General features: G+C 48.8%; 30 protein-coding genes and 2 long non-coding RNA genes across 52 annotated transcripts; 18 read left to right on the top strand and 14 right to left on the bottom strand.

The window, feature by feature from the left end:
• The first annotated feature begins 4,850 nt into the window (after positions 1–4,850).
• Positions 4,851–5,574, top strand: NEUROG2 (neurogenin 2). The gene has a single exon (XM_066316865.1). It carries the CDS (start codon positions 4,874–4,876, stop codon positions 5,561–5,563), a length of 690 nt encoding a protein of 229 aa, XP_066172962.1. The 5' UTR covers positions 4,851–4,873; the 3' UTR covers positions 5,564–5,574.
• A 5,908-nt stretch (positions 5,575–11,482) lies between these two features.
• On the bottom strand, positions 11,483–37,321 carry ALPK1 (alpha kinase 1). Its single transcript, XM_066318352.1, has 14 exons — positions 36,917–37,321; positions 32,103–32,335; positions 28,754–28,908; positions 20,825–21,023; positions 19,910–19,969; positions 19,196–19,282; positions 18,445–18,521; positions 17,391–17,486; positions 16,883–16,987; positions 14,498–16,511; positions 14,080–14,233; positions 13,381–13,543; positions 13,115–13,301; positions 11,483–12,865 (listed from the first exon to the last, which is right to left on the bottom strand). Exons 2-14 carry the CDS (start codon positions 32,221–32,223, stop codon positions 12,669–12,671), a joined length of 3,615 nt encoding a protein of 1,204 aa, XP_066174449.1. The 5' UTR covers positions 32,224–32,335; positions 36,917–37,321; the 3' UTR covers positions 11,483–12,668.
• An 8,276-nt stretch (positions 37,322–45,597) lies between these two features.
• On the top strand, positions 45,598–48,736 carry TIFA (TRAF interacting protein with forkhead associated domain). Its single transcript, XM_066318351.1, has 2 exons — positions 45,598–45,725; positions 47,484–48,736. Exon 2 carries the CDS (start codon positions 47,536–47,538, stop codon positions 48,097–48,099), a length of 564 nt encoding a protein of 187 aa, XP_066174448.1. The 5' UTR covers positions 45,598–45,725; positions 47,484–47,535; the 3' UTR covers positions 48,100–48,736.
• Positions 48,737–49,670: 934 nt separating this feature from the next.
• Positions 49,671–63,333, bottom strand: AP1AR (adaptor related protein complex 1 associated regulatory protein). 2 transcript variants are annotated; one of them, XM_066318349.1, is made up of 10 exons: positions 63,094–63,333; positions 59,717–59,765; positions 58,557–58,583; positions 58,095–58,120; positions 57,591–57,687; positions 56,789–56,887; positions 54,884–54,945; positions 53,904–53,977; positions 52,981–53,109; positions 49,671–52,072 (listed from the first exon to the last, which is right to left on the bottom strand). In XM_066318349.1, the coding sequence occupies exons 1-10, from the start codon at positions 63,168–63,170 to the stop codon at positions 51,807–51,809; spliced, it is 906 nt and encodes a 301-aa protein (XP_066174446.1). In that variant the 5' UTR covers positions 63,171–63,333; the 3' UTR covers positions 49,671–51,806. The 2 variants fall into 2 exon arrangements, with proteins under 2 accessions (XP_066174446.1, XP_066174447.1); XM_066318350.1 differs by lacking the exon at positions 56,789–56,887 and having other exon boundaries at positions 63,094–63,306.
• Positions 63,334–65,364: 2,031 nt separating this feature from the next.
• On the top strand, positions 65,365–73,996 carry CDKL2 (cyclin dependent kinase like 2). Its single transcript, XM_066318348.1, has 13 exons — positions 65,365–65,629; positions 67,665–67,859; positions 68,140–68,318; positions 68,437–68,549; positions 68,717–68,856; positions 69,157–69,245; positions 69,737–69,863; positions 70,470–70,741; positions 70,915–71,005; positions 71,778–71,889; positions 72,001–72,107; positions 72,393–72,485; positions 72,993–73,996. Exons 1-12 carry the CDS (start codon positions 65,462–65,464, stop codon positions 72,450–72,452), a joined length of 1,653 nt encoding a protein of 550 aa, XP_066174445.1. The 5' UTR covers positions 65,365–65,461; the 3' UTR covers positions 72,453–72,485; positions 72,993–73,996.
• Positions 73,997–75,371: 1,375 nt separating this feature from the next.
• Positions 75,372–79,486, top strand: RCHY1 (ring finger and CHY zinc finger domain containing 1). The gene is made up of 9 exons (XM_066318347.1): positions 75,372–75,517; positions 75,602–75,721; positions 76,457–76,572; positions 76,637–76,715; positions 76,971–77,015; positions 77,118–77,176; positions 77,492–77,518; positions 77,814–77,934; positions 78,158–79,486. Exons 1-9 carry the CDS (start codon positions 75,398–75,400, stop codon positions 78,284–78,286), a joined length of 816 nt encoding a protein of 271 aa, XP_066174444.1. The 5' UTR covers positions 75,372–75,397; the 3' UTR covers positions 78,287–79,486.
• A 4,216-nt stretch (positions 79,487–83,702) lies between these two features.
• On the bottom strand, positions 83,703–93,435 carry PARM1 (prostate androgen-regulated mucin-like protein 1). The gene is made up of 4 exons (XM_066318345.1): positions 93,345–93,435; positions 85,207–85,869; positions 84,402–84,480; positions 83,703–83,819 (listed from the first exon to the last, which is right to left on the bottom strand). The coding sequence occupies exons 1-4, from the start codon at positions 93,394–93,396 to the stop codon at positions 83,735–83,737; spliced, it is 879 nt and encodes a 292-aa protein (XP_066174442.1). The 5' UTR covers positions 93,397–93,435; the 3' UTR covers positions 83,703–83,734.
• Positions 93,436–96,175: 2,740 nt separating this feature from the next.
• On the top strand, positions 96,176–100,352 carry BTC (betacellulin). The gene is made up of 6 exons (XM_066316864.1): positions 96,176–96,292; positions 99,062–99,157; positions 99,363–99,480; positions 99,619–99,765; positions 100,047–100,154; positions 100,248–100,352. The coding sequence occupies exons 1-5, from the start codon at positions 96,220–96,222 to the stop codon at positions 100,150–100,152; spliced, it is 540 nt and encodes a 179-aa protein (XP_066172961.1). The 5' UTR covers positions 96,176–96,219; the 3' UTR covers positions 100,153–100,154; positions 100,248–100,352.
• A 3,571-nt stretch (positions 100,353–103,923) lies between these two features.
• Positions 103,924–108,567, bottom strand: GC (GC vitamin D binding protein). Of its 2 annotated transcripts, XM_066318343.1 has the most exons (12): positions 108,436–108,567; positions 107,273–107,342; positions 106,701–106,833; positions 106,404–106,615; positions 106,087–106,219; positions 105,876–105,970; positions 105,485–105,614; positions 105,190–105,392; positions 104,800–104,932; positions 104,591–104,688; positions 104,274–104,406; positions 103,924–104,184 (listed from the first exon to the last, which is right to left on the bottom strand). In XM_066318343.1, the coding sequence occupies exons 1-12, from the start codon at positions 108,491–108,493 to the stop codon at positions 104,134–104,136; spliced, it is 1,449 nt and encodes a 482-aa protein (XP_066174440.1). In that variant the 5' UTR covers positions 108,494–108,567; the 3' UTR covers positions 103,924–104,133. The 2 variants fall into 2 exon arrangements, with proteins under 2 accessions (XP_066174440.1, XP_066174441.1); XM_066318344.1 differs by having other exon boundaries at positions 104,591–104,932.
• On the top strand, positions 107,284–109,473 carry LOC136360785 (uncharacterized). Its single transcript, XR_010743508.1, has 2 exons — positions 107,284–107,368; positions 107,469–109,473. It is a non-coding gene; the product is annotated as an uncharacterized lncRNA (long non-coding RNA).
• Positions 109,474–111,708: 2,235 nt separating this feature from the next.
• On the top strand, positions 111,709–113,813 carry DCTN6 (dynactin subunit 6). The gene is made up of 7 exons (XM_066318342.1): positions 111,709–111,776; positions 111,903–111,967; positions 112,045–112,150; positions 112,815–112,903; positions 113,091–113,138; positions 113,231–113,373; positions 113,469–113,813. Exons 1-7 carry the CDS (start codon positions 111,754–111,756, stop codon positions 113,565–113,567), a joined length of 573 nt encoding a protein of 190 aa, XP_066174439.1. The 5' UTR covers positions 111,709–111,753; the 3' UTR covers positions 113,568–113,813.
• A 2,003-nt stretch (positions 113,814–115,816) lies between these two features.
• RBPMS (RNA binding protein, mRNA processing factor) lies at positions 115,817–129,442 on the top strand. Of its 2 annotated transcripts, none has more exons than XM_066318341.1 (8): positions 115,817–115,942; positions 121,893–121,970; positions 122,161–122,199; positions 122,328–122,390; positions 123,123–123,273; positions 125,727–125,796; positions 127,071–127,176; positions 127,785–129,442. In XM_066318341.1, exons 1-8 carry the CDS (start codon positions 115,880–115,882, stop codon positions 127,788–127,790), a joined length of 576 nt encoding a protein of 191 aa, XP_066174438.1. In that variant the 5' UTR covers positions 115,817–115,879; the 3' UTR covers positions 127,791–129,442. The 2 variants fall into 2 exon arrangements, with proteins under 2 accessions (XP_066174438.1, XP_066174437.1); XM_066318340.1 differs by lacking the exon at positions 127,785–129,442 and adding an exon at positions 123,902–124,032 and having other exon boundaries at positions 127,071–127,181.
• A 6,827-nt stretch (positions 129,443–136,269) lies between these two features.
• GTF2E2 (general transcription factor IIE subunit 2) lies at positions 136,270–158,308 on the bottom strand. 2 transcript variants are annotated; one of them, XM_066318334.1, is made up of 8 exons: positions 158,178–158,308; positions 156,257–156,423; positions 146,733–146,824; positions 146,244–146,351; positions 145,496–145,678; positions 144,953–145,046; positions 137,783–137,898; positions 136,270–137,125 (listed from the first exon to the last, which is right to left on the bottom strand). In XM_066318334.1, exons 2-8 carry the CDS (start codon positions 156,417–156,419, stop codon positions 137,006–137,008), a joined length of 876 nt encoding a protein of 291 aa, XP_066174431.1. In that variant the 5' UTR covers positions 156,420–156,423; positions 158,178–158,308; the 3' UTR covers positions 136,270–137,005. The 2 variants fall into 2 exon arrangements, with proteins under 2 accessions (XP_066174431.1, XP_066174430.1); XM_066318333.1 differs by lacking the exon at positions 158,178–158,308 and adding an exon at positions 157,014–157,064.
• Positions 151,767–152,563, top strand: SMIM18 (small integral membrane protein 18). The gene has a single exon (XM_066318338.1). It carries the CDS (start codon positions 151,782–151,784, stop codon positions 152,076–152,078), a length of 297 nt encoding a protein of 98 aa, XP_066174435.1. The 5' UTR covers positions 151,767–151,781; the 3' UTR covers positions 152,079–152,563.
• Positions 157,152–186,690, bottom strand: WRN (WRN RecQ like helicase). The gene is made up of 37 exons (XM_066318339.1): positions 186,436–186,690; positions 185,968–186,107; positions 185,444–185,552; positions 184,574–184,689; positions 183,452–183,597; positions 180,477–180,625; positions 178,459–178,608; positions 177,199–177,271; positions 176,152–176,260; positions 175,480–175,885; positions 175,193–175,273; positions 174,701–174,839; positions 173,866–173,941; positions 173,367–173,434; positions 173,089–173,197; positions 171,481–171,549; positions 170,887–170,969; positions 170,285–170,391; positions 169,398–169,585; positions 169,117–169,294; positions 168,385–168,566; positions 167,928–168,029; positions 167,471–167,563; positions 165,997–166,138; positions 165,057–165,227; positions 164,882–164,976; positions 164,524–164,599; positions 164,287–164,357; positions 163,071–163,149; positions 162,678–162,790; positions 162,381–162,495; positions 161,688–161,813; positions 160,644–160,806; positions 159,965–160,179; positions 158,784–158,855; positions 158,178–158,315; positions 157,152–157,482 (listed from the first exon to the last, which is right to left on the bottom strand). Exons 3-37 carry the CDS (start codon positions 185,540–185,542, stop codon positions 157,360–157,362), a joined length of 4,422 nt encoding a protein of 1,473 aa, XP_066174436.1. The 5' UTR covers positions 185,543–185,552; positions 185,968–186,107; positions 186,436–186,690; the 3' UTR covers positions 157,152–157,359.
• A 44-nt stretch (positions 186,691–186,734) lies between these two features.
• Positions 186,735–191,100, top strand: PURG (purine rich element binding protein G). Of its 2 annotated transcripts, XM_066318332.1 has the most exons (3): positions 186,735–186,854; positions 187,873–188,716; positions 190,878–191,100. In XM_066318332.1, the coding sequence occupies exons 2-3, from the start codon at positions 187,886–187,888 to the stop codon at positions 191,034–191,036; spliced, it is 990 nt and encodes a 329-aa protein (XP_066174429.1). In that variant the 5' UTR covers positions 186,735–186,854; positions 187,873–187,885; the 3' UTR covers positions 191,037–191,100. The 2 variants fall into 2 exon arrangements, with proteins under 2 accessions (XP_066174429.1, XP_066174428.1); XM_066318331.1 differs by lacking the exon at positions 190,878–191,100 and having other exon boundaries at positions 187,873–190,705.
• Positions 191,101–197,649: 6,549 nt separating this feature from the next.
• Positions 197,650–201,421, top strand: LOC136360780 (uncharacterized). Its single transcript, XR_010743507.1, has 2 exons — positions 197,650–199,419; positions 200,667–201,421. It is a non-coding gene; the product is annotated as an uncharacterized lncRNA (long non-coding RNA).
• An 11,436-nt stretch (positions 201,422–212,857) lies between these two features.
• On the top strand, positions 212,858–221,368 carry PPP2CB (protein phosphatase 2 catalytic subunit beta). 2 transcript variants are annotated; one of them, XM_066318329.1, is made up of 7 exons: positions 212,859–213,122; positions 217,459–217,668; positions 217,880–218,053; positions 218,278–218,367; positions 218,991–219,152; positions 219,928–220,046; positions 220,578–221,368. In XM_066318329.1, exons 1-7 carry the CDS (start codon positions 213,021–213,023, stop codon positions 220,648–220,650), a joined length of 930 nt encoding a protein of 309 aa, XP_066174426.1. In that variant the 5' UTR covers positions 212,859–213,020; the 3' UTR covers positions 220,651–221,368. The 2 variants fall into 2 exon arrangements, with proteins under 2 accessions (XP_066174427.1, XP_066174426.1); XM_066318330.1 differs by lacking the exon at positions 218,278–218,367 and having other exon boundaries at positions 212,858–213,122.
• Positions 221,369–221,397: 29 nt separating this feature from the next.
• Positions 221,398–226,248, top strand: GSR (glutathione-disulfide reductase). Its single transcript, XM_066318328.1, has 13 exons — positions 221,398–221,597; positions 222,361–222,387; positions 222,644–222,732; positions 223,290–223,359; positions 223,518–223,665; positions 223,775–223,829; positions 223,936–224,035; positions 224,449–224,535; positions 224,733–224,894; positions 225,116–225,227; positions 225,311–225,442; positions 225,632–225,765; positions 225,938–226,248. The coding sequence occupies exons 1-13, from the start codon at positions 221,469–221,471 to the stop codon at positions 226,085–226,087; spliced, it is 1,395 nt and encodes a 464-aa protein (XP_066174425.1). The 5' UTR covers positions 221,398–221,468; the 3' UTR covers positions 226,088–226,248.
• Positions 226,249–230,967: 4,719 nt separating this feature from the next.
• On the top strand, positions 230,968–238,043 carry NPFFR2 (neuropeptide FF receptor 2). Its single transcript, XM_066318326.1, has 4 exons — positions 230,968–231,749; positions 235,142–235,472; positions 236,198–236,297; positions 236,731–238,043. The coding sequence occupies exons 1-4, from the start codon at positions 231,663–231,665 to the stop codon at positions 237,530–237,532; spliced, it is 1,320 nt and encodes a 439-aa protein (XP_066174423.1). The 5' UTR covers positions 230,968–231,662; the 3' UTR covers positions 237,533–238,043.
• A 7,323-nt stretch (positions 238,044–245,366) lies between these two features.
• FRAS1 (Fraser extracellular matrix complex subunit 1) lies at positions 245,367–354,567 on the bottom strand. Its single transcript, XM_066318472.1, has 73 exons — positions 354,042–354,567; positions 351,956–351,987; positions 321,578–321,685; positions 320,149–320,241; positions 318,857–319,016; positions 318,183–318,316; positions 314,950–315,033; positions 314,218–314,319; positions 313,942–314,133; positions 310,645–310,734; positions 309,852–310,022; positions 307,878–308,016; positions 307,474–307,608; positions 302,564–302,707; positions 301,086–301,226; positions 300,521–300,661; positions 299,597–299,770; positions 297,410–297,550; positions 296,004–296,147; positions 289,801–289,953; positions 288,070–288,216; positions 285,061–285,207; positions 284,286–284,426; positions 284,057–284,197; positions 283,694–283,837; positions 283,067–283,337; positions 281,676–281,760; positions 279,658–279,972; positions 277,106–277,259; positions 275,137–275,315; positions 273,710–273,826; positions 271,798–271,912; positions 271,283–271,420; positions 271,061–271,093; positions 270,308–270,439; positions 269,931–270,056; positions 269,304–269,551; positions 267,984–268,132; positions 267,587–267,749; positions 266,257–266,392; positions 265,752–265,948; positions 265,255–265,408; positions 264,597–264,860; positions 264,292–264,480; positions 263,765–263,884; positions 263,165–263,344; positions 261,178–261,302; positions 260,465–260,605; positions 259,666–259,896; positions 259,292–259,405; positions 258,128–258,278; positions 257,478–257,637; positions 257,054–257,216; positions 256,583–256,829; positions 255,676–256,020; positions 255,262–255,422; positions 254,737–254,884; positions 254,435–254,640; positions 253,819–253,975; positions 253,063–253,263; positions 252,253–252,440; positions 251,815–252,090; positions 251,424–251,656; positions 250,924–251,084; positions 249,990–250,204; positions 248,832–248,982; positions 248,443–248,550; positions 248,111–248,270; positions 247,616–247,732; positions 247,350–247,516; positions 246,849–247,054; positions 246,407–246,553; positions 245,367–246,014 (listed from the first exon to the last, which is right to left on the bottom strand). Exons 1-73 carry the CDS (start codon positions 354,565–354,567, stop codon positions 245,430–245,432), a joined length of 12,453 nt encoding a protein of 4,150 aa, XP_066174569.1. The 3' UTR covers positions 245,367–245,429.
• A 4,791-nt stretch (positions 354,568–359,358) lies between these two features.
• MRPL1 (mitochondrial ribosomal protein L1) lies at positions 359,359–366,302 on the bottom strand. 3 transcript variants are annotated; one of them, XM_066318320.1, is made up of 10 exons: positions 366,164–366,302; positions 364,423–365,770; positions 364,160–364,265; positions 363,269–363,512; positions 362,977–363,060; positions 362,666–362,737; positions 362,356–362,467; positions 361,809–361,909; positions 360,394–360,475; positions 359,359–359,631 (listed from the first exon to the last, which is right to left on the bottom strand). In XM_066318320.1, exons 2-10 carry the CDS (start codon positions 364,454–364,456, stop codon positions 359,468–359,470), a joined length of 999 nt encoding a protein of 332 aa, XP_066174417.1. In that variant the 5' UTR covers positions 364,457–365,770; positions 366,164–366,302; the 3' UTR covers positions 359,359–359,467. The 3 variants fall into 3 exon arrangements, with proteins under 3 accessions (XP_066174417.1, XP_066174418.1, XP_066174419.1); XM_066318321.1 differs by lacking the exon at positions 366,164–366,302 and adding an exon at positions 366,002–366,130; XM_066318322.1 differs by lacking the exon at positions 364,160–364,265.
• CNOT6L (CCR4-NOT transcription complex subunit 6 like) lies at positions 366,113–386,147 on the top strand. 3 transcript variants are annotated; one of them, XM_066318318.1, is made up of 13 exons: positions 366,113–366,252; positions 379,582–379,703; positions 379,816–380,002; positions 380,394–380,479; positions 380,818–380,907; positions 381,680–381,748; positions 382,012–382,169; positions 382,542–382,696; positions 382,971–383,122; positions 383,860–384,084; positions 384,538–384,740; positions 384,908–385,116; positions 385,375–386,147. In XM_066318318.1, the coding sequence occupies exons 2-13, from the start codon at positions 379,592–379,594 to the stop codon at positions 385,391–385,393; spliced, it is 1,665 nt and encodes a 554-aa protein (XP_066174415.1). In that variant the 5' UTR covers positions 366,113–366,252; positions 379,582–379,591; the 3' UTR covers positions 385,394–386,147. The 3 variants fall into 3 exon arrangements, with proteins under 3 accessions (XP_066174415.1, XP_066174416.1, XP_066174414.1); XM_066318319.1 differs by lacking the exon at positions 366,113–366,252 and adding an exon at positions 366,534–366,692; XM_066318317.1 differs by lacking the exons at positions 366,113–366,252; positions 380,818–380,907 and adding an exon at positions 366,559–366,692.
• A 2,874-nt stretch (positions 386,148–389,021) lies between these two features.
• On the bottom strand, positions 389,022–390,487 carry LOC136359984 (C-X-C motif chemokine 2-like). Of its 2 annotated transcripts, none has more exons than XM_066316862.1 (4): positions 390,424–390,487; positions 389,785–389,920; positions 389,416–389,499; positions 389,022–389,335 (listed from the first exon to the last, which is right to left on the bottom strand). In XM_066316862.1, the coding sequence occupies exons 1-4, from the start codon at positions 390,485–390,487 to the stop codon at positions 389,164–389,166; spliced, it is 456 nt and encodes a 151-aa protein (XP_066172959.1). In that variant the 3' UTR covers positions 389,022–389,163. The 2 variants fall into 2 exon arrangements, with proteins under 2 accessions (XP_066172959.1, XP_066172960.1); XM_066316863.1 differs by having other exon boundaries at positions 389,022–389,304.
• A 278-nt stretch (positions 390,488–390,765) lies between these two features.
• On the bottom strand, positions 390,766–391,746 carry LOC136360769 (C-X-C motif chemokine 13-like). Its single transcript, XM_066318324.1, has 4 exons — positions 391,679–391,746; positions 391,382–391,511; positions 391,152–391,235; positions 390,766–391,048 (listed from the first exon to the last, which is right to left on the bottom strand). The coding sequence occupies exons 1-4, from the start codon at positions 391,740–391,742 to the stop codon at positions 391,024–391,026; spliced, it is 303 nt and encodes a 100-aa protein (XP_066174421.1). The 5' UTR covers positions 391,743–391,746; the 3' UTR covers positions 390,766–391,023.
• An 891-nt stretch (positions 391,747–392,637) lies between these two features.
• LOC136360770 (C-X-C motif chemokine 2-like) lies at positions 392,638–394,669 on the bottom strand. The gene is made up of 4 exons (XM_066318325.1): positions 394,600–394,669; positions 394,150–394,279; positions 393,547–393,630; positions 392,638–393,083 (listed from the first exon to the last, which is right to left on the bottom strand). Exons 1-4 carry the CDS (start codon positions 394,664–394,666, stop codon positions 393,071–393,073), a joined length of 294 nt encoding a protein of 97 aa, XP_066174422.1. The 5' UTR covers positions 394,667–394,669; the 3' UTR covers positions 392,638–393,070.
• A 15,772-nt stretch (positions 394,670–410,441) lies between these two features.
• CCNG2 (cyclin G2) lies at positions 410,442–417,114 on the bottom strand. Its single transcript, XM_066318316.1, has 7 exons — positions 416,731–417,114; positions 415,645–415,782; positions 414,572–414,822; positions 414,349–414,427; positions 414,169–414,267; positions 412,841–413,046; positions 410,442–412,303 (listed from the first exon to the last, which is right to left on the bottom strand). The coding sequence occupies exons 1-7, from the start codon at positions 416,839–416,841 to the stop codon at positions 412,171–412,173; spliced, it is 1,017 nt and encodes a 338-aa protein (XP_066174413.1). The 5' UTR covers positions 416,842–417,114; the 3' UTR covers positions 410,442–412,170.
• Positions 417,115–419,803: 2,689 nt separating this feature from the next.
• SEPTIN11 (septin 11) lies at positions 419,804–499,349 on the bottom strand. 7 transcript variants are annotated; one of them, XM_066318310.1, is made up of 11 exons: positions 499,332–499,349; positions 474,457–474,571; positions 472,225–472,420; positions 470,987–471,173; positions 469,157–469,318; positions 467,511–467,607; positions 466,427–466,595; positions 463,061–463,193; positions 462,417–462,604; positions 460,732–460,864; positions 457,679–459,252 (listed from the first exon to the last, which is right to left on the bottom strand). In XM_066318310.1, exons 1-11 carry the CDS (start codon positions 499,332–499,334, stop codon positions 459,136–459,138), a joined length of 1,500 nt encoding a protein of 499 aa, XP_066174407.1. In that variant the 5' UTR covers positions 499,335–499,349; the 3' UTR covers positions 457,679–459,135. The 7 variants fall into 7 exon arrangements, with proteins under 7 accessions (XP_066174409.1, XP_066174412.1, XP_066174408.1 ...); XM_066318309.1 differs by lacking the exon at positions 499,332–499,349 and adding an exon at positions 497,539–497,649; XM_066318312.1 differs by lacking the exons at positions 457,679–459,252; positions 460,732–460,864; positions 499,332–499,349 and adding exons at positions 419,804–419,897; positions 497,539–497,649.
• On the top strand, positions 427,218–450,156 carry CCNI (cyclin I). Of its 3 annotated transcripts, none has more exons than XM_066318306.1 (7): positions 427,218–427,411; positions 438,641–438,797; positions 444,119–444,253; positions 446,600–446,674; positions 446,833–446,973; positions 447,852–447,962; positions 448,551–450,156. In XM_066318306.1, exons 2-7 carry the CDS (start codon positions 438,684–438,686, stop codon positions 449,010–449,012), a joined length of 1,038 nt encoding a protein of 345 aa, XP_066174403.1. In that variant the 5' UTR covers positions 427,218–427,411; positions 438,641–438,683; the 3' UTR covers positions 449,013–450,156. The 3 variants fall into 3 exon arrangements, with proteins under 3 accessions (XP_066174403.1, XP_066174402.1, XP_066174404.1); XM_066318305.1 differs by having other exon boundaries at positions 447,732–447,962; XM_066318307.1 differs by lacking the exon at positions 447,852–447,962.
• Positions 499,350–501,813: 2,464 nt separating the features above from the next.
• SOWAHB (sosondowah ankyrin repeat domain family member B) lies at positions 501,814–503,949 on the top strand. Its single transcript, XM_066316860.1, has one exon. It carries the CDS (start codon positions 501,814–501,816, stop codon positions 503,947–503,949), a length of 2,136 nt encoding a protein of 711 aa, XP_066172957.1.
• A 14,282-nt stretch (positions 503,950–518,231) lies between these two features.
• On the top strand, positions 518,232–520,993 carry LOC136360777 (16 kDa beta-galactoside-binding lectin). Of its 2 annotated transcripts, none has more exons than XM_066318337.1 (4): positions 518,232–518,277; positions 519,905–519,984; positions 520,119–520,290; positions 520,782–520,993. In XM_066318337.1, exons 1-4 carry the CDS (start codon positions 518,269–518,271, stop codon positions 520,923–520,925), a joined length of 405 nt encoding a protein of 134 aa, XP_066174434.1. In that variant the 5' UTR covers positions 518,232–518,268; the 3' UTR covers positions 520,926–520,993. The 2 variants fall into 2 exon arrangements, with proteins under 2 accessions (XP_066174434.1, XP_066174432.1); XM_066318335.1 differs by lacking the exon at positions 518,232–518,277 and adding an exon at positions 518,463–518,504.
• Positions 520,994–528,612: 7,619 nt separating this feature from the next.
• On the bottom strand, positions 528,613–554,472 carry SHROOM3 (shroom family member 3). The gene is made up of 9 exons (XM_066318304.1): positions 554,349–554,472; positions 546,589–546,720; positions 541,278–544,491; positions 539,019–539,095; positions 535,255–536,136; positions 533,765–534,259; positions 532,832–532,982; positions 529,511–529,783; positions 528,613–528,972 (listed from the first exon to the last, which is right to left on the bottom strand). Exons 2-9 carry the CDS (start codon positions 546,645–546,647, stop codon positions 528,613–528,615), a joined length of 5,511 nt encoding a protein of 1,836 aa, XP_066174401.1. The 5' UTR covers positions 546,648–546,720; positions 554,349–554,472.
• Between the last annotated feature and the right edge of the window lie 221 nt (positions 554,473–554,693).

Below are 554,693 nucleotides of genomic sequence, written 5' to 3'. Positions count from 1 at the left end.
GGATGGGTTTAGCTGGGATATCAGGGATAAATTCTTCCATGGGAGGGTGCCGAGGCACTGACACAGGTTGCCGGGGGGCGCTGTGGCTGCCCCATGCCTGTAAGTGTTCAAGGCTAGGCTGGCCGGTGCTTGTGAGCAGTGGTGTCAGCCCTTCCGACAGGTGCCCGACACACCGGGAATTCTTCCCGCTCCGCTTCCCGAGTTTCCCGCTCCCGGCTCGCTCCGTCTCCCGCCGCCGCCAGAGGGCGCCGAGCGCACGGCGGAGGGAGCCGCCTCGGCGGTGATGCGCCCCTCCCGCCAGCCCGCCACTGGGCCGCAGCACCGCTCCGCCCTGAGGGGCAGCGCCGGCTCCATCCGCCGGGGGTGGGCTGAATGGCGCCTTTAAATTACTGCTGACACCTCTGTCCCAGCTCCCTAAAATCTCAATCAACAAGCCATTAGAACTCAACGGGAGTAAAACTAAATCCTCGTTTAAGTGTATTTATCCGCTCTCTTTTCTCTCTTTCAAATGCTAAATCCATTTCAGCATATGCCCCTTCTTTCTCTCGCCTTTCTCTAAAGACTGGCAGCCCGCACTACTCTTGTAAATATGAAAGATGCTAATCATATGACATATCACGTCTCAGTCGGAGCCTGGAATAAAGCCTTGAGATTTGGGATCATTGCCTCCAGACAACAGCTTCATCAGCCGGAAAGTTGGGTTTTTTTCTCCTTTCCTTCAACTCTCAATCCCTTCTTTGTCTGAGGGAAAATGCAGCCAACTCGAGCCACCCCGGCCATATGGTTCACTCTGTGTTTTCTTAGTTGAATCCTGAATTGTTTGTGACTTGCGAAGGGGGTTTTTTTTTTTTGGTGGTGGTTTTTTTTTTTGTGTGGTTTTTTTTTGGGAGTGTGTATAAAGACATAGAAGAGGCTGCCTGGACCAGGGCGGCTCTGCAGGATAACTCCATGTTCTTCACGTGTTCGCTTTCAGCCACCCCACCACACAGTCAAAAAGTATAAACCTGCAGACACGCTTTATAGCAATAACCTGTTCCAAGGTATCTGGTATTCTTCCCCTTCTGGGCAAAGATACCCAGGTGTTTTTCCTGTTTCTGCATGGAAACTCTGTCTTGAAATACCATTTGCCTCTTTACTCAGCTCAGTAAAACACAGTTATTGGTCACTGGCAAATCCCTTCTAGAAATGCCTTGACTAAGAGAAACCTCTGAGTATTCTGAGTAAGAAAAGTGGCTTTTTAGACCTGTATAAATTAGGAGCCGAGTGAGCTCAGCACACACAAGTTTGGATATCCCTGTTTGATAGCCAGCCTGCCAAATTTTCTTTCTCTCTTTCCTTACACAACACCTCCCCCCCCCCCAGGCCCTTTCACCAAACCATTAAATTCTACAGAGGTGGTCAAGCTAGTCCTGCTTTTCAGGCGTTCAAGAAAGAAAAGGGTCCTTGAAGTTTAGAAGATGCCCAAGGAAAACTCATTGAATGACATCAAAAGAATGAGTTTCCATAGCTGTTGAAGCACGAGAGCCGTGTAGCTGCACAAAGGCGGGTTGGGGCAGTGGGACTGTCCCACTGCTCTATCCCAGCACAATTGGGTCACTGAAATAGGGAATTAATTACCATTGGAGAGTGGGCAGCCCATTCACCACTGGCTAAGTTTTATTAAACGCCAATATAAATAACAAAACAACTCTTGTGGCTGCACTATTCCTACACGCCAAAGGAAGGATTATGTTGGGGATTAACATCTTAAAGTCTATGAGACTTTCTGACTCAAGGCTCGGAGCTGGTAATCGTATTTGTCTCCTGGTTCAGCGATTAGTGCTCTCCCTCGCGCACCTTCGCCTGGATGGCCAATGTCCCTTTTTGCAGGCACTGGGTTTTTCACACAATCGGCTGTTCTTTTCCCCACATCTATAGAAAAGAATAAGAAAACTGAAGCGTGTTCACGCGATCCTCAAGCTTCTCTTCTTCATGGGAAAGGAAGGCACCGGCAGCCTTTTTTCACAAGGGGGGGAGGCAAACCCTCTTGGCGGGGGAGGGGGGGCCAGGACTGCAAAATCGCTCTGCAGTCCTGCACCTGCCATGCAAATCTGCCGGGAACAATCGGCCCCCGATGAGGGCCAGGGTGGGGGAGCCAGGGAAGGATGCCGGGACAGCGCTTATTGGGGGGACTCCTCCTCGCCTTGATCCCAGAACAAACCCCAAACGTGCTAATGCGACTTGGGAGTCGGGGGGCTGGTCCTCATCTCAACCCTCCCTGTGGCAGTCCTTGCTGCAGCGTGCACAGGTTGTTCGGGAAGGACCTGGATCAGGACGTGCGGGATACGCCCCTCAGCACTTTTGATTTCTTCCTTATGCAGAGCACCCCAGTGCTCTGCTGCGTGGGGACATACTCTCACACCTCATTTAAGAGCAGGACCACTCTGTTCTCGGGGTTTGTAGGTGCTGCTCAGGGCTGGGTAGCACAGGATTCAGCGCGCCCTGGGACCCCAAACCCCTTGGACACTGTAGGCTGCAGGGTTTGAGGGAGGCAGAGCTGGGAGGGGTCAGGCCACCCTGTCCCCACAGCTTTGTCCCCACATTTCCCGGGATGTCGTGCCCCCGTTCACCTGAGGCAGGCTGGCCATTAACGCCTGTTCTCAACTTGTGAGGTCGACGTGTGGATGGGCTGTGCCCAAAGGTCTCTCAGCAACACAGACCCTAAACTTTTAGGGCTATCGGGTCGCCTCAGAGTTCAATCTTCTTACAGCAAACAAAGCCCTTCTGAAGGTCTCCCCCTCTCCCCCACACGAGCTCAGCGTCCTTTATTTCTGGGCTGTGTGGTAAGCTTAAATCATTGTGCTCCCATTTCTTGATCGTTGCCTACTTTGGCCTTTTGTTCCCCTAAAGTAGGATTGAGTCTGGCAAAGGGGCTGAAGTTGAACAGTTTGACCCTTGGAGGACAGTTCAGGCGGTGGGCAGTGGCAGCAGCATTCCTGCTCCTGATCCCTCTCCCCCCTCCGCTACCTCCTCTCCCCACCACTCTCAGCCAAGCAGCTCGGCCCTCGCTCTGCCCACAGACCACACAAGCGCCTATGGAGAGCTGTGAGGATTTGGTAGCCGACCTGTCCTTGGTCACCTTGTGTGCAACCCTCTGGAAAAAACCGCTGCCTTACAGGGGCTGGCAGCAGGAATTGGACTGAGCCCCAGAAAGGCACCACAATGGGTTGTGCATCCACGGCACTGCCTCTGCCTCACCTCTCTGTTGGTTTGCATCAGCAATGGAAGCACAGAAATCTCGGCAAGCACAGTGGTGACACAGGGATGGTCTGGCCCTGTCACAAGTGTACTCTGTTTTGCCCCTTAAGCTGCTGAAAAAGAATTAAAGTCCTTTTGCACCACTGTCCCGGGATGCCAAGGGGACCTGTGAGCTTCCCGTTTTACACAAGGAGGAGGGCAGAGTGTTACCATCTATCGCGGAGTCACAGGGATACCCAATGTGGCACCAGTCGCTCCTAAAGGCCATAAACGCACAGGGAAGCAAGAGCGAGGGTCAGATTTTGGTGTGAGTTCGTGGTGTGCTGAGCACAACTACTGCAGAAGTTTCAGTTCTTTCATTTATTTTGGGCTTTTCTAGCAGTTGCAAATAAAATTGTTTCAAAGCCCAAGTCCTCCAAAGTGCTTTGCAGACAGCGTTTCTGTATGGAGAGGAGAGTGTACCGGGGTTTCAGCTTTGTGTGTTTTCAGTGTCATTTCTTCGACAAGGGCTTGGAGCGACAAGCGAGAGGGGACAACTTCTCACTGACAGGGTTAGATGGGATATTGGAAGAAATTCTTCCCTATAAGGGAAGGGTGGGAAGGCGCTGGCACCGGTCCCTAGAGAAGCTGTGGATCCCCATCCCTGCAAGTTTCCAGGGCCAGGCTTGGAGCAACCTGGGATAGTGGAAGGTGTCCCCAAGGTGGAGCAAAGCCAGCCTGCCGACTCCACGGGCATGTCACCAGGCTCTGCCACTGCGGAAGGGCTGGAAGGGACGAGGGGTGAAAGGAATGAAGGTTTTCCTGGTGCACTGACAAGCTGGTGTTTGGAGGTTTTTTTATAAAGTCTCCAGCCTTTGAATTGTATTTGACAGCACTGAGCTGCCCGGGGATCAGGGCTTTCCGCCCCTTCGGGCTTGCCCTGTTGCAAACGGAGCAGCCGCCCGCCCGGAGCATCTCCCCGGCACGCCGTGTATGGAACTATGCACCTTTAGGGCAGCACCGAGTGTCCCCAGAAGGCGAAGCCCTCTCGGGAAGGAGAGGGGTTGAAGGGGAGCCCCCCTATCCCTCCCTCTCTCCCTCCCTTTTCCGTGCGGGGCCCGTAAATGAAGCGGCTGAAAGGGAGCCGGCCCCGGGCGCGCGCGTGGCGCGCGGGGCGCGGGGATTGGCCGCCTGCGCCTCGCGCCCCCCCCTCCCCATTCATTAATAAATTAGCGGCACGCTCCAGCCGAGCGCGAGGCGCCAATGGGGCCCCGGCGGGGGGGGGCGCGGCGGCGCCCCCGACAAGAGTCGCGGGCGGGGCGGGCAGGGCGAGGGGGACCCCGGGGGTAGGTTTGATTGTTCCCCGCGGGGTATATAAGGGGTGTTAAGGAGGGTCGTGTGCCAGACACGCAGCCCGACGGGCCCCGGGCGCCGCTCCCGCCGCCGCCGCCCGCCCGCCCGCCGCCCCCGGGGCGCGTGCCAGCGCCGCGCCCCCGCCGCCCCCCCCGTCCCCCGGCGCTTTGCCCACCCCCCCCCTCACGACCCACGCCCCGCTCCGTCAAACCGCCGAACCGTCACACCGCCGGAGAGGCGAGGAGAGCCAGCCCGCCGCTTCCCGGTGCTACCCGGTGCGGCCCCGTCCGGCCGCCGCGCAAGGATGCTGGTGAAGGCGGAGGTCCTGGCGCCGCCCGCCGAGGACGAGCTGCTGCTGCTGGGGCTGGGCTCGCCCGCCCCCTCGCCCTCGCTGCCGTCTAGCGCCGAGGAGGAGGAGGAAGAGGAGGAGGAGGAGGAGGAGCTGCGCGCCGCCCCGCCGGCTCGCCCCGTCGAGGCTCCGGGCGGCCGCGGGCTGAGGCGGGCGGAGGGGAAGCGGCGGCCGGGGCGGTCCCGCGGCGCCCCGCGGGCGGCGCGCACGGCGGAGACGGCGCAGCGCATCAAGCGAAGCCGGCGGCTCAAGGCCAACAACCGCGAGCGCAACCGGATGCACAACCTGAACGCGGCGCTGGACGCCCTCCGCGACGTGCTGCCCACCTTCCCCGAGGACGCCAAGCTCACCAAGATCGAGACGCTCCGCTTTGCCCACAACTACATTTGGGCGCTCACCGAGACCCTGCGGCTGGCCGGGGCGGCGCGGCTCGGCCCCGACGGGGCGCCGGCGGTCCCCGCCGAGGGCAACCCCTCGCCCGCCTCCTCCTGGAGCGGCGGCGCCGCCAGCCCCGCGCCCTCCGCCTCCCCGTACGCCTGCACTTTATCTCCCGCCAGCCCCGCGGGCTCCGCCTCGGAGCCCGAGCACTGGCCGGGCCGCTTCGCCCCGGGGCCGCCGCCGCCGCTGCCCCGCCGCTGCCTCTAGCCCGGCCCGGGGCTCCCGGGGCTCCCCTCGGGGCGGCGGCGGCATCTGCCCGCTTCCCAGGGCAGGGCGGGCTGTGGGAACGGCACCTGCCAAACCAAACTTTCCGTCTCTACTCTCTCTCTCTTCTCTCTCTCGCCGATGTGCACTTTGTCCGGTTTTCCCAGATCTGTCAACGCGGGGCTTTTGTGTGTGTGTGTCCCCCCCTTTCCCCGCTCCCCTCTTTGCCATCTGTCCCTTATGATTTATAGGCGGGAGGGGGGTGCAAAGCGAGGGAAAAAAAAAAAAAAGTAAATTGTTTTGTTAGGGGTCCAGGTTAGAAGTCATTGTATAATTTGTAGGCTTTGTGAGGGCTGAATGCAAGCGTGGAAATTTAGGCTGAACTCTCTATCAAAAGGGAAAAAAAATCGGGAGGGGGGGAATGGGGAAGGATCTCCTCATACATTATTTATTTCGACCTTTAGGGGACAAGGAACTCCCCCCTTCTTTCAGGAGATTAAAAATAAATCAACAGACTGAAAACCTCTACAGACACGGAACATTACAGCGATCAGCCACACACGTGTTCACATTTATTTATTATAAAGACAGATTTCATGGAAAATATGTATTTTTTGTATAATTTACAGAGTTTATTCTAGTATGTATTTACAACTGAAGAGCAAAGGGATTGTCCTTGTGATAAAATATAAATAAAAAGCTCTAATTTTCGTAACTTTGGAGGTGCTGCTTTTTCTGCTTTACGTGCCAGCGACTGGGAATAACGGGATTGGGCTTTTCCTTGACTCTGGTGAAACCAAGGTCCAGTGGGGCCTGATGTCACTGGGTCCATGGGCGACTGTTTCTTTGGAAAATAGCATTAGAGGGAGAGGGAGAGGGAGAGGGAGAGGGAGGGAAGTTCAGTGCAAGTTTACTGATCATTTACCTTTGGCTCTCAGTAGAGAAGATGCTGACGGCAAGTGCAGGAAGGATGGATAGATGAAGAGTTACCACACTTCAGGCCAATGGATTTCACCAAGAAGGCAGTAGGAAATAAATGTTATTGAGGGGGGAAAAAAAGGCATGGGTTAAAAAGAGGAAGAATTTCCTCTCTGTGAGGGTCAGATGAATTCCGGGTAGCAGGCAATTCCAGGGGGTTCGGTTCAGCATGCACAGCACACAGCCAGGGATGTCACCGTGGAGGGGGATGCTGGAGACTGCCCAGACCCTTCAGTTATTGTCCCTGTGCTCCCGGGAGCACTTTGTGACTTCTGGGTACAAACACTTGGAAATCATTAAAAACCAGCAGAGGCGCCTGAGTGTATTAATTAAATAAAATGCTCAGCACGCGAATCCCGCTCGGTGCCCTCCGGACCCCGGGAGCGTGAAACCCGGCCCTCGGAGCGACGTCCGCCAAAGGAAGGGGGAGAAAAAAAAAAAAAAAAAAAAAAAAAAAAGCCCCAAATGTGTGAAAAGAGAATTAGTGAAATTAGGTTAGGCCAATAAACCGCGCAGGGGTCCCCCCCCCGGCCCCGCAGCCTCGGGCGAGCAGTGCTATCTAGCCTGATCTATTGTTTCCCCCCCTGGCAGGGGGGTTATTGTGTGATAAATAATTCCCTTAAAAAAAAAAAAAAAAAAAAAAAAAAGTGGGAGCATTTGCATAATCACAGCTTTGATGTGGCCAGCAAGATGAAGCTGTGTTCCCCCAAATCTGCCACGGGCCAGGAGGAACAAAACAAGAGGGAGCCTTTCATGGCGTTGGCGGTGTGTGGGGCAGCCCGTGGGGAGCGGGTTTTTCACTCTCACTCGCTTTTAACGACCCCACTTAATGACTAAACTCCAGAAATGCCAAAAAGAAGCCGAGTGCTCTCTCCGTCTTTTCTGGTCGGGCCTCATTGTCCCTCCTGGTTTCTCTCCCTCTTTTAAGAGGCACTGGAGTAGGTGCCTTCGGCTCCTCAAAAGTCTGGGGTGGATGGGATGCGCTTCCCTCCCGGTGCTGGAGCCACGCGGGAACAGGAGGGACATCCCGGGTCGCTCAGCACCAGGACGCTCCCCGCAGCTGCTCCTTGCCAGGTGTGCCATCCCGGAGGGATTTCCCTCCGGCCCAGGTACAGACCCTGCTGGCAGGAGCGTTATTGTCCTGCTTGGGCCGTGGCGACGGGAACCACCGTGGGAAAAAGCACACGATGCGCTGGAGGATGGAGGGGGGGGGTGGGTTTGGAGAGAGGTTTGGGGTGGGAGCCACGCCAGCCAAACCTTCCCTGTTCCCTGGGGGAGGCTGGCATTGGCTGGAGATGCCCTCGGAGGAAATGGGCCGCAAGAGGGCAAGGCTGGGAGGGGGTGGCAGGACCGTGCCGACAAAACCGGGGTTGGAGGGGTTGGACTTGTCACCAGTCACCCTCATCCTGATTTTTCGTTTGAATGCGGCCAAAAGTGGTTTTTTCCCTTTCTTGCCTCTTAATTTCAGTTTATTCCTCTCCTTCGTTTCTTTTTTTTTCATACATTTCCCTCATTACTCTCGGAAGACTGATTTTTAGAGGTGACGGGGAGTCCCCACAGCCTACTGCAGCCAACCTGGAAGCGGACCAGGAGATGCAAGATGGGCAAACGCCTCCTTGGATGATGTGAGGAACCTGGGGGTGGTTTCCATGGCAGCCCCTTGCCCCAGAACATGTGTTTATGATCCTTCTGTGTATTGTATTTTGGCATAAAAGCTCCTCTGCGCCGGCAGGGCTGGAGGGGCTGCTTGAAGGCCCCTAGGGGGGTTTACAGCCCTCCTTGGCATAAGAATGGCCACAAGGAGCCAAACCAGCACCCCAAGGGCTGCCGCATGCCGCCTTTCATGGCAAGCATAAATCTGTCCACGTTGTGCCATCGTTAAAGAGCCCTCCCGACACGGCTCTCAGCTGGCTGGCACATTTGAAACCCAGGTTTCCTAAAGCCTTACTCAGGTGCCTCAGGTTGGGCTTCCCCCTGGTCCTGTATTATGTATGGATTTGGCCCACGTAGCCCCGATTCCCATTCCCCATGGACAACACGGATCTCAGTTATCTATTATACAGTCAATGCCCTGGCGTAAGCAGAGATCCCAGCGGGATCCTTTCTGTAACCTGATGTAGGTTGTTGTCTCACTACAAGGCAAAATCTTGTGTTTTAAAGTCTAAGGCAGACTCTTTTGCTCTGACAAGCTGACAATGTAAAGATAAAAGGATACAAGGACATCCAGCCTTCTACCTGCTATTCTGCAACAGCTGTGCAGGTCCAGCAAGACTCTAGCAGTGGTCTCATCCCCGTGTCCTCTCGCACCAAATTCAGATTAACTGCCGGATTTAAAATCAAGCCTCTAAGAACTGACTGGGGAGGAAAAAAATATCGTTGGAGCGTCACTTTGCAGCGGCCGGGGGGGAAGAGGGATGGTGCTGGGGCGGCTGTGACACACAGCCGTCCCCTCTCCCTGGCCTCCCCTCCTCCTCCTTTTATTAAAAAGCAGAGAGACCGGCCCAAAGCTGATGGCATATTTACCTTCATGAGTTTTAAAAAAAGTTAATTACCGCTCGGAGCAAGTTGGTCGGGCTGTCCTGAGCTGTCTTTTATTAGTAGTCGCCTTCATTAATTTCCCTCGCTGGATTTGCTGCTAATAGCTGCCTGGTCCTGGGCAGCACAAAGCAGCATCTGTGCCATTGAGCAGAAAAGCGGGAGTCAGGCAAAGGGGGGCACTGGGGGGGCGACGCCGTTTGCAAATCAACCTCTATTAACGTGATGTCCTGCTCGGAGGGGACGGCAGCCCCGGTAGCCGGCACGACAGTTTAGGCTGCTCTGGGCTGTTACCGAGGGAGGAAAGGCACCTGCAGCCTGCCGGGGGGATCCTGCCGTCATCCTGCACCCCTGGGCGCTGGCTGTGCCGCCCGGGGAGCCCCCGGGAGGCCGGACCCGCCTCTGCGGGCCTGCGCACCCAGCCCGCTGCTGCCGATGCTCCGCTCCTGCGGCAGTGTCCTGCATTAAACGAACCGTTACTAACTCGGTATCTTTTGATGGAAGATACGCTCTGCCTTAAGGACAGCTTGGCAGAGAAGTTTGGGATTAGGGAACGGGATTAAGTTCTGTCTGGCCCGGCGGGGGGATGGTGCTGGGGGCACGGCGGGCTCACACGAGCTGGGGCAGCGGGAGACTGCAGAGGCCAACAGCCCCATCTGCTCCTGCTCAGCCAGGGAAGAGGGGAGATGATTTCATCCAAGTGGAAGAAAGGAGGGTGGCGTGTGTCGCTCCCGGGAGAGGGCTGAGAGCGGCACGCTGCCGCCAGCTTCCCCGCAGAGCTGGGGGAGGCACCCGTGTGCCGGGGCTTCCCTAAGGCGGCCGGTGACAGCAGCAGGCACCAACACCTTGCTGCGAATACCCCGGTTCCGGTTAGTGGGAAGGAGATGCCGAGGAAGCTGCTGGTGCTGTGTTCTTCCAAGCAAAAGAGATTGGGCAGCACGGGCTGTGGTTCTGCGCTTGCTGACGTGAGGCGCTCCGCTTATTCCCCGTGAATAGCTGTGTCTGGTGAAGGAGCTGTGCCTAAACCCAGCAGCTGGGCTCTGGGGGCAGCTGATGCCGGGTTTATTGGGCCACGCTGCCTTGCGTGCAGGGGCTGCCTCACAGCTGGAGGGGTCACCCCGTGCCCGCTCTCTGCCAGCCGGAACGGCCCGGGATGCTGCAGCTCCGAGGGACAGGGAGGGAGACAAGCTTGGCTCAGCGTTGTATTGTCGGGATAACTCAGGAGCTCCCTTTCCACAGCATCTTTTCTATGAGAAATTCCCTGAAGTGCTCCATCGAGTCATTAGTTATTGGCAAACGAGGGAGAAAAAAATCATTCTGCCTGTTAGCAGGCTTTGGTTGCATCAGCTTGTCCCCTGGATAAAAAATTTACTAACTCGGATGCACAAGCACCATACACAGCCAACAAGACTCTGCCTTTCACCTGGATACCTGCAGAAAGGGAAGGAGGAAAACTTTCTTTAGGCAAATCCCCTATCTGAAGGACGGGAAAGTGTGTCACCACTGTCACAAGTGCGCCAGTTTTGTGCCTGACTTACATCAGCACTTGCACAGAGTGTAAACTCAAGTCCTGGAGTTTAGACGAGAGGAAAAAAAGTTTCATGTTTCCTCAAGCATGATGTCCCTACAGTTCATAATTCACTGTCCCAGCAGGACACAGTTCCACTCATTTTGTAGAGACTGGCCCTCAGTGGTTATACTGAGTATTTAGGTTGGAATTTGGAGAGTGTTACAATTAATCGACCCCCAAAAGCATCCTGGTACCAAGTTACTTAATATAAACCACTGACTCTCCAATGAAAACTTCCAGTTTCTAATTAAAAAAGGAAAAAGTATTCCCGATGTCTCTGTTAGTTCAAATTACTTTATTCTGGAACCAGAGGAAGTAACGGCAATCATTTTGTCAGTAGCTCTAAGATGAAATTTACACCAAAATACTAAATCCTCCATCCTTAGAGTCAACTATTTATTTCCTCAATAATCCCCATATTTATTTTCCTCAATAATCCCCAACAATTTAAACTCCGTGTGTTTGGAACCTTGTGTGCGACTCAATTCTTCAGGCAACGAGGTTGTAAATCCATGATTCCCAGTATCCAAGCCCTGGATTAAGACAGAGTGCCTGATACATCCTAAATTGTGCCAAATCCTGTAAGGAGTAAAACCGGCAGAATATGATTCCGTGTCTGTTTTAACAGGGAACAGGACAAGCTGATCCTTGACCCTAACTTTTACCTGTGAGTAGCGGTAACTTTAGCTGAAGTGGCAAAATGTCTCCTAAAACCAACAAAAGAAATAAGCGACTAGGAGGAAATATTAGGAAGAAAGCACAATATTAAAATTTCACAGGGGTAGATTTGTTCAGAAGCATGTCTAAATAAATTCTCTTTTTCTCTCTTTGAGCACAGAGGAGCTGCAGAACGGCATGACCGGTCGGGGTCCCAAAACCGCGAGTGCTGTCGGAGCAGACACGACGGGGCCGGCTGCTAGCAGTGCATTAGGACACTTTGTAGTGCAGAGATTGTCCGAGAGGTTTTGTTTTGGTTTTAATTGTCTCTATAGAGCAGGGAAAGCTTCTGCAGAGAGGCTTTAACACAGCATCTCTGCCGCCCATTAATTCCCGGGATCTCGCTAACTAGCTTTGTTCGCCGTCCGGAGCCCGGCGCTCGCTGGCCGGAGCACGGAGCTATGTGAGCGGAGCGTTTGTCACTTAGTTAAAGCCGGCATTTCCCCACTGCCGAGGACAAGGCCGGCCTTTATTGGCTGCACAACAAGATAATGGGCTTAATCTTCCCAGTAACACGTGAGTTTTCATGTATCACTTTAATCTGCGAGACACTGGGGCCGAGTGTCCCGTCACATGCCGATTTCACTGTTGTGTGAGCCGGCGACTGCCCAGCTCAATGATGGATTGTTTGCTGGCTCTTAACAACAGGCAAGATGGTGAATGCCCCGGGGTGACAGACAGTGTGCAATGGGAACGGCCGCAAATCTGATGGCCCGGTTCAAGTTCACCTGACAAAGCTGGAGCAGTCTGCGAGCAGCGCTCGGGAAAGGATTATTCACACTGGCATTATATTTTTGAATGCATTTTTCTCCCCGCGCAGCTGCGCAGCTCCCCAAGACTGAAGGTTTATGCACCATAATAAAGAGATTTAATTTTTTTTCTCTCTTCCTTCTCCCTCTTTACACCTAGTTCTAATCAGTTGGCCCAGGGATAGGGCATCTTTCCAAACAACTCGGCACAAACATCACCTAGAAAACAATAGCACTGCTAAAACGTGGGGACAAAAGCCTAAAAATCTCCGCTGAGTGCAGAAACAAAAGGGGATGGTTTTGTTAAAGCAAACTCTGTTGAGGACCCATCTTTTTGTGGAACTTTGTCGCTGTGCTCCCTTTCTCATCGAGAAAATCTCCCCGAAGAAATGATCCCAGTGCTGGGGGGTAGCAGGACATCAGGGCTTTGGAAGGGGAAGAGGAGAATGGGATATGAAGGCAACTTTTCCCTGCCTTGCTGGACAACCTGCTCCCAAAGAGGTGTAAGATAAAACAGTGTCCAGCCCACGGATCATTCTGGGGACTGACCTGTGCCAGTCTAGGCCAGCAGCTCCACCGAGGGCCTTGTCAAAGACAGGCAGCTACAGATCTCATTGCACTCCACGTGCTGATCATTAAAAAAGTAGTAAATTCCCTTCTTCCCGAAGTTGGAGCGTGAGATGTCTTTGCTATTGAGGGAATGAATCTGGGGGTCTGTGAGGTAGATGAGGCCTTTCCCATTACCTGTCACCCAACCTGTGGAAGAAATGGTACATCTTGATAACACACACCACAGCCTTTGTACCACCAGACTCAGGAATCTCTGTCTGGCATGGCCCTTGCTCTGTTCATGTCACCTCAGTGATTCTCAGTTTGTTTCCACCTCTGGCTGCAAAAGCAGAACCCCACGAGACACATAAGGGATTTTAATGAAATGAATACCCCAAAGATACCTGTGGGCTAGAAGTTGAGTGTGAAAGGCATAAACATCACTGTCATACACACCTTGAAGGTCGACAACAACGTCAGTTCCGTTGGAGAACTCGTAGGAGAAATGGCCGTAAGCCAGGCCGTACTCTGTGGCTTTGTACTCATTCTTCACTACCTTGGTGTTGTTGGACAGCTTCACAAACTCCCCGAGGATGTAGGGCTCCACACTCACACACCCTTTGATAGTTCTGTCCTCCAGTATCTGAAAGAAAACAGCCTTACTGCTACTAGAATTGACCCAACACACCCTTTCTTGGAATTACTTACAAGACATTTCTTACCAGGAGCACTGCAGAGGGGATATAAAAGATTTGGGTAGGGACCTTCTGCTCATACAGCCTCTTGTTGAACTCTGTCACGTAGTACTGGGCAGTCATTTGTCGCTCCACATCACTGAAATGATGGAGGAGTCCTTTTTCTTCTTTATATTCCTTCCCAATATACCTAAACAAAAGGAGAGGTGTCTGGATGCTGTGATACAGAAACATCACTGCAAGGCAGAACTCATCAGAAACAAATCCACCTGTGGGTGATGCATTTAAAATGGTTGTGATTATAACTGGGCGGAATTCTTTTATTTTCTATCTCACAGAGGTGAAAAATTATTCCTCAAATCCTGGGATAGGGGTTTCATAACACTGGAATGTTTAAACTCAACTCTTCTTAACTCTGAAGGGAAACCTGACCCAGAGGTATTAAAATACCGTCCTCCATCCGTAATAATTCATAAGCCACTTCTAGTAATGATCTGAACTCTGCAATTAGCTGTTAGAAGATGACAGTAGAGCGGCTTTTCCTTCCTAGAAATTAAAAGGTAGAGTTACATGGAGTGGTGGGAAAGATTGCCAAAATGTCCAACACATTTGGGAAAGCTATAAAATATTCTTGCTACAGCAAATCTTACCAGACAGTTTTTAACTGTATTTACAAAGAAGCAGCACTGATAAACACTTTGTTTCAGAAATCTGCTAGGTCCATACCTTCCCAGGCTTTCTTCTTGGTGCAGGAAGTGTATCCAAAAGGCACTTCTCTGCTTGCCTTCCTTGGCCACGTTCAGGTAGTCCCCGATGAACACGGCTGTCTCCTGGCCTGTCCACAGCCCAGATTTCTTGGAGTATTTCAGGAGAAGAGCAGCTACAAAAAAAACCCAACAAACACCACAGGTAAAAGGGAGAAATCCACAGGACTGCCCTGAGCCTGTGTTGAGGACTGGCTGTTATTTATGATTAACTTAATGATCAGTATCTCAAACAGTTTTCAGGGATGGCATGTGGATTCTAAACTAAAGTAACGGGGTAGAAAGCAATAAAAAATTAAATCCTGACTAAAATATTGTGTTAAAAAGCCTGAGTCAAGCTTGTTCTCTGTGGAGGCATGCATTGCTGTGTGGGAACTCACAGTAGGCTTTGTGAAGCTCTTTGGCCCTAAAAATGCCAGTAGGCATCAGTCTCTGGACAAGCCAATTGTGCTCCACCCCTGCCAGAAGCTGCTTGTAATCATCATCCCTCAGAAACCGAGCATCCAGGATCTCTTCCTTCATTCTCCCAGGCGTGAAGGCAAAACCACTTCTCCATGGGACTGAACCTTCAGGGGAGCTCGTGGGCATCTGTGCTGATCTGGCCCAAGAACTCAGAGAGGAACTGGGTTGTCTCTTGCTGCTGACCACATCCTGAGACTTCTCTTCATCTTCTTCTGTCGTGGCACAGTCGAAGTGCTGGGTTGTGGATCTCTTTTCTCGGGAGGGCAAAGCTGTTGGCACACTGCGGGTTCCTTCACGCTTTGGAGCCAGTGCTGTGGGATGATTGTTTACTAAGTCTCCCACACTGATGAGCTCAAATTCAGTGTCGTCTACTGTTTCTGCCTGAGTGTCAACTTGAGGCACTTGGAGAGATCTGTTGCCCAGCACGGCAGATTTCCTCACCCAGTCACACACAGAGGAGTCACTGCCTGGTTTTGGCTCGATGCTGGTTGATGGTACAGAAGTGCCGCTGTTTTGGGGGGGCTGTGCCTCAAACGAGGGATCCTCAGTGCTGTCTGCAGGTTCTCCTGGGTGGACCCACTCCAAGCGACCAACGCCTCCCTCTCTGCTGCTGTCCTTGGTCCTGCAGCTCAGCTCCTCACAGGAAAAGAATTTCTCCTCCTCCTCCTCCTGCCCTGTAGGAGCGGAGTAAGAGATGGAGAGGGAGGGAAACCCATTGTTCGAGCTCTTTGCTTTCTTTTCTGAAGAGCTCCTTCCATGGTGCACTCCCTCCTGCAGCTCCTCTCCACTGAGATACTCCTTCTCCACCATCCTCCCTGCTCGAGGTGCACACTCCCCTAAGGAATGCTGAGGAGATGCCCCACAGCCAGGGAGGGACTCCCGAGGAGCAGGATGCCAGGCTCTGGGAGGCGACAAGCACAAGGGTGCATCCTGACCGTTTCCATCAGATTCTGTGGTGCAGCACTGCTCCTCCACTGAGCCCTTCTCCCCTTGCTGCCCGTCCCTGAGAGACTCTCTGCTGCTGTTACAACTTAGCTCCTCCCAGCTGGAAGAGGAACTAGATTTAGACAGCTTGCACCAGGAGTTCTCAGAAGTAGTGCTGTGGCTCCTGTTTTGCCCTCTGCTGCAAACATCATTTATGTTGTTTATTTTCATTTTTAATGGCAAAATCTCTTCTTCAAAGGAAATTTTCATCACACCAGAGCCAATGCCTTGATTTCTTTGGCCACTGAGTCCCTCTGAGCTGCTTCCTGCTGTTGGTGAATTCAGGATTTTCACAGCACCTCTCCTCTGGTGAACTGTGTCTTCGGCAGTACACACAGCGTCCATGGTTTTGGTCTCTGTTCTTAAGGCTGTGATACAAGCTCCTACCTGGATCTCTCCCGGTGTGCTTTTGTGAATCCTACAAGTTTTTTCAAACACTTGGCACACTGACAGGTGATGCTGGGAATGCTTGGCAAGGATTCTCTCAAAGCTGGTTTCCCCTTGCAGGACAGGTTTTTGCACCAAGCCTTTGTAACTGTCTGGAACATAAGACCTGGCATCAGAATTCTGGAAGCTTCCCACTCGCAGGCGCAGCTTCACAGATGCGATCAGAGACATGATCTCCTTGGCGAGCGTCCCTTTATCCTCCTCCTCCTCTGGAAGCAAGGTGTTGTAGGAGTACAGTTTCCCCAGGGCTTCCCTGCACAGCTGAGTGACCTCCCGGAGCTGCTGGCTCTCCCCGTAGAGCCATCGGTGCACGGTGGCCAGGCAGAAGGCAGCTTTGGTGAAGCTGTGCAGCTCCTGCTTGCTGGTGATGGCACTCTGCTCCCCCTTGGTCAGGAGCCCGATCTCAAAGGATTCTTTGGCCTCAGACAAGTAGAACTCTCTCTTTTCCAGGGGACAGTCCTTGGAGTGGCTATAGGACAGCAGACACATCCCACGGATGTTCTGGGAAGGGATCAAAGAGGAATGAAGGAATTAAAAACACGTTTCTTTCCCTTAAACAATTTGAGGCAAAGCTCGGCTCTAACTGCCTGCTGCTATGTTTCCTGGAGGAAATAAACTTTCTCTTTTTTTCCCTTTGAAATATAGCTGTGGTTCTAAGAGAAGCAGCACTCCCAGGGGTCAAAAGCCCATCCTCACTCTGTGGACAGCTTTTCTGATTGCAGTTCGGAGCAACATAAATGTGCCCCATATAACCAACTAAACCCTCGACACAGCCATGCTACCCTGTTTGGAAGCCATGTCAGAGCCCAATTTAGCAGTCTGGACTCCTCCCCTGCACAGATCCTGTTTCCAGAGGGAGGAGCAACACTCACCACGGCCGTGAGGACAAACAGGGGGGTGTATTGGCTGTAGGCAGCTGCCAGCTTGCACGCCTCGGCCGCCGATAACAAGCGGTGGTTGAACTCCCGCAGGAGGCTCTGAAGGAAATGGAAAAAAAGAAAAACCAAACCAAATGAGGAAAAACTTCAACTCAAGGACTTTATTTCCAAATGTATGGGGCCTGGTAGGCAGGGACAATTAGATCTTAAACAGCAGCCCGGTCTGTTTCTGCTCCTTTTTGCTAAGGTTTACCTTGGATATGTCACTTTTACTCTATAAATATTCTAAATATATACACTCTATAAAATACACTCTATAAAAAACACTTAATATTTTTCTTTTTCCTGAAGCCAGTCATTCTCCCATCTAGCTGCTGCCAAACTTTTTCACTGGGAGTAATAGAAGCTTTTTCAGCCCTCTCAGCACAGGAGAGGGAAATGTGTGGGTGAATTTGAGACCACCTGCAGAATCCAGACACACAAATCCCAAACCAAGTCTCACCAGGTCAATGTCAGCATCGGTTTTAAAGCGTGCATAATCCTGCTCATTCATGGAAGAAAAGATGTCTGCCATAATGCCCATGGATGTGGCAATTCCCTGAAAGAGAAATGAAAAATTTTCCTAGTGTTTTTTTTTCCCCTGAATTTTGAAATTTATTGCTCTGCTGCGTAGAACATGCCAGAATAACAGGAAAACAAACACACAAACAAGATCCAAAGAGAAGCATGGCTAAGAAATTCAGAGATGTCATCTTGGTACAGTTTGATTAATTTGACTTGCAGGAAGTGTAATCTGGAAGACCTGATGCCACCTAAGGGCCTGCCTGGCCAAGTAATTAAGAAAACCAGGTATGCTTCCACAAAATTCACTGCAGAATTCCCTGCTCGCACTGAAATGGAGAACACAGAAATGATCTGAGCTTGAGGTCAAGCTGTAAGACATGGCAGACAAGAGGTGACAAGGTCTGGGTTTTTGAGATATCTGATGCTGGGGTCCAATTACAAACCCTCTCCAAGCATCACCTGAGGACTTGCCAGGCTTAGGCTCACATTCCTGTTTAGCTATGGACACATGGTGCGACTGCTGCTTTACCTCCAGCTGGAAGATCAGTGCTGCCCAGCCTCACAAAGGTGTTAAGGACAGACACAGTGGCTTTGTGAGGTGTTCAAGTCCTGCAGGGCTAGGGGAATCCATCACCCACCACATCCCCGCAAACAGACGTGCTTGGGGAAAAAAACATTAGTTCTAATCCTAAGAAATAGCTAAAATCCGTGGCTGCACTCTGGAATTAGTCTATCCTTGTCGAGGACACCAGAGGCATCCTTGGGGACCGGTTCTGCTTAATGAGAAGTATCACTTTCATCCCCCTGCAGGGGGAAACGAGGGTGGGTGAGGCCGTGCATGCACGCGGAAACAACGCGGAATACAGACTTTGTGCTGCCTGTTAACCCTGGCTGAGGTGTGTAATCGAAACACTGCTGCTGAAGGGAACAAAAGCTAAGCTGGAGTGATTATTGGATTGGCAGGGAAATGCAGAGAGGAAAGGAAATGCTACCTTTTTATCTGGCTGAGGAAGTTTGAAATATCCCACGACTGAAGCCCAGATCAACTCTGCTGCCTCATACCACATCCCTGAAACAAACCGGAAAACAGGCACTGAGCAGGTGACTGCCAAGGATGGCTTTCCAGGGCTTATTTTACACCTCGGGTCCTCAGAACAGGATAAAACCACACCCTGGCACGTTTTGCTTCAGTGACTCTGACCATTTATGAGTTTCCTTTAGCTTTTGGCTGTGCATAAACACCCACTTTGTCCCCATAAAAGACTTCAGCTCCACAGTCATGGAAGATTTGTCATCTGGAACCAAAAGCACAAAATGAAGGCTGCTGCCCCAAGTGCCAAGTCCCAAGTCCCTCCTGCTGAAAATCAGGGATTTTCCTGTCTCCGGAGAGGACATTGCTGGGATGTCCCCATGATAAACTACCAGCTGCCTTTGGGAATAGTAAATTTGGGATAAGTGTTGGCAAATACAGAGAGGCACAGGGAAAAAGGGAACATTTCAGATTATTCTTGGCTTCAGGCGAGATTTGTAATTAAATGAAAATTCCTGCAATATATTTACTTGTACATGGCTCCAGGCCCCTGCAGCAAAGAGATGGGTGTGCAACTCATCCTCTGTGCCTGTTTTATAGTACAGGGTGTTCACCATAAGCCAAAATTCTGATGTGTGCCTAGTGTAACATTTTAAAGGGGAAAAAACCCCAGGGGAAAATCTTGAGTAGAAGCTTTTAGACAAGAGCCTCACCCAGCTTTTGCAGAATCTGTCCCCTGATTTGTAAGCAGACTGCCTGAACAAGAATTCGATCGCTCTCCGCAGCGTATCGCCAGGTTCCTGCAGGAAGAGTGGGAAAACTCAGCATAGAATGAAAAATATTCCTGTCATTCTATGCCTCCAAGGGTCACCTGAACTCCAGCAAACTGCCAGGATCCTCCTCCTTGCCTGGCAGCCCTTTCCATATGAGAATCTCAGCTTCTCATGGAAAGGAAACCAACAGAACCCTGAACTGCCTCAATTTTCACAGTTGTATAGCAACCTGAATATACCTACTAAAGAAACCCTGAGGAAAGGAAAACTAAGCATATAGAATAAAGTATCTATTTAGTCTGTAAGATCAATGGGAATGTGGAGGATGAACATTACTCCAACAATCTGGATTCTTGAGGGGATAGAGTTAGCTTTCTACATCACTCAGGTTGCTTGAAATTGCCCCTCAGGTTAAACTTCTCCATTCAGAATATTTTCTCACTCAGGTTAAGGTATACAAGGATGAATGATGGAAATTTCAAAAATAATGTTTCCACACCTCAGGTGTGAATGGTAAAGGAAAGAGAAGTGTGATGTCAGGAGTCATCACTGGAGTTGGCTTGGCTTATTTGAGGCTGGTGTAACTGTTAAAATTGGAATCAAAACTTTCACCAAAATAGCAAGTATGAGATTGGAAAAGGAATTTATACATACCTGTTGCTCCGTTGTCATTAATCAGGCTGCTTAGGATATATTCAGCTTTTAAAAGTTTACCTGATTGAAAATTAAAGACAAAAATGGATAGAAAATGAACATAAATATGTGTTGTGGCATGACATGAACAAAAATACTCATCAGGTATCACCTGCACAGAGAACTGCTGCTGTCCATAGCCAGAAATGCATGTGCCCAACCTTCTGAAATAGGTGGTTGCGCAGTAACATGAAATTGGGAATGTATCTTTATTTTACACATTACACGTTCCTGGAAGATTGTTGGGATTCCCAGCTCTTATTTCCCTCCCAGAAGAAAGGAGTCTAGCCTGCTTCTTTTAGCAGTAATGCTTTTGGATTCTGTCCCAAGGAAACGGGGGCTTTGGAAACCTATTTAGGTCTGACTAGGGAGTGTCTTGACATCCCACCATGGAAAACACAGCCACAGGAAGATGTGTTAAAAATCCTTCAGGTGTTGTCCATGTTACAGGAGCGATGGAATCTCATTCTTTTTATCCTAGAGGAGTTGTAATCTGGATTGTTTGCATAGCCAAGTGGCCTCACTGAAAAATAAAAAGCAGCTGGGACAGTGTCGAGAAAAACGCCAGGATTCTAATTTCCTTTTCCAAGGCCCTTGGTCAGGAATACAGCAATTCAGATACCCCCGTTTGAAACCAGCAGGGAAGATTTGTTAAGGAACAAAAGCTCCAATTAGTATTTTCCACACCCTTTCACAATTTTCTCTCCTGCTTTTGCCTCTGAAACCCTTTACACCGGCGCCTTTGTGCTAGCGAGAGGAGCCGGGAGGGCTCCAGGGGGCTGGGAGCGGGAAGCGCGTTTGGGAAGATGGCACCAGGCAGGCTCCGAGCGTCCCTGTCCCGAGTGCAGTGTGTGCCCGTGGGGAGCAGAGCGGTACCGGCGCTGACGGCGAGGCGAGCCTGGCGGATGAGCAGCTGCGGGCTGATGGGAGCGCCGGGATGCAGGCGGTGCAGCCCCTTGGCGATCCGCAGGAGCCTGCTGGAGGCGTCCATCCAGTACAGGAAGCGGTCCATCAGGAACACCACGGCGGTGGCCGTGGCGCTGTCCCTCACCAGGATGGAGGCCTTCAGATAAGCCTGAAAAAAAAAACCCGCAGGCGTCGACAGGGAAACTCACCTGCAGCGGCTCAGAGAGAGCTGGAAAACGTTCTGCTTCGGCAACCCTATTCCTCACCCCGTTTTCATTTTTAGGATAGGGAGGTGCCAGCTGTTTATTTTGTTCGAGCTGTAGATATAATTCTTGTTTTGTGTTTAGGGGGTTTTTTATTGGGGGGGGGAGGGAGTAATTTTTTTAAATTTTCTGCTATTTGGAACTGCAGAATTTGGTGGTCTGTAAATGAATTTAAGTCATGCCCAGCAGCAATTAGTCGAAAAGGCGGGGATGGGACTGAGAAGGCTGGATATGGTCACTGTAGTCACTGTCCTCTTTGGAGCTCAGGCCATCCACGCTGTACATCACAAACAGCTCGGGAATCCAGTGTTTTTCCCCTGCAGGCAACCCTTGATGACTACTAAGTGTCTATGAACTCTCCTGGATTCCCACACCAGTCGAGTCATTGCGCCCACATGGGGAACTGTCAGAATTCCCGAGATCTTTGCTGTTACCAGGACAGGAGGCAGGCAAAGACAGCCAGAAGACACACAGCCTCATCACAGCTGCACAAGTCCCGTGGACCTGGGGACGTTTACCAAATGCCCATCACTTCCCATGCTGGGCAGGGCCTGGTATTCCTGCCCAGTGGAGCGAGGAGGTGCTCCACACACTGACGCCCCGGAGATTACTTTTCCAGAGATTGCCAGGAAATCTTTGTCCAAATCCCACCAGAGCACCAAGCAGCACCCTCAGAGGTGTGCAGGAAGAAGCCCGTGTTAGTCTGGGCATGAAGTCTGGCATAGGCATGTTAGCCTATAGCATGAAGGCCACCTTGCAGCACCTATCCATGGCAAGCATTTCCCAGTTTATTTGCACTTCAGTAAGGCAGATTTGTACAAATTTCTTTTTTTTTTTTTCTTTTCTTTTTTTTCTTTTTTTTTTTTTTATTTTTTCCCTCAGCCCGAGTTGGATTTTCTAAGAGGATGGCACTTGAAAAAGATTCCTGAAGCTCGGGTAGGCACAACTCCACTTGTGCCGACCAACAATGGAGGAATCCCCTTCTCCAAGCACCTGTAAACTGACACTGCAAACCAGCCATTCCAAATGCTCATCAACAGGCCATATATTTAAGCACAGAGCATCGCCTAATCTATTTTTTTTCCTCCCCTTCTTCCTTTAATAGATCGGAGCACAAAAGCCTGAGAGAGGGTGACCTACCAAACAAAAGGGCCTTTGAGTTCCTAGGAAAAGTAGACTTGGAGGAGGATGGAAGGAATCCAAGTGGCCCTATTATTTCCACTTGCACTAATTAGACATTTTTCTGTCAGCTATTGAGCACTGCTGAGAGGCCAAACTCACTGAATTCATTTCTAAAGTGTTTACAGAAGTTTGCATCTGTTTGTGTCTCTTCAGGAGGAAAATAAGCACTTCAATAGCATTGTGGAAAATCTAAACGAAGCATCCTATTCTGAAGGGCTTGGCAGTCTTGCAGCTGCATATTTTAACTCCCCGCTCAATGCTGAAACCTCTTGTGTCCCTCTCCAAACCCAAATGGACACAAAATGTGGAAAAGTCAAGCCAGGGGGGAAACGGGGCGATTTTTTTTTTTTTTTTTTTGGGAGGCAGGGCCGCATGCTGTGTGGCACACAACGACACGGCTCCGTGTCAGCCTCTGCAGCGGCATCCCCCCTGCTCCGAGCGGGACACCGAGAAATGAATACCCTCTCCTTTCATTCTCTGCCAACTCGTGTGGCTGTACAATTCCTCAGCACCTCCAGCGAGCGCTCCGGTGTGCCGGGCACGCACCCAAGGCGTGCTCGGGGACCTTTCCAGAAACACCACTCCAGGATGATCCAGGGCAGCGGCCCCCTGAGCCAGGGAAACCCCTCTGGAAAGCCCCCAGGATGGCTCAGCCTGCTCCATCACAACCAGAGGCTGGCAGCCCACACAGATTTGCTCACTTTCTCTATGGCTTTAGGCGCATCCAGAAAGAGAGAAGAGAGAAAGAGTGAGGTACGCGCACACTTTGTTTTCACATCTGTGCCCACGACGTGAAATGGATCCGCCTAATTGAGTTTAGGGCACAAAGGGAACCTCGCGGCTGGGAAGTGGAATCAGGTGGTGGGAGAATTAAATTTGCGCCGGATTTCTATACACAGACCATTGGGGGAAATGCAAAGCAGCCTTTAGTGAAGGGGTTTCGCCTTAATGGCGCTGAGTGGGAGGGTGTGCGGTTCGCATGGCTCCCCGCATTAGCGGGCTCGGCTCCTCCTCGCCGGGGCTGAAGTTTGGGTCCCAGCTCTGGGTTCAAAGCCACGACGCCTCCTTTGCATTGACAAAGGGGCCCGCTCCCAAGAGAGGGGAGAAGCTCAGAACCGGGGCCATCTGGCACTAGGACGGGCAGGAAAGCGTCAAAGGGAAATTATTGGTGCATAGTAAATGAGGATGAGGAGGAGGGGAAGGAAATAGAGGGAAATCTTTATGTGGCAGCTGATGTAAGAGGAATTACAAGCCCAAATAAATGAAATATTGATTTAATCCACTCTCTCGGCCCTCTTTATAAAGCCAAGATCCCAGAGGCGAGCCCTCCTCCATAGCCTGTGGGCTCAGGAGGATCCCCTTTGGAAAAACGCCTCTAACAAACAGCGTGATTAAAAGCGGGGGAAAGAAAGATTCAATTTTCAGTGCTCCCCACAGTTCTGTGGGTGCTCTGGACTTATGTGTTTGCTAATATCCACTTGTCTCAGACTGGTCCAGTCCTAGTTTCACTCGTGACTGCAGCCGAGGTTTAAAATCTTTTTTAAAAGCCTCAAAACTAGGAGCATTCAGCAAAGAATTTCTAATTCCGTGCACAAGGCAGGAGCATCAGAAGCACGCACGTACTTCCAGGTGCTTTAGTCCTCTCCCAAGAGCTGCTCCTCGTTAGCACTCCACTGAACCCTAACAAATTGCCCGGTTTTCTTTCCCCCTGTCAGATTAAACACACAGCCCCAGCTCCGATGGATTGGGCCGCAGCCTTTCCCCCTGTTATTACCCCACGCGCCGCTGGCAAAGCCTGTCTTTCCCAGGGACCAAAGCCGCTGTCACCGAGCAGGACCGCTCTATCAATCCCTGCCTTTCAGCTGGCAATCAGAGCCCGCTCCGCAAACAGCGGGGAATTAAGCCTCCCGCCACCCCGGCGATGGGCAGGAGGAGAAAGTGTGTCTGGAGGGACAGACTGACACACAGGACCGTCACACAGCAAACTGCTGCGCACTGAGGAACCGGCAGCTCCTGGACACCTCCCTCTCAGCTCAGAGCAGAGAACTCTCCCCCACCCCGAACCTGTTCATGAGCTCAAGTTATTCATCCTGCAGGCAGCGGAGAGCTGGGAATTCAACAGCAGCAGCATTGGGTCTATTAGAAGCAGTTCAAAACACCACAGACTGGGGCAGCTTTTACAACCAGCCTCATCTTGCTCCGGCAACTGAGGAAGTGCTAGAGTGGGAACATCTCCTGATTTCCTCAAGAAAAAAGAACAGCAGCATTTTGTGATAAGGACAGAAGGAGAACTCCTAAAGTGCCCAGGAAGCTGCTTGAAGGGTGGTTCCTGGGGGCCTCGTATCCAACAGGGAAGCAGGGATTTGGGGGACCATGGTTACATGCAGGTTCCTGCTCTTGATTAGTATCAAAGATAGAGAGGTGCCACAATCGTTTTGTGGCCCTGGTTTGTTCTGGACCCCTTATAATCTATTGTGGCACATTAAAAGGAGATACTTTAATACTTAAATATAGCAAAACCAGTGACAGAAACCCCCTGAGGGAACAACAGCAAGTCCATTATCAACATCTAAAAATATAAGAGACTCTTCCCTGAATCCGTGTCCTCAAAACATTGATGCACCTGAGAAAAGACAATCTCAGGAATACAACATTTAAAGTTGTAAATACTCCAGGAAGCTGCCTCTGACAGGAGTAAATCCTACCTGTGAGCAAAGTGAAGTGACAGCCCTGCACAAACCCATCATCCAGTTTCTTTTTTTTTTTTCTTTTTTTTTTTTTTTTTTTAATGGTCCAACTAAATTCTGCTGTAGTTTTCCCACACAGGCAGCAGAAGGCAGAGTGCTCTGCAGCACCAAGGCAGTCACCCCGGACGGCTGAAGCTCTCCTGCCTGCACCTAATCTCTGACACTTCTCATTTACAAAGGCCCAGGGAGGCTGGGGTGCCACGATTCCCTTCTGGTTTGAATTCATCCCTCACATCACTCACTCTCCGTTTCACTGGGATCACCCAAGAAGAGCTCTTAGCAGGCAGGTAGCAAAAGGTCAGCCTCAACAACCAAGATCCAGGGCTACGATTTAGGGCTTTAATTCTCCCATTACCACACCGACAGTTAGGAGGAGGAGAAAACGAAATCCTCAGCCCCGGCTTTAGTTCTTTTTCAAAGGCTCCCAGCTCTTCAGTGCCACACACACACCTATAGCAGCTAGGGCCCGTCCCTTGGAATGGGTTCCCTAACGGCAATCCATCAGTACCTAATTAGCCAAGGGCTGCAGGGCCTTATTTTCCACCCTTTTCAATACTCCTCTTAAATCCCATGAGATTCCGTGCTAGCAGGGCCAGGATCCTTGCTGCCCCATCCGCAGCAGGGAGCACAGAGCCAGCCTGCACAGCTCCCTACAGAGGGACCAGAGTAGCCTCCCTCTTGAAGGCTTTTCCTTTTGTATTCCCATTGTACCCATCTCAGCAGATCCTGGTCGGTGACTGAAAGCAGGAATTACTGATAGGTACGATAAAAATGAAGTAAAGCCCCACATCACCACTATGGGTTTGCAAACAAGAAAAAAAAAAATAAAAAAAGAATTACGTTGCATGAATCATCCCACAAGAGAACTATGTGTGTGGATAGAATTGTCCTTCAACTAAAGCCACAGCAGGTTTTTTGGGATCAAAGCTTCCGTGGACATGGGCATGTTGCCCTCTATTGGCTGCTCACCGAGCATTAGGCTAATTCCATCTCTTGGGAAAGCAAAGACCTGCAGGAAGGGCACCCCTGGCAGCCTCCCTTTGGGATCTGCAAGCCCACTCTGAACCCCACAGTGCACGCGGTGTTTAGAGAGGAAAAATAATCCCTCCTTCTTTATCCCTGCCAGCAAGGATGCTGTGACAATTCTGATTTTGCTTTGCTGCATTATAAAAAAATAAAATAATTTTTTTTTAAAAAAATCATCCAGGGTTTCCCAGTTTTGGATACAGATGTTGGTTCTCATTCTTTGAGCCTTAGTGCAGATTCCCACTGTGGGGGCTGCAGGAAAGGCTTGGTTTGCTGGCTCAAACCGGTCAGGAAAACGTGGGAAACACTGTGTTGAGCTTACTGAACTGTGGTGGCCTTCGGGTGGTGAATCCCGGCAGGAAATAGGAAAAAAAAACCCTAAAATTCAAACCAAACCCTGCATCTTCTACGGGATGCAGAGAGGTATCCCCCAGCAAAGACGAAGGAGAGCACTTAAAGGAGCTGCAGGTGCAGCTTTGCCTTCCTGAAGCGCCAAAGGAGCGCGGAGCTGCCGGCGAGGCGGGTCCCACTTTATTTTAAAGTGCGACAACACCGAGGCAAACCCTTGAAGCTGCGGGATAATCCGCTTACTCCCTGTGCCGGTCTCATGGAGCTTTTCAGCCCCCTCCCAGAGCGAGGCATCCTCGCCGAGAGCCCCGGCAGCCAGCGCTGCCTCCTGCACCACCGCCAGTGTGTTATGCTAATGACGCGCCTTTCATTCATGGATCTCAAAGCACTTTCTAAATGTAATGAATTACGGTTTATGAGCTTATTCTAAGCATGGCAAATTAAAATAAACAGAGAGAAAAAAATTTAGAGGGTTTTTTTTTCTTTTTCTGAACAATAAATCGATAAATACTTATTTTTTTTTCTTTTGTTCTTCAGGGAATTAAATTATCCTTCTGTCCCTCAAGCCAAAAAAAAAAAAAAAAAAAAAAAAAAAAAGAAAAAAAAAAAAAAAAAAAGTTGCTCAGACTTTTATCTTTCCTCATCTCACTGTAATCACTTCTCTTCAGCTTCATTCCCCCCCCCAGCTTTTTATTCAAAGAACTGAGGCAGCCTTTGCTCTGTCTTTAAATTTTATTTAAAATAAAAAAGAGGGGGGGAGAAGGAATGGATGAAGGGGGAAAAAAATCCCTTTTCCTGACTAATACTAATAATACAGGTCAAAATGTCAGTCTATCTACAATTAAATGGAAAACAAAAAAGGTTTTCCCTTTTTCCCATGGCACAATGGCACTGGAATATAAATTACCGATGAAGATGAAATAATACTTCAAAGCACATGGGGAAAGGCAGCACAACGTTTACAAAGTATTTTCCACCGCAGGATGAAACATTGGAGACAACGGCAACCAATGGACTTCAGGGGGTGTGGGTGAATAGCCCAAAACTAGCACGGAGGAGGATTTGAGGTCCCTATAGTCTCTGACCCCATGATAGGCTTTGTTTAACAAGGGCAGCTGCAGTTATCAACAGATGTTTCAGCAATAAATAATTGGTATCATCCCAGAAAAGATCCATCTACCTGGGGAGAGGGCATAATGCTGCAAACACTGCTCCACTATTACAGCCACATTAATCTCCCATCTAGCCAGGTCTCTCGGGGAGTTTGCTGCAGGTGTTTATCCCGGGAGGGAGCACACAAACGCTTCCAAGTTAGAGAGCTGCACTGCGATTGTAAAGGAGGTCAACCTCCGCCATAAATTTCTGTCTGAGGCCACACACACCAAAGGGAGAAGGAAAATAACTAGCCGAGAGCGGCCACTCCCCGCCCTCCCTAGGGAAATTCAGGAGCCCTGCGACATGGGGACGCTGGGGCTCCCACTTCCCAGCCCTGCAGTTGGCTTTGCTGAGCTCCTCATTGCTCCTCCATGCTGCTCAGAGGAATCCAAGTTGTCCCCAAAGAAAACCTGCTGGCCTCACCGAGGCAGGACTCTGAGATCTCCTGGCCACCTTGGAGTTAACAACAGGCAGGAATGGAATGGGGCTGGCTTCAGACATTTACCACAGGATCAAAACCGACCCCATAAAATTCACAAACCCCACCTTTACCCCTGTCCTGGCAAAGGGATAGCCCTTTGCCCAGATATTACATTTACCATGGGTAAAAAGGTGTCCTCTATTTGCCACATGTCTGACATGACTCTAGGAAAATCAGAAAAGCAAAAAGCAATCCACATGTCTTGCCACTTTCTAATCTTTGAGCTCAAACTCATCACCTTAAGGGATGGGATCCCTAAGGACCTTTGGGATTCTGCAACTCCTTATGCAGCCATCCTTTACTCACAGGAGAAATCCCACGGAATCCTTGCCTTTCCTGCCTAGGCTTTGGCCAGCTTTGGTCCTCAAAGGGATTCTGTCATGTAATTTTATTGAAAGAAGAGCAGGTGATGATTGTGCAAGCCCTACTATCGTGAGTGATCCTCATGACTTCCTTGCAGAGCATAATTAAACAAGGCAGAGCATTCTTGTCAAATGTATGGTTTTTGTCAAATTTATGGTTTTGTAACATTATGTGAACATTTGGCATTTTAACATTGTTATAATGCCAGCTCTTCAGGGACGAGGGAATCATTACCATAGTGGAAACAGAACCAGAACTGCCCTGTGAAGCCTGCCCCCCACCCCCGAGCACCTCAGCGGGACATTTCACATCACAGGAGTGCTGAACTTCCTACCAGCAGGTCAGGGAGCCTGGCGCTGATCATATCTTGCAGGTTTGTTTTGTCTTCTGGGCCGAGGTCTTGTTTGTACTGCCACCTCTCCGGCACAAAGGGCCACTTCATCTCCTTGGCCGCCTCCAGAAGGCTCCTCAGCTCCTCAGGAAGCAGAGCTGAAAGGGTCAGAGAGCAGGTGAGGGTATTGCAGCAGGTTCAGCCGCGGCACTGGCGGCACCAATCTCTCAAAAAGGCCTTCCAGTTGCTCCCAAGGGCTCCTTGTCACCAGCTCCGTGGGGAGGGAAGGGGAGCTGGCCTGCCATCCGTTCCCCTCGGCTGCACTGCCCTCCAGGTAAATGGGAGCCTCCAGCCATTAAAAAGGCTTTTAGCAGGAAGTCATGCCGGCTGGTGGCTGCCTGGGCGTGAAGAGCTGCTCCAAAAGAGTCAGGAGGGAACCTGTTCCCCTCTGTGAGGAGAGGACAATGGGGTCAATGGCACAGGAGATCTGTCCCCCTTGCTCAGGTGACAGTGGCAGAGCCATCCTGGAAAGCCTCTTCCAAACTGGGAGATAAACCTGCACCAGACATAGCAACCAGACAAAGATTTAAAGGGTTATAATGAACGTTAAGCACAAGGTCTTGAGCAGTCTGTCCCTCCCTACTCCCTCTCTGTACAGCTCCTAAGCCACTCCATCAGCTTTGGTTCCATCTCCAACCTGATCCAACTAAGGATGCAACTGCTAGGAGCACACAGCCAGAGATTTGGGCTTGGCTCTGTCCCTTCCCTTCAGCCATAGCCCACATTTCATTTTCCTTGCAACACGGGTACGTGGACGTGCTGTGCCGTGCTAACCACTCGGCTGGGCAGCCTATCTGGCCAATAAAAGTGGATTAACAAAGATTATTGACCAGATGGGGTTAATGGTGATCATCAGCTGCAGATCTGGCCCCTTCTGGCCATTAATCCCCTGAAAAAACCCTGCTCAGAGACCATCACTGCTTTAATGAGGCAATGCAATAAATGCATTGCTACATATTTTTTAATCAATCCTTTATGCAGGGACACTAGCAATTGAACTTCATAGAAAGGATTTTACATGTTTATGTTGCAGCATATTCACAGGTATGGTTTTCCTGGGGAGAAACAGGAAGCTGGATATTTAGGGCCCTCCTCCAGAAAGTCCAGTTTTCAATGTTAGTGCATTTTCCAGCCCACATTTTCTCACTTGTTGCAGTATCGAGGAAGCATGAGGTTTGGAAATCTTCCCGTTACACACCGTGGCTTAACGTAAAGCCCCGTTTCCTTATCCTCCTGAAGCGGTGCCTGAAGGGGCTCAGCCCTGAATGCCGTGGCAAGGCGGCCAAGTGCCAGAGCTGGCGGGGAGAGGAGGTCCTGCTCCCACCCTCCCTCGTCACCGGGGAACCAGTGCAGGAGCAGAGATATCCACTGGGACATTCATCTCATCACGAGGAACACAAAATTATGGACAGAAGGACTTATCTCCCACGCAGAACGGGGACGACTGAACTTCCTAAGTCTTTTCCTAAGGAAGATCCAGCTCCAAGTACAATTTACCCTTGTAACAGAGAGCTGTTCTCACCGCTGGCAATATAAACTCATTAATTAACGAAGGCTGAACGGGCACAGAAGTGGACTGGGGTGATTTCTAGCCTAAAAAAGAAATAAAGAAGAAATCCAGGCCCACCCAACACCCGTTCTGCCCCCTGAAGCGAGATAAAGATGCGCTCCTCCTCTGTCCTCTCCCCACCATTTCTGTGGATTTGGCTTTCAGTCCTTCCTGCTGCAGGTCTGAGAAAGCCGGGGGGAACAAAGGCGGCCCCGGGAGGAGAGGGGGGCGAGGAAAGCCCCTGTGCCGGGAGGGTCCCCCCGAAGCCGAGAGTCGCCGACCTGCGGGGCCCTTGCCTTCCCCGGGCAGAGAGCCCCAGCAGTTATTAATGTCGCTGTCACCACCCCGCTGCTGGGTATTTTTCTTTCAGCTGATGGGAACACGGCCCTCGGAAAAGCCCGAGCAGCACTTCGGGCTCTGATCGCCGATTTCCTGAAGCAGTTTACCTGAAGGACCGTGTCTAATCGAGTGATTATGAGGGCACTGATTTACCTTATCTGGAACTAAACTGATTATTTCTCATACTCTGTGGTATTTAATAGGAGAAAAGGAGGGAGGAGGATGACGGGGGGAGGGAAAAGCGCTACCTGATTAGGAGTTCAAGAGCCTATTCTGCGGAACCATAATAAAACTTAAAAGAATTTGCGACGAGGAAACAAAGTACCCTTTGTTGGAAACAAAAGAAGAGAAGAGAAAAATCTTCCAGTATCCATAACAGAAACCTACACGCCACCCTCCAGCGCAAACAGACTTAGGTGCTTCAGAAAAAGGCAGCTGACCTCCCAGCAAGAACAAGGATGGTCGGAAAAACATATTCTCAACGGCTCCGCGCCCCGGGACAAACAAAGGGTTTTAAAGATCACATTAACGTTATGGCCGAGCCACTCAAGCAAGGCAAAACCAAACATTATTAACACCAAACTGGAAAACGGGCAGTGCCGCAGATGTGTCACGCGAGGGGGAACCTTAATTCCGCTGGAATTAAGAAATAATAAATCCTCCTTTCAGAGTGCCACAGCGATACCAAAATAGCTGCTGGTTTCCAGCAGGTAACGCCAGCATTAAACAAATGAGGAATCCTTTTATTACATCTCTCGCTAAACGCTGCTTCCTTTCTTGGTTATTTATTCCAGCCTTTAGCCAGCATAGATTTTCCTTTCAAGAGGGATATTGAAAAGGTTTTTGCTTTTTTTTTTTTTTTTTTTTTTTTTTTTTTTTTTTTTTTTTTTTTTTTTTTGTGCTTGCTTGCTTGCTTGGGCACCACTTATAGAGGTCACACACATTTTACAAGATAAAGATTTGGGCAATGAGCTCTTTAATATATGAGGAGAAGCTGACAAACAGAGAGGGCCCTCCCCCAGTTCCTATGAAAGGAGAGGAAATATACGGCCTTATTCAGAAGTTGCATCCTTTTTTTCCTTTCTCTCTCTCTCTCTCTTTTTTTTTTTTTTTTTTTTTTTTTTTTTTTAATAACTGAAATTTATGTGCATCAGCAAACTTTTGGGCATTGTTCTTCCCAAACTAAACTGTTCCTTACAGCCTCATGTTTACTGAAGCCTAAAATTAGAACTGACAGCAATTCACTGCAACAAAGTGGACTTCTTTCCCTGCCTGCCTGCAGCCCGCATCCCATTCATGGCCTCGAAATCCAGGCATCTCTTGACACTCATCTGCCCGGAGAAGAAAAATAGGGCAGGGCTGAGCGCCGGCGGAGTCCTGCCGCCTCTCCTGGGGAGAGCTCACCTTGGCACCGCCGGTATTCCCGCTGCTCTCCCTCTCCCGTGCCGGCCTTTGCCGCCAGGAGCGTGTCCAGAGCCCGCTGGCACTCCTGCAGCAGCACGGCCACGGCGCTTTGGTTATTCATGAAGGCCGATCCCACTGGGCTGTGAATTGGGTGTCCCCGGGTGCGCGGTGATCAATTACTTAGGAGAAGACACGGGGGCCAAATGAAAAGGATCCCTTCAAGGCTGATGTACCTGGCAAACAAAGGAGGGGGAAAATGATTAACTAAAGTATCATCAATTATCTGAAAGGCTCAAGCAGGGGGAAATAATAGGGGAAATACATGGAAATACATGACAGCCTCAGAGGACTTTATTAGAGGAGTGTGTGAAATCACTGCAGGGTCCTGGTGACAGTGTGTGAGGGAAACATCTCCGAGATGCCAGGAAGACAGGACAGGCTTATCAGTGAAGCCATGACATCCCGAGCAGGGAAGTGACTGTCGGGGCTGTGCTGACGCCCTTTGCACCTGGGCGGCTCGGGCTGTCGCACACAGTTAGCCGGGATTGAATGGCAGAGAGCAGCATGCTGTGTGCATTTTCCAGACCACGGAGACCCTCTCTTTTTACCCTGGGATGCCATCCCGTGTGTGAATGTTCTCCATGTATGTCCCACCACAAGTCCTCCAGGTGCTTAGGACATTGCCAGTGATGCAGGAAACCCCCAACGTTTTTCCATGATGGGTATCTGCCTCAGCACCTGCCAGAACACTCAGGCAGCTTTTGAAAATTAGGCATAAGATAAATACTTTGGGTTTGGGGGGTTTTTTTCCCCAGCGATTTGATGATGGTTTCACTTAGAAAACTGTTCCTGCAGTTTGAAGCAACACAGTCAGGAACAGCCTCAGTGAAAATGTATCTAAAATTTGGTAAACGCTGTGGCAGTGAAGGAGGAAGAGGAGTGCAAAGGACAACACACAGAGGCAGTTTGCTCTGCTGACTGGAAGCCATTCACATTTTAGCAGCTACGTTTCCAGGCAGTTTTTTCCCTTTCTGCTGTGGCTCTGGGATGGCTGGATCCTGGTGCTGGTGGCAGATAGGCTGTGCTCCCAATGGCACTGAGCAGGAGCAAGCTGCCAGACTGAAAGGCAGAGGGCAAAAGAGACGCACTCATGCGAAAGCAGAGAGGATCAGAGAGCCTGCCGTGGAAGGGCAGGTGGAGCAGGGCAAAAGATGGGATTCAGCAGCAAAGAGCCTGGAGGCAGGAGCTGCTCAGTGGGGCTCTGACTGACTCAGCAGACTAATGTCACAGAAAGAAGAAATTTAAAAAGTAGCTGTAAAACGGAGACCGAGGGAAGGAGCACAAGCACGTAAGGGAAGCTGGGGAGCAAGTAAAAGGTCATCCAGAGGCAGAGCCATGGATAAAAGCAGAAGGAAAACCTAGAGAGTGTCGCCCATCTTTTTAGCCCCAAGTAAGAGCCACCAGGGCCACTCTCTGCAGGGTTTGAGCCAGCTGAGGATAGCTGGGTTCTGGGATCACATCCCTGTGATGATGCACCAGGCACAGGGCCCACTGAGGGGGTCCCATCAGGAGCAAAAGGAGATGGGGCCAGAGACAGGGCTGGGGACAAAGTTACACCATGGTCCGAAGTCCTCCCAGGAGATGGGGCTGAACTGCCTGTCACTGACAGAGAAGAATCTAGAAAAGGACACAGCAATGGGATTTGCTCATGGCGCAAGGTCCAAGTCCACATCCTGGTTCCCAAAGATTCTCTCTCCCTAAGCATCTGTCAGGGACAGATCTCTGAACCCAGGAACAACAACCAGAAAGCAGAGTCTTCTGCTCCACCCTGCCAGGTGTAGACAAGCTGATCCAGTTGCTGGGTATCCAGCAGGGAAAAGAAAAGTGTAGTCACACTAACACACCTATGCCAGAGTGGCTTGCTCTGCTAACTGCACTGACATCTGCTAATTGATTTATCTGATTACCCAGGCCTGTGGGAAGGAGCGTGCAGCCATCCCAGGAGCACCTCCCTGGGTTGGGATGAAGCATCCCTGCCATCTGGCCCGGACTCCATGCCTTTGTGTAATTGATTTCTGAAAAGATCTCATTTTTCAGGGACCCCACTCCAGTGACTACCAAGCACATATACACCTGCCTTGGATCCGCTGTGGACAGTAGTCCTGGGAACTGGAAACTGCTTCGGGAGCGTGCAGAAGCATGCTGGAGAAGGCCTGTGCTCAGCTGCCACCTCACAGCCTGTAAATAAATGCTCATAAGCACAATTTGCTGTGAAGATGCACTAGAGCAAGCAAACACCAGGATATTTCCCTTTACAAAAAAATAACATGGCACCAGGAGCATCCAAGGGAGCTCACGGACGTGCTCCACCTCTCTGTGTTACAGCCCAGAGCCCCAAATCAGACTTTTAAACCCAGCTCTCGTTGGGTCTTCACTGCAGGCAGGAGGGCCCCATGGCTTTGTGAGCCACACAAGCTGCCACTCTCACAAAGAGCTGCTGGGGCTTAGCAGGGAAGCTCAAATTAATGTGGAAGTACAGCATTTGGCTTCCTTGGGTCGGGAGGATTTAACTCACTGGGGAAACTGCCAGGTTCCTAACAGTCATTTGTGAATGTCAGCAAGCAAGGGATTTTTCTTCAAGTACATTTTTCCAAAGAACTGAATAAACGGCAAGGACAAGGAGTAATAAAATAATGATTTACAACAGCAGCAACACCAAAGTGCTGGAACCATAGAGAAAAGTGCAATAAACTGTACATTAATACTCAGGAGGTAGAGAGTCTTTTGAGACCCATCACTGGGGACAATGACTCGCATCACAAAATCAGCTTAAAATGCACCACGGAGCTTTAAGCCACATCAGCATCCTTTACACAGATGCCACTTTGTAAGTTGTGTTTTGTGACAGCTGTGGCGTTGAGTGACAGCTGGGAGGGGGAAATAACCAGGCACGCAGCTTTCCTGGGGAAACACAGGACCTGAGCCTAAAGCCCAAAAGCAGAACAGCAAAAAACTTCTGGAGGCCTTTAGAGCCCTCTCAATGGTTACTAATCAGCTTTCTCAAAGTTCCCTTAAATCCTAACAAGTGGCACTTTAAGGAGATGGTTTTGAAGTGGTAAAAATTGCAGCATGACGTGCTGCAAAACTGCCTGGGCAAAAATGTTTTCTAAGCATGGACTTAAACATTCTCTTTGAAAACACATAATAAAAACAATTTTGCATCAGATTGAGGTTTTAAGCACTCCTTGGTGACAGGAAAGCTGCTTTACTCCTGTTTTGGGCAAAACCAGCTTTTAAATGCTTGATGTAATTGTTAAGACACTTTAAAACAGGAGTGATGAAAAAAAAAATCTGTGCTATTTCTGATTGAAGCCTAGATTAAAATAACTCCTTGCATCAAATATGATGAAAAAAAAAATTACAAAGGTCTCAGGGGGTGAGAAAATACATTTCTGTGGTTGGCCTCTAATTGGAGTTGGGGTTCAGAACAAGAGGGATGGAGGGAAGAATTGGGTGGGATACAGAGAAATGATCTCTTTAATAAGAAATGGGCCATACTGTGACATTTCAGAGCCCTTGGGCTAGAAGACCAAAAGATCTGTCAAGAGAAAGGAATTTTAAGTTCTGCCATGGATGGAAGGAAGCCCGGGAGTCAATCTAGCTGGTTTAAGCCTGCAATTAGCTCTGGAGGCTTTAAGAAACAGAAGATGTAATTGCTGCATTCAAACTTCAAATGCAGCAAGGATAACAAGCATTGGTTTCTCAGACAACATCATCTGGGAAATTTTCCACAGCATTATGGGCCTGAAACACAAATTAGAGATCGCCAGACCTTTTCTCTCCGAAAATATATTATCCTAATTTTCATCTTATTCAGGGTACCCTCCAGTTCCAGGGAGACTAATGAAGAGGAAGCAAAGACCTGATGAGTTCCATGTGGAGACTACATTTATGGATTAATCCCAACAGGGAGCAAATAAACCTTATTCCCCGAGCTCTTGGTTGGGACTCGACACAATCAATTGAGGAATGGATAGTTATTTATGACTGAGGCTGTTTTGACTTTCAAATAAATATTTTAATTATTTTAAGTGTTACACTGGAACTTAGAATGTGAGCCCTGTTTTCAGCGCACTGCCTTGCTCTCCTGTCTCCTATTCCCAAACCACTCCGGTCATTATGACACCGTGCAAATGATACTGATTTTCACACCTAAAACATTTGAAAGGGAAAATCCACAGACCAGGCAAACTAGAGAAGAGAAAGGAGGAAAAGGGAGGAGGATCCCTCTGAGCAGAGCCAGCATAAATGAGAGGAACACTCTCAAGCTACACTGAGCCTGAAGAAAATGAGGTGCCCAGCTCTGAAACCCTTTTGTAATCAAGTCGGCACATCCTGATCCATCCTTGTATCTTGCTCTTCTCTGCCTGCTCCTACAAGCAATTTCAATAACCAAAGTACTTAAGGAGTGTTTCTTTTCTAAACAGCTCAATTTCAATTCAAGTACCTGCACCACTTGCACTGCTAGCTTTTCCCTCCAGCCCAATTTGGTGTGCTGTGGCCCTTCCACTCACGGCTTCCCTGAGGTTAATGAAGCCACACTCATTTTTGGGGAAGCTCTTTAAGCTGTTAGTCTCTTGCTAAATAAAGACAAGGGGTGAAATCACAGTGCTACATCTGTTGTAGATGCTGGAGTTACAGTCTCACCTTCACTCCATATCACAGCCTTTGCTTTCTGTAGGGAGACTGAAAAAAAAAAATGCTGGAGACTGCCCTTGGAAGAGCAATGGAACATTTGGGCTGGTATTTTTTACCTGCATCAGGTAAGAGGGAGCATGCACATCACACACCACCTCCCTCCTATGGATTTGTGCACAAGCCTTCTGGAGTCCTTCCTGCCACTCCTGTCAAAAATAACAGGCTCAGCTTTATTTTTGGATTTGTCAGTTTGAGAGATCAAAAAGTAAAACAGAAAAAAAAAAAAAAGAAAAGAAAACATGCTTTTGATAACTTAGAAAAGGTTTCAATAATCAAGTTAATATCATCTTCCACAGAAGGCAAATTCAGTTTCCCTGAATATTTCAGTGTACACATGCTTGTGTTTTCCTAGAGCATTTACCTTTCTTTGCGAAAAGACAGTTTTAAAAAAATAAACAGATTTTCCAGGGGCTTTATTCAGTTAGTTAGCTAGTTTACTTCTCTGGCTTAAAGATTAGATGTTTTCTTTTGGCAAAGCTGGTTATCCCAATTGGCTGTATTAAAATAAGGAAGAATCTCAATCAAAAAGCCTCTCCTAAGGCAAGCTTTCTTGTTAATATGCACCAACATGAAAGGGTTTCTTTTCATCCTATACAACTACAGTGTGTGTAAATTGCAGGGGGCTCATTGGCATAAATCTTGGCTGTGACCTCTGAGGTAAACTGGATTTACATTACTTTCTGACAAGAATTAAATGAAGGCCTTGTGGATATATGAACAGCCTTCTAGACTGCAACAGATGGGCATGAATGTGCTCCCTAGGCAAACTATCAGTGACATCTGTGTCCTCCAAATTCTGGTGGTCTCAGCCAATTAGCAGGCTAAAGGAGAGGGAAAAAGAAAAAAAAAAAAAAAAAAAAAAGAAAAAAAAAAAGAAAAAAAAAGCTTGCCTCTGCACAGCTTCCCCAGCCTGAGCCGAAGCAGAAGTGCTTCTGTTTGGAAATAGGATCAAGAACAGCCTCCAGCAGCAAGGAGGTGCTTTGCTGGCTGCTATAATGCAGAGGTAACACTACAGGGAAAGCTGAAGTAATTAGGTAGAACAGATATTAATATTGATACAGGACAAATCCCAGCCCCACCTAAGCCTGTGTGGGGCTGGGATAATGGGCTACCATCACGGATATACACTGCTGCAGCCAAGAATGGAGATCTGTGGATCCTAAAAAGCAGAGGAGGGGTGAAAGGGAAGCCAAGTGCCTGACACAGCTAAGGCAGGAAAGTCCCACTCTTGATTCATATTCAAACCCCCCCCACGGCCCCCTCTCCCTGCAGAAGTAGCCAGAGTTGGAAGAGACCTGTAAGGATTCCCAAATCCTCTCCAAGAATCCCTCCTTGGGTGGATGGGGTCTGGGGAACAACAAATTTGATGGCCACTGCACCTGCCTGCTCCAAAGCTCAGTGCTTTGTGGAAGAGCATTTCAGCTGCAAACAACCTGGGGGAAAAAAATAAACTTTTCTAGTTTTGTTTGTCAGGGTGAGGTTTGGGATTTATTGGTGCAGCACAGCCACAGAACAGAGCCAGAGCCACACAGCAACTGCTCACCACACGGAGGTGGCCAGAGGGGCATCAGGGAGTCAAAACCCATCTCCAGCCTACAGCAGAGCCATGGTTTTAGGCCAGTTATACGAGAGGAGTGACCCAGACCAACACAAAATGTGAAGCTTATTCTCTGTCTCCCAGTTTTGAATGGAGCTGCCACGGCAGGAGCAAGCAGGACCTCTGGCTAAAAGCAGAGTATGGAACAAAAGCACCTGTTGTTTTGCCCTGGTCATGACTTTTCAGAGAGGCCACTTGGGTGCTTTTCCCTCACCATTGCTATCCCAAGTACTACCAGGGATTGAAAAAAAAAAAAAAAAGAAAAAGAAGAAAGAAAGAAAAGAAAAAAAAAAAAAAAGGAATAATTGAGGGGCAGATCAATAAATTAAAAAGTTCTAAAAAAAAAAAAAAGGCATAATGAATTTGATACAGCACATATTTTTAGATCAAAGATGCCTTTGAAGTGACAAATCCTTAATCCATAAACTACTGAAGCACTTCCTTTCTCTCCCAAACTACTTGTTGTCAAATAAAATGGAAGTTAAGGAAATTATCTTTATCTGAAAATGGCCAAAAGAAGCCATCACCTAATGACAGCCTTGTCAAAACGACAATTGGGGAAATTGTTAGGAAGGGGAGGCCTGACGACTGCAGGAATAAGCTGGCTGTTTGCTCTAATCTGCTGAGGCAGGCCCCACACAATTCCAGTCAGCTTGCTGTGTGAAACAGCTAAGTCTTTGTCAGAGCAGGCAGGGGTTGGAAAGACTTCTCTTTCATGAATATGTATCACCACCCTCCACGTCTACAGAAAAAACCCCAAACCTTCCAAACAGCAAAAAACCCCAAAAACAAAACCAAAAAAAACCACCCACCACCAAACAAACAAAAAAACCCAAAACATATAAAATACATCCCAGAGCAACAAAATCCCGAGATAGGGAGCCACAGGGGAAGAAAAAACAACTAAGCACGTTTTGGAAGTGCAGCCAGAAGGACCCTCTTCCCAAAGGCTTCCTTTGTACTTTTATGCCCCAGCAGACTGGGATGAGGCACTTCAAGTGCTCAAAGGCAGAAGGGCTCATCAGGGTATTTAATGTGCATCAGTCTGGTTTATATTTGGCGTTGGTGGCACCAAACCCCGGGCCACAGACACACACGCTGGGCTGGTGAGACAGAGCTCACAGGAGTTCCTTGTGCGAGGAGGGAATCACCCAGAACAGGTCTTCACACTTCCAAGGGCAGGCACAGAGGCAGCTTTGGACCAGGGGCAGAAATTTCCTGTGAAGCCTAAAAACCCAGGGAGAAGGGGTTTCCTGACAGACAACAGTGCAACTGAGGTGCTGAGGAGTGGACGGTGCCTACCCAGAGCTCCCACTGAAATGATTTTCTGAGAGATGTCCCTGACATCTGTGAGTAAAATCCTTCACAACACCTTGACTCAGGAATCGTGGGTCACCTTGAAGTTTGGGAGAGTTTTTTAACATCTGTACAATATTAAATCTCGAGCATTCTGAAGACTCAGCAGAAGATTCATAAAGACTCATAAGAAGATTCATAAAGGTGAAACAGGAGAGCCAAATGAGGTGTGCTGGGCCGACGGTGGAGGTGGATGTACAGGCACAAAGTGCCTTAAAAGGTGACATGGCTCAGAAAAGCACGTCAGAAACACTGTGTCTCCGCGGGACTGAAACCCCTGTAAACCCAAAAATGGTGTTGAAAGCAATGGGTGGGCAGATGGGAAGAGAAGACGGGATCAAACAAAGCCCAGGCCTCCTGCAGAAAACCCAAATGAAGATATTTTAAGCTGTGGGGAGTTTTGTGTCTGTTAGAGAACTGTGACATCATTAAAGCACAACAATGTCTGAAAAGTTACCTTTGAGTGCTTGTTGCTGTCCTTTTAGCTTTTGCTTGTAAAACTGCAAACTAGATCCTGTGTTATTACAGAGAGCTTGTGGTAGTATTACAAACTTCAGTCTTTCTCAAAATAATGGCCAGAGTATGAAAGTTTGGCTCCCAGCAGAGATATCAAGACACAATGCCCAGTTATGAGGTTCCCAATATTATGCAATGTTTGCTGTAGACATTTCCATTTCATTAGCATATTCTACTTTACATGGAATCCAGCAATGAATGCTGTCCCTGATCTAAGGCTAATCCTCTTTAAAGAGCTACAGGCTATATTACATGTGGCCACAGCCACGGTGATGCCAGGGCTGAATCACTTTGAAGCCTATTGAACAGTGTTCCCTTGTGAGACCATACACAGAGCCATAAACCAATGCTCCCTGTCCTGTGAAATCCTGCTGTTTCCATCACCAGGAGTTTCTGTCAGGGACAGAGCAGAGTCCCAGGCAAGGGGCTGCAAAAAAGGGAGACACTGAGCTGCCTTCATCACCTCTCAGTGCCAATTTATGTGCCTGCAACCAAAAAAAATCCTTTTTTCCTAAATCTCAACAGCAACTGCTCCAAGGGAGGCTTTCCAGAACAATCAAAGGTGAAGGTGAACCAGACACCCGTTTCCCTGAGTAGGAAGGAAGCTGCTTGAGTAGTCTGGGACACAGACATATCCATCTTTGAAGCAAAAAGAGAGAAATGGCCATGTGTGTACCTGTAAGGCTGCATTGCTCACAGCTGTGTGCCCTTGAATGCTACTGTGTTTTAATTGCCACACAATGTGGAATCTTCGACACCCTCACATCTATTTTCCCTTTTAAATCTCTAAATTTAAAGGGGAAAAATTACAAAACAACAGAAAGGTCACTATATTTTCTGGTCCTGCAATATATCAGCAAAATACAGCTTATATTATCTTTAATTGTTCAAAATTACTTTCTTTGTTCAATGAAGGGAACTGGAAACTGCTCAGCCTGCACTGGGCACATGAAATTTTCTCTGTCTGTATGATGTCAAACCAGACAAGGAGAGTGGGTTCAGCCTCCATAGTAAAATGTGGGGCCAGTGAAGAACTGCTCAACCTCCTCGCTACCAAAATAGCTGCACAAATTATTTATCTTTGCAGCAAAGGGAAAAGGGGTCCAGAGGAAAAAAAAAAAAAAAAAACAAAAAAAACAAACTAAAGGTAGAGGGAGCACCAGAGGGAATAGGAAAAATCATGAGAGGAGGATGGTGAGAGGGAAGAACAGCACAGACAGAAGGAGGGGCAGGAAGATGGAAGAGAAACTGAGAAGGAAGAGAAAGGGAGAAGACAGAGAGGCTCTAAAGGAGGACCAAGGGCAGGTCACGATGTAGAATGAAAATGAGAACTTGGAAAGTAACATAAAGTCCATCTTGTAAGGAATACTTCTCCTCAGCAGTCAAGGTGAGTTTCCTCATCAGTATATTCAGGTCAGATGAGAAGAAAAGAGAAGTGGAAGAGTTCTTTTTCCTGAGCAAACAAGGAGCAAAGAAGGAAATAAACAGCTCTGTGCTCTCTTTTCCTTCCTTGGAAGATCTCCTCTGTGCTTACGGCGTGGAGCTGCTCTTGGCACTGGGAGCTAAAACTTCCATGAACGCACACCCTCCCCATGCATCTCTCCTCCCTCTTACACTGACATCCAGTGGAATACAATGGGATATCTCCGGACACATTTCTTTGAGAAAGGCCTATTTCTTCTCTGTTTGAACGAGGCACTCACTGCTGTACAGTAACAACTCATTGCAGAAAACCTCACCACAGGTTGTTGCATACTCCAGCAGGCATTTCCCAACTTTTGGGAGTCATCCTGCCATTATCACCATTAACTTACATGCACCTCGACAACTCTTGGACTACCGAAATGAAATTTATGACTTAAAACGAAAAATAAAGAAATAGGAAAGAAGCCCACCTCTCTGGCAACAACAACAACTACTAACCACAAAACATAAGGATTCCCCAAAACGAGCATTGCCTTCCCGTGTCTGGTCACACATTGCCATCTGCTGGCTCCCACTCCTGTGCTCTGAGCGCTTGGGTGGTTTGGAATGAGAAAAGGGCTGTGAGCAGCCCGAGGTTTAAGGCTGTAAATCAACCAGGTCTCACTCACCTCATCCTCAGTGACTCCGTAGGTCCCCGAAGGACGGCTCCGGGTCACCCCTGTGCCATCCCAGGAGAGCAAGCCCTGGGACAGGGTGGGAACAGGAGCATCGTGCCAGGTCCACGTGCCAGGTAACGAGACACGAGTGAGGCACTGAAGGCCAGGGAAAGCCAGCAAACAGGGCTCATGTGCCTCGAGAGACACACCTGGGATACGGAGAGGGCTGAGGGGGATAACTACCCACCTACTGCACCCTTCTCGGGCTTTCTGAGCTCACCAGGTCACAGCTGCCACCTGCGCGGTGACACGGAAACACACGGCTCGAGACCTCCTGTGCCCAGAGCCAGCCCTGCAGGAAAGCAGCACTTCTGCAGAGTTCTGCCCCAAAAACAACCCTCAGTGCACTCAAATAGCGATGTTTGGCACAAGAGGTGCCACCAGGTCACAGCATTGGCTTTAATGTTCACCGGGTGACAGTATGGATGAGCTGTGCCAGAGAGTGGGAACACTGGTGACCAAAAAACTACGGAAATTGTACTCACACATTCACAGGTGTTGTCATCCTTTACACATGAACCCACTGGCAAATCCTAGCACCACATCCACAGTTTTGACAACCAGGTATAAAAACTGACCTTAGGAGGGAAGGACAGAACTGTGGAAATCTCAGCACAGCAGAAATCAGGCCAGACTTCTTGTTGATTCAGCAAGGTGAGGATATTTTTTATCATCTAAATTTAAATAGCAGAGATGAGGAGAAAGTTTCACACTGCTCTGGACTGCTGCTGGTCTCAAATGTCCACAGAAAGGCTTTTTATGCCATAACAGAGACAGAACTATAAAGGACATTTTCCCCAAGTGTCCAATAAGTGTCATCACAGCATTCCCAACTCATAACCAGTCACACAGATGATTAAGAGACTGTACTTCCTATAAGTCTTCTGACCTACCATAAACATCCCAGAAAGAGAAAGAAACACATTTGCCCTCACTTATTCCTGTTTCCCGAGCCAATTATGACTGACAGCAACATAAAAGTTCCTGGTATGTTTCCACTTCCCAAATCTGCCTGTGTCGGCTCTGGAGTTACAGCAATCAGTTGGCAGAAACACAACGCGCCGTCACAGCCACGTCAAAACCACCTCCATCTTCCAGCCCGAAAAATACTAAATTAGCCCAAACACCACATTTATTTATGGTTTCACTTTCGACCAAAGAAATTTCAACTAAAAGAAGAAGTTACTGGAACACTGGAATGACCTCTACTACAGCACGGAACAATTTAAGCAGGATGATCACCCAAAACCCCCACAGGCACAGAGTACCTGCATTTTTTTTTTTTTCCTCATAAAGGGCAAACCTGGAGTTGTTTTCCTGAAGCTGGCAGCGTTTCAGCTGACTAGAAATTTATTCCAGAGAGTAGCTGTAAATCCAGTTCCTGCCCTCCCCTGTACAAAATCACAGAGAGCTATACTTAAATCATAAACCAATAAAGGAATATGCAGCTAATTTGACATTATGCAATCCTTGGAAAAAAAGTAAAGGTCCTTACATACCTCAATAGATATAAGTATCAAGATAATCCTATCAGAAGAGTTGTCTCATGGCTTGGGACTCTGGCTGTTTCTGGAAACAAAGGGCTGACAGGAATTATAACCATCAACAGATGCAATAAATCGCAGGGTTGCGCAATTCTGGCTTTTCCACAAGGAAGCAAAGTACTTGATTTTTCTTGTGTGTGAGCACACAGGCCTGCTGTAAGAAAAGGCCTTCATCTGTGAAAGAAAGTTGGAATAATCTGTTTTCTTTCTCTGCTTTTCAACGCACCTTCTTGCAAAACACAGTTTAATCCCCCTTTTTCCTTTTTTTCCTTTTTTTTTCTTTCCTTTTTTTAAAAATTTTATTTATTATTATTATTTTTATTATTTTTTTTAAATTTTATTTTATTTCAGGGAGAAGAGCCCATGGAAGAGCTGTTTTAGACCGCACACCAAATAAAAGCTATTCCACAAGGACTTCAAAGGAACTTATCAACCCACAAGTCATTTGCTTGTTTGTTGAAGATACAAAAAGAACCCACAAATGAAAACCGATTTCTGTGAACCAACACAGTATTTCACCGCCCGTGCCAAAGCAATCAAGGCTGCAGTACTCACCAGTGCCAACAGCGTCCAGCCACAGGGAAGGGGGGACACGGAACATCTGGGATCTGGATTGAAAAGGAACAGGTTTGCTTTGCCACTTGGGGAGTAATACAGATGAATATGAAAAGCCAAGCCGCTGGATAAAGGAGAATCCAGGGCTGTCTCAGGATTTGTAAAGGGAGAAGAAAAACAGAAGTAAGGAAAAGGAAAAGTTTTCAGATCAGTTCAGCCCGTCGGCCAGGGAAAGGATTAGGTTATTTTCCCAAACGCCGCGCAAAGAACTTGAGCTGCGGTCGCTTAAAGCAAACAACCGAATATTTTAAAATAATCGATTTAGGAACATCATCGGGTGAACCGCTATGCTCGTCATGCGCCGCTTACCAAAGCGTTTTACTCCTCAAAGTGTTCATTTGGGGGGTAAAACCGAAATTATTCTGCCTGACAGCTGAGCCCGCCAACTTGGCATCCCTGACACGGCTCTGGGCACAGGTTCGGATGGCTCCGGACACTCCGGACACACCTGTGGCTATTCCTTTAGACTTATTCATACAACTCTATACAATAAATAATTTTAACTCTCTCTTTCTCTCTCTCTCTCTCTCTTTTTTTTGTTTTTTTTTATTCCCCCTTTTATTTTAAAGAAGTTCCACTTCCGGCCCCGCGGCGCCCTCAGCGCCGCCCGCCTCAGCGCCGCCCGCTCGGCTCCTCCCGCCTCAGCGCTTCCCGCCGCCTCCCGGAGGAGTTACGGGAGAAAGGAGCTCCTGCAGCCCTCGGCAGGGGCCGGAGCCCTCTCCCGGCAGGTGAGGAGGCCGGGCCGGGCCGGGAGGACGTGAGGGGAAGGAAGGCGGCGGGAGAGATGAGCGGGATGTCGCCCGGCGGTTCCCGTGGAGGCGGCGGGCTCGGTCCGGCGATGGCCGTGCTGTGGGGTGGGGAGGGGGCGCCGAGCCTGACCCGGGGCCCAAGCCCGTGTTCTTAGGGCTCCGAGTTGTTCTCCCGCCTCTGGAAGTGGGGATAATGACACTGGCTTTTGCCGTAGGAGAGAGAGGATGAGGTGAGATCGCGGTCGGTTTGACTCCAGTGAAGGGACGGACAACAGCAGGTCAGTGGCTGCCTTAGAGCTCCGCGAGAAATCTACAGAAAGTTTCTTTCTCCTGGCCAACACACTCCAGTAAGTAAAAACTCCTTTAGCATTTACGTGAAGGAATATTCAGTATGTTTAAGCTCGACGAGCCCTTAAGGCAGGACTGGGCAGCGGTGCGGGGGATGCCTGAGGTGATCATGGATCTCTGTGGGCGCTGCCGAAGCAAGGGCTGGCTGCTTTTTCTTAATTAACGTAGCCATTTGTAAAACTCACGAATGGGAACTAAAGTCGGGAGGCACAGAAGTGTCTCTGTGGGCTGAACTCCAAACAAAATGAAAGTACTCAGGGATTTTTCCCTTCACCAAAGATGACCTCATGTAATATCCCCTTACTGGTGCAGAACAAGGGAGGGCCGAAGTGGACACGGGGACAGTCCGTCCTGGCTCTCAGAGCTGCTTCCAGCCTCCCAGAGCTGGGGAATCTGCAAGGAGGATGGATTGATGATGGTGCCACCGCAGCTCAGCTCACAGATGGCAAAGGAATAACCCGCTGTCAGAGTGTCTGTCTGTATTCCCGCCAAAAGCACAGATGATATTTCCTAACTTGTTTTAAAGTGAGCTCTGCAGGAAATTCTGTGTTTCACTCATCATCTGTGCTGTTGCAGCCTGCCTCAGTAACCAAGATGAAGTTGCTGAGCTACTGTGTCAGAACTGTGGCTGGTTTTGTGTTAAAGGTGCAAAAGAAGCAGTTTTGAGGTTTCACACAGAAAATGATGCACTGATGCACCACCATTCACTATGCTTGGTGTTTGTGTGCGGTGTGTCAAAAACACAAGTCAACTCCATCATCACAAAACACAATCATCACTTAATTGCAGTGATGATTCACCTACTCATAAAGCTCCGAGTGGAGCTGGTGAGCTCCAGATCTGTGTGAGACACACTGGGAACTTAGTGCAGTCTGGATGCAGAAACATCTGCTCTGTGTGATACCAGTTAAATGGCTGCTCACATGTTTCTCTGGTGAGTAACTGGGAACTCATTTGCTGGTTTCTATTGTCAAATAGCAAGACTTATCAAGACTCGGCTTTAGTGTGGGAAGACACTGGCCTTGCATTTAGAGAACCCGATGACAGCCTTTCCTGAGCTGTCTCAGGTTTTATTAGGATGCACTGCAGTGGCTCAGGCTTTGGAACAGAATTTGTTTCATAAGTATGTGCTCTGTGCTGCATGTGAAGAACTTTAAAAAACAACACAAAACCCAAGAGAAGTCATTTTTTTAGCACTTCTGCAGCAGCAGAGAGTCAGGATTTTCTAACAGGCAATGGGGAAAATTGCTAGAGGTGGTGACCATTCCTCTTCTAGGTCTTGTGGGTAGTCCAGCTTTTGCATTCAGTTTTTATGCTGTCACAGCAGTCACTTCTAAACAGTTTTTCCATGCGAGAGGTCAGTTCGGACCCGAGAGCCAAAGGAGTGCTTTCTACATACTTGAATTACCACTACCTACAGACAGATTGTTGGTACAAGTCATTTGATGCCTTCTGGTCACAGGGCACACCAAGAGCAGAGCACACAGGCCCTGCCAGCACTGTGTAACTCCATTTTAAGTCCACCAAGTAAATCTCACTGCTAAGCGACATGTTTCTTGCAAAGATAAATCTGCCAGTGAGATCCTCCTGAGGAGCTTGTTGGTAGCAACAGTCAGTTGCAGCTTCTGAACTTCCCCCTCCCATGCTTCCATCGTGTTTATTGTCAGGCAGTTCTCTGGGAGTTCTGTACAGTCAGAGTAGAGCAGCACAGGGAGTATTTTAATGCCACGCTGAAACCTGTTTGTTCGGTTCCGCAGTGATTCCATGCTGTGATTTCACCCTCTCCTTGTCCCGGGGGCTCTTTCCATCATGACTTCTTTCGAGGAGGCCGAAACGGAAGAAACAGTGACGTGCCTCCACCTGACCTTCTACCACCCCGGCCAGGAGGAGAAGAGGATGTTCCGCTGCCTGGATTTTTGCAGGCGTGAGCAGGTCAGGGCGGATGACACGGCCAAATTCGGCCGCGATTCCAGCGTCTGCCGCTACAGCCTGCTGGACACCCGCGTCTCCCGGATCCAGTTCTCCCTGCACTTCTACAGGAGGCTCCACACCTCGGAACACGGCTTTGAGATAAAGAACTTGAGCAAGAGAACAAAACTGACCGTCAACCAAACAGAACTGGGTTACTTAAACAAAATCGACCTGCCCTGGAAGTGCATCATATGTTTTGGGGACTACCAGATCCTAGCAGAGATCCAAGAAGGGGAGGCCATGGATTATTTTGAGACTCACTTACACCTGGCTGAAACACCGATCTTACAGGAAAAGTGCCTGCCATCCCTGCAGCCTATACCCGAGAATGGCATTTCTCCTTCCTTTTTTCTTTCCCAAGGCAAAAGCCCCACAGAGATGGATGAAAATGACCTGTGCTAGAGGAGATCAGGTTTTGTGGCCTGCACAGCTTCCAGCGTAGACGGCTCTCACCTCAGTCCCGTTCTTGGTGGGGCTCACCGACTGCTGCACATCAGTCTTCTTGGTGTTTTCAGCACAGGCACTACAGAGCACTGTTCCATGGAAATGGACACCTGCCACTGCCTTCACTGAGGGCTAAGGGCTCTCTGATGCCCAGAAAAGTCTGGGAGACAGGGGGTCGCTCAAATCCATGGCAGCAGGTTCGATCCCAGAACTGTGGCCACGTGCCTTGAAGGGATATTTAACAGGCATTAATACAGACCATGCACAGCAGGATTGTGGTCCCAGACAAGGGGTGACAGAATGTCTTGTTGCATGTTATACTTTGGGCTTTGCTTTGGACACCAAATTCCAAACAGTATTTGCAAGCCTAGGTTGTAACTTCACAGATTTTGCAACTTAAAAACACTTTGTCTTTTATATTTTTAGTAGCTTCAAAGCAAGGCTTTTTTAAAAATTATTTGTACTTACTCAATGAACATATATATATTTTGCAAGTTAACTACTTCTGCTTGTGATGTAGACAAACAGGCAGCATCAATGATCATAGTCTACAAAAATGCACATTAATTTTGTAATAAAAGCATTTTGTTCCCTAGTAAGGATTTGGTCTATTATACAGCTGCAATCTAAAAGAATTTTTGGAGAATAAAGTTATTTCTAGGACCATCCAGATAAGAGGCTGTCACTGGCACTATTCCAGGCTTTCCAAAAATACCATTGCTCCATGGTAAGAATTTACATGAATAAATTTCTGAAAACTTTCAGAAAGTTTTCTACCTCTACTCCTCTACCCAAGTCTCTCTAATAATTTTCTTGTCTTTTAAGTATTTCTCAGGTTGTTTCAGTCAAGTTTTTCTTTGTCAGGGGCTCAGCTTTTCATTGGCATTTGCCTTTTGTTTTGTCAAGTATTTTAGTTTGCTTGAAAGACACACTGGGAAGAACAGGAGTTCCCCATTTTGTCATCCCTAAATACTAGGATGCATTTCAGCATTAATCATTCCAAGAAAACCATAATTATAACTGAGGGGAAGAACAGCTGATATTCAGGCAACCAACCACAAGCCAGAGAAAAGCCACGGGAGAGGCAATGAAACTCAAACACAGGCTCAAGTAGGATTTGTCCATTCATCCCATCCTTGGCAAAATTACTTTGTTGCCGTGTTTTCCGCCCTTGGAACTAGGCTGTGGTTTCCAAACAGCAGTCACTTGGACGGCTGTTATTTACCTGAGGTAAGAATCAACCATGTAAAGTACACATTAAAAAAGGAAGTGTCTCCTGTCACTACATTGATCTGACCAGCAGAATTTACACAAGGAAGGTTATTTTACCTTCGAAGTGGGAAGGGTGTACAGCTGCTCATTTCCAACAGGAGAAGGGCTCCATGCCCCAAACTCCTCAGGTCTTCTGTTATTGCAGCTCGTTTAGAGCTTCCCTTCCAAAGCAGCAGGTCCCCAAAAGTTCTGTGGGATTCAGCAGGGCTCTGACATGGCTGCCACAAACTCAGCAACAGATACAACACTGCCAAATGTAAGACTTGCTGAAAATTTTAATGACTTTTAAATTTGTACAGATATGCATTTTACAGTACCCTTGAACTGTTTCACATGAGCTGTTTATAGAATCTCTCAGTTTCTCAAATATCCACAAATATGGAGCATCTCTTCAAAGTCACTCAGCGTGGTGCACTGAGCACTGCAAATGTTGTCATTAACCATGGCTACAGAACATGCCCATCACAGAAAAAGCTGGAGTCAGCCTCCTTTTCCCCAAGTGCTTGTTCATCCTAAGGGCAGGACTGTCAGCTAATTGACTTCCTCAAGGCATGGTCAGGACAAGGTCACCTCCTGTTCACTGGCCAGGAAAAGCAGTGACCAGTGCAGGAGAGGTGACAGTTTCAGTAGGTAAAAAACATGTTATTTACATGTGGAGGAAGTTGCCTTCCTTCCCATAGGAATATATTATACAAAGAAATATCCAGGAGAAGTCACACAGCAGTAGCTTAGGCCAAACCCAAAATATACATTTGATGTGTACAGATCTTTAAAGCTCATTACAAGTATTGCAAATATAAATAATGGCATTAAAATATTTTCAGTGACATAGCCACAACTGAAATGAAGAGATGAAATGTTACCAACGGGATTTATCTGTTCTCTCAAGTTACGTGTACATATTTCACCCCAGTGTGCAGTGGTTTTGTTCCTTATCCACACTGTAATGACCCAAATATCCCTGATAGTTTCAGATTATTTAAACCAGCGACACAACTTTCACCAACAAATTCAGTTCTGATGATGACAGCAGAGGTTCATTACTTACCACAGCATGTTCCTTTACTCCAAAACAAAGGTAAACCCTGTCACCCTTTTTCCATGGCAAAATGAGACAGCTACACAGAACAGTGGCAGAGTAGAATGGCTTTACTTTTAAACTTTGGGGAAAGCTTGAGATCTGCAAGTATTTTAGAGCTCCTCTTCTGTTAAAAAGTAAGATTTACATGGAATACCAGGGGAGACCACACAGCACAGGACACCACCAGTGGTGCAGTAACGGAACACCTCCTTGGATTTCAGCCCATATTAGCAGGATTAACCATCCACTCTAGAGGCACAGGAAAGGCAGAGCACTTTAACACATTGTTAAAACATGAAGTTTTCTTCTTTCTTTTCAAAATGCAGATATAGAAATTCAGTCTTTAGGTTCTTGTTCTTCCCACCCCAGCAGCAGAGCCACCATCCCTCCCCCAGTTTGCTCACTGAATGTTGCTTTTCCGTAATTGTTCTGATCTGGTAGAATTATAAATTTTCCACAACTGAAGAATTTTAAGGACTATGTAGCAACAGATGTTGGTCTGGAGGAGGGCTGAGAAAACAAGACTTTGGTCCTCCCAGTTCTACACTGGTTACAATTCCCATTTTATTGACACATAGAGAATTTATATTCTATTTGATTTTTGTTTTTCTATCTAGCACACGCTTACTAAGTCTGGCGTATTATACAAGGCAATATCTTACCTAACCTGATGAATTTTACTATGTTCATTGAGGTTAACCGTGCTTAGCATAAAGTAATTTAAAATATAAAGTAAGTGGTAAAAGGGCAACTCAAGACTAGGAAGACTTTAAGCTAAGACAGGGGAAAAATCTGCAATTTGCCATGTGTCAAATTTGTTTTGCAGCTCTTGCTTTTGCACCCTCTAAACAGCTGAAGAGCAAGTCAAAAAGCACAGACTGAAAATAAAAATATTTTAAAATTATTTCTCTATCTTCAAGTATTAAATAAATTATAGAAGACTGTTTCTGAGATAAATATTAGGCCAATAATGAATTTTAAAACAAAATCAATAGAAACATCATCCAGAAAAAAAGGCAAATTTAAATACAGATAAGTCAAGCTATGAAGCTTCAATTAGTGCAGATAATTTTATATTAAATCCAGATATCCAGAAATATACACAATAGAATCATCCCGGGTTTCACAAAAGTGGAGAAGGTAGATAATAAAATTGCACTTAGTTCTGATTTCATTCAGACAGCAAGTCATTCGCCGACCCGCTCGTAAGAAAAAGGGAAGCGGGCTACAGAAAAGAGCAAAACTGGCTTTTCCTCGTTCCATTTCCCTTCCCAGCATTTGGGCAGAGGCAGGGGCCGTGCAGGCGTCGGCACTATCTGTCCTGGTGCTCGGGATCCGACAGCCTGACGTCCGAGGCCGACAGCTCCAGCACGGGGTTGACGAAGCCGGCGTACTCGGAGTTGCCGTTGTCGTCCATCTCGGCGCTGACAAAGTCATTCTCCCACTCCAGCCCGTTGGAATCGTCGGAGGCTGAGGCCGGGTGGCTTCCCGCTTTCCTGCTGTTGAATTTCAGCGCTGCCCTCAGGATGTCCTCCTCCGTCTTGGAGCGCTCCCTCACGGGAATCATCCTGTTCATGCCTGGGATTTAAGACACGCGTGTGAGAAACGACGCGTCCTTGTGAGTTTTCAGCTAACTTTTGTGTTTCTGCCAGAAGAAACAAAGGTAAAATCTGGACAGATACGGGATTCGGTGGTCTAGGAAAGATTTTCAGTCTGTCTGGAAAGGGACATTTAATGCCACACAAAATAAGGCAAAATATGAGTCTGGAAACTGCCCAAAAACATCTAAAATTTTACTAATTTTGTCTGTAATACTTGTGGGAAAAACAAATCACCTACGGATTGGCAAAAAGAAACAAACCCTCAGTTTTGGTGAGCCGTTCAATAGTCAAGGTTTCAACATTTTGGATAAACTTTCAGCTAAGAGCTTTTGCAGGTTTAGTAAACAAAAGGGAAAGTATTGGTAACAATGAGGAAATACAGGAAACACCTGTAACAGCAGCAATGAGGATAGCTGGGATACTCCTTGGAATGCAGATCAAAGTTCCCAGTGAATGTTACAGTACAAGCAGTAAGGGTATTTCTCAAATTATTTAAATCCTGACCAACTCCCACATTTTAAAAGGAAGAATTCTTTTCCTTCTGCTCCTGGCTCACGAGAGGGCAGCATTTCCTCACCATTACTTTTGTCAGAAGTTTACAAGTCCGTTGCACAAAATGCAGGGAAATGATTTCCTTTATTTACTGGAGCATCCAAAAAAATGAATTCATTAATTAGGGCTATCTCCACATTTATCAAAATAAGGAACTTTCTTGGTAAAAATAATTTACAGTTTAACCATTACAAACTTGTCAGGAATTCCATCAGAAATAAGTTTTAAATCACCTTGCCTTTAGAAAATGACAGATTTCCAATGAACATAGCTTAAACTGTCAACATCTTTAACTTTTGAGTTCAGGATGAAGCTGAAATGCAGGAAAAATACCTTCTTCATCTTCCCACTCTAAATCCAAGGAGGTGCTGTCATCGTTCCCACTCACTGATTTGGTTTTGGTCATCAAGTCACAACTGCTCTCCGTGTTGGGTGTCAGCACTGTGGCATCAGATGAAAGTCCTTTTAAAAAAAACCAAACCCATAATGTATTTTTAAATAGTAAATGTACTTGAATTTCAGGTTCAATGTGCAAAAGTAAAATTTCAAATTAAGCTTTTATTGTGCTTTGTGGCCCTTTAAACCTCAGGAGTGCTGGAAAAGGCACTTCATCAGTCCAAAGAATAATCAGGAGCTTATTAATAGTCAATATCACTGGGATATTGCCTAATTTGAACTAAAAAGGAATTTAATAAGCTGTAAGCAAAGCTTGATGAAGACTTGTAAAAAAAAACAAACAAAAAAACCCAAAACCAAATCAACCTTCTCCTCCCCAAAAAACTAAACTGCTCAGTATTTCCTGAAACACAACCATCTGTCCTCCACCTTAGTGGTTATCATGTACTGTCACCAAAACTTACAGATAAAAGCTTATTAAATTGCTTTCCTCTAAATTGTTAGTGGTATTTTTAAGCACAGGCAGCCAAATTCCCTCTTGCACTTCATTAGGAAAAAATTAAGCATTAATACGATTCTAATTACTTTGCCAAGGGATGATTAAGAAAAGCTATAAACACACATCTGCATCTTCAGCACAGGGGCCTGATTTTGCAAGAAATGTTCACCACTATCTTTTATCTATCAGATTAAAAGACTACCAGATTTTTAAATTACAGATATAAGTATACACGTTTATATCTATGTGTGTAAACATAAAACTATAAATAATCTGTGTTTATCTAGAAAAAGAAGCAGCACTCTGTGCCCCTCAGAGTCCCTTAACATTTAAAGATGTTCTTAAGGGAAGGCAGACTTACTACTACTTCGGAAAGCTTCATACTGGAATTTCATATTCCTTAGGAAAGGATCGAGATCTTCTTCTGCCACAGAGCTGCAAGAACAATGTGCAATTTTTTAGCTTTAGAAACCTCCAAGGGTGCCATCAAAAATACCTTAATCCATATGCCCCCAGCTCTGTGCTACAAAGCACATACACCCTGAAATAAATTCTTTATAAAAACACCTTTCTATTCCTATTGATCACACCCTCTCCCAGTCTGTGCTTCTGCTCAATTTTTATTAGTATTTTCAGTTTAAAAATTAATTCATTAACTCAAAACAACTCTTCCCCTCTCTTCTCACTTTAGATAAAATCTCCTTAGTTTTGAATTTATTTTTTTAAAGTAATGAATTCAAACCCTGTTCTTGCAGTCCTTTGTTTTTAAAATCTGGCCAGCTGCTACTCAGTTTTCACAGTTCCTATTCTAACTGTGCTTCCATAGCAAAATTCCTCCTGTCTCCCTTGTTTTCCATGCATGAGTTTTTTCTAAACTCAAACACCATTCCACGGTAATATTCTCCACTTTTTTTTTAGCTTGTTTTTCCCACCACCACAACTGAACACAGAAGGTGGGAATGAAGAGACTTAAACTGTAAATAAATACATAAAATATTTAATAAAGAAATATAATTGAGAATATTAATGAAGAAACAGGCAGACTCCATAAACCATTTAAATAGCGTATTTCTGTTGGGTTTTTAAAACAGGGTCCTGAATAATAAAAACATTTTTATGTTAGCTGAAATTTTACATATAAACACCTTTTAAAAATAAACCACGGGATTTTGAGTGTGTGTAAATATCTGTTAATAGCTGGGAGTAGCACTGTATGCAGCAGTCTAATAACTTCAGCCATAACCAGAATGAATCTGAAACACCCCCTAACTTTCCAGATGAGGAACAGGAGTACAAACAGCCAAGACCCTCAGTTATCATGAATAAAATTTGTTCTCTTACCTCTGGAACTCTCCGTTATTAACAGCGTGTGCTCTCTGCGTTATCCTGTGCTGCCTACGTTGCTATCAAGAAAAGCGAATCGTTGAAAAAGCTGAACACTCAAAAATGAACTCGCAACACTTAATCCTATTTTATGCACCCCAAAAAAAAACCCGTCGGTTTTCAGAAACATTGGACACCACCTCAATCGTGACTGCAGCTGTCTTTGTCTCCTGTCTTCTTAAAGTATTTTCAGTGCACAACTAACACCTGGGTGATGTTTGATTTCTTTTGCTCTGTGCCCAGGAACAGCCACCCTGCTATTTAAAAGATAAATATTTCCTACAAATCCTTTCATCCCTGTGCAAAGCAGTACTGCCATCTCCTCTGGCTGTCTCCATCAGCACTAAGTGCTTCATCTATATTAATAACAGCTTTGCTGCCTTGCAGGGCCAAAAGTATTAATAACTGCTAATGTCAACTTCATCTGAGAATTGCTCTTTGCTTTGGGTGTGGGGAGGTAACTGCACTGGATCTAGTGTTTTTGAATCCCGAGATGATGGGGGGTTGTCTTCTGGCACACTTTGTATCTTGGATATTTAAATAATAATAGCTGCAGGTTGAAATGAGTAAACGGGGAGTGTAGAGAAAAAAGAAGTAGAAGTAGAAATATCACACTGTGGTGGTTAGAGGTGAAAAGACTTAAGAATGCAGAGAGGAACAGACAGAAATTTGGCACAACACAGTCAACAAATCTGTCAAAATCAATTACTGACACAGGCAACGATTTTCTTTTAGTATTCCTATACCCACATAATACCCAATTTAGATTATCTCCCCATTTTGCCAGGTCACATCCCAATAACCAGCACTGCCAGTTCCAGGATGCACACATATTAAAATTCCCCGCTGTTACAGACCCTGACATTTAGTAGGGCAACATCAGCAATCCAAATGAGCTTTAAAAGAGGCCATACTTCCAAGGAAAAAGCCATTTTCCCATTTGTGCCCACAAACAACAGAGAGATGAGTGATGCATTCAAAAATAGCTTCCAGTTTATCTAGAAGGGCTAAGTGCTTGATGCATATCTGGACAAAAATGCTTCCTTAAAATCCTTATAATCCTTACGGGTTTTGAGGAGGGTGTTTGAGCAGAAGATAAGTGGTACTAATTTTACACTAAGAGGAAATTAAAATCTCTATAATCCATTCTATCTTAGGTCCTGACTAAAAGAAGTGCATATTAAAAATACTGAAAGACAAGAAATGCAGCATTTCTTGCACAGAACTTCTACAAAAACCAGTTAACGCCATTAAAAAAAAAATCTACTTTCACTGGCTTTCTGTAGATCAAAAGTGGTAAGAAAAAAAAGCAGGCAAAAAGGTCAGAAAGAATTAACCCTCCCACCCCAAACGGCAAGGGGAGAGAAGGAAATGTGAAATGAGAGCTAATACTGAGTGACATGAAAATTAGATGAAAACTCCGAAGCAGGGTCAATACAAAACTCAAAGATAAGGAACAATACAGTGCACAAATATATGAAGTACATTTTACAAGTCTAAATGATGTCACAATGTGTGCTCAATTTCAGGGAGTTTTTTACCCAAAACCCCATCAGAGATCATTTGACATTTAAGATCAGTAACTTCTACATATTACATAAGACAAGTGTTAGGCTAATTATAGATTCAAATTATAACTCATTCAAAATCTATACTCGGCGACAGAAGCTGTTTCAAACAATTATGGTGATTTTCAGCTGTTCCAACCAGCTGTACTTTCAAATCTTATACTTCTTTCTCTACTTGACAAGCCAAAGCCATCTCCTCATCAGGTCTCCTGAGATGGAAAGGATATCAGGGAAGTTTGCATATGTGGGAACAGGACAGAGGCTCTCATATATATTGGGGTCTTTTTCCCCTCACCTCCAAGAGCTTTTTCTGCTTTGCTGCCCTGGCTGCTTCACGTTGTGCAGCATATAAAGCCTCCTCTTCTAGTCTTAACTTCTCCTCTTGTAAGGCTAACTGTATATGAACAAAACAGTAATGGTTAACAAAAGCAGAACCTATCTATCTTCCTACTAATAAAGCTGTAAGTGCAAGGAAACAAAAGAAAAACAGCTATAAAATCAAAATAAAACAAAATAGACTACAGCTAAAGCATTAACTGAATTTAACAGCTTCCCTCCCCGCAACCAAACAGCCCGAGAAATTTAGGTAACTACTGAATAAACATTTATTATTAGTGAATTGCTGTAATTGTTTTATTTTATTATGAACTGCACAGTGAAAGATTTAAAGATTTTCAGTTCCATAGTTCATTGGCACTTTAGATTAAAGTTCATTCAAGTTCTACGTGGTATTCCAGATCATATTCCATTAACTGCTGCAACACTAAAACAGAATAATGAATTATGTGTCTTCCCTTAAGAAAGTTGTGGAGAAAATTCAGCGCAAGAAAAGTTGAATCAAGAATATTCCCCATTTGGTCTTGCACTAAAAAAAGGGTCAAATTTAAGAGATCCTGGTCAGAGGCCCAGCCTATTCATTCCATTTTCCAGCTAAGAGGCTATTAAAAAGAAGGAATTTGTGCGTCTTGTAGACTGAAAAAAACTAACTGATGAAGAAAACCCAGTTGCTCCGTGTGAGTGGAATCTCCTGGTATCCATGGCTGATTCTAACATTTTTGGAAGAAAAACGATTTTATACTGTCACTGTAACCACTTACCTCTGACTGAAGCTTCAGATCAACAACCCTCTGCTTTTCAGCAATGGAGTCATAGTGTCTGTCCTTCAGGTCTGCAATTTCTTCCTCAGTCAGGGGCCTGGGAGCACGGGAGCAACACAAAAAAGCTCCATCTATTATTCATGCATGACAACCCTCATTTGCACTCTAACGTATCTGTGTGGTCTTTCCTGACCTGTCCTTTAATGCAGATGCAACAGGCTGTGCTTGGGGCCTGTTCCTCCTGAAAGTTCCAGTTTATTCAGGACAATAAGCTGCCTCTCCTCACTCTCACAATATGTATTATTTATATCTTTATAGAAAGCGTATTTTCAAAGCCATCTCTGCTAACAGAACTACTGGAATGGAACCATTACCGTCACTGCAGTCCAAATTCGCTTTTTTTCCCTTAGTTGTTTTTGTTCCTTGTTTTTCCTTTATTCCATTTGGTTTAATATTCACGGTGGGACAGCAGAGGGAAGGAGAGGTCCTGTCTCAAAGTCTTACCTGTGACTGCTTCCTGGGCTTTCCCCCTGTTAAAATAAATAAAAAAGAAAAGTCTGATTTTTGTAAAGACAGAGCACTTCCAAAACTCCCATTAGCAAAGCAACCCAGGTCCATTTCTCTTCTCAGACTGAAGGCACTTGCTGAGTCCTATGCAAGAGTTATACCGGGAGCAAAGTCTTCCCAAACACACTTTTCTCCCACATGTCTTCTTTTCTTTCTTCCCAAAGTCCATGGTTCCCCCTTCCTTAATGAGTTATTTCCAATACTCCCCAAAACCAATCTCTTAGATCTTTATCCAAAGTGTTAAATTCATATTCCTAGTGCAAGGAAAAACTGAAAGTAAAAAAAACAACCCTGTGAATTAGGTCTACAACTCAGCTTAAAGTGAGAGAAAGACTCATATGTTGGAACCATTTTTAAGGATTGTACGAGCAGGTTTCAAATGATGTCCCAGGTACCCACCTCATCACTTTCCACCAGATTCTCAAACTGCAGAGAAAAAGAAATAAATAATTTTTACAATTCAATAAAAGGAGTCACTAAAGACACACAGCAAGTATGAGTGCATATTTTATGTGTCTTGTAAAAACACTTCTCCAATTCTAACAGTAGGACTGTAACCCTGCTTTCAGAGGAATTTTATTTGTAGAGTTGGACCTTTCTTCTTACCAATGTTTCTTGTCTTAAACATTACATTCTCCTAAAAGGAGAAGAGTCCAAATTTAAAAAAAGCATTCTCAGCTGCACAAACTCATCCAGCAGAAGTTCAACTGTCACGTAAAAAAAAAAAAAAAAAAAAAAAAAAAAAGGCAAATAGAAATCCTCTGTACCATGTTCAGTACAGTAATCTTAAATCTAGTCCATACGCCAAACAGGGACACAGAGGTCAATACCTACAGCAAGAGTCCTTACTGACCTAAAATTTGGGAGGAGAACAATTCCTCCTTTTCCCTGTCACATTTCTGAGGAAGGAAAACTCTCTCACAACAGGAAGTTCTGCACCTAAACACATTTCCCCTGCTGTACACATCGCACCCGTTTCTCAACAGCCAAAGCATTAACTACAATAATTAATGTTATCCTCAGTAATGGGAGCCATCTGGCTGGTCTAGGACTTCCAGAGCACAGGAACACTCCGGCAAAGTAAACCAGGTTATTCCTGGTTAACCTTACACTACCCTTGGCCACAAGGAGTTATGTCTGGAGGCTGGGAAAGGACCTCTGTGGGGAACAAAGATTACAGATGCAACAAACTATCAGGTAACCCCATCAGATTCTTTTTGTACCACCTGACTGGTGATCCTGCAATCAAGAGATAAATATCCTGCACTTGTACAAGCGGCAAAATCCCAACACAGCAGAGAGGCGATGCAACAAGCGGCTCTGTGTGGAATGCTGTGGTGATGAGCATCAGACCACCACAGATACTTCTCTTCCTTCCAAATGATACATTAATGTTCTGAGGTGCAAGTAAGAACCGCTCTCCACCCAGTGCAGCATCAGTTTGGGGTGGAATATCACGAAATATTTCAGTGTTCATTAACTGCAAAGAATGTTAAAGGCATTGCTAGGCTTCAGCTTTCCCCACTTTTTCTTAATTCGCTAAAAATGTAAGTACTCACCTCTATAGTGAAGTGTTCTCCTGTTGAACATGTTCTAAAATACTTGGATCTGGAAAAATATGTTTACAGTTAGACTACAGAGAGGACTCTTCAATACACAGCAGAAGGTAAATGAGCCCGAGAATTTAAAATAGATTTCAAAGTTCGTTAAATATAAAATAGCAACAAAATCTTCATGTATTTAACATATTGACTTATTCACTGGAGCTCTGCATTGCTGCTACAGCAGAGAGAGGCAAGAGCATGGGGAACGTCTTCTGTAGAACTGGGGAAAAAACTAAAGCCCTTGTGAGATGAAATCATTTGTCAGGATGCTGGACTTGACATTTACACACAATTAGCATGTTCTGCAATCCCTTTAATACATTTTTCCTGGAAAAAAACATTGTTCCAGGCAATTTCTGAAAACGCTGTTGCTCACCATGGCACTTAACTCCTTCCTGGCATACTGTACCTCATAAGTTAAAAAATGCATTTTATTTTTACAGCTTGGCACATCCAGAAGGCTGAGCCTCTGAGAAAAGCATCCAACAAGAGGTCAAGGCAATACTTTTAAACAAAACAAAACAAAAAAAAATCACGCTCCAATTTTATAAAGGAAATTGGTTTCTACTTTGATTTTTTATTCAGAATACTTCTTATTTTATTTTAGTTTTTTTACAGAGGAGAGTTAGCCCTGTCCTCTACAAAACCCAGTGAAGTATTAAGTCACCTAGCCAAGGAGGTTTGGCCAGCATCCAGAAGAGCATTCTAACATAAACACTCTTCAGTACAACATCCATTTCATCGAACTGTTTCAAAAACCAGGGTTTCCAGTTGCAAGTGCTGACGGGTACAAGGAATAAACCCAGGACCTCAGGGATTTCTACACTTGCATGAAAGATCGTTCAGCACTTGCCACCAACACCTACTTTGACAACAATAAAAGCAACGCTGCAGCCGAAGCCTGAATTATTTTAACCATATCATTTTTCACCTCCATCTCATTTTTCTTTGTAAGCCAGTTTAGGGAATGTCTCCCCTGGCAGCTTGTTGCACTACCCACTGGTCCCTTGTTGCACAACCTTTCCTGCCACTAAAGAACCTTTTCCAGAGAACTCCTGGTTGTGAAACCAGAGAGGAAAGGCCACCTGAAATCATGCACTATGTGACAAGCATAATTGAGACACGTGGCATGAACACTTAGAGCAATTTCACTGCTACCCGTCTCTGTAGTTTGGTGTGTAGGAGCCAATACCATTAAGAATCTCATTTAGTAACACTGTAACATGAAATTGTTCCAGAGCTATCTTTGCTGTTAACAAACGTGTAATTCCAGTTTGCAGCACCAGGCTTGAGGTAAATTACTTCCAACTTCCCAGACACTTGAGCTGCAGTCAGCTTAGCTGCAAGAACTGAAAAGTGAACTAAATGCAGTGCAAGCTCCCTAAGTGTCATCACAAACAATGCCAGCTCTAGGAAGAGCTGCCCTTTCAGCTGCTTGCTGAACTCAGTCCCAGAAAACCTAATTCTATGTCAGAGTTGGAGCCCATAAATCGCAGAATTACTTCTGAGTAGTAGTTTGAGGTCATAATGGACACAAACAGAAGGCCCAACAGCTTCACCCCTATATAAAACTTCAAGTGAAGTATCAGAAAGCTATGAAAATGTTTACAGCTTTTATAATTCTCCTTTAAGCTCTACTTTTCTATCATCTTCTAAGACTTGAGAATCCTTTTGGTTGGATAGCTCCTAGAGAAAACCATTCAGCTGACAGGTCACAAGACCTACAGAGACAGTCAGATTAATCTCCCAAGATCTGAAGCTATTAAGGAGACCAACTTTTCATACATAGATACACACACACACTCCATCCATACGTATATATTAAGCACAATTCCAAGCAAATGCAACTTACAATCTTGCAGGATATTAAAACACTTAATAAAATCTCTATACTTAGTTGTTTAATTAGGAGTTTATTTCTTACAGGCAAATCTTGGAGCATCTAAAAATAATGAATCTGGGGTTTAGGGGGAGGATCTGAGTGATTAAAATGATCGTTAAGTTGATAAGCTACATTTTTACATCATGGTGTTCCTGAAATAGCCAAATGTAGACAATGTGGTGTTAATCTAACTTGCAAACTTTACAAGTCGACACGTTTTCCAGTTCTGGTTTTAATACAATTCCCTGCTTAGTGGAAGGAGAATAACCTCAACACTGATACTGCTCTGTAAACTACCACCACACCCGGAAAACAAATCTGATCTGAAACACAGACCAGCAGTTCTCTGTCCATTTTATATGCCTAAGACTTTCATTGCAGGTTGTGCAACACCTAGAACAATTAGACAATTCAACAGCAGGCAGGAAGACTGGTTTCACTGGTAAAGACAGCCTGATACTGGACTAACTCGTGCAGGGATTGTCACTACCCTGCCTGCTAAAAAAAAAAAGGTACTGGCTTGTGGAAGGAGACTCAGCAAAACACACGTGCGGGAAGGACCTTTCGAGTACTGCCCGGTGTTCACAAAGCACAACAAACTGATACTTCAGTGCCAGCTGTCAAGGCATTGGAGGTGTTCTCATCCCCTCCGGTGGAGTACTGAAAATACAAGCAGGGATCCTCTACATGCACTGCCTTGGTTTTTCACCCATGTCTCTAAGAAGCAGCTTGTCTAGAAGGCCTTTCAGTTGGTGAGACTCGCCTGCCAGAGCTGATGTGAAGTAAGAGGCCACGAGCTTGCATCATGTAAAATACTCAGCATATCTGCTGAGAACGATTCCTATCCTAATGCATCCCAAAAAAGTGATATGTAGGTATCCAGTACTGGTCAGTATATGGAAAAAATCCCAAGCATTTCCTGTTTGCACAGTGCTTTTCCATGAACTGGTTGTGGCAGAATGAAACAGGTTGTTACACGTTTCCAAGAGATAAGAATTCCTCTGAACCATTCTGCTCCTGATTTATCCCAACAGCGTCTCAGCCTCTGACTCACAGAGAAGACGAGATCACATTGCAGAAAACCGGGTGTTTTTCCATCTTTTGCACAAGCACGGCCGCCCGCACGGGTTTTGGCAACTGACCTAAAAAACCTCTCCGAGCATCCCCTGCCGGAAAAACACCGGCGCCGGCAGCGGCGAGGGGCCGGTGACCCTGGAAGTGCATCAGCCCCGACCGCACAAACCGCACGGAGCCCGGCGGACTCCCGGCGCCTCCGCCCGCCCGAGATGCTGGGGCTCCCGAAGGGAACGGGCCTGGCGCACCGGGCGCTCCCCGAGCCGCATCCCCGCACCCTGCCACCCTCTCCTGCCCCACGGGGAAGGCGGAGCCGGCGGCCCCGGCACCTCCCCGCCCCGGGGAGGGGAAAGGAGCAGCCGCGGCTCCCGCTCACCCTCCGCCGCGCTGGATCCGGCCGGGATCTCTCCGGAAGAACAGCCCGCAGCACCACTGCGCCCAGCAGTTCCCCATCGCATCCTGGTGGTGGGAACAGCTCCTGCTGCCTCCCGGCGGGCTCAGGCCGCCCCGGCCGTCGGGAGGGGCGGCCGCGGACCCCCGGGAACAAAGGGCCGGCACAGCCTCATGGCTGCGCAGGGGCGGGCGATGCTCGCCCCGAACGAGCGCCGGCACCGCCCCTGGCACCGGCATCATCGGCCACATCGGCCCGCCCCTTGCCGGGACCGTCCCAGCCGGGCGGGGGCCGCCCCAAAACCCGCCCCAAAACCCGCCCCAAAACCCGCCCCAAAACCCGCTTCACCCGTGGCCGTGGGAGGTGGGATCGCCGCACGGCAGCCCGCGGTTCAAAGGAGGAAAATGTGCCGGGGCTGCCGAAAAAGCATCGCCAGTAATCGCGTTTTGGAGGAGAGGAAATCCTTCAAGGTCCCCGTTATTATGGTGGGGGGAAAGGGGTGTCCCCGCAGTTGTCAAGCCCGGACTGGGTCAGTGCCATCGAGGTAACAACAGTGCTAGAAATATCTGGAGCACAGGCACTGTGTGGTTTAGCGAGGTTCCTCGCAGTCTTTGATCTCTCTCGCTTCTTAAATCACAGCACCACACTGACACGTGGAAACACGGAATCACAGATTGGTTTGGGTTGGAAGGGACCTCAAAGGCCGTCTCGTTCCAACTCCCCGCCATATGCAGGCACACCTTCCACTATCCCAGGCTGCTCCAAGCCCCATCCAACCCAGTCTTGGACACTTCCAGGGGCAGCCACAGCTTCTCTGGGCAACCTGTGCCAGGGGTTCTCGACCCTCACAGAGAGGATTTTTTTCCTAATCTCCAACTGAATATGTAATCTACCCTCTTGCAGTTTGAGTCTATTCCCCTTTGTCCACGGTGAGTTAATGGTGTCATTACCAATATGTGGCTTGCTTCTTTCTTTTAACAGATACAGAAGTATCTCAGCAGTGGAAGAGTTAACTGGATTCCAAGTCAGCCCTCCATTAGCAGCACAGGACAAATGCCAGGACCCAGAGGAGCTGCTTGCTACAATTGTGATGAGCAGTAGGAGGTAGGAGGAATATAATACATCACTGCCAACCACACTCCGATGTTTTTCTTTCCCTGGAAATGTGAGGTCAGCCTGGGAAGGTGCATTACTGTGATTGCATGTGGGGAGAGAGAACGAGGGTGAGGGACAAATGAAAGCAACCAGGAATTAATTACAGAAGGTGATGCATATCGATGTGGCTCAGGAGGAATACAGTGAAGGTTCCAGAAAATATGATTGGGATATATTATTCCTCATGACACTGTTTTCCAGGAAATCAACATTTTCGCACGGTATGTACTGCTCCCTTCCCAAAGAGGAATGTTGCAGCATTCCAGCCTGACAGCTGTTCATAAATTTCTTCGGAGAAACTGAACACCTTTTTTTTTTGTTTGTTTGGGTGTTTTTTTGTTTTGTTTTTGTTTTTCCCACATAGGACCCTCAGCTGTGAAAAAGAGGCCACCAAACTGGGAATACCAGGAATGCAATGCCTTTGTATCCGTAGTTTGTTCCTGGTGGCGTTTGGCTACACCTGTCCTGCCGTGCCACGTCTGCCCAGAACACGAGAAGTCACTGCTAGCAGAAGACCATCATGGGTTGCTGCATCCACCATCGGACGGAAAGAACAAGGGGATGCTGGATTAAGAATATATTTGCTGAAGTGTCCAGGAGTAAACCCACACGGATGCTTCAGCTCTCCTTCCTCTTAAAGGGAGCAGGTTCGCGCATGGTGTTAAGTTGGAAACATGTGCAGACACCGCCAAGATTGTAAGATAAACTGCACGGTAAGGCCACTGGCACAGACATTAAAACCAAATTATTCCGCCTTTTTCACGGTTTACCGTTGGCAACATCAGCAGCCTCCCAACCACACACCAACACTCATTACATGGATTCGGGCTGGGTTTTGAACATGCCGCTCAGCCCACCGCACAAGACACGAGGTTGCTTAGCACGCTTTATGTGCCCTAGCGGCCTTAAGAAAGCAGCCTTTATAACATTTTATTCTTAAAACATTTCATAGTAAGGCCGCCTTATTCTTCATAAACCGAGCGAGCCCTCATGCGCCTTTCGCGACAGGCGGGGTGCGGCCGCGCTTTACGGCGGGCCGTTGTCACGGTAACGACGCGTTGGGCCGGGAACCGCCGCCGTGCGCGCTGCCTCCATCCCGGTGCTGTCCCTGCATCCCGGCCCGGTGCCTGCATCCCGGCCCGGTGCCTGCATCCCGGCCCGGTGCCTGCCTCGGGGTCCGGGCCCTCCCGCCGCCGCCATGGACAAGTACCAGGTGCTGGGGCTGGTGGGGGAAGGCAGCTACGGGGTGGTGACCAAGTGCAGGAACAGGGAGAACGGGCAGATCGTGGCCGTCAAGAAGTTCCTGGAGAGCGACGACGACGAGGCGGTGAGGAAAATCGCCCTGAGGGAAATCAAACTGCTCAAGGTGAGGCTGGCGGGACCCCCTTTTAGCAGTTTTGTGCTCGAACTGTGAAGGTTTTGTGTTGAAATTCGCGGCTCCTCCTTCAGGCTGTGTCGCAGCACAGCGGCTCTCAGCCCCCGGTCAGCCTTTACAAAGTGTCCCGCACAAAATCCAGGCCACAGGAGACTGGCCTGGGCCGCGCTTGAATTCCCACGTACGGCCGAGCCGTGGTTAATTGAAGCTTCTGTGCTGTAGCCTTGCAGGGCTGCTTTTCTCTTTACCTGAGTGCTGTGCTGGGTTCACCTGGCCAATCCTGGAGTGAAGAGTCTGGCGATGCTCTGGCGTTCCGCAAGGAATGGTGCGCGGTCTCTTTTGCCTCCTGGTGGCTGCTGTCCCTCTGTCCCAAATACCTGTCCTTTGCCGCTGTGAATTTGCTGAAAGTAGGATAAACTTTCAAAGCCTGCGGGTGGATGCTGACCTGAGTGTGTGACACTGCACGGACTGGGCGCTGCCGGTGTCACCTGAGACGGGAAAATGCTTCTGGGGAAGTTTTCCTTTATTTGCTTTTGTTTTGCCAGGCACCTTCCTGGCAGGCAAGAGTGTGGAGGAGGACTCCTATGAGATTCCGTGTTTCCCCCCATGTATAGCCCCCAGGTGGGAGCCGGCTGGCACTGTGTCCTTCGCTGCTGGAGTGTGGGATTTGCCTGATGTCAGTATTGTGGTGAAAAGGGGAAGCACAAAGGGAGAACGGATCCAAACTGAAAGAGAGTAGGTCTTGACTGGATATTAGGAAAAAGTGATTCCCCATAAAGGTGGTGAGGCACTGGCAGGGGTTGTCCAGAGAAGTTCCCTTGCCCCATAGGAATGCTTGTCCCTATGCATGGGCACATGTGGAAGTTTTAAACATTGGGATACAGAGGATGTGCTTGGTGAAAATAAGAAGGAAAATCTTATTACACTTGGAGTGCATCCAGGCTACTCCTGTGATGTGGGGTATTCCAGAGGTGGGAATACTGGCAAAGTCCTCATGTCTGCCACAAGCGTCTCTTCCTAAATCTGCCAGCTTACAGTTCCTGTGCACTGAAGGGGGGGAAAAAAGTGATATTTGCCATAACTGCAAGAGCTACAGAATTAAAATTAATAGAAATGTATGTGCTGGAGCTTGAGACACAGCCAGCATCTTCAAGCATTATCCCTTCAAACCCTTTTGAAGTGGATCTGTGTGAGCCTGGATTGTACCTGCTCCATTGGCCAGACTCACCAAGTTACTGAGCACCACCCAGGTGTGTTGGGAATTAAATGGTTTTTCCAGCTGAATGGAATCTTAGCAAGGGGAACATTTGCATATACAGCTCAGGAAGGGTGGCCTCTCACAGGGGAAATAAATACCTGGAGGTTTAGTCTCTTTATAGTTCCTTCCCTTGTTCCCTGTGAATCTTTAGTTTTAATTTTTTTTTCCTCTCGAGTTTGGGCAGAAATTTAATTGTGTCTGAAAACAGCAAAATCTCTTCAGGTCTCCTTTGTGGGGAACAAATCATTCTTGGAAAAATAGCTTCTTCTCTTATTGGTTATCTTTTAAAAATTCTTCTCTTGTCATACTTTCTAAGGAACCTGGGCAGACACAGATGCAGGTTGACTGGCATTGCCTCTGCACTGGCAGAGTTTCCCCTACAATTCCCTTTGCTCTGCAGTCCTTTTGCATCTTCCTGGGTCACACCCCTGGGCTCTGGTGCTGCCTCCAGGCAGCCTCTGGTGATGTTTCTCTGCAAGGCTGCAGCTAATAAATAACTGTGCTCTGTAGCATGGCCTTTTCTGTTGGCGTGTGATAAATGTGTAACAGACTGGAGGTGGATTCTTGGTCTGCTGGGAACGCAGTGACAAAATAACTAGAAAACACAGCTGCTTTTTCTTCCTCTTTTTATTCAAGTTTCATTGTTTGGTACTGTCCCAGCTGCAGTTAAAAAAGATTACCTGCAAAAAAAATTTTAAAGGAATTTCCCTTTGTCATTTGCCCTAAGTAAGTGTTTTCCCTCGCTAAACATTCCCTGTTTTGTGACAGCAACTCAGGCACGAGAATCTGGTGAACCTGCTGGATGTGTGTAAGAGGAAGAAGCGGTGGTATCTGGTGTTTGAATTTGTGGATCACACGGTTCTCAATGACCTCGAGGCCTCTCCCAGTGGACTGGACTACGACAGGGTTCGGAAATACTTATTTCAGATTATGAGAGCAATTGCCTTTTGTCACAGCCATAATGTAAGTATGTGCAAGAAATCAGCTCTGCAGCTAAAAATCAACAGATACCTATTAGAACAGAAGCATATATTTTTGTATTTATATGTATTTGAACTTAAGAGAAATAGAGCTTTGTCTGAAAAGGAAAAGAGATACGTAAAATAAATGTGTCTGAAATTAGAGGTTCTGTGTTTGCCTGTAGTTTTCTACTTGAATATGAGAAAGCTACACTTTCTGCTGAGCCAGTCAGTTTGCTGTGTACAAACAGGGAATTTGCCCTGACTTACTTTTCTCTGTGCAGATAATCCATCGGGATATTAAGCCAGAAAACATACTGGTTTCCCAGTCAGGGATTGTGAAACTCTGTGACTTCGGGTTTGCCCGGCCCTTGGCAGCCTCTGGGGAAGTTTACACGGAGTACGTGGCCACCCGCTGGTACAGGGCCCCGGAGCTGCTGGTGGGGGATAGCAAATACGGCAGGTGGGTCTGGCCTGCCAGGCTGGGAAGGGCACCAGGGAGGGCATGCTCCATCTTCTGCCTCAGCCTCGGGAGCCATGGAGCGGTGCTGAGCTGAGGTGGTGCTGGTTTTTCTCCCCAGGCCTGTGGATGTGTGGGCTATTGGCTCCCTGATAACAGAAATGCTTACAGGAGAGCCCCTTTTCCCTGGAGACTCAGACATTGACCAGCTCTTCCATATCACCAAGTGCCTGGGTAAGAAGGGGCTCCTCCTGCTAGCTCAGGAATGAAGGGCTCAGATTTGTTCTGATGGGTGGGAAGGTAACAACCCAGACTGTAGCCCTTACTGTAGTGCTAACCCAACATTTCAGCCTCTCTGTCCTATATTTTTTCATGTGGTTGCTTTGTTTGCATGAATCCAGGTAACTTAATTCCAAGACAACAGGAGTTATTCTATAAAAACCCCCTCTTTGCTGGCATGAAGTTGCCTGAGGTGAAGGAGCTCGAATCCCTGGAGAAACGCTATCCCAAGCTCCCTCCTGCCGCGTTGGACTTAGCCAAGGTAATTAACTGATCGTTTCCCTTGAATGTTTCTCTGTTTCCCTGTCCTTTACCTCATGCAGCTGAGTACAGGGCTGTTAAAGTGCCTGTCAGCCCCCTGTGCAGTGAGCAGCTGCTTGGGTTGGCAGCTTGGTGAGGGCTGTAAGATACCAGAGCTCCAGTCCAGGGCCATGGGGGCACTCAGCCCTGCAGGGCCAAAGGGGTCATTGCATATCCTGCAGGGATCTTTCACTCAGACATGCCAAAGCCTTTGTTTAATCCCTGGTGTGTTTACCTCCTCCCATTCACGTTGGTTTGACAGGAGTGCTTGCAGATGGACCCAGACAAGAGACCGTCCTGCACCAAACTCCTGCAGGGTGATTTCTTCAACAAGGATGGCTTTGCTGAAAGGTAAAAAACTCCTTTCCTGCTCACTGCAGGCTCAGGCTAGAAAGGAGTGAAGCGGTTGTGCTTGAAGACTGCACAGTGGGTTTGCAGAGCTCACAGCTGCTGAATGTCTCAGTTTGGTTTGGCTTCACCTTCTTGGAAACAGGGGAACAGTTGGAAGGGAAGGCGTTGCAGTGGCACATTTACCTTGTTGTGACATTAGTTCGTCAGTGGCACACCATATTGGGTAGTACAGTCTTACACTGTATTCCCTGTCTGCATCTGCACCAAACTGGGATGCACATACCTTTATTGCTGTATTGTGAAAGATATGTGCTGAGAATCTTATTTATTTCAATGTATACATTACATTTGGCCTCTCATTAATTAAAAGGCACAGTTTGTTTGACTACTTAAAAGGCTATCGGAGCCTGGGCTTAACAAGTGATAATGATATTAACATAAACAGAAACCCTTTTAGTAATTTTTTCCCTTTCTCCTTATATGGAATGTAGATTTACTAAGGAGCTTAAACAAAAGATCCAGAAAGATGCCAGAAGCCATCAGTTCCAAAAAAACCCTAAAATCTGTAAAAGGGACAAAGATGATATTTTAGAAGAAAGAAAAACGATCAGCGTCCAGGTTGGTCCACCTGTGCTTTCCAAACCTGTATTTTTATTTCTTTTTTCTCATGTTTTAAAATCATTGTTTGTAACATAGGTGCAGCAGTTTAAATTCCTAGGAAACAGCTCGGCCTGTGCAGGTGGCTCTTTGGCCAGTCCCTTGCAGGTGAACCACACAGTGGTGCAGTTCCTGGCAATGCAGAGCTGGAGGGGGAATCACTTGGGAAGCCTAAGGCATGCTTTATGCTGCTATTAACCTGTTTTAAAGCCCTGTCTCCAAAATTTAAAAAAAAATCCTTTCAACTGGATACCAAGGAAGGTTCAGAGTAACTCTGAGGTGACTTTGAGAAGAGTTTTTATTTAATTTCTTCAGAAGAGACACAGGATACAGCTGTGTATCTTATTTACAGAGTGACTTACTTACAGACAGTGCTGGAACCCTGACAAATTTCCTCCTGTTTGATGGAAAGCAGAGGTTTTCTAACAAAACCTGTTCCATCTCCATTGGATTCTTGCAGAATCATGCACATGTAGGCTACATGTCTTTTTTTTTCTTGCATTAACTGCTGTAAACTGCTTTTTTAACATGACTGTAAGGAAAGATGATGTTTATCTTCCCAAACAGGATTTCAGCATAGGCCCAAGGGGCAAAGATGGAAAGCTGGTAAAGACCAAGCCCTGTAAAGCTGATGTAGAAAAAGAAGATCAATCCTCCAAGCTGGGCTTCCTCTACGACGGTGCAATCAACCCATTTAAATTCAGCCCTCAGACCAACCTGAAAGATTCCAGCAGCAGCTTGGACTGTGCCAAGAACCTGGGCACATTTATCCCTCCCATCAACCAGACCTTCTCTCCTACATTTGGCACGGGTTCTGGGCCTGGGAACCTTAATTACAGGTTTGAGAGCAGAGCTAAAAAGGCTTGTATCCATCAGTCCTGTGATGTCCTGGGAGGTGCAGGGGGACAATGTGGGAGTGTGAGGCGTGGGGTTTGGGATACCTTGCATTTGTTGCTTTATATTCGCTGTGTTACCCCAGCTAATACCAACTTTGGGGCATTTTTGATTTCAGACTTGATGAAAAGAGTAAAAAATACTTGAACCCATTGCTAAAGGCACGGAAGCCCTCTCCAGTGGGCCGTTGCAGTGTCAGCTTGACACCAGTGAGTCGTCTGTCTGTCTGTCTGTCTGTCCCCTTTGGCCAAGCAAAAGTAAATTCAACTGTGTGTTGTGTTCTCAAGAACCCCATCTGTTCCATCTTTCTCCGTAACTCCCCACTAGAAATACTGGTTTTGTTACCCCTTCTTTCCTGCAGATTTTTCTTTCATTATCCCTTGCTAAGAGTTCTTACATAAAAAATACACTTTATGTCAGAAAACAATTTTAAATGAGGGGAGAAGTCCAGCACAGGATATCTGTGAGATTTGGAGTATATCCATAGTCTCCTGCCTGGCCAGGAAAGATAGACCATGTGTGCTGTGCTACTGAAGCAGAACTGAGGGTGTGGATTTAATGCAGCCAGGGCCTGACTTAGTCATGTCATAAATGCATTAAAAATTGATAAGGGAAACAAGTGAAATGGGAAGTTTTCCTCTGCTTTCATTACCTAGGCATGATTATTACCATACCACCCAGGAGTCTTTTCCTTTTTCCAGATAACTAATCCCAGCCATTCTCCAAGTGCTGTGTTTTATCTCTGCAAAATCAGCCTCACTTAGATGATTGTTTTTCTTTTCATGTTGCTTTTCTTTTGCTTATGCATAAATAGCATTTGAGCAGGTTGAATTCCTTCACACACATCAGAATGTTGTCTCACTCTTGTACAAATTCCAACTACATCCAAACATTGCTATGTTACTGCTGTTTTAAAGCTTGAAAGTAGCTTTATTTTTTTTCTATATCTTCATGAGCTGTTCCTTATGCCCTTGATTACAGGTTGCTAATGAAAAACCCATCCTTCAGGCAAATAAGCAAAAATGGGAATTCCCCAAGGCAGATGTGCGTTTGCCGGAACTAAATCATCTCCCTGAGCTGAGAGGAGCAGAAGGTAGGAACTTTGAGATCTTCTAAATAAAACCTAGGTCACCAAACAAGTGTCAGGAAGCAGTGTGTCAGCTCTCACTCCCTTAACATGGCATGCCTTGGTTGTGTTTTGCAGCTCGGCATCCCAGATTTCTGAAAAAGGAAACCAGAACGTTTACAGAGTCCCGAGTCCCCTCCCTCGCTGCTATCGACCTTCATAACCCAAGTCTGGCTTCACAGCAGGTATCAAGGCAATAAAATCGTTTGTGCTGCTCTGTATTTGTTTGGTTTCTGACTTTCTCAGCAGCATGGCCCACAGAATTCCAGTTTGTCTCCTAAAGGAGCAGAACCTGCTTTGGGATCGTAAGTCTCACACGAGGGGAGCATTTTGGAAGCTTGACTTACCAAAGAAAAGATTTAAGTCAGGTGCTGGCATTGCATATGTCTTCAGAAGGCTGCTTCTGATTGTCTTCGCTGTTTATGCTACACTTGGAAATTGATCCTGTCTCTTTCTTTCCCAATTTACAGCTGTCAGGGACCTTGATGCCGGATGCATCAGAAGCCAACTATCCCAGGGTTGAGCACTAGCCCTGGGGAGATGGTCACACCTGCCTGTAACAGGTGGGCTTTCATTTCTGCTGTGCAGCCTGCTGGGGGCTTCAGTTTTTTGCTTTGTAGCCTTCTGGTGGCTTCCAAATGGATGGTTTCATGAACACTTACCTAGGAGTGGGAAATGCAATAGGAAAATTCTTTTATACTTCACATTTTTGGTGAGGACATGCAGCTATGACAGACTTCTTACTGAGGGTAGTACACAGCCTGCTGTGCCCAGTAAATCATTTTCCTGAGCTGAAGTGCTGGGCATTGGGGCTGGAAACGAAGCAGCTCATGAACTTAGGAGGGTTGAACAAGCTGGTAGAACAACAACAAAAGGGGAATCTGGCTGCCTGCATGTGAGGAGGGGAAAAAACAAGTTTTCTGATCTGTGAAGCACAGGAGTGTAAATGCACAGCTTCGGCAAGGTAAGGATGTGTGACAAATCAAAATAAAGGAAGCCTTTCAGCAGGGAGCACCTCTGTGTTTTGTTAGTCTATCCAGAGTCATTCTCCTTTTCTCCTCTTGATGCAGGTGGCTGAACAGTGGGAACAATCCATCTGAGTTTCCAGGGGCTAAAGCTGCCAGGTCTCTGCAGGGGAGAGGAAGGATCCCTTATTCCTGTTGGTGCAGCAGGCTACCACGGAAGTGCTCGGGTCCAGGCTGAGGACAGAGCTTGCACTGCCATTGCCGCTGGATTTCTTGCATGCAAAAAGCCCCTGGAATGTTGACTTCCTGGCTTGAGGCCAGGGGTTGTCTGAGAAGAGTACTGGTCATGGGTGTGTGACAAGGGCAGGAGCTGCTTTGGAGGACTCAGAAGGAAGCGGGGTTTTCTTTTGTCCAGCTCTGCCTGCATGAGGGGTTTCTTTTTCAATGAGTCGTGACGAAAGCAGCTGCCAAAATTCTCATATTTTGATGGGCTGCCTGATCTGGATTGAAAAGCACCTTTGCCTTGACAGGGAAGAAAATGTTTGTGCAAGAAACACAGTATTTAAATGTGCAAATCTGCAGCTGTTCCTCTGAAACCCTTGCTAATGCACTTGTCACTTTGTCTTAGGTTCCTTTTCCCTTCACATTTTTGACCCCACGTTTGGGCAGCTTTCATTGAGGTGTATACCTGGAAATGTTGTTTGGCTGTTGTTGATGGTGAAAGAAGGAATATCCCTGTGGAATACTGAGCTGTGATACAGGTGATACATGGAATGTATCAGTAACTCAAGTAATCATTCCTTTAGGTCCCTTGGGAGAATGGGACAACAAAACTCGACTGTTCGGAAACAATTTTTGCTTATTTGCCCTTAGTTTGTCTGCGGTCAGTTTTGGGCTGTCCCTGTGTTTCTCACAGCGGTTTTCTATCACCTGTCACAACTCACATGGTGTCATTAACTTTGGAACTTATGTTTTCCACAAAATACAGCCTTTCCCATCGATGGATCATGACAAAATATGGTCTGAACTCATTGTATTTAGGGATTTGTCTCTATGCTGCGTCTGGACATGGACATTTCATTTGTAAATAAAAAGATCTCCCAATTCCAGGCTTGACTGTCCCCATAGTGAATTGCCCCACTTGGCCACAGCAGTCAGTCAGGTGGCCATGGGCAAATGCAGGGGGGGGAAAGGTTTAAGGAGGGAAGAGTGGAGATTTTTTGGGGAAAGTTGGATGTGTGGGGGAGAGAAAGAAAGGTTTAAGGGGAAGGTTTTTCATGGGGGAAAGTGGCCAGCAGGTCCAGGAAGGAGATCGTCTACTTGGCCCTAGTGAGGCCACATCTGTAGTGTTCAGTTCTGGGTTCCACAGGTCAGGAAAGAGAAGGAGCTACTGGAGAGGGTCCTGCAGAGGCCAAAGATGATGAGGGGTCTGCGTCATCTCTCACAGGAGGGGAGACTGGGAGCTGGGCCTGTTCAGTCTAGAGGAGAGAAGACAGCAGGAATCTCATCAATCCATGCAAGTATCTCCAAGGTGGTTGTCGAGAGGATCCCACCAGGTGCCTGAGAGCTTTGTCCAAGCACTCCTTGAGCTCTGTCAAGACTGGTGCTGTGACCACTGCCCTGGGGAGCCTGTTCAGTGCCCGACCACCGTCCGGGTGAAGAACTTTTCCTAATATCTAACCCTCCCTAGTACAGCTTCAGCTGTTCCCTCGGCTCCTGTCACTGTTACCAGAGCTGAGATCGGTGCTGCCACTCCACTTCCCCTTGGGAGGAAGATCTGTACAGTGCTGAGGTCTCCCCTCCGTTTTCTCCAGAACTTCTTTTCATGGGAATGGCAGGGCACTGGCACAGGCTCCCCCAGGCAGTGGTCACAGCACCAAGCCTGCCGAAACTCAGGGGCCATTTGGACAAGGCTCTCAGGAACCAGGTGGGATCGGTGGAGTGTCCTGTGCAGGGCCAGGAGATACTGGATGATCCTTTATGGGTCCCTTCCACCTCGGTGTATTCTGTGATCCATCGTGGAGTCTCCCTCTGAGATATTAATTTTAAAGAATTAAGGACTTTAGTTAAAGTAGACGTGGATCCAGGTGTCACCAACACTAAAAGGTTAAAAAGGCAAAGCGAGGAAGATCATCTGTAAATTGCGCGTGTGTATTTGGGAGCTATCCCTCACGCTGCCCGGCGTCGTAATAAACATCCACTTTCTAACTTCAAACTGTTAGAGAGTCTTTGTCCGTCAGAGTTGGATATTGGTATTAGATCAATATCCATATTTTTTTTAACAAATCACCTCTCCGGAGACATTCCCAGCCCACCTGTGTCACCTGCTCGGAGTGACCCTGCCTTGGCAGCGAGGTTGGACTGGCGATCTCCAGAGCTGCCTCCGACTCGAACCAGGCTCCAGAGAGAAGGTTCAAGGCTCCAGGCGGCAGGAAGCTATTTTGGAATGCCCCGATCCTCCGGAACCGGCTGTGAGGAAGCGGAAGCAGCGGGGCCCGGCGGCGGCGGCCATGGCCACGGCGGGGGGATCGGCGGGACGCGAGCCGGGATGCGAGCCGGGATGCGAGCCGGGATGCGAGCCGGGATGCGAGCAGGGATGCGAGCACTACCGGCGGGGCTGCCGGCTGCGGGTGGGTGAGCGGGAGGCGGCCGTGCCGTGGCAGGGGTGGCCGCCGATCCGTGCCCCGATCTGTGCCGTGTCCTTCCGTTCCCAGGCGCCGTGCTGCGGGAAGCTGTACCCGTGCCGCCTGTGCCACGACGGCGCCGAGGAGCACCAGCTGGACCGGTTCCGGGTCTCCGAGGTGCAGTGCATCCGCTGCCGCCTCCTGCAGAAGGTGGGTCCGGGGAGCGGAGGGCGCAGGAGGGCTCCGGCTGGGAGGGACCGCGCTGGGACATCCGTCCCACCCCCCTGCTCCAGCCGGATTAGCGGGGTTATGGCCCGGTGATGTGTCGGGGGAGATTTGGGTTGGATTGTAGGACGAGGTTCTTCACCCGGAGGGTAGCGAGGCGCTGGAACAGTGCTCCAGTCCTGGCAGAGGTCAAGAGGCATTTGGACAGCACTCTCAGGGTGCTTGGAGCTGTCCTGTGCGGGGCTAAGCGTTGGACACGAAGAACCTTGTGGGTCCCTTTCCAGCTCAAGATATTCTGTGACCACAGAGCATATGGCACAGGGTTGTGTCCAGGCAGTTCTGGAATATCTCCAGCGAGGGAGACTGCACAGCCTCTCTGGGCAGTCTGTTCCGGAGCACGGCAAGGAAGCTTTTCCTCCTCTTCAGGTGGAACAGCCTGTGTATCAGCTTCTGCCCATTGCCTTTTGGCCTGTTTCTGGACACCACGGAGCAGAGGCTGGTTCCATCCTCTTGGCACCTTCCTCATCCCTCCAGACATTGACTAGATCCCCTTATTCCTTATCAAGGCTGACCAGGCCAAGCTCCTTCAGCCTGTTCTCATAAGAGAGATGCTCCAGTCTGTTGATAGCTTCCTAGCTGTCAGGCCTTGCTCCAGGAGCTCCATGCCCCTCTTGGAGCCTGGAACTGGATGCAGCACTCAGGATGCTCCTGTCCCCTCAGGCCCAGCAGCGCTGCGAGGGCTGTGACAGCCTCTTTGGGGAGTACTACTGTGACATCTGCCACCTGTTTGACCGTGACAAGAAGCAGTACCACTGCCAGGAGTGCGGCATCTGCAGGTGTGTGCGGGCGGCGGGCCCGGCTCCGCGGGGACCGGCCCTGCCCTGACACCTCTCTCCGCAGGATTGGCCCCAAGGAGGATTTCTTCCACTGCTCCAAGTGTAATTTGTGCCTGAGCCTGAGTCTCCAAGGAAAGCATAAGGTGAGGATACACCGCTTGCCTCCATATCTTAAAAAGTAACAGCTTGAACGTGAAGCTGGATGTGCCTTGGCCCCATCTGAGGCCACAGGAACAGGGAGAGCAGGGGATTCTCCTTCTCTGAATTCACCTAACAGCAACACAGATGCCACTAGTTGAAGACATAAGAAATTTTACATAGTGGAACTTTACAATATAAGGAAACACAGAAAATTATACAGCAGAATAACTTTTTCTTCTCTTTTTCCATTTGCAAAGTGTATTGAAAATGTCTCCAGGCAGGATTGTCCAATATGTTTGGAGGTGAGCAGCTTCTTTTCATCTCCTAAATAGCTGTGTGGCCCCATTTTTGACTGTGTCTGACTTAATTTTCTTGTCATTTGTCTTACATTTGCTTCCAAACAGGATATTCACACATCTCGTGTTGGAGCCCATGTTCTGCCGTGTGGTCACCTTCTTCACAGGTAAAGCAGACACCTGAGAAAGGGAAATATCTGCTGCATTGTGTTGGGTGTTTGCTCAGCAGCGTTCAGTCTGTATCAGCTGGTTTCTCAGGGAGCTGCATTGTGAGAACAGTGTTTCACGAGGAAATACTTTATTTATGGGGATTGTCTTCCTTCTCAGTCAGTTTTGACAGTGTGAAGCTCTCCTGTTACTTGGCTTAGGGATGTTTTTAATTTCTGCCTCGGGGATACCCGTGTGGCTGTTCCTTTTGTACAGCCCAAGTGTGTTACCTATCAGTAATTCACTCTTCTTACTGACCTGTGTTTCCTTTTCAGAACATGTTACGATGAAATGCTGAAGGAGTAAGTATTTCCAAACTTCTTTCCTCTCAATATTATCCTAGCCCAAACATACTACTTCAAGAGGTAAAAATCATGATGCTAATTCTTTACCAACTAACTTAAAGACGGCTCCTAAAGGGATAAAGGGGTAACTTAAAGGGATAAAGGGCATTTAATCTCCAGTTCTGTTTGCACGAACTTGCTGTTTCACAGTGTTTGTTTGCCTGGTACAATATGAAACCTGTCCCTATGAATGGACTTGTGTCACGGCCTCACCTCATCCTCTGATTGAGGAGTTTCCTCCTCTTTCTGCCAGAGGCTACAGGTGTCCTTTGTGCATGCACTCGGCGTTGGACATGACCGGGTACTGGCGCCAGCTGGACGCAGAAGTGGCGCAGACTCCCATGCCCACGGAGTACCAGAACATGATGGTGGAGGTAAGAGGTCGGCCTTTCACCCTCGCCTGGTTTTCATGGAGCTGTGCCTCGGAGTTACTGCCAGTAGAGGGCACGAGGGACGCGTGCTGGATCCGAAGCCAGACCGCGGGGTGGGGAAGGATGAGGGAAAGTCACGCGTAGGCTTCGGGCGCTCCTCGTTCTTGTTTATATACACACACTGCTGGTGCTGCAGCCTCTCCCCGCCTTCCCCGTGTCCGTGCAGATCCTTTGCAACGACTGCAGTGCCCGCTCCACGGTGCAGTTCCACCTCCTGGGCATGAAGTGCCAGAGCTGTGAGTCGTACAACACGGCGCAGGACGGGCGGTGCCGGCTGTCCCTGGAGCAGCCGTGACCGGGACGCGCGCGGCGTCCGGCCGGACAGAGAGCGCCGCGCCGCCGGACAGACTGTTCCACAAACCGAGCAGCTCTTGTCAGTAAAAATTCCAGTTTTCCAAGTTCAAGGAGTCCTTTACTGCATCAGGGAGGAGGCAGGTTGGAAGAGCAGCGCGAGGAGATGTGATGAGCAGGTGATGCAGCAGCAGGAGGAGTTCTGGGGCAGCTGAAGGGGACGGCAGGTGGAGGTGCAGCTGCCCAGGAAAACGGGTCGCTTTGCGAGGCCTTTTCGGCTGGCACCTACATCCGTGGGTTCATGTGCGAGGAGGACGTGGTGTTTCCTGGGAATGAGGTGTGTGCCAGGGCCACAGCCAGCGCTGCACAGGCACAGCAGGCAGCAGTGGCATCCTTGGTTTCCTTCATGCGCCGTCCCCTGTGTGTACAGAATTCCCTTGAAGCAAGGGGATTGCCCTGCCTGCTGGCTTGAGCAGCCAGAAGATCCAAGTGCAAAGCTCCCCTTTTTCCCCTGGACACCCATCCTGACTCTCTGCCATCCCTTCACTCCCATTCCTTTGCCAGCCACAGTCGCTTTTCCCCCCGTTTTTTCCTCATTTTGCACTGTTGACTGGCAAAGGCCGAGCTGGTGTAGGGTTTTAGACAAGTCCATAGCTCAGTTTTGCTGGTTGAGTACCTAAAGTGAAGCACATACTTCACGTCAGGCTGAGCCTGGAATGCTCACTGAAATAGCAGCAGTCCAGTGGTGCAGGGACCAATTTTCTGTGGTGTTGGTGTTTGTTAGTGTTAGAACTTCGCTGAGGGCGGAGAGAATGGAGGGGCGAACAACTGCCTTTGAAAACAAATAAAACCCCCAACCCCACCCTTCGTGTAACATCCTGCCTGAGGTGTTTTGCAGTCTTAAAAATTGCAGAGAGTTCTTGATTTCTCTGGATTTCACATGCAGATACTTAACAGTAATTAGATATAAAAAAGAGTCAGTTGCTCTTCAGATTACAACTACTCATCTATAACTTGTTCTGTTGTAAATGGAGCTTTTCTTAATCCAATAGTGCCCTTTTCTGTATGGAATATTTAGGATTTGGATGATTGCTATTGTAGCTTGCCTTGACTGGGGGTATCTTTTTCTGGAGCACTTTTCTCACTGCTATAAATAAATAAATCTAAAATAAGGTCTCTATTAAAATAAACAAATGACACTGTGCATGATGTGCTCTTCTTTCACACACATACTCCCTGGAAATTCCCAGTTGAGTTTAAACCATGATTCAGTGCTGAAAAATGGCTGGATGTGGGAACGTGTGAGGCGAGAGACACTGTTAGGAAAACAAGTGCTTTATTTTTTACAAGCTCCTGTGTTTTCATATTTTTGTTTTGTGGTACAAGCAAGACTCCCTCTTGCTTTGGTTGGCACCTGGTGACTCCAGCTCCTTCCCTGGATGGAGACCTGCTCCCAGGTAAGCCTGGAAGTGCCAGTGGGGCTCCCGTCAGCCTGCAGGAGTTGTCATCCCAGAGAACTCCAGCCAAGTAGCCTTGGAGTGTGTTGTTAATGGCAAAACTCTGCTGGTCAAGTCCACAGCCAAGCAGGTTCGCTGTTAAGTGGGAAGCTAGTTTTATTCCAGTTATTAATTGGAAATATTCTTGTTTGGGTTCCAACCACAAGAGGAGGCTGAAAGAAAACCCTTAGTTGACCTGAGCTTTGGAAGAGCAGTTCCTGCTGAACTGGTATTGGGAAGGAAAATGATTCATGGTGTGGCATCCAGGTGATTTTGACCCTTTGCTCTCCTGTTTTTGCTGTTTGCCCCTGGAAAGTGCATGAGGGAATGCAAATGCTGAGGGAATGCTGAACAACTGTTTGGTGTGTTTATCTTGGCGCCGCGCCCTGAACTCCCTTTGCCAGGGAATACATCGCACGGCAGGAAAAGGAATGGCATTTTCAGGGGATAAAGGACAATGGAGGGGATAAAGGCGGCCAAGGAGGAGCTGCTTTATGGGATGGGAGGTGCTGTAGGGAGCTTTGCTGCCCTGCCCATGGAGATGCAGCCGATGGGAGCGGGAAGGATGCTCTGATCAGGGCGCCGAGATGATCCCGGGATGGACGCAGCAGCTGCCTCGGCCAGAGCTCGCCCGCTGGCCACGGGGGCTGTTGGGAAGCTCCCGCACTCCCTAGCACCCTGAATCCCGCCTTGCTCACCCATCTAGGCCAGGATCAGGAGCAGGTGGGATTTTTTTGCCGCTTTGTGGGATTTTCCACAAAGTGGAGTTCCATCGGGCGCAGGGACTGCGGCCGCACACAAGGTCACGGAGCTATTAATAGAGCCAGGGCCTGCTACGGAATGCGGAACTCGAGAGAGGGCTCGGGAAGGCAGCAAGTGGAGCAATGCAGGACTGCGGGGGCTCAGCTGGGCCCTCCATCCCATGGGAAGCTGCAGGATAGTGGCTCAGGAGCTGTGCGGAATGGGGATCCCCAGTTTTGGGCTGGTCCGATGCCTCTGGTGTGGTTTTGGCTTGCTCCAGTAACGTCGTTTGGGAAGTGGGGCTGTTCCGTGCTAAATCTCCGGTTCAGCCGCCCCTTCCCGTGCCTTTCCCAGGGCTGGGGCTGATGGATTGCCCCTGCCCGGCTGCAGAGAAACCATCTGTTTTTAAATTTCCAGCTGGAAGAAACGCAGTGAGGGAGAGGCTCCTCGTGTTGTGCTATTTATACCTCAGAGGGGCAGCCGAGCATCTGTCTCCGCAGATCCAAGCTCAGCCCAGGGCTGTGCCGGGACCTCCGCGCTGGAAACGGGGCGGTTTCCTTGGATTTGCTCCTTCAGGGTCCCAGCTGGAGCTGGGTTCTGACACCTGAACCAATTCCTGTGCCCAAGAAGCAGCCAGGAAGCTGCAACCAGGAGCTGCTCATTGCTGCTCACCCCGGTAATTTCACCAGGAGTCTGAGGAGATGACGCTTGGAAACAGGGATGATAAATGGGAATATTCACAAATGAGCCAAACAGGAGCATAATTAGGGAGGCCAGAGGGAGTCTGGGAGCGGTGATAAAGCAGCCGGCGGCTCTGCAGCGAGGCCAAGGCGGGAGACCCGGAGCGGGATCGCGTCATTCCCGGCGCCGCTGCCCGCAGGGTTGGGAATGGGATGCTCGGCACGGAGCTACGCCAACTGCTTTATTCCTATAGAAATAAAATATCTCTGAGATGAAACGGAGCCGGGGGGGGAGAAGTGAGGGAGCTGGGAGGAGGTGGAATTGAACCAAAATAGGGGGAGCCTTTGGGAAAAATGGGGGGTTGCTGGTTTTGCAAATTAAACAAGCTGATAGCAGGGTTAACCCCATTGTTTTTTAAAAGTGAAAGAAAAAGGCCTTTTTTAGGACATGTCCTGGTTGCTTTTTTCCCTTTACCCCTGCTATACTCATGTGGGGCAGAAACTCCTCCATTATCCAGGTCTGAGGTGGGAATAATGTGAGAGGGGTGTCTGAAGCCATTGCCTAGAACACAGGCATCCACCCTCTGAGGACATTGCCCCCCTAACTAAAGTGCTCTTTCCACTTGGCAAACCCCTCTGTTATTCCCTAGGCTGCCCTGTGCCTTGGCTCGTGCTGGCAAACAGTCCTGCAGATGGAAACACATCATCCATGTCCATATCATCTATGTCACAGGACAGCTGCATTGGGAATAAAGGCCCTAGGGATGGTGTCTGATCCCAGAGAAGTGAGAAAACTGTTTTCAGCCTGGGATATCCCCAAAAATATGTACAGCTTCTTCCTTGCATTGTAGGCAAGAGACAGCAATTCATTTTGAGGATCCAGGCACAGCTCTGAGCAGGAAAATCGACGCCCCATTTCTGTCCTCCTCCATGAAAAACGAATTTATTCCCTTGGGGTTATATACTTTCAAGTGAAGGTGATGGCTTTTCCTCTCCCTTTATTCCCTCAGTTTAGCAGCAGCAGCACAACACTCAATTTATTTCCAGAGAAGAAGGGTGATGGTTTTTTTAACTCAGTTTGTGGCTTTTCTTAGCCAAGATAGCCTAATTTGCTGGTTCTTGGGTGCCAAAAAGGAAATTTGAAGAGGAAAAAGGAAAAGGAATTTTGCTCATCCTAAGCATCTTCAGAGCCTGTGCTGCCTTGTGTATGCTCCCAGCCCCAACAGTTTTCCAGGCTGGCTGTGGCTGGGAGGTGCAACAACCATTGACAGGTTTATTTTTTTGTTTTCACCAAGTTTGAACTAAAAAGAGGTAGAGGAACACACAGAGTTGAAAGGACAGACCCCTGAACAGGCTGAGAGAGGTTCAGGAGAAAAAAGAAAATGCACAGCGATTGCACTTCCCTTTAGGAAGTGGAGCTGCCCTCATTTCTCCTGACCTTTACAGGTGCCTGTTGTGGCACCGGCCGCATTTCTTACACTCACTCGATGGAAATCCGGAGATGAGGCATCTCTCGCAGGAAGCAATCATGGAAACGCCCCAAGCTTTGATGTTTCCAGGGATGCTCCACTGAGAAGGGAGGGTGAAGAGCAGAGCCTGTTCCCAAGCCTGCACCACCGGTGCCGGGACACCCCGTGAGTTTGCAGCGCTGTTTAGCACTGGTTTGTTTATTAAGGTCATGCGGACCGTGGGCTTTGCTTTCCACTGCCAGGGAATTTAGCCAGAGGGAGAAGCTGCTGAGCATCCCCTTCCCAAACCAGCTCTGCCATCAGCCACCCCCAGCCTTCCCACACTGAAAGCTGGACACAAATTGGGGATTAAAAGAACACTCTGCTGTATTTTAGCAGCCAAGTTTTTTAAGGAATGGAAACAAAGCTGTGGAGCAAGCAGCCACATGTATGAAATGGATGGTCAGTGCATCTTCCCATGGGCTCCTGGGCTGCTTTTGGGACCAAAACCCCCACAATTAAATGGAAAAAAATAAATCAGGAACCTCTGCTTGGAAGCACCTGCAGGAAAAGAAAGGGAGCAGTGACTGAGCAGCCCTGAAACTGTTCATGGTTCCTGGTGAGATAAGGCAAAGGATTTCACAGCAGGGCGACACAGGGAGGTGATTTTTTAGGGAAAGGGACATGTGAAAGCACAGGAGACCCTGGCACACTGCTGGCTCCAGCTCAGCAGCCCCCCACTCCCCCCAAATCACAGAGCAGCGGCATTTCAAAGGATACCGCAGCACTGGCTGAACCTCCATCCTCTCCGATGACCTCCCCAGCCCTTCCCCCTGGGGAATTTGGGTTCTCTTGTCTACAACAAGTGGCTGACCTGCCCCAGGACCTGGTTTCTCGCTCAAAGGCCAAAATTCAGGTTTATTGTCAGCACTGCACACCCGCCCTCCAGTTCCTGCCATCCACCAGACCCGTGGTAATCCTGCCTGAGGCAGGGGCTCCGTGCCCGGCATCTCCTCAACAGTGGGTGCTCTGCTGCAGAAGCGCTTATAAATTAAGGGTTTTTGGGATTTTTTTCTCTTCATCCCTGCTAGGAATCATCATAGAGAGGGTTGTTGTAGTTGCCCCAGGAGCCGTAGTCGTGGTCGTCCAAAAGCCTTCCATAGGAGGAGTGCCTGCCAGGGGAAGCAAACCGGTTACTTTGAGGATTTATTAGTTATTTTGCCATGGGATGAAGAAATAGTAATGCAAGGGCTCCCTAGGTCAAGCTTTGGCATATTTTAAGAGGAAGGACCAGAAGTGAGGAGGAGCCCAGGCTGAATTTTGCCCCCCATGAATGAGCCTGGACAGGGCAGGGAATTAAAACAAGACCTTTGCTCATCTCAGCTGTCAGCAAAACCTCATTAGGGATGCTCAGCGCTGGGCTCTGCTGCTGTTTATTGTCCCAGTGACAGCGAGACCCACAGCAGCAGATTTCCCAAGGGATAATTACTGGTTATGACTATGCTGAGCAGCATCTCTGGCATTTGAGTAAGGCAATTGTAAAAGGAGAGATGGAAGCTCTGCTTTCCAGCACGGGAGTGGTAAAAAACAGAGCCGTGCTGGCACCGGAGGCTGCACATTGACCTGCCACTCTTGGGGACAGCGTCTTCCTGGGACTTTGCATCGTCCTTGCGGTGGTGAGAGGGGCCTGCAGGGAGCGTCAGGGAGGGGGCCTGGTCCTAGGAGTGAGACAAGTGCCCCAAAAGCAGCCTTACCTGATCTTGAGGTACGCGGCTGTCCCGAACACCAGCACCACCACCACGATGACCGTCACGGTTATGGCCACAATGCTCCCTGTGGATGGAACATCAGAAAGGGCAGGGCTCAGCCCAGCTCCGTGGCACACATCCCACATCCCAGCTGCTCCCAGTTCACCCACACTAGTCTCTAACGGGGGGAATATTGCCTCACTGCTTCCCAAAGAGGATGCTGGGCCCCCTCTATTGTTGCCATGATCCCCTTCCCATAAATGCAGAGCAGGTATGTGTAGGATGAAACACTGCTGGGCTTTGCTTGGGCACTCTGGACTCACTCTTTAATGCTCCTCCCAGGTCTAGGCAGCATTTAGTGCTGGGCCAAGGCTAGAAAATGCTCCAGATCTCCCGTTCTCCAGCCATATGGAGCACTTTTAAGCTAGCTGTGTTTGCACAAGGGGATAGGGAGAAGCTCATGTCAGCTTCCTGAGGTCTCCAGGAGGGAAAACTAAAACCTACATCATCCTGACTCAGGCTGCACCCACCACCCAGCCGTTTATTTCCTCTCATCCTTAAGTGTTTCAAGTCAAATTTAGAACTGAGGATTTTATTCACATCTCCAGGCAACCGAGATTTGTTATCTACCAGTCTCGGTCTCTGCCAGTGGATCAGATGACACAGGCTCCTCCAGGAATTCTGCAGAATGATGCTCTCAGGAAGCAGACCATCTCTTCCCTTCCAGTTTGGGGCTCTGCCCCTCCTGTCCGAGCACCCCGAGGCTGACCCTGCTCTACCTCTGTGCGCACACAGGAGCAGCGGGGCTCACCTGCGCTCAGCGCGTGCGGAACCTCCTCCATGGTGACGCCGGTGGTTTTCTCCGAGGCTGTGACCTCACCTTCCGTGGGGCTCATCACAGTCACTGGGGGGAAAGTTGGCTCCACGGCCAGGCTCGATGCCATGGCCAGTGTCCCCAGGGAAGGGACATCCTTGGGCAGCAGCGGTGGCTGGGTAGCGGCAGGGCTGGCAAGGACAGGTGTCGGGGACAAGGCCACCCCGGGAGGTGAGGAGGGGACGCCAGCGGGAAGGGAAGAGGGAGGTGACGGCGCAGCTGTGTCTGTGGGGCTGGGAGCTGCCCCCAAATCCGTCGTGCTTCTCGCCGGGCCGGCGGTGTGCGCTGTCCGGAGAGCCGGGGCTGTCTCCGAGGTGGGTGGCACCGAGCTGTGGCCGGAGGCCACGGAGGGACCCTCAGGTGTGGCTGTGGAGCTCTCGGTGACAGGAGCAGGGGCGGTAGCGTTGTGGCCATCCCCCTCCTGGGGCCTGGAGGACGTCCCGTCTCCCGCAGGTGCCGTGGACGAGGACAGCGAGGGCTGGCCCGGGGCTGGCGTGGGGACATCCGCGTCCGCAGGGTCTGGTTTCACCGGGACACCTTCCCAGAGGAAGGGGGGCCGGATGGGGATGACGGCTGATTCTGGGGAGTCATCGCCCAGTCCTAGGAGTGAGACAAAGAGATGTTAGCGACCGGGCAATCCTCGGGGCAAGCTGGTGTTTGGGAGGGAGAGCGCTGAAGGGCTTGGGAATTAAGCTGGAAAGAAGTTTGGGTTTTTAAGTCGTGAGAGCCATCTAAAATAAAGAGAGGGGAAGTAGCTGTGTGCTTAGAGGTGAGGTTTAAACCAGACCAACTGTCCTGGCATAAGTCAACCCCATCCCCAATCACCCCCTCCATCTTCCCAGCATCTCCTCCCAGCAGCAGGGGAAGAAGCTTCTCCTCACAGCAGCCACTGTGCAGCTGGGAATGATAACACAAGACGCCTCTTTCTCCTCTCCCCCCATTTCCTTGTGCATTCATTCGTCTCAATTTCTTAGCATGAAGATGAGTCATTTCTCCCTCTATCCCCACCAGCTGACTTCTGGGGCTTTCCCCCCCTTTCCAGGGCTGAACTCAGCACTGGTCCAGCACTGGCCTCCTCAGTGTGGTTGGGATGAGTGTGCCAACACTACATGACATCAGGAGGCATTTTCATTCCATATGTTCACTTATTTACACCCCCAGAGCATCCCAAGCCCAGCACTGGGGAGAGCAGGAACGCACTCCAGCTGCAATGAACTAATCCTGAGTGGGGAGGACAAGAAACACTCAGTGCCTGTGTGTAGAAACAATGGGATCTGGCACTGGTGAGCAGGGACTCATTAATGCAGCCAAAATGTCTTTTTTTGGTTCTACGGATACCCACGTGAAGGACCCCATTTCCCAAGCAAAAGGGTCTTGGAGGTGGGACTGAGGCCACGGCTGCTCCTCTCCCCTGAGAACAAGCATTTGGAGAGGCCTCTGAGCTTTCACCCTCCTCAGGCTGAGGACACAAACTGTAGGACAGAGTGGAGGGGAGGAATGACAAGCTGGAATCTGGTTGCTGAATAAACCCCATCTGGCCTCCACAGCAGCAGGGAGGCCTGGACCAAGGATCCTTCCCACCACGGTTCCGAATCCATCCCTGTTTCACTAACCCTTGCCCCAACACACCTGGACCTTTCCAATTTCTCCAGCAGGTACCAGTCAGCCTCTGCAGCCCAACAAGCCCATCAAGCACAGCAGGATCCTCCCAGCAGGGCTGGGAGCACCTCAGAAGTTTGTCACCTCTGTAAATGTAGATGCTCCCAGCCTCTCAGGGACACAGGCAGCTTTCCACCTCTGTGCAAAGCCCCCCTGATGTCCCAAAATGCTTGGGCTCAGCAGAGTTCCCATGATCTGCCTGAACTTTGGAGGCAAACCAGTCAGGAGCTCGGGAAGCTGGCAGTGCTGCTAGCCTGCATGAGTCAGGAACTTTCCGATAATATCTAAGGGGTATAAATTGGGAGTCTGAGCCAGAACTGGAGGCAGGGACAATCTCTGGCTGCTGGCTGAGCGCTCCCAGCCAAGGAGGTCACAGGTCACAGGGACTCTTCCCTGGAGAGCGAGCACGACCGAAGGCACTGCTCAGCTCAGCCCTGGTCTTCCCTGCCTCTCCCTGTGAGTAATCCCTGCCTGGGCTGGTGCTTTCCCTTCCTCCTCCAAGCCATCAGCTCCAGAGGTGATGACCCAGCCACCGTCCTTGGGGTCTCACCCAGAGGAGATAACCCCAGGAAACCCCAGCCACCCTCCTAGAGGCAATGCAGGCTGCTTCTGAATGGAGTTAGGATTAAGGGACACGGGCTGAGGGCCCCCTTGGCTGGTACTCCACATGTCCACATCCACATCACTGCACCCAGCCCGTGGGCAACTTGTCCCACAGACGGGTGACGTCCAGTTTGCCTGCAAGTCCTCTTACCAATGCATCATGAAAGGGAAAAATCAAAAGGAAAACAAAAGCCAAGGGAGAGCTTTTCTTAGTTTCCCCAACTCCTGGTCTGCAGGAGCTGCTGCTGGGAGCGGGAAGCAGAGCAGTGCCCTGGAACAAGGGATGAAACAGACAGCTACAACACTTCACTCGGGACCACATGACTTGAAAGGCTAAAAACACCTCGACCATGGGCTGTCAGAGGGACTGAGCGATGTTAGCTCGCAGAGGATGCCGAGCATAGCTCAGCCCTGAGGAATTTGCTCATCTAATTCCCTTAAGGCAGTTGACCACCCCGCTGGAATCCAGCACAGAGCGAGGCAGGGGACTGCCAGGATGAGGTAACCACCCAGGAAAGCAGTAGCGGCACACTCCAGAGCCCCACAGGAGCTTTGGAAAGTCCTTTTCCTAGATTTTTGTCACCAGGAATACAGAAAACAGCCAAGGCAAGCAGAACCCAAAGCCGTGTCATTCAAATATCCTGCTCTTGGGGAATATTAACCCTAATCACATGCCAACCTGAGGAACGAGCCCGATATATTCTCTCTCTCCTACTGCCATGCTGCTCTCCTGGCTCCTGCAAGCCACACAGAGGGGCAGGTCCTGCCCTACAGGAGCTGAGCAATGCTCATGCTCCACTTGGGGAAGAGCTGCTTGACCTGGGCTGGCAGCCTCTACAGGATGCATTTCCCAGGCACTCCAAAAACCATTGCAGCAAATCCTAAATTGCTCTGCCAGCTGAAAGGCAGCATAAAAGCCACCAGAGAACATCTCTAGCCCAAGTGAACGACATCAGATGGGAGCAGCCACGCCACAGCAAACAAACAGCCACTGATAAGGCAGAGATGGAGCTTTTAACAAGCTTCACTTCAGAGCTCATCGCCTCTGACACAGCCACAGGAGAGCCACATGACCTCACCCACACGCCTGCTCTCAGCCCAAATTAACTGAAGCACCCAAGCCCCAGCTGCAGCCAGGGATGCTCCTTCAGCAGCCAAGGCCAAAGGGATAATGAAAGTTTCCGTACCAGGGGTATTATTTGTTCTGCCTGCCAGCAGCAGACCCTGACTGAACTTACACAAGGAATCTCGCCACCTGCTCTGAACAAGAAATACAACATCAGGAGGACAACAAGGAGAGCTGCTGGATGCACTCGTCATGGTGTGCTCGTGCAGTCAGCTTGGGTGCCACTTTCTCCCACAGTTTAGCAGCTGGTTTGGGGGCAAACACCCCAAAACCACAAGTAACCAAGACCATACATAGGCATTGCTACTCTTCAAGGCAAAACTCCGTAGACACCTCAGTCTTTAATCACAAGAGTGAGCAAAAAAAGACCTTTTGCCAGTCCTGTGTTAAGCTGCTCCTCACCAAATGCTGGTGACAGAACAGCTCTGAGTCCCCTGATTGTGCCTTGGTTTATAACCAGGCTAAATGATGCAGAGTGGTAAAATAATCTATATTTAAATATAAAAAAGGATTTCCTGCTCATGACCTCATTGGCTCAGCTTTGGTTCCTGTGGCTGGGGATTCCCATAACTTGTGCTGGTTTTTGGTAGTTCCCCTCCCCCTCGTTAAAGCTCAGGTATAATTTTCATTGTATTTCTTTGCTATAAAACCAGCAGCATCTGGCTGTGGATGGCAAAAGCTCTCCCTAAAGTAGTGAGCACTAAGCCAAACTGGTTTTTTGCTTTGGGTTCGACGAGTTTTTCCAGCTGTTCAGCCCTGCACTACCTCACCTTCCCTGTCACCATGCAGTTTGGGATGTGGGGATGTTCACTTCTCGCTGGCCCGGAGGCCCCATCTGCAGTGCACAGGGTTGTGACTGAGCCCTGAACCGACAGGGGGAAGGAACACAGAGGATGTAGTGGTTGGTTTGGGCCTTTAACTTGTGTCTTTCTTCTTCTGGGGCACTGGTGTGGACTCTTGCCTCGTTATCCCTAAGAAATATGGATGATGGGGAGGTCTGGGAGGAGTTCTGCAGGCTCTAAGCTGTGTCTCACACGCACCAAGTTTTTCATGCCATCAGAGGGAACAGCCAGCTGGATTAGTGATGGGAAGTGGTGACTCCTGAGGGTATCTCTAGCTTGGGGTGTGCAGCAAAGCTCCAGAACGGCATGTGAATGCTGGTGACCCCCCATGCTAGCAACAGCATCCCTGGCTGATGTGCTGCTTCACTCTTTCCTGCTCTATCCCCTCTTTTCAGTGCCAGGATCTGCTGGCAATGATACGAAACCAGTTCTGAGAGAAGGAAGAAACCAAGGGAAAAAACCAGAGGCCAGAAACACCAACAGGTAAAAGGCAAAGCTATTCCCTGCCCGTGCAAAGGAGCCAAGGCCATCAGATCCAATAAATCTGCAGTTGCTCTGATTTACTGGCAGGCCGAGCTGGCTTCCTGCATGATTCGTTTTATTCTGCTGCAGGGTCGTTAAGTGGTTTGGGTCTAATTGCTCTAAAGCTTTTTCTGCAGCTCAGGGAAGCAGCTGCACAATAGAAATCTGTGTGCTGTGCCTGTGGGTCCCTCGCCACCCCGAGCCTCTGTCCCAACCCTGCAGCTGGCCAGGATGGCCCCAGGGGTGTCCCTCCCCGAGGATGGGGCTGCTGCTGAGCCAGCCCAGGGGTATCCACCTCCCTGGATATACCAGCTCCTCTCAGAGCTGCACAGCCTGCCCCTCACAAAAGGGAAGAGCAAAATCCACGTGGAGAAATAAAAGGGGGAGGGGGGGGGAGCTTGGGAATCTGGCAAAGAGAGATTGGAAGCGAGGTCCTCCCTGGCTGGGGAGCAGCATCTGCTCTTCCCCAGGCTGCTTTGTGGGAGGAAGGAGCTGATGTGGAGGCCCGGGTCACTCTTGCCCTCTCTCCAGACCCTGAGGAATATCTTTGGAGGCAGATTCCCTTGAGGAAGCAGGAGGAAAGCTCCACCACCCTGCAGTCCTCGGTCTTCCCAGCTGAAAATAGCTTTTAACCTTCACATGGTTCCCTGCATCCTGCACGGTGCCTCCTTCCTTGCCTGGGGTGGGTGTCCAAGGTCTTCCCAGGCACCACCTGCCTCATGATCCAAACCCAGAGACAGGGACTTTTGGTGGCACAACAAGCTCACACTCTACCCAAAGAAAAGGAGGCGTTCCCCCCCCCCCCCAAATCTAAATGTTGCTTAATTATTCAGCTCATGAAGCCCTTGATCCTGATGCTGCAATGAAACTGTAGCAGAAAAGAAGGTGAAGAGGAATTTTTAGGTGTTTTTTTTTCCTCCTGAGGGTGAGAAAACACCCTCTGGCTAGTGGTCAGCCTGTACAGCCAGAGGTATCTGATGAGGACCTGGGGTGGAAAGCAGTAGCTGACAGCACCAGCTCTTTCTAAAATGATGTTTTGCCTGTTTAAATTAAAAAAAAAAAATACATGAAGTATTTCAAGTTATATTCTTGAAACACGCAAACAGGTGTTCTGCTGTAGTTATTTCCCCGGGGAAGGGGAATAAGGGATCCCGTGAGAGGGGATGCTCTTCATTGTCTCCCTGCTCTGGGAGCTGGCAGGTAGACCTGCCTGCCTGGGACACGTCACAAGGCTTTTCCCCAGGCACATATCTTGGACATGGCACTGGAGCCATGGAGCCAGACAGGAGTTTTGCAAGAAGCAGCTCTGCCCAGGTGACAACTCCCCAGTTCTGTAATTTCCCTGGCTGGCAGCTAATTAGTGCTTCTAGGTGCAGCTTCCAGCATGCATCAGCCCCATTCCAGCCCCTCCCAGGGGGAGAAGCAGCTGGGTTCGGCAGAGGAATTTTGGAGCATCCCCTGATATTAGAGGCCGATTGCTCATTTGGGCTGGGAGAGAGGATAATTACCCAACTCCCCTGTCCTTCAGCTTGTGGGAGAGCAGAGGGCCTAAAGATTTGCCTCCTCAATTGGCAGCTTAAAACAGCCCATGAGGCTCTGAGAGCCCAAAAAGCAGCTCTTCCACCCCAGAGGCTCCAGGAAGAAGCATTCAAAACCTTAAAATCCAAGAGCTGCTTCTAAAAGGTACTTAAAAATGTCTCAGCTGGGGCACAGGGGGAATTGCTGAAGGGGAGAGCGGGCTCGGGGCTGGGCACCAACATCAGGAGAGCAAAGCAGGTTTCAATTTACATCCAGAGTAAGGAGTAATAACAGGATAAAAACTTCCTTGTGCGAGACACTGTTGTTTCATTACGTGGCCAGGCAAAGCCCAGACTTATTTTTTTACTCCTGGCCAGTGACATCCTCGCTGTCATTTAGTCCAGGAGAAGGAGCTTGAAGCATATTTAAATTGTGCTTTGTGTTTCCCCTCAAGTGAGATATCTATCTATCTATATATATAGAGAGAAATACACTCCTTTCTTTCTGTTTTGTTTTGGTTTTTGTTTAAGAATTATTTCAATGGAGACAAAAATGTTGTAGAAAGCATCTGAAAGATGCTCTAGGGCTGTTTGGGAGCAGCCTGAGAGCCGTGGGACCACAGTCCAGGGAAATCTTTTCTGTTTCCTCTGCCAAGCCTGGCTGGCGTTGGCGCTTTAGAGAGGGATCGTCGTGGGAACAGCTTTGGGTTTGGCCGGGGCGCTGGGAAAAACCCGCCTCTCAACCCCAAAGGTTGACTCCCAGCAGAGACTGGCTGCTTTAGGGGCAAATTTGGACCGAGCAGGGGCCCGTGAAGGAGGAGAAAGAGCATCCCCAGCATCCCCGTGGAGCAAAATGCTCATCCCCATCTCTCCTAAACGTATTTGCTTGGGAAGCACAGACGGGCAAGTTCCCCCTTTACTGGGAGAATTATCCATCCAGCCCTTCCTCCCCTGGCACCGCTGGGGTCACTTACGCAGGGAAATCCCCCACCTGCTGGCGTGGCCCAGGGTGAGGGCTGGGGGTCCCGCAGCCACTGTCCCGGGGACGTGCTGCCGGCAGCGAGGTGACAGCCACAGCTCAGCCCATGCATTTCTCCCCGCGCGCGTCCCTGGTTATGCAAGCGTGTTTTTCCACGTTTCTGAGCGAGCAGCTCCTCGTGTTTATTAAAAGCCCGGCCCGGGCGGTGCAGGGGTGACCCGCGCTCGCTGTCGCATCAGCCGCCGACAGCGCCGTGTGCCCTGGCTGTCCCCTGCGGGAAGATGATGGCACATGGGATGTTTCTGTGGGATGGGGAGGCTGGTGCCGCCGGGGGGAGATCCCTGGAGCTCGGGGGGGAAGCGCCAGGGGTTGGGGAGCCTTCGCTCAAGGCAGAGCCAGAAAAGCCCCTCCGAAGCGGTGACCGCGAAGGGAAGGGGGATGCGGGGCTGGGGCTGAGTCTAGCCCAGCAGGGTGGCCGTGAGGAGACTCTGGTGGTCCCATCGAGTTGTCCTCCTTCAAGGCAGCCCGGGACTCTGCTGGGAACGCCTCTGAGGGGCAAGGGGTGAGGAAAAGAAGGGCGAACCCCCTCTTGCCCGACCCCGCCGGTGTCATTGGCCGTGACCGTCCTCCCGGGGGGTGTGAACGGCACCCGCGGCGGCGCCTTGCTCTGCGGAGCCCTTCTCCGGGAAGGAGCCGGGCTGTCCCCGCCGAACGCGGGGCTCCTCCTTCCCCCGGCCACCGCATCGCTCCCAGCCCGACCCCGCCGTGTCCCCGCCGTGTCCCCGCCGTGTCCCCCCTGCCCATCCCGGGCGGCGGCGGGCGCTTACCTGCCGGGAGGAGGAGGAGGGCGAGGAAGAGGAGGCGGCAGCAGCAGCCCATGGTGCCGGCGGCGCTGGCAGCCGCGGCGGGAGGGACGGACAGCCCGGCCCCGCCACCGCCCGGCCCCGCCACCGCCCCCCGGCCGAGCCCGGCCCACAGCGGCACCTGCCGGCCCCGGGCACGGGCTCCCCAAGGGCACCGGGCAAACCGTGCTGGGTGCCGGCACCGGGACGGGATGGTGGGACCTGGGATGAGGCACAGGGACTGGATGCTGAGCGCCACACACTGCCAGCGGGCGTCACACGCTGAGGATCAGGCATGGGGTGCTCCTGTACCAGCCGGTGACACCCACTTGGGGTGCTCTGTGTCACTGCCACTCGTCCCTCTTCATCCTCAGCTCCCGCCTGAATGTAATGGTGATGGCCTGGCACAGGCTGCCCAGAGAAGCTGTGCCTGCCCCATCCCCAGAAGTGTCCAAGGACAGGTTGGACAAGGCTTGGAGTGACTTGGGATAGCGGGAAGTGTCCCTGCACATGGCAGCAGACTTGGAACAAGAAGAGCTTTTGGAAGGTCCCCTCCAATAAAAACTGTTCTGTGATTCCACGATTTTGGACCTCCCTGGGGATCCCCTTCCCTGCTGCGTAGAGAGGATCTGGTGCCTGTGGTGGGGGCAACCCTGGTACACGAAACAAGGGCAGTCAGGACCCTGCCTTTCCACGGCACAAACATCTCCCAAAATGCAGCTCCCGGTGCCCAAAGGACCCAGCCAGGAGACACCTGTGGCACAGCAGGAGGTACAAGGACCATTTTGTTACCTCTTTCCTTCTGGAAGGAGCTGTGCTGTGGGTGAAATATTTTCAGGCTGAACTCATCCCCTCCGGGCTTTTGCACACTCACTATGGAAAAGGATCTACGGAGCCCAGGCTGTGGCTGAGCTATCTTTAACTGGGGTTACTCAGCCCTCTGTTCTGTCGTATTGTGTGGCATTTTCTCAGGATGGATCCTGGCTCTGGGCCTAAAACAGCAGGACACAAAATCCAAGTCAGCCGGCATTCCTGAGGCAGACGGGCGATATCAGCACCTCGGCTCTCCTTGAAACCTTTCCTCTGCCTGGGAGGAGGGAAAACAACGCTGTTGTTGCTGCAGGAGCTTGGTGCTGTGGGAACAGCGTGATAATCCCCCTCGCTTGTCCTTGTTGTTGCTGGTGATGGTGCCGCGTGCTTCTGCGGGCAGGAGTTTTTCTAGGGGAGGAGAGGGGCAGGGCACAGCCGCTGTCCCTCGCCGTGGCTTTGGGTGCAAACGCCGCCTTTTGGGGTGCCGAGGGCTGGGCCCTGGGGAGCCCCAACACCCCTGAAGGCCACCAGCCTTGGGCTCCAGCTGCCACCTGCTGGTCACCTCCGTCTGGTCCTCCCGGCACGGGAGGTCTCCGTAGAGCAGGGGACGTGGCCAGGGAGAGATCCTTTTTTGGGGATAACTTTTGCCAGCACTTTCCCGTTTGCTGCTGGAGATGGGAAACCATTCCCTCTGGTGACATCTACCCTGAGGCTCCAGCTGTTTTAAAATCTCTTTAAAATGCTTTCCCCCAGCAGTTTTATCCAGAGATGAAGGATGCTGGAGGGAAGCTTCTTTTGGTGGGCATGAAGAATTTTTTTTGCCCGCTCCCTGCCTTTGCCCACCCCACCGGGATGAAGGCAGCTCCTCTCGGGTGGCCCTGTGCCACGTCCGGCTGCCAGCTGCCGGTTTTGCCGGTCTTGTCCAAGCCCCCAGCAGAGCTTCTGCACCATTCCTGTGGTTTTTCACACTTTGCCTGTGTTGGGGGCGCTGCTGGCAGGGAGCCGGAGTGGCCGTGAGCCGAGGGGCCGGCGGTACCGGTGTGTCGGAGCTTGCAGCAGGAATTTTTGGCTGGCCAGGGCTAAGGGAGCTTGCTCACCCCCTGGCCAGCGGCCAAATGGCATGGTTGGGTGGCTGCCAGCACTTGCATTAATAGCTGCCAGCTTGCGGTTTGAGGTCACCCGTTCTTTCCAGTCTTTCATTTCCACCTCAATTCGCGCCTGGAGCGGCGCGGGGCCGGGAGCGGCTCCATCGCCCCTCCCTGCCCGGCCCCTCTTTGCCGGGAGAGCCTCTTCTGCTGTGCTCAGAGCCGGGACAGCGCCAGCCCAGGGCAAAGCATCCCTGCTGAGCAGCCCCAGGTGGCAGCAGGGGACACGCCAGCATCTGTGGGGACACCTTCACCCCTCTGTGGATCTCTTCTGTTCCTCAAGATGTCGCTCAGGGGACCAGGAACATCCTCGAGGCAAAAGATCCAGCCCAGGGCCAGCGTGCAGAGGGCTTGTGCGAAGGCACAGCCCCTTGCAGAATAATTTGGAGCTGCCGTCATTCCCTGCCAAGGCCCTTGAGAGGGTTTTGTAGCCGCTCGCTGTGAATAAATCTACCTTTTCACAACAAGCTGGCCAAGGATAAATGCTCTGGGGAGGCGAGGCTGGGTTTGGTCGCACGCCCTCTCTCCCTCTGCAGAGGGGATCCAGGGAGCGCTGCTTGGAACCCGTGATGGCAGGATGGGGAATCCCTCCCGCTGCCCAAATCCCCCGGGATCCTGGGAACTGACGCCTCCCGGCAGGCAGGATGAGGCCAGACGTGGCGGGTGCGAGGTGGGACACGCGTGGGTGGGACACACGGGAGGGGACACGCCGCGGGGGCACCGCCAGACCGCCAAGGGATGGCTCCGGTGGGGTGGGAGCCGCGCAGCTGGAGGAAGAGGAGGCGCAGGAGGAGGAGGAGGAGGAGGAGGAGGAGGAGGAGGAGGGCGGCGGTGCCAGAGCGGCCGCCCCCGTCCCGCCCCGCCGCAGCTGCCGGGCACCGGGCACCGGGCAGGCGGCGGCGCGCATGGAGGCGGCGGCGGCCCCGGCCCCGGGCGGCGGCCCCGGTACCCTGCTGCTCTGCCTGGCCCTCGCCTCTGGTAAGCACGGAGTCCCCCTGCCCCGCCACCTGCCCGGTCCCGGGATACCCAGGGGCTGGCAGGGTGTTCCTCCCTGTCCCGGCCCCGTGCTTCCCCCCCTGCACGGTGCTCCGCGTCCCTGCGCGGTGTCACCTCCACTGTCCCAGTCCGGTGTCACCCCTGTCCCAGCACCGTCCTCTCTCTGGTCCCGCTGCTTCCCGGTCCCAGACTGATGATCCTGCACCTGCCTCCCGGTCCCATCCTGGTGCTTCCCCCTGCCTGTCCTGGTGCTGCTCCCCCATCCCATCCTGCTGCTCCCCCGGCCCCATTCTGCTGAACCTTTGTATTCCAGCTCCCTCTTACACCCCATCCTGATGTTCCTGTCCCATCACAGTGTTCATCCTGGTGTTTCTCCAGTCCCATCCCAGCGACTCCTCGTGCCCCAGGACAATCCCATCCCAGCCCTTCCTCTATGCCCAGCCTGGTGTTTCCAAGTCCTGTGCCTGGGCTCCCCCTGTGCCCCCAGGTCCTATCCTGGAACTCCCCACAATTCCAATCCTGTGCTCCTCTCGCCTCTGAATCCCTGAAACGCTTGGGGCCAGTATGGGGGGCAGGATGTCCTGGCTGCATCCTGGAGCACGACTGGGATGCTTTTACCGCCTGTTGATGGGACACTGCTCGTGGGTGCCTGAGTACCCACAGCCATCCTCGGCAGCGCCGGGAATGTGGGATGCCGGGGGCGGGGGGGCCCCGTACCCATTGTACCTATTCAGTGAATGCATGAGCATTCCCGTGTTAGTTCCTAAGATTTTGGGAAACAGGAAGCTGCAGACAGGTGTCTGCTCATGGCTGCCAGGAAATCGCCACAGATAGGCTGGACAGCCGACACCCTCCCTGGCAGAGAGTGCCTGCACCGCGATTTCAGGGGAGCTTTTCGCTCCGCAGGGAGCAGTTTGGATTTGGCCCTTTGGCAGGGCTGGTGACAGCACATCGGCAAAACCTGCCAAACCTGTGCTGGCAGGAGGAAACCGAGGGTAGCCGACCTGTTTTAGGACCGGTGTGTCCCCTCAGACCACGGCAATGTCCTGGGTGGTTGCTCTCCTACAAGTTTGCGCTTTCCTGGGAGAGCACGGGGGCGTTAACAGCAAAATAATCCAGCGTGCGGGATACTTTCCTGGGGTATCTCTGGCTGCTCACGAAAGGGTACAGCCCGAGATAGAGGAGCCAGTCTCCCCGCGCATCAGAGAGATGAGGATGTTTGCACCTGCGGCCTCTGGGCGCCGTGATCCGGCTGCGGTGGGCACAGCCCCCCTGTCTCTGGAGCCGGGCGGTCCTGCCAAGGGGCTGCCAGCCCGGAGGGTGCCAGAACCGCGCAGCTGGTTGCAATAAGGGCGGGGAGCTCAGCTTGGTGGGGATCTTTCCATGCTGAGCTGTGAACTCGGTCACCGGGAGTGAAGTCAGCCTCCCTCCCTGTCCCGCCGCGGTCCCACGCCGCCCACAGCTGGATCCCGGGGGCAGCCGCCCCGTGGCTCATCCCTGGCTCCCGCCAGGCAGCTCCCGCCCTGCCGCTGGCCCGGGTGGGGCGGTGGGCTCCCTCTCCTCCCCGCCGGCCTCTCTCGGAGCTCTGTCACCCACAGCACGTCGTTAGCGCGGGGGTGGCTATATATAGGCAGGAGGGACGTGTGTGCCGGGAATGCCCCTGCTGTGGGATGGGGGACACTCCGGAGGCTCGGCTGGGCAGCTCCACCGCTGTTCCCAAGGTGCCCAAGGGCCGGATGAGGAAACAGGAGACGAGGCTGCCAGGATCTGGCCGCGCAAACTCTCCGCTCTCCGGGAAGCCTCAAAGTGCACCCGCTCGGGATGGCGACAGCCCCGCCTCGGCGGGCCACCTCCGCGGGTGTCACCCAGCACCCTGGCCCGTCAGGCAGGACCTGTCCCCGCTGCCCGGGTGCCAGCACGGAGGGTGAATCCCCGGGGAGGGCCGGGCGGGGAGCGGGGCCGTGCTGAGTCAGTGCTGGTATGCCAGCGATCCGGTTACCGCCGCTCTGACCTGCCGCCTCCGCCACCTCTCGGCTTCACCCCGTGGCCGCGGAGAGCGTGGTGGCCTCTTCCCCGGCCCGGGCTGTGCGCGGCTTCGGGGAGACCTCGGAGCGCCTTGCCGTGCCTAAAGGGGCTCCAGGAGAACTGCAGAGCCACTCGTCACAAGGGCACGGAGTGACGGGACAAAGGGGAACGGCTTCGCACTGACAGAGGGCAGGTTTAAATTAGATGTTGGGAAGGAATTCTTCCCTGTGAGGGTGGGCAGGCCCTGGCACAGATTACCCAGAGAAGCTGTGGCTGCCCCATCCCTGGAAGTGTCCAAGGCCGAGTTGGACATGGCTCGGAGCAACGTGGGATAGCGGAAGGTGTCCCTGCCCGTGGCAGCAGGATTGGAACAAGGAGCAAGATGAGCTTTACAGTCCCTTCCAGCCCAAGCCAATCAGTGATTCCATGATTCCGGATCTCGCCGGGATTCCCTCCCTGCATCCTCCCTGGGCAGAGGAGCAGCTGGCTGGCCTGTGTGGTCCAAAACCCACCACGCTGCCTCCCAGACCCTCGTGCCGGGGCGTTGGTGGGTGGAGGCAGCAGGCGGGGACCGGCTTCCCCTTCTCCCGGCGCTGGGGAAAAGCTGATGCTGCCAGCGAAGGGGGGCCGTGGGCGCAGCTGCAGAGCCCGCTGCCAGCGCCCTGCCTGTGGCCGTGGCGAGGTGTGCCGGGGCTGCCCCTCTGAGCTGCCTCCGCTGCCTTCCAGCCTTGGCGTTCTTCAGCTGCGTGGGCGCCGACACCAATGTCACGGCCGGGCACGGCACGGAGGGCCTGACCTGCGGCACAGCCAAGGGATGCACAGGTAAGGGGGGGCTGTGAGGGCGCTCAGGGGAGCCGGAGGCGTCGGAAGGATGGCGGATGAGCGGGTGTTTTCTCCAGCGTAGCGCTGTGGCACCCCTGGGCCGGGCAGCCCAGGACACCCGGGGACGCACCAGCTCGGGGGTGCTGCTGCCTCGGGGCAAAACCGCCACCCCTCTGGGCAAATTTTTCGTCCTTGTCATCCCCAGGGAACGGGACGCAGCTGCGGCGGCAGAGTCACTTCTCCCGGTGCCCGGAGGAGTTCCAGCACTACTGTGTCAAAGGGAAGTGCCGCTTCCTGGTGGCCGAGCAGGCACCGGCTTGTGTGTAAGTCACCCCGGTGGGGACACGGCGGTACGGGGTGGGATGCCGTGCTCGTCCTCCCCGGGAGAGCAGCTTGAGGGGGGCACGGGCACCACGGCAGCTTTTGGGACCGCCCTGTGCCTCCCCTGTGCCGCGGGGCAGGTGTGAGCGAGGCTACATCGGGGCTCGCTGCGAGAGGGTGGATCTGTTCTACCTGCGAGGGGACCAGGGCCAGATCGTTATCATCTCCCTGATCGCCGCCATCGTCACGCTCATCATCCTCATCGTCGGCATCTGCCTCTGCAGTCAGTACGTGAGGGAACGGGGCGGGAAGGGAAGAGAAAAGAAAGAGGGAGCAAATCCTGCCCAGCTCCCCTGGCTCCAGGCGGGTTGGATTTGGGCGCCTCAGGCTGGTGGAACATGGTCCTGCAGGTGTTGTTAGGTGCCTGGGACATCCCTTTGGGGCTGGAAACCAGGTGTGATTCCATATGGATCTTCTGCAGCCAAGGGAGAGGGAGGAGCATCACTGCCATGTCCCCTTCTGCCTCTTTTATTTTGTTCGTTTCTGATTATTTTTCCTCCCTGTCAAGCCACTGTCGGAGGCAGCGTAGGAAGAGAAAGGCAGAAGAGATGGAAACGTTAAACAAGGATTCGCCCTCCAGAAGTGAAGATGTGCGGGAAACGGGAATCGCGTGAAGGTGCAGGGGAGCGGGGAGGGCGACCGAGCCGGTGTGACCGGAGCCCCGCGCCGGGGCGGGCGCCGAGCCCGACGGGCTCCGCTCTCTCCGCAGGAGCTCCCGGTACCTGCGGGCGGGTCCCGGACGGCAGCAGCGACTGGCTCCACGGGCGAGGGCTAAAACGTGCAGCGGCTTGAATAAAGGGGTGACGGAAAGGTGTCCGGGTGTCGCCGATGTCCTTGCGGGCGCGGTGGCCGCTGCCGCCGGGGGCTGCGCTGCCGCGCCGCGGCCGCCAGACGGCGACACTGCGCTGGGGGCAGGGCGCGGCGCTGCCATACCCGCGTCTGCCACGCGAGGGCGCCACAAAGCTGCCACCTCCGTCCCGCTCCCGGTCCCATTCCCGGTGCCGGTGCCCGCTCCAAGCGGCTCTGCCGGGCTCGAGGTCCCGTTCCGGGCGGCCTGAGGGCTGTGCTGGAGCTGCTCCCGTTGCCTCTCCGTACGGACCGAGCCGAGCTCAGCTTTCCTGGGCGCCCGCCCGCTTCCCGACGGCCTGCGGGAGAGAGCCGGGGGCGTCTCGGCGTCCCGGGGCGGGACCGGGTGAGGGAAACTGGGCAAAAGGGGTAGCGAACAGATGTGACCCGAGGCAGAACTGGGCGTACCGGGCCCGTTGGCTGCCGTCTCCCCTTGCTGCGGGCTCCGGTGCCCGGCAGGCGCTGCCCGGAGCTGCGGTCGGGAGCCTGCCCGGGCAGCCGCAGGTGATGGTTTGTTTCCCTCCCCTCGGTGCGGGACTCGCCGGGCCCCCCGTGACTCTGACAGCGGGTTTAGGCACAGACCATCTGCGAGGAGACAGCAGCGGCAGCCCGGGATGGGGCCGGGGGTCCCTGGCGTCTCCCAGCTGTACCGCGGGAGATGGTCTCCAGCAGCTCCCAGTTCCCACCACGGGAGCGGCTCCCGCTGGAACCGCGGCGCGGTGAGCGGCCCCAGGGGCTCTGCGTGCCGCGTTCGCCCGCCGGTACTGCCGAGAGCGGGCCGGGCTGGAGTCTCCCGGGGAGCCAGTGGCCCCTCCTGCCGGGCTGGAGCCTCCCGGGGAGCCAGTGGCCCCTCCTGCCGGGCTGGAGCCTCCCGGGGAGCCAGTGGCCCCTCCTGCCCCCGGGCTGCGTTCTCCCGGCACGGACACGGGCTGGGCTCCTCTGCCCAGCTCTCCGCAGGAGCGGGATAGACCCCTCCAGCCTGGCACCGGTGAGTGCGGGAACAGCTGCTGTGGAAACTGGTCTGCACTGGGGTCCAGCCCTCCGTTCCTGCCCGGGGTCATCCGCACAGCTGGATGCCTGGGAGCCGGAGCTGGCAGCGTGATTTGCTGCAACAAGGCCTTAGGAGTGGCTCTGGAGCTGTGTGAAGCCCTGCTGTGACTGAAAACCTTCTTTTTCAGCTCAAACCGTGCCACGGTGAGAGCAGAGGCCACCCCAGGGATTTGCATCAGTTCCTGCAGCCCCGTCGGTGAGACAGTATTCCCAGCTGGATTCCGGGGCTGGTGACCATCCCGGTGGCGCCAGTCCCTCGGAAGGTGCTGGTGCCCCAGCCATGCCATATGGCTGTGAAAGGCAGTGGCATCATCCCAGTGTCCAGGCAACGAGCACAGCCCTGAGGTGCCAAGGGACATTTTTTTGGGCACCTGCTTCACCAGGGTCTGGGATGGGGAGATGGAGTCGATTCCAGGCAGCTGCTGGAAGGCCAGGTGTGAGCAGCACCAGCAGCACCTGTGAGCTGATCCCCCCCAGATAAACGGATGTTTATCCTCAGGCTTTGCTGGGCTTGCCTGTGGGGACTGAAGCCAAGAGAAAAATGCTTGCTGTTCCTTTTGGGAATGTGCTGTACACGGTCTGGGAGACAAATAAAATGAAAAGAAGGTATGAGCCTTTTTCCTTTCTGGTTTTTTTGGGTGGTTGAAGTTGATGGCTGGGATGCTGCTGGCCCAAAAGAGCTGGGAAAAGCAGGCACTGGGAAATCAGCAACCCTGCAGATCTCAGAGATGGATGAAACTAATGCTTTCAGGTTTTTTATAATGCTTCACGGAGCACTGGCCAGGTAAATGTTGTAACTGGTTTATTCAGTGCTGGGTTTCTAGTGCCTTGATTAATTCTTATTGGGCTTTTCCCGTGGCTGCCCTACATTCCCCGGTTGTAATGAAGTGATGCTTCCCTGGATGCCCCCCTGGAATTCCTGCACTGCCACTGAATTCCTGCTTTAACCTGACGAGTTCCTGAGGAGCAAACAGACTGGAACCAGATGTACTGAGCAACAGTTGTTGTGTGGGGATTTAAAAAAAACCCACACAACTAAGTAATGGGACATTGCTGCTTCCTTTACATTTTTGGGAATGGGTTACAGAGGTGGTAGGATGAAAAGGCAGGAGGTGAATCCACCTTGTGCATGTGACAGTGCTGAGGGCAGGAGGAAGGAGAGCTGGAAAATAAAAATATTATAAAAAAACCAAATAAAAATCCGTGGTACAACAGAGAGTGGAAAAGCCAACTGGTTTTTGCCTAGGCTGGCAAGGAGTGGATGGAATCTCTGGGGAGGTGATGCTGGCTGGCATCAGGCAGGAGCAGCCTGAATTTTCCAAGGAATCTGATGCTTTTAGTAAGAGGATTATGATTTGTGTTGTTTTGAACAGCAGCTGAGTAATTTTGGGTGGCTTTTGCCCCTATAAGCAGTGCTGGTGTCACCTGGCTTAATGGCATTTCTCCATCAGTTTTCCTTGGAATCCTAGAAGGTCACTGCAATTGTTAGCCCTTACCTTGCACATCTGGAATGTGAAGGATGCCAACCTGACTACAGGAATGAGATATGGGTCACTCACCCCGACAGAACAAGGTGAAACCTGGCTTATTAATTGGACAGAATTAGAGATAATTATAAAAATTTGAAATCAATATTTTGGAAAATAAATGCCAAAGGCAGGCTGTAACATGAGAGTGGTGGGTGGATCCAGTGCCTTGGCATTAGTGGTTTTGCTGCTCCAGTGCAGCAGGTCCAGTCCCAGGTCAGTGGGATCCTTGGGGGGGAAAAAACAAAACAAAACAAAATCCCAAAAAACCCAAAAAAACACCACAAACTAAGACCAAGTTGTCTTTCCTCTCTAGTTGTGTACTTCAAAATAAGAGGGGCTCTGGCAGGAGATGGACAGGGACCGTGCCAGCCAAATCCATCATGTTTCTCACACTACAGAAAAAGTCAGCAGTGCTCCACGGGTTGCCAACATTCCGTGGAAAAGGGACGAGCCGGCTTGGACAGGGAGTTCCTCTTGGTTTTGGCTCTGCTTTATTGCTCTGGTTCATCTCTGTGCACCCAGGTGTCCTTATCTGCTTCCCTCGCTGTACTTGTTGTACACAAAGCTGCCACATTTGGGCTCGGGGGATTTTCCTGTAGTTGTCTGGGCTGGGTTTGCCATCCTCCTGCATCCCAACCCGGGGCTTCTTCACCTGCAGCACCCACAAAATCTCACCCCTGCTGGGGAGGGCTCACCTGGGCAGGTGGGGAGGCTGCAGTGGGGGCTGGGGGGTGCCCAGGGTCCCCCTCTCAGGGGATGAACTGCTGCTTCCAGGTAGCTGAATACCCTAAAACCCACAGACTGCTGTATTTGGGGGCATTTGATGAGTGTTTCCTCCAGGTTTGCTGAGTTTTTCAGAGCTTTAGCTGCCAGGATCAGGGCTGGGACCTCTTCCTGCCTGTGGAGGCTCAGCTGTGCCCCTCTCCCACCCTCCCCACCACCTTTCCAGCAGCAGCGAGCGGACTTTTCTTGTCTTTATTTTGGCCGCAGGAATACAAGGCTGGCAGGGAGCTGTGGGCTCGGTGACACCTTCCATCTGGCGGCTGCCCTCCAGCCCAGCTCCCTGATGCTCCCTTCCCGTGTCTCCCATTCCTGCGTGTTCCCAGAGCTCAGCCTCGCGCTCCCTCTCCATCTGTGCACGCCCGGAGAAGCGATCCCCGCTGTGGGCGCCTATCCCAGCAGGCAGGACTCCTTACACGCTTCTGCCAGCTCCGAGCTCACCTGGGAAAGGAGCACAGAGCCGAAGGGCAGCCCCGGTGTGGGGCATGGCCCCGCGGCGGCCCGGGGGGCAGCAGGGACAGCGGCCGTACCTTGGAAGCGCAGAGGAGCGGGGGAGCGTCCGGGAGGCAGCAGGTGGAGGCGAAGGACACTCGCTTCTCCAGGAGCTGCTCCAGCTGTGCCGGGCTGGCCTCGGGCTCCGCCTGCGTCAGGCTCTCCCGCAGCCTGCGGCGTGGGGAGCGAGGTTACAGCGGGAACCGTGGCATCCCACATGCACACGGCTTTTGGGCGGCCAGGGGAGGGGAAATGCACGGGCAGATGGCTCCGTTTTGCATCCTCGACGTTTTGGACGCTCTGTCGCATGCAGTGATCCAGGTGGGTTTTTTGTGGAGGGAAGGCAAAGGCTTACCTCTTCTTGAACTCAAGGAAAGGCAGCTCGTTGTACTTCCTGCAGAGCCGGCTGGTCTTTTCCAGGAAGGGGAGCAGCTCTGCCTGCATCCGCTTGCGCTGGGGACAGAGGGTGGGAGTTACCAGGCTGGGGAAAGCCTCTGTGGGGATTTGGGTGGCACTGTGATGAGGGGGAACAGGATGAGCCCCCGGAGCCCCCACACCACTCACCTTACTGTCCAAGCAGGTGGAGGGGTCCTTGGTGGAGCAGCATTCCTCCCGAAGTTTCCCAGAGGAGTCGTAGAGCTTGGCGAGGACGGCGTCAGGGAGGCTGGGGTGCCTCCGTGCCAGCTCAAACAGGAACCTGGAGCGGGAAACGAGTGGTCACGTCAGGGGTGCTGCTCAGAACGAGATCGTGCTGCTTTTGGCATCTTTGTGCAGCCCCTGTGGCTGCCTGGTGGCACAAATTCCCCTGAGGGAATTGGGGATGTTCCCCTGGTTATCCCTATAATAACCTGAGCACGTAACAGAGTCAGAAACTGGTTGGACTCAATGATATTTGGGGTCTCATCTAACTTAAATGGTTTAGTTCCATGACTGGCTGTCGTGGGTCCCACTCACCTGGTGGCATGGAGAGCCCCATCCTTGCCACACAGCTCCTTGTTGGTCGGCTCCGACGCCTTTGGCAGCTCGGGGGCTGGCGCTGGAGGCATGGCCAGGATGCAGAAATGGTTCTCCATCAGGTTTTTCCCCGTGCAGCAGTCGGCAAAGCGCCCGTCCTGGGTCGCCAGCGCGGCGCAGACTTTGGCCGTGTGCTCCAACAGCTGCAGAGAGGGAGCAGGGGATGTGCAGGGCCCCTCGGCTCCCTGAGCTCCAGCTCAGGAGCTGGTTTGGGGTGGGCTCCAGCCCCCTCTACCTTCTTCTTCATGCAGTCCTCAGCTACTGAGTCACAGCACTGCGAAGACACCTCGGCAGCATCTTCGGCCAGGGGGAGAAGGTCCTCGAAGGGAGCACGGGGAACCTTCTGAGCCAGCGAGGCCAGGTAGCTGGGGAGCACAGGGTGTGTGGGGCTTGGGGGGCTCGGATGGCCCTTCCCAGGGAACAGCCCCGAGCAGGGGCGCGGGAGGGAGGGGCTGGGGGGCGCAGGGCTTGCTCTGCACCTATGCTGTGCATGGAGCGTCTCCAGGGAGCTACGCCAGAATTAGCGCTTATATTTCTGAATGCTGCCTGCCAACAGGATCTGCAGCAGCAGAGAGGAACCCTCCCCCAGCCCTGTTCCAGGATGGAGAGGCCATTTCCCCCTGTACCTGAAGCTGACTTTGTCCTTCCCATATGCTGAGAAGCGGGAGCAAATCCGGTTTGATGTCAGGGTGAGCAGGGAGAGGGTTTTCCTCTCCAGTTTCTGCCACAAAAAGAGAATGGAAATGTCCTCCTCTTCCCAGGGCCATTAGCACAGTGGGTGCCTGGCTCCATTGGGAGTGAGGATGGGGGCGAGCCCAGCGCTCCAAAGGGTCTCACCTCCTTCAGGAAGCAGGCAGTGGGTGCAGGGGAGATGCAGCAGGTGGAGACCATGGAGAGGAAGGTCCTGGTGGAGCCCAGGAGCACAGGCAGGGGAGCCTGGCTGTAGCTGCTGGCGTACTCATAAAGAAACCTGTGGCAGAGATGGGATAAGGAGACCCAGCACCTTGGGATTAGGGGATCAGGAGCATAAGTGGGGTTTGGAGGCGTTAGGGCTGTCCAGGGATGGGAGACCTCTCCAGGTACCACCTCAAGCTGTCAGCTCACGGCACTGGCTGTGCCATCACCCACTCGGGCTCAGTGGGATGCTGGCTCACCTATCCGCAAATTCCCGGGGATCCTGCCGGAAGGCCTGGCAGAGCTCCTTGTCGGAGGGCTGGAGGTAGCGGGGCAGCGGCTGGGGCGGGTGCCGCAGGGCGGCCAGGCACAGCTTCTTCTCCAGCCCCTGCTGGGCGCAGCACTCGGCCGTGCCGGGATGCGCCGGGAAGGGCGAGTCCGGGCTGCAGGATTTCACCGACAGCGCCGTGGACTGCGGCAGGGAGAGGAGGTTATGGCCGCCCCTGCCCAGCCCAGCCCCGGGTTGGGGTCTGTCACCTGTTTTCGGTCAGCCTCACCCCGTTTTCGTAGCAGGCGGCGTCAGCCCCGTCGGCGCAGCACGTCTCGGCCAGGGAGACGATTTCCCGGACGAGGTGGCCAATCTCCTCGAAGGTGCCATTGGAATATTTCCGGCTGTTGGCAATGATGGTCCTGGGAGCGGGGAGCAAGGACAGGGAGAGCCAGGTGAGCCTTTCTCTTCAGTCGGATATCATGTTACAGCACGTTCTGCCCAAATGGGTTTAATGGTGTTGGCTGTGGTGCTGTGAGAAGTAACAGCATATTCCTTGGGAAACAGCCAGGAAAGAATTGGAACAGCTTCCAGGCTGGGGGCTGCCACTTACACGGGACTACGTGTCAGCTCTGATAGAATTCTTAATTATTTAGGTATTTAATTGGTTTTTGAGGAATTCAAAAATGACCCAAACTTTTCTCCTGCTGAAAGCAATCAGAGTCCAGGGGTTAAATTGCATCTCCTCTTTTTGATGAATTGAATCCATTTTCCCTTTTCCAAGATTTCTATTTACTGTCTCCTGTTCTTGGCTCAGGCGTTAGGCGTGCTGGAGGGGCACCAGCAGCAGGAGGTACCTACAGGGTTCGGAAGTTCTCCTTTCCCAGCATCCTGTACTCCTGGCAGACTTTATCTCGGACATAAGCTTTCCCTGAAAATGCAGGAGAAGGAAGAATTGTGAGTAGGGAACAAGGAATGCTCTGCCACCGCACAACATGCTGCTTCATCCACTTGAGGTCTGTTAATTCTTCACTCCATCACTTCTTTTTCCAAGTAGGATTTGGTGGTCCCTAGGGAGATGTTGGTGCAGCCAACATCCCTGGTACCCAGGCTGCTGCTCCAGCTCTGCAGCCAGGGAAAGGGGCAGGGAGAATACTCTCTCTGGAGCTGGGAGAGCTACAGGTTAACCATATGGCGGTTTCTGAGTATGGAATATGTGGGGTTGGTTTTACTGGCAGGGCTTGGAAACCACAAGGGCTGAGAGTTCTGGGGCCAGGTCCACAGAGCAGCCAACAGGGAAAACATTCCCAGCAATGCTGTCATCCCTGGAAAAATAGGATCGATTTGTGTTACAGACTCTGTGGGGTCAGACTTTGGCACCAGCAGGGTAAACACTGATACCAGTGTTTCCCGGGATTACAGTGTGGGGCAGGGTCACCTCCACAAAATCCAAGAGTTTGGGCCATGACACTGAGGGTCACATTGCTCTGCTGGGAATGGAGGAGTAGGGTGAAGGCAGGGTGTTGCCAGAAGAGGGAAACCCAAGGAAAAGGCAGGTCTCTGTCCTGGCAGGAATGGTGGCTATCGGTCCCAACTAGTGGCATTTCCATTCACTTCTATAAAGCCGTGCGGGAGAGGTAAGTTTTAGGTGGTTTTTGGCACCTAGGTGATTGCCTGTGGAGCTGAGAAGGCAGCAAAGGGCAGCAGCGCATCGTTTCCATCAAGGGGTGAGTTTTACTGAGGAACGCTGCTTGTCAGGGGAGTCAGGAAATCCTGTTTTCCTTTAGAAAGAGAAGGAGCCCATCCCTGCAGCTCTGTCCTCTCCCCATCCCACCTCCTCCAGCATCACCCCAAAGTGGCATCCTGGATACCAAACCATCACCCACCCCTTTCCTCTCTGGTCCTGCCCAGTGGTTTGGCTGCAGGCTGGGAGAGGGGAGGCCACCGAAAACCACTGGAACTGAGGCCCCAGCCCCGTGCCCCTCATCCCAGGGCCCAGCAAAGCCCCAGGATCACACCCTTACCTCGGTGTATCGCGTGTGCAGCAGCCAAGAACAGCAGCAGGGCCAGAGCTGCCCTCATGTCGGAGCTGGCTCCCCTCCTCCTGCCAGGAAGCGGCACTGAGAATCCCACCCCAGTGTTTTTATGGAGGCAGTGTCAGCAGCTGGAGAATGATTAATCCCAGAGGGCAAGCATCCTTGGCCTGCCGCCTGGGGCCTGGGTGCCAGTGTCTCAGAGATCCAGCCGGTTTCAATCATTAACTTGGAAAAACAGGGACGGGTGGCCATGAAACCACAGGATCTGTGAAGGATGCTGGGAGCAACACGAATGACAAAAGGAGAAAAAGCATTCCGTGCACCCCATGAGCGGAAAGCTCCATGTACTCGGGACTGTATCTGATCCTGAGGAAGGAGACGCACCTTTTCTCGGATGTCAGCACATCAAACCTGCTGCTGCTGCTGGGAAGTGCCGGCTGTTATCCTTGGGAGCTCAGCTCCAGACTGCACCTCAGCCCCAGGTGCGTGCATCACCTGCCACTGCTGTGTTGGGGTCTCTGGCTTTGCAACTCCATCCCAGATTTCCGCTGGGAGTGTTGTAAAGCTCTGTGGGCTATCACTACAGTGCAGCTTTCCCTTTGTCCCTAGAAAATAATGAAGATTCAACATGTTATCTTCTCGGGTCTTAAGCCTAGGAAGAGGAGAAGATCCAGCTAAAGTGCTCCTCACTGGTCCTGCCTGGGGAATTGATGAGAGGGAAGCAAATAGGGAGGGATAGGGATCCAAATGCTGCAGTGAGACCCCTGTCCCCTAAATCTGCTCAGCCTCACCATGCACCCTGCACTCCCCTTCAGACCAGATGTTCCCTCTCAGACCACATCCCCTGGGGATGAAGACAGAGCTCTTTTTTACGGAAAAACCTACTTTTTCCTTCCAGTGGCCTGCACTGACAGCGAGCTGCAGCTTGGGACCAAATCCTGCCGACGCAGGAGATAACAATGTCCTGTTCTTCCCGTTCTTGATGGTTTATGTGTGAAAGGTAAAAAATAAATAATCAGGAACTCATGGAATGGGCTCTTCCCCTGGATGAACTCTTCACGCCATGGCCGGGGAGGCTGCGGGGCAGACGGTGTCGGTCGGAGTCCCCGCGCCGCGCCCGGTCCCGGCCGTGGTTCTGCGTCTGCACCAGAGAACCTGCACCTCCCGGGCCCGGGCCCGCCTCGATCCTCCCGACGGGAGAAAGCCCCGCCATGGTGGCGGCTCCGGGAGCGGCTGGCAGCGCGCCGAGCGGGATGGAGCGCGGGGCCACGGAGGGGCGGCGCCGGCACAGGTGTGAGGGGCGGGGCCACAGCGTAGGGACGGGGCCGGGACTGGGGTCGTGGGTGCGGGGCCAAACGCTGCCGGGGGCTCCGGGGCGGGGCCGCCTCTCCCCCGCCGTGAGCGGCGGGGCGGGATGGGGTCCGGGATCGCGGCGGTTCCCCGGTGTGGACGCGGAGGCCCCGCGTAGGCCCGGGACCCCGCAGGGCGCCCCCTGGCGGACACAGAGCGCGGGGGCGGGGCCGGCACAGGGGCGGGGCGGGGCCACGAAGCGCGTGCGCGACGCGGGGCTGACGCGAGTGGGAGCAGGGCGGGGCCACGGCGCGCGGGGCGCCAGGGCGGCTGCGCGGGGCGGGGCCGAGGGCATTTAAACCCCGGAAGCGGCCTCGGGCGCCATTTGAGCTGTCGGAAAAGGCGGGGTCGGCGGTAGCCGATCGGCCTCCCTCGGTGGCGCCCGGCTGAGACGCGGAGGTCTCAGCCTTCCACTTGTTTCTCTCTACCCGTTCTTTCTTTCTCTCCTCTTTACCTCCCTTCTCTCTACGCCCCCGCAATACCCCCTTCTTCCTCCCCCATCTGGCTTCCCCCTGCGCCCCGTCCTTGTCCTGCTACGCACTCCAGCCACCCGCATGCCTCCTTCCTGCCCCATTCTTTCCCGCTACCCAACCCGACACCCCCTTCTGTTACCGCTCCAGCCTCCCCTTTCTCCCTCTCGTCCTTCCACTCTCCCTGTCCATGCCAACCCTACCTCCCTTTATCCTTCCCTCCAGCTTCCCTAAGCCCCCTCTACCCTCCCTGTCTCCTTCATGGCCCCTTATTGTCCCTGCCTCTCCCTTATCTTGCCTTTCTCTCTCTTGCCCTCCCTCTCTGTGCCTTATCCCTTTCCGGCTCCGGGTGCGGATTCCCGCCAGGGCCGCCGGGCTCCGGCCCTCTGGGCTTTATTATCCAGCGCCCCAAACCCCGCGGCTGCGGGGGAAGAGAGAGGGAGGATAAGGGAGGGATAGGGGGGATACGAGGGATAGGGGTAAGAAGGGGTATAGGGGAGCAGGACGGGAGGAGACCGGATGGGGATGGGCAGGGAGGATGGAGGGAGAACGAGAAGGAAGAATAGAGGAAGGAGTCAGGGTTTGAAGGGTAGCAGAGGGGTGTAGGGAGAGGCTGGGTGTGGAGGAGGGAGGTGTACGCAGGAGGAGTAGAGGGGGGGATAGAGGAGGGCTCGGGTTGGATAACAGTAAAAAGAGGGGAGGGGAGAGGAGAAAGGAGGAAAGAGGAAGAAAAAGTGGGGGGTCGAGGCGCATAGAGGGGCAGGGAGAGAAGGAAATGAGGGACTAGGGAGGAGAGGGGTAAGGGAGTAGGAGGGGAGAAAAGAGGGATAGAGAGAACCCCACCTGGGCCCCGCTGAGGGAGCCCGGACCGGCTACCGCCGCCCCGCTGCGTCCTGAAGGCGCGAGTGGCGCCTGCCGCGACTTCCGGGCTTCAAATGCCCTAGGCCCCGCCCCGCGCTCTGTGGCCCCCGCCCCGCGCTCTGTGGCCCCGCCCCGCAGGTGCCTCGCTCCGCCCCCCGGGGCCGCCGCCCGCTCACCCGTCTGGGGTCTGCCCTGAGCCCCAAAATGCAGGGTTTTGGCTCTTTGATCAGAGCCTTCAGCTGCCTGGGTGAGCCTCCCTTCGCACTCCCAAGACAGGACTGGAGTCTATTTCACAGCCCTAAGACTGCCCGGGCGGGGCTGCTTCCAAGTGCCAACAACGAAGGCCTCGGAGCCCCCCACCAAACACACAGGACTCGGTCTCCATTTCTGAGGGGAACAAAAAGCCTTATGTATTTTATTCAGAACCCTAAAACGGGCCAAATGAGCCTGGTGCCCCCAAACACGGCACCTGGTGTCTGTTCTCCAGCAGGAACACGCAGGGGCCGCTCCGGGCTCCCAAACTCGGCAGTGGGTGTCCGCCTGGGCCCGCCTCAGCCTGGCCCCGCCCCGCCCGCCGGGCTTCCGGGAGGAGCTCCGCCCCGCGCAGGCGCCGCTGCCCGCGGCCATGGCGGAGAAGGCGCAGAAGAGGTGAGTCCCGATCCCCGCTCCCTCCCGGTTCTCCCCCGATCCCTCCCGGGACGCGGCGTGCCCTCCCCCGCGGCTCCGCCGGATCCCTCTGCGGGCCCCCCGTGACCGCCCCGTCGCTCCCCGCAGCGTGAAGATCGCGCCGGGCGCCGTGGTGTGCGTGGAGAGCGAGATCCGCGGGGACGTGACCATCGGTAAGGGCCTGTCCCCCAGCCCGGGGCCGCTCCCCACGCCGGGGCGGGCGCGGAGTGACGCCGGGCTGTCCTCGCAGGGCCCAGGACCGTGATCCATCCCAAGGCGCGCATCATCGCCGAGGCGGGGCCTATCGTCATCGGAGAAGGGAACCTGATCGAGGAGCAAGCGCTCATCATCAACGGGTCCGTGGGACACCCAGGAGGGGCTTGAAAATTCTGGGGAGTTTATTTAAAAAAAAAAAAAATCAATCGCCAAACTAAGTGCTTTTGTGTACACGTGTTGCAGTATGGCTTGGGGAGAAGCCACAGAATCACAGAATTATCAAATGTTAAGTGTTTGAAGGGACCTTAAAGGTCCTTTCATACCACCCCCTTGCCACAGGCAGGGACATCTGCCACAATACCAGATTGCTCCAAACCCTGTCCAACCTGGCCTTGAACACTTCTAGGGTTGGGGCAGCCAGTCTTGCCCTTGGCAACCTATTCCAATATCTCACCCCCCATCACAGGGGGTAAAAATTTTCTTAGATATATCTGACCTAATTCTCCTCTCTTTAAGTCTGTGCCCATTACTCCTTGTTCTGTTACTCCAGTTCCTGACAATGAATCTCTGTCTAGCATCCTTGTAGGCCCCGTTCAGATACTGGATGGTTGCTAAGGCCCCATTCTGAATCCCTGTCAAGCTGACAGAGTAGGAGAATCCTCATCCTAAGCAGTCTGAAAATTCTGACAGTCCAGCTCAATCGAGTGGGATATCTGTGGCTTCAGTCTGCCACAAAATTGAGCTGCCACACAGAACACTCTCATCGTGATCTCAGCCATGGAAATCAGTTCTTCCTTCTTGCAGGTACCCAGAAAATATAACCCCAGAGAGTGAAGATGTGGAGCCCAAGCCCATGGTCATCGGTACCAACAATGTCTTTGAGGTCGGGTGCTGTATCCTTGCTGTGCAGTGACAAACCATCCATTGTGCTTCTGAATCACTCCAGGGGGAAGCATCTGTGGGCTCTGTCGGGGTTCAGATAGCCCAGGGCTGGGTGGTGGTTTGAAAATAGCATCAGGGTTTTTCACTTGTTGAAAAAAAGCAATGCATTTTACAGTTTTACTTAACAGAGACCTGTAGATTCCCAAGCGATGAAGGTGGGAGACAACAACGTCATTGAATCCAAAGGTAATTCTCAGCCTTAGTGCTGAGATTTTGCTGCTGTCAATGCTGTGGGGGCCACGCTCACGGGGATTCCTCTCTCTCCCTCTCGCTGGCAGCGTTTGTTGGCAGGAATGTGATCCTGACCAGTGGCTGCATCATCGGGGCCTGCTGCAACGTCAACACCTACGAGGTGATCCCGGAAAACACCGTCATCTACGGGGCCGACTGCCTGCGGCGCGTGCAGACCGAGCGGCCGCAGGTGCGTGTGGGACACGGGGACACGCTGCCACCTCCTGTCTCCCGAGGGCTGCCGCCCTCAGGCTGTTCCCTCACCTCCCCTGCCTCCCTTTCTAGCCCCAGACGCTGCAGCTGGATTTCCTGATGAAGATCCTGCCCAACTACCACCACCTAAAGAAGACCATGAAGGCCTCATCCACCCCTGTCAAGAGTTGAGCAGCCACCTCATGCTTCCAATGCCTGGCCGGGTGTTAGGTCCTGGGAAGCACTGCACACTCCGGGAAGCGTCCGGTCTCCACGTCCCTCATTGCATCTAATGATTTCTTGCTTGTTTGTGTAATTTATTTATCTTCCACCGGGAATCTCGGGCCTGTTTTGAGTCTTTTGTCTGTCACGCATTAACTCTATTGTTTGTGCTTTGTTTTGGGAATAAAATATCCCCTGTTCTGCTCTCCGAGGGAACCGCAGCCCTTTGTGTGGGGTGCGGTGCTTGGGTCGCACGGGCGCTGTCAGGGCGGGTGTCGCCACGTCCCCCGGGGACAGCCCCGGTGCCACCTTCCCGCGCCTCCGCCGTCGCGCCGGCAGAGGGCGGTGTGACCCCGTGCTCCTCGGGAGTCCCGGCCCCGCATCCTGCATCCACGCAGGGCCCGGAGTGGGAAAGGCTCCGCGGACCCGGTGCCACCCTCTGCCCCTTCCCCCGAAGGCTGCTCCTGCTCGGATTCCCTCCCAGAGGACCCAGAGCGGAGGTGTCCTCCCTTCGACTGGAGCCTCAGTACTCGCCACACTTGCCAGCCATTCCCTCAGAGTCCCCAGCTGTTCACAGCTTCCCCTTCTATCCCTGTGTGACAGAGTCCGGCGTCGTGTCCCAGCACAGATGGACGTCGATGCAGCAGAAATTCCTGTAGGAAAGAGGGCGGGAGGATCAGAAACTACCACAGAGGAACTCCAATTTTTGAGGGACATGGGACTTTGGGTAGGGACTGGGGGTTTCAAGGCAAGGAAGCAGTGCAGTATCTGCTGAGGCAAATTGGATATTCTCCCCAGGTGCAGTTTCATGGCTACAAAAAAATCCAAATCTCTCCTTTATCTTGCTCGTGATTCCAACCTGGCTTCCAGCAATGCTGGGGAACTGCAGCTTTTCCCTAAAGCTGAGTACAAATAAGGGTTGTGAATATTGTCCCACCTGCTGTCCAGCCAGAACTTTTCGTGGAGATGTCTATGGAGGGGGGAAACAATGGGAGATAAAACACATCTCTAAATTCTCCCCTTGCTGAAAATCTACCCCAAAAGCCAGAGGCTCCAGCAGATTTGGGTGATCAGATCAGTCTCTGCTTTAGATGCCCTCTGAGGGTCAGCCGTCCTTGTAGCCAAACCCTTCCTGCTCCCCCAAACCCAGCTGGCACAGCTCATTTCCACCTCCTTCCCGGCACGAGAGGTTCTGCCCTGTAAATCGCAGCTGCGGGGAGGCTGCAAACCTGTGGGTGGCCAGGCTGTGTCCCCTGGGCAGTCGGCAGGACAGGCGGGCAGCTGCCCCCAGGTCTGTTTCAGTCGGTGATGCGCAGAAAGGCGAGCGGTGACCTTAAGCACCCGTTGGGAACGATCGCTGCGCCACGGGCAGGATGTCCTCGGAGTCACCTCCGGCCCCGAGCATTGTGTACAGGCAGCACCTGGTCTGGACACAGCTGCTGCTCTCCACCCCGCGGGTCTCCATCACGCTGCTCCGGAGCTGAGTGCAGTCCTGCGGGACCACAGTCTCCTCCGTGGGGCTGCGCAGGGCTGGAACGACCCAACACCGAGCTCCAGGCCATGTGCAGGCTCAGCAAAGGCCCAGCCTAAGCATGAAGCCTAAATGCAGTCGCCGGGGCAGGCAGAGGAGTTGAGCCCTCGGGTGGGGCTGGTTCGGGCGATGAGCCCCTACTAGTCTTTCTCGAGTGTAACCAGCACTGTCCCCTCCTCTGCCCCACAGCCCTGATGCATTCATGCATTCAAGTGTGCCCCATATTCCTAGCCTGGTGCCCTGTATCCTTAACCTCGTGTCCCGTGTCCCGAGCCTATGTCCCGTGTCCTAAGGACTGTATCCCCTCTGCCCAGCCCTGTGGTACACCCTCAGCCTGTGTCCCTGAGACTGTGTCCATCTCCCCATTTCCCTGCCCCGTGTCCCCAGCCTTGTATCCGCTGTCCCCAACCCCCACGTCCTAGACTGGGTTCTGCGTCTCCAGTATTGTCCTGTATCCCCAACTCTTGTGTCCCGTGGCCCCAGCCTTGCGTCTTATGTTGCCGCCACTGTGTCCCGCGTTCCCAACCCCGCATCGCTCGTCCCATCGCCCACTTCCCGTGTCCCCGACGCTGCGCTCCTCCATCCCCCCGCGGCCCGGTCCGTCTCCGCCGCTCTGCCGCGCCCCCGCCCCGTCCCTCCCCGGCCGCGCCGCCCCGCCCCGGCCCCCCCGCCGCCGCCGGGACCAGCCCCCAGCGCCGCCCGCCCGGACGCGGCTGCCGCCGGCGGGACGAGGAGCCTGGCCGGTCGCACCATGAGCACCGTCCCCGCCGACAGGGAAGGCGGCCCCGCCGACACCAGCCTGCCCGAGGAGGAGGTACCGGGGGGACACACACGGGGGATTTGGGGAGGAGGGGGGTCCGGCTTCCCCCTCCCCACCCGCGCTCCCCGGGAGCTGAGCTCTGCCGGTGCCCACGCACCCACGCGGGATGGGGGGTCCGCGTCGAGGGTCCGTCGGCTCCCACGGCTCCCGGTACCCGGGGCTGCTGCGAGGGGGACGAGCGGCGGGAGCGCATCCCCGCTCCCCGGGACGCTCCCATTCACCGCCCGCATCCCCCTGAGGCTCCCCGCAAACGCCCCTCCGCCTCGCCAGAGGGAACCTGTGCGTGCGGGAAGCCCCACTCGAGACGCGGATCTCCTGGGGTGCGTGGGGGATAAACCAGGCTCCCCGCCCCGGTCCCGCTGCCGGTGCCTAGTGCTGCCGGTACGCGTGGGTACCATGCATCCAGCGGCCGAGCATCTTTCCCACGGGTCTCACCTCAAAAATGTCCGAAACGCTCCCATCCGCACGAGAGACCAACCCCATACCCCGCCGCGGCGAGAGCTGGTTTTCTTCATTCCAGCCGGAAAGTTCCTGGTTTTGCCCGTGACCTTGAGATGGGAATTTGGACTTTGTGAGGGTGAGAGCGGGAAGATTCCTGAGATCTCCTCTTCCTCCTGACCCTCCACCCGGCTAGGCTGCTCCAGCAGGTCCCTGCTGGCTCCCTGCTGGGCTCTTTGGTTGTTGGCCAACGCTGGGATCAATCACCGCAGCTCCATTGCCCGATGTCGCCTGCCTTCATTTGCTTATTTCAGGGGCGGCTGTGGCTTCAAACTTCCCAAAGTTTCCTAAATAACGGGGAGGTTTTTCCGCTGGTGGCCTCGCGGGGTGTGTGGCAGATGATGCTGCGGCTGTGGCTCTGTTGGGTACGGCAGTGGGTGACATCCGCGGAGGCCTGTTGCCTTTTCCAAAAGCATGGCCTGTGGTCTGCTGGCAAAGGGCTGCCCTCGCTCTGCTCCCGGTAGGATCCGGAGGGCCTGGGGCTGGCTGTTGCACTGCTGGTATTTGGGGACCCCCTGACCCGGTGGTGCCGGACAGGGGGAACACCCAGAGGGGACGGCTGGGAGGTGCCGCGGACACATGAGGAGGGCGATGCCCGCTCATGCCTGTAAGCAAGCCGCGCTCCTCCGGTGCCAAGCAGGTATTTTCCCTGCAGGACTTTTTCCAGCCCAGGCTGGAGGAGCCGGTGCTGTCTATTTACTCAAGCGCAGGGAAGGGGATTGCCCAGCTCCTGTGCCTCACCTCCCCGCTCCCAGGGCTTGCCTTCCCACCTCCTGTTCCCTCAGAAAAGAGGGAGAAGTAGCCCGCATCCCGGGGAGGTGAATCAGGGTGCTGCCAGGCGGGAAAAGCCCCCACTCCATCCTCGCTCCTCCTGTCTGCTCCTGGTGGCCTCCCCGTCCCTCTCGTCTGTCCCCCCGGGAATGACCCACCCCGTGCCGGGGAGCTGTGGGCCAGGGGCTTCCCCACGGAGGAGCCGGAACAATTTGAAGGCGGTCACGTCACTTTGGCCGGGCGAGAACGGCATGTAAAAGGCTCGGCGGAGGCCTTATTTGGTAGCGGAGTGGCTCGGAGAGCCCGGCTCGTGGCCCTCGTCCCCATCCTATGCCAGCTCCCTCATCTTGGGGGAACCGTGCCATGGGGAGGGGACCCCAGGGATGGTTTCCAGGGGAAATGTGCCCGGCGAGTGGATAAAATTTGCTCCCGTGGCCCCTGTGTTGCATCCCCCCGTGCTCCTGCTTCCATTCCTCCTCGAAGCGTGGGGTCCGGGGGATTTGGGAGCAAGCTCCAGGCGGGACAGGGACGTGTGTGACCGCCGCCTGATCCCGCCGCTCCTCTGCTTTGTTGCAATCCCCCATCTGCTCCCTTGGCTGCTCACTGCCTTTTCCTCTGCCGCTTCCTCGTTCCAGCCCCGGCAGCTCTGGACTCGCTTTTCCCCAAGGGCTGTTCCTCTGCTCATGTCCTTCACCGGACGTGAGAACCGTGATTTTCCAGAGAAGCGGCCACGGGTGGCGAGGATAGAGAGATTTATCCCGGTCTTCCCGCATCCCCCGGGCGGTGGAGCCGGGATCCCTCGGCCTCAGCCTTGTTTATGTCGGGGAGTTTTGCGGGCTGAAGGCATGCGTACACACAGCCCGGGAATCCAAACCCAGCCGAGGAAGACGCTCCATTAGCCAAGAGACTATTTATGCCAGGACTAATCCCGGCGGGGCGGGAATGCACCCCGCCGCGGGGGAGGCAGCACCCCGCTCTGCCGGGAAGGGGAGGGGAAGCCCTGCTCGGCCTGTCCCAGGGCTCAATGGCAGCCCCGTGCCATCGCCCTCCCGCTCCCGCCGGGATCCGGTGCCTCCTCGGCGGCGAGCAGTCAAGCGGATAATCGGCTGGTGGAGAATTAAAGCGAGCCTCGCTGGAAGGGGCGCACGGACGGACGAGGGACGGGAGCTGAGCTGAAGGAGGAGATTAAATGCCTCGTGGATGAATCACTCGGACGCCTCCCGCCTCCCCACGGCCTGTTAACGTTTACGGGGGTGGTTTGGGCAGGGCAGGGCAGGGGTCCGGGACCACACCGGCAGGGCACTGCCACCGGGACACCAGGCATCCCTCTGGGCACCGTCATCTGATGGGGGTCCAAGCCAAGGAAATGCCTTCCTAGTGCCTCCTTACCTTCAGGAGGCAAACCTGGCTTATGGCTTCATGTGAGGAAGAGGAGGAGGAGGGCTGCTGGCGCTCCATCAAAGGCGTCTCCATGCTGGGGTCATCCTTGATCCATGCTCTGGAGACCCCAGTCACCTCCTGGCCCAGACCTTTGCCTCTCCTTGCATGTCCTCAGCCCTGACCATCCCAGCAAATCTCCACAGACCCTTTCCAGCATCCCTTAAACTGGCCAAAGATGACACACAGGATTTCAGGGACAACAGAATGGGATGGTGGGATGCAAAGGTGAGAGGGACAGGACAGAAGTGGGACGGAAATGATTTCCAAGGAAGAGGAGAGCAACAGAGATGAAGAGCAGACTTCCTGCAGGGAAAACAAAATCCAGGAGGGGATATATCAAGAGTGAGGTAACACAGGTAGAATCCAGCAGCCCTGGCAAATCTGGGAGCTGTGGAATGCAGCAGCAGGAGCAGAGGAGGACTGTGGAAAGGGACTTAGAGCAGTCCCACAGCTGCCATCCCCATGGAAGGAAGTCAAGGTGGTCCTTTGATCTTCTCCTGAAGCAAACATTGGCACTTCTGACTTAAAAAAATCTTTGGTTTCACCCCAAATTTTAAGAAGAAGAAGGAGAGACGGAGAAATACTCCATCAAAAAGAAAGTGAAAGATGTTCATACAGCAGAACTGAAATGAGACAGCTCAGGCTGTCGAAAAAAACCCAAGGGGTTTAGGCTGGGGGAATCCCATGCTCCAGCACCCTTTACTCCTTGCTGAGAGCTGTTGGTCTTGCCCCATCCCATGACATCCTTGGGAGCCGTGCCTGATCCACCTTCCAGAAGGAGTAATTCCTTCCTATGGAAGAACATATACGTGCTTGCTGCTTGGCAATTTCTCTGATAAGGCACTTTTTTTTTTGTTGTTTGTGTTTTTGTTTTTTGTTTGGGGTTTTTTTTGGTTTTTTTTGTTTGTTTGTTTGGTTGGTTGGTTTGTTTTGTTTTTTTGTTTTCCCACCCCTGCTTTAGGGGTGGGAAGGATTTTGCCCTAGGGGTCTTTCTGGTAGAGGATGGTGACTGAATCCTTGGGATCTCTCAGCACAAAAAAAACCTGGAGCAGCTCCCTGCGGGCCAAAGCTCCCCTTCCATTTAAGGGCAGGAGTAATATTTCTGTCTAGAATCTTTCCCTTGGCAAAAGGATATCTGTCCAGCCTGCTGGGATTATCCTCAAGGATGCTCTCTTGCTCTGCCAGTCCCACCTGCTCATTACCCAGTGAAAGGATGCTGTTTATGTAGGACCTACTCAAACATCCATGGGGCTGGGTACATTTGGGTGTGCAGATGGGGGGCACCCAGGAGCTCATATCCATCCCCTGCCCTGGGCCCCAAAAACCGTTTTGGGGCTGGAATCCAGCTGGGGGATCCTCTGGAGCCCTTCTCCTTCTTGCTGCTGTATAACTTTACAGATTCAAACTTGGCCGACCCACGTTTGAACTTGCAATGAAAACAAAGTCATTAGAGAAGAGAAGCCCTTCCTGTGTGGGGCTGATTTTCGGAGGGTTCCTTGGGATCTTTCATCTCAGTCTCTCTCTCCCATGTGGCGTTGAGGATAAATGGTCTGGCAGGCTTGGGCACGTACCGATTGGATTTCAGGGGTGTGGCAAACTGGCAGTGGGTTTCCCCACTCCCCCCAGTCCCTCCCACCGGAGCTGTGGCCAATGTCCTTAGTGTTTCCTGAAGCTCTCCAGGGAGAGGAGATGCAGGAAGCCAGGGATGGCTCCAAGGGATGAGGGAGACAGGGGCACTGTGCAGAGATGCCTGGCCTGCTCACGATGCAAACCCACCTGGTGGGTTTAGTAAATTTGGAGGGTGGATGAGTCTGGAGAGTCGATTCCCTGGACAGCAGCCGTGCTCAGGAGGACCTGTCTGAAAGGGAATTTTTTTTTACCCTAGGAAAGGAGAAGTTTGCTTTCTTTACGTTGAATTTCACAGACACACGGGGAGATCCTCCAGGTGAATCCCTCCCTAGCCCCTGCCAGGAGAAATTCGGGCAGTGTCTCCACTGGGAGATGGGGCAGCACTCCCTGGTCCCAGGAAACAGGCAGAAAGCTGGCAGGGGTCCCCTAACACACTCTAGGGGATGGTCCCAGTAGAGGGGACAGGCTGCCAGGCCGTTCCTGCCTGCAGCCCTGGCTCAGGAAGGAGTGAGGACATCCCTTCTCTGCTGATCGCATCCAGCCTGGATGCTGGTACCCGCAGGGATAATGCTGGTACCCAGGATGGGTATCACCAGGGCTGTTGACACAAGGGCTGTGTGCAAACAGCTGAGTACCTTTTGTTATTTAATAGATATAGGTCAGCCAGAGGTTTTGTTCCACAAAGCAGGAATGTTTGCTGCTCCCAGGCTGGGAGATGGGGGAGATAGCTTATCTACAAGAGAAAGAAGAAATGTCAGCAAAATAATAGGCCTGGACTGGCTGTTTCTGGCCGTTTCCCATGTTCCTTTCCCAAGGAATGGGGCAGGCAGGGTGCCTGGCCAAAAAAATTAAATAAAATACATCAAGGTTTTCTCCTTCTCCAACCCAAACTGTTAGGATGAGATTTTGGGCACAAGGAGAGGAACAGCTGGTTCAGTTCCACACACTGCTCTCCCAGTTACAAGCTGGTTGTAAAGCAAAACCATCCCAGCACAGGGTTTGCCAATCCCTGAGGAGCCCCACATCCCCCCTCAGGGTGGTGGGAGCAGGATTCCAGCTTTGAGGATGCTCCACCATGACAAAAATTAGATCCACCCAAAAAGGGTTAAACCCCTTAAAAGGTGACTTTTACAAACCAGCGACAAGCTGCTTAAATCCAGCCCCCTCTAAACCAAGGCCTTTCCTTCAGGAAGAAGACCTGGTGTTTGCTCCTCCCAGTCCTTAATGAGCTGTTGCAATTAAACTGAGACAATAGGCATTGTCTGTGGAGGCTGGGATCCACTGGGGATGACAGAGAAATCCTGTTTGCCAGACCAGGGTAGGAAGGTGCTGGGATTCTATGAGCATTTTATCCTGGAGAGGACTGGTGGGGTGAGGACAGGTCTCTCTTACCTTCCCATGGTACCTTAGCAGCTTCCTCTGTGGCCACATGAAGGATGGGGACACTCCTTTCCAAAAATTCAGCATCATTCAAGCATGGCCTAAGGCTTTTGTCTGCCCAGGAGATTCCCCTAAAGCTGTCACTATCCCTCTGGCTGCGAGAAGCATGGTGTATCCCCAAGTTAGATATGAGAGAGGGTCCCCAGGAACCTTACTTCTTTTTCAGGTGAGGACACTCTTTGTCAGTGGGTTGCCTCTTGACATCAAGCCCCGAGAACTTTACCTGCTCTTCAGACCCTTTAAGGTATTGAACTGGGGAGGGAGGGAAAGGGGGGGCTGAAAGCATGGGCTGGCCTCTGCCCCAGTCTCATGGCCCCAAAACACTTGCTGGGATCTAGGAATCCACTGAAGTCTAATTCAGTCAGTTTATTCAGTTATTGTTATTTAATCGTGGGGATCTCCACCAAACACCCTTTTTAATCCTTTCCTTGCAGGGGTACGAAGGGTCTCTCATCAAACTCACCTCCAAGCAGGTAGGAGCTGCTCCATACAGCATATGCAACCATCCCACCGTTCCCTAGTACCACCATTCCTTGGGGTGAGGGGCTCCCCTCTCTGCTCCCCACAAACCTGATTGATGATTCCTGTCCTTCCTCCACAGCCTGTGGGCTTTGTCAGCTTCGACAGCCGCTCCGAGGCAGAGGCAGCGAAGAACGCACTGAACGTGAGTGTGCCTGGCCCACAGCCACTCTATTTCTCCATTTTGTCCTTGTTTCCCTGTCCCTAGATACTCTCTGAATTCCACCATCCCAAGGATATGCACCTCCCATGCCAGCCAGCCCCATGGCATCCTTGGCCCTCCAGGCAATCCCGTCACTGTTTCTCAGCTGCATCCTTCCTCCTGGGGGTCTACATCCTTCTCACCTTTCTCAGGGCCATCCAGGAGGGCTTGAACCCTTAGGACTCGAGCTTTAGATACAAGTGAGAAACAGCATTCCCAGCCTCACCTGTTTGTTCAGCAGGAAAAATCTCAGCTAAGTCTGCAAAAGAAAAAAGCAAATTTCACTTTCTTTTTGCAGCTTGTGAAGTTACTTGAAAATAGTCACAAGCAGAACTGTGTGGAGCTGGTTCTCCAATGCCTCGCCTGCTCTCCCTACATTTTGTTTTAGGGTTGTTTTCTTCCTTGTCTTAATTTTCAACTTAAAACTTTTTTTTTTGGCTCCACTAATCCCTCTGGATAAGAGCTCGGCCTTGCGGGATGCCGACTGCCAAATATGGTGCCGATGCTAAAGATGCCGGAGGAATGTGAGCCGCCTCGGGGCCCGGCAAATTAGCTCATTTCAGGGCTGGAAGTCGAAAAAACCCATAAATAATGGGGAGTTATTTTTGCTGCAGGGCTGGCACGCGGCGGTGCTCGCCCACCCGCCGCACCTCCTTCCCTGCTTCCTTCCCACAGGGCATCCGCTTCGACCCCGAGATCCCCCAGACACTGCGGCTGGAATTTGCCAAGGCCAACACCAAGATGGCCAAGAACAAGCTGGTGGGCACGCCAAATCCCAGCACCCCTCTCCCCACCGCCGTACCTCAGTTCATTGCCCGGGAGCCCTGTGAGTACCCCCTGCACCGCCAGCAGGGCTCGGGTTGGCAGGCATCAGGGGCAGGAAGGAGCAGGGATACCACAAGGGGGTCGGGAAGGGGAATACCAGGTCCGATTGGAAGCACTGGTACCTGCTTGCTGCGTGGTGGCACGTGCTGAGGGTTCCCAAAGGCAGCTGCTGGTGCTGGAGAAGAGGACCTGGGAGAGGTGACAGCCAGCCTGTCATGGTGCCTGGGAGCAGGACAAGGCCTCAGGAGAGACCTCGGTGATGTCCTGCCATGAGTGCTCTGTGCCCGTTTCTGCTTCTGTTCTCGTGCAGACGCCAGCTCCTCACCTTGCTGTCGCACACAGGCATGAACTGCACACTCTCCTCTGCTGAATCCCTGGGCTTACTAAACCTCTTGGAGACAATGACCCCGGACCTGGCTCCCTGAGTGATGCCCCTAGCCCTGTAGCATTGCTCACCCTGTGTTATCCCAGCGGGCAAATTCTGTGATGGCTTTGCGAGTCGATCTCAGCGGTGGCATCTCCCACTTTTCTGGGGCCAGCTCTGCTCCTGCCTCAAGGGGAGAAGGAAGGATGCAGCGAGGGTCGCAGCCCTGTAGTCACGGTTAACCCTGCCTCTTCTTCTCTTGCAGATGAGCTCACAGTGCCTGCACTTTACCCCAGTAGCCCTGAAGTGTGGGGGCCATACCCTCTGTACCCAGCGGAATTAGCACCTGCTCTACCTCCTCCTGCTTTCACCTATCCCGCTTCGCTGCACGCCCAGGTAATTCTGACCCATCCACCTCCACCGCTCACCCTCCCACCCACCCCAGGCCCCCTTCCCTTTGGTGCTTGCTGCACCACTAACTCTGCCCGGCTGACAGGCACTCACTCCCTGTTCCCTGAGATTTAGGGAAGGCTCCCAAATGGAGCTGAACACTGACAGGAGTCCTGTCTTTCCATGGACACCTCTCTCTGCCTTCCTACTTTTGCTGGTACCTGTGGTGGGGCAGATGGTGCGGGAGGAGGGAGGGCTGGGGACGCTCTCAGGGTCTGGACCATCCCCATTGCTCCTGGCACCGCACCACCCATCCGGCTGTGAGCTGAGGGCTCCAGAACCCCTGACTGCCCCTGGAACATCGCTGGGATGTGGTGTGCTGTTCATGGTGTGTGAAGCCAAGCAGCCCTTACAACGGGGAGAGGGAAGCAAAGAGCAAATGGAGGATCCATCTTTTATTGACGAGGTGCTGCCTCGTCACAAGCGCTTTCTGCTGGCTGCCACTGCTGGTGGCCCCTGATGGCAGCATGTGGCTGTTAAAAATTAACCATCCGCCTGGGAGAGGAGCGGGGAAAAGAGGAGAAGTGGAAATGGCGGAGGAAGAGAATTTCTTTGCAGTGCCAGCCTTGCAGCATCATGGGGATGCGGGGAAAGGAGCCCTGCCACAAGGTGGGGAAAGGGCAGCTACCTCCTCAGCATCCATGCTGGACATCATCACGGCTTTTCCTCCTTCCTGCCGGCTCCAGCTCAGTGATGAACAGGAGATAACAAGCACATTGAGACAGATTTGCCAGACTGCATCCAAAAGGCTTTTGGCCTTGGTCTGCCAGGATTGAGCCAGGTTATCCATAGCCACCATCACTGGGAGCTGGAGCAGCCAGGAGCTGGTTTGAGCAGAGGGTGAGGAAAAGTGCTCAGTGTGCAAACCATGTGCAGCCTTTGGATGGAACTCCAGCTTTTTTGGGCCCTGCTGTTCATAGGAAGAGCGTTGGTAAATATTATTGCAGCTATGTACTTGCCTTGTCAAATAACTGCTAACAGGCAGCACCTGCCCTGCTGAGGGAAGCGCAGAGCCAAGGAAACAGAGGCGTACGGAAGCTCTGAGGGTCCCTTGGGAAAACCCTGATGAGACCTGATGTTAGACAGAAGCAGTATTATCTGATGAGAAATATCAGTGTGGTGGGGAGGGTGCTAGTGGCACCTTCCCATCCTCTTGTGCAGCTGCCAGTGTGGTGGGTTTGGTTGGGGGGAGGTATTGGAGACTGGTGCCACCATCCAAACTGGAGCTGCTTCGCTGAATCCTGCAGACAGCAGCAGGACCAGAACTGCAGGATGGATGGTGGTGCTGTCTTGGAGTTATCTGGCAGAGCACTGAGTACCTGCACGCCAAATTTTGGCATCTGATGTTTTCCATCCTGTTTCAAGTGGGCTTTGCAGGAGCGAAGAAGGATGAACTCAGTCCTGCTCAGTGGGACCATGTTGCTGCTGTCCCAGCTCCATCCTGCTGGAAACAGCGATGCCAGGGGTTGTGCTCAGCCTCAGTGTTACTGTTGCGATTGGAGCTGAGATGGCTGTACTGCTGGTGTTCCAATCTCCCTCTGTTCTGTGCCTGGGAAAAGCCAGGAAAAGGGAGCCCAGATGCAGCCTGATCTTGCCAGGGCAGGCAGCCACCCCCTCTCACCTTGTGTCCCCCTTCACAGATGCGCTGGCTCCCTCCGTCCGAGGCTGGTTCTCAGGGCTGGAAGTCCCGTCAGTTCTGCTGAATGCCGGGTGAGTGCCACTGTCCTGCTCCCATCCTTCTGTGCTGGCTGGGGTCCACTTCCACCTTCACCCTGAGCTTCCCCCACTGCCACTCCCGAGGTCTCCAGCAGCTCAGGGTGAGTGGCCACTTTTCGGCAGACACCCCAAGTCCAGTTGCCCTCCTTGTCCCCAGAAGGGGATGTCCGTGCCACGATTCACCCCAACACTTTCCCACATGCCCTGGGGCAGGATGGAAAAGCACCAAGCCAGAGGGCGGCGTTGTGATGAGAAAGGCAGCCCTGACACAATCACCTCATTAAACCTTAAGGAAAACTATCCAGGCAGCCCAGGGTGGCCTAAAGAAGCACAGCCTTACCGAGCACCTGGCTGCCCAGCAGGAGGGAGGGACGGATCCCATTCCATCTGGGACCTCTTCGGATGGAAAAAGCTTTGCAAGATACGCTCTGCAAATAACTTTGGCCTTTGTGGATAAATAAACAAAGGGGACTCAAATGGAAGAGGAAAAAAGCCTTGCAATCCCAGCCTGCCTGGACCATCCTAGTTGGGAACTATCCGTGCTGGGAAGCCTCCTGCTTCTACATCCACCCATGGAGAAATGCCACTGTATCCAAAGCTCTGCCATCAGCTGCCTATGCTCGCATGTGACTGCTCTGCCCATCTGCCTGGCATCTGCAGCCCTGTGCTGCAGCCACGAGGTCACCCAGCTGGGAGGGGCAGGAGGCCCAGCCCTGGCTGCAGCCGGCCCCAGACTTGGATCCATAAAGAATTTACCGGCTATTTTAGGCCCAACAGATAAAAATAGGGAGTAGCGAGGTTTTGGGAACCAATGGTTCTTCCAAAATATGCAACATGCCAATGCTTCCAGATAAAATGTAAGCAGGGACATATTTGGGAAGAGGAGATGAGCGAATCCCTTGAAACACTAGCACAAGAGCCACAGTGGGTGGTGAGGATGGAGGGTCAGGGACCTCCTGCTTCCCTTCCAGGCTCCTCCAGCTAAGAAGGGCACAGCCCACTGAGAGTTTGGCTGAGGGTCTGGCTGTCCTGCCTGCATCTGCCTGTACTGGCTGCCTGAAGCCCATCACGGCAGGGCTAATCCCAGAATCGCTTAGGGTGGAAAAGACGTCTGAGATCACTGAGCCCCGCCTTTGGCCAAACTAAGCTGTGAGCTGTCCCCGCAGGAAGCGCCGACTCCCGTCACAGTGAAATCACCCCTCCCCACAGCAAACTGACCTCAGCTCCCAGCACCAGTGTCGCTCACTCTCTGCTCTGCCCTCCCACAGGTCTCAGGTGTGTGATGGTGGCCTACAGTCAGTCTTGTGGGTATTAATGGAGTCTTCCAAGGTGGCTACTGGGTTGATGTGCTCTCCACAGGACCTCAGTGTGCTGGTAAGGATGCAACCCTGTGGGCTTGGCTGCTTTGGGGAGGGGACAGAGGAGTGAGGAAGCCAACACAATGTCCCTGAGGGAATAGGCCCTGAGGTTGGCACGACCCTGGGGCTGCTCCAGCTACTGCCCTGCAGAACCATGGCTCTGCCATTCCCACCTTTATCACTGTTATCTGGGGTGAGAGTTTCCACAGCCAAGGAATGCCTCTCGGCTTTGAATTACCCCTGCTAATCTCATCTCCGTCCTTGCTTCCTGCCTTGGATCAACAGAGACCGAATTCCTCTTAAGTGCAAAATGCAACTCAAACTTAACTCCCAGCTTCCCAGTTCAAACCCTGGGGACTACAGCCAGTGGGAGAAACAAATTGGGATCAGTGGGATTCTTTATGCCTGGGATGCTACGGTCTCTCCCTGCAGGTATTTCCTACCTTGCCCCTTCCCTGCTAAACAACTGTTCTTCAAGCATGGCCCTGACACAAATTTCCAAAACATGCCTCCCTCTCCCCTACCTTGCTTCCTTCCTGCTACGAAGGAAGAGAGATTAATCACAGCCCTTTTTCCTCCATCACAGCTGCTCTTTTTTTTTAACACCTCTCTTTGTTGTTTCAGGCTTGAAAAAAAACCTCACACAAGTTTGGATTCCTCCAAGACTTTCCCACAGCCTCTATCACACATCTGCTCTCCTAGAAGAAAAAAGAAAAACATACCTAGTAATAATATTTTCCTCTTTTACACTGTATATTTGTAAGGAAGAGTGTATTACTCCCGAAAGCATGGTTTGACAGGCATTGTTGTAGTGTTTGAAAAGGCTTTTCAAATGGAACCATAGGAAAGCAGACTACAGAGAAAAAAAAAAAAAAAAGAAAAAAAAAAGAAAAAACACAGAAAAAGAGAAAAAAAACAAAACAAGAACAAGTATTTTTGTACCAAAGCTCCTCAAGAGGACAATCTTGCACCTGGTCGGACCACAGGTTTTGTGCTTGACTTTTGAGGTGTGTAAAGAAGAGTCTTATTATTCCCCTGGCCCCGTCAGCTGCATGTCGAAGGCATGATGTTCACGAGTGTGAGGATGTCGACACACACGATGCGGGTTTGTAGGAATTGTGCTCCCTCTGGCACAGGAATTGTGCTCTGGCTGTGTTGGCATCTGCAGACACTATAGTATTACTGTTTTCTTCCCAGTTGCACCAAAAGATGAGCAGGCAGGACAATCAGGAACTTTCTTCCCATGTTTTCTTTTTTTACCTTGGGGCTGTGTTCATAGCTGCTGTGCAAAGCTTCCATGGGGTACAACAGCTCGGATCAGGGATGGGCAGACAGCCCACACATGTAGCAAGGTGACAATTTGCCTCCTCCTCCTCCTGCCACGACTGCTCCAAGCTGTTACAGGCAACGTAAACTGCTGTATGAAAAAACATACCAACAAATCCTTGGTTTGTCAGCTTCCTTGAAGTTGGACGTGAGTCCTGGGGGGCTTCGCATTATGCTGAAGCACTGGCCTGGCCTGGCCTGTGGTTTTAGTGCCAATGTTACGCTGGTCCAGCTGCTCCCTGCGTGGCATTCCCATGTTTCCATGTGCAAAGATGAGAAGGGAGGCTGCCAATATCCTTTACAGAGATAGAGTACCAGCAGAGAGACTGCTTGACATACTAGTTCTCCTTCTCCTTGCTCCAGGAAGAATTTGGAAAAAGAAGAGAGCAAACTGACCCAAACCCTCTATCAGGTTTCAGTTTCTTGCAAAGGGAGGTGCAGAACTTCTCCTTCCATTGCCTTTCCCCCGTCTCCATTCCAGCTGCAGGGAACACTGAGCTCAGCTGCTGCCCAGGCCTCGCCATAGCCCATTTTTCCCAGCTGTTAGTGGCCTCATTAAACATCATCAGCTTTTCCTTTCTCCTTCCTCTTGTCCTGTGGGTGGGCCAAAATAAGATGGCTGAGATTCTGGCCATCGGGGTGGGACAGGGGGATGAAAAAAAATGGGGGTTTTCATGATTAGAAACTGTCCTGTTGGGGTCTTCTGTAAAAAATGGGCTTGATGAAAGTGATATGAGAAGAAATCAAATCCAAGACAAACCTCAGAGCGGCTCTAAAAGGAACGATATCACCGTTCCCAAGCGATGGACTAACTCTTTTAGCAAACTATTTCCTGTACTTTGTCTCATGGAGAGGAGAGAAGCTTCCACATTGTCTACTCTGCTTTTGGAAATATGTTTAAAGGTACTTTTCTATTGTAATTTTTTAAAAATAAAACCGGTGATTATTATAAGTTACGCGCAGAGCATCGCTGTATGCTGTGTATCTGGCAGGGAACAGGGAGAAGGATCCCAACCCACCCCTCAGGGCCTTGGCAAACATCAGCCTCTTTGCTCCCTCAGGAATAGCTGAAAACACTGTAAGGCTCCTGGTTGATTGTTCAGGGCAGATGCCATCCTGTTTGGCTCTCCTGGATCTCTAGGAAAGCTCCAAAATCCAGGCTGGAAGGATCAGCAGGCTTTAAAGAAATGACTCCAAGTTTACAAAGATGTTATCGGTTAGTTTTAAAACCTACTAATCTTGGCAAGGAGCACAGGAGCTAGGATGCAATTTTCCATGAGCTCAGCCTCGGCTGAGGCAAATGTAACCTAGAGACGAAGGGCCAGATTAGCTCTGTATTTTTTTTAACACGCTGGGAATTTTGAAAAACTCGGATGTGTAAGCCCAACCTAGAAATTCCTCCTCCTTTCTTTGCTCTGCTCCCACCCTGACAAATGTGACCAGCACCCTCAGGAGCTTCAGCCAACAGGCCAGGCTTCAAAAACAAAGTGCCAGGAGCAAGCTCCAGCTTAGCAAAGGCAGCCTGGAAAACAGAGTGTAAAGAACAGGATTGAAAAAGCTACAGGCTCCAGGGTGGAAGGAAGAGGCATGGCAGTTATTTGAAACCCCTGGCTGGCAGGGATGAGTTAAGCCCTTAATGCTGGATGTTAATCCCACTGCGGCCACCACGAGTCACAGCTTTCACAGCTTTCCTTCCGAGTTGCATCCAGCAGAGAGGTTTGCTGGCAGGCATGGGGGAGGAAGGGAAGGGAGCCACAACACACTGCTCAGCCCAAGAGCTGCTCTGAGCAGCAGCAACTGGCCAAAACCACTGTCCCAGGCACCACTTTAAGGGACACACAGATGTTTCTGGGAGCAGATTCAGCAGCAAACATCCTCCAGCTAAGAGAGCCGTGAAACGTGCACACACATCCTGGACTTTGCCTGGGCATTGCATCTGCTCCCAGATCTGCCCTGAGAAAGGAAGTGGGGCCTTGCCCAAAATATTTAACCTCCTGAACCATTTTTTTTTCTTCAATTTCCCCCATAAGCCAGCCTGTTTTTGTCTCTGTGCTGATGAGCATTGCCCTCGTCAGCAAGGGGTGGGAGCAGCACGCTGCTCGCCTGGCGTCCCCTTTGCCTGCGGTGACCTTTCCCCCTGCGGCCGGGGGAACATTCCTTCCCTGTGACCACTGGGGCACTTACAGGAAGGCCCAAGCTGCTGGCTGACACCAGAGAATTGCAAAACGGGATCAGGGACTCCCCGGCCAGTGCTGCCATCCGATACAAGGGATAAGTCCTTGGGGATATGAACAGGGAGAGTTGGAAAAACCAAAGCGAGATTTTGCACTCTCATTGTTTCCGTTTTCCCAAGTCTTTTTCCCATCCCCCTAGCGTAACACCAAGCTCAGTGAGGGAGGAATGCAGGCAGCGCCTTCCTGTGCACCCCTGCACAGAAGCTGGCTGACCAGCAGCAGGCTGGAAGCAGCTGCAAAGGCAGGGAACAGCCTGGCAGGGTCTATGAGAGAAAACACAGCATTGATTCCCCACATCAGACAGACACAAGCGAATGGCAGAGCAATGGGAACGAAGTGGGAGAAGGCAAGCCGTATATCTTCGAGGATTTGGGGTGGATGGTTAGGCAGCAGCAGAAGGGACGAGGCATCCTGCCACAGGAATGGAGATGCACCAGCCGGGCCAGGGAGAGCAAAGGGCAGACAGAGGCGGCACCAAGGCCGGCAGCACCCGCAGCCCGGATGGAGCAGGGAGGAGGAGCAAGCCCAGCGCCGCTCCTGGGATAGGGGAAAAGAGAATAACAAGGCTGGGAGAGGAGAGATGTGAGAGCACCAGGGCTTGGCCAGGCAGCTTTGAAGGCTGAGACCCAGGCTGTGAGAGAAGCTGGTGGCTAAGAGCAAAGAGATGAGTGGCTTTGTGATAATAGCTGGGGCCCGGCACAGTGCTCAGCATGGATTTGTTCCCTGATTTCTACAGGGGAAATTGAGAGGTGTCACCCTGCAAGGGTCACTGCTCTGCCTGAGAGCTGCCAGGCAAGGCTGCTTTCTTCTCCCTGCCAGCATGAAAAGGAGGACATTCCAGTCCAGGGGGATGAGCTGGGTGCTGCAGATATGAGAGCCAACACCTGAACACTGCTACCTGCCTCACTCAGGGTACAAACCAAGATGATGGTTGGGCTTAAAAAAGCAAAGCTGAAAAATACCATTAGCAGGTCCCCGAAATGCTGCCTCTAAAACACTGGGAAGTCAACCATTAGCAGAGTCTGGGCTTCATCTCTGCAGTCTCCATAATTAATAACCAGCTCAGGGGGGAATAGAGAACATAACCAAACTGATGGAGGCAGGAAGAAACCGCACAAGTACTTCAGGCCTTGGATGCAAGCCCAGAAGTGCAGGTATATAGTCAAAAAATTAACTTAATGGCAGGACAACCTCCTGCTTTAACTATCCTTTTTCCCTGCTGTGCTTGTACTCTGCACAATGTCCAACCCACGAGGCCGGTGCAGTTCAACACGTGAATCCCAGCCACAGAAGAACTGATGGGTTTTCAGAGTCATGACTGTTTTTCCTGGGCTGTTGAGTAACACAGAGGCCACTGCAAGCCAAGGCAGCAGAAAGCAAGCTGGGGGAAACAAAAACTGCTCTTACAGCATGCCAGGAGGCACAGAAGAGACCAGGGCTCGGACCCACAGGTGTATGTGGGTAGAAGGGGCTGCAGGAGGTCTCTGATCTGACCTCCTTCTCACAACAGGACTGTTGCCACCAAGATAGCTGGGCAGCCTAGTCTTGTCTGGGCAATACTTAAACCCTCCATGGATGGAGACATCTCCCCACCAGCTGTTGTCTTCCTAATATCCAAGCCAAATTTCCCACATTCCCCTATTATGTCACCTGCCATAGCTGCCAAAAGCATTTGACAACATAATCCTCCTTACTGCCCTTCACACCACTGTACCTTGTTATTAGATACACCCCAGCAACCTACTCAACACACTGAGCAGCCCCAGCTCTCCATGACTCTTCCCAAGCCCTCTGCCCCCAGCCCTGACCAGCCTGGGAGCTCCAACCAACATCCCTGGGGATGGAGGGGTGATTGAATAGAGGGGGAGGCCTAAACTGGACACAATGTCCAGGTGTGAGCTCCCTAGTGCTGAGTGGAACCAGCTGCTTCCCTTGCTCTGCTGGCCCTTGCTGGAGTGGTGCAGGCTGCAGTCACCTCACTTGGGAAGAGAGCAGCTACAGCTATGGAATACCAGGGAGCCCCACTGTCCAGGCAAGCCCTCTCTTCTGAGGAGATGCCAGTCTTCCTTAGCTGCTTTGCAGGGATATATCCAGAGAGCCTGTGAAGGGCTGACAACACCAACAAGGTCCGAACGTACCCACAGAGCCAAAGGACGGACCTGAGGAACAGTGCCAGAGCAGACCCACTCTCCCCCTGGAGGAGATCAAATCCCAAGAGCACCTCATTTGCCATAGCCCTGACTTTGCCAGCAGAAGGAAGCCAGCACCAGGCAGGCTGAGATCCAAGCTCTCCTCTCCCTGACGGCTGTCAGTGGTTAGCTTTGCCAGCCTAAACCAGCCAACACTAAGCACTGGCTCTACTGGACATCCTTCCCCCAGAATCAGGAGCCGACAGAGGCCCTCGAGGCAGTAACACACAAAGGAATTTGGGCCTGGTACATTAGCAACGACCGGAAAGTGAGCAACAAAGCTGGAAATAATGAGATGTCAGCACCACGGTTGCTTCTAGTCATCTGCAAAGGCAGCCCCTCCCCATCAGCAGGTAGCGGGAGCGCGGCTCTCCCTGGTGGCCCGGCACCGCCCGCCCGTGCTCATCGGAAGTGACAGCCCTCGCTGGCTGCAGCCACGTGCAGGGCCTCCACAGCCCTTCCCAGGGCTCCCTCGCCTCGCTCTCCTCCGCTTCCTAAAAGCCTGGAATGGTCAGGATGAATTATAGATTAGCTCTTGTACACATCGCCTTATGTCAGTTTTCTCATTCAACCATACACAATCCTGCTGTTTTCCATCCCCTTCCAGAATGATCATCATAATGGAGGAGGACTTAGCTCTTCAGTTAGAGCAACTTTTAAGAGAGAAGTTAGTTAGTAGAGATCCATGTTTAGGTGTGTGACACTCCCGGGCTACTCAACTTGTCCCTTAAAAAAGGAAAACCGCATCAGGATGAACCCACCAAATCCTGGAGCTGAGGGAACAATGTCCTTGCTGGACAGGAGCCTCAGGAGAGGGGAAGAGGCAGGGCACTGAGATGGGTTTGCCAAAGAACCTTCCTGAAATGCATGAGACCAAGGTGCCTGCCACAGACCACTTCCATCTGAAATATTCTATCCTATGTTCTCAGCCCAAGTGCCCTCATATTCCTGGTTTGCAGCAGATGCTTGCAGGGAAGGAGAAGAAAAATGTGATAATGGCCCAGGGCTGCCAGGACAGAGTAGGATGCCTCTCAGCAGCCCTTTGCAATGCCAGTCTGAGGGAAGAATGGCTTTGCTAATGTAAGCAAGCTGAGGGCATGGTGGTTTTGGCCACTGGGAGAGTCATTCTGCTAGATAAAGAACACAGGAGAACATCCTGGAGGAATATGAAGGAGGTTTGCGTTTTTAACAGCTGACCTTCAGCAAAAAGCCTGATCAGGATATAATGCTGTGAAGAGACTGAAGTGGACTAGAATGGCACTAAAATGGTTTCAGCAAACAGACTCACGCTCATATAGTCGGAGATGTTTTCTAGTTCCACCATTCGATTTTTGAGAGGTCTTGGGAAAAAAAAGGAGCAGTGGGAACAACTTTGGGAAACAAAATCCAACTTCTGAGGTCTACACAAAAGAGAAGAGCTCATGCTCCTCTTCTTTTTGACAGACTTAGAAAATTTGGTCTGTTAACCCTGGAGAAGAGGAGGTTGTATAGAGACCTCACAGCCCCCTCCAGTATCTGGAGGGGCCTACAAAGAAGCCAGAGAGGGACTCTTCACCAGAAACTGTAGTGACAGGACAAGGGGGAATGGGTACAAACTGGAAGAGGGGAAATTTAGCTTAGAGATATGGAATAAAGTCTTTCCTGTGAGGGTGCTGTAGCCTTGGCACAGATTACCCACAGCTGTGGTTGCCCCATCCCTGAAGTGTCCAAGGCTGGGCTGGAGTGGGTTTTGAGCAACCTGGTCTAGTGGAAGACATCCCTGCCCATGGCAGGGGGTTGAAATGGGATGGGCTTTAAGGTCCCTTCCAACCCAAATCAGTTTGGAGTTCTACAATTCTGTGCTTATTGTCTGAACTTGTTTTCTTCACCACTGCTTGTCTACAGTCCATGACACCACTAACAGGCCAACGTGTGCTCCCCATCAGCTGTTTTTTAGATTTTACCATAACAAGCTGCAAAACTTACTTATGCTCTTTCTGCTACTATTGCAGAGGAGAACACATCCACCAGTGAGGCAAAGCATCTAATTCAGTTTTTCCAACTGGACACCACCTGGACCCTTTTGTTCCTTTGAAGAAGGAAGGTGCACAAGGCTGGTGCAACACACAGAGCTCACAGTCACTTTCCCTCTTCTGCTCTCCTGTTTTTTGACCTAGCATATTTTTCATCTTTCAAAGTAGCTGGAGGCATTTTCTTTAGACTCAGACTCTATTATCCTAATCACTTGAGCAGAGAAACAAAGCAGGTAGCCTACCTTACAGCCAGCTTTGGTTCATAGAGAAAGGGCAGTGTGATGTAAGATAACTGGGAAGTTACTCCATGATATTCCCCAAAGGCACGAGAGGCAACCCAGAGCTCTGCCGTTGCCCAAGCACCACCAGCAAAAATCACTGCTCTTGACTGAAGATACAGCAGATGGAAGGGAACCTTTTTTTGTATGAGTGAAGATGGCAGAAGAGAGGTGAACAGTTTTGCAAGTGTGCTGTAGGTACTTAAAGCAGAACTGTAATGGAGAACTAAAAGGTGCCAAGAGGAATTGTTTGTGCTGACCTGGAAGATACAGGAATGAAAAAGAGCTTTAAAACCATCTGGAGCAGCATGCTTTTTAATATCTATATATCTATATATATATATCTATATCTACAAAGCATGAAATATACATATATATATAAAAAAATAATAGAGGAAACCTGCTAATGGCATTTGGCAGCTCCTTAAACAGAGCTGACATGTGCAACGCTGGAAGCACTGCCTGTTTCTCAGAAGAGCAGCCTTTAAAACCAGGAGGATAAATGCTGCACTTACAGAAGCATATTTCCCCAAGCTGACAGAACTTGTTCAGTGCCACAGCAACAAAGCCTCATTCTTCATCTGCTCACGTGTCCACATCCGACGGCCTCTGCTCCGACCCCGGCTGCATGAAGCAAGACAACAGCCTGCGCTCAGGCAGCAGCAATCTGCCATCGGTGGGGAGCTGCAGGCACCTCTTTTATCTTTGATCCTAACCCTGGAAGAGCAGAGAAACAGCTCCTCTCCTGCAGTGCCGTGAAAACAGGATCAGCATTGACCGACTCTGGTTTGGAACATCAAAATAAGTTATCAAGAGGACACGATTTGGCCACATTCCATGTACGGCTGTGCTGCACAGAACATCAGGCATCGAACAGGGAGCTTGCATTTAAGGTGGTTCCTCCCCTCTCCCCAGCCATCATTAAAAAGACGACAGCATTAGCCTAGAACAGTAAGTCACTGAGAGGATAAAAATATAGCAAAGATTCCTTCACCTTCATGAAAAGGAAAACGCAACAAGTACAAAAGTTGCCCATTCTCTCATTTTTTAAGGAAGCAACACTGGAAACCTGCATTGTAAATTTATTACTTAAAAGAAAAAAAACACTTCAGTATTACACTGTCGTTTTATTTCCCTCCTGTGCACAGAGCAGAAGGTGCAACACACTTGTACCCACAATAGTAAGGAGACATCGCCAAGGGTAATTTCTAATTAACATTAGGAAGCTCTGGCTGCATCCCATCCCACAGCCTGCTGGGATTTCAGGAGAGGGGGTTTTCTGAGTTTGAGTCTCAGATATCACTGCCTTTCAGTAAAGCTCAGTCCCACAGCAAGGAAGAAGCACACAAACCGTGGGTGTAATTTGACTGTGAGAGAAACTTTGCCTGCAGTGATTTTAGGAAAAGGTATTCCTGAAATAGGTAAAACAAATGCTGAATTCAATCCCACTAGAAAGCCCCTTGTAAGTAATTCCAGGTAAATACCCATTAAGCAATGTAAAAGCAGAGTTAAGCACTGAGCAGGAATTCCTGCATTACATGCTGAGCACCATTTATCACCCTATGCCAACAGGCAACTAGTGAGAACCTCTTACTCAAAGACACGTTTCCCATTAGCTAATTAAATTAACCTCTACATTTAGTAGCTCATACTTGCTCTTAAACTGACCTGTTTCACCTCGGTAGTTGCTGGGGTGGGGGAAACACATCACATTTTATATACACTCAGTCCTCCTGTGAGCAGACACCGAGCCCCAGCAGCAGAAAGCCCCTCTAGAACCACGCGTTTGCTCCAGAATTCAACTGCTCACTGCTTGCCAGGAACCACATCAGAGTAATCCTTTAATACTCCAACCAAGTGGTCGTTGTGAGTCTTAAACCGGCGTTTCTTCTGAGAAGCAGGTTTCTTCCTCCTCTGAATGGGAGCCTGCAAGAAGAAACAAACAGGAGTCAGAAGATCTGTGACATCTGACCTGATGTGTGACACCGTGCTGGTCACCACTGCTGCGAAAGATGAGCTTTGCCAGAAACAGGGGTAAGCAGGGAAGGGAAGTGCTGGCTCCTGGAGAAGCAACAGCGTCCAGTTCCAATCCAGGCAGGGAGATGATCCTAGGGAAAGAGCAGAGCCACAGTATCCCAGGCACAGTTGTAAAACTGGCATTTTTAAGTGCAGGTTCCAAACCATCCCGTGCAGCTACAGAAGCAGGTATGTGGCCCATAGTTCTATCCACAATCCTGTCAGGATTTCAAAGCTGTTTAGCAGAGAAGTTAAACACTCCCCGCCCCTTCCTCCCAAAATACTACCACTCTGGATGTATCGTACAGCTTCAAGCAGAATCTTCCACTCTGGAGCTCAAGGGGATTCCTGGCATTTGCCCTCTTTTGATGCTGCTCGGATTAATTGGCTCTAACGAGTCATAAAAATCTCTGACTGCAGCACTTGGTTTTTCCAGTTTTTAACACTGGTCACACTTCCCCAAGCTCCACAAAGCCGTGTACAGGCTCACCAACATGTTTTGGAATTAACACTGCAGGATCTGGAAGGGGGGATTTCCTAGGAAGATCTATAACTGGTATCTCTTACTATTTTCTTTGGTCCAGTTTCTTGCATGGATGAAATACCCTGTCGTTTCAGATACTCCTCTATCTTCTCCTCATCCATAGAATCCACGGGAATGCTCCTCCACAGCTTCTGGAATTCTGAAATGACAAACTCGGTTTTATATATCCCAGTAAGCAAACCCTGGGCAAAGACCCCACCAGAAGGGAAGGAGAGAGACTTGATTCCAGACACTGAAACATTCTGGCACGTCAGTCTGTCACAGCCAGCAGGCACTCAGCACAGCCTTTACCCGCTCCAAATGCTGCTGCACTGCCAAAACCACCCAAAACCCGAAAAGATGAAATTCCAACCCACAACAACAAAACACCCTCAAGCTAAATCGCACTCGAGCATCAGCATCCAGAGGCAACCCATGATTTTCATGTTTATTTGCTGTAGGAGTCTCTTTTTGCTTGGAATCTCTAAAGCTGTGTAGGCAGTGAATGAGTTTCATAGATCCTGATGAAGGGCAATCACTAACCATAAATGGCAACTTAATTTACACATCTTCAGCTGCCACTGACTTGGGAGACTTGTCATCCCATTGTCTCATTTACTGAAGGTTCAAGATGTTTACTTCAGTGGCTCTGAGCTTATCACTGCAATATGATCCATATACCGTGCTATACAGATAACAAAGTACTAAAATTCCTCTGGTGTTAAAAAGAAGAGAGACACCTTAAAAACCACAGCAGCAGGAAAACAGACAGAGACAGTAAGTCTTAATTAGAGCAGCTGCCATCTGCCTGCACACTTTCTACCTCACGTAAAGTTTCACAGAGCCTCTGGAATGCCTTCTCCAGGCAGCGGCTGGTACAATCCTACCTCCCTTCATTCCCCAGGCAGGGAGTTAAGATACATCCTGTCAGCAGGTCTGGCTAACAAACTATAAATAAAACACGAGGCACACATAGCAAGGCAAGACTAAACTTTTCCCTTTATTTCCAGATAAATTTAGTATACAGTTGTCAAAACAACCACAACCTCTGCATACCGAAGGATCTGTCCTGTTGCAGCAGGGCATGAGACCTTCCAGTGCCCATTCACCACAGATACCCTGGCTCTGGGCACGCTGCAATCAGATGGAAGTGTACAAAACCAATCCAGCTCCTGCACCTGGAACAATTCCCTACCTAAGGCACCTTGTTTTTCTATGCAAATACATGCATAGTCTCAGGTGTTTCTCTTCTTCCTGTTGCCAAAGTAAGAGACCGTCCCAGCTTTCCAGGAAACAAAGAAAAGGAATTTCACCAGTGAAGACCAATATTCATTTTTGGTAATGCAGTGGTTCTGAAGAGAAGCAAACCTGCCAGAACACTACTTTTGGTTACAGGGAGATAGCTCACAGCCTGTTTCTCACAGAGGCTATCCAGCACCCTGGGATTGTGTGCATATCCCTTAATCCAAGGACTGACACTGTAGCCAAGGCATTCTCCATCTGCTCATCCATTCTGAGGGGGATTCCAGGGTTTCAGCATAACTGGTGGTGCCTGCTATCACAGATCATCTCTCACCTATTGCTGCTGCAGCAAGTGGAGAAGGTTTGCCCTCTTATTTATAATACCTTGTTGCAAGCTAATGTGCTTCTACTCTTTAGAGTTCAGGATATATGGACAAATACACCCTGGTGCAAAAAAAAAAAGGAAAGCTGAGGATAGGTGCTTAAGGTTAAACCAGTCTACATTCTTCTGGGGAACAGAAGTGAAAAATTAAACACTAGAAAACAAATGGTCAGCTCTTCAGGGACCAGCATGCACAGAAGTGCAGATCACAGTTAATACCTAACTACAGTGCTCTGCATTTCTTGTAGTGCCATGGTTATAACATCACTCCAGCTTCCCATCCACCTCTTAAACTTGGCCAAGAGATTCAAATGGAACAGGCACCAAGGCCCAAAATGCAAAGCTAGAATGGACTTTACATAAAGATAATTTAATCCACTAATTTGCCCCACCAGAATCACTGTATCATATTCTGCAACTCCATTTAAAAACTCCTCCATAAATCAGGCTGCTTTCAGCACTACTGCTTTGATTGCAGTAATTGCAAAAGAATCTTCTCCCCATGCTCGAGCTCCATGTAGGGCTTTAAAATACTTCACTACCCAGGAAAGAGGGAGTCACAACAACATGAAAACACTCCATATTGAAGGACTGGTATGGAACTAAAAGTACAGGAGAAAGGTGGAGAAGCACAGGGAGCTGCCACCCTTCAGTGCATAAGAGTTGTCTGCACTTAGTGTGTCATCTAAAAAGAAAAGGAGATCAATCCATCATCTCATCACAAAACTGACTTGGTGTAACACCAGACACTGGGCTAAATGCAAGGTCTGAAGAAAGAGAGCAGCTGGATGGCTGGCACTGAACCATTTACACATTACCTGTCAGGTTTTTAAGTCTCCAAGGACTATGCCCCTATCAGCCAGGGAAAGTTTAGACCTTGGGAATACACTCTCTGAATTACTGTGACATACTCTCTGAAATATGAGAACCTGCGGGAAAAGGTGGCAATAACTACAGCTCTCAGGAAACAACCCTTTGCATTTGTAGCTGTGGTACTTCTGCACCTCAAAAAATACACCCCTGACCTGACATAGGGAAAGATTTTTCTCGGTTTCCTTGAGAAGAATTGGAAATGCTGTCACCCTGGCCTTTGTGCCGTGTGTCTAAAGTGCAGACAACAGTGGCAGAAGGCAGCTCCTAGGGAAGGCTTCAACATCCCAGATCCGTATTTCACAAGGTCTTTCTTTTCTCTGTGGACAGGGCACAAGGAGTGCAGTGCTGGCTGGAGCAGGAAGCTCCCCACATGCTGGCCTGCTCCAGTCAGCCACAGAGAATAGGTTGGGATGTATGCATTCCTGTGGTGCCTGGAGCCATTATGATTACAGAGCACATTCAGTTTTCCTTCTCTGAGTCCTGTTCACTGCTGGTGATCTTGACACCATCACAGCAGAGAAAAGGTGCGAGACTCTTCTCTCAGAGCCACTAAATTATTTCATACGTCAGCCAGAATAAAAGTGAAATGGCTACAGGAGGATAAAAAGACAGCAAGGCTTCACCTGACTGCAGCAGGGTGCACTCAGGCAAGCTGGCAATCTCTGCACAGCTTAGGCTGCTTTAACAAGACAGAGCCCAGAAAAAATCCCTAGGGGAGAAATTTCCCAAGAGTTTCTGGTCAAAGCCATGCAGGTGCTTTGAACCCTGAGAGAGATTTGCATTTTCCACAGAGCTTTCAAGTCCTGATTCCAACGCAGATCTTCCTGAGAAGAGGCAGAAAGCTGTGATCCCAGTACTGAGGCAAGTCATGAAAAAATCCGATACACAGTATCTTGCAAACTGATCACTAAAACATTTAAACTCAGAAACTGTACAGAATCAGCACTACTCACAGGCTACTTCCTTGCTCCTCCAGAGAGCTAAATTCTGGTCTTTTGAGTACTGAGAGGAGAAAATGAGATCAGGAGCTGGCTGAAAAGCCAGTTTAGATGTTTGCTGACACCTCCAGCAACACAAAGCCTGCGTGCACAGACTCAAAACAATGAGCCCTGACCAGCAGGAACCAACATAGAGCTAAGCAGAGGGCAGCTAACAAAGATTTTGCAGACACTTTCTCTCTCTGAAATACCCAAGGGGTAAGGATGCACAGTTACCTTGATTTTACAGCATCACGAGGTGCCTCATAGATGAAAACAATTTGCACTGACATACCTGAGTGATTGTACTCTAACACACTTCCTTTCTATAAACGCTTACATTTGGGGAATGAAGTCATGGGTAAATGACTGCCTGGTGACTTTGGAGAGGCTTATCCAGCACTTCTGATTGCCTCACCTGGTCTTGCAGAAAGGTTGAGATGGTTGTGGAGATAAACTGATACATCACACAGATAATAAAATCTGCCAGAGATTAAAAACAGCTTAAAAATCTTCAGTGAGCCAAGCCAAAAGCTGAGCAAAGGACAAAAGCAGACAATAACAGTGTAGAAAGAAGAAACAACAGTCCTAAAAGTCTCAGGGAACATAGCACTAGATTTATACCAGAAGGAAAAGGTGCTTAATGCTAACTAAATCTGTGCTGCCTCTGGACCACCACAACCGTAAATAAGCACTGATTCCAAGCAGTTTTTACAGTGTTAAATTTAAGAAGCTTTGGCCATTCTCTAAAGCCCTTCAAAGGCTTAGGAAGAATTTAAAAATAATTATGTATGCGAATTTTTTAGCAAGAAAATACTTCCTATGGTGCATTCAGCTGAGAAAGATACCATCTCTAGCAGTTAGGCAATCAAACTGGCCTTTCAGCATTCAGCACAGGGGTGAAAGCCTTGTTCACATGCAAAGTGCTTCGCCCTAGCACAAAAAGGCAGCGTTTGACTTGGCTGAAGCACCTGAAATCTGGCCCTGCTTTTATAAACACTTTCAGCTCCACACCACTGACAGTAGATTAATTAGCCAGGAAGTCCAGAAGGAACACATGCAATCTGAACCTTCCTCAGCTAATCACATAAAAGGAAGAACAAAAGCCGTTCCTTACTGCTAAAACCTTCTCCAGTACCCTTGAGATCACGATATATAGGCATCGCTCCGTTGCTGCGATACATTGGGATTTATTTTCACAGGGGGAAGAAAAAAAAGCTTGTTCAGCCCTCAAGGGCAGAGGCAGGCACTGCCAGAAAGCAGGTCCTCCCACCACTCCAGGCAGCTCCTCTTCCTCTGCTGATGGAGCTCAGGCAGCAGTGAGAGAGGACACTCGACTTTTCAAGGCTATCAACCTCAGCCAACACGTTCTGAACTGGGATGTCATACGGCAGCACTGTGCACTAAGGAGCACAGAGACCTTATTTCTGAGGATAAACATTAAACTAGAAACATATTTTGAACTGTCATCAGCTGCTAGATCAAAGAGTCTGCCAACACTTCAAGGCTTATTTTGCAGTCTTTTAAAAACTTCATTTTAACGTTGCCGGAGATAATGAGCTGCAGGAGCATTGCTAAGGCAGAGACGTGTCATAACTCATCCTGTGCACAGACAATTCTGCCAGTGACTCCGTAACAGACACCCTTCTGCTGCTCTGGAAAGAATCCTAAAACAAAGCTGCTCGGGAAGGATGGGTTTCCTTCGTCACAGAATAACATGGTCGGAAAAAAGGACTGCAGCTCCAGCTGCAGTGAGTGAACCTACTCAGGGATGTTTCCAGCACCGTGGCAATACGAAGGTGGATCACAACAGCCACAAAAGAGAAAATATTCTTGCCTCCTCTCAGAACAAAGCATCAAAAGGAAAACCAAAACCAGCAGGAACAGAGCAACAACAAAACATCACTTCTGGCTCCGATGGGAAGCTGCTGCCACCTGCGGATAAAAGGAAGCAGAGCCACCTTGAACTACAAACACTGCACACTGGATCCCCTCAGGACGCACACTGCAGGCTTAAATGCCTTCCTTCAGCAGGAGGCCAGGCGCTTTAAAGGATTTTTTTAACCTCTTCCTCCCCCTAAGAGCAATATGTTTTTAGCCTCTTCCTCCCTCTTGCACTGCTTGCTCCCGAGCAATCACGGGTGTGCTACAACATGTCTTGGGTAAGAAGAGCCTAGGATTTATCCTGGCTGCCTGACGCCTCTGTCTACATCTTAACAAAATGGGTAATGAAATTTCACAGTTAATCCTGGAGTTATTATAAGCTAATAGCAACAAGCTTCCCTCTGATAACTCTTTTAGTATGGTTGGGTTCCTGCTATCTGGAAAAAATTGCACAAGAACAAACATTCATTTAGAAACACGACTATAATATAACCAGTGGCTAAAAGTTAAAAGCTCTGTCTCGAAAGTTACTGCAAGAGCACTGATTTCTAAATGTTTTGGCCATGTTCAGACCCCCAAAAACTGTGGGCTGATGGACTAAAGAGGCACTACCTTAACAGAAGGACAGGGTCCATGGTAAACTCCTAAACATTTGGAAATCAGCAATTTCCCAGTGAATCCATTCTGCATTTTGCATATAGTTTCACTGTCGCTACCAAGAAATGACAGAAATCATTGTTTAAAAAGAATTCACTTCAACCTTTTGAAATATTTTCATATTTTTAAATGCTATAGATGTTACCTCTACTTAATCACCTTTGTGAAACACAGCTATTATTACTGAGATTACATGTGTGTACTCTCAGTACATAACAAACCGTTAATGATATATATCTTCAATTGCTAAATTCTATCATAAATAAAGATTCCCTTGGAGGCATGCAAAGAAAGAAAGATCTTTATGCATCTTCCTGTGGTCCTTTTAAGTAGAGCAGTTCAAATTTGTATCAAAACTCTTTTTTTTACCATACATAATGTGATGCTGTGTGATGCAATGGCTTTAAATGTCATGTTAAAAGAACAATACATTGACAAAAGAAAGAGTTCAGTGTCGTTGAGTCATTCAAAATAAGATCTTCTGACACAGACTGCCTTCCCCTTTCTGCATTTACAGACACCTGATGTTGGCATTAATGTTGTCACTGGAACATACACCAATTTCTGTAATTAATTTCTGTGCATAAAATGGCACCAGAGGATTTTACCACTACTTGTGACACAGCAAACACAGTGAACTATGAAGCCCCAAAGCCACTCCAGCCCCAGGCAGCAGCACTGCCCCAGATCTGTGCTCTCCTCTCAGTTGTAACCAACCCCTTCTCAAGAATTTTGCTCACATCTCATCACTCTGTGCTTCCTCCTTCTGTTCCATTTATGGCTTCTTGCTGCAGTCACAGTGTTAATAGACTGGAAAAAACCCAACAAAAATCTTTCATCCGCAAATCATTCCTTTGGGTTGTTTTGAGTTCCCCTGAAGAAGCAAAATGTTAGAAGCCCTTTTACTCGCAGTGAGGTGGTTTTCAGTCTCTTCTGTCCCGGTGCTCTTGAAGAAAACTCTTGGATTCCTGCTGCCATGTTCCAGTGTACCCACCATAAGGCAGAGGATACTAACACTGCTCTCACTTGCTGGTCTCGCTAACCTCATGTTATTATAAACATTCCCCTCACATCTGGACACACCTAATATTTCATTACCACCTTAAAAGACTGCTCTACCTGAAGACTGCTTATACACAGAGGTGCTTAAGATGAACTCAGATCAACTGCCATGGAAACCGGTGTGAAACAACACCTACCTTCATCCACAGCAAAGTGACAGCTCTTGTCATTGTAGAAAAGAATTTTCTTCTTATCAGGGCGATTAACAAAGATGATCTGGTCCCCTAAAGCCTCAAAAACAAATGCAAAAGAACAACTCAAAATCACTTCATTTCCAAGCTGAAGGTCTCCAACATAGCCAGAGCTTGTGCTACAAAAAGCAACAACAAACTGGAGAAGCTGCAAAACACAAGTACATGAGTGTACATGAGTACACTAGTAAATCAAAAATGAGATTCAGAGGACAGAGGTCAGGGTGTGAAAGCAGAACTAAATGCCTACAACCGGAATATAGAAGATCATGAGCCTTTTGTGAGAAAGAGCTCTGAGAGCTGTGCTGAGACATCAGGGCAAATCTGAACATAAAGTACGAAATACAGAAAAGGCCACAATATTTTATCTGCTGCAACAGCTTCTGAGTTATCAAAAGAACAGAAACAACTCATGAGAAAACTCTGCCTTAGTGTCTCTCTTCCCTCTCAGATGTGAACCAGCTGAACTGCTGACATGTTGTTCCTCACCTTTATGGCTTTCTGTGCATTGGGCAGCCCCTCCTCAATGTCTTCCAGAAGGATTCCTCCCAGCCCTCGCTGGTCATGCTTGTCCAAGAGTCTGAGCAGAGCCTTTTTGTCTTTCAAGTTGTACTTGGGTTTGAAAGCATACTTCCCATCCACGACTTCTATTTTCGGATTGTTGACTAGAGCCTGTAACAGGGACAGAAACTTCAAACCTTGAAACAGTGCAGACACTTACTACTTTTTTTCTGGTGTGCTTTTGAGCACATGAGCCACATATTACAGCTGCCAGGCTGGAGGTTTGAGTTTAAACGGATTTCAAATCCTTGGATCCTAGGTCCACCAGCCTAGGCATAATTCACCACAACACAGAGCACCTCTAGCAGAGAAGGGATCCAATTTTGGTGCTGCAGGGTATTTGTTTACCTTTTCTCATCTGGCAAAAGCTCAGTGATAATTTTATATACACTTCTTGGGAGGAGCTCTTCCGTTCCATTTTGATATTCTGGTTCATTATGGAAGAAACCTGGAGCTACCTTTCAAAAGACTTCAGAGAAGCCAAGCTTCCCTCACAACCAGCACTGCCAGAGCAGAGGCTTCAGTTCCCCAGAGTATTAGTGCTGGCAGCAAAGAATGTTACAGTCCGACTTAATAGTTTCTTGAAGGAGGGATTACATATTTAATAACTTAATAAATGTGTATAATTCAGGTTTATCAGAATTCTTTAATGAAAATCTGCACGTGTGTTCTTTACCTCGCTCATTAACCATTGTTTCTGTTTGAGTCCAATATCTAAGTGCTGTGTTTCATCCAGTATCTCTTCCAGGGTTAATGGATGTGTATCACCACGCTGGTGCCGGGTCTGGAAAAGCAAACAGGATCTATTACAGTTCTGTACTCACTTATCACCAAAAACTAACTAAGATGGGCACCAAATTACACTTCATCTGGATCAATAGCCCATGAATCCCCAAACCTGACAGCATCTTGAAATTCCTGCAAATAAACCCCATTATCTTGGTTCAAAGTGACACAGCATAATTAGGATTTCAGTTACGGAACAATATGCTGACAATTTCATTTAGAGACAGCACTCTGAATTTAACAAGCAGTTTCTTGAAATTCTCACTCTTGCAGTACAAGAATTTCAGAGGTTGAAACATTCAGCATTTTCCAGTTACCACAGGACAAGAAAGGACTGTAGTATTTTAAAACAGTATTATTTTACACCAAAACACCATACCTTCATATAATTCACTATTTTAGCAAGGACTCCAAACTTGTAGCCAGAGCCTCCTGAAAGAGCTTTCAAGTTAAATGATCCATTGCTGTGATCTACAAGGAAAGAAAACAAATAATTAGAGAATGCTTCTATACCTTCCTGTTGGCTCTGAGCTCCATCACGTTCTCACTCTACTTCCAGCAGCTTTTGAAATGACAGCTAGGGACAGAAATAGGAGTGGCAGAAGCAGCCACCCTCAGGTGAGTCCTTGCACGCACCTTGATCCAGACCCAGAGACTCAGAGGACACAGCTCTGGAACATTTCTCAGCAGAACATCACAAATAAAAAGTTAAGAAAGCATCAAGTGACTGCAGAGCTACTGCCCCAAGCAAACACATTTAATTTGGTGGCTTAACATCCCATGATCATTTACACTAAATCAATTCACACTGAAGTAATGCATTGCATTTGTTCCACCAATACCTTCCTGCTGCTGAGATGGGGGCAGAAAGCTTCTCTTCTTCCCAAAAGGTACTCAGTGGTTACACAGCAGGTACAGGAAGGCTGTGATTTTTTTTTTTTTTTTAATTATTGTTTGAAGTAGCTCTAGTGGAGAATTTATTAAACAGACTCATACAAATGCAAACCAATTCAGCCTGGTGTGTTGCACAACTGGAACAACTCAGAACCCCCTCTGTTGTCAGCTCTAGTTGTCTTTATCATGAGGTTGGCTGTAATTTTGCTTCAAAATTCTTGCAAGGTTGATAATGACCATTTCATTAACATCAGCTCTTAGCACAGCACATTAAACACAAATATCCACAAACCACAATCACAAGCCACAGGCTCATTACCAGCATAACACTGCTCAAACCTAATGGCAACAGTTTTTTGGAATTTCAGCTACTCCAGAAAAAGAACATCGGCTCTTTGTCACCATGGGGATTGTTTAATCCTCTGGTGATTTCTAAGCACGTCTGACAGGACAACAGCTATCTCAGAGATACAGAGCTCCTATTATTTTTGTGGAAAAATCAGTGAAGCAAGAGAAAGAACAGAATCATGAAGCTGTTACATGACACTGTCTTAGAGGCTTTACACAGCACAACAATTCTAAAATTAACATAGAAGAATCAGTTTAACTCCAGCTAGAGAAGAATATTTTATTCTGGTAAATAAATTAAGACGGTGAAAGGAGGAAAATCAAAAGCCAGCTCCCCTGAAGATGTGGCCTATAGGGATTTTCCCCTACAGGGCTCCCTTCTAGGATCACTTTTAATGTCTATGACATCTTATAAATGAATAGAAAAATCACAGATGTAATGAGAGGTCAAAATAAATTTAGAGGTACAACAAACAGTAAAAGACGACTTATCATGTTTTTGTTCTGTCAATTGAACCAGGAAGATTATCTTGTTTAATCTGCCTGGTTGCAGCCTGCTACAGCTCATGACGAGAGAATCTAATCACACGGTGAGGCTGGAAATCTGCAGATATTAACACTTCAAACATCATGGTTTGATGGCTGATTCCAGCACAAAGCAGAGCAGGGTCATGGCCAATGCACACTCCTCTCCTACGGAGCTCATCCCCTCCCGAAACACAAGAAAGGGAGGGGTTTGCTTCTTATTCCAGACAGCAAGAGTCGTATTTATGAATGATTTACTCCTGAGGTTGAGGGCTCGATGCAAATGAGCACAAAGGAAGTTGTCAGCAGCATTGTGCTCTGGCCAATGGAAGGAAAGCTCCATCTTAGCTGTGCCATAGGCTGCACTAAAAAAAGGGACCAGAACGGCGCTCTCTCAGCATCCTTTCGCACAAGAGGTAGGTGTGTATCATTTTATAACATTCTCTGAGGTTTATCTTGATTACTGAAAGAAAATATGCCTGTAAGGTGAAAACCTGTAAAAGCTTCTTGGAATCAGAATTATTTTTCTCTAGGCTGAGCTGGGTTTATCCTGCTGAACGCGGAGGAGCTTGTCTTGCACGATCAGACAAGCACTTTCACCATCTGTGCACTAATGGAAAATTGATGACCACTCCATCTTACAGCAAAGCTAACACAACAAGCCAAGATTCAGTAAACAAAATGGATTTCATCCTTACAGGGGAGGTGGCTGGTTTCCTGCAGCCTCACATTCCTCGTGATTGATTCCTATGTGTTTTCACAGAAATGACAGCGAAAGGGTTTTCCTTAAAACAAAGACGGCTCCAGCCGAAATGTGAGAAATGTTGCCTCCCAGGGGGTATTCTGTAAATGAGGCTGCCTAAAAGAGATCTGTGTGCGTGGAAGAGAAACCTGTTCTAGAAATGTGGTATACAGCAGGGTAGGGAGAAAATCCCACTGCCTGCTGTTATCTTTGGAAATACTGGAGCAGCCATCGATACAAGGCAAACAGCCGAGTTAGAATGCACCTGAGATTTGTAAATGCTTTTACCCCGAGATGTCTGCTCAGTGCTTTCTTAAACAGGACTTCCTCAGTGCTACATTAAAAGGATTTTCTGCCAGTCATTTCCCTCTACTCCATGAATATGATTTCAAATAAAGCTGCTCCTCTGCAGTGCCCAAAGATGCTAATGCTTTTAAATTAAAACCTAGGGCAGATATTAGAGGAACCAGTTCATTAAATATTTAACTCACTGCATTTTGGATACATACAATTGCTGACTTGATTGCAAATCAGACTAGCTGATGATACGAATCTGAACTGTGCCGTTACAAAATAAGTAAAACTGCAGGAAACCAGCCCATTTTGACAGCTTTCAAGGACACTAACCTCATTAGTGCTGTTTTAATTCTGAACAGTTGGCAGCAGCTACTTCAGCCTTGCATTTTAATAATTACAGCAAAGAGTAGCTGATCTTTATCTGCCTCACCTCATTCAAATCTAAGGAGATCATCCTCCTCCTCCTCAAGGAGCATTAAATTCCACCTCCTGGCATAAAGACAAACATCTCTCCACTGTGCAAACCGCTGCTCTGATGGAGCCTGCGGAGTGGGAAGGGGCTGGCTGTGGAGTGGGGAGGGAATGGCTGCCCTGATGGAGCCTGTGGAGAGGGAAGAGAATGGCTGCTGCACTGCTGGGTGCTGCCAGCACGGCTCCTGCCTGGCCATGCCATGCCCAATACTCCTCTCCTCTTGGGAACAGAGCTACTGCCTTGGCAGAGGGCTGTGCTGGCAAAGGGTGCCGGTTACACGACGTACGCATGACAGGCTCCTCAAGCGGCCCCAGATTTTGACCACTTTGAGCAATATAAATGAAAAAAAATCCATAAAATTACTAAATTTTACATCACAGAAACAGTCTGGTTTTATGCCTGCTGTTTAGAGTGAGCAAACTTACATGTAAGATTCCAACAAAACCCTCAGTCTTAGAAATCTGTTTTCAAAGTTCAAAATAGAACTCCTTTCTTTCCCAAAGGTATCCTCTTGCCCTTTAAAATACACAATTAAATCATGCTTATTTTAATTACTCCTCAAAGGGGACTCCAAATCCTTTTATTCAGCTTCCCCCTCTCTCTTTCTCTCATGGATTATTTTAAAATAAGCCTTCAAGCCAACACTTCAAAACCCTTCATGACTTTTAGCCCCATAACAGGTTGGCTGAGTTTCCTTCCCAGATTGTGACCAAATCAAGCCATTCTCCTGAAACCAGGACCTGACTCAAGCCCAGGAGTATTTTTAGCTTGGATTTGCTCTGTAAACTTTTGTTTAAGGAAAAAAAAAAAAACCACTAATCATTTAATTACTCCCATCCATCTCAGTCATACTTTGTATATTCAATTACCAATTCATGTACTCAGTTACAGATTTAACAGAGGAAACAGTAAGTACTGCAACAGCTCCAGTAAATGTCTGTATGGAACACTAATGCCAGGGACCTTCCCAACCACAAAGCTCTTTCATTTCGATTTAAATCTCTTGAAGACAGAAGGATAAAGAACAAAATGTATAATGTTTGAACAATAAAAATAAGACATAGACCACAAGCTGGTTTGGCAGCATAATCCTGGTTTTCACTATATCTTTTTCTTTAGCAATTTCACAGAAATAAGGACAGGTGCTCAGACTGCTTTAGTAGACACCATCACTACCATGTTCCACCTAAAAGCTCATTGCTATTTCCTCAAGGAAATATGGAGATCTGACTTGATTTCCTCCTCCCACACCCAGTTTTAAGTTGCCTGAGAGATTCAAAGGTTATTATGACGTCCTACAGCCACAGCAGACAACCAGAAGTTACTGTAGCTCCTTGGACAAGTTTTATTATATTAGACTATAGAGCAAAGGCAGATTTGCTGAAGCCAACTTGTTGCTTCATCTCCCCCCACATCACAGAGCAGTCTCTTCCTCTGCTGGGTGCCAATAGACAGCGCTGGGGCCAGGGCTAGGCAGAGTTGAAAATAAGAAATAAGAACTCCTCAGAAAGGGTTGGGGTTTTCTTGTTATCCACTCCAATGGATATGGCACCAGAAACAAGATTTTAAACACTCTCAGTGCCATCTGGGCAGCCAAGTCTTTCCAGCACAAACTACTCAGTAGTGGAAGAGTAGGGGTATGTGCAGGTCAGGAAATCTGCCCTCCTGAAGTCAAGAGAGTTTTGCAGGTGAGCGAGTCTGTGCTAACAAGAAATTCCAAAATAATAAGGCCTATCACACCATGCAAGCGGCAGCCTCAAGACTGACAATTAACAGGTGGTTGAAACCACTGTACACCTCAAAAATCTAGTCTGTAAGCTTTGTTTGTGGATATAATTGAAATAAAGAAGCAAAGCTCTCTCATTCCTGCATAACTTACACCACATGATGCCTGCATGAACCAGACACTGGCAAAATAATGTTCTGGTCATATTACAAACTTATGCAACTGGAGTTTGATATTTTGATGAGCAAAACGAGTATGCAACAATCCATGTTTGTAGAAACTTTGAGCACTTAGTCTGAGTTTAAGTAGTTCCAATTCGTGATAAATATCACAGCATGTTCTTGACTGACAGAGTCCTCAACAGCTTTCCTTTTGTGTTTCAGCTCCCAAATCAGTTACTGAGCACACTCAGAGCTCTTCAAGAATGGCAACACTTAACAGCACTCACTGGAATGAGACTACTACATCCATTTCCCAGTATCTGGGCTTCCAAGTGCAAAAAATTTACCCTTTCCATGACAATTGGAACACTGCCTGCTTTGTTATCCTGATCATATTCATCTTCACTGTAGTTTCTCTGGTGGTGTTGGCTTTCCTGTACGAACTGCTGGACTGTTGCTGCTGCGTGAAAAACAAAACCGTGAAGGACTTGGAGAACGAGCCCAATCCCGTCAGAGCAATGATGAACAGCTTCAGGAAGTGTGAAACAGAGGTGGTGTAGGAAGCATGGAGCCCCTGCACTTGGAGAACTTGGTTTGACACCTCGAATGAAGCCTCTTGTACCTTACAAATGAGCAAGTCATGTGCTTTTTTCTTTTGAACTTGAATATCCACAGTTGCAATTTCATCTTTGGATGTGAGCTGGAATAATTGGCAAAGGCTTTCCAAGTGCTTAGCAGAAAGACAATCTAATGCAGTGTTATGGGAGGGAAAAAGATTTTTGTTTTTAGATGAACTTTTGCTGTTTATATTGAGTGACGAGCATAGGATTTTGTCTACTTGACCAAACAAATGTTGCCTAGCGTGCATAAAACTGTGTTGCTTAACTGAAGAAAACACTTACAAAGATGTTCAACAGTCTGATCACATTCAGTGCAAAGACAGCAGTGTTGTCCCACCGAGTCAAACACACAGTGACAGGACAGACAGACAAGGGTAGGAAAAAAGTTGGGAGAGAAGGGTTGAAGAGCAAGAGACCCTACAGGCAGGAGACGACTGGGTGAATTCTAGCCTTTGGCAGCACTTTTTATTATGGGTTTCTTGCTTTTAGAGGAGAGAGTGGTGGGAGGAAAACTAAGTCAACAAGAAATGGGTTCCTAGAATGGTCTTTTCTAGTCCTCCTAAGGGTAGTTTGACCCTTTCTTCCCCCACTTCTCCAGTTCCAGGGAACTGCTCTCCCCTTACTGGCCAACAATTTCTCGGTGTTGAGACCTGCATAACCCATTACCTTCAGAATATCTGACCCTTTCCAAAAATCCTGCTGGAAATGAACAGGGGTAATTCTCTGCTCCAAGGATACTGCTTCAGTGGCAACCATAATACCACAGGGAGTAGGACGCGCTGGATCTATCATCCCTATCCCAAACTTTCAAAGCCAAACCGGAACTGATGGAGTTCTTGCAGGAATGCAGGGAGATGAGCCACAGGCCTCCCACATCGAAGAGGGGGATGTCACCCAGCCCATGGGCGGCTTCCAGGTGCCCACAACAGGCCACACCAGGATCAGCCCTGTGCTAGAGAGGGCAGCTTCACTTTGCACAAGAGAATCTCACCTGACTTCATCTGCCTGCTGACACATCCCAGAGTTCACACTCGCCCCTTCCTGACCACAGAACTCTCACACCTCTGGTTCACCAGTCCTCTGTAGCTGTGTTGTGTTTGATCTCTAAAACCATTCAAGTTTTGCAGTTACAAATGACAACTGTAATAATGGTGTCCAAGTCCTTCACACTCCTGAACCCACACAGAAATGTCCCTGAGCAAAGCTACAAGTAGGACAAGTTGTTTAACTCTATTAACCCCAGAAAACTTTCCTGTCACAAATGGCCACAGCCATTAGTGATGTCACAGTCCATCCATATCCCAAAAACCTTTGTGCTATGGCCAGTAGCTATAATGATCTCTTTTTATATATATATATATATATATATATCAAGTCCCTCTCTCAAGCTGAGCATAACTAAGCTCCAGAAGATCTGGACACAGTGGAAGACTTACTAATTGACATGTGCTGCTCCTGGTTGGTGAGATGGAGTCACAAGACACCCAGGGCACTATGAACTAGCACAGCTAGTCCAGTGATTCACCCGGAGAAGCAAACTCCCTCCTGCAGTCACAAATCCTCACAACCATTCATCTCAGACACGCTTCTTACAGTGAAGTTTGGACCAGCCTCCATGCAGAGAATGCTTCAAGCTCAAAATGAAAAGCACAGCTGATGGAAGCCCCAAGTACAGCATCAGATGGCCAAGTCCTGCTCAAGAGGCCAGAGCAGCCATCAAGATGCACTGAATTAATTAATGTCTCTTTCCTAAAAGCAAATGCTCTGGACACTTGCAGCAATCCCAAAAAATGCCCATCATGGCTGCACACAAGAGGGCAGTGTGTGTGCAACATGCCAGCCCCTGCTGCTTTGGCATTGCCTTCCCAAGAAGCACATGGAATGACAAACCTTGGGACTCATCCCAGCTTTGTATCACAGGTCTGCAAAGGGGAATGGGCGTGGGCACAAGGAACACAAGACAAAAGTGTCCCCTTGCACAGTACCAGAGAAGACTCAGGATGATTCTTTCCCACAAAACAGCCCCTGAAGATTTCGGCTCTTGACTACCGTCGGTGGAGACCACTGAGACAAAGGTCTTAAGACAAAGACCACAGCCACAATTTACTACTGATTAATAAAACGAAACAAACAGATTTGATCCATTTCATTTATTTTCCAGTTCCTATTCTGAACTAAGGAAACTAGTTTTGAATTTTTTCAAATACTCTGGTGAAATAATGATTTGAAATAATGATAGTAATGTCTGTATAGCAATTGCTGTGGAGCCAAATGTCACAGTCAGGCCAGATGTAGCTGTGCAGTCATCTGAAGATTAGCATGGTCTCCATACCTCTCCTCCCCCAAAAAGTGACAAGGGCAGGTTCTCTGAGTCACAGAATCACAGAGTGAGGGAGGACCTGTGGGAACTACACACCCAGGCACTCTCAGAGCCAACACACAAACACTGGGACCCCATTTATCAGCTCTGTGACCACTGCACAACAAAAACTAGGGCTGACCACCGTAGCTTTGGTTTATCTGGGGAAGTGGGACAGGGATTCCTCAACATCAAGTTTTTATTTCACCTCCCCATATATGACACCCACACATCCTGACAGGCACCTGCCAATTTGGCAGGTGAAACAAAAAGTGGGTTTTGAGGCAATGGATTTTGACTCTGCGGCATAAAAGAGTTGGAGAAACCCCGGAACCTTTCTGGTACTGCCTGGAATGTAGCCAGCAGCATAAAAGACCAAGTTTATTTCCTCAGAGCCACCCTGGGTCCCTGTTTGTGTAAGTGAATTGTCTGACAGCAACAAAAGCACTTAAACCCTCAGCCCAACAAAACCACAGAAACAAAATGGAACCTTCTTTATCTGCTCAAATCCTCCAGAGCAGACTCACATTCGTACCCTCTGCCCTCTTCCTGACTCCCATCTCTTCCTCCCAGCAAATCCCGCTCACCCCAGTGACGCAGCTTAGGATATTCCACGTAGAATTTTGTTTTATTTGGAGAGTGTGAAAAAGGGATGGATGGAAACCTGGCCTCCCTTGATTTATTTTAGAATGCCTGGCTGATACTTTATTTGGTGCCTGAGAAGCTGCAGACACATACCCAAATTCCAGACTCTTCCCCCGGGACAGAAGATGCTTTACCCTTCCCAAACTCCCTGACGTTTCTCTCTGTTGTTTTTAGCTCTATTGTTCCTTTTGGAGTTTAGGAGAGAGCCACAGGTGGTATTATTCAAAATATGAGCATGGACTTAGTTTGCACAACAGGCTATTCTGTGGTTTGGTAACTCCTGGCATTTGATCTGACCTTTAGAGTGCACTTGAGAACTGCCACTACTTTTTGGAGCAAATCCTGTCCCCGGTGCTCCACTTTCCACACACTCCCACTGTTCCTGGTGCTGCTTTAACTGTTTATTTGATACTGAGAGATGCACTATCACTGCCAGCATCCCAGGGAAATGCCACAGCTCCTCAGTAAAACAGGCAGAAACCTCTGGAATGCCTGGTGCTCATGAGCAAAGCTTAGCTCCCAGGTAAAACAAGGACAACTGCTAATTACAACATGCAAGCCAGACAAGGTGCACCTTGCAAAAATCCATCTCATGTATGAATACCCTTCCACTTACAGTTACCCAAATGTTTCGGGTACTCTCTTGCCAGAAATAATCACAGAATCATGGAACAGTTTGGGCTGCAAGGGAGCCTAAAGACCATCCAGTTCTAACCCCCTGCCATGGGGACACCTTCCACTAGGCCAGATTGCTCCAGGCCCTATCCAACAAGCCAAACACAGAGAAAATGAATGACACAACTGCTACTGCCTGTCCAGCCAACACCGAAATCCTCAAACCAAAGCACAGCTTCACATGAATCGTTCTGGCAATAGTGATTCTTGCAACAGCAAACAAGCCATGAGATGAGGCTTAACACATATGCTCAGCAGAGAATGGGTTTTTCACATTGTGCAAGTGACTTTCTTAACAAAAGTGGTCACTTAAGAGAAAGAACGACAACAGCCACCAGCAACACTCACAGATACAGCGTTATTCACATTAACAAACCACAGCTCAAAGGCAAACAGTGGGAAACACCAAGCAGCTGCTGGACAGGAGACTTCCACCCACCTGTGTTTTGTTTTGAGCTGGAGGAGCCCCCTTGTTCTACTTTGGCCTTCTTCTTTTTGGAAGCAGAGGAGTCCGAGGAGAGTGCTGGGCGTTTCTCTACGGCCGGCGTGGAGAGGGCTCGCTTTTTGAACAGCTCCCGCTCCCTCAGCAAGCTGGGGTCCATGATTCTGCCACAGGGAAAAGGCGAGAAAACGGTGTCGGCTTCACTACATTATTTAGGAGCAGAAGTACCTGTTTATCCCGGAATATACTGAGTTCGATGGGGCCCATAGGGTCCCACCACTGAGTCCAACTCTTAGCCCTACACGGGACAGGCCAAGGATCCCGCTCTGGGCCTGGGAGTCTTGTCCAAACGCTCCCTGACGTGTGTCAGCATTGGTGCTGTGACCACATCCCTGGAGAGCAGTTTATTTCTTAAGTCCGAATACGGACTTAAATAACAGAGTAAAGGTGTCAGTGTACTACCGGAACCTTAAGGAGCGTGAATGGGAATGCCGAACCAGCCTTCACGGTCATAGCAAGGTAGGAAAGCCGGCTACCAGGTTAACGAGGGACCTCACGGCCACGGGCGGGACGGAACAAAGTGGCAGCGCGGCGGGCGGGCGACCGGAAACCACCGGCCGGAGGATGCCGGCGCCTTGCCGCCTCTATAGCCGCGCACAGAGCGGGGAAGCCGCTCCCACGTCGCCGTCTCCGCTCCTGTCCCTGTCCCTATCCCGATCCCTGCCCCCGGCCCCTCACGGCGGGCCCCGCTCACCCGCGCGCCGCCGCCGCCTAGCGAGCCATGCCGCTCCCGGCAGCCCCCGCGCGGCCCGCCCCGGAAACGGCCCGCCCGGCGCCATGGCAACGCGGCCCGGCCCCTCAGCGCCCGCCGCACAGCCCGCACACAGAGCGCTTCTTGATTGAAAGCGTTTTATTAACGTCCCCTTTCACACAGTGAAAAAGTCCTAAACGTGCTGCTTGAGCAAGAGAAGAGGCAGCAGCAGGAATAATGCGGAGTAGAGCAGAGGCTATTAAAGCCCCCGTGAAACAACAGTCTCTGCAGATAATGCTCATGGTGGTGGGAAAGAAGATTAAAAACCAAATCATTTTGAATTCCGTATTCAACTGAAAATCCCTTTTCTGGTTTCTGTTTTGCACTTCTTGGTCTGGGTTACAGGTCCAGCTCTTGCTGCCGAGGTTCCAAACCATTCTGGGACCCGCCTCTTAGCAGGGGGATGCGAGTTCTGGAAGGAAACGCACAAACGTGGAAGGAAGCGCACATCGACAGCCTGGCTCATCTGCACAGCTCTACTCCTCAAATTCACACTCCACTGGAGCCATGAGCTGTCCAAATTGTTCATGGAAGGCTTATGCCTCACTTAAATCCAACACTTACTCCAGTACCTAAGGGATTAACAATTAAACTCTGAGAACTGAGGCTGAGAAAGGTTTGCACTCACAGCAATATCCAGCTTCAAACTGAAGCAAGGGGTTCAACAAGTGCTGGTCAGAGACATCAGCTCCCTTTTAAATAAAAGGAGCTGCTCATACAGCTTGTGTTGCTAGACACCAGTGCAAAAATCCTCAATGTGATCGGCACAGCCTCACAGAACTCAAAAGGACTCAAAAAGGAAAAAAAAAAGGAACAAAACATCCTCTTAAAATGCTGGAAGCATCTGTCACAAGATAGCTGACAAAATGTGCTGGGGGGAAAGTTTCCTGTGGCAGCCTACTGCTGTCCACCTGGGATATTTGGACGTGGCAAGGACAGTAAGAGCAACATGGCATCATGGCCTCAGGGATGCCGATGAGACAAATGGGCTGGCAAGCCAGGCCAAGGTTTTGGACACAGTCTGGAACCCAGAGAGAAGCCGAGGATTCGGTTGTTGAAGATCCCCACCCCAGTCAGCAGGTGTGGGCTGTGCTCCTGCGGTCTCACCTTGGGCTGAGAGTCGGCAAAGAGTTCCTCCTCCTCAGGATGGAGGGCAGGCTGGTTGGAGGAGGCTGTGGGGATGGGCTCCAAGGGTGCTGCTGCCCCGCTGCTCCCTGCCTGGCTGGCACCCACGCTCCCTGCAGCCTTCCCATGGGACAGAAAGGAAGCAAAATGTTACCTGGGTCACCATCCCTCATCAACAAACCTCTGCTTATTGAGGGCACTGCCTATTTCTTATTCATTTCACCACAATAACATTAGTGCAAGTGAAGGTCGTGCATTTCAAACACACTGCAACTGGAAATTGTACTTGGGGCTTTTTTTTTTTTTTTAAAGTGGAGAAAAACACTTCCTCCATCCCTATGGCTCTGAAAATTTGAAATATTTACTTTCGGCTCACAAGTGTTACATTCTCAAATGTGTTTTTACAGGTAAAATGCCAGTTAAAAACAGCACAGTAAAAAAACTCATGTTTTTTATATCATCCTGCTGGTCATAAGTTGCAACAGTCATGCTGACATTTTTGCATCAGCTACACATCCCTGTGTTACCAAAATTCTCACTAATGGCAAGTTTACCACATGCTTTATTAGAGTAAGAACATCTGTTTACCGAAGCCAAAGGCATCACATGCAGATGTGTTTTCTCTGCGCCTTCCTTGGATGCTGGATTGATCCCATTACCCTGTAAAAGCAGCAGCAATGTCAGGCCATTGAAATCCAATAATATCCATTAAGAGATTTAAAATTGCTAGCTACAGAGAATTATTAGAACCAGGGCATCTTCTGAAGGAAAGGTAAATAAAGACTGTTTGGATTTGCATCTGTTCCTTTAGATTATATTAATTTGATTACTAATAGCATGTTGCTCCCACTATAAGCTCCAGGAGCTAAAAGAAGCAGGGAGAAGTGCGACCAGTGCTCAGACAATTGGACTGTCAGGAGGCCAAATGCAGGAAAAAGAATCCACTGGCACAGATATTGTAGAAACAAAACAGCACTCAGGAAAGCATGAAAATCTGTGTGGCAATGCTTGAGAAATTGTTTGGGCTGGTGTTTAAGAAATCAGCCCAAAGCTCTGTAAGGAACAGACATGAAATCCCAGCAGAGGTAGCAGGATTTGGGGTATGGTATTTCTTTTTACCATTCCCAGCAGGTGTCACTCAGGGCAGGGTGTCCTTTGCACAAGGTGCTGAACTAGGTCACAGAGGCGAGCAGAGGGCTCAGACTACCCTGGATTTTCTCAAACAGCAAGAGCGAGCTCCTTATTTCCCAAGATCTGTCCTCCAGGAGACACTTGTTATCAGGCTGTGCCCAACAGTTTCAAGCAATAAAGGCAGACAAAGACTAAGACTGGCTGCAATTGCCTCTGGCTTTTTCATCCTCTTAACCTTCCTGCATAGTAGGAGGATCTCTTTTCCCACATCAGGTTGGTTGTTAGGTCCCAATGCACAGAAACATAGCAAGGGCACAACCCGGATTTGGTTGCTATGAAAGAACAAGCATATCCAAGTTTTCATACAAGGAAGAACTTGTAATGTGTGTAACAAATCACAGCTAAGCTGCACAGGTCTGACCTCTTCCTAGGTCAATACTTATCCCAAAAGAACCCACAGTTTCTGCTCTGAGCATTCCTCTGAGGAGGAGGCAGTTCTACTCAAAACTGAGGGAGAGATGGATTGGGAAGTTGAGACCCTGAACACTGACAGAAACACCAACAACATTCTGTTAGTCTGTTCCTACAAAGAAAACATGATTTTACAAACAGAAGTTTTATAACCTTCTTTTACTCACCTGTGTTTTATTCCCTAAGGCACCTTCCCTGCTTGCTTGATCTGCTCCTCTTTTTTCCTGCTGTCCTTCAGGCCACACCAATCTTCTTTTGATACCTAAGCCATCCTGAGATTTATTTCTATCCTCTTTCTCCAGTAGTGCAATCATCATCTTGATCAGATACAGCTCAATATTTGCAGGAGTGAGTTTCCTAATTTGTTGAATTTTGGTAGTGTCTGGAAAAATATAAATACAATATTAATCATTTAAGCTTCTGGCTCCTGATGCAGTTTTCTTATATTGTAAAATACATTCGTTGCACCTCATTAAAGCACAGGATGGATCAAGGCATAGAAAAGGTAAGAAGATAAAAATGTGTGGGTTTGACCTGTAAGCTCACGTGATAAATTTCCAGTGTGTTTTCTGAGGATGCCAGTACTTACAGGAATACATTGTCAGGCTGATGTTTTATTCCAGAAACATTTAAGTAAATACAGATTTAAGAGGGACATCTCAATCATTTCCATACAACCGAGTACAAGGATTTGTAAAGGTCTGCCCCGCTGTTACGGACCATGATAGAGCTGTTTTCCAATTGAACCCTGAAGGGAAAGCAGTGACCCTGGCACTGCCCCAGCCTTCCAGGACTGATGGGCTCTGCTGGGCACGAGGAGGTTCTTGTGAGGGCAGCAGCACTTACCAGAGTTAACGGGAGGGCTGTGGATAACGTCCCCAATGACCTGCTGAACGGCAGGAGTCAAACCCGCCCGCTCCAGGCTCACGGGGTAGCCAGCTCTCAGGGCCTGGCACAGGTGAGTCCCCACCACGGCCACGGGCAGAGATCTGCACTCACTTATGGCCCTCTGGGGAAACAAAGGCACAAGGGATTCCCATGGAAGAAGTGTCATTTCTAAAATACAATCCAGAGACACCGGCACACAGCAGCAACAAAGCTCCCCAAAACACTGCATTATTCCTAGTAGCTATCTCATTTCTTTTCCAGCTTGTCAAGTGTTGTTTCTCTCTCAAAACTTCAAGGCTTGAGTGCAACATCTCACCCTGAACTTAGCTGAGATGAAGGAGCTGTGGTGCACCTGACCTCTCAGGGGCCAACATAATACAGAACATCCATGCAGAACATGGATAACAGCACCGAAACAAATGCCCCCTCATTTTCACATGTTGGATGAATTCTCCTCTTAAAACATTTGCCTTGAAGAAAAGCATCTCAGATGTGATTGACTCCAACTTGATTTTCTCAAGGACAGATTTACAACTAGAATCTTGTACTCTTCAAAAAAGCCTGTTTCAAGTTTCTATTAGTTTCTCCACAAGGAATACACACATTGTCCATATTATCAGGATTAGTGGATACAGAGCATCAAGTTGCCCATTAATAACCATACAACTATTTCTTGTTAATTCATCCTTAGGTATACTTTTAACTTGGGGACCACCTAACCCATACTCTTGGGAGCGGCAAAGCAAAAGCAAAAGCAACATGAGTCTCTTACTGTGGAATTAAAAACTCACTGTATCCCACCTCAGTTTTCCATGCCACTACTTCAGAGGTAAGTCAAAGGATCTGCCATTTCCCAGGAAAGGTACTGCCTCAGAGTTTTAAAGCACCCTATCCAGCATTGTGCAGAGGATCTAAGAGAACTTGCACACCTCCCTCCTCTAGACAAAGCATCCCTGCTGTCAGTTTTCAGCAAAGCAAAAGCCTCCACAGTCAAGAGCTTACCAGAGAGTAATTTTTCTTTTGAAACAGGATATATGTGACCTCCTCTGAGGGAGAAAGGGCTCTAGCACGCTTCCAGGGAGATGCTTCTTTCTGAACCTTAGATTCAGAAGTGGGGAATGTGTCGGTCTAAAAGAGATAAAGCAGAATTAAATTAACTGTATCCCATTGACAACCAATGGATCACCCTCCCATTATCTGAAGTTATCTGACAAAGTAACACTAACAGAATCATTCATGTCTCTGGAGGTTGGTTTTGACCCCAACTCCATGTTCTTAAAATAAAAGTAAAGAAGGGAGGGGAAACTAAAGCAAGGAGAGAATCCAGATGGACACCCACATGTTCCCATCTTACTAAAACCAGCATGGCATCATCGAAGGAACTTGGACAAGAAAACCAGTCAGAACAAAGTGCCCAGGCCAACACATATCTTAGGTCTTCCTCATGCCATGTGAAACTACTCCATCAGAACAAACTGTGGCATTCAGTCTGCATTGGGAAACTTCTCCATTTGAGCTAAACTTTCCCAACACAGACCCCAAAACAACTAAAACAAGGCATGCTTTTGGTTCCCATTGCTACATCAAAGTATTTTTTAGTGAAACAGAAAGACAACTCCACGAAGTCCAATAGATGCAGAATAAATCCCATCCTTAAGGCTCCTGCCAAGGAAAAGACACTTGAGTTCATCATACCTGCAAACCATTTACTTGGCAGAAGTCCTTAATTTCAGCCAGGAGAGGCATCAACATGGTGGACTTGGCTTCAGAAACACCATCTATTTTCTTCAGGTTCTCAATGCTCGTAGGCCTAGTTTAGGATGAAGAATGCAACAACATTAGACATTCCCCAAATACTGGTGCCTAATGCCTTTTAGTAACTGGGGGAGGCACTTCAGATGGCTCCACTCTCCCAACAGAAACAGGAAAAGGATCTGTGACTTGGCTTGCAAGCTCCCCAGTTTGTACAACATGTCTGCATGCCGGCTTTACCTTATCTGGGCCATCTCCACCAGGATCTTATTGGTTGCCAAGACAGCTGGAGGAATTTCCTTCTCATTAGCCACCTTCTGTCTAGCAGTCAGCAGCTTGCCATACAGAGCAGTCTAGGAAGGAAGGAGGCAAATTCTCAGCTCTACATCACTCATGGGTATAACTGTTACAAGAGCAAAAGTTATCACCTCCACAATCTTTCCACTAATACACAAAACCCCTGCAATCCACTAATCCCTCCTCGTGTATTTCAGTCCTATTCTGGGACTTCTGTTCAAAACAATTCAGTAATTTTAAGAGCTGCCCGAGCCAGCCACCCAAACACAGAAAGCATCTGTGGTTTGCAGGCTGACTGCAATTCAGAGATATCCTCCCTATCCCAGAAAAGCTTACCTCTAGCTCTTTTTCTCGGGATGAAACACCTGGTGCTTGGGGCTTCAAAGGAGATTTCAGTGGTGAGCGCCCTGAAACACTAACAAAAAAATCAAGTGTGAAGCAAGCCTTGCTTTAGATCAGTTTATTCAGGGACTTGGTTCAAGGCTGTGGGAGAGCAGCAGCCCAACTTATTTTGTCAGCTCCAATAGCACCTCACGCCAGCTCTGCCCCCAGGCAGGACTGGAGATGGTTGGGATACAACCAGCAGTATCCTTAATGTCACAATTTCTCAGATCTGGTCCTGGAACCTAAAAACAGTCTGTTATTGCACAAAGCTCAAGCAGATGAAATAATATCTGTGGGAGTCTGGGTGGAAAACAACCAAGCCAACTCAGCAAGATCTCTCAATGCTGGATTCCCATATGTTGAACAAAAACAAGCTCCAACAGTCACTTGTCCCGTGACATCCCACCTTTCATTATTGCCCGTGGCGAGAACATTAATCCTGGCAAACAACACTAATCACCTTAAAACCATCAGTGACAGGGACACAGCTGCTGTGCTGTGAGGGGAATTCGCACAGCTCCCAGTCTGTGGGCTCAGGGACACTTACCCTTGACTGGACTGCCATGATTACACTGCAATATCTGGTAGCACACAAGTCAGACTAAGAGCCTCCTTTCCTAAGCACAGTGCAAAATAACTTGATTTGGATTTTAACTGCTCCTAAAATAATCTGACTTCACATGGCTGCAGTGGCAACTATTCACTTAAGTGATAGAGCCTCAGAGAGATAGAGATGACAGCCTGTCATCTGCCAGCACCAGAATGGTGGCCTGAAAAAGGAATCCACTTAGAAATACAAGGTGCATTTAATCTGAAGCAGCATATGAGCCATGAAAACAAATTACTTGGTCTGCTTTTTGCAAGAGGTTATTTGATTTCTTTTGACCTGAGGGAGCCTCGAGTTGGTCTTCGTCTTCTCCAGACCAGTGTGGAAAGGCAGAGCACTCCATGCTCCCTGATGTTAACTGTGAAACCTTGTAAATACAATATATTTTGAAATATAATGCAGTGTACAGCAAGTTTTAGGCACCTGTCTTTTTTTAATGCATTAAATATTTCCACACCCATTTCACAGGAAAAATGCTCATTTTAACGACCACCCGACAAGCAGTATCCCCATTAACACAGACAAAATTAGGCAAATCTGTTTTAATTTCAATTACTGTACCTGTTAGGCATGTTAGTGCTTCTTGGAGGAGTTTTACCGTTTCTGCAATAGAACATCTCATATAGAGACATCTATAAAAAACCAGAAGAACAAGACAAATGCTGATTTACCATCTTTTCACTGAGTTTGCTGTCGATAAAACAACATTAATTTGTGGTGTGTTTCCAAGTTGGGTTGGTTTTTTTTTAACCTGAGCAGGGATGGATCACACTGCAGGAGGGCTGTACTGGTACGGACCTGCTTGCCTGGTGACTGTGTTGTTCCTTTTGTGCCTGGGGAGCGCTGCCTGGAGAGCACAGGTGAACGCTTGCTGCTGTAATGAAATTAATTATATCTTAATTCCATTGTACAGTGACACTGCCCTTCAAAAAATAACGTTTTGCTATGTAAACCAATTTCAAGTTGGTACAGGGATGCATTTGGAAAATCAAGTTATTGATTAATTATTAGAATCACCATTCTTCATGAGAAAAACCCAGAGCATTGAGGATCTCAAAGCCTCCTCCTGTTCAACCCTGCCTTCTCCAAAAGCAGGTTTCAGAGACAGATCTGATGTTAGTAAAGAAGCATTTAAGAGAACAGGAGCTACAACTACCTGGTAGAAGATCTCTGCAGATTAAGGTCTTCACTGGACTGTAATAGAAGACTTGGATTTGAGGCAGATCCAGCTTCTGACAGCCAATTTCTACCCTGAAAGAAATAAACCCCGTGGCTTAGCTGTGGATTACTGAGGAGGCGCTCGCAACGGGTCATTTCACTATCAGAAGTACCTTTTGGGTGAGCACACAAATGGTTGCAAACTTGTTCCGGGATGAGACTTCTTTGAGGAACCCTTCCATGATCAGCTGCTGGCAAAGCAGTTTCCACCAGTTCTCTGGCCACTCTTTTCCACAGCCGAAGAGTGGATGCCTCTGGTACCGGTCTGGCAAGCGTTGAGAGCACTGGAAGTTTTGAAAGAATCTGTCAGATTTGTCCACTCCTGGCACAGGGAAGCTTCAAGTACAATCAGTAAACCAAAGTCTGAGGAGCCTCCTCTAACCTATTCCACTCCTAATCTACTTCCTGCCAAGGGCATGACAAGTTACTTTTTCCCTAGGTACACTTGTGTGACAATCAGCAGTTTAACTTCACTAAAAGGATAAACAAAGAACGTAATTCACCCAGTTTCATCAAGTACTACAGGTCATTCCTTTTCTCATTTTGTAAACATAAGAAGTATTTTGTTCTTATTCTAATTTATTTCCAGTGAGTTTTCTTGCTTAGTATTTCAAAACAATTAAAATTAAAGGTGTCTAGAAATTAATTTATGTTCATTCTGGTAACCTATTTCTTACTTCAGTATTTCAAGTCAGACAGCACCACAAACCTGCAATGCAAGCTATCCTTTGGTTTATTCAAACATAAGCCAGCTAATTGAGCCAAGATGTTTATCCTTCATTCTGAAAAGGCTGTTCCTTTCAAGATAATCAAAATGACATTTTCATAAAAAATTGGAGGACAATCATCTTGCTTGTTGCACAGGGAGTGGAGCTGAGCAGCCTCTCAAAGTCAAGACTACCTCTCTACACAAACATCCACCTCTCCAAGAAAAAAGGTATACACACATTGACAGGAATGCATATCCATGTGTGGATTAACAGATCAGTGAAAAGGGACACTGCCACAGCCCCTCCCCACAGAACACACACAGGGAGTTGCACCATCACTTACAGACCCTCGGAGAAGCAGAATTGGCATTCTGGTCCCAAACTTCTCATCCAGGGCACACACTGCAGACAGCAGCAGGTGTGCTTGCTTCCCAAAGTCCTGCAATCCACCATCAAAGTCACTGGGGGCTGCAAGGCAGGAGCCACTGAAAGGCACAAGGGAAGCCAAATTTAACACAAACAAATCTAGTCCCCTCTCCTTGCTCCAGATGTTATCAACCCAGCGATTAATGAAATAAGTAAATGAAATAACCACAAGCGATTCATTTGTACTTAGTCTCTAATGTCAGCCCTAGTTCTGTACATTTAAACACGTTTAATTACTTATATCAATGTAAGTTCAAGACACATTTATGTTTCTATCATTGTAACTTCTCAGACAGTTGCCCAACCCAACAGTAAGTTCTCCACAACACCTGTTATTAAGAACATAGTCTCAGCAATCTTCTCAATCCAGTATTTAAATATTTGCATTGGTTTGGGCACGCACAACATTTCTTTAACTGCATAACTAAAAGCTTTTTTCTGCTTCTTTAAAAACAGAAAGGAAAAACAAAATCCAGGAGTAAAGAGTAATCCTATTAAAGCTATGTAAAGTTTGTTAATGCATTTCTTACTGACTGAAAGAACCCACTAAAAATTACTGGCACAAATCACTTCTAAGGCGAAAAATGAAAATTAACTATTTCAAGTGATTTTAGTTCTGCAATACAAATTTACTACCTGGCTCTTTATTAGCACAGCAAGGTGACTACAAAGAGGGAAATTATCGTCTTTTAAATTCTTTTTTTACTTAGTTGTAGTAGAGGTCAGGCAAAGGCATCCTAATCCTTGCCATATAGAAATCCAGTAGCTATGAATTTGTAACATTTCTCCAGAAAGCAACACAACCTAACATCTTGCCTAGGATCAGAAAGCATCAGGCTAACAGCAAAAGAGAGCAGGGAATGCTTTACTGTAACTTCAGGGAAAGCTTTATTGTAACTACAGAAAAACGTGACAAAGGTTTTTCTGCTCATACCTCTGTGACTATCAGCCTCCTGAGTCCCCCTCAGCACATCCATAAGATTATTAGCAAGGTTAAAAGAGCACATGTCAGCACAGGAGAACAGCTCCCTGGACACTGGGGCAATTTAGCCTTAGACACCTGGTACCACACACCATTTGCAAGTGCTGTCTTTTGGGACTAATTACCTAACAGGGCTTAAACTGATGAATAGAAGTTTTTTTCACTGAGTGTTGCTCTAAACCCATCTTAGGAACTGTGATCGTGCTCCATTTCCAGGCTTTCCCACAGCATGACTTAGAGCTTATCATGGTTTGCTCGACTCACTAGAAAAAGTTTAGAGAGATGTTCAAAAATAAACCTCAGCTGCAAGATCAGATGCATGAAAGTCAATTCTTTTAGATAATTTGCCTTGTAAGTCAGTCTGAGAGAACATAACCTCTAGGATCAGTCTTCAGGGAAGAAAGCTTACCTAGACCTGCAATTATCACAGCATTCTTCTGTGCCCATGATGCCAGAGGAAACCTTTCGGAGTTGTCTGTCTTCAAAATGAGACAGGATGATTCTACCCAAGGGAACAAAAAGAATTCAATAAAAGACCAAAGAATTTACACGTGAAATTTATTGCAGAAAATGGAGTTGAAATCAGCATCATTAATTAATTCACTGGGGAACCAATTATTTAGCCTTGATTCCTCTAAAGAAAAAAGTCTTTTTTTAAAAAAAGCAAACAAGGAAACATATGAATGTGCTGAAGGTTGTACTTTTGATAGTGCTTATTAATATAGAATAGAATGTTCTGTGCTTGTAAGAACACATTGTGAGCCTGAGATGCCTTCTGGTTACAACCCCCAGCTGTGCCCGTGTCCCAGCAGCACTTAGCAAAGCTGCCTGCAGTGACAGAGCACTAAATAGGTTCCAGCACTCACTTCCTCCTGCAGCTATTGGACACCAGGTACTTCTCCATCTTTGCCAACATCTTCAGCTTGTACAGCCGGAAATTCTCGTTGTGGATCTCGTTCAGGAGGCGTCTGAGACAGAGGCAAAAAATGCAGAGCCTTGCATGCTGACCACTATTCCCCCGTCCCAAAAATGAAATATGCCAGACAATGCCCACTAATTCACTAGGAAGATCTGGAAAAAATATCCTGCTAAAACCAGACCCAAGCTGCCTGCCTGCTTCTCCACCATGCTGATCTTCAGAGCATGAGGCATACTCAGGAGAGCACTTTATTCATATTCTTATAAACATTACCCTGAAGAGGCTAGAGCAGGAGAGAGACAGAGACACAGAGAGCTTCTTCCAAGCCCACAGGCAGCCAAACTGCAGACACCCATGGCGAAAGGCCCTGAAGAGGGAGAGGAGGGCTGTTTCCAGAGCTTTACCTGTTGCAGGTCAGGTCTGCTGGAGCCCAGAGGACGTGGCAGGCCGCGGGCAGCCCGTCACGCCCGGCTCTCCCCATCTCCTGGTAGTAGGACTCCATCTCCTTCGGGGCGCCGTAGTGGATAACCAGCCGGATATCGGCCTTGTTGATGCCCATCCCAAACGCCACTGTGGCCACAACGCACTGCAAAACAGGAGCCACGTGCCTTCAGGCCAGCCCAAAGGATATGCCTGGGTTAGTTCACACACACTTGGTGGGAATCTGCTGCCACAGGCTCAAAATTCAGCCTGAATCACAACAGCTTCAGGCCCACAGTGCTAAGTTTGTCCGGAGCACAGCCGTAGGATTATAACCATGAGAAGTATGATGTGCTGTGGCAAATGCAGGAGTGTTTTCGAGTAGGTGTTCTCAACAGGCATGAAACAGATCATGAAAAGGAAGACAAGAAGTCCCAGGATATCTCTGCTGCCCAGGAAAGAAGCAGCTCACAGAAGTTGTGATCTTGTTCCAGCTACCACCATTTTCCTTGGATACCATGGATTTTTAAGGGAATTACTAGAGAAATTCAAAAGATAAGCCAGGAATCTCATTCCTGTCAGCACAGACCAGCAATTTCTTCACCCAGAATTGCAGACAGAGGACATGGCTAACACAGGTTGATAATCCAAAATTTTTTTCTGCCAAAACCTCTGCCATTCTAAATAGGCTCAAAGCAATTTTGTTTCCTACATACCTGAATTTCATCCCTCATGAACTGGTGGTGAGTGTCTCTCCTCTGCTTGTTCCCCATCCCAGCATGGTAGGTACCACAGGCCACGTTGAGTTTATTCAGTGCACACACCACCTGCTCAGTGGCCTTTCTTGTAGGGCAGTAGATAATAGTGGGGCCCTCAAACTCATACACAGAACTGCTGAAATAATAACAACAACAACAAGTAAAGATGCAGAACAAAAAAAGCCACCTGCCTGTAAAAAAATTCATGTGAGAGATCAAAACCAGGCTTGAATCCTTACCTTCCCTTCCTAGTTAGGAACTGCTTCAAATCCCTACAGATGTCTCCACTTTGCTGTCCAACTTCCAGGTACAGGTTAGGTCTGTCGAAACTGGTGCAGGTGACCTGAGGATCCCTCAGGTTCAGGCATTTCACTATGTCCTCTCTAATTGAGGGACTCGCAGTTGCAGTTAAAGCAATAATGGGGACCTCAAAGAGATGCAGAATAACTAGCATTCGTGACCTCTCACTGATAATTCTTTACACCAAAAACCTCAAGAGTCTACTGATACAGAACCTAAACAGGCACTTTAATGTGTTTATCATTGGATAAGTTCAGTCATTTGAAAAATATAGTTAATATTGAGCTTCTTGAACATTTTGGACTGAAGCTCTTGAGAGAGCAGACAGGAACAGAACACTTGAAACACAAAGTTTTATTGTGAATGTATGTTCCACGAGTCCACAGTAATTCACTGATGCAATTAGCTAAATTTAGGGAATATAGGATGACACTTCCAATAAAAGCATGTTAAGTTTAGGTCCAAATTTTTGAGCTTACCCAATAAGTGCTTGAGGAGTGTCTAGACATCAGTGGCACACTCCTACAAGCCACTCAAGTCAGGTAAAACAAAATCCTCCAATATTAAACCAGAAGCTTAGAGACATCATCTTCCTCAGCACAGGGATCCAAAGCAATTTAAATTTCATAAGTTTCTGGCAGTCCAAGTTCAGAATATCTGGTGTTTAAACATTAGGAAAAACCTACCAAGCCAAACCACTGACAGATTAATACACCAAACCAGTCGGGTTAATACACCCAGAGCACAACATTAAAAGGCTGACATTTCCAAAATATCACACAAAACCCTTTTCTTGCATCAGAAACCAAATAGAGCCAAACCTCACCGATGGCAGAGTCTCCTTTAACAAGCCTAAACTTCTGAAGGAGTTCCTGAAGTCGTGGCCCCACTCAGAGATGCAGTGAGCTTCATCCACAGCTATGAGGGTGATACCTGGGAGACAAAACCCCAGCACAGCAAGCTTCAGCTTTCCTGAGAAGTCCCCAGCAGTGCTTTAGTTTTCATCCCTGGAATGCTTTCTGCTGCACCAGCTTTAAGTCCTCTTTCATAAAAAATGCCCAAGAGCTTTTACAGTCTTCCCCTCACCATAATCTGAGCTCCAACATCCCTCACATGGATCAAAATCCCAAGCTAGTTCCAACAGGACCTTTTCCCACTCACTGCTTCTCAATCATCGTCACAAATAAGAATTACAGATGTCATTTGCTGCATTCTCTGGATTGTAACACAAGGCCTGATTGTCTCAGACACACACACACATATGATTTTTTTCATCAGTGACAGGATCTTGTGTGATGAGCGGGAATAAATGGCGACACTACTCTCACGAAACAATGGGTAAAAAAAATTCAATTACCAAAAAGGCTTAAACACAATTATCAATTTAAGCTATCTGGCAACTCACCCACAGTCTTGTCTCCAACTTACCAACAGTTTGGTCAAGGTCCTGAAGTAAATTTAAGTTCCCTGAACAAAACTCTGGAGTCATGTATATGACTCTGTATTGACCCCTGAAAGACCAGAAAAAAAGCCCCACTGACATCGAAGAGAAGACCCCAGAAAATTAAATTCAATAAAATCATGATTGCATTGAAAACAATATGAGAACAACAGATTTCTGATGGGGAACAAGAGGAATTAAATAAAGACCATAGAAAACATTCCAGAAGCACAGGAAAGCAAGTCATTACAGGAAAAGGAAAACCAGATTTGCCAGCCTTTAGAATAAGAAGAAACTGTTGTGTTGATGATAGATAGAGGTCTAAAACCTGACTAAAATCAGGTATAAATCAGAACACAGCTGAGTCACTAAGCTCCATCTCCCCAGCCAACAGGCACAGAAGGGTGGCTGTAGCCTCCCACACACTCAGCCTGGGTGAATGCAAACAAAATCCTGAGTGCCAGGTCCCAGGGCTGGGCCAGAAGCAGGAGTTTCAGTGAGGATGGAGCAGGGAGACATCCTACCCCCTCAGCACCCCTATGTCACAGCCCAGGGTACCAGAAAGCATGGCTAAAACTCACCCTCTGATGGAATCCTTGACCTGTTGTGACTGAGCTGAACCAAGGAAACAAGCTGGAATACCTGTCATTCTGCAGAAATAAAAAAGCAGTCGTGAACAGACTCGCTCTTCAAGCCTTAGCTTTCAGCTTGTGCCAGCATTTCTAAAGGAAGTTTAAGCTGTGAGGTCAGAGACTACTTTCTTCAAGCACCTTTGTGTGAAACACTGTTTGAAGAAGCAAGAGTGGTGCATGGCTCTTCCTGCCACCCAAATGCTCTTCCACTTCCCCTCCAGCTGTCTCCACAAGATGCATACCGGATTAGCAGGAATCAGAGAAAGGAAGATCATTTTCCTTGCCCAAGTTCACAAATAAAACATCCAAAAGAATATGCCAAATGTATTTTCTTTAACTATTCACTGCTGTAATTCCTCACATTTGGATGTAAGCCTTGCTAGCTCACACTTTTTTACCTTATTCCATCTTTTGTGAACTACTGATGCTGCATCTGCTAATTTTAAATCAGGTGGCTGGTTTTTAGTGACGTAACAATTACCAGGTCAATTGATTCATATTTTTACCTCTTAACTCGGTGATTTGCTGCATTGTCTCAGAGCCCTTGGTTTCCACAGCTGCTTAGTCCAAAATGCAGCCAGACTGACAGACAGACTTTGAGTTTGTGGAAACTCAGTCTCCTCAGCCTTCAGAATGAATGACCCACTGGGAAGGTAATGAATAAACCCCTTCCCCTGAGGAAAACAGTGGAAAAGTCAAAGGAGCAGCTGAACACACAGACACCCTGCTGAGTAACAATCAAGGAGCTTAGGCTGTCCAGCCATTCATCTGCACACAGCCACGATGTGCAGCAAAAAATGCCACATGTGATTAATGTTCTTCACTTCAAAACATCTTCATATCCCCTCTTTCACAAAAGACTCGTTCTTCCCAAGTTGGACAAGGCAGGAATGAACTAGACAACTCAGCATGAGTCCCACAGCTTCAGTGAAAAAGTGTCAGAAGTGAATAGCTCTTATAATAGGAAGTGAATGCATGTGGAGAAAGCATTATCAGGCATTAAAAAAATCAGAGATTTATCTTGACAACACCATAAAACTGCTTATGTCAGAGTGACTTGGTGTCACCCACAAGTTCCCCCCCCTAAGATCTCTTAAGAAGTGAAGAGGCCAGGTGTTAGGGGACCTACTACACCATTCCTCTCGAAAACTTTGATCTGGATTGCCTACAGCTTCCAGCTATACTCGGTTCAGATGTCACTCCTCAGACCCAAAGGAAGCCCTACCAAACTTTGACATGAGTCTGACAGCCTCAAAGAGCTCCCCCGTCACTTCAGTCTGGGCACAAAAGGCCTCCAGAATCCAGAAATAAGTGCTTTCAGAAACCTCTCACCAGCATCCATTGCAACCTCAGCCTCTGGTTCACCTACGTGGCAAATCCAGGGATCTGAGACTGCTGACACAGGCTGTGTGTGCTCCTTGAGAAACAGACACCCTGCAGCTGACTCACAAGCAGCCTGCTGTACACCAAGCTGCAAATGGGAAATGCCACAGGCAGGATCCATGTGAGTCCATGGGGAATCCAGCAGAAGCCTGTCACTGCTGCCACATCACTTACGTCAACTGCAGCACCTGGTCCTCCATCAGGGAGATAAGAGGGCAGATGACAACTCCTGTGTGTCCAGTGTAAACAGGAGGAAACTGGTAGCACAAGCTTTTTCCATAGCCTGAGAGGGAGAAAAAAAGCAGTAGTGAGACAGTATGCTTTCTAGGCAGCTACAACAGACAACTCTAACACCTTGGTGAGCCCAAAAAAACAAGCCATGTTTGTTTTCCCACTCTCCCCCCAAAAGGGAATGACTTCTTATTGTTTCTTAGGATGCCCTGGTAACTCACCAGTTGCCATGACAACAAGATTATCTCTTCTGTCTTCCAAAAGAGAATTGATCACTTTCCACTGGACCCTTTAAATTAAACAAAGGGGAATACTTGCTTTTTGCCACCACAGATAACAAGTAAATCATATGAAACTGCATATTCTGTTGAATTGTAGGTTAAAGGGACCCTTAAGGCTGCCTCAGAGTGTTGTCTTTGCACACTGCAGCCACTCAGACACTCCAAGTACTGCAGGCAGGGCCACAAGTGCCAGAGTGAGGATCTCTAACAGGACTCAGGTAAGCAGCACTTGATGCAGACACTCACAGAAGATCACAAATGATGCCTGCAGTTTTCACAGAGTTTGTGGATCAGCTGTCTCCAACACAAGAGAGTGTGAACAAGACCTGGATTTGTTTGTTGCCATTTTCTCAAGCAAGCAGTAATAAAAACATCATCCAGGTTGAAGGAAGGGCAGGAACACATACCCCAGAGCATCCATTTTAATAGACATACTCACGGTTTAAATGAAGAATGCCCAAAATAGGTCTTCAGACACATGATGTGGCTTTCTCCAGGTTCTGGCAGCAGTGGATCTTTAGTGGGAGAGAGGAGAAAACACTCATTTGGGATCAAGTTTTAAAAAGACAAAGCTCTGTCTCCACAAACAAAAGTCTGCTCATGGTTCGTGATGCCCAGGGGTTAGAATTTGGGCAATTCCAGTGAAAAGAGATATCAAACTCCAGATATCTTCAGGCTAGAATGAAGGATTAAAAAAGCAAAGAGGCTCCTCAGAGACCCTGCATGAGGAGGAGAACATATGGCTTGATTAATGAGATAAAGCAATAGGAATGTAATGCATCATCTGGAACAGGTTCATCCAAACAAGTCGAAGTGTGTTTCTCCTCACATTTCAGCTGCTTTTCCCCACTTGATTTCTCTCCAAAGGGACGACCCCAAAGCAAGTCAAAATCACCCCCAAGGCAGAATTTCTTCAGAATTCTGCCACGCAGCAGCAACAGAAAAAGAGCACAGGCAAACAGGGAAGGCGTCACCTGTGCTGTGTTCTGAGCAGGTCCCTCGGCTCTGCAAGTAAACCACAGTAAGTCACACTGGTTTTACTCCCAGGAAGCAGACATCAGCTGATCATGGAGGAACTTCACTCTCTTTTGCCAAGCACACCTTTGTATTTTCATCCTGACATGGTCCAGGGTTCCCCAGAACCCCAGGTGAGCTTTCATCTTTGAGAAACCAACCCCTAAAAGTCACTGTGCTTCCACAGCTGCTTCCATAGCCAATGACTTTTAAAAATTTATTTCATCATGCACTAAAAAAACATTTTTAAAAAACCATACCAAAATATTCCTCCTCCTCTTCCTCAATGCCTTCATCACCATCTGGTCCCACATCCACTTCTGTGTTGGGAGTTTTCCGGGCTTTACTGGACTCTCCTTCAGGTAAAGCTCCTTCACAATCATCTACATCTTTCAGAGACTGAGAAATTAAGAGAAAAAAGGTTATTCTGGAGCACAGAAGGGTAGATAAAATGCCTATCCAAGGTAATACGATGTGGCAATCAAATTTTAATCTACTTATAATAAACTTAAATCTAGTGGGTGGATCAAGTCCAAGCTGGTGTAGTAAAGATGACACAGGAGGCAAATGATACTCCAGTCTAACACCACCATATTGAATTCTTTAGGTATGCATGTGTTTATTCTGTCCATCTTCTGTAAGCAGCACCGTTTTGCTTCCTATTCTCTCCCCTTAACTATGCTGCACTCCACTGTGACCTCAGAGCAGTATCATTAGGAAAAAAATTGAGAAATAAACCCTGAGGCACTCACTTTCAGCATCTCCATTTCCAGCTCTTCGTCACTCTCAATGACACAGGACACATTTTGCTCATTGTCTGTGGAACATGCCTCCTACAAAATCAACACGATTTTCTTAGAAGCAAAGTAATTTCTATTTTACCCACAGATTTCCAACCTTTTGTACCTCCCAAAAGCCACTTCTCCATATGCTTTAACTTCTTACCAAAGATAATTAAGCTCAGTATTCAACTCTGAGGCTCGTCCATTAAAAACAAAATATCTGAAATAAATATCAGAACTCAACAAGTTCTCCTTACCTCAGCTGCAACTTCATTGACCAATTCCTTCACAGCCTGACGTTCCAAGACCTGAAGCTCTTGCTCAGTAATGTCCAGGGACACAAAGTCATCTCTATCCTCTTTGCCTGTAAATCTGGCTGCTGGAGCCCCGTTTTCCAGAGCAGTGTTACCTCTCTGTGCCTCCTCTCCACTCATTTCTTCGTCCCAGAGGACAGCCAGTGTAGCATCAGAGCAGATGTTGAGGTCACCTTCAGGTTGCTCAGCACATTCTGCTTTTTGTGCTTTGACATTTGCTGACTTGGCTTCAAAATGTGTTGTATTTGCACCACAGCTCCTCTCCAGTCCAGAAGGGGAATCTGAGCCCAACAAGGTGGATTTTAAGGCACTGATGTTCTCTGATATCTCAGCTAGTATTTCTGCAGCCCTAGGAGGTAAAATCAAGGAACATACAGCAAAATTACAGAGGCAGTTACTACACTTCAGGACAAAATTCAGCCAAGTTCAGTGTCAAATTTGTTGCAATTATACCAGTGAAAACACATAGTCCTAAGCATTAAAAAAAATACATTTTCTTGGAAAACAACAAACAAGTAACTGCTCAAAACACACGTGCTTTGTTGTGTGGGACCTCAGAGATCAAAAAGTAAAACACTGACTGTCGAGGTAGAGACAAGTCAGCAAAAAACCGACCTCTGGAAGTTTTCCAGTTGTTCAGAAGAATGGGGGATGTGAGAAGCCAGGTCTGTTATCTCTTCAGCCAGGGAAGCCAAGCGCTCCTTCACACCCTCAGATGTGGCATCTGCAACAAGTGTAACAATTGATTATTTTGTAATAATTGGGGTCTAACATCCCCACGCAAAGAACCCCCATTCCTGTGACTGCATTCCTGCAAGATCTACAGCTGGTAAAACAGCACTTTCCAGGGCTTAAAAATCAAGCACAGGGAACCAGGCCAAGCTTCCAAGTATTTCAGCACTGCATCTCTTCCATTACACAAGCCCAGGGAAAACAGGTACACAATGGGACTGCTACAAAGTGATCCCTCCCAGCTTCCCTCCAGCTCCGGGAAAAGAGCTGCTAACACAGACATGCTGACTAAACCAAGGCCAAATCCTGCACCTCGTATCAAGGGGACAGCACTGCCACTTTTGCCTTTGACAGAAAAGTAGAATTCAGTCAAAACAAAAAGGAAACCAACCCTTCACCACTTCTTTTTCAGCCTTAAGCTACCTGTAATATCTTTATGAAACACAGAACAGAACAAAAACTAAGATTTTAAAACCTCCTCTGATGAAGTAAATAATGTTGAGCTGCTCTAAAACATTTGGGTCCTATTGATATGCCTCAATAAAAACATTACTTCCTAACATGGTTTGTTTTGTGGCCCTATTTCATCTTAAATTAGGTATTTGTTCCTGCATCAGCAGCACTGAAATTAACTCACTGAAATGTTTCCGTAAACAAACTGGAATGACATCAGGAATTCTTTCCATCTCTGTGTACAACAGAGACAAACACAAACAAACATCCTGAGAGTACCTCCCTGCATCCTATGGAAGACAGTCACAGAGTATGGTTACCCTGGGCATCCAAGGCCTTTCACTATCTGCTCCCTCTGCAAGTCATCTGTAATCACCAAGAGGCCAAGCAAACCTGATGCTATTAAAATACCCGCTGGGAAATAGAATATGCAATTGTACATAGAATAAATACCTTATGCCAGGATGGGTAACTTACCTTTCCTCATGTTTAATAATTTCCGGTCACTCTTACTCATATTTTTCAGTTTTTCATAAACAATGTAGCCAGCCTAGGAGAGAAAAGAAATAATTAGTACTCAGTACTCCACAGAGAAAAAACCCAACAACAACAAAAACTAATCAGGAGGTAATCAGGCAAAGCGTGGCACCAATATAGTGTGACCAGCAGAATTCCCAACTGGAATACAGCTCACATCATACTAATTACTACCCTGACTTCACTGTCCATCAGGACCAGGTTACAAAATGCAGCACTAAGGGCCAAATGCTGACTTGGGATTCCCTCTGAAATGGATACTCTCACATAGATCCCAGAGTGGGTCATCTCAGCAAGCTGGCTGCACACAGAAAGCTCCCAGTCCCACCACCTGCTCACCTCATTCAGATTTCATGCCGTGCTCCAGGAGAAGAGCTACAAACCCACCAAGATGGATTCGGTGTGTTTAGTATTTCCCTGGGTATGAATAATGAGTTCTAACAGAAAAATACAGCCTAAAGCCAGCAATGTGCTAATTAGGCTACACATGTGGAAAAAGAAACAAGTTACTCCCTCATGTTTTCCTGGCAGGCACCAAAAGGCAGGCCAGATGAACAGAGCCTAGTGGGAAACATGCACTGCCTGGGAAAAAAAAAAGAGTTAGAAAAGTTGAACCAGGCATGAAAACATTTTAAATGTTTTCCTTACTGTTTTGGGTCTTCATAGGTGCTAAACTCTCCAGGGCTGAACTTTTAAATAAACTGAAAGTCAGAAAAGAAACCACTGTCCCACTTCCCTTCCTTTAAGCCTAGAAATAAGAGACTGAAGGGATTTTTTTTCCCTGCCATAAAGCACGATTTTCTCCCAGGAAGCAGGTGGCACCCAGTAGCCTATTGGTAAAACCCTTTGCAGAACTGCAGATAAACCAAAATGCATCCAAAATACCTTAAAAATGGGGACTTCTGGAGAACCACAAAACTCATATGCAACTAAACTCTTCCTGACAATCCATATTGTGGTTCTTCTGTATTAGTCACCAGTGTTTCTTCCAAGCTGCTTCTGATTTTCACCTCAAATACTACATTTGAGTTCGTTAGCAGCTAAGGAAGATGACTAAACCAGAAGAAAACACATCCAAAAGTGGTAACAAGCTACAGTGAACACCTGCAGACAAGGGATAAAGACATAAGCAGCAGCTGAGAGCACACTGGAGAAGGGATTTACTCCGAGGTTGGAATGGTGATCCCCTGTGGTACATACATAGGCATCTGTGGCTGCATAGAGCTTCTGCTCCTCGTTGAGTGGAAACTTTTCCCAGTTGCTGCAGCGGACAGACTGATCCTTCAACAGCTGCCTGCCAAAAAGATGCTTCACCAAGCCATTGAGACTCCATGTCTCCTTACACTGCAGCTGGGGGGAAAAAGTCCGAACAAAACACCAAAGCAGAGGATTTGTTTAAAAAGGAAAGCACCTGCATCAACCCAAAAAAAGAGCGAAGTGTACTCAGCCCCTTGTTAGAAGCAAAGCTAACTCTGGGTTAGTCAAAACATACTTAGTTTTTCCAAAGCAGTAATTCCTCTCAGTGCTGTCACACTACCAAAAACATGAATTATCTGTACAAAACAACCTCTGGGTTGACAAAATCAAAGCCCTAGACTTGAACAGCACCCTCTCTCTCCTCCAGGATTTTCCTGTTATTTGCCTTTCTAATTAGAAAAGCTCAGTATCAAGCACCGGGGAATTCTCTAGTAAAACCACAGAAATATTAAAGCCTGCCTGTGGGTGTTGGACATCTTTTGTCAGGCTGAAGTCAAGCACAAAGCAGAAAAGCACAGCTCTAGCCCACGCTAACCACTACTCTGAGTGCTGTGAAGCAGCTCATCCCAAGTCCCCAAAATCCAGTCCAATTGGCTGCTACTTCCAATTGCCTCTGCAACCCCTTGTCAACCACAGTGGCTGGGAAAGTGGCTGGCCAGTCTGGGAAACTTTGCTTCAGAGCCCAAGGATCCAGGCCTCATGGGCACAGCCTGCTGCTATTCCAGCTTGGAAAACGTGCCCCACAGTGGAGCTGAACAGCAGCAGTGAAGCATTAGCAGCTCAATGCCATGAGTCTGGAATAAAAAAACCCCTCTCAACTGTTCTTTTTAGGCTTCCTCAGCCCTTCCCCTCCCGTTTTGCCATTATATACAACCCTGTTCTTTTGATCTCTTTCAAGTTTATTTTTGTTTTGTTTTCTTTTTAGCAGAAGACTTTTAAGCTGCTATCAGACATCACATTGCTCTTTGTATAACAAATCATCCCGAGTTGAATAATGGGATAGAAAAAAGGGTCAAACTGAGGAAACTCCAAGTTTGAGAAGTAAAAGCTCCTCTTATTGCTTGAGAAAAACAGTTAATTTGTATTATTTCCAATCCACTAGGAAGCCAAACTCTGAAGTGGCTGGTATGAAAAGCATAATGCTATAAATGTTAGTGCTGCATCACACAAGGAATGAGAAATACGTGGAGAGACCAAGCACAGGTAAGGAAATCCCTGGTGCACACAGAAAGAAAAGCTTTAGGGGACATGCTAGAAATAAGAATGATCTGGAAATCAATGAACCTTTGGCTCCCTTCCCTAAAAAGACAGTACAGGTGTCCCTGCATCAAAGAATCTCTGAAACAGAACTGAAATTCAGGGCGTGCCAAATGCAGCACAACTTGTAAACAACAGCTCACCAGGAAACGGCACCCACACCAGAGCTGAGGTGACACCAGCCCGAGAATCACAGGAATCCATGTATTTCTACAGCTCCAGACTGTGTGGTAGAAACACCTCTGCAGGGAGGACTTCAAGGAAGACCTTGATGCCTCCCTCTAGCACCCAGCAAGCCACAGCTGCAGGGCTGCCTTCTTGTACCCTGTTTATAAGGTTCGGGGACTGCTGGGACAATGACACACCACTGCCAGCAGAACAATCTGGCCATTTCCATCACTAAGAATGAAAAGAAAAGCACTCGCAGCTGAATTCAAAAGGTACATCTTGTAAATACTAAAAGTGAACAGACCTGAGAGGGGACAAATGTTGATTAAAAACTGGCTCACTGAAAGATAGCACCTAGCTGCGCAGGCTTGAGAGGTGTTTTTAATCAGCTTCTAAATAAGTTACAATAGATCTCTGTTTTATTCCAGAGAACACGTTTGCTATTGGAATGGAACTCCAATCAAGACAAGGAAGCCTCCCTTTGCACAGCACCATAACAAGATTCCCTCCCACAACAAAAAGGTTTTAAGTGTTACTTTCTCATTAGCAACGTCAGTCAGCTCCACAAAGCTCTTCAGCTTGATTTCAAAGTCACTCATCAGCTTCCATTGATCTCCCTCAATTCCTACGCCAACCTTTTTAATTGTTTCATCTTCGAGCAGCCTTTTGAGTCCCTTGGGAAAACCTAAAATAGATTAAGCCCAAACATGAGAAACTAAATACTGGAAGATGCCTGAAAATCTAATGGAAATTACAAAATCCAAGCACAAAGGCCATCTGCAAAACCCTGTGTTTTTAAAGGAAAAGCCACCAATGTTCCTCTGTTTATTTGATTTCTCTGTGGAATGATTGAAGACTTCAACTGGCTGTGATGGACCATCTGCAGACAAGCAAGAAGGAAATACCTGAAATACAAAAATCATCCTGCATCTGAAAACAAACCAAGTAAAAAAAAAAACCCAAACGCCAAAACCTTATATGTCTTTCTGATTGTTAAATCACTCAACAAAGAAATCAACCCCTCGCGGGAAGATACTTTAATTCTCAAAATTCAGTGTTCATTGCACGAAATCAAATATTATTTTACTATTTTCTACATAATTTCTTCACAGTTTTTGATCTTTTACATTTCTGGGCAACAGTTTAAACCATAAGCATGGAAAATCATCAGAAGCACAGATTCTCTGGAGACAGACTCAGAGCTAAGGCTGGGCTGCTCCAACAACAGCATTCGGAAAACAGAATTCACCAACCAGATGCTGTGCCAAGCCCAAACATGTCAGTCTTGTCAGCAAGCAAAACCCCACAATGTTCAAAGATGCACACAGATACTGAGTATTGTATTTTGATTTCTCCCAAACTGATGGCACAGCAATCCTGGATCAAAGGGTATTTTCAAGCTTACAGGACTGAATTAAAGCAGGCAGCTTTCTCATCTCATTTTCTACAGGAAGAAGAGCCACAGACACTTCATCCTTGAACAATAACAGCCTTTCCCTCCCCTGTGTGTTTGCTCCCATTTAAAATTCAGAGCATCTTATTTAAATCCATACCTTCAGGACCCCACAGCTGGATACCCTGAATTAGTCTCAAGTGCAAATCTAGTACCTGCAAACATACAGAAGTGCACAGGCACTTATCTGCCTCGGGTTTCATTTCAAACATTACCTTTTCTCAGTCCTGCAATATGTATTTATGTGCTTCAACAAACACTTGGCATCACTGATTTTATTTTTGCACAATTATCTTTGCCCTTTGACGGCTGCCACTGTACAGGTACATTTGCAGCCACAGTCAGCTGTGTTGTGGACTGGGAAATTGCAGATCCATCCCAAAGCATTAAAAAAATAACTGGCAACCCCCCCCCCCCCCCCCCTCGCCCCCAAAAAAGAGTAGCAGCCTGGTGCCGTGAGATGCAGACAAAGTACAGCACTCCCAAAGCATGTGAGCCATAGGAAAATATGGAAAATCCTCCACAAAGGAGAGAGGATTCAGTCAAATAAAAGCCTGCAACATACACAGTCTGGCTTGCTGTACAAGGGATATTCACCTAAGGGAATCATCATTAAAACCTCCAAGGATGGGCAGTCCCCAGTGAAGGAGTCATGCCCCATTTCCACCACCTTATTCCTAGGAAAGTGACTAACAAAACCAAAAAAGCCTAAATTGAAGACTGTGCAAAAGCTACATCTGAGAAACGGGTCACATTTCAAGAAGTCTGTAAGGAAATAAAACAATACTAAAAAAATGGAAAAATCACGAACAATCTTCACAATAAATAAAGAAATGTGGTTTTGTCATTTATACACAGTCCAAGAACGCTCAATTCCTCCTGCAGGATAAAGTTGGGGTTTTTTGCTAGGACTTACTGCTTTTTATTATGATTTGGAAAGCATTTCTGCAGACTATGTATATTATCATAATAACCAGAAATTGGCTCTGGTTCCTGCACAAGTCACTCAGTTCAAAGCACATCTTCCATTGGCAAGAGCAGGCATTTTGGAAAAGCACCCAGAAGGAAACACCACCTTTGGCTGTAACACAGCAGCCCACGTGCAGCCACACTCAGCATTGGCACACAAACATCTTCCCTGCCAGAATCAAAAGCATTCCAGCTCTTTATGGCCCTTCTTCCCTCAGCTTCCTCTCCTCACATAATTTTCCTTTGTGCTGTCGAGCCTCCCTGATGGAATAGCCTCCAGCAATTAAATTTTCCACCCCATTTGCTCTAAATGACAAAGGATTGAACACCAACATTAAAATTATCGCTATTATACCTCAGCATGAGTCCCCCAGGGAAATCAGAAACCTCTCACAGGCATAGTTTCAACCGAACATTTTAAACCAAAGGTTATAAAATTGCCATCTCCTTCCCTCATCCCTATTTTCCCTATTTGGAAGCTTTTATTCACATTCATAATGAATTCAGCCTCTGCTAAGCACACCCCCTTCTCTCCCCACAGCTGCATCACACCAGGTACCCAGTACTCTTTCCCAAGGCTGATGTCATATAATGCAGGTATTGGGAATAAAGACCACAAGAGCCATCATTTTTGAGGATTTTTGTTGCAGCCAAATTAAAAAACAGAACAAAACAAAAACCAAACCATAAAACCAAAACACAAAAACCCCACAGCCTGCTCTATTTAGGTTCCTTGTTTATTTTGGCACTAAACAGAAAACTCATTATAGGAGCAGAGTGTTAAATTTTTAAAACTGGAATAAAATATTCTCCCAGACAGAAAAACAATCCCCAAGACTCTTCCTCCCTGCTCAGAACCCATACCCTGTTTTCAAGAACACGTGGCAAGCTAGGATTGTCTTAATATGAAGGCAGACATCACTCAAAGAATAAATCCCTTTATCACAGGAGGGAAAGGAGAGAAAAAGGATGGAGTTTTACAGTCCCATGTAGTAGGGTATATCAGCCATTGCTCAAGGTGTAAGTTTAGACTTAACCACAAGAAATAGGGAGCAGTTCATGCCCTAAATAAAAGAGGAAGTACAGTACCTGCCATGGAGGAGATGTGAAACAAGTAACACTTGTCCTCAGCGACACACATCTGGATTACAGCTGTTTTGGCCATCTTCCCTTTCATGTATGATGGTGGCCATTCAATGTCAAATCCAACAGCAGCCCCATCTGACAAACTCTGCCTGGAAAGGAACGGGTGCCCTCACATTTATCTGCTGTTCTATCAGTGTTTAAAACACCAACCTTAAGTCACCTCACACAAACAGGAAAGGTGCACTGGCTGTGATTCTCTCCATTGCACACAGGCAAGGCACAGAAACCATTTCACAACACAGACCACTCTGTGCTGATCCACAGAGCCACCTGAAGTGCTTCAAAACTCTGCAGATCTGCTTGCAAATACCTGCACATTACTTAAAAATACCTGCAGGCTGTAGGTGCAGAGTAGGGCAGGGAGAGGATGTTCAGCAATTACAGCCAAAGCAAACACACCAAAATGAAATGTTTTCCCACCCATCAAACCAGAGCAGGATAATGGGAAATAATCTTAAAACACTTCTCCCACACCACTCCCTTCTTCCCTGACTCAACTGGACTCACAAATTTCCCATCTCTTCCCCCTCAGCAACACAACAGGGGCAGGGTCTTTAGCCCCCCACTACTAAAACATGGCCACACAGGCCTCAAGAACAGTCTGAGGCAAAAGATAATGGAATAGCTTTTATTCCTTTGAAAGGTTCTTTTTGACCCCTTGAAAGACAGTCCTTTATTTATCCCACAGCACTGGAAGCTTTGTATGAATTTTTTCCCCCAGCAACATGAGCTCTGCTGCACAAAAAAGGGAATAATAATAATGTATTTGCACTATGAATTAACTGTCTTTTCTTTAAACATACAGTCTCAAGTTAGGAATTAGCACTTCTCCATGAAGTCACTGAAGCTCATGGGATTATCCATACTGTGAAAGGCAATCAGTCTGCATTGGAGCCTTCACAGCTTGTGCCTTGAGGGACTGAAAGGTTCAGCAATGGCATCTCCCACCACTAAGGCCAAATGGGGAGCCATTCCCAAAAGCTGAGTCCCTTGCAAAAAGAAAGAAGCACTCAAAGGAAAAAAAAAAAAAAAAAAAAAAAAAAAAAGCTGAATATGAGTTGCTACCTGATATCTTCTGAGAGAAGAGAACAGTCACTGGCTTCGTAGCTATAAATAACAGAGCCACAGAACTCCAGGAATGGCAGCCCATCCTCCAGGACACTCCTCTGGGTACCAGGCTTCTGGCAAACAAAATTTGGGAGAGATCTGGTCACCTGCCATACCTATTCTCACCAGGGACATCCATCCCAGCCAGGCTCACACACCCCCAGTATCAAAACATCTGGGTTCCTGCCTCAACTTCTCCACTGAACTCTAAGCACCCAGTGAACAAAGAGTAAAATTTGCTGTTGTTTCACCTGTTAATTTTTAATACCCAAGCTACTAACCACTTACTAGTCAATAATCATTTACTCCCACTTTGGGGAATAAAAGCTACTGAACTGAATCCTTTGCTTTTCCCCCTCATTAACTAATTTTCTAACTGTTGAAGCTGTTTTAGCTTTTTAGGTTTTTCTTACTTTAGCTTTTAGCCGTTACAGAGATGATCCCTTTTTGTGGGCATTTTTATACTGAACTGCTCATAAAAACACATAAAAAATCCCCCCAAGGACACAGTAACACTTATGGGACATGAAAAACTGATGAACAATTAATTGAGCTGGCACACCTGAGCTGCAGAACATCCTGGAATATTTAACATACGAAGGACACCAGAAGGGTCTTCTTCCCAGAGCCAAGTCCCCTGCCAGGCCACAGCTCAAGGTCTGGAATGAAATGGATGGGAAATGCCCCATCCTCGCTGATGTAGCATCCACATTCCTGGGTGAGCAGCAGGATCACCAAAATTCCCTTAGGGGCATAGGCCTAACTAAAAGCATTCTCCAGAGCTGGGTTATTATGCAGCCTGCAAAGCATCCCCCAGCCATGACCTACCTTTTTATGTCCCAAAGAAGCTCCCTCTTGGCTCTCTGTAAGCATCCACTGGGGATACTTGTCCCGCAGGCCAGCAGTTACCACATCCATTTTTGACATATCTCTGTTACTTCGGCGTTAATAAAAAAGAAGAACAAGAAATTAGAACAGTCAGCAGCTCATTTGGCGAGCAGCTGTCACTATCATCAGGCCTGAACAACGTTATGGAAAGCTTTTCATTTTTCAATTGATTTTCAACGCTAAGCAGACTTTTCCCTTGGTGTGCAGCAGCTCAACCAACTGCCCCCCTCCATTTCCACTCCAAAAGGGATTCTAACACTAAAACAGAAATATGGCAATAGCTCTTCTTTACAGCCGCTCTGTTCTTTGTACTAGGAGTGCCAGAAACAGATGAGAGCAGTACAGAAGCTAGAATTAAAGGAAACCCTGCAGCACCCACAGCCCCCCAAACCAGCTGTAAGTCTCAGAGCACCTTTGGTACCTACACACGGCCCCGCACCATCCCCCACGACAGCATCACTCACCTGCCCAGAGTCAAGCCAACATCCGCAACTCGAGATCACCCAGCATCCAACGGTGAGCGGCCATCCAGCTCGGGAGCCCTCGGGATAACCAGCAGGGGACAGGGAGCCGCCGCCAAGTCCTCACATGATGGGTAACACGCCTTATTTGCCACAGGAAAGAGCAGCCTCAGCGCTGGGCAGGCTGCCGGAACCCCCTCGGAGCGGCTACTTCTGCGTACCTCCTGTCTTCTCCCACCGTTCCCAACGCTGACCTGACCTCCAGCGCTCCCAGTCCCCCCGTCAGTGCCCTCACCGCTCCCCCTGCTGTCCCCCAGTGCCCCCAGCACAGCAGGCCGCGGCGCGCTCCCTCCGCAGCCCCCAGGGCCGCGGTGCCGGCGGAGCCCGGAGCAGGCCGGCAGCAGCCCCGAGCGCTGCCCAGGAGCCCTGAGCGGGCCCGTTCGGCCGCCGCGGCCCTTCGGCGCCCGGTACCTGGGAGCGCCAGGCCTCCCCCACGGAACCCGCACGGCGCGCACATTGCGCGTCACGCCGCGTCGCTCCGTGGAGACGTCACCGATGGCGCCCCTCACCCCACCGGCCCCGTTCAGGTTACCCGAGGTGACGCGCACGCGCCGTGCTCGGGCGGCCGCGGGGCACTGTGGGTTTTGTAGTCCCGCGGCCGTGAGGGCCGCGCACCCCCCGGCGCCCCCCGCGCTGCCGCCGCCGCCGCCGCCGCCGATCTCGGCCGGGCGGGGCCGGGGCGGGCCGGGGAGGGCCGGGGCGGGGCGGAGCAGGCGGTGGGGGAGCGCCAGCCCGTGGCTCTGCGCGGCGGGGGGGGCGGCGGGGCCGCCGGCTGCGGGCGGTGGCGGCGGCGGCGGCTGAAGGGCAGCGGCGGCGATGGGCGCTGCGGGGTGAGTGACCGGGCGTGGGGAGCGCGGCGCTGGGCGGCGCGGAGGGGCCCCGGGGGTAGGGGGAGCAGTGATGGGGCGGGAGATTCTGTGCTGGGGGGCGCTGGGGGGGCCACATTGGGGCACTGGGAGGCACTTTTGGGGCACTGGGGGCAGTACTAAGAGCACCGGGGGACAGTTCTGGGAACATTGGGGAGCGATACTGCGGCACGGGGGGTTCTGGGGGGCAGTACTGGGAGCGCTGGGGGGCAGTTTTGGGGCATTTGGGGGCAAGGGTTGAAGTTGTGGGAGCACTGGGGCAGGAGTTGTAGCGATGGGGAGCGCTCGGGGGGCAGTACTGGGGCATTTGGGGGCCAGGGGAGCAGGACGGGGGCAGTGGGGAGAGCAGTACTGGGGGCACTGGAGGGCAGAGAGGGCACCAGGGGGCAGTACTGGGGCACTGAGGGGCCCGGGAGGCAGTGGGGCAGTACTGGGGGGAAAGGAGCTGAAGCCTTGGGGGCACTGGGGCAGGAGATGCAGCGGTGGAGGGGGCCCCGTGGTTCCCGGGGGGCAGGAGGGCAGTGTTGGGTGGGGGATATGCCGGTGCCCCCTCCGCCCCCCGTGCCCTGGGAGGAAGAGCAGAGGGGGTGATGGAGGGGGAACGCAGCCGCACGGGGACAGACCCTGCAGAGGGGAACCCCAGCCCTGAGAGAAGGGTGAGTGTCCCCCAAAACAGGGCACCATAACCCAGCCCCGTGGGGCAGCCGGAGGGTCTGTAGTACCACGGGGCAGGACAGGGGGGCTGATGAGCAGGGAGTGTTGCCGGGGTGTGCCGCTGGAATCAGGGCTCCCTTGTCCGGGAGCCAGAGCACGAGGAGAGCCCGGAATCAATTGGGCTGCGATGCTGCGTGCCAGTGGCAGCGGAGAGGGATGCAGGAGCCTTTGTAGGGAGAGCAGTGCCGAGCGGAGCCGCTGCTGAGGAGCTGAGCAGGCCCCTGGTGCTGATGTTGTCATCTGTGTCTCTGTTGTGTATTATTTCCAGCTGATTGGTAAAGATGGAAAGAGGGAGAGGAGGAGGAGGAGGAAGGAACCTGGGAGGCTCTGGCCTGCACAGGAACATTTATTCCCAGTCCCAACAGCAGTACCACTACCCGACCTCCTCCCAGGGAAGCTGCATGGAGATCCAGGAGCTGGCCTCCAAGAGGGTGGACATCCAGAAGAAGCGATTTTATCTGGATGTGAAACAGAGCTCCCGTGGCCGCTTCCTGAAGATCGCCGAGGTCTGGATAGGAAGGGGCAGGCAGGACAACATCAGGAAGAGCAAGCTGACCCTCTCCTTGTCTGTGGCCACCGAGCTGAAGGACTGCCTGGGGGACTTCATTGAGCACTACGCCCACCTGGGCCTGAAGGGCGGCCATGGCCACCGGCACGAGCACAACAACGACAAGGAGCAGCATTCCCGGAGGCGGCCGCAGCACCCGCCGCCTTCGCCCCCGGCCTCTGTGGGCTCCGAAGAGCCCCCTCACAGTGTCCTCAAGACAGAGTACATCGAGAGGGACAACAGGAAGTACTACCTGGACCTGAAGGAGAACCAGCGTGGGCGCTTCTTGCGGATTAGGCAGACCATGAGCAGGGGACCTGGCATGATGGGTTACTTTGGCCACAGCTTGGGACAGGAACAGACGATCGTCCTCCCAGCGCAAGGGATGATTGAGTTCAGGGATGCTTTGGTCCAGCTGATTGAAGAATACGGTGAGGGGGACATAGAGGATCGCCGGGGGGGAGGTGAAGAGCCCCCGGAGCTCCCCGAGGGCACTTCCTTCCGAGTGGACAACAAGCGCTTCTACTTCGACGTGGGATCGAACAGGTACGGCATCTTCCTGAAGGTAAGTGAGGTGAGGCCGCCCTACCGTAACACCATCACAGTTCCCTACAAAGCGTGGACACGGTTCGGGGAAAATTTTATCAAGTACGAAGAAGAGATGAGGAGAATTTACAACAGCCATAAAGAGAAAAGAATGGATGCCAGAGGGGACAGTGGTGAAGAGCAAGAGGGTCTGGAATAGAGTGCATTGGACAATTAACCAAACAAAGCAAGCAGAAATTGGTGAGAGGGACTGACCTATAGTAATTCCAAGTTTCCCCAGTTTTTTGTAAAGTCCTTTTCTGGTAGTTCTCGCTAACTCCAGTACATAATGTTATAGGAGTCTGGTTGTCACGTTAAACTATGCCCAAAACATCTCCGTATGTCTTAGGAAAGGACCAACCTCCTGAGTCCGTATGAGTCAGCTGCTTCGAGTGTTGGAGACTGTGGAAGTACGAGTATCAGCACAAACAAAATCCGGCACCCTGACCTTTAAATAGTCTAGAAAAGGCTTGTGTTGCACTTAAACATGATACAAAAGTATCCCCACCCTGAACCTTACCACAAAATGTATCAGTTTCTGCTTATCTGGAGTTTTTCAGGACTGGCTTCTGCCCGTGCTCAGTCCAAAGGCCTAACAGCATTGCCGTAGAGCGTTTATGGCAAAAATCAGCTCCACGTGAATCTCTGGTCTGTGTGTGAGGAGGGAGAGAGATTTTAAAGTTGGCATCTCCTGGTTATTGAGTTGGAAACAACAGTCTGTTTATGGGTAAAATCTCGATAACCAGTCAGACCTCGGTCACGTGTCAGTGAAGGGCGGAAGACCTGCCATTCATTCTGTAGTTTGGTGCTGACCAGATAACCTGAGTATCCCAGGACAGCAGAGTGCTCAGCCTTCTGAATTAATGGCAGTGAATAATAACCCACTCCTCATCTCCATGTTCTGCCCATTAGAGGCTGGTGATCCTTTTTTTTTTTTTTTTTAAATGCATTTTGTCCAAAATTTCAGAAGGTATTTTTGTATTAGGCATTCCAGCAGGTGACTGTGGAGCGGGTGTTGGGAGGTGGGAAGAATGCCGCGACCGAGGCTCCCAGCTTCTCTCCCAGGTTAATGGGGTTCGGGATGTTACCTGTGCGAGGAAAGCATTTGGGTGTTTTCCTCCTCCTGACACGAGGAAGACCTTTGGGGTGTTGGGTGCACCACTGAATTCGTGTGGAAGGGCTTCTCCTCCATGCTCGCCCGTGGCATGTTTTGGAAGCTGTGGTGGATGCCCCGTTGAGTTTTCCGTTGTCTTGATTGTGGGTGGTGTTGGGGAGACAACGTCCATGCCCTGCCATCACCCCCTTCCTCCCAGCTCAGAGCTGGAGCTGTCCTTGAGTGGCTCCAGTCCCAAGGTTTCAGTGTCATCCTGGAGTCTTTGTGATGTAAATTTTACATCCCATGATATTAACTCTCTGCCTGGAGGGAGAATGTGTGCAATTACCTGGCTGGGAGGTTGATGAAAGATTCTGTGTTTCTTAAAGCATGAATATTTATAACATAAGGGGCTTGTCCAGCCTTTGGGTGACCAGCTCCTTCCCCCTGAACCAGTGGGAGTTTGACTGAGCTCCAGGTACTTCTAGTAGCGTGTTGCTCACCTTTAAGATTGTTTTAAGCAGGCATTACCTTGTCTGATCAGATATTTGTAATCATTCAAATTGTTTCATTACAGAGTGGCCTAGTGTGCATGTGGACGAGCTATTTTTCCATTCAACCATGACCTGTTTTATTTTTTAACCTTTTGAGAAACGTCTTTTTCTCCAACCAGACTGTTCACCACTCTGAGTCTGGAGCCACCTGCACACTGCATGGCCACGCTCAATCTGAATGCTGTTGCCTGTTAATGTCATAATGAGAAAGGTTGGGGAGACAGGGTTGGGAACCAAGAGGATAATCTGGATTTTAGTTTGGGTACTAAAACTAGTCAATCTGTTTTAACTTTAAAAAAAGAAAAAGAAAAAAAAAAAATAACAGCTTGCACCAAAGTCACCAAAGAACCTTTAGGAAAATGTTACAATTGTGACAAGAAGTAAGAAAGTTAATTTCACTGTTTTAGGTGATTCCCCCTTTAAAACCACATATAGCAGTTACAGCAACCAAGCCTTTGGCTTAGTGTCAAAAACTCCCATCCCTTTCTCCATAGGTTGCTCTTTCAGGTCCCTTTTCAAACCTGGAAGAGATGTTTTCGCTCCACCACGCGAACAGCCCGTGGACCGTGATGAATCAGCGGGAGTTGTGCAGGGCACTGGTTCATCGTCGCTCTTACGGCTTTGGTCCCAATGGTTTTAACAGGTCAATTTAAAAAAAAAAACCACAAAACCCCACATTAAAAGAACTCCACATCCTGTTATGGTGTGAAACCAGAATTTAGTGAATGAGTCGTTGATGCGTACGCTAGCGTATCGCTGACTGCTGCTGCCTGTCACAGTGCCTGAGGTAAAAAATTCACTTCTAGTCCAACAAACCGGAGCTATGAATGTACAAACTTTTTACGCTCTCCTTCCCGTTTCTGTGTGGCGTTCCTCCCCTGCAAGCTTAGCATCTCCCATCCCTGCCCACCTTTGCCTCAAGGGTTCGTAAAAGCTCCTCGGTTGGAATTAGCCTGAGTGACCATGTGTGTTGTAAGTGCTCATGCCTTCCCTGTGTTCCTGTAGTGTTGGTGAAGAAATTACTCGTGATTGGAAAGGGATGTTTTCTTCACCGTTTTAAAAGGAAAAAAAGATGCAAAATTGCTTTCCTTATTGCTGCCCATTTCTTAAAAAAAAATCCTTTATCTTTTGTTAATGGATTGGCCTTCCAATGCCGTTAGTTTGCTATAAATATTTCCCAGGAATCCAATGACTGCTGGCCACGGGGCCAGCCTGGGTTCTGGCACGCAGGTATCCCGTAGGATCCACTAATGCATTTACTCCCCTGGCACGGGATGCACCTTAGTATCCAAACCCGGATTGGGATCTTCACGTTCATTGCCCATCACTCATGGGTAGGCCAGTGGCTGTGGGTTTCCATCGCAGTGGGAAACACTGGTGTTGGCAGGTGTTGGGTTGGAGGATAATGGCTTTCCACGCCATGGGAAGCAGATGTTTTGTTGGAGGGTAGTAGGGATGCTCTCGGAGTGTAGCAATGCAAGACTTGAACGGTGAGATTTGGAAACGGGTTCCTTTGTGTTTTTGGCAGTGCGTCTTCAGCTTCCCAGAGCGGTGACCACGCGGCTGCTGGTGCCCAGAAGGGCCCAGTGAGAGGCTCGGGAGCACTGGATCCCTGATGTGTTTTAAATGTTCATTCCTGACGCCCCAAAACTGCCATGTCCCTTAAACTTGAGAAAACACAAGCTTATTTGCACTAGAAAGAACGGCCAAAAACAATCCTTAGGAGGACAGGGTGAAGAGCACCAGTCTGAACCTCTTTTTCTCAAGAGAGAATTTCCTATTCAAGCCCTCACCTCTGTTTCGAAATGTTATGGTCCCGGCAGAAGGTCTGTCAGTTGAATTATTAAATCCTAATGCACTTTATATTGTGTAAATAATACTAGGAGCACATTTCTGCTCCTGCTCCGGTAAGGGGATGCTTTGGTAACGTAGTCTAATGCTGAGAGAAGCCGTCTCCTGCATGCACGTGTCTGTTAGAGACCTGTTGATCTTGCTTGGTCCAGCTCCGCTCGTATGTTAGAGGAGGACAGACGCTGTATTGAGGAACCTCTCAAACCACCAAGAGGGGGATGATGATTTGGTTTTCTAAATTGCAGTGTGCAGAGATGCTGAGTGTCCTCAGCTCTGCCATCGCAGCGGCTCCTCACCCCTTCTGCAAACTGGGTCCCCCATGTTGCTGTCGAGGCCTAAAGCCGAGCTTTGTGCTTGTATTCTTGACAAAGCCAAGTCCAGCAGCTGCCTCGTACCTGGCCCTCCCCACTGCTGGCACAAAAGATGGGGTGTTCCCTGACAAGCTTATCCCGGATGGAAGGGGCTGCGGGCACTTCCCCTGCCTTGCTGGAGGGTGTTGTGTTGGGTTCGGCCGCTGGAGCTGACTTTCCTGGTAAAGTACAGAGCTGTGGAAGAATTGGGAAGTGTTTTGCACTGGCGTGGAGAGGGTGACCCGCCAGGTGCTGCAGGGGGATGACAACACCCTCTCCCTTGTGGGCTCCCTGCGTGCAGCTGGGATGGACGATAGACTTTACCCAGCGAGAAGCTGCAGCGGTTATTGGTATCTACTCGTCGTCGTAAGTGTTTCTTATCTGTATCCGATATATACCAATTCATATCCACGTATAGGCATTAATATATTTATGTGAGAATATTGTAGCCTGTAGTAGCTCGTAGCTAAATAATCTTATTTATCTGAAGCGCAGTCTGAGGAGGGGATGTCTGCTCCCACCACCGGTCTGGATAAACACGTTATTCTGCCCAAGGCTGGGTGTGAGCCCTTGGCCGCAGCCCTTGTAAGAATTCCATAGGTTTTTGGTCAGGCTGCAAGGGAAAGCGTAGTTAAAAGAAGGCAAAGCTCTTTCTTGGAGGCGTCGTTGAGGTGAGGTGAGAGCTGTAAAGAGGCAGCTGCTGGCCACGTCATGTCTCCATGCCATTTTACAACCCTTGGCTCTGCAAATCTCTACTGCCATGTTCTTAAAATCCCAAGCAGAAGTATTAAAATCCCATCCTTTATACAAAAAAGAACCTCCAAGCAATTACCAAAATCGATGTCAGCACTTTTTTTTTTTCGGTTACAGATATCCTAGTCTGATAATGGCATCATTTTTTCCCCTACGGCCTATTGAAGTGACCTAAACTCCCAGGGATGGGAGCTGGTGGTGGTTAGGAAGTCTTCTGCTCGCATGACTTGCAGTCCTGTTTTCCAATTCTAGTAATTTTTATAGTAGAAAGGAATTTAATATTGTGTATTTTTATTAGGCAGATTTTGCACCAAGTCAAAAATTACATAATAAGCATTTTCAGTTTCATAGCATTCCCTTTTTTGCTGTACACGAGATATATGTGATTTATGAAAGAATTCCTGAAGAAAATTACTCTTTCTGTTTAATTTTCTATGCTGCTCATTCCAAAACTAAGTTATCCTTTATTTTTAATGACTTAACATGTTGTGATGTTCAAAATTCACCTTTCCCCTCCTGCCCCTCCATTCCTTTTAAGTAAAGGTTGTGTTTGAAATTAAGAGTTTATGCATGAAGGAGTGGAATTAAAGGCTACACCTTAAGCTATAGCCAAGCAAGGCTGTCACATCACAGCCTCTGCCAAAATGTATTGTTTTGTGGTGATCTGGTCTTGCCTAAAAATTCCTGCATCCTGTCATGGCCACAGGAAAAAAGCCCTGGCTAGGGCACAAGGTGCTTCTGGATTTGGGGGATTTGTAAAAAGCTAAAGCCAGATCTTTTGCTGTTCTGGTTCTCCAAAACCTGCAGAAGCTTTCATGGGCTGACATCAATTTTTCTTCCTAATATTTTGTCAGCCTGTGTTCAGTTCCCCACCTGCACCTCAATAAAGGCAACAGTATTCTAAAGTGTCGAGGTGAAGTAAAATATCAAGAACTCCTGATAGATGACATGGATTAAAAATTGGTTTTCCAGAAATGTCAAAGCATAAATAGAGGTTTTATAAGCCGGATGTCGTTTTGGCATTTCTGTGATGGATGTAATTAGATTCCTCCTTCCCCACGCGCAGGGAGGCATCAGGCGGAACCCGAGCCTGCAGCCCTCGGGGCTCTCTCGTGCACACCAGCTTCTAGAAAGGTGCAGGTGCCCACTGGCTTCTCGTGTGTGGTGAATGTGGTTGTGTTCCTACTGGCCGAGCCTTGAGGGGCCTGGCTGCCCCCTCAATAAAACCGTCATTAACGACTTGCTAATTCATCTTCTTAATTGCTAGGCTGCGCAGAAACGCTTGGAGTGGCACGTGGTGCCAGCTCTGCACAGAGTCAAAACTTAAAAAGGCATATTCTGTCTTTTAGGGGTTTTAGACCCATCCAACACACCAGTGTTAAACAGGGAGGGACTACGGCTCCTGCCTTGGAGGCGTTGATAGGACATGCAGACAGTCGGACGGATTTCTTGACTGCAGTGGGGGAAATCCATCCTCCAGGCGGGAGTTTGCATCTGTTCTTGGTCGTGATCATTTGCCACGCAGAGATTAATTGGAGGCAGAGATGGTCCTCAGTGGTGGCTGCTGGCAGCCGGAGAAAGCCGAGGCTGCGTGCCCAGCCCCGCTCGGCACCGCACTGGCACAACATCTGTGGATTCATGTGTGGGCACAAATGAACGCAGAGACAAGGGAGAGAGGAATATTAGATAGGTATATGCACGGACCTATTACAAATACTCATTTCCCCCCCGTTTCCAGTAGGTCCTTCCCTTGGAGATGTTAAAACACTATCCATTGTCTGTTCTGTTTCCCGTAGCAGAGACATTCAGCGTGCTAATAGGAGCAAGATGGGTTTCACAAGCAATATCAACATACTCTACTACTAACCTTAAATCTTTACACTGTAAAGCGCGTGCAATAGAATCTGCATTTCAAAACAGCAGAGAGTATGTGGGATAAAAGACACAGGTTAACCCCAGGCTCTTACAAGTATTCCCATCTGGTCCTTGTTGGGAGCACATGTTGTTGGCACAGTGCAGAGGGAGAGGGGGAGTAAGAGCAGAGAGAAGTGCTTCCCACCGAGGCAGAGGAACGAAAAGGCAGGAGGGGGAGGAGGGAAGCGAGGCAAGATGTGTGCTCCAGGGAATCATAGAGCATGATGACGGTTGTATCCGTAGTAGGAGGAATAGGCGGCACCTTCAGCACTGGAGTCCCGCAGAGCTGGGGAAGGAGACACAGAGCCTGGATCCTAATGCTCCACTCAGAGACCAGGGTGGTTCTCTTGGGCTGGTTCTCCTTCCTCTTTGGGATCAGTAACATGCTCTGCAAGTGTCTAATCTTGCCAACAAACCCACGGGGACCAAGCGTGCCCAATGGGTGGAGTTCCTGCTTTTACAACTCGCTCTTTGAGGCTCACATGGCTTAGCTCTTGCTGAGCTGAGAGGCTTGCCCAGGAATACCTGCAGAAGCTTAGGGGAGCACACAAGTGTTGGTGGCCTGTGAGGTTTGCTGATGCCATCTCAATTTATGGATGCTCGCGTGTGCTTTTCACCGGAGCCTTGCTCCGCATGCTACATTGGTTGCCTCCTGCTCCAGGAATGAGTGATGGATGGAGTGTTGTGTGTATCAAAGGGGCAGCTGCTCTTTTCCATTGCACAGGAAAGGGGTTGGTGAAGGCTGGAGGGGATCAGAGGGGAAAGGAAGTGGCTTTCAAGAAGCAATTCCGTGCCTGCCTTTGCAAAGAGGTTTGTGTCGGTTTCTAACAAGACTCTGCAGATGATTACCACTTGCACCGCCTTTGCTTTCCTGGGCCTGCCACTCGGAGGTCTGAGGTGCAGCAGGGGTTGGTGTCAACAGCTGTTGAAAGCTGTGCTTTGAACCAGTGAAGTGCTGGAGTAATTGCCTGGACTCTGGGAAAGCTGTCAGTGTGTGGAGCTGGGCCTCCTGATAATGGAGATGGGATCACTTTGGCTTTATCCTGCCTGTGCCTGTGTTCTCCACCACTAAAAGAGGGTGGATGATACCTCCCTACCTCAAAGGCGTGTGAGAGTTCCTGTGATGATCTGATGCTGGTCGATACTGACGATATCCGAAAGTGAGACATGGAGAAATTTGGGATGAAACGTAGTGTTTGGAAGCTTTGGAACCTACCTGATTTTAAACTTAAATTTGCAGGTGCAAGAGTGCCTCTAATGGTGCATTTCCGGGCCGGGTACAGAGCAAAAAGCATCTGTATTTTTCCCAAGTTGAACAACCTGGAAAAAATCTGCTCTCAAGTCTCTTTCATGCTGGATATTCCCAGCTTCCCTCTCTAAGCTATTCCACCTTATTTCCTCTCAGATACTTTTCCTGCTGTCCAGTCCTTGCTTCTGTCTCATTCTATTGCTTTTTGCCTTACAGGCCATGCTCTCCAGAGAAATTATAAAAACAGTTTGATTTCTTCTCTGCTGCAGTTCCTACACATAATTAAAGGCTGTTGTCAGGTCTCTTCTGTGTCCCTTCCAAAGGAAATACAAAACCTTCCACCAAGGGTAATTTTTAGCCTTGGTCATGTTCATGTTGCTTTCTGATGAGCCTGTTGAAACACAAATGTAAGGAAAGCACTAAGTGACAATATAAGCTCCCTGTGCCAGTGTGTTTGGAAATACAGGTTTTCCCTTATGTTCCTAAATCTCCCTAGATTGTGTGTTGTCATCACATGAAGAGTCACAGAAATATTGGCATGAACTTTCCCTCAGTAACATTTTTGGTGCCAGGAGATCTGAGAGTTTTGTGTAGGTCTGACCAGACAGCAGCTCCTCCTGTCCCACAGTGTCACCACTTGACATGTATATTCATCCCAGCACCTTGCAGAAGGGCATTTAGGCATGTTACCAACATGTGTCAGGCAGCTATTTGCTCCCTCCTCCTCCTAGGGAAAAGGCTGGATGTGCCAATGCAGCCCTGGTATTTTTTACATGAATTAATTATCCCTGCCGTTCCATGTTAAAGGCTGAGCTGGAGCACGTCGAGTGCTGGCAGCAGCGGACCCTGCTGGCTTTGCAGCACAAGAGCAAAGCTCAGGGCTCACAGGGAGCCCCCACCGCTTCCCTTGGCAACTGGTGCTGAGCAGGGGCTTGTTTGTCTCTGCAAGTTCCCCCTGGACCTGTTGGTGTTTTGCAAATTGTCATGTTTGCTTTGGGCATGGAGCAGGTTGCTGTGCTGCTGCCCGGTTGGGAAGTACCTGATGTAAAGAGAGAGTCTCTCTCCCCCCCAGCAAGCTGGCAGGGGGAATCTGGGGCTGGAGACTTTAGACTTTGGGAGAGAGATGACGGAGCAGTGCTATGGAGTAAATGCAGCTCAGTGTGCAGTCAACACAGATGTGTCTTCTGTTTGGCTTGTCTTCACAACAGCTGCTTGTTCTTTCCTTCTAGATGTTTAAACGCTCCTGAGATCTCTGTCAGGCTGCCCAGAACAGGAATTTGTGAGGGAAACTGAGCTGCCTCCATGGACGGTCTCTCTCCCGAGACTCCAATAAACATGGCCGAGTGTTTGAAAAGTGGAGTACTGTGCTGGTAGCACTTCTAAAAGAGTTTTTCCCAGGTAGATGTCACAGCAGGGGTGAGCAGAGGCTACTGACAGCCAAGAACAGAGGGCAAGGGTTTGATCTAGTTCTTGGCACTAGGATTTATCATAGATTCAACAACTCAGTTAATGTGCACATCCCTGTAGCAAGTGATGAAGTTTTTTAATTTAAAAATTTTTAATAATATCCCCCATCCTGATAAAAATAGGGAAAGAGCTATTTGGCTGAAATGTTTACCTGTAAGCTGAGAATAGGCCCTGTTTTTCACAAGGTGAACCAAATTTCTGTGCCTCTTACCTCAGAGCATATCCTATAAGCTGGCATTTTATTTCTTCCTCCATCTGGTTGCAAAAAATCAAGGTCACTAAAGCAGCAGAGGCAGAAACCCCTGTAGGTGTTTATATGGCTGAGTGTATAGGGACACTCTCCTCTCACTTTGCCTGCAGGGCCTGATCCTGCTTGTGTTGCTCCTTTTCCCCACTGGATCACCAAGTTCATGTCTTGTGCATGACCTGGCTTGAGGGCCCTAAACCTCTTTTTTTCTGAGAAGTTCAGCGTCTTTTTCTTAAGCTTTTATTACGAATCCCTTTGGAAATGTTGTGCAAAGCCTAAATGTGCCTTGATTCCCTCCCTCACCGTGCATTTGCTAAGTGCTGCCACCAACGTAGGACAAAAAGATGTGGTTGTTTTTCCCAGAGAATCGTTTTGCTCTGTGTCTGTTTTGGCCTTAGCCTTAGGTGTGTTTTGGCCTTAGCCATTCCAAGGATCCTGTTCCACAGCCCTTCATGCTTCTGCAGCTGTTGCATGGGTGGTGGGGCTCCAGCAGATGTTACCCCTAGGCTGGGGCAGATCCTTGGGGGGAAGCTGCAGCAAAGCAGGAGTTACTTAACCCTGCAGTTAGCCATTCCCTCAGGGATGCTCCCATGTGGAGTAGGGATGCATGAATCGGTTACCTGGGGCAGATTTGATCCTGTGCTGGTGGCAGACTCGCTGCTTCCTGCGAGCAGCCGGCGCTCGCCATCTCGCTTGTAGGCAATGTCTGACAGCTTCCCCAGGGATGAGCTTTGCTGCATCTGCTGCAAGTGCTGCTCTGAGCTCAGGCTCTTCCTTCCCACCACAGCTCAGTGGCATGCCTGCATCCTTTGTTATGTGTAACCTCAATTTGGTTTCTTTGAGCAGTGCCAGGATTTCATTCTCCCTGGGACATTTAAATGGGGTGCAGAGTAATTAGAGTCACTTTTCTCTGCATGTGTAATAGCAAATGCTTCCAAATCAGTTTAGGAATCGACCCAGGGGTTTGATGTGGGTTAGTAAATTCAGGCACGTGGGATGAGTGTTCCCACAGCAAAGCTGGCATGAAGATGTGGAGATAAGAGCTGTGCCTCTGCCAAGCTCCTGTCTACTCTCTTACAGTCCTGTACTGACTCCAGTTGCTGCAGTGAGAGCCACCAGGACCAGAGACCACCAGAGCCTGCCCATGGGACCTGGGTCAAAGTGGCAGCAGACACCTGAGCTAGGCAAGGGACCACCACCCACAGGTATTGTGTATCCTATTATAACTCAAAGGGAAGGTGTCAACACCTTTCTCCTGGATACCACAGAAGCCAACTCTTTCGTCCTTCCCTTTCTGCCTCTGGGATTTTCACCTCTTGCCTGCAGAGGTGCATCTGCTCTAGAGAGCCTAAAGGCATGTCTGTCCTGGGATCAGCCAGCATGCAGTGTGCACGTAATCCTGCTGCATCCCGGCCCTCTCTCCATAGCAGCATTTATTGCTGATGTCAGCACAGTCATCCCTCAGCGCTGCCAGGGGTAACCCTTTGAGCTAACCACTGATAAGTTCCTTCTAGCTGTCTTTAAAAAAAAAAAAAAAAGAGGAGGGAGGTGCTGTAGTTGCCTGATGAACATTTTCATAGATGCTGCCAGCTTTTTTACTGTGGGTTACCTTGGTGAAGGCATATTACAGAGAGTTTTCTTTTAAAAAGAGCTCAAAACTGTCAGTTTGGCAGTGTGTGTTTTGTGCTGATATGTGTGAAACCCCAAGAAAACCCCCAATCCAGAGCTAGAGGGTGGTGCCTACTTAACTTCTGCCTGCAGCATCAAGCTGCAGTTTAACCTGTTGCTTTTCACACCTCTTTCCTGCTCTTAGGAGGCACCTTCTAAAGCTGGGATAACCTCCATAAACCTCCCTCCTCATGCTCTTCACAGAGGGAAGTTCACCCTCCTCCTCCCCATTGCAGCCCTTGAGCTGTTGCAATAGTCCTTGAGGTGCTCTCTCCCCTTGTTCAAAACCCACGCTGGCCTCTTCCTCTCAGTGAGGCTGAAGATGCTGTGCAAAACAAAACAAGCAAGAGGCCACAATATGGGGATTTTTCACTTGCCTCAGCCTCAAAACCAGCCTCCTCCAGGCTCTCAGTCTTCCAAGAGCTTCCCACCTTTCTAGCCAAGCAGTTTGTTTGCTAGAAGAAAAATTGGTGGCTTTGTGCTAGCAATAACACGAGTCTTCTTTCACTAGCGCAGGCATTCTCTCCTTTGAATTCTGTTTGAATGCAGAAACTATTGTGAAATGAGAGTGGTGATATCAGGAAAGGGGAAAGCAGAGTGTTCCTCTGGATAAGGTTTGATACAATTTGAAGCTGCTTGTGGAAGATTGGCTGGAAGGTAAACTGATTTGGGCTAAAAAAGCTGGTGCTGGTAAAGTGTGTTAGTGACTCTTCAGCAGGTGGTCCAAAATAGCTTTTTTATGGTCTCTGACCTCTAGGAAAGATAACTGGGTTTTTGATCTTAGATTGCAGGGGCAATTTCTGCTGGAAGAAACTTGTGTTCTTTAGAAACCATCTCAGGCTGGCATTTACTGACAAAAACATTTCATGGAAGCGGACAGAAAACAAGGGAAAAATCACACATCTGAGTCAACCCAGGAGAGCCTTGCAGGCCGCTGTCACTGAGCCAGTCAACCATCCAGAATTCCAGATGGATCCCCGTTGTCATCCACCCTTCTGGTGGTCCGAGGCCATCAAAATTTCCGTGGACACCCACGAGGGTGTGATTAGTCAGGAGCTCCTGGTTTTGCAGCATCCTGGGCTTGATCCATGGGCTGTAGAGGTGTCGTGGCCCCAAGGAAAAGCCTTCCAGTCCAGTGTTCCTGCGTTGTGTCGGAGCTGCAACACCTGTTCCAGGTGGTGGTTGCTGAGGTGTGTATTGAGTTAGAGGGGTGCGTTTCCAGAGCAGTGCTTGGTCACCAGCTGTTGTCCAGGACACCGTGGCTTTTGCTACAGCAGTAAAATAAATACAAACAACCTTTCTCTTTGAATTTCAAGTCAGGGGCCTGTTTTCTGCCAAGTTACCTCCCACCGTTTCAAATGTATTTTATTCTCCTTCTCTTTCCACCGGTCCCGTTCCGCTCCGCTCAACAGCTGCTGCATTTAATCCCAGAAGCTGCAGTTGGTAGGGAGCAAAGTGATCTCCATATAACCTCTCTCTTACTCATAAGCGTGCATTATGAAGCTTAACCGATGGTAATAAAATGTTTTGCTTTCAACATGCTGTCCCTGTGGTCCAATGTTCCTGTCTTCAGGCTCCATCATTACGGCAAGGCGATGTATCGGAGCTGTTCTGCTGCTCCCCAGGAACGTGCCTGGGAATACTGGATGTAGGCCTCATGGATACCCAGCCAGGAGAGACGGAGAAGGTGAAGCGGAGCTATTTCCATGGCTGGTGGCATCCCCGGGTGCAAGCAGCTCTTGGAGGAAGATAGTATCTTGGCAGTCAAGGAGAGGGGTGCTGGGGGTTCTTGCTTGGCTGAGAGCCAAGTGGAGGTTCTCATTTCCATAAGATTGTCTGGCAGTACAATCTGGAGCAAGAGCCTCTTTGGGGACCGCGGTGCCACATGGGGGGAGCGGGAACAGATTGCAGTCCTGCTGCTCGGTTGGGTTTTCTTCATCCCTTTCACAACCACTCTGCAGGTTCATGGCTTTATTTGGCTTCTTGTGTTTCCTGCATACTAAAAAAGGGATTTTCATGCCATCCTGCACAATGGATGATGGTTTTGTCCAGGGGGGAAAAAGGATGTTTCTCATGCACGTTTAGGTAACCATACAAAATGTGGAAAGTCTGCTTTAGGAATTTCATTTTTGTTTACACACCATTGATGCTTTCATTAAAAACATATTTTCACATATAAATAATTTAGAGGTCATACGATTTTCCTGCTCTGAACTGAAAGCAGAGATTTCAAAGCAGGGATCTCCAAGCATCATTTCTGTGTCACGGTGGGTTGCATTAGCCCTACAGCTGTTTTTTTGTTGGAGAGGATGGGTTTTTTCCATATTTGAGATTTACAGCGTTTAGTTTCAAAAAAGGAATTTCCCAGACAGAGCCCCCCAGAAGGTATCAGAATATATGGCTTTGTCAGGCAATGACAACGGCTTTTTTTTCTGGAGATTGCCATTTTGTAAATAAGCTTCTTCGCAAGCAGCACGGCTACAGCTACGAAAGATGGATGATTATTTCTTCCCAAAATGGGTCTTCCGCTGCAGGATCTGGTTTTTATTGCGATAATTAGCATAGAATTAAAAATGGCCCCGCATCTTCAGTTTGCACTGTAGTGCCTCTGGTACCGAGCAGTCTGGGATGGTGTTTTCCTTGGAAATAGGCTGTGTCTGGGAATCACTTGATTCACCACTGAAAACCAGTGCACAGATATCTGCAGGCTTCAGTGCAGCAAAAGCCTCTGCCTCCAAAAATAAATTATTGCTCCTAATAAACTTTCAAATCAGTTGTTTTTTTAGGAGACTGGAAAAGTTGCTGAGGATATTTAGGTGAAAATCTTGTGCAGCGGCTGGAGCAGGATTTTATAAAATGCCTTTTAATTCCAGAGCTCGGGTTAAAGGTGAGATCATGGGCAAGGAGACAACTTTTTCTCCTAAAAAACCCGTAATAGCTTGTCTTTTTAAAAATTTAACAGGGTTGCCAGTCCCGTTGGAGGCAGAGTTCTAAGGAGGGTCACACATGGACAACGGTGTGTCCGTAGGAGAAACTAAAGCAGCAGAAATGCAGCACGACGTGTTAACTTCCTTGTGAGAGCCATGCAGGAAATTACTGTGCAATTGGACACGGTGTCCTAGCATTAGATTTATTATCCACTTCCAAATCATCTGCCAAAAATCCTTTCAATCGGAAGACAGGAAAGAACATGTTATAAAAAGACCTGGAAAAGGAGTCATTTTGGCATGGGAGTTTTCAGGCTGGTAATTGTCCATGCCAGCAGTGCTTGGGTTTAGTCTCAACGTTGAGGTCAACACTATTTAAACCAAATGTGGTCCCAGTGCATAACATGTGGCACATGGTGAGACGTGCCAGTCTCGCAGGACCAGGCTTGAATACAGTCCTGGAAGATGCTTCTTTGCCCAGTCTATTGCTCAACGATTGCTTTTAATCCTGCAAGACGTAGCATCACTGGAGTGTGAGCTGGCATGCTTTTCCCCCATGATGGACTTGTTCCTTGCTGGGTGGCAGGGTCACGGCCACATCCACGTGCTTGTGTACATTCTTTAGGCCTTGCTGCTTTGACAGCAAGGCTGGATATATCATTCCAGAAGTTTCCTGGCTGGATGGTGGACAGAGATGGTCACGTTTCCCCACCGTGCACCTTGTTGCCCTCCTCAGTGTGGGGCACTGCCCATATCACACTGCATTTCTCCAGCTCCCACGTCTTTTCCAGGCTCCTTTCTTTCCAGTTGTATGCCTGCAAAGGTGGATCTACATCCCTATATACACCACCTTGCCTTTTGCATGTTAAATCCAGCTCTTTCTGGCAGTAATGGAAATAAATGACCTGAGTTTGTAGCTGTTTTTACTCTGGGATATTAGTGTTCCCTGCTGCTGGGAAACTATCTCCCTAGTGCTTGGTCTCTGATGAGAAACATGTCTGCAGCTGTACCTGCAGCATCCCTAACATCACCTGCCAGCTCCACCAAGTCAATACTTTTGGCTTAAAAAGCACTTTCTGCATAAAAAAGGCCCACACCCACCTTGGACACACCATTTGTTGCACAGCCAGATGTTGCCTTGTACAACACTTGGGAGAGTTGGTGGCAATACATGCAGGGCCTGGGGAGCCACTTTGCTGTCCTGTGACCTTTCTTTGGGTGCCTGCTGAAACAGTGAGAACTGAAGGTTCTGCTTTCCCCCTTTCTCATTTGGCACTTTTGTTTTGGCAGAAAACAAAACACTATTTTTGCAACTGCTGAGCTCCCGAGGTAAGGGGGCAGGAGGACACTGCTGGAACATGTCTCTGCTTACAAGGAGACACTTCCAGGCCGGGGTGAGGACTGGGACCAGCACAGTCCTCAGCAGGGAGATTTCCTGCACCCTGTTTCCAGTGAGCAGAACCATTTGCTTTTCTAGCACGAGTATAAAGGTAGGGCTGGCTGTCTGATGGAGCAGTTGGTGGGAAGCTGTGTTTACCTAGAGAAAAGGGTATGCCTGTAATCTGTTGGGATGAATCCTCCTTTCCCAGCCTCCTTCCAGGAGCGTGCTGATCAAAAGTCCTTCTCTGGACCTTTTTTCTTCATGAAAATGAAGCTGGGGCATTAGTAACATCAGTGTTTACCAGACTGCCTTGTTGTCTCGTCCTTGCATTCACTGTCCTTTGACTGGTAGGGTGGTTAAGAGAAACAAGCCAGCTTAATGCATGGTCGGAAAGCTACAATTAACGAAGCAGACCACAAGTAAGTAGGTAAATAGGCTAAGCTGTAAGATAGCGTGTAAGAAGAGGCAGTCTGCCTCTGTAATGTGCATGATAAGCATCAGCCAAGCTTGTTGCAGACATTGGGCAAGGCTACTTTCGCTAGACTTTGAGTATCCTAGTTGCAAAGGCTCGTCAGTGTTCCTAAAGGCTCTTGGTTTTGGAGTGGGGTTGTCTTTTGTTTTCTGTGCACTGTGACCACTTGCTTCCCGAATGGGTTCGTAGTGATGGAGTTCATGGAGCTGTTCTTTATAGTAACCTAAAAGGTGTCAGTCGTTTGCTCGTGTGTGTTCACAAGCTGAGCCGTGGTGTTGCGCATCTCTCTGCAGTGGTGTGATTTGAAGCACTTTTGGTGTGGCATGTGCAGTTGCAGTGCTGTCTGTTTTTAATTTCCCCCTGGGATACCCTCCCCACATTCCCCCGTGTTTCGGACACTGAACCAAACCGACGTTGGGACTAGCACTTTAAGTACTAGTAGTCACTTTGCTTTGGACTAAACTGAGCACTGCACTTTTGTACGTACTGTTAGCACTGATTTTTAAACTCTCTTCTTTTCCCCATCTATTTCCCCTCCTAGACGCAGTGTTAATTACATAGGGGCCATCAGAAGAAAATTCTGAGGTGTGTTGGACCACTGTCTGGTGCCTGATTTCCATTACATATCCATTAGCGACTTGATAGGAGAGAATTTTCCCATCCAAGCTTATTTTACACAACAGAACCAACACCTAAATAAATCACTGACGTCCAGGCAGATGTGGCTGTTGTAAATTTCAAGGTCACCCGGGGACCTGAGCACATGGCCTTTAAAAACACCAGAGGTCCAGGAGAAGTCTCAAAAGGGACTGAGATGGTGCAAGATCATCTCCTTGACACCTGGAACTGAGTGGAGTAAGAGTCGCAGGGCAGATGCTCTTGTGTCTGGTGTGAGACCCTGGTGAGTCCACGAGACAGCCCAGTTCAAACCAGTCTGAGATCCTGGTACCAACAGAGGCCGCGCTCAAGCCATTGCAATAAAAGCCATCATTGTGCCTGCACAGGAAGTGCTGTTGGGATTGGCCGTGGGCTTCAACTGCAAAAGGTATCTTTAAGTAAAAAAGATTCACAGACGATTTAGAAGATGGAGCATAATAACCCTGGGGTGTGCTCTTGAATTTGGAAAGCATTGTTAGGAGTTGATTGGCTCTCATGTTCAGAGGCAGTTTTGATGTGCTATTCCTGTTAAATTCCTGTGGAATTTCCGTATAGAAGGCCAGGGATCAGAGCTCCCTTGCCAGCAAGAAAGCAGCAGGGTCAATTTAGTAGGAAACACAGTCAGAAACCTCTAGGTTTTGAAATGGGATGGTGATCCCTGGGATGCTGAATAATCTGGGTTTTGATGTCCCAAACTACCCACTCCCAACCAACTGGTAGGTTTTACTTCTTTAAAAGCCCCTGTGTGTTTTCCACAGCAACAAATAAATCCTGGTGGGTGTGAGAGCCCCATGTTCCCTTCATGCCGGGGTATCTGCACTTGGGGACTGCTGCTTATCATCCTTGATGAGCCCACAGTCAATCCAAATCCTTCTCTGGCAATCCTCCGTGATGGGAGTTTCTCCCTGGTGACACTTGATGGATAAACCCTGCCAGTACAGCATGATCAGTGTGAATGCAGAGAAGGGAATTAGGTCTTCTCCTTCACTGCAGCTAGCAAGGGGCCATCATGGAAATAACCTTCAGCAACAGAAGGAAATGGGTGTGTTCGGTTTCCCTGTTGCAGCAAAGGTGTTGTTTTCCTAAACACCTCCAGTTTTAGTGGCTGGTTTTCTTGGCTTCCTTCTTATATATATACCTTCAGGGGCTTGGATATTCAGTGGGAACCCAAGATGGTTAAAAGCCCCAAATCTTGAGCAACCACAAGTATTATGCTCTTACATCCTCTATCACTGGATGTAAAAACAGAAATAGAATCCACATTTTGGGTTGGGTTGCTTGATTTTCTTTCCCCCTGCCTCTCCCCACAAAATTATCCCCATAAATTTAGCTTTAAAGAAATAGCACCAGGTGATGCTGCTGCTCTATCTGAGCCCCCAAAATTACAGTGGCTGAGGAAACGGCCTCTTCAGAAAGTACCTCGGTGACTCAGAGCCCACATACTGCTTACTGTCACCAGGATAAGGCAAAACATTTTGAAAATTCACCACCACTACCCACCCCCCCCACCCCACCCCCCCCAGCAAACCCACTAGTCTCACTGAGTCCTTGGAAATAAGCTTGGGAGAAAGGGGGATGTGGAACAAGTATTTTTGTCTTATTTTCCCCCCCAGATGTAGTTTTTTGTCCCTTGGAGATGGCATCTCATCCTTTGGGAAGGTAGAATTAGGTGTTTTCTTCTGCCCGTCACACTTGAGGCCTGGATGCGAATCCTAGCACAGCACCCTTTGCTCTGGAAGGGCCTTTTAGGTGGAAAAAAGGGAATTTTAGTTGTTTGGGTTTTCAGATAGCTCGTGGGAAGCTCACTGTAACAGCACGTAGGCAATGTTTTACCAACCTTTTCTGTTCCTCCAAGAGAGACTTTTTAATTTGCTTCAGTAGTTTAGAGTTCATTTCCTTGAAAGTCTTTTTGGACCCATGAAAATGCCCTTGAAATGAGTCAAGTTTATTGAAACAAAATTGTGCACACACCCATGCACCGGCCCGCGTGTTCGTGCTTGTCTCCCTGGGTGTGTATGCAATATAAGAGAAAACTATTATTTCCTAAAACATTCCTTTTTTTTTTTTTTTTTTTTTTTTTTTTTTTTTTTTTTTTTTTTTTTTTTTTTTTTTTTTAGGGGGGTTGCTTTGGTTTTTTTGGGTTTGTTTTCCCTCACCCCCAGGATATTAACCAAAAGGTGTTTCAAAGTCATGGCATGAAAACTCCTAAATGTAAATCTGAGTACCTTGTGATGCTAATTAACAGGTTTTTTCCTGAAACTTTATGTGATGCTTAATATTTTCCTTAGGAAGTTTTGTTTCATGTTAGATCATTGTTCTGGAGGGTGTTGGTCCTACTGGCATTAAACTAATGGAAATAAAATGCATGTGTTACAAGTGTAGAAACGGTAAAGAATTAAGTGTGAACTTACTGTACGATACTGATTCTGTTTTCAAACAATCTGTTTTGCTGTTCAATAGTTGACATATGGAAATGCCAATGTACTGTAATTTAGCACTTTTCCAACGGACCCTGTTCTCACTACAGCTGAGGGAAGAGGCAGGTTTGGCTTGAGGCCGACTGAACGCAGCCTCCGAACCCTTTCCTGCGTGTTTTGGCACCAGAACTGACCAGGTGGAACTTAAACTGGAGCTTTTCCCATCGGTTCGGTGGCTGGCACAGGGCAGAGCGGGGTGGCTCTTCCATTCCCATGGCTGAACCAGGACGATTTTTTAACTTGGTCTGATGAAAGGTGTCCCTGCCCGTGACAGGGAGGGTGGAATTAGATGATCTTTGAGGTCCCTTCCATTCTGGGATTCTAGGATTCTGTGATTTGGGTGCAGCCCTCGCTGCGGGTGGATGGACTGATGGCACTGCGCTCCACCAGTGCATCCCCCCAGGAGCCAGGCTGGGGTCAGGCTGTCTGAGCTGGGGTGGGAGAGCAGCCGAAGCAATCCATGGTGCCTGAAATCCAACGGCAGAAGGGACAGCCCACCAGCCACCCCTCTCCAGCACAAACCCTCCTTTCCTAGTGCTAACAGGGTGCAAAGTGTTACTTGTCATGTACTGTACTGAAAGGGTTAATTGATCAGTGACTGTATTGTACTGTATGAAAACTCATGAATTGCCTTGTATTGTTTCTAATGGACTGTTCCATGTCTCCCCAGTGCCCATTCCCACACCGCCCCCACGTTTCCCAAAGGATGCATGTGCTCAGTTAGGTCCTCCCAACTCTCTGGTGCTAACTCCTCTGTATCCGATGGTGCTTCTGCGGACGCTAACTGACCACATGCCCGTCCCCAGCTTGAAGTTCACCACGTCTTTCTTGTCTGTTTGTATGAAGTCTCACACACACACACACACATATATATATATATATACGAAAAAAATTAAGGATAAACTTGAATTTGTTTCAAAGCCTCATTGACAATCTAATGTTTTCTATGTCTGCTTTTATTTTGGGATGGTTTTTCTAGAAAGCAGCCCGCCAGCACCTTCGCCCTGGCAGGGGATTTCGTCCTGTTCACTCCTCTGGCATCTGAGGTGAGCTGTTCCCTGGCTGGCTTTTCAGGCTCAGCCACTGGAGGTTGATTCATCAGGAGCCAGTGAGGAAGAGGAGGTGCAGGTACCTTGAAAGATGCCCAACCCTAAAAAGCAGCTGGGATCCTCATGACTGCACAATCCAAACATAGGTGGGTGGGCAGTGAGGGTCTTGGAGAGGATGAACCTGCCCCTTGCTTTGTTGCAAAAATTGGCTTTTAAGGAGAATGGAGGTAGAAATTTAGAGTCCCAAAGGTGCCTCCATCTACTCCCAGCATCACTCATCTCCACTGGCTCTGAGCCACCTCCCGAGCCTGAGGTTTTCCAGGTGGCACTCACCTCGGATGGCGTGTACAGGACCATCCCCTCCAACCCCCCACCCTGATGCGAGCTGCTTTTTGGACAAAATGAAATCTGACTATATTTTATATCGATTTGAAAACAAAGTCTGATATTTACCCCTGTTCTCAACTGAATTTGCATATTGTTGTTTGCCACAATATTTGTTCCGTCTTCAAATAAATTTGCTTACTTGTGTAGTCTTAACTGTCTGCTCCGATTCTTACCATCATATTCATCCCTGCTCCAAGGTGCCTGCACCACAGTTCTCCTTTGAGCGCTTCCCAGGGAGGTGAGAAGGAAATTTTTCTGGGAGGGGGAATCATTTCAGGCTGTGAATATTTTTCTCTCTCTTATCTCCCATTCATCTCCCCAGGGCATTTCAATTTGATGCCCATTTTTCCTCCCAGTCTTCCATCATCGGATCCTTCTATCCGGGTAAGCGCGTGGCAGAGGAATGGCTGTGCCTCAGCCTGCTTAATTTGAGAGATTGAATTGTCACTAACACATTTTTTTGGGGTGAGGCATTTCCGACGGCAGCGTTTTGCATTTGGCAGTGGAGGGATTTATGGCCGAGAGCTCTGGGCATCGGCGTCGGCACCCAACGCCGGCCCTTCCTGCACATTGCATTAGCAAGATGTTGGCATCAGTCACTGGAGACGGCGCGGCGGAAGGCAGTGCCCTCAAAAGGCTGGAAAACCGATTTGCACATGCGTTTCCAGGGAAGTAATCAAATCAGCCTGCAGGTTCAATAAAAGGAATAAGCAAATATTGCAGATTCGCCTGCGTTTGCAAACAAAACCTGTTGCAAGGCTTGCAGGTTTTGAGGTTCCTCTCCAAAACAGCTATTTGGGGATTAAAATTGTTCCAAGCTGCTGCAGAAAGACATTTTTTTATTCCCTAAAAGATGCAGCTGTATCTGAGAGGAACATTTCAGGAGGATCCTTGAGAGGGTTTGGTCACTCTCCTTTCTTTCAGAATCCATCCCTGTGCATATGTTACAGCAACAGAGTCCATTTTCAGAGATTCATCCCCCTTTTCCTGGCAGCATTCCCCCTCTGCTTGCCTCGTTCCTCCCTTCTGACCTCTCTCTGGCTTTTTTTCTCAGTCTATCAGTGTTTTGTAATGTTTCCTGCTGCTCCTCACAGTACGAGCAGTGCTGCCCATAGCGATAGAAGCCACCACGGGAAGGAAGGAGATGAATCCTTGGAGAAACACTGGGAGAAAGAATCCAGGCTTCATGGAGGGTGCTGTCAGGTACACCTGTCTTCCATCCACTGCAAAAATGCTGTCTGCACCCCAAAATGTGTTTCAGGGATCTGTATCCTCGTCCTTCTGGGCAGTCCAGTGCTCCCCTGCACCCTCACAGCGGGGATCAGGTGCCTTTGGAGCAGCTCCCGCTGAGCTTGTGCTGCTGGCAGAGGGAAGAACTTTACTGGTTTATTTCATTTATTAACTGTTGGGGGTTGTTTTTTCCCCTCTCCAAAACACAGGAATCCAGCACTCTTTGGGAAGCAGTGGATAAGCCCAGGCAACATCCTCCACAGGCAGTAGTGACCATGAGTAATTTTTTCTGCTTCTGTTTCTCCTGTGTTCTGTATCACACCCTAAAAAGCCACGTTTCAATGGAAAAATCATAAAAATAAGAAAGCAAGGTACCCCATGGAGGGGTTTAATGTTACACAGATAACACTAATGGTTTTTTTTAATGAAGTGGCCGTTTATGCCACTTGACCAGCATTGCCTTTTTAGAAGGCTCTAGCACAAAAATGATGAGATTTTAGAGAAGGTGGTGGAAAATCCTGCCTTCATTAATTCCCTCTCAGTGAGGCTTGTCAGTTTTCCCTGCCAGGGAGCCTGATGAATGTCCCCCACTGCTGCCGGGAGATTCCGCAGGCTCTGTCCCTGCCACTCCTCTGCAGGAAAATCCACAGCTCATCCCAAGAGCTCCCTCTTTCCAATAAACCATGTTGTGTTGCTCTGAGGATGGTCCTGGCTCAGGCTGAACAGATGTAGGTGTGAGGTTTTGCCGGTCCTTTGCTGATCCCGCCATCGGATCAATACCTCAGAAATCTCTTTATTTCTGACAAGGAGCCAAGAGAAGTATCTCAGTTCAATCCTTCCATTTAAGCTTTGCCTATTAAGCATTTTAATGATGGCAAGGAATCAGTAAATAGAAACTTATCACCAAAGTGTGCATGTCCATATGCCCGGACCTTGTTTCCTCAAATTAAATCACGAGAAAAACTTCAAAAACTGAAGGACGGAATAAAAGCTGCACAACATTTGTTTTAAGGCTCGCCTGTTGAGGATCAGGATGCCCTTTTTTAGGTCGTTTAGGACAAGCCAGGGATGATTTTTCTGGGGGGTGCTTCTCTCCTGTATGCTCCTGGAGGCACTGTCCTTGGAAAGCTCTGGAGTGGGAAGATTTATTGTCCATTGCCATGAGGCAGGGTTTGCCTTATCCCACCCATGGCTGTTCACTGCTACAGCATCACAAACATGGGCAATATGGTTTAAAATGATCTTCTGGAAAACAAACCAGCAAATAAAACATCCAGAGGAGTGTGAACAGGTCCTGGCAGCTGTCTTCCCTGGGAACTGGAATGGTGAGCAATCGTCATCTAGAACAGTAGCTACAAAGTTGTATTTCATGTGAATTGCTCTCTTTTACTTTGCGAACTGTTTTTAGTTAGAAAATTCACTTCAGGGATGTGATGTTTTGAATCCTTTAATTTTTCCCCCTCACGTCAGGGTGAGGGAAAAAACAGACAAGTCTATCTGTTTTACCCAGTGGGGATTAAGAGAAACTGTGACTGACCTCAGTGTTCCTGGTAGGACAGCCTGAGCAGCACCTCAGCAAACCTCAGCCTTCCCATCTGACATGAAAGAACACCCCACATGAACTTAATCTGTTTTATCCTGCTAAAAATCTCAGGAAAGTTTCCCATCAGGGGTCTCCTAAAATCCCAGTCTTTACTGCCTCAGCTGGGCACTCCAGACTGTAGCAGTGTCATAGCCTCAGTTATTACATCACTCTCATGGTATTACTACTCCATTTGGGTATAGAGGAGACAGGAGAACAAGCCCAAAGGCGAGAAATAAAGAGCAGTGGGAAGAAATTTGTGCAGGTCTGCCACAGTTTAAAGCCGAGGGCAGGATTAATAGAGTGTCAGATTGTAAGCAAATGTATTAATTTTTCCTGCTTATATTCACTAATCCCGAGTCGTATTTGGTACATCATGGTACATGTGCTCCAGGTTTTGAGTACTGCTCCACAATATTTCACGGGAGTATGATGAAATGGATTAATAACACGCATTTCCTGAAGGGCAGACAGGGATTGTTACATTCCCGGGCCCTGCTGTCAACTCTCGCGACTCGACACCCACAGTGGGTGCAAAACCTTGTGATTTTATGTTTTTTCCTTTGAGAGAAGGGAGCATTTTATTCATTTTCCCTTGGAGAGAAGAGCGCAGGTCGTGTCAGGCGATTCTGGCCCGGAGCAGACGCAGCCAAGCGCAGCCGCCATCGCCGCAGGCAGCCGTGAGGGGGCGGGGCCCGGAGGGGGCGGGGCCGACGGAAGGGGCGGGGCCCTGAGGGGAAGGGCGGCAGCCCGGGGGAGGGGCGTGGCTCTGAGGCAGCCTCGGCGCGCCGGAAGCGTCGGCGCGCGCTGCGCGCGTTTGTGGGCGTGGCCGGAAGTGCGCAGCAGCCGCGGCAGGTGGGGGGCGCCGCCATTACGCGGAGCGGAGCGGACCCGAGCGGGCCGCGCGTCCCCGGCCGCTGCCGCCGGCACCCACAGGCGGGCCCGGGCCTCGGGGGGCCCGCCCGGCCCCCCCGCCATGGAGGAGAAGGGCTTCGCCAAGGAGCTGGACCAGTGGATCGAGCAGCTGAACGAGTGTCGACAGCTGAGCGAGAGCCAGGTCCGCAGCCTCTGCGAGAAGGTGAGTGCGGGGCCCGGACGTTGGGAGGGCGGGATGGTGCCTGTGGTATATCCGGCGTTGGGAGACTGGGTTGCAGCCGGGAAGATATCGGGCATTGGGTGGCGGGGGGGTGCTTGTGGGATGTTTGGCATTGAGAGAGCGGCCGGTGCCTGTGGATTTTGGGAGAGCAGGATGGTGCCTGTATCCGGCACTGGATGACTGGGGTGGTTTCTGTGAGGTTGGACACCGGGTGACAAGGTTGCTGCCTCTGGAATATCCAGCACTGGGAGACCGGGGTGGTGTCTGGGGGGTATCCGATGTCCTGGTGTACTACAGAACATGCTGAAAAGTCGACCCCAAGTCAGTGAGGAAACTCTCTGACTTCCGAGGTAGGATCTCGGGAAGCAGAGGGGGCAGAGGTGAGACTCAAACAGGCTCGCGGCCTGCTGAGGAGTGGGGGGGACCAAAATAGAAAGAGAAATGGCCGAATAAAGGACACTGTCTGCTATTTTGGACGGTGGTTTGGGCAGGCCTTGGCAGATGCCTGCTTGGATTTGTTTAGCAGAGACTGGCAAGAGCCTTTTTTTCCCGTCAGAAGGAAAGATTCTTAGGCTTGTGCTGGGTGTTGTCTGAGCAGTCCAATAGCTCTTTGTGGTGGACGTTCCCTCAACACTGCAGTCTGTGACCAAGGGAGGATTTTCCTTGGCACATTTTTCCAGCAGTGATCCTGGCATCTCCCTAACCGCCACACAGCTTCTGTTTTCTTTCCCCCTTTTCATTTTTTTTTTCAATCCCGTGCTGGGGCTGTCCCTTTGTTTTGTGACTCTTTCTCCAGAGCTCCATCAATTTTGAGGGAGCTGTGGCTGTTTGGGAAGCTGGAGTTGTGGCTGCTGTGTTTTGGGGAGCTGGAGGACAATGCCAGCAGACTGTGGCTGAATACACAGGAAATAGGGAGAAGCTGGATAGGAAAGCTCAGCTGGAGGTGGGGATGGTGTTTGTCCTTCAGGAGGCAGGTGACAGGTAGGTGTGTCATCTGTCACAGCACCTTGTTCTTCCAGGCTGCTGGAAACTGATGGAAACGGCGGGGGCATGAGGGAGACACTGTGTCCTGCACTGCCTTGGCTTGTTTAAGTTTTGGGGAGTGGTTCTGTCACCCAGGAGAGGAGCTTACAAAAACCTCTGGGTGTGCAGCCTTGCTACAGAGCTGGTTTAGTTGGTTTGTTTGAAATTGTATTTGTCGAAATCCTTTTCTCCAGAAAAGGAGATTCTAAAAACTTTTCAGCACTCCTGGCTTTGAAGCTGATTTCAGAGAGGCCCAGCACAGTAGTGCCTTTTGCCTCAGGTTTCAGTTTGTGGAAAAACTCAGTACTAAAATGAAAAATCAAAATGAAGTGGAGGAAAAAAGAAAAAAACAAACACAAAACAGCAAAATCACAGAGTTATCTGTGTGGGTCATTCTTGGTTTTAAGTACTGGTGTAGTGGACAGTGATGAGGGAAGGATTCTGCACAATGAAAGCTGCCTAGTGATTCTGCAGTATTAAAAGTGGTGGAGGTGTCATTCTGTCCCTATGAAGTGTCATTCTGTCCTTACCTGCCCACTAACACCTTCCTTTGACTGCTGCTCAGCCCCATGTGGCTCATGCTGGTGGTGGAAGTGCTGTTTCTCAACGGGATAATGTTCCCATCCCGTTGGTGTCTAAAATGAAAATGAGCTCAAATCCTGCAGAAATTCAGAGGCTGATAGAAGGATTCATTCTGATCCCTGCTGGAGCTTGCACATTTGGGGTACAGGTGAGGGAGCTGAGAGCCATCCTGCTCAATCCAGGCAAAAGGGTTTCTCACAAAGATGATGAAATGGGCTATGAAGGAAGGCAAGGAAAAAGGCTGTCTCCTGAATTTAACAAGCAGCCGCCCATGACAATCCCTCTCCTTGTTCTTTGGAGGCCTAAGAGGGGACACAGTCCCATTGCAGGAAATTCCCAGTGTTGTGTCATGGCCAGGAATGTTTTAGTTCTTGGTTGGTGGTGCTCATCCTGGGAGGTGCTAGTCCAGGCACCTCTGGGAGCACCTTGGCAGAGGCTGCTGCCTTATTCCTGAAGGGTGAGACAGCTCCATCCCTGCCACCCCTCTGGCTTCCATCTCCCTTGGCTGATTCTCGTTCCAGCCAAGATCCCTAAGGTTTGATATTCTCAGCCCACGTGTTGGTATGGTAGTTTGGTCTGTGGCAATCGGTGGGATGAAGATTCAGGTGAATTTTGATCCCAAACTCCATGCCTGGCTTCAGAATCCCAGAGAACGAGCCCTCTACAGGTCAGACCGAGGTGAGGGAATGAATCTTCCAGGAGTGGAGTTTCTCCTCTCTCCAAGGCTCTTCAGAAGCACACAAGGAGTTGAGATGATGGGCAGGCTCACAGCCAGCAAACAGGCTGCTCTTCAAAGGCTCTTTGAGCACAGACATGGCAACCATTGGTTTGGTTTATTTGATACAAGGGAGGTTTATTTAATAAAAACACCTAAAAGCTCCTGCTTTTTATCCTGACCTGGATATGGTTTTCATCCAGCGCAAATGGGACAGATGCGCAGGAAGCTGATACCATTAGTCACTGTTTTCAGCAACAAAGGTAGCTAAATTTTGACTTTTAAGTCATAGTTATTTATTAGCCTCCTGGATTAAGTAAGCGCTGATGATGCCAGGCAGCCTGCTTGCATCAGAGGTTTTTATTTTTGCTTTGTAATAGTGCTTTTTATTTTAAGTCATTTGATTTCAGTGTTCACACTGCAGGCAGATGCACTGGTTAGTCATTGCTTTTCTGGGGTGTTTTTATTGATGCTGAAGATTTTGATATTCTTGTTCCGCATTATCACGAAAATTATCACGTGAAGGCAAACTGGGACTCCCAAGCCTGATCTAAACCAGCTCTGCAGAGTTAAAATGACGGACTGGATCTGTCCACGTGCACAGATGAGTGTCCACAGGGTGAGCTAAAATGGGCTGCAGGGGAACAGCTGGTTGGCAGCGGGAGGAGCTGCTCCTTGTCACCTGCCAGCTCCTCCTTCCTCATCAGGGGAAACTTCTGGATTCTCCTAGCACCAACATTTCAGTTTGTGGGCTGGCCCCCCTTCCTAGGGTAGATTTTAAGTGAACATATTTGCCCTGTTGCTGTGGAAAAGGAGCCCTGCTGACCTCCAGCTTGGAACAAACCCCTGCCTGTTGCTTTGTGCACAGTCAGAACACACAGAGCAGCTGTTTTGTAGGTTTATATTTGTCTCCCAGAGGGTGGAAGCTCTCAGAAGATGCTATAAATGCTTTTAAATATGTGTGAGCAGAATTTGAGTGCTACTACTGCACTCAAATACAACACGTTCAGCAGTTCCCAGCCGCACTAGAAGTGCAAGGCAGAGCCCATGTCGTCAAGTCCGTGGGCAGAATGTGACTTCAGGGATCCCTCAGGTTAGGTTATGTACAGAGAGCATACTGGATGCAGTCTAAACTGTCCAAACTGCTTGGGGTTTAATTACTCCTTCCAAATACATATTTTTCCTAAAAGAGGCAAGGCAGCAAACACTGGAATGGGAATGCAGGCATCCTCAGGAAACCCACAGAGGGTATCCTTGGGAAGCATGTCCCTTCTGGCAGCACATGATGAGCCTTAGCGCATCCTGAGCTAAGGGATATGGCAGGGAATACCCAGATCATCACCTGCTGGTGACTGCTCAGTGTTAGTGATCCTCCAGCCCTTTTGTTTGGATCAGATGGAGCCGTCTTGTGGGTGTTCCCTTGTGCCTCAGATGGGCCTGGAGCGCTGATCAGCATCAGTCAATGAGCTGGAGGCAGCACAACAAACATGGGATTTGATAAGGATAATAAGGTGGTGTGGATAGGCTACATTGCATGGCTGTGATTAGCAGAGGAACTGCTGGGTGTGGAAGAAGAGATGACTAAATCCAGGGATGCCTTCCCTCCATCTGTGGTCGTTTTGTTGCCAGCTGGGTACAGCCAGGGAAGCTGGTTGTGGCTCCGTATGTTCCAATTGTCTGTCTTTGCTTTCCAGTTGTATGTGACTTGCCTGTAGAAGTTGCTAAACTGTTATGCTTGGAAGAGGATTAGAATTCTGGCAGGCAAAATGTGCCCTGGGCAAGGGAATCTGGCCTCACTGTAGTAAACCTGCTCATCTCCATGCACTGGGATTTGGGAAACACCCCTTGTCTGTGCTCACCCACCAAACTGTTTTTCCAGTGGTCAGCTTCAGAAGTGGGGGTGAAACTGGGTTTCCAGTGGGGAATGCAGCAGAATAACATCACCTCCTTGTGGAAGAGCCTCTGACCTTTTTGTCCTAAATGTGCTTTCCTTTCCAGGCTAAGGAAATCCTGACAAAAGAATCAAATGTGCAAGAGGTACGCTGCCCCGTCACCGTCTGCGGAGATGTCCACGGGCAGTTCCATGACCTTATGGAACTCTTCAGGATTGGTGGGAAGTCTCCAGACACAAACTACCTGTTCATGGGAGACTATGTGGACAGAGGCTATTACTCGGTGGAGACGGTGACTCTCCTGGTGGCGTTGAAGGTACGGCTTGGGAGGTTTGGGGGCAAAACCGGGGAGTTGGGAACCATTTTCTCCAGAACAATTTTCTCGTCTTGGTGACGCTGCTGTTGGCTTGAGTGCACTGCATATCAGTCGGGCACGTGCTGGGAGCAGAGCGCTTGGCTGCTGCTTGTCACCTTCCATTCCTCACTCGTTCCGTACCTGTGCTGAGGAAGTGTCCTCTCCCCACCAGGTGCGGTACCCGGAGCGCATCACGATACTGAGGGGCAACCACGAGAGCCGGCAGATCACACAAGTCTACGGCTTCTACGACGAGTGCCTGCGCAAGTACGGCAATGCCAACGTCTGGAAGTACTTCACAGACCTGTTTGATTACCTTCCACTCACAGCTCTGGTAGATGGCCAGGTAAGTCTGGCATGAGGAAAACCCTCCCTTCTGTAGATTTCTGCAGGCTGTGTTGTCTGACATCCGCAGGAGCAGTCCCAGACAAGCTCCTTAGACTTGTGATCCGAGGGCAAGGTGGCTGGGGTTGTGAGTGACTGTCACCAGTGTTAAACCCAGCTGGTTTGGACATCGTTCTTCCCTTAACAATATGCACTTATTGCATTGCTCTTTTCTTTCTGGAACAGATTTTCTGCCTCCATGGTGGCCTCTCTCCATCCATAGATACACTGGATCATATCAGGGCTCTGGACCGCCTGCAGGAAGTTCCACATGAGGTAATAGGAAAGAAAGTGCTTCAGAAACTTGACTATCTGTTGGTGGAAAAAGCACATGGTTTCTCACATTGCAGTCCATTTGAACACGTGGTTACACATGGATTATGACTTTTCCAGGGGCTGGAGCAGATGAACATTTGGGCAGAACACACATAAGTCAGTGTGCTTTGATTACAGCAGTCTACATAACGAGAGCTGTGGGGTTTCACACTTGTTTTCCTCAGAATTATGGGATTTTTGGGCTTTCAGTCTGACTCAACGAGCAGGATTTGGCAGGGGAGGGTGTTTACTATCTTCAGCCTCATCACTTATGTGGTTGTGAACTGACAACCGCCATGTGAAGCCACACCGTGTCACCATCCTTCCTCCCCAGCCAGCCCAGCCTCTTGCGGTGTTTCACCTTGTTAGAGTTTCCTGGGGCCTGCAATCTGGACTGAAAAGCCATGCTTGGAGCTCCCGGGGCAGCTGGAAGTTGTGTTGGGAGTGGTTGGGGCTCGCAGATGTGTATTCAGTAAACTTCTCACGTGCCTTGCACTGAGAAGGACGTGCTGGCAGTCTTGTAAATAAAACGTGTTTAAGCATCTTGCCAGTGGTTTAACAAAGAACTCTTAATCTTTGCCCAGGGTCCGATGTGTGATCTGTTGTGGTCAGATCCGGATGACCGTGGCGGCTGGGGCATTTCTCCACGTGGTGCTGGCTATACCTTTGGGCAGGATATTTCTGAAACCTTCAACCACGCCAATGGTCTCACGCTGGTCTCCCGTGCTCACCAGCTGGTCATGGAGGTAGGGCAGGCACTCTGCTAGCCAGAGCTAACAAAGCAGGGGCTCATGGGGGTCTCCTCTGGGACGCCTTCCACTTGCGGGTTTGTTGACACCTAAATCTTAGGCAGGTCAGTACCAAAGAGAGGCTTTAGTCATGTGAAAACAACATAAAATTATGTGCTTTGACCTGCAGCCTAAATGAGGGGATGTTCTGCCATTTCCCCCTCCAAGTAAATTGCCACAGGGGCTATGTCACACCCCTTTTGTGGCAGGAATTATCTTGCTGGCTTGCTCTTGCTTTGACTGCTGCTACATCTGACAGCCTGTCCCATAGCGCTCAGCAGTCAGTTGTGATGGAGATGATGCCATTTCTAGCTCTCAACAGGCTATTCTTGGATGTCTTGCTGGAAAAATGCCATTTAAAATGTAGTGCAGGTAGATCCCTTAAGCAGAACCAAGTGACAGAAGTCACTGGCATCCAGCAGGCAAATTGTCACTTGTGGTGGATGAAAGCCAAAGGCATCCCTAAAAATCCCAAGGCTTTTTAGTGGTACAATCCCTAATTTACAAGTGAGGAGTGGATGATCTGTAGGCTGCTTGGTGCTGGTTTTGCCAGGTACCTGCTGCTGCTTCTTGTGGTAAAGCATGTGTTTTGAAATGAAACTAAGTCAGCTGGAAATACATCAAGAAATCTCCGGTTTCACAAGTGCCTCAAAGAGTTTTAGGCCTGAAGAGGAACTTTGGACTGGCTGAGGTTTAACAGAGACCGTTTTTTTGTTCTCTCTCTGCCTGGCAGGGTTATAACTGGTGCCACGACCGGAATGTGGTTACCATCTTCAGTGCCCCCAATTACTGCTACCGCTGTGGGAACCAGGCTGCTATCATGGAACTAGATGACACTTTAAAATATTCCTTGTGAGTATCCTGGCTTGGCCTGGGCTCTTTTTCTAACCACTCAGTGAGGAATGGCTGACATTTCCCAAAGGGGTTCTTCCATGAAAAGCCAGCTCAGACCACTCTGGAATTAATGTGTGCTCTGCCTTAAAAGAAGTGGTGAATTAAGCTCCTAAAAGCTCCTCTTTCTGGCCGTCTGGAGAGTTGGAGCTTTTGCACTTCAGTCTTGTTACTGCCTAAGCTTGATGGAGAGAGTAAGAACATGTGGATTTATGTATTTGTTTTCGTCTTTGGTAGCACTGAGCTTTGTAAGACAGGGGAGAGGGTCTGAATTGTCCTTTCAGCTGCTCCTATGAGAAAGTGGAGACGGGCTGCTGGGTCACTGATGAGTTTTAACTCCCATGAATTCTTGGTTTGGGGCTTGGAATGTTTTATGTGGAAGCAGCTGGGGTGAGTAGGGCGCTAGCAGCAGGAGAACAAGCCTGGTATTTATCATGGCACTGGAAAGTGACTTGTGGAGGAGGGTAAGTGATACCTTTTTCTTTCCTGCAGCCTCCAGTTTGACCCAGCACCTCGTCGTGGAGAGCCTCATGTTACCCGTCGTACCCCAGACTACTTCTTATAAACCTCTCCCAACCTTTGTAGAAGGAAGTACACCTGGCATTTTAAAAAAGCAACAATATTTACACGTTTCTGTAAGAAATCAGGGTTCGTCTCAACTCAGATCCCCATCATGGACCAAAATGTGCCATACAGAGGACGAAGAGCATTTAGCACAACTTGAGACTGAATTCCTTACGACACACTCTCTCTCTCCCATGCCCATCAGCCCAAAAGTCAGTTTGCCTGCTGTATTTGTAGTCATTGTTTTCCTTCTGGACTGTTCAGAGAGGAAAAGGTAACTCTTTAACAACACTTCATCTCCTCTGACGCTTCTTTGTACATTTTTAGTTCTAGTGTTTAACTGGCATGAATTAGAGTTTGTTTTCCAGGGGAGTGCACACTAACTTCATCCCTCACCACTTTTTATTTTATTGCAAATACCGCTCAACTTAACTGGAGAAAGGAAGTGATTCCTGCTTGGGAGTACGTTGTCATAACTCAGATGAAAGCGTTCCCTTTTCAGCTCTATTCCCATTCTGTGCTGATCCTTCCCCCCCCCCCCCCCTTTTTTTTTTTTTTTTTTTTTTTTGGCTTGGTTTTTTTGTTGTTGTTGTTTTGGGGTAATTTTTTTTCCCCCTCTTTTGTTATTCTTCCCCTTCCCCTCTGTATATTTGTCCTGGAAGTGCTTGCAATCCTCCTCGCTGTACCTGAACCAATAAACTTGCCGTTGTCAGCCCCAACTCTCGGTGTCGTGCAGGGCTGGGGCGGGCCGGGGGCGGTCCCGGGGCGGGCCGGGGGCGGTCCCGGACGGGGCGGCGGGGTCAGACCGAACCTGCAGCGATGGCGGCGGCCGCGTACGAGCTGCTGGTGCTGGGCGGCGGTTCCGGGGGCCTGGCGGGGGCCCGGCGGGCGGCCGAGCTCGGCGCCCGGGTCGCGCTGGTGGAGCCGCTGCGCCTCGGCGGCACCTGCGTGAGTCACTTGCGGGTGGACCCGTACCCGGGGCGGGGAGGGACCGGGCAGGGGACGAGCGATGCACGGCCGGTGGCCCTGCGCTGTCCCCCACGACCCGGGGATGGTGGCGGAGCCCCCGGGGAGGGTCGCGATGGGGGAAGTCGGAGAGGAAGAATCGTCTTCCCCGTGTCCGAGCGTTGTGCCTTGTCAGGCTGAAGCAGGACGGATCCCAGTCCCCCATCTCCACCAGTTTCTTCCTAGCCGTTTCCGAGCAGGTTTTAGGCAAGTGACAGGATGCCCATGGATCCTGGATCTGTGTAGCACAACTGCAAGGCAGTAAAGCAGAACTCAAGAGCACGGTGAGCTAGTAACAAGCCAAAAAAACCACCTGATTCCTCAGATAAGCCAGGGACAGGCTCTAGTTTTATGCCCTAATTGCATTCTGCTGGAAAAATTACCATATTCCCAGAAGTACAGGCAGGGGATGAAAAACACCTTTCTCTAGTAAATAATTTTTAGAGTATCAATGGAAAAAACCCTGTGTTTGAAGGCTCCACCTTCCCTATTCTCTTTCAAGGAAGTGAAGGAAAATGGGCAAACCGCAAGACCTTGAGCCTCCTGAGGCAGTTACACCCCTGTTTTACCAGGAACCCGTAATCCTGCCTTTGTTTTCCTGAGGAGAGAGCTGACGTGTAGTGCCAGCCTGATGCAGGATGCTCTCTGGAGTATTGCCTTTGGAAAACTGGGCCTTGACACTGAGACTTGCTCTTATTCCCCCCAGGTCAATGTTGGGTGCGTGCCTAAGAAGGTAAGGCTGTTCTGCCATCAGCTCCAGCGGCATGGGTTGGGGCTGGAGTGGGTGCCTGCCAAATTCTAGGGAGGTGCTGGCACAGGGTGTGGGGAGGAAGCAGAACCTTGGCGGGTATTGAGTCGTCGGGATGCCATGGGCACTCCTGTGGCCCTTGGGTGCTCCAGGCAAAGGCCAGGAATCAGGAAGCCTGGCAGGTGTTTTCCCAGAATCAAAGCAGTCTTCCTGAGCCAACCTGAAGTTTGTGTGGGGGCAGGTGATGTGGAACACGGCAGTCCATGCAGAGTTTATCCACGATCATGCTGACTATGGCTTTGAAACACCAGGTGTCAAGTTCAACTGGAGGTAAGAATGGAAAGGGCCAGTTGGAAACCAGCATCTTCCAGTGAGTGTCCCATGGGGAGCAGTGCATTATCCACTTCAGAGGGGTCCCTGCCTGCTTCCAGGCTCCCATGGGTTGTGCAGAGCTGGTTACAGGGCCAGCGTTGCTGTGGTGTTTTGGAGAACAGGGTGCCAAGCTGGAGGTGGGAACAGACTCTGGAGAAGTCAAATGCAGGGAAGGCAGGCACAGAAATCTTGCTCTAGTGGGGAAAGGGTCACAGGGAGCTGTTTTATTTTGTGGCGTGGCTGCCTCGTGCCAGAGGGGTGGAGTTCACAGAATCACGGAAGCATTAGAGTTGGAAAAGACCTCTGAGATCATTGAGTCTAACCTTTGACCAACCATTATTATCTTATGAAATGGACCATGGTACCGAGTTGGAAAAGACCTCTGAGATCATTGAGTCTAACCTTTGACCAACCATTATTATCTTATGAAATGGACCATGGTACCGAGTGCTAAGTTCTTTCTGAGCTCTGAGGTTCACCTGCTGGCAATGATGGTATTCCCTGTTCTATTCCAGGACCATCAAGGAGAAGCGTGACGCATACGTGCGGCGCCTCAATGACATCTATGAGAACAATGTTAAGAAGGTGAGCATGGGATGTGTTTATCCTGCAATCTGAGTGGCAAAAGTGGTGGATTTTTGGCCACTTTTCCAGCCTTAATGGCTGTCCTCCAGCTGTGGAAGCCCTGGCTCCTGTCTCTCACACGTCATCCTGCTGTTAACTCCATAACTGTTACCCCTAAGGCTCACATTGACATAATCCGGGGCTATGGCAAGTTCACTGCTGATCCCGAGCCAACCATCGAAGTAGATGGGAAAAAGTACACGGCTCCTCACATCCTTATAGCCACAGGCGGGCGCCCAGTTGTCCCTTCCGACAGCGAAATTCCTGGTGAGCCTGATGAAATTCCCCAGGCTGGAGAGAGGTCTGCCAAAGCAAAGCAGGCTTTGGGAGGGGAAGGGGGACAGCTGAAGGGTGCAAAAGGGTCTCTGCTTTGCAGGTGCCAGTCTGGGGATGACCAGTGACGGCTTCTTCGAGCTGGAGGAGCTGCCCAGGTACGGTGGGATCCATCCCCCGCAGCCTCCGGTGCCAGCTCCTGGTGCCTGCACTGCGGGGAAATGACAATGCCAGCATCCCGGTGGCATCATCGCTTCCCTGCAGGCGCAGCGTCATCGTCGGGGCCGGCTACATCGCGGTGGAGATCGCGGGGATCCTCGCCACACTGGGCTCCAAGTCATCCCTGCTCATCCGCCATGACAAGGTACTGCCACCACCTGTCCCTGGCTGTCACAGCCCAGCCCACCAGGCTGTTCTGGTTGTCAGCTCCTGGCAAAGGAGGGTCTGAGTTGGCACGGGAACGGTGATGCAGCGGATGGTGCCATGGGAACCACAGAGAGGCTGGGAGGGCTGTGTTTTCTCAGCACCCAGCCACGTGCCCCGCGTTCCTGCAGCCACACGTGTCGCCACATCCATTCCCCTGAGCTTTATTTCAAGTCATGACTTGAAAAGTGGAGAAAGGAAAAGAAAATAATGGAGAAACAGAGAAGTGTGTTAAACAGAAGCAGCCCAAACTTCGTGGTTTCCAGGAGCAGGGAAATGCTGGGGGAGGGGCTGCCAGGTGGTGCCTTTGCTTGCGGACCTTTGTCTGACAGGGTCGGGGGCATCCTTGCCTAGGTCCTGCGAACCTTTGACTCCCTGATCAGCTCAAACTGCACCCAGGAGCTGGAGAACACCGGAGTGGATGTCCGGAAGCACACACAGGTGGGAAAGCACAGAGCAGCCTTGCAGCTTGTCCCATCCCTCCTGCAGAGGCAGGGCTGGGGGAAAGCTGCCATTTTGGGTGCTGCTTGCTGAGCAATGCTTTTTGGCCACATCCCTGCTTCTGCAGCATGGCTGCTGCCTCTTCTTGTAAGGCAAAAGCCATCTGCACCGTCTCTTGCTGCTCTTGTTTTCCTTAGGTCAAGGGGGTTGCTAAGTCTCCCAGCGGGCTGCTGGATGTGACAGTGAGCTCGGCGGTGCCCGGCTGCAAGCCGGTGGAGGGGGTGATCCGGGACGTGGACTGCCTCCTGTGGGCCGTGGGGCGGCAGCCCAACTCCGACGGGCTGTGCCTGGACCGAGTGGTGAGATGGCAGCGCATCCCTCCTGCGCTGGGGGGAGAATGCCAACACGTCTCTGAGTGTCCCACGGGTATTTGGGGTTCCCTTGGGTCTCCAGAGCCTGTCACGGGATGATGTTCCCACAATTGGCCCCCTGCCTGGGAACGCTGTGTTCACCAGCAGAGGTGCCCCGTGGGCCATCCCATCCCTCCTGGAGCATATGTGGCTGCTGTTTCCCATGGCAGGGCGTACAGGTGGACCCCAATGGCCACGTGGTTGTGGATAAGTATCAGAACACCACCAGGAAAGGGATCTATGCCATCGGGGATATCTGTGGGAAAGCCCTCCTCACCCCAGGTACTGCAGCCATGTCCCCTTCTCTGCACAGCCCCTCAGTGCCACAGGCCGCCGTGGCTCAGGCTCCCTGTCCCTCCCCACAGTGGCCATTGCAGCTGGCAGGAAGCTGGCCCACAGGCTCTTCGAGGGCAAGCAGGACTCCTGGCTGGACTATGAGAACATCCCCACAGTTGTTTTCAGCCACCCGCCTATCGGCACTGTGGGGCTCACTGAAGGTGGGGACAGACAGGCGTGGGAGGAGGTGACAGGGCTGGGGACACTGGCTCAGAGCTTACTGCTCTGATGCTGGAGATGTCTTGATCTCCAGCAAGTGAGCCTTGGCAAAAGGAGAGGAGGCTTTGACTCCTCTTTTTAAATGTCCGGTGTGCATCCCTCTGACCCCTGTGCTGTGGCTTCTGCTACAGAGGAGGCCGTGGCCATACATGGGAAGGACAATGTGAAGATCTACAATACGTCCTTCACTCCCTTGTACCACGCCGTCACCCAGAGGAAGGTGAAGTGTGTCATGAAGCTAGTGTGCGCTGGCAAGGAGGAGAAGGTGAGTGGAGGTGCCTGGGGGGCACAGCTGGGGGGCAGTGGGGACCACGGCTGGCTGTCCTCTTGTTCTCATGTGGTCAGCTCTTGGGCTGGGATCCAGCTCCCCTAGCATCAAGCCCAAGAGTTCACCCTGGATTCTGGGTCTTACCTGGCCTCTCACTTCTTCTCCAAAGGTGGTGGGCTTGCATATGCAGGGGCTGGGCTGTGACGAGATGCTGCAGGGCTTTGCTGTTGCCATCAAAATGGGGGCCACCAAGGCCGACCTGGACAACACCGTTGCCATTCACCCCACTTCTGCCGAGGAGCTGGTGACACTACGCTGAGGCTGCGGGCAGGGTCACCCCAGGATGGCGGCTGCAGCTGGGAAAAACGTTTTACATGTTGTTAAAAGTGCCTTACTGCTGGGTGGGTGCATGGAGGTTGTGTCTGTAACGTTGGTCTGGCTTGCCCTGGAGTGGGAAGTAAACACGCCGGTGTAAACACACCGATGCTGGCTAGTCTTTGTCTTTTGCTCTCTGGTGCCTGTCTCCTGCCGTGCCCAGCCGTGGAGCCTGTTGGCACGGTCCGTGGGTGTGGCTTGAGAGAAGGCTGGCAGTGGCCAGGCTCCTCCTCTGCAATCCCTGGGGCTGGGCAGGAAGCAGCAGAGAGAGGAGCCGGACAGTGGCGTCCTTGGGGTGTTCGTGGGTGCTGAGGTGTCCTGGATTGGCTCTACCCTCCTCTTTATCTCATGTCCCAACACCACTGGCTCTCCAGCCTGTTCTGACATCACACTTAGGACTCCAAGGAGGAGTCCAGGCTGGCGGATCAAATTCCCTGTTTCCAGACCCATTTCCAGCAACTGGAAGCTCCAGAGCTGGCTGAGAAAGAAGAGGCCCGAGTTGTGTGGGGGTTTAGGGATCAGAACAGGGCACCCCACATTGAGCCTGAGCCAGGCACCTTCATGTCCTGGAAACAGACTGAGGCCTGTGTTTGGGGGACACCAGGCTCATTTGGCCAGTTTTGGGGACCTGTAATAAATAAACCAAGCATTTTCTTTGGCTCAGAAATGGAGGCCAACTCCTGCCTTGTTGGCACTTGGAAGCAGCCCGGCCCGGGCAGTCTTAGGGCTGTGAAATAGACTCCAGTCCTGTCTTGGGAGTGCGAAGGAGGCTCACCCAGGCAGTTTAAGGCTCTGATCAGAGATCCAAAAACCTGCATTTTGGGGCTCAGGGCAGACCCCAGACTGGTGGGAGACGGCGGGACCCAGAGGCCGGAGCGAGGCAGCCCCAGGCTGTGGGGCAGGCTCAGATGTGCGGGGTGGGTTCGGGGGCATTTGCCTCCCGGGAGCTGCTCCTTCAGGCGGTGGGAGGAGATGCACGGGCCTCGTCCTCCTGTCCTCTACCCCTCCGTGCCTCTCTATCACCCAGATGCTCGTTGCAAGGAAAAAAAATTAATAGGAATTACGCCACAGACAAATGCATTTACAGCAGAACTGGACAGATCTGGGCAATGTGGCCAGTCCATGGAAATCAAACTGGTGACCATCCAGGGGGATTTAACGTTGGATACCTGCAGATTTCATTTCCCAGAAACTCAAATTTTTTTTTTTTTTTTTTGGCACCTCTTGCTTATATACTCCTTCGCTGGAAGAGGTCAGTTTGCCTTTTTAATGACCAGATTACCCAACATAGGGAAAACCAACCAGCATTCCCTGAACACCTCCATCGCTTCCGTATCCATCGGCAATCAGGGGCTGGTGGACAGCAGCCTGTCCTGAGCAGGCTCCTTGATGACCCTTGAGGTCCCTCCTGTTTTAAATGAATGTGCTACTTAATTTTCAGTCAAAATAAAACCCTCTAAACAAAAGTAAATATAGCAACAATTTTAATTTGAGCAGCTTATTGGTTCTAAATAGTAATACAAAAGCAAATTTATACCACGGGATACATTCCCACAGGGTACGGAGCAGGCTTTGGTCTCCACTTTCCTGGACTTTCCCCAATTCTTCAGTCTCCTAGATAAATATAGCTCTTTTTATCTCAGTTTTTTTCTTTCTACTGAACATCTGCTGGAGAAGGGGGGAAAACTTCCCCCTCCCTCTTCTCCTAAAAAAGGTTACGTTTTAACTACTTTTTAAAAATATTGATTACGGTTTCAATTTTGCCAGCACGAATCATACCTATTTATCACACTCAACCCAAACCGTTCTGGGGTTCCACGATGGTTCTGTGATCTCTCCTTGCTTTTATTTTGCATCGTGTCCTTCTTTCTGCTCGCAGCAGATGGCGCCGCCTGCCTTTAAAAGAATTGGAAGTGTCCCGGAACACGGATCAGCCCTGCCGCTCGCTAAGTTGTTTTTAAAACTAAAACAGACAATATTCTGCGAAAGCTGTGACGAAAATTCAATACTGGGGTGTTCCACGGGCTAGGCAGGGGAAGCAGAAAGCGATTCCCTGCAAATCTCAATTCCTGGCACTGTGGATATCCTGCTGATTACATAAATAACACCTCTCCATCTGAAACCCTTTGGATCCCAAAGTGAATTCGCCACGTTTTGGGCTTCCAGGCAGAGGGGATGTGAATATGGGAAAGTGATAGAGAGACAGAGAATTGCAGCAGAGTGTGTGTGTGTGTGTGTGTGTGTGTGCAGGGAGAGCTGGAGTAGGAATTTCAGACAAAATCCTCTCACCTGGATACAGGATCCGCTCTCTTGGTCAGAGGTTTCTCTATCTGTGGCTTTTCAGTGCATCCAGCTCCAGGGCCCCCCAATATCCTGGGATTTTGGGACTCCACCTGCTGCATCGCATGTGGCAAAACTGCTGGAGCTTCTTAGACTCCATTTACAGTACATGATGATTCCATACAGAGTTGTTATAATTTCACATTGCCATATGCTGGAAAAGAATTTGTTGGTTACATTCATCTTGGGATAATGTTTTGTTCTCTCAAATTTAAACGATTTATTAAACGATTAATTTTTAAACTATTCCAGGAATAAAAAGAGGAGTAGAATAAAAAGAGTGTAAAAATAGAGAATTTATTGTTATTAAAGAATAATTCCTACACCCATCAAATCATTAATTGGAAGCCTGTTCTCCTATAATCTGTCCTTGGGATGCCTTTTTTTTTTTTTTTTTTCCCAGAAAAACCTTATGCAGAGGCAGGTAAGGCAAAACCTGTCATTTCAGCTACAAGAGCCACCTGATTTCACCTGGGCCCCACAGACTTTTTCCCCCAAGTTCCTGATGTAAAAGCTGGAATTTCCTGAGAGCCTGGATTTAAACGCTCAGTAGGTAGGAGCAGAGATGCCGCTGTGCCAGGAGCACTGAGAGCACAAGGGGAAATTTGGACTATAATGGGTGGGGGGTGTCGGGGGTGGCACCTGCAGAGGTAACCGTGAGTCCCTGACCCTGGGAATGCGCTTCCCGAGGCAAAGGGATACATCAAACAGAGCAGGGAGGCTCTGCAGTGGAACACATCCGAGAAACTCTTCCAACCAGGCACCCCGCCAAGCCAGCGGCGGCTGCAGGTGACAGCGCTCAAGCTGGGGGCCTGGCTTTGGGCTGGGCTCTCCACTCCCTCCTTCCTCCCGTCCCTCCTCCGTGCCTGAGGCAGGAGCTCCGGGAGCCCTCTCCCTGCGCCGGGGGCTGCGGGCTCGCTCCTGCCTGCGCGGAACCGGCGGCTGCGGCGGAGCTCCGGCGCCTGTAAGCGGGGTACCCTGGGGGATCGGGCCGGGGGCTGCCTTTGGCTGGGGCTGGGCTGTTCCTGCCTCCCTGCCGTGGCTGGGAGCTGAGGGAAAACTGCAGGAGCTTTGCCAGCAACAGGTCTGTCTGTGCGTGTGAGAGCTGGAAGGCTGGTTCCACTGCCCGGAGGTGCCCTGACTTACTGGGGGTGGGGGCACAACGCTGCCTGCACGGGGATCCTGGTGATGCCAGGGACCTGCCTGCTGGAAACAACCCTCCCTCTGCTGCCGCAGTTGGTCCGGGGCTGCACCAAGGGTGGAATACGGAGCGGTTCATGCACTGGAGGGGGACGGGGTTGGCAGCAGGTGCCCCTGACCCTCTGGCTTTGGGGTTCCAGAGCTGAGGGATGCACACAGCCCCCACCAGCACCTGTGTTGCAGCTGCTGCTGGGAGGGCCAATCCACCTGGGCATGGGAGCTGGACCACTCTGCAGAGCTCCAGGTTCGGGAAAAGATGAACCTGGGGCTGTTCATTTTCCCCTCAGTGACTAAGACATCATTTTATTTTGCTCTTCTATCAGTAGCAGGCACCTCCAGTAGGAGAAAACTATCTGGAGATTGAAGTACCTTATGTTAGCTTTTAAATCTGAACCATCCTAGGGGCTGCAAAGTATAAAATGCAGTGAGATCCGTTTGGGGTGTTTTGCTGGAAAAAGGGAGATTGAATGTAACTCTGAGCAAAGGAGGAGCATTTCCTGAGGCTGGCAGGTAGGCACCTGTAAGATGGCACCTCATCCCAAAAGAATGGACCTGTGCTGCTGGGTTTTTTTCCAAATGAAAATCCTAGCAAGGAAAACTTACTTCCAGTCTTGGCTGTTTGGAGAGCTGTGGGTTGCCGCTGTCATTTACTGAGCAGAATTGGCTTCAACTGGAGTCAAACCAAGAGGTTTCCGAGGTAACCTCTCAGCGTGTCAAATCCCTGATATCAATCAGAGGTACCTATCCATGTTATCCAGGTAAGGCTTAGAATTTGGTGTTAATGAAAATCACTGGGGCAGCAGTAAATAGAAATTCAAGAGCACCAAAAGGATTCAAATCCCTAGAGCAGGTCACAGGAAAAAAATAAATCAATGAGTACTTAAAGTCCCTGCGTGGGTGCAGATGGCAATGTAAAAGGGAACAGTCAGAAGGTAGGAAGGTAGAGGGAGAGTTCAGCCCTTCCACAACCATTATCTTTCTGGAGGGGTGACACTGCATTTAAACCTCTGCTGTCACCTCCACAGACAGCTCTTCTCCTGTGCAGCCTGCACAGTTATTTAAGACTGGAGCCTCTGGCCAAGTCCACCATTGGCCTGTGGTGAAGTGTTAAGGATCCAACCCCATCGGGCTGCACAGGGTGCTCACCTGTTCTGCCCTTGGGCCAGGCAGGCTGCTCTGCCTGATTTCTAGTGAGGCACACTCCAGTATTCCACAGCCCAGGAATTGGGCAAGGGGTGAAATGCTATTTATTGTCACAGCTCGAAGTAATGATGCCCTGTGTGACCAGGTCATGGGCTGTTTGCTCTCATGCCTGTGTCATAGAGGGCAGTGGCAGTTCCGTGCTAAAAGAGATGGAAACCAAACAATTCCATGGCTCTTGCTCATTTTTCACTCCAAGCAGAAACATCATCTGGTGCAAAGAAGCCTTGTGATGTGCTCTGTGCCTTGGAATTGGTTTGGTTTTCTTCTGGTCATTCACTTTGCAGTGATTACAGGATCCTCTGTGCCTCCCCTTTTGAGGGGGGTCATAAACCACCTGCTGATAGTGCTGCCTCCTCTACCTGGTGAATTAACGTTTGCTGGCTGATGGGCTCCTAAAACACTTCTTTTATTTGCCAATTCTATCTTCTACTGGGACTATCTCGTGATTGTCCCAATTTTCAGGTGTGGGGTTTTTTTTATTTTTTTTTTTTTCCTCTTTCTACCTGTTCCCCAATTACTCTCCTCAGTTCCAGTGCCCCAAATGACAGGGCTGACTCATGAGCAGAGGCTGAATTGAAACGTGCAATTTAGGCGGCTCATCTCTCATTAGTGAGGAATTTAGTGCTGCCAAGAGCCCGGCAGGGATCATTGATTTAGCTGTTCCTACAGACTAAACCCCAGCACTCACTGCTAAACGCTGCTGGAGCATCTCTCCAGGGAAAAACTGTGACCAGTCCAGATATTTTGTGGGGTCCCTGCCCAGTTTCCAATGACGGATGAGAAACCGCTACTTGGAGACTGAATCCTGGGAGAACTTCAGTAATTTCCTACTGAAGCTTTTAAAACAGGGAGTTGCTTCCAAGGTAAGGCAGCTAAAATCTTATTGCTTGCCAGGCTTCTCAATAAAGTGGTGGCATAAGTGTGCCTGGGTGTGGAAATCTTACTTTAACCTGATTTCAGGGAACAGTTGGCTAAGATTTTAGTTAAAATTTAAAACAGCCTGTGACACATCAAATTGAAAAAAAATATTCAGAAGATTAAAGGTTGACTGAGCATGAAGTGGAAAAAAAAAAGGTTTAAATTACAAGGAATAGGTAAGCAGTCTTGGCTCTAATGAAGCAGGGTGGAAATTATTTATATACATACATATGTATGTATATATAAATATATATACACAGAGCCATAAGAAACTTGTGAATGCCTCACCTGCCATTTGCATCTCCTGATTTACATTTGTGATTTGGCTTTGGAGTGAAATGTTTTCTATTCCCAGTTCAAGTGGATGAGTAATCTGCAACTAAGTCTTGTGTTTATTACAGTCATCCTGCTGATAGCCTTGTTTTTTATCATTTGAAGTCTGAGATCTTTTAAAAAGAAATACCTTGACAAACTATTTTCTTTGGCCCCAGCTCAGACTATGCAGATAAATGACTCTGAGGGGAGGATAAGCAGTTTAAGCCCTTTGAGAGGAGATCTGTGTGCAGCTCTGAGATTGGCACATCTCCCTGGGATTGCCCATTTCAAAAGGAAAAATTTGCTTCTCAAGGTGCACTTGTTTTTCTTTATGAAAGTAAATGTCAGTAAGGAAAAAATATTTGATTGCAATTGGCAATTTTTAGGGTGTGTTTTCTTCCACAGCTCCTTCCTCCCATCTGAAAACCTACCAGGGTATTCGGGCTTATTTGTAGATAAACTCCTGCTATTCTTCCAGTCTCTAAAGTTTCCTTATTTTTCTTTCAGCCTCAGAGCATTCTGTGAGAGTATTTTACACATAAAAATTAAGATATCAAGATGACAAACCCAGCACAGGTTGTGCACAGGGGTGAAGCAGTGATGGCTGCTCTGGGGGATTTCTTCCACGTGCCCAATTATAAAAATAATTTTATCACTTCATAATGATTTTGAACTTCTATTTTAAATCAAAAGCTGACTTTCTATATCCAGAGGTGCAAGATTGTCCTGGTCAGGCTGTGAGATGTTACAAAGTGTATTTGTCTATGGAGGCTGTGACTGGGATTCCAGCAGTGTTTGGAAACCCAATGTGTGTCAGGGCAAGTCTTCACTCAGGGAGCCTCCAACTTTATCCCTTTGCAGATTTTCTCTGGTATATTAAATGAAGAAGGGAAGCCTTGCTCTTATCAAATTACCACATGGGAGCAAATTACTGCTATTTGTCATCTTATAACAATTAGGTATTGCATTATTTTTTTCCTTTTCTTAGATGATTTATGTTTCTGTCCTCTGTGCCCCTGTCAATTATTTATCACTGCTTGTTTAGCCAGCAAGGACGCTGTGAAAACACAAGACACCAGTTTAATTTCTCCTTCCAGCCAATCCTCCTCCCCCTCAGCTTCAGGATAATAAAAATCCGTGGAGCTTTTCCATTTCCTGTGATCTGCAGTGTTTGTACAGCCACTTCCCTTTGCCTGCCACAGCCAAAATTTCATTAGTGCAACTGGGATAAGACTCAGCTCCAGTTTTGCCTCAAGGCTGTTTATAACTTCTTGTTTATCAGTTATGAACCAAAACTATTCCAGAGATCATTACTGAAGAGATTAGATGCTGCTGCTTCACAACATGGTGTCAGAAAAAGAGAGAAAACACAAGATATGTATCCAAAATAATGATTATTCCATAATGATTATTCCTCCTGCTTTTAGTGTGATAAGGTACAATCCTGTCAGGGAATGACCAAGAACTTCTGCCTTAGATCATCAGAGATGCCTTGAAAAGCCAAACTCCTGCAGGTAAGGAAGGAAAGGCACCTCTGCCTCACCTGCCGAGGACAGCACAGGGACAGCTGGGGACTGGGAATGTGGTGGGAGGCAAAAACCACCTTCCCTTGGCCATAGGGTCTACCTAAAGCACGTCCTCTGGGAAGCAAAAGATTACAGAAGAAAATCAGTGGATAATAATAATAGTAATGTGAGGAAGAGTAGCAAAGAGGGCAACAGTAAGTCTAAGGGAGCAGGAGGAATGCTGGCTTTTAATGGGGTGAGACAGTATCTCCTGGGATTTATAAATCACACCTGCAGGTCTGGGATTAAAGGAACAGTGTCAACTTGTATTGTCAAATACCTGTACTTGCATTCTGCCGGTGCTCCCCATCTTGAGCCCAGGTTTGGGTGCAAGTACACCAGTGCTGCTTCCTTGAGGGATCAGGAAAATTGCCATTAAAGAACTTCTGACAAGGCTGACCGAGCTCTGGCTGGTGAAAGCATTTGGCACATCAGACATTTCAATAAGAGTACTTCCAATACTTTTGAAATCATGTTGAATGAAAACGAATAAAGATAATCAAGCCTTTCTCCATAGGGACAGCCCCACGGAATGTACAACTATTCCTTGTTCAAACCTACAAGCAGCCAGTTTTTGGTGAGAGATTCCAGATTTTTGTCTCCCTACCTGACTGTGCAGGCATTTAATAAGTATGTAAAATAGAGACCCATTAAAACACTGCACTGCTGCTAAACAGACATGAGAGACCAGAACCTGATGGGTTTTCACTGCTCTGCTTGTTCCAAACCTGAGGCACAGCAGAATAATTTTTTTTTTTTAACTGCACTTGCTTCCTGAAAGCAAAGCACTTGCAGGGACTTTGCTGTTCATACAAGCTCATCAGGACTTGGATACTCGTGCCTTTTAAATTTAAATTCCATTTCTATTAAGGAATTTGAAACATCTTAAAAGCACCTACACTTATATTTTAATTTCATGCTTGCTGCCACAAATTAAATTTGCTGCTCTTTTGTAAGGAACATTGTACCCCTGCTTCTTAAGGCATCCTCATCTGGGAGACAAAATTTATGTGGAAAAAGGTTTGGAATGCTGCCTCCAAGTCAAGCTACCTGCTTGGAAATGTAGCTCAGCATGTTTCAAACGTAGTGTGATCCTTCTTGATTGTAGACTTGGAGTTATGTGAGCAGAGAATTAAATCAACCAACTGTACACAAAACCATCTCATGTTCATGATATGGTACTGGATTTGGATACATGCAAGCAGAAGGTTTGTGCAGCTTCAAAAAGGTTTAATCCCTATTTTTCAATGATGAAATTAGTGACTTTTTTGTGATTGTTGCTCAGCCACCTCACCGTTGCCAGAGTGCATGTGAGCTTTACACTTATTTCAGTACAGAGTGTACCCAAAGCAGATAACAATGCTAATTAATAATAATAATAATAATAATAATATCATCACATTCCTTCATATCAATTGCAAGCAGACTAAAATGACCTCTTTACAAATATCTTTTAGAACACAAGGAAGAAAATGGACTCCAACTCTTCATTGGATTTGCCTCAGGTGCTGAATTACAACGGGACATACAAGTACCTTTACTTGGAAGGGAATGTCTCCTATGTGGACTTCTATCTCCACCAGCCTTCGGTGGCTGCTGTCTTCATCTCCTCCTACCTCCTCATCTTCCTCCTCTGCATGGTGGGCAACGGGGGGGTTTGTTTCATCATCGTGTGGAGCAAGCACATGCACACGGTCACCAACCTGTTCATCCTGAACCTGGCCGTCAGTGACTTGCTGGTGGGGGTCTTCTGCATGCCCACCACCCTCCTGGACAACATCATTGCAGGTGGGCTGGGCCCCTGTGAGGCAGGGAGAGCTGGGGGCACATGGCAGAGGGGCTCTGTAGGCATTCTGAGTCACTGCCATTGATGCCTCATATTTTCAGATTCTGTGCTGCTTAGGTGTGGTTCTGAACCTCACAGTAAGTGCTACTAAGCTCTCTTCACAGAGTAGGTAGGCAAGACAAATCCTTTTCCTGCTGAGGACCAAGAACAACTTTCAGCCCAACAGCATAAACAATGGGGGACTGAAGAGAGAAAACAAGAAGGATGAGGCCTCACAACCTGAAGCTGTAATTGGACAATTAAACCCCAATATGCAAATGGACCAAAACTTATAAAAATGTAAGACCTCGTGACCAGTCAGCCATTTTGTGACCATTCTTAGTCCACCTTTGGTGTAGCCCTGGTCAAGCTCCTGTCCTGCTCAAGATGGATTCTGGAGGCCTTTCAATAAATATCCACTTTATTCTTAGCTCTGTCCAGTCTCTGTTTCAGGTCAGCCTTCCCAAGGCATCACCATCAGAGGTGAGGTTGAGTGGAAGGTGCCCCTGCCCATGGCATAGCGTTCCTGGCCATGGTTGGAACTCCATGATCTTTAGGAGTTCCCTTCTAATCCAAACCACTCCATGAGTCTATAATACTACTCAGGAAATGGAAGATGAGAGCAAATGATTTTAAGCAGAATCCTGCAGTGGGATGGCAGCAATTCCAACTGCCTATTTCCTTCCAGGATGGCCTTTTGGGAGCCTGGTGTGCAAGATGAGTGGGATGGTCCAAGGAATCTCTGTTTCTGCCTCTGTCTTCACTCTGGTTGCCATTGCCGTGGACAGGTAAGATGCTGTGGACTCTCTTAACCATCACTCCCATCTCCCCTGGCCCAGTGACCACACTGAGCCCATTCATTAACCCTCTCAACACACCACAATAAATCAGATGCATTTTGCTCCTATGGCTGTTAAGGAAAATAAAATGTGGCCAGGTCTAAAGAACAATTTGCTCCTCCACTGGTCTCTCTTAAAGATGGTGAGACTGGGCTATCCTAGCCTGCCTGGAATTGGTTTGTTCCTCAGCCATGAAGCTGGATAGCAGAGGTGTTAATACCTGCCTTGGTTAAGAGAAGCAGCACAGGCAGCAGCTGATAGGGAGGAGGAAGAGATGATTCCCTCTCTGCTCTTTGAAAAATAGGCAATTTAAAATGTGCATGCATCCTTGCCTGGGTAACGAGGCATTCCTTTAACAGCTCCTCCGGTGCCCTTGCCACAGGTTCCGGAGCATTGTGCATCCGTTCAAGCAGAAGCTGACCATTCCCACTGCCGTGGCCATCATCGCTGTCATCTGGATCCTGGCTGTGGCCATCATGTGTCCCTCAGCAGTCCTGCTGCAGGTGCAGGAGGAGAAGCATTTCCGGGTGCTCCTGGGCTCTGGCAATGCCACCCGCCCGGTGTTCTGGTGCCGGGAGGAATGGCCTGACCCGGGAATGAGGAAGATCTACACCACGGTTCTCTTTGCCAACATCTACCTGGCTCCCCTGTCGCTCATCGTGGTCATGTACACCAGGATCAGCATTTCCCTCTCCCACACGGCCATGCCAGGGGCAGGGAAGCGCAGCCAGGAGCAGCGGCACAGCGTGTGGAAGCGGAAACAAAAAGTCATCAAAATGCTCATCGTTGTGACTTTGCTTTTCACCCTGTCCTGGCTCCCCCTGTGGACCCTGATGCTGCTCTCGGACTACGCCAGCCTTTCTGACCTCCAGCTGCAGCTCATCAACATCTACATTTACCCCTTTGCTCACTGGCTGGCCTTTTTCAACAGCAGCATCAACCCCATCATCTACGGCTTCTGCAACAAAAACTTCCGCCGGGGCTTCCAGGCCATCTTCAAGCTCCAGCTCTGCTCCAGGGCAGCCTGTTCCCTGCCACGCCCGAGCACTGCCATCCTGCCAGCTGCCTGCTGCCAGGCGGATCGAGCCCCTCACACAGCTGTGGAGGAGAGGAAGCCAGATAAGAAAGGAAATAGGGTGAGTAACCAGCAGCACTTGATCATGGCGGATCTCAAAGAGCCCTGAAACAACGGGATCAAGTGAAACACTCTGAATCTCTCAGAGCAGCTGAAGCAGGGCTGCATAAACCATATTTGTGCTCACATTTCAGCCTGTGAGTAATCCCTTATCCTGTAACTCTCATGGACTGAAGTGTTGCAGACACGGTCTGGAACCCACCAGTCCCTGGATTTTCTTGTGGTTGTGCTCCTTCCCAGACATTGTGAATGCCAGCTGGATCCTGCTCCAAATGACAAAATCCAACATTTTCCATTGCATTTCATTTATTCCCCTTTGTTGTTGTTATTTCTGTCATATCCATTATTGTTGCAGCTAGAGAAGCAAATACAAGTGGAAATTTGGGAAATAAAGGATAGGAAGTAGGGTCTGTGCTATGTTTTTTGGGGAACTCAATTTGATGTTGTGGGGGATGCGAGTCGCCCAAAAAGATGAAATTTCCACATGAGCAGGAGAGAAAACACTTGAGAGCCCATTGGATCGGAGAGACCTGAGCAGGTACAAGAGTGACATTGGAAGCTCCTGGAGTTGGTGAGGAATGAGATGTGTGCAAGGACCAGCACAAGGCCCTACAGGAGCCAGATCCCTGGTACAGTCATTCACCGGGGCAGTCCTCCTCCAGGTGAGTGGGAGTGACTTCCACATTATGGCATTCCCTTCGCAATGATCATTCTCTTCCCTACAGGTTATGTAAATTTTATCTTTAAAGCTTTACCAACGAATGCACTAGTGATTACCTCATTTTACCTCAAAACGTTCATCTTCTGCAGTGTAGACTACCTCAAATTTGCTCCAAAAATTTTCCCTGTCAGTCCACTACTTGTTAACTCATTTTTATCTCAAAAATGTTAATTTTGCCTAGAGAACAACTCAGATTTTATGCCCAGGAGGAAGAAACTTTTCTCCCACAAGCAAACACCTTGCCCGAGTCCATACCCAATTCAGGAAACACAAGGTTAGTGCTCGGCCCTGACACAAAAGACAGGAAAGCGGCGTTTTGCCGGGATTTGCGACGCAGCGCTTCCCGCTCCCCTCACACGATCCACGCGCGGGGAGTGGGGCGGGAGCGAGGCTCGGCTCCCGCTGCCCAATCAGCGCTGCGATCGCCTCACGGCACCAGCCAATCCCGAGCCGGCCGAGGGGATATAAGCGCCGGTGCCCGAGGCGGGAGTTCCGACTTCACTGGTTTGGCGCTGCCCCTTCTTGCTTCAGTGAGGTTTAATGGATCTATTTACGATGTATGGAAATTGGAGTGATGTTTCAGTGTGCTGGGGTGAGTAATGTGCTGTGAGGCAGGTATTCCGTGACCCCAGGTAAAGCTACGGCAAGGATGGGAATCTGTTGATCTCTGAGTTTGCCTGGCATCCCAGAGCCTCTCTCCGTTCAGATTATGAGTGGAATATTTTCTAAGTCGGTTATTTACTGATCTTTTTTAGCGTTGAATTAATGCATTTTGCCCATTTCGTGTCTTTTAAGCCCTAGGTAGCATTTCCCTTGGGGCTGGTGGAGTGCTGAGGGTTGCTGTTGTTGCTGGGAGAGGCAATTGCCTTGTGAAGCTTTTCTATAAAACATAACTCTATGACATCATTGAGTTTCTACGATAAGAACAGGACTTACTTATTGGGAGTCCAATAGAAAACTGGGGTGTGTTGGCAAGGACTGGGAAGCACACAGCTTTTTTCTGCCTTGATTCCTCCGACCACCAGTTTCTGTCTGTTTGCAGTAGTAACTTCATGAGCTCATGCTCCATCACTGATGATATCCAAGCTGTTCTTTAGGCCTGAGAGCACCACAAGGAGCAGAACGTGGGCTTGAGTGTGTTGAAACAATGCCAGGAAAACATAAAGCTCTCAGAAAACAGCACATAAAAAACTTAAAATAAAAAATTGTAATGGCAAGATACAACGTTAAATCCAGAGTATTCGTGGTCACTGGAGACAGTCCAAATGAGCCATTTTGCTTGTGTTACCAGTCCGTGTAGATCAGGATGTTCCCCACTCCCTGAGTCCCAAAGTCATAGGAAAGACGAGATGCAAATCAGGATCAAAGGAAATTTGTCAGAGTTAATTCTTCAGTTGCAGTGATTGGAGGAGTTGAACAGATGGGTCAGTGACTCCCTTCACTTCCATCCATGCTTTAGTCTCCAGTGCTCTCCTTCAGTGGGGTTCAGCATTTCACATAGCCCTGGCTCAATATATCAAGTATTAGACAATTCTACAAAACACCCCCAAAATATACATGTGCCAGAAAATAGTCTGGTTTCCTCAGAGGCGTGATGTAGCTCAAACTATGCCTACCTTCTCAGCAGATTACCCCAGTCAGGAATTTTATACCTTACCCTGAGGAGTTAGGAAGAGGTGCACAAACCTGATTCCATGACCACACGAAAATTCAGGTTTCATTCGGGAAGAAGCCCTTCCCACCCCCGGGGACAAGCAGAGTGAAGACACAAGGGATCCGAGGCAATACCTTCAGAAAACCCACTGCAGAAAATACACAAATATTCAGCAGCAGTTCGGCCTCTGGCCTTGGGTTGCTGCACTCACTGCCGCCACACGGCGGCCTCGGAGGAGCAGTTTGCGAAACCTGGGCTGAGTTCAAAGCCCCAAAACCATCTCTTGGCCAATCGGACCGCCGCGTTGCGGTATTTCTGCCACGGAAAGGCGGTGTCAGGTCTGGGGGGGTTTGTTTCAGTCTCTGTCGGACACTGTGTGAGAACGCCTTTGACAATGTCAATGCTGGTAAAGAGATCCAGGATGTCCCAATTAACAGTTTAGCTCCCCTAGTGCCGTGCTGGCTGCGGGTTTGGGTCATTCCTGGCCGCAGGACACTGTGGCAGTGGGGAAGCCGGCAGCTTGAGCTGCTGCGGTGTCCCAGCCACTGTTTGGTTCTCCAGTGAGGAGAAGCATCCCTGCTTGGCTGGCGTTTCCCTGCAAGCACAAGAGCCCAGGCCTGAGGCTACTCGGCGTTTGTGGGACACCATGCTGGTGTCACCTGCCCTGGGCACAGTCACCACAGCTGCCCAGAGCCAGGAGCATCCAGCTGAGGGATCCAGGAGGAGGCAGCTCTTGTTTTCAAGGAGGTGAGAGGTGGAAGGAGTGTTTTCCAGGCTAGGAAAGAGAGGTATCAGGGAGAATTTCAGCTCCCAGCAGCTGGATGGACTCGGGGCTGGTGAAAGCACAGGGTGGCACAGGGAACCCTAGGGCCATCAACAGTTCAAATGAGCCAAGAGATGAACATTGGAAGACTGAACAAAACAGATGGTGGAGTTTGAACAAGAACCAGGGAACTGGAATTTGCCTTTCGGCATTGCTACATTCGGTGTCTTATCTCTGGGCATGAAACTGGAACTTGAACATGCCCACAGCGTGTTGGGGGTCAGTCGAGCTGAGGGAGCTGCTGAAATGACAAGTTGTCTCTGTGTAGAAACAGCTGTAATGCTGGCTGCTGCTTGTACGCTGAGAAAAGAACATCAGGAGGCTGGAAACAACTGGAAATTTGTTAAGAAAAATGGGATGGACTTCTTCTCCAGGTGTCTAAAAATCTCTTTTGGCTTTACTTTATGAATTGAAAACTGAAATGCTTGTAAAGGTGTTGGTATTTTCTTTAATTTTTGGGGAGGTTTTGATTCAGTGCTGTTATTGGAGCTGCTGTTGGCTGAACTGATGCTCCTAATTCACCTGTAAGGACATGGCTTGATTCCCTGCTTCTCACAACTTCTACAGGAGATGGAATTCCAGTGGTACCTCACTGGAATGCTTGTGGTGTTCCTTAGAGGAGCATTTCTGCCTGCAGTGACAGTTCTGGTTCCAAAACAGAGGGAATTTGGATGTGAAGGTTTGGGTCAGTCTGGAAAGTTCCTTGAGCCCTAAGAGTCATGGCAAATGTAGCACTAAAAACTCCAAATTAGAAATAATCAAAAGGTGAGCCAGTTCTCAACAAACTCAACTTTCAAAATTATTTTTCAAGATAAGATTGAAATTAACTTGGCAGAAAAACCCCCGTGAAGCAAACCACAATGAAAATACCTGTGAGCAGAAACAGAAAGGAATTCCTGCTGCTCCTGATGTCCTGTTAAGAATTGTATTGCCCCGAGCCCAGGTGCTGTTTTAGTGGTCCTGTATGCAGCTCTTGGCATTGGAGCTTTGTGTTTCAGCCCAGTAAAGTCCATTTCACTGCTGAGTGTGTGTGATTCCTGTCTGTCATAAACACACTGGTCAGTTACTCCAAAGTGATTCCCTCCTTGAACTGATGGATGACAGGACTGTGACCAGATGACCTCTTATCCTGGAGCATGTCTCTGCTGCTCTCAGGAGAGGGTGGTGCTGAGCTCTGTGAACAAAGGACAAAAGTATTCCAGCATCCTGGATATCTCTTATCTAAAGTCCAGTGGCAAAGGATAACTCACAAGTGGGCTCTGGGATGATGATGGTTCTGTTAAAATTAGGCAAATAATACAATAAGGAAAATTGGCATCCTTTTTATGTCTGAAAGTGGTTTGAATAAAAATCCTGAAGAAGGGCACTTATATATTTAATGTGGCTTGTCACCTCTCCTTTTTAAATGAAAAGCTCTATAATAATCAATGAGAACAAATACGTGAAAGCCAGGAGCTTTTGACTTTCACAGTGGACTTAATTTTCCTTTTCTTCACTCTTTCAGGACAGGAGAAATCATTGAATTCGACCCAGCTGTGCCAAAACTTTTGGCTTTGAGCGGCCAAAGCCAAGAGCCTCCAGCCCTGATGGCCTGCACATGCTGTGGGGTCAGTCACAGGGACACATCTCCCTTCTCCTCTCTGTTGGGATTTACTCACTAGGAAATGTCAGCACAGCTCTACTGGTTACTGGGGGCTGGGGAAATATCCATTTATCCTTGTGTCCACCGTCCATTGACTTGTGGATTCCAAGGACACTAGAAACAGGAGGGGGTGTGGTGCCAGATCTGTGTCACATCAGGTTGTGTTTCCCTCTGAGAAACACATGCCAGTAATTTTTACAGAGGAAAAATTATTAGCAATTACTTTTGATTCATGGGCAATTTTCTTTGGAATTATCAACCAGAGAGTGTATCAATGGAGAGCATTTCTTTTGGCTCTTTTTCTGGTTTGTAATTTTCTTTCTGGTTGAAATTAGTTTTGTATGCTTCTGTAAGGGAAACAACATGGTTTTATTTGTTTAGGTTTTTTATTTTTTTCCCAACTGAATCAGCCCTTCCATGAATAGTCTGTGTTGTTCTACATGCTTTGCTTTTGGGTCAGAGAATGAAGTGAAACTACATTTTATTATCTTATATTTTTCCAAACATAAGTGGGATGTTGTCTTACCACTCCCCAGACCATTCCAGGCACATGGGAGCAGCTCAGAGTGGGCAGAGTTCTCTGAGAAATTGCCATATTTGAGAGGTTTAAGTTTTATTAACAACTCTGTTGTCTCTTGGTTGCAAAAATTCAGTCCTACAGTCCCAGGAAGATAAGGGAAAAAATTAACTTCTCTTATTCATTAAAGATCATCTTGTTGTTCCTTGTGTAGTCGTCTAATTCTGCTCTATGACTTAGTGTCAAGTATCTTTCTAGAAAAAGTTTCTATTTCTAGATAGAAATCTAGATTTAGAATTTGAATCTGGGTCTCTTCACTACAAAATCTTGCAAATCCTAAAGGACTGGGGTGTTGACAGCTCTCAGCAAAGGTTACTTATTACCTTTATTAGGTCAGACTACCCTCAAGTCTAGGCAGGGACATGCTGGAGATCAGAATTAGGGCCGTGTTTAAGACTGATCCAGGTAAGTTTACCTGTAGGTGTGAAAGGCAAGGGAAAGTTTTGGGGGGCCAAGTCTCGGGTAATTTGTAGCCAAGCAAATATACATGAAGAGGTAAATTGAGGGAGTCAGTAATCAAAAGGTAGGGAATGTTTGTGGGGGGAAACTGGAGGAGATCTCCAGGTAGAGAAGAGCAAGGTGGCATTTTTGAGGAAAATGATTTGTCAGCATAATCTGAGATAACATTTAGGGGAGAGAATGAACATTCTGAGGTCAGCTCAGGTAATCAGTAGCGTCCACATAGGGGAGTTTTTGGGTTTGCTCTCAAATAAGGTACAATGAATACTTTAGAGGTATTCATTGTACCTTATTTAGGACCCCTTCCTGAAACACCCACCCACCCACCCCAGGACCCCCTCCTGAGGAAGGAGCCCACCCTGATCCCCCAGTGTGATGGGGGAAAGCGGGGCACCCGGCAGTGTAGGGCGGTGTTGTGCGGCCCCGGGTGCGGATTCCCGGCAGGGCCGCCGGGCTCCGGCCCTCTGGGCTTTATTATGCGGCGTCCCGAACCCCGCGGCTGCGGGGGAAGAGACAAAGGGATAAGGCACAGAGAAGGGGCATAAGAGGAACAGAGGGAAGATAACGGGGAAGAAGAGGGGAGAGGGGGAACAGAGGGGCGATAAGGAGCTGCCTAAGGGAGATGGGGGAAGCCGGGTCAGACGGCGCAGGGACGGTGGAGGGGGGAGAAAGGAGAAGTAGGGGAGAGCAGGGGGCATAAAAGGGGAACAGAGGGAAAGAGCCAGGTTGGGTAATGGGCTGAGGAGGGAGCAGGAAGACGAGATAGAGGAGCAATAGAGGCGGGGATCAGGGTAGAGGAGGAGACAGGCAGGAGGGGCAGAGGGTGGTCGGGGTGCGTAGCAGGTGAGGGAAGAGGGAGCGGGCGGGTGGGGGGGAGGGCGGTAGAGGGGGAAGGGAGGAAGGGGAGAAAAGCAGAAGGACACAGAAGCGCCCCACCTGGGCCCCGCCTGGGGAGCCCGGACGGACCCGCGCCGGCACCTCCCGGCGCTGATGGGCAAATGGCGTCTTCTGCCGCTTCCGGGGTTTAAATACCCTCGGCCCCGCCCCGCGCTCTGTGGCCCCGCCCCTCACACCTGTGTTAGCGCTGCGCACGCGCTCTGTGGCCCCGCCCCTCACACCTGTGCCGGCCCTGTCCCCTCCGTGCCGCTGTTCCGGTGCCTTCGCTCGGCGCCGTGCGAGCCTCGGCCCGGGGGCTGCCCCTGGCGGGGACCGCTCGGAGCCCGGGGCGCTGAGGCGGGGCCGCGATTAGGGCCGGGGGTGCAGGACCGAGTCCTGCCGGTGTCCACTTGCGGAGCTATTCTGCCTCTCCCCGGCGGGAGGGTTGTGTGTCTCGGGGCTGGCGGCCCATGGCCGCATTTGGATTGAGACAGGGGCGGGGAATAGGCAAACCCTAGCCTGGACTCGATCGATGCCCCCTCCTGCTAAGATACCCAGACGAGGTTGACCGAAACCGGGTGACGGAGACCAAAACCGGAGCTGGGAGGGGGGTTCGGGTCTTGCCGAGGTCCGCCGGGGGGTCCCGGGCGGTGCTGTCTCTCCCCCGTTGGGAAGATCGAAGCAGCTTCGGTCCCTGGATCGGTACCGAGCCCGGTACCGCCGCGGGCGGGCGTTGCCAGATGCGGGAGCGCGGCGCCCCCGCGTGGGCAGGGCCGGCACCGGAGCCCCGGAGCGCTCCCGTCCCTGCCCCGGGCCCGGGCAGCGCCCGCGTCTCCCTCCTCCCTTTCCCTGGCGCCGCAGCTCCGTGAGGCTCCCGCTCGCCGCGCCCCAGGGGAATGAGGGGGACGGCAGAGGCAGCACAGGAAGGGACACCCCGGTCATACCGGGTGAAGATTTTAGTTCAGCTTTAGTGTCTTACAGAGGACCCAGAGGAACCTCGCTGGCTGGATCAGAGCTCCCACATGCCAGGGATGGGGGATGGTTTCCTTCCCTTGGTGAAGTCGCTAAGACAGGAGCAGCAAAAATTCACAACTGCCCCTCGTCACTAGACTCAAAAAATACCCGCGGGGCTTTTCAGTTTTGGATTATCTTTATTTTACAGTTTATAAAAAATTTCTCGATGCGTGCGCTCCATTAAACTTCTGTGCCGTCGTGCAAATTACTGTGGACTTTGACTTCCAAGTTCACCTGCTTCGCTCTCCTGCCCTGCCCCTGGCAGACGCCGCCGCTGTCCCTCGGTGGATGAACATTCCTGACGGTGCAACACCGGCTGCCCACGACCTTCGGGGCGCCCCGGGGCAGCTCCACCTTGGTGTTCAAGGGATGCTCCTCGGGAGCGCCCCTGGCAGCCTCCCTCTTCCTCCGCAGCTTCTGGCACTTCCTGGCGAGGAGGCAAATCCCAGACAGTACCAGCAGCAGCAAGGCGAGGGCGGCGAAGGCGCTGCCCAGCGAAGCACCCGTTTGGTACAAGGAGGCTGCGACGGCAGCTTCCTCCCTCTCCAAGAGCAGCGACTTCATGTTGGTGCCGTTCTTCAGCTGGTCGCCCTCGTTGTCGTAGATGAGGGAGTCATCCAGCGCTGGCCTCCCGGCGCCCTGGGCCAGGTCCCGGCGGCCGCGCTGCCAGCGCCGAGCCAGGGAGCGCTGGATGCGGGGCCCCGCCGTGCCCTCCGGGCCGATCACGTAGATCACTTGGAGGTACCACTGGTGTCCCGCTTCCACCTTTACCAAAGGGAAGGCATGGACAGAGGGAATGTGAACAATGGCATTTATATTAGGTGATTCTCTTAAGTGCTGGTGTTTTGTGTCCTGCGTCTGACAAAGTCAACTTGGTGGGTTTGTCTAAGCACCTGCAGTAACACTGACCACCCAGTGAGGTGTCCAGCCTTTGCCAATGGCAATAATTCATTCAGGAACATGAGTAATATGTTTTTAAAGTGGTTTCTCCTGAGTGCTTCAGGGAAAAAAAATTAAATTACCAGAATAATATCTTAATCTCCATTTCCTGTGTAGGGGTTGAATTTTGAAGGCCCAGAGCCTACAATTCACCAAGTGTTTCGGCGGTCCTGGGCAGAGAAGTCCGTGTTGGGCAACCAAAAGCACTGGGTACGTACCTTATAGAGAGCATCCACCTTGAGAGTAAATCCATCAACTCCAGGCATACTGCTTACGGAGTGGAACTCGGATAGCTCGGAAGCAAAGTGGGCGTCAAAAGGCACATCGTGGAAATACTTATCCGTCACTTCTGGCTGGTTTCGGTCCTGGAAGTCAGAGAAGTGTCATGAGGGATACTGTCTGCTTTCCCAAGAGAGGCTGGAAGCCAGGACACTGTCAAACACCTAGGGACCTAGTCCAAATGCTCCATCTCCACACCCACTCGTGGGCATGGATTAAGGAACACTCATGGACAAAGGATGGGGAAAAACTGATCTTGTGTTCACAGTTTGCACCAGCAGTACAAAACATCCGCTACAGTCCTTTCCTCATTCGCTTGCAGTCACAATCTGCTCGTTGCCAGAGAAAATCCCAAATGGGGAGCAGGAGCAGAGGACTCACCAGGAGGAGGAATCGATGTTTCAAGTACTTGTTGGGTTGGATGCAGCCGTACTGGGGCCCCTCATTGTAGACGGTGCCCGTGGGGTCAAAGAAGGGCACGTAGCCATCTCTGCCTGTGCACAGGTAGACCTTCTCCAGCTGTAGCTTGTAGGCGGCATTGAGGTTTTGTTCCGGGTGCCAGAGCACGCGCCCGTACAGGATTTGCCCTGGAGAGGTTGGGACAAAGAGGGGCAGGTGAAATTCCCCAACCAGGGAAACACTGCCAGAGCCAAATGTGTTGGGTGTTCAGAAGGGTTTGGATTGTTTGGGAAGGGCTTGGTGAGCAGGAGTGACGGAACACGGTCCCAGAGCATGCCCTTGGTTTTACAGGGCTGTAAGATGCTCAAAATGTCATTTATTGCTGTGAAAGAGGCAAAGCCACATCTAGATTTTGCCCTTTCCTCTCCAGAAAATGGAAGCTGTGAAGGCAGAAACATTGGGCAGAAGAGAGGTGAATCCTACCCTTGGAAAAAGCCCCTTTGTAATCCATTTCTGCCAGAGACATTTCCGATTTGGTGGGGTCCATGAGAAAAACCTTCTCATTGTTACAGAGCTGAAACTCCGTGTTCAGGGAGTAAACAACTGGAACTGGGCGGTTTGTCTGCTGGAAGGCAATCGGGATCAAAAACCTGGAATTGGAACAAGGAAGGAAACAAAGGAGAGATGAGGTTTGGACATGTGGGCACCCAAAAGCGGCTGACCCTGCCGTGGGGATGGGGCCTCCTTACCGCTCAGGAGCGTGAGCCGTGCAGGGCAGCGGCTTGTCTCCAGGCTCTGCCCACGGCTGCGTGGGCTGCACCGTGCAGGGGATCAGGAAGATGGTGTATTCTCCTGAGTAATCCTTCCTGGGAACAAAGGGGAAACTCTGCAGTCACCAAGCAGAGCTCTGGGCTCTTCACCCAGGGCAGCACCTCTCCCTTGCCCCAGCAATGCCATCCAGCAGTTTCTGAGGGACAAATGTGACCTTCTGAAATGTGCTGTCACCTCTGGGATCAGTCTATCCATACACAGGCTTCATTACTGGAAAAATTCCTTTACAAGAGGCTGAGCTGATTTTTCTCTCAGTAGAACAGTGCTCCAGCCCTGACAGAGACTCCCCACATGCTCCAGCTCTGCCCAAGTTCCTGAGCATTCCACACTATTGCTGTGGCTGGTGGAGGAGTGCCAGGGAGAACGTGGTGCTGTGAGAAGCTGCTGAAGGGGACTGGACCCCCAGCCCTCACCTGTTGTAGGAGCTGGTTGCTCTCCAGAGCTGGTAGGGAGAGTCAAAAGTCTGAGCACTCCACAGCAGCTGCAGGTCAAATTCGATCCCTCCCAGGTGCTCTGGAGTCACCAAAGAGGACCTAACATCTGGCAGGCTGTGGTGCTCCATGACAAACAGCCCTGAGGGAGGACAAGGAGGTGACAGGAGGCCGAGTACAGAGAGGCCCCACATTGTGCACCTCAGCACAGAGGGGCTCCTGGCAGGGATAGGGGCTTGCTCTGCTGGCCGTGCCGTCAGAGCAGAGCTGTGTGTGACCCTGGTTTGTGTCCCTGTCAGGATCACTGCCCTCACCTCTGAACTTGGCCTGTGTCTTGAACTCGATGACCAGCCGGCCATCCTCACGGATGTAGATGCGGATTATCTGCAGCCGGGCTGAGAGCACGCTGTCCGTCTGGATCCCTGCAAGGACAGCGGCACTGGGAGCCCACACAGCACACTGGCCCCTCAGCCCCAGCTGAGATGTCCAAAAGGCAGCGTTTAGTTGGGACCATCCTCCAGTGAGCACACACTACACACTTCCTTCATTATCCACTGGCTGCCTAAGGCCCCCGCAAGCATAAAGGAAGGAAATATTCTGAGTTCCCTGCTCCCTCAGGACTCTGGCAGCAGTGCAGGAACTAAGGGGAAAACTTAGGAAGGATGCCACTTCTTCCACAGCCCTTGGAGTGCCTCAGGCTTACCTGTCCTCCAGAGAACGGTGTCGTAGAAGAAGGAGAACTCCATCTCCGTGTGGTGCTCCAGGGAAGCCCAGCCCCTTGGTGCCGTCACATAGATGTAGGACACGTAGAGAGGGACATGGACTGTTAGGAAGGACTGGGCAGAATCCCTTACCTGGCAATAAAACCCCAAAGAGGGGGTTATGCACCTTCAAGTAAAGACAGAAGTGATTCTGAACATTCTTTACGTGTAGGTACCTCAGACAAACTTGTGTTTTAATTTAAGGGCAGTGCTAAGGCTTGCTGGGACCATGGGACAAAGGAGCTCTGGGCACAATTTCACCTCAAAACCCCCCAGTTTTCAAAGCTGTGAATCAAAAATCAGCAATTCTGCTTGCTCAGGCCTCCCAGAGCTCTCCATTTATTATCTCCAGAGTGCAGCTGTACTTTGCAGGCCTCGGAGAATTCAGGGAGATGTTCCAGCCTGGCTGGTGCCAGGCTCCACATGTTCCACTGGGCAGTTGTTCAGGCCAAGTAGCTCTTCTGGGCTCGTGCAAACAATTTGAGCTATGAAAGGAAACTTAATGAAGTAGTCCAGGTTGGCAGGAATTAAAAGAGATGCTGCTGCTTCTAGAAATGTGGCTGGGAATTTAATGCAAGAACTTTAGAGAAGTGGAGTGGGGTGCACATGGATAATGCAGCCACGAGAGGGCAGAGACACCTCAGATAGCAAGAGCCACTCAGAGGAACATTTTTGGCTTTTGGTCTGCCAGTCTGATAATTAGGAAATGTGTTAAAATATCCCATGACTTCGCTCTGTTGTGGAGCATGGACTGAGCTGCCTCTGCTCTGTTCTTTGCTCATTTCTATTGGCTGAGAACACAGTCAAAATTATAAAAGAGAGCCCAGCTGAGAGCGTTTTGTATTTCCAGTATGGCTGTACATTAAAAAAAACAAGTATTTTCCTGGTGCTCTGAGGATTAAGAGAATAAAAGCTGTGATACCCCCAGGAAAATAAATGAAATAGATGCACACAGCACTGTTCTCTTCCAGGTGACGGGGGCAAAGCAGTGCTCCACCTGTACAGAGCAGAGCAGCAACTACACACACACACAAGTGCAACACAGAGCTGAACTGAGGGAGATCTGGGATATGTGGGAGAGCTCTGGATGGGCCTCTCACCTGGAAGTCAGCAGTGACAGAGCCTCCACAGACATCAATTAATTCGGTCATGTCGTAGTAAGCATCGAAGGTCCAGATGCAGCTCTTGAGGTTGAGGTGCTGGTACAGCTGGATGCTTTTGAGCTCCCTGACTGCGGGGTCCAGCTGGTAGGGGCGGTCATAGCCTGGGCCCAGCACGAAGCTGTCCTGGGTCACCTCGTCCAGGAACCCTGCTTCTGAGTGAGAGAAGTCAGGACACTGATGCCTCCCGATTTTGAACAGCCCGAGACCAAGTATGGAGGTCTTGCTTTACTCTTGAGTCATGGGAGCTCCTCTCCTTTCATTATCCTGGAGGTCAAACTAGACACACTCAGCTCTTCATGGGGGAAAATGTTACAGGAGTGGACGAAGCATCCTAAAAACCAAACTCAGGGACCTGATTACTGATTCAAAGCTGAAGTTAACCTTTAGTAAATGAGGAACAGGTTAATTGTGGAATTATCAGAATGAAGTACAACTCGCTGCCTGCCTGGATCTAGCATGGATTTCATTCTCTGGGGTGTCAGAGACACAGTCTGACTGTTCTTTTCAGCTCTGAAATTTCCTTCAGCAGTGAATTGATTTTGTTGCCTCATGGGAGACCTCAGTGACCCACACACACAGTGATCCAGCCCTGCAGATCCCCCTCGACCCAGGTGGACATCACAAGACAGATTTGAAAAGCAGAAAATCACCAGCACAATGTGAAGCTAACACCTACAGTCTCCAACATTCCCATGCCTGGAATTCCACCTCCAACGGGGGAACTCTGGTCACTGCTAACAGCTAACAGACCAGGAAGATTCACCGCTATTTACATCATATCCAGAGAGCCCAGAGGAGGACAAAGCCACCCTCTCTGCATTTCTTTCCAGGCTTCCATGTTCAGGAAGCAAAGGCTGGTATTGAAGGTTACCTGAGATGCCTCTGAGGTCTCTGACAGTGACCAGGTTGGAGCAGACATGCTGGTGCCTGTAGATGGACTCGGAGAGAAGGAAATGCAGGTTGTGCAGCGGCAGTGTGGAGATGAGGGGCAGCATCCCATCCTGGTGGGGGATCTGCACCGAGATGTGGATCCTGGAACAAGCAGCACATGAGACAGCAGAACAGAGCAGCCTGGCAGGCACAGGATCCCCACAGCAGCACAGCCCCGGCAGGTGAGCCTGATGTTTAGTTTGAGCTGGATTTCTCCATCTACACACCTACTCCTTAAGCTGTCCCACCAACTTAAGGAGTGGATTCCAAATTCCTAAGGGGAAGGGCACCCCTTTAGCAGAGCAGGGTGTGAGAAGAGAGCGGGAGCACAAACCTGAAAAGCCCACACTGCAGGAGGGACGTGGCTTCACACACACGTTGTGCTTGTGAGCCCCAGGGGGGCTGGAGAAGGACTGCACTCCCCCTTCTCCAGCCTCATACCTGTTGGGATGCTCCTTGTGCTTCACGTCCAGGTACCGGAGCGTGGCGATAAAGGACTGTGCCTGGAAGCCTCGGGCTGTCCCTGCCACCACTGGCGTGTGACAGATGGCACTGTCTGTGCCTATGGTCACCACGCTGCTCCTCAGGGGGGTTCCCACGTGGCCAGCCTTGTCCACAGCCTTGGCCACACAGCGCACATGGAACCGCCGGCTGAAGTAGATGCTGTCCAGCACCTGAAGGAATGAACAGGGGGAAATCCATGGTGCTTCCAGCAGGCTAATGGAAAACAGCACTCAATTTTCTAAACCAAAACACCCATGCCTCACACCAGGTCCCAGACCCAAGGTGGTTTTAGGCTGGAATCTCCATGGCCCTGCAGGCCCAGCCATACCCTGTGGTTGACGCTGGTGAAGGGGGTGTTGTCCGTGATGGTCTCAAATGGCGACCGGGCTCCGTTCCCATCTGTGGGGGCGGCCACTTCCCAGCTGAACTGTATGGAAGACTGGTTGATCCCGGCCTCAGCGCAGCGCTCCTTCATGAGGGTGTACTTGGGGAAGTGAGGGTCACAGGGAGTGACACAGATGAGGGGATAGCCTGGGGAGGGGGATTTCTTTGCACCCTCCTTGGTCACTTCTTCCACGCGGTCGTAGTCAGCCAGGGTGACAACCTGTGTGGAGGCAAGAGGGCAGCACTCAGCTGGGGCTGAGGGAAAGGGTGGAAGAAGCCATCCTTCCCTCTCACGTTGTCACTGCAGTTTTACATTTTATTTCCAAAATCCCACTGCGGTTTCCAGTCTGTGCTTGAAGGGCACGAAATCACATCTGCTCACCACGGGAGGTGCTGGGAGAATCAGGCTCCCTGCTGCCTCCTGATCCAAAATAGTCACTGTGGCAGTGCTGGTGTCTCCAAGAACTGCTTCCACTGGATCATCTGGGCCCAACACCAGAGAAAAGGACTCATGCCATTCCCGGTCTTCGTTGGACATGATCTCCACCTTAAACATGATGTAGGCCACACCTGTGGGAACGAGTGCAAGAAAAACAGAGAAAAGTCAATTCATCATCAGAGACTGCTCTGAAGTTCTCGTCCAAACCCTGTGCAGCTGCCCTGTGCTGACCATGCAGACATTATGATAAAATATGCATTATAAATTTTATTTCCACTCATTGCTGCTAAGAATTTACCCAGAGGAGTTCTACTATAAACATAAAACTCCAGCTATGACAAGTGATCCAATCGATCTGCTGATAGATTTACTAGCAGATGCCATCTGAGATTAATAATGGCTGTCTTGTATTAGCTGGAGAAAAATCTGAGATGCAAAGCACATTCCCATGCCTCCTCTCCCTCAGACCAGTGTGCAGAGCTGTTTGGTGAAGGCTTCTTGGTCCAGAAACATGGTCAGAACTGTCCACAGCCCTACATTCCCTGAGGAGGACTTTACTCTGCCAGGTCCCAGTGCTTCTTCTCCATCTGGTCTGATCACCCTTTGTTTAACACGTCAGCTTTTTTGAGTAGTAGAATTACAGCAAACTTAATGCAAAAAGCATTTTTTCCCCAATCTCCTGGCTGTTCCGACACACACAGAATGTCCCTGGCCACGCCCCCACCTCCAACCCTCCCTGCGAGGCCCCTTCACCTGGGCTGAACTTGAGCATCCGGCTCTTGGGGTAGTAATCCACACCGGCCTGCGCCGAGCCGTCGCGGGTGCTGCACCGCACCCTGGAGGTCCTGTTGTGGTCGCCCCTGCGGACCACCGGGATGTTCAACACGGCCACTCCCTCGGGGCCTGGCGGCTCCCGCACCTGGTACGCCGCCTCCTCGAATTCGATGGTGGGGGCTGTGGGGACAGCGGTGAGGGAAAAGCCCAGGTTTGCACCCCTGGCTGATTCAGCTCAGCTCCTTTCAGGCTCATCTACCGGCCTTTAGAGCAAGGGGCTCCTCAAAGCCGGGGCCAAAAAGCCTTGGGTGTGACTTAGGGCAAAACCTAACAAAGGTGTTGGGCTACAGAGGATGGCAAATGATTCTCCCATCCCTGCCTCCCACACAGCCCAAAATCCCTGCCACGTGCTGGTGCTCCAGCCCCTGCTGGCTGTCACACCAGAGGGACCTGGCATCCCTCTTCTCCCCCACAGATCTCTCCAGGCTGTGATGCTGTGGAGGGAGTGGAACATCTCCCAGGGGAAGTACAGCAACTCCAGCTGCAGGGGAATGGGAAACAGGAGAGGTGGTGAGTCCAAGCACTCCTATCCAACCCCTCCCTTCAGCCCAGCCCAGTGACCTGCCCAGAGGGCTGTGACTGGGGCACCAAAGGCATCCACGTATAATGCATTGAGGGGACTGTGCTGACACTCTGGGAACCACCACAACATCCTTGTGAAGCAGCCTTACTCACCATCTTCATCATTGGTGACAGTTATGGTTGCCATGTCCATCTTGCCAATCCTAGCTCCACTCCAGTGGTTTCCAAGGGGGCTACCCAGATAGACCTGGAACTGCTCTTCTGGTTCGAAGGCAGAGTCGTCACTGATGTGAACACTGCAGTTTTTCACCTAAAGCCACGTGAAGAGGAGAAAGTAGGTAACACTGATAAATGTGATAAAGTCACATAAAGGCCAGGCTGTACTTCCTATCTAGGGCTGCACATCAGAGTGCTGTCCCTCCTGGAAGAAACCCTTCTCTTTTTAGGGCTGCTACTTCAGCATGGACTAACCATGCTGCTACATAAGACACAGCAGCAAAAGCATCTCCTTCCACAAACCCACAGCTCTCTGTAGAACAATCCTGGGTCCTCCTGACAGACCTGATTTGCATTTCACAATTTAGCCAGTTTAATCATGAAACACACAACCTCTTCAGAGTGGGTCACACAGCCAGGACAAGAATCTGCATCACCTGAAACCAGCCTGGACAACGCTGTCAGCTCCCTCTGATGACAGAGAGCCAAGGAGGAGACATGAACCTCTCCCAGCACTGGTTCTTCGGTCCCCCATGAGGCAGGCCCAGCTCACCTTCTCCCCTTTGAGGAAAGTGATGCGAGATTCCTCTGCATCCCTCCTCTCCATGAAGTCCTCTATGACCTGTGCTGTCTGGCTCCGGGTGTAGCACCTGACGGAGGACTCGTAGCTCAGGTCCCCCGTGCGGAAGATGGGGATGTGCAGGGTCCCCTCCTTCTCCTTGGCCGTGTAGGTGTCCTTGGTGAACTGCATGCTGGGCACTGCAAGGGGGCAGAAACAGAGCCAAACAGTCCTGAGGATCCACAGGGAGCCAAGGGGCTGGAATAGAACAGGTACAGATGCCAGGGATAACTCACCGTCTTGGAAGATGTCATTAATGGCCACAATGGCTTGGAATGGCTTTGCCAGCTCGGCTCCGTGGGGGGAGCTGAGGTAAACAACGAATGTCTCCAGCCCTTCTATCACTGGGTACTGAGCATCATCTAGGATTGTCAGGGGGCAGAACTGGGAGGAAAGTGGAATTCCTGCTGTTAGATATACAGAGCTTTCAGCCTTCGCAGCATTCACATTTGGGAGTCTAGTGTAAAGCTGTTATGTCGTTATGTTTTCTGAATCCATTAATCAATGTAAAGAATGTTCTACATAAATCCAGCATATCGTTTCAGAGAACAGGCAGCCATCCTTATCCTGGAAGAGGTGGCATGACCAAATCTCTCCTGGCTGGAGTGCTGATGGGATGGAAGTCTATGCCTAGCAGACGCGTTAACAGTTCCCAAGTGGCCCTGAGAGGATTTTCAAAACAAATGGTAGATATGCACAGAAACACAAGACAAGTGTCACCGGGCAAAGCAGACTCAGCCGGAGTCAAAGTGGGTCCTCACCTCTTCTGTCTTGCCTGGCCTGAACTCTATTTTCCTGGAGCTGGGGACATAATCAACTCCAGGGCTGGCCGAGGGTGGGTCTGATGTCCGAGTGGCACACCACACCGATGTGGGAGTGGAGAGGTCAGGTCCCTGCCGAAGCACTGGGATCTCAATGTGTCCTGCAGCACCAGATACACATGAGAGGGGGAACAGAGGGCAGTCATGTTCCACAAACCCACCCCCTTCCCTTCAGCACAGCCTTCTCCCTTCAGCACTGCTCCTGTCCCCAGCCCCCCCCTCAGCACAGAGGGAACCACAGAGCCCCTCTGCGCATCTTTGAAGTTCTGCTGTGCTCTGAATCGCTCCTTCTGACACCTCTTTGTGGTGAAAGCTTCTACAGTGAGCATACCAACCCAAGCCCCTGCTCCTCACCTGCAGCCTCGCTGACAGTGAAGGTGGCATTCCCCAGGAACACGGTGGAGGCGTCATTGGGGCCAGCGATGACCACGTTGGCTGAAGCTCGGCTGCCAATGCGGGCGTTGTCCGAGGCGTCAGCCAGCACCACCTCAAACTCCTCTTCCTCTTCATATTCACTGTCATCGATCAGAGTGACATCACAGGTCACCGTGGTGACACCCGGCCCCAAAATGAGGCGGTTCTCATCTGACAGCCCCCGGGACTTGAAGTCAGAGCCGGATTCCAGCATGTAAAGGCTGCTGCCCTTGGCTGATTTGGGGACGGTGTAGCAGATGGCAGACACACTGCTGCTGGCATCCCCTAGGAAGCAACAGGAAAACCCCGTAACTCTGTGGAAAAACTTTTAATCTATCTGGTGGAGACACTGTTCACTTAAATAATAAGGCAGCAGTCAGAAAAAGAGGATGAGGAATGAAAAAGAACATTATCCCTGCTCCTGAACTTGCATAGCAGCTGGCTTAGACATGATTTCCAGGCATGCTCCTAATCCACTCAGGATTAGGAAACTGGTGGCACTTGCCTATTAAAGAACACACAGCTCAGTGACAGGGTCCACAGAGAACACTGTCTAGATCAGAGAAGCAGCTAACAAACACAAGCGTTTGTTCCTGTGTATGCTGGGAGTTGAAACAAATCCAAACCCAAGAAGCTTTAACAGCAGAGATGGGAAAGATTAAAAAAGTAAACAACACTGCCCTGTGTGTTGCTTGCCATTGCAGTTGTGCCACAGAACCTCTTCCAAAACATCAAAGACCCCAAAACCATAAGCAGGCAAATCCCAGCCTCTCCACCATGAGTGTTCCCCCTCTGCATGTGTCCCTGCTACGGGGCTCAGCACCTTGTCCTGCCTGGCTAAACCTACCTTTCCTTTGCACGGGAGCCAAGAGGAAGCCGGCGCTCTCGCTGACGTGGAAGGTGCTCCTGTCGAACTGCAGTGTGGGCTCGTCCTCAGGGTCGGCGATGGTGATGGTGGCCCGGGTGACGTTCCCCAGCAGGGCATAGGCCGGCATGCTCAGCTCCACGGAAAAGTTCTCTGTGCCCTCAAACATGTCATCATCGTTGATGGTGATGGTGCAGGCCTTGGTGTCCTCCCACTCCTCGAACTGCACCTGGAAGGCAGCAATCTGGCTGCTGTCCTTGCACTGCAGCCTGGAGCTTCCCGTTCTTCCTGTCTCACCCTGCTCTGAGGTGCTCCCTCTTCTGACAGCAAACAACCCGCACGACTTTACAAAGGAAACACATCCTTGGAGTTTTTATCAGTTTTCATCCATTCTTTCCTCCAGGCTTTCTGGCAGGTGTGCTCAGGCCTTTCCTTTCCTGCATGCCCACCCACCTGCCCCGCATACTCCACGTAGTCCTGCTCTCCGGGCTGCGATCCAGATCCAGCGGTGGCCGTTCCCGGCTCGGTGCGGCACAGGACAATGCTGTACTGGTTGAGGTTCCCCACCCGCCTCACGGTGACGCTCACGGAGCCAGCACTCTCCCTGACCTTGTAGCTGGAAAGGGATCAAGCACACACAAATAACAGGCTGGGAAGCCAGCCCCGTGTGTCTGTGCGGACACTGAGCCCCCACACACTCAGGGTGAGCACGGCCTCCGTGGAAAATCCGAGGCACAATATTAGCTGGGCACTTGGGCATGTGGTGGGTGCTCCATGATTTAGCCTGGCAGACCCCTCTCCTCACTGACAGAATTTCCTTCCCATGCTGTAGGGAGCCCAGCTCCCAGCCAAGTGCTGTGACCCTCGTGCCACTTACCTGGTGTGAGTAAAGCTGAGGAGGGACCACTGGACATGGAAGATGTTGCCGCTGACCGCATTGGGCTTGCTGTCCTTTACTAGGAACTGAAAGCTGTCCGAGGTCTCCTGAACCTTCTCCTCGTCCATCACGTACCGAATGAGGCCCTGGTTCACATCCTCTGCCAGGAGGGAACATCCAGTGAGTCAACGCAGAAATCCAAAGGCAGTTTTGTAGATGAGCAGTGTGGACCTGCATGGCTGTGGGGATCAGGGATCACAGTGGCACAGGAAGCAGTTACCCCTTCACCTCCCCTTCCCTCAGCCCTGCAAGAGTGAAATTTCCCCATATTGCTGGCTCTGCACAGCTGGCTGCACCTCCACCAGACTGACGATCACATGCACTTGCAAAGATTTACAACCTCTCTTTACTGCTCCAAGTCGCATCTCCAGCTCTAACAAGCCTGGAGAACCTGGGACAACCTACAGGACACAGGTTGGTATCTCTAGGAAATTACAGGATTTCTGCAACTGACAGCAAAGTTCAATGCTTATTTTCAACACACTTTGGAGATCTGCCTCGTCTTCTCCCTTCCCACCTGTTTTTTCCTTATTTTAACAAACTGAATCAACTGATGGAAAAAAGCAGCAGGACACAGCCCAGCTCCATACCCTGTGTAAAGGTGGTCACAGCTGTCCCTGGTTTCAGCTTGTTCTCCACATGACCATTTCTGGGACCAGTTGTTATCTCATAGATCAGCTGTTTGTCATCTGTGTCAGGATCTGTTGTCAGTAATTCCTTCTTAGTGATGAGATTTGTGGCCTGGATTAAAACCAAACCAAGGGAGTAAAACTGAAGCTCCAGCAGTGCAAGTCTGATTGACTATTCATACAAAAAGCCCAACCATCCCTCTGTCAAAACAGTTCTCCATGATGGAGAGTCTAGGGATGTGAAAGTACAGAGCAGCCTTGAACAGATACCCCACAATGTGTTTGACAACACAAGAAGGATTCAAATTTTGCCTCACATCTGGTTAGTTTAATTAAAAAGACAAATGCAGCTCAAAGAAAAGCAAATTCCAAAGCAGCTGCCCAGTCTTATTTAGCTGGGGCTAAAAGCTAGGACAAATCTTTGGGTTTCACTTGGAAACCTCAAATCCATGAGCTGTGCTGATGCTCAGGTGAGGCCCTGCTTGGAAAAAAAAAATCTGCAAATAGCCTCAGATTGAAGGACTCACTCAATTCAGTTCATACAGGTCTGGTAAGTCTCCATGAGAGCCTCTTTTAAATGCCCTCACATGGATCTGATTCAGTTCCACCACATTTTTGCTTTCTTTTCATCAAAAACAAAAACTCAAAAACAAAATGTTTTTAACAGCAGGAGAGAGAGAGGAAATTGAGCTGCTTGAGGCTGCAGGTGTGCTTTTCCTGAAGTGAGGAGTTTGAGCTGAGATGGCCATTTCTTAATACAATTTCTTACTACCACTTGTATTTTATGCTGGGAAGAACCAAAGTGTTCTTTACAGTTAATTTTTGCTCCTCAAAAACAAGCCAAAATTTTCATGGGGTTTTGTTTGGACTTCAGCACAACAAAGGCATGTTACAGCAAGGAATTCCTGCACCATATCCTTGAAAAGCCATACATCTCTGCCATGGCTGGTGCAGCACACATCATCAAGACATCTCCACCATCAGCAAAGCTAAAAATGAACCCTGCGGTGGGTATCCTCCATCACAAAAATAAAAAGTGCTGAAGCATGAGGATGTTTTCCTGCGAAGCCCCTTCTCCTGGTGCAGGCTGAGGAGCAGCCCTAGCTGAGGCTAGGCAGGTGTTACCTTGCCATCTGTGTACTCCAGCCACTGCAGGCCCAGGTTGGTGACGACCCTGGGTGTCCCGTCATCCACAGGGAGGATGTCCACTTGGAAGCGCTGCGGTGCTGCGGTCACCACCTGACAGCAGTGCAGACATGGGGGTTACTTTGGGGTCCCAGGCTCACCCAGCATGTGAGCAGCTTGGCTCCCTTCAGTCTGCTGAGATCGAGGTCCCGGGGCGAGTGTGCACACACAGAGGGCAGGCAGGGGAGGGAGCAAACTGAGATCACTCAGCCCTTGCCTTCAGTGCCACCACAACAGCTCTGCCCCCCTGCCCTGAGAGGAGGCAGCTCCCTACGGACTCCCAAGGCCCCTCCCCATCCCTTCTCCTCCCTGACCTTCTTCCCGCCGTCCTGCACCACGAAGAGGGCGTTGGTGCCGTCGGACACGGTGAAGGTGAAGCGGTCCCGGAGCGCGCCGCCGCCGCCGCCGTGACTGTAGCTGATGCGGCTCTGGTAGATGTCATCCATGGTGAAGGTGGTGGCCTGCAGGGGACGCTGCCCGCGGCCGCTGCGCTCGATCACCCCGTGCCGGGGCGGCTGCACCACCCTGAACGTGATGGACTCGACCTGTGCCCGGACATGGAGGGGCAAAGCTGGGGACACCACCGCAGGACGAGGCCAGGCCTGCCCTTCAAGCTCACTCTGCCCAGGCAGCTTCCCTGTGTTGGTGTTCCCAACCAGGGCTGGCACAGCACATTCCTGATTCCCCTTGAGCCCTGCTCTGTCCTTATCCTGTCCCTGGGTGGCTCCCTAGAAAGCAAGGCACATCCCACCGAGCTGCTGGTTCAGCTGGTCTGAGACAGCTCCGTGAACACAAGGGCAGCCCCTAGTCCTGCAGCCATTCTGTGTAATGTGTCACTTCCACTTCTGCCAGGGTGGAAGCAGCAAAAACCTTTGGGGCAGGATTTTGGCTCAGGCAGCCAGATCTCTCGCTGCAGGGGAAGCAGCAGTGAGCCAGTATTAGCCAGCTCAGCATCTTGCTAGAACCAGGAAGAAGAGGAAATGCCATTTTCATCCATGCTAAGCATAAACTCAGTGTCAAGGCTGTAAATCTCTAAACACAAGCCCATTTTCCCAACAGCCCAGATGTGCAGCAGAAGAGGGGAAGGAAGAGTCCAGGGCAGTCCCGCCTTACCTCTGTGTCAGCATCTGTTGCTTTGAGCTCAAACTCGGTGATGGTTTTTCTCACCCCTTCCTGAACTGTCATCCCAAAGACTTGCACTATGGGTAAGGAGTCATCCACGGGGTTTATGGTGATGTCAAATGTCTGGCTCACCTGGGACAGGAGGACACATGCCTCTCTTGATGAATTCAGCCTTCTGAGAGTGTCACTTTATCACAAGAGCACAGCAATCCCTGTTCTGGGTCACTTCATTTCAGCCTCATCTGGTGAGCAAATCTGAGCTGCTAAGCCCAGATCACATGAACAAGACCTCCTTTATCCCTCCCCACTAATTAATTCTCCCTCTTTCTGTGGTATTTATGGACATCCACTTCCCCCCCTCTCACTCCCTTTTGCCCCTTCCCTCTATGTGCAGCTATGCTGCTTCTTTTTCAGAAGGCAGGAAAAAGGCATTTCTCCAGGGTCTGACTGTCGTCACTACACTGTTAGTGCGCTGGATCAAAGCTGAGCTCCAGGAGCAGTTGGCAAGCCGCTGAAAACTAGGCACTCAGATCTTGCTGAGCCAGTCCCACGAGGCAACGTGGCAGGTGGCTCCTTGCTCCCTGCACAGGGCTTGCTCCCTGCCCTGAGGGATGTGGGAAATCTCACAGCAGGAGAAGGAGGAACAGCCACCTCTGCCCAGAGCACCTCTGCCCTACTTAGGCAAAAGTCACACTGGGACTGACCTCGTTTGTCGCATCAGACACAGAAAAGGTGAAGGCATCCCTGTGCTTTTCTGTGTCACTTGTGTGGATGTACTGGATGCTGCCAGAGGCCAAGTCTGCCTGGCTGAAGGAACTAATTCTTGTCCCTGGGAAATGAGCAACAGGGGAGAAATGAGCAACAGAAAGAGCAAGGCAGGGGAAAACTACTGAAAGTGGGACATATTTAGCTGTAAGGACTCCGTTTTGCCTGGTTCTGATCCAAGTCAGACTACCCCATGAACCCCAGCTGAGGCAGGGATTTAGCTGGCATAGAGCCTCCTAAAATTTCCTCCTCCAAAAGAAGCCCAGGCTTCCTTTGACCTCATCCTGTTGGGAGTAGGCCTCCCAGGGGAGAGGGGGAGAGAAGCTGGGAGAAAAATTGTCCATGTAACACTTGGATTGTCACTGCTGGGCAGGACTAAGCCAACCATGGCATCACTGAGGATGAGCTAAAGGCCTCCCGGCCTCACAGCAGTTTTCCAAAATGCCAAGTGCCTGTTCTCTCTGCCCCTCCTTGTACCCCTGCATTTAGTACGAACTCCCTTTTTCAGCACTGATTTATAGTGACATCTTTACAGGCCATTATGTGTGACACAGCCACAGAAAGGTACCTGACAAGCATTTTAAAAAGCACTTGAACTTTTTTAATCTAGTTGCTGTGTTCGGCAGTTTTACTGCTGTTATCAACAAACACTCTGACAAGAAGTTTGTCACCAATATATCACACTAAATGGCTGCTGACAAGTGCTGGCCACGCTACAAAAGACACCAGGATCTGATTTAAATAAATGAGCCAAAATAGAATGATCAGCTAGGATTTCCTCAGAGCTCATCAGCTGTAAAAGTTTGGGCTCTGTTTTGAGTACTTCAGTACTCTCTTCTTAGGTTTAGGTCATTTAAATAATGATTACAACTACTTCTCTGGTCTGTGGCTTTGTATCCTTATTAGTCCCTCACAGATATGAAAAAGCACAGGAATCAGAATCATCATCAGATTTTAAATAACAGGAGGAATAAAGTCCTTAATTCAAGTCTTCAAAGTACAAGATTCACTGTTTAGTTTGCAATTTAGACAAAAATATTGCAAGTTTTTAATTTACTGTCATCAGGGAGTAGTTTGCTTATTATAACTCATTCATTATTCCTGCCCTTTTAACACGTTTTTAGTGAGAAGATGAGGCAAACCACACACTCAAACTGAGCTGTACAGGGGCTGTCTGCATTTTGAAAATACACAGCAGATATTTCCACTTTAATCTCGTGTTAATGAGAAATCTAAAGCTAAGAAGAAATATAATCTTAGATGAGTACAATAAAATCAGAAGAGCGTATTATATGACACCACAGTTTTAGATTAATTCATCAGAGAGGGGCAGCACACTCTCTCTGTCAGCAGGCATGAAAGGTAGCTCTGAAATTCAGATCACATGAGCAAAAGTAACCAACCCCCTTCCCTGAACAACCAGAGTTTATTATCCAGCACAGCCATCTCATCCCAGCATCGCTTCCTGTTAAACTCGGTGGGCAGTGTTCCTTTCTTCCCTCCAAAGCACAGCTAGGGAAAGAGGCTGGGTTTTAGGGATCAAGGGACAGACTGGCCAAGAGGGGGCCAGAAAGCAAGTTGTCTGCTCACCAAGATGGGCTGTTTCTGAGGACATTTCTGAGGGCATGGATCCTTTGGGGCACTGTGCTGTTCATAGCAAAGGTCAAAGGTTTTCCTGTCATGCAGAAGCAGCACTAGGGCCATAAACTGGCCCAGAGGCTGAATAAATCCTCAGCTGGGATTATTGGGCTGCTCTGCCTCCACTCACCTTATTCCCTAACCCTCTGGGCTAATGGCCCTTTGATTTCTAACAGGAATCAGAATCCTGTGCCACCGCCTCTGGGCACATTTTTCCTGCAGTGAATGTTTAAGGCTCAAAGCCTCCAGTGTTTTGCTGCTCCGAGGGCCCAACACCTCCCTGCTCACCTGGGGAGGCCACGTGCTCCAGATGCCCCAGCTGTGGCTGCCGGGTGACCTTGTACTGGAGCTGGGAGGCCTCACTGTCCTGGTCAGCAGCCGAGAGCTGGAGGGTCGAGATTGTCTTTGCCGAGTTCTCATCCAACACCAGTCCCTTGTTAATGATGATGGAGGGAGGAAATCTGTCCTCTGGAAGGGTTAAACACAAAGCTGAGTTAGGAGACAGTCGCACTCCTTCCCTTGGGTACTTGTGCTCGAGCAAAAGACAACACACACACAAACATTTTGAAAATTCCAAAACAGGAACTTTGGGCCTTGCCATTAATCAGGGATGGTAATGTTATAATGTCTTAGAGACAATCTAAACAGCATGAAGATATTTAGGAGAATTTTTCTACCTTTTCAATGAGTTTGTCAGAAGTCAAAGAATTAACCCTGACATCTGCAAAATCTCCCCTTGCCCCTCACTTCAAAGGCCTTTGAATTGACAGCGCATCAAAAGCGCATCTCAAGAATTACATTTTGCCTTGCAGTGCACGTGGGATGGGAATCTGTGAGCAGGCCTGAGCTCTGCAGAAAAGAAAACATAATTCCAGCACTACTTTTTACCTATTACATGGATGTAAAAAACCTGGTCCATCAGTTTGTTGCCATCTGCATCCATCACATCAAAGGTGAAGGGGAAGTTTCCACCAGGATCCCCTTTCCTGTGGCTGTACACCACGTGGCCTGGAGAGAGGGACAGCAGAAAAGAGATGCTTTATTACAGGCTGCAGCATTTAATTCTTAGTTTGGAAGCAGGCTGGCATCATCAGCTGAGGCACCTGGGGCTTGATAGAGCTCCTGGATTTGAGTTTCATTACTTTCTCTCTTCATTATTTTTTTCCTGCTGAGAGACACTTTTTTAAAACATATATTTAATGATACGTGGTTCTGCTCTAACTTAACAACCTGCACTTACTTCTTTCCCTCTCCCTTCCCTACTTCAGCTCATTGTTTCCCTCTCATAAAGATCACAGAGTCATGCAATATCTCAAACTGTAAGGGACCCATAAGGATCATCAGGTCCAACTCCCTGCTCCTCACACGACCACCTAAACCAGCCTTGGTTTATACCTAAGATCCAGCACTCTCACCTTTGTTTATATCAGCCTGGGTGAAACTTTTCAGGGGTCCTTTGGCAGAGATCTCGATTGGACTATCAGCTGCGGTCAGCTGCAGCTGTCCCCTGCTGGGGTCCTTCCTCAGGACAAACCTGATGGCCGTGTCCCCTGAATGACCAGCTGTTACTTTCAGGTGCTGAGCCGTGAGCCGAGCTGCAGAGCCTGCAGCAGGAGAAAGCAAACCCACAATCAGCTTCAGCCTGCCCAGCAAAGCGACTGGCTTAGGCTGGACCATCCAGCAACACCAAGCAATGCCACTCCCATCCCTGTCCCCGTACCAGCTGGGAGCTGCAGGTCCCTGCTGACAGCTACCGTGGGCAGCTGCTTCCTCGGCAGCTCCATGGAGAATTCCAGCCTCCCCGCCTGTGTGTAGAGCCCATCCGTGAGAGAGAAGCCAAACTCATCTGTCTGTGCTGCGGCTCCGCTCCGAGTGTAAACGATCAGCTCGTCCAGAACGTCCTGGTAGGTGAAGGAGGAGCCCCTGGACAGCACTTGTCCCTGCTCCAGGGCCTGCGCCGTGCTCTGTCTTTTGCGAAGCTGGCCTGGAAAACAACACCAGGATCAACACAGCCTGCTGGGGACAGAGCCTTCACCTGACACCCTGCCTGGCCTGGGCACTGCGGGGAGATGCCTCCTGCTGCAGGGACTGGGGGAACACAGCTGGGAACTGCCCAGGGAAACACACCATGCACTGCCCCCTTCTGCTCTCCAGCAGGGACTGAGGCACAACTCCAAGGACAGGGCTGTCCTCAAGCACAACTCTGGTCCAAATCGTATTGGATAATTAACCAATACATGTTTAATTTGTTCTTTATCTCACATGTCAGGCTCCCCTCTCACAGCAGGAGCTCTTACATATGCACACAGTGAAGATGGACAGACAGAAACCGACGCAGAAGACGCCCCGTCCTCACCCCCTGTCCTGTCAGGACATACCGTGCTCAGGACTTTGGCTCACCACGATGACCAGCTCACTGCTCTGGGTGTCCAAGTCGTGCAGGCTGAGCGAGGCATTGGTAACAACCACAGCTGAGCCCTCCTGCACCCGGACAGGCTCCAGCACCATCTTCGGGGGCTCGTCGTTCTGCCGCTGCACAAAGATAGCAGCCACAAAAGGGAAAATGAACACAGGGAAAGGCCTACCCGAATGAAACACAAGCCCCAAATTACAGTAGTGGTGCTGGCATCACCAGTCTCTCCAAATCTCTCCAGCATCATGGCTGCTCCCAAGAGGGAGGAGACACCAGAGCAATAAGCCCCGGAGAAGAGGCTACAATGCACGACTGTCCTTGGGCATCACAGGTAAATTATGTGCCTGTGCTAGGGGAAAGAATCTCCCTTTAATCGCCTTCCCACATACTTAAAAGGAAGGAGTAAAGCTTGCCCTTGGAAAGCGTTTGTGTGAAAGGAGAGGGCTCTGGCAGCCAGCATACCTGGATTGTGATGTTGATGCTCTGCACCTCTGACTGGCTGAAGCCATCACTCACATAGAAGCTGAAAACATCACTTGTGGGCTCAATGCTTTCATGGACGCTCTGGAAGTAGTAAATGCTGTTCTCCAGAACATCTTGAAGGGAAAAGGATGCATCTGTAGTTCCTGCAGACTCAGTCTGCGGGCCAAAGCTCTCGCCTGCAAACCAGAATATCACTGGTGAAAGGATGCTCAAGTGGCTGATAAACTCAATGAAAACACAGCAGGATGAGGGAGAGAACAGCACATCATGAAGGGTGCAGAAGGAGGGATGTTCCTTTCTACAGCTTGGCTTCCCACATCTTGTGGCCTTTGAGGGAAGCAACATCTGCTGTGTTAGAGTGGGCCCCGGAGAAGCTGAAGTTTTAGATGCAGCAGAAGCCATCCCCTCCATGGGATATGAAAGATGTGATCCTGTTAGGAGCACAAACCAGCCAGGAGGAAGAAGGGAGAGCCAAGCAGTTTACCTGTCCTGGTGTTCTTGATGTAGCCATACACAGGCAGAGTGACCACAGTGACCCTCAGGTCCTCCTTGGCAGCAGTATCATAATCAGCAGCGAAGTGGTGAAGAGCCAGCAGCTGGACCCTGCCTCCCTCATCCACCTGGAAAGTGACAGCAGACAACACAAATCCTTACTGAAGGAGGCTGTCTCCATGGAATAGGTTTGTCCGGGTCCTGGAGTGCTGTCCCATCCTTCCCAAGGTCTGTTAATCAGGAATTCAGCAGGGAAGTGAGGTGGGATGGGAAGAACAAAACCTGTCGGGCCTCCAAGAGGAGCCTGTGAGTTCTTTATCACGGCAGGAAGGAAACTGGCAGAGTCACGGTGACCTCTCCGAAGGCAAGACCTTCATTTCTTCTTGTGGAGAGCCTTTTGAAGGCAAGGGAGGGGGAATGCAAAGCTGGAAAGGAGGGAGATTGTAGAAGGGAATAAAGGTGACCTCACCCCTGATAAGTAACAGCTATATCCAATAAGGATGACTGAGATAAAAGAGGGGTTAGCTCTTAAGGGGAGGATCATCATGGAGAATAAACCTTGAGGAACATGAGAGAGAGAATCATGAGGCAGGATCCTGGGCAGACAGAATCACTGTAGTGAGGTCAGTCTGGGTCTGCAGTTAGAGCCTGTTGTTGGAACCTGCAGCCACAGCCTAGCTGGGTGAAACCCTGCATTCAGAGTCTGCAAACTCATACCTGCAGTCATGGTTTAGCAGGAAATAACCAGCAGTCAGAGGATGCAAGGGAAACCCACAGTAGGAGCTTGCTGCAGCTAGAGTCAGTGAATGGTTGGAGTAAAAATGACTAAGCTGTGAAGAAGAATAAACCAGGACCCTTTTCATGCTGTGTTTAACACGAGTCTGTGCCTCAGCTCATTTTTATCCTCTAATAAGAGGGCTGCTGCAACAGGAGATGACTTCCAAAGGCTTTGATAATGTGTGTGAAACGCTCTGGGTCACTCCAAAGCACCAGGTGTCTTCAGACTTGTCTTCTGCTCATCTCTTACACACATTCTGGTGAAATTAGAGATGAAATATTGAGTAGGGATAAATATGACTTGCTTCACTGATATCAAGAAGACACCCTAGGGACAAGCAGCTCCTGCTTAGAAGATATAAACAGATGAGGTTCAGGAATGCAGATGGACTGTCAGCCTCCTCTGGCCTCCAAGTGATTTGCTCCCCCGGTGCATGGCACAAGTAACACTACGTTTTATGAAATGATTTCCCCCCAGTCCAGGAGAACTGTTCACTTGCTCCATCTAAGCCATTCTTGTCCCTGTCCCCTGGGCAACCACTCACAGTGACGTGGTCAGCGAAGACAATGATGGCAGGCGGTGCTGGGGCAGAAGTGATGGTGATGGTGAACATCTGCCTGTCCAGATGGTTGTTGTCAGCATCCAGGACAGAGAAGTGGAAGATGTCAGTAATGGGCTGATTGCTGGTCTCAAACGTGGTGGAGTAGCTGTGGAATCAGGACACAGGGAGTCAGGGAGTCTCACTGACCCCTGGGCAGATGCATTCCCATCCCTGCAGTTAGAGGTGGTGTCTCAGTTCCCAACCCTCCTTCACTCCCAGAATTCTTCCCAGAATTCTTCCTTCATTCCCAGAATTCTTTTAAGTGGCCCAGAAATCTCTGGGGAAAAAACCCACTGAGCTTTTAACTGGTATGGCTTGAAGGAAAATAGCTCTTTGCTACCTGATCCTGTGGCTGTTGATGTCTTCCATGGTGAAATTATAAACCTTGGAAAGCTCTTCATTGTGGGAGCCTGACATCCTTAGGAGGGTTCCATAGGCTGGCAGAGATATCAACTGGATTCTGATCTCTGAGTCAGGAGAATTGTTGTCCTAAGCATGAAGAAACAAACCAGCTCAACACAGTACAAAATCAGCCATTGCTTTGTTCCGCTAAAAATGGAAGGATGAATAAAAATGGGGAATGATAGCTGCCTAGCTGGGTCATATCCACAGATGAATATTAAATGAAACTCTTCTACTGATGAGAAGAGAGTCAAGAGGGTTGACATTTTCAAAATATACCATAAAATGTGTTTTCATTTCTCTCAGCTCAGAAAGGCTTTCTCTATGTCCTTGTATCACATTAACACAGCCTCCCAGATATAAACCTGGTATTTTCATTTTCAAAGTACTTCACACTGAACTAAAAGCTGATTTTGTCTCTTTTCAACCACATCAAGTACAACCACACTATGGTATCACAACTCAGATGTCACCTTTCTTAGAAGAGTTTTGCTAGGTGCTTTAAAAATAAGAAATCAACACATCCTGAGCATATGGGTCAGGAGTGAAATCCTCCTTTCCCCAGCTGTCTTCTTACTCAGATTAAACCTGAGCAGCTCCCTTGTCAGCCTTCCTCCTTAAGATGAGGACAGGACAGATTCCAGACTTGTATCCAGACTGATCCCTTGGAAAAAAAAAAAAAATCCCAATCATGTCTCTGACAGCCAGCCTATCTCAGCTCAGGTCTCTCCAGCCTCATACCTGTACTGCGATCTCTTCTCCCTCAGGAGGTCGCTAAATCATCTGCAAGGAGTACAGAGCTTTCTTGGGAATGTCACCAACAGGATAACCCCTTGCACAGCCCTGGGACCAACTCAAGCTCCCAAGCTCTGCAGCATCTTGGGTTTGTTTAATCCTTCCCCCTTCCAATCCGCCCAGAAAAAGAACGAGGCACTTTTGGAAGGTGGGTGAGGGGCCTGAAATTTTCAAGGAATTAACACTTAGCAAATCCAGGTGCTTTATTAGCAAGTCTGTTAGATAGAAAAATCTGGGATTAACTAGATTCTCATGTTTAGCATGGCAGTTCACCTCTGTTACAGTCAAATAGGGATAACCTTAAATCCCTGTGGGATGAAAGAGCCTGTTATCCCCTTTTTGGCAGCAGTCAAAACTTGAGCTGTCTACATAGAATCCACACTGACAGCAGAGAGGTGTGATGGGGATAAGGAGAGGGGGGCTTGGCAGCATTCCCTGGGTTTGGAAACAGATGAAAACCCACCGTGTAAGCGAGGTGCTGTCGGGAGAGGGTCACCGAGCTTTTGCTGGCCACGGTGACGGCCAGTGAGCAGCCCGGGGCCAGCTGCGGGCCGTGGGTGTCCAGCTGGGACACGTCCACCCTCAGCACCGTGGTGACTGTGGTGACACCATCGGTGACAGAGATTTCCATGCTGTCCTCTGCTGCTGCCGAGCCATCGTGCACGTACTGCAGAGCGTTCCGAGTGACGTCCTCGTAGGTGAAGGTGTCGCCTTCCCAAGGAGGAGACACACGAGTCAGAAAGGCTCCGTTCAGTGCAGGAGTCCAACCCAAACAACATTAATCAAGAGCTAAGCTAGCATTTAATCCCATCCTGCCAGGGCTGTGAGTTATGAGGACATTTAGTAAGGAGCTGGCAGGGCAGAGGAAAATCTGTGACCTTCCCAGTTCCAGGGACACAGCAACTCCTTGTGATTCTCAAGGAGGGCAGCAACCCTCCTTTTCTTCCCAGCTGCTTCATGAGCTCACAGCTAGATGAGGCTTCCGTATGGATGCATCCTTATCTGCTAGGGGCATCTGTCTCTTCCTGCTCACTTAAACCAGCCAGGCTGGCCCCTTTCCTGCACTGAGGGAAACTCATACTCCACTCACCTGCTCTCATGAGCTCCTGCACATCTGCGCTGTACTTGAGCACAATGCCATGATGGGGAGGTTTCACTAGCTCAAAGAAAAGACCCTCAGGAGCTGTATCTGTGTCACTCACAGCCAACTGGATCCCTGTGCCAGGGAAAGAGAGCATAGCTTGTGTGAATGGAGCCACAAAAAACCCCGTAATTCAGTCAGTACAAGAAAAGTAAATAATTCTGGAGCTGCCCTAGCCCAAGAGCCGGGAGTTTCATGGAAACACTTTGTCTCCTGATGATGCTTGGGCTGTATTAGGGAATTGTCTGATAGAGTGGCTCTCAAGTGAACCTGGGCCCCCTGGCAGTGAGCTGAGCCCCCCACCCTGCCCCATGCACCCCACTCACCGATGGTGGCTCTGCCCCCCTGGCTGACCTCCAGGAACGGAGCTGCGATCTGGAAGACCGGAGGCTGCTGCTCAGCGGAGAGCAGGTGGATGACAAACACCATCTCTGGGGTCGTATGCTCCTCACCAGACACTAGACACAGACAGAAACCATGCCTGAGTGCAGGGATGGGTTTGCAGGGACCCGTCATCTGAGAAGTTCACCTGTCTGTACAAAAATCACCATCCCACATCCCTGACTCCTCTCCCACCTTTCCAGGATGCAATTTTGTCTGTGGACATACACACACACTTCACACAGGCCAAGATAATTTCTCTCTGCCTCTGACTCAGAACATGGACTGCTCCTTGCTGGTGAAGCCAGAAAACACACAGAAACAGAGATATGTGTTAAACAGGCAAGCAGCTTATCTGTGGCAATTTAATTGCAGAAATGTCTCCACGCTGTATTAAAAAAAGAGCATAAAACTCTGCTCATGCTGGGAGGACAACAGGAATGAATCAGGCTTTTAGGACTGATTCCAGGCAGCCACTGAAAAAGATGTCTCTAGCAAGCTACAGCTCAGCTTCTGTAAAACATTGCTGGGAGCCAGGTGAATTAACATTCCCCACACATGTGCATTTCCAGAAATTCCTACTGAGTGCCCACAGGTGTGCCTGCAGCAGAACAAAGGCCAAGGAGTACCAGGCTATGGGAAGGGCAAAAGAAGGATAAAAATTGCTTTGGCCAGGAAAGAGCAAGTGGTTCACATACCTGTGAATCGGAAGCTCACGGACTCTGGGAGACCTGGTGGGACAAACACAAGCACAGGGTATTTGCGGTCAGGACAGGAGAGCACACGCTGATGTGGATTTGGAGGATTTTGGAGAAAGCATGTGCTGACATTGAACTGGGCAGGAGTATTTCCTCAGCAAGGAGGGATAGCAGCATTCCAGCTGCCTGTCCCAGCCCTGCAAGGAGCACTGAGATGCTCACCTGCGAAGGAGAATGCCATGATCTCCCTGAGGTGAGGAGCGGCGGTCGGTGGACGATAAGCGATCTTGCCGTGGTTTATGTCAGCCTGGGTGAAGTACCTGACTGGGGACAGAGGCCTGTCCCTGTGCTCCACGGTACCTATGGATGCAGAGACACCAGCATTACCAGGAAGGGTTAATTACTCCATCTGGTCCCACAGCTTCCTTTCCTTTCCCTGGGTACTTCTTTGTACCAGTTGCAGAAACAGTCACATGGATGCAACTGCCTCGTGGATGGGATGCAGAAAGCCATGGGACACAACCTTCAATATTATTCAGACAGTAGCAAAAAGTGTCTGAGTTTTGCAGCACAGTCCTAAAGAAGCCAAAGAAATGGGGTTAAGGAACCAGGGGTTTAAAAGCTAAGGAAAGAGGCCAAATGGATTAATAGGTGCCTCCACAGAATGATACTCCGAGGGAAGGAGGAGATGTGCTCATAAAAAGGGCAATTAATGCAACAGCAACAGGTTTACTTGCCTTGCCCAGGAAGGAGAGGCATAGTCACATTGTACAGGATTTTCTCACTAGGAATCTCCGGGTCTACAAAGGAGAGGTGATGAGGCTCAATCACTGTCACACGGTCCTCCAGCACCTCAATAAACACATCAGACCATGAGCATCAAGGCCAGAGACATAGGAAGATTCACCCAAAATGCATTGAAAGGGAATTTGCTTTGCTCTACTTAAATATAAAACAGTCTTTGAATGTAAAGGCCCAGCTCTTAAACCTACAACTGAACCCCTGTCCCCTGCAGATGCACAACCTCCATACTCACAGGTGGCCAGGTTTTTCTTTTGGCCTACAGCAATTAAAAAGAGAGAAAGGAAAACCTAGTTTGATCAAGAACTCCCTGGATGAACATGTAATTCATTGCCTATGCAGTTTTCTCATATAGTCTGATGTAGCTGGATTGGATTCTCTTTTAGAAGAAATCCTGAAAACAACCCAGCCCTTTCCATTGGAATATAGAGAAACTCTTTTGTTTTAAACCTGTCTAAAATTGCTCTGATCCTTCTATAACAAGATTATCATGAACTAAAGGCAGGTGGGGCATTAAGAGAATTACAGTGCTACTTGAAGAGACTTAAGTGCCCAAAACCAGTTAATTTCCACATGTTCATGAACCTTAATCCTGCAGAATTAACAGCTCTGAGAAGACGCCAAATTAAACAGCTCAGCTGGGTATGAAAAGCACACAGCTCATTTCATAATCTTGAGCAAAACAGGGAGAGAACAAGCTAAATTAAGGATATGGGCACTTCAATCATCTGCTTTGGAATGTGAAAGGCTACCAATATGGGGGACGCAGGTTAACCTGATTGAAGAAAAACCAATACAGGTGTTGTGTCCAGTTTAACAAAAGAGTCATCAAACTTCCCTTGACCTTTCTCAGCAGCACAAGTCAAAGTCAATACTAGAGGGATGGGAAGACTCAAAGTATTGTGCTTTTCTCTCAGCTTTAGAAGTCTCATTCTGAAGGAGTCTGAAGACGAATGAACAGAACTCTATCACATTGGGGCAGGGAAGTGCAATTTTTTGACGGAAAGATTTAAGGTTATGTTTCTTCCTTGCTGCCTCCAAGGCCTATTTGTCTTTCCCAAAGGTGGGACTTGCAGGTGGTGAGGTAAAAAGTGTTTTATGGCCCTACTGAATTTTGTGGGGAGTAATTAGCTATAAAACCCAGTGCTGCGTGGCTCTGCCAGACATCTCTGCCATCAATTTTGTCAATAATGACAACAACAAAATGTCAGGAGCGGGAAGATAAATGGCTCCAAGTAGCAGTCTGACCATGTTTCATTATCACCCAGGAAAGGTCACCACTATTTTAAACCTTTACAAGGCTGTTGTGCCATGCACTTTCCAATAATGCCTCTCCCAGATTCCTTTGCCTTTCCTGGCCCCATGCCTGGCACGCAGAACAGAAGATGTAGAGGCTGGACTTCACCCACACCTGATGGGGATACACAGGGAAGGCTTGCACCACAGTCTGAAAGCCCACAAAACAGACTTTAAACTCCATGATCATCTTTCCAATCAACACAGTTGGGGAAGGAGCCACCTTGGAGAGACCATTCTCATCCAAATGGTCATTCCCAGAGCCACAGTTTGGATCAAGTTTACAGTGGAACTTCTGGCAAAACCCATTCATTACCGTCTAACCCACAGTTTTTCTCTCTTGCCATTCTTCCTGGCTTCTCAGGAAAGGGTAAGAATTCAATAAAATGTTATTTTGCATCTCTTTCCTCCATCTCCTTTCCAGTCTGTACATTCCTCACTTTTAATACTTCAACTTTCCATGGGTATTTTCTGCGCTCCTCCCTCCCAGTTACTCTTCTAATCCGTTTTCCCCCTATTCCTACTCCAGCGACCTGTGTGGTGCCCACTTACAGCCATGTGCAAAGAGGAGCCGAGGGAAAGCTGAGGGGCTTTGGGTGTCTGGGGCAGAACAGCAACGTTGAACATGTGGCTTTCCAAGCTGCTTTGAGGACTGCCAGAGCTGGACACCTGGGAAGGAAAGATCATGTGAATCAATAAGTGATTTCTAGACCAGTTTCAGACTCTCCCTTGGCAGTGGGTCCTGTGATCCTAGCAGCTTCTGAGATGGGCTGCACTTGTGTTTCACAGACTCATAAATTGTATTTTGCACTCTAGCACAAAAAAATTAAGTCAAGGGCATCTAACTCCTAATTGCAAGCCTGCAGCAATGTCATATAAAGCAAATTATATTAAATTGGTAAAAACTCAGAGTACCAGAACCATTCCCAAGAGGTGAGCCTGCAAATGTTCCCACCAATCCTGGGGTGAAATAAGCACCCAAAGAAATACAGCTCCCTTCTTTGATAGTCTCAGTTATGGCTTTATCTTTCAGTAGGGATGGCAGTGTGCTCTGGAACTCCACAGAGCACTTTTTGAGTGGGAATGGACATCATGAAGCTTAACTTTAAAAAAAAATCATAAAAATCTAAGTTCTGATGAAACAAATGATGTAATTTTAGCCGTGTGCTTCACCTGCTCTGCCCTAAAACCAATGAAAACAACATCTTGGCCCTGAAATGTCCCAACCCAAAGTTTAAGGCTTGGACAGGGGTGCCATGGTCTCCTGATGTGACCAGGAATTCCCAGCTCCCTTTCTAAGCTCTCCGCACAGTTATTGCTACTGCTCAGAGATACCAAACCCAAACACTCAACTCATGCAAAATGCATAGTCTGTAAGAGGAATGTGGCAATTAAGCCAAAGATTAGCTTGTTCAACACTGATGCTCACAAATTCCTCATTATCACTTATGTTAATTACTTTAGAAATTACCTTAATTGCCTCTCCGGTGCTACAGTAATTGCTTCTGCCTTGTAAACCAGATGTAACAAACACTGCGAGCCAGTGCTCACGTAGGCTTAGTTAGGGGAGGCTGTGAAACCATCCCAGCAAACAGCAAGGACCTTTCTGAGGAATTTTATGGCTCTTAAACCTGTGGGGAGTGGGGATTTATTTTACTTTCCCAGCTGCTGGGGAGTGCTTCTACCTTTTGGTCCATTTGCTAGATGAAGGGCTCTGAAGTCAAAATTAAATTATTAGCTTAGAAACCAAGGGTTGTGTGGCTCCGGGGCTTGCAAAACACATCATTTTTAAAAAGGCACCTGGAACGTTTTTCACTTGGTGCAAATATTATAGGTTTTATGAGAGGGTGATGTATTTGCCAGCATGTATTTACACACATATCTGTGTTATTGTTAAAACTGGGACTCACAAGACACAAATGGAGTCACCTCAGTGGAAAACTGCCATGTGGTATTTTTAGGGACACGGTGAGGACTACCTGGAACTGGAAGGAGTCACTCTCCACTTCAGCTCCAGAGTGCCTGTACCACACGATGCCATCGCTGATGTCCTGCTGGGTGAAGGAGGTGGTGGGTGAGGCTGCTCTGCCATCAGGTAAAAGCTGCCAGGAGCCTGCTGGGCCGTCTGCTGGCATTGGGACCAGCAGTACCACTTCCCCTGGGAAGAGCAAAGAGGAACTTCAACACAAGGAGCATGAGGTGCCTTTGCACCAACTAAGGAGAAGCCAACCCAAATGCCCACCCAGGCGGAGCTTTTTTCCATGCACTGTTAAGTGACAGAAGTAGCAGCAGAGTTCCCAAAAGCCATCAGCAGACATTGAGACATCCCGGTGACACTGGGAAATCTTGTTAATTAATTCCATTAAACAGGTTGATAATTCTGCTGATTGATAATTAATCACTCTGTTATGTGAAACATTTATCATAAGCGCTCCCATTTCATTTCTCCAAACCACCCTTGAAAAGTTGGAGCAACAGAAAAAAGTAATTCAGCAAGATGCATTCTCACACTTCCATTCAATCATCAAACTCTGGACTAAAATTCCTTTATCAGCACTCTAATTTACATTCCAGATCTTATAGTTTTGCTCAAGGGAATTCCCCTAAAATTTTAAAAATCAAATTCTGTATTTTCTATAGGTATGAATATCTTTCCCATTAGTCACAGACTAAGTAGGGCAGATAAGCTGTCCTGGATTCAGGACCAATTTTCCACATTTCCCTCTCTTATTTTTCCCCTCCCTTTCTGCAAAACGGCATTTTAGACAGAATTTTAGAGATCCTTGGTTTCTGCTGCTTCTTCCTCACCTGCAGCTAAAAACCTGTTTATATTGCTGCAGTTAATCACAGCAGCAATAATTATGGTGATACAAACACAGGATTATAAATTTTAGTTAGGGTTAGGCAGCAGGAGACAAGCTCCTCAGGGAAAAATTCCTGTTTTCCTGTAAATGCTTATTAAAAATGAGATGACAGACCTTCATCTGCAAAAAACTAAAGGGGGAATACAAATTAATTATTTCTCTTCTAAACTGCAAAACTCTCATTATCTCTGTTTCCATCAGGTGCTGGCAGCTGTTATGGAAACCAGCCTGTCCTCACAGCAAAAAAAAAAAAAAAAAAAAAAAAAAAAAAAAAAAAAAAAAAAAAAAGCATGGATGTTGCTAGAGGAATCTTCTGATTTTCCCAGATGAGCAAATTAAATGTGGTATCATTTCTTAGAAGTGCAAAATATGTTATTCAAAGACTTGGGTTTTGTGAAGAAAATAGTGATGCTGAGTAAGAAAAGAACATTTTTCTTTTCTTTCCACATTTCATTTTCCTCCACATGACACCTCTTTTTCATCCTGTTTTTCTCCATTTGTAGCTCAGTCACAAATCCCAGAACCTTCCACACTCCCCCTTGGCCTGTGCCCAGAAGATCCTCCCTGATCATGGGGCTGCTGGTGAAAGTCAGTGCTCTGAGAGCTGAGCTAAGAGCCTCCCAAAAGGAATTTGGGAACAAGAATTATCAGCAGATCCAAACATCCCCAATTCCTGTTTCAATTGGCAACCCCTTCCTCTGGGACAAATTAAATCAAACATCATAGAATCGAGGGAATTCTTCAAGGCCAACTTTTGCTCAGCAGTTTCTAGAGGGTAGATACTACTCTGTGCTCCTCAAACCAGACATTCACTGTGGAGAATTATCTTTTGGCAGTAAGATTAAGCTCTCTCAGGTATGTAAATACACCAGGATTCCACCAACACTGGAGAAACACCACAGATGATCAGGAATGCCAAAAGTGCTTTGTTACTTTGCGTGGCTGTCAGAAGTGGGAAAAGATGAGGTTAGCAGCACTCACCCAGCCTACTATTCTAAGGAAATATTCCCCCAAAGGCTTCTGGTTGTGCACAGAACACAGGGGAAGGTGCTGCTCTTGGCAGCAGAACTCCCAAGGGATTTACCATGTCTGGGCTGGCCCTCGGTGATAGTGTAGGTGATGTCAGAGTCCCGGGCACCAGGCAGCTCGGCGTGCAGGATTGTCTTGGAGATCTGAAGCATGCCTCCCTGGGGCACCCAGACCAGGGAATTGGTCACCAGCCGGGGGCTCCTGTCACTCTGCAGGCAAGGGGGACAGCAGGAAAAGGCTGACTGCAATGTGAGCAATGCTGAGCTGATGGAAACAGACTTGCAAGGGAAAAGAAAGGGTCAAGGAGATTATTCTGGGATTTCTTATGCATTCCACCCTGGTTGTCTGCTTAAAGAAATGCTTGTGACCTTGTCTCTAATTCCTAATTTTCTGCTGCTGACCCTAAACCTTCCTGACCCAAGTCTCCCTTCATAATTCTGTCTTTTACTACCATCCTCATTCTCCCTGAGCATCCACCCAAGTCTTCAGTTACTCAGTGGGTTTCCTAACCTTCAAACAATACCTGTGGCTTTTTTTTTTTTTTTTTCAAATGAACATTTAATCAGTATTAGTTTAAGCTTCCTGAAATGTGGATGTCAGCACTGGATTGCAGTAATAGTTTCACTACAGTTTCCATTTATTCCAGTAACACTACTCTGGCATTAAGGATTATATCATGCCCTTTTTGGCTCTAATTTGCTTTGTTGGACCAAAATCCAACAAAGTGTCACCAAAATCCCCGTGACCTCTTCCATGCCACGGTTCTTTCTTATAACCCCAGCTGCTGCAAATGTGACTTCTTTTCTGGGTTTCTGCACATTCACCTTGAAATTGTCTGTGGCTGCAGTTCACCTTGACCTGTGTGATCAGTCAAAATCCTGACTGCTCCATCTAAGGGATCACCTTCCTCCTCATTTACTACTCCACATAATCAGCCCCCAAACTGATAAATTACTCATTGCTGTGTTCTTCTGGGTCTGCCACAGAGACAAGAGAGAGAGCTAAGAAGATGTTTGTGAAAAGGAACCACATAACAGAATGATTTCCAACCAATTTCTGACCTCCTTTGTGGCACGTCTGCCATGCACCCACCTAATCTGTACTGCATTTAAAATGTGTGTTTGTTATAAACTCAGAAACCTTCAGCTTTTAGGTCACTAAATGACTGGATGTTCCTTCACTGCCACATCAAACCCGTCCAGCACATTGTGATACCTTTCCCACATGGCTGTGATGCTGCTTGTTAATAAGAACAGACGCATGAGATGACTCTTTTTGCTTGGTAATCTATTTTAAAAATATATTTAACATGAATGAATTCACAGCACAGTAAAAGTGTTTCCAGAGAGCTCAGGGAGGCACACAAGCTCCCTGGTCTGTGCTTCAGCTACCTGCTCCCAGGCAGGGCAAGGTCAGCTGCCTTGCAAATACCTTGGAGACTTCCCTTAGCTGGATCTCTAGAGGTCTGGAGTACGCCTAAAATAAACATCTTTTGCCTTTTTTTTTCTGTGTTCCCTCTGGCCTCTCAGAAAAGAAAGGCTTCCATGTCCCTGTTCAGACTGCAACAGTTCCAGCAAAGGGTCTTGATGGGGAAAGCAGCCATTAGCAACCAAAGGGACTTGTAGAGAAAAGCCCTAAAAGCTGCACTGCTCTCACCTCTATCACCACCTTCAGTCTCCTCTGTAGCCAAGTGCTGCACAGGGAAATGTGGAACGATAAGGAGAGACAAGGGAACACAAAACAGGATAATAAAAGAAACTACTCTCAGCAATTCACCCTCACTGGCATTTACAAGAACCTGTTTAATCAACAGTGGGAGAAAAAAAAAAGGTTTGACAAAGAATGCAGAATGGTGTCCACACATTTTCACAGTCCTTGTAACCCTATTTAGGCTCCTTAGGGCCATGGAAGTGATCTGGGTGAAGAAACCACAGGCAGAGCTCCTCTTATTCCAGGAGCCTAATACCAGCACCAGCCTTGAAAGCAATTTCTGTTTCATCCCCAGACTGCTGTGTGAGCCACGGCACTAATTACCATTAATTACTACCGTAGCTTTAGGAGAACCTGCAGGGTCCAAACGGGCTCAGTGCCTCTGTGTGCAGAACTCCGTGGACGCATGGAGTGCTTGCAAAGCTCCCTTCAAACTGTCCTGCCCAAGCTGCTGTGAAAGACATCTAACACAGCAGAGAGGGCAAAAGAGGGGCAATGTGACCTCCTCCTAACTCCTTGCCAAGGGGTGGAACTTGAAGACACTGTGTCAGATCTCTACTTAAAAGACTGCAAACTGTGACCTTCTCTACTGACAGCTCTAATGACAGCTCTACTCTTTGTTACTCTTTCACATTAATAAGGAATGAAGAAATCTTTGGTGCTTTCTCCTTGTGTTTTATTACAGTTTATTACTTTTTATCAAACAGCTATGGACTTTGAATCGTCAAACCTGCACAATTTGAGCTGTTGCAAACCAAAAATCTGGGTGACCTCCAAAACCCAATCAATCCACTACTTTCACAGGTTGGTTACTCAGGACTAGTGACACCTCAGGGACAGAGCGGCACTTCTCCAGACTCTCAATGTGCCTGCCAGGGTTTGTGTGCCGGCACATACCTTGGGGGCAATCCTGATGTGGAGCAGGACGTTCTGGAAGTGGTACCCATCGCTCACTTGCAGGAGCACCGTGTCCTGTCGGCTGTCGGAGCCGTCGTGGGCGTAGTGCAGCCGTCCACCTGCCAGGTCACCCAGGTGGAAGGTGGCAGGGTCCCCAGGGGGCCCGAGCAGCCTCCCGTGGCGTGGAGGTTCCAAAACCATCAGCACCACGTCCTGAGGATTGTCACTGTCCCCCACGCCAAGCACCAGCTCCGATATTGTCCCAGTTTCCCCCTGGCCGACAAGGAGGGGCTCGTTCCTGAACACGTAGGGGGCCTGGAACACAAAAGCAGCTCTCGGGTGTCTGCTGAACCTGGGAGATTGGATCATGATCGAAGGCTGGAATTAAAAGTTTGGGGATGAGGATTATCAGCTCACTTCATCCCTGGAAATCTCCTATTTCTTAGCAGCAGAGAATGACTCTCCACACCTTTTCCCCCAATGGGCAGATCTAATAATATTTAGCATTTAAATTGAATTAGTCCCATTAAAAGAAGATTCTAATAACACATTAGGCTTAGGAAAGGCAAAAAACTTAAAACTTTTATATAGAAGGCATCTGACTCTAGCTGATCCTCATTAGCCTTTTGAGATGACAGCAAAACTGGCTGCCTTCATCATTAGTATTTATTTCATTTCCAATACTCTCCACAGCCTTACTCAACTTATACCAAAGATCTGCTAGAGGCCATATTTCTGCTGGTTTAAATTAGTTCTCCAGCTCTTTGTCATGAAGAAAGTTTCAATCTGCAGTCTCTATTGATCCCAATAAACATCATTTGCCATGGGTAATGCACTGCCTCGGGAGGGAGGCAGTCCCACAGAGACAAAGTCAAAGCCCTGGGAACATCCATCAGGGAGCCAACTGCTGCCACCTCACCTGAGCATGACTTCCAGGGTTATTAGGGATCAATAGGCAAAATTCCTGTCATTAAACCTCACTTACGTATTCTGGGGCAGTGACTGCAGCTCTTACTTAGGTGAATGTCCTACTGAGGTAAACGAGAGATTAGGCTGAGCCAAGATCTCAGCACCAGCCAGAATCAATATACACACGGCAGGATCAAAACTCACAGTTTGTCTTATTCTTAAAGGACAAACTAGAGCGCTTCTAATTTCCAGAGGTTATGGGAATGACTAATACGGAATATAAATTACTCATGGTGAGGGTGGAGCCTGAGCCAGGCTTGTAGGCAGGAAGGAGCCAGCACCAGAAGTTCTGTCCAGTCATTTGGTGCCCTTCTGAGGATGTAAATGGACCTTAAGAATAGCAGATTCTCTTTTGCACTTTAAGGTCTCTTATTTGTAAGGATATGCCAAGTTGTCACAACTTCTGATCGAGCTTTCCACACTGGAAAAAGCTCAGTGCAAGCTGCAAAGCCTCCCTGGAAACCTGAAACCCATTCAGGTGCCTGTGCCCCCTCTGGGGTGAGACCCATCTATTGTGCCACAGATGTTAAATAACAGTAATACAGGAGACACGGACACTTGGCAGTACCATCACCTTGCCCAGGCCCAGAAGTGATGAGAAGTTTAAGAGACACAATTTCAATAGCTCATGCTGATTTAATTCCCAGCTCTCCTGAACAGAGCATTGAACCTGAGTGTCGAAGTTTTCCTGCCATCAGGATCAATGCTGGCCCAATTGACCTGCAGCAAGAGGATCAAGAACTGGAGCATCAGCAGATCCAAAGGATAATTGGAGCAGTAGGGATTCCTTAGCCCTCACTGATAATTGCTCTATGATTGCACAGCTGCAACTCCCTACACAAGCAAAATGACACAGGCCAACTTCTCCAGTCAATTCCCCAAGTCCCCTTCCTCCATGTGACTCTTGGCTGCCATCCCTAAGGGAGAGTTGAGTCCAATTTGCCTGATCTGAATCCCTGCTCAAGTTCTGCCCATCTTCTTTGTTATCCCTGCAAGAAACCAGGGCTTCAGACAGTACAAAATTTGTGGTTGTTTCCAGGCTTTGTTACCTGTGTTGAGAAGGCTTGAATGTTGATCACTTCAAGGTGGGAGAATGACTGTTGATCACTGACCTTCAAGGAAAACTGTCCTCTCCTAAACAGGTCCCCAGCAAGCCAAAATACAGGATAATACAAATTAATGAAGTATTCTTCGTGGACTCAAAAATGATAAGCACATTATACATCCAGCAAAAATGACAGGCTCAGTGACAGAAGCTTTAGCTCAAGTTTTCTCCAATTATGTTTTTATAGTATTTTTTCCTGAAGATTCACGACAGTCACAAAAGGTAATAAAACACCTTTAGCTGTGCAATAATATACCCTCATCTCCCTTTAAGTAACATTATCCACACTGGATGGCATCCCCAAGATAAAGTGCCAATTCTAAATGTCAGCCACTGGCTGCTAAAGGAAAACATCACTTATCTGGCTTCAGGACTTGCCAGGATTTTTCCCTCCCATTTACTTTTCAGTGATGCCACCCAAACACCTCAAAGTTTCAAATAACAGTATAAATAATAAATAGAGCTTTCAGTGATGCCACCCAAACACCTCGAAGTTTCAAGTAACAGTATAAATAATAACTAGAGTAGTATTTAGTAAAAAAGTAGCTTTGTTTCTCAAGACAAGATGCTGATATTTCACGGTGACTACCAGGTAGACTGAAAAAAAAAAAAAAAAAAAGCAGGATACAAGTACATATGCCTGAAGTCTGGTGAACACCAGCTAACCCTTGGCATCAGGACACCCTGAAAGTCATCTTCAGATCTTATTTAGATCTAAAAGCTCCCTGATTTATACAGCCAGAAATTTACAACGGTTCCACTGATGTAACTCCGGTGCCAAAGGCTTTATGGTGATGCAAATCAGGTGTGAAATTTGGCAGCATGGCTGCCTCATTGTCTGGCTGCAGGAAAACTCCGCTGCCTTGCAACATCCTTGCAGTGTGACCTTTGCCAGCTAATCACCACTAATTATTCCAGGATACTAACAGAGCTCATACTGGAGGCAAACAAGGAATGGCTGAAGGCAAACTATGCCAGAGAGCAAAGCAGTGACATCACCTGAACATCCTCCTAACAATACCAAGAAACTGTGGTAACAATCAGACTAATGTGCCAGTTTTAACTCTCAGCTGAGTATCGTGAAGATACCTGCACCCCAAAAGCACAGAAGGTTTGGGAGTTGGGTCACAGTGACCTCTTCTACCACGAACTGAGAAGTCTGGTGCCCCCAGTTACACCGTGGTACACTGTAAGTATGCTGGAAGTTGATTTAGCAGCAGTGGGAAGCGTGCCTCCCCGGAGGAATTCTTCCAAGGAAGAAGGAAACACCTGTTCTCAAGATACAACCATTTTTTGTGAGGCAAGAGCTCAGAAAACAAGCTTTTCCCCGGTCACCTGGGCTCCTCTTTGCCGTGCACCAAGCGCACCCTCCTCTCCCGCACGTCCCTGCAGCTGAAGCCGTGGCCGTGGCCTAGCAGCACCTCCTGCCCGCCCAGCAGCATCACCAGCCGGCCGGTGGAGGGAATGCTGTCCACGTGGAACAGCAGCTGGCCCGAGGCCCCGGCCGGATCACACACACCCAGCAAGGACAGGTCTAGCGGCTGCAACCCGCCAATCCCCACCGTCAGGGTGCTGCTCACATGGGAGCTCAAGGGATGCCTGCTGGCTGTAGGGAAAGAAGAGAGAAGTGTTACTGCAGGAATCACCGTGGGCTGTGTTGGCATGATGCCTGTCACCACTATTTTTTGGGTGCCCCCTTTGTTCCTGACCCAGGTGGACTGCAATCCATCCCAATCCCCACCATGACTCGGGCAAATCACTTCCTGCCTCGCTTTCCCCACCACGGGATTGAAAGCCAATACTCTCTGGCTTGCCCTGCAGACACACTAGTAAATCTTAATTTAGAATAAAGAATGGATAAGTAACCACTAAACTTCATTCAGGAAGGGATTTCCCCCAAGATAATTTTGTCACTGGTTTTACACTGATGATAAATGGTGCTGTCTCTTGAGAGACACTCACCTTCTTCACACTCTCTGGTCCGTGTATTGCCATAGAAACCCTGGCCACAGGCAGAAACACAGATCTTATTCTTCAGAAATGTGGTGCTATCACAGAGGTGGCACAGGCTGCCACTGTCACACTCCAGGCATCCAGGAGGACAAGCTGCATCAGATGGAAAGCACAACCCCACTGAGACACTGCAAAACCAGTGCAGCCACCGGTATGCAGAGCTGTCCCCAGGGACAGAGCAGAAGCACCACTATGTGTCTTACCTACCTGAGAAGGAGAGTCAAGACAGTGAGCAAAGAGTTATGAGAGAAGTTGGCAAGAAGTTCCTTCCTCATTTGCCCACTGTCCCTGCATCGAGCTCGCTGTGCTCACCTGTGCATTCGTGCCGTGCCTCGTCTGCGTAGTATCTCTGCCCACATTTAGGAACACAGAGGCTTCCCAGGAGGAAGAATGGGGCTGGGCAAAGGCTGCACTTGTCTGCTTGGTGGCACTGAAGGCAGGGCTGATCACACCCTAAAGAGACACAGGCAGAGTTCAGCTGGGCAGCTCTTGGGAGACAAGCAGGGAAACACGTTGAATGTAATGCTCCGGAAAAACTCACTCTGGCATGAGTCTGATTCTTGGTAGAAAGCTGGAGGGCACTCTTCCACACAAGCTCCTTGGTGGAGAACGTGGCCTTCCATGCACTGCAGGCAGTCAGTCCTTTGGGGACCTTTGCAGGCATTACAGCTCCAGTCACACTCTGGAAGAAAACACAGATCAGTTCAGGGCAGGCCTTTCTGGGGTGCTCACCCTGCACAAGGGCTTAGCACTTGGGGTCTGCAAGCTGTGGGAAAACATCACTTATTTTCATTATGGAACACTCTGCTGGGGAGTTCTGGAAATCTTGCAAGTTATGTGTCTTTTAAATCACTCCAAACTGCTGTTTCTGCAGCCATCCAGTGATGCAGGATTTAATAAGACAGAGAGGGAGACAGGTAAGTACAGGAGGACAGATAAGCCCCCTAAAAGAGACTTATCCTGGCAAGCTCACTTGTTATCAGCTGACCCGTGACTAAATGAATTGCTGGACCTGACCCCTGAAAACTTTGCTGGCTCAGTTACAAAATCATTTACAAGAGAGCAGTTTGCAATAATCTTGTTCCACTGAAAGGCTCAAGTATGTGACAGCAGGCTGCCCAAAAAGCAAAAAAAAAACCTGCAGAAACCTGGCAAGCAACCTGTCACTGAACCATTTTCCCCTTCCTACACCCTTTCTAAAACAGGCCACCTGCACAGCTCCTGCTGCCATCTAACGGATTCTTAGCCAAGGCACTTGTATTTATCTTTATTTCTTTCCTTTTTTTCCCCCTTGAAACCAGGCAGGTATTTTTCACCTCTGCAAGTCCTGCTAGAAAAATCCAGGTAATACTGCTGAGCACAGCTCTCGTACTGGCACTCCCCAAAGAGCAGGACCTTGGCTGCATCCCTGCACGATGTGCAGCTGGTGGCTGAGTCACAGCTCCGGCACTGGCTGCTGCAAGCTGTGGAAGGAGAGGGAAAATCAGTGTCATTCCTGATGCACTAGCACTAGCCGACTGCACCACTAAAAATGGTGTCACCCTGCAGCCTTGCTGCTCCTCTTGTCCTCTATGGAGACCTTGGAGTTTTTGCTCGTCATGTTCTTTTTTGCTTTCTCCAAAATGTAAAGAGCGTCTTTCCACCTGGAATAGGCTGGAATGTCCCCTCACGCTGCCTCTTCCTCTCCTCAGGACTGGTCAGGGTAGAACGTTGACCCTGAATCCAAATCCCCAAAATAAGAGCTTTCCCTGTCTCTGGTTTTTTTTTTTTTTTAATTTCCCTTGTGCAACCTGCATTTCATACCACTCTTTACCCAGAAACACAGAAATTTGGAGAGCAGAGTAGACTGCTGCAATTCTTGGTGGGACCAAAGGCCCATTTAATTTCACCTAATGTTTCCACCTTTTTATCTGCACACAGTGTGAAATTCTGGAGCTGCAGGGAGCAATAAAGATTCCAGGAAAAAAAAATTCAGGGATTTACTGAATCTAGGATCAAAGTCCAGAGGTTCAGAATATTTCAACTCACCTCTTTGATGTCCAGGAACTAAACTTCGCAGGAGGCTGTACTAACAGTTTGGGTGATGTTAATTCAAAACACACTTTTATAACCAAAAATCCTCCAAATACCAAAGTAAATTTGAAAATACCCATGTCGCTGTCACTGAAGCAAAACCACAGTGTTTTTCGAAACAGTTCCTTGTTTTAGCTCCTCTAAAAAATGTCACAGAATGTCTGCATTTTATTGATGTACAAATTATTTCTAGCAAAATGTTTACCTAAAGAATCAAGCAGCTGCTTTTAGGTGGTCTGGTGCCACTGCTTTTTCTTCTGATTTTTCTTCACTTAAGAATACTACATGAAAAAATATCACTTTCTAAAGTGCTTCCAAGAGCCAACTATTAAAAACACAGTGAAACATTCCACATGAAGTCTAAATCCATGGAAATCAGGCTACCTATGGAGGCATGCCAGAACAGTAAGCAAAAACCGTATCTGGAAGCAAACCTGTCTGCTTGTTTTATCAGCACGGCTCTGTATCTGCATTTTTAAGCCCATGAAGGACTTGTTAAGCTCCTTGCTGCTCCTGGGCCAGGATGCCACTGAGTATAAAAACATCTCCCAGAGCCTATATGTGCACTCAGCATCTCTCTGAACCTCATTCCAACCCCAGTTCCTCAAAAGTGCAAAGAGACTAAAACAAACGTTGAAGAGAGACCAGATTTTCTCAGCCTAACAGCCAACCTCCGATTAAACAATCTTCAGTCCCTCGAAGTGGCAGCTTCCCAGCAGCCTGGGACAATTTGTATCTCTGTGGCTTATCAGCAGCACTTGAAAAGGCACAAGTGACACTTGGAATGACAAAAATCCAACACACTTGGCCTTGAGCCTCCTGCTCCAAGGATTACAAACACTTCTTAAAAAGCCATTTGCAATAAGGAGATTAGAGTAGCTGAATTGGCTTGCAAAAAAAAAAAAAAAAAAAATCTATTTGCAGTTGAGCCCCTGAACCAAATTCAGGAAGGGTGTAGGCCTCAGGAACATTCCTGGTCTACCTCGATATCCTGAGGCAGGAGCTACTGACAGGAAAGCTTTCATTAGAAAGGGGCATGTTAATTAGGAAGGGAGATATTCTGGTGCAGCAAGCAATAAGAGAATCCCTACTGCAGGGGAAAACTTGAGTATTTTGTTGAGCTTGTAGGAAACCAGCCAGAACAGCAAGAATCCTTTTTTTTTAAATTCCTTTTTTTTATTACTTTCCTTTTTTATTATTATTGAATAGCCCGGGTTTTTTTTCACAGCAGAAGAATGGTACAAGTCCTTCCAGCTATTTCCCTGAACTTACGTAAGGTGTCTTCACTTCTGCTGATCAGACAGAAATAATAGTTTCAGGAGAACCATCTATTCCAACAAAAGGCAGGTAAAGCTGACAACCACATTGGTTTCCTCCTACAGGACCTCATCAGTGACAATACTGGGTCTAGGTAGGATGATACCAATACCTGGACTCAGTGCAACAGAGTTATTTTATGATAAATTCGGAGAATTTAAATCAAGGTAACATGGGACTTCCCTAATCTAAGTGTTCAGGTTCACAGTGAGCAAACCACTACAGTATTCATTCATTTTCAGGTGTGTGTATTATAGTGGGATAATTCAAGCAGGGCTTTTTCCCTTGTTTTTGTGTCTTTGGACCACAACATTTTGCATCAAGCCCAGTAATTATGAGAGGAATAACCCAGGGCCAGAGTGAACACAAAACAATAAAGGAAAAGAGAAGCCCTGGGAGATTCACAAAGGATAGCAAGAGTAGGATAAAACATAACTTATTATCAGATCATTACAGTCAGCTCAGGTGTGTATCTACCAAGCTGTACCTTGTTTCTCCTGGAGTTTCACATGAGGAGAAATGGACATAAATGCCACAGTGCAGTTTCCATGGCATGTACTGGCAAGTAGTGCAGTGGGGAGGGGGTTAGCCTTAGTAAGGATTGATCAAAACTGGTCTCAACTTGCCAAGTTTTCATCAAGTTCCAGAATCCATCACAGGGAAACCTGCACAGATGCTCCTGCAGATTTTTACAGCAGGACACAAAGCCTCTTGTCTTTGAGATCAATAACAAAACTACAACTGTTTTCAAATTTCAACCCTGCTGTAGGCTCTGCTCCTGAGGCAGCTCATCACCTCTGTCAGCTCATATCGTGGTTTTAGGCACTTGAAACCTTTCTTTCCCAAGCAACAGGAACAGTGAGCAAAGGAACAAGAAAAGACAGGTTGGTAAATGCATTGTGGATGGGAGTGGTGGCTAGGGCAGAGGCACTCACGTCTGCAGGTCTGCCTGTCGTCCCTGTAGTATCCCAGGGAGCAGAGCGGAGCACACGCGCCCGTGTGGGACAGGACCAGGCTGGCGTTGCAGGAGGAACAGGAGAAGGGGCCCTCGCCAGTGCAGGTTTTACACGAAGGGTGGCACCCTGCAGGGACAGCAAAAAACCAGTGTTTCTGTTCAAGGAGAAGGAGGTCTCAGGGCACCTTTCACAAGCTTCAGCAGAAACGCTCTCAGAGACTGAGAGACTGTGAGCACCAAAAGTTCCTGCCAAGTCTAGGCCCTCAGTGGTGCACAGTGCCTCCTGCCCAAGAAAGGATCCTCTCCCTTCTTTCTCTTTTACCCTCTTCTCTTCAACCTTCCCTTCTTAAGAAAAGCCCTTACAAGATCTGGCCAGGACCTGTCTAACAGAAAAGAGTGAAAAAAGGGTTAGCACATACCTCCCTCGCATGCTTTCTCCCAGTTAGCTTCAGGTTAAATCCTCTTTGTCTGTGTAGGAACCATCTAGTGCTGTTTTGACAGTTCCACCCTTCCCTGAGGATTCACATCCATCCCTTCAGCAGGAATGGCACTGACGGAGACCAGACTATCTCCATGCACCCTCTCCCCATTTCCCTCATGACTTTTCAGGCTTGTTTCTTAGTCTGACTGAAGAGATTTAAAATATCACTGTGGCTGAGGCCAATGTACCCTGTTACCTTCTCCAGAGAGGCTACATACAAAATTATTATTAGTCTGTTTTACTTCTTGACAGGCCGTTACCTAAAGACTGATGCCATCATTACACCTGTCATGATAGATGTAAAATTAATCATGAGTGAGAGTGGGCAAAAGAATCAGAAGTGACCATGCTGAGCTGTGCTGGTGCTGGGGATTTTAAAAGCCAGAACCAAATGTCCTATGAGTTTTGACATAGTCTGAAAAATGCACATCTCCTTTTAAATGAAATCTTTAAACCAAAGGGAAGAAATGTTATCCCTAGGCTTACATTTCCAGGAAGGCAAAACCTCTCTCTCTCTCTCAGGGGCCTTTCCAGTCAAGTGACATAGAATATGTTTCATAGCTCTGAGATCTCATTTGGCAAAACCAGGTAAATAAACAGCTCCCAGAATGCTCAAGAGAAGCTTTGAAATATTACCCACCCTAAACTAGATTAGGAAATGCTACTTCTTGCGAAAGGAGCATCTACATTGTCCTGAATTTTTGGTCTTGGTTCCTTTCTCTGAAATAAGGTGCAACACCCTTTGCTCAGCTTTGAGCTACGTCTCTGTCAGCAACAGAACAAGAAGAGGAATCTGCTTCTTTTTAAGAGCCCAGGGAGTATAAAGCAGCTCAGACAATGTCTGGAATATGAAAACAGATCAACGACTGTTGTAGAAGTGGAGGAGATGCAGGGACACGTTAGAAAATAAAATGTGCCACGGGTGCAGCCTTAAAACCTGAATAAAATTGCCTTTCTGTTTCAGGAGCTGCTACAAGCCATCACCTTCTGGGCCACTACTGTAGTAAGACAAGCCTCAGTAACAGAACTTAGTTAGGGTGATGTTCCATCTCAGGCTGCAAAATATCCTGAGAAACTCCTTCCAGCAAGAAAAAAACCAAAACTGCTCAAGTGCGGTGTCCTGCCAGCTGGACAAAGCTTCTCTGCTAAACAGGAACCATTCCATGGAACTTCTCCCAAGGATCTGGGCAGTTCCTTGCAGCTGTGGAGGTGTGTGTAGGGAGCACTCACTGTTGCAGGCACCGTTGTGGGCGTAGTGTCCTGGAGGACAGTCGGGCAGGCAGTGATCCCCCAGGAGCAGGTGACGGCCGTTCTGGCACTTCAGGCACACGCTGCCGGTGTCCCGCAGGTTGGCCACGCACTGCTGGCACAGGGGGTGGCAGTCTGGAGAGAGCAGAGAACAAGGGACACTGAGCACAGAGGGACAGCACAGAGCTTAGCTGAGGACTCCAGGAGGGCATAAGGGATGGAACCTTGAGAGAAAGTCCTGCTAATTGAAACTTCTGTATCCAAGGAGCATTCCTTTCCTCTTGCCTCCTCATCTTGTGCTCTTCCTGAGCACCACAACATTTTCACTTTCCTTCTGCATCTCTCCTGCCCCATTCAAGCATCCTCTTTCCCATCCTTAAGTGAGCTTGGAAAAGCTTTGCACAAAGCCAACTCAAAGCCCTTTGCTTCTCAAGACCTTTCTGTGATTCTGAGTGCCTCTGCCTACAGGTTTCTCTTTAGCTCCTCTGGAGGCCTCAGAGGAGCTCACCTCAGGCACTCACCTCCCTCTGCTCCCACCATGGAAAAACGAGGAGCAGAACCCGTACCAGCTGTATGACCTTCTCCTGTAGTTCCTGCTGTTCACATTTTCCCACACAAATAAGACATCCATACCCTGAAACTGCCACAGCAGCCCTCAAAGCCAGGCCAAGAGTGGCATCAAAGTGCCTCAAAACCTTTTCCTTTTTTCCATTTTTTGCTAGCAGAACACAAGCTTGTGTCTCCTGACCTCTGCCTGAACTTAGGTGCTTCAAAAGGTTTGACAACAAGCCTTTTGTGTGCACAAAGGTGCAGTGTAAGGCAACCTGGAAGCCAAATTAATCCTCATTATGGTAATTGAGAAAATTATAAAGGAAATGACAACTGTCTTGAAAGATATGTAACAATGAGGCTTGATTTGAGTACCTGGCCTCTTGTCAGATTTCTGCTGCAGGTTCACCTTTCTGTCTTTTGTCTCTTGTGACAGCATTACTACAGATTGTCAGGCAATCTAAATTTACAAGCTGAAGACAGGTTCACATGGGAGCCTAGAGGAATTCTGCATCCATGGCTGCAGGAGCATGGCAGTGACTGGAGCCTGGCCCCAGCTGACGTCTCCTGCAGGTGACACACAGGTGATTCCTACCAAACACTGCTGCAAAAGCCCAGAAGCAGCTCAGAAATTGATCCAGTCCTGACTGCAGGCAGGGATCCAGGCTTCTTAGAGAGCTGCCTCCTTCACCTCCTGCTTTTACAGGGTGTAGAACCCGTTGAGTTTCTGCCCCGTGCTCTCAGCCTTGGAGCTGTGAAATTACCAGCCAGAGTTGGGGTAGGTAGAGGTGTGCAGGAAGAGACTCCGTGCCTCAGATAAAAGAGAGGCAGCACAGGTGATTTTCCCCACCTCAGTGACCAACCTCAGAGCCTCCTCAGGGGGCTTACAGCTCACAGGGGTTACAGTTCTGCAGCTTCCCACTGCGCAGGAGAACAACTCCATACCCAAGGCATAAATCCCATGAATCTTCACAGCCAAAGATCCCAAACCTACACTGCAGCAGAATGGACAGACCTGCCCTCTCTCTGGAGGCCCTGGAGCCAGAAAGGATCACATGCAGCCCACCTTAGGCAGCAAGGATTATGAGATCATCCAAGAGGTCTTGAGTACCTGTAATTTGTATGGGCTGGAGGTGGGGTGATGAGTTTTATGCACTTATAACCAGTAAAGCTACCATAAATCAAATTGCTTTTTTGTACTTCCACATTTACCTGGTAATACGTTGACCCTCCTTACTGCTAAAATAATACTCCTCCAGTTGAAACTCTTGCTGGAGCCACAAATGAGAAACAAATCTGGTCAAAAGGTTTCATAAATGGAGCATGAAAATGAGGCTGAGAAAATGTAGGGTATCCAAACAGTCAGTATCTGCAGTAAAAAACCTACATTTTCCCAAACTAACATTTAAAAACCTAAGTATCTACAAAACTCTGTGCTGCTGCAGCAGAGCTTTCTCTTCACAGGCCTCTGTTTTCACTCCTCTGAGTAGAAAGAGTTTTCTCAGTTACTGTTTTAGGATGAATCAGCCCCATCACTCTCTTGTTCCTTTGCAAGCCTGGAGATCAAAGCGCACACAGCACCACCAAAAAACCCAGGGCTGACGCTGCAGTGAATTTGAGGGACATTGGGGAGCAAGCAAGAGAGTGAGGGAAGAACTGATGTGCTTTGTTTAGGGACAGATGATTTCACTTTTTCACAGCAGGCTGCCTTTGAAGCAAGGACTAACAGAAGGGGGATGTTTTCCTTGTGCTTCTCAGTAACATCCCACAGCCCTGCTTGTTTCCTGCTTCTGCCTTCTCCCTATCCTCCCTCCAGCTCGGCCAGTGGGCACATTACAACCTGTGGGTTTTGGGTTTTCTGGAGCCTTCACATCCCCAGCTGGTTGCAGGTCAGTGCAACACCAGTTAGTTAATTCCCTCTGACCCCTGCCAGTATGCAAACTGGATTCTTAGGAAGTCTGTCACCACTTTGCTTGTAGTCCCAATGCCTCCCTCCTTATCTTTCTGAGCCTGCTGACTTTCCTCCTACTCTCCAAGCAAAATGTTTTCTTGCTCCTCTTCCAGCTGGCTCTGATTTCCTCCTTCTTCACCTCTATGCAAAAATCACCCCCATCACCCTCCCTATCACTCTTCCTATAAAGCTACTTTCATTGTAAAGTAATTCATTGTAAACGGATTTCCAGAGTTACTTGACTTCCACACCCTCTTTGGCTTTCTCTTAGCAAATAAAACAAGAAAATGGTGCCCTTCCTATATGGAAATTATCTGTTACAAATTGTTCTAAGACAAAAGAGGCTGTTGGGGAGACAAAACCATCTCCTGAAGTGTTTGTGAATGCTCACAAAGGAAACCAGTAGCATTTCTGCCTCTCAGCTCCACCATTTGCTAAGCAATCACCTGCTCGTATTGTTTAAACACATCACCCCTCTTAGGGGCTGTCCAGGAAAGTATTTCCTGATGCAAGTTTTGTGCTTTGCTCTAAGGTGGGAGCTGAGGTTTACAACAGAGGTTTACAACTTAAAATCAGCACTGAAAACACCATACACTTTATAGGCACCTCAACGCGAAAAACGTCTCTGGTCTTACAGTAAATCCAGAAAGCAAGTTGGTGTGGTTGGTTTAAAAGGATATACAACACTGATCAGGATTTTTGGCTCGTTTTGGTTGTTGGAATGTTCTTCTTGTTTTTCTTTTCCGAGACCTGAAAGTGAATCCGTCGCTCAAACAAGCAAAGTGAATTCCTGGTGAAGTGCAACCTAGTTTGCAGGGATCTGCCTGTCTCCTGTGTAAGAGCTTCCCTAGGCAGTGTGAGGTGGGAGATGCAGCTGGATGGTGCCTGGCACAAAGGAGCCCAGACCAAAGCAGGGAAAGGATTTCTCCACCTCCAGCAGCTCAGCTACTGATTCTGTGGGAGGCTGCACGCCAGGGAGTAAGTAGAGCTAAGCCCCTCTTGCTCTGCTCAGTGAAACTCCAGCTCTCTGTGATGATATCAATGTCTCCCTAAAAAGACAGCAACAGCTCATTAATTTTACAAGGAGTTGAGTATATTTCTTGTTGTCAGAGTGTCCCTTCTGGAATTTTAAGAGCAAGGCAGCAAACTTGTTACAGGCCACCTCCTGAGTGAGCTCTTCTGGTTTAGCTTTGAACGTTTTCCCAACTGCACACAGCCTAAAAAGCAAGGGTCTGTGGAACACAGGGACTGGAAATTTCCTTGCAGCTGGGGGATGCAGCTGTAGTTAAGATCAAACTACAAGGGATTCTGTATCAGTTGGTGTTCACAGTTTTCTTCCACACCAGTCCCTCCACATGTGTCTAATTGCCCTTCCATGCAGTCAGGAAAAGATAACAGGGAAGCTTCCAGATCAACATGGAAATCTCCGATCAGAAGAGTGAAGGCAGGGGTTTATGAGCAGGACAAGGCTTTTGGCAGTGGTTGGGATTTTTAGACTGGCAATTACAAAGTTTCCTGAAGCTGAAGTTGAGTTGGACAAGAGGGAGTAGGAATCTCAGAGTATTTTTGAACTGGGGAAACAAAACCCATGGAAGCTGTGAGATCCAACAAGGGATGGCTAAAGTCTCAAGTGCATTTCTGTACATACATTTGGGCTATTAAAAAAAATTAATCAATTGAGCACTCTCAGGGAAGAATCGCCACAAATTCTGCATGCCCAAAACAGAGCTCAGAGACTCATTGATTTTTTGGAAGTTGAGGACAGTTTGTCTTTCTTCTGCTTAAATGTGAAATGCTTATTTGATTAACTGCTGAAAACAAGACCTTTTTTTTTTTCCTATTAACAAGGCAAATGTTCCAATCCTCATTCAGGTAACATGCACAATAACATGATTAATTCCCAGGCAATGGTTTGGAGTGACAGTTGGTTTTCTGCAGCTTCTGTGAAAGATTTTCCCCTCCAGGTCCATAAATTATGGCAGGTGACTATAATGCACAGCAGGCCCTATAAGCCGTAACACAATTCAGCCTGGAGGGTGGGGAATCAAAGATAAATGGGAAGATAATTGTAAAAATATATTGCTTTGGGAGGCCAAGGAAAAAGCTTTGTTAGATTCTGATGCAAATCATATCTTATGAGAGTGTCAGGAGTTTTAACGTTCTCTTTTATGGGACAGCTGCTCTTTAACCGATAGTTAATAACTTGCAAGGGCAAATTCAGCATTTCAATCAGTGCTGAATGAGAAAAATGAGTGAAATTTAACAGCTTGGATGTGGAGCTCTTTGTCTCTAGGAGAACTGGTGACAAACATCCTTTGCTTAAACGCCCGACATAAATTTGGCACAAAGAGCAACATGCTTCAGACTGCAGATCCGGGGCCAAAGCACAACTTTTTTTTTTTTGTCAAGGCAAAAAAAAACTCAGTTATGTTCCTCTGCAAGGGTTCTCACAGCTTCAGTGAGACAAAGAAACATCTGGACACTGACAGTTCCCATGCCACAAGGAATGCCCTCCACACTGCCTGAGGGAACCCACTGCTTCCAGTTCCTGCCCAGCACTGCGATATCTCCCCAATCACTGGGATTTGGGAGCAGGACAATTGGTCCATGACACCAAACAAAGAGATAATTAAAGCAGCAGAATAAACCCTCCTCAGAAGAAGTCCTGATTGATGATAAATGGTACCGAGGTTTTCCCAACGAAATTTACAGGGGAAGGTCACTTTTCCATGGGACTTCTTACATAGGAAGCATAATTCAAATTAATGGGGAAATAAGGTGGAAGAAATAAAGTGAATACAGCTCTGACATGCCAGGACATTATGTATCCCCTGAAGTTGTACAGGATGGAGACACCTCTTTACACTGAAATGCTGAATTATTTCCAGGTTGTAGTTTTCTGACTGTACAAAACATCTTGATTCCCCAACTTGAATTCCTGAGGAGCTGTACAGTACTCTTAGCATATTTTCCTACTCCTTGCACACTTTCTTTCCCTGCTCTTTTTGTCTCTGCAAACAAAACAGTCACTGTTGTTTAAAAGGAAGATGAAGAAATGGTTCATAGAATGAGGCTGTGGAGAGCAAAGAAACAAGTCTTTCATAAAAACACATCCACTACATAGATGTAAGCAAAGGGAAAGCTCTGTGAAGGGAAATCATATTAAACTGAGAACAATAGCCTCTCAATGGATATATTTATTACTTCTAATGCATTTTCCCCTCTTCTTAGGATTCCTTATCTCATTTGGAGCTGTTCAGCCTGGATTAAGCCACACACACCGTAGCTTTTTTTGATAAAGAGAAAAAAAAATGCCTTGATAAAGCTCAGAAATTGTTGGACCAGTTCCCATGATATATTTATACGCGCCTGTGTGATGCATTAAAAGCGATTTTTCTTTTTAAACAGATAAATGCAATCAGTGGTTTCAGATGATGGGCTTAAGTGCAGGCACTGAGCACCCACACAGCATAACCCCATCCAGAAATCCTATTACCTCCCCAAAATGCACACAGCTGAGCCAGCTTTTCTTTAGGGTCCCATAAACTGTTTCTTTGGATCACAAATTTTACCTTAACTCTTTTTCCTGAAGGTTTGAGCAGGACCTAAGCAGCTTTCCTGGCAGTGTGAAGCAGCAGTTTAAGGACACAGACAGATTATCCCCTCAGCAGCTCCCCTTACTCACCCACACAATATCCCACCAGGTTGAGGTACTGCTCCTCCTTGCAGCCTGTCCTGCACTTCCCACCATCCAGAGTGGCATGGGGGTGGCAGGTTGAGCATTCCCAATCAGAAGGGCCATGACATGTCTTGCAGGATGGATGACAGGCTGAGGAAGAAAATCAACACTCCTGGTTATGCTCCTGGCACACCCTCTCCGCTCCCTTCCCGAAACACCAGCTCCCACCACCATTTACTCCTACAAAACACGGGCTTAAAATGGTCTACTGGCACCAGGGCCTGCAGGGTTGTGGCTGGGGAGGCTCTTACATCCTCATTTTGAATAAACAAGATGAGGAATGGGTTGTCAGTTTAAGAAATGTGACTTGTTCCCTGCATTAATCAAGGTACAGTTCTACACACAATATAAAAGAGAGAGAGATTGGCCCTGGTGTTCCTCCTTGCAGCATCTGCTTGTGCATATAAAGAAACCTGAGTGGCATGCACAGGGGAGATAAATTAAACTTCTCTTGGGACTGTATGAACATCATTGTGGAGCTTGATATGCATGAGGGGAAAACTGAGGAACGATTTCTCCACCAAGCCCTCCCAAACTGAAGCCTCTAAAGCAGGAATACCCTGCCAGCTCATTAGCCATTCTGTCTGCTGAAAGCTCAACAAAGACATGGCAGAGAAAGTGGCTTAAGAGTGCTCAAGAATATTTCATGGACTGCTTTTGTATCCTTCCAGCTTTAAAGACAGATGTCAGATTTCCATGCTACAGATCTGAGGGAGATAAAAATACTACGGCTAACCGTCAGTAAAAAAATTTTAAAAACTACTTTCCAAGCTCTTTATGAATAAAAGGACACAGCCTGTAAGATGCCACTTTCCTGACACTGAAATTTTGTTTCTAAGGCATCTATATAAGCCTGAAACCATGTAAAGCAGCACTCAGCAGCTACCTCAGCTCTAAGGTGGCAGTGCACACCTCAGAACTGATGAATCTTTACAATGGCCTGCCAAATAAATCCATTTATAGAGCTGTTCCTTGTCTGAATAAATTGAATAAATAGAGCAATGGACTTTAGAAAAGGTCTTTCTCTCTAAGTTTGAGGCTTTGCCTAATAAAAACATTTTGTTTTTCGGTGTTGTCCATGAAAGAGCTTTTTCCACAGCACACAAGCTAGGGACACTATCCTGAAATCAAGTACAAAATACCTTCAGGGAAACAGTCCTGAGGAGTAAAACTGAGTGTCATTTACAATTCCAAGTGTACGTCTCTCTCCTATTAGGAAGAGATTCCATTCCCTGAAATTGGACTATCCCTAGCTTCATAAAAATCTGACAGCCTCTCTAATCACATTGATAAATGCACCCCGGGACGTGCATGGAATGAGACGCAGCAGGGCGAGCTGCAGGTGCACTCACAGGAGCAGTGATCCCCATGGCTGAACAGCCCCTCAGGACACGTGGGGAGGCACCTGCCCTCCAGCAGCACATGAGAAGCCGGGCAAGCCGTGCAGTCCTGGGAAGAATTCCCCACGCAGCCTGCGCAGGAGGAGTGGCACTCTGCAGGGAAGAGAAAAACAAGGACAAGCCTAATTAATTCTGGCTTATTTTGCTTCTTACTGCCTCAAAGTACGGCCAGATTGCTTTCTTCCCAAGGATGACAGGAAGGCAGTTTTCCTGTACAGGATCCTCTGCTTGTGAGAGGTAGAAAGGAGTACAAAGTAGAGAGCAGTTCCTGAAGATAAGGAGCAAGCAGAGACAGCTGCATATTTAGTATTTCTTTGCACCCACGCAGTTCATTACTGAAATGCAAAGCTGAGCTGCCCAAAGCCATGTGATGCTGTTGCTTTCTGGAAGAGCTCTGGGGTTCTGCAAACTTACCAGCTGCTGAAATCACCTTCTGTTATCACCCTGCAGTTACCCTAGGCAGGGCTTCCTATCACTGCACAGTTTTCATCAGCCATTCTACAGCGAATATCCACAGAGGTGGATGGGCTGGCCACCTGAAGCAAATGCTCATCACAAGGATGATCCGGCAAGAAGGAAGAGTGCAGTTAAAAACTGCACTTCTTTCCTGGAACTGACCCTAAACCAAACCATCTTCAACTAAGCCATCTGATTAAATAAATACATAAACTTACTAGCAAAAAACCTCATATCTATTGGAGCAGTGGCTGGAGGCCACAAGTTCCACCATGTAGGTTGAACACAGACCTCTGGGGAGATGAGACACAGGGCTGGAGAGAAAACATTAAATGAAATAAAATAATTCATACAACTACACTTAGCTGGGTGCCAGGGAGATCTTTAAGGTCCCTCCCAGCCCAGGCCATTCTATGACTCTACAAAACCAGCATTTTGCCCTACATATGAACATGCTTCTGTTCTGCACAATGCTGTGGATTTGCTTTTTCCAAAAGGTTGAGCTTACAAACCTTGCATGAGTATTTTACAGTGAGAGCTCACAGTTTGCCATCTTGAATGCTCTACAGTAAATCAATTTCTACAATAAATCAAACTCCCTCTCTAATCCACCCCTGACACAGCAGACCCAATACCACGAGGGACTGTGCTGGGATTCTTGCCCATGACATAATTCAGTGCATCACTGAGCTCTGCTCAGGCCTGTTCACCCACTTGAGGTAGGGATATAGGGATTCCCTCACAGTTTCTACACCATGACCTGGACTCAGCCAGGAAAAGCAATTACTGCCAAGGAACAGCCACTGCATGGATTGTACACTACACTAATGCCTTCAGGAATCAGTTCAAAGCACTGGGTACCTGTCTAGGTCACTGATTAAGGCAGAATTGCTCCACAAAAAAAACCCCAAAAACAAAACAAAAGCCACTTTTTCCTTTTTAACATCCTCTAAAGCAATAAAACGAACTTGCACTTATTCCACTGAGATGAGACAAAGAGATAAAATCAAAATAACTAGATCCTAAATTATGTCCACTTTTAAAAGTTCGTTTTTTTCCAACAGAAGGAAATAACCATCAGTAGTGTTGTTACTATTGTTACTGCTAGAACTTTGCTTAAGTCACTGTCTCTCTGATCGGTGGGAAACCACACCAGTGGTTTATCCCCAGTGGACATCACATTACCCACTTTTCCAAACTCTAGCCTTCATGGAAATGCTTCCCAGTTGGTATTTCAGGAGCAGGGATGGCAGGTGTGCTGCAGGGCATGTAGCAGAAGAGCTTCCTCAAAAGAAAAGACTGCTGTGGGATGTCTTGACCTGCTCCAAGCACTAAGAAGGAGAAAGCTCAGTCTTTTTTAAAAAGGATTTAGAGATTGATCCTGCTTCAAAGTAAGTCAGTGCTAGAAACCATGTACTCAGCTTCAATGGGAAGGAGACTATGCTAAGCTGAGCTGTGCAGGCTCAAACACAGGCATCTAAAAAGAAAGTACCCGGGTCTTTTAGTCACGAGTCTTATGTAGATTACATTTTCCCTCAAAAGTACTAGGATATGCCATTTTCAAAGTTACAGAGTTTAAACACAGTCAGGAGGCAAGCACGGGGCTCCCAGCATGTACAAATCAAACACGGTAAAACTCCCTGCAAACACCCAAACCCCAGGGCTTTGAGCAGCCCTTCTCACCTCTGCAGACTCCTGTGCTATCCACATGGAAGTGGGGTGGGCAGAGGGGGAGGCAAAGGCCATGGAGAGCTCCTTCCCCGGGCGGGTGAGGCTGCAGGACGTCCTCGGGCGCCCGGCACCGCAGGCAGCGCGCAGCCCCTGGGCCAGCACAGGAGTGGCAGGACGGGTGGCAACCTGGGCACAAGGGAACAGAGCCATCAGAGCCACAGCATTCCCAGAGACAACGACAAGGCCCAACAGCATCTGGTCCTGCTTTCTACAACAGAATAGGGAATCTCAACCCAACATCATTCCTCCCACCCCCAAGGAATGGCTCTTTTCCTGAGTAAAGCTGATGAGCAAATAGACCACTGTAGCCCTGTGCCACAGGCAGCCAATACTTCTTTAATTTCTGGAGCTGCAACAGTGAGCTCAATCTCACTAGGAGGGACAGCAAGAAATGACAGTGTAGAGGGCTCACATGAAGCAGAAATTCACCTTCCCGATTTTCGCTTTTCCCACTACTGCAAAGATGACCTCAGTCTTTGCAAATCTACCAGATAGTGTATGTGGAATTTCATATCATGAGTATGTGGAATTTCATATCATGAGTATGTGGAATTTCATACTAGGTATATGTGAATTTCATACCAGGTGTATGTGGAATTTCATCCACTCCCTAACTCATACTGAGAAAAACCTGGAAGCAATGTACATTTATTTCAGCAGCCTACACAGAGAGTAAGGAAAAAAAAAAGTCCCCGAAATCACTAAATCCTGGGAGTGTGAAAGCAGAAAGTATGTGGGAAATTCACTTTTTCTCAAAGCAGAAAACAATCAGCAGGAAAGGCAGGAATTAAGCATTGACTGCTTCAGCACAGGATAAAGGGAAAACAAAGCCTGGTTTACAGCAGCTGGGGAACCTATGCCAAGTGCAGAGCTTACCCTTGCAGATGTTGTGATCCTGGTAAAAACCCTCTCCACAGTTCTCCACGCACTGGCCCTGGCGCAATGCCAGAGGGAAGGAACAGGAGGTGCAGTGAGTGGCCAGAGCTCCCTTGCACGTAGAGCATGAGGCGTGACAAGCTGATAAAGAAGCAGAGCACACAGAACTGAAACATCCCATTTTTACTCCTTGAGAGTGATGATGCTGACTACAGCCTTCTCCAGCTGTAGAGAACTCCCAGCTGGAATGAGACTCAGCTAGGTGAACTAATGAGAGCAGAAATGCCCATGTATGAATAAGTACTAACAGTAATAACTTTCCCTCACATGATGTTTTGAACATGTATCTCAGTGAGTCTCACAAGGAAAAGAGGTTATTTGAAACAATCCATCACAAGTAGACTGAAGAAAACAAACAAACAAAGAAACCCAACAAATTCCCTGTCCCCACTCCCATTTCTGTGCTCTTAAAATTCCCTCCCCATGTCTGGGGAAGAGCAGACAACATGAGGAGGGTGCCCTGAGAGCCTAGGACAGAGTCATGATGCAAAAATACACCTCTTACCTCTGCATCTGCCACTGGCACTCGGGAAATGTCCATCTGGGCACTGAGGGATGCACTTCCCCTCGTGTAACAGCTTCCCCGCAGCACAGCTCACACACCTGCCTGGCTCTGGGGAGCACATCTCACAGAACTGGCCACAAGCTGTCAGGAGAACAGCTCATTAATAACATGCACTCAATTAGGGAAGAACAGCAGAGCCATCAACCTCTCCCCATGTATGGAAACTGGCCTATAAATTTTTACATGGCAGTGTACAGCAAGCAGCAGTTACCAGACTGTTCAGGAAGGAGGGGAGGAAAAAGCTGATTTCAAAAAATGGTCATTTCCCCCTCCTCCTTTTCCTCAGAGTGGGAAAATGCAGATAAAATCAAGCATGATAATTTTTCATATCAGTTCCTGTGGTCCATATTATCCCAGGCAATCAGTTCTGAACTGAACTGACTTGTTGTCCAAGAGCATCATGTAACTCTGGCTTCCCTAAAGCAATATGCTGCTTGGTATTTAGAAGAGTCAAGCATTTTACTTAACCAATTTCTGTTTCTTTTCACTAAACAAAGCAGATCTCCAGCTGGGTATCAAAACGCATGGCTTTTGGTAGAAGGTGAAAGGTCTGAACCTCAGAGGTTTCAAAGAATAGCTATGGGGTTTCAAGAAGCCACTGGCAATAAAAACCAAACCTAAGTTAAATTTCCTTTTCAGCTTAAATTATTTTCAGCTCTAAGATTTCAAGCCTGCACTCTTAAAACATAGGTGAATAAAACTGCCTGGTACAGACATGACCAAAAAATGAAGGGGAACCTGGTCATCCAGAGTAAGCACAGATAGCAACAATTTTGCCACCACATTCCAGCTTTTAGGCTCTTTCTAGCGAGCTGTGGCCCACACACACCTGTGTGAGCTACACACCCAAAGGCCAACAAGCCCTAATTGACCATGGATAGTCATCCCAAGCAGCTGGAGGTGGCTGCCAACAGCAATCCAGGTTAGACTGGAATGCATGTGGCAAATATGAGATCCCTTATTTGAGATTTTTTTTTTCCCCTTCAGGATCTGTTTGACTTAGGTCTTTTCATTCCCTCTAGCCAACTCTTCTCCCTTTTTCCCAGTAAACCTTCTTAGCTCCCAAGGCACATCTGATGTGCAGGTATTAGTTACTGTGATGCTGAATTATAATAAAATTTACAGAAACCTGCTGGCAAAGAGCATTTTTCTTTCCGCAGACAAATGGATTTGTCAAGCCCTCAGAAACAACTCAGGTTTTCCAGCTGTTTGGCGAGGAAAAGCCCCTGAAATCTTTCAGCATCTGATTAGTGTAAATGAATTAATAATCTCACAAACAAACAGCAGCTTGCCTCATCTGGTATGAATGCACAAGGTGCAGCTGCCCTGAAAGACATGAATAAAGTCACAGCTGCTGCATGGCTAGATGAAATATTGACTCCTGCCTTTGTGCAGAGCGTTTCTCTCACAGTACTTACCAGTGCAGATGCCATCCTTTGGGTAGAACCCCTGGGCACAGCTGGCCAGACAGAGCCCCGCTTGGAGCACATGTGATGGATCTTTGCAGGACAGGCAGTGGCTCTCAGCAGCTCCCCAGCATGAGGAGCAGGACTCATGACAGGCTGCAGGGGAGAGAAGGGTAGGATTAGCCAACAACTCACTTCTAGCCAGCCCTTTACAACAAAGAGCCTGCACCACGTCACTTCTTCACAGGTCTGCTCAGGCTTTCACTGCTACAGAAGATGAAAAATAACAAACACAACCCACTGCTGCTCTTGGGTTGGAATCTTTCATCCAAGCCATCCTGGCAGGACAACTTCCAGCTGCATTTTTTCCCGTGGAATGTGACAGCAGCACAGATCAGAGCGATTAGTGTAGCTGTTATCAGCCCAGGAAGAGTGTTGGGAACACTGTGAAGTCCCTGAGGCTGCACAAGCACAAAGCCAATTAGGAAGAGATCCCATCACAAGCTACTTAAAAACTCAGATCCTCAGGGTGACTGCTGACAGTAACCCAGCTCCAGGCACAAACACAGAACCGCACCGCAGGGCAGCAGCCAAGGTTTGGCAAAATGCAAAATAGGCCAGCCTGCTCCCAGAAACAACTCCTCCTGTCCTTCCAGGTGCAGAAGGAACTGACTTACCAGGAATCCTCACATGCTCAGCCTGAGTAATTCCTGGGGAAATATGTGACAAAGACTTCTATCAAATCCTGTGCTACCAGTGTTGCAGGAACGGTGCAAATTACAGTTCTTTTAAGCTGTTATGGTTTTGTTTTGTTTTTTCTCAATTACACCCAAATATGTTCCAAAGATGTTCTTCAATTTATTATTTCACAACAAGGCAAGTACACGCTTGTGCTCCCAGTCTGTGGTAGGCAGGAGAAAAGGGAACTCCTTGATGTTTGCCCTGCAAACACGTCTGAAGCTGCAGCCATGAAAATCTCACCTGTGAATAGCATCAGTGCAATGCAGAAACCAGCAGGCACAGCAGCAGCTCATCCACAGAACTAAGAGCACATTATACATGACTCATGTGGCACAGAGGGGCATAACACCCCATCTCAGGGGATTTCAGTGCTGCCCAAGGCAGGAAAGAGCTATCAGCTCCATCTCACATGGAGGGAACTGGAATACCTGGGCTTAGAACAGGGAGTGCTCAAGGGGAAAGACACGGGACATCATGCTCAGCACATGGTCCTTTGGCATTCTGGATGCTCCTTCACCACACTTCCACCTTGGTTTATTTTCCTTTTTCTTGTTTATTTTCCTTTTCTTGTTTTCTAGCTGTTTACTCTCCCCCTTCTCGACCTCCTGCATCTTTTTTCCCTCCACCTCCTTCCTGATCATTCCAGAATCCCATGGCTCTTCTGGTTCCTGAACACTCCAATGTGAGAGGTATCTCAAAAGGACCCTGGGCATCCATGAATAGGATCTTCCCCTCACAATTCCAACACAACTAACATCAACCATCCCATCCCAAGGCAGAGCTGGTGCAGAGTTTCCTGCTACAGTTGATAATCTCCCTTGCTGATAAAAAAACCTGCATCTCATTCCAGCTTGGATGATTCTCAGGGCACGTCTACACTCAAAAGTTAACTGCAGAGTATGAGTTCATGCTGTAAATTTCTAAGCAGTGAAATATCCTCACTTCACCTTCCAGACCTGCCTGTGTTGCTCCTCTATGAGCTCACTCTAACTTTCAACATGCTTTTGAAAGAGTGGGTGCCAGGACTCAGATCCTTTAATTGTAGACTTCCCACTGCACAGCTGGGACCTGTGCCTGTTAACCTGCCTCAGTACATCAGCACATCTGAACATTCCCAGTCATTTGCAAAGTTCTCAATTCCTCCCTAGAGGTGCTGCTCCTTTCCAAGAGACACTTTTCCCTGCTGGCAGCCTGACTCTGCTTTTAGAGAGTACACAGTTAGTTGGCTCTTGCTGGCCCTTGGCAAACCTTGTGCAGATGGTGAGGCCCTGGCACAGACTGCCCAGAGAAGCTGTGGCTGCTCTATCCCTAGAAGTGTCCAAGGCCAGGTTGGATGGAGCTCTGAGCAGCCTGGGATAGTGGAAGGTGTCCACAAGCAGAGGGGTTGGAACACAATAACCTTTACAGTCTCTTCCAGCCCAAACCATTCTGTGATTCCCCAATTCTGTGATCACACACCCTGACTCCCGAATCCCTGGCTTTTTCAGCACTGGATCACTGCCAGGCTCAACAGCTGCTCCTCACCCAAACAGCCAGGCATCAACTCCACAGAAAGATCAAGGGAAAAATGGAAGCATTCAGTGAGCCACTGTCAGCTCAAATATCTTTGCCTGCAGCAATGAAATGGCTGTCTGAAAATAAATCAACAGAAGTGGCTACACGGCCAGGAAGCCGTTTCCAACCCCCTGGCTATTTCCAGTTGGGATTTGTAGGGGCTGTTCTGCAGCTCCTCAAACTCTCTCTTCTGCAAACACGTGAAATCCCCTAAGTCTGTCCACAGCAGGAGGGCAATGACATGGTATCCCAGCAAGGACACAGAGGGCACTGCGGGCTTTGGGATCCCACCAATCTGTGCTACCTCTCCCCTGCACTCCTCCCTGGGAGCTGGGCAACCTCAGCTCAGTCACACTCAGCCCGGATCCTGGAGGATCCTCCACAGCCAGGGGCAGCAGGAAAAAGCAACACTTAAGAAGCAGAAATTCAAGTGCTTTGCTCCAGAGTGAGCCGGGTCTGTTAGTGTCAAGTTACACACTTCAACACTGGCATTTTAGGAGATGAAAGCAGAAACACTCCAGTTCTGCCTGGGCTTTTGAATAATCCTGAAAACATAAATAATTAAGTTAGAAAAATGCAGTGAGAGCATTGAACACTACAAGTCCTTCGAACCTTTCCATTCTACCATGTAGACACAGTTTATTTCTGCTTCCCTTTGCTTTGCCTTTGCTGGAGGAGTTCTGTTTCTGCCAAGGGAGAATCCACCACTCTGCCCGACACAAACTCAACTGTGATCTTTAAATCCTGCACCATAACTGAAACTTACTACCTTTTATTCTCAGTTTTACTTTGTCTTAATGGTTTTAATTCTTCACAGAAGCAAGTGGAGGGATGGGGGCAGGAAACAACCCTGGTGTAGGATTAAAATAGGGCAGAGATCAGACAACCGTAATCAAAAATTCAAAAGAGACTCAATTAGACCAGCTGTTACAAAACATGAACAAAAGGAAAGGCTAATTCCCTGTGTTTTTCTACAATGTAGACAACAGTGTTTCAAGAAGAGGACAGAGCAAAATACCTGGTGTTAAGTCTCTTTCAAGTCCAGAGTGAATTCCTCAAGAGGGAGTTCACTGGAACTATAGCAATTAACACAGTCTAGTTCATCCTTTCTGTGATTTTGGAACATGCTTATTGTGGATGTTAAAACCATTATGAGGAAAATCTTTCAGAGCAGTCTGAGGCCCGTCTCGACAATCTGATTAGAGATTTGCAGAAATAAAGAGGATACAAGGGAAGAGTGAATGGCCATGAATTACAGACCACATTTGAAATGTAAGACTTTCTCCACTGCTTTGACTTTATGCAGAAAATGCAGCCAGGCAGAACTAAAGCAAATTGGTTTAATTCCCTTGAGGAAAGAGGAACAAATTTTCCCAGCAACATTCTGCTACAAGCATGCATGACTGCAAATTTGGATGGAGTGTACAATCAGTAATCTACAAGCCAGCAATAAAATGAAACATTAGCCTTTCCCTACCCCTTCAGCAGTACATGGGCACTGCCAATTAAAACACCACAAACAGGTGGGAAGGAAATGATAAAACAAAACCAAATGAAGTAGAAGATTATGTGATACTTAAGCATATAAATTCTTTTGGACTGGGTCTCTCTCGACTATTTATACATCCACAATGGTGCCCTGGGCTGTAGTGGCTGCTTGAGGACAGAGGTTTTTCAGACTTTCAAAACCTGAAACAAGTGGCCATCTCTTCAAGGGAAACCACTTCAGAAAAGGAAGCCGGACTTAGCATCTGAAGTACTTTGCCCTGAAATGTGCCAGAAGTCCTCAGCCTGCATTTACTTCTGAGCAGGAGGGTTAGTTCCAAAGAAATTAAAGTGATGGCTCAGAAGTTAAGCATTTGCTCCACCCCTCTTCTGAATCAGAGCTGCAGAAATAATTAGAAGCCTTCTAAAAAGGCCAATATCAAGACTGAGAAAAGTGTTAATTTTAGAGAACACAATTAAACTGGCATGATGAAAAACTCTTCCCAAGCTGCTTTACAGTTTGGGAAGAGTTTTAAGTATTTCAGAGGAGCAGGGGAAGCTCATAAAAGCACTGTTCCATCAAAGAGAAAGCTAACTTCTGAATCCTACTCTCAGTCTTTCCAACTGCTAAGAAAAAGGACTTAGACACTTCTCAAGTGTTTTACAGAACTACCAATTCACTCTGTAAAAATGCTTCATGAGAGCAGTGAGCTCAGTGCACTTCCAGGAAGAGTGCACAGTATGGATGGAATGAATCACAAAACAAAGCAAGAGACTTCCCCAGAAAGTATTTCCTGAGTCCCATCAATCCTCCACCCCTCCAAGCAACTTTCTATACACCTCAAAGTGCCATATCCTGAAAGGTCTGGCACAAGCAGGCAGTCTGCACTGAAGTGAAAGGAACACACAACAGAACTGATCCACTGAGGAATTGCCACAGATATTTCCCCAAGCAGCAATTAATTTTACCCTGTTTGATTTGGTTCCTCTGTTCACTCACTTCTTCCTTTACTCTAGGATGAACATTAACACCTATGTCAATAGCAGATGCCTCAAGAGAGAGGGTTCTCATAGCCCAAGTACAGCTTTTGCCTGCTCTTTGGCCATCACAGAGGACTGCAGCCTCTTCTGCTTCGAGGTACCTGTGCAGAGGAGCTGATCCTGAACGTAGCCCTTCCCGCAGGAAGCCACACACTGCCCATCCTTCAGCAGCAGGGGTGTCTGGCATGATGTGCACTCAAATCCATTGGTGCAGGCTGAGCAGGTTTCATTGCAGGCTTCCAGGAAAATGAAGAGAGAAGAAAAATCAACCCCAAATCCCTGATGCAGGAAGACCACCCCCTGCTCTGACAAAATGAGACTATTTTGCTGTACTTTAGCTAGAGAGTTCAAGAAAACATCACAAAGCCTCATGGTTTCAACACAGCACGTGCCTGGCTTTTCCAACCAAAGCCTGGCAATCTCTTTAGAAGGAGCCCATGGGATCCCACGGCCAAAAGTACAGGGTGCAGCAGGGAAGGGGGGGTCTAACCCTTGCAGAAATTACCTAAGCAGGCTCCCCCGTGCTGGTAGAAGCCCTGTGCACACTCCTCCACGCAGCGTCCATCCTGCAGCCGCTTCCTGGGGTCCCGGCAGGAGTCACAGTGATCAGGGGCCTGGGAGCAGCTCACACAGTCTGGGTGGCACTCACCTGGCACAGGGAAAGCACACAGAGGGGAAAAACAGAAGCAGTGTTGGCAGTCAGGAAGGAGCAAAACAGAGCAACTCTGAAAGCAAAGTGAAATTCATCGCTGATTTCCTTGGGTGGTACAAGGTGTGTTAGCTTTGGAGTGAGTTTTTATATACTAGATTATATCAAAGGGGCTAAATATTTTATTGCTCTATTTAATATGTGAGAAGTCATTATACAGACTCAGATTTTCTAGGCAATTGATTAAAAGGGTATTCATTGTCCACACGGTTCCTCAGCAATAAAAATTGTAAGTCACCAGGAATTAATGGCCCGAAACAACCTGGATTTGAGATTCCTTAAGCCAAACCTTGCAGTAAGTCACGACTCTGTGTCAATGCCAGGTCAGAGCACAGGTGGCAGACTGCTCCCCCTCCAGAAAAACCTTGATTCCACAGCACCACAGAAGCACTTCCTGGCCACAGGTACTTGGAGGGATACAGAACAGAACAATTTTTCTCTAGCTACAAAACAAGCCCCTCTGCTCCCAGCCAAGTGCTCTCAGTGAGGCTCCAAGCCAAAATTTCTCAGTCAGAGGGAATATTTGCTGGTTTTAACATAAATACAGCAGTGCCCAGGGCTTTTTTTTTTTTTTTCAGCCAGCTTTCCCCTGGCTGAAAAGGAATGAGTTCTCTCTGCCAGCTTCCCCCAGCACATCTCTGAGAAGCAGCAATCAATTTTTGCTGGCTTTATGGAAGCAGATGCAGCAGGGGCTGGTGTTCTGGGCTCACAGATTGAACTGCTGCAGGCTGCATTTTGCATTTGTTCCTCATCCCCCACCACTGCAAGACAGAAAAACACAGGGGAAAAACAGCAGGTTTGGGTAAGAGAAATTGCCAGCTATCTTTCAGGACACAAAAAATGCAGGCTTCGCTCTGTATTTCCAATACCATGACTCCAAAGCCTGGGTTTTCCAAAATGCTACCATGATGGAAGCTAAATGGCCACTTTTTCAAGGATAACAAGCAGACAGAGGCACTTCTTTATCATCTATCCCTTCCTCAGCAGCCTGTACAGATGCTGTTCCCTCTAAAAAATCCAGGACAATTCTATCGCAACTTTCCAAACCCAGTTTTACTCGCTTTTCTTTCTGTAGTGCTTTGCATTTCCATTAGCATGCAGCAAAATAACAAGCTTTAAAACAAGAAGATGGCAAATGTGCCCAGGCACTCCAGCACAATTAAACTGTGAAGCTATTTTCTTTTTTACTGAGACAAAGCATTAACTGGAGCACCCTGATAAAACCAAAGTTATATGACTGCAACAAGAAGAGCTACTGAAAAGAATGAGCAACCCACAGCTAAAGCCTCCCAACCATGAAATGTAAATCTGGGAGAATGACAATAACCTGGAGAAAAAGGAACTTATAGGCAAAAGTACCATATAAGCCAAGGCTATGCTAGTCTTTCCAAACAATTATTAACTGGCAGCCATTCAGCCCCAGGTGAGCTTCTGGCATAACAGTGCATGCACATTCTTTCTTCTTCCCACTCCCAAGAAATAATCAGGAGCCCATAAACTCCAAAACTCAAGCTAGGATTCAGAAAGGAGCAGTGGAAGAAAAAAGAAAAAGACAAAACACTTCCAAAACACCAACCCCGAAGTGATCTTCTTATGCCAAAAGAAAGCTGCCATTTAAACCAGGGGAAGTCACTGGGAGCCTCAAACTTATCTAAAACCTAAATTGTATGGAAATGAGTTAATTAGCAACTGAAAACTAGAGGCAAGATAAGATTCCCTGCGGGGATCAGACTGGTGCTGGGGGAATGGAGGCTGCAGGGCATCCAGAACAAGGAACTGCCCTGGCTCTGTACCTGGCTGGCAGCGCAGACAGCAGTCCCCCTTGGCCTCCAGAGGCCGGCTGCCCCGCGGGCAGCTCGGGCAGGAGCGCTGGAAGCAGGTCACCGCCCCATCCCGGCACTCGCATTCCCGGCACGGCCCTTCTGCCCAGCTCTCCCCGTTCTGCAGGAGAAACGCAAAAGGCATCTGTGCAAAGAAAGGCTCAGCATCCAAAAAAAGCTCCAAACAATATTAAATTACCCATTTCCCACATCTGTTGGCAAAGAGAGCAATTGGCTCCAGTCCTCATCTGTGAGGGCAACGAAAAGTCCACTACTGGTGTAATATAATTTAAACCCAGATAATCAATGTTTCCTTTCTCTTTAACTTCAGAGGGAAGTTCCTTGAAAATATTAATAATGGGCCCCTGTTGCAGTAAAGATCATAATCAGTAGGATACATTGGCAGAAAACTACACACTGTGCCAGCTCTGTAGCTTCTACTTGATAGGATTAAAATCAACTATCTTTACAAAATGTGCAGGAAACCTCTGGGTAGGGATATTAAATATTAAAGGGAAATGATTGATTGAACTGCACAAAGGAGACCAAGGAAAACTGAAATTGTGCAGCAGATGCACACACGTGTTTCTGCAAACTGCAAAAAAAAGATAATATTAATGGACTATTTTTCTGCTACACTTGCAAATAGTATCCATCCCAGAACCGGAGAGAGAGAGCCAACCCCTCCAAACCTTTGTGAGCAGAACTCACTATTCTGTGCTGCAAAGTACAAGGATACTCACAGCTTTGGTATGTTCTTTGTAAACACAGTAACTATGGCTGGAGATACATTCAGGACAGCACTTCCCCTCTAAGTGAATTAATTCTTCACCCTGTGAAGAAGAGAAAGGTTGTGGCAATTCCAAGGGAATCAACATCGCCAAAGCCACAGTGGAATGCCGAGGCAGAACAACTCTTGCCCTGGAATGCAATCTCCAATATCTAATTTCACCTTATCTTCTCCCTATCCCACTTCATCTCTGTAGGTACAGGTTGAAAAATGTGCTTAGTGAACACTGCAGTTGCAGAACAAACCTCAAAAAAGGCCTCGGAATTCGGCGATAAGGCCATAACTTCATCCCTAAATCCCGCTGAGAAATACTCCCCCTTTTTACTGTGGATCACTAGGATTTCACCGGACCAGCCTCAAGATTTCAGTGCATAGAGCCCTACCTTCATTTTGAATGTTCTACTTTTACTTCCCCAAGAGAATTTCAAAGCACATGCTCTATTTATCCCAGATGGAAAAAGCCTGTTCTTTGTCATAACTGTACAGCTCCGCGGATTCCACTTAAATAACTTCAGTTTGAAGATAAGAATTTAGCAGCAGGAGAAAGAAATAAAGTGCCCCAATTCACCACAACTCTTTGTGCCCAAGTGGAAGCTGAATATTTAGAAAAGAGAGAGACTTTTTCCTAGGGAACCAGGACACAGCTCACAAGAAACAGCTTCGGTTTCCAAGTAGTTTTTCTGATTTATGCCCATTGGGTGTCTGTTCCAGGATAATTTTCTTTGTGCCAATTTTTGTATGGGAATTATTAAAGACACAGACAGGGTAACAGCAGCACTGGTGATTGTTAGGTTCACCAAGGGAGAACACCTAAGCCAGGCCATGCTCTGCCATCCCTGGTGCATTCCTGAGCAGGCGAACAGAGGATGAACCATCTGGCTCTTAGGACCACACACGGCCTAAATCTCTCTCTGCTGCTTCTATACATTTCTGCTCTTCAATTACTCCAAAATGCCTTTGGCGGGGTTTGGATCTCATGTCACTACAGTTTACTGTAAACCCTCCCATCTCCACCCCCATCCATAAACACAGGCTACGGGAAAACTGGGAGCAGCTATCCATGGAACACGGCTTGCCTAACCCAAAAAATGCAGCTATGCTGCTCTGCCAAGGCTCAGAAAAGGGAGAGGCTGTGGGAGATAACTTTTTGGCTTTGCTGCAGAGAGACTGATCATATTCCAGGTGAGAACATGCCTGCAGCCTGCTGAAAATGGCTTTTTGAGGATTAGGTCAGAATCACCACTGATACTTTGCTGGACAAGTTTGTTTAAAAGGGTTTGGAGCTAAACCACTTGCAGTTCCTATCTGTGGCCTCATTACACTTTCAGCAGGATGATGTGACCAGGAAATCAGTAGTGCCTTATGAAGAGAGAAATCCAAGTACTCCTGGCTTCACATTGTCTCTGATTTATTGAGGCAGGTGCCTAAATAAACAGACCTGCAACTTCAGAAAAAAAAAATACAAAGGAAAAAGAAAACATGGCATTTGCTTTATGAGTAAACATTTCCTTATAATTAATGAATGCATACCTTGCACTATTGAGGCAAACTAGAACATGACTTGAGGAGTTTTGAACCCAGATGTTAACATCTCCAGCTATTGTTCTGGAAAACACCCCTGGCTTTTCTGAATAATGGGATTTTTTTTGTCAGTACCCAAGATATGAGCATGAATATTAACTAATCCTCCCCACTGAGCCATGACAGCACGCCATCATCATTAGTGTAAATGATCCAATTTACAGCCAGGAGCACGCAGGCAACTCGCTCAAACAGCTGCATGTGCACGAGATTTTATGACAACCACGACTCTTCATCCAGCAAAATCTCTCTGTGCAGTTTCAGGTTGGGTGAGCAGCAGCAGCACCACAGCAGGGGTGACTTTGGGTCCCACGCTCAGGGCATTTTGGCTGTTTTAAAGGCACAGGTGAACATACACTTTTATACCTTGACGCATACTTTTTTGTACCACCTGGGAGTCCATGTGTGAATTTTCCTTTGAACATTCATTAAAACAAGTTTTAATGAAAACTTGTTTTCATTAAACAGGGAAACCATTATGTCTGTGTTTTGGCTGGACCTCAGACACACCACAAGGGTGATGATGCTCAAGATTTAGCATACACAGGCAGGGTTACCAGAAAGGCATCAACTGAGACAGAAAACCCAGGAGGCCACAATTCTTTCCCTTTTCTTCACTGACACTGTGGAGCAGTAGGCATAAAGCAGGTAAGGACCCACCAATGAAATCAGATTGTAGAATCACAGAAAGGTTTGGGTTGGAAGGGACAAAGGGGCCTTGGACATTCCATCCAGGGATGGGACAGCCACAGCTTCTCCACGCAACCTGTGCCAGGGCCTTACCTCTCTCACAGAGAAGAATTTGTTCCCAACATCCAATTTAAACCTACTTTCTTTTCAATGTGAATTCCATTCTCTCTTATCATGTCTCTCCAGACCCTTGTAAAAAGTCTCTCCATCTTTCTTGGAGCCCCTCAGGAACTGGGAGGCCACAACTAGGTCACCCTAAAGCCTTCTCTTCTCCAGGCTGAGCAATCCCAATCCTCTCAGCCCGTGAAGTGACAAACAACACAGAAGTCTTATCCCACTGCAAAAAAAGCCAATTCAAAGCATATTTGTATGTACGTGGGCGAAGCATTCAACCCTATCTAATGCACTTTGCACATCCACTGCAGAGCAAATATAACATAACCTGGCAGGGAGGGTATTAGTTTTGGAGCAAACAGCACTGGGAATACAATACCTTGCCAGCTTCACTTTCATGCTATGAGTGGCATGGAAAAAAATGAAGAAAAAGTAGAACACTGACTTCCATATCCAGCCACCTTACTGAAGGCCACATTAGCACACACGATAAAGATAACAAGAACATTTCTTAAGCTTTTAACCATCTCCGACCTGCACATTTTCCCCATCTTCACCTCCTTGGTAAATCCAGTGATCACTCCTGAATCCTCTGTGTGTCTGACCCTCCACTACAGTAGGCAGACACAGCATGGTAGAGAATCCAGGTTATATTAGATTCACACTGGTTTGCTCACTGTGCAAATTTGCATGGGAGATTCCAGGTTTGCTCTCCTTCCCTGTGAAATGTTTTTGAGGGGATTGCACAAAACAAGGGCCAGTTCTTCAAGTATCTCAAGTCAAGAAAAAAGAAAAATAGAAGGAAAAAATAAATAAAATGCCAAGACCTGAAAGGTCCATCTTGGTAGAAGAAAGCCCTTCTCACCTTGGCACACTCCACTTTGGCACACTCAGCTCCCTGGCAGGTGACCTGCCCGTCCTGGCACACGCAGAAGTCACAGTGGGTGCTGTTCCACATCTCTCCGTGGTACCTGATGGTGCCACCATCCAAGCAGCTCCCTTGGGAAGACACACACTCCTCACAGCACTTCCCAGGACGCTGAACCTTCTTCTCCCCCTGAAAACATCACCCAGCAGTGAGCAGAGCTCTCTGAAGCCCCTGGCACTGCAGAAGATCACAGGTGGGGAGATTTCTCAGTACCTCCTCACAGGTGACAGAGACACAGGTCTCCCTCAGGCACCTGACTTCTCCTCTCTGACACACACACACAGTGCAGGCATTTTTTTTCCACTGCTCCCCGTGCTGTTGAAAAAAGACATGGATGCAGTTGTTAAATGCACTTGGAAAACAACCAAATTCCTCCCAGAAACCTGAGCTGCTTATGAAATCTGATGGCTCCTTCTGCATGTCTGTATCAGATTGTAAAATTTTCTTTAAAAATGCTGATCTCTACATGCTCAGCAAACAGGAAGAAGAGGGACTGAGGTCTAGATGACACTGTGGGTTTGTATTTCTCATTAATTGCAAGCTAGTGGCATTGGGGAGGCCTGAACTACTATTATTAGCCCCCCCAAAAATCATTGACAGAAAATCCCACATACACACATTCATTAAATAATGCATTCAATTAATACCAGATGATATAATGAAAGCTATAAATACTTTGACCACCAGTGCTTTCTGCTTTCCTCCTTCAAAACAAGCACAAAAAGAAAGTGCCTCATCTGCTTTGCCCAGCAAACTTCCTTTCTGCTGGCCAGCAAATTCTTATCAAGTCCTGATTTCTTTCAACTCTCCTGCCTTTCCAGGAGGGAAGAAAGCAGCATTTGTACTGAGCTATCAGTGCTGGCAGAAAATCAGAGGCTGGGGAGAAGGGAAAGAGAGATATGCCAAAAATTGCAAGTGGTTTTGGTGGGGTTTGTCACAAGTCACCTGGAACGATCTTCCTGACACTGAGCAGGGCTTTGGGACACATTCTGGGCAGCATTTTCCAGGAGACAGAACTATGACTTCCTCCTAAACAGAAGGCAGAGACAAGGAAAAGAAATCATGAACAGTTAATGTGGGGGTCAGCATCAGTGCTTGGAATTCCCAGCATTTAGCATCCATGGGATAACCCACTGCACCCAGGGCTTTGTTTTGGCCTGAAAAGCAGCACAAGAGCAGAGTAAAAGGTTTGAAAGATGTTTTCTCCACCTCATTTTCTGGGCTTATTTAGATGGCAGCTGAGGTCTGAATACACAGAGATGCAGATAAATTCATACATGTGACATAAAGTGCTTACATTCAGCATACAGATATACAGAGGAAAAAATAAATATACAACTATGCAGGGAAGCACAATAAAGCAGGAGATGGATGAGAGAAGTTTTTTTTTCCTGGAATTGCCACATTTTGAGGTTTTGAAGTTGTGATTTGCACTCACCACTTCTCAGGGATCTGCTTTGTTTTAGTTAAATCCATCCATACATGTGCAGATGCTAAATTATGCCTAAAACTGGATTTTTCTAATTTCATTTTTTTAATGACATATTTAAATCATGTTGGAAAAAGCTAGCACTTCACACCAATATAACTTTTCCTGCATGCCCCAACTCCAACCATCCAAAACTTGTCTAATTCCACTGCTCCCAGTCCATGTACATCCAACAATTGGGAATAGCACTGTTCATCAGCACCTCCCTCCAGCCACACCAGGATGATCAGAAGACAGACTGGTGGACTGGAATTAGAGTACAAATGCCAAGCACTTTTATCTCATCTTTTTCTTTAGTCAAATCCTGAGCTTTCAAAGAAAGAGTGGAAGACTTTGTACAAAAGTTACCAAGGACAGATTTCCCAGCAGAGTTAAAAGACTTTTTTTGTGTATTTTGGTGGGATGCAACAGGAATTTTTGGCATTCTTCTCCCTCACCACTTAGGGAAGAGCAAAGTTATCTGAAAGGTGGAAATGAGAGTTTAATCTTTTGTCTTGGCTTTTCATGGAGTGCAGAATGAAGGAAGGGACAGAGATAAAGACCCATGCAAAAAAATGTTAGGTTTGACTGAGTTCAGAACAGGTTCCTTGCACATCCTGCTCATGTCCCTTCCACTGGGAAATGTCCTTGGTAGGAAATATCTGGACCACCATCAGAAGCTGCTTTCTGCTGCATTAACTTGGATGCTGCCAGCCAATTACTCTCAAATACAGGACAGCAACAACACAGCCACTCTTGATTCCATAAATTAGGTCCTAATGACTAGCTGATTAAACATTAGTGCAATGGCTCAGCAGGTAATGCCAGTCCACTTGGAATGAGAAAAGAGAGAACTAAAGCAGGCATAAATTTGTTTTAATGCAGAGTACTTAGTAAATGAATACTAATGGAATACCTCAGGACAAAGCAAAACACAATTAGCACACACACTAACATTTCGTCCATTAACATAAAAAAAAGAAAGAAAGAAAAAAAAGTGTTAATTGTGCAAACATCTGGTCCAGTAACAGAAAGCTGGGAAAGCATCAACAGAGAAAAAGGTTTATGAGTGCTGCTTTTGATTTTCTCAGTGAAGAGTTCTCAGTCAGGGAGCTTCTGGAATCATCACTGAAGCATGATAATAGACTTAAAAATACTTGGAAAATGCAGTCCCTAAAACATAAAGTCAAGGTCAGAGACAAGAATTGCCAGGGAGCCAGTTCTAGGCATGCTGTTGCAAAGGAGTACACCAAGGGGCCCAAAATCAGGGTAAAATGGGCCCAATGATAAAGATCCAAAGAGCACAGCCACACCCTGCAGCACTTCCTATACAATAAGAAGAATTCCAAACAATTGAATGATTTGCCCAGAGTTTGGAGCTGCCTTTACCGACCCTGTGTGGATGCTTGTCTTGGAGGGTTTTGGCTGTGTTGATCCCCGCATAAATGCGAAAAACTCATCACCTGTCCGCAGCAAAGACCTTGGAAACAGCAATGTCCCTGTTCACCTAACTGGACTAAAACCATGAGTTTGCCTAACTCCTCAGTCTTGTTGTTTTCTAAACACAAACACATGGAAGGAACACTGCTCGGAGACTTGTCTTTCAGCTCAAGTTGCCCTGTATTTCTGAACTCCTGAAGGCAAAAGGGGAATTTCATCCACAGCTGACTACTCTCAAATGCATTTCTAGAGTTCTTGTACCAAAAAAAAAAAAAAAAAAAAAAAAAAGTAACAAGACCTGCAAATCAAATTTTGCAGCTGCAAACCAAACACTGAAATTTATGAAGATAAATCGCATTATAAATCTTGTGTTTTCATTCCTTTGCTCAACAGAAATAGAAATATTTCCTGATCAACTCCGGATGTCTTTTTTTAGTAGAAAAAAAGCAGTTTCTTTAGACAGAATTTGTGCCTAATTAGCCAGCAAAGGGATGATAAAAATAAAATGCTGGGGAAAGAAGGTATTAGGGAAGACACACACAGGCCTCACCATCACTCCATACCATTTCTGCAGGTCATATATCTTTTTTCCAAATCACCCACTTGTCACCCACAAGCTTCGCTTGCTCATTTGGTCCCTAGCAGGAGAAATGCACACTGCCCATGGAAAAGGTGGTGTTGAAGACGTTATAAATATCTATTATAAAGTTGGCTTTTCGCAAGATGTGTGCTATATGATTAATAACTTTGTGGTAAGGATATAAGTTTTTATTTCTGCTGTTAGTAAAGAAAATTAGGCATAGTGGTAGTAGTGATATAGTATGCTTAAACTGTCTGTTTGGCTGGGATATCATCCAGTGAACATGTAAAGAAGACTCTGCTATTGATACACCAGCTATCAGCATCTCCCATCTGAAGAAAGCACAGACCAAGGCCCAATCTGGAGGTGATAATGAAGACACAGCCAAGAAACAGGCAGCTCTAAAAAGGCGGACCCAAGTAGGGGCCATGCAAAACAGTCCCTGGAATATGGAAACTAGTTTAAGGAAAAATATGAATATTCAACAGATTGATACAATAGAAAGGGTATTTTAAAAAAGTCTCTGAAAGAGGGTGTGGACTTGGCTGAATGCCAAGTCACCCAGCCGGCCGTACTTTGCTTTTTCTATCTCCTAATTGTCTTATCTTAAACCTACTTCTTAAAAATTTACATAAAAAGGGAATCTCATTTTTCACAAGGAACATTCCTAGAAGGTTGGAGGGTGCTGACCTGGCTGCAGAGCAGAGGCTGGCAGGAAGCTGTGGAGCACTGAGTTGCACCATCCCTGCAGACACATCTGGAGCATCGGCCCAGGCTCCAGCCCTCGCCATCCTGGAACATGTGGCCATCGAAGGAGCAAGGCTCTAAGGGACAGGAAAACAAGGGGGAAGTTTTTTTTCTAATGCCCTTTAATCCCTTTCTGTCACTCATAATTAAAACACAGCTTTTGTGCATCTCAGAATTCGAAATTGCTGTTTGTGAAAGCAAGTTAAGAGGGTAACAATTCCACCACTTTCCAAGAGGCTTGTGAATTAAGAGCTCTGGATACACTTCTCCCACTGGGACCCTACAAGAAAAGGCAACCAACAGCTGAAGAAGCGTTTTTGGAACTTGCAGTCCGAATGCACAGGAAATACCTGAGGTTTTTTTTCCCAGTTTTAATCTCCAAAATGAGGACATATTAGGCACATCATCTGCTCACTGCTTAAAGCTCATCCCCACCTCTTGGTCCATGGGTGAAGCCATTAAAAATGTAAATAAGGCAGCAGGACAGAAAGGGAATCACGAGACATGCTTGCCTCCAGTATCTTCCCAACAAAATGGAACGAGGAAAGAAAAGCTTCCCAGGTGTGGGGCTAAAAGGAGGTTCTGAGCTCAGACCAATGGAACCAGACAGTACTCACCACCACGGCCCACACATTTGGGACAGCAGGAGCCCTGAGCAGTGTTCTGCAGCTCCCCTGGTCCACAGGTGAGGGCTGGGCAGGTCCTGGGGCTGCAGGTCACCTTCCCGTGGGCACAGGAGCACCGGACACATCCCGAGCTGGCCCACTGCGTGCCGTGCTGCACACAACACAACCCAGGGCATAGAAAGCACAGTGAGACCTGGAAATAAGCCCTGCCCCTTTTCAAGTTCCTCCTCTCTCAAGGATAAGACTTGGCACTGGTAAAGAGTGGCTTTCTGAACCATGTGGCAGTGGAATTGGGATGTGATATGTGATTGTAGGCACAAATATGTCCATATCCTACTTGTGGGGATGCCTACCAAAAGAACAGGGTCAAAAAGAGCCAAAAGACAAAAGCTGCAGCAAGAGGAAAATGCAGAACTAACAGAAGAAGGAAGAAAATATATTATGATAAAACATAGTACCACCAAATCACGGACACAAAGAAATATGAGAAGAGGATGGGTGTTCTACCACTCCTGTTTAGCCTGCACCAGCTTCATGCTGGCCATGCCTCAAAGTGGAACAGAGGGTTACAACATCCATCTCAGGTATGCAGCCTGACATATGCAAATGTGTCTGGGCATTTTAGCATATTTCTTGAGATTTGGACCTGACTTGCCTCTTGTCAAACAGAAAAATCTGTGAGAGAACACACATAGGACTTGAGTTTGCTGTTAAGCCATTGCTCTACATTTGCCAGTTGTTTGACATGATTCATTAACTACTACCCATGAATCTTGATTTTTTTTCCTTATCTCCAGACACTTACTCTGATTATTTTGGCCTTCCAGCCCCTCTAGGTGAAACCACATCCCAGAACCTGCTTCTTGAATAATTCAGGATTACAGAATACAGAACCCAGGTCGCAGAGCAGCAATCAATCTCCAGCAGCATAGATGGCTGCTGAGAGAAAAGCCTTCTCAGAGCACAGCTAATATGTCAAGTTCACTGTGCTTTGCTCCCCTTCTGCACTGTCTCAGTCATCCACAGAAACAGCAAAGGGAAGGAACAAGTGGGGAAATTTCTCCCATTAAGCCATGCAGGAAACAAAATTGCTCAGCTCCCTTTCTGCAAACCCTGCTGACCAAACTCCTGCTAAATTCCACTATCTGACAGTGACAGGATATAAATGCAATGATCTATCCTTCCCCTGCACACCAGCTCAGCATCCTCCACCACTGAAAGAAACGTGGAGCTGAAAACAGGTAAGGATTGTCCCCTGCTGAGGAACTGAACAGAGCACTCACACTGTGGATCTGTCCTTCATGATGGCAAAATCCTTCAGCTCGGGAGGCACACTCGGGGCAGCACTTGTTGGAGGCTATTTGGAGCACTTCTCCCTAAAAGGAGACAGGATTACAATAAACAGTTGACATCAAACAGGGACTCTGAAATGAAAGTGAAGCTATGAGGCTTCACTGGACCTGGTGCTCTCAGTTCAGAAAGGAAAAGTTTCAAGTGAAATACAGAATGCTGCTACAGCACATCCCCTTGCTGAGAGGTGGCACGGCACTTTGTGTGTTTCACATTTTACCCTCAAAATAACAGCAGAATTTACATCCCCAAGAGTACAGCTGGGAATTCTTCAGCTGAACCAGTTTTCAAAGAATAGAACACATTTGTTCAAGACAAAACTCAAGATTCTTCCCTGAAAGGCCACTGAGAAACATGGGACAGATCTTGCTGAAACAAGATCAGCCATATTTGCAGAAATCTCATAATGAGTAGAAAAGAAATAAACCATGGAGAGGGATGGTGATTTCTGACCTTGCTTTTCTGTTGGTGGTTTAGCCTTGAAGCATGAAATGATTTTTTTCTTCTGAGATCCATGGTGATCCTTTTCAATACTTAAATGACCAGATGTTTTTAGAATGCTTAAACATTTTGTCTTGAAGATTGCCCGTGTCAAGGAGTCACACAGATTCATTTCACACTATAAACTTATTTTCCTTTATGAGCTTTAAAGTTGGCACCTTTTCATTTATCTGATTTTTATCATTTTATCTAGTGCACTCATTATTAGGTGTGCCATGACAGCACTTGATTTCCCTCCTCTTTAAGCATAAAAATTCCTACTAGTACAGTCTAGCTTTAATCAATACACAGCGACAATAATGGGGAAACCCAGTAAGAATCAAAATTATTTCCTCATTAGTGCTGTCATATTGGGAAACATTTTAACCTGCTTCACAAAGCCATATAATTATACTGACAGCCTCTTTAAACCACTCATTTTCAGCGCTATTTGTGCACTCTACCCCAGCAATCCAGATGTTAATGCAAGACCAATTCCATGGCCAATTAATGAAGGCTCAGACAAAGACAAGCAGGAGACAACGAAAGCTCAGCAACCATCACAAGGAAGAAGAAATGGGAAGACACACAATCTCAGCTCTGTTGTTGCTCAGCAGAGTGGAAAGTGCCCATCTGCATCTTCCAGGGAGCCCCAGCCCTACCTCCAAACGAAGGGGGACTGGAAGCTGGGCTCATGCTGGGAAGTTCGAGCCCAGTTCAGGGGCTTCCTTTGGGATCAAGCTGCTCCAACACCCGGCCTCTGGCTGGAGCACGGCAAAGGGGACAAAGGCTTCACACACCACATGTTTTCACTCAAGGAGGAGTGCAAGGACACAAGAGCCTGTGCCTGGCCCTGGGCAGCCACAGACACTCGCCCCTTACCTTCTGGAAGTCACACTGAGGGTCTTTGCAGACCGTAGGCTCACAGGTGACAACACCGCTCCGGCATCTGCAGTCTTGGCAAGAATCCGGCTTCCAGAACGTGTTATTCTGCAAATAAAGTTGGAAACGAGACCCATGCAGCACAAGGCACATCCTGTATTAACAACATGTCTCAAATAGCTCCACAGAGACAGACTGCAACAGAGCCCCCTCCCTCCCACACACTTATGAGGCCCAATGTTGGCACTTTTCACTCAACAGCTTCCAACATGCAGCTGAAAGACAAGGCCATGCACGGCCAATAATCAGCTCCAACAGCAAGGTAATCCAACCTCCAAGAACTCCAGGTGAGTGCAACGTCTCTGGAAAACCTCCCTGTAATCAGGTTCAGACTGTCCACACTGCAGGTTGATCCCAGGGGTGCCTTTGAGGCAAACCCACTCCTGGATGTGTGGCCAGGCACGAACAGACTCTACCTGGGCATGTTTATTCCAAAACAGCACGGAGGAGACTCTGGCCAAGTAGAGGCTCTGACAGATCTGGAAACAGCTGTTGCCAGCTCCCAATTGTGCACCCAGCTGTAACACCTGCAGCTAATTCACAAGGGTTTTTCACCACCCTTGTTTAACCACCTTCTATTCCCTCCACGAGGTCATGATCCCACGCTGCCTCCACAAAAAAACAGGAAGAAGAGGATCAGTTTCTCACCTGAAACGCTGTTTCAGCTAGACAATCCCTATCCCTGTTGTATAGACAGACACTGGGCTAAAATGACCCCACACATTATGTTTTCCTGTGTAGGATGGACAGCCCCTATCCCAGCCATCGAGCCTTGTTTTCAATGGATTTGCAAGACCAGACCTTGCTGCTCATTTACACCAAGTAGTGATTTGCTTCAATTTACTCCGAGTACAGAGTGCAAAGTACGACTTGGGCAAATTAAGCTACGGAAGGATGATTAACAGTTGACTGCAGTGAGCACACTTACAGCTAACTACTGAGACTGTTAAGTATGATGATGAAATACTGAAATGTGCCTTAAAGGCCCATTAGGCCGCTTAATGAGAGAAAAAATATCCTGAAAAACCAGGCCACTTCCTCAGGCATTTCTGTCAGGTGTTGGATCAAGAGCGTCAATCTGCAAATAGCGGGACAGCCGAAAAGGCTGCAAAAAAAAAAAAAAAAAATCCTTGTGTCCCTCCCTCTGCTGTTTTCCAGAAGCATTTCTCCCACATCGAACTGTGCTCCTCTCTGTGGCAAAGGTCATGCACGCGTTACAAACACCCCAGCAGTGTCAGAAAGGTAGAGAGATCCTCCCTTGATGGTGGTGATGCTGACCTTAGAAGGTGCACAGTCCCTGAGGGTAAGGCAGCAGCAAGGAGCAAGGCAAAGAGGAAACAGTAATTCCTGCTCAGGAACACAGCTGGTTCTGCCCTCCCTTGCACACGGCTGCGGCTGCAGAACAGAAACCCTGACATCATCTCTGCCGGCAGATTGATGGTGCAGTTAGAGAAGAAATGAAGGTTAAGTGATGTGTGTGCCAAGCTTTAGCTAACACACACATCGGAGTTAACTCATCCCGCTGGCTTCAGCAGTGCTCTGCGTTTGAAAGCTGGCAGCTCCCTGCAGGGAAGCCAGCCACGGGGTAACCAGGAGCGGGAAGGGAGGGGGTAGACTTAGTGCCTCATCTCTTGGTTCTCCTAAACCTTCACCTCTGACCTCTCATCCTTACAAAAATTTTACAAAAAGGAAAATAATTTCCACAGTGGAATAATCACCAAAGGACTCTCATGGCACAAGGTCAGCACAGAGCCACCCTTACTCACATTATGAGACTTAAATGCTCAGGTTTGTGGTAAGAAAACCCCTCTTTGCTCTTCTTCCTCCCCGCTTTTCTATCATAGCCCAAGCAGGAAGCAGGCTGGCTCCTGTCTGTGACCTCAAATCAGCTGCTTCTAAATTCCTTTGGCCAGGTACCGGATCTAATCTGACACTTGTCTGCAGTTTTAAAACGTTCATTACCTAGTTAATAGTCAGGAAACTACCACCTGACTTTCTGGGATACGAGAGTCTTCCAGGCACCTCACGGCTCTCAGCGTCCAGGTCTCTGGACAATTCAACATTCAGCTTAAGATTCCTGGCAACAGACCTAAAGTCCAATTTGGAAAGTCTGGATCCCACCTATCTATCCTGCTGTGAGGCTTTGTTAGTGCTCACCCAGCATGTACAAAGGCACTTCAAAGCTCCCAGGCAATACAGTTCTAAACATAAAGCAAGACTTGTCAGTAGACACTTAAAGAACTGCTGGAAATCGCCTGACGTCTTCTCCAAGGCTCTGCTCCTCAGTGGACAAATTATCTGCTGCGATCTAAGTGCTGGATTCCAAGCCTGTTGAGAGTGTATTTTTATCCATGACAACTTAAGGGGCTTTTTCCTTATAAGTGCTAATATAATTAACAGTATAAATAATGAAATACCATGCAGAGAGCGCTTTGAAGATGGAAAGCACTCCTTAAACGCCAAGTAGTGCCATTATAATTTATTAATTCCCTGGATTTCCCTACATCAAAAGAAGAAATGATACCTAATTCAACTGAATTTAAAAACACCATGCTGCAAGGAGAGATACATCTACATTATTTGGGCTGGTCTGCAGAACAGGGACCAAAAGAACAAGAAATGCTCACAAACCTTTCAAGCCTGCAGACACCCTGACCGAGATAAAATGAGATGAAACTGGAGACACAGGAGCACAGTGTGAGCATGTAATGAGTTTGGAGAATACTGATGAGGATTTAAGAAGAAGGCAGAGGAGAAAAAGATAAAAGAAGGAGGCAAGAACACAACAAGCAGTAAAAGCAAAGAAAAAGCTAAAGAGACAAAGAGCAGACATGGAGCAAAGGGAGCCCAGAGCAGCTGTGAGTGCTCCTGGTTTGCTGCTGTCACCCTGTCACATTAACCAGAGCACAGAAAAACCTAAATCTCTTGGACCACTGCTTTTTCAACTGGCCATCATAAGTTCAGACAGCTGCACCTGTCCCTCCTCTACCTCAGAAAAAAACCCACAAAAAACAACCCACCTAACAAATCAAAAATAACCAGTCTGCTATTAATATGCAAAAAGCCTCAGTAATTTAATCAGGTGCCACTTAGCATGGGATATCATCACCCCAGATAACAGTCTGTGTGCTATTCTGGTGCAGCGACTGGGGAAACAAGAAGCATACGACAGTTGGTTTGTGTCCCCTTTCCAGCTCTTACAGCTTCCTGAAAATATCCAGTCCATCCCTAAAATGTCACTGGATGCTGGAGTGTTCCCTGCAGCACACAGGACCTGTAAAGCCAGTCACTGGGGTGCTGGCATTGTTGCAATTGCTAAGCAGGGTGAAGCCAGCAGAGCACAGCTGCAGCCTCCGTGTCAGCCAGGGGTGGAGCTGCAGATTTGCAGTGTCACACCAAAAACCAAGGGGATGTTGCTTATCCTGTACCCCACCAATCACCTGATGATGGTAATGAGGGGTCTGGAGCACCCCTCTCATGAGGAGAGACTGCGGGAGCTGGGCCTGGCTAGCCTGGAGAAGACTGAGAGGGAACCTCATCAATCCATACAAATATCTCCAAGGATGGTGCCAGACATTCTGGTGCACCCAGTGGTAGAACATAACATCAGAAAGTAACAGCCATAAACAAAAACACAAGGAGTTCCATCTCTACATGAGGAAGAATTTCTTTCCATGAGGGTGCCAGAGCACTGGAACAGCTGCCCAGGGACCAAACTCACATGGACTCATTCCTGAGACACCTGCTCCAGGTGACTGCCTTGGCTGGAGGGGTTGGACTGCGTGATGTGCAGAGCTCCCTTCCAACCACAGCTACTCTGGGATTCTGTGATCAACCTTCCAAGAGGCTGCTCTGTCCCCACACCCGCGGACTCTGGGGAGCAGGGAGGCCACACCACGGGGAGAAATCCCAAGGGAGCTCCAAGTCCGAGTGCCAGGTCAGATTTACCTTCCAAGTCATTCCTGTGCCAGAGATAAGGCACAGAGAATGTGTGAAACTGAGAAAAGGCAGGGATCAGATGTCTCAGAGGAGGAATTCCAGGCTGCTTTGTTGAAATGGCAGACAGAGCCCGGAGCGATTACACTTTTGGTAACAATTACCAGCATCACTCATCCGCTGCCAGGCGAGGAGCCTTGGCAGCTCCCAACCCCACTTGCACTTGCCATTTTCACTCCTTGACAATGCCAGGCAATTGGCAGGAGAAGCCCAAACGAGGGGGAAGCAGAGAGCACTGCACGGTCCGTGGGGATGCCCATTAATGGAGCAGTGAGGAGATGAAAGTAATTCAGAGACACATCAAGGATTCCCAGTGTCCATTCGGTTTGGATTTGATGTTTTGTCTCTGGCAATGGGGAGCTGTTGCTCTGCTGCTTTCAGATCTGGTGTTTGCTGGCATATAATAGAAACTCCTTGACAAGGGGGTTTTTATGGGCTCATTCCAGCATGCCCACAATCAGAGAACAACACAGAACCGACTCGGCTTGGAAATCAAATAGAAATTCAGCTCCTCTCAGTGGAAACAGCTTTAGTCCTACAGACCTAGGAGAGTACAGAGCAGTTAAAGCGAAGTGTAGGGCTTGATTAACAACACAGCAACATGAACACGCTGTTCCAGGAATTGGGAATTAGTTCTCCCCTTCTTCCAGTCAGGGAATTAAGAAGTTACATAAAGTAAAACAAGGTACTGTTTTCACAGTTCAACAGTCTGCTACATTTCCAACTGTTAAAGTCTTTCACCAGTTGTACCAGCCTTGTAAAAATCAAGAGTCTAAAAATAACATTTCCCAGTAGTCCTAAGATATTTCAGGGATATGCTATTCCAAAATATTCTTCAAATATTTAGGTGCTGCTGTAATCTTCATCCTCTCTTTCACACAGACACTGAAGAAGTCGCCAGGAAAGGACCCAAATGAACCAAATGCACTGAGAAAAGAGGGTAGAGGGATTTAAACTGTGGTTTCAAATCATGGGTTCTAAGCAGGACTTAAATCAGCACACAAGAGATCTTTGTTCAGACCAACAAGTCAATATTTAGGAAGCAGCAGTGTTCCTTTAGAAAGGTTAATGCTTTTTGCTTTGTCACTATTAGATTCACCCAAAACAACTTGCAGCCTCTGTGTAAACTTTCTTCTCACATTAAATCCATCTCTGAATGGACATGGTGAATGACTGATAGAAAAAAACAACAACTATTTTCTCCCATTTTCTTATGCTGCAGATTTTTTCCATGCCCAGTTATGTGTTTTGATGAACCCCACACACCAGAAATTCTCCTCAGCTTCCAGGAATAACATTTGGGGTCCTCCTGATGGTTTTTCTCCCCTTTGCCCAAGCAGTTCCTAACCTGCCAACTGGCAAGTTTCAAACATCCTCCCCCAAAATGACTTCTGAATGGATATCAAACTGTTAATGGATGTCAAACCCAGAATGCTTGATTGAATAGCTGTGGAAAAGAAGGGAGGTAAGGGATTAAGTTAATCTAAGCTAGATCACAGCTTTAATGATAGCACTTATTACAATATAATGGCTATTTCTGGAGCAGCAGGGGTGCCCATCTCTGCTGGGCAAGATGGCAGAGCACCAAAGGGATGATGTTCTGCCCCTCCAAATCATGCTGCTTGGTCAAAACCTGAACCTGTGAGAGCCACCAGGATATCAGCAGTCCACAGCAAGTGACAGATGTGTCAAATGATGACGTGAGACTGCCAGCAGGATGTAGAATTTCAATTAAAAATGCAGGTTATGTTGGGCCAGATGCTTCCATGTTAACTGCATCTAAGCCAGGGCAGAGTGAACAAGACTGACTAAGCCTTTTATCCCATTTCTAACAACAACAACAACGACCACCCCATCAGGCCATGAAAATCCTTGATTCAGCAGAGAAAGGAAATTTCCTTCTAAACCAGTCACAGCCCTCAGAAGCTCTGCACCAGGTGAAACATAACTCTAATTCTACTTCTTGAAGGCAACAACCCACTCCAGAGCAATTTCACAAGCCTTGTCAGCAAATACAGAGCTACCTCCAATTCCAGGCTGGATATTTAGGACAAAGCAAGGAATTACACACCTCACATCCTGCTGTTGACACTGTGGGTCCAAGTACACTAATCTCCCATACAGCTCCCAGAAAATACAACCCTTTATATCCTTATCTCCATCTCAGCTCCCTGTGCAGCAGATTAATAAAGTGGTTCTCTCTTCCCTTCTAGAGAGAAAGAGGACCCCTGCACAGTCATTAATCCTGGAGAACAAAGGCTTCATTACTGAGCAAAAACAATGAAGAAAGGCCTGTAGAATAAGGAAACGTGCAGACTGTCCTCATGTCCTCCAGTATTTTTTCCAGTATTGCTCTGGTTCACTGGGAGCTGTGGAGATTCAGCAAGGTGACAATCCTATGTCCGAAACCAAACTGAAATAATGGCAGCAGGAGGTGGATAACACCTCAGTGCTTGACTCAAACACAGCCTCCTTGCTGCCTTCTGCTACAAATAATCCAATTAATTGACTCTGGTACACAGAAACTACAGGCTCAAAACCAAAAGCAGGCTTAAAATACCCTGAAAAGGGCAAAGATTATATGTGTATTTGTGTGCTTCAGCGTTGTGAAGTGTGATCAAGTTCACGGGGATCAAGAGGGACAGCATGAGGGGGAGGAGAGAAGAAGTCAAGCAGCACAGTCCTTGGCATTCACTGGGTCACACATGTTTTAAAAATGATGATTTTTTTCACACTGACAACAAAATCACACCAAAGAGCTGAGGAGAACTACAGCTGATTACCCCTCACTCTATGAAAGGAGGAATGCCAGGGGTCCAAAAGCTTATCCTGTTCAAGAGCAGCAAGCAGACTGAGGGAGAAGAGGCAAAACCTGTAGAATAACAGCAACAGGGAAGCAGCCACGGCCAGAAGGTGTGATGGAGAAAAAAGCAACTCCAGGGTTGGAAAGGGTAGTCAGATAAATCACAAACCACTGCTTTCAGAGGAGAAGGCATAAGAAACAGCTGTGTGAGCGTTTAAATGCCCTCCCATGAGGCAGATAAAAGATGAACAGAGAAACAGGGCATGGATTGGCCTCAGCAGGAGAAGTACCAGTCTATTAATTAGCATGATTGGCCATCAGTCAGAAATAAATCATATTATCCATTGGTAAGTGGCAGCATTCGACAGGAAACAAATTGCACGTCCCTGAGCTCATGCTGAAACAGTTCCTTTTGCTTTCATTATTCAGACGCACTGTGTGAAAGGTCATGGGAAAAAAAATTAAAATTAAAGCCCTGTAATCCCAGCTAAAGTATATTTATTTTTTTGATGCATAGCACCATGATTCTGTGACCTGATTTCCAATACAGTGCCAGGGAGGTGTCAAGAGTTGCTCTGAAAATAACCATGGTCCATCTTCAGAGTACCTCTCCAATTTGTTCCCTTTTCCACAGTTCCTCTTCTATAGAAAAAACGATTTTACAAAATTTGACTGTCCACATGAGAAGCAAGCTCAGGGACAAAGACTACCATAACCTCTACAGCTCCCGCACATGAATTTTTATCTCTCATGCCCTTTTCAGTACTTAACATCTCTCTCAGAATAAATCTGCAGTAAAAGCTCAGAATAATTTACACGGCAAACCCGTAATGGGGGCTGGAGCAGCAATGGTAAGAGGGAGCACATGTATAAGCACTTATTTAGACTCCTGAAAACAGACTGGGGGGTTCCTAAATCACTCCAATGCTCATCGTTTTAAAAAGGGACAGTTTTATATCAAAGCACTTGGCTCCTTCACTGTAGCAATGCCTTAATCTAGAGAAGCTGCTCCATGAAATATTTAGCAGAGGCAAAGCATATGCATCCCGTAAGTTCAGGCTGAGAAAGAAAATCCATCTTCCCTCCATCCTCAGGCAGCAGGAATGTGCTGGATATTACAGTAAATAACACCTGAGAATGTGTTTTTGTTAGCCATTTTATTCCTTCTTCTTTAATAAGCTTGCACGAGTGCTTGCTAATGTGTTTTTCAAAGCAAACCTCTGGCGTACACAAAGCATCAGGCATCACTGACCACACGGATTTGGCGAGAGGAGTAAGACAGAGCTCTCCTCACATCCCTCACCATGCCATGGATATTTGCCAGGCTGAAGATTGCTCACTGACACGGTGTGAGCCAATTCCTGTCAGGCTACTTCACGCTTGGTTAGAAATAATTGCTGCCTCATTACAAATTTAATCATGACACTGTGATATGGCAGAACTCTTCCTTGCAATCTCCTTCTCTTCCTTCTTGAAGAAGATGTGAAACAGGTTAACCATTATGCAGCCTAGGCATTTTTAATTTTTTTTTCTCTCCTCAAAGAAGGAAATCCCAATTTCCAAGATTTTGTTCATGTAGTTTCTACATGGCTTAAGAAACATCTCACGATGCTTTTAACTCCAGGAAGATTCACAGCTTCCCTGAAGAATGCAGTGATTTAGGAAAAGTGAGACAGGAAGCACTCTGGAGGGAAGTGTCCTTTTTACTGAATGGGTGAAGAGCAAAATGTTCAGGACGGAGAGGTTCCCTCGTAACACAGCTATAAAATTTAAGAAATTATTCCACATTCTCCTTTCCCCACCTTCACTCCCACTGTGCCATGAATGCAGCTGATGCAATCAACCAGCCTGGCACCTTCCTAGAGCTACAGAAATCCCACACCAGGGATGAATGGGACCTATCTGACTGCAGGGATCAACACAGCTCTAAGGAAGAAGCCCTCCAAAGCAAAAGCAGGTTAATCTCCTTTGCTGCACAAGACCTAATTTCTAAGAACATTGCAGCAAAGCACAAAGGAACATTCCCAGAACTACAAGTACTTGGAGCAGCTCCAATCACAATCCTGGTTTCAGTAGAAGAAATCTCCTGAAGATCATGGTGATGGGAATTCCCAGCAGGAAGGCCTTGATCCTTCCAATACTTTCAGGTGTCTCTCTACCTGTTACTCCCTATGCTTTCAAAACCAGCAGCACATAATTAAACACAACCTGAAAACAAAAAAGGGTAGAGCATTTAAAAAAAATACTTTTCTATTTTTCCTTCCTCTCCTTCCTCCCTTTTTTTTTTCTCCCCCCTTAGCAAAATGAAAAAACCAAGCTTGGAGATTCAAGATTACTGAATTAACTTTCTTTCTTTCCTGCATGGTTCTTCCACTCCTCTGCACTGGCACACTTCCCAGAGGTCTACGCACAACAGCATGGATGGATGGTTTTTCCAAACACCTGCATCCATCATTTGATTTGACCTCCAGAGGCCACATTCTTCCCTGCATCTTTAGTTACTTTTATCTTAAAAAGAAAAAAGGAAAGTAATGTGGGTCACCAGAGTGAAGCTGGCAGCCAGGCTCCCTCCCCTCCTGCCTGCAGGGAAAGAGCCATGTCAGTGGTACCTGGATCAGCCACAGCTCCTGGACTGCACCAACCCAGAGAAGAGCACACCCTAAATCAAGCCTTCACCTTGTGCCTGATGTTTCCCACTCTGGGCCATGAAGAATGTTGTTCAGGCTCTGCAAAGAAACTGACATAATGTGCAGTCCTGGAGAGACAGTCTATTTTTCTGGAGCTTGGGAACATGCAGAATTTCAGTGCTCTTTTCTACGGTGCAGTAAATATTGCACTTTAAATCCACTTGACAGCTGTTTATGTCCTGCTAGGAATCCAACCTTTGGGTTCTGAGAGATGAACTACAGTTCTGCCTGCACCACACCTGGAAGTTTTCAAAGCCAGGCTGGATGAGGCAACCTGGTCCAGTGGAAGGCATTCCCCCCATGGCAGGGGGCTGGAAATGAGCTTTAGGTCATCTGTGTCATTTATGACTGTCTGCTAGTTCTAGGAATACACAAAAGCCCTTGCATAAGGAAACGTTGAACAGAGGACATGCAGTGACAGGCGAGTAGAGAAGCGGCTGCATTTTCACCTTCCAGGACAAACGTGGTGAAATAGCAGCCAAACCTAGAGGGAATTGCAGCCATCCAGCATCCTCTCCTCAAAACATGCACCAGAGAGCTCAGCTTTGAGTGGAGACTCCTAAAAACAAAGAGGAGAGCAAGCCTGCAACTCTTTTTAACACAGCACACTAAAAATCCTCCGCCTTCCCCTCACCTTCAAGAGGCCAGTGAAAAATGCTTGATGAAAGCCTCGAGGTGGCCAGGGCTCCCCCTGCAAAAGCAGATTGCTCCAGGGAAATCCCAAATTCCCCAGCCCACACCAGCTCCCACCATGCTAAGATATTGAGACAGCCAAGACACACTATTCTTGGAAATGAGGATGTACAAAGGCAGAAAACATTGCCTAACCCCTTATTAATCTGCAGAACTTTCCCGCCCCATGATGAGGAACAGAGAGAGGCAGAATTTCGGAGCCTAGCTCCAAGCACACTTGACTTGACAACAAGCCAACACATGGATTTTTTTCCTACCCTTCCCTGGATGATTAACCTAGGCACCACTCCCACATCTGCAGACAGAGTACACAGAGACTGAAGTGCCCATGAGCTACGTGCACAAGTCCTATCGTGTCCACCCCACCCTCCCCACCCCATCATTTGCACTGAAAAAATAGAGGTTTATAACAAAAAGGAATCTGCCTCTCAAGGAAGAGGATTAGCTACCCCACTTGAGCTTTTGTAGCAAACTTATCCAGACATCATCACAGCTGCATTTCCACCTTGGGTTTGCAAGCATTAAGGAAAACGTCATGCAGGATGCCAGGAAAAGGATGGGGTTTTTCTCGTGTTGCCATGCTAAAGTGAACACCTCTGGCTCCAAGGACAAAAAGGAGGAAAACCTGAGGCAGAAAGACAGCAGACAGGCCCTCAGGCTCCTTGCTAGACCTCCAAGCTGTGGCCTGGGGAAGGAAAAGGGAGTTGTACTTCCAATAATCCCCTCCAGCGACGTCACCTGCTCGGAATCATCAGCACATGGTTCCTACCACATCGCAGAGGATAAGAAAAGATCCCGGAGACTATCCAAACCCCAGAGCCCGCTGGGAATGTTAATCCAGCCTCCTGCTGTGACCCCGAGCAGCCCTGCTGCATGTACTTGGAGCAGCAAACTGAAATCCCCATGGCCAGCAAGGCGCTGGTTTGGGAAAACACAAAGTACCTTCAGAAAATCCATAATGTCAGGAGTTATCTCAAAATGCTTTCACTGCGGGGGAGGGAAGCATTTTCCGTATCTTCCTAGGATGTCCTTCTTTCCTGTCATTTTTCCTTCCTTCTTGGCATTCTTCCATTTCTGACAGACGTCATTCATTACATTCTTAATATTCGGCCCATTTCATAAAATTTACATTTCCCTACTTGTTTTGCGGGTTGGCTCTGCTAATTGCTGTAACTTTCCAAAACTTCACCAGCTTCACCACTGTGACAAAAGAAAAATCCAAAATTTGCCACTGTGTTGCTATCTCATCATTCAAATCTCTCTACAATTTCCAGATTGCAAAGCCTACTTATCTTTCAATATGAAAGTTTTTAAACCTTCTCAGAATGTGAAGAGACTCTGAAAGGAGATGCTAATTTATTGCTGCTTTGAAATGCCTCTGAGGAAAAATAGAGTGAAGTATTCCAAGAACCACCTTGTCTCACAAAAGCATTTGTTTCCGAGACGTAACAGTTCAAAGGAAAATCATTTTAGACAATAGACGATTTTTTCATGGACCAGAATGTAAAGTGGACCCAAGCCTGCCAGTTTTGCTGACCCAAAAACCAAGGACTGCAAGCAATTATTGCTCTCAATGAGGAGACACAGCAGCCAATGTGACACTAGAAGAAAACTGAAAGCTCAAACATCCTTAGGGTAAGAAATAATATCACATTTTCTCCCCAAAAGGCCTCCTGTGCATGCTACGCCCTAATTTTTAGGTGGTCACAAGTCCCATCCCAAAGGCTGAGGTTTTGATTTGAGCAACGCCAATGTAATGTAAAACAACTTGAATATTTCAGATGGACTGGGCTGGCAAGTCCCTTCCTTCCAGATGTCATTTAAATTTTATTTAGGGAGGCATAAGAGAAGTGATTTATGCAAGATGGAAGTCCTAGGAGGAGCAGCCTGTCACACACAGTATTCGTACTTTGTCCACTGCTCCAATGTAACAGCAAATTGCACAAATTCCAAGGAAGGAGAGGGCAGGGAACCTCTCAGGGAACTGGCAGAAAAGCAGAGCTTTCCAATTCTGTTTCAGAAAGCTGTTAATGAATGATGGCCACTCCTGCTTGGCAATAAAACGAGCTGGTAGTGTCAGCCCTACCCCTGCAGGGTCACAGGTCTAAATCACATCAGGACACAAGTGTCCCCTTAAATGGCAATTCCAGCAAAACAGACAAACCCCAATGAAATCTTAAGAGGGTGGAGTGATCTTTGATCTCCCCAAAGCACTTTGATCAGACAGCCAGAAGCAGCCAAAACCTGTGGAAGTTTTGGCTGTGATATGCCCTTTGTTAGCAATTTTTTAAAGACAGCACCAATAATTTGCTAGTGTAGTATAACACAACTTGCTTGATCTCTCCAGAATCTCTGTCTGCAGGAGCCAGGAACATTTGCTGACAATTTGAGAACTCTGGCTGTTCCGTGCACAAGCAGGGTGCCACACTGAAACCCATCTGAGAGCTGCCAGTTCAGAGAGAATTTATAACAGAGAGCAAAATCACCTTCCTCATCAGGGGAAGTATGTTCCTTCAGAAAAAGCCTGAGGGCAAGACCATAAAAAGGAATAAGAGGAGGTGCTCCACAATAAATTCTTTAAAAAGGTCCAGCTAAAGGCAGACAAGTTGCCTTCTGAAGGCCATTTTAGTATCTGCCACTGGGCAATCCAGAAATAAAGCCACGGTTCCTCATGGCTCAAACACTGCAGTCCAAGCAGAAACCCACCCTTACTCCACTGCTAGATTTTCTTCTTCTCCCAGCAAAACAATTATTCCTGCTGGTGTTCGTCCAGGCAAGGTCTCGTCCCTCTACATCCAGCTAATGAATCAAAACCAAACCCTGCACTTAACAAAACCCACATCTGACCCTGCATCAAAGCTGTCCCTTGCCCTGCTTTGATTCTCCTGCAGACAAACAAAATAAAACAAGTCTCTGGTCTCATTTCATCCTCTCCCCCAGGCAAGTTGAACTCTGGTCCTGCTAAGGAGAGGGGCACTAGAATTGCCCTTGTATAAACATTTGGCTTGTCTCAATTACTCCATCTTTGTGTGTTCAGCATTTTACAGACACATGAGCAAGCACAGGCTTCCTCTCCCCCTTTCTCTAGTTGCCACTTCATATCTGCTTAAATTCAAGGCAACCAATCCTATTAGGAGTGGAGTTAAAGCAGAGTCACAGGGAAATTGGTGTGTGAATTGCTGTTTACATCTCCAGAGACTGAGGGAACCACAATCATCCATCCAGTTGTCACCGGCCTTTGTATCATCTGCTTAGGCCACTAGGATTTAATTCTTTTACGTGATGCCCAACAGCCATTTACTTGTAGGAACTGGCAATTAAGACCCTCTCCTGCCAGGCACTGGTGGTCGTGTGAGCTGGAACGTTCATTACCAGCCTCGTCTTTCAGCGCTGAAATGGGCACCTGGAATTCCACCTGCGGGTGCCCCGCCACGGATCCCACGGGCGGTGTGGCCAAACACACAGTGCAGGTGTGGCCAAACACACAGTGCAGGTGTGGCCAGTGAGGCTCCTGGCCACACCACCTCCTCCTGACTGAACTGTGCCCCCAGAACATGCCAGCTCCTCTTCTGCCCACAAACCCTGCGGTAAGCGGTGAGGAGGTATCCCCAGGAAAGCGGCTTGCTCTGCAGCAAGCGCTTTATCCCAAGCCAGGCAGCCATTCCCAGGATTCCGGGGCTGCTTTCCCCCGCAGTCATGTGCAAGCAGCTACGGCTTGTTACCTCCCTCCAGGCAGAGCTGGGAAAAAATAAGACAGAGCCAACAGTGGTTTCAGTGTCGCCCAAAGCAGCAAAATGTGTTCCAGTGGCTAATCAGATCCATCAAACTCTGCCAGGCATTCCTCCCTGTGAGGCACACGTGCACTTCCCCCTTCCTGGAAACTCGCCCTCAGCACCAGCACTGGTGTCAAAACCTCGTTAGAAACAACTCTTTTTTAATGGCTTTTAATTTCCATGTTTTCCCTAATTAGAGACATTTTGGAGCTTCACGGAGACCAAGGCAGGTAAGAGAGATGCAAATTAGGACGAGGTTTACCCAGAAGGCCAGAAAACCTACTTCAGTCTTTTTAAAGGGAGGAAAAAACCCACCTGGCTCCAAAGCTTGACAGGAGATGTTTTGGAAATCCTTCCAAACGATCTTTTACACTTCCCATCAGTGCACCACAACAGAGCTAAAAAGACTCAAAAAATGAATGATTTTGAAAAATAAAAGAAAATATATTTAACAGACACCTCAAGGAGAAACAAATTAATTATCCTCAGTATATAAAAATGTTTTCCAGGAAAATATCTTTCCTGAGCAAACACAACTCACAGTGATACAGATAAATCCAAACAACAGGAAGGAAATGGGGTTAAATGAATGATCATAAACCCAAGATTTCTTCAGGAATGTTCCTTTTCAAGGCATCTACAGAAAAGTATTTCCCAGGCTTGACACAGATCTCACACACAAAATAAATGCATTGGTAAATAGAAATGTACAGGTGTTACCTGTCTCTAAACTCGCTTTTAATTCCAATTTCCCCTTATTTTAGGTATAAAGCATCCAAAAAAGGAATGCAATGACTAAATGTTTGCACATATGGATCCATCAGTCTTTCCTCCACCCTGTCCATGTGAACTTCCGGACTGTCAGAACTGGACGTGCTTCTTTTTAAAAAAATACAGTTAAGACCTTTCCATCATTATGGCTCCAGGATTTTATAGGCAGGCCCATTGAAAGCCATTTGCAATTCAGCTGGGTCTGGACTTGCATGATTTTATAATTTTTGGTACCCGTCTGGCTGCTTGCCTAACTCCCAGTTTGAGGAAAGCCACATCCCTCCTTCCTGAAAAACGAGATCCTGTTGATATTGCACTCACCAGCTCTATATAATCCTACACAGAGCACAAAACACACGTGCAATTCCTGAGCTGTTCCTGAGGAGAAGGGAGCATGAGAGGGAAGAACATGCAGCATTTGGTTGTTGGGTTGTTTTTCTTACTGCAAGAAGCAGTTTCAGAGAAGGAATGAGGATTGCCTTTAGCAGAACAGCTTTGAAAGGAAAAGACAAAGGAATTTCCCAGCATTTTATGACAAATTATAAAAATTCCATCACTTCCACTAAGTACATGTGCTGATCCCACTAATCACAGAGCCTGTGCCATGTTATCTGATGAAGCCCAAAGACCAAAATATTTCTCTTCAGCTGAATCCAAACCATGGGGAACCAAAAGCAATTCCTCTGAGCACTTAACCTGCAGGGCAGTGCAGGACCAGGCTTCTAGTCCTGGATTTCTTAAAGACTTAAAAATGCATTTCAAAACCAAAACTGACTTAATGCCAACATAAAAGCCAAAATATTTTCTCTGCTTGAAATACACCTTTATTTAAATGGTGCAACTTTTTCACTTCCTTCCTACATCAAAAAGAGACACTGGGCAAGACTGGTTTCTTTTTAAGCCCTCCTACAATTCAAGAGAAAGATGATATTTTCAAAAGTCAGCATTTTCCAAACCAGCTGAGGCAAGTCACGCTCCTGAGCCTAAATTTATGCATCAAAGTGTTTTGTCCTCCCTCCAAAAATCCTGTGTTCAGCTGACCATTCATAAGTCTTGTGGAGCCACCATACAAGTTAAAACAGCAGAGGAATGAATCAAACCACAGTCAGGATTTCTAAATCCACAGCCTAACTTTAGGCTCCTGATCTTGAAAGAGTCACCTTAAAGCATCTGTCTATAGACAAGGATTTGGGAGAGGATGGAGAGACAGTGGGGAAAAATAATTTTTAAAATAATATTTTGAGAGAAAATAGTCATTTTAAAAAGCACTCCCTTGGGTATTAGATCTCCGGTAGTTTCTTTAAGGACAAGCCACTATGCACTCTATTCTTCAGCCAGGCAAAGGGTCACACTGAGAGTGTTTCTAGTGATGACAAATGTCTAACACAATCCTAACTATCCAATTTCAAACAAACAACTGTACTAAACAAGCACAAAAACTTTTTCTCTGGCCACCAAAAGTGCTTTAAAGTAGACACTTGGCTTTTCCTCCTCAGTTAATTCTCCCTGTCTGGGAAGGCTCAGTTCATTTAATTGGCCTTTCAATTCCTCACCATGTCAATAACTGAGTTGCCAAGGGTGAAATAACAAGTTGCAGATGAATTAATCCCACCGTGGCCCCTGTCATGAACTCTCCCTCAGAACAGCCTACCTTCATGCCCTGATTCCCAGCCCCAGCACTGCCATTCATGGGACTCTCTGCTGAGCAGATTTAACTTGCAAAGTCAGCAGAGATTTATTCACTTTTCCCTGATTCAGGCTTCTGCCTCCTCTGAGGGAGGCAGGGGAAATGTGAGTACACCTTTCTGCCGCAGCACACGGGGGCCTGCGATTCGGAGCAGAATGAAATGACAGCTTCACGTTACAGGTGACAGCTGGAAGAACTTGCATTTCTTGGACTTTAAATTAGACACTGTTGCTTAGGATATTATATCAGCATAGAGAAGCGCTTAACTTTCAGATCAAAATGCCACCCTGCAACCGAAGTTAGAACTGAGGGCTCCTCTAAGCCCTGCACCACAGTCAGTCACCCACAGTGGCCACAGTCAAGCTGATCGTTGGTGTGTCTCCCTCTGCGATTTCCATGAGGAAAAAAGAAATTGCCAAGTGCACGTGGTGGCAGAGTATCAGGAAGGATTGAGCATATCAGATGAACCAGGATTTGCTGACTAAGAGGAATTCAGCAAGGCATTAGCAGAAAGTTGTTATTAATTCAAGCTACCGAGGCTTTACCAGATAGTAAGTTTAAAAGCTTGTGGTTTAAAATTCTACAATGAAAGCACAAGAGGTAGAAGAAATTGCTTCAGTGGATTTAGACACTGAGGATTCTTTTTTTTAACCTCCTGCAGAGTATTTTCCTCTTCTATCCTCGTCATCCTATCCTATTTCTCATAGATTACAGCCCTGCTACAGCATTTGTTTAATGAAGTTTACACAACATTAGAGGCACTTGATTTAGCTGCCACAGCCACCATCTGCAATTAATCCTCCCAGGAGCCACGACGCTGCACAGCTTGTTCCTGCAAGCTGGGTTTCTAATGTGGAACAAGCTTATGACCTCCATAATTCTGGTCTCCCATCAGTTTTATGCCATCATAACTCCTCGACATTCATTTGGTCACTCACCCCAGCCGGTGGAGAACAAGACACACAGGGAGAGAGTGTAAATCAGCTGGATGTTACCAGCAGGTGGGGAGGACTCCTTTCCCTCCCTTCTTTCCCTTATCCCAGAGCAAGGAATAAAAGCAGCACACAGTGATTTGGCCATTTCTGTGTATATTGCTCTTATTCACTAAGTTACGTGCAAGCAAGACACGGCTTTTAATCCTGGGGCAGGAGTGGGCTTTACCTTCCATTCACACCCAGGACTACCAGTGGAGCAAGACAAAATCCCCTCAGCCTCCCCTTTGGTCCGACATGAAAAGGCAGGTGAGATGAACACTATGCCTTCCCCACAACTGTCCTGTGTCCTGTGCTGTCCCTATGCCACCCTCCTTCCAGAGATTCCACCCCAAAACGGAGCCTGCCTGGTTTGTAATGCAAGGGAGCCTGTGCTAGTTGGCTCTGCTGAATAAATGAATTCTTGACTCTGGTCCAAAAGCTGCAATTTAACCAAAGTGTAACTTTCAGGGGGGAAAAAAGCCAACCATAATTTAAAGATTTCTAGTGATACAGAATAATTCATAGCACACGTCAGGAAACCGTTCCAATGATTTCCAATCCTCACAGTAAAAGTCTACCTAGTTTCTAAGCTGAATTTATCTAGCTTTCATTTTCTGGCTACTCCATTTTCTTATGGGTAGAAGAGGTTTATTTATAATAATTTCTGTTCCCTCTGTAGCATTCTACAAATTACCCCTTAACGTTCCCTTTGAGAACTGATGCAGACAGAACTCAAGTCCTTTTGTAATGAGGAATCATGACTCTCTTCCAGATCCCCTCCATCCTTATGCATCCCCTCCATATCTCACCACAAATGAACAGTAAAAAAATCAGATTAATGTTCCTCCAGCTGTGACAGCAATGCCAAATACCCAGTTAATGTAACACTGCTCCTCCTGGATTGTAAGCCCCTAATACTCACAGAGGAATTTTATCACTCTTAACACTTGAGTGTTAGCACACTAGGAGCCCCCAAAACATTTTAGAGAATCACAGGACTGTGGAATCCTTTGGGGTGGAAAAGACCTTCAAGACCATGGAGTCCAACCATCAACTCAGCACTGCCAAGGCCACCACTAAACCATGTCCCCGAGTGCCACATCCACATGGCTTTTAAATCCCTCCAGGATAGGGACTCCACCACTGCACTGGACAGGTTTGTTTCCATGACTGGCCACTGTTTCACTGAGGAAATTTTCCCTAAAATTCAGTGTAAACACCCCCTGGTACAACTTGAGGCCATTTACTCTCATCTTGTCACTTGCTGCTTCAGAGAAGGGTCTGATCCCCACATCACTCCTACCTCCTGTCAGGGAGTTGTAGCGACCAATAAGGTCCCCCTGAGGCTCCTTTTTTTTCAGGCTGAGCCCCCTCAGCTGCTCCTCACCAGACCCGGTGCTCCAGATCCATTCCCCTTCCTGGACATGTTCCAGCCCCTTGGATGGAGGAGCCCAAAATTGTCCCCGGGGTGCAAGGTAGGGTCTCACCCATGGCCAGCACACAGGGACAGTCACAGCCCTGGCCCTGCTGGCCACACTATTTCCAGTATCCTGTATTCAGATGTAATATATGTGGGGGTTTTATTGTAAATAATACTGAAGTGCATCTCTTTTTTTCCCCCTTCAGAAAGGCCTGAAGACTCCCCTTGAATTCATCTCTGCCTGCAGTCAGTTCTTCCGGAACAGAAACAAAAACGCCACTGGCCCTGGCCTCTGGGGCTAGATAAGAAGGAATGAATGCTATTGTGGTAGGGTCCCAAGCTAAGCTGTTATGCACTCCCAAAGGACTCATGTGCAAACATGTTTAGTGACTTCACACCATAAATCACTGTTTTCCAAAGCGATTCCTGCTTTGTATTTGTTTTGTGCACGAGACAGACAACGAGGAGCATGCCCTGAGCTTCTGAACCTCTCCATAGAGGGTCCACTTAAACAAATGAGATTTCCACTCCTCGGGGCTGGGACATGTCCTGCTCTGAGGAAATTAGGATGGGTACAGATCCAAGACACACCAGAAGGGTTTCTTTTCTCTCTCAAATACCTTCATCTACAACCCCAGCAAAGGTGACAGGTTTATCAGAGCCAGCCTAAATCCTGAATCAAAAACTTTCATAAAACCTGTTTTGAAAACAAATGAACCCCTTGACGCACAGCCTTTTCTGTTTGATAAATTCTGCAGGACTTTTCTGTAGCTTTTCTCTTTTTCTAATGCTATTCCAAGGAACTACCCAAAATACTGCCTTTACCAACACTCACTCTCCAGATTTGGTGTGCACAAAATAAACAGCAAAACATCTGGCAAAAAAGAAACCTCCATCAATCCCGAGGGCACAGAAATACAATCAACCACTGTTTAGTTCAGCTTCCAAGTTGGTGATTGTTTTTTTAAAGGGTACACATACCTTGTCCAAAGACTTGATACAGGAGGTGCATACCTGCTTCTAACACTTCAAAGGGTCAGGGTGGGTGCCCCTTGCTGATCTTCTCCTACAGGACTTAAACTCTGGCCTCCACTGAGTGTGTAAAGTCCACAGGAAAGGCTTTTCCTTTCCCTAGGTCTGTAAAAAATCGGATGAAACTGGAAACAGGCTCCTGTAAATGCAGCTATTTAAAAACACAATGCGAAAAAAAATAAAAGGAAAAAAAAAAGTAAGATGCTTGGAGGAACTTTTATTTATTCATATACATGCTTGCGTTAAAATGCCAGGGAAAATAGTAGGAGAAGGAACTTCATATAGAAAAAATCCTTGTCACTGATAAAATTTTAAATTTACTCTGTGTAAAAAACACCAAAAGATTCCTGCACACCAGTCCCACTGCTTCCATTTTGAGGTCCCTATATGGAAAACGCGGTCAATAAAGTAGCATTTGGGACACAAGGAGGCCAAAAGCTCATCAGAAAATCCTTTGGAAGTCTCTGTAAAATGGTGATTAGGGGAAAGGGGAAATAAGGGGAGGCAAGAGAGAAATGCATTTTTGTTTGGATTCCTAAAATACCATTTTCCAACTCACTCAGACACAGAAGGACCATCACCTTCCCAGCGACCAAACTGACTGTGCAAGGAGAAAAATAAACCCTGGTCACAGATGTCATTTGACTTCTCAGTAGTCACAGTAACTGCCTTGCCAGGAAACAGATACGGACCCAAAGCACAGCTGGGAGCTGTTCCCAGGGAAGCCAGAGGCAAAGCACAGATGGATTTCCAACACTCAAAGCGCCTGGGAAGGCAAGGATAATCATGTTTGATTGGAGCAAGAGTAACCCTGCTGAAACTACTGCAGGAACACGCACAGAGCACAAAACACAACCTTTTCTGTCCAGTTAAGTCACAAGAACATCACCAGGACATGGACTGTAACCACACTGAGGACACCAGAATGGGTAAAGGAAAGATCTTGCCAACTCCCCAACACCTTTGGTATTCCAGCCTGGACTGCAGCCTCTGGATGCCAGAGCACACTGCCCCTCACAAAAGTGGCTCATAAGCACAAGAATCACAAGAATGGGGAACTGCGTTCCCAACCAGGGCAGCTGAGCATTACGGTGTCTAAAGGCAGCCAAGTGAAGGGAATCTCCATCCCATCTTTAACACATGCCCCAGCTTCCTCTCTAAACCTTCCAGATCCAATGCCACATCATTTCTTTATGTGTGTTGGTGGCAGCTTGGCTCACAAGAGCCCAAACTTTATGTGTAGGGCCAAGACAAGGTAAGGAAAAGAGACAAGGCTTGCTGCAAATCCCTTGCAAGGGAAGTGAGAAGGCAGATCCATGCTTTCTCTGGAAAGCACCAACTGTCAAGGCTGTTGCCAGCCTGCAGCCCCACTTCATTAAATGAGCTCAGTGGCTGGAAGGCTGACTGCCAGCGCCAGGGTCAAGTGTTCAGCTGGGAAAATGCCCGGCTCTACCAACATCAAAGCAGCTCCAGCACTCACAGCAGCTCAGGACTCAGGAGCGCAGGAATGTGGGCTCCCCAAATAGAAGCGTGCTGATCATGTTTCCATCAGCCGCACCTCCAGTTTCTCTGTGAGGCTGCAAGCTGGCAAGGCTGCAAACCCCACCTAAATCACTCCAGCACCACTTCCCAGAGACTGAAAGATTAGGCACAGGAACAGCTCTCCCTGCCAGCACGGACCGACATTTCTCATTTTTCTGGCCTGCCCAACACTCCTCACACAACCCTGCTCTGTCACTCCACGCAGATGCTGCTGTCAACACCATCTCAGGGAGGTTTCCCAATATGAATCCCAACAAATCACAGCTTTGTTGCTTCCACATCCTCACGGCTGAGGGTCTGGGTGCAAGCTGAAACGTGGCTCTGCTGTCCCAGGTGTCTTTGCTGACTGATGGGCTTTCCACCACAGAAAAGCATAGCAGGGACACTTATGGCACCCCAAAGGTATTAAATATCTAAAGCATTTAAAATACTAGTGGAACCACCTAAAGGGGGAAAGGCTCAATTACCAAGGTTATTTTTTCAGAGGTTGTTGCACAAGATGTGATGGATTTAACCAGATGCTCTCATCAAATATTTCTGCTGCAGTGCTTGATAAAATAGCATCTATAAATACACTAAAAACCCAATGAATTACAGAAGCATGAAATGACTTCAGTAAGGTTAGAAAAGCTCTGGCACCACACAGAATGCACCAAAAAAATTCAGTATAGAGACCTCACAGCACCTTTTGCCTAGCACTACAGCTGATTCTAACAAGGGGGTTACTTAGTGAGGCCACCAGATGAGGAATTATTATCTCCGCGGTCTGAACATGTGGATTTAGCAGCTATTTGTAGAGGCTAATGAAGGCATCTGTATAAACAGAATTCTGAGGAAAATATTTGACCTTGAAGATCAGATTAGGTACATGCAGAACAAAATGCCTGTTCCCATGTTAGACTAAGAGGAGGGAAAAAATCACATATGAACAAACTGCTGGTTCCCTGTGCTAGATTTCAATTCTGCCTTTTCTTCACAAAGCCACAGGCTCAAATGCATCGAGCACTTCTTGCTGATACCTTGCTGATAAGCAGTGAAAGCCCAGCAAAAATATTTTGCTTAGAGAGCATCATTCCCAGCTTATTTTTGATACTAACCCTTCCTACTTTAATGAGGAAAATCTGCATCACCATAATAATTCAAAAACTGGCGATGAGAGGGCTTCATGTCACAGACCAGTGCTCCTGGCAGCCTGGACACACCAGGTGCCCACAGCCAGCTCTTACCAGACAGAAATGCCATCCAAGGGGATAACTGGACAACACAGGATGCTGATTACAGCAGGAAAAGCAGCTGAACTGCACAGCTCCCACCTAGGCTTCAAAATATCATGGATGATGCCTTTTCCTAGAGATTTCAAGAAGCTTGCCTCTGATCTCACAGCTATTTCTCTGCCCGAAGCAAGAAGAAGAAGTGACAGTCTTACATCTTGTGAGCTTAGATCTTTCCCCACAAAATGAGGTCAGAGGAGAAGGAAGGATCTGTGGTAACTCCAGCATACCCCCCTCCAAAGAGTGAAGTCTTACCACTCTTCTAAAGCCAGCAAATTCTTCTGAACCCCCCTGCAAAGGATCCTGTGACTAGAGAAACTCTATGGTGCACAGCAGGATGCACACAGGGTTGCTAAAGCATATAATCTTCCAAAAGAAACAGCAGGACCAGTGTTGAATTAATTAAGTCTGCTCAGAAGAATCAAAGTATTAAGGGACCAGACAGAAAAGGAACCCCTGATGTTACAGAGGCAAATGACTTAAAGATCCATTCTGTTTTTACCATGCTGATTGGGTATCAGCTCTGCTGTGTCATCACAGATACACCTGTTACACACCACATACATAGGATCCCTCCCTAAATTGCATTCAAGCCTCCAAAAACCTCTTAGGAAGTAAAACCACAACATGAGGGGGGAAAAAATTACTGCAAAATGCTGCCATGCAGTCATGGCCAGACTTGTGGAGCTGTGGGATGCACTGCTCTTAGGTAACAAGGCTTAAAGCCTAAATTCTGGGACAAGTTCTCAATTTTTAATTGACTGTATCTCAATTGGTTCCATTTTATCTAATATAGAGTCTCCCAAAGCCTTTGGAAGTAACATATTTGACTTTGCTTTGTCCTAAGGATTTCATTAAAATTTAAACAGGTTTTCATTCAGCTTATTGTTTTATTGTGGGAATTTTTGTTTTAAATAAAACATGGAAAAGAGGCCTAAGAAGTACCCTTTATGTCACTCAATGGAAGAACATAATTCATTTTTGGTTTGGAAGATTTCCCTTTAAACAGCAGATTGAGGCATTTTTTGGGTTCCCTTCCCATAACCACAATGATCTTGCAGTTTCACTGAGAAATTGAGACAGAAAGGAGTAGATGCAATTTTTAAGTGCCTCCAATTTAAAACCAAACCCGGGTTTTCAAAACAAAACACTTTTAGAATTCCTATTTTTAAAATAACAACAAAAAAATTAACCCACTGGAATAAAAGCGTAGCAAGTTACTTCTACTCTGCAATACTGAGAATTCCTTAGGCATTCAAGAAAATCAGGCTTTTTACATATATAGAATAATCTATAAAACAGAGGGAAAAAAAAAAGTGGGAAAGAAATTGCTAACAAGTTTGCTCATGTTTTCTCCTGAAACCACTTTTCCAGGCTCGATGCATAAAAGGATTTACTGCATCCACTAACTCAGAACTTGCTCTTGGCATGTCAGTAATGACAACTGTGTCTCCATCAGCAGAAGTTTCTCATAATTAAACAAGCAATCCTGTGTTTCCTCTGAAAATAGAAGTAGCAATGAACCACATCACCTGATGCATGGCATATCAGCCTTGAGCTGGCTAAGCTCCCAAAGGTATTAATTCCACATGACCACGACCAAATCTGCTCATGCAGAACAACAGGTGAATGAATAACCCAGGAAAAGAAAGGGTTAAGATTTTCAAGGGGCCACTCTGTTAGAAATAAGATCTCTGGTTTGATACCTGAAGGGTGCAAGTTGCTTATCTTTGCCATCTCGCTGCAAGATCCTAACTTTCAGGTCCTCGTGATGTTCCCAAAAAATTATTATCCTTAAATTAAAATCTCCCGGTTTTCAGCCTGAAAAGTTTCATTTTGATCTCCATAAAACATATGCAAAGCACGTTAGGAAAATTTTATTTTTTTTTCAGTAACGAAACATCTGGCTTAAAATTACTCAAATTAATCGGGGAAGAAGTCATGTTCAGGATTTATCTTTTGGGGGAGGAGGGAGAGGATTTTTTTTCCCCCCCCCGGCTGATCCTCAGAAACACAGAGCCTGGGACTCTCTTTTAGCTGCAGCATGGCAGCTGGTAATATAAAGATCCTTTGGATGCTGAGCTCCCGGGGTTAGTTAGAGGATTCATTACGGAATGATTCTGGAGTAGATATAATGATTACAAAATTGAGTCTTTTATCCTAACGGGTCTCCTTAATCTACGGCTCAGCAATAAACCACAGTGTGAGGAGAATTACAGCAGTCTTCCCAGGGAAGTCTGTTGCCTGCATTCCCATTAGAAGCTATTTAAAATGCATGGCAGAAATATTGGCATCCTGGCATCACAAATTTCAGAGCACCACGTGGCTCCTGACAGCCCCTCCCAAGGCTGACAGATCCGAGCAGCGACATAAAATCAATGCACCCAGCTGGGAAGAGCTTCAGATTTGGGAGTTTTTGTCTTCCTGAAAACACCAAGGAGTATCTTGGGTGAATTCAGTGGTAAAAATAGCAACAACCGTTGTTTGCTGAAAAGGCACAGGGAATGATTTGTCCTGGACAACACCAAGCAAACTAATTTAACTATAATGGCATTTTTGACAGGGATTATTCGAGGGGGGAGAATAACAGGAAAAAGGAACACAATGAAATCACCCTAGAGATGAGAAATTCCACATGGGACCACTGTCCAGACACAGTAGTCCAGTTTTGCCTGAGGTTTACAATGGATTAAAACACTAACAATCTATTTCAAAAGCCTGAGAGGACATTCAGTTCCTTTTAACTTCTTCACCCCAGATGTTTTGAGGGTGAAGAACAAGGTCTCAAACACACCCTGGGCAGGCAAAATGTTCAATTTGCCAACCAAGTGGGGATCCGCTTCCCTCACTCCTCTTACAAAATCCTTAAGCTCTTTGGAGGTCACTGAAAATGTACAGCAAATTTCCAAAATTTCTCTTATCAACTAATTAGACATTGCAACCCCTCATCTAAAGAGAATATGCAAACGGGAATCCTGACCAAAGTTTTGAAAGCATTAAAGAGAGGGAAGGAACGAGGAAGAGACCTAGCAAAGGAAAAAGGCATTTTGCATCGTGGGGATTTAAAAAAGAAAAGCAAATAATGAATTGTAAGGTGTAATTTCCTAAACAGAGCCCTCCAAACGCATCCTGAAAGATGGAAGGCACAATGACTTGGAAAATTTCTCAATGCTGGGTACTTGTTGAACTCCTGTCCCTGGTGAATGAATCCATGGGAAAGCTGATATCTCCTGCCAAGCTCTGGCATACAGCTCCTACACCTGTTCTTAAATGTTAATCATCTACTTCAGTCAGCACCTGTGGACCAGCAGCTCCCATCCAGGAATCTCACTGGATGCTGTAGTGGTTTCACGTTCACCAATTTCTGTTTTCTGCTAGGAGATAGGATTAGGAGAAAAGCAAAGCAGGCTCAAGCTTTAAAGGGTACAAAGAAAGCTTTATGAACAAAACTACAAGAGTGGAAAAAGGAAAAGAACTATAATAAAACTTTCAAACCACTTCTTCCTCCCTCACAACCTTTCCTTCCCTTCCCACTGACAATGCATAAAGGTAAAACTTAGAACTCAGGTCAATATACCACCTTTAAAATAGTCTTTCATCGGTTCTTTTAGAGAGAGAAGTCTCTTGGTCTGCCATGAAAACCTCTCCGCAACAAAGAACAGTTCTCCTGTGGCTTTTAATTCTCACAAATAACAGCCACTCAGGAATCTGCATTGTGTGAATTCCCTCCCATATGACACAACCTTCCCACAGGTGCACAATGGACCATGTAAACTTACGGGGTATCATTTTTAGGATGAGCTGTTCCAAAGCAAAGGTTCTCTTCATCTATTTTTGAGATCATCTTCATGTCTGGGAACAGAGATCTCCTCCTTCTCTCCCTGGGGACAGATCTTCATCTTATCTCACTCTTTCTCTGTTCAACTTTCTCAAGAGATCACAGCTACTTCAACATTTACTTGCTTCAGCACAAATGCCTTTGCTCATGTCTCCAACTTAAAAACTCCATGCCCCCCATAGTGTTTTCATACTGTTTAAAGAGATATTCTAGGGCATCACAGTCCATCACCATGGCCTTACAAAAGAATTTCAGCCTAAGACTAGGCATCTCCTCTTTCTCCTCTCATCTAGGACTTGACTCTTCCTTCACTGACCTTAATGTCTCCATGTTGTCTCTCTACATGTCTTCACTCTGTCCTTTCCTCTCACTTAAGAGAGGATTAGAGCTTTGCAAGTTTCATCTGTGCAAGCAAAGAGCTAATATCTCACCCGGGGCCTGCAGAGGGTCATGATGGTAGATTCAGGCCACACTGGGGCTGTGCCAGGATCTCAGGGGCTCTACCTGCATTCAATTCCAGCTGTGGGGGCTCTGGAGCTAAACCCCTGACCAGCTCCAGGGGAACTGAGAGGTGCTGCTACTGCATGAGGGTTTGTTTTCTTGGACAAGAAGGTGACATTTAGAACCACTAAGATAAAAAAGAATTATTATTTCATATAAAAGTGTGTGCCTCTGTCCCCTTCATTTGCTGATGGATGGACAAGAATTCACTTCATCCTCAGGCGAAAAATCTTACATCTAAGGTTCTTTTACCTGGCAGCATGAAATAAAAAGCCTACCCCCATCCCTCTGTATCTCACTGCTGTTTTCAAAGAAAACAAAGAAGCACGTGCTGGATTCAAAAATCACTTTTATTTTTGATCCTCAGTTGATCCCACCTTTCTGAAACCCACAAGCAAGTGAGATTTGCTCCACCAGAAGCATTGCATTACTGTACAAACAAATCTTAACTGCAAAACATCCATGTACATGCAGAGGATGTAGACCCAGGCTAAGTAGTGGCATTTCCATCACATTATTTAAAAGCAAAAATATCTTGACCATTGTAAGAGTTAACAAGCAAACCTTTCACTGAAATATTCAAGTTCAATTTCATTTTTCAGTAGTAACTTCTTATCTTTCTAATGAAATTAAAATGAAGCTTATTTTCCACTGCTAGTTTGAAATATTCCCTAACCAGAAGTGCTTTGCCCTTAGTAATGTTTATTTTAAAAGTCACTGAAATTATTCATAGTAGAAGCTATCTGGAATGGGGGACTTAAAATTTGGGGGTAAAACCCCCCCAGCATTTTTTTATTTATTACCTTTCCACTCTAATTTCTGTCCAGCACAATCACTGATGAAAAAAGAAATCTGACTTTAAAAGTATAAAATCATGATTTCTATAAACTTCTGAAAACAAAATGCACACAAAAATGTTTCAAAAGGAAACAGGGATGCAAAAGTTTTGGTAGAAGCACAAGTACAGTAAAAGCACAGCATTTACTGTGGATTAAGCTTGGGCTTTTTATTCTGTTCAAAATTTTCAACCCAAAGATTAAAAATATTTTCTTTCAAAAATGCTTCTTTAGTGCTTTATGGTGCTAAAACGAAGGACCCCATTTGTGTCTCAGGAAACTTCCAAAAGAATCCGGTCAGCCCAGAAATCCATCCTTAGGTGCACTACCAGCAGCTGGTGCCACAGACAACATCTGTGTTTTAAAGTGGACAAAATGAAAATGGATCTTGCTCAGCTGGACTTGTCCTTCCGTGCTGCAGCCTCTACCAGGCACAAAGTCATTTTTCAAGTCACACTCACCATTCAAACCCCCTCAAGGCACAGCCCTATCCTTCCCCTCCTCTTGGCATGAGCCAGCTGGCAGAAAGACGCCGCCGTGGAATTGCTCAACACCTCCCACACACCCTGACTTCCAGAGTGACATCAATGGGTCTCCTCATGGCCTACAGCTATGAAAAAAATAATGTGGATTTTCCTCTTTCAAAGCAAAAGGAGGGGCTGTGTGGTTGTGTGGAGCTGAAAACTCCCTGACAGGAGAAGTCAGAGGGAAGAATGCCAAACACCTCCACACACTCGGAAATCACACTCAGGGAGGTGCTTTCCCTCAGAGGAAAGCCACGAACACGAGCTGACCCTGGGCATACCAAGAGCTAAGTCAGTCAAGCAAGAGGCAGAACTTCTGCAGTGTTAACAATTCCAGCAACCCCGTGGTGCCTGCCTCGCTGCACTTAAATGTTTGATTGATACACCAAGGGTTTTCCAAGTGGTTTCAGAGATTTTTGTGGCAAACAGCATTCCTACAATAACCCAGGAGCAGCTCACCCACAGCCACTTCCACATGGAATCACAGAATGACTTGGGAGGCACCTGAAGACCATCCAGTTCCAGCCCCTGCCATGTGCAGGGACACCTTCCCCAATCCCATGTTGCTCCAAGCCCCATCCAGCTTGGCCTTGGACATGTCCAGAGATCCAGGGGCAGTCACAGCTTCTCTGGGCAAACCTATGCCAGGGCCTCACCAGCCTTATAGCCACAAATTTCTTTCTAAAATCCAATCTAAACCTACTCTCTCTGTTGGTTTGAATCCATTCCCCTTTGTCCTGTCACTCCATCCCTTTGAAACATCTTTCCATCTTTTTTTCATGTTCCCTTCAGGTACTGGAAAGCCACACATATTTCATCCTAAGGCTTCTCCTCCCCAGGCTGGACAATCCCAATTCTCTCAGCCTCTCCTCATGGAAGAGGTGCTCCATCCCGCTAATCATCCTGGCCTCTGTGCGAAACAGGGAGAAAAATCCTGACTGACTGGAGACACTGCAAAGGAAACAGTGTTTCCAACCACCCTTAAAAACACAAATAAAAAAGTTGCTACAGGTTTCTCTTGGGGGCTGTCAAGACCCTCCAGAGTGCATCATTAAAAGAGCCAAACACATTTAGTCTGCCTCAACTCCCTCCCAAGCCACCCACCAAAAACAGTCACTTCCAGCAGTTTCCCTACATGCCCTTCTTGGAACAGAAAGGCTTCCTGGACCTTGAGTCCACCTTGGAAGGCCAAAGGAGCCAGCTGCCACCAGCTGTTTCCACAGTGCCTGGTGGCAGTGTGTCACCCGAGCAGAGCACATACTCAGTTTTGCTCCAGGAGAAACAAAACCCCTGACAGCTGCTGCCTCCCAGCCTTGGCTAACAAATCCCTGAGCCAGCCTGCTGTGGGACTGGAAGCAGGTCCAGAAGCATTCCAGAGACACAAAGTACCTCAGCCACCTCCTTTTAGCCTAGAGTAGCAGAGCAAGGCAGACAAATGTTAACCAGCAAAACACTGTTCATGAATTCTTAAAAACTGTGATTCTTGTACCAAGTCGCTCGTGGATTACATTTCTAAGGACACCAGAAAAGAAAATGTGTTAGGTTTATAAGGATGAGTCAAGGTACACCAGACTCACTGTGACCAGCTGAGGGGAAAAAGTGTTAAGCTATTGTCATTAATAACTCATTAATTCAGGAAAAGAAACACAGAACACATCCTGGCACTGTGCCAATGTTTTACAAAGTACCACCTCCATCCTGCCTGGGACTGCCCATTTGTGACTTCCAATACCCTGAAATTTCCTCCCATCTTTTCACCCACTGAAGCCCCAGTTAGACTGGCTGGGTCAAAAGGCCCAAGGAGAATTCCTAACCTCTCCAAGCAGAGAGGCGTTTTCCAGCATACTGGAAGCTGACAGACCTGTGACCTGCACCCCAGTCACAGGGGTGACAAAAAGCAGCAACTGGAATCAAGTTCAACAGCACCCTCTCAAAACTTTCCCCAGCACAGTATGTTCAAGCTCACCTACCTCGAGTAAGAGGCCGTGGTAGACACAGGCACCTGAGGGACCAAAACAAAAATAAACCAGGTTAGAAGTGAGTAACAGCAGCAGCACATCCAGCAGTGAACCTGCCCTGCCACAACACCAGCAGCACTGGGCAGCCACAAAAAAATGCAGTTTTGGGGCAGCTGGGCAACCTCTGGATAAGAGACAAGACCTCTGGCCTGTTTGAGCTCAAAAGAGGCACAAACAAGGCAGAGATAAAAAGGGGGACCTGGCAAAATAACAGTGAGAAGAGCCAGCGTGAATTCCCTCTCCTGAATCCCTCCTGCATAGACAACAGGACAGGCTCACAGGGCTCCTCCTGCTTCAGCTTTCCTCCCCACTGGCACTGCTGGCTGAGAGGAAGCTTCTCCAAGCCAGGGACAGAGGCAGTTGCAGATCCAAGCACACTTTACATATCCTACCCCAATAATCAAATGAAAGCTTAGGAAGTAAAACCGCGAATAAGCTGAATGACAACTCTTCTATCGATTTTTCTGGGAAATGGTCTTTCTTGAGCAACTACACATTGTCTGCCTCCCAAAAGCATGAGGAGAATGTGCAATAAAAAACAACCCGAGGAACTCCAAGATGAAAAGGAAAGAGGCCGCGGGGAGGGCATCCTCGAGGGACCACCCGGAAAAGTCAGAATTTCCTTGTCAAAGAGTGGAGTTCCCTGAGAAATGCAGATTAGACAAATCTGTACTGAAAACCTGGGAGCTACACTTCTTGGAATCAAAAGCTCCTCCTTTGAGCTTGTCTTCAGCTCAGCTGCAAGAGGCTGTGGAGGCACCATGGGGAATTATTTTCCCTTGCCAACAAGATGAGCCAGCCACAGGAGCCCAGTCACACTGCTCTCTAATTCAGCAAATAGTTGTTCTTTTGGCAAGAGAATATAACTTCAAGGTTCATCATCAAGCTGCACCTAAAAATTTAGTGCAAAATGAAAGGTCACACATTGTTGGAGGGCATGGGCGGGGGAGGGGGGGGAAACCCCAAAAACTTAATATCAGTTAGTTAAGAGCAGCACAACCCATCTGTTTCACCCCTCCAGGGCTGGCTGCCTTTTCTTTTTAGCTCACTGACAGCTATAGTTCCTTAAAATTCCAGTATGCTCATCCCCTGAAGGGCCAGAGCAGGGAATAAGGACCATGTAGGACTAGAAAGCAAACTCACAAAGTCTGATCCTTCTTCCCTAAGGAGGGCAAAGACTTATCTCCCTCCTTTACAAGTTACCAAGGGATACTAACGTACAACCCAACTTTGCAGGACTTGGAAAATCCCTAGTTACAAGCCAATTTTACTTTCATTCCCAATTATGAGTGAGCCAAAGACACTAGCACACATTAATTAAGGTTGCTGTGCAATAGCGCCCTGATTTTCCATGCAACTCCAAGTCCCAGGTGTGATGAACATCTGTTGCAAAGCACACCTGAAATGTATTCTGCAAATTATGACTTTCACATACTGAAGCACCTAAAGAAGAAACCCCCAGACTTATTGCTGTGGTATTTTTGTGGAGGACTTCTTGGATGCAGGTTGTTGGTAGTGTAGTTTTCTGGTTTGAGACCTTTTACTCCTGGTAGAAGTGAAGTCTGTCAGAGTGCTACCCAAAGAGGTAATATCCCGAATCCACACCTAGCAGCTCCTTAGCTCGCACACACATCGCTGATTTTAACCGCTGTTATTCACTAGGACAGCCATGCCAAACGGGAATCACGGTGGCAAGCAGGATTTGAGGAAGAGCGCCACTTTGGAAACCAACAACCTACAGCAAAAGGACAAGCTGGAAAACAACCTAACAGCACGAACGCGGCCAATCCGCCATCCCAAACTCCGAATACCAGCAGCGTGGCTGCCTGGCAGCATCGCACAGCCTTGCGCTGGCCACGAGTCTGTGCAGCGCCCCGAGACAAAAACCCGGCGCCCGATGGTGTCTGTCCGAGCGCTCCCACCGCGCCACCCGCACACGGCAAGTTGGCTCCGGCCGCCTTCTCCTAACACCGGGAGGGGAGGATGGACGGCTGCTGCCGGCACCCCGCAGCTCCCCTCACGCCTCCCAGGCACTGACCGGCTCCCGCCGCCGCATTCTCCAGCCTGCCCAGGGCCAGGCCACCCCGGGGTGTGTGTGAGGGCTGCGGCCGGCTCTGCCCGTCCCGGGGCGGCCCCTCGGCGCGGGCACGGGCCGCTCGCTGCACCGCTCCCACCCCACACGCCGTTCCGGGGCAGCGGCCCCTCACCTGGGCACGGCCAGGTGCCTTCCCGCCCGGCGTGACGGGCGGCCCCGCGATGCCCGGAGCGGGACACGCGTTCCTCCGGCCCCGGCGCTCCGCGGCCGCTCCCGGGCAGATGCCGGCGGGAAGAGCCGGGCACGGCTTCGCCCCGGTGCCCCTCACCTCGCCCGTGGAGGAGCCGCCAAAATGGCGGGGGGCGGAGGCGGACCCCCGCCCGGGCCGGGAGCACGAAAAGGCGGGCAGCGAGGCAGAGCCGTCCCGCACCCCGCGGGAAAGGCTGCCTCGGAGCCGCTTTCTCCTCAGCGATCCCGCCGCCCGCGGGACGGGGACGCGCCCGGCGCGGCGACTCACCTGAGGCGGCATCGGCGGCGGCCAGCGCCGCGCTGAGCAGGAGCGGCAGCAGCCCCGGGGTGGCCCCGGCGGCGCGGGGAGCGCCCATGGCCCCGGGCGGCGAGCGGCCGCCGGGCCCGCGGCAGGTGCCGGGGCAGCGCCTCGTCCCCCGCCCCGCCAGCAAACTTCGCCCGCAGACAAAGGGGCAGCTCCGCGCCGCAGCCCGCCCGCCCCCCGCCCCGCCCCGGGCAGCGCTGCGCCCTCCTTCCTCCCGGCGCCGGCGGCCTCTCCTCCTCCTACTCCCCGGCGGGCCGGGGGATCCCGGCTTCTCCTCCTCCCCGCCAGCTACCTGGGGATGGAGCAGCCCCCGGTAATCCCGCAGCCCGCCCCAGCCGCAGCAGTGCCGGGATTAGGCAAAGCGAACGTGTTTGTCTTGGATCTGAGCCCACCGGTTTTATCCGTCCCGGTGGCTAGAAGGGAGAGGTTACCCTCTCCTCGGGATTGGAAGCCTCTAATCTGCGGTGGTTTTGGGTGTCAGTTTGGGTTGTGGGATTATAACAAGAAGTATCAAAACCCGGTCTGTTTCCATCTCCATTTCTTCTTGCCATGGCTGCTGCTTTGCTCTTCCTTTCTGGAGAAAATCCAAGTAAGAGTTAAAGACTCAAACACTAGCAATCATAAATCAAGCACTTAAACTTAGAAAAACCCGAAACAACAACAACAACAACAAAAACCCAAAACAAACAAGCAAACAAAAACCCAACAAAAAAACCAAACCTCAAACTATTGTCCTTACAGTGTTTTCTTGCTTGAAGCACCCCCACACACAGTATGATATCCACACAAGGAAAGCTTCCCACATCACCCCTCCAGCACTGCACGCTCAACAGATCTCAGAGCCAACGTTTCCAAATGAAAGTTTGGCTCCTACAAGTCACGGGATAAAGAAAAACAGCCCCAAGTTTTAAGTTACAGCCACTAAACTGCTACGAGCCAAAGCCTCAAATTAAAATGAACTCAGAAAGTGAGTTTATTTTTACTAGTCTATGAATTAAATGGGGATTTTTCCTGCTAATTTCGGGATTCCTGCTTCATAGCAGTATCACAGTTCCCACATAGCAGTTGGTTGCACAGGGCTGGGCTGCTGCAGCCTTCATCTCCTGCTTGCCTGATTAAATGCAATGATGGCAGCCCAATTTGATAATAATTCCCCATGGTAATTCCACCTGTTCACTTTTGATTCACTTCCTAATGAACACCATCATTTTGAACTCTGAGTTGGAGGTCAGATTTTATTTTTTTTTTTCTCCCCAGGGCTGTATGCCTTTTAATTGCCGCGCTGGAACTCCCACAACAAACATGAGAAGCAAAATGTACAGCATTGCACCACTCTAAGATCCAAACAATGAGCTGCATGATGAGTTTCTCTGCACTCTACCCAGTTAATACTCATCAGCCATCAGAAGAGGGTCATGTTTTATAAAAACAGGAGCAGGGCGACACAACAACTGCCTCTGCAAACACCAGCACTGAGCAAAGAAATGTTTCGTGTCTCTTTCAAATGGGGTAGGAATGACAGAAGGAAGAAATACACAAGCCCCAGTTCCCTTCTAACTCCTCATGTGGAACTCTGGACAACTTGACCAAGCTCAAAGCAGCACCAGCAAGAAAGAACAGGTGGAAATAATAAAAGCCAAGCACACAGAAGGTTCAGTAACTTCATATGAATGTGTTGAGTCCATCTTTTTAGTAATCTGTGCTGTTCTTCTTCCTGCTGCTGCTCTTTAGGCTTTTATAACTTGTTTCCCTAGTCCAGCTACAGCCTCCTCCTCCTCCCTATTTCTCCTACCTTCCTTTCTGCTGTTCTGAGAACACTGCTCCAAAGACACTGTTACAAGTCAGAAGAACTCAACACCCATAGCTTTCATAATTTTGCAGATTTACCCATTGCACAATATGAAGGGAGAGCTTTTCCCTCCAGAATACACTCATTTCCAGCATTTTTGAAGTTTTGCACTTGGTGAAAAGGACTTCAGATTTTCAGAAATTCCAAGTTAGGTAAAGTTCTGTCCCTCACAGCCTATTTAACACAAAAGCAGTATTTCTGTTTTGAGTCTATTGACAGATTAGCAGCAAATAACCTTCAGACTCTCTCAGAAGTATGAGATAGTTCTAAGGCTGAAAGCTTGAAGGGTGCAACTTGCAAAGCAATGACCCAGCTGTCAGCTGCTGCCACAGATCTTAGGAATACCAGCACAAAAAGTCACTGGGGTTGTAGAAATAAACCCCTTTTAGCCTCCCTTTTATCAAACCTCTAGGCACAGGTCAGTTTTCTGCAAGTTGGTAGGAAAGATCCGTTTTTCCACTTGGCAAATCCCTGGCTGAAGAGACGGGAGCAAGACATACCTTGTGCTCCTGGAGAGCTGGGCATGTGCTGGCACTTCCATAGAACAACTAGAGAAATGGGGTTCTGAGAAGGAACCATTTCTGGCAACTGAACGAGTTTTTCTGTGAATTCCCCACTTCCAGAGAGCCTGACAGTTAAATATTTTTCCAGGTTTTAACTGGGGTTTTCTTTACCATTTTTTAAATAAGTCTTTTTAAAAGCAATGGGATTAGTCCACAAAAACAATATGGCATTGCAGTGTCACCACATGTGAACTTAACCCAGCATCTGCCAGTACCTGGCAATTTGGGAAGACTGGCATTTTCCTCATTTTCCAAGTAGTCTTGGAGGTGACACACTGACAATTCTCCCTTCATGTCCTGGTGGGATGAAGCGTCTAGTCACCTGCAAGTTGAGGCAGTGACAGAAATAACTGCTTGGAGAAGAATTATGTTTCTCCCTAACACTGTTTTCAGTCAGCCTCAAGAGCTTTTTTCCCCACTCTGTCCTATTTCAGTCAATCCAAGTTTTCCCACACGGACAGATTTTCAGCTTAGCCTGGTGAAATTAGCCTCTCCCAGAGTTTGGAGGCTGCCAAGATGAGTGGCATGGCAGAACATGGATAAAATAATCATATTTAATCATTCAGGACACCCATCTCAGCACTAAAAGCCTGTCACCCCTGGCAGCAGTTGTAACATCCCTGCCCTGCTCCTCTAACTGTGGTAGAGCTCACGGCCCAAGCCTCGTGAACTCAGTCTGACCCACACGGATTCCAGGCTCTTTGGAGTGCCACAAACTCCCCTACAAGTCCAGGCTGAGGCTGAGTGTCAGCCTAAACCCTGCATTCCCCACAAATGCACACAGCCTCCTGGGACAATTTCTTCCTTGTTTGGGCAAATGTTTCTGCGTGTACTAACCGTGAATCCCGGCCCTTCTCCTTAGCTAAACAGCAGGTTCAGATAAAACAAATCTAAAAGCCATCATACATCATCTGCATTGCTAAAGGTGCTGCAGCACTCCCTCTCTTCCACAGTGATTTCCTGAAGCCAGCAATGTCATTGCAATCATGCTTAGTGTGACAATTAAAGTGATTCCTAAGGTACATTGGCCCAAATCCCACACATACGAGTGCTACTCCACATGTTTGGGGACTAAGCTTATTGAAGAGGGATCATCTCCTGTTGTCTTCCTCCCTTTCATCTCTCCCCCCGTGCCAATCAAGCATTCCAGGATAAAAAGCAGTCACAATGCACTCAGCAGCCTGTGCAGCACTGTTCCAGCATGGCACAGACCAGGGGCATTATTCTTTTAGCAATCTGCAGCACAGTAACACGAGTTCAGAACCACACCTGAAAACCTGCTGAGCCCATGAGCTCCTTCTCTTGCCCCGCTGACCTCCAGAGGTCCTGACTTACTGTGTCCCCACAGCACCTGGATTTTTCCAAGGGCAGATCCTTGAAGGAACATTTGTTATTCTATGTTTTTATTCTCCAAGAGCACATTCGGCAGTCTGAGAGCTTCTGATTCAAGCTCACCTGTACATTTATGCTTAAGCATCACTTTTTTTTAATCCACCCATCAAAGAGGGCAGGCCTATCTTTTTCCAAAATGGACAGTGTCTTGGAAAAAAGCCAAGAGAACAGAGAAAAGGGAAAGAAATCTATGCAGATGATACCACACGCTTTGCTTTAAACAACAAAGGGTAACTCACCTTCAAATTGCTCCTTTTGGGTCACAAGCAACAAACAAGCATTGGAATGCCTCATAATATTCCTTCTATGTGTAAAGCCTTGGCAATGAAGATATTCAAGTGCACTGGCACTGTTTTGTGTGAAACCTTCCTATACACATCTAAAGGGATTTTTTTGATCAAATCCTGAGCAAAGCACCCCACACAACCAAAACTAATCAGCATGGCCTGACAGGAATTGGTCACCCTGACTGACAGCAGCCAAATGCTTCAGATGGGAGCTAAAAGAATTTCCATGCAGACAGATCCAAGTAACCCCTCGGAAAAACGAGGCCTACCTCCAATAATAGGAATTATTTAAAGCCACGAGCTTTTCCAGATTTGGACCAGCCCATCCCTGTTGTAAGCAGCCAATCCTTTCTGGGACCATCTTACATTTCGGGGCGCAGCTTGATGTGAACATTCGTTTAGCAACATACCTCCCAAGAAAACCACCCGAGGAGAAATTCCAACAGCTGAACAGGAGAGAAGGGCGGGAGCGCCACCTCCTGGAAGGAAAGCAGAAAACACCGGGAAAGAGAGCCGGGTTTCCACTTCCCGTGCCAGAAAAGCAGGTGAGGAAACCCACATCAGAGAAGGTGTACGTTCACACCCTGCCCCCACAGAACACGTCCAGCTCTTCCTTAGAAAAAACATTTGCCTGGTTCTGACAACAGGCTCCAGTTTGTGACAACGTTACATCGAATTTATACATGAAATCCACAAGTTCCATTTATTTTCTGTTCTCACAGAGCATGATTTGAATGACACCATTTCCTTCCCGAGCTCGACCTCAGATCTACAAGGAAAAGACATCAGGTACTAACAGATTCTTGGACAGGTTTTTGTTGATCCTCATCAGCTGCATTTTCTTCTTCTTTTTCTTCTGCTTTCTCCACCTGAGGTAGAATTCCATCGAGGTTCAGCAGCAAACCTTCACTGGTGGAAGATCTGATAACCAACCTCTGCACAATGGGATCTAGGAAACAAAGGGCACCACCAAACTGGTCACTCCACCTCTTTCCACACCTCCGGTCTGACTGCTCTCAGCAAATGTTTTCAACCAAGCCAGTAAAAGAAGACCACAAGAGCCAAGCTTGACACTCCAATCAGTAGAAAAGTTACTCAGACCAGAAAATATAAACCTTACTAAACTGGGCTGATGTAAATCGATTTAAACTCATTTAAAAAATCCCCAAAAAACAACCAAAACATTCCTTTCTGCATCTACTTGTTACATTTCAGATCAGGCAACCCCTTATAGTTTTTACTTGGACTTCTCAAGGCACATGTACTTGGCTTTTTATGGTCTGGTCTCTGCAGCTAGTATGAACAGCATCACTGGGAGAGAGGTAAGATCACTCTTCTGGCAGACACTGAGCAAGTATTAACATAAAAGAATGGGGTTTCAGCTTATACAAAGCTCCTTCCCTAAAATCATTTCATGAATCACCATTTCCTCTCCAGCTAAGCAGATGCCCTTGGCCTAAAGTCTACTTCCTTATTCCTTTGCAGATCCTTTTGCTAAGGAATTAGAAGAAAAAATCCACACAAAAACCAAACAAACCAAGCCCCAACCCCCCCCCCCCAACAACCTACAGCTTTTCCCTTGGAGGAGCAGGAATTTCAGAGATGCTTTGAGAACAGAAAGGTAATTCAATGACAATCCAGTAAAGAACACTCATCTCCCACTTTTGTTTGCTGCAACCTGAACAACCACGTTAGAATGATGACTCCTCACCAAAATTTGACGGCTTGAAGGTGCAGATATCGTGGATAATTGTCTTCAGATTGGCAATTATGTGCTCAGTAGGCATATCCAGCTGCAAAAGGATAATGCCGAGTTAGTTATGGAGCCCAGATGAATAAATCTGAAAGCACTGGTGTTTATTCTACATTTGGGTAGATTTCCTTTATCCCTGTGAAGGAGGGACAAATCTCATTAACAGCCATATCCAAATGACTCAGGGCGAAGTAGTATTTTATACATGCTGATACGCTCACTATTCTCCATATTTCTGCTCGGGACACAAAATTCCCAGAACTCTGTAACAACATGTAGCCTTAAGAGGTGAAAAGTCTGAAAAGACAATATGAACACAAGTGCTTTTGCAGAAACCTTATTAAAATGAAGGATGTAGGGAAAGAAGCTTCCAGAAGCAGCTGTCAAAGACCATGAAATTCATCAACTCCAAAAACATCAACACCTAAAAGTGAAGGCATTAAGAGCCAGAACAGCATGAAATAAATCAAAAGAATCAACTCATCAGCTCCATAATGAAGACAGGTAATGCTCAGAGGGCTCCAAGCACTTCAAAATAGTTCCCACATCCAAAAGAAAATCCCAGCTTCCAAACCAGCTTTCCACAGTAAATCCCTGTGGATGCACACCAATCTTGCTGTTTCAAGTTTGGGACACTTCTCTCAAGAGCAGCACAGGGTGCTGTAAAAAGGTTCAGGTAAGTTATTTGTTCCCTTTTTATTTCTTAATTAAGTTTGACTCCTTTAACAGCAAGATCCAGAATACCAACTCTACACAAAAACACAGACAAGGAAGCCCTTGGAATGCCTGTGCACAGCTCAGAGCAGCTAATCAGAATTAATAAACTCATTAGTCTCCAACACTGCCAGGCAAAGCTTCAGGTATTTCCTTCCCCTCCTTCCAGTGCCACCCTCAGTTGGAGGAAAAGTAGACACCAGGCAGGATTACAAAGACACAAACCAGAAAAAAAAGGAAAAACCACAGCTCAGGGCAGAGAAAACAAATAAATAAGCTGAATTAATGTTTTAACACAATTATGTTTGCGTAACACAAACAGTTCTTGCTTTCTACTCCAGTCCACAACTCTAGTTACCAAAATTAAAAGTCTTCCATTATTTGGTTAAAGCAAAGACTTTTTGACTCTCCTGTGGACACTGACCATGGACTTACAAATGCATAAGTCATTTACTTACCAAAAAAAAACCCCAAAAAGACAATTACAACCAGCTGAAGATGCCACAGAACAAAGAGTTCTATTTTCTTCACAGGTTAGTTAAGGAAAATGGTGAAAAGTTTTAAGGAACAGACTGAAAATACATTTTTTCCCCTCTCTTTGAGTACTACAGTTCTGCTCAGGAGAGAAAATTAATTTAAGAGCTCTCTACACAACTTACTCTGGCTATTCTCGTCTTGATTATATTCTCGTCCTGTACTGTGTACTCGTGACATTCTCTGAAGAACTGCAGCATTTTGGGAATGTCACTGCCCAGGGAGTCTAGTTTAAAAAACAAACAAACAAACAAAAAGCAAAGGAGTTGTCTGAGTAACACTTATTAGCACAGGTAGGTGTGGCAGCAGTAAAGAGACAATTCAATCTTTTAATTAAGGCAAGTGAACTCTGCTCCAAAATGCAGTTTCACAGACAAGACAATGGTGTCCCCACTGAGATTATAAAAACAGTTTTAATGTTCTCTCCTCCCCATTCATCAGGATTAAAAAGCATAAGGGCAGCTAGCAGGCAAATTTATCTGGGTTCAAATCTCAGATTTGCCAGCTGTAGGAAAAAATGGATTCCTAAAGCTACTAAAACAAATGGTGCAGTCACCTACAGCCTAACTGGATGGAACTGTACATCCTCATAAAAAACCACTTCAGTGGCACCCCTGGGACTCCATCTCCTTCAGGAATTTGTAACAGCTGTAACAAAGAACTGCTTCTTACTTCTCCGGGTGCTGGGGTACTTTCGTTTCAGTTTGTTCCTCAGGGGAATTAACTTGGGTATTATGGCAGGGACAGCCACGTAGAAATCAGCCTGGATTTCATCCTCCAGGATCTGCAACAAACACAATTCAACAGATCTGATTTCAGCTGGCCTATAAAAGTGTCCAAGCATACAAACCCACCTCTCACTCGTCACACTGGCTGCTGCCTCGCAGCTAGAGCTCACAGGATATCGGGCTTCTTCCCCTCCCCAGGCCCCAATCCTGTTTAAATTAGGATATTTGTGTAATTCTTTAAGAAAGATATATACCCATTTCATTAATTCAACTCCTCCCACGATGGCAGCTCCGTGCTCTCGAGCTACTTCAGCTTCTTGCACATTCTGTTGAGAGAAAAAAATTAATTATAAGCAGCTGGACTACCAGTCAGGCTGTTGGTCTGCTGTCAGTTGAGCTCAAGGAGAGAATTTCAAGCAATTATGTCCAAGAGTAATCAAATACACCCATGGCAGCTCTCTGGGATTGTCTCACACAGATAAAATGATTAATCGACAAAGGACAGCTGCAAGAACATGCTGGACACAAAAAAACCATGAAAATAAAGGAATCCTGGCTCACCCACCTCTGTGAACACCAAAACCTTGTTCACTTCATCTGTAAAGCGATAGGGAAGACTGACACTGCTGGAGAAAGGATCCACTTTTTTCTGGCAAGTGAATAAAATAAAGAAAAGAAAATAAACAAAATCAAATTATGACTTGAGGGTAAACGGCACAATCACAGGGAGCTGGTCCCCTAAATACAAAGAAAAGAAGCTGCAAATGAGGTGGGGGACTGCAGCCTGTCTTCACAAGTCTGACCAGAACCAAAAGCCTTCCAAAGCAACAGAATTCCCACACCCTCTCCCAGCCCACCTTCTTCTGCAGTGCCATATCCAGGAACACATTTATGTACACAAACTGCTTGGGGTGGGTGAAGTCCAGCTCCTGGAACCTCTTGAGCATGCCCACGGCCTGCTCCAGCTGGTAGGAGGGTCTCCTGTAGAGCCATGTCAGGTACACGTCGTCCACAGGCTTGGTCATCAGCGGCGGCCTCCGAGGACGAGGCTTCTCCTTCACCTTCTCCTGCCTGGTCCTCCTGGCATCTTTTTTGGCAGTTCTAAACACCCAGAAAAATCCCAGACACGGTGTGAAGAGTTTTTTCACCAGCTGAAGAGTTTGGGCATATCTTATTATGGCAGTGGATCACCTTAGGGGAGGATAAAAGCTTTCTACTCCCTTCCCTGTGGCATTTTGCATTCAGTTAAACACACGATTCTCATTCACCTCCCTGCTTTCAGAGGGTCTCCAGCCGAGGAGAAGAGTATTTAAATGGTAACTGGATACTCCATTCCTCCAAAAGCAGGGCAAAAGAGTCTGCAGCACCTGAGAACACTTCGTTCTCCTGTACACAGAGGTGGCTTTTGCTTCCCCCAGCCATGCTGCGTTATCAGAGAAATGACAAATTAAACAACAAAAAGCCAATCGAAGGACAGAAAGGGTTTGACACCGATTCCAGGAGCTCACCAGCTTTCATGCTGACATGTAACCCCGCAAAAGCACAGCCCAAAAACGCAGCGTCAAGCTCCCCCTGTGCCACTATCACGGAAAACACTCCCTGTGAGTCCCGGTTGTTCTCCGGGAGCAAGTGGGATACCCCCAGGGTCAGTGGGCTGTTGGACCAGCACTGTGCACACCAAACCCCCCACAAATCCCCCAACACCGCACGGCCAAGGCAGCCTCCTGGGTTGCCGGATCCGCACTCACGTGGCTGCCGCCGCGTAGGGCCGGGCGGCCGCGGGGCTCAGCGCGGCGGGGACGGCGAGGCGCTGCTCCAGCCCGGGGAGGACCCACCCGCACCGCGGAGCCAGTGCTGCGGGGCAAGAGCAAACGTCACCTCAGACAAGCGCCGCGGCCTCCCGCACGCCCGACCCACCCGGGCAAGCCGCCCCTCGCCCTTCAGCGGCCGGTGGATCGGAGAGGCGGCGACGGACGCGGTGCCCGTAGGTCCCCCAGCGCGGCCCCCTCACCTCGCCACAAGCAGCGGGCGCTGGGCGCCGCCATTTTGGCCAGGCGCCCTGGCGGAAACGGAACCGCCGGAACCGTTCCCCGCGGAACTCGCTCCCCGAGGTGCGCCACCTACCGCCATCCCCCCCGCCCGCCGCGCCCGGGCCTGCCGTTCCGCGAGTGCGGGAGTTCCGGTGCCTGCCGGATGCCCGGGGAGAGGTGACCCATCCCCGGGGGCTGGTTAAAAACCTCCAGCTCGCTTCTTCACCGGCCTGACGAGGGGCCTCAGGGCAAACTCGGGGTTGTCTCGAAGCGCTGCAGGCCAAACCGGTCTGCCTTCCCTGAACCAACATGGCGGCGGCTCCTGAGGGCAGTCAGAGCCGCGGCCCCCGGACATGGGGGCGTTTAGGCCTGTCCAGCCACGTCTGCTTGGCAGAACATTGCCCGTCTAATGCTCAGTATTGTCTTCTGCAAGCTACGTATAATACCAAAGAGGGATTTTCTGGCTGCCATTTCACCCCCATTCCCTGGCTGATTGGGTGGGAAAAGAGACACCTAAATCACTCTCCTGGAGCAGCATCCACTTACAAAGACGTTTTTTACCCATCTCCGGAGCTATCCAGATTCACACCACGAACTAAAATGGTTAAAGGGGGGTTTCATTCTACATTGATGTGCTTTGGACTAAAAACACTCCAATCCTGTAGTCTTCCCCAACCAGTATGTGTCCAAGAATTTTTAAATTAGGGACATGTAGCCATGTAAACTTCCACAATCAAATCATGTCCAAGCGTTTTTAAATCGGGCATAGGCGGCTATGTAAAATTCCCCAGTGGATCCGTGTCCAAGAATTTTTACATCAGACTCGGGTGGCTATGCAAAACAAGTTGTAACAATACTGTGCTCATCCAATCCAGCTCCTCGCTCAGTGTCCTGGGAAAGGATGGAGATGGGGAGGTGTGAGGGTGGCAGGAGGCAAAGGAACCCTCCTTGGTTAAAAAGCCTCAGCTGAGGAGTGACAAAACATTTGTTTAAAACTCAAGTGGGGGAATGAAATGATTTTGGATGGGCACTCGGTACACGTGGCTCCTGTAGAGAGGTGGTCGATGTGAGAGGAGACTGCTCAGCGTGCACCTGCGGCCAGGTGACCTTCACCACCTTCCCTCAATCCCCTGCAAGCCTCTGGCTTTTTACACACGAGGTCTCTGCTGTGGATTTCGGGAGAAACACGGGCCCACAGTTAATGTGCACCCATCTCCAACACCTCGCTCACTCCAAGGTCTGTTTCCTACCAATACCCCTTCATCGCTGAGGCACTTTCTGCTCGCTGGCCATCAAGGAATCTTTTGGATCCACCAGGAGCTCAGGCAGCTGCGGTAGAAAGAAAATTCCAATTAAAAGCCCAAGAGCCTGACGTCTTGTCCCCCACTGCGTTCCCCCCCGACCACTTGTTGCTGCCTCAGTCTCTCCCTACGTCTCCCCGATGCCTTTTTTTTTTTTTTTTTTTTTTTCCCCCAGCAACGTTTTCCCTCTCGGGCACGCAGAGCCCATCCCTCCCCTCCCCGCGCCCGGCTGCTGCTCCTGTTTTATCTTTCAGTCCACCTTTCCCTCACGTCCGTCCCAGCGGGCACCCAAAGGGATGCTGGTGTGTCTGGAAAGCGATGGGCTTTAGCACCAGAGCCACATTTACCTGCGCTTCCCCGCTCCGGCTGCCCACGAAGATCCGCGCCACCGACACTCAGGCGCCGAACACAACCCCGTTACCTAGAGGAGGAGAAACAAAGGCGTCAGACACCGACGAGATGCCCGCACACTCAAATCCCCGCTGACCGCGGCGCACCCTGGATTCCCAGGTGGGCTCTTCCTTCTCCCTCCGCAGCGCGTTGACAGTCGCGTCCTCGGCTGTAAAACCGGGGGGTAGACGCGAGGTGGGGGGAAAAACGAGGGGGGAAACCGCGGGGGTAAAACGGGGCGGGGAGCTCTTTCGTGCCGGCGCTGCGGGCGCCCATCCGTGAGCGCTGACACGGCCCCGCGAGTGCCCGCGCTCCCCCCGCCGCGGCCCCGGCACCGCCCGCCGCCGCCTCCCCGCGCCCGCCCCCGTCTCCTCCGCCCTGCGCGCTCCGGCCGCCGCTCCTCCTCCTCTTCCACCTCCTCCTCCTCGCCGCCGCCGCCGCCGCCGCCTCCCGGGCCCCGCGGCTCCGTCCCCGCTGCCCGCGGGCCGCCGCCCGCATGTCGTGTGCGCCCGCCCCGCCGCGCCGCCGCCGGCCCCGCCGCCCCGCCGCGCCGCATGCAGGTGAGAGCGGGCGGGAGCGGCCCCGCCGCCATGTCGGGCCCCGCCGGCAGCGCCGCGGCCGGGCCGCGTGTGCGGGGGCTGCGGGCACAGCCCCCGCCGCCGGGAGATGGCATCGGCCCCGCGGGGCCGGAGCTGCCCGAGGGGATGCCGCGCTCGCCTCGGAGCCGCGGGTGGCGGCCGCGGAGCCGTGCTCGTGGGGCCGATTCCGGGCACGGGGGAAAGATCGGCCGTGGGGCGAATCCCGGCCGCGGAGCGGATCCCGGCCGCGGGATGAGCCGTGGTGGTGAGGTGAACCCGGGCCCCGGAGTGAACCCCGGCCGTGAGGTGAACCTCCGCCGTGGGACAAATCCTGGCCGTGGGACGACCGCCAGTCGAGGGGCAAATCCCGGCCACGGGGCGAACACCAGCTGTGGGGTGAATCCCGGTCACGGGGCACAGCCCAGCCTCGAGGTGAACCTCAGCCGCGGGACTAATCCCGGCCGTGAGGTGAACCATGGCTGTAGGGTGATACTTGGCCCCGGGGCAAACGCTTGGCCCCAGTCCCTTCCCGTGCCGCGATGGGACCCTGGCCTGGCACCGGGACTGACCCCCGGTTTTTAACCAGTGCGTTGGTGAGGGTGTGTTTGGGGTGAGGGTAGTTTTGGGGTCAGGATGTTTTGGGAAGACACTGGTCTCGCCAGCTTTTCCCGGTGGTTTCTCAATGGTCCGCAGCAGTTCCATAGGAGGAAGATGACAGGAGCATCACCGGCCACAAAACCTGGGCTGCCAGCCCAGGCGATGGTGCTTGCAAATGAAAGCACACGCTTAAACACTGAGTTCTGTTACAGTCTGGGGCTCGCTTGTTAAACTGAAGTGCTTCTGGTAAATGTGGTGGAGGGCTCTGTTGCTCCCAGCCACCCCACATTTTGGTCTGACCTTCTGGAAGCCTTTAGACCAGTGGCTTTTATTGGGCCCTTCTGGAAACTTTGAGTATTTGTTTTGGGGAGGTACAACTTCTCCTGAGCTACCGTGCTGATAAGGGTTTTACACGGCCTTGGTTAAGCAGGGAATTTTTTACAATTAAATCCATATCTGTGCCCTCCCCCCTCTGTGATGCTCCCTCACAACTCAGAGTTAACCTAGTGGGGTAAACACCCACCCAGAAATTGTTCATGGTGTGTAGACATGGCTGATAATGAAAGCAATGGCAATGTGTTTACTTTTAAAAAGAAAAAAAATAGCACATTATTCCTAACAACAGCGTGATACAACCCAGGGAATTCCTAGAAGCTGTATCCCAGTCTGGAGTGCAAGAGAGCTCTCAGGAAGGCAGAGCACGGCCTTTACAAAGACAGCACTGCCAGTGATTTTATTTCTGTGTTCTCCCTGTGAAAACCAGGGAAAGTGGTCCTGCCGCGTCCTGTCCAGGAAGGCAGCATCCATGGGCACGGCCACATGCTGCCGGTGCCTCCCAGTCGATCTCCCAGTCGATCCAGGCTGGCGGGACACTGAGCTTTGCTCTGTGCCGCCTTACCTGATGTCCTGGACAGAGCCCTGCTCCCTCCTCGCGACCTTCCCCACGGAGGGAGGCATTTCCAGCTCGATTTTAGAGTGGTGCCCTGGAGCAGATGGACAGCGTGCACTGCTGACACCTCATTGCTCCGTGCTCTGGAATAATGATCCACATCACCGAGCCACAGGATCGTGTCAGTTCACCCAAACAGAACTCGTGTTTGAGCTCCAGCCCGAGCGTTAAATCTCCTCCAGAGGTGACTGAGGATGCCAAAAGCCCCGTTGCAGTGTGCCTGTTGGGTTTCACAGAACAGTGGAAATTCTGCAGTTGCTCTGCTGTCTGCTAAACAAATCCTCTTAAACACTTTCAGTTTTGTTCCCTACTATTAAAAGTGGGGGCTGCTCCAAGTGCTGAAGTACACAGAATTTAATTTATTCGCTTTTATCTCTTCCTGCAGGGACTCTTTCTCATTTAGTTTGTGCATTTAATTGAAGGGTGAAGCTCAGTGTAAATGGCCCATAGGTGTTCCTGTGCAAAGTTTAGTTTTGTCTCAACCTTGGAAGGGCAGACCCTGACGTGTGAGGGGCAAGACTCCCCATCAGCAGACTGCTGGACAACCTTCCCTGGGATGCAGTGTGAGAAGGGCAGAACTTTGCAGATCCGTGTCAGTGGCTGCGGAGTTTCCCGGCAGGTCTGCACGGGGAACTTCTGCTGGCACAGCTCTGTCTGCGCGCCGTGACAGAGTGTGACCTGTGACCGACAGAGCTGTGCCAGCAGAAGTCCCAGCTGCAGGAGCAGTTATCTGCAGAAGTGCACTTTCACTGATAGAGCTTGTTTTCGTTTGCTGAAGGGTGTTTTTCCCTGTCCCTGGTAGCAGCACCGCTTCCAGGGATGTAGCCTGCTCTGGCATTTATCTGTCTGGCTAGGAAGGGAAGGGACAGTTGCTCTGGGTGTATTTGCCGTGTGTAGTTTTCCTTTTCCCATCCAGAATCTGTAGGAGCTCCATGACATTTGCAGTGGGAATTCTCTTGTGAAAGTCAAGTGATGTTACAGCCGTTTTCTTTCCATCGGAAGGTGTTGATAAATCTTCCATTTCATGGGAAAAACTGGAATTATTTTGTTGTTTTCCATTAATGGCCGTGGTTTTGCAAAACGCCAGGCAGGCTTTTGACCAAGTTTAGCTTTCACACCAGTCCTAGGAGAAATAAGCCAGAAAGTGATCCCAGGGTATGTGTGTGGACTCTTATTAGGAGAATGAAAAAGCACCAGTGGAGAAAAATTAATTAATTTCCACATTGAATAAGTCTCTACTTAATTTAAATCTAACCCACCAAGAATTAAAAACTTAGAGTTAGGTAGATCACAGCAGCCACTGGCTTTTTTTGAGTAAATGTGCACAAATAAGGGGATATGTTTTTTTTTTTTCTTATTAAAACCTTCCCCAAGGTTTTAAGGGATAAAATTATGCATCAGTAACATGCACAATTTCCAGGCAAACTTCTTGAAAACACCCCCAAGAAGTTCTCCTTCTATCAGCTGTAATCTGCTGGACGCTTTTGGGTTACTTGGGCTTAAAAGGGGAGATAAAACCAAATAAGTGCTTACTTTTTACTTGCTTACTGTTTATTGGAAGGAGGTTTTGGGAGTGCCAAAAGGGCACTTGAAGCACGGGATGTAACCTGATTTGCAGACTACTGAGAAAACAGAAATAACAGTGGGGCTCAGTTATTTGGGAGCATAAGATGGCATTTGTAAAAAAAAAAAAAAAATAAATATGTCTTAGGCATATTTAGATTCAGGAGGATTTGCTGTGGATTTAGTGCTTTAGAGCATTAAATACTAAGCCTCTTGTAATATTTTTTTTTTGTCCAGATTCTGTGGTTCTCTTGATGGCAGTCTGTAATCAAGGCTTGGGTGCTTGTTACAATGACAGTGTGGTGTAACTTCACCCTCTGATTAATTCTTTGGGTTCCAGTGATTTGTCTGTGCACCTTCTCCATGTCACCTGTAATAAAATAAAATGAAAAAGGGTGTTTCTTTGAAAAGAAAGGAGTTTCTTTGGTGACAGTATTTCTGGAATTCGGTTGCTCTCCTTCCCTGTCTTTTGTGCACCTCAGAGTTGTCATCAGACTTCACCCCAGAAAGATCAACTTAGTGTAAACTGAAGCATCTGGCAGGAAATGGCAAAAAAGAACTTAAGGTGCACAGGATTTTCTGGATCCATTTGTGCCTTCAGATCTCGGAGCTGGACTTGCTAACTGGCTCTGTTGGCAGCTTAATAAATTCACAAAAGGGCACTTACCTCCAGTGGCAAGGTACTGGGCCTAACTTGGCTGTTCTTGTGTGGGAGAAAATTCCTCTCTCAGAGCTGAAAATGAGAAAATAAAATCCTCACTCCCCCCCAAAACAAAAACACACACCAAACTGAAATTACTCCAAATAAAAGACAGTACTGGAAGAAAATCTTTCTGGAATCCTGTTTAGAAGAACAACTTTTGCAGTCTCTTGGGCATCTCCCTCCAGAGATGTAACTTTAGGAGTGTTCAGCCACCACCAGGAAGCGACTTGACAGGTGGTCATGGAAAACTAGAATTAAAGACAGGCAGAAATGCACTGCATGCTGTTCTACAAGAAACACATTTTATCCCTTTGAGGGGGAGAAGTTAAACCAGCACTCAGAAAAATGCTCCAGGAGGAACAAAAAGCAGCTCCAAGCAGTTGTAGCTACAAGTCATATGCAGTCAGCAAGCACAGGAGTTCGGGGAGCTGCACCCACACCAGGGAAGAGAACCTCAATGAACTGTTGGGTGTCTTGCACAGGAGTAATTGTAACCTGTGTGCACAGACACAGAGCAGTCACATCCTTGTGTGCTCACCCCTACTCTGGCATTTCCTGATGGCAGTCATTAGTGGTGTTTATGACTGCACAGCACCATTTATGCTCAGCATTCACCTACGTGTGCTGTACTGTCTTCCCCACTCTGCTTGCCTGGAAAGGAGCTTAGTGCTTTTTTCTGAAAAAGGTGAATAAAAGGACTGTGGGACTCCAAATGCAGATTTGCAGGATATTGAAGACTGAGGTGTAAGTGCACATTCTAAATTAAAATTATCCCTTCAGCAGGAGTTCAGTTTTGGGTTCCCCACTTGCAGCTGGAAGGTTGGGAAATTTCAGACATGAAGAGACAAATCCTTTAGAACACCTTGCCACCATTCCTGTTGATGTGAATCTGGATTATTCCTCACCCTAAACAAAGCATAAAGGGAAACCTCTTGTGCCCTCAGCCAGGAGCAGCCGGAATTTTTATGGCTGGGAAACTTCCAGGGGCTGTGTTGGGAACGGGGATGCAAAGCAAAGCTGCCGCTAAGTGTCCTTTATCCTGGCCACCAATCCTTCCACAATCACCTCTGCAAGTCAACAGCTCCCCGTGCTGCTGAAAGGGAAGATACCCAATTAAACATCTTACATGCTTTCTTTAAATGCAAAAAAAGTTCCTGGACTGAGGCAGGAGAGGGAGGAATATTTAGCCTTGTGTTGCTGCAGAGGGACCCTCCCTCCTTGCTTTGCTGTCAAACACATTCTTTTAAGTTCATCAGATTCCAGGAGTACAAAGAAAAGTACAAAACCCATAAGCTTTTGGTCAAGCTGTTAATAATAATCAGGATTTGTGGATGGTGTTCAAGTTTGCTGTTTACCCTTTAGGGCAGCTGAATGAATTGCTCTGGTGGTTTTCCTTTTGCTTTTCAGGAATGCTTCCATCTGAGTGAACATCTTTGTGCCTTCTAATCACAAATTAGTTTTGCCTTTTTTTTTTTTTTTTTTTTTTTTCCTCTTCCTAAGAGATCAATATAAAGGCCCTTTCAAAAGGCTCTGGATTTAAGCATCATCCAAAGAGAGTGCTGAAGCCCTCCTTCTGCAGATTTGTAGCTCTTTTTTTTTTTAATAGGAAAAAACCTCCCAGGAAAACTGATAAAGGGGGAAAGCAGAAAACATACTTTGTATGCTTTGCTGGATATCACCATCCTGTGTGAGATCACAAGGGGGGGTATATGTCACAAAAAAAAAAAAAAAAAAGTCCTTTATCCTGAGTCAGCCTTGACATGTGAGGAATATCCTTTGCTCTTCCTGCTTCCCCTATAGCTTAAAATTCAGTTTTTGCTTTCTGCATTACATTACTTTACAACTGGCCCTGGCAGTGGGAGAGAGCCAGCACAGGATGAATGACTGCCCAGCCAAAATTTCCCCTTGTGAACGCCTTTCCTTTAATCCCCTTTTGTTCTGGAAGGTTAAGAAAGCAAAAGGAAAGCAGGGCCAGATGACTTGTCACATACCAGAACAGTCCCAGGTGCCAGGAAGAGCCAGGCTCACGTTTTTTTTCCTCCATCCAAGTCACATTTTGCCACTGGGAGCAGGTCAGTCTCCAGGGACATGTTTGTACCTGTGCAATGAGCCTCTTCCTCCTCCTCCTTAGTCTGGAGCAAAAGACTGGGAAGGAGTGGAGTGCATCAGAGGAATTAGGAGTGTTTGGAGTGGATGAGAGCAGCACATCTACTCAGGAGGTTTGAGACTTGTGAGTAGAGCAGGAGGTTTGAGACTAGGCCTGTGCTGAACTACGAGGTGGTTTTCTGCCTGCTCTAGGAGCCCCCAGGTGCTTCCTGTGCAGGTAGAAGGGGAATAATTCAGTTTTAAGTCATTGGTAATTTATTTCATGGCAGCTGCAGGTCTGAGCAAAACAACCCTGGTCGTGAGGAGATGAGTATAACTCACAGGTATTTTCTGCTTGGAAAATTATGTGGTTGAAAACCTCAGGCTCTCAACAAGGCTTCAACATTCCTGAGTCCATACCTGCCTCTTGCACCTACCCACTGTTTGTGCTCTTCCTTTACTCTCAATTTCTGTACAGCAGGGAGGTAACACCAGGGCTTTGGACTGCATTTGTCTTCCTTAACTTTCTTTCAGAGAGATCTGTAATTAATCTCTAACCTGCCAGTGTGTTAAGAAATACCAGAATACCAACCTGTTTGAAAAACTACAGCAAAACTTGCCAAAGGTATTGCCTGGCTTGAAATCCCTTCACGTGGCTGAACAGAGGAACCCACACAATTTAAGCCTCTCTTCTGGCACAGGTTACCCAGAGCAGCTGGGTAACTTAAAGCAGGGGTGCCTGCCCCTGGATCCCTGGAAGTGTCCAAGGCCAGGTTGGATGGGGCTTGGAGGAGCCTGGGATAGTGGAAGGTGGCCTGCCCATGGCAGGGAGTTGGATCTGGATGGGCTTAAAGGTCCCTTCAGTCCAAACCAGTCTGGGATTCTGTTTGGAAGTTTAAGTATGGTGTAAATGGTCATGGGATAATCAGATACAGAAGCAGCTGAACTATCTTCTGATATTCAAATAATATGCTTTGCTCAGGCTATTAGGCAAACTTTTCTTCTTCTGAGATTAAAATGCAAAGTACATTTAAACACACCCTCTGGAGAACAGGGTTTATTCCTATAAACTGGGGTGGGAGGGAGGGTTTAAAAGATCCCTGTTCTCTTCTCCTGAGCATACAGGCCCAGCTACTTTGAGCACTAGTACAGCATTCTGTGGCCTGTTCAAAATGAAAAGGCTCATTTATTGTGCCAGCGATTGCAAAACAGTTTCCACTATCAGTGTGTGATTTTTCCCTTGGCTTTTTTTTTTTTTTTTTTTCTTTCTCCTCCTTTCTTTTAAAATCTTGGGCTTTGACTCATCTAAACTTACCTGTGGTTGAACAAGGCAAGCCTTGTAACTCTAAAGCTGTTTGAATTAAGTTTTACGGTGGCAGATTTCTTTGTATTGTAGAGGGGGAGTTAACTGAAGTGTTGCTGGGCTTTGCTTGTTTTGTGGAAGGACTGGCAGTCTCCTACTGAAAAGGGAAGGTGACACCGTGGCAGTGGAAGCAATCTCATTTCTTTTCTCCTAGTACAAACTTTGCTTTGAAGGATGGAAGGGTATTGATGATTCCAACTGTATCTTAAGGTTGGTTCATTGAGAAGACTGCTTCTGAGTTCCTGCTGTGTACATGGATTCATAATTCCCCTGTAGTTTTGCTCAAAAACCAGGTCAATAGCTGGTTTCTCTCCAGGTATTGATCCTGAGGAGTTGAATGAGGTGCTGGCTCCCAGCAGCAGCCTGAGCAGGGTCTTTATCATTTCTGAGGAGTGACTGAATGGATGTCACATCAGCCCTGTCAGTAGAACAGCTCCTCAGGGCTTGGAGGGACACTGGCACACCACCGCACTGCCAGCTCGCTCTGCTGATGCTGTTGGGAGTTTTGTGTCTCCTCAGGCCTAGGAAAACCTCCTGCTTTAAGCTGCAGCCATACGTGGCTGCTTCTCTTCCATGGATGAAGCCCAGGATGGTGTTTTGTCTTGATCCAGCGCTGGCTTCTTTCTTTCCCCAGACTCCCAGTGACTTCAGTTCCTAATCCTTTAAGCCATTCAGTCCTGGGTCTCATTAGAAGCCCAGCACTCTCCAGGGGATGGAGCAGCATTGCAAATGGGTCATTTTTCTGAAACAGTGCAAGATACTTGTGTAAATAAATAAGTACACTTTTTAAACCAGCCCTTTGGGAGCTCCTGATGACATTTATTTACACGTTGGCTTCTGGAAACACTTCTTGCCCTACAGTAGCCCCTTGCATGCATTTCTGGTAAGCAGAGCCATATTTTGGGGAGCAGCCTGCCTTGTGTTTGCATCTGAAGCAGCCTCAAGAGCTGCTCTGGAAGCACCAAGTGTAAAAGGCACCTGCAGACAAAGGCAGGTATCACTCAGTGACCTGATGTGGATGTTCAGGAGTTGTCATGCACACACTGAGAGGTACCAGGCTGCTTCCAGCAGGGCGGGAACTGTTCCTTTGGAGTGAGGACTGACTCTTAACCAAGCACAGCAATAAAAAGCAGCTGTGTAATGCTCTGTAGGATTTCCATGCAGTAAATAGTTCGGCTGGTCCTCTAAGTGGGGGTATGACACGGAGGAAAAGGAAGACGGAAACCTGGATATTCTTGTGTTACCTGTGATTTAAGAAAAGACTACTTCATTTAGAGGACATAAGGGAATGAGGGGAGTAACTAGTGGGTGTATATCAGTGGGACAATTAGCATGTCCTCAAGTGAGTGCCAGTTGGCTCTGGAATTAATCAAATACAGCTCGTTCCCTCCCTTCCCACTCCTCCCCTTGGTTTTTGCTGTTTGCTTCTATGACTTGTCTGTGCTTCTCTGGGCTCAAAGAGATAATGTGGAGCCCCCTGGGATCCCAGCACCACTGAATTTACTGGCAGGTGCAGGTTCATGGTTACCTCTTACCTTTCCCTATTCCCAACTTGAATTTCCTTGTGCTCTGTGTCAGACTTTCCTCGGGGATTCTTTCAGATCTCCTCAAACATTATTTTTTAATTGTTTGGGGTTTTTTTAATTAAAAAAAAAAACAAAACCACAAAAACAAAAACATGATGAGGCATTTGTATTTGATTCCCTGCTCATCTCTATCCCCAGTCAGGGTACTTGGAATAAGAAGCTGGAAAGACACAGCACTTGAGCTGGCAGACTCGGGGTGCTCATTGAATTCTTGGGAGCAGTGGTGTACACAGAGGTGGCTGGACATATTCCTGCAGGAAAGCACCATGAAAAAAGCTCAGATCCACACAAAAGGCGATCAGAATAATTGCCCAATCTCCAGTATTTTCTTGCTTATTTATGCACACTAGGTCCTGTATCTAGGGACATAGCAAATAGTTTGCCTTAAGACAACATATCTGTACATACCCCAGTCTTGGCACTTTTCTTTAAATCCCCTTAACATACCCTTGAACCTCATTTTCCTCCCCCCCGCCCCCCGAGTACTCCAAGCCAGTTTTTGTAGTTGTGGGTATTGGCTGTGCTTCTCTTCTCCTTGGGGAGGCCAAAATGTGGAGACTTTTGTCACACTCTCCTAAAAGCAGAGCAGTGCAGGCGAGCAGCCTTCCTCTGCCCCCTTTGCAGCCACTCAGGTGATGCAAAACGCATCAATAGACATTTAGATGAACAGATAAAAACGTTCCCAGCTTTCAGCCCAACTTCCCAGCCTTGGCCAACGTGTGTGTACACACGTGCACATCAGCCAACAGGATCACTGATTCCTGGGAGGGATCACCATATGGAAGGGGATGGACAGTCAGCTGTGCTCAGAGGAAGGAGGAGCCACTCAGGGCTGGATTGTTTCCAAAATGCTTCGGCAGTTTGACTCATCCATTTACAGAGGCTGAGGGCAGGGAGGTGGGAAAGAGAATCACAAAGAATGTCACTGGGCTGAAGGCAAGGGTTTGGAGCTGTGCCAAACATCCATGAACACAGGGCGGCAGCAGGATGCAGGCACAGCTCTTCTCCGTTTGCCTCCTCATTTAATAACTCATTTATGCAGTGAGGTATGAAAGAAGTTAAAACATCTCATGGTCACTGAAATTTAGGAAATGCATCTTCTGCACTCTTTAAGGAAGGGAATGTGTGTTTGAAACCCAGAGGTTCCTGTTGTGTGTTGCCCAAAAAACATTTCTTCATGTTAAAAGCCTCTGCTTCAACCCAATAGTTCAACTTTTCCTCTCTGACACTCTTCACACCTTCAGTAGCATTCCATTATTCATGTTTTCTCTCCAGGCTTTAAATTATAGTCAGCATGCCTCATGCACAAAAAAACCCCAGCAAATAAAACAGCATAAACCCCCAAAAGTCCAAGGAAAAGTCAGGCCCAAACCTACTGGTGGAAACACAGTACCTGCCCCTGGCCCTTTTTATATCCACCTCAGAGAACTGCTTAGGCTCAGCCAGGACCACACCTAGGGTTCCAACGGAGTAATCCTGCTCTGCCAGTCATCTCTGGGTTTTGGGGGATGGACTTGGACCTAAAGAGTTACTTTAGGAACCCCTAGAACTTAAATATTGTTCTTACTAACACACTGACATCCTCATCTCCAAGTTTTCTTTAATTTACATGCAATCAGGGTCCCGCTCTTTAAGCTTACAGGGTTGGATCTGTAGCAGACAGCAAGTTTTAGTAACTTCAGAAGTTTTCCAAGGGAAGCCTTTAGGAGAAAAGCCTGCCAGAATTTTCAGTGATGCGCATCAGATTTTAGGGTTAATGGATTCAGGGAACTCAGTATATAGCTCCCTGAATCCTGAGCAAAAACAGGTTGGGATTTCTGGTTATTGTTTTAGTTCCAGCACAAGCAGAGTGGGAGATAGGAACGGCACGAGTTGGGAACAGAGGCAGAATTCATTTTTTGCCTGAGAAAAAAATTATACACGGTGGCTTTCAAGTCTTGCTCAATGTTGCTGTGATGCAGAAGGAGAAAAAGAAAAGTGCATTTGATTTAGGTTTGTTTTCCCCTTTCTGTAACTGTGGCAATGACACTGCTGCCTGTTTGACTCACCACTATTTCAAAGCAATATTGAAGTGACTAACAGCTGAAGAATGTGCGTGTCCTTCGCCTCCCAGCTCAGGGCTCACTTCTCTGGAAGGCCCCTGATGGCCACACATCGCTCTATGCTGGCAGAGCACTTCTCTTAACGAGCCATATTTCAACGTCCTTTAACTGGGTGCCCTGCTGAGGAGCAATCCTGGAGCTTTCAGGATTGGAAGGGGGTCAGTGGTCATCTGTGGGCTGGTGGGGATGGGCAGGGGGTGGCTCAGGTGGTCTCAGCACCGTAGTTTTAAGGACTTCATCACAGAGCACTCACCCAAATCCTGGGTTCTGGACAGCAGAGTTTGCCGTGTCTTGGGTCCAGGTGTGGTAGAGGTACAGATCAGTTTAAGATTTGACAGATGAAACAGCAAGGGCTGGTGGAATGGGGCTCTTATGGCCTGGCAGGGACTATGAGGAGTCTGTTCAAGTGCTCCCCACTTTCACACTGGCACTTGAAGAGTGAAGATAAATCCAGCAAAATCCAAGCACTGGAGGTTAGTCACTCCCAAAGCATAGCCTGCTTGTGTGTGGGGGAAAGGCCGTTCTGATTTTGGGGCTCTGGAAGGAAGATGGAAGGATTTCAGGTCTAATCCCTTGTCCTTAAGTAACTGGTTCCCTTCACGGCCCCATGCCAGGCAGTGTGAGCGCAAAATCCTCTTATCCCGTAGCTCTGCTCGCTGTGTGACTTCACCTGGAAATAACAGGGGGCTATAATTAGACGTGGGGCTGGCATTTGCCCTTGCAGTTTCCTGGGCGTTCATCAGGGAAGGAAGCAGCAGCCCTGTAACTGAGACCCTTGGCAGGGGACAGCCCTGACAGCTCTTGCGCCCTGCCGGAACGCCGGCCTGGCTGTTGGCATCAGCTGGAAAACACTGCAGGACTTGACCCTCATAAAAGGAAAGTGGGATCTTTGGTTAGTTGGACTCACTGAACAAAACTGTCATCCTCAAATGAGGAATTGGAGTTACCTTGAATTCAAGTGAGGGCTGTTTGAAGAGCTTCATAGCGACTGCAGCTGGTTGTAGGAGAGACGTCTGTATGAGGGAAGAGCTGCATCCTCTGGAGCAGCTGCTTTGGATTTGTGTAAAATCAAAGCTCGTGGATTTTGTGTGTCTGGGGAGGAAAAGACCAGCCAACAGCAAACTCAGCTAACCTTGTGTTTTTAAATCACACCACAGTCCTGCTCAGCACAGCAGCCTGGGGAGACATGGAATAAAATCTCTCACTGTGTCCCCTGGCCAAGTGGATGGTTTCTGAAAGGGACATCAGAGCTCCCTTCTGACAGTCAGGACAATTGGATGACTTTGGTGTGCACAGGCTCGTCCTTGGACTTCTAATATTCACATTTTGCACTGGGCTGGAGCCCTTTCTGCCCCAGAACAGCTAAATGGGAACTTCACCTGAGCTCTTTTTATGGCTCCTGGGCCATTAGGAATACAAAGCTCTTGACTGATGCTGAGCATGAAAAAGCATAAAACACAGAATCTGGACAGTTAATGAGAAAATGGAGCTAATTCCCCCTCAGACTGCAATTTCAAGCCTTGTAGAAATGCAGTGGGGAAGTGGGACTTAGCATGGTGAAATTAAGAGCTTTCCCTTCAATCCTTTGTTCCCTGTGCAAGGTACAGCAGGAGGGAGCAATCTGGGAACAATGGAACATTGTGATCTTGTCCACAGATTCTGCACACAGCAAACAACTCTGTGGGTTATGGAGGATAAACTGGGAAACCCAGCAGGTGACTGCAGAAACACCAGCTTCCTAGGAAGAAATGCTCTTTTCCATGCCAGAATTCTGCCCAGGTGTGAGCACCTGCTTGGCAGCCCAGTATTTATTGTGCATAAACTCTGGGACGTGTTGTTGCCGGGTATCCCCGGGAAAGGTCAGCTCATGGAGGGGCAGAAATGAAGGAATGTCGTGGAGTAACAGTTGTGATGGTCTTTCAGACTAACAGGGATGCCAAAGGAAAAATATGATCCTCCAGATCCTCGCAGAATTTACACCATCATGTCAGCGGAAGAGGTGGCCAACGGGAAAAAGTCGCACTGGGCTGAATTAGAGATCTCGGGTGAGTTGGTTGGGGTTTAGACTCCCATAGTTGGTGCCCCAGACCACCCCTGACCCAGTTTGTGTCCCGTGGTTCCAGAGTGAAGAAGTGGTTCCTTGCTTTCCTCTTTCAGGGAGAGTGCGGAGCTTAAGCACGTCGCTGTGGTCGCTGACACACCTGACTGCTCTGCACCTCAATGACAACAACCTTACTCGCATTCCACCTGATATTGCCAAGCTTCACAATCTGGTTTACCTGGATCTGTCATCCAACAAACTCAGAAGTTTACCAGCAGAACTAGGAAACATGGTGTCTCTCAGGTGAGGGGAGTTATTCTGGTTAACTTCCCAAAAAATCTTTGCCTTGGGATCGGGACCAAGAGTTTCAGTTTGTTTTCTGTGCTTGTATTTCAGATAATCCTGAAAAACTCCAGACTGGTTCAGAGCTTTGGCTCTAATAATTTTGGGTTCACTGGGCTTTTTTTTCTGATTGTTGATATATCACTGTTTTCATCCTTGGTTTCATCTTGGGTTTTGTGGCTTTTTTCCCCTCTAATGAATGTATTTCAGTCGTGCTTTGATGCAGGAAGATTGGCATATCTTTCTAAAATTCAGGGTGAAAAGTGTTCTCTCTGAGGACAAGCAGTGTACAGCACCTTAGGAGTTTCTTCTGCAGTAATACTCACCCAGAGTGTTTTTGCATTTGCTGCAGGGAATTGCTTTTAAATAACAATCTGTTACGGGTTTTGCCTTATGAACTTGGACGGCTCTTCCAGCTGCAAACCCTGGGTTTGAAAGGTGAGCTCTTTCCACTTCTGTATTCCTACGAGTTCCCAGGAACCCTGAGGGAGTCTGGGCTCAAAACCTCCCTCTATTACCTCAAGGTTTTCTTACAGGTTATTTTAAGCATTAAGTTGGTAGCAAAAATGACCAGGTAGTTGGGAAAACAATGCTTGTCTTTCTTAATACTGCTAAACTTCCTTAGGATGCTAATGTCAAATCGGCACTCAGAGAAATAAACCCTTTAACCTGCTGAGTTAATTTGTCTGTTCTCATTCTGGGAGATTTTCTTTGGGTGGAAAGCCTCAAGAAAGGCAGGCAGCTGATCCCCCCCCACTGTTTTGTGCTGTTGGCAGGCAATCCTTTATCCCAAGACATTCTCAGCCTCTACCAGGATCCAGACGGAACCCGAAAGCTACTGAACTACATGCTTGACAATCTAGCAGGTACAGCCCTACGGATCTGGTGGGCAGAAGGGCTTTAAAAGTAGGATTTGCTGCTTAAACAGGACTCTGAACCACTGGAGGGATGGTATTTCCTCATTGCTTTAGTGGTTTTGTCAGGTGGCTCCGGTCATATCCCAAAACACACCCTCACACACAGTGGAAGAGGCTGATGTGTACTGTCTAAGGCTCTCCTGTGTTACAGCCAAATGTTCTCTCTGTTCTGTTTGAAACCCTTCAATTACCAACCAAGGGCAAAGTCTGCCTTGCTGAAGCCATTTTGGTTCTCCCCAGGAGAAAGAATCATCTGAATGCAAGCAGAATGTCAAATGTAGCTCGAGAAACAACATTAAGAACATCCAGCACCTGACTTCAGTCCTGCTTTGTGGTTCCCTAACTGAGCCTTCTGCTTTGCCACTTGCTGTCTCCCAAGTTAAGGCACTGCAGGAATGATGGATGCAGGACAAGGTTCTTGGAGAAGGGATGGCTGAACCATGACAAGATTTACCCCTCCTTCTTCAGCAGATTATTCAGTGTGCAGGAGTGTTTCGATGGTGCCTCTAAATCTGAAAACAAGAGAGAAAAATAGTCATGAATCTTACAAATAACAATTTTTCTCTTACTAGTGCTACTTGTTTAAGTTATTTTTGGCTCCCCTGAAGACTCAGGGAGTTGGGGACACAAAACACATTATTGTTCAGTCATCACTTTGACTTAGAAATTGTAACTTACAAACAGAAACTCTGAATTAATCACTGGCTTAATTTTTTTGTAGTTCATCCAGAGCAGCTGCCTCCAAGGCCATGGATTACTTTAAAAGAACGAGACCAAATTCTGCCCTCAGGTAAATCTGTGTTCACAAGGTGACACATGGGAAAACTTGTCTTGGGCTTCATTTGCCTGGATCAGAGTGAAAACAGGAATTTATTCACTTGTACTAGAAAACTTAACATATGGCTGCGCTGTAAATACCATTTTTGTCATTTGAATGGGATGCTGGGCATTTCCATGTTGGGCTTCGTCTCAGCTCTTCCAGCTACTCTTGTCCAAGCCAAAGAGACAATCTCAAGAGGCTGACAGCCTTTCCCTTTCTCTCTCTCCTTGCAGCTTCATTTACAGTTATGTGTTACAATGTGTTGTGTGATAAATATGCCACCCGGCAGCTCTACGGCTACTGCCCATCTTGGGCACTCAATTGGGAGTACAGGAAAAAGGGAATCATGGAAGAAATTGTCAACTGTGATGCAGATATCATTAGTCTTCAGGTAAAAAAAAACAACTGCATTTTCCATCAGAAACAGAAAACATAAACCTCCTCCACCTTTAGGATTTAATGTTCCCTTGGGAACACCATAGTCACCTGCTTGATAGCTAATTTCCAGCCTTCCCAATGTAAGCTGTGTATCCATATTCCAGTGTCAAACATGCCAGGTGGGGCTACTGCTGTTCAAAATACACCTGTCCCTTTGCCTTTGGCGGGGATTCCAGGAAATTCAGGAATGCACATCAGTTCCCAGCTGGCCATTAGTCTAGGAAGTGACATGGATTGTGCAGCTCTTCTGACTGCAACCCAGGGCAGGCACAAGGGTGGGCTTCCTTCACTTCTTTAGCCTGAGGTGTTTTGTGTACAATTCCAGGAAGTGGAAACGGAGCAATACTTCACCCTTTTCCTGCCAGCCTTGAAAGAACGGGGATACGATGGATTCTTTTCTCCAAAATCACGTGCCAAAATCATGTCCGAGCAGGAGAAGAAGCATGTGGATGGCTGTGCCATATTCTTCAAAACGGAAAAGTAAGGGGCAGCAGCAGCTTTGAGAACTCACACTAAAACCTCAGAACAGCTTCCACTAGTTAGGATGTAAGTTTCCCAAAGCCCGAGCTGCCTCTCAGAGTTTTCACTGCTCCCAAAAAGAAGAATGCAGCTCTCGGGTCGTGTCTAGAACTGGCTGGAGTGGTGTGGAAGAGAGGGAGCGTGTAGGAGCAGACAGGGCTGGTTCTCAGGTGGAGACACTGCCATGGGGGCTGTGGTGACAGCTGCTCACAGGGGTTCTCTCCCCATTGCCCAGGTTCACGCTGGTGCAGAAGCACACGGTGGAGTTCAACCAGGTGGCCATGGCCAACTCGGAGGGCTCGGAAGCCATGTTGAACAGAGTGATGACCAAGGACAACATTGGAGTCGCCGTGGTGTTGGAGGTGCACAAGGAATTATTTGGAGCAAGTGAGTACAGCTGTGGTGGCCTCACTGACATGAGTTCCACAGACAGGCATGAATTATTCCCAGGTAATCCATGCTGTTCCTGTTGGTGGTGCAGCCAAATGCAGCCCATCGGTGGCTCAGACAGGCACAGACGACATGGTCTGGTGGTGCTCACAGCAAGATGCCCTGCATCTGCTTTTCTCCTTTCATGCTTTTATCCCTGCTTGCTTACTCTGTTACATTCTGCTTGAGCAGCTCAGCTTTCTCAAGGTCACTGTGTTTACACACATTTACTCTTACCAGTAGTTGTCAACAATGTTTAACTTCTATTTTCAATTCTCTTTTTCCTCCCCTGGATTGACTCCTTCCACCCTCCCCCAGTGATTAGATGTCAGTGCTAATTGCACTGATGTGGAAGAAGGAGATTATCAAGTATCTTTTCCTGCCTCTTGATTGACTGATTATCACATTTTCATTAAGTTTGATCAGAAGCAGCAGACGATTCCAGCACCGATGAAACTTCTATCCTGCTCTGTCTGCATGGCTGCAGTTTTCATGGCTTCAGAGGAGGAGAAATGCTGGGGCTGGAAGGAGCTTCCTGGGCTGTTTACAGGCATTTCAGCAGGTTTAAGCAATGAAAACACCCTCCATCTGCTGGAGTGTCTGACCCTGAGCTCTGAGGAGCTACAGCCGGAGTATGAACAAGAGGGAACGTGCTGCGCTCACAGAATCTTTCACTGCTAAAATTCTTTATCCAGGTATGAAATCGCTTCATGTGGACAAGCAGCTGCTCATTGTGGCCAATGCTCACATGCACTGGGACCCTGAATACTCAGATGTGAAACTCATCCAGACCATGATGTTCGTCTCAGAGCTGAAAAACATCCTGGAGAAAGCCTCAAGCAGGCCCAGTAGCCCAACAGCAGATCCCAACTCTATCCCTCTGGTGCTGTGTGCGGATCTCAACTCACTGCCTGATTCAGGTGAGGTTGGCTTTTTGGTCTGATTTTTAACTTGCCTTCTTAGAAGGTTCGAGTTCGCTTTTTCCTCTGAAGGCAATGGGGTTGTTTTGCACTCCCCAGGGAAGGTATGGATGAAAGCTTTCCTAGGAACAGCTACCTTTGGAAATCTGGCTGAAGAGACTGCGAGTCCTATGGCTGAGTTGCCTGCTTCTCATGCTCAGCTGGACATTCCAGCAGAGCTGGCTGCACCTGCAAAAGTGTAGAAAAGCACAGTTAGATCTTAAATAAATCATTAAATAGACACCCGTGCCTGATGCAGCAATAAGAAATAGGAAAGATGTAAGTTCCTGGTGAAGACTTTCTAACTTTGCTAACTCTGAACTTGTGATGTCTTGGTGGCGTTCTGGTTTTTAACATCCCGAGGCCAAAGTTGCCTTTCAAAACAACTCCCTAAACCCTTCCCCTTGCTAACAGGTGTAGTGGAATACCTGAGCAATGGCATAGTAGCTGACAACCACAAAGACTTCAAGGAGCTGCGCTACAATGAGTGTCTCATGAACTTCAGCGGCAACGGGAAGAACGGAGCCTCGGAGGGCAGGATCACGCACGGCTTCCAGCTCAAGAGCGCCTACGAGAACAACCTGATGCCTTACACCAATTACACTTTTGACTTCAAAGTAAGCACCCATCCCCAGGAGGCAGCGGGCTCTGCTGCGTCAATTCCCTGACCTCAGGGGAAGACCCCAGGCTAATTAGTCCCTGGGTTAATGAGGATGGATGCAGGGAGCGCCCTACCCCGACCCCAGTGCGGTGCCCTCACTGCACTCTCTCCCTCTCTCCGCAGGGTGTGATTGACTACATTTTCTACTCCAACACTCACATGAACGTGCTCGGTGTGCTGGGGCCTTTGGACCCCCAGTGGCTGGTGGACAACAACATCACGGGGTGCCCGCACCCACACATCCCCTCCGACCACTTCTCGCTGCTGACGCAGCTGGAGCTGCACCCGCCGCTGCTGCCGCTGGTGAACGGGGTGCACCTGCCCTCCCGCAGGTAGTGCAGCCCCGCCCGGACCTGTACACTTGTAAATCCCACTGTATAGGAGTGAAGTATGGCCAACCTTCAGCTGCTTCTTCGAGCTCCTTTCCTTATGTGTTTGATATGAGGTTTTGCACATTTTGGTGCATATTTGGTATCATTTGGCACTAGGGCTGGAACCAAAGTATTATTCCCCTTTCCAAGTTTTTAATTTAATTTTTGTTTGTGGGTTTTTTTATTAATATTTACTTTAAACTGGCTTTTTCTTTTCAGTAGGAAGCTGCACTTCTAAATGGACAAAAGAGATTTAAAAACTTGCATTTAACATATTTCAAGGTAATGCTTCTTTCCAGAACATGGCAAAGTGTTGAGCCAACCTTTTAGGAGAAAGAAAAACAAAACTAGAGATGCTTGTTTTGTAGGAAGAATATTAGAGATACTGTTTGTTTGAATCCAAAATGGAGACTCAACTCTGCATCCAACGTAAATTTTGCACATTAGCAAAGCACTTAATACCTGACTATAAATGATTGGCAGCTTGGCCCTGCCCCTCATCTCAATACTATCAGAAAACCAAAGAGAGCCTGTGATCAAATTCAAGCTCTAAATCCTCCTGATTCCAATTTGTTTGGGAGCTGTTGTCAGTCAGGGCTGAAGTAAAAAAGCTGCTGGTTCCTTCCCAAATGTTAATGCTCTTTGGATGTGTTGGAAATCCTTGTTTTCTTTTCTTTTAATGCTCTGGGTGGCCAGTTCAAAACCTTGTGCCTCAGGAGGCATTAAACATGATGCAATTTTCTAAAAAAACAAAAAAAAAAACCAAAAAAAAACCCCCAAAAAACAAAACCACCTGTTTGGCTGCTTAATGTTTAAAAAAAAAAAAGGCACAGTGATAGGAAAAGGTCGTGTCTGTGTTTTTAAGTTTTTCTTTATTCTGCTTTTTGCTGCTATAAGATTTTCTTGAATTTCTATTTGAAACTTTTCATGCACTTTACTGTTTCTAGTCTCCAAATGTGATATTTTTAATAAATGAAAAACATTTTCCATGATGTGAATGAAATTTTTAAGCAGATTGATAAGCCTATATTTATGTCTCATTCATATACTTCAAAAAAGTCCAATTTGAATTGTGAAATTAGTTTTAAATACTAAAGAGCCATCTTCTGTCTTGCAAAACTGCCAAGTCAGGCTGTTCCTCTTTGATTAAACATTTCCTTTGTCATTTTATGCACAGGAAATTTTCCATAGAGGGGAAAAAGAAATCAATTGAACTTAGAGGAGAAGCTACTCCCTGACTCTGATTGGGGGCCAGGGAGGGGGTGGAGTGGGCCAGAATGCAAAAATGGGTTCAGCAAAGTGACAACTCCCTTGGAAAAGTGCCTAAAAAATGGGGGTGTCATCTATGGTCTGGGATCAATTGGAAGCGATGGGAGCTGGGGGAAATTCCTGCACAGCACTTGCTTTGTGAACAAAACAAAACAAAGGGGGAAAAAAGAAAGCCCTTTCCAGAGATGGATTTTCCTCTGGGTGCAGGTATCTCTCTTGGAATATACCTCAGCGTTCCCTTCCTGGCCATGGCACATGGATTGGAGAGCACTGGAAAGTAGAATAGCATGAAAAACTTAATTTTGTGGACATTACCTTTCTGTATTCAGCTGCTGTATGTTTTTTGGGGAGGGGGGATGCTCTGCTCCGGAGGCGTGCTTTAACCTGCTCCTCCTGTTCCTCCACGCACAGCGATCCCAGCGTGAGCAGTGTTTCCTAACCATACTTCACTCCCAATATTTTTTGAGCTGTTTGTATAAATTGGAATTTCCAATTCGCCCGTGATTGTCCATGAACTGCAGAGGAGCCCATTCAGTAATAAAAATCAAAACCCAGCACCAATGTTTTGTAATATGGGGGTGGGAGAGGACAGGGATGGGAAACCCCAAATCTTGGCAAACATTGTAAGCTGCTCCAGTTGGTTTTCCTTTGGTTTCTAGCGATGGAAGTGTATCATTGCGGGAAGGTGTTCCATTGGATTTTCTCTGCTGCACTTCCCAACACTCGTCACACCATGTGGTTTTTAACACAAAACTGTTACTTTAACAGACATTGCACAAAAAAAAAAGTGTTGTTTATGTTTCAGGCAATGCACATGTTTACCTGCCTCTCCTGTGCGGCTCCCTCCTGTTTTCCCTCCCCAGCAGGAGCAGTGAGGGAATGGTGCTTTTTTTCCCAGCTTCGGTTCCCAGCATGTTGCAGGCAATACCTGGAAAAAAGGCTCCAAGCCCTTCCCTGCTCCTCACTGCCTCCGTTTGCTTCCCAAAACATGGTGCCTGGTGTCCACTCCCAAGCGACAGCACTGCCTAAAGCCAGCAGAGAAAACAAAATCCAACACCCTTCTACAAGCAACTTTTTATCTGGTGAATCTGTCCGATACGGGGTTTCGTGTGTGTATATATATACATATATATATATAAAAAAAGACAATTTTGTACAATGCAGCTGAATACTTTTGCTTCCTTCTTTCACTGCAAGGAGACTGAACCTTACACAAGTTTGGTCACGCACACTCCCTCCCCCTCCCCCTTTGGTGTTCCAAGGTGACACAGATCCCAAGAGAAGCTGCTGGGAACCACTCACATCTTAATCCTCTCTGCCAAGCATCAGCCAAGAACTTACTTTAATTAGGAGTAATTTTAGGTGGAGATCATAAATCTCTAGATCCAGGTATGGCACAACCCCTCCTTGTGGGAATGGTGAAGGTGAGAGTGATCCTGGTGCTGGGGTTCATCTGTCCTCTTTGGAGGCTCCCACAGCATCTCGTAGTGATTACTTTGAGAGTTCAGGGGTTTTTAAAGTTGGATTTCTTTCTTGTGTGTTGCTTTTGCAGCTGGGAGGTCCCACCCCTGAAAAGATGGAAGTGCACATGGAGCAGGGGCAGCTGCAGTGTCACTCCAGGGCATGCTTACACTACAGTTTCAAGGGGATTTACACCCTGCTTCGTGGGAATAGCAGATTTGCTTTAAATTTGAGAACGTGCTGGGCTCTGGCATGAGGAAACACTGCTTGCTGTAGACCTTTGGGCAGCTGGGGAAAGGGAGGTCATCAACCCCCAGAACTGCTACATTTTTCTTCCCTTTAAAAATTGCTCTTTTTTTTCCTCATTTGCTCACTGTGGAGATGGGATATTGCTCGCCCACAATAGATAGGGCTAAACATCCACCGGTTTCTTCCCACCTATGTACTTCCAGCATCCTGGAGTCAACAAACAACCCTTTTGCAGCTATTCTTATCCCTGCTGTGGGTCCCGAGGAGCACAGGGCAGGAAGGATGGGGTTACAGAGACTGGGTGTTTTCCAGCTTGCCACTGCCTAAGGACACATTTTTGGCATCCAGTGGGGGTGGGTGGGTGGGCAACACAAATTTGATTCCTACAGAGCTTAAACACCTCCTCTCAGAATGGCCAAACCAGGTTGCAAAAAGGGATAATAACCCTGCACAGGGTCACAAGTGTCACACTTGTGTCACCTCAGTCCCTGTGGCCAAGACACATTCCTGTGCCAGGCTAGGGTCCCCATCCCAGGAAAATGGGACTCCACAGAAGGCCTCCACTAGTTGCTGAGAAATTTCCCACTTATGTGTTTCCACAGCCAGGAGCCAGCAGAAAACCCTATCCAACTCCTGCAATTACCTGCTCCTGCCAGAAGCTGCCAGAAAAAGGCACCAAATCCTGCAGCAGATGAAAGGCACATTAGGAATTGTCCTTGGCAAAGTAGCCAAAGGCTTCACAATGCCACAGTCCAGCCTAACTCCCCAGCCCAAAAATCCCAATTTTTACACAAATCCAGTCAGGAAGAACTGCCACAGCCGAGAGGGGAAGCACATTCATCTTTTTATTGGTGGCACCTGAGAGGGGTTGCGGTTGCGTGCAGCACAGGCACCCAAAACAGAGGGAAACTGCAGGCGCATGAGGGGAAAGCAGGGAAAAGGCTCCTGTCCCTGCCAAAACCCAGGGAGCAGAGGAAGCTCCAGGGCTGTGCCACTAAACCCAGCGTGCTTCAGGGCAGGGGGGTTGTGTCATTGCTGTCCCGCAAGGAATTCATCACTGTGGATTCCTTGGATCCGGGCAGTGGGAGGGACAGGGTGGGGGGTCCCCAATGGGTCCAGCAGCACGGTGCTTCCCGCCGCGGCCGCGGCAACACTTTTTTGGTTCCACTCCTGCAGATTTGGTGGGAGGAAAGAAAGGACACTGGGGGCTCAGGGGGCACGGACAGTCCTGCCACGGCGCTGGGGATGCTGGGTGATTTCCAGTGGCTGGGCATCACATACTTCTGCATCAGCTTGTGGATGAGCAGCTGGATCCAGGGCGCCTCGGGGGTCACGCACACCCGCCTGTTCTTCTTCAGGGTAAGGCTGCAAGGCCACAGGGCCCCTCAGCCCCATGCATGTCCCTTCCCCAAAACTTTTCTAACCCACAGAGAAAAGCCCTTTGCTCCCTCAGCACAGATACAAACCCTGGGCACAGAGACATGGAATTTTGGAGCCCTGACCTTAGAACCCTGAGCCACAGAGGGAGGAATCTCCTCAAAATTGGGAAGGAAGAGTCACCCCAACATTTGTGGGCTTCTGCCAACATACTTTTGCACCAGGACACAAAGGAGCAACTTGCAGGGATTGGTTTCCAGGCTTTCTACTTACATGACTTCCTTCCTCCTGCAGTGAATGCCTGGCGGGGTAACGTCGATGGTGAGGATCAGCCCCAGGTTGATGATGTGGGTGGTGGATTTGATGCACTTGCACCTCATGTTGGTCAGCAGGCTCTCCAGTGACAGACCTGTGGCCCAGGGCAGCCCACACCAGGTCTCGGCCCCCCGCGGGGGAGGCACATGGGGTCACCCCCTTCCCCATTATCCCATCCCATCTCGCCCCTGACCCGCACGGGCTGCTAGTTAATGGGGTTTGCATTAGGGCTAATCCCTGCCCGCACAGCCTCACAGCTTCTTTTCCTCTACATGGAAGGGGCTTTAGGGTTGAAAAACTTAACCAATACTTTATGAATTAAACCCATTGCCCACCCACCAAGCACTTGAGTTTTGTGGGGATCTGAAAGAGAAGCAGCTTCAACCCACGAGGCAAAGCCCCTCCCTCCACCCCCAGTGCCCCCCTCCAGCCTAGGCCACAGGGTTTAAACGACAAACTCGAGCTCAAAGATAGGCAAGAAACAAATCTGAAACCTCAGCAGATAGACCCCACGCTCAGCCCCATCTGGGACACCCAATGCCACTGTCCAGGTGTTTGGGGGAGGACATGGATGGACAGACAGCCAAAGCCACTCACCGCCCCCCGGCACCGAGCTGCTCAGGAGCAGGAGCAGGGTGAGCACCACCGGCAGCAGCCGCATCCTCGCCGCCCACTCCGAGCCAGGCCAGGGTTGTTTTATAGCCAGCCCCTCGCCCCACGGAGCAAGGAAGCGCCGGAGGGGAGGGGAAAAGGGGCAGCCCCACACCTCAACTTCTCTGCCGTCGCTTCCCCCCGCTGCACGTGGCCCGTGCTGCCGCCCCGCTAAAAAAAAAGCGGAAAATGCCGTGGCCACCTCCTCGAACTTCCCATGGTTTTGGCCAAAGGCTGGTGCTCCCCATGCCTCCCACCCCAAGCACTCCAAGTCTCTGGCATGCCATATGAAGGGAAGCAAGGGACAGTGACAAGGCTGCCACCTTTATTGAGCCTGCTGGGTTGTGCCCAAAAGGGACACCCAGCGCACGGCTACGGGATGGGAGAGGCTGGAAGCAGGAATGGGCATTTTTAGGGGTAAAGGCATAAAAGGGAGCTCAGGCAGCATCATGCTCCCCTCTGGACTGGGGTAAGGCAACAGCAGGATGGGGAAGGAGGGCAGTTCTGGGCCCAGCACATCTGGTCGTCCCTCTGGCGGTAGCTTCCTCAGCGGGAAGCGTTTTTCTTCCTCCTGCCAAAAGCAGAAGGGGGAGGAACATGTGAAGACAGGTTCCCACGGGATGCCCCTGGTCCTGCGGGGAGCCCCTGGTGCTCAGGGGGAAAGGGGAGCTTACAGGTGACGGAGGTCCTGCAAGAGTTTCTTCACCCAAGTGGTGTTAGGATCCACGCAGACCCTCTTCAGGCTCTTTAGCTTAATCCTAGAAAACACGCGGCCTTTCAGCACCGTCACTTTCCCTCCTGCAGACAGCGGAGCCTCCCGCCCTTCTCAGAACGAAAACGAGCACCAAACTCCAGTAATTCAGGGAGGACGGGCAGAGCAGAGGGCGGGTAGGGAGTCACTTACACCACCTCAAGGCGCCGGCATCTGCTCCCCACGGGCCATATCTCGACGCTGCTGTACTTCGCCGGGGGGATGAAGGCTCGGGTGCTCATGAGGCAGCGGCAGCTCAGGTTGCCGTTGGCTTCCAGGATTGCTGGAGGGGCGCACGGCTGTGGCTCACGCATCACCCCAAACCTGCTGCCATCCCCAAAACCCTCCCTGGGCAATGCATCTCCCGCCACGTGCCGCCAGGATCACCCACCCCAAACCTGGAAAGCCTCACAGCCCCCAAGGCCACCCACGGGGACAGGAGAGCCTCACCTGTGTCCCCGGAGGGATGGGACACCAGGAGCAGTCCTAGCAGCAGGGCTGCCCACACAGCCATACCGGCCCCGGCCCCCGCAGCATCCCTCTATTTGAGCTGGGAAGTAGGAGAAGTGACACGGGAGGCCCCGGGGTCACGGTGGTTTTGCCCGACCCCTCTCCCTGCTGACGACGCTCGCTGAGTTTGCAACGCTGCCGATAAAATGCGTCTTGGGGCTTGGCGGGGGGCCCGGCTTCCCGATACCAGCTCTGCTTTCTCCTTCCTTTCTTTGTCATTTCCTCCAAATTCGTTCTTAGTGCACACAGCCCCACAAGCCCGGAGGTTTCCTGGGGTGCTTTTCTGTCCTGCATGATCTGGTTTTACTCATTTCTCCTACAACCACATTGTCCCCCTGCAAGGCACTGCCCAGCAGCACCCTGGTGACATTTACTTTTGATTTTTTTACCCCAAAACTCTGCCAAGTGACCTCACGCCCATTCCCAACATATTTCCTTATTGGCCTGGAGTGGTTTTTAAAGCCTTACGGCCACCTGTAAATCCTAGCTCCATCACTTGGGTGTGAGGTACTTTGGCTGGATTGTCCCATTTCCCTACCACTAATATTGCGCCCTCAAATCACCATCAGGGGAGATAATAGGTTGTAATGGAAAGGAGCCCTGACAAGAGGTAGTGGCTTCATAATGCCAGAGGGCAGGGTTAGATAGGACAGTGGGTGGAAATTGTTCCCTGGGAGGGTGGTGAAGCGCTGGCACAGGTTGCGCAGAGAAGCTGTCCCTGGATCCCTGGAGGTGTCCAACACCATGTTGGACAGAGCTTGAAACAACCTGGGATAGTGGAAGTTTGTCCCTGCCCATGGCAGGGGGTGGGACTGGATGGGCTTTGAGGTCACTTCTAATCCAAGCTGTCTGTGATCCTACGTCATACATGGCTTCAAAGCTAAGAGATACGGGGAAAATACAACAGAAAGAAAAATCCTTAATTTTATTAGACTTGAGCAACCAGAAAAGGACATGCCACACTGTGCCACACAACCCTCAGATACACACTCTGTCGCCAAGCGCTTCACATGGAAAAAGTCACAAAGTCATTCCTAAAGAATCAGGAGCAGCCCTGACAGGAAACAGCTTTGCAGTCCACAGGCAACTAAACAAATGAAGGATTCATATTCACGCTGACCCAGGGACCAAGAGCACGGGAGACCCCCTCCACAAACCTGCCATGGGGCTGCTGCCAGCAATGAGCCACCCTCGCCACTGCCACCAGAGCCTTGGGGCTTTTGGGAAGGGAAGGAAGCAAGGGCAAAGTGAGGAGCAGCCAGGTCTGCACATCTGGACATCATCCGCAAGCCCACCTCGGTGCTCTGGGCACCAACTTCCTTAGCAGGAAACTTATTTTTTCTTCCTGCAAAAAGCAGAAGGAGGAGAATCATGTGAACACAGAGAAAAGTGGGTCCAAGAGAGGAAGCTGCTGCCCCAGCCGAGGGAAGTTACTACCGTTTCCCCAGGGTGGGCATCGCTCATTGGGATGGCTACAAACCCAGCACAGGCATGACCCAGAAGGGCAGCTTTCCCAGCATCAACACCCTATTGCACCTGCCACGAGCAAACCCTGCTCCTGCCGCTGCTCCCCTCATGTTTTTTCCCCCAAACTGTTTTGCAAGTGCAGCTCTGTGCATAACCCAGGGGGAACTTGACCCACAGATGGGTTGTGCTGGGCTGAACGCTGCTTTGCACAGCAAAGTGTTGCCCCTCATTGCTTTGCAAGTGGAAGCTCCTGGGCCCATGAGAGCTTTCCAGAACCATGGATGTGCTGGGACGCCGTCCAGGGACACCCGAGTCAAAAGAGTTTCCATCCAACAACTTACGTGCTGGCAATACGCTTCAGCAGCTTCTTTACCCAGGGGGCTTCGGGATTCACACACACCTTCCCTGAGGTTCTTAATTTAATTCTGAAATGCAAGGAGAGTCCCTGAGCATTCCTGTCCCCTCCAAGGGCAGAGATTCAAGCAGCCAGAGCTGATGGGGAAGACTAAGCTTTTGCTCACAGCACCAGTGATTGCAGAAAGCTGCCAGAGACAGAAGAAGCCACAGCATGGCTGGGAAGAAGCGAGATGCAACATATCCCTAGGTGGAGCAGAGACTTGAAGCCCAGCACATTGCTCAAAGACAATTTTTTCTGGAGATTTACAAATGTATCATAACTAAGAAGCTACAAAAATCTGGGAAAATACGTTATGGCTCATGCTGCCTCAGGGTCTGAGAAAGTGCTTCCTCCAGGCAAACACCCCCTGCTCCAACTTGAGAAAATCACACTTTCTCCTGTTGGAGAGATTCCTTTAGGCCTGGGGATCCTCATTTCTGCACCTGATGTTTTTCGGCAAGTAAGCTGGTAGCATTTTTGGAAAGGTCTCGTTTCCAAGGCAGCAAAGAAGTAGGATGATGGCAGCAGCAGAGCCCACGACACTTACATGATCTCTGTGCGCCTGCAGCTGCTGCCCACAGGCCTTATCTCAATGCTCTCGTATTTCTTGGGACTGATGTATTCCAAGGTTGTCTTGGCACACCTACAGCTCAGATTGCCGTTCACCTCCAGGATGGCTGAGAGAGAGAGAAGGTGACAACTTACAGGCACAGACAGAGTTGATCAGGATGCAGCAACTCGGCGCCAAAGGAAGTTCCCCTTCCTGTGTTTTCACTGACAGCACTGCAGGGACCATGGTGAGGAGCTGCCACCTGCACCTCGACCTCGGTTCCCTGCTCCCACACTGCTCCCGAAAGCTGAACCAGACCCCTGCAAAGGATGATTGTGCCTTTTCCCTGGCAACAAGGCAAGCCCTCAGCTAAATAGGCAAGAGGATCCCAAGCTCCCCAGTCACCCAGGGTGCAGGATGATGCCAGCAAAGCCACCCAGAGCTCACCTGTGTGGGCAGAGTGGGACATCACCAGCAGCAGCAGCAGCAGCCATGGGAGCAGGGGGACTCCCATCCTCAGGGAAGCCTCAGCCCCGCAGATGCTCTGCGGGACTGGGTGCACAAACATCCCTATTTATCGGGGAGGGTCATGCTCTGACACAGAATTCACACCTCAGCAGTCACACCCGGCCGGCAGAGCACAGAGAGAGGTGATGTCATTTCTCAGATGCACCCCACAGCCGGGCCATGGTTATTATTATTAATTCAAACCAGCCATTGGGATGGAGTGCAATATTTGGGTTCCCCACACATCTCCCCCACACCTTGTTTCTGTTGGGTTTGTACCCACATCACCCTTCATTCCCTTGAGCATTTACCCCGCCGCCACAAAAAAAAAAGCCCAGAATGAAAGCAGAGCACAAGCCCCTGACAAAGCAGGGGGGGTTTTAGTGTACTCAGACATTTACATATTTCTTTCTTGAGGCTGTATTTTCCCCACGCTATTTTTGCTGCCTCTCTCAATCAGTGAAAATGCCTCACACCGTGCCATGAAAAAACAATCATGTTCTCCCTATTCTATGTTTCCACTCAGATCTTTCAAATTTCACACTTGGCTGGGCAAGTAACTCACCCAGGATGGCCACAGGAGCATCTCGTGCCCTCAAGTGTTGGTGGAATGGAGGCTTTGCCCTGAATGAAGTCAGCAAAGTCACCAGTTGGGAAGCAAAAGCAGAAGGGGATATGTGGCGAGGCAAGGAGGAAGGAAGAGAGCAGAAGAAAAGAGATGTGGCTATGTGATAATGTTGTAATTTGGAGCTTTCAAACCACACCAGCATTTTATTTAGCAAGAAAACGGTAAAAAAAAAAAAAAAAAAAAAAGTCTTCCACTCAAACTCAATCTAAGCATCTCTCTTTGAAAATCTTGGTTTTTGGACCTCAAGATAGGTCCAAAAATCTTGTGAAGTGCTTGTCCAAGAGATGACTGGGGAGTTTAACTCCCTGTACACCAGCGTCACAGAGAGGCCAGGGACAATTTCCATGAGCTATTCCCAAAGTCGTACAGAAATATGGGTGCATTGCTGTCACAGCAATGGAAGAGGAGATGGCCTAAAACTGGGTTTTGTTTACTCCTTCCAGAGTTTTCCATTTCCTTGCAGAGAGTTATTAGAAGGAAAACAACCATGGACTGGTTTTGCTGGGTTGGGGCAGGAGTCTCTTTGAAAAAATGGTGGGAAAGGCAGGAATTTATCAGAGAGATGACTGGTCACCTATGCAAACTGCTATGGAGGCATAAAAGACATCTGAAAATCTGTCTGAAGTTCCTGACTACAAAATGATCCTGCTTGTTAGAGCTGGGAAAAAACAAGAGAAGTAAATGCAACTTTCCCCAGAGCTGCATAATGGAAAAGATGGAGCTGGAACATTCAGCTCCTGCTCTTCCAGGACTGGAGGAATCCAACAGCACTCCTGGCAGTGCTTAATGAAATTGGTACAAGAATCATCCCTGGGCACATGCAATGGACAGACCAATGTGAGCCAGATCATGTCCCTGATTTGTGGCCACAGGGCAGGTGTCCACCTCCTGCCTGCCCTGGAAAGAAATGGGAGCTACAGAAGCACCAGCTGGATGGCTTTTGAGAGGGTCTGTGAATGGGCTTGGCAGCAGCCACAGTGCTGGGAGGGATGAGTAACGTGTAATTGATGCACACTGGGGTGGTTTCTCAGAAGGAAAAGCCACAGTCGTGGCCAATGTTTCTGCACTACAAGGCGTAATTTTGCAAAGGGAGAAGCAGAGTGAGGATGTGACCCATGACTATTTAAGCTGCTTCCTGGATGCCAGGAATTCAGAAGAGTGGCCCTCACATAGGGATGTGTGGCCTCATCCAGGCCACCATCAACTGAAACACATACAAAGCACTCTCATAGCTTCTCTGTTTTCTGCAGAAGCTGCCCCTGTGCAGGCAAGAGTTTGATTTTAGTAATTTTTAAATCTAATTTTTATTGGATTTTTGTAATATTTTTTACAATGGTAATATTTTTTAATCCTTCCCATGGTACCTAAATCAGAGACCTCCAAAAAAAGTGGTCTGAACAGCACCTAAAGGCCACATGGAAAACCTTTTCCATGTTTACCAGGATAGGCAGAAACCCAACCCTATTAGGTTTGTCAAGGCCAAGGAGATGCAGGTCTCCAGCCAGCCCTTCAGGGAGGATTCACAAGATGCTGCATCACAAACATCTGCAGCAAACCAACCTCTCAGCCATGCTGAAACCATTAACTCTCCTTGTGTTGAGAGAAAATGATTTTTCTGCTTACTCCTCCTTTGCCCACAATTCACTCAGGGCGCCTTGCAGGAGAGAAAAAAAAAACAAACCCAACAACCCCCAACTGTAGATTTTGGGGTTTTTTTAATTATGCCCCAAAAACCCCAACTGCAGTGAATCTTCACCACTGTGGTTTGTGGTCCATCACCTGCTTCAAAGATAAAGATACCTCCTGCTGAAACCCGAGAAACCTGAAACCCACACATATTTCAGCGTCAACATGAGATCACCAGAATTAGCCAAAGCCTAACGAAATCAGTCCAAAATTAGGTTGGGTGAACAACACATCGAGCTCACTCTTACTTGCTGTCTTCAAGTGAAGATGCACGACTTGCTGGTGATGCCAGGGGACAAAATTGTGGCTTTGACATATTTTTGGAGACAGTAGAATGGTGTCATGACACCTCTGCAAGCAGGTGAGAAACCTGCTCTGGCATCTTTAAAAGTATTTGGTGTGCTGAGAGCTCAAGAAGGGAATATGGTAAGAGGGAGCTTCGAAAGGGATTGGAAAAGGAAGATGGAGAAAGGCTGGGAGCAAAAACAAGAGAAATTAAAGACTGTTAAGAAATGTAAATCCAGTAAATCCCCAGTCCATCTTGCGCTGTAGGACCTCTGTGGAGGAGCTCTCTGCTGAAGCGACAGCAAAAGCGACATTGCCTCTGTGCGGTCCCACAGCGGGGACAGTTTCTGGGAAGTCCTGGCCACCCCAGAGATGCAAATGGCACCAAGCAAGCACGGGAGAAAATCCCCGGACTGCTGTGCCAGCCCATCCTTGCTGCTAGAAAAGCACCATGGAGAACATTCCAGCACCCCCTTGCTGCCCCAGAGCTCTCAACTTGTTTCCAGTCTGAGTTACTCTGGAATGAACCCAACGCTGAGCAGAGAAACAGCCTTACTCCTCAATGGCACTTCTCCTTGGCATGGAGGACATGAAGAGGGAAAGGGAGCCAAGGACTTTCCCAGAAAGTGTCACTGGGGCCATGTGCCCCGGCCCCTCCCCACGCATTTGCATGTGGGTCCAGGAACTGGTCTAGACGCTGCAGGTGCCACCGAGTCCGTGGGCACCGTTGGCCATTTGCATCAGGCCGCAGTGTGACAGTGACACCTCGACCCTGGTGTGGAGCAAGGGGATAAGAAGGGAAACCTTCATCCTGAGGCAGGAGGGAGCCAAGGAACAGCAGCTGGGGGTGTTATAAGTGAGCTATGCCTGGTGACTCGGCCTTGCTGCCCTCATTTCAACCTGATGTTCCACACATCCCTGCTGGCTGCGAGGAAGGTCTCTGGCTTTGAGGCACTTCCTTCTGGGGCTAGTGAAGGAGCACTCCAGGCCTATTCACAAAACCAAAACACATTCCTGGAAACTCCTCCACCTACATCCAGCCCATGCTGCACGAACTGGGAAGTTTCTGCTGAACTGAAAGGCTGCGACTGCTGGAGTTGAGTTATTCCAATTTGGGCAGCACATTCAGGCAAACACTTGGCAACAGTCCTGGCACCAAGCTCTCCAGGAGTGTTATGGCAAAGTCTCCTCCCCTTCCCCTTCAAGTTTGACATTTTGATAAATGCAGCTACAAGTTTGGTTAGAGTCTGGTTAAGCATTTTATAGTTTTTCAATTATTCGTGGTTTCCATTTTAGTTGAGCCCGTAATTTAGTTGTCTCCACATTACTTGCAGAAAACCCCATAACTATTATTTCTGGTAGAGCTTAGCATGGCCTTGACCTATTTCCTACTGGTTAAGTCAGAAGACAGTAGGTCATCCACAGAAAACAATGCTTCTCCTCAACCTTGTTTTTACACACAAGGGTAAAAACACACCAGGAATGGACCCAAACTCAACCCTGCATCTTGGCCTTACACCCAGAGACATCATTTTCATTAATGTCCACTTAACATTTTGAGGCCCCTCCTCTTCTTGGCAAGTGTCGCTCCACTTGCTTCCCTTGGGGAAGAAGCTTTCCCCACATTTCACCCACAAGCTACCATAGGAGTAGAGATATTTATATTAGAAGAAAAAACCAAACAAGCCAAGAGCAACTGTTCTCCAGCATCAAGTAGAAGTGCACATGGCAAGGAGGGGAAATCCAGGTCTTCACTAAGAAGGAAGCTGCAATACTAATGAAATGAGTAGCCCTCCTTTTGGAAAGCCCCATTTGTCAACTTTGCTCTTGGAACCAGCACCCCTGAATCAGCACTGACACTGGGAGATGCTCCCAGAAGAGACAGATAAATTCCAGCCCAAGTTCTCCAAAGGATGTAAATCTCAGCAGCTGAAAGAATCGATACTGAAAGGAGTTGTCTGTAGGCGAATCTGTGGACGGCTGGGACAAGGAATTCTGCCAATCTGTATATTCTAGAACATGTGGGTTTATTGCAAGGGTTGTGGGTAAAAAGGCCTTGCGTTCAGCCACCAGCCTGGGCTGGAGGGGAGTCCCAAAGAGAGAGGGAGAAAGAACAGGAGGGTGTGGGCTAAGAGAGAAGGGAGCGAGAGAGCAAAGTGGCAAGGGGAAGAGAGTAAGAGAGAGCAAGAGAAGGGGGAAGAGGAAGGGTAAGAGCGAGCTAAGAGCAGCGGGAAGGAGAGGAGGAAGAGGTAAGAGAGCGAGGTCCTTGTTACAATACATTCTATCACCTTTTGTGATGAATATTCTAATTTTCAATGACCAACAAACATGAGACACAAAATCCTATAGAATCTACACACAGCCTATAAGAACTACTATATTACCATACTATGTTGTATTTTAAACTCTAAAAACTACTCTTTAAACTTCTGTTTTGCTACATTGACCTTTGGATCCCTTAGCCAGCAGAAAGGGTTCTGCTGAATCAGAAGGGATTCTCCTTCAGCTAGCTAGACTATTGTTTTCGGGTTATATAGTAACTAAGACTTAGTATCCTACAACTCAAAGTCAGCTTTCATTTCTATCCCGATTATAGGTTTCATATTTTCAGAATCTTTTGCTAAGCAATCATATTTATAAGGTTTCCCTGATTCATCTTCCCCAACAGTTGTCTTAGGCTAAAATAATCCAGCATCGCTCAGATTTGGGCGGCTGAAAGAAAGGTGGGTCGAGCACACAAGTTGTGCCATAGGCTGGGAGGTCACCAAGCTCCATCCTGCCAGATGAAAATGGGTAAGGAGATGAAAGGGCAGTGCACAGGGAGAGAAGAAAGGCTCTGGGAGACACATGAAAGTGAAACCAAGAAGCACAAACCCATAAAACCCACGAAACTCGCTTTGATCTTTCCTCAGTTTTATCTTGCCTGTCACTTACAACACACACCCTGAAAACTAGTAAGGCCTAAAGACTCAAATCTGTCACAGGGCACAATCTTGGGTCAGATACAGAACATTTCTGAAGCTGAGGGTATCTCCCCTCCGTTCCAAACCCCACATTCCCATGGTGTTTGGGGCAGCCAGGAGTGAGCATTACACCTGGCAGTTCTAGCCATGTGGAGTACAAGGAAGGCACTTGGAAAGATATTTCCCAACATAACCTAAGCATAACAAAATGAGGGACTTTCCTCTTGCCTCCAGGTTTGGGCTGGGGGAACGTGGGCAGCTTAAATGCTGGCATTGTGGAGGTACAAGGTTTAGACTTGCCACGGCAGGAGGATGCTGTGTAAAAATAAATTAAAACCATATAAATAAATAAATAAATATTTATATATATATGTATAAAGCACCACCTAGGTTCTCATTTTGCAGTGCATTCAGGCTCAGAGTGGGGACCACTAGAGAGCAGCAGACACCACTGTCACAGAGAGCAGATGAGCAAGGCAAAACTGGATTTGCCCAAGCACCCAGATCCCAGGCAGAGGATCACAATCTAAGCTGATTGTCTGTACAGAAAAAAAGGAATGAACATCTTTGTGGGTGCTACTAGTGCCTGCTTTCATCACAGAGGGGCTTTTTTCCCCTGAAAGGCAGCCTTCAGAAGCATTTCCGAACCACCAGAACTCAAACCAGGGGAAGAGCTGACAGAGGAGGCAAGAGCTAAAATCAAAGAAGGGTTCCTTCTCTCCCAAAACACAGAGGTCGGTACTCTTTGCTCAATTCCCAGGCAAGAGCAGTAGCAGAACTGGCTTGTCTTGATGTTCTGCAGCAAAGCAGAGTTTAGAGGAGGTTTCTGGGTGGGGAGAGAGGCTTGGAGGCATCCTGGAAATCCAGAATTGCAGGCTGGACCCCACAGATCCTGCAGCAATGTAAAGGGACCTTGAGGAAGATTGCTGCACGGATCACCCTTCAACGTTCTGGAGTACAGAGAGCTGCCTTCCTTCTCCTGCATGGCTGGGAGACTGGATGAAATCTACATCACTCCCGGTTCCCCAATGCCAGAGATGTCTTGTTAGCATACCTAGAGTTTTGCCAGAGGCATGGAGATGCAGGCTGATGCACCATGCCTTTCCAGCATGTGTGCCCTGGCTCTATTCCCAGCTGGAAAGCTGGGAGGTTAAGCAGTCCTAAGCTGAGACAGGAGCCTGAGACTGTTCAGCTGCACACCTGGGAACAGCTGGAAGCTGTTAAGTGTCTCACAAGTCCAGAAACACAATGTCTGGGGCTTCCCAGTGGGAGCAGCTGGATGAGCAGAGCACAGGCTGTCCTCTTCTATCACTTGAGTGCGTGATCCCACCCTGTTCGTGGTTAAATCCTGCCAGAGCACACAGTTGGGGTCCCTTTACTGAATCCCAAAGAGGAGCAACAGTAGGATCCAAGTTTAGGGGAGTGCAGGGCAAATATCTTTGCTAATTTCTCCTGGGGTTTTGCTTGCAAGGGAGTTTTGTATCCCACAGACATGCTTAGCCCAACATGCTATGAGGTAACACAGGTGCCAGCCTGCAGTGTCAGATGTCCAGAGAGCAAAGATGAAGGATGGAGAGCCTGTGGAAAACGGGCAGCATTATTCCCCAGGGCTCATGCAAGCTGCTTCCCAGGAAGCATCCAGACTGGTAGATATGTCAGTTATGTCCCAGCCACCCTGAGCTTGGCTTTTCCTGTCTGGTATGACTGGTTACCACTCCAGCTGCAGGGGAGTGATACTGGGAAAGCCATCCCATGGGACTGGAGGGCATTCAGCTGCTCCCCAGAGAGCAAAGTGCTTTGCAGGGAGTGTGGATAAAATGCATTTCCAAGCCAAACATCTTCAAAAGCTGGGAATTGTAATATTTGGGAAATTATAGCCAATGTAAACTAATGCTTTAAGTCAATCCCACTGCTTCTACACTCATCCAGCCTTTGGAGGCAACTGCAACGGGCCCTCCCCAGTTGAATTTGTCATGCTAAAGGAAATGTTTATCTGTCCCAAATTCACATGCCTGGGAGTGTGAGACTAACAGTAACACAAGAGTGTGATTCACAGCATATTTCCATCGAGCCCTGCCTCACCCAAAGTGTTGTCTGTGCTGTTGGGTCAGCCTGTGGAAGTGTCTAAAGGTCACAGTGCTAAATGCCATCAAGATATTTTTGTGACTCCAGCTTTATCAGCCCCAGGACTGTGCCTGCACTGCTCCAGCCAAGGAGAGGAAGGCTGCTGCACCCTGCCTTGATGCCATCAGACATGTGGTGATGTGCAGGAGGTCACACAATCCCCATCCCAGCTGTAACACAGCTCCAAGATGATACAGCTGTGTTCCCCAGAGGAGGCAGACGTGTTGCCCATTACTGGCCCTGCACCACCCTGCACTGCCAGGCTCCTCCTGACACGTCCTCTCAGCCCTGCTCACCTCTTCTCCCTCCTCCTCCTCTCCTTCAGACTAGGGCAATCCAGGTGAAGGGGCATATCCAATCACACCTCTGTGTCAGCTTCTGAGCCATCACAATTCCACCTCCTCAGAGGTAACGCCACAGCTGTTTGCCCTGCCCAGCTGATATTTCCTGGTGATATTTCCTCAGTTTCTACACTCTTTTCTGAAGTGCTCAAGCTATCAGGGTGTTTGCATTAATAGCAGCACACTCACACCTTCCCTCCCCACCTTTCCTAAGGTTAGTCACCCTCCTGCCCAGCCTCAAGCCCACATTTCTGCCATGCCTACAGAAAAAATCCCTTCCCCTAAGACCATCATTTCAACCATTTAGAAAACTGTGGTTGGCACAGAACTCTAACACAGAGTAAATTTCAACTCAACTACTTCCACGACAAATTCCACTGACACCAACCAGCCTGTGTTCTTCAAAGTACTGCCTGACAACACCTAGCCACGAGAAACACTGTGCAAACAGAGACTTCTCCTTAGCCCTGAAACAAGGTGGGGCCAAGGCATATTTCTGTGAATAAACAAGTCCCTGTTGCAATTCAATAGGAGCCACCAGATAACTACAGCAAAACAATTAGAAAAACTGTGTGTACTTCCAGAGGGATGTGTGACCACATCAGTAGCTGTGAGAGGAGTAGTTTAGCAGGAGCTCTGTCACCTCTGGAGCCAGACTGTGCTTCCCAGGCCACTCTGCTGAGAAAGGTGGTTCTGCTCCCTGGGTCTCCCACAAGCAGCAGGAAGCTCACTGCAATGGCAGCCTCTGCTCCTGGGCTCAGCCTAGAATGGCCATGCTGCCCAATTCCTTGCAAAGCATTCCCACCTGAGTAGGTGAGCAAGAGGGGAAGCTCCTTTCCCTGCCTTCTTCAGCTACCTGGTGATGGGAGGCAGGGGGAAATGAGTTGAGCTAATTAGAAGACAAGTTACTGACATTTTACCCTCAGAGTCCTTTCTGACAGGCTTCTGCCATGCCTTCTCTAATGTTTTAGTAAAATCACTAAATCACAGCCGCTTTCAGAGGCACAGGAGTACCCTTTAACTTATGCCTTGCTGCTCTCTCCCCTCTTTGTAGCAAAGCTTTTTAGCACATGCCAATCCCTGAAGTCAGAAAGAAATTTAACATTAAATTTGTGCCTGAGGAGCCAAAACCCCCAGGATTAACAAGCTTTCTTTCTTTTCCTTTCTTTCTGCTTACACACTTCCAGTGACCCATTTTACACACCCCTGAGGGCTGAAGGGGCCCTGCAGCCAGACTTTTCCGAGCTGTTCATATTTCCACACAGATGCAGCTCTGAACTTGTTTTTCCCTATAACCATGATAAAGAGGATACACACTGCAAAAGAGGTGGTTTCTCACTATTCTAGCTCCTTTGCGGCAGGTTACCCGGGACAGACGCAGCCAGAAATGGAGTTCAGAAAAGTCAGTAGGCATTGAAAAATATTCAAAGTGCCCTTATTCACACCTAAAGAAAGCTGTAGCAGGTTCTTGCTAGGAAAAGCCCTCTGTCTTGGTTTGGGAAGACAGGTATCTGCCAGTGAAAGCTGGAGTTTCCCTTGGAATGGAGAATGTAAACCATCACACCCCCCCATCCGCCCCTTTTTCCAATTATAAATTTGCAGCTCGAGGCTTTTAGGCAAAATTTGGGGATAGGAATAGCAATTCTTTATTAGTATGTATAACAAAGCAAACAAAAACAACAATTACAGCATTAATAAGAAAAACAGTACTAAGAACCTTGAGGACTTTGCTTTACAAAAACCCAGGGCACTTTAGTCTCAGTGCCTTTGTAGAATGCTCAGGGCACCAAGATGGAACAGTGGAAAGTCCTGGGCTGGTAGCTGGGATGGCAGGATGTCCCGGCAGGGGAGGGACAGGGTGTCCCAGCAGGGCAGGGGGTGCAGGGTCACACTGTAGCAAGAGGAGCAGTGCCTAGGAAAGCGTGACAGCAGGGCAGGGCTGGCCCAGCTCCCACAGGGAGAGCAGATGATGGTAGATTTCCCAGGACTGGACCCCTCCAGAGACAGTGAACTCTTCTCCCAGCAAGCAGCAACCCAATCATTCTCTCCCCAAACACTGAAAACCCAGAGTGGCAAACTGTCTCAAGCTCTGTCCTTTACCTACCCCAAAACTCAAGTTATCTCCCCCTCCAAGCTTTAGCCAACCCTTTATTTTGGTACATTCTTAAGTATCCAACACTTAGTTTCCTTGGTAATTTATGGGGGAAAAGTTCTTTAGAGTAAAAAGGAACAACCCTAGCCCCCAACACCCTCCCACAGGATTAATCCCATTTACAGTACCCCCCCCTCCATCAGGGGGCTGCCAGGCCCAGGCAACTTCAGGGTGACTGTCTCCTTCACTCACAGTGCAATAAATACTCCAGATACACACAATGCCTTGGTTTAAAAGAAATCCCCTGACAGGCTGCACGTAGAGGCTTGTCAAGCCTCCAGCACCCTGCAGGCTGCATTTGAAAACCTTTGTCCTGGATGAGTTATCTGTCAGGGAGGTTCCTTTTCCCCAGTAGGGCATGGAAATGCTATCACGAGGTTCAAATAAACCATCACACTCAGGTACCTTTCCAAATGCATTTGGAATAATTTATTTTCAGGCTTTTAATGATAAAATCTTATACTCAGAGAATCTACCTTTCTCTGGCTTTGGTAATGCATAGGAAATGGTTTCTCCTAAGCCCCCATTCCTTGGAAATCATGCTCCAGCCTATATCCTCTTCCCTGCATGTACAACTAGCACTGACAGTCAGCTCTAAAAATACTTGTGACTAGAGATAAAATAGTCAAACAGAGATTCTCCATCTCACACTTTGTGATCTTATCTTTTATCTGTCGGCTCAAAACTTTCTTAACTTTGTTAAGACACAAAGTCTGGCCAATTACTCCTGGCCCAATCTACAGCAGGGTATTTCCACTTCTGAAATGGAAATCAAGACACTGGCCCAGGCTCCAAGTGCAGATTTGAATTTCAGACTTCCCGAAGTTCAGGAGCATTCTGACTCCGTTTTCATTTAGCCCACAGGGAGGCAGGACAACTTTGCTAGCTTGTTTCAAAAAAACCTTTTACTAAAGAGAAGAACTTGCTCAAGCAACATTTGCAAAACCCAGGTGCTGATTTGGTATTTCATATCCAGGGTCTTCCCTTTGGGATAACCCTAAGATGTACAAGACATGAATGTTGGAGCTTAAAAATTTCTTCAGAAAGTAGAGCTAGATGGAGGCATGCAGTGACTGGAAAAATCACTCTCTCTGCACACAGGAGGGAAAAATGCTGCTCCTGTCTGGCAATCCCAATAGCCTCCCTAAATCCCCTCTGCTAGGAACTTGGTCAGTCCTACTTGAGCAGTACTTTTCAAGGAATTCCATACCTGTATGCATCTTATTGAAGAAGCAATCCCTGCTCTAACAGCAAACAGTACAATTGGATCCCAGTCTGGGTTACTGGTGGGGGTGACAGGTGACCTGTCAGCCTGGATGAGGTGCTTCCAGGATCCCATGAGGTGGACTGGCAGCTGGAGCACAGACTGGATGTAGTCCAGACTAAAGACTTACTGTGCACATATTGAAAGATCTGTAGCAAAAGCCCGTCTGTGCAGCTCCCTAGCTCAACTCTTCCAGAAAAAGTGAATCCTGGTATCCCTGGGTGACACAATAACAGGACTAATCCAGCCTTTTTACTGTTCTGTAGCCAAGGTGACAGCACAAGACTTAGCCTGACAAATGACCAGACCCAACCTGGCACGCAGATGTGAGGGGCTTTCCAAGCTGGTGGGAAAGCAGCTTTACTGAGCTGGGTAAATTTTCATGGCACAGACACACTTCTCCAAACACAGCCTCTTGAGGTTGGGTTTGAGGCAGGGACAAGAGGAAGGACACAGAAGTGCGTGCTGATGTCAGCCACTTCAAAAAGGACTTTGATCTCCAGGGTTGAGGACCACACCTCCAAGGAGCAAGACATTTCACAAAGGGTTTTTATTTGCCTTTTATGTAACAAGACACAGAGGACATCAGTTGAGGGATGACAGAGCACTGTCACCTACTACTGCTTATTAAAATAAGTTATTCCCTGCTGCCAGCTCAAGAAATTATGCCAAAATATATAAACTGATCCCAGAACAGCAATATCAAGGGATGTCCAGTGCAGATTGAAATGCCCCACACACTGCAGCATCTGAAAGATGAGCCTGGAAGGATCTGAAGGAAGACTAACATAAAAGCTTTGGCCCCGGTGAAGCAGAAAATGATTTATCACCAGAGCCAGCAGGGCTTTCACCCTCTGAAGACGCAAAGCTAGAAGACTGCAGCCCTGTGACTCCAGGTGGACCTTTTGTTCAGGGATGAATCCCAAGGGCATGCTGAAGGCAAGGCTTCCATTGCAACTGTGGGCAAAGCCCGTTAAATAGAGAAGGACAGTCAGTGAATTCTCCACTGCACAAAGTCCCTCCCAACAAGTGTGGCAGCACTGCAAATTTCCAGATAAACACCATTAAAATGTATATCAATACAGCGTAAATAGGACTTTATTTGACAGTCAAGCAAGCCTTCAAGCCTTCAGCTGCTTCTCACAGAAATCCAAAGCATCCCAATCTTTTATACTGAGAATCCCACACAAGTTACAGCTGCAACAGCTGTCCAGCACTCAGCTAACTATGGAAAAGCACTCACCATGTTCTATGACTCTGCCTTCCCCACTGCCTGGCATGATAAAGTGCACAGGTTTTTCCCACTGGAGCAGAAATCCATGTTTTCACAGGCACTAGGAGCCACACAGTGTCCCTGCACATGGATCAGAGGAGAATACATCACCTGCTTGGTGTTGAAGAAAACACCCTGAAAACTAATGGGGAATCAAACAGCGCAAGAGTGAATCCCCAACATCAGCTTGTAGGAATGTTCCAATAGCTGTTCCAGCAGCAGTTGGAGGCTGTGGAGGTAACCAATCCAAGTGCACATCCTCAGACCAGAATAAACTCAAATTCCTTCAAGGGAGCCCTGTTGTATTTCTCAGTTGATACACACAGCTCACGCTGCCTTTACAGCACTGACTGTGGGCCTTCTCCCGAATGTCCATGCAGGATAAAAGTGGGAAGATTACACTGAATGGAACAATAAAAACTGAGGAAAGCACAAGGCACCACACAGATAACCTGCAGATACTGTGCCAATATCTTGGGCTAAGATCTGGCACAGACACTGCACCCAGCTTCAGATCATCCGTGGCACAAACCCTCACACCACTGGCCTTGGCTTCTGTCATCCTGCCAGGAGAAAGCCAGGGATCACCTCCAGTGCTTTTGCTCCCTACCAGAGTTAATAATTGAGCTCCAGGTGCCAAAGGCTTCCTAAATCTCTGATTCAGCCACTGTATATGACAAGACTGCTATTTAGACCGCAGACATGTTTTCCAAAGTTCTTGGAGACTCTGGATTATAAACTACACTCTGACCTTTGAAACATTTGATCCCCAGCTACACAAATTCCCTGCAGAACAAGCCTACAGGCCCCTGCGAAGCCAACAGTCTGCAAACCCTACTTCCCCAGGGGCCCTCATACATCCCTCCTTTCCACAACACCTTTGCCATTCCCTGGTTTGAGCTGATTTATCCTTGACAACCGAGCACTACAGCAAGGAGCTATTCTTGGCTCTGTTCTACAAGGGGAACAAAGGGAGCAAGAGGATCAGAAATACACAGACGGTCAAGGAAGGAGTGGAAGGATCTGCCTTTGCCTTCCAGGGCCCAGGACAAAATTTCCCTAGACCACAGACTACTCTTCTTCTTGACTTCACTGGGTGGAAACAAAGCCAGTGCTGAGCACTCTGGAAATCCCACCACAAACATTTCCTCCATTTAGAAGTTTAACAGTGTTCACATCTCTGATGAGGAACCTACTTGCCACAGCCAAAAAAAAAAAAAAACCCACCAGCACTCTTTGAAGGAGAAATTAAATGCTTCATTAATTCAAAAATGGTTGAGATTGCAAATCAGAACCAGAACGTACAGGTCTAGAGGCAAGATCTCAAATAATTCATGAGCAAAATGCTATGTTTATGCAACACTGAGGATGAGATTTTAATTGCTTATTACTCTAATTGATTTCATTCAGTTGTTATGGCAACTTTCTGCTTTCAGGAGATGTACTATACCAGCCACAGGCTTGCACCATGAACCACAGCCATGTGACACCCACAGCTGCAACATGTATTTTAAGATAAATACTACTATGTATGTGCCAAGTATTTACTGATTCCCATTTTGCTGACCTTCAAAGCCCTGACAGCCAAGTGAGATCACAAGAATAACTCATTCACCTGTTAGTCCAATCAAAGAGATGGTCCAAGACCATTCAGTTCTACTCCTTCCTTTAGTGTATGGTGCTCTAAGTTCTGACTGACAGGAATATTCCTCTTATTCCATCAGGAAAAAGGGGGAGCTGTTAAAGACCAGAGTCTGAATGCACTGATTTATTCTGAATGCTTTATTGCTGCATGTCACTTGCTATATGTCATCAAGTGGTGGGGAAGTTTCCTGTTTAAAAGGCCACTACTGTAATTATTTAATTATGGAATGACAACTCACCAGGAACAGACGTGCTTCCACTTCAGATCCCTTGTGGCCCAGTCCAGACACAGGAGAGCAGTAGGATGACATCTCAAGGTGCTCTCAGAAACCTGGGTGAACTTTCAGCACTATGCTTCCAATTGGCTCAGCAGCACAAGAAATAACATCCCAGAAACGACACAGCTAGGAGTTGTTTCAGGAGACGGCCTCCCCACAAAAACATTGCCTTTCAGCCCCCACCCAAACCAGTCTTACTGACAGAGCAGTTATGAAAATGAGCACGCATTTAAACTCCCGCGACCGCAAGACTTCCAAGTTCTACCACTCAGTACAGGCAAGCCCCAAACAGCACTTAAAAGCCATGCACACCTCTGCTATTGCAAACAGGCCAACCACCAAAATCCCCATTCTTTGGGGGAGGCCTGGCAAACCTCCTCAGGGGGATTTGCAGCTACCTGACCTGGTAAAATCAAAGTCGAGCCTACATCATTCCAACCACAGAAGTGAAACCTACAGTGTTCTCCCAAGACGATTAATTTCCTAGGAATGAACTTGAAAGGGGCTGAATGGCACACCTCAAGCCTTGTTAAGTCTCCCAAGCTGTGCAATCCCAGGACACAGCCCACGGCTTCACACCTTTCCCTGAGCCCACCCACAGTGCAGGTGCTCCAGCTGACACCCAAGCGGGCACCTTTGAAGGGGCAGCTGAAGGTGTATTTCCTGTTCCAAGCTCTGGCAGGAGCAGCCCCAGCCCCCCACAGGCTCCCACAGCTATGTGTAAGCTACCAGCCAGAAGGGATTTGCACACAGGACATGAGCTCGACTGTGCCTTTGATGAGTTCCTGCAAGTGCTCCGGACTGACAAGATGCAGGCAGATCCCGAGACCAGGTTTCACTATACGGAACAGCAGCAAGGACAATTCCTGCAGAACCAAGAGGAATCCAGCTGGAACAACCCTCAACCCTTAGTAGGAGCTCTGGATGTGCAAATGTGCCAAGCACAACACTCACAATAAGCACAGGATACGTTGCCTCAGCAGGAGCAAAGCTGAGGTAAGATTCCCGTCCAGTATTGTGCAGTCTCCCCTTTTCCTTGCCACAACTCCTAGGAAAGCTGGAACCCAGCTGTAGGGTCACACACCCTGCACAGCACAAAAAAAAGGAAGCCAAAAGCTTCAAGGAACTGACCAACACTCACAGCTGGTAACAAATACAGCACTGGGTTTATTTTTCTTCTCAACTGAAACAAGACTCAGTAGGTTCCTTACCCAAGCACTCCTGAAAGTGAGCAGACTTGCAGCAAGAAGTCTTCAGAGGTACAGTATTTGTATCATACAAAGTACACAATAAATTACTATCTACATGCCACAGACCTACAAAAAGTTACATACAATGTAAAAAAATACAGTACTTTCGGTTCTTTTTTTTGTTTTAAATTTTTTTCCTGTACATTTTTTAAATTTACATTTTCATATACACTTTTTGTAAACTTTTGTGTGTTTTTAGAAAACTGAAACCACATAACAGTTATGGACTTACAGCATCACTCTTACCTTTCTAAAGCAACGCTTGCACCTACAAAACAGCTTTTAGCTTGTTTGCTCCTTCATTTCTACTTCGGCACCACCACACCTCACACCATTACTTTGAGCTACTTTAGTCTGCTTTAGCCATGTCCTCACCAGGGAGAAACACTGGATTTTGTGCTTTGATAACAAAGTTTAGAAGAAAAACCATTACATTAACAATTTCACCATCACATTTACCTGATATTTTACTGCGTAATTTCAACTTCTCCTGCACTAACTGCTTTACATCAGCATGCAAACAAGTCTGATTATGACTCAATCAATAACATGAATATACTGAAAAACAACTACAAGGGTTAAATATTCAAAGGAATGTAGACTTAGCAAGCTTTACCAAGTTAAGAAATCTAAGCTAATAGCATGAATTGACATGTTAAGATTTGAAACACACTGAAGGATACAATGTGAATCTCAGTGTAAAAATATCTGTACTAAAGAAAACATGGAATTACTCCTGGCCACACAATTTATACTATCTCAAAGTGAAAACTATATTGACTAGAAACCTTCTGCTTACCACACATACTCCTGGTGTGAAATAGGGATCCCTGAAGTTTATAAAAGCCAAGCTTCAAAAATTGCTACTAGGAGTACACAACTCAAGACCCTGCTGAAAAGGAAAAGCAGTTTCAATGTCTGGCCCATTGAAGAGTAAATCATTCCAGCCTGGCACTATGTACACGCACTGTTCCATGTAATCCACTCAGCCGCTTGGATCTAATCCCAGAATACTAAGGGGAGGAGGTACCCTCGAGAGGCACTGCAGTCCAATCGCCTGCTCAAAGCAGGATCAACACTGAAATCACACGAAGCTTGGGATTCTGTCTTGTTGAATCCAGAGAACATCCCAGGACAACTGCACAGCTCCTCTTGGGCCTCTCCCTCGACTGACTGACCCCACGGGGCAAATGTCTTCCATTGACCAAGAGCTTCCCATTTGAATCTTAGGAAAGCTTCTCACTCTTGCTTCATGCTTCTTGGGCAACACCCTGAAATCAACTCAGGTGTTGTGCTGCTGAGGGTTTTGGACCACCAGGTACAGAACTACATTCATGGCTCTTAACAACAGAACTCTACAACAACTTTTTTTTTTTTTTCTTTTTTGCTGATCTGGGGACCTGAAAGAATATTGTGGGGTTTGGTTTTTTTTGTTTTTTGTTTTTTTTTTTTTTAATTCCTTAAAATTACAACAACAAAAAAATCAAGGCAGGCATTCAAAGCATTGATATACCACAGCAAGTTTTGCCTTAATGTAGTTTACAGATCACCACCTCATTTATTATTGCCAAAAGACTCTACGGTGCACTGAAAACTTCCACCTAATACAATCCAGACTCAGTGCTAAGACTGACAGCTGAGAGTTTGCCACTTATTTTTAGGTTTGAGTTCAAAGAAGAAGGTGCCTTCCAGATCACTCGGAGGAGAACTGCTAAGGCTTTCTTCCCCGCTGCTCATGTCTTCACAGGAGTCTTCACTAGAAGGAACAGTGGGAAAGGTAATTTTAACAAAGCACAACCCCTTCAAAGTGGCAAAGTACTCCTCAATCCTCGGGCTGCTTGCACGCTTTTCTGTTCCTAGTAGACACATCCCACACCTAAATGCTCCTCCAGCCTAAAGCTCCTTAAGGCTCCTAAAGCTGAAATCCTAACAAGGCACAATTCTCCTGATGCCAACAATATCCTACCAATCAAGAAGCCAGCACTCCAGACACCAAACATGAATTCCTTCAGCAGACTGAAAACGTTTGCAAGCCTTCCTGCCTTAAAACCAACAGTGCCCCCCCCGCCGCCCCGGCCCGGCCAAGCACCTCTGAACACCACAATGGCAGTTCCCCCTTCTTTCCATCTGCTGAAGACACATTCCAAGCCCATCAATATTCTTAGAGCTAGCACTTTTTTTTTTTTTCTCTCTCCCCAAGAAGCAATGATTAAGCCATAGTTACACAGAGTTGCCATGACCACTACAGGAAAAGGAGAATTCCCAACAAATTAAGCAACCAAGTGCTACCAACCTCTCACTTCCATTGAAACATCCACCCTCTGGAATTGTTGGCAACTCAGGAACACTGTAGTAACTGTTTTGCAGGTTTTGGGCTGTACGTCTAGAAACAATCCAAACTAATTTTTTGTGATCAGGCTTGCAGCATTCAGGAGAAGAATAATCTGCCAGGCATTTAGAGACCAGTTCCCTCCAGTAAAATAGGTCACTATCACTTATCTGAAAAAAAAAAAAAAAACCCAAAACAAAAAAAAAAAAAAAAAAAAAAAAAAAAGAACCCAGAAGTTAGTCTGTAACACACAGTCTCTAAGGATAACTCCTCCCCTCCATTTGACCTTCTTGGAAAAGACCCGGAAAAAACTTCAGTCAAGACAAGTGAGTCATAACTGTGATACTTTTGTCAAAGTTGATTTTGGAGGTGAAGTACCAACTCCTACACACCTTCCAGACAAGTCCCTGTTCAAGGCAGAGTTAGGTTGACAGTTTGCCTGTCAATCCTTGTTACCATTTTCATTATCACTTCCAAAGGAGAAATGAAACAAGGGTTATTCTATTTTAAAATGGAATGAATTTTTTATTTAATTCCATTCCCAAATGGAAGTGAAAAGTTTTTAAACTACCTTAAAATGGAAGAAAAAATTTAAACCACCACTTTAAAATAGAATAATATTGTACTTTAATATTGTACTCCATCCCTTAAGAAACTGGGGTTGTTCAATTTGACTGTAAGAGTAAAAAGCTGCTCCTAGGCCATCAGTGGAGGCAGCACGCAGCCTGCTTGAGGCCATGAATCCTGTTTTACTTCATAGGATATCCTGAGCTAGAAGGAACCCACAAGCATCCAAGCATCATGGACTTCAACTCCTGGCCCCACACAGGACAATCCCACCAATCCCACCCTGTGCCCAAGGGCATTGTCCAAATACTTCTTGACCTGTGCCAAGCTTGTGCTGCGCCCATTCCCTGAGGAGCCTGTTCAGTACCCGACCTCCATCTGGGGGAAGAACCTTCTCCTGATATCCAGTTTAACTCTCCCCTGACACAGCTCCAGCCATTCCCTCCGGTCTAATTATTCAGGCAAAAGGAATAACCAGTCCAGCAGTCACAGAACAGACTGGAAGTTTCTCCAGAACACACAGCCAGAGTTCAATCAGCTGCCTGTTAAAGGATACACTGGGTCAGCAGTTTCTCTGATTTTATACATTTAAGCTTGCTTTTTAACTGCTTCTCTCAGCCTAAGAGAACCTTCGAGGACACATTTAGGGACCTAAAAGGAACATCGCCCATCATTAACAGTGTCACTCCAAACAACTGGGAAAACAATCCACTGAAAATACTCACCTTTGAATGCTTTTGAACACGCAGAAGGATCTCCAATAGCTCAACAGATTTCAGCATCTGAACTTCCAAAGTGAGAAGGCACAAGGCCAGGACAGATGGCTAAAAGGACCAGAAAACAGCACTCAGCACCAGAGCCATCACAAACTTCCTCAGAAGCTACAAAAAACTGCTTCTACTCACTTTTGCTTTAGAGAAGACTAGACGGCAGTTGCAAGCTTTTAGCTGTGCTTCCAACTTGTCCAGATTCAATACTTCTTTCCTGTGAGACATCCAAGAGAAGGGTCTGGATCAACAAGCATTCCCTTGCCAGGAAGCAAAAACTGAGGAACTACCTCCTCCACTGCCAAGGCTACAGCCATTTTAGAGGGAAATAAAAAGGGCTCAGCAAACACCACCAACTCACCTTTCTGAGGTATGACAGAGTACAATAGTATGGTACAAGTGCAAGAAGGTTAAGGCAGTAGTAGCTTTAAATTCAAAGTGCAATTTTTCTGAAATTATCTTTTCCATCCGTTTCAGGTCAGACACAGTGCATTTACATTGGCTGATCCGGATGATTTCGTGAGCAGATGGGATGTTGCATTCCTCCTCCACGACACGGGCAGCCAGCTGGATGCAGCAAACTCCAATGCAAGACAAATGCTTCGGTTTCACCTAAAAAGGAGAGCAACCAGCATGAATACATCACCCCCCATCAACACGGTGCTTAAACAGCATCTGTGCTTGGAATACCCTACGACCAAAGACTTGATCTCCACTAAACCTCCCCCAGCCATAACCAGTTCCATCACTTCAGCCGGAGCAAACCCCTGCTGGCAGAGCCCACCAGGTGGCACCGGTCCACTGGGGCTGACGAAGTGAAGTTTTGACAGCTGAGCAGCCTCTCCTCCGGTTGTTCCCCAGCACTACACAAATAAATCGCGGTGGGAACTGCAGTTCCCTGCTCCTCCAAGCAGCAGTGCTCACCCACCCTCGCTCACAGCCCACACAGATCCAGTCTGAGCCTGTTCTGGGCAGCCCCGGCCCTCCACAGCTTGTTCCTGCCTCTGCTCTTCTCTCCCCTCTACCACCGTAACATTTTGTGCCACTTCAAGGACAGCCAGACCAGAGAACTGATGCAACTTCATTTTCTCTGCTGATCCAATAATAAGGAACTGGTTTAGGTCCAAGCTTCCTGCCTTAAAGCAGCACAAACACGATAAAAACCAGGAAATGATCACTTGGTGTCTGTCCCAAGGCTAATCTAAACTTCAGCAGAGTACCCAGAGATAGCTTCTAACACTTACTGGTTTGTTTCCCTTAATTTCTCCTTACTCAGACATCTACATGGTGATGGTTACAGATTTATTAGAGGAAGCAAATCAAGGTGTTACTTGTCTTTAGAGGTACAAGGAGCTGCACTCAACTCCAGGTCCACAAAGGAGACCTCAGAGCTGCTGCTGAATGCACAGAATGAATCAACAGCCACACTTATACCTTCATAAGAGCCAAGAATCTGTCCAGAATGTTGACAGCCAAAACAAACGTTTCAGTTGCAAATCCAAAGAAGTTGGTCAGACTCCAAAGATCTTCCACTTTGGCATTCCTTTGTCTTGAACACAGGGTGTTTTCATTCTATGGCAAGAGAGGCGAAATCAGAATTATTCTGTGGCAGCAGCAATCACCGTGCTTCACTCCTTAAATCTCTTTTATTTAGATCAAATAGAAGCAATTTTTTCCTTAAATACTTCATTTCACTTAACTTGAAAAGAAAATAAATTTAGACCCTTAAGACTCGAATCACACCCACGGTTCAGAGCTTACAGCCAGGTCCTGAGTCTCACTGGTGCAATAGCCAGCACAACCACATTTTCTTACTCTCCACCTGCTTATTTTAAGATACATTTAAGACTTATTTAAGCTCCCAAAAGCAGGCATACACAGTGACTCCTGACCTTAGAAATGACCACATAGTTCTCTGCCTTGCATGTCAATATTTAACCAACAGCACTGCTTTCACAACAAACAAGCAGACCTATCGCAAGGATTTTTTTTTCTTTCTTTGGTTAAATATTAAGGCTGTTCCCAAAGAACTCGCAAGACCGAAGGCACACAATGAGCCTGCCCTGAACTCAGTAAGGAACTTCGGTCGTTAACGTGGAGACGTTTATGGTCTATTTACGTTTTGCTGCTCAGCACTGAGGGGTTCTGGGCTCATTTCCCCAGACCTCACCACTGAAAAGCCGGTGGTTGCCGTTTGTTACGCGCAGGAAGCTCCCCTGAGGGAAACAATAGGGAACCTCTCTCTCCTACGCTCACTCTAAGCTTAAATGATAAATGCTAAACGCCTAAATATTTTGCTTGCCCTGCAGGTTGCAGCGCTTGGATAATGTAACGTTAATACCTACAAACGAAGAGAGAATTAAAACAAAAGGCAAGCGGCGCATACAGAGAAAAGAGTTAAGTTTCCGCAGCTAACGCACTTTCAATTCCATTAGCCGGATTTTCCTCTGGAATGTTTTTTCTGCCCTGAGGAGCACCCGCCCCCCCCCCCCCCCCCCGGCCCGAGATGCCCTCACCCACCTCGGCGGCGCCCTCGATGAGGCTGAGTCCCTTCTCGCGGGGCTGGAACCGCCCCTCCAGCTCCAGATGGAGGTTCAGCTGCTTGAAAAGCCACAGCGCCTCGCTGCTCATCTTCCCTTTTCTTCGCCTCCTTCCCCTCCGCAGCAGTGAAACAAAGGGGCCCCGCAGGCCCGGGGCGAGGGGACACCGGGCCCCCCCCACGGCCCTCACCGCTCAGGGAGGGGGAGGCGAGCCCGGCTCCCGTCACCGCGAGGACGGGAGTGGGCTCGGCCGCTGACCCCGCATCCAGGCAGGGCGGCCTGGACCCCCGCGGGGAGTCACGGCACCATCACAACACCATCTCCAGCCGCTCCGCCCGGGTCCCGCTCCAAGATGGTGGCGCCGCGTCCCCGCCCACGGCTTCTGTTGTCCCCCGCGGAGTGATCCCGGCCGGTGAGGCGGCCCACGGAAGTCAAATAGTCCAACCCCCACCAGCGGTGCCCCGACTGGTCCCCGAGGTCCGGGCAGGGCGCAGCCGGCCCGCGGAGCTTTAGCTCAGCGGGGAGCGGGGCGGCACCGCGCTGCTGCGGGAAGGCGGCGAGGCCGCGCGGAGGGACACAGCGGGGGACGCATCACGCCTTTAAAGGGACACCAGCGGCGCCTCATCCGTTTTGAAAAGACCGCCCAAACCCTCCCGAGCTCGGATTGGCCCGCGCTTCCAGGCCGCTGATTTGCCCGTGACGTCACTCGGCCCGCCCCCTTCCCCGCCTCGTGCAGGGGCGTGTTGTTTACCGGCGGCGATTGGCCGCCGATAGAGGCCGAGTCTGTTTTGATTGGCCAGACCAGTTCTGCCTCTGCCCCGCCCACTGCTCCAGGCCCTGGCAACCATGACGAGCCTGCGCGCGCACGCCTTGAGCGCGGGTCGGTCGAGAGTGGCCGCGGAGACCCTCAGTCCCACGGCGCTTCCGTGTCCCGATACAGGATAAATATGAACGCTGGCCTGACGAGCAGCCTGAGGACGCTCAGTCCCCGCGGGTCAAACTCCCCGTGTATCTCTGTGGGACTCTTCTTATGTTGTTCCTTGGGGGTTCCAAACACCTGTCTGGATTTAAAACCCCTCCGTGTCCTACTTCAGCCTGAGAGATTTCTTTGCAGCCTGGTGTTGCCGTGGTTTTGGCATGTGCACTTCCAAGCTTCCCCTCCTGTGGAATGAATCCAAGGCCCAATGGGTCAGGAGAGAGGTGGTGGATCAACCCCTTAAGTCAAAGCCTGCATCAAAGGGCTTCTCAGTTTAATGGAGTCCTCAGGACCAGATAAAACAAAACAAATCATCATCTGGAGGACTTGAGGGGCTGTTCCAATGTGCTTGTGGGCAAACACAAAGGGATAAATGTCCCAGGACAAACCGAAACTGCAGCTATCGGATGTGTGTACACACTGGAGACAAAAGTCTGGGGCGGTGACTCTAGCAGATTAGTGCTGGGTTTGATCTGGTGAGGTTCTGCTGCTCCGACAAACAGAAAATGTTTATGAAATGTCACAGGCTGGAAAAGTAAACCCGCCTTCTCCACCGAGCTATCGACAGTGCTGAGAGCTCTGCCAAGCTCTATTTCGAGGCACAGTCCCTGTCTGCAGCGCCAGCGATGACGGCCAACACTTTCCTCAAGTTTATTTTGATGCCAAGGACTCCGAGATTCCAGTAAACACGTATGACTTTTCCCCGGGGTGTTCCTGATGTGGGCCAGAGTTCCTCTAGGTACCAGCAGATACACCTGAGCATCCCTCCCATCCCACGGTGAACCAGCTGGCACACTGACTGATTTCTGAGGAGGATAAAAGCTGGTTTAGACATGCATCTCCTCTACTTTTAACAATTGCTCTTAATGGAACCGGCTTCCAACCAGCTCCATCCAGTGACATCATTCAGGTAATGTTTATGGGATGAGTGTCTCAGCTCCAGTCTCTGGTATTCAAATCCCCTTGGCGGTTGCTCCCTTCTTTTTTCCCCCACATTCCAAAGTATGCCTTGCCATCACAAAGCTGGAGTACGGATATTCTTCCTCCTCCAGCTGCTGTAGGAAAGTATATAGTGGAACACATGTTCCAGTTTACCTAAAAGGACAAAAAAGATTCCTTTTGTAAGCACAGAGCATGACAGCTCCAAAAGCATCAATTCAGATACCTGCTTAACTCATATATGCCTTTCCCTTTACTAATTTAAACCTTATAGAACACTCTGAAAAATTATCCTTCATGTCTCATGTAGCCTAAGGGGAGGGGAATCTCTTATCAGAGCATGGTGCATTTCCCAGGTTAGGAGAGAGGGATCCCTGCCTCATCTTTGTTCCTCAGTATTAACTCACTTGTTGAAAACAGCTCAGTAGGATCAAGGGAAAAAAAACAAAACCACCAAAGCTCAAGGATCCTTAATATAAGTGATGGACTGCAGCTTTGGGATTAAAAACAGGGAAAATGAGTCTCCTCCTTTTGCTGTCTGGACCTGGCAGAACAATAGAGTGTTGTGGGCAAAGGAAGAGTCACGGTGAGGTCAGCGAACAAAATCTGTTGTTGTTTTCTATTTTTTCCCTTATGCAAGGAATAATTTTCTTTCAGTGTGGCATTTATTTGGGATTCAGGGAAGTGTGAATGGAAGGGGAGAATGAGAAGTGTTTCTAGCATTTCTGAGGTAACACAGTTTACCTCTTCTGTAATGTGCTGTGCTTTACAGAGCAGCAATTCCTTCCTGACGTTCTTTGGGAACCCAAAGATGCACATCCTATTAAACTGTCATTATTTTAACCAGACTTCCTAAAACTATCTTCCAATATGACCTGGCAAAACCCGTCCAGGCATGCCCAAAGCAGTTCCCCAGGAATGGTTCTGGATGGCTGAGAGCTGTGTATTGAACTGGCAGGGGATGATACAGAGGTGTTGACTGGGCCTTGTGGCATGTGGCTTTCTACATGGAAATAAGATTACAAAGCATGGTGATTAAGGGACAGAGAGTAATTAGCACTACAGACACAGGCATTGTCTGCCCACTCTGGACACTCACAGACGAAAAACAGGGGTCACTTGGAACAGCACCACCCTTGAACCACTTACCCAAAGAGCTCCACACGATTTACAGCCACTAATTAATCCGAGTGCCCCACTGCTGTCCTGTTATTCCGCAGCAGTGTTGACACCTGGAAGGCAGAAGTCACAGACAAAATACACATGTTAGAAAACAGGTATCAAGGCTCCATGTGTACACACACTAAGAAACAACTCACAGATTCTGTTGCTTCAAGAGCAGTGGGATCAGTGCCTTGGGAATAAAAACTATCAAAATCTTTGCATGGACTTCCCATCACCAGGCCCTTTGGGAGGTAGCAAGTCCAGGAGATGAAATGATTCATTAATCTGTCAGAGTTTAAACTTCGTTCCCCAGACGGCAGCCCCTGAAGGAAAGTGGCATTTGATCCTCCAGTAGCTATGGGAGCAATGTTCCCACTGGTCCAGCTCCTGTCTGCCCAGAGGAGTGTAATTCCACACCTCTCACCTGGTGCTCCTGGAAATCGAGTTCAGCGTTCAGAGGTAAATTCATTTTTTCAGGTTTATGAGACCAAAGGACAGCAAGGCATCCTGATAAAGAGATTAAATGGAGGTTGCTGTTAGGGAAGAGATTCAAAGGACAAACCCAGAGAGGAGCAGTGACAGTGCATCTCCCAGTGACCACACCCCGAGTTTCAAACAGCTGCTGGAATAAGGAAAGGAGGGGGCAGAAAAGAGAAACCCAGCGTGTGTGCTTAGGAAACTCAGAGCAGAAAGTATTTTGAGCTGAAAAGACCCAAACACAAATCAATAGAAACTCGGTAAGTTTAGAACAGAATCTCTGTTTTTATTTAAAAAAAATCTGCCACGTACTGATAACACACACTATGCTTACTGAAAATAAAAGCTGCCTTATTTATGTAAGAACCCCTATACCAGCACAGCTTCACCACAGTCCTGGTACAAGAATCCCAAGATAAGTTTACTAAAAGAGAGAAGTCAAAAAATCTGCTGGGATAGTTTCTTTCTTAGAAAATGTTCTTATTCCTAGTAGCTGGCATCAAACTTGTAAAGCACAGCTAAAAATTAAATTGCATGCAGTGCTAAAACCTCGATCCTTGTAGGAAATTCCAAGTCTGCACTGAGAATTTTCACTGACACAGAAGGATTCTGTTCCAGAAATAACACCAGGGACAGGCCCCTGCCTATTGTTTCCTGGCCCTGATCGAGCCCATGTATACTATGTCGGGAACCATGGAATTCCGTGATCCCTGATACTGACAGAGCAGGATGGGAAGGCTGCAGGGGGAGCTGGCTCTGTGCTGAGCCTGATGCTCTGCCCCTGTTGTCATGGAGGCCTCTCTCCACACACACAGCTGGAAAGATCTAGAAAGCGCTCAGGAGCAAACAGCAAGAGTCCAGTGCAACCTATTTTTTTAGTATCATGAAACCTCATTTTGGAGGGTTTGGAAATGGCTCTGGCATGAGAAGAGGAAGGAGGAGCCTTGCCCCCGGTGCAAACCCTCGTGTAAAGACAGCACAGTCTCCTGGTGACTTCACCAGGGCCATGGCAAGGATAGCTGCAGTTTTGTGGCTCATGGGCTGTAGCTGCCACACCTTGTTCAAACTTCCCTCTCTGGTCACTGAGGAAAAGGAAGGAAGCAGGAAAGACTCCAAATCTGTGCCACATTTCAGAACTTGCCCGGTGACTACAATTATTTGTGATTTCTCTGGGGGGGTGGATGCAGGTACCCTTTGTCTTAATCCTCACTGATTCCCACTCCAGCTACTGTCAGAAATCCAGTAAAATGTAACTTCCTGACTATTTAGCTCATCGCTCCAGATACATGCCCCCACTTTCTGTAGGCAGCCATTGCAGGCAGTATTTGTACAGCAGCCCCAGTGCTGTTCCCACTGCGGCACAGGGAACCTTCCAGGAGCCAGGAGAATGACATCAAATGGCAGTAATTTGCCTTCAGTGCAAGTTAAATTGTCTGAAAGGCAGCTGTGTGTTTCAATAGCCTGGTGCTTGTCGAAGCATGACCACAGAACCAGCAGTTTGCTCAGAGGCCTCCTTTAATAACCATTTGTTACTGGGAGGTGCATTTAATTCAGTATATTTTTGTCGCTTACTTTAAGTGGGTTCTTTATTTAATTGACAGGATAATTCCAGGCAGTGTTGTACTTAAGGCTTTGGAAAGTTTTGCTGTTTTTTTTTTTTTTTTTTTTTTTAGAAAGGTGGTTGTGCATAATTTCAGGAGGCGTTTTCAAAATCACAGGGATTCTGCATAAATGGAATTTAAATTAGTCATTAAAAGTTAAACCAAGAAAAAGAACAAAAAGAAAGGCAGTCACCTTCCTGGCTGTGGAACTAGGCAACTGCTGACTAAAATTATTTGCTAGGAAGCATTTAGCTACAAGGACTGGATATTGTAAATTTATTTTATGAATTTACATGTATTTTCCAATTTTACCTTCCATTTTCCATAAAAGATGAGAGGTCTCTTAATTGTCTAACAAAATACTCCTTTCTCTCCTTTCCCAGGCTGTCGTAAATTCTTGTATGTCTTTTGCTAAAATTGAGATCTTGGGACAATGTCTTTTCTACCTCGCATAGGGATAATCGCTAATGATGAGATCACATCAGCCGGTATATTCTTCTCTTTACCAGACTGTCACAAATGGAAGGTTTCTTCCAACTGGAAATGTGAAAAATTTCAGTCTAGTGGATTGGTTATTCCTACTGAAATAACAGGCAGCTGGAATTCTGGAAGTCCTGTGGAGGCTGCTGACCTTATCCCTGTGCCGGTAAGGAGTATTCCATTTCTCCCCTTGCTTTCCAAAGGACAACCTTTAGTCATTTCATGTCCACTGGTGCATCATGGCCTGCTTTTATTCCCCAAGAATAAATTCGTCCTGTTTCACAGGACGAATTGCTCCATGAAGGGTAAACGGAGATGCTCCAATTTCCACGCCCAGCACCACAGATGTTTCCCAAGGAACAGCTGCAGGAACATTTCCAGCATAGTTCTGTCTTAAGATACCACATCCAGGCACGTTTCACTCACACACACTCCTGCTACTTGCCAGAAGAAATAATTCAGATAGACTTTCTCAGATGCACCGGCAGCGAACGTGATCCTGATCTACGCAGAAAAGTGTAAATTATCCGTTGGAAAAGGCACATCTACAACCATCACAACAACACTATTCATTTTGCAAGGTTATAAACTCCTAACAGCAGTGTCGATATCAGCTCCCCGGGACACAAAATATCCAATTATAAATATTGATGTCTGCAGCAAAGCATAGCCACAGCCAGGTAATTAACATGAGCTGCCTTTTAAAAACTGAGAAAATAAGTGAATTTTCATGTTTTGAAAGGGAAAAATGGAAGAAAACCTGTATTCAATAACACCACTCTGCCAATACCAAAACATTAAAAGGGGTAATGCTGCTAAAGGACCACGCACATTCTTGTCTGCTGTCGGTGTCTTGCACGTTGTGACTCACGTTTCCAACTAGTAATCCATTTTCTAGGAAGAATGATGGATTTACTGGTGGGATGCCCAAGGTGAAGGGGACAGTCTGAAGATATTACTGTCACCAAGTTAAATGAAATAGAGCTGGAACAGAACACGTTCCAAATAGCAAAGCAAATGGCAGAAAATAGCAGCTCTGGTTGAGAAAATTACATTATGGGGCTGTTTATTTAGTAAAACTAAATCAAGTAAAATGGTTAATTTAGTGTCTGCGGTTCTGAGACATCAATTTTGAAGAATTAAGGGCTTTAGTTAAACTAGATATTGCTGAGGTAAACTTCCCTTTGTTAACTAGATATTGTTGAGGTAAACTTCCCTTTGTTAACAGAAGCCAGATTTAAGGAACTGATAAATCAGGAGGCCTGTCAACTTAATCAATAGACTCCAAGAACACAATGTGATCATAAATCAGATAGTCTTGAGAAAACAAGATTCAGGTGTCACCAACACTAAAAGGTTAAAAAGTCAAAGCGAGGAAGACCCATCTTACTTCATCATTTTGAGACCCCACCTCATAAGAAGGACAACCGGCCCATTTCAAAGAACAAACTACGCATGCTTAATTGCTTTTTGGCTAATTACCATACGAAGCAGGGAATGGGATGTACCAGAGTTATGAATATGCATTTGTGTTTTGGGTATTCAACGCTCTTGTACATAAAAAGACCCTGTGATCATCTGTGAATGGCGCGTGTGTGTATTTGGGAGCTATCCCGCACGCTGCCCCACGTCATAATAAACATCCACTTTCTAACTTCAAACTGTTAGAGAGTCTTTGTCCATCATAGTTGGATATCGGTATTAGATCAATATCCGCATTTTTAATAAATCAGTTCCCCTCTCAGAATTAATCACTGAGTGAGTTGAAAGAGGTGCTTTATTTGCTAAACGTGAGCATGTATTTCACTGTTCTGGATGAAAGTAGAAGTCCGTCCTGGTGTTTTGAGAAGCTCCATGCTGGGAACAGACAGGGAGAGAATCTTGTGCAGCTCAAAGAGAAGGGTTTGTTTTCCCAGTAAACAATTTAAATTCCTGCTGGGAGGAAGAGCAGAGTGGGAACAGCTACATAAAGTCCTGAGAGGCCGTGGAGATGTTCCCCTCGAGCTGACACTCCTGTCATTCCAGGGATGGTGGTTTCTAAGGTGAACTGCCTTCTTTAACAGCTCCTCTGGAAAGCTACGTTTAAGCTCAAATAAATGAAGGAGCCTGCATCTAGTTTCCTTTCTTCCTTTGCCACATTCTTCAGGAATACTGGGTTATTTTAGTTTGTTTCAAAGGGCAGCTAATTATTGCCTGTAGGAACAAGCACAGGTGATGTACTCATAAGATGGAACCGCCTAATAATTTGTATATACTGATTTCCACACTACTTACGCGGAAAATCAGCATTCCATCCATCGATTGATTCATTGCAAAAAAAAAAGGGTGAAGTTTTTCAAAAACTACTAGTGATTTTGCATAGTTCAGTTTTCACAGAGATGAGACAGTTTCAGGGCTCAATTCCATTGGGAGAGTTCCTTTGTACTGATAATTTTTCCTTAACAAACTCATACTCCTTGGAAGCCAAGGAAAGCCTTGTCAGGTCATTTCACCATAAACCATGTTTTTAGGGTTCTCCTTGTTTCCTTCTGCTGCTTTCCCCAACACTGCACATTTGCGAACTGTCCCTCTCACAAAGAAAATGGAGTTTAACTTTCTTTTCAGCTTCTGGAAAATCCAGAAATCCTGAGTATGTTTCCTTTTGTTATTTTATTTTTTTTTTTTAGGTTTTGTTTTTTAAACCAACATCAATATTGTCTCCTCTGTGCTGATCAAAACCTGCTTGCTACTTGAAGGATCAGAGGTTAGCAATAAATACAGATAAGTTATGTAATGGCTGGAGTCAAAGCACAAGCACAGAGATAACTAGAGGGATAACTGGACTTGCTCTGTCACAGAGGGAACTTGACCAGCTGAACCCAAACAGCAGTTATTTTTATAAGCTTGCATGTTTCCATCCCCTTGGGATATTCAAATGCTTTACAAACTATTTTAACATCACCTCACAACCTGCCTGACACGAAGGTGAATTTACCCTTGCTCTGAGGCTGCTGTGTGCGTGTAGATTTGAACTCCCCGAGCTTTGCATGTTCGTGCTGAACTCTGAGTCCACCTAAGTGGGGTGGAGATGAAAATTACCATTCACCTTTGCATCTGTGGGCTCAACTGAGTGGCCAAAAGACATGCAAGGGAGCAGCACCGCGGTCTCCAGAGCACCACAGTGGAAAACTGCCACGGCTTTACAGACTTCTGACACTGACTTTTAGGCAAGGAAGACCCAGAAGAATTAGAAATTGGAATTGTGAAAGAGAGAGAAAATTCTAGCAAGACTTGCCCTTCTCTACACCTTCTCAGTTCTAAAAGTCGTATTCTGTTTCAAGATAAAATAATAATAAAAATGGAAAGGAGCAGCACGTGGCAGGCTTGTATTTGAAGAACTGCTCACCCTATGCATAGAGGAGCTGCTGCAGTAAAAACAGGCTTTCATTTCGGTCTTGCATGTTACTAGGGAAAGGGTTAAAAAAAGCTTGAGATGAATGATTTTTTAGCAAACTGATTCAGAGTTAATTTGCTGGAAAATGAATAGAAAAAAATAAATCTATGTTCTCTCTCAATGATTTATGTCACACTGCTTATTATCTCCGGAGGAAATCCTCCTTTGTGTGCTGTCTGAACAGCCAGTAACTACAGATACGGGAAGCACTTTAAAGAAAACGATTTGCCTTTGCTCTCAACTTCTTGCTTTTCTCTCTTCATTTCAACCTCTGGAGGTGCGGCAAGATTCTGTCACTCATCACCGTGCCAGGATTTGCATGCCAAGTATTTATTCTTTTCCTGGTCTTTGCTGTATTGTAACAAAGCCCCAAATCCATTTTAAAAAACCCGAAAAACAAACAAAAAAACCCAACCAACCAACCAAAAAACCCCCCAAAAACCCAAAAAACCAAAACCAACCTAACCCCACTTGTGTTAAAAAAGGATTTAAACACTCAAAAGCTTATCCAGTCCTCAAGGAATAAACGGAATAAACAGCTTCCATAGCACTTCAGGCGTCTTGAGCTGTCAGTGGGAACGCCAGACAGAGCCTGGAAACGACAAGGAAAAGGCCAGTGCTGCAGCCCTTCGTGCCGGGGAAAGGCCTAAGGAAGTAAATAAAGCCCAGGGCAAATCCCTGTTGACATTTTGCAGGGCAGTAAATAAGGGATCACCAGGGATAGCACGGGGAGCTCTGTTCCAGCTCACACAGGCTTGGAGACACGGGATGCGCAAGGGAACAGGCGGGACCGTGACGCTTTTGCCGAGGATCGGCGAAACTCGGGGCTTATTTACAACTGATTTACAAATAACCACCTTTTCCCACCGCTTCGCGATTATTTGAAAGGCCACTTGAAGGGCCAGTTCCCGGCCCTGCCCGGACCCCCCTGCGCCCTCACGGAACCGCGCATGCGCCGCAGAGCCGGTCGTGCCGTTCGACCCTGCCGGAAGATGCTTCCGCCAGGGAAAAGAGTCCCAGTCCTCCCCCCGCCCGCCCGCTTCCCCTCACAGCCACCGGACCGGGGGCAGAACCGGGAGGGGTGAACCGGGAGGGGAGAACGGGGAAGGGAGTGGCCGGCCTCCCGCAGCCCTGACGCGGGGCTTTGTCCCCCGCCGGCGGCGGTGAGGGGAGGCGGTTCCGCGCTGAGGGGCGCTCGCGCCGCCTCGCCGGCGCTTCTTTCTCTCCCCCCCCCTTCCCCTCCCCGAACCCCCTGGGAAGCGGCTGGCTGCGGGCTGCCTCTCGCTCCCCTCCCCTCCCTTTTCGTTTTTATTTTATTTTATTTTATTTTAACCCCCCCTCCCTCCCTCCCGCGCGGCGGCGGTGGCCCACCTACTCCCACCCCCTTCCCCCCCCGCCCTCCCCCACGGATTCCTTCTCACCCTTCCCTTCCCCGTCATGGCGACATGAGCCCGCCGGCCGCCGCCGCCGCCGCCCCGGGCATGAGCCCCGCACGGTGCTGAAGCGCCGCGGAGGAGCCCCGGCGCCGCCGCCCCGCCATGGGGTGCTGATGGCCGGGCCCCGCCGGGCACCCCGCCGCCGCGCAGGGGAGGTGAGAGCCGGGCGGGGACGGCGGGATCGGGGCTGTGGGGGGTGTTACAAGGCATCGCTGTGTAACGCTGTGGTTATAAACGCTGGAGGCATACACGCGCAAAGTAAAGGCGCGCAGAGCATCCTGCCGGCGGTGCTTTGTGTGCCCGTGCGGGTGCGGTGCCCGTCGCTGCCGGTCCCTATCCCGTCCCTCCGCCGTGGCCCCCGCCCCACGCAGGGGCTCAGCGGCGCATCTCTGCCCCAGGTGTGACTCCGGTCACAGCGCGGTGCACGGGATTTACGGTCGGAGAATGTTAAAGGATTAGAATTCATCTTAAAGATCCCGTAGTCGCAACCCCTATGCCATGGGCAAGACACCTCCAGGTGACCAGCTTCTTCCAAGCCATATCGAACCTAGCTTGGAACACTTTCAGGACTGGGGCATCCAGAGCCTCCCTTGGGCGACCACCCTCGTCGTGAAAAATTTCTTCCGAATATCGAACCTAAATTTCCCCTCCTTCAGTTTGTACCCATCACACCTTGTCCTGCCACTACAATACCTGAAGAAGAGTTCCTCTCCAGCTTCCCTGTAGGCCTTCTGGTTTTGGGATTTGTTATCTTGTCTTCGTGTACTTCATTTGCAGAGACGAGCTGCAGTCTCTTCCCTTTTAGCTCTCCTGGCTGCAATGGAAGAAGTTTCCTTGAAGGAAGAGCAGCACTGTATTCTCTAAATCCATCTCCAAAGGGGTGAACTGAAGGTAGTGAGATTGACATTAGTTTTTGTGCCTAAGGTAAAAAGCAGAGTGGCAGAAAAAATTCTTCTGAAAACTTACCCACTGAACACAGAAAAACCTGCTCACCTATCCTTCCCTTTTGACCCTGGGAAGGAGAGGAAAAGGAACAGTCCCTCATTTTACCACTCTTAAAAGTAAGGGTCTTAGACAGCAGGCTGATTCAAGCCTGAATTTAAAAATGATTCCAGCATCAGCCTTTGTCTGTTCCTAGACATTTTTTCTGTGGTGTGCGTGTACATGGCACAGCCCCTTTTAAAGACAGAAGGGTGAGATTTTTAAAATAAAACGTTTAAACTGGGCAAGATGCAAGTGGTGCACGGCACACTTGGGAAAGGGGAGCGTCTCCCCTTTCGCTTGCAGGGGTGGCAGCTGTGCCCCCCACCTCTGCAGATGCACCTGGAGCCCAGGTTAGGCAAGGTGAGGGTGTCTCTCAAAAAGCAAATCATGGCATCTTTTCCTTGTCTCGAGGGTTGGGTTTTGGATCCCTGCAAATGATTCAGATTTGGTTTTCAAGTAGTTTGGCTGGCTTGTAGGGCAGGGAGAGGGCTTGTTCTCATCTGTGCCTACACAGACCTTGGCGTGGGATGTGGGAAGCTGATTTTTTGGCTTCTCCCCAGCAGGAACTGAACTTTCACATGAGGGGGGTATGTATATTGATACATACACACAGTTTAAATTATTCCTTCACCCCTGTGTAGAACTTAGGCACAGTTTGATGTGGCAGAACTGATCATAGCTGCTGCCTTTACTGTGTCTGTCCAGTATTCCTAGGTCCTGCACTTTATTTGGTCTGGGACCCTGCTTAAAAATACTGATACTGCCTCTGGTGGGAGCTTGCTGTGTCGAGCTCCTGTCCACACAAAGTTCTCCTTGCTGGCTGCCATCCGGGGCCAGGCTTTCCTGCTGCTCCATGTTTGGGGTGTCACAGGGCTGCAGCCTGTGCTGCTGGGGGCCCGCTGTGAGCAGGAACTGCACGGCATTTCTCAGGCTGTCTCCTGGGAGCTGTGTCTCCCTGTTCCCAGACCTCTCTGTCTTCCGTCTTACAGTGACCCTTTGATGCAGTCAACGCTTGTGAGCCAGTGGGTTTTTTCCCTGTTTTCAGGTGGTTCCAGTGATACGTACCTACATTTATCAGTTTAATCCAGGGTCAGTCCAGGCGTGACGCTGTTCAGTGCTGCTGTCTTTGCTCATTTTACTGCTCTGGGAGAAGCTTTTTGGTGGACCAAGTGTTTACGGCTTTGTAAAGCTTTAAGCATCTCCCCTGTAGTTACAGCCTCTTTCTTTTTCCATTCTCAGCCTTTCTGTGCTCGCCTGCCTCTTAGCATCCTTCATGCACAGACCAAAATGAGACCTCCAGCAGCGTCCCTGTGGTGGAAGGTGCCTTCCTTCACGGCCTGCTGGAAGATGCTTTCCCTTGCACACCTGCAGCCATCCAATGGTTAGAGCAGTAATTAGTCTTGACCTCATGCTTAACTGGCTTTTGGGGAACATTTATTTTTACAGGTCTAATAATTGTGTTTTTACGAGACACTTTTTATATTTAGGAAATAAAAGTTCAGCATCATGCCAGGATAAATGATCCATTTGATCCAGGGTGTGGAAGGGATAGATAAAAACATCTGCAGTTTATGCCACACTGAGGGATTTTAAAAATGTCAGGCAGGACCCATGGCCTTGGGACAGCTAGACATTTTTTGGGTGCCAGATGACAACCCTTAGGACTCGACTGCCTGAGCATGGAGCAGACTGAGAGTGGAAAAGATCTGCATCTGTAGATGGAGTGTAACGTGGCTGTGGGATCTCAATTCCCCCCTTGCAGTATGTAGAATGTGTGTCCAGAACTGACTTGCCTGGACACCTGCCTGTATTTACCTTTTTTCCTTTGCTCCCGTCGCTTTGTGGGGCCCGTGGAGGTCCTGCCCAAAGACCTTTTTACCAGCACCCTCCAGTGAAGCAGCAGGAAAGCCAGGCTGGCCATCAAGGAGGTGGATTTTAAGGGGGCTTCTGCTTCATTGAGAACAGGTTCGTTGAGAACGCAGTGCTATAATAGCTATTTTCAAAAGCCAAAACACAGTGAAGTAAGTCATTGAGATGGAAGGAAGTCTCAGGTGTCTCTAGCCTCTGTACGAAGCAGATGTGGTCTGACATTTTCCCTTCCTTTGCTGACTGCGAATATTACCAGCACCCATTTATTAACCACAGTGAGTATTTGCACTTGCTGTGCCATAAACCCCTCTAAAAGCTCACTCGTAAATAACTTTTTACCACAGATACTCCATATTGCTCAGCAGCCCAGACACCAAACATCTTTACCGGGATGCTGAGAGCTGCTGGATAAACCCATCTGCCAGAGGCTTTTGGAGCTCTGTGGTAGTTTTTCACTGCACACAGCGACACCCTGTTTCTCAGCTGGGATGACTTGAGTACAGTGTGTCTTAGACAAGAACTCGGCTCCTAAAAACTTCAACCTTTACAGTTTTTAATAATTTTGACTGTAAATCTTGGTGTTTACATGCTCCTAACTGCAGCCATGCAGCTGAGCTATCAAGCTCAGCTTAGCTCTCATTGGTGAGAGCCGTGTGAGTGTGTCCATGCACACAGTGACAGGAGCAAAGCAGGATTCACACAACTTGGCTGTGGAAGCAGCAGTAGGAGCACTCTGTTGCAAACTGCCTCAGACACTCTGCTTCCTTCCCCTTCATCTGTACCTCCCCTTTCAGAGCTCCTGTGTCTGGGTTTATTTTTTTTTTTAGGCTCAGGACTGGTTTTAGGTTGTCCAGAACTGTGGGTATATCGAGGCTCTCACAGGACAGGAGAGCTGAATATGCAGGGAAGAGCCAGGACTGTGCCATGCTATTTTTGTGGACAATTGGAATTATATCCTTTTCTATATTGTCTCAACAAGAGGCTAATTAGCAAGCTCAAGCCCTGGAGGATAATTAAGCTTTATAAGTGTGGGTTCTCTTTGGTTGATGAGAAAGAGGAGGCAGTACCCTCAGAGCACAAGAATGCTGCTCTGCAGTTACTCTGCTGTACCTCATAATTGATGTATTGTTTCAACAGCAGATAATTCCTCATTTCCTCATAATTATCTTTTTACTGCCTCACACTGTATCCTGATATTAGCTGTAATCACTAATTTATCCTGGATCCAATCAGAATCTACAAAGCAAAATACTGGCCTTGGTGAGCACTTGAGCTTTCAGACAAAATTCTCTTTTGTTGTTGTCAAGAGGAATCAAGCCATTGTAGTCAGACATTTTTGGGATGTGGGTGTTGAACTGTGTATAAACTTGTTTGGTTTTATCAGTGTTCATTGGTGTTGATGCCTGACTACTGCTGAAAGACAAAAAGAGGTACTACTGAATGCTGTCCCTGTGTTTTTGCCCACAGAGGCACTGTATTTATTTGGTTTCAGGGGATTCTGTTACTCAAAAGGTGATGCATGATGTTTTAAATTCCAAATGCCTGTTGGCCCTTGCCTCTAGAGAGTTAGTTTTTATGGACTTGAAATGCCTCGGGCCCTGTTTTGTGAAATTACTGCTTTCCCTCATACTTTTTGAGCTTGGTTTTCCTTGGAGTGACTTCCTTCAAGTTACTGTTGATTTATATCAAGTTACATTAGTGGTGGGAGAAGTGAATCATGCTCTGCGTGTGTTGCCTTGAGGAGACTACCAGTGAGACATTACATAAGGCCAGGTTTGGTTTGCCCCTTTTTTTTTAATTTCGAAGCCTTCCTGCTGCCTGAAGAACAGACAAGCTGCTCTGGGCCCTTAGATCTGGGCTGCTTTGAGCCTTTAGTCCTTTTGATCCCCAGGTGCTTGAGGCTGGGAAGTACCTCTGAAGGTCACCTTGTTCAAGGCCCCTGCTCAAGCAGGGCCACCTAAAACCAGTTGCTCTGCGCCATGTCCAAACACTTTTTCAATGTCTCCAGGGATGGAAACTCCACAGCCTCCCTGAGCAACCCAGCCAAAGTTCTGTCACCCTCACAGTTAAGAAATGTCACTGATTACCATCCTCTGGACACAGTCATTCAGCCACTTTTCAGTCCACCTCGGGGAAGCATCACAACGTACTTACCTACCAGAAGGGAACCTTACAGGTGTGTCCTTGCTTACATGCAAATGCTGAAAGTGACCCCACTTAAACATCATTTGTTATTTTTTTTGGTGCCTTCCTGTCATCTTACCTAACATGTTTGGAACCGTTTTTGTAGTTACAAACCTTGAGGTGGGGCAGAAGGTAAAAGTGCCAGCAATCACCTGCTTCCACCCTTCCTCTTCTCCCCATACACTTCACCTACCTCGCCAGTGGAGGTGGGCACTGCCTGCTTCTCTGTGGCAGGTGGGGCTGAAGCTTTCCAAGCTGACCAGTCCCAGAGAAAATCCTGCCCATCTCCCATAAAACTGATGTTGTGCAGCCTGCTCAGTTCCTCCTAAAGTTCCTCCGTACTCAGCACCCTGGGTCTTCAAAGACAGCCAAACCTTCTGCAGGACCAAGGCCCTGGGCACTCCCTGCAGAGGAGGAAATGGCCCCGTAGTGTGCCACCACCATGCCTGAGACTGCTTACACTGGGGCAAGGCTGCCAGAGTCCCCCTTCACAGCAGCCCAGTTCCACATCAGCTCTGGAAAAAAATGCTGTTACCTCGAGCTGTCTCTCACACAGACTTTGCCCCTTCTTGGAAGCTGCTGGGGTTCCCTCAGCTGGCTGCTTTAATGGCTCAGCAACAGCAATGCCCTCAAGTTCCTCAGAGGTTCACCGGTGTTCCCCAGTAGTCCTGAACCTTGTCCCCAAAAGATCCAGGGCGTCCCCAAGCAGAAGCCAGAGGCTGCCATGCAAACCTTTGGTCAGAGTTGCCTGTGGGAGCTGCTCATCCCTTTGCCAGTGGTGTACAGGGAATTTGTACAAGGCTCAGCCATTGCTGTCTTGGATTGATCTGTCATTTACATTGGAAAAAGCATATAAATAATTGGGGTCATTTCAGCAAACTCTCATTTCTCTTTGTTTTATTCTGTCTGGTGCTTCAGTTCTGAACAAGAAGATGGCACTGTATTCCTGACATGTGACCACTGTGATTGTTCCAGGCGAGGGCTGACTGTCCTTGATGTGACACCCCAGTGCACACAAAAAAGGCTCACATTCCTGACCCGTTCCTGAGCCTTGGGATCTGCTGCCAAACAATTGCAGGGCCCATTGCTACTGAAGTCCATCCCATGGCTGATTTTTATAAACACTGTCGGGTATTTATGTCCTCCACTGATTTTTAGGTTCAAATAAACCAAAATCTCAGAGCAGAGCTCATGAAAAAATACTGAGTTTCATCTCCTCTTTGGATCAACACATACGTTCTGCAGCTGGAGCTGTTCTCCTAGGGATGAATCCTGAGTTTCCCTTTTATCCACCGTTTGCTTGGTCTGTTGCTGCCCTAGCAGGGAAAGGAGCTGTGACTAAAGCAGCCTGTTTGCACCGCTTGGAAGCTGTGGCATGGAATGTTTAAGCCGTTGCTGACCAAAGACCTTTCTGGGCAAAGGCTGCTTGAATGGACTCATCTTGGCAGCTTCAAGACAAAAAGGAAATGCAAACCACCACCACCTCCCCCTCCTCCTCCTCTGGCACTTCCTACAGAGCCAGTGGAACAGGGAGTGGAGCAGGCATGGGTCTGGAAGCACTCCCATCTTGCCAGGAGGGAAGAATGGTGACATTGTCTGAAAGTTCGGTCAGGAGTTCATCTTCTGCTTTGTTTTTAAAAAGTCCCTACTTTGGAAAATACCATTTTAAGTTTCCTGTAAACAGCAAACCCCTGATGTCAGTCACAAGGCTAGGGGGATGAAGGGGAGCAGAGATCTCTTAGAACTGGTCCCAGTAATGGAGCAGCCCTTTTCCGGAGGGCTCCTTCCTGGCTGCTAAATGGACCCTGGGATTTCTGTTTCAAAACAAGACATAAAAACCCCCCCTTTCCTTCCCATCAAAACATTGCTCTACATTCCCTTTTCGACCTGTGTTTTTAGCTGGCAGGTTCCTTTAAAATGTTTGGAGAAATTCATGTGTTTGGAGAACGGGCCCTAAAATGAGGTCAGCTTTATTTGCACTCACAGGAAAAATCCGGTTGGAGGAAAAGAAGTGGCGAGCGTGTGATGTACATGAGCCCGCCTGAACGGTGCTGCCAAAATACCTCACAGCCTTGCCTCTCTACCTGGCGGTGGGAAGCAGCTCGGGCTGAGTCACGCAGACAAGTGGCAAGGGCCTTTTTCCTCTCCCAGCCTCCAGAAAATCGCCTCTTTCCGAATTTGGGCTTAACCAGGGCTCAAACATGCTGCTGGCTAAAGGTGTGAGATCACCTGCATGCCCTCAGGTCTGGCACTAACGCACTGCTCATGGGGAGAATTCCTACTGCACTTTGTGTGTCACCACAAGTCAGTTTGTTGCTTCAAACAGACGTGCTTACTTAGGTGTTAACATTTGAAGTTATATTCCCAAACATACTTTTCCCAGCCAATTAGCTTGAAAAATTTTTATTGTCTCACAACAGCGTCGAGCCATTTATTTTGTACATTGGCCATTTATTTTGTGCATCCCAAACCCGGTGATTTGAACCCGTGCTGGTCATCTGCTTATTTATTGATGTCACATCGTGCTGTGCTTTGGCATTTCCCTCTGCTCAGCACAGAGTTGCGGACTGCTTCACTGCCAGGGCGTGAGGAAAGAGTTAAGTTGAGAGAAAGCCCCAGGTACTAAAATTAACATCCGTCCCAGCCCCCAGCCACGGCTTTGAAATTTCTAATCACAACTTGCAGTTAGACATTTCTGCTAGCAGCAGTAGGCTTGGATCCTTTGAAATCACAGATGGCTGGCTGGAGCTCCGAGGAGTTCAGTCTCCTCCTCTCTTCCTTCTGCTTCGCCTTCCCCCCACTGCCCAGAAAAATCTGTTTGCAGGTCAGCTGTGAGATTTTATTCTTGCTTGCTAAAGCTGAAGCAGATTTGGCTGCTAGTCTCTGAAAATACAAGATCTGCAGAAATGGTGTGATGCTTCAGCTCTACTGGAATTACTCCCTTTGTTCCGAATACCCACCTGGACTGATGTGCAAAGCAAAGATACTGGGGTTTGGGCTGTCTCTAGCCCTAAAAATCTTGTTAATTGTTTACAAAATGTGCTGTGTTAAAAAAAGCAAACAAACCCCCCCATAGCAAACAGAAAACAAGCCACGATCAAAACCAAAGAGCTTTTTGTTCAGTGATCCTGTTTGTAATCCAGTTGTATGAGGACAGTTAAATTGCAGGCAGGAAAGTCGGGAGCTGTGTTAGGAGCTTGTCCCGCTAGTGGATAGTATGTTCCTGGAGCAGCATCTTTTGTGTGCGGGAGGCACTTTTTATAGTCACTGCAAATGATTACAAAGCCTAAAAACAAATTAAAAAAAACCCTCCTCTATTTTGCGTCCCACACGAATGCACCTCCCCAAACCATGAAGTGTTATTTGGTCAGGGAGTCGTCTGCCCCAATTCCTGCAGAAACTGCTTTTGGAAACTGTAGCCTGCAGCACTTGGCAGCCTAAAATCTCTCCAGGGAAACTGAAAAGGATTTCTTTGAGTCAAGGTAGCTATAAACTTGGACCAAAGAGAGATCTTTATGAGATGAGAGATATTTATTTTATGGACCAGCTTGGGGTGTTTACCATGGATAAGGAGGTGATTTTTGATGCCTCTCAAAAGTGAAAACCTCACACCAAGGTTTTGACTCTCTAATTTCAGAGCAAGATCCAACTTGCAGCTCATCACAGGAGGCATCAAAGCCAGTGCCTTGACTGGGCTCACTTCTCCTTTATTAACTCCCCAACTGTTCTTTAAGAGGTTTCAGCACAGCCTGTTGACCTTCCAGTCAAGATTAGGAACTTTAAGAACTGCTTGAACAGTGGTTGAAAAACTCCCAAAGTAACTACAGGGGAAAAAAAACCCCAAAAAACTCCAAACCCAAAAAGCCAGCACTCTGGAGCTGAAGTTTAATTTCAAGTCAGGGAAAGAAGCAGAAAGCTGGGGTGAGTTAGTTCATGGTGACTGTCCCAGCTTGGGCAGTCCCTCCAGCTGCGGGTGACTCGGGCTGGGTTGCAGAAAGACACGGGAAATTTTTGGCTGGAGCAAATATTTGTGGGGGCAGGCTCAGGCCTCCTGGTGGCTCTGCTGTTGTCTGAGAGGTGCTGCCACACCGACAGGGCTCTGTAGTGCCGCTGTCATCTTTCTGGGCTGCTCAAGTGTTGCCATCCTGAGCCAGGCAGAGAGAAGAGTCCATGGACCTCCCTGTGCTGGATTTTGAGAAGCTGTGCCAGCCCTCCTGTTCCTCATCCTCCCAGAGCCTGCTCTGCCTCTGCTCCTTTGTGTTTTGGGAAGCCTGCACACAATCCTGCTGGCGTTTTTTCCAATGGCACACATTTATCTGATGGAGAGCTATGTAAATGGAGATGTAAACTGGATTCAGCCCTGGGGTGCTTGGCCAGTCTCCCGGCTGTGCTCTCTGTGCTGGAAAACTGCGCACCACTCTTGCTCCAAGGGAAACTATCAAGCATGTCATTCCTCTTCTTTTTTCCCCTTATAAAGGTTATTGTGCCTCAGCTCTCAATTGAATCACGTCCTTAGTTCACAAAGGAAAGGTTATTTTCCCCTCTCCTTTGCCCTTGGCAACTGGAGAACATTTGGCGGCTGCGCTCACTAAAAATGCCCCTTGTGAGGCCCTGGGTATGTCGGGGCTCCAGGGACACCTCGAGCTCTCTGCTGGGGCCACTGCCCAGCCCAGGCAGCACGGGGACAGCCTCAGAGGGGATCAGGGTAACTAAAAGCTCTTTTCTGGTTCCAGGGACCTGTGAAACCCATTTGTGTTGTAAACATGGTGGGAATGTTTATCAGTTACAACAGAAGAAAACAGCCTGAAATTTTACCCTGTGTTGTCCCCCGTGATTTGGGGGTTGGCTAATTACTCTCTCTTTTCCTGCAATACCGAGGAAGGACCATCAATATTTCATATTATGAGACATGGTTGGGCTAAATATAGCTCCTGTCTTTTTTTCCTGGTGAGTGTGGCGTGAGCTCCTCCCAGTCCCCTGGCTCTCAGCACTGGTCACAGCCTTGGCCTCTGCCGTGGGTCTGCTCCTACCCTTGCCACATTGCACATGGTGCAGTGCTCAGGCACAGCTTTGCCAGGAGAAGGGGAGGGATCCAGCCTTTTGGAACCAGTCAAGCCACAGGGAAAACTGAGACTCTGACGAGAGGATCACGAGATGCTAATGAAGCCCCCGAGGGAAGGAGCTGGAGGGGAGGCTGTGACTGCAGCCCTGTTTCCCCTTCAGCCCCATTTAGGGTGAGTGTCCTTAGGATGAGCCCCGGGTTTGAAAAAGAAATGCAAAATCGAGTGAAAACGCACGTAACTTAGCTGTGGTTGGAAGTTCTGGAGTTTCACTTCCCCAGGCAGAGTCTCCCTCTGGGCAAGTGAGGAACTTTTAATAGGGATTTTTCAGCCCACAGTGGCCGTTTGGGGGGTGGTGGGAAGAGACACTCCATAGAGCTTTAGGAGTCCTGTTCAGGACTCCTGGTTCCAAGGTGTTCTGTGTATTCAGTGACATCTGGACACCTTGTGTAGGGATATGCCAAGCCAGTACAAGCTGTCCCTTGTTCATGGAGCAGGATTTGTTATGTAAAAATCTAATATAGAGGGGGTTCCTGCTCAGGACAGAGGGCTCTGACATTTACTTGCCACTTAAAACCTTCTGGGCTCTTAAGTGGGATTGGAGTGTGGTTTTATACCTGGTGTAGGTTGTGTGAATAAAGAACAATATTTGTTCTCTATCAGTCTTGATCTTTAAGGTTTCCTTCAGCTCTGGGAAAGCACCCTGAATCTTCATTTGCTCAGAGCTGCTTTTGTTGTTATTTATAATAACGAATTGTTTTCCCTGTGAATTCTCTTTATTTTCTCAGTCAGCACCTTGCTTGTTTCCTGTAAATACAGCCTGGACTGTTGTATTCACATGAAAATGCCTGGTTAGTGTTTGGCCAGTATCTGCCTCGGGGGGATTGCACAAGACCTCATGCAAAGAATCAGAAGTTTCAATAACTTTCCTGTGGATTTACCCTTCATTTATCATTTCACTGTTTTGCTGGAGTCATTTAACACTGTCAAAAATCTGCAGCCACAGTCCTCAGAACTACCTAAATAACCTTTCCCATCACATCATCTTCTCCATCTGAGAGCAGGTGGTGGAATCCCTTGTTTTTAAAGAAATTAAAGATGAAAACTTCGTCTCTGCTTTGTTGTCTATTTGTAATGGACAAGTTTTTTGACAGGCTGTTACTGCTGGGTAGGGCTGTGCCAGAGCCAGGGGAACAGTTCCACTTCCTGCAGCTTTAGTCCCTCTGTGCTGCCTTTTGCCAGGACAGGCACAGCCCAGTGTTTCAACAAGCTCTCTTTGGTTTGCAGGTAGCTGTATCCAGCTGGGTGGCAGGTGGATCCAAGGGTTACCATGAAGTTTTCAGGACCCCTGGAGAGCCAGAGGTTGTCTCTCCTTCTGGAGATGGCAATCTCTAGGGAAGCTCAAATGTGGAAAGCATATGTGCTGAAAATTCAGCCCAATCAGGTAATGTCTGTCCTTCACATTGTCCAAGGCAGGAGACTGCCCGGGGTGGGGGGTTGGAGTGGGAGCAGTTGGAGGGTTCAGGAGCAGTTATCTCTCCTGATACCTGGGGTATCAGCCTCTGAAGGAAGAAATTCCCTCTTTATGTGATGGACACACCTGCGCCAGGAGTGCAGAATACACTGCACAGCACACGGGGTTAGATCTCTGCTGGCCTTGTGAGAGCACATACACACATCATCCTGATTAAATTAATTTTACAAACGGTGTGGATTATTAGCGTCTGTTTCTGCTGGGCACCAAGTCTGCAACAGTTCCTTAAAGCAGCTTTATTTCCTTGGAGTAGTTCACTAATGGCAACATTGATCTGATGCCTGCTCCAGGAAGAACCCCACTGGCTCCAGCAGGTCTATTTATGGAGCAGGGTGCAAGCTCATGTCAAGGGAAGCAGAGCCAGGCACTGGTGTGTTCCAGTGAGGAATGTTCTCACAGAACTGAAGGAAAATGCAGGGTGGAAGAGCCCATGGGGGCTCTGTAGTCCAAGTCCCCTCTTGTGCTGCAGGGAGGTTGGACCAGGGCACTCATGGCCTCACCCAACCTAAAGTGGGTTTGTGCTCCTTTGGGAGGAGGCTCTGTCTCACTTGAGCATTCCACAAAGTTCTGTCTGAAACAAAATGTGGAACGTGAGGGCGTTGTCACAGAATTTCTGCCCCTTTGTTGCCGGATTGGGCTGAAATAACCATACTGAGGGCTCGGATCCAGGCTTGCCGTTGTTGCACCACATGAAATGTTCACACAGGTAAGTCAGCTGCTGTCAGAGCTAATCCCTGTCATGTTTGTTTTCTCTGTCTGACAAACAAGAGGCGGCTGCTGCTGTTGGGCAGGAGCAAATACATTTTTAAGGGCCTCAGTTTTGTTAAGCCACGTTTTGGTTTCCAAAGGAGTGATCTGGTTGTCAGAGGTGTGGAGTGTGTTGTAGCTGTGGCTGTCTTGAGGCACTTACAGCTTAAGACTCTGGCTTATGGTAAACCACGCTGTCATTCCCTGCTGGCTGTACTCCTGGGGTAATTATAATGTAGAGAGATAAGATTACAGGATAACAAGATAGGGTAGCCAAACCAGATTCATAGGTGAAGATTTCAGAGGGATGAGGCACTTGCCTTTCTGCCATGGTGAAGTTGGTTCTGGTGGTTCAGAAACCACCACCTGCCTCAGGCAGACTTCCCAGCAATCAATCCCTCTGTGCTTGTCCTTGCTCCTGGAATTTCCACCCCAAAACTCTTTTGTCTTGGTGTAACCTTTTTCTTTCTATTTTCCTACATGTTAGCTCAGACTCTGACATTACCAGTGCTCTGCTACTAAATGTTTTCTAGCAGTAAAGGATCACTGACTGGGAGTGGAAGCTGCCTGTGTGTGAGTGTGAGATGGAGGAAGGTCAGAGTGAGAGGAGAACATAAATACAGCTGCCTGCTCAGGGGAAACACGGACTTGGGAGGCCACAGAGCAGCTGAGAACACTCCTGTCTGTAATCACACATTTCCCTCTGTTCCTGTGGTTCATGACACCCAGCTTGTCCAACTGTCCTGTGTTTCCCCAACGTTCACTTTGGTGATAGTGCAGGCACCGACATGCCATGTGAATTACTCTGTTTTCTGCAATATCTGGGAGAAGGTCAGATTCCCTAATGTCCACTGCCTTCTGCCGAAAGCAGCTGCAGTAGCCTAAAACCTCCCTTGCACGACACTGTTGTTTATTTTCCGTGGCAGTCGGGAAATCTGCATCCTTCTGTGGATCAGATCTGGCACCCCGGAGCGTGTGGAACTTTCCGTTCATTGCTCCAAGGGTGGAGCGACTGCACAGAGGTTTAATGAACTCACCTGCTTTCCCAGTGACAAAATGTTGAGTGCATCTGCAGAAATCTAATGATCTGATTTGAGACACTAGGGAGGTATTTTTGGGGAGTAAACTTTCTGTTTTGACTCTTTAGGAGACATTTTTGGTTCTGGTGTTTGAAACCGGAACAAACTCAGTTTCTAAATATGTGTCGTTGAGGTCTTTGACAGGAAGAAAGAAACTCATAGTTGCAGAAGCAGGAAGACTTTCCATATTTTGGATGAGGTGCAGAATCTTCTGGGGACATCATTCCTGGTGATTCAGTGTACCTGATTCTTCTGTTTTGTTTGTACTTCTTGTCTAAAAATTCCTATTTCCTCCTTTAAATGCAGGCCAGTGTTCTGGGTGTGTGCAACATACCAAAGCCAGATCTCACCAAGGCTTTTCAGCCTGAAAAAAGCAGTGGGCTGAGTCTGGAACCTCCTCCTGCTTCTGAATGGATTTGGATTTTTTTCCCTCCTGGTTCCCCTCCCTGCCTGCCCTCCATGGGTTATTTGAGATGCAGGTGACATTCAGGAGTTTTCTTGGGATTAAGGTTTGAGAAATGGAGCCGTAAGGACTGGTCAGAGGTTGATTTTAGTAACTTTGTGGCTGAGAGGCGTGTCAGTGAAGATTTTTGGATTTATTTTTATAGAGAGTGTCAGTTGTGTCATGCCTCTTTTCTTCCCTGTTCTGGCTCACTCTGTCTCTCCCCACTTGTTCCCTGTACCCCTTGAGGAATTTGGAGAGCTCAGTTTATTTACAGTCCTACTAAAGGTCACCTGCTCACTGCCCAGGAGCCCACAGAGACTAGGCCAGTAACAGATATGGGGAAAGAGCAGAATACCTGTCTGGGACAGGAGACATTAACAAAAAGATTACCAGCTGAGGTGTTTTCTCTCGATTAGGCAGCAGCAAAATAGTAGTGTTTGAGTTCACAGATAATATTTATTTTAGCCTACATATTCCACAAGTCTCAAGGTGTGAGAGAGATCAGCATCCCTAGAGATGATTTGCTCTGTGCTTGCTCTCCGGAGCACCCACGTCTTGGCCCCTGGTTCTCCTACCTGGAGCAGGGGTGACACACAGAAAGTACCTCTGCCCCGAGGAGGAAACTTTGCTTTCCACCCAAAGGGACTTTCTCACTTTCAGCCTCCAGAGTGTCTCAGTTTTGCTTTTAGTTTCAATTAACTGAGGATCAGTGACCTCGCTGCTTAATTAATTTTACTGTGCTGCATTTTGTTACTTGTGTTCTGAAGGTGTCACAGGGACACCTCTGAGAGAGAGGGACAGAGCCTGGTATTTGTGTGGGAAGCTCCTTGCCCTGCATGGAGCCAACAGCAGGGTTTTGGGGGGCAGAGGGACTAATTCTCACTCCTGCTGCCTGTCTCCTAAACTGGGCTGTAACAACCTTTCCTGGTGTTTAAACTCACCTGTCTGTGTGAGGGGATTCTGCCCCCATTCTGCTCCTTTATTTGCACACAGGGTCTGGAGTAGACACCCGTTTTGTAGGGTGCCAAAAAGAGCTAGAGACTCCCCTCCTTTCCTTTGCTTCCCCATGGAGTTCTTAAGGAGCCATTTTAATTTCGGAGCCTTCCTTATGCTGGACATGCACCAAGCTGAGCATGCTTTGCAGTTGCTCCTTCCTCCCACAGGCAGTGTGTGGCTGGGGTTGGCTTAATGTCATATCCCAGCTGCACTGTAGGTTTGGGTCCAACACATTTCCCTTCATACAGCAAGAACAGGTCCTGCAGGCACTGCATGTGCTGCTGCTGCTCCCCAAATTCTAGCCCTGCTGGGAATGCTCACCCTGAGTCTGAAACAGTGCCTTTTGGCTGCCCGTGAAAGGTGGCAAGATCAAGGCCAGGTCTCGGGAGTGCTGGGGAGGAGAGGCAGCAGAGAGAGAGAGTCTTACCCTTCCCAGCCATGCTGTTTTTAGAAGAAGACCTCACCTTTTGCCTGGGCAGGCACAGGGAGACAGCACGCAGGCAGGAACAGACCACACTGGGAGCTGTGGAAGCGGCTGCCTGTTTTGGTGGGATTGAGCAGGAGTGGGATTTGCCAGGGATGGAAGGACTGGGGGTGGTGGTGGTGTTGAAATCCCCCCCCCATGCTGCTGAGGCAGAGCCCTCCCTCCCCAGCAGGAGCACCACATGTGCCATGTCCACCCCTTTCTTCCCCCAGGTACAGCCCCAGGTCCTTCCTACTCTCAGGAACACCTTAAGCAGAGCATTCACTAACCTCTTTTGGTGTGTGGTGTGTTCTCATTGTGCTCTAGGGCCCTCCTACCCCCAGGGAGGCTCACATTTCACCCTGGAACTGCATCGATGATTTTAGAAAGCACCAGTGTGTCTTTGAGAAAATAGCAGGTGCTTCTTATTCAGGAGCCAGGCTGTAGCTGAGCAGCAGCTGAGAGCAGAGGCCCATCTGGAGCAGCAGACAGTGCTGGTGACACCAGGGCACTGCCAGGGCTCAGGGCAGAACATGGGCACTGTTACTATCTGTGGAAGGTACATGTAGGTCTTTCAGTGGTAGACACAGCCTGAAGTATTTCTTTTGTATCAGTACTGGGGTGGCTTTATTCTAAATGTCTGCTGCTTTGCCCTCACAACATTACTGGGGACAATTACAGTCCAGCTTTTCTTGCTTCTGGACACATCCATGCTGACCATCCCCAATAATCCCCATTGGAGCGAGACCAGATAGCTCCTTGGTTGACGTGAAAGGCTCTAGAAAAGGTGGAGATATTTCTGAACTGGGTCACGGGGCAGGCTTTTGTGTCAATGGCTGAGATGTGTGTGTGGTTGAAATGTAGCTGTCGTCCAAACAGATCGATGGGGGAGACAATGGCCAAACACCAAACCCAAACTGCAGGCAGCTGCCTCCCCACTCCCAGTTCACTGAGCCACTGAGAGAGCCGAGAGAGCCTCGTGTCAGTTGTTTGCAATTTTCTTTATTTTAACAGGTACTGAGCTAAAAATATCCCCATAATTTGAGGAAAAAAAATAAACCTTTCCCCACAAAACCCCAACAGAGTCCCTCCACTCTGCTGTTGGCAAGGGAGGTTTTGTTCCAGGTGGGAATTTCTTTGTATCTGCATGGTTCTGAGGAGGTTAAGAAAATAGTAACGAAATAAAAATTTCTGGGAACTGCTCTGGACCTGAGCCTGCCAGTGCTTGACAAACTACAAGTCACTCATCCTCTTTTCCCCACTGTACAGTGACACGAGTGAGGTTTGGGATTGCTGTAAAGAAAGCTGTCTTCCAGGGCAGGTTTTGGGGATGGGATAAGAAACTGTAGGGATGAAGTGGTGACTGGGGCTGGCTCCAGGCTCCCCCTTGCCAAAGAAGGCTTTATTTCAGTGCTGAGTGAGTCCTGCAGATGTAAAGCCTTTGGTCCTTTGGGGCTTTCTCAGCCTATGTGTAAGAGCAGTCTGTCTTTCTCTCCCCCAGGATGTAGCCATTTCTCCAAGGCAGAGGGATGAGGTCATCCAGTGGCTGGCCAAGCTCAAGTACCAGTTCCACCTTTACCCAGAAACGCTTGCCCTGGCCATCAGCCTCTTGGACAGGTTTTTAGCAGCAGTAAAGGTAAGTATTTGCAGCTCCACAGAGGGGAACAGATTCCTGCCCTGGTGCCCGGTTGGTGTGTGCAGTCCAAGTCATGGAAGCACTTCCTTTCCCCGGTCCCCGCCCCTGTCCTGCTCACACGTGGGTGGGCAGCACCTGCTCTGCTCTGCAGCCAGAGCTGGGGGATCCTTTTGGGCACCTCGAGAGCAGTCCCTTCCTCAGCCTGGGCTGACGCGGGAAGGCAAAGGCAGTGCCCATGAGCCCCAGGCCAGCCCTCGCACAGCAGCACCATGGACAGTCCCTGCTCACCTCCATGGCTGCATTCCTCCCATTTGTACCATCCCGCAATGCTGGGGCACCTGCTAGCAGAAAACCAGCTGGAAAAAAAACTGAGGAGAGGTTTGAGCCTGGCAAGGGGGCTGGTGCAGGGAAACGTGGAAGAAAAATGGGTGAAGAAGGTTGAAACACAGACAATGGCTTTTGAAACACAGACAAGCTGCTCTACAGCCTGATGAACTCCCCTTTGGACTGATGTCCGAGAGGTGGGAAGGAAAAAGGGAAGCAAACACAGCTGCAGGCTGTCCCTTTGACAGCCATGCCCTCCTGCTGTGGTGAACCCAACTGGAATGGATGATCCCCTTTGGGTTTCAGGCTGCCTCCCCATAGAAACTGCTTAAAAATAGAGGGGCAAAACGTTTGGGCTCCCTGCAAGTGCGACCTGCTGCCCCTCTGGACCCCTTAGCTGGGCCGTGCTTTGTGCCTGCCGAGTGACCAAACACACTGTGCTCCAACCTGGAATCCCTGGTCTGGAGCAGTGAGATCAGGCTTTGGAAGTTTATCTCTTACCAAATTTGCTCAGTTACATTTCATGCTCAGCAATGCATAGTCTCACCTGCACGTGTCTCACCCCACACCACCACCATGTTGGGTAAGCAGTATCCATTAGGATGGCATCTGGATGCATTCCAAGCCTGTGCCCTTGCTTTCCTGTGTGAGAGACTTTGGTAGAACACAAGTGACATCATTCATTAACTCACCCCTTAAATATTAATAAATATTGATCATGTTTTCATGCAAGCCATGGAAGTAATTATTTTTAAGCATCCAAAGTAGCTGATTTACTGAAATGCTGAGATGGCAAAGATTTAGATCCCTCAGGAGCCAGTGCCCTCAAGGTTTTCTTTCAGCAAGTTGGAGCAGCCATGGAGTCTGTACTGCAAGCCTGGGACTGCAAGTCCAGAGCCCACTGTGTGCTTTGGGCACTGAGTGGGAAGGGGGAAAGGGGCTTTGTCTAGGTGAGCACTGGGGCTTTGTGCTTCCTCTCCCATAAAGCTCATTCCTCTGATGCAGCTGAACTGTATTTTCACCAGGGGCTTCTTTGTGGGATTTTATTATGAACACCACCAGTCCCTTCCCCAGGAACAGACTTGGGGATTGCTGGGACTGGCTGTTACCCAGAGCCAGCAGTGTTGGTGTATTTCACTGCGCAGCACCCGCGGCAGGGCCCAGTCCCAGCCCTCCCCTAGGGGATTTCATTCCCTCAGACACTCAAACACACAAGTGCAGGTTGTGAGCACAGGATTTTCACTTCTCTTTGCCTTCAGCATCTCTGACCCCAGGCAGGAGAGCCCAGCTGCCAGGAGCTGCTCACGGGTCTGAAGCTGTGCTGGGGTTTAGGAACAACCACTGACTTTCCAGCCCCAGCCACTCTGGAGGAGGTGGCCATGGCCAGTGGTTATTCCACTGCCAGTGGGAGTGAAGCCCCTTGTCAAGGTGGTCATGTGTACAGACAAAAAAAGTCCCCCTTTCCCCTCCAAATTCCCCTTACCTTGCCTAAAAACCATCTCCTTGTGGAAAGGAGCAGCTCTCCCTCACTAATCCCTGGGCCACAGTTTTGGGAACTGTAGTGTGAAATTACAAGAGGTTTTTTTAAAGTTTTTCTGAGTTACAGTTCCCCAGGCAAAGACAGTGTTTTCCAGTTCCCACTTCCCTTCCCATTCTGTGTCTGAACTGCAGCAGCACTCAGAGCAGAGCTCTGCTGCAGCAGGTGAAGTGGCTTTTCTGTGAGGGGCAAGCTTCCCTTAGGGTTTTCTCTTTGCTGCTTCTGGTGCAGTGCCTAAACCCAAGCTCTTCCCAGTCCAGCGCTGCCCACTCCAATCATGAGGCTGGTAGATCCCTGCCGTGCCTGATGTCACGGAGCAAGGATTTATGCTTGGCACAGCTTGCCACTGCCAGGGCATAGTCAGACGTCAGCCTGCACATCCAGAAAGAGATGCTGGGGCTTGGGATGCCCCAGCAGAAGGATGAGGGCATCACTGCCGCAGCAACATACTGACACAGAGCCCTCTCTGCTCTTCTATGCCACAGGCCCGTCCGAAGTACCTGAACTGTATTGCAATCAGCTGCTTCTTCCTCGCTGCAAAGACCATCGAGGAAGATGAGGTAACTCCGTTTTTCCTACCTGTCGGACTGTCTGCCCTCCCAGCCCTACCTTTGCTTGTTCATGGTGGCTGCCACTTGCCAGGACAGGAATGAAGCATTTGATGTAATTTCTCTAATGATTGGTTCTCTCGTTTGTTTTTTTGCCTTGGTATTTGCAGAGGATTCCAGTACTGAAAGTGTTGGCTCGGGATAGCTTTTGTGGTTGTTCTCCAGCTGAAATTCGCAGAATGGAGAAGATCATCCTGGATAAACTGAACTGGGATCTTCACATGGCAACGCCACTGGATTTCCTTCATATTGTAAGTAAACGGCTATTGATGTTCTTCCTGGTGTCTGTCAGTGCAAAATAATGTGTCAAGATAAAAAATCCTACATGTAGGGGAGCAAAGACCTTGGAATACATTTGTAATTCCTCTGTACCTGTAGTTTCTGAAAGAAAATGACTTGCCAGAGAATTCCAGAGGAGACCTGTTACTCTTGAAGCACAATATCCAAAACGTGGGCCTACCGTCTGACGCTTTGGCCTGGTCTGGGGTGTGATCGGCCACAGATTCACAGCTCCTGAAAATTGTACCTCTGACTTTTCACTACCAGTGGTTTTCCTCGAGGCTAAACACCAGCAGCAGGGAAACAGGGAGTGCAGCCATGGAGAAAGCCCCAAGGGTGGGCTGCGAGTATGGATCCATGCCTACTGCACAGCCAGGAGCCAGATCCACACATGAGAGGAGATCAAGGGAGGTGTCTTGAGGTTGTCTGTGGAATTTTATCCTCACTCCTTGCCTGAGCAGTTTGTCTAGGACCTCTGAATGCTACGTGTACTGGAGAGAGAAGGGTGGATGGGAAGGCCTTCTGCAGAGCCCTAGAGCCTGGTGCCCAGGCAGGTCCCACCAGAAAGGCTGCACCAAGCTTTGATGTGTTCAGCACGTCAGGTTTTTCCCCATGGGGTGGAAATTGCCTCTGGGATTAGGCTGGGGGATCCTGGTATGTCCAGCTGTTCCCAAGGTGCAGTGTGGCCTGGCCGGCGCCACCAGCTGCCCCTTGTGCTTGTGTCCCGCAGTTCCATGCCATGGTGGTGTCCAGCAGGCCGCAGCTCTTGGCCCTGCTGCCCACGCCAAGCCCCTCCCAGCACGTGGCGGCGCTCACCAAGCAGCTGCTGCACTGCATGGCCTGTTTCCAGCTGCTGCAGTTCAAGGGCTCCATGCTGGCTCTGGCCATCGTCAGCCTGGAGCTGGAGAAGCTGCTCCCCGACTGGCTGGCTCTCATCATCGAGCTGCTCCAGAAGGCACAGGTGAGGAGAGCAGCGCACGCGGAGCAGGGAGGGTCTGGGACCACATCGTGCTCGGTGCTCCAGGCCAGTCAGGGCTTTGGGATTCCTTGCTGCTGATGGCTGCCTGTTGTTCCAATTGTGTGGGGATGGCTGGGCCTCAGCCTGTGGGGACAGTGCTGCCAGGTCTCAGTCCTGACCACCTCCACTGGGTGACAGGGCGAGGAGCCATGTGCCCTGATGTACACAGGCCCTTGCTGCACCAGAGAGAACACACACACCGGGGAAAAAATCAGCTTGTTAGTGGCTCTTCCATTCTTCCACAGCATACAGGGAACTTTGCAGGTACTCTGGGAACACACTCCAGCTGCTGTAAACAGGCCATGAAATCCTTTAATGTCTCAAAGTTCTGCCTCCCTCTCGTGATTCCCACAAAGTGCAGGAAGGAGCAGGGGTTGTGTCTTAGGAAGTCATTGTGGTAGGGGCCCTGCATGCAGCATGTTGTTGGCAAGTGAGGCACACATGGAGCCGGGGTGTTGGGAGTCCGTGCCCTCTCCTCACCCTGCGAGTGATCCCAAAACAGCGGTACCTCTGCTTGTCTTCCCACTCCAGATGGACAGCTCGCAGCTGATCCACTGTCGGGAGCTCGTGGCACATCACCTTTCCACTCTGCAGCCTTCTCTGCTGCCCAACTCTGTATATGTCTACAGTCCCCTCCAGCAGACCCTGGTGACCTGTAACAGAGGAGCGCTCCACTGCCAGCCCTCCTCTGTCCCAGGGCCGGGTTTCTCCAAGGACAACGGCCGGCCAGAAGCGCCCATCACAGCTACAGGCGTGCTCTATCCGTGCCTGCCCGCCCCTGCCAGCGGCGGCAAGCCAGGCTCCACCAAGCGCAAGGTGGAAGAGATGGAAGTGGACGACTTCTATGATGGCATCAAGCGCCTCTACAATGAAGACCTGGCTTCGGAGGCAGTGGCCCTGGAGAACATGGGCTCGGTTTGCGGCGCCGACGTCTCACGGCAGGAGGGCAGCGTGTCCCCTTGCCCGCCTCTGCAGCCAGTGTCTGTCATGTAGCTGCCAGTGCCACCACGGGACCTGGCAGCTCATGTCCTTAGTGGGGTGAGAAGGGGCCGTACCTTGTCAGGCTGAACTGAAGGGAGCCAAAAGAAAACCAGGAAAAAGAGATCCCAACCCTTTTTTGAATTTTATTTCTTGTGCGGCTAATTATAGTTCTACTATTTAAGCACTTAAAAACACAAAAAAGTATAAAAATCTAAAAAAATACCCAAAAACCAAACAAAAAAAGTAGCAAAACCCTGTTCCTTTCTAGTGTTGTAGGTTCCACTGTTTTTCTGCTCCTGTGTGTTGTAACCCATTCTTTGCATCTGAGAGCTCACATCAGTCCTGCAGAGCTGTTCCAGGTTTCCCAGCCAACTAATGCCTCTCTGATCCCATTCCCACCTGCTCCTTGCTCCCTTTTCTACCTGCTCCTCGTTTAGTTCTCAGCCAGTCTCGTGCATGACGTTCTGTCCTGCCCCACCTCCACCACAGCTTTTTTTTGCCCTTCTAAACAGAAAACCTCTTTTGTTAATAGTTGGGTGTTTAAACGTGGTAATATTGAAAAACTGGATTTAAACAAAAGATTAGGCAGAAAAAAACCACCAAACCAATGCTTGCAAGCTGCTCCACACTTCAGTAATTCCCACAGGAGTGTGGAGGTGCCTCTGTGCCTTGCACAGAGACACCTCCGAGTTACACCAGTTTGCCTTTCCCAACACAGAAAGCAGTTACTGGGTTTTGTATCACTAGGACTGAAACCATTTTTTTCTTGCTGTATTGCACTCAGTGTGGATTCTCACCAAGGCCTGGTTCTCTCCATCAAATGTAACCCTTTAATTGTGCAGAGCCTGGTTCTCCCTGCACATTTCCCAGTACTGCTGGGTTGAGGTGCTGGGGCGGCTGCAGACGCCTGAGGTTTGGAACGTGTGTCATTGTCAGCCACAGAACCCAAACAAAACACCCCAACCCTCGAGTTTTGTGTTCATGTAACTTCTAACCAAGAGTCAGACCTTTAACGTGTCTCCTCCATGTGACACCCTGTTCTCAGAACACCCTGTCCCAACTGTAAGCTCTCTCCACAGCCCTGAGGAAGGTATCGTATCCAGAGCCATTGTACTGATGAAAGCCTTCTGGTAGCAATAAAGAAAGTTGTCCTGGATTCCCAGTCTGGTGTTGTGCTTTTCACCCACGACCTGGCTTTGATTTACCCAGAGGCTGCCAGGGAGCCACTCCGTGCCAGACCCCTGGAAAGGTGACACAAGAGGTGCTGGGCAGCCAGGGGTGTCACCCAGCATGAACTCATTGCCTCTCCAGCAGTTCCAGCTTCAGCCCTGGCTCGGTGCTCCTCACTCCAAGCTGCTGCCCTTCCAGACTGAGTGCCTGGCTGGGACACTGTTCCATGCCCCCATCCTGGAGCCCCTCCAGGAGCTCCCTGCTTTCCAGGATGCCATCTTACTGCGCAGTCCACTACCACAGCATTCTCTTGGGTTCCGGCTTCTTGCCATGGCTCAAAAAAATTCCCGTTGAGACGACATTTCTCAGCAGGGTGTGTGTCTTCCTTCCCTTCCAGCCCTTCCTGCCATCCTTACCATATTTTCAGTCCCTGACCTTCTCATCCCACGGCTCGGTTTTCCAAAGCCAGGCTGCTGAGCAGGCTCAAGGTGTCTCTAGCACACCCCCAAGCAAAGCTCCCTATCCCCAGTTCTGAGGCTCACTGCTTCCAGCCCATGGCATTTTACACATCTTTCCCAGTTAAACTACACTGTCTTCTCCCCCTCCCCACGCTCTTTCCCCCCCAGGCTTCCCGCTTCCCTGCTCACAGTACCAGCACACAGGCACTCACCAATGCACACAAGGAGAGGAGTTGGCATGAGGACAGGAACAGGCAGCCTGTGCCAGGCAGGGGCCTGGCTGGAACAGCAAGGAGGGGAGCTGGGCCTCAGGAGAGATTTGGGTGCCACTTGAGAAGTTTGCCGTCCCAGGTGTGCTGCAGCCACAGCTGTACATCGCTCTGGGAAGGTAACTGTGTCCTTCAACTGTTTCCCCAAAGCCACATGACAGGAGCAGGTCATGCACTGCCTGCTCCACACTGGGCACAACCCCAGCTCATGCCAGCCTTGTGGGGAGAGCTTGGCCTTCCAAAATGCACCCAATTAACAGCATCACCATGGCTCTCCCAAAACTGTTCAGAATCCTTCCTGGCCTCCTTGTGCTGCCTGAAGCCAGCCAAGCCACAGTGCCGACCTGGCGAGCCCTGGGAAGCAAACATCTGTAGAGGAAGGACTCAGTCTCCCTGGCTGCCAAGGGCAGCTTTCCTGCTCCCCAGTCCCAAACACAGGCATGTCCCCAGCCTTGGTGGGCTGCAGAAAGAGAAGACACATTTTACTTCCTTGGTGCTGTGCACAAACCCACCCCAATTCCCTTGTGCCAGGCACCTTCAACACAAGGCTCAGGCATAAAGCCTGTCCCTAGTCTGGATGAGCCACCTCTGCAGCATCCTGTCTGGCTGTCCTGGCACAGACTCTGGACGCTTGTGGGCACCTCTCTGGCTGTGGCACCTGACAGCATCCTCTTGGTTTTGCTCCTCCCTGGAGCAAGTGCAGCAGCTGCCTCCTCCAGCCCCATCCTGCATGGCCCCCATCACCTTCAGCAGCAGACTGACTTCTGTGCTGCTCCCACTGCTGGAACACAGGGCTGTACTGGACCACTGCCAGGGCTCTTTGTTTCCTACAGGAAAACATTCCCTGATGCCCTTGACTCCTCATATTCATGTGACCTTCCCACAGACATCTCAGCACCCCAGTGCTTCGCGTCACCACCTGCCCAAGGTGCCAGCACGGGGTCTCTGCTCCAATGGGGCCCAGAGCAGTGCAGGACAGGAGCCCAGCATCTCCCTCAGGACCACTGGGATAAAACCACTCTCAGTTCCCCAAGCCCAGGGAACTCGCCAGGGCACAGCAGCCACATCCTGGCAGAGCACTGCTGCTTGTTTCCAAACCTTCAGCTGCAGTCCCACCTCACCTTCACATGCTGTGCTGCTACCTGCAGCACCTGGCTTCCCTAAGCCCCGGGAGGTTTTTTCTCCAGACATGAGAGCATGGATCCTCTGCAGCAGCCACACAAGGGTTAACCCCAAAGCACAACTTTTCAACTGGGAGTGGATGGAGTGGCTTTCCCAGCTCTGCTGGGAGACACCTGGTGACAAATAATTTCCCTGAGCCGCCCCCTCCCCACGCTGACATCTCTCCAGTCATGCAGGAAGCAGCTGAAGGCCATCCCTTCTCCTGGTCCTGGGCTGTGGGAAAGCCACCACAGCCTGTGGCAGCTCCGCCCCTCGTTCCAGACGCCGCTGGCAGCGTCCCTACCTATAGCTCCCTCCTCTCCGCTCTGTCCACCAACAGACTGTGACCGTTCTCCTTTATAGACCTGTTCTCCCTGAACTCGCCTTAAAAAAAAAAAAAAAAAAAAAAACCAAAAACAAACAAAAAACCCAAAACACCCAAAACCAACCAACCAAACAAAACAAACAAACAAACCCAAAAAACCCAAAAAAAACAACAAACCAAGCCCAAAACCTTTTGCTGACACCGTCCACCTCAACAACCTGGGGCAGCAAACCCCGGAAGTTTAGTATGTGCTCTGTAACAAAGCTACCCCGTGTGTTAAGCCCGTTTCCTTCGAGCTAAGCGCCCGCTGGGTCCAGTGGTGAGGATTTGGTAACCGGGAGCTCGGCACGCACTGCCATCGAGCTTTCTAAGTCACAAATAAATCTGGGCTGCAGGGGACCTCTAGAGGTCATGTGCTGCCACCTCCTGCTCGCAGCAGAGCTGGATCCTCCTTCGCCTGCACCTTTCCCTCTCCAAACGGAGCCGCCTCACCTGGCACGCTGCCGCTCCATCCCATTTACCATTAGTGCCCTTCTCTAACTCCGCTATGTCCTTCTGCAGACACGAAGTCCAGAGCTGCAAGCAGGACTCAAGGCACTGCAGAGCAAAACTCTACAGAGCTGCAAAATAAAGGCAGTCCGTGTGAGTACTGGCATTTGGGTTGCGCCCATCTGCTTCTCTTTGTGTTAAGCTCTTAAAGTAATTCCATTTGGAGTTTAGAAGGAACAACAACAAAAAGGTGCAAGGACTGAGGGGAACATAAGGAGGGGATTCCTTCCCTGAAACAGGGTCTCACAGAAGCCTACAGGAGCCATCCAGTGGCTGGGGTGGCTGCTGGGCAGGCAGCCAGCAGGGTACCTGGGCAAGCTGCAGGCTACCATGGCTGCAGGGCCCACAGCCAAGGCCCTGGGGCCCCCAGCAGTGGTCACTGACACTGCAGACGGGCACAGGTGCCACCACTGGAAGAAGAGACAGACTAAACTGGGCATTTAATGGGCAAGGCATGTTCTCAGTCAACAGTGACCACCTTTGTGTGCAGAGAACCCTGGACCACAGGGACACTGGCTTGCATGAGGCACAGAAGAGGCTTGAGCACCAGCATTCCCTGAGCCCCAGCAGCCCTTGCCTGCATGGTTAGTCCCTATTTTCAGGCTGCATGGTTACTCACTATTTTTTTTCTGAAAATGTGCAGCTCAAGCCATGGCTTTTTCGTAGGGATGGGTGGCCCAGGACATGCAGGGATCCCATCCTGCTGCAAGTGGTGGTTCCCAGTTAAGATAAACACCCACAGAGTTCTGCAGACCAAGAGAGGGATAGACACAGCCAAGGTTTAATCCAGCAATGGCCTCAACTCTGCTTTGTGCTCGCAAGGCTGACCTGAACAGGTTTCAGACCTGGCCATTGGTGGGAGACACTGGGTACCACCTGAGGCCCCTGCAGCCTCGGGAGCGGGGCAGGCTCTGGTTTTGGTATCACTGCAAATGCTGTCCCAAGCTACACTCGTGCAGATATTCACAGCCCTTCAGGCTGGGCAACAGCCAGCAAGTCCAGCTACATACCAGGCAAATGGGGACAGCACATGTGAGGCCAACACTCAATAACCTTTCTGAGTGTATCTATAAAGTCACTTCTTTGGTTGCAAAGGTTTCCAGGACAAGCAGTTTTCCTTCCACCTAGCTGCAAGGAGCTGACCCTCGTCACTGAAGAGTGCTGCAAAACACTGTGCTTCTGAGAAAAAAAAAACCAGCAGATTTCAGCAGAGCCCCTCAGCAGCTGCCATGTCACACACCGACTGGCAGAGGCCAAACCTAGACCAACTCAGGATAGCTGTACCTCAGCAGGTTAAAGGAAGGGAATTCTTTGATTAAGGTTCACAGTTGCAAAGAATAAATCACTAGTATTTGGTTACAAATAAAAGTGCATCACTCTACACAAAACATCCCAAGAGGCTCAGGCTGCCTCCTTCCATCCATCCCAAACCAGCTGGAGGTCATGACACACTTTTACAGGTTTTGTTTTTACCTTCAAGCAATCCTTTGGCACTTCTCAAGCTTTTCAATTGAGTTCACTTCCAAAGTAAACAAGGTAGAAATTTTAACAGTTTGCCCCCATTCGGGATTGTTAAAAAAAATAATAACTAATTAGGCTTCATGAAAACAAAATGAAGTCCTCAATCTAAGTAGAGGCAGTGCAGCTCAGCTGTAGAGAACCAGAATTTTGCTTTGCCCATAGCGAGGCACAGCCAGAAAATAAGGCCTTGACTGTCCAGGACAGGCTCTATCAGTGCCACAGGATGTGACATCCAACTTGACACAGCGACACACTGAGAACATCAACAGGTCTATGGAGAGATTTCCAGCCATGCCAGAGGAGCACACGACACCCTTGAGATGAAGCTGTGGTGTCCAAAGCAGCCAGGCTTGAGGCAGAAATTAAATCCTCCAGCTACACACACTCGGTGTGTGTAGCTCACCGGGGTCAGTCTGTCATTTTATGTGTCACCAGCAATGAGTGCACGTTATCATGGGGTGGGGGGGGGGAAGGGAGGGAGGCAAAAAAGTCCAACTAACCCAGAGCAATGAGTCACAGAGTGGCCGAGCTCCCTCCGGCAGCCGTTCCCTCTGGCAGTGCTGGAAGCCTGGATGCTGTCGGAGCCACGCCGGGAGCGGGCAGATCCCGCACAGACACACAGCACAGCACACCCTCAGACGCACGGGTGGGAACAAAGGGGGAAGGAGAGGAGGGCAGACGTGATGGAGGAATGAGATGGCTCTTCTCCTGGCAGGGGTGCCCGGATCCGCAGCTCTTCCAGTGCCCTATGGTCCACTGGGAGAGGGGGTCTGGGGGCTTTGGCAAGGTGACGGTTACATAAAGAAGAAGCTACAGAAAAAGAGAAAAACAGAAGAGAAAAGAAACAGAGGTTCAGAATTGAAATGAAAAAGTGATGGCGGTGGGGGTGGGGAACAAAGGAGGAGCAACATTTTAATATAAGTCATGGGGGAAGGAATGTACTGGGCAGGTGTCACACACACCAACTCCGTTCTGAGCTCCCTGGGACACCAGCTGAGGTAGGGAACGAGCTCACAACCACCACAAGAAGCGACTGACAAACACCAGCATGGACCAACAGAGGCACCTCAAAGGCAAAGAACACCCTGCTGGGAAGGCAGAGGCTGACAGGTGACCCTCCTGTTGCCCCGCCACAGAACGGCAACAGCAGACATCACAAAGGCCACGCAAAGACCAAAGCTTTGGGTAAAAATATATTTCCTCTCCTCGCTTCAAGTGTTGGCACTATTTGGATCTGTGACCTGAAGCATATACAAGAAATAACTGAGCTTATGCTATAAGGTTATTATTCCATCTGTAATTCAAAAACTGAAATATTTTAACATCAAATAAAGTGACAATATCTAACAGATGCATACATATCATTTGCATTAACACTGTATGTAGGTTACACAATTGTTTAGTTACAAACATGGGTTATTTTCCAATAGCAAGGTAATAAAGTCCTACATCTATGGTTTAAGGCAATCAGGATATTAAAAATACAAGATTTCTACCGCTGTTCACAGCTTGGTTTCCCATTAATTAAAAAAAACCCTTCGTATTTGTAGAGCTCCGTGCTGGCACGCGCTGATGAGAGCACCACAGATATCACACCCAGCACGTGCAGCCCGGGCCCATGGAGAGGGGACACAGAAGGGGACTGGAGTCAAATGGACAGATCTGATGTGGTCACACACAAAAAGACACTTCCATCTGCACTTGGACGGTTTGGGAGAAGCAGAATGAGAGCTGCCTGCAAAAAACACTGGTCCTGTTTAACATGGATGTACTTCCAGGGAGACACGAATCTCCCTGACGGGATTTCAAGCTGTCAGAAGCACATGGAGGGGGTGACAGGAGTGGCAGCTCTCCAGCTGGAGAGAAGCCCGGGGTGGGTGCCAGTGCCTGCTTTTCCCACTCCTGGAGCGCCACAGGAGATGCTTCGGGATGATGCATTTGACAGCCACGAGCTCCAAGGGCACCTTCCTACTCACTGCCCTCCCTGAAAGGAACTGCGTGACCCCTGGCTGGTTCTGGGGGGGCAAACCCCTATTCATTTCCTGCTTTCCCACTGCCTGACAGATCCACGTGTGTCCCCTCTCTACAGAGCAGGCACAGCCCCTCGCAGAGACCTGGATTGTCTTTGCTTTTCCATTCTGGGAGTTTGCTTCATGCCCTGGGAACATCACCGTCCCAGAAAAAGCATTCTGTGTGCTTTCCTGCTCCTTTGTATTAGTCTAAGGACTGAAATCCACCTTGTCAGGAACATGCAGTGTTAGAGGAGTTTTAACCACCCCACTTGCAAAGTAATTTAAAACTTGGAGAATCTCCCAGAAAAGCATAGCTGGTCTCCTGTCAGGAGCGAGGCAAGAAGGGTCAGTCTCCTCCTGCCATACTCACATGCAAAGGTGAAAGCACAAACAGCAAGACCAGAGTGTCACTCCATGCACATCACGGGCTAGTGAGAAAAAAGGCATGGGGGAAGAAAAGCAACAAGTGCAGCAGGAACAATCTAAACATGGTCCAGGGGTTCAAGATGGCAAAAAAAGTCATTACCATCTCCTTTGGCAAAAAACCAAAACCAGTACCTTTGACATCTTCAAGTTTGTGGTACATTCCCTGTTTCTCCAACATAGCTTGTTTTCTGCTGGAGAAGAACTCAAAACTCAACCAAAAAGACAGTAATGCACTTGGCCACAGCTTTCTGTCACAAAGGAAAAGCTCAACTCAGCTGATTTCCCCTGCTAAACATCCCTGAAGGGCTATTAAATGAAGCAGGAGAAATAGATGTTAAAATTCAGTTTTCTACTTAGCACAAACCACTGATAATTAAAAAGAGGACATGCACAGAGGCAGCTGAAGCAAAACATATTGCCACAAGCATTTGGTGATGGGCATGTGATGTGACTGTAAAAAACTCATGCAAACAACTCAAACTTCTTCCTTCATAACTCAAGATTTTAAAAAGCTGCGTTTGCCAGAAGCCACAAGAACCAGAATTTCATTTTTCCAAACAACCCTGCAGCAAACCTATTTAACCTGATGAAAAGTACATTGTTGGCAAGTCCAGGAGGGCAAAAAAAACCCAAAACCAAACCCAAACAACACCAACCAAACACAAAACCAAAAAACAAAACAAAACAACAAATCAAAAACAAACAAAAAAACTCCCCCAAAAAACCAAAAACAAAACAAACCAAACCAACAAACAAAACTACCCACAAAAAAAAATTAGAAAAAGGATTAAAAGGTCAAATGTTTTATTTCTGGCTTATTTATCCATTTTTGCTGTCTGTCCAAGACATGGTACATAGATAGCCTCTTCCTAAAACCGTGTTTAAGTGGTGAGAGTTAAAAAGCAAGACAACCCGTAAGTCAACCTCCATGCAACTTCCCAATCCAACACTTGAGGAAAAACTGATTAAAAAAAGTGAGAATTTTGCCTTTTCTTTTTCTCCCAGAGAACTTCCATCCGGAAGCAGGCAAACAGCTGTAGTGGGAGCCTCAGGTAGGAAGAGTTTTGTGTAAGAGAGCTTTAAAGAAGGCAACAGGCGACTGCCTAGCTAGGGGTAGAGGAAGTGCTGGCTGTGCACTGGCAGAGGAAGAAATCCTGGAGTCATAGGGCTCACCACTCCTTGGGAAGGAATGGTAAGACTCTGTCCAAAAGCAGTGGCGTGGAAAAACCACTTTAAACAGACCCACTTCCACCGTGTGCTGGCCAGAGAGCAGGGCGTGGCTTATCCTACATCTCCTTGGTGTGTTCTAGGGACACCTGAATGGGAGATTTATTATTCCTGCTGCAGGAGGGCTTGAAGGGCAGTGCAGCAACTGTGTATCCAGGCACCTTCTTTCCCTTGACCTGGAATTCTGGATCCCACAGCTCTGCAAGTAGCCTGTATTTAAGTTTGTGCAGGAATGCTCCCAGAAGCTTCAAGAGGATGCTGAAGGCTCTATCTTCCCCCTGCCCAGGCATTTGATTCCACAAGGGCTGCTAAGCCTTGCTAAGATCCCGCCCGTTGGAAACCAGGTAGGATTTTAAGAGAGGCTCCAAAGGTTTGAGGCAAGGAGTGCAGGGAGAGCAGTGCTGGGAATGGTCCTTCCCTGAGGCAGCCACAGTGTTCAGCCGCAGCTGCTCTGCTGAGCTGGAAGGGAGGCTGGAAAACCAGGCCAGCACAAGCCAGCAAACCCAGCCATGGCCGGGGCAGACAGCACAGAACAGGAACTAATACAAATTTTCATGCAAATGTCACGGCATGCAAGGTCAGTTACACTTGGTTATCTACACACCCCTCCCTCCCCTCCCCAGCAGGGACTGGGGCTGCTGCGACACATCAGCTCCTGCAGGAATGCTCAACTCCAGCTTTAGCTGTGCCATCAGCTGGGCTGGCTGGGACATTCCTACAGTACTCGTTCCCTGGGGCTGGTGAATCCAGGGGCTCCCACAGCACAGGGCTCCTGCAGGCAGCAGCACTGAGGACACCTGAGCCAGTCAATACCTGAGCTGCTGACATCCAACTCTGACTCTCAGTTCAGGCTGGGGGCCAAAAATGATTTACTGCTGATGGTTTTGGTGAGAAAAATACATGGTATCATCATTACCTCGTCCCTCCACCCACCCCTGAACTTCCACTCGCATAGTCCTGCACCCAATCCCTCTTCCTTCTTGTTCCCACTATGTTATTAGATGAGTTAATAGTTATTCATGTTAAAAAATGGAAAAAAATATAAAAAGAAAACAGATAGCAGAGACACATTACTGCAAAAGCAGGTGAATGCAGGAACATCCTTGGCTCGACAGGCTTTATGTGAAGCTTGCACTGCAAGTTAAAAAAACAGAACAAAAAATAAAAAAGTTAGCACTAATTGAACTCAAAATGCAAAAAAAAAAAAAAAAAAAAAAAAAAAAAAAAACAAGAAAGCCAGGAGAGCCAACACCAGCAACCCGCTCCTGTGGATGGCATGCAGATGGATTATGGAATTACAAAGATACTCAACCTCAAGGCTGGGCTCTACTCCAGCCTATGACAAGCAAAAGTGAAAAGAAAAGCTGGGAGGACAGAACCACTGACCAACCAGCCCTGTGAGCTGGTCCAGGTTACAGCCTGTCACCGCAGCACTCGGTGGCTTTAGGGCTCTTTCTTTTGTTCCCAGCTGGGACATGGGTGCAGGTGGCCAGCTTGGATTACTTCCCACGGGCATCCTTGCAGGAGGTGTCTCAGATATCTCACACCTGGACACCAAGATGTCTCCAAGCACTTGGGCTTTTCACAGCCAGGTCAGATCCTTCAGGCACCACCAAACCCTTTTTACAGGGTGTTGGGCCAGGCCCTGACATGGATGTTGCAGCTCAGGGACTGCTTTGGGGTGAGCGTGGCCCCTGATGGCCAGACCAGCCACATTGGACTGGAAACTTAAGTGGAAAGGAAACTGAAAAAAAAAAAAAATTTACACTTGGCTTTCAGCAGCAGCTTTAAATAAATGGAGACAGAACCCAAACAGATGGTCCTGGCTCCTGGGGGGCTGTGGATGAGCAGCAACACAGCAGCACATGTTGAGGCATGTGGCCATCTATCTACCCAGCAGCAGGCAGGCACCAGAAGGCTGCTTGCTGCTCCCTGGGTCTGTTACAGCCTCTGAGAGCTCTCTCCAGACTGGTCAGGAGGCACAGGCCCATACCAACACTACGGCAGGGGCTTGGTCAGTGTGCTCAGCCCCATGCCCAGGCAAGTGCCTGAGTCTGCTCTGCAGCCACCCCTCCCTTCAGTGCCTGGGGGACACAGGTGTGCTGCCCCCAAACACTGCTGCTGTCAGGCCAGAGCCCCAAACATTTTAGTTAATAAGGAGTATAAGCTAGAGAATTTCTGGAGAAAATAGCCTGGAAATCAGGAAGGCCAACCTCTCCCTCATGGAGTCAGGCCAGCAGCAGATTTCACTCTGAGCCTTCCCTCTGGCATGCACAGCGCAGCGGAAAGTCTCTGTTGTCCAAATTGGAGAAATCTGATCCCACCTTGAGAAAAGAGAGCATTCCCGTGAATTACTTTATGGGGATGCTGCAAGGGTCAGGCATGGCAAGGATTTCCTCTGGCAACTGCACAAGAAGCACCACAGGCCATGGCAGCAGAGAGAGAGGCTGGAAGCCTTAACTACACAAACTGCAGCTCCACATTAGAGTGCAAGGAGAAACTTAAAGCCTTTAGAAAACCAAGGTGAGCTACAAGGCAGGAGCATCAGCATTTCCCTTTAAAGGCTCTGTTAGTAACTCTGACACTAGAGAACACCTGCAGCAGGTACAGCACCTGGCGTGGAGTGACACAAGGACACACTAGAACACGGGCATGTTCCTTGAGGCTGGATTTCTGTGAATGCAGCAGCAAAGCACAACCTGCGTTTGTCACAGTTGCTGGGAACAGCCCTGTCTCACCCACGATGCTGGAACCAAACAGGAGCTCACACTGACTACCCAAAGGGACAGAACTGCCCAGACCATTCCATACTGCACTGGTCCTACAGCTGAGAGACGGAAAAATCTGACTGCACAGTTCTTAAAAATATTAAGCTACCAACTCTGAGAGATAAGGAAAAGGGTCTTCAAAACTTTCTGTTCTTTTTAGGGAATGCATCACCATGCCTGAGTTCTCAGGTGAGTGAAGAGGAGCGTCCCAACCTATCTGCAGAAGTTTCAGCATGCCTGGGCCGCAACTGCCACCACTCGCTGGTTCCAGTGCTCAGCCCATGGGTCTGGAGTGTGAGGATTTCTCCCCGAGCAGAGCTCACAGCACACAGCACTCTACGGATCCTGGCGGGGGCCCACGGCCACGTCCTCAGCCAGCATCGAGCAGCACGGCTCCACAGGAGCCACATCAATTTACGTCAGCCGAGGAACCAGCCCCGGGGGCTCCCCACCTTCCCTGGGCGGCAGTGGCAGGGACGGGGGCCATGCCATGAGTGTAAAAGCTGTAAAACGCCAGGGCACGTGCAGCACAACTGCAGCCACACAGCTCAGGCCAGGCTGCAGCTCCCAGGAGACACAAGGGTCTGAGCCACATCCCTGCTGGCACTTGGCTCTTCCAGGGGTGACAGCTGGGCGCTCATCACCCACGTTACTCTGAGGAACATCCCCTTCCCTCTCGAGCAGTGAAAGCAGCGTGGAACTGTCGTTTTTGTGTGGGGGTTAACCAAGTGTTTTCCAGTGAGATTTGCTGCACTCCCAGCTTTCCCAATGGCAGGTAGCAACTAGGCACCCCTAGCACAAGTGACTCACAAAGGATTTGCATGAGTACCTCCTTACTAGGAATGGAAAAGGCCAGTGGAGGGTAAAGGATTACACTCCTAGGGTATGAATATAAAATAGTAAAAAACAGTGCCATGATCTTGACTAAAAGGTAAGGGTTTCTTAGCTTATTATGTCAACTTGATACAACCACAAACGCCATTTAACTGCAATTACGGTACCATAGCAGTTTGTTTTTCTAAAAAAATACAAAACCAAAGCTTCTTGTCTGTAAAGCGAGCTTCACTTTTGGCACTAGCTTTGCCTATGTAAAAATAACATGGTGGTTTTGCTTTCTAATTTACTTCTACTTACAACTATAACCTTAAGGAATGGGAACTGGAGACTACCAGTAAAAGCAACTCCCTTAATAATTCTGGCTCAGGCAGATAAATCTGAGTCCAGAACATCCCACAGTTCCAGAAGATGCTGGACAGATCAGAAATCAAAACTCCACCATCCAATTTCTCTCCCACACCATCAGACTTGAACATAAAATTTGAAGATACTCTTCTAGAGAAAAATTAAGATCATGTCCCTGGCCCACCCTTTAGAAAAAAAAAAAAATATTTATTTGATCAGGCTGAGAAAAGGCCTGTTTCCAGTCTGGTAATGGGGAAAAGCAAATACAGACATGCAGCAAGAAAGAAAAAATCAACCTCCCAAAACTTGCAACAAACCCTACAAAGGGTGTGGGTGACATCCGCTTACTTTTTCTTGTCCTTGTCTTTCTTGGTTTGTTGAGAACCTGCCTGCTGAGCCTGTGACTGTAATAGCTGAGCTGCTGCCTTCTTCTTCTGAAAGTTGTTCAGCTCTTCCTCAAGTTCCTTCTTTTTGTCTTCCACCTTTTTCTTTTCTTCTTGGTGAGTCCTCTTTAGATGGTCAAACTTTTCGTGAAGCTGCCGGGACAGAGACAGTGAGAACTGGCTGGGAAGGGAAGAATGCTTTCACCCCGATTGCCTGGTGATGATGCTCCAAGTGTTCCTGCTGGCACTGAGGCCTCTCTGCACTGACTGCACTCCATCAGCCTGCCCCCTGCCTCGGTGAGAAAAGCCCTGCAGGTAACACTCATTGGCACACAGAGTGGGAATTCCTGTAGGAATCCAGCAGGCCGCTGGACACTTCCACGCCCTCACATTCCATCCCTCAGTGCTTTATACCTAGTAGATTCCATCAAGCTCGGGCAAAGCAGGGGAACGTGGGCACTGAGGGCTGTACCCTTGTCTGCATCTCTGCAGCAGTGCGTGCTCCTCCAGGAGGCCTGAGGAGGAGCTTCCTGCCCCAACGGGACATTTTCCTGTAACAGCCCTGCCCCAAGCCCTCACAGAGAGCCCTTGGAGTTACAATATACTCACATCCTTCTCTGCTTCCTTCAACTCTGCTTCCTTCTCCTTCACTCGCATGACAAACATCTGCCTCATTTCGTCCTCCTTCTTCTGGAGCTCACCCAGGAATTCATTCCTCTTTGCTTCGTAAGTCTCTTGGAGACTGTCAAAACCACACAAAACCCAGTCAGAGCAGTGTTCCAAGCACAGTCATGAGCTTCCAAGCCTTTGGAGACCTTAGCACTTAGGTTGCTTTGTCACAAAATACGGTGAGGCTCCTGGCTGCAGCAGAGGCACCAGCACCTCCACCTAAACCCATCCCAGCTTGCTAGGTGGCAGCAGCGGGATGGAAAGGAAGAGCCGAGCTCCCCGCTCAGGATCCCACGCATCACTCAGCAGATCAGCATGACTGATCTCCCAGAGAAGCAACCTCTATGTAAGTGCCGGCAGCAATCTCCGATGCCCACAGGGCTTGTGATCCCTCAGAGTCACACCGCCTCCCTTCTCCCTCTGTTTGTCCTAAGTCTCTTCATTCCAGATTCGAGATTTCCCAGGGGTGAAATCAGCCCCTAGTTCATTAAGCACGACACCGACACAGAGCAGAACTCGTTTTCACTGCTCATTGCTAATAGGTTCAGATCAGGGGCTTGATTTAGATAAAGCCATCCTAGGAGACCTCCCTTCCTCCTTTGGCCTTTCCAAAGTATCAGCAGCTTTTCTCCTCCTAATAACCACATTACTGGATTCCATCACTCCCTCTCTGCTCCTTGGCATTCCTTTATTTCCCCAGCACTGAGATAGGCAGTGAAGACTTGGGACATAAAATACGCCATTCACGTACCGCTGAGATTTTTAAAGCCTCTTAGGAACTCTGGACGTCAAATTCCTCTTTTGTTTTATTCCTTAAATGGATTTGGATAGCCCAGACATAATGATAGTGTGAGAATGATAACTATTTCCCCCAGGAGGCTCTTCCTAAAATGCATTTTTCAAATGAAACTCCACTGAAGTCACACAGGCACATTGCATCCATGTGCCTAAGGAACACATCAACCATTGGGCGAGTGGAACAACCTAATTCCAATAAAGTCAAGCTTTTGCTTTTCCTGGCAGTGTTGGGGGTTTTGATGGCTTTTTTATCGGTTGGGGTTTTTTTTAGGGCATCCAGTATTGAGCTAGGGAACACAACCTGTCAGATTATCCCAAGCCTTGTATTTAACTCTGCTAATTAATAGGCACTTCACTTGCTTCTTAAAATACTCTCCAGACAGGATGCCCAGAGCTGTTCTGGCACAGCACTGGCCGCCCCAGAGAAATCACACCATTCCACATGACCACACCAGCTTCCTACACATGGAAGCAAAAATACGGATGCTAAAAATGACAAAAATCCTTTCATGGGAGAGCAGGGCAAGAGCCATCTTTGGATTCTTAGCTAAACACAGAACCAGACCTCTCACAGCATACAGACTTCAGGAGACTCAAAACAAAATCTTCCTAAAATTCAGTGCTGGATTTAATCCTCTAACTGTGGACACTGAAACTTAAAACTCCTAAGCCCTTCTGAAGGATGTGGGAAAGCCCAAGGGCAGGTGAGCTTTTGCTGCTCAGTGAGCACAAACTGAATCTGCAATTAGTGACACACTGTCCTAGGGAGCAGCAGAGCCTCACGGAGGGGAACGGAAAACTCTGTACACAGCTCATGGGATACTGGACTGCAAACCACTTCTTCCAAAGCTCAGTTCCAAAACCACAATGCCGGGTGATGGGCAAGCAGGAAAAGCCTGGCAGGAGTGAGAGGAGCAGGGGCTTCCTGTTAAATTGTCCCAGGTTCAAAGCTTAATTCTCTGCCCCAGTGACTCTGACTTCCAGAGGAGCCAAGTTCTCAGAGAAACTGGCCTGGCAACTCCCAGTCTGCATGTGAAAAAAAACAATTACAGCCCTAAGGAATAACAGTCCAAACCAACTGGGATCCCTGCAGCTTCTCACAGGCGAAGATGACAAGGGGATTGGCTTTTAAGTACACAAACATATGAACCTAAATTACAAGAGTAACTTGATTTCCCAACATGCCCCCACACATTGAAGGATGCCCCGGCAAATAATACTATTTGAAAAAGGAGTATTTTGAAAAGCTTAACCAGAGTGGCAGAGAATGCAGCCCACAAGAGACACAGAAGAGCAGAAGGGTCTCTGTGCAGAGGGACCCCATTTCATGGAGCTGATGATGCCTGTTGGTACCCTGGTGCTCCCTCCTGACCTCCTGCAGCCTGGCCAAGCAAGGTAGGGGTCTCAGACATAACCAGTCCCCCTTTTCCACACCTCACACAAGCCCCTACACAGCACCAACGGTTTGCTGGGACTTCCTGCCCTTCTCCTCCTGAGATTTGCCAAAGGCTCCCTGCTCCTGGCTGATGCAAGTTGGCTGAAGAGCAGCAGTTCCTGTGGCTCTCAGGGCCAAGATGCAGGGAAAAGCATCCTTTTGATCCCTGAGCTCTGAGAGAATGTCTCCCTCGTTTCTAATATCCATCAGCCTTGGCCAAACAACTTGGGATCATAGGTTTTGTTTGTTTATTGGAGGGAGACCAGAGTGAACTGCTCTGAACTAGCACGTACCAGATGGAGAAATTCTGTACATTTTCATTTCCTTTCTACTTATAGCTTGGTCAAAAGAGGCCTCGTGTACAGGAAGCAATGGAAATTCCTCAGATTCCTCCAAAGGAAGGGCTGAGCCCATCTTAAGTCATTGCTCTCCAGAAAGGAAATCCAATAAAGCTTCACACTTGGGCTTAGTAACAGAACTGGGCTTGACTGATTCCAGCAGAGTTTCTGCTGCAGAAAAAGTGCAGCTGCATCAACTCAGCGAGTCAGAAATAAGACCCCAAACCAATGCCAAGCCCCAATACGCATGTGTGTTACAAGGGCAAACCCTCACCAGTGCACTGGAATTCTGACTGCCTTCCCCGGGAGGCAGAGAGGAACGTGGGATGCTGTAAGGCAGGGGGTGCAATTATCGGGGAAAAGTTGGGGAGGAATGGGAAACAGGAAATGAAAGGAGAAAACAAACACTCCCTCCCGAATTCCCACACAGCTGTGGTTCCTGGCTAATGGCTTGGGCTTCAGACCAACAAAGCTGTCTGACAGAATGAACTACGCGTTCAGTCATCGGCTCAACCTCAGGCATGAGACTGTGGCACCCTCTTCACAGCTCACCTTGGAGCAGCTCGTGAAGAGGCTCAGAAGATCATTTACCCCAGGATGTCCCCAATGCATGGGCCACCTTCCTGTCGCATGGACACAGCTGCACTCTTCCCACCTGGAATTGCAGGCAGCCCCAAGCAGCAGCAGAGCAAGCTGGCTGCAAAGCACAGCAGTGCCCAAGTTGTACGTTCCTACCTGAAAGGTTTGCTGTCTGGATCCGTGTCCTTGAATCCCATCTCTTCCAGCTTGCAGCGCCTGTACAGCTCGTAGTGCCGGGTGTGCGTCTGCTCCCGCAAGTCCTCCATGTTCACTCGGATCAGCATCTCCCGCAGCTTCACAAAGTCACAGTGGTTTTCATTTTCAACTGCAAGAACGACAGAATGTCCACAGAGAGAACGTTAAACCCAGGAGCTGGGCTCCCCCTTTCCCTGGATCTGGGTCCCAGCGTAGCAAACCTCAGAGCTCTTCAGGCACGCGAGCAGAACTCCGAGTCAGCCCACACTGAAATGCCTTGCTGAACTGGGGCTGAAGCCACCCCACACCAGCCTGGGCCTGAGTTCCAGGCCTGCTCTGGATTTGCAAGATCTCTGTGTTGCCCATCTGTCACGGGGCTCCTGTCTCCCCATCCATTTTTACACCAGCCAAGGTGATGATCCGTTTGCTCACAGGATTTCACTTCCCACTCAAACCCACTCGAAATCCTGGCATTCACAGGGGCTCACACAGGCAAAGTCTAAACTGAATCTCAGACTATCTGGTCCTAGTTTTCTGGGAACAGCAAGAACCCAGCAGGAAACAGGTCAAGTTCAAGACCTCCCAAACACATCAACTTCTTTCCTAACTGTTTTTCCCAGTATCATTCTCTGGTGAATACAGCTGAAGTCTCTGAGGCTGCCTCAGGGTCAGCTGATATTACTGAGATGCCAGAGAGTTTGTCAGAATTGCACTGTGAATGCTCCCCTGCAGCTTCCTGGGCCATTCTCCAATGGAATATACAACTGAAACTGCAAGGAGACCATCATCATCTCGATCCTGTACTTCTCAGTGCTGGTTGGAAAGCAAGGATCAGCTCTGTGTTTTTGCCAGCTTCAGCAAAGCCTGGGCTGCAGTGCCCTGGCCAAACTCTGCCTTCCAGCAGGAAGGAGCTTTCAGCTCCATGTCCAGACCTAAGTTGTGCTTTCTCAAGCCAGATTTTGGTAAGGGCCATCCAGAGATCAAAGCATCTTGGATCAGAAGGGGATAGGATGAGAAGGTCTTGTTTGTGCCTTTGGTCACGTACCCTGCACGACACCCCAGGGGTACTGCCTGGCCTTTGCCATCTTGTTGCCAATCTTCACTTCTTCAGTGCTGCCAACCACAGCAAAAGGAAGGTGGACCTACAGAAAGGAAAGGGACAATGAGGCCAGGGATTTCCTTTGCTGCCTTGCCAGTGATTGTTTCTCGAGAAAGCTGTTTACTGGGGCAGCTCTGCTAGATTTAAGTTGTTTAAACACCTTTGCAATTCCTCTGGTGTGTTAGGAAGAGCAACAGGACAATCTGGATGAGAAACCTGATCAGACTTAAAGCCCAAAATTCCAAAGTCCTAAAAACACAAGATATGTACATATTTTCCATTTAATTACAAAGCACTACTGTCTGAAGCACAGAACAAGTCTTACAAACTGAAACTGAATTTGAACACTGAAAAAAAAAAAAGAACTGTGAAACAATAAAAAAGGAAACAAAGTACATCCTCTCAAGGAAGGTAGGCAAAAAATTCAGGGGGATTTTGCTGCTATAAAGAACTGCTAATGCTTCCTCTTGAACAGGGCAAAGTTGTGAGCAACGGCAAGAGTGGAGCTGACCCAGCCCTGGGCTGACACATCTGAGTCACGGAGCTCTGCTCTGTCCCGGTCTCTCCTTGGGTGTGGTGGCAACAATCTGGGATCTACTCCCAGGAGTGTGGCTGCTGCCAGGAGGGAGCTCGCCTCAGCTGCCAGCCCAGCCCCGTGGAACTCTCCCTGCCTTAACAGCATCCAAGGGGACTGGGTGCAAGCTCTGGGAACGGGAGCTGTGTCACCCAAGCCGTGGCCAGAGGCTAGGTGGGAGGGGAAGATGTCAGGGCAGAGATGGGATTATCTGGCAAAGGGGTTTCCCAGCGGCCAGGCTGCACCTGAGGAAGGCAGAACACTGCACACAATGCACCCTGGTAGAGCCACATCCATTCTCTGTGCCAGCTTCTCCCTGCTCAGAACGACACAGACAGAGAAGAGAGGCAATAGGGAGCTTTGGAGAGGGTCTAACATTCAGCTGGATGAGATAATTGCCCATCTACAAGCCATTGAGAATGAAAACTCACAACAGCCTTCAAGTAGCAAGGAGATGCTTAATCTGAGTGCACTTGCTTTAGGACTGGCACATCCTCTTGGGGTCAATCAACACCTCACTGCCAGCAACCCCGAGCTCAGGTTATTCCCTTTGCATCCCGAGTCAGACCCATGGCAAACAGCTGCTTCCCTCGGTAACCCCCACTAGGATGTTTGGTCTAGTCTAGCCCAGAGTGCCCCGGTGCCAGAGGCAGGGGAGGAGGGGAACGCCAGGAAACCGAAACAAAGGCAGCCACAAATGAATCACTAAGATGCAAGTGGTCGTTCGGGACAGGAAAGCCAAACCTCAGCTCTCTGCCCTGACCGCACTGGGGCCCTGCCTCCCATCCTCTTCCTTTCCCAAGACAGGAATACTGCAACAGGGGAAAGGGTGTGAAAACTGCAACAGGGGAGAAGTGCTTGTCACACAATGAAAAGTATCAGACCAGGTATCTCTAGCCCACAAAAGCCTTCTGGCCAGGCTGATGTCCATGCTTAAATAGCAGGTTTAAAGGCACAGCGTGGCCATCGAGGCCAGGCCCAGGCAAAGCAAGGGTAGCAAGGCCCCCAGATAACGTACACTCATGGTGGCATTGATCTCGGCCACCGTCTCCTCGTCGGTCGGGAACTGGTAGATCTGGACACCGTTGCTGACCAGCTCACTCATGATTTTACTCTTGAACTTGTGCAACTCGTTCTTTGCAATGGTGTCAGCCTTGGCAATGATGGGGATGATGTTCACCTGCAAGACAGGACAGCACCTCCACATGCAGGACTGCACAGGTTGTGTCACTGGGAGAGGACAGAGCAGGACATGCAATGACAGCCCTAAAGCGCCACCAGCCAGCACCCCCAGCGGATGGACTTCCCTGGGGGTGCTGCTGCCATCAGCACCACTTCTGACAGGATTTCCAGGCTGCAGTTATGATGGCCTTAGAAAGAAGTCAAAAGCAATTTGGCAACGTGCTATTTCCTGCCCTGTCATACTCCCCTCCTCATCCAAATTGGCTGGACAGGAAATGTTGTCATAGATTATTATGAGCTGCTCCAAAAAAGTAAAAAAGGAAATGACCATCTCTGCACATCCCCTGCTACTGCAGCTGGATGGATTACTGCAGGGGCCATGCACAGACAATGGCCTGTCATGGGCCCTGGCTTAGGGAGTGTCACCAGGGACACTGGAGGGGCAGCAGCGCTTCTGTCACCCCAGAGGAAGCAGATGGTGCCTATCCAGCCCTGGGACACACAGGACAGGGGCTGGCAGTAACACAGGCACACTTTCCCCCACTGGTGTGCCCTCATGTGCCCTTGGACACCGCTGCACTGCAGGAGCAGGGTTCACTACTCCCTGCACAGCTCTGAGATGAAAGACGAGTCACCAACTCTCTTCCCTAGACAGGCTGTTGGCAAAGACAAAGATCCTGCCTTCTTTCCCTTTCTCCTCCCTCCAGAGGGACAGTTTCTGCTTTTGATCTTGCAGGTTTCCTTTGCCCTGCAACAGCAGACAGATATTGTACTGAGGATGACAGTAATCTCGACCTATATGGAGGGGTTTTAACTACAGCACTTGAAAATTCTCTTCTATTACATCACTTAATTCTGTTTGGAGTTATTAAATCCCCCTCGGCTAAAAGATAGAACAGGAATGTCAATTAGCTCACTTGGGATAAATCTCCATGATCTTATTTTCAGTTGAAGAAGGCAAGGAACTTTCCCCACTACCACATAAAATCCAATCATTTGGCCTCTCTAGGAAACAAAGAGCCACTGTCATCACTGATGTCCTGCAGAATCAGGATCCACTGAGCCAAAGGCGCACAGTGGATTGATTTAAATTGCTTCATCATGGCAGAAAGGAGCAGAGTGAAGGCTCAGTTCAGCTACTCAGGCTCTACATTTGTACTTCAGTTATTTTTCCTAGAAGAAGTGCAATCTCCTTTGAACCATGGTTTAAACCAAGGCCGCAAGGGTACCTGGAAAAGCAGATGTCAAGGAATATATTTATTTGGATTCCTGTTGATGACATTAATGCTAGAACACCACAGCATTTGCCACAGCCGATCAAATCACTGTTTTTGTCTAGCTGGTCAAGAGTGAGCAGACACAGCACCTCCATTTGTTTTTCACTGATTAGAAAGACAACCTGAACTGTCTTTATTGACTTTAAAGATTAGCTGGGGGGCACATGGCCAAGTTCCCTACTAAAGGTAGAGCTGGAAAAGAGTAGGAGTCCAAACTCCCAATAAATCTCAGCAGCATGTGAAGCAGAACAATAAGCCATTGTAGCAGCCTGCCCAAGGTACGCTTTTTGTCTGCGATTCTCCACTACTGAACCCAGACATTATTTTCCTGAGCAGATGGCAAGGTAATGAAAGTGCCACAGGGCCGTGGTGACACAGGCAGCGAGTACCTTACTGTCGAGCTTTTTCATGGTGACCAAGTCCAGGGACTTGAGTGAGTGTCCCGTGGGAGCGATGAAATAGAGGCAGGCGTGGATCCGTGTGTCGTGGTAGTTGAACAGGGACCTCTTGATCTTCAGCTCTTCCTGCAGGTAGGCTTCGAACTGTGCATCAATGTATTCTACTATGGGCTTGTAGCTGGAGAGAGAAGGCAAAGGGAAAACCAGGGAATTGGCTGCTGGGACCACACAGGCCAGTGATGGACACTCAGGAAGCTCCAGGGCAGCTCTGTATGGGACAGGACAAGCACTGCTTTTAGGACCCTCCCCACTAACCTACAGTCTCTCCTTCACAAGGGTGCGTTTCCACTTGGTGCACAGGCAAAGTGTAACAGACATGACAGCCCTCAATTTTAGATGCATGGAAACCACACAAGACTGCTACCTTGTGAAAAACAACATTTGACAGTCTCTTCAATTAAAGTCTGAGCCGCTGCTTTGCTAATCTCACTGAAAATCATCTGACAAAAAAAATTAAAAATTAAATCATGACCTATCCCCTAGCTTGTCCGAAATATCATTACCTTAAAAGAGGAGAGTCACAAGGTAAGATGGACTTTTCAGGAACTGAAGCCTGTGAGTAAAAGCTCAGAAGACAACTGCACCATTCAGGGTCTTTGATAGGACCATTTTGTTGGAGAAAACGCAGCTCATGCAGTGTAACGTGTCCTTATTCAAATGAACTGTTAGTGCTTCTGGAAAGAAAACTGTTCCATGTGTTCCCCCTCCACCAAGGGCAGCTTCATGGATATCACTGGGTACGTCTGTAAAATGATTGCTGCTCTGGTTTCTTGGCTTATGGAAATTCTGTCCCTGACCATGAGATACTGAAAACCCCAGAGAGATGTGCAAAGAAAGCAGTAAGGCCTCGCATTGGGAGAAATATTAAGAAAGCCTCATTAAAAAAGAAGAGCAGGGGAGAACTGGGAAGCCTCAAACCGGAGGGAGGACAAAGCAAATGGCACTCACCACAGCCACAGGTGCCTGGACACAGCTGAACAAAAGCTCTCCCTAAGCCCTGCTGCCCTGGGCCTGTCCTTCTCTCCACAGGGTTAGGCAGGACCAGCATCACGTACGGGACTGGGAAACACCCCCAGGACAGCGAGGGACCTGCTGCCCACAGAGGGAGGCCCTGGAGACCTCAGAGCTCATCAGCACCGGGATTTCTGTCCCGGCGGAGGCCAGCCTACCTGTCATCCTTGTTGATCTGATCTCCGAAGCCCACCGTGTCCACGATGGTCAGCTTCAGGCGGACGTTGCTCTCCTGGAGCTCGTAGCTCCGCGCTTTCAACCTGACGCCGGGCTCGTTGTGCGTGGCAGGCTCGCTCTCGAACTTGGTGTTGAACAGCGTGTCCATCAGCGTGGACTTGCCGATGCCAGTTTCACCTGAGTGGGCAGAGGAAGCATCAGAAGGGTGGCACTGCTCCCCATCACCTCTTTCTGCGGCACGTTCACCAGGTAAGGAGTTGTTCCACTTGGGGAGCAGTGGAATAAGGCTGCACGCACATTGCTAAGCAAGATAATTCCTGCAGGAACAGATGTCTTCAGAGGCAGTCCCCATCTTTGCCAGGACTGACCCAGGAACTTTCTTTACGGTATCAAGTTGTAAATTCTCTTAAACTCCATGTCTGATTCCCTGATTTTGTTTCAGCCTTTTTAAGGCAGTTGTGTTGTCTTAAGAAGATCATGCAAAACCCACAGTGCAACTTAAGACAATAAAAATCTGTGACAGAGTTCTTAAAAAAAAAAGAGTTCTTAAAAAAAAAAAAAAAGGCACACTGCTTAAATACCAACTTTTAAAACTATTACAGTTTCACTAATCCCCAGTGCAATTAGTAACATGGATGAAAGCATTAGCCTAAATCCCATTTTTCAGTCAAAACTGTTTGTTTAGCAGTTACACTCTCAAACAGCTATTGCTACCCATGCTGTGAGCAGGGGTGGGCTGAGGCAACTCACATGGAAAGCCAAGTCCTAAACTGATGGCACAGACTGCCCATGGCTGAAGCTGCGAATTTTAGGGAGCTCCTGATGGGAACTGCTGCAGCCTGTGCTAGTAGATAGGCTCTGCAGCATTTCACACCCCAATCAGAAGTCTCACATTACAACACTGAAGTGGTGTCCTCACTCAAATCACAATTATAAACAATCATGTTTTTCAAGGGTGAGATTTCTGTTCCTTGGCCAACTGCAGCAGTTCATGTGAAACTTTAATAGGAGGTGAAATTCAGTGGACGGGCACATTTCACAAGAAAAAAAGAGATGGATCAAATTGCTAATGGAGACACATTAAGTCGCACTAAGAAAGGCATATTTACTGCAAGAGAGAAAGGCAATTAATTTATGCCATTTTGATCAAAGAGCTGCCTGCTAATCGGGCTGTTCCCTGCTGGATTGAAATGGTTTCATGCTGCTACAAGAGTCACGTGAGGGTTGGGAGCTCAAGTGTGCAGAAGTGTAACTATTCTCTTATCTCCTCCTTTCACATGCAAAGCTACAGAGAGGAGTCAAGTTTGCCAGATTTCTTTTCAGGCAGCTCACAGAAATTCTCAATTTGCTGTAGAAAAACCACAAGCAGAGGGTTGTGGGGTTTTTCCAGCTAATTAATGTAACTAATTAGAAGGGACAATACTCCCCTCCTGGAGGCTTAAATGAAACAATGACTAGAAAGATGATGTTTGCAGCCTGCACTGCCAAGCTAAGAGAAAAACCCAGCAGTTTTGTCCATTTACAGAACCAGATTCTGCGTTCACTGACAAGCCAAAGCTGGCTTGGCTCACAGCTCCCTGGGGCTGGGCAATGGATTTCCAACTGTGGAGTATCCACAGAGTATCAAGACAGCAGCTACCTCCCCACAGTCAAGAGAAGATGTTGCCTTCTCACATTTCACCCTCTGAATAATTCGGGAAAAGTAACTCAGGCTATTAAACCAACTTGCAGATTAGATACAGCAGAGGACAGGTGACAGGCTTTGTTCTCCAGTACATCATTTGGAGACTAAAAATGGCATCGTTTCTAAGTGGAGAAACTAATAATGTAAGGTCACAGGGAAACCCTGGAAGGGAAGGAAAGCAATTTGGTGAGAAACACCCTCCACACCCAACCCAGAGAAAAGCAGATTTAAGTTAACATCCATTTAAAAATACATTTACTTAACAAGTTCACTTGGTTTCCTTATGGGCAACCTTTGGGGAAAGCAGAACCGCTGGGTGATCAAAGGGATAGATTTTAACAGCTAGCAATTTCCATGCTTTGACTCGGAGGACGGGGCAGAGAAAGGGGAAAGAGGAACACTAGATTTCACTGTGGAGCAGCTCTGGGAAGACAAGTGTCACTTCCATGCCAGCACAGCCCGCTGAGCCCTGCCCTGGGCAGAGGGAGAAGGTGTGACTGTGGGGCCGTGCTCCAGCAGGGTGACCTACCCACGCACAGGATGTTGAAGCAGAAGCCCTGCGACGTTGACTTGTTGACCAGCTGGTCTGGGAGGCTGTCGAAGCCCACATGGCCAGAGAGGGACAGGTTCCTGAGGTCATCATTCTGTAGGACCCAGAAGAAAAGCATTTAGCAGGATTGCCACACCCCTGTCAGGGAAGAAGTCCTGTCAGAACTGCGTAAAGGACACAGAGGCTTTTGGGACACAGGATCTGTGTCTTAGGTTTCTCTCCCAAACACGCTCTCCTTTTCCTTCTATCCCATCTCTGCTGTGGGCCTCCAGAGCTCGAATGTCCCCAACCCAAGGCAGGCAAACACCACCACACTGGTTCTCCGTGCCTGTCACCAATAAGCCATGATTCTTTACCAATCTGCAACACTCAAATACTGTTCCCGAGGCCCCAGCATCCCGCATCCCTAGAGTTATCCTAAGATTGTTTAGGCGCAGACACCTGGAAAAGAGAGTGGAACACTGTCAGAGCTGTGAGCTGACCAGTTCCTGTTTAGTTGGTGAAGCAGCTGAGGCTGTATCCTTCATGTCCACTGCACAGCTACGCAGCAGAAACCAGCCAACTTTCCACTTCAGAACTTCCCCAGCAGCACAGGAAACTCCCCAACTTCCCAGTGAGGCTGTCTCTCGCAAGAAGTCCACTGAGAAGAGACAACAGGTTGTGATATGGCCCTGCCTGCAACTCCAAAAGCTGTTCCTGACATACACCTGCCTAGGTGAGCAGAGAGCCGAGGTGCTGCTTTCCTGGGCTCAGTGTGCCAGAGGAAAGAACTCCCAGACTTGCTCTGTCTTCCCAGCCCTAGAAGGAAAATGCCAGCATTGTTGCCCTTTTCCTGCAACCCTTCAGTATGGCGACAGCAGGACACAGCTCAGACAGCAACTGGAGTTCTCTATGTGCCACTTGAGCCAGCTAAAACCCTTTCCAGCTTTCCCAGGCTTTGACAGCAAGGGAATAGAGCAAGCATGCTGCTCTGCCACACCTTGGTTCACAAATAACCTCATCTGACACGAGGTGAGGAAGCATGGCACCATTCCCAGTGTTTCCTGTGTGACCTACAAAGCTCCTGGTGCTGCTCCTGCATGTCCTTAGCAGGAAAAGAAGCCAGGCCAGGCTGCCCAGAGGTGACAGTCACCCCTGCTCTCCTCCTGGGCTGCTCGGAGGCTTGAGCTGACAACATCCAACACCCCAAAGCTGTTCTGGAGGGCAAGGGACCAGCACAGACCTGGCAGAAGGGAGGTTTGAAACAACACCCAGATTGTATTTGGGACCTTCCCACAGCAGCAGTTGTATGGCAATCCACAGAGAAGCTTGGAAAACCAAGCTGGCCCAGTTCCCTCTTCCCTGGCAAGTCACAGTTATGCCAAGGTCCCGAGCACAATAAAACAAGCAAACAAAAAGAACCCCACAAATTTGATAGACCTCGAGCAGCTCTGCTGCTATTTCACAGCATTTTTCATCTAAAGATTGTTGTCCTTAATTTGGAAAATACTAACCTTTCTCCAAACCCAAACCCTTCCAATGGAGTCACTCCACCAAGGCCACAATAAATTAGTTGCAGGCAGCCTCAGCCTGGTTTAAAGATGCTGGAAGCACCAGCTTCTTTCCAGAAAATCAGTGGGCTTTGGACCAGACATGGAGAACTCTTTGGTTGTTAAAAATGAAAAGCAGAGGAGGACTTCCCACTCTCTGCACAATTGCTGAGCAGCTCCACCTCCCTCCTCGAAACATAATGGACCAGGCACCAATCTCAGAGAGAAACGAGTTACATCTGGGCTGAGTGTTGATGAAAATAAACTCAGACCTAAAGAAATACAAAATGTCCCTGAGAAAAGTGACATCTCCAAGTGAAGAAGTCTCAGTCTGTGCCAGGAGTCTGGGCAAAGGGCTCTTTTCTGCCATCCTGACACACAGTTTCTGGCCCCTGTGCTAGATACCTGAGCCTTCTCTTAGCATCTAAACCAGCCTTGCCTGTAGGTAAATGTCAATTTACCAGCCTGTTCACCTCCATCTCTCTGTGCTGGGAGCTTCTCACCAGCACCACATTACAGAAGCTTAAGGTGATTTAGAGATACCACCTCCTTCACTCAGGCTCAGTAAAGAAAAACCACCCAGAAAGACCATCACCTCATTCACCCACAACAGGGATTTCCCTGGAAAAAGCCTTGGGATTGATGTGTGACCTGAATGGGTTAAATTAAGTATTTACTTATTAATAATTAATTAAACATTAGTATTAAAAAAAAAAAAAAAGGTAGGCTTGGGTTTATGATCAAGTGAAGGGAGCTCGGAGCAGTTCCCAGAAAGCAGTAAGTGCCCATGATTCACAGGCTTCACACAAAGTGGTGGGTGTTGAACATCCCTCAGCACAGCACCAGTATCTTTTTCCCTGATATATTTTGGGAAAGCAAGTACTGCCTCATCATCAGTTGCTCAGCAGGAACAGGAGTTAGACTCATCTCTTGCATCTGTGTCAGTTATTTTTGCTGCAGACCTTCTCTGGTTTATTTCCCTCCTCCCCTCCCCTTTTTTTTTTTTTTTTTGTCTCTGTAAGTGGCAAACATCAGCAGAGGAATAAACAAAAACTATCCCTGCACTTTGCAATGCCAAGTATTTTTCACAGGCCGTGCTGCACAACAGGAGACGAGCAGCCTGGTATCTGCTCAAAACATCAAAACACTCGTGAAAAGATCTGAGGCCTGAGGCACAGGCAGAGATGAAACACAAACCCAGGCATCCACCTCCTCCAGTGTTCCCAGGATGCAGTGCATCTCCCTGAGTAGAGCAGATACAGAAAATAGCTGCAGTTCTGCACAAGGCCCACAGATACACGTCTTGGAAAAGGCAGGAGAGCCAAAGGAACTAGACTTCTAAATCTCTTCTCCACGCACAAACAAAGCCAGCTCTGTGGAATGCAGATGCCCTTGGAAGGCTGACACATTCCTGGGAGAGCTGCAGGCTGCTTCTCTCCAAAGGAAAGAGGTGCTGGATGACCACTTACCACTGCAGCCAGGCCCCTGCTCTTGCTTCCACGTCTTCAAGGGGACAGATTCATCCACAAGGAAAGGGGACAGCATCATCCTCAAGGAAAGGGGACAGCATCATCCTCAAGGAAAGGGGACGGCTTCATCCACAAGGAAAGGAAGCCTCTGCTGGAGAGCAACAACCCTGATTGCTCAGGGGATCAGCAGAAGAGCAGGCAAGTGAATCACATTCTCGGTCTGGCAGAACAGAAGTGTTGTGACAACGAGGGGATGATAAGTCAGATGGCCCTGCCTCTCCAGCTGTGAACTGCCATGACAAGCTCCTGAGCACAGTCAGTGGGCTGGGTTTGAACCCAGTTGATCATCCCTCTGAGGACCGGGCACCTCCGGCTGGAAAGCACTCAAAGGCTGACACAGCTCCTGCTCCGCCCCACAGCCCCTGGTACACCAAGAAGCCATGGGAATGCTACAAGCATAGATTTATTCCTCCTGCCACACAGCTCCTCTTCCAGAGGAAGCCAGCAGTGCTGCTCAGGTGCTACAGCCCAAGTGGAAAAGTATCTCATCACCCTGCCTCACTGCCTTTTTCCCAAGTGCATCCCTCATTTCCCCTCAGATGAACAGAGCTCAGCACAACTCCTCCCTTGGGCAAGCACTGCACCTAAACATCCTGATGGCCTAAAATAGCTTCTCAGGAGTCACTCACAGAAACATCGTCCTGGAAGATGCCTTGGTAACTACAGACAAGTGGCAGTGTCTGAAAGCACTGACCTCTTACAAGCACATGAAAAGAGTAACTGCTTGGCAAGCACCTCTTCTTGCTCCTAGCTTCAGGATCCATGGACAAGATGAGCATGGAGCTCCAAAACTGCAGCTCCACAGACTCCTGCAGAGATCAGCCACTTCACACCAGATGTGCTGCTAGACTTGGGTGTCTGGATGTTCTCATGTCAGAGAGCTTAAGACATCCCAAAAGCAGTCTGTATTTTTAAACTCTTCCTCAAGGCAGTCACATCTCCTTTACCAAACCTCACATGCAGGGCATCATTTCCCTCCCTCCTTCCATACCATCCATGAGCAGAAAGTGATTCTGAGCATCCAGAGCTATATGCTAACGCTACAAGAACTACAGAGTACCATGAACAAATGAATGCTTGTTTCTTGGGAAATATGCTGATCACATGCCTTCTCTTTGCAGAGAGCCCTACAAGGCATCACACAGTCAATATTTCTTGGATCAACAACAATTTTCGAGCTGCTGTTATCACAGCTGCCGGTTTTAACTGCAGCAGGGAGAGGGAAGGGGTAAGTTAAGCAGAGACAGGCCCCCAGAGGCACAGCAAATACTACCTAGCATCACTATAAAGAGATTGATTGTCAGGAGCCCACATCCCACTGCTCTTCATTTGAAGGGGGTAAAAACGCCTTGCAAAAGACAAGAACGGGTTTGCAGTCTCAGAACCCTGTCAAGGCTCTTTTAGATCTGTGTTTCTTCAGACATAGCTTCTGGTGGCAATGGTTTCACAGGTCAGGCAATGCTGTAATGGATGCTCTATGGCAAACAGTGGGTTTGGCTGGACAGGAATCAGTGAAGCTATCTAAAACAATTCAGCTGATGAGGCACGTGCAAGGAGAGTCAGCTCATTCCTCCCAAGCCACAACAGCTTGGCAGAGCCAGCAGGAACAAAGAGAAAGTTATTCTCCTCACTGGAGTCAGGAACTGTCCATCTGTGTGGGGATGGGGAGCTGGAGATAAAGGTGGGTCCTATGTCACTCCTCCAGAGACAGCACAAAGCACATCTGAGTCCTTATGCTTCCAAAAGTGTCTGGCAGCTGATTGGAAATCAAGCAAAGTTGCTCCTATCCCAGGCAGGAGAAAGCCCCACTCCCAAAAGGCCAAGGAGAGAGTTCCACATGGACATTTATTGTCCCAGTCTCCGGTCTGCTCTCCTCGCTCAGGACTCAACCGTGATGGCGCCTATTCCCCAATCCAAGCAAGCTCCTGGCTGAGCCCCTTTTACTTTAAGGCTGCTGGCAAAACACTCCCCTTGGGCCCCTCCCGGCCCACAGCTGCTGGCAGCTGGGGGTCAGCTTCACACGGCCTCCCAAGAGTTAAAGAAAACAAAAACAAGCCTCAAATCCAAGAGGGGAAAAAGGCTGGTATGCAAAATATTGAGCTCAACCCCAAATATGAAGCAAGTGTTCAGTTATTTGAGGCCACACGACTTAGGAGGCACCTTTAGGAAATCTAAAAGCTTTTATTGCTGTCAGCAGCTCAGACCAGCAACATTTTTAAACACATTACTAGGTCAAATCATCTTAGATGCTGCATCCAAAGCCAGGGACCTCAAGGGCAGTTTAGTCTGCTCAGATAAAAAAGCATATCAGGCTAGAGCAAGAGCACAGAAGCAAAGAGTAGTTAGCAAGAGACAGATCTATCCCTCTCCCAGAGTTAAACCTGAGAGCTGATGTCCCTGCCAGCAGGGCACCAAGTATTCCCAGGGTCAGCGTTTCTTCTAACAGCACCCATAATTCCCCTCCCCTTCCTTATACAGGGTTAAGGGATGCCAAAACCCTTAACTGTTGGACAAATCAACTTATGAATCAACTCCACAGAACGTGGAAAGCAAGAACAACTCCCTTCCCCTCCTCGGCACGCAGGGATGCCAGAAGGAAAGGGCTGATAGCAATCAATCAGTTCATCAGTTCATCAGCAGAGGAAGGACTCCTTGGCTGTTGTTTCAGGCTAAGATAACCATCAGTGTCACCAGCAGAGGAGGGGGAGTTCCTGGCTCCACTCTGCTGCTGGCTGGCGGCAGGCTCGGGCAAATGTCTGCACAAGCTACTCAAGTCTGGGAGGTCCTTCGTTGTTTTTCTTCTCCCTTGCTTTCTTTTTTCCCTTTTTTTTTTTCCTCAAGAGGGAGAGCAGACCCTTGTGGAAGGCATGCTCTCATTCTGTACATTAACGTGTCGATCAAGCCATGAAGGTTTGATCCGTGCCTCCCTCCCTGCCACCAGCCCACCAGTGACTCACTGCTGCAGCTATTGTCCCTCAGGGATGGACTGCAGGAAACCAGCTTGATCTTCCTGGATAAAAGCTGGCACCAGCTGCAGCTGCTTAGGGACACACAGTTCCTCACCAGTGCCCTGCCCCAGGCTTCCAGTAACTCTACCACAATTGCAAGGAGCCAGGTCTCTACTCCCAGTAACAGGGAACGTTGTCAGCAGAGTTATGCCACAGCTGGCTCCCCTGCTCATTAAACAGGGAGATCACAGGGAATACAAAAAGGCTCTCCCTGAATATACTGGAGTTTCCTTTTAATCCCCAAGAATCAGGACAGCAGAAAAGGTTATTTTGTGGGAGGAAGGCTGCAAGCAACTTGACCGACAAAGCACTGGGCAGCAGCAGATGGGGAAAGGGCAGGTGTAGGACTTGTGCTGCCCCCTGTGACGGAGGGTCACACTTGTGGCTGCTGTTAGGAGCACAAAAGGACGAAGCAGGCCAGCAGGAGGTCAAGCAGGAAAGCTTCTACTTTATTTTTCTGACTCCATAATATACACAATTTTACAAGATTGGCTACACAGGTAGCCACCTCTTCGCCCTCGTTGGTGAACATCACCATCAATCATCTTTCTCCTCCTAGAGAGGAAGAATGTAAACAATTCTAGTAGTATACATAGTTTACTTGGAGCTGCGTGAGAACAAAACGCAAACAGTGAAAAGCAGGCAAACTTGAGGCAACAGCCCCTCTTGCAGAAAATACTGCTCTACAGATAAAATCCCATGCCATGGGTCTGGAGAACCACCAGCCAAAGCAGGCCACCACTGAGACCAAGCAAGGGGACCCCCCGAGCAGATGCCCCCAGAGACTTGGGTGATGCTGGACATGTTTCCACAGGCACAAGCAATACCGCACAGGAGTGATGCCCTCTCCAGGGCTGGCCCCTAAATGAAGGGCAGGATGACAGAGGGAGCAGCGAGCGAGCATCACAAGCTGGCCCCTGCTTAGGTGCAGCCCATGCACACAGAGCCTGCCAGAGGAAAAGCCAGTGTACCCCAACCCAAGTGTCCCCAGGCTCCCCCAGCACGGATGCCAAAGGGGATGGGGAGCACAAGGCCCACCTTCTGGCGTGCAGCACCAAATATCCTGGTTCCCAATGCTTGCAACTGCGAGCATCAGCCCCAGCCACATGGCAAGGACACGCTTCCTGCAGTCCATCGAGCCGAGCTGCCGGCGGGGAAGCCAGGGGAACTGCTTACATTGGCAAGCTGCAGGAACTCGGCAGGAGCGTGGAGGGAAAAGGATACGGTTGCATTCTTCTGGAAAGAGGGAAGTCAGCAAAATCTGACCATTCAGGAGGGGCTACAGAGAGTGGGAACGAGCATTTGCCTTCAGGCAAAATGTTTGGCTAAAGGTCAGCACGAGCTCAGAGCGCTCACAGTTCCATGTATGCCAAGAACCGACATAAAAGACATTTCCCTCCATAGGTTTCAAAAAACCACAGACCCTTCTATGGAGGAAAAGTGACTAATGCTTCTAACAGCCCCTGATGTCACAAACTGCTAACCAGTAAAAGAAAAAAAAGCTGGACTTCGGGGATGATAAGGACCATATGTGCATTCCAGCAAGGCTTGTAAACTCACTGAAAGGAGGAAAAAAAAAAAAAAAAAAAGGAGAGAGGAAGGAAGGGAAAAAAAATACATAATGTGACAAACAAGAATGAAGACCATCCAAAGGCAGAGCCCAATGAGAACCAGATGCTCTCTGCTTCTCTGGCCAATCTCTCTCCTGACAGGAGGACGACATGCAACTGCCTCTGACTGCCAGTGTGAGGCTGAGGAAATAAAATGGGAGCTGCTGCTCCTGCCAGCTCCCCACGCCGACCCGCTCTACTCCTCCTGCTTCAGAGGAGAGCACACAGTTTATTGCGATTCCCCTGCCCTTTGTCTTCCGCAGTGCCACAGACAGGGAAAGGCAAACCTGCCCCTTCCAGCACTGCCAGGCGCAGCGGAGAGAGCTGGAGGCTCCTTCCCGCCAGCCCTGAAACGCTGCACGGTGACACGACACCACAGCCCAGCCGTGACTCCGGGCCGGCCGACACCAGCGACAAGGTGCAGCCTTGGCTAGACATGAGAACGCGTCACCTTCAGAGTTAAAAACAACTCCGACCAGAAGGACAGAAGGCAGCTGGGAAACGACAGGAAGGCATGCTGCTATACGGCCATCAGCGATACTTTTCTCTCTTTCAGTTCTTTGCCCTTTTCAAGCTCTTCTGGCTGCACAGTCGCACATCACCGCAGATACAGATACAAGTCCAGTAAGGCAGCAGAGAGGAAAAACCCAACAGCCATTTCCTTCTGTATTTCACTGTCATGCACCTAAAATAGCCTTGAAACAGCTGCACCACGGGCCATTAAGTCATTGGATCTACACTTTGCTCAAAGCTGGAGGCACAGCCCAACGTGGGAGACAGAGGGAAGGGTGATACATGAACTCGGCAAGATTCCAGTCACACCCACAGAGATGAGGGAGCTCTCTGGGACACTGCCACAAGGCACAGAAAGGTAGAATTAAGACCAACCTGGCAACAGAGCATCTGACCCCACTGCCAGGTTTTCCTCCCACCCTCCCCAGGCTTCCACCAACTCCAGTCCAGTCAGGGTTGTGAACACAACCAGTGCAGAAGAGGGATTTTGAAAAAGGAAAGCAGCCCAAAGGGCTGGCTTACAAAGCTGTAACAAGGCAGCACTGTTCCAATACCTGACTCAAATTAAGGGCCGCTGGGACACAAAAAAGCAGCAGCTTCCCTTGAGATGGCGAAGGCACGGCCCAGCAGGGCTGCCTTGCAGTTCCTTAACTCCAAATGTTCCTTCCTGAGAAGCTGCAGCTGTACATCAAGGGCACGTTTTGTCTAATTCAACAGACCCCAGGAGTGGAAGGTGCCCCAGATCATGCTCTGGGTAATTAATTATCTCTGTGACTCACAATCAGGATCTATCTCAATACTGTGCCCTGCTGGCTTGCTCAGAGGCAGGTGGGGGGCACCGTGGCTGCCTGGCAGACAGACACACTGCTGGTGTCTGCACAGACCCAGTTCCCAGGCAGGGCACCTGACCTGTGCCTATCAAAGCACACAGCTTCAGATCATTTATTTACCACTTCTCTTGATTCTGGACTAAAGAGCAGAGATTTATCACAGTAGCTTGTCTTCACACCTAAATCCTGAGGTAACACAGATGTACATACACACATGGCTTATCTCACGCCCAGGCACCGCAGCAGTGAGTATAAAAGGGTCCCAACTTCAAATCATCACCCAGCTCCTTGAAAAATCCCTACCAGTGATTTTTCAAGTGCTAGATACACGCAGGAAATCCCCCAGGGAAACTTTACTAGTCTAGCATTACCAAGGAGGTGTCAATCAAGTATCAACTGGATTGAAAAGAGCTGACTCAGACCAGCTCCTCTTCAATTCATATGCAATGTATACATGCACGTATAGCACTAAGGTTGTTAAGCAAGGCCAGAGAAAACATCTTGGGTTTAGCCAAGTCCAGTGTTATCACTCTTACCAGCAACAGGTACACTTGAGTGTGATTCTGACCAAGTAACCAGAAAACAACAACAAAACAAGAGAACCAGCTTTGAATGAATTCATGACATGGTCTAATATGCTGAGTGTTGAGTCACAGCCCTCGCATCTGCTTCGAAAAGGGAAACAGAATACACGGGGCTCCTCGGCACACAGAGCTCTTCCAGGGTGCCACAGAAGCCCTTCAACATGAGTAAGAAAAGGTCAGCAATCAATAAATATTGAAAATTACAAATACTGTTTGCCTTAGCGCAGTCTTTCATCTTCAGCAAGAATGAAAGTGGAATTAAGTTGGACTGCATCTGCACGCAAAGGAAAAGGTAAAGGTTTACTCAGCTATTTGGGTGACAGTTTTGGAAATACTAGTTCATAGACTCTGAGCTCTCCACTGACTAAAAGCAATAAAATTCCCCACTTGCCTTCAGCAAGTCCTGGTTTTCCTGCCTTAAACAGGGAAAGCCAATACTAAAATTTTTATGACTAGGAGCAATTCCATATTTCAACTGAATTACTTCCTTCCCCCCATCTCACTAATTCCAAATTTTTGTGGTTACTTTGAAAGACCATGTTTTGTCTTTCAAAAAAACTTCACTGTCCAGAGTTCCTCCAGGGAAAAAGACATGTGATCTAGGTCTGCAACACAGCCATAACACTGAGACTGTTAGGAGATGGGACTAGAAGGCAATCCTACACCAGGTTTTTTTACCATCCTTGTGTTTTGCTGCACTGATAACTGCTACAGAAAAATAACTCCATGTTTCTGGAATCGACAGGCAGTGCAAGACAAAACACACTTCTCACATGTAGCCCACAGCCAGGATTATTCCCACAGTCCTCTCCACATCCATCACTTGCTAAGGGGCAGGACCAACAAAGATGTGTGATGGCCACTACAATCCTGGTGATGCTCTAAGTCATAAAGAGTCCCTGCACAGGACACCAGCAGTTGCCCAACACACACTCCAAAGCTTCTGAACTCCATCAACGCATGGCTAAATAAACATTTACAGCACCAGAAGAAAAGATTAACTCTCTACTCACAAGGAATCCAAGGATTAGCTTGACAGCTCCAGTTTTTGAGTTGGAGCAGAGATAAACCTTTCTTACCAGAGATTTAAACTAACTCCCAGAAGTATCAAGAATCCCACGCTGCCCTACGCCTGTGTTCCGGAGTTTATCTTGTTCCTCCCCACCCCCCAAAATGGATAAGGCTTTCCCACCATTGCAGCAGCTGGTGACAAAGTAACACAGCGGAAATGAAGGACGTGAGGGAACAAGTCTGCACCACAGCACTGCCACCAAGGTCTCTCTGTGACGCAGCCCAGCCCTAACTCCCTCTGGCCGCTGACCATCTCTGTCCTTTCCAGAGCACATCCTCAGCCTCCCCTGCAAACACACCAGCAAAGAAATCCAAAGCCCATGGTGGCCTCCAAAGGCGGCTCAGGCAGCACCATCACTCTACAAGAAAAGGAAATTTCCACAGAAGATGAGCCTGGGAACTCCACACAGTGGGAAGGATCTTCCCCTCAATTACAAGCAACAACACCCAACATCAGGCTTATCTGACAAGGTTCTTTGGAAGGGTCCTCTTTTCCAAAACTCCAATGAGAACAGTGCCTAAATGTACAGCATAAGGAAATAAGCAAGAGAAAAACATTTTCCTTTTGGCTGTTGCTAAGTTTTATTAACACTAACTATTATTTGAACATCTACGTGTAGAAAACAACAATTCCTAAGGAAAAGTACTAACAGTCTTTCTACACACAAACCTGCATTAGTGGCTACATTCCAAATACTAATTAAATGCCTCCTGTAACAATAAAATTATCTTTGTACTTACAAATAATTCCAAGGACTTGATCAAAAACCTACTATCAACTCTGTGTTTGGCATGTTCCCCCCACATTAGTTCCAGAACCAGACCTCCCCTAGCTGCTACTTCTTCCCAAGTTCTCCATCCCAACAGAGTCTCTGGCAGAGCTGCATGTTCAGTGAGCTCGTGGTATATGTCAAATCTCCAGAACATTTGAGGATTACGTTACATTTCAACTTGTCCAACGGGCATTTGAAACAAGAGAGGCAGCAAGCAGTCGTTTACACACACAGGCCAGGAAGTGTGAGGGAAGATGTTTTCATGGCTGGCAAAAGGATAAGCTCCATGAGGAGAACAAGTTATCCAGCAGGCAGGCAGTTGCTCAGAGGTAAGTATTGCTCTATTGTGTGACCGAGCCAAGAGGCATAAAGTGCAAAGAGAAATGCCAGGTAACACAGATCAAGTCCAGCAAATCTCCTTGGAGCCTTCTGTAATTATCTCAAATCCACAAAGATCCTCACAGGTAAGTAGTGCACATCAACTTCTGCAAGAGTGAAGGCTTGCAAAGGGGTAGTAGCTACCACCTAAGGTTCCCCTCAGCCTTGAGGATACACTTTCTTGAATCAAAACCAGACCTCGGAGATGTTTTCAGCCCTGCCACAGAGCGGATGGATGAGCAGAGAGCAAATAAACCACGATTAGTGGGAGGCAGGCACCAATCGTGCCCTATGTGCAGTCAAAGGCTTCCCACCCGCATTCCAAGGCTCCCATACACCTTTGTGAGCCAGACCTTTGGCTTCTGGTATCTCAGCCATTCCCCCGGCTGTCCCAGTGTCGCGACAGTTTAATTAAAAGCAGGAGCCTGAGAAGCTGGAAGGAGGCCTGGAGTGCTGCTGGGCTCACATCCGGCTCTGGAGCCTGGTGCCGAGGAAAGGCATCCATTCCTCTGGCTGCAGAAAAGGCGCCAAACACCAGCTCCCAAGCCAGGGGACAGGTCTGTAGTGCGACCAAGCTGCCCTGGAGCTGCAACATCAAGTGACCTGGCATGTGCCCAGACAGCCCAATTACATGGAACAAGGAAACTGTCCTCCCAAATGACAAGGATGCTGCTAAGGCTGCTTGGGAAAAGCCTATGGCTAAAACCGTCTCCCCATGCTGCTCCCCACTTCTTGTTTGGTGCATGCAGCAGATGCATATTTAATGCATTTCTGCTACTTCACAGTATCTTGCCGAGAGCCCAGCACAGTTTTGCACAAGGGCCAGGCTTTAGGACTAAGTGGGACAATTCCAAATATTACCCTGCACTAATCCAGTGTTATTTTTCCCACAGCAGCCCACTGCTCACAAGACCGTTGGCAGAGGTTTGCAAACCACTGGCATTCACCCACATTCTCTGGAATTGTGTTCTTCCAAATTCATAAATTATTCCATACACAAGCTGCTGCAACATCCATTAGCCGTTGGAGCAGTCCTGCTAGAAGGTTAAGCTGGAGCCAGTATCCACCCCCACAGATTAATTAATGTTGGCCACCACATTCTGCTTCGACTGTCCACCCCAGTCATGTTTGTGCTTCGAAAGGAAAGCAGAAGCAGTTGGATTCAGATTTAATTTTAATTTCTGCCCTCCTGTCAAGACTTGTGCTGTAGCAACTCATGCCACTGCTCGTAGCACAGCAGTGTTAAAGGAAACCAACACTTCCAGTGTTACTCTCCCTTATACCGCAAAAGCAAACAGACTGAATCCTCTGGACTGCTATGCTTCTGGACAGTCCAGCTGCTCAGATTTTGCCACAACGGTCAAGCTAAACACAATCCAAACACTCGCAACCTTATGAGTGCAGATGATCCATATTGCACTGCTCCTGGTTGAAATCCATAGCTCAAGGACAGCTTCTGGAACGGAACATTTTGCAAGGCTGTTTCTCTGAATGACAACAATAAGCAGGAGCATTTGCCCTTAGCTCACACCTCCTGTGGTTGCTGTACGCTGTAGCTTTTTGTGCTCACGGTACTCAGATGTCTCATCCTCCTTTTCCCCTCAACTCCTCTCTTTCCCTGCGAGCAGCGGGACAGGCAGTAGGGCACGGCAGGCATCCCTCCCTCCCGCAGACGAGCAGGCTCCCGCAGCAGCCCGGCTCTAAGCACCCGACAGAGCAGGTAAGGCCCGTCGCAAATTCACGGAGCCAAACCGAAGGATTTGGGAAGACGAACACACCCCGAGGCAAATTAAGCCTGCTCCAAGCAAGCGCCTCCTGCAGAGGTCTAGGGAAGGTTAGTTCACATGAAGGAGCTCCTTGCTCTGACATGCTCTGTAATCCCAAGTGCTTCAGGCCCGCCTATCCCAAAACTGGGGCACAATTCCCATGTGCGGTGCACGTTTTTGCCCTTGGCTCGAGTTATTTAATGAGATACCAAAGTGAGGGATCTGCTGCTGCATATTCCTCATTAAGATTGCAGTCTCCACCTCCACCCTGCTCAGAGCAGGAGGTGATGCACAAAGCCACAAAGCAGCCCTGCCTGGGTTGCTCATATCCCAGAGCAGCTGGGGTCTGACAGATAAATACCTGCTGAGGAACTTGGGAAGCCTTCAAAGAGGAAGGCTAATGCCCAGCTCTTCCTCCCACGGCTGTCCAGGAGAAGGAGCTGAGTCTGTACATGCAGCATAAGGGCTCCCACGTCACACACCAGCACAGCCCAAGAGGCTGTGCCTGCACCTGGCTAGCAGCACATGCTGACCCCAGAAGAGTCAGCATGGGCCGGAGCAGCCCTTCCTCGGGGCCTTAATGTCTCAATTCACATTTTTCTCAGGTCACTCAGTAGCCCCCGAGGGTGCCAACTGGAGCATAAACCTCAGGAGCGGGCTTGCACAGCCTTCCTACTTGCACAGTACCCAGGAGGATGGCACACATCCAGCCATCTCCATCCTCCTTCCTTCCACCCACCACCGCTGAACCCTAGACGCTGGGCCACTGTCGTCCTCTGCAAGGCACAGCACCAAAACGGGAATACCAGGCTCCAGCCCGCAGCAGCTTCCAGTCGCCAAGATGTTTCAGCACACACAGCTCAGGAAAAGATACATTTACCACAGTGCGGATACTGACAACATCCACACGCCCTTCCTTTGGGACTCATTAGTGTGTGTTTCAAGTAGAGACCAACCACCTACTTCACACCAGAAACATTTTCTAGCCCGTGTGAACTTTATAGTTCCCTTCAAACTGAAACCAGTACAGCACATAAACTGTATCACAGCTAGCCTGGATTTATACTTCTGGCTTTCTGGCTCAACCCACTGGAACAAGTCATCAGGTTATTGGTTAGGCTATGAAAATCCTCCTTTCCTCAGTTTGTATCAAAATCTTGTAAATCATATCCCACTGAAAAAAAAAAAAAAAAAAAAAAGGTTTTCTGAGCTCCATTCCTGGCAAAGTCAAACCTAGAGGAAATGCAGCTGTGTTCAGTAACAGACAGGAGTCACATGGCTACCCACAATTTCAAATAATGTTTTGTTTAAGCAACAAAACACCTCCGGCTTTGTGTTTAAATGGTTCTGGCCCACACCAGAGAATTAAATATCTCTGAGGAATGCTCTATGTGAAAATTGCCCTCAACTGCATTCATGCAAACCCAGAGAAACAAGGTCAAAGTTACTCACACTGCTCACCTTTAAACCCTTCCTCCTTATGGTCACATCTTGAAAACACAACTTGCATTTTACCCTATTTGAATAGCTATTTTCTTGAAAGCAGTTTTAATTAAAAGCATTAATCTGGTAATGCCCCTGTGCCACAAGGGTTGACTCGATTTGGTGCAACAGGGCGAGGTCTGCAGAGGTGACTATGGTGTGCTATTAATTCACTGATCACAGCTTGGGCACCTCACAAAACAAGAGAGGGAATTATCTCCTGCTTTACACACGCAGAAAACAAAGGCACACCAAGACAAGCGTTTGCCCAAGACCACACACCAAATCAGGGGCCGAAACACTTGCAGCATGTCAGCCACACCAACCCTAATCCCAAGGGGCTCTAGTAATTACTACTCTAACAATTAATAATTGCTCAACTCCAAATGCTGAATAGCAGGAGTGCTTTCCAGCCGGGTGAATATTCAGCTACCTGGAAAAACACAACTCGAAGTCCCCTGACAGTACTACTCGATCACACATCAGAGACTGACGTGAATCGTTCCAATTGTTCAGTGACCATCAACTGCGTGTCCCAGAAGGGGAGGAATTTCTCTGAAAAACTGTTTGTTCTTTTACTTTCAGCCCGGTTCTTTGTAGTTCAGAGCATCAGGAGAGTCTACCACAGCTTCGCTGAAGAGCTGCCCCACAGCCCAAGTCCACACTTCTTCCATGAAGTCTCTCCCAGGCATGGAACAGCTCCTGGATCTGGTGCAACTTTTTGCCTCCACTGGACACCAGGGACTTGTGCTGCAGTCACCAAACCTTTCCCTCTCCCAGAAGACTGAACCAGGCCCACGAGAAAGGTGGGAGCATGTAAGGGCTCACTCAAAGATGGAAAGATTTAAGGGAGCAGAGGGGAGAAAAGAATTGACATAAATTAGGTCAAATGCTCCTCAAAAATGCCAGTTACTTTATATATAGCAACAGCACTCTGAGATCTTTTAATCTCAGCTTGCCATTGTCAGATATTAGCTGAAATTCCCTGCTTGTGCTCTGGCTGCCATATTAAAATGCTATGTATTTAATATTAATGAGGCAGATGAAACAGAATGAGACTAGGCTGGCATTTTCTGTGATAAAAGACAGCTTTGTGGCAGAAAAGCATTCATTTAAAAGCACTAGGGATTTCTCCTGGCTTGGAAATTACATACAAGATACAGGAAACCAACAAAAGCCTTTTCAAATGTAATTAAAAATCTTGATGTTCTGATTCTATAGGCTAGCAAAGGCATAATGGTTGATTGGTTGTTTCTTCTGCTAAGAAAACTACAGTAGCAGAGAGTCGAGTTACCTGGCCAGAATTGGGAAGCTTTAGATAAACTGCTGAAACAAGATTTGAACAACGACTTTTCGCCTCTCATCCAGTGCCCATACCCTTGTGCTTACACTAAGGCAAAAAAATCTCAGAGCTCAGAACTCTGACTGCCCAAAAAAGCAAAGGTATAATGAGGCCTGCCCTAGGCCAACCCAGACATGAAACAGACTTGAAGGAAGAAAAAGCAGCAGCCAATGGATGTGGTGATGAAGTGGTGTGATTTGTCACCAGACGATATCACAAAATCCCTGCTCCTCTTGGGGCCTTGACATGAAGATTTGAGGACTGTGCATATGTTCAGTCCCAGATGGCTGCGTTAAGCCTTATAATCACTCCCAGCATTTACAGGGAGCAATACCTGCTCACAGTATGACAACCTAATCTTTTCACTGTGAAAGCTCAGAATAAATGAGTACTGCTTCCAGTTATTTAATTCAACAGTTTCTGACAATACCAGCCTCGACATCTCAAACTAGGAACAAAACAACAACAAAGACTATTGAAATAGTATTAGCCATGCTGTTTCTGTGTTCATTCTGCAGGTACCCAAGAAATGTAATCCTACCAATTAAAACTGAAGGAGACAACAGAGAAAATAAAAATCTTTAATCTCAGACAAAGGAAAAGGAAAAATCAAACTACATTCATGCATAACCTCTTTACTGGCAACACTGTACATTTCCTAGACACATCCAGGTGATATGGGGAAATCCATGTTCCTGCAGGGAGATGCCTGGAATAAGTGTCAGTCATAACCTGGTACCTTCACCTATACAGGCTGCAAGTTTCTCCTTTCCAAGCTAGTCTGTTGCCTGCCAAATTTTGTCCTGGAAAAATATAGCCAGGACCATCAGCCTGGCATTGTTCATTCATCTGAAAGCTGCCAAAAGTTTCCAGTCTGACCCAGATCAGAGGAGAAGGGTTTACACAGGGGCTGAAGGGAGATGATTTGTGTGCGTCACAACACAAAGATGTGTTTGTGGCTACAGGTGGGAAGCCTCTATAGGTGGGAGGTTAAAGGAAGCCCTGAAATTCCACCTCTGCTGCAGTTCACACTATTGTACTCCCTGTAAACTCCTCTCTGCGCTGCCCTGCAGAGCCACAAGCTCATGGAGTTACCAAACAAGCCACCTCCCACCTTGATCCTTTCACTTTCTCTACAGACAAAAACAGAGCTGCTACCACCAGACTGCCAGAAACTTAATTCAAGCCAAGCACATGTGCTTACATAAAGCACTTTGCGCACTTGGTGCATTCACCATGTCTGGCAAACAGGTTCTGTTGAACCTTTTGCTTATGCAGGACATTGTAGCTCACTTTGCACCCAGTGAAGCCACCAGTGAAACACCCTGACATGGCAGAACACCTTCAGATCCACAGACAGCCCCAAACAGCCCAGCAAGGCATTTAAAAATATCCCGCTCAGGAGTCAAAACAGTTCCTCGCTTCCACACCCATCATGTGAGAGAGGTTAATATAATTCCTGAATGAAAGACATGAGAGGCATGCAGATTTCCAGGAACAATTTACCTTAGAACTACTTATGTGCACAGGAATTAGTTCTCAGGAGCCACTGGCAAAGTGGGGGCAACGACTGTGGCAAAACCAAAGTGTTTTTAACCAAGTCTTTTTCTATTAGCTTGTGCCAAGTATTCATGAGCAAATCTGGTAAAGAAATAACCCACAATTACAGTATTTCAGTAACATATTTCCAGCAGCTAGATCTCATCTAAAAATAAACCCAGAAACAGAAAATCTAATTACACAATAGAAAGATCTAAAGAAGCTGTAAGCTCAGAGGGAAGAAAGCACCAACTCCCCAAAACAGCAGCAGTCTGCTCTTCGACAGCACCGTATGTGGGATGCTACTACAAAAAACAAAAGCCTTAAGTCTGCAAGAAAAGATGCAGCTTCTTCATATTTTCAGACACTTCAAGATCTCTAATTGTAAATTCAGATCCCGAGCCTATGTCGCCAAAAACACAGGCACAGCCTGTATTTTTAAGTATGGAGTCCCAAAGATAGCTCAAGACTCATAAATCACAGAGCTCAGCAAAATAACTGTACTAGGCAGTAATGGCCTTTGGACTATGGCTTGTGCCAGCAGAGCACCACTTAGATAGGATGAGCAGAGCACTCCAGAGAGGGAGAAAGCTTCCAGAAAGGCTGGATACTGCTAAAGGAAAACCACAGGGAGCTGTTCTTCCTTCAGCACCTCGTGCATGGCCAATGACCTTGCCTACACCCACATCCATCACACCTGCTCAGGCTGCGGACAAGAACAGTTCTGGCAACAAAGTCCCAGCCCACATGTGTCTAAACCAGGCACCGTGGTGCAGGGCATAGGGAAAGACGTCATCCAGACCGGATGAAGTAGGCAAGAAGGAGCATCTCTCATTCCTGCTGCACAGTGGATTCGAACAAGGACTTACACTCCAAGGAGCAAGAACAACATTTGGGGTAAACGTCTGTTAATGCTGATAGAGAGAGCGAGACCCCAAAGTTGGTGCCATGTCTCTGCTCCAGAGCCTCCTCCAGCAGCAGCAGCAGCGCTGAGCTCTCCCCGAGCCGTGGTGTTTGTCTGAGCCATTATCACGCATCGCTTACTCCAGTGGGCTGGAGAGCTGCTCACAGAGCTGGAAGTGAAGGCAGCTACACAGCGTACCTAAAAAAAGCTTTGAGTACTATCGGGAGGCTTTTTATTGTTTATTTTTACATCACCTGGTCACATCCAACTGCTCCACACCAAAGCTGCTTCAGTATCTTTTCCTGAAAGAGACCCTGCAGCTCACAGGACTGAAGCCTAGAGCCAAACCACGCCAAGGGCAAGGCTGGATGAAGCTGAAACATTTGCCAAGCCAGCAGAAGACCCAGTGCCCTTGGCATCTCTCCTGCTAAGCAGGCACTGAGCAGCCTCATGCCCACACTCCCACAATCACCTTGAGGAGCCACAGAAAGGCCACCAGAGAAGTAACAACCCTCAGGTGGCATCAGAGTGGACAGCCAGCCAGGAAAGCTTTCTCTCTTTCTCAGAGGCTGCAGGGGTGGGAAGGGGACATATAAAACATGCCTCAGCTCTGAGTAAATATTTTATTTCTCAGATTGATGCTGCTTACTTAACGAATACCCATCATTATTTTTAGGGGTGTTACTCAGGCACTAAATTTGCTTCCCCATCATCACACCTACACAAAGTAAGGACTTTCCAAGTACCTCCATCAGGTCCTGACTCCAGCTCAGCTCATTCACACTGCAAAGGCTAGAGGTCCCGAGCATGTGGTGAGCTGGACACACAACCTGCCCCGTGACTGAGGCTGTGCTGAAATAAAAGCAAGGAGGAGGCAAGTTCCCACCATTGTTAACATCAACAGGAGCAGCAAGAATTGTCTGAAAGAATTTCCTACTGCAAACAAGGCAGCGAGGTGAATGAAGGAAACAAAGGGGTCACAAACTGAAATGCAGTCCTGTGTGCCTCCACCCAGCACTTCTTCCTTGGTGCAGACAGCTGAGCCAGGCCAGGCCCAAAAGCCCCATTTGGCAGCAGCAGGAAAGGAAGCCCAGCCCTGTGCCCTGACGACCTCAGCAGCCCAAGCAGTGCCACCCACACCCACAGCATCACCCCTCATCACTGTGAGGAGCCTGCAGCCCTACAGTGCAGGAGCATGGGGTACCCTCTTCGCTGGTGCCCATCTCTTGTCCCAGGCCAGTGGCACCCAGCAGCACACAGGGATCTAGCTCTCCAAAGGCGCTGCCTCCAGCTCTTGCTGACCCCAGTGGGTGTCAGCAAATCTGCTGCTCAAAGGCAAAGCACAGAGGCTTCAGCCTCACTCTACCTTCCCACCTCCCTTCTCTTTCCTCCCCTCCATGGAAACCAGCAGTCTCTCATCAAGTATTTTTAAAACGGATTGAAGAATAAGAATACACTGTGCTGTTTTAATCTCTCAGATAATGTTTTCTATGGTTCCCGTGCAAAATCTGCATTCCAGCTTCATTTTCCCTCAGTTTTTGTTAGACTTGGAGAAGGGGGTACACCAATGTATACTCTTGAGTGTCCTGTAACACAACCAAGGTCTGGTTCTGTAAACATTTAGGATAAACACATAAAGAGCAGGGTAGGCAGGCCAGAGTCCTCTTCCATGCTCTGATCTACTAAGAAACTATCCAACACTGGCCAAGATGCTGGGAATTAATCCAAGAGGGAGAAAAGTGTCCTCTATCCAGCACATCTCAACAGCTTCCAGACTGGAAGTGGCTCATCTCACACTGAGCCCAGATGACCACAGCACCTTCTCAGCCTGGTGCACGCTTAAGAACAGGCATGGCTTTCATCAGCTGAGAGCTCCCATGGCAGCTCCCATGGCAGCTCCCGGCACCAATCCTGCCAAAACTTTGTTTATGCATGCCTTTACATTTGCATGCCGAGATCAGTCTCCATTAAGTCAAATGAAATTACAGGCAGCACATTACACATGTGCCTTACATCTGTGGGATCAGGGCCTCAAAAAGAAAGCTGCCCCTCCTACCAAAACACACCCTGCTCAGCTACAATTAAACACAGACACTTCAGAGCAGTTTGCTGAAGTAATTCTTTTATGCATACTTTTACAATTAACATAATGTCATATCCTGCCAGGATGTAAAAGGTTGTGACTCAGGAATGTTATCATCATTTTAACTCCAACTGACTCGCTTTTGGTTTCATTCCTTTCCTTTTTCTTTCCCCCTTCCTTTAATTCTCCCTCCAACAAGATGCATGCCACTCATGGCTCCACTTAATTATATTTTGTAAGAAAGTTGGAAAGGCAAACATTCACCAGTCTTGCCTTGCTCTAACCTATAATTAACTCTTCCTCCCAACTCCCTGCCACCTTCCCAGCAACACAACAGCAGCATGCAAAGTGGGAGCAGAGAGGATTAAATAAGGAGGTACATAAGAGAGAATATCCCCAACGTGTCCTGAATGCCAGCCCACTGTCCCTTCTCCTTATCAGCCCAAGATAAAACAATTCCCTTATCCAAAACCCGTGGGCTCCGGAGGATGGAGGCTCTGCCCACCAGCCGCTTGTGAGGAAGCCCAGCACCCTCCTCCTTCCCTCTCCCACATGCACATGCTTATCTCAAGCTGAGGGGTGCTTTATCCTGCAGTCAGTCCCATTGGACTGGACTCAGAGGTCCACAGACAAGAATTTGGTTCAGCCGGTGCAAAACCCTCTGTGGATGTTGTTCTGGGATGGCCTGTGGACTTGGATTAATCAAAAATAATCCAAGAGGCTCAGCAGCAGCACCAGTTTAACGTAATGACAAAATAAAAGCGCCGAACACATCCACAAGAACAAACAGCAATCACGTCTTGCAATAAGCCACGTTCCTGAGCCTATTCATGCTGCAAAGTTACAGTTCCACACAAAGCCAAAAGGCTCTGCTTGGCAATACCCTTCAGCTTGCCCTAAGAAACCATCTGAAGCTGTGATTTCAATGCATATTCTTACACTGAAAGACAAACTTCAATTTCCAAGCATGCTTTAGACCGTAAGATCAAGGAAACATTTCAGAAGAAGCTTTACAAATGGCTGGTATAATTTATAGGTATTCTGTTAAGAAACACCAGCTCTTTTTTTGCTTAGTAGCATAACTTCCCCACCTCCAGTAACACCATTAACCCCATCTCCATACATTTGCTTTGCCACATCAGAGGAACACATACAGCCCCGCAGATCTATAAGCACATAATAAACGGTCAAAGAAACTTGTCTCATCCTGGTCACATCTTGAACGCAAACCATTTTCTTATTTTGAGAGGGGGTCGCATTCAAGTCCTCCACTCGTGGGCAACTTCTGTGTCACTCCCAAGCACTGAGAAAGTTACCGGGAAGTCGGTCAAGTCTCTCCCTCCACCGGCCGACGACGCACAAAAGTGCATTCAGTCTGGTCACGGTGGGGGTTTCATTCACGTTCCTGCAAGCTGGATGCAAGAGAAACTTGCTTTTCTTTTATCGGCCTCTTTTAGCTGCTGTGGGTTTGGGGTTTTTTTAACTTTCTCCCTGCGAGGGGTGAATCTTTTGTCTTTCTCAATACGAACGTAGAAACCCTCTCGGCCACCACATCCTCAGCTGCACGGGCACGCTGGAAACCGCAGAACACGCGTGGCCCTCGGAACACTTCCACGCCGGGAGCGCCGCGCCTTGCCCGCCGCAGCCTCCCGGGGAGCACGGGCACGTCCCGCCCGCCGGCTGCCCTCCCGCACGGGGCACAGCCCTTCCCGCTCTGGGCTTTTCCCACCCAGGGGCGGCGGAGGGCAGAAACACCCTCGGCAAGGCACCGGCCCCTCCGCCGCGGCGGCCCGGGACCAGCCCCGCGGTGCCGGGAGCGCGGGGCTCCGGGAGCGGCCGCCCGCCGCCACCGCGGCCCCGCCGCGATCACCACCCGCGGCCTCAAAACCGGGCCAAAAAAAGTTTTGCGCGGACCCCCCCGGCCCCGGAAAGGGGCAGAGGCGGCGAGTCGCGCCGTGCCCTCCGGCCCCGCAGCCCCCCGCGGGCACCGCACCCCTACAACCCCCGGCGCGGCATCCCCGGCGGCGCCCGCCGCCGCGCCCGGGCGACCCGCGCTCGGCAGAGCCCGGCCTCGGCCCCGCGCTTCCCCCCGGCCCCCGGCGCCCCCCGGCCCCGCGCACCGCCGGTCTGCCCACGGCCACGGCCATCGCGGTGCGGTGCTCTGCGCTGCGCTGCCGCCCGCCGCCTCCGCGCCGCCTGCTAGCACTGCAACATGGCCACCCGGCGGGGAGGGCCCATGCGCAATGCAAAGGGGCCGGGCGGCGAGGCGGGACCCCCCCGGCCCTCCCCCGGGGCCGCCGGGCAGCGCGGGAGGGCGGCCGGCGCCGCCCCGCCGCTCCGAGAGCCCCGGGAGTCCGCGGCAGCCCCGGGGGGCTGCAGCCGGTGCCCGGCGGTAACCCCACTAATCCCTGTCCTGCCCACGCCCCCCCACGCCGGGCCGCGGGTACCCGGCCCCTCAAGCCCGGAGGGTCTCTCTCGCCCACGCTGGCAGCCCTGAAGCTGAACGCGCAGACACATCTGCTCCAGAGACCCTTGCAAAGAGATGGCCAAGCAAGCGATCGGCAGGGTCCTCCTACCAGCAGTCAGGTGAAGAAGGAGAGCAGGGATTCGGCAAAGAGGTACTTCTAACACAGGAGCCCTTATCTCCCTTGTATAATAGCACAGAGGACAACACCCGCCACTTCACTCCTCTTGTTTCTCCGAGCACTTCTCTCCTGTCAAACACACACACACACACACACACGCTGTTTTTCAACAAACTTGTCGTACTGAACAGCAGCCACGGTGGCCAGTTGTTCTCCCACTCCACTAAATGATTTCCAGGGATGGAGAGAAGCATAGCTGGCTCCTTGCTGCTCCAGCTGAGAAACACTTGACATGCTGGTGTTGAGCATGATATCCCCCTACCTGAAAAGGGAGGAGTCTTAGGGTTAAGGTCAGCATGTCTGCTTGCAAATCTTTGACCAAGGTAATGATGAAGAAAGGGCCATGCACTTCTTTGTGTGATGTAAAACACCAAAGGGCTACAGAAGACAAGAGACCCTATTTGCTGCCCACATGAAGGATACACTGAATTACGGACACACCAGAGCTACCCCCATTTGTGAACATCCACAGAATCAAAAGAAAAAAGCCAGCAGAATAAAAGCTGAAAGCACAAGTAAATGACCTGGGGTAGAGGTAAGCAAATAGAGCTCCACAGAACACCCACCATTTGTAGTCCTCCTGATGTCAAGCTTGTACCTTTTCTTTCCAAAAGCCATTTCTGTACGGCTACGTAATAACACATGGCTGTTTGAAGAGGGATACAGAGCCCAGGTGCTTCCTTCCTGCAGCTTTTATGATTGTGTTTTGAAGAACTCAGGAGCTGATCTTGGAGAGTGGTCACCCACACCAGCTCCTGACCCCCAGCCTAAACCAGAACCAAGGGAAGTGCTCCTTTGATCTGCTCCCTACCGGCCGCTGAGGATCTGTACCCGGGCAGTGCCCTCAGCTGGGCACAGGTGCAGCCCTCACCAGCAAAGCTGCTACACCAACAGACATCCGAGGGTGTCTACCAGGAACATTTGGCAAGCACAGCTGATGCAGTGCCTTTATCATTGTAACATGTTAGGTGTTAATGCCAACATCTGAGAGAGGCTCCAGTACTAGACTCATTATTGCTCTTGCAGCAAATTCCTGCTGCGTGCACAGCTCCAGGTGAAGCGAGCCTGCACCAGGAAATGCGCCCGGACCAGTGCAGCCTCTAGTGGAAATCTGGTGATCCTATCTAAAGAGGTGCCTTCGTGGGCTCTGTGGGTGAGGCAGACAGAGCTTCCCCTTGCCTGGATTAGAGATGCACGATACTCCTACATCAGCATAACTTAACCAGCATGAAAATCTCCTGCACTCACAAAACCTTGATGTGACTCACCATGTCCTTCCTTGGCCTGGAGCTGGGAGAGCCGTGGACGAATTTCCTCCACGATACTCATGCACGTACACCTTCCTGGGTATGGCTGTCCACGGTGAAAGAGCAAGAGGGGAAAACCATCAGCACAACGAAATGTTCTGCAATCTTCCCAGATCTCAGCTAGTGCAGTACTTTGCAAGTCCTTGTGTTCAGCACTTATTCCTCAAAGTTTCATGCCTATTGCTAACAAATCAACACCTGGCCAAGGGAATTGCCAGCCCCTCATTATAGAGACCCCACAGGAAGTGTTTCAGTGTTTCCAAAGCTGTTGGGCATCGTTTTGCAGACAGAGCACAAAAAGGGGCTTCAATGCCCTTCTGTGTCATTGCAGGGCATTTCGTCAGTTAAACGGGATGAGAAGACACACAAGCAGACACAGAAGTTTGGTAACTTCCCTCCTGTTTAAAGACAAACATGGGTACAGAGCTCCCTAAAGGCAACATCTTCTGGGACAACAACAGAATTTTTTTTTTCTTTAACGTTGAAGTAGTGCTTGATCCTGCCTCCATGTTGTGATTAGTTCTACTCAGTGCTCACTCAAATGTCACCCAAAGAATCAAAAGACCTGCTGCAGCCAAAACCCCCAAAGAGGGTGAGGCCAGGGTAAATTCAGCCATTCTGAAGAGCCCTGCCCACAACCAAAAGTGACCAACTTGCAGACAGGGTAAATCACTGGACGATAAGGGGAAACAAGAATCTCTTTAAACCTCTCAGCATGAAGTGGGTGACAAAGCAAGCCCAGGTAGCAGGGCTATACTTTTCCTTGCCTGCCTGCATCATTACACCCCCTTGAACCCAAAATGTGTTTTTCAGCCCGGGCTGTAAGGGAATGTACCCCTGAATCAAAGGGAGCTACCCTCTCGGCAGACTTTGCCACGTGCCTACCAAGGGCATCATTAGCTTGTCACAACCAAATAGGTCACAGCCAATGGGATACCACGGAAAGCCTTCTGCTTAAGCCTTAGTTCATTAAACCAAAGCAACACTTTCCACACTAGTCTTTGCCACTGTTGTTTATTTGAATTTTTTATCTTCACAATCTACCCTCCTTTCTTACTTGTGATCATAGTTGCAACCATTATGCTCCATTCATTCTCTCTCAGTTGTTTCTGCTGAGAGCATGCTGCTAACAAATGCTGTTGTGACGGCAACCCGGGGCTCATCAGAAGAGGAGGGAGAAATGTATCCATGCCTTGGAGAAGAGCACCAAAGGAATGTTCAAAGTGCCAAAATACCAACATGAGCCTCACGGTCTCCCCGGCACCTGTGCCCTATCCAGATGAACACCGCTGATGGGATGCGGCTTGTACACAGCATCTACAGCAGTCTCTGTCTGTGGTTGGTGAGGGCTGCACACACTTCTGGATTTGCAGCAGGCTGGAGGATATTCCAGCTGCTTACATGACAGGCAGCTAAAAATATTTATGGATAGCCTGGAGCCTGCAGCAGAGATGGCTTCTGAAGTGTGACTTAGGGCCTGATCCAGACCTCTTTAAAGCCAGGGTCCCTACACTGAGCTCAGTCCCTCCAATTTCTGACTGCAAGACAGAAAATCCAGCACACCCTCTCTCCCACACTTTCTGCCCACTATTCAGTCCCCAAACTGCTTGGGGCAGGGACTGTCATTTGCTTGGTGTGCCCAGTGCACACTGCCCACGGGGGCACTGATTTTACCCGTCCCTCTCACCTGTTATGTACACACTTGTGGTAACAGCATGGGCAGTGGAGAACAAAGTGAGATCCCCACAACAGTACAACATGTGTCCAACCTCTCTCAGCCGCGCAGCAAATATAGAGATGAGATGAGGCGAGATACAATTTGACTGCAGCCACTCGTGCTATTTGTGCGTGGTTGTCACAGGGGTACAGTCCTTACACTTGTAACACAGCTACCCCAAACCACAGCGCTTTTGCCAGTTATTACCAACTTACTGCCAGTTTTCCTAAGTCACTGAACCCCAGGGCAGTTCAGGTTGGGAGGCACCTCTGATGTTCAGGTGTCTCATGGAGCATTGAATGCCCCTGTTCCCACAGCTGCCCACTCTCGCTGTAAAATAGTTTTTCTTCAGGCACAAATGGAATTTCCTGCATTTCAATTTATGCCTATCATCCCCTGTCCGTTCACTGACACAGTGCCCGATAAGCAGCCCTTTGGTCTCACTAGCCTCCAGCAATGGACCCTCGCACTTCTCAGCTCCTCCAGCCTCCCTAGCCTGCTTCTCTCCTTCGGTGTCACCTCTCCTCAGCGCTGTCACCCCAGCTCGCACCTCCGCGGGCCGCCACCCCGGGCAAAGGCGACCGTGGGGTGGCGGCCCGGCCGCGGAGGAGGAGGAGGAGGCGGAGAGGCCCGGCGCGGCAGGAGGCGGGTTTCCCCGCCGCACCTGGGTGCAGCGCCGAGCACCGAGGCACAGCACCGAGCACCGAAAGCCGGCCGGCCCGGAGCATGGCGCGGGAGCTGAGCCAGGAGGCCGTGCTGGACTTCCTCTGGGCGGCCGGGGGACGAGCCCCCAACACGGCGCTGCTCCGCCACTTCCAGCGGTTCCTCCGCGACCCGGCGCTCACAGAGCAGCAGCGGCGGGAGCGCCGGGAGTACTTCAAGAGTCTCGTCAACTCCCTGGCCACCGTCCACCCCGCCGCCGCCCCCGGCGCCTCCAAGGACATCGTCCTCCGCCGCAGGTACCGCGACCTCCTCGATGAGGAGCTGCCGCCGCCGGAGGAACGGCGGGAGCAGGAGGAGGAAAAGAACGAGCCGCGGCCGCCCCGACGCGACCCCGACGGGCGGCGCGGCCCCCGGGGGGAGGCGGCGGGGCAGGGGCGGCCCGGCGGCGCGGGGGGCTGCTCCGCCCGGGGCCGCGGCGGGCCGTGCTGCGAGTGCCGCCGGGCGCGCCGCGCTGCCGCCGAGCCCGCGCCGGGCCCCGGGACGCCGCCCGCCCCCCGGCCGCCCCGCTCCCGCTCCCCGCCGCCTCCCCGGCAGCCGCCCCCCTACCGGACCCAGGCGCTGTCCTCGGGCCCGTGGGCGCTCCGGCCCGGCGGCGCAGCGCAACCCCGGCCCCCGGCGCTACCGACGGGTCTTCCTGGAGCGCTGTTCCCCGCTGTACCGCCCCGGTCCCTATCGCCGCCGCTGCCCTCTGCCGCAGCGTCCCGGTCCCGGACGCCACCGCCGCCACCGGGCCCGGAGATGCCGCCTCCCCCGTACGGGTCGCCTCAGCCCCGATCTCCGCCGCAGCCCGCGACCGAGATGCCCTTGCTGAAGGCCTCACGGCCCTCGGCGAGCCCGGGGAGGCGACCCCCCGCCGGATCCACCCAATCCCCGCCGCTGTCATCGGGCCCCGGGGCGCTGTCCCCCCGCGACCTGCCCCCGTCCCGGTCGCTGCCGCTGTTGTCCCGCGTCGACCTGCCCCCGTCGCGATCCTTGCCGTTGCTGTCCGCCCCGGAGGTGCTGCCCCTGTCCCGGTCCCTGCAGGCGCTCCCTGCCAGCCCCTCCTCATCGCCACTGCTTTTATCGGGCCCCGAGGTGCTCGCTTCCACCAGGCTGCCCCCGTCGCAGTCCAGGTCCCTGCAGCAGCTCTCCAGCGGCCCACCCCCAGACTGGCCGAGGGGATGCAGGGGGCTGACCCCTAAGGGACCAAGCCAACCTCACGTCCTGCGACTGTACCCGTGTCAAAGCCTGACGCTGCCGTCGGGTCTTGAGACCCTGCCCCCCACCAGGTCCCCCCCGCCCCGATCCCTGCCACAGTCCGCCACTATGCCGTCCCTATCCCACTCCCCGCAGCCACTCCTTGCCAGGTCACTCCCATCCCGGTCCTTGCTGCCAGCACAGGGCCCCGCAGTGCCCCAAGACCCAGAGGGCCAGCCCGCAGCACCGCTGCCTGTTTTCCGGAGCATCAGGTGCCAGCTCGCTTTGTCGGAGGTGCAGGGCACCCCCGCCTCACTGCACGATGACTGTGGGCGGCAGCCCCGCTCCGTGCCCTCCAAGAGCTCCCCTAGGAACGCCGCAAGCCGGGGGCCCTCGGTGCCACTGGGAAAGCGGGAGCACGCCTGGCTGGTGGCAATGTCAGCGGGCTGCTGGGCTCAGGTGCGGGGGCTCTTTCTGGAAGAGCCTGAGCTGGCCCTGCAGAGGGACTTCATATCAGGCTTCACGGTCCTTCACTGGCTGGCCAAGCACGGCGACGGGCCGGGCCTGCAGGAGCTGGCAGCGGCGGCGCGGCAGCTGGGGCTGGCCCTAGACGTGGACGCCCGCTCGGGCTGCGGGTACACGCCGCTGCACCTGGCTGCCATACACGGCCACCAGCTTGTCATCAAGGTGCTGGTGCTGCAGCTGGGCTGCCAGGTGCGGGTGCGGGACGGCAGCGGGCGCCAGCCGTGGGAATACCTCGGTAGCTCCACCTCGGGAGAGATCTGGCAGCTCCTGGAGGCACCCCGTGGCACGATCATGTTCCCCACGCAGCCCCTGGCCCGCAGCGTGTCCTCCGCCGGCAAGGTCTCGCCGTCCGCCGGCAGGGCAGCGCTGCCTGCCTGCCTCAGGGCGCAGCTCGGCCGCGGGACAGCTTCCCACCCATCCGGCAGCGACAGTGACTGAGACGGTGACGGCTCCCCAGCATCCCCATCCTGCCGCGGAGATGGCACCTCGGCAGCCACCCTGCGAGAGGAAGCCACGCAGGCACAACAAAAGCTGTGAAACGGGCTGAACCTATTGAAGAATGTACTTTTAAATTATTCCCATGAACTGTCGTCTGAGCCTTTCTGCCCTCCCTCCCATTTCCAGCTTTTCTACCAGTGAAAGGATGCAGTGACTCTGCTGGAAGCAGGAGGAACTCTCGGGAGGCAAGTCCTCTGCAGCCCACAGGGCCAGTACCAGCTGCTGAGTGCAGCCACGACCACCAGCAGCAGTGAGACCACAGCTTTGGGGTGAGGCTCAGGTCTGGCCCCAATCAGAGCAGAGAAATTGCTTTTGCTGACCGTGACAGATCGTTGTTGGTCCTGGGGTTTGCAAAACACTTGTTTACACCACCTAAATTCTGGGGAGCAGTAAAACTACATCCCTCTTTAATCCCAGCAGATTAAGGATGAGTCCCTCTTTTAAAAATGCAGCTGATCAAGATCCAGCCTTACAGCGAGAGTCCTCAGAGAGCCACCGGCTGTGGCAGAGGGCGGCAGTGGGAAAGCCCCAGTCGGGAAGGGCGTTTCCCAGGCCACCTGGCCCACCAGCCCATGCCGAGAGGAATGCAGGGCAGTGCCACAGCCCAGCGGCATCCCTGCTGCTCCCTAATTCCTGCACCTCCTCACACCACAGGATTAGGAAGTGGTACCCGTCCTGTGGCTAGAGCCCTGTTCCCACGCCTCGGGACAGAAAACATTGTGGCAAGATTCTGTGTTGGGCAGAAAAGGGGCTGTGCTGCAGTACGGGTCCCAGCCTTGCAGAGGGAAGGCAGTTTCATAACCAGCCCTGATTTGTCTGTTAGGTGTTTATGTGATGGGGACAGATGGGACTGGAGGACCAAGAGCAGTCAAGAGATGTCCAGTGGAGTAATTCCTCAGAGTTTACAAAAAACCCCTGTCTTTAGGAATCTAAACTGGATTGTGTAGGTCCTATAATGCATACTCTGCCCTCTGATTTAGCATAAATGCACTTCTGAAGCATCAAAAATTGCAACAAGTTAATCTTGCACCTAAACTGTCTCTCCTATAGGTCCTCTAGGGAGGCAGGAAGCGAGCCAAGGTACATGAGACAGGGATGCTGTGCTGCCAGCTTGATGCTGCTGCTGCTGCGTGACCCCAGGTGTAGGAGCAGTGAAACTGGGACTGCTGTCTCAGCCTCAGTGGGAGGCTTTGGGGCAGACCATGGCAGTAGGTGGGACTGCTCATGCATTTGAGGCATGTGTGTGAATGCCTGCAGTTTCAGGGAGGAACAGGAACGAGGGCAGCAGAACCTGACCCTTGCATAACACGCGTGCCAGAGAATGCCTTGAGCCCTTGCTCAAGCACTAATTGAGGTCTCTGCTTTGCTTGGGGTTTATTTGAGAGAGAAACTACTTCCTGCAGAAGGGAAGCTACTCTGCCTGACTTTCAGGCAGAGGCCTTTTCCCAGCCTGCTTTTCACCTTTTACAGGAGAAAGAGTTCAGTAAACCAAAGCAGTGTCCTGTCAATGATCATTCTTCTGTGAAATGACAACAAACTTGAACTCATAAGAAACTAAACTGTGAAGTGGCCTCTGAGCATGAGAATGTGGAGGGCCCTCCAGGACATCCCCCCCCACAGCAGGAGGAATCCAGTGTATCCCCCTTCCTCTTTATTCCAGCTGGGGTTTATAGTCTAGGTCACACCGACACACAGAGTGACTGCTGCCTGGTAAAACAATGAAGCCTTTCCCTGTGAAGTCGAGATGGACACTGCACTCAGAGTGCTTTTTTAGAAACTTCAGAGGGCTCCAAGCATCAGGATCTTGTTATCCAGGACTCTTTCATACCTTTTCTCTGTATCTTCCCATGGGCAGCTCTGTTTTTTTCTCTGTTGTCTTTGCTCTTCCTTCTGCCATTCCAGCTCGCTCCTTCCTGCCCCTAGCACAGCCACCTAACCCTTTTCTGTCCCGTGCACGACCTCCTGTCCCTTCCTCCTCACAGCACAGCCAGCAGACTAACTCTGACCAAACCCCCTCGCAGCTAACTCATTCTTTATCACACCCATAGCTGGGAGGGCAAGGCTGTTCCCTGGATAATTAACACAGCTGCAATATAGCAAGGGTAAGATTTAGTACTATCTTTATGTGTCTCCCCACGTTTTCCACCACATTTAGAGCCGTTGTTGTTATTCATATCATGGACCAGGCTCCCTAAAGCCTTCCACAGGCTTTGGCTATGAGCTCCTACAAGCAGCCCTGTTGACAGGGGATGTCAGGAATGCCACTAGAGCCTTCCTGTACAAGGAGCTTCTCAGAAAGAACCCTAAATGAAGGAAGTCTGAGCAGACTAAAGTTTGGGCTGGGGAGGGGAGCATGTTTTTTTCTCCACAGACAGCTTCCAAAGAACAAGGTTTGTCCTCTTTGTATCTTCCATGCTGCTAAGACAGTGGTATCTTGGGATTCTCATCTTACAGCCTGTCCCTGACCTTTCTCCGTGATGCAAACCTAAGTGGCACTTCCCCCCCCACCCTCTACACTGTTTCTGACCTCACCTATCATCTTTTTCAGAGCCCTTTTCTCTCCCTAGCAGTGTTGTCAGACTGCTGAACTAAATAAGTTGTGACCTAATTTTGTGATCACTGTTTGCTTGCCCATTGAGATGACACAGATAAACTAGTTTTTCCAATTTTTAAATTACAGAGCAACTGTTAGGAAGCTCAAAACTTTCCATTCTGGATTCAGTGTGCATTCACTCTGGGTTATCACCTTAGCGGTACTAGGGCTGCTTACACTGCTAGTACTGCACAGCTCCTACACCATGTAGTTACTTGGAATAACCACTCTTTTAACTCCCAGGAAGTCTCATCATCCCAAGACTTCTGCGGGTGAAATAAGCAGTAGACAGGGTGAAACCCATCTCCAGCCCGTGGTGGGAGGCAGGGTTCCCTCAGCCATGCCTGGAGGAATCACTCTGCTGCCCTGGCGTGTCATAGATCCAGTCAGCCAGGAGTAATCCACCACGGGATATACACACATGCTGCCCGAGCATCTCGGTTTCCGAGTTCTCCTGATCTCCTTTGTCAGCCTGCCCGGCCCGTTCCACACCTGTGCACGCTGCTGTTTCCTCATTGCAGCTCCTTGCCTCACACCCAGTCCAAGGCATCTGACTTTGCACCGCCCTGAAACACAGGACACGCCATGGATTAATGCACAGCAGGACTCTGCCCTCTCCTCTCACTGCATTTAAAACACACCTCCCTCTAGGCGGCTGCCGCTGATAAAGTCCACCCCTCTTCCCTGTCATGCTTATCTCTGATCAGCTGCTCTGTACTCCAAAGCCCACGTCCTGCAGAGGGGGAGGGTGTTTCCCTGCGTTGGCCTTTACCCAGCACAGGCTGCCAAACCCGAGCACTCGGAAGCTCTGGCAAAGGTAACCCCTCATCCCCCACTCCCTGCTCCAGGGGCACACAACTTCACACCCGCCCATCTGATGGTTAAAAGCAGGCAGCACAGCACAGCTGGATGTTCATCTGGATTCGCTCCTCTGGACAAGGACCGAAGGCTGGAGCAAGGGTGGGAGCCCAGCACGAACAACCCAAGAAGCTTTTGTTCAATTAAAAAAGCCTTCCTGGGTAAAGCAGTTGAGCAAGAGCATAGAAAACTGCGAACCAAAGCTAGTGGCCAGGGGACCCTTTATATCATAGCATTTTACAGAGCAGAGACAAAGAGAACTTCCAGAATTAAAAAAAAAAATAAAAAAATAAAAATTGAAGAGTCCACCACACAAAATACAGGTTTTTTCCCTACTGTGACAAATGTCATTGGAATTAAATAGTTTGTATACAACTCCACAGTGAGAAGAAAATCTTGCACACTATTAGCAAGCAATGAAACAATCCCAATTGCTACTAAATTGCTACTTCTGTTAAAGCTAGAATTTCTCATGACTACATTTAGACAAGTAGCACCAGATGGTAGGTTAGCAGAGTGGGGTTTAGGATAAGAACCTCCTCCCCCTGCCCCAAATTAACAGTTCAGCCTAAATTTCCCCAGTAAATGAGAACTGTTAGCCTTTCAGGGAAAAACAAATATTGTCTTTGGAAACTCAGTCACACTGGAAAGCACTAAAAGGAGAATGCTTAGTTTAGTTAAATTAATACCCCACATCTCCATCATGAGTCTATTTAAGAAAATGTGTTTTGCCAAGAATTAAAAGAAATATATTTTAAGATACCAATACCTAACTGAGCACATAGAGCAATACTTGTCTGTGGAGACACAGATGGGTGATCTCGTGAAAGTTGTTTTTTTCCTTAGAGCTGTTAATTTGACCTGGTGGAGCAAACCACTTTTTGGATGGTTTAAACAAGCCTAACACGCAAGGCATTTTAAATCTGAATTGGATTTCAGCAAAGGCACTTAAGCTCCTTGTACTCATCAGGGCTTCCTTACTGTAGAGCCTGTCATAAAATAAAAACAATCCAAAATCTGTTTGTGAACTGTATCTTTACACCGCTCTTAAGATTTTTTAGCTCTGATGGTACTGGAGGAAAGGACAAAACTGCTCATGGCAGATGGGTCTGATAAAGATCTCGGGTGCTTTCATTGCTATGTGATAGTGTGGCAGCCATGCTCTCTCTATGTGTTCAAAGAGCTTGTGGCTATTTAAAATTAATTGTTTAGGAATTCCTAGTTTCTGTTGTGAAAGAAACACCCATCAAAACTATTGGCAAGGTCCTCCACACAAGCATGTCCATCTGTGTGGACTGGCCTCAGTCTGTGTTTCTAATGCTGCCATGGCAAGCAAGGGCCAAAATCATTCAAGATGTGTCCCAGCAGCTTCCCCCTGGCTGTGGGGCCTCTGTAAAGAGAGCTCTTGGTTTAAATATTTTCTTTTGGTCTTCCTGAGTCAAAGCTCTGGAGTGTTCTGATGAATTCAATACCAGAAGAGGTATTTTATAGACTTTAATGAAGAGCAGAATATTTCAGTGGAAATGGGAATTAGAAGAATTTGAATTGGTGCGAGTTGCAGACCTGGAGTCCCATATTTCTACAGGGAACAAATAACTTTGCACAGCCAAGCACAGGGCAGGTGTTATTGCAGGTTGTCCAAAGTCCACGTGGGAGGTGCATGCCACTGGTAAACAGCAGAGAATGTCTAAGGGAAATGGGAAGGTCTTGAGTCTCACTTTGAGAGATGACAAGAAGTACTTCCCAGACCTTAATGGGGAGTATTGTTACCACAGCGATGCAGAGCTGTGCTCCCTCCATCCACAAACACTGCACCCTCCTTATCTCCCCAGTGGTTCTCACACTGTCTGGTGATGGTATCTATAGTGACCCTAGAACAAAACAGGGAGCTGATAAGGAGGGGAGCTGATAAGGATGAGGGCAGGGTTTGTCCTCAGAGCCAGGCTGTTTGCAAGCCTGCTAGTGGCCAGGGAAGGCAGTGGGGCCAAGGGAGAAGCAGATACTGCTGCTCACTTACAGCCTGCAGGGCTTTGGTGTAGGCTCTGCCCAGCTTGGGGACAGCAGCAGCCCCCCCTCTGCACATTTGCTGGCTTCCACTCCTGCAGCTCTGGTCTCCCTCTTGACTTCACACAAGGGAAAGCCTGCTTGTCACTGTGGATTGCTTCATGTCCCTACCTGGCCATGCCAGTGCCCCTGGTTCGGCCCACACATGCAGGCTGGGGAACCAAGGTGGGACTCTGTGCTGGTTTGACCCCCCAGGTTGCACTGCCTCCTCTGCCTGAGCAAGGCTGGGTCCTTCACCAGCATCTGTGCTTGTGCCAAGTGGCATCAAGTCATCCTGAAGGCAGGAAGACCTCTGCTGGGCATGTGATGAATATTACTGAAGAGTGTAAAATGCTAACACTGGAACGGGATTAACTCTTATGTAAGAAAACGTATGTACAACGGTCCAGTGCGTTAAGAAATGGTCTTGTTATTTTCCTTCCTTGTGTTAAAATACTTAACCTGAGTTTCCAGCTCTGCTTGAGTTATATCATCATTGGCAAAGAGTGTAAAGCCTGACTCTTGCTTTAACATACACTCTGCTGGAGGTTTGTAAGCTACAAGGCTGTTAACTCATATGGGTTCTCCCCATCTGTGGTCACCACAGTCCACAGGCAAAGGCAAGGAACGTACCACGGAGCACAGGAAGCTGACACAACCCATCAGAAATCCCTACAGGTAAAGACTGGCTCCTGGAGAGGGGGCATGAGCGAGGCTCTTTCACAACACATGGTATGTACAGATCAAAACACATCTGCTTCCACAAAAAGATGAGCCACTTCATGGCACCAGACAGAGCTGTACATCTCATTGACTTGGTGTAGTGTGAGTGTTCTAGAGGGAAAAAGGAGGAATGAAATGCTTTTGCCAAGGCAGGGAGGCCCCCAGGCAGGTGGCTTTAATAAATACCTCTCCAGGAGGTCACCAAGCCTGGCAGTCTCGCCTGCAGGTTGAGACGCACAGATGGGCATAGTCAAGGGGAAGTTGCACATTTTTCTATGCATAAACACTAGAACTGATTTAGTCATATGCTGAGTGGCATGCTTGGGGGGAATGCAGATGCTTGAGCTCAGGAGATATTTGCATGTGATTTGGATTCTTTGTCTCTTTGCTTCTTAAGTACCGAGCAGTTGATTTAAGCAAAGATCTTGCAACTCTGCCCTCTCTACGGTTTCTCATTGCTGCCTCACAAGAAGCCCAAGGTTCCTCATAGTGGTTGCCTGTAGATTTAACGTTGGGTGACTTCTCAGCTGCTGGAGATGAGCAGCAGTCAGCCATGGATCTGTATGCCCATGAACCAGGCAGGGCATCCGGAAAGTCCAGCTCCTGCCTGTGGCCGAGGCTGAGGGCGGGTGCCGTGGTGCTCCCCTTGGATTCTGGTATCTTGCACACCTCAGTGGGATTCTGTGCAGCCCAGCTGCCAGGCTGTTCCCTCCCTGGGGCTGAGAACACCCTGGGCAGACTCTCACTTGCCACGGGAGGGCAGAGCCCCAGTGGAGCCTGCCACCTCCCCTGGCTGCTGCAGTGGTGGCTGCATTAGGGCACCCAGCCAGGATTATGCTCTCCCATGGAACTGAGCGTGAGGCGTGGCTGGGGCCTTTGCCATCACTCACACTCTCCCAATCCTTCCTGTCAGGGTGACAAATCCCATCTGCCCTCCCTCTTCCTTGCATCTGAACCACTGCCTTGTTTCACCACACTGTGGCCAGAATCCTTTTATGAATCCAGCCAGGATCACCACAGCCTTCAGGAGGGTTAGGAGGAGGATTTGTGATCTGCCCACAGTGCTTGGGAATGATGCTCTTGCTTTGCAGCTGAACTTACTGATCTGCCCCTTTTAAATGTATTTCTAAATTTGTGTGTGCATGTTGAGTATTTCTAACTGGGTCTTTCCTCTCTACCTATCAGATGAGATGGCATCCTGTGAAATGGCCCCTCAGGAATAAGGGGAGACAACCAAATGACACTTGATACTTTTTTGCAGCTGCTGTATAAAAGAGCTTCAGTCTTAAACCTGAGTGTCTCTGTTTATTTGCACCTCAACAGCCAGAGAAGCTTAGTTTTGTGAACTAAGGGAGTCCTCATGACTCATTTCAGGTAAGCCCCAAATCTGGCTGATAAATCACTGAGGGCAAAGGTGGCAGGAAGGGGAAGGAACTTCACCCACCCCACGTATCATCATTTTGATGGCTCTTCAGTGTCTCCTGGCTCAGAATGGACAGTGTTAATGTTCCTTCAAAGATTGTTGCATTTTTAATCAGCACATTCTTTCCAAGGCATTTTCCAATTACTTGCCGACAATTTTCTCTTGCCTAAAATCGAACTCAAGAAACTTGAGCCAGCCTAAATACAATCCCCTCTCACTGTGGGTGGTTCAAAGGAGACCAATTCTGGCACACACATGTTTTTGAGGGAAAGAACTCCAGATGGCTTGAGTTTCTAAGCCATCCTGGCATGCTGTATATGCTGTGTCAGACTAGAAGAGAGCTCTGCTTGTCGGGAAAGATGGTACAGGAAGGGCTTATGGACATGATTGTCTGGTAAGAAATACTGGAGATATAAAATCTGTGAGTGAAATAGAAATGAAGGCCAGCTTTGAGATGGAGGCATGGCAGGCAGGAAGACGGTGATTAACTGGAGATAGGTTGAAGGACAGAAAACAAAAGGACCCGAGAATGCAGCCCCTCTCCACCCTGCCAAGGCATCAAGGAAAAAGTAGATAAGAAGAGTAATCTTTAGAGTTTAGAATATAGGATGATATGGTAATTTAGTAGTTCTCATAGGTTGCATGCAAAGTTTGTAGGTTTTGTATCTTGCGCCAGTTGGTCACTGTAAATTACAGTATTCAACACAAAAGGAGATAGAATGTGTTGGAACAAGGACCTCACTCTCTTACTCTCTTACCTCTTCACCTCTTCTCTTCTTGCCCCTTTTTCCTCTCTTGCCTCTTCACCCCCTCTCTTGCCCGCTCTCTCCCTCTGCTTCTTCTCCCTCCCTCTCTCCTCCCACCCTGACCCTGGCACTCTTCTTACCTCCCTCACCTCATCCCCCCTCTCTCCCTCCCTCTCTCTTTGGGGCTTCCCTTCAGCCGAGGCTGGTGGCTGAAAGCAGCCCTCTTTACCCACGACCCTTGCAATAAACCACGTGTTTCCAGAATATCTCAGGTCTGCAGAGTTCCTTGTCCCTGCAGTCCACGGATGCCCCTACATTTGCTAGACCAGTCTAACCTAAGGTTGCTGAGATGCTTTTGTGGACACAGGGCCCCACTGTGTCCAAAGTCACTGTGAGGGGTTTTCCTCCATCAATAAGAGCAAAGCCCCCAAACAAGAAACTGCTCCACAGTCCTTCAGTCCAAGGGAAACCTCTCCCTTGCAGGTTTTGCAGAATGAGAGTGACATAAGGAAAATCCAGCCTTACAATTCTAAGGAGATAATAAAAAAGGACCAACAGATGTGTCTACCATGTCCTGGATGTGTCTACCATGACAACACTGATCCAGTCCTGTGGCCTGGAATGGGGCAAATCTTTCCTGGGGCTTTGCCACATTACTTGGCAAAACCCCGTGAGCTTTAACTTTATGTGTGGCACGATGTGATAAAAGCTGATTTGTGAAGAGGAAACAAAACAAAGGCTAGAACTCCAGCCTGGTGCAGCCACCTCAGCTCAAGATGAAAGCTCCCCAGAAGGCTTGCTCCAGTGATGATCCCTTTTCCACTGACACCTTGTTTCACTCGCATGGGGTCCAGACCCAGCTAACCAGCTCTGCTGCTGGAGTTACCCTGAGGAGGGCAATGCCTCACCTCCTTCCACCATATGGACACCCTTCAAAGCCTGTACAGGCTTTATTCAGTGAGTTAGGGATAGGAAAGTCCACAGGTTCCCATCCTCAGCCCCACTCAAGCCTCCTTGCAGCTGATCATGAGGTGCAAATGAAACCCAGATTGTCTGGGGCTAGACCATAGGAATATATAAGGCTCAGGAAGTGTTGCTATCCTGCTGTGACAATCCAGTGAAAAGTGTTCCAGGATCTGTTCCCTGTTGCAGAAGTTTGCAGTGTGGTCATAGATATGAAGTAAACAACTGTGCTGCTAAGAAAAACGAGCTTTTAGAGCTGCCTGAGTTGACAGACCTCGAGGAAACTGGAAGGGCCACTAACCCGTGGGCTCTGCTAGGAGTTCCCACTGCAACTGCTGCTTGACTTAGATCTCTGGTGACCTGCAAAGAAGAGGGAAAGATGGACCTGGATTCTTAATTTTTAGAGTAGCAGGGATATCCAGTGCAGAACAAATGCAAACAGCTCCTTCCAGATGAGGCAGTAAATTCTGATGTGAGGTGTTTGCCACCTGCAAACTTAAAAGGTTAAGGAAGGAGGTGCCAAAGTGAAGTGAGTCCAACAAAACAAAGGCCCAGTTCTTCTGGGTAGTTAACAATTTGCTCTAGTTAAATCTAATCCACTGAGAGATGAGAGAAACACACAGATTATCATCTTGGGTCAATGTTAATGAGGGAAATAAATAGAGGAGTCATACTTTAAATTCCAGTGACACAATCAGCAAACTCCTTTCATCACTTTGTGGCAGTGAAAGAAGTTCTTTATAATTAACTTAATTTATAATTAACCTGGAATAGAGGTGCTTCCCTTTTAATGTAAGGAAAGCTGAAATCAGGAAGCCTTCAGGGATAAAAACGCTGTAGTGACATGTGGCCATGCAACCCCAGCTGGTATCCAGTGCAGACTGGTCCTTCCTGGCACAAACCTCCCTCTGAGGCAGTGCTCTGGGAGCCCAGCAGGCTCTGGGATGGCCTCTCACCCTCCTGCCACGCTGGACTCGGGCTCCTCGAGTCACTTTGTCTTTCAAGGGCAGGATAAAGCTTCTTCCTGGGAGTCTGCCCTATTCCTCCGTGGTGTCCAGCTGAGCCCTAGAGTTTCCTGCAAGGACAGCATGGGGCTGGGAGATACGATGGTGGGGAGAGCATTGTTTTAGCCAGCTCTGCAGAAGGGTCCAGGGAAATGGTGTGCAACTAAACTCTTCAGGGACTCACGACTACTCAAGCAAAAAGGCAGAAACTTCTCCAATGAGACAAATTACGGTGCTGTGTTAGCAACAGAGAGAACCAGACATTTCAACAGTAGAGGCAGAAGATTGCTTACGTTTAAGTCCCCGGATACTCCAAGAGAAAGAAAACAGCCTCTGAGTGTATATAGAAATATACAATGTATATATCTGTTATGCTGTAACAGAATAATATTTAGGTTGTAAGAGTAACCAGGGGCTATTGTTGGGAACAGAACCCCATCCAGACAGTATTGACATAAATATTCCCTAAAGACAGTGTGAGAGAAAGATGCAGACTTTGTCTGATGAACTGAGAATGAACTTACAGAGACAAGAAGAAATCTTCCCCAAAGAAAGTGAAAAAACAAACCTTAATTTAAAGCAAACTGTAAGCTTTCTGTCACACTAGGAAAGAGTAAGGGGTTTCCCCTGTCATTATTTTCCCAGCACAACCCTTGGATCAGAGCAGTTCTCCCTGCTTGGTCAGTGTCAGTGGCTGAGGGCCAGTGGCTGAAGCAGCGGTGCCCTCCCAGGGTGGTGCGTGCACAGAACTGCTGTGCTGGCCCCAGGGCTGGACACCTTCTCCAAAGGAGGAGGAAGCTTCTGCTCACTCTTTCTGCAACCAGTGGGGGCTCGTTCCCAGCTGCAGTCGTGAGAGACTCGGGACGTGTCGCACCAACAACCACCAGGGTGTGTGGGCTCAGTGCACGACAAACCAGGCACGGGGACTGGAGCCAGCGGGCTCTGGCCTCCTCATCCCAGGTCACACCCTGGGCCTTGAGCAGCAGGGTGTGTCTCCAGACCTTCCCAAAGCAGGGAAAAGCCATTTCTAATGATGGCAGTGATTAGCCAGGGATATGACTTTGCCAATGGCTAGGGTGTATTTTTTTCTTACAGAAGAATAAAAAGAGTAACACTCAGCACGCTGCACCCTTTGCTTCTGAAGCAAATGTGGGACATTTCTAGGGAGTTACAAGAAAATCAGACTGGCCAGTTGTCTGCCTTCAGCCTGTGCAAACCAAGAGGTGAATGAAGAGTTTTGGCTGGAGACCTGGTGCTGGGCAGGACTCTGCACCCACAAGCAAGCTTGTGAGGCCAAGCACCAGAAGGCCAGCCTTAGTATTCCCCAGAGCCAAAAATTCCTCTGTGCATCACCTCTGGATGAGCAACAGATGACTCTTCTCTCCCAGCTTCCACCAGAGTTGCCAGGTGGGAGCAACACACTTCTCCAAAAGCAGGTAGAGAGCTGGGACACCTGAAACGGGAATTCTTGCACTGTTATGTGCCCTGCTGCTCTCTCTCAGAGCCTATACTGACTGCAGGCCCCTGTAACAACCCAGGTAGGGCTCACCTGGGCTCTTCTCAGAAGGGTTTCTCCTCAGAACATCCCTGTTGGACCTGGGGAGTGAGAGGGGCTTGCATAGGGCAGTGCCTCTCCCTTTCTCCCCCAGGCCTTCAGAACGCACCCCAATCCTCTGCCTGCCTGCTGTGGGTGCACGGAGACTGAGTCCTTCCCTGTGGGAGCTGTAAGCTGGGCTTTGCCTCATGCTGTGCAGGGAGGCTGGGATCATCCCTGAGGGGTGGGATTGGCCAGTGTGGCCTTGCTTTGCTGCCTGCCTTCCTTTACCAGCTCTCTAAAGAGAGACACCCACTGTGCCCCCTGGTTTTCTCCCACTTAATCCCTGGGAAAGATGCAGGACAGTGGGGCAACTCAGCATCGTAGCCTCAGAACAAAGACCTTGCTGGTTTCACAGGGCTCAGGACAAGCAGTGTTTTAAATTGAAAGACCAAAGGCTTTGCTGCTAAACCAACCGGGCTGCCAATGCAGAACACTCAAGGAAAACAAACAGCACAGTCTCCATCTGTTATTAGAAAGGTAAGTCACTGTCTGAAGGGTCAGAGAAGGAAACTTCACGCCAGAAGAGCAGCTCACATGAAACATGTATTCTGGGAGTCAGAGGGCCCAGCACTGAACGGAGGAGAGAAGTCTCCAGGGATTTCACAGAGCTGAAAGGAAAACAAATACACAAACCCAACCGACCAAACAGATTTTGCTCAATCCTGCACACGTGCCAGCAGCCAGAGAACAACTGCATAGTAACCCAGGCACCTAAAGCCTGTCTCTAACACGTGATCCTGGCTAGCACCACTGGAGAATGGGGTTAACTTAAGGCGGAATTAGTTGGGATTTCTCCAAACTCTCCGTGGAGGGGGGTTGTTCTCAGTGGCATTTGCTACCTGCATGGACTCTGCTCCCATGGTTAACTCCTGAATGACTCTTGTGCGTGCACAGGGTGGCCGGGGACCTGAGCTGGAGGTGAGACCACGTGCAGGATTTTCCCTACGGCTCTTTCAGCATTTTGTCCTCTTTTATGCTCCCCAGTCACAGGGCTGCAATCCGAGCTTGTGACTTTTTAGTCCAAACGCAGCTCGGCTTTGCTGAAATGCCACAGGAATGTTCTGAAACGGGCGTGTGGGATATCTGGGGGGCTCTTTGGGGCAAAGGATGGCATCGGGAATCAGGATGCTGTTCCTGTAACAGCTCTAATGAAGTTCAAGCAGCCTCCTGCGGGCAGCACGTTTCCCAGCACCACCCAGCCACGAATCCCTGCCCTGTGTTGTGAGGCACCTCGCACGCTGGTCACAGCTCAGCCTGCAAGGAGCACACTGCGCTTAGACAGCAGCTCTCACTGCGGGTTTACAGGCAGCACTGGGAAGCTGCCTGTCGTTAGCGTCGCTTCAGGGAAACTGAGGCACGGCGGCCTGAGGGCGCTGCTGAAGGCCGTGCAAAGGTCCGAGGCGATGCAGTGACACGGCCCCACCAAGCGCGGCACATCCCTTCCCCTTGCCCTGCACAGCCCCTGGAGGCGGTCATGCTCGCGGCTTCCTGCGGCCACAGGAGAGGGGAATGGCAGGCGCTGGGCACTCTGTGGGATAGCGGCCTCCTCCCCCGTCCTCCCGGCTGCACACAGCCCTGCCCGGCCTCTTTCTCCCCTAACAAAGCATTTCTCTTTTCCCTCCGGAGCCTTTTGCAAGGCTGGAACGGAACCAGCGAGATGGTGCTACATTTCAAAAGCCGCGGCCTGAATTCTCACATCCACTTAGAGCCCCACGCCACCAACCTTAACCTTTTAGGCACTGCCGAAGTGCTGACACGGGCTGTACCAAGGCCATGGTTTTCATTTAAGTGCAAGCAGCGAGGATCTGTCCCCAGGACCTCCCGCCAGTCCAGGCTCCTTGCAGGCTCCAGGCTGGGCTAGGAGAGCACATCCAGCCGGATCCACTTTGCAGCAGCAACGCGAGGACTCCCAGCCCTGATTTTAGACAAAAAGCAGCCACCTCGCTTCCAGCACAGAGCAGCGCTCCAGCTCCTGGGATCGGAGCCAGCAGACGCCGCGTGGCTGCCAGGAGAGCTTACAGCAAGGATTTTTAGGATCCTGCAGAAGCAAACAACCATTAGTTCTTAAAATCATCCACAAACTGCCGGCAAAGACCGGTATCACCAGAGGTCTCCGGCTATCGTCTCCCGTTCCTGTGAATGGCTGGGAAGCTCCGGCCCCAAGAGCTGCGATTGATCAATCCCCTGGCCGGCTCTCCCCCGATCATGTGATATTCCTGCCCGGCCGAGCTCAGCTGCCCGAGCTGCGTCACTCCGGGCTGGGAGAAGGGCTCAGGGCTGCTCTGCCTGCTGGGGCTGGTGTTTGCAGCATGGAGAAAGTGAGTGCCGCCTGCGAGCCGGGGTGCTGTGCCAGGCAGCGCCGGGCTGCCGCCGGGGTTTGGGCGTGGTGACCGAGGTGGAGGATTAGCCGAGAGGGAATGCAAGGCTGTTGTATGGCTGTGGGAGGAATAGTTAGGGCTGAGCAGCCGCCTTTCTTCTCCTCTTCTCTAGCGCGTTATCTAAGTGGGGAAGCCGAGGAATGTTTATATTCTCAAGTACTCTAAAGGTTTGGGTCCATTTGCAACTCTACGGCTTCCAGACTCTTCATAATTTTTTTCCCCTTAATGGGTGTATTTTTCTTCTGGAAAAATGCCTTTTTGGTGCAGGAGTGGGTTAACTCAATGCAAGAGGAGAGGAAAGCAGGCTGACAGTGTATTCCAACCTACCTCTGCCCCCCAAGCTTTTCTTTCCTCGAAAGACCTCTTCCCCACACCCCCGGGCGCAGCGGCTGCGTTCCAGAGGCAGGAGGCAGAGTTAGCGCTGGGGGGATAAGCGGTTTAGTGACTCGAGGAACCCTGACCTCAGTAGGCTGTGTGTGAGCAGAGCAGGGAGCAGGCAGGAGGGAAAGGACAGCCTGAGGGGGCTGGGGGACAGTGCCAAGCAAACTAATTTGCAGTCTGCCTCCCTACCTTGACCAGGCACACGGTTAAGTAGCTCAGTACGCTGCTCCTGTGGCAGCTGGGGAATCACCTCCTGCACTGGGCTTCTGTGGCCACGTATGGTAACTGGGGGGGGGCGGGGGGGCTACCAAGGTGGCTTCTGTGAGAAGCTGCCAGAATCTTCCCCCATGTCGGGCAGGGCCAAGGCCAGCAGGCCCCAGGACAGACAGAGTGCTGGTGGTGGCAGGAATGCCTCTGCGATAACACCCAAGGCCAACTGTCCCTCTGCAGCCCACGGATGTCAACAGGCAGGCAGGAATCCACTTGCAGCCCGGAGAGGATTCTGTGCTGGAGCAGGGGGATGGATGCCTGAAGAAGGCTGTGACCCCGTGGAAAGGGCCCCGTGTTGGAGCAGTTGGCGAAGAGCTGTAGCTCACATGGAGGACTCACACTGGAGGGGAGGACTGCGGGGGAAAGCTCCTCTCCTCCAGCAGTGGCAGAAACACCCTGTGATGAACTGACTGCATCCCTCCTTCCTTGCCTCCCTCTGTCACAGAAGGCTAAGAGGTAGAGCCCAGGAAGGAGGGAGGGAAGGCATTTTTAAGGCCTATTTTACTTCTCATTATCCTGCTCTGATTTTAGTTGGTAACAAATTAAATTGATTTCCCCAAGCTGACTTTCTTTTGCCTGTGACAGTAATCAGTGAGTGACCTCTCCCTGTCTTTTTTTTCAATTCATGAACTTTTTGTTGTATTTTCTTCCCCCATCCAGTTGTGACAGAGTGGCTTTGGTGGGTACCTGGCATTCAGCCAGGGCCAACCCAGCACACCTTCTTGTCACCTTAAGATGCTGCTTAGGGGAGTGGGAGATCTCCGTGGCTGCTGGGACAGGCAGGTGGCCTGACTCAACTCTTCCTCCAGCACAAACCCCATGTTTGGGGGCTGCCAGAGGTGCTTTGTGTCCTGGCCAAAGCAGGATTGGAAGCCTTGCCTTGGAATAGATTAACTCCTGTGGTTTGGCCCTGCAGGGACTGGTTGTTACTCAGCTGGATGTTGAGCCTGGTGAGTGCATCAAGGTCAAAGGGAAGATCCAGTCTGATGCCAAAGGGTGAGTGAAAGTGATCATTGGATTGATGAGGCACTGGAGGGGGAAGCCAGAGCTCCTACTGTGTTCAGCTTGTCAGCACTGGTAGCTGGAGCTGCTGCACTGGCACTCCCTCTGCACTGGCTCTGTTTCTCCAGGTTTGCTGTGAATGTTGGGAAGGACAGCAACACCCTCATGCTGCATTTCAACCCTCGCTTTGACTGTCATGGGGACGTCAACACTATCGTGTGCAATTCCAAGGAGGATGGCGTGTGGGGGGAGGAGGACAGGAAGGCTGACTTTCCCTTCCAGCATGGTGACAAGGTTGAGGTGAGGCCCCGGGGGTGTGTACAAGGCCCTGGCACTGAGGGGCTAAGGGCACAGGTTTTTAATGCTGCCCTGTGCCTCTGTGATGCAGAAGGGAGTAAGCCTTGAAAGGGGAATGAGCCACAGGGGAAGGGTCTAGCAGCTGAAGCAAGGAAGTGTCTAGAGCTGTGCTGCCCGAGTCAATGCCCAGCAGCTCACGTGTGCTGAGTGCCCCACTCTGGGCTCCTGTTGGAAGCCATGCACCTCAGAGCAGTAACAGCACTGAGGTGAGACTCAGACTGGGTCTGTCTCATCCCACAGCTGCAGAAGCTTCCTCCCTTCTATGCCTCTGCTGGGCAGGGAGGAGGCTGAGCTGCTGAGCGTGGCCTTGGTGGCAGCAACAACCACCTTGCCTGTCCTGCACCCAGACTGGAGGTAGCGGGGAGTGAGCAAAGCCTGGGAGGTGTGATGTGTCAGCCTCCATTCCTTCCTCCCCCTCTCATGGCTCTCTACAGATATGCATCTTCTTCGATGAAACTGAGGCAACGGTGAAGCTGCCCGAGGCAGAGTTCAAGTTCCCAAATCGGCTGGGCATGGAGAAAATTGAATACCTGGCTGTGGAGGGTGACTTCAAAGTCAAAGCCATTAAGTTCAGCTAACAGCTATAGCTTGGTTTGTTTTGTTTTCTGCTCCCTGTGTAGTGAAATAAACCAAAACTTGCAATGGCTGCTTCCTCTGCTGTTTCCTGCTCTAATCTGCTTGCTGCTGTGGGTGGGGTGGGCAGGGAGGGGATGTGTATGCAGCCAGTTTCCTCCTTACACTGCAGCCTTGCAGCTGGTACTGAGCTAGACACAAGCCAGGCAAAGCCTGACTGACTGTGAGTGAAGCTGCCTTAGTAGTTGCTGCATTCACCCTGCTGGCTACACTGAGTGGCCCCTGTCTGGTTTCTGGAGTGCAGGGCTGGTCCCAGCCAGGAACAAGTGTGTGTTCATTGTGCCATCGCTGTCCATGGAATGCTGCTCCCTGCTGGGGGTGGGGGACTGACAGGGGACACACAGCATGGCTTGTGCTCTTGCCTAGAGCTTTGCAGTGCTCAGCAGTTGCATGCATTGCAGGCTGGCACTGGTGTACCTGGGGAGGAGAGAAGAGTGGGCAGGCTGGGCTACCTGTGCCTGCTGGGGAAAAGATGTGGAATGAAAGGTGAACCCTAACAGAAAGCCTAGGACTGACCTGAGAGAATCCAGGCTGTCTCTGGTGCTCGTGAGGTGTTGACACTGCCAGAGACAGTGGATCAAGTACTGTGACAGGTCAGGTATGGGTGACAAACCCTGTGGCAGCCTGTGGGTCAGTGTCTGGAACACTTCCCTGCTAAAGGGCTGTATCCAACAGAGTTACCGGGGCATTTAATCCTGAGTGCACTGAGCACACCTAACTGCAGTTAGGCAGACAAAGAAGGGAAAAAGCTTAATAAAGGATTGCTTCTGCTTACAACCTCTGTGCTCATGCAATGCCTTGGAGTGTGTCTGCTCCTGCTCTTTCCCCGCAGCCTGCTGGTCATGCTGACCCAAGACAGGGCTGGAGCTGGGACTGCTGCAACATTTGAGGACCCGATGGAAAGGAAGTCCTGCATGCTGTGTGGAACTGCGAGCCTGGACATATTTGCCTCTGTGGCTGTGTGACTGTGCTACCCAGCACGGCTCAGTCAGTAACAGCCTGTGCAGGTGAGGCCTTCTTAGCCAAATGCTGCTCCAGTGCTGGAATGTGATCTGTGTTGGCGAATCTAGGCACAGCTGCTCCTTGAACAGCTGAGCAGCTGGGCCACCTGCTTGGGCAGGGCAATACCCCTCTGTGTGGTATTTCAGCCATCCCAGGCATTTTACGGGGAGGCTGACAGGCTGCCTTCGTGTCAGCAGCACTGATGACTGTCCTGCACTGTAGCAGCTGCTGGGAGCTGCGCATCCCCAGGGGAGATGACAGGAGCCCGGCTGCACTGCAGGGCAGGGCCATGGACAATGGAGAGATTCATTCCTGTCCTCCATCTACTGCATCATTTATGGGACAGGAGGCTCAGTGTTTAGAGACTTGGGTGCGTTTATTAGGGGAAGCTGAAGACAAGTCTTGCCGATGCTTTGCCTTACCAAGTAAGACTTAGGATTTTTGTGTTTTGCAGGGTATATGGGTGGGGGAGTTGGGGAAGAGAACACTTTTTGTCTTGTTCCTCCCTCTGTCACGTAACCTGGCTGAAGGTAAGTTCAATCAGGTGTGTGACACTAAAAAAGTACAAGGCCCTGATGTAGCAGGAGCACAGGAGAGCTTACAGCCCTGTCTGTGTCTCCGTTCCAGGCTGCTCTGCTCAGGTGAGGTCTGTGTGTCTCAGAACTGACAAGAATAAAGCTAATCCCATTTTTTTTGGCCCTTAAGCTGGCAGTCCTGATTGCCAAGTAGGTTAGCCACAAGTGTTCCTGACTGCGGTGCTCAGGGTACAAACAGCCCGTTCCCGGGGGCCACCCCCCTCCTGCACTTCCCACAAGAATTAATTAGCTTTATCCTGCTTTTTAGTGCTGGCAGTTACCACTCAGGAGAAAGGGTAGGAAGGAAGCATCCCTTTGCCAGCATTTCCTGCTGCCTGAGTCTTTTCTCCCATGCCCAGGAGCTATAAATAATTCTGTTCCTCTAAATGACACTAGTAAATTCACAGGCCCCTGGCTGGCTCCTGGAGTGGTGACAAGGCTTTGTCTCCTGCTAAAGCCATCAGGAAAGCCAGAACTCACGGCCTGCTGCAGAGGAAAGGGTCACTGTGAATGGGAAAGTGACGCTTATCCCTGCCAAGTGTGCTCTCCTGAACACAAGGAACTCATGTCAAGATTTCAGGGAGAAGCTTGAGCCCTGCTTGCTGTTGGGAGGAGCAGAAAGCACCACAACATGGCCTAAGGTTGCAAGTTTTCTTTCTTTTTTGAATTTAAATCCTGCACAGTGTGCAGTCACCATTTTAGTTCTTTAATTCAATCAAGGCGAGAGAAATGGGACCTCAACCCCCCCTACAAAAGAGCACTGCGGCTGTGTCTTACAACATGGACACTTAGTTGGGTGTGAGGAGAAATTTTCTTCCATGGAGCAGGCTGCCCAGAGAAGTGGTGGAGTCACCATGCCTGCAGGTACTTAGAAAAGGTGGAGATGTGGCACTCGGGGGCACAGCGGTGGATTTAATGGTGTTAGGCTCACAGTTGCACTTGGCCTTAAGGGTCTTTTCTAACCTAAATGATATTATCAACACGGACTAAGTGATAGGTGCTTTCACCTCATACCTTAGAAGATGAGAACAAATAACCAGTTGTAAAAAAAGATGACTTTGGAAGCAATAGATTGGACAGGAATTAAAATCTCATGCACAACTTAGAAGAGCAGTGATGGCTAAGACAGACCAGCAGCTTTGTCTTCACAGAAAATAACCTCTCCCTGAGCAGTTCACATTAACTTCACTCGACAGAAATAGGCCATCCAAGTGGCTACACGAGCCTGCATGTGGCACTGATTATCACAGCCTCAAAGCACAGTCAGAGGACACTGTGCATGCAGGAACTGGATGCTATGGAAGCTGAGGGGCAGCTCTAGGTGGGGCAAGAGAAGCCAGTGGTGTCGCTTCCCATGGAATTTACAAGCAAAATGTTGCCTGACAATTTCTTCCAAACAATGCACATACAAAATTAACCATCAACAAACGGTGTACAAAATGAGGAGGCTGACACCAGCCAGCTCTGGTGAGAGGTTCCTCTACCCTGTTCCTCCCTTGTGCCCTCACCTCCCTCAGCCCCAGTTCCAACATTTACAAACCAAAGGGCACTTTACCACTTACTTTAGAAAGTCAGCCTTGAACCTTGTGATGCCTTATCTCATAACTGTTCTGGGGCAGCACACAGGAAGCCATCAACACATCATTCCCCTTTTCCAGGGTGTGATGGAGGTCTGGGCACATGACTGGATGTTGATGGGGTTGGATATCCTTGGGGTCAGGTGGGTACAGACTCTGTACCTGTCCTGTCTGGGCTGTGGGCAGGAGCTGAGGAATGAGGGCAAGTCCTGCCATATTGAGACGCCCATGGTGTGGGCACTCTCCCATCCCCACAGGCCAGCAAGCTTCCCTCCTTTCAGAAACCAGACACCTGATGCTCCCACCTTCCAACAAACAGGGATGTTTTACCCCTTAAACCTCCAATCCAGCTGCATGCTGCCAATGTGCCCCACGAAGAGAGGAAAAAAAAAAACAACCCACCCCGCATTAAAAATACAGCTTTACTCACCTTTTCTCAGCAGGCTTCAGGCTGAGACGTGCATCCTCCTGCACCTCCTCAGCTCTGGACTCCTGTCTGGCTACCTCCAGCCCAGCTGCCCTTCCTTAACCCTGACTGACACACAGGTGTTGGCCAGAAAACACAGCAGGAGGGGTGGGCAGTGAGCCCTGCTGTGCTTTTTAGGGTTTTCCTTGGTGTTGCTGAGGGCTGGCTGTCCAGAGCCGCTCACCAACAGGGCTCCCCTCAGGTAAAATGATTCCCACCAAAAATTTGGCAGGAAGAGCCATGAGAAACTTCTGCTCAGGGCCTCCTTTCTTTCCAAAGTCATGGCTTCTCATATTCCAATTTCATCCCTTCTAAGCTGGTGAGGGCTGTTTGTTTGTTTGCCTGTTTAACCAGAGTTTTATTTTACCTCAGTAAAAGCACAAGCACCTCGTGAGCAGTTTCCCCCATATTCTGTCACATTTTCACCAGCTCTTATCCTCTCCAGCTGAATTACGTACTTGTTGTTTTTTTTTTTTTTTCTTTTGCATTTCAGTTCTCTAAGTTCATTTATTGCTAAAACAAGAATTTTAAAAGTATGACTGGATTTTGTCATTTGAAATCCCCCTGCTTCTCAGTGCAGACCTAGCAGAAGGCCAGGGCCTGAGGCTGCAAACCACAGAGGAAAAAACTGCCTGGCTCACATGTACCCTGTTTCCTATATGGTGTGGGGGAAAACAAGCCCTTTTTCCTAATCCCCAAGCAGGCAGAGCTACACTGCCACCCCTCTCAAGCTTGTCTGAGGGTGCTGAGCCTGGCTGGCTCCATCTCCCCGACATCTTGAAGCGAGCAAGAAGGAGGCAGATTTTTGCAATGAGTTTTGGCACTGGTGCACACCAAGCTGCACAAAGGCTGGTCACAGACATACATCACAACACAAAGGCTGATTGTTCAGCAACACATGGATAGAAAAACCCTGCAACACACCAGAGCTGCACGACACTTGGGTCAGGTGCAGAGGCACCAGCAGCACTCCTGTGGGAACACAGCCAAGCCGTAACACTGTGCCACAGTCGGGACACAGCCCCTGTGCAGAGGTGTAAAGGGATAAACAGCTCTTAGGTAAACACTGGCTTGGAGGGTGGTTGAATGAGGCATGGAGAAACCGGGGATGGGGTCTCTAGGTGTGCCTCAGTTTGCTCACACTGATTTAAAGCAGGGGCTCTTGGATGAAAAGCTTGCTCTGTTCCCTCTATTGCAAAGGACAGGATTTATGTGGAGTGAGTATGGAGTGCTATCCAGTCTGCTTTACTTGCTTCTCTTAAACAATCATGACAGCAACTGAGTTGTAAAGATGATGGATAAACTGACACATAAACTGTTGTCATGCTCTGGGTTTGACCAACTTTATCAGTAACTTTCACAGAAGATCTTGTGTGCAAACTCACAACCAACAGACCCTGGTATGTAAACATTCTTTACTAGATTTAGTCTTGAGGAAGGCATCTGATGTGAATTCCTTGTGACTGTCAGTTGCCCAAGGGCTCTGATAAAAAAAGGCCAATTTTAAGTTGGATCCCTAGATTTTCCTGGCTCTTGTGTCACATGCATGTTGCTAAAAGCACGTGAGAGCTGGCCTGCTTTGACTGGAGATAATTTAAGGGATGCTGACCCAGGAAAAATGCTGTTCCTAGCTAATATGCAGATGCAACAATGGCATTGGTTTTGTGCAAGGAGATTTTACTTGGAACTGACACCATGTGTCAGAAGTGTAACTGCTTTGTCCTTACCAGGGTTTTCCTCAAGTCACTGAAGGGAGATTCGTGCTTTGCCACTGTGCCACTGTGCCACTGACAGCTGAAGGTGGCTGTCACACGATCCTTCAACAGTCCATGACTTACCTGGAGACAGCTCTGGAGAAGGTGCTTTACCCAGGTACCATAAATTAACTTGGGAAGGAGTCCCACCCATTGTTACCTAGAAACAGAGGCCACCCAGGCTGGCAAATAGGCCATGCTGTCATCCCTGTGGCAGGGCAGGATGTAGGGCATTCCACAGTAATATCCAAACCAGATGTTTCTGTTATAAAAATAAGGCTCGTTTATAGCAAAAATTGCCAGGGTGCTGAAAACCCCTTCCCCAAGATGGGTTTTGGGTAGCACAGCAGATTATGCTCGCTGTATTTGGTGTACTGGCTTTCTTCGCTGCAGCCACTGCAATACAGGTTCAGTTTTAAAAATCTCATGTAGCCAGACCCAAAAATAGAGATTTGTGTCAGTAAGTTTACAAGGACTGGACAGGAAGTGTAAAATTCTATCCCTGCTATTCCTATGAAATCATGTAATCAGCCTGGGAAATTCTGGGTTTTCATTATCCTTTGGTTTCATAACCACGAGAAAAAAGCAAGGTGCGATAAAGAGCAATGAATGCACTCCCCTTTTTGCCAGAGGTAAAAGACGTAAATCTTTTTGCCTGAGAAGTAAATCTTCAGGCTTGCCTGATGTTTAATTACCTTTAAATACATATCAAGTACATATATCAAGTACATATACCAGGTGTACTTCTACCAAACTCAGTAAACTTTGCAGTTTAGGAGGGTGATTTTTGAACAAAATTGTGCAAAGAGAGTTTTTCTGCACTTGCCACAAAAATTGTGGCTTTAACTCATTTCTCACTTGAAAATAAAAGCTGTTATAAAAATATCAGTGACTATCACTTGCCTTATTAGCTGACGTTTCTGTGTACTGTGGGAACACACACAGGACTTGCCTTACCCACCCCAAACTTGCTGGAGGTGCTCCCCTTGCAGCCATGCAGGTTCCTGGAGTAAACAGGCACATCCTGTTTGGATTGAGCCTCTTCCTGACCTGAGGATAAATGGCAGGACTTGTATTTTTCAGGAAAGAATTCACTAAATGGAAAATACTACACAAACGCCTCCCAGATCTACCATGTTGTTGTGAGTTGTTTTGGTAAGTGTAAGATGGAAGGGTGGCAAAAAAAAAAAAAAAAAGAATCTGAATTAAAAGTGTTTTTAAATCTAATAAATTAAACTGCAGCAATGGGTAGGATTTTTTTTTTAGGGCAAATGAAATGTGTTGATTGGATTGAAACAGCAGCTCCTCCCTCTGTTTCCCTGGAACTCTACTCAAAGAGGGGCCTATAAATCATGTTAGTAGAGATCCCTGTCACACCTCAGGGAAATCTTTCAGGCTGCAACAGAAACACAGAATACAGCTATGAGTATTCAAAATAAGGACAGAATTTCCCCCACATTCCTGCAGTGAATTTCTTGCTTCATGCTAGCTTGGACTCCTGAGATGCAAGTTGCCAGAAAAGATGTTTGAACTCCAGACTCAGAGGATCACAGGGTCCAGAAAAAGAAAAATTTGTTATTTTCTTGGCCAAAATCTCCTTTGTAAAGCCACTTAATGGTATCTTTAGCATCTGTTGAAACAGGGTGAAGCTGCTTCTGGTAGCCCTTTATTATATTAAAAAACAACCACAACAACAGCAACAAAACCACGATGAGATGTTTCAAGCTACTGCATGACTATCTTTGGGGTTCCCTCTTTTTGTTAAGATCTTCACAAAATACAAAATTAAATGTCTTTTCTACATACAGAACAAAGTAGAATCAAGTAACCGATTAGAGTATGTACAAAAACTTACACATTCTGTCTTGTTCTTTAAAAAATATAAATATCAATAATGTTCAGTAAAATGGGTTGGTTTTATTTTTAAGGCTTCATTCTTAGATCCTTCATCATTTAATGAGGTGTCAGGTAGGCAGAAAAGGGAGGGAAGAGAGGAGGTCGTGTTTTTTAATAAAGGTCATGTGTTTAATTCCTGTGAGATTCTTCTTCGTCTCTGGCAGGAGATTTCCCTCCATATTGATTTAAGTTTCTAGGAAGCAGAGGTGGAAGGAAAGGAAAATAAAACCTTTATTATTGCTATTTTTTTTCCTTCATTAAAATCTCGATTTAGTCCTCTCTCTGTCCACTGTCTTTGAAGAGGACCATCTTCCCAAGTACTGGGATCAAAGGGATGCGGGCAGGGCTGTATCCCAGCCAGGTTAGAGTGAGGAAGAGGCTGCTGGAAGTGTTTTACCACCGACCCCAGAGGAGGCAGCAAGTGCTGTAGCCAGGGCAGCTGCTGCTGCTGCATCCCTGGGCGTGAAGTCCATGGGGAGACTTTCCATCAGGCACTTGAGCTGCTCCTGGCCCAGTTTGATTTTGTCGTCGAGCTCTCGCTGCTCTATGAGGAGCGCAGACTTCATCTTCACAAAGTGCTGGTAGTCCTGGAGCTGCTCCTCAGAGAGGTAGTTGCCCAGGATGTCCAAGACCACCCGTTCCCGACGGTCGAGGTTTTCCTTTAGCTCCCGGGCATCTTCGTGCTGGCCAGTCAGCAGCTTCCGCTTCTCGTTCAGTGAACTCTGCACACCAGAGAGAGCCCTTCAGGATCAGCAGAACCACACTCTCTGACCTCCCCTCCCTTCCTCCCAGCACCACGCCTGCCACCTCTGGAGATGGCTGCTAAGCTCCCAAACAGAAGTCAAAAGCCTGGGAGAGAAGGAAGAATTCCTCATTATGGAGTGAATGTGAACCCCACTGAACTAGGCTCTGAATGTCCTTGGCAATGGGAGGCAGAAAGTGCTCCAATAAAGTCAGGAAAACCTTACCTGACATAAACAACTACCAGCAAAATCTGGTTTCAAAACCACCCCAAAAATGTTAAAATGTGGCTGTCCTCAACGCAGCCGCTCTGTGTCCAGACAAAGGCTGTGGGATCCTTTATCATTTTGTATAAATGATACAAAAGAGGACTGAGATTCCCAGGGACAATGTCTGAGCTACCGCGGGTACACGAGCACCAAGGGCGCTTTGCTGCCCTCCTGGCGGTCGCTGCAATGCCGTGGTGCTGGAGGCTGCTGCTCCACGTCCCGGGCAGCCCAGGGCTGTGCCGATACCTACCCGCTCCTCGCTGTTGGCGTTGTCCCCCAGGCTGCTCAAGACGTTCTCCACGCGGGCCAGGCGTCCAGAGAGGGAGAGCAGGAGGTTTACCACCTTATCCAGATCGCCAATGAACATCTTGTACTTGTCAAACTCGTTGGGTTTGCACAGCGTGCTGATCAACAGCTCCACCTCCTCTCCAAGAGCATTATTCATCTTAATGTCTGCGAGCAGGCCCTCCTTGGCTTCCTTCAAGATTTCCAGTTTGTGGGTCAAGCTCCCGATGAGCTCAGCCTGTTGGAGGGGAAGCATTGCCACATTGGTTGTTACCAGCACCACCCTGCTCATATGGGTTGACAACAAGGGGATGTGGCTACAGTTCCTGAGGGGCAGGGTCAGGTCAGCAACAGCTGACAAAGAAGGGAGGAAATGGGAGAAAATACTGAAATTCCCCAGCTCGGAGATAACCCAAGCAGTCCATCAGGTTGCATGAGGATATATTTGTTCAATGAATATTTATAAAAGAGATCTCTGATTTGGTGTACCATACTCTGATACCAGCAACATACAGATGAATGTTCTTTAAAACCCGAGTGAGAAGAGCTGCAGCCACACCTCTGATGTGTTCCTCATGCCCAGCCTGAAACATCCTGAACTGCACCAAACAAGTGTCTTGCACACAGAGGCATCAAGGAAGCATTTACACCAAAGATGCTCTGGATTTACTCAGTGTCTGAACACAGAGCACACATTCTTTTTACAAAAACACTGACACCTATTTCCCTGCCAAAGAAAAGGAGGCCCCCGGGGTTCAGATACTCCAGGAACAGCAGTGCTGCACATGTGATCCTAATTTTCTGTTAGGATTTAGTGGAAAGACATATGCAAAAGCAGGTCTCTGGCCTAGGGCTTGCAATTCTTGCTTCTGTTTACTGGGAATTGAGAGCACGGCAAGCAGGAGAAGCTCTCCATACAACAGGCAGGGATTCTCAGTGTCTCCAGTCCATGCACTGCTGAGGCACAAACACTCAGCACACAAACACTGCAGGATGAAACAAGTCAGTCACAAGGTGGCCTGAAAATATCCTCTCAAAAGTCCTCTTTCCATCATGACTGAGTCATTCCAGGCAGGAGGCAGTCTTGCTTCAGAGGAGGAAGGATTTTCAGACACCAGTCAGGCTGGGGTCACTGAGCTGGCCCTGGTGCCCGGGGTGGGCTGGCAGTGGGGTTCCCAGGCTGCTTTGGCAGCAGGGAGCACATGGCACTGTATGGCCAGGCACCACTAGATGGAACACTTGGGCGTGCATTGCTCTGTGGCTGCACTACAGCCTGCTCTCAGCTGCCACATACATGCAAAGGCTGAGCAAAAGGCCAGTAATATTCCCTGAAAACAAACATCCACTCCCTGGAATGATCTCTGCTGGCTAGCAGGGTAGCTCAGGGGAGAGGGAGCAAAGCTGCTATGAAATCCTACCTCCTAAGGGTCAACCAAAACTCCTTTATGGGCATTCTTCCCTAAGACATACTCAGAGACAAAACCCAGCCCTTGCCCTTTGTTTGGGTTGTGATTCTAATGCCCCCTTCCAAAGAAAGATCCTCAGCAGTTGATTGCTGGACCAAATCCCAAGGAGAAAAAGGAAGGGTCCACGTTCAATGGTTACAGTTACATGGAGAAATCTCTATGGCAGGACTCCATGGGGTGGTCTTAAAGTCTGGCATTAACCTCAGCAAGTTTTCAGGTGGATGGAGCTGCTGGAACTGGCAGCTGTTCCCTTCCTGCTCCAGGAGATTTGCTGTCCAACTGTAACAGGAGACTATGGGACTCCTGAGAGAGAGGTACCTTTGTTTTGAAGACCTGGGAGCTGGAGGGGTCTGTGACCTTGGTTTGTGTTCATTAATCAGTGAGTCTGGGACAATCCCAAATACCAGCCAACAGAGCTCCTTTCCATACTTACAGTGGAAATGAGCTCGGTCTATCCCCATGATCTCCCAGAGGAGCGGCCCTCTCCGGTAATCCTCAGGAGCCCCTTCTCAGGTAAGCCTGTGTAAATGTTCCTGCACATAGACGGTGAGCAGAGGCCAGACTGTGCTGCCTGGGCCTGATCACTCCTATCTGTTTCGGGTTTTCCATGCAAATGTAACCTTTGAGGCGTGGGACTTGCCCTCCATGGCAGGCTCACGGTGCAGCACCCTTATCTTGCTGAGTCACTCCACACCTTTCACCTTGGTATGAGCAGGCAGATTTTGAAGGGAATTCAAGAATGCTATGGACGTGGCAGGGGCTGCCATTCCCTTTGGAGCTGGGTGCGCTACAACAGGTGGCTTGGGCCAGATGATGAAAGCAGCAGCCAAAGGCCCTGGGAAAATGCTTTTAATTAGTGACCTACTGGTGTATGTGTGACCCAGAATCTGTGTAAGGCCACAGCAAGAAGAGGTGGTGAAGAGAAAATGAAATCTGGGCTGTGCTACTCTGTCCATAGCAGTGTGGGATGGTTTAGACTGAGGCAGGCTTGGCTGTTTTTGACAGGAAGGTAGGAGGTGTGTAAGAGAGGCTCAACAGGCCACAAACACCTGCCCGTGGCTCCCTGGGATGTGGGAGCTAAGCAGCATGTCTGTAATTACCAGGTAACTAATGTGAGACAACCACAGGGGCAAATCAGAAGATCCTGCAAAAGCCCTGGAAGCAGAGCATGGAAGGCTCCAGCAAGAGCAGCAAGGGCCATTCCACAGTGAAAGGTAGCCTCAGTAAGAGAGCAAAATGTGTCCTCCCCTCCTGCCTGCTCTCTGCCCTTCCAAGCTGTCACATGGAGGCCGTGCTGACTGAGCCGCTGAGGTGCAAGTGGCTTTCAGTGAGTCAGAGAAACAATAAAGTGAGGGGGCAAAAGAGCAACCAGTGTTTCTTTGGATGCAGTGAGTGCAGACAGCAAGTGGTATGGGTGAACTGACTTCACTGAAGAGGAAAGTCCAGGGGAAAAAAAATCTCCTGCACTCAGCTGGACTCTGTTCTTGTTTCCAGCCAAAGCTGGCCTTGCACAACTTGCTTCACCTCTCCCTTCTCCTTCCTTGCTGCGGAACACGGACTGTTCCTGACAATCTGTACACTCAGCATTAGGTACGATCCAGGCTCGCCTCAGGGTGGTGCAAGATTGGTACTCAGTTTGCAGTGAGGACTTCAGATTAACCCTCTTACACAATCTGGGTGACTCAAACAAAGTTTCAGAGGCAGCCTAATTGCTCTCACACAGTTTTGGGCGCTGCTGAAAGCTGATAGAAAATAGAAATGCACTTCACTTCAGGACTTATTATTATTTCAGGAATGTGAGTGCTGTGTGCTGAATTTACCTTTTTCTCATTGATGTCCAGCAGCTCTTCTTCCTCGCCTATTTCTTCTGGCAAGTCCTTGATTTTATTCAGCAGTTCTGCTTTGGGTGCTGAAACGCTGTAGTAAGCAGGACAGGTGAGCAGGGTGACGGAAGCTTCCTTTTCCTCTCTCCTACAGCACAGTGAAGAAAAAGGAAGAGTTCAGTCTGAGACTGACTTTTCCCGGTGTTTAGATCTACGGTTTTCCAGGACTCCCTCTTTGGTACCTTCCCAATGTGACTACCCACCAGGACAAGGCAGATTCCTGCCATCAGGGGGTGCGTGTCCGCTGCTGTCACAGCACAGCACAGCCACTGGGTTTAAGGGTGACTGGACACAGCTCTGCACAGGATTTACCTTGCTGATGGTCAGCCAGCATGGCCCGGCTGGAGGTGGCCAGACTGACCTTACCTGGTCATGCAGTACACCTGACTTCTGGACAGTTCTCCAGCTGCCACTTGGAAGTCTCTGTCTTAAAAACCCACACTGGGGGACTTGGGCTGATCTTGTAATTAGTATGTCCCCTCATCCCTCCTTCCAGAAACTGGCCTCTTGTTATCCCTGTGCCTGTCATTATTTTTATCCTGATTTTACTTTCGTATCTCTGTTCCTTTGCTTTGGGCTGAACTGCTTCATATTACTAAGGTTCAGATAGCAAAATCCAATTATACCTCCAGAGATGTTTCATTTCCTGCTCTGTTCCCAAGCTCAGCATTGTTTTCTACGCAGCCCAGAGAGGTGAGCTCAGAGCCCAAACACAGAGCCCAGCTCATGGAAAGGCTGTTTGGAAATGCACTGCCAGGCCTCATACCTCTGAACTGCAAAACTCACTCTCACCTATAGACATGCAGAAAAATTTGGCACAGGTTGTCCTTAGAAGCAAGGGAGCAGGGAGTTCTGCCCAGCAGTGCTTACGTGTCACCCGCCACTGCCGTCCTGCTGGCTTGTGTCTGTGACATCTTCCTCTTCATGTTGTTCTCCTTCAGCAAGCTGGTTCCACTGGGGAAAATCCCTTCCATTAAGTCCATGGTTGTCTTCATTTTGGAATCTGGATCCAGGATATCAGCCAGAGACTTGTCTTTATGGACAATTTCTTTTGCTAGAGCCTCTGACTTAATATCCTCTGGGGTCTTGCTCTTTGCCTTCATTGGGGGTGCTGTGCTGGTTATCACGGAGTCCAGGCTGGCATTTTCCAGTTCTGGCTCCCTAGGGTTACCTTCAGGCTGAGTTATGGGCTGCCTGTCAATGCTCTGAGGCTCTTCAGAAGACGCAGGGGACTGGTGCTGCTGACCCACAGCAGACGGAGAGCCAGTCCTCTTTAACGGGGTTGCCCAGTTATTTTCACTGGTTCTGGTGCCCAATCCTGTTATCTCCCTCTCGGCCAAGGCTTTGGGAAAGCTTTTGAAGCTGCTATGAACACAAACATTCTGTGAGATGAAGAGAAACCTACCACCTAGGACCATTGTGAACACAAAGTAAAGGCCTACAAAAAGCAAGTTTTCCTTCTCTCTCGTTTTTGTGTCTCACTTCTCATTCCAATATGTAGGGTCCACAGTGTGAAGCCACTGGCACCAGAATTGTTTTGTCCCTTCAACCTGGACACTGCTGGATTGTCCTTTCAACACAGAAGAAACTAGTGAACACCAAGTCACTTTGTTTTCTGCTGGCAGGTTGGGGACATTGTGCCTGCCCACCCGTGAGTGCCATCCTGAGCAGCATCTACCCATTTGTCCTTGCTACGTTGGAAAAGCCAATCACTACTATGGCCCCAGCCAGATTCTTCCCAGATGGGTATCAGAGCAGCTCCCTGGGAGTGAGGGAAGCTGCGCTGAGTTAAACCATCTGGGCACCTTGCCCAAAGTCCTATCCTTCAGGAGAATTTCCCTATACAGCTTGACTGTGACATATTTGCATTGTCATTTCTTGGCAGACGGTAACTGTTTCATAACAGCATTATTTGGTGCTAGGTCCAAAATATATTTTGGGAAAACCTAACTGTTTGGAAAAACCCATCACAGATTTTCACAGCCGTCTCTCAAAATCTAGTAACTGTAAGGAGCCAGCAGCCATTCCAGCTCTGTGCTGGAGACAGTCAGAAGCAACTGCACTGAAACCTGCAGGGAGAACCAGTTCCCCCATAGTCTCCTGTTCTCGGAGTTTTGGGGAGCATCTGTCAGTGCACCTGCTGGTGGACCCTGCTCCGGCCACATCCTTTGAGGCTGCTCATGGCAGACCAGCAGTGAGTTTGTCTATCCCTGCCCCCTGACAAACGTGCAAGCTCCCCACCTGGCCAGCAGCTGGGGGTCCCAGAGCACGTGGGATGAGCCCCACCTCTCCCAGCCCTGCATATCTTACTGTATATGGCCCTGCACTGCCCGAGCCGCTGCGCTCCAGCCCACCCTTACCTCACGCCGGCCTCCTCCAGGAGCCGGGGGGATTTGTCTCCAGCTGCCTCATTCCCCTCAACGGGAGGGGGAGGAGGTGGGAATTCCTCCCTGCCGTTGGCAGAAGTGCAAGAGCTCAGCTCGGGGAGAGGATGGGACAGCGGTGGCAGGGAGAAGGGTGGCTGGGAAGGCACAACAAACACCTCGTCGTCCTCATCTTGCAGCGACGGCGGGGGTGTGAGCTGCAGCCCTGACTCCGAGATCCGGAGCTGGGTCATGCCCTGGGGAGAAGGAGTCTCTGGGTCAGAGGAAGTGCTGCTCTGTGTGGGCAAGGACTGCCACCTCTGCGAGGGCTTCGGCCCGGCCGCCGGAGGAGACACCATGGCTCTCGCATAGCTGCTGTCTTTGGCCAAATGAGCCCACGCCGCTTTGGGCGCGAGGGACCTGTGCAGCAGCCCGGCTTTCCTTCTCCACATCATCTCTTCCGTGGGAGTCTCAGGGGATCTGTCCTGGACAGCATCCAAAGGCTGTGCCTGAGTGCTCCCGCTGCCCTCAGGCAGAACAGCCTCTCGTTTGGCATGGTGCTGTCTCGGAGCCTGGCTGTCACTTGTGCTCTGCAAGTCCGAGGGAGCCTGGGTGGGTGTATTTGGGGAAGAGTGGCCAGGACCAGAAGGAGTAAGGTTAAGGAACAAGGGTTTAAAGCCTTGCTTTTGCTCAGGATAGTGACTCCTTGCTTCTGTTGCGGCTGAGAGAAATGCAGAAGTCCTGCTATCTGGCCTGGAAAGTTCTGAGGGCTTGTGATTCTCAGGCCTGGCAACAGCCTCTGTGCTGCGGCGGGGATGGGGATAGTAACTTGTGAACACCATTTTCTCCAAGTAGCTTCTTTCTTTCTTGTTGAAAGACCTAAATACCAAGAAACAGACAATGGTAAGATTAATAACTCATCAATGAACAGGAAAATTTATTGCGCACCTCCTTAAACGGGCAAGTTATCAACACTGTCAGAGGCCAGTGTCACTGCTTGTACCTCACCTCTAGGTGAGGTACAGCTGCACTTTGAAACTGGAAGTGAAATCCTGAGTGAGATCCACTCCCTCTCACATCTCCCATCGTTTTCAGTGTGTGCTACATCTCACATGTAGGAAATACCACAGCAGTAACTCAATGGAAAAAATATTTGGAAAACCTAATGCCCAGCTTCCTTTCCTGTTCTGCTTTCAGTTTTGTTTGTTACAGATGGGGTGAATAGCAATTATTGTTAGATAGACTATTTGACATTATCTACCATCAAACTCCATTCTCAATTGCTTGTAATCTTAAGAATTTCAGCTCTATGGGCCAAATATTCCCATAATGTTATCGGCTCCTTTTGGAAAGATGCCACTAAAACGATTCACCTGTCTCCAAGAACAAAGCAAGGCCAAAAAATGCACTATTTTGACTACAGAGAAAACTGAAAAAAGCTCTTGTAGCCTTGGAATCCTGTTAGAAAAAAGAGCTCCCTCAGACAGGCAGGTGTGACAAATACCAAACCCAACACATTCCAACCACAAGTGGATGTTAAGGCTGCAAAGCCAGCAGATTGAATTATTCTTTCCACGTCCTTTAGAGTGTTTTCACGTGAGCCTGAGAAACAGCGTCTGGCCTTTGGAGTGAGGATCCTCCTTGGAATCTAGAGCCAAACCTATTTACCCGTCTGGCTGTTTAGCTGGAAAACAAACTGAGCAGTAATAATGGCACTGGCAGATGCAAGAGAAGGTGACCTGGAACCATGAGGCCATACTATAAACCAGTACAACACAATGAAGCTCTACTGCCAGTGCATTTTCTGTTCTTGAGATGGATTGTCAAATAATCCCCACACTGCCAATCTGTGACACTGGAGACTTGGGCACCAAATTTGTTCTTCGATGTACTGGTACAAATTAAGAATAACTCTGTCAAAGACATGGGTCATTCTGGCATTATTATGGTGTGACTGAGAATAGAATTTGGCAGCCTGTGCCTGGGGGTGGGGAAACTCTCCAGACAGACTGCTCTTGGTATTGTCTGTGGTTCCTGGACAGTAGCAGTGTGTATTCTTTTCAGATGCTCAGTGTTTGTCAGGAATGCCAGACGGTGATTCTCTAATTCAGAGATCTCTCCCACTGTGGAAGCAACTGTGGATTCTAAAACTGGTGGAGCAGTTCCCAATGTCGTGTGACATCTGGGGAGCAGAGGAAGAGCATGTGTGACTGGACCAAGTGACTGCTGACCAAGGTTTTCCTCACTTAACCATCCAACTGTTTTCCTCCTTGAGCACGAGGTAGTAGGGATGGTCCCATCTCCTCTCCAGCACACGGGGCGGCTGTGTCCCAAGGAAACGTAGAAATGTAATTCCTACTGCCTGCCTTGCCTTCCTGAAGGGTCCATGCATGGAAAATGCTTCTCCTATCATTTTGTTTTATCTTTTGGGAAATCCAATTCTGAGCAAGAAGGGAAAGCAAACCTCCCATCTCCCAGAAGAAATGTGCTTGCGAAGCATGTGGGATGCCTATGCTGCACAAACATCATAAAACTGTCAATAACCAATAATCTTTGTGCAGTGAAGCATGAAAATGAGAAACCTGCATTTCGTGCCCCAATAAACTTGTTTTCGGTCTGGGTGTTCAATCCCATTGCTTGGAAAATAGGTTGGGGAAAGAGAAAAAAATAAAAGGCAGGCACAAATAGTGATTAAGAAGCAGGATGAAATGCCATCTCTAGGAGAGAAGGGGAGGCAGGAGGAATTGAAACAGCTGCACTGTTCTCTTAGGGAAAAACACATAAAAAGTTATTCCAAATCGAAGTAAACAAGTGTGTTTTAAATAATCTTACAGGCAGATTAAGTCCCTTTAAAACAACATGTGTTCCTAGGGGCAAAAATGGCCAGAAGTAAGATCAGCCAGAGTAGGAGCCTTCCTCTGCTTCCAGCTGTCACTCCCTGACCTAGAGCTGCATGGAGAAACTTTCGGAGACAGCAGTGTTAATTCCCACTGTGACCACAGAGAGGGCTGGCATTTACTGCAAGTTTGTAAGGAACAGAGCTCCTTTGTGAACAATGCTTTTAGTCCCTCTTGATGGCTTTTACTGTAATGGGAGTTAGCTGTTTGGGCACTTGGGGCTTAGGGCAAACATCTATTTATTATTTAAATGTAAATACAGCACGATCAACTTCAGTTCTCATTAACTTCAAAACAATCCGGGGCTAAGCAGATACTTACATTAAGTCCTAAGACATTGAGTTTTGTGCTTACACTTTTCTATTTTTAAAAACTTTTCTCTCTCCCCTGTTGCTGAGCAAAACATCCTGCCTCGATGAAGGGAAGCCGCCCAAAGGCCATCTCCCAGTTTAGCGTGATTAAGGAAATATCCTGGGTTGAGTCTCTCGCTACTGGGGAGGCAGCATCCTGTGCCGATAAAACCAGCCAGAGTGGGACATTGAGGTTTTTTTTTCTTCAAGATCCTTCAGTGATGGTATCATCCAATGTGAGTTTCAACAGCAGATCACATTCTAGAAGTTACCTAAGTTGAAATTTGCTGCACAAACATGCTCCACGATGACATGAATAGGATTTGATAGTAAATTAATGTCTGTAGTGAAAGAAAAAGCTTGCAGCAACTCCTCCTAAGTCTGCTGGGCACAGCACACCTGGAACTATGTTTGTGCAGGTCTTAGCTCTAGACAACCCATGACAACTGCTGCTGGCAGGGGGGTGGCCAGAGCTGGCCCTGCAGTGACACAGGGGACATGGACATACACCCACCTGGCTCCTGCGCTGACCACGTAGAAGGGGTCCCTCACCATGGGGCCAGATTCACTGCTCTCCCTCCTCAGCAGCTCCTGGGGTACCAAGACAGCGTCAGCAGCGAGCAGAAAGCAGAACAAAATATCAAAACATGGATGAGAATGCCTTCCAAAGCCTGAGAGCAAGTCATTCCCCATGGCTATCCGCTCCTTCCTATCTCTAAACAAAATTCCTGCAGTGACGGTGCAATGTGATTTGTATGCAGCCTGAAAGGAACATTAGGCACTGTACACAAGGTCCTGAAAAACGAACAGTGAGTGAGGCAGAGAAGTCGGCTGCTAAACTGGAAAAAAACATTTCCCACAGAAAAAATCTGAAATGGCCAAAAGAAAGCGAATAAACAAACAAACAAACAAACAAACAAACAAACAAATAAATAAATAAATAAATGTCACCCTGTTGATTTGGCTTTGACCCCCATGTTTATAGCTGTGGGTTTACATTGGAGATGGATCAGAAACAAACCTAATGAAGAAAGCACTTCAACATCTACTTCCCTTTCAAACAGACCCTATGGATTGGTGTATATGCTGGAAGTCAAGTTAGGATTTAAGAACAGGATTTTCACAAGTGCCTGGCAGCCTACGGGACTAATCTTCATTCCACAGGTGGTTACAGCTAAATCCCTCTGGGAAACAGCCATAAGGGCTCTCCCCTCTTCAGTGCCTGAATTAAGATCCTGTGAGCCGGTCCACAGTGCTCTTCACTCTCTTCCTCAACATGACTTCCAACAGGCAGAACCTCTGGTTTGGCTGCTGAGTGTATGAACAATTACAAATGAGCCAGGAGGGGGAAACAAAGATGGCAAGAACTGCCCTGTACCTCCTGCTTGATAAGAGCTGGGTGAGGAAAAGTGAACTGGGGCTGCTTGTCATCCAACCAGTCACTGAAAAGTACACTTTGGTGACTTTTGTCTCTCTGGCCGTCTGGTTTTGTTGCTGCTTTGATCAGCAAGCGTGACAAAGTAGCACAGATGGGCCTGGTGCCTGGCTGGGGTGGAAAAATAGTGATGGTTGGATGAGACAGGGGTGGTTCTGGAAGTGCATTCCAGTTACTTGATATTCACAAGCTGATTTTAATTCACTCTATTTAAAGATGTGATGTTGGAGCTGAGAGCTGCTGAGGGAGGATGTGTAGAGTGAAGCACACAATGGGTTTGGGAGGGCAGCTTCTTCCCCCCACCCCAGTTTGGCTAATTTGTGAGATGCTGTCCAGAGCCTCCTCTCTTGTCACCTGACTCAGGACCACTTTGTTGCTCCTGGATAATCTGCTCTGGGCCAGGAGTGAGTGCAGCAGTAGAAGGAGATGTCTTGGATCTCAGCTGCCCTCTAAGTATGTGAGCCTCTCCAAACACTCAGCCTGTGTGGGGCTAGGAGCCTGTCCACACATTTTGGTTGTTTGTTCCCTCTCTCTGTGATGAATGGAGCCTGGCATGGAAATAGGGATAGGGCAGCAGACCCAGCTCTACTGTAAATCTATGCGGCTCCACCAGTTGCAGTTTCCTAAACAGGTCTGAACAGATTTCAGCCAGCTGAAGGGCTGGCCTGGGCAGTTGTTCTTTAAGAATTTAGCCTGGTTCTACTGTTTACCATCATCAAGGTCAGTCGAGTTCCCCATTTGTGACATCAGTAAGATGTTCCCAACCACTGAGAAGGGACATGGAAGGCCCAGGGTGTCTGTTCAGTCATCTCTCCCTGGAGGTTTCCCTCCTGGGCTGAAGGCTAAACATAATGGTTAATTGGCAGTGCCTCCGCCCAGCACTTCTCAGCACTGTCAGGCACAGTGGGACAGTGGGAGCCAAGCCAATTCCAAGCAGGCTCTAATCCTCTCTGCTTTGCACCAGGAAAATGGGCTGAGGCAAATCACGATCCTAGTGGGACACTCCACCAGAAAAGTGCTCAGTGCTTCTCCGCTGCTGCTGGCAGGTAAGGACAAGACATCCAGATGGGATGTCCGGAGCAGCAAGAACACACCAGCGTAAGTACTGAAATCCTAGCATCTCTGACACCCCCGACACAGCCCAGCAGGGAGAGAGCTGAACCCCACCAGCGATCTTTTAATTAAGGTGCACTAAACTGCCTCAGCTGAATCTCTCTCTAATCAATGGAGTCCTAGCCACTGATGCCTAGACTGGACATCAGCTTGTTCTGACACCCGCCCCATTCCCTGGTTCTGAGAGCCCCGCTTCTGGGTGCACGTGATCCCATTCCCACATACCTGGTGTTTCTTATCTGCCGTGGGAGATGACCTGGAACGTACATGCATGGGGACTGGCTGATTGTCGTACCTGTCGAGCAAGTCTTCCACAGACACCGATTTCCCAGATTTTCTGGCAGTGGAGGGTGTTTCAAAGACCTGCTCCTGCTTCCTGTAGCGAGGCTGGCCCTGCATGGCCAGCGGGTCTGTCTGTGTGCCTTTGGTGAGATCCGACCTGGGTCTGTAATCCCGGCACCTCTCTGGTTTGGGCCAGCTGGTGACCAGGCTGTCCTGGCGCCCCAGCACCTTCTCATCTCCACTCGTGTCGAAGTAGTCCATCAGCCCAGGGGGAAGGGTGGAAGACATCCGTCCCGTCCTGGATATCCGCTCTACAGACTCTCTGTGGCGGTAAAGGTTCTGGTCCTGGAGAGAATTCATGCTGGAGGCAGAGGAAAGGCTCTGGCTGTCGGGGCCCCCCAGCTGCAGGTAGGAGCTGTGGGAGCGCTCCCGGAGCAGCCCGATGTCCTGTGAGGATGGCCGTCGCCCTGTTTTGCGCTCGATGTAGTCAGCCAGGGCGTTCTGCTGGAGCTGCTTGAGCTCTGGCTTAGACAGGCTGGCTGTGGAAGAAGCTTTGCCGTCCCTCTCAAAGATCTTGCGCCGGTCGGCCACCGTGTTCTCTGGAAAGATAAAATGGATGCTTTTCTTCTGGAAGGAGAAAGGCGACGGCTCCCCGTCTGAGATGCCCACCTCATTCATCTTTTCAGGCTCTGAGTAGGAGCGCTTCTTCTGCTCTGCCGTCAGCCGCTTCCTGCCCCCGATGCGCAGCACGTGCTGTGTCCTGGTGTAGTCCAGGCTGGAGAAGCCTCCTTCTGTGGGCGTGATGCTGTGCCGCTCCTTGGGGGTGTGTGGGGATGCCGCTGTGCTCCTCATGCCCACGTGGGCCGAGGCAGGCCGCTGGGGCACCCTCTTGGGTGTGTTCCCGAATGGGGGGCTGATCCGCCGGAAGGAGGTGGCTCTCAGCACCCTGGACTGGGCATCCTTAATGCTGTTCCTGTAGGCCCTGTTAAATGACGTGTCCAGCTGCGAGCCCTGTGCATCCTGGATGTTGTCCTTCCAGAGGATCTCCTTCTCAGGCTCGCCTCCCAGCTGGAATGTGCTTCTACTTCTCGGAAGCTGAGCTGCCCTTATTTGCACCTCATTTTCAGGACACAGGCTGTAATACTCACTGGGTCTTGCCTGCTTCACCGAAGCCACCATCTGCAGCTCTACAGGGCACCAGTCAGCCTCTTCCTGCTTCCTGTTCCTGATGGACGGGCTGGAGCCCCTGCCTGGCTCACTGGGCAGCTTGCTCCTCATGTCCTCTGGGCTGTGGACAGAACACCTCGTGCCGGCGGGCTGGCTCGTCCTGCTCGGCCCATAGTGCTGGCCAAAGCTGGGAACGCCAGCGCTCGGGGGCCAGGGAGTGCTCTGCTCCCGCTGCTCAAACTTGTTGACCTTCTCTAGCACCGAGCAGCGGGCCTTGCCCGCCTCTGGTTTGCTGTAGGGAAAGCTTTGGGTGCTGCTAGAGCTGAGCCGGCTCCTCCCAAAATCCAAGCTCTTTGGGAGCTGAGGAGAAAGAGGCTCTTTGCACTTTGGCTCTGCAGCATGTAACAGAGCCACGCCTGTGCCCTCCTCCTCCTGCCTCGTGAAAACCTGTGGGTCCACATCGCTCCACTGTCTGTGCCCCTGTTCCCTGTGATCCTTCTCCTCTCTGCTGCTGCTATTCAGGAATGACAGTTTGGTATTGGAATAACCCTCGCCTGGTTGCTTCTCCCTTAGCTCATAGCTGCTTTGCCTCCTGGAGCTCTCTGGGTTGTTCTGCAAGGACGAGAAGCCATACTGCTTGGCCTTGCTGTGACCCCATGGGTGGGGAGCACCAGCATCTCTCTCGTTTACCTGTGCGTTGTCATTTTTGTCCTCCTGGGATCCAGGTGTCCAGTCCTCTTTGGGCTGGTAATGGGTTTTCCTCTCAGTAGCATCCCTCAGCTGGGGTTGTGGACCCTGGAAAATGGGCTTGGAGGTCTGTGTGGTACCCGTGGTCTCTCGGTGGTTGTGTGTTGCCTTGTAAAGGGGTAACAGCTCCTCTTTTTGCGACACGGCAAGGCAGAGCTCCGGGCCTGCTGTGCTGGGAGGTTTCTGCTGGATGAGTTTGGCTTCGTGCTTCTTCTCAGTGACAGGAGGCTGGTAGAAGATGGTCGACCTGTTTGTAGTGCTTTGGTTTCCATTCTCATCCGAGGCCAGGGTGCTACCAGCTACATCCTTGTCATACGAGACCGGGAGGGCTGGGGAGTAGCCGCTTTCTTTGGCCAGAGCTGGGTAAAGCGTCCCGGTGCTGCTGGTGGAAGGCCGGGGCACCTGGGCGTAGTGGGGCTCTGGGGAGGGAACGGCATAGACACTGGTGGGCAGCAGGGGCTGCCCCGGCTGGGCTGCCTGGGAATAGCTCTGCTTGGGCTTCATGGTGGGGCTGCTCTCCGGGCTCTTCTCCACCACGGTGTGCAGGTGCCCTTCTCCGAAGTGCGGTTTCAGCAGCGGCCCCTGGGACATGGAGCTGATAAGTGGTGCCCAGGCCCCTTTTGGCTGGGTCCGGCCGGGCTTGTTGGGCTCAAGGCCGGTGCCTGAGCCGGGCCTCTCGTGGTGCCTGATGGCTGCGTAGCTGTCGCTGCGAGCGGGAGGCAGGGGCGGTCCCTTGGGGAGCTGGCTCTTGCCGTCCGAGGGGCCCTGGGCCGGCTGCGCCCTGGAGGAGGCAGCGCTGTGCCGGCTGAAGGCGTGGAGCCTGCCGCGGGCATCGCTGCCGGGCAGCAGGGCCGAGGGCTTCACCTCGTACTCCTGGGAGATGCGCTGCTGCGCGTCATACACCGTCCGGACGTAGCGGATGTCCGCCTGCCTCATGCCCTCCGGCAGCGCCCCGCGGGACTGTGTGCTGTCTGGGGAGCACGGGTGCTCCTTGCCGAACGGAGCCACGGGGTACTCGGGGATGCTGGAGCTGGTAGAGAAGGAGCTGTAGGCAGAATCTCTCTTGCTGTGGAGATGGGAGAGCTGGTCGATGCTGTTGGTGGATTTGGCCGGGGACAGGTGGCAAGGCTGGTAGGCAGGGGAGGAGTGGTCCAAGCTCTCCATGCTGCCGCGGGAGCTGTACTGATCAGGGCTCCTCCTCAGATAGCCATGCTCGTATGCACAGAGATCGCTGGCGGAGGAGCTGGGAGACAGTGAGAGGAGAGTGAAAACCAGCAGAGGAGAGGCACAACAACTTATAAGTGAGCTCAGAAGCAAGATGTTTAGCTTTGAGATGAAAACCCATATTTGGGCCTTGCTCCATCCCCTGTTTGGAGTCATCCCAGTTCACAAAAAGGAACTGCTTTGACATTGCAACACATGGCTCTTATTTACCACAGAAGGGTGGGAGGGAAAGACAGACAGAAAGATGGTGCATCTCTGGAGCCAGGGAGGATCAACCCTGCCCAGCAAACCCATCCAAAGCCCTTGGAAAGCTGAATGAGCACCGATGCCGTTGAGGAGGAGAAGGAGAGGAGCACAAAGGGCATTCTGGGGGGAATCTAATCGGTTTCTCTTTTCCCATTTCATTTCTTTTTATGGAGATGAAGGCTATGCCCTGGCAGGCTTCCTGGAAATTCAGCTGTCCCAAGGATAGTTTGTTTGCTGCGAAAAACTTAAGTTGACAAGAAGAGATGTATGTGCCTGGAGGAAAGTGGGGTGCAACCATAGAAACAGTCTGAGAATTCCCAGGAAGTCTGCACTGCCACCTCTTCCAGTAGCTCAGCAGGTGCAGGTACACCTTGGCACTTTCTCTGAGGTATCCAAAAAGGACCCATCACCACCAGAAAAGTGATCAAAAAAGAAGGATATTCAGAGATCTTTCTATCCATGGGAAGGGAGCTCTTCGTACCAGTCACAGTCCCTTTTTTACAGCTCACAAGGGGTAACACAAACTTCTGCAGAGTTTGCCCTGGCTAATCTCCCCTTCCAGATTCAAGCAAATACACTGAGGACTGAAGAATGTAGCCTGAGGATTTCAGTTTTCTTCCCTCTCTTCCCAGCTTCCCTTCCTCAGGTAACACTTTCTCTAGTTCCCCGTGCAACAACATGTGCTGTCCTGGCAGCGCCATGGGGAAGCAGCAGGAAGGGGGGGGCTATGGCAGGGCAAGCACAGAGCTGCAAGCTGGCTCCAGGTCACATCCCAAACAAGGGAAAGACACAGCAGAGAAGGCTGCTACAGATGAGGAAAGGTAGAAGGAAGTCTGCTGCTCACAGCAGCTCTGCAGAGAGATGCAGAGGAACACAGGCAGGCAGAGATATGGCAAATCTCAGGACGAAGGTTTACTCATTTAAATGCACCACTCTATTCTGGATTCAAATAACCATCCCCCTGGCAATGCCCAGCACAGCCCTAGCCAGCTGGCCACTAGATGTTCCCCGTGCTCCTCCTCAAGCACCTGGGAGACAGAGCCACGCTGTTAAAGGCTCTGCCAGGAACTGCCTGGGACGCAAAGCCCCTTGATGGGAAAGGAGTACACTCCAACATGAGCTGTGCTGAGGCCACAGACCAACACGCTTTATTTTCTGCAACCATCTCCTCACTTTCTTTAATGCTCCTTTTTCTCTTTACTCTCCTCTGCCAAGGATCAGCCTGCCAGTAGAAGTGATGTTTCAATCCCAGAGGCTATAATGAAGAGATTCAAACCCTTCTGCCTCTCTGGGGAAAATCTTTCAAGGGCAGAATTTAAACTCGTCCTTCGTCAAGCTGCCCTGCACATTCAGCTATGGTAGAGCTGACTCTTGCAGAAAGCCACTGCCAAACCAGGAAATCCCTCCCTGAACTCCTCACCCTGGGAGCACTGTTGCTGATGTGCTGTTGGCTGCTCTGTTACACTGACAGGCTCTGCTACCTACACCCTTTTCTTCCTTCTCTTTTTTTCAATAGGCAAATTTAGACTTCGGCTTTCTTTCTTTGCTGGGGAAACAACCATGCTGTGTTTCTGTACGGGAGTTTCCACAGAAAGCTCTATCAGCATCCTGGCAGTGGGCTCCCATCTTTGCAGGAAGTGAGATTTTTAAAGCAATTAAATTTCCTAGCTGCTAATCATCTCACAGAGCACTTATAGGAGGAAAACAAAGCCACTTTATCTGGGAAACCATACAGGAACTGAAGCCTTTCTAACTCTTAACCAGAACCCTGGTTGTTTGTAAACCTGTCCAGCTGTATGGAGGCGACTGGTACCATTTTCCCACTGTACCTTTGCCCCCTCCCTTCCCTCCACAACTGTGTACTACTTACCTGGAGTGGTAGGACTGATGCCAAGGGGTGCCAAGCGTACCCTGAGATATTTGCATCATGCTGGGATCGGGTCGGTTCTCTGCGAGTTTGGTTGAATGCCAGGAGTGAGGTCGGCCTGGAGTTTCACTCCGCCTAGGTAAAAGCAGAAGGGGCTGCACGTCAGCAACAGGCTAGCTCTCCTGTAGCTAGGAGATGGATAGCTGAGATGGATGGATGGATGAGAAGGAAGATGGATACCAACATTGAATACTGCTCGTGCTCATTTGTGCTTCACTGCCGTGCTTTTGCCCCACAGTAAGCACGTGTGAATGTCCCTGACATTCCCACAACATGCTCCCTCCCGGATTTGCTCAAGTGGGTATTTGCACAATGCCATGAGGGGGTGGAAGCCTGCAAAGACATTTTTGATCTCTCCTCTGTGCTGCTAAAAATGCAGGACGAGACGTGACAACCAAGAGCCGGCAATGTGTGTCCCTCGCTGCCCACCCCGGCAAGACAGCTGTCCCCAGGGTGTGTCCCCAGGCGTGGCACGGCACGGCTGTCCTTGGTACCTTCAGTCACCAGCGCCAAGGCCTGTGTCTGTCGGCCCCGAGGAAAAAAACCCCACTTGACACCTTATTTAAGGCACAGAGTGGTGCAATGGAAAGTCAAAGCAGGGGATTAGTAATCGAGTCCCCTGAAGAGGCCACACAGACTCTCCTTTGCCCCAGTTTTTGGGCTTGTCCTTAATCCTCCTGGTGCTTTCCTTAAGGGATCTCTCCCCTGCTCTAGCACTCATTTCCTCTTTGTCGCTCTGCCTGGGAGAAGGAGGAGCAGCACTGGACCTGTGTCTTACTGAAATGTGACATCTTGCAGGACAATTCTGACTAAATAAATCCAATAGAAGGACATGGCACATCTTTAGTCTTTCTCTCACTGAAAAATCCACAGTACAGCATGTTCTGAACACATCAGTACAGGGATTAAATTGCCCTTGGCACGCAGACACTGAGAGAGGATTCTACTAGTACTGCCTAAGATTGGGGAAAGAAATGGTACAGGAAAGTGCAAAAAGTTAAAAATGTTTTTTAGGGTCAAGTCCTTTCTACAGCATGTAAAAGCACATGCAGAGAGAGAGGCAGAGCCATTTCTCCAGCACTTTTTCCATACAGATTTCAGAAGTTATTTTATCATCGTCTGCTAAATAAGGAAGAAAAAGGGGCATGCTTTTCCCTTTAATGCCTGTTGTGGCAGGATTGTCTTAAGGGAAACTGGACTGGAGGTCTGCAAAGGGCAAGCTGAACCCAACACCTTTTCACCTTTACATGTGTAGGTGTGTTTAAGACAGAGCTCCTCTGTTAAGCTCCTTGCCCAGAAAACAAGGAACCTGGACATGCCAGATGGGAAGTTGACAAAACTGTTTATTAAGAATAACCCACATTCTTGCCTTTTCTACTGCAGACATTTAAAGACTTTAAGTACTTTAGTGGAGTAGAAGCCATCAGCATCAGTTTTTCACTTGGGAAATGAATGATCCCATGCTAGGCATGTTATCCTTTGGTTTGATCAGTAGAAACAGTGAGTGTAGCCAATCATCTGAGCCACAGGTATTTTAAACTCTTTCGTTTGATATTCTTGTAATAATACAACACATGCACAGCTGTGAATTTTAGTCACAAGACACTTGGCAGTAGCTTAGAGCTCTGTGTGGGATAACCTCACACTGTTTCCACACCTACCCAGTCTTGGAAATGTGGCAGATCCTGATTGACCCCAGACAAACTGGCTGAGTGATAAAACCTCCAAATGAAGCAGCTAATGCCTGACTTGAGTGACGACAAATAAATCATCAGAACTTTGACTGGTGTTACTTTGGTGCAGCTAAGTTGCCTGCAACAAAACCAGAAGCAACAGGTGACACTTTGGTGCAGAGGGCTGCGTGTAGGATTTAAAACTGCAGAACTATAGTAATAACAGTAACAACAACAACAAACCAACCTCATCACCTTATCTTTTATATATTCTGTACTGTACTTGTGAAGATGTCTGGACGACCTTATTACTGAAAAATACTCCAAATGATAGACAAAGTGATCCCTGTGCTGTAAATGCTAAGGCTGGAAAAAGAGACTCCTGGTTCCTAGGAACACTCCCAGTGATCAGATAACTTGAGCATCCAGGTCGGGCTGGCATCCCAACAAATGCTGGGAAGCAAAGATACCTGGAGAAGTCAGCGGGATGCGATGCAACAGTGGCATCTGAATGGCAGCTGTAACAGACTGCAGACCAGGTACTGCCAGGTCACACTGGAGACTGGAAAACTGAAGGGAAAGGGCTAGTCTTTAATCTGGTGCAGCTGCTGTTACTGGCTGCTCTCCAGTGCTATGCTGGTTCCCGTGTTTGCAGATGGAAACATGTCCGGCCCAGCAAAGGCTCCTCGGTGGCAGCCTGGCACACACTGGGAGCAGTCTGGGCTGCAGGGACCACGTTCGTATCTCTGAGGCCCTTCACCAGCTCTGCAGCTCTCTCTTATTAGGTAGGAAGAGCTGAGTGTGTTCTTCTCCATAATCTCTGGTGATTATTTTTATATTGCATGCAAAACAGCAGTGGGACGAGACAAAGACACTTCAGCACTAACTCTACAGATGAGTCAGCATCTGTGGCTTTCTTCACAGTATGACTGAAATGTTATCTTCTTCTCAAGGTTACAAACGAAAAATGTCCAGAAAAGTATAGTCAGTCTGTTTCCTGTTCTTCACGTACTGTACCTTGCCAGTCCTGGAGTACACATATAACCTGAGTGCTCTGCACGTTCTAAAGTACCTCAAGCCCAGTGTCCTTCAGGAGTGCAGTCCTTCAGTGTGAACAGGCCCATCCTCAATCAGAGCAAACAACCCAGCTTCTTCAAATTGCCATTTGCATTTTTTCCACATCCTTAGAAAGCTAATAAGTGAAAGCCAGAAAGGGATGTTGTGGCTGATTAACCAGCCACTCAGGGTCATCAGTGCCCCAATAAACCAATCTTTTTTTACATCCACACAGCTTGTGGGGAGTTGTTTTCATCATTCTCACATCCATCAGAGACATCATCCGGGTGGCTGAAAAGAGAACAGTGAACAATGCTTCTTGTACCACTGACGTTTTGGTCATTACTCTCTGTCCCCACAAGTTCCAAACCCTTCCTCAGCAGAGACAAAGAATGCTGAAGATAAAGGCAGCAAAACCTTTCAAAGAAAGCAGAATCCACCTGCGGATCCAGGCAGCAGCAGCGGTCACCAGGACACATCTCCATGAGCTGGGGAGATGGCTCCGACTAGCAGCTGGTGTTAATGTGTCCAAGGAAGATGGGACAGGGCAGAGAAGAGAACTAAGGCCAGAGGGTCACTCTGCCATCACTCACAACCACAATCCCTGTGGATGTGCTTTCCCCCAGCAGCCACGCAGCCAGGCTGTGTGGGAGGTTGCTGGAGCTGGAAGGGATAGGCATGGTTGGAAGGGAATAGCCATGGCCTAGCCCATCATGTGGGGAGATGGGAAGGGATGGGGGCCCTGCAGCACAGACCCTTCTCCTTCAGGAGAAATGAAAGATTTGGATGAAAATGCAAAGCTTGTGCCTCCTGGATCTGATCCCAGGCACTGAGTCACAAGAGAGAAAGCCAAGAGGGCAGCTGCCCATCCTTGCCACGTCATCCTCACAGCAGTCCAGATTTCAAGCTGGTGATAATTCTAATGTAACAAAACCCATGTGGCAGGGGCACTGTGTCCTGAGCCATATCCTGTGCACGCAGGAGCAGGATCTTTGTACATGGAGAGATCCTGATCCCAGCAATTCATTCACGTGTACCCACATTCCAGGGTGAGTGTGCACCTGCACCAACAGAAAGCAGAGGAACCACCTGAATTCTCCCCAGGACAGACCTGTCTCCACATGGACACATCTAAAGGAGTGGAAGCATGACAAGATGTTTTCCAGACATCCGAACATGCAGCTGCAGCCTCTCTGCCCATCTATTAGGCAGGAGATAAAGGAAAAACTAAAGCACTCAGAAGCCTATTAGGATTTCGACAGAGTGAGGCCACAATCTACTCAAAGCAACGTCGCTCTTAATTAAGGTTCAGTCATGGTTCTAAAAATAAGCAGAACAGACGAGGCCAATTAGAAAGGAGTTGGACCAGAATGGCAACAGCTTGGTGTGTCTTTCACTAAATCTCCCTTTTTTAGGCTCACAGAGCCCTTCTGGTACATTCTGGGGCAGGAAGGATCTGGAGTGAGCTCTGTCCCTTCACAGTTCTGACTAAAAAGAAGGAAGACTCATTAGAAAGACCTGAAGTCTATGAAATGATATTTCACATCTTGGATCTTGGCCAATAGTGTCTCCTCATCTGCAGGGGAAAGGGAGAATTGTGCCCACACCCCCCCACCCTTTAATGCTCAGATGAAAACTTTCCCTAAGGAAAAAAAACCACTGAAAAACCTTTCATTTGAGAACACTTGGGTGAAATGAGTCAATATTCTCATAGCAGGACACAACCTGCTTTTCCACAATATGTTCATTTTGTAGCTCCTAGAGGACAAATCCCCACCCAGTCAATCCCTGTGAACTATCTCACAGTTTTTGGCAGTCTCAGTCTTAACCAAAAAAAAAGCCCCAAAAACCCAAACCAAACCAAACAAAACAAGTAAGGAAAACCATTCAGGCCAGTTCAGGCCTCTGTCCCAGACTGGTCCAGCCTCACTGCTCTCTCCAGCTCCTTTCCCAGAGGCAAAGGCAGGTGTTGTGCTTGTGTGGTGTTTCCAGCTGACATGTCAGACACCATGTTTTTCTCCTGTGGTAAGCATCACTGAGGATGTCTGGGCTCCATCAGACCACGTCCTGAGTGCCATCTGGGAATTGGAAAACAGGTACCAATCTCCCTGAAATCTCTCAGGGATCAGGAAGAGGAGAATCAGAAGATTCTTCTAAGAATTCCTACCATTACCATCACGACCTCTTTGGAAAAAACTCCCCACCATACCACTGGGAAGAAAATCCCTGTGTGGAAGCAGAAATGACAACCATATATGTGGATCTAGAGACAGATTTTTTCTGCTGGTTTTTCCTGACAGAAGTGCCCTCAGCCACAGGCTGCAGATGAAAGTGCTGGGATCGCTCAGAGGTGATGGCAGTTGTGAGCAATGGGCACTCCTTCGTTGAACTTAGGAACAGTCAAACATTGTAATCAATGATTATTGGCCCTGCAAGTCACACCTCTTGTGTTATCACATATCGCTGGGAACCCTCACGCTGTCTTATCCAAGAAAGAGGCATTTGTCCAGTGTCCAGCAAAGGAAACAAAGAGTGTGGGGCTCGGAGGCAGGCCATGCGCTGTGGCTCCATCTTCTCTCCACCCAAGCGCAGGGCTGACAGGCGAAATTAAGATTGAGGACTTTTTCCTACACAAAGAAAGGGTCCCATCGGCATTCCCTAACACTAACCAGACACAGGCTTCAACAGGAACAGAGGTGATGTATACAAACTTCACTCTTCTTGATTACTGGGTTCAAGGACTTTGTCCTACCGAGATCGTCTGACAGCTTTCTATTTTGAAGACAGTATTACCAAGCAACACACTAAGTTTGCTTTTAAATTACAAAATGAGGAGTATTTCAGATCCCTATTTTGAGAAGTGCTTGCCACCAAGATAGTCCATCTATGCTGTTCCCACAGGACTGCAGCTTGGACGTGGAGAAGCCAGGAGATCCTTCAGCCTGGTACCTAGATCATGCATAGGTTACAATGAGGAGCAGGGGAGCACTGGGTTAAGACTCTCTGCAACTCTCTTCTTCTTTCTATAACTTTACTCTGTTTCCTTTGGTGGAAGAAGAGGAAGAAAGAACAGACATAGAAAAGAAGCAGCTGACTGACTTACAGACTTTGAGAAGGACCCTATTATTCCCTGTCTTCTTTAGGGATTCACATCATCTCTCCGAAGAGCAAGGGTGGAAAATCCTAGCAGCCAGAGCCTGCAGTGGCTTCCCTGCCCACGGCTCTTCAGAGCTGCACTGATTTATCCAGACCGATGAACCGGCCCCACGGGCTCAATTCAAATAATTTTTTCTTATTCTTCTCCAGTCAGTAAATTAGTTAAAAAGACAAGAAACCCAAGCATACCTTAGATTCTTTCACAACCCGATATTTAACACACAGCAATTTGCAACAGGAGAGACTTGGAAACAATGGAAGGAAGGAATGTGTTTTCCTCGCCTCCTTCAGTGCTTAGGAGGAACTGGGTGGCTGGCAGCAGGAATGCTGCCCTGTGAGCCCGATTGTCCAAATGGAAAGCAGACATTGAGGCACGGCAGGTAACCAAGGGGATCCACAAGTAAAGGCTTCAAGCATGGCTGGCCTCTCCTCTGAGCTACAGGGCTACAGATCACAGGCAGCGCTCGCTCCTGAGCTCCACATCCAAGTGCTTGTGGAGGAGTGATAAACAGGAGAGAAGCAGGAGGGCCTTTAGGAGGATGTGTGGAGGTACTTGCATACATCTGGGGGGTAACAGGGCGAGTCAAACGTGATGAGGAACTGCACCCACTGTCTGGGCCAAAGCACAGGCTGCTGAGTCTGAAACACCCTCCTACAGGCACATTCTTATACATTAAAGCAGCTTCCTGTTCGTAACTAAAGCTCCAGCCTGAGTCAAACTGAGATGTGCAGAGGCTCCAACACTGCCGGAAAAGTAAAGCAAAACATTGGTTCTGCACCCAAAGGCGAATTTTTCCAAGTGAAACACTAAACTTTAGAGCTTCTGTGAAGATCAGCTACTAAATTGATGGGCAAGAAGGATTTACAGAGGGCATATGGTGAATGACTCATTGTTATAGGGAGATGGTGGATGTAGGGGAGCTCCTCTCCCAAATTCTCTGTGGGTCACTTACCTGGGGAAATGCAGAGTCCCACTTCTCAGTCAGAGACAAACTTTTCCTCAATAAAATCAGCTTGAGGAGATATTTCAGCCTCTAAAATCTGCCCTAGCCAAGGCTGAACAGGGTCCGCATCCATGCCTGCCAGAAGCTAGAGCATCTTCACTAAGGTCAGGAAGGTTGTTCCAGAGGTGCATCCTTGCTAATAAGATCAAAATGTGGAATTCCCTTCTCAGCTGCTCACTCAGAGGTACTGGGCCATATTTCCACCAGCTCCAGGAAACCAGTGTAACTTTTTGACTTCATGTAAGTCAAGGTCTGGCCCAAATGCAATGTTGCAAATAAAAGCCACTGCTTCAACTTCATGGTACAAATATCAGAATACTGAGACACAAAAATCTATGAGGTCACCTAGACTACATCTGACTGATGTAAGAGGTTCTTTTGATGCCAGCAAAAGCTCTGCCTGAGTGAATGCTGTAAGATTTGATCCTAAACTGCATGGGGAAAGGAGTGGAGTCAAGCTCAGCCAAAATACCAGCCAATCCAGAGCAGCTCAGGAAACTGATTTCTGAAGATATTTAATCGTTCAAAAATGCAGACAAGTACTCAGAAGTCATGAATGCCAAACTCCCATCAGAACTCCCAGACTCAGAAGCAGCCAGGCACCTCAAGTTGGGAAGTCAGAGAAGACTTACACCACTTCAGTGGAGATATTTTGGTTCAGCATTTCTGATGACCTTTACCAGCACTGACAAAAGCTTCTGAGGAGAAGTTTCAGCACTCCTTCCACGTGAGTGCCCCTCAGGCACACTGGCAGTAACTGTTTTCCACCCTGTCTTTGCAGATCTGTCAGAGGCACAGACAAACACACTCTCACCTGGTCTTCAGCCGTAACTTGACTCCTGCTGCCCACGTGGCTTTGCTGGGCTGGAAGTCAGGGGTCACGCAGTCCGGGCTGAGTGGGCTGGGAGACAGCTCTGTGCATCCTTGTGCTGCATGGGTGTCCCTGCCAAAGGAGAGCAAGGACATGTAAACACCACCATGCAAAACCCCAGCCCTCTTAGCCAACGCTTCATCAGGATTTTAGGAAAGAAGGCAATGCACAGACTCAGAGGGCAAGGCAGGGGCATCAGGCTAATGTGAAGTACACGTCACAGAAAGCCGTGTGTATGCTTGTTTTTTTTCTCTAATCTGGGCAGCACTTGGCTCTGTAAGTGTCCCT

This window comes from Sylvia atricapilla, chromosome 4 (assembly GCF_009819655.1).
Source record: "Sylvia atricapilla isolate bSylAtr1 chromosome 4, bSylAtr1.pri, whole genome shotgun sequence".
Classification (NCBI taxonomy): domain Eukaryota; kingdom Metazoa; phylum Chordata; class Aves; order Passeriformes; family Sylviidae; genus Sylvia; species Sylvia atricapilla.
This window is presented reverse-complemented; position numbering and strand designations above follow the sequence as displayed.

What these genes read in the sequence shown, in the direction of transcription:
- WRN (XM_066318339.1), bottom strand. Translation starts at nt 185,542, where the DNA reads ATGTCAAAAATGGATGTGGTAACTGCTGGCCTGCGGGACAAGTATCCC. An exon ending in CTTCTTTGGGACATAAAAAG is followed by an intron (nt 184,690 to 185,443) that starts GTAGGTCATGGC and finishes TTTGTTTGCCAG; the next exon opens with AAGCCTGGTACCCAGAGGAG. An exon ending in GCCAAGTAAATGGTTTGCAG is followed by an intron (nt 161,814 to 162,380) that starts GTATGATGAACT and finishes TATCTCTTTTAG; the next exon opens with ACCGACACATTCCCCACTTC.
- LOC136360777 (XM_066318335.1), top strand. Translation starts at nt 518,478, where the DNA reads ATGTTTATATTCTCAAGTACTCTAAAG. An exon ending in TATTCTCAAGTACTCTAAAG is followed by an intron (nt 518,505 to 519,904) that starts GTTTGGGTCCAT and finishes TTGGCCCTGCAG; the next exon opens with GGACTGGTTGTTACTCAGCT. An exon ending in ATCCAGTCTGATGCCAAAGG is followed by an intron (nt 519,985 to 520,118) that starts GTGAGTGAAAGT and finishes CTGTTTCTCCAG; the next exon opens with GTTTGCTGTGAATGTTGGGA.
- SOWAHB (XM_066316860.1), top strand. Translation starts at nt 501,814, where the DNA reads ATGGCGCGGGAGCTGAGCCAGGAGGCCGTGCTGGACTTCCTCTGGGCG.
- SMIM18 (XM_066318338.1), top strand. Translation starts at nt 151,782, where the DNA reads ATGGCAACACTTAACAGCACTCACTGGAATGAGACTACTACATCCATT.
- NEUROG2 (XM_066316865.1), top strand. Translation starts at nt 4,874, where the DNA reads ATGCTGGTGAAGGCGGAGGTCCTGGCGCCGCCCGCCGAGGACGAGCTG.
- AP1AR (XM_066318349.1), bottom strand. Translation starts at nt 63,170, where the DNA reads ATGGGGAACTGCTGGGCGCAGTGGTGCTGCGGGCTGTTCTTCCGGAGA. An exon ending in AGCCCAGGAAGCAGTCACAG is followed by an intron (nt 57,688 to 58,094) that starts GTAAGACTTTGA and finishes CCGTGCTCCCAG; the next exon opens with GCCCCTGACTGAGGAAGAAA. An exon ending in AGAGTGGGAAGATGAAGAAG is followed by an intron (nt 52,073 to 52,980) that starts GTATTTTTCCTG and finishes CTTAAATCCCAG; the next exon opens with GCATGAACAGGATGATTCCC.
- GSR (XM_066318328.1), top strand. Translation starts at nt 221,469, where the DNA reads ATGGCGGCGGCCGCGTACGAGCTGCTGGTGCTGGGCGGCGGTTCCGGG. An exon ending in ATGAGAACAATGTTAAGAAG is followed by an intron (nt 223,360 to 223,517) that starts GTGAGCATGGGA and finishes GTTACCCCTAAG; the next exon opens with GCTCACATTGACATAATCCG. An exon ending in GGCTGTGCCTGGACCGAGTG is followed by an intron (nt 224,895 to 225,115) that starts GTGAGATGGCAG and finishes TTCCCATGGCAG; the next exon opens with GGCGTACAGGTGGACCCCAA.
- RBPMS (XM_066318340.1), top strand. Translation starts at nt 115,880, where the DNA reads ATGAGCACCGTCCCCGCCGACAGGGAAGGCGGCCCCGCCGACACCAGC. An exon ending in TGCTCTTCAGACCCTTTAAG is followed by an intron (nt 121,971 to 122,160) that starts GTATTGAACTGG and finishes CTTTCCTTGCAG; the next exon opens with GGGTACGAAGGGTCTCTCAT. An exon ending in TCAAACTCACCTCCAAGCAG is followed by an intron (nt 122,200 to 122,327) that starts GTAGGAGCTGCT and finishes CTTCCTCCACAG; the next exon opens with CCTGTGGGCTTTGTCAGCTT.
- MRPL1 (XM_066318320.1), bottom strand. Translation starts at nt 364,456, where the DNA reads ATGGCGGCGCCCAGCGCCCGCTGCTTGTGGCGAG. An exon ending in CGCCCGCTGCTTGTGGCGAG is followed by an intron (nt 364,266 to 364,422) that starts GTGAGGGGGCCG and finishes CTTGCCCCGCAG; the next exon opens with CACTGGCTCCGCGGTGCGGG. An exon ending in TCAAGACGAGAATAGCCAGA is followed by an intron (nt 360,476 to 361,808) that starts GTAAGTTGTGTA and finishes ATCCTTTTGCAG; the next exon opens with CTGGATATGCCTACTGAGCA.
- ALPK1 (XM_066318352.1), bottom strand. Translation starts at nt 32,223, where the DNA reads ATGAATAACCAAAGCGCCGTGGCCGTGCTGCTGCAGGAGTGCCAGCGG. An exon ending in CAAGAAGAAAGCCTGGGAAG is followed by an intron (nt 13,544 to 14,079) that starts GTATGGACCTAG and finishes CCTTTTGTTTAG; the next exon opens with GTATATTGGGAAGGAATATA. An exon ending in CGTTGTTGTCGACCTTCAAG is followed by an intron (nt 12,866 to 13,114) that starts GTGTGTATGACA and finishes TTTCTTCCACAG; the next exon opens with GTTGGGTGACAGGTAATGGG.
- BTC (XM_066316864.1), top strand. Translation starts at nt 96,220, where the DNA reads ATGGAGGCGGCGGCGGCCCCGGCCCCGGGCGGCGGCCCCGGTACCCTG. An exon ending in CTGCCTGGCCCTCGCCTCTG is followed by an intron (nt 96,293 to 99,061) that starts GTAAGCACGGAG and finishes GCTGCCTTCCAG; the next exon opens with CCTTGGCGTTCTTCAGCTGC. An exon ending in GAGCAGGCACCGGCTTGTGT is followed by an intron (nt 99,481 to 99,618) that starts GTAAGTCACCCC and finishes GCCGCGGGGCAG; the next exon opens with GTGTGAGCGAGGCTACATCG.
- TIFA (XM_066318351.1), top strand. Translation starts at nt 47,536, where the DNA reads ATGACTTCTTTCGAGGAGGCCGAAACGGAAGAAACAGTGACGTGCCTC.
- NPFFR2 (XM_066318326.1), top strand. Translation starts at nt 231,663, where the DNA reads ATGAGAAACCGCTACTTGGAGACTGAATCCTGGGAGAACTTCAGTAAT. An exon ending in AACAGGGAGTTGCTTCCAAG is followed by an intron (nt 231,750 to 235,141) that starts GTAAGGCAGCTA and finishes AATATCTTTTAG; the next exon opens with AACACAAGGAAGAAAATGGA. An exon ending in CCTGGACAACATCATTGCAG is followed by an intron (nt 235,473 to 236,197) that starts GTGGGCTGGGCC and finishes ATTTCCTTCCAG; the next exon opens with GATGGCCTTTTGGGAGCCTG.
- CCNG2 (XM_066318316.1), bottom strand. Translation starts at nt 416,841, where the DNA reads ATGAGCAGCGAGGCGCTGTGGCTTTTCAAGCAGCTGAACCTCCATCTG. An exon ending in GATTCTTGGCTCTTATGAAG is followed by an intron (nt 414,823 to 415,644) that starts GTATAAGTGTGG and finishes TCTCCTTTTTAG; the next exon opens with GTGAAACCGAAGCATTTGTC. An exon ending in GTGTTCAAAAGCATTCAAAG is followed by an intron (nt 413,047 to 414,168) that starts GTGAGTATTTTC and finishes TTTTTTTTTCAG; the next exon opens with ATAAGTGATAGTGACCTATT.
- CDKL2 (XM_066318348.1), top strand. Translation starts at nt 65,462, where the DNA reads ATGGACAAGTACCAGGTGCTGGGGCTGGTGGGGGAAGGCAGCTACGGG. An exon ending in GGGGATAGCAAATACGGCAG is followed by an intron (nt 68,319 to 68,436) that starts GTGGGTCTGGCC and finishes TTTTCTCCCCAG; the next exon opens with GCCTGTGGATGTGTGGGCTA. An exon ending in AAGGATGGCTTTGCTGAAAG is followed by an intron (nt 69,246 to 69,736) that starts GTAAAAAACTCC and finishes TATGGAATGTAG; the next exon opens with ATTTACTAAGGAGCTTAAAC.
- CCNI (XM_066318305.1), top strand. Translation starts at nt 438,684, where the DNA reads ATGAAGTTTTCAGGACCCCTGGAGAGCCAGAGGTTGTCTCTCCTTCTG. An exon ending in CACTGGATTTCCTTCATATT is followed by an intron (nt 446,974 to 447,731) that starts GTAAGTAAACGG and finishes TGTGTCCCGCAG; the next exon opens with TTCCATGCCATGGTGGTGTC. An exon ending in AGCTGCTCCAGAAGGCACAG is followed by an intron (nt 447,963 to 448,550) that starts GTGAGGAGAGCA and finishes TTCCCACTCCAG; the next exon opens with ATGGACAGCTCGCAGCTGAT.
- PURG (XM_066318331.1), top strand. Translation starts at nt 187,886, where the DNA reads ATGGAAAGAGGGAGAGGAGGAGGAGGAGGAAGGAACCTGGGAGGCTCT.
- LOC136360770 (XM_066318325.1), bottom strand. Translation starts at nt 394,666, where the DNA reads ATGGGAGTCCCCCTGCTCCCATGGCTGCTGCTGCTGCTGCTGGTGATG. An exon ending in GTCCCACTCTGCCCACACAG is followed by an intron (nt 394,280 to 394,599) that starts GTGAGCTCTGGG and finishes TCTCTCTCTCAG; the next exon opens with CCATCCTGGAGGTGAACGGC. An exon ending in TGCAGGCGCACAGAGATCAT is followed by an intron (nt 393,631 to 394,149) that starts GTAAGTGTCGTG and finishes CTTGCATTTCAG; the next exon opens with AATTAAATTAAGAACCTCAG.
- PARM1 (XM_066318345.1), bottom strand. Translation starts at nt 93,396, where the DNA reads ATGGGCTGCTGCTGCCGCCTCCTCTTCCTCGCCCTCCTCCTCCTCCCG. An exon ending in CCTCCTCCTCCTCCCGGCAG is followed by an intron (nt 85,870 to 93,344) that starts GTAAGCGCCCGC and finishes TCTCACTCCTAG; the next exon opens with GACTGGGCGATGACTCCCCA. An exon ending in TCCGCACGCGCTGAGCGCAG is followed by an intron (nt 84,481 to 85,206) that starts GTGAGCCCCGCT and finishes TTCCATCCACAG; the next exon opens with GGAGCATTGTGGCCATAACC.
- SEPTIN11 (XM_066318309.1), bottom strand. Translation starts at nt 497,565, where the DNA reads ATGGCCGTGGCCGTGGGCAGACCGGCG. An exon ending in CTTCAACATCCTGTGCGTGG is followed by an intron (nt 472,421 to 474,456) that starts GTAGGTCACCCT and finishes CTGCCCACTCAG; the next exon opens with GTGAAACTGGCATCGGCAAG. An exon ending in TGAAAAAGCTCGACAGTAAG is followed by an intron (nt 469,319 to 470,986) that starts GTACTCGCTGCC and finishes CCTGTCTTGCAG; the next exon opens with GTGAACATCATCCCCATCAT.
- PPP2CB (XM_066318329.1), top strand. Translation starts at nt 213,021, where the DNA reads ATGGAGGAGAAGGGCTTCGCCAAGGAGCTGGACCAGTGGATCGAGCAG. An exon ending in TGCAGGAAGTTCCACATGAG is followed by an intron (nt 218,368 to 218,990) that starts GTAATAGGAAAG and finishes ATCTTTGCCCAG; the next exon opens with GGTCCGATGTGTGATCTGTT. An exon ending in GACACTTTAAAATATTCCTT is followed by an intron (nt 220,047 to 220,577) that starts GTGAGTATCCTG and finishes TCTTTCCTGCAG; the next exon opens with CCTCCAGTTTGACCCAGCAC.
- RCHY1 (XM_066318347.1), top strand. Translation starts at nt 75,398, where the DNA reads ATGGCCACGGCGGGGGGATCGGCGGGACGCGAGCCGGGATGCGAGCCG. An exon ending in GTCTCCAAGGAAAGCATAAG is followed by an intron (nt 76,716 to 76,970) that starts GTGAGGATACAC and finishes CCATTTGCAAAG; the next exon opens with TGTATTGAAAATGTCTCCAG. An exon ending in TGTGGTCACCTTCTTCACAG is followed by an intron (nt 77,177 to 77,491) that starts GTAAAGCAGACA and finishes TTTCCTTTTCAG; the next exon opens with AACATGTTACGATGAAATGC.
- GC (XM_066318344.1), bottom strand. Translation starts at nt 108,493, where the DNA reads ATGAGGGCAGCTCTGGCCCTGCTGCTGTTCTTGGCTGCTGCACACGCG. An exon ending in CCGCCTGCTACGAAAACGGG is followed by an intron (nt 106,616 to 106,700) that starts GTGAGGCTGACC and finishes TCCCTGCCGCAG; the next exon opens with TCCACGGCGCTGTCGGTGAA. An exon ending in CGCTCCTCTGCGCTTCCAAG is followed by an intron (nt 104,185 to 104,273) that starts GTACGGCCGCTG and finishes CTCCTTTCCCAG; the next exon opens with GTGAGCTCGGAGCTGGCAGA.
- GTF2E2 (XM_066318334.1), bottom strand. Translation starts at nt 156,419, where the DNA reads ATGGACCCCAGCTTGCTGAGGGAGCGGGAGCTGTTCAAAAAGCGAGCC. An exon ending in AACAATGGTTAATGAGCGAG is followed by an intron (nt 145,679 to 146,243) that starts GTAAAGAACACA and finishes TCCCTGTTACAG; the next exon opens with GCTCTAGTCAACAATCCGAA. An exon ending in ATGCACAGAAAGCCATAAAG is followed by an intron (nt 145,047 to 145,495) that starts GTGAGGAACAAC and finishes TTTGTTTTTGAG; the next exon opens with GCTTTAGGGGACCAGATCAT.
- FRAS1 (XM_066318472.1), bottom strand. Translation starts at nt 354,567, where the DNA reads ATGCCGCCTCAGGTGAGTCGCCGCGCCGGGCGCGTCCCCGTCCCGCGG. An exon ending in CCATGGGGATCACTGCTCCT is followed by an intron (nt 296,148 to 297,409) that starts GTGAGTGCACCT and finishes TTTCTTCCTCAG; the next exon opens with CCTGTCATCCATCCTGCAAG. An exon ending in CAAAGGGGCTTTTTCCAAGG is followed by an intron (nt 247,055 to 247,349) that starts GTAGGATTCACC and finishes CAACCTCTCCAG; the next exon opens with GGCAAATCCTGTACGGGCGC.
- LOC136360769 (XM_066318324.1), bottom strand. Translation starts at nt 391,742, where the DNA reads ATGGCTGTGTGGGCAGCCCTGCTGCTAGGACTGCTCCTGGTGTCCCAT. An exon ending in CCATCCCTCCGGGGACACAG is followed by an intron (nt 391,512 to 391,678) that starts GTGAGGCTCTCC and finishes GCGCCCCTCCAG; the next exon opens with CAATCCTGGAAGCCAACGGC. An exon ending in TTGCAGGACCTCCGTCACCT is followed by an intron (nt 391,049 to 391,151) that starts GTAAGCTCCCCT and finishes TGCTTTTGGCAG; the next exon opens with GAGGAAGAAAAACGCTTCCC.
- CNOT6L (XM_066318318.1), top strand. Translation starts at nt 379,592, where the DNA reads ATGCCAAAGGAAAAATATGATCCTCCAGATCCTCGCAGAATTTACACC. An exon ending in CAGATATCATTAGTCTTCAG is followed by an intron (nt 382,170 to 382,541) that starts GTAAAAAAAAAC and finishes GTACAATTCCAG; the next exon opens with GAAGTGGAAACGGAGCAATA. An exon ending in ATTACACTTTTGACTTCAAA is followed by an intron (nt 384,741 to 384,907) that starts GTAAGCACCCAT and finishes CTCTCTCCGCAG; the next exon opens with GGTGTGATTGACTACATTTT.
- LOC136359984 (XM_066316862.1), bottom strand. Translation starts at nt 390,487, where the DNA reads ATGCGGCTGCTGCCGGTGGTGCTCACCCTGCTCCTGCTCCTGAGCAGC. An exon ending in TGCAGGAGGAAGGAAGTCAT is followed by an intron (nt 389,500 to 389,784) that starts GTAAGTAGAAAG and finishes GTGGCCTTGCAG; the next exon opens with CCTTACCCTGAAGAAGAACA. An exon ending in ATCCACAAGCTGATGCAGAA is followed by an intron (nt 389,336 to 389,415) that starts GTATGTGATGCC and finishes CTGAGCCCCCAG; the next exon opens with TGTCCTTTCTTTCCTCCCAC.
- SHROOM3 (XM_066318304.1), bottom strand. Translation starts at nt 546,647, where the DNA reads ATGATGCAAATATCTCAGGGTACGCTTGGCACCCCTTGGCATCAGTCC. An exon ending in TGGACATCAATGAGAAAAAG is followed by an intron (nt 529,784 to 532,831) that starts GTAAATTCAGCA and finishes CCCCTCCAACAG; the next exon opens with GCTGAGCTCATCGGGAGCTT. An exon ending in ACGCCAACAGCGAGGAGCGG is followed by an intron (nt 528,973 to 529,510) that starts GTAGGTATCGGC and finishes TCTGGTGTGCAG; the next exon opens with AGTTCACTGAACGAGAAGCG.
- DCTN6 (XM_066318342.1), top strand. Translation starts at nt 111,754, where the DNA reads ATGGCGGAGAAGGCGCAGAAGAG. An exon ending in TGTCTTTGAGGTCGGGTGCT is followed by an intron (nt 112,904 to 113,090) that starts GTATCCTTGCTG and finishes AGAGACCTGTAG; the next exon opens with ATTCCCAAGCGATGAAGGTG. An exon ending in CAACGTCATTGAATCCAAAG is followed by an intron (nt 113,139 to 113,230) that starts GTAATTCTCAGC and finishes TCTCGCTGGCAG; the next exon opens with CGTTTGTTGGCAGGAATGTG.